The 552,381-nt window shown below is 37.9% G+C and overlaps 1 protein-coding gene across 4 annotated transcripts; it reads right to left on the bottom strand.

Moving 5' to 3' along the window:
- Positions 1-248,933: 248,933 nt before the first annotated feature.
- Positions 248,934-487,153, bottom strand: LOC137243594 (D-beta-hydroxybutyrate dehydrogenase, mitochondrial). 4 transcript variants are annotated; one of them, XM_067771445.1, is made up of 9 exons: positions 486,959-487,153; positions 483,837-484,015; positions 443,261-443,506; positions 256,842-257,048; positions 253,238-253,391; positions 252,957-253,031; positions 252,641-252,822; positions 249,726-249,827; positions 248,934-249,657 (listed from the first exon to the last, which is right to left on the bottom strand). In XM_067771445.1, the coding sequence occupies exons 2-9, from the start codon at positions 483,858-483,860 to the stop codon at positions 249,466-249,468; spliced, it is 1,182 nt and encodes a 393-aa protein (XP_067627546.1). In that variant the 5' UTR covers positions 483,861-484,015; positions 486,959-487,153; the 3' UTR covers positions 248,934-249,465. The 4 variants fall into 4 exon arrangements, with proteins under 4 accessions (XP_067627546.1, XP_067627547.1, XP_067627544.1 ...); XM_067771446.1 differs by having other exon boundaries at positions 486,907-487,153; XM_067771443.1 differs by having other exon boundaries at positions 486,842-487,153.
- Between the last annotated feature and the right edge of the window lie 65,228 nt (positions 487,154-552,381).

The raw sequence follows: 552,381 nt of genomic DNA on the forward strand, positions 1-552,381 counted from the left end.
TCCTTCCATCTTTTCTTTTATTTTTTGCTATTCCTGTACACTGTGGATGGCGACACTAGCCTACGTGGAGTAAGAGGTTGTTTACCAGATACTGTGGTTACGCCTCAGCCGGATATTAATTGCTCCTCTTGATGCTGCTTGTGATTTCGGCGTATTGTGGATGATATATCCGTAAGCGCTACAGATCGTCTCCTGACTTAAAGCGATAAGGGCCCGTCGGCGAGTCGTTTTTGTCCGATGCCGAGCCGGTATATGTAAAGAAGCCACTTATGTATATAACCGACCTTGCCTAGGACTAGAAGGAGACCGTTCAAGAACAACAAATCAATTGACCATCTTCTGACTATTCATCTATCGACACATGTAATACAACACCTTATATAAGGGTTGTGCTAGGTTTTTTTTTTTTTTAATTTAGTTTCAAATAGGCATTGAACGAGTTCGGGTGATTCGGCATGGTTCATGAAATATAAAAATTTGTTTTATTATTTCGATGAGTGCAACACGAAAATCACACTGATTTTCTGTGTTAATATCCTCTTTTTCTGAGTATAATCTATTCCAATTCTATTTCGTTCCCCTCATGTTTGAGATAGGTTAGACAAAACTCACATTCGCCCCCTTTTCTTGAGTATCATTTATTTCAATTCCATTTCGTTCCGATTATGTTTGAAATAAGATAGAGAAAATTTACATTGATCCCCTTTTTTTGAGAATCATTTATTTCAATTCCATTTAGTTCCGATTATGTTTGATATAAGTTAGAGAAAATGAATTTTCTTAACTTAAGAAATAGGTAAAATTCCGTATTGAAGAAGGGCCTTAATTAAAAAACGCTGTCAAAGTTGGTTGCGATGCAATTGAAAGCTTACCTTTGATGTTAGAGAATAAGGTTAGTTCTGAAATGCATCTCAAATTGAAAAATGCTTGTTGGGAAATAAGAGGTTATTAAATATTTATACTACAATATGCATCCGCAGCATTCATCTGCGTAAGTATGCAAAGTGCAATGCTATAAACGCCAGAAAGTATGCATAACAATTTTGATGTAGAAAAAATTGTAATAATAATAATAATAGTACTTATAAACAATGAGAGCGAACGAAAATAAATGTAGTCTATCTTTTTCTTATACTACGGATAAGTGCATGCGAGGCTATATAAAATAGGATAATAAATTTCAATTCCACCAATACAAAAGTGGTAGTACACTGGTGGCGAAGGGAGCATAAAGAAATTGTAAAAATCATTGCAACAGCAACACATAAAATGTGAGTTTAATAATATTTGGTAAATGTAAAGTTTAGCGCAGGTGCAACAAAACCAGTGTAGAACAACACCGGAAACATGTACGCCCAAAACAACGGATTATAAAAATGTTGTAGCTGTTGAGGAATTCAGGATGTGGTGGGAATGTTACACGAAAAAAAAGTCATTGTTGCAAAGGATACAAATCGCGCGCGCTTGTTGAGCGAAGCGTAAAAAATGGAAATCACATTCGTTAAACTAAAAACCAATCCAATCTACCATCACAAATTTCACCAAGACAACAAGGTTCGCCTTTTCAAGAGTCTTTTTTTGTTTGTGTATGTGTGTGTGGAACTGGTTGAATAAAGCGGCTTAGTCGAAGTATGGCGTATATCCTTCTGTGTATTCGCTTGTTTTTATTTTATTTCGATTTATTTTGTATTCCCTCGTAATGCTATTGGAATGCTTAAAAAGCGGATATACTTAGTTAGGTACATTTTTGTTGTTTTTGCTTCATTCTTCCTGATAATGCATTATACTCGCACTCTTGGAATGCATTCGAGGGAAATAGGATCTGGTGCGTAAATCTGAAGTAAGCCCGCGAGTTGAACAAAACTGAAAACATTTTGTTCACTTATATTGAATCAATAAGATTTTACACTCAGTATGAAGCGAGAAGTTTGCTGAAGTGCACTGAAAGTTGTAGCTTAAATTTTTTCATTATAGCGGCCCTAAAGCTAAACCGGCGTCTCACAAAGAAATTTAACTATCGCTGAAAACTGTAAAGAATTGCTTTTATTAGTAAAAATAGTTTCGACTTTCTCTTGAATCTTAGAAACAAAAAGCTCGAATGCGGAAAATTATTTTCAATCTTCTTATGCGCCTAACAGTGTGCAATTTTTAGTAAAGTATCTTTGCATACAGTTAGGCTTATCCTATTTTGTTAAGGGATATTCTTCGACAATCGAAGGAGTGTAAAATTTTAAATAAACTCATATCTCTACTAGTAACTTATCATATGAAACCTCAGCCTATATGCTAAGGTCAAAGGTCAAAGACATTTTCATGGCAAAAGTTTTGTAAAAGTGCTCATACCTCTCCTAAAGACTCTTGAATTATTAGCCTGTCCTTTTTTCTCCTTTTAATATATACCAAGATTGTCAAGCAGATATCAAAGCTGAAGCTTGCGAACTGAATTGCCGGTGGTGATATTGTAATTCCGTTCTATGTTTCTGTATAGCTGGGCTTACAGACATCTAAGCAAGCGATGGATCATCCCACCTACCTTTTCTAGGTAGTGAGGTATTTCTTGCCTGTTGTTGGCTCAAGCACTCCGCAAAATGGTTAGGGTATACTAAAATTCAGCTATCCATGTGTATTGGAGTGCAAATAAATATCCTGCAGAGCCGCAGTTATCTTAATTGTACAGAGTGTAAAGGGGTGGAGTTATCAAGTCACTTTATGCTCAGCCGTCCAACTTGTGCGAAACCCACTTATAGAAGCAGAGAAAGAGGGCAGTCACTACTAAATTGGAAGGATCAGGTGAGCAATGAACAGTTGACTGTTGGGCGATATTTATTACTTTTTTCATGTTTTGAATAAAAATTAATTAGTCTTCTCGAAGCTGTGGGTGTTCTGTACCAGTCAATATAAAACTTTTTGTTTTGGTTAAAAATACTGTCATATTGTACGTGACACGTGTACGTGAAATTAATACCACAATTCAACTGTACAAATATAGAAACGAGCAATTAGGTAAAATTAAAATTTCCTTTGAAAAAGAATAACTAGAATATACGCGCTAATTTCATTTAGCTGGAATAAACATAACAAACTTGAATTTGTTATTTTGGTAGATCAAAAGATATTGGTTTAACTGATTTAGGATATGTATTACGCTTGACGCATGAACCATAAAAAATTAAAAAGAAAAAAAATAATAATAATTAATGCTTGGCGCGATTTATCTCCGAGAAGATTTAGACCGAACTTCTATTCGAGTTGGCGTCTTGCTCCCTTTTCATTTTCCCTACAAATTGGCGAACGGGACCTGCATATTTATGTCGATTCGAAACGGCGAAAGTTGATGCAAGGAAGATGCATTTTCACTGACAAGCTTTTCATGGCAGAAATACACTCGGAGTGCTTGCCAAATGACTGCCGAGGGGCGACCCCGGTTAGAAAAACTTTGTTTGTTTGTATTAAGAATTATTTCCGAGCTCTAGGCCACACATATATATGAGTAATAAAAATGCAATGAATTATACCATATATGTTGTATTTATTTATTTTGTCGATATTTCGATTTCAATTGGAAATCATCTTCAGGGCTGTAAAAAATACATTTTTTTATAAAAACCATAAATGCACAAACATAATCTAACACTTACACTTGTGAACGCACCTTTTCAACTAATTTAAAATTTCAGTAAATAACAGAGAATATCATAAACAGAAAACAAACATGTACACAAATAAAAAAACAGCAATAATAATAAAATATCTGCTAACAACAACATATATATTAACTTATTGAATACCCTCAGTATTATTGTTGCAAGCTTCTCTTCATTACCAAATGCATGTATGCGTGAGCGATGTTGTCGGTGTCGCCAAAGACTGATCGAAGAATAAAGATGTTGCAGGCGCAAACTTCGGTGAAAAGCAGCGGAGCGTAACAAAATTCTAGTAGGTCACTTCCACCACAGCAAAAATTTTAACATAATTTAAGCACACAAACTACATGGATTGTAGTTTTATAGTGTAAAATTTAAATTCTGAACACATTAGCTGAATAAAAAGTGTACAATTAATTATTAAATAACAAATACAGACAGTGGTAGTTAACAAATTCTGCTGTGGTAAGTGATGAATGTGACCTACTAGAGGTTTTGTGAATCTTGCTTCACATAATTTTTCGTCCCTGCAACATCTTTATTCTTCGATCAGTCTTTGGTGTCGCTCTTAAAATTCATGCGTATGTCATTAGGTGTATTGATAACATGTAGCATTTCGAGAGTGTAACGCTTGGAATATTGTTTTTCTTCTTGCAATATTGTAACATTCTCTAAGTCCGGAAAGTCTGTCGTGGTCTTGCTATGATGCGATAAAGCCGTTCTGTTGTCGTTAGAGTGGTCGCGATTTTTGATGTTCGACTTGTGAGCGGAAATCGTTGCCTTTAGTTTTGATTTAGTAGTACCCACATATACTTTGTTGCATAAGTGGGACCTATCGCCATTACATTTAATTTTGTATATTACGTCAGATTTCTCATATTTTTCGATTTTGTTTTTTGTATTGCTGTATATTTGTTGTAGAGTATTCTTATCGGACGCGATTTGAAATTTTTCCTTGTCATACATGTTTGAATGTTTTATTCGGTTAGACAAACTCAAATTGAAAAATGCTTGTTGGGAAATAAGAGGTTATTAAATATTTATACTACAATATGCATCCGCAGCATTCATCTGCGTAAGTATGCAAAGTGCAATGCTATAAACGCCAGAAAGTATGCATAACAATTTTGATGTAGAAAAAATTGTAATAATAATAATAATAGTACTTATAAACAATGAGAGCGAACGAAAATAAATGTAGTCTATCTTTTTCTTATACTACGGATAAGTGCATGCGAGGCTATATAAAATAGGAAAATGTACACAAATAATAAACAGTAATAATAAACAAAATATCTGCTAACAACAACATATATATTAACTTATTGGACACCCTCAGCATTATTGTTGCCAGCTTCTCCTCATTACCAAATGCCTGTATGCGTGAGCGATGTTGTCGGTGTCGCCAAAGACTGATCGAAGAATAAAGATGTTGCAGGCGCAAACTTCGGTGAAAAGCAGCGGAGCGTAACAAAATTCTAGTAGGTCACTTCCACCACAGCAAAAATTTTAACATAATTTAAGCACACAAACTACATGGATTGTAGTTTTATAGTGTAAAATTTAAATTCTGAACACATTAGCTGAATAAAAAGTGTACAATTAATTATTAAATAACAAATACAGACAGTGGTAGTTAACAAATTCTGCTGTGGTAAGTGATGAATGTGACCTACTAGAGGTTTTGTGAATCTTGCTTCACATAATTTTTCGTCCCTGCAACATCTTTATTCTTCGATCAGTCTTTGGTGTCGCTCTTAAAATTCATGCGTATGTCATTAGGTGTATTGATAACATGTAGCATTTCGAGAGTGTAACGCTTGGAATATTGTTTTTCTTCTTGCAATATTGTAACATTCTCTAAGTCCGGAAAGTCTGTCGTGGTCTTGCTATGATGCGATAAAGCCGTTCTGTTGTCGTTAGAGTGGTCGCGATTTTTGATGTTCGACTTGTGAGCGGAAATCGTTGCCTTTAGTTTTGATTTAGTAGTACCCACATATACTTTGTTGCATAGGTGGGACCTATCGCCATTACATTTAATTTTGTATATTACGTCAGATTTCTCATATTTTTCGATTTTGTTTTTTGTATTGCTGTATATTTGTTGTAGAGTATTCTTACCGGACGCGATTTGAAATTTTTCCTTGTCATACATGTTTGAATGTTTTATTCGGTTAGACAAACCAGGTGCAAATACGGCAGCCTTATATATTTTATTTGTGTTTTGTTCTTTGTTTTTATTCGTAGCGTAAAATCGGTGGATATAACCATTAATAAGGTGGATCGGAAACCCGTTGTTTTGAAGTATTTTTTTGATGGTGCTTATATTTTTCGGGTGATATATTCTATCGCTGATAGAGAGAACTCGCCTGATAAAATTTTTGGCAGTGTTTATTATTATACTCCTATGATGTTTCGAATTAAAACTTATTAACCTCCTGGAAGCCGTAGGCTTTTTATAAGGTTAGGTGGTTGTTATTTCTTATTACTACCGTTTCCAAAAACGGCAACATTCCATTATTTTCCATCTCAGATGTGAATTTTGTTGAGTTATGAAATGAGTTCAAGAGGCCCAGAATTTCTTCAACGGAATCGGGTTTCACAATAGCGAATAAATCGTCAACGTACTTTGTGAGCAAACGAGGGTTGTGCCGTGATTCTTCCTCAAATTTCAATAGTAATTCCTCCATTACTATGTCTGCTATTACCGGTGATGCTGGTGAGCCCATGGGCATACCCGATCGTTGTTCGTAAACTTTGTTCTTGTACTTAAAGTTATTTTTATACAGAAGCGTACAACACTTAAAAATAGCTCTTTGGTAAGGGTTGTGTGGAGTTTTATTTGGTCCCGTTTGGACGATATGATCTCCATGGCATGGTCTACTGGGATACTAGGGAACAGGGACACAACATCAAACGATACCAGATTCTCATCATCATAAATAAATGTATTTGTAATCCTATTCTTGAACTCAATCGCGTATTTACACAAATTACACGACGGAGAATTAATGGACGAACATATAGGTCTAAGTGGAATTCCTTCTTTGTGGATCTTTGATAGTCCATACAATCTTGGCGCATTGGCCGTTCTGCTCATTAGGTTATATTTTTCTTTTACATCTATCATTTGGTTTTTAAACAGTTTTTCTACGATCTCTTTACTCCTATCTTGCAATTTATTTGTGGGATCACGTTTTAAAACACGGTATGAGGAAATATTGTTAACTAATGTTTGCAATTTTCGACCGTAATCGGATTTTTCCGTTACAACTGTTACGTTTCCTTTATCTGAATTGAGAACTGAGGGTTGGTTATGTTGTTTGAAGAATTTCTTTGTCGTTTGTAAGGTATCTAAAACATATTTATCACGGACGCTAATGTTTGTTCTATTGAGGTCGTCCCGTATTAATGTAGTCAAATTGTTTCTCTCAATCTCTTGTTGCTCTTTGTCTTTGATCATCTGTATAAAGTCTTCGCCGTCTGCGATAAGCTTAAATAAGGGAAATTTTTCATTAGTTGTTGGTATGGAGTATTTCGGTCCCAGGGAGAGAATCCACTGCACATCCGTCGGTATACTAATATTTGTGGTATTGTGAAACCACTCGGGTACATTTTGTATATTAAGTAATTGGGGTTGTTTGTCTTTGAGCCTCTCAAATTTGTTTATTTGTAATTTTCTAATTTTGGTTCTGAGGTTTTGAGACAATACTTTTTCACTATCGAAAAATACCTTAGAATCCTCCGCGATAAGCTTTATTTGTAATCTATTGTCTAATTTATTTACCTCTCTTCCTTTTTGTTTTTGTAGATCATGTTTGATTTTAATAATAAGATTTATTAGTTTTTTCTGAACAGTAGCCAAGTACGTTTCTATTGAGTTGGTTATTTTCTCTGATATCTTTTATTGTTGGTGTTGCATTTTAAAATGTACGAGATGTTCTTGGTAGCATTGCTAATGAAGTTGGGTATGACACCACTTTTTCTGCATCTCACTAGAAACTTTATGGATTGAGACAGCTTTGTGAATTGTTGTGTATTTTGGCGATAACGTTTTGTACACTTGTTGGTTTCTATGTCGTATTTATCTTTAAAACATCTGTAAATATTTACTGGGTTTTTGTTGTTACGGTGTGCTCTCCGTTCCATAATTGTTGTTGTTTTTATTTTTATTTTCGGCCTTTCAAAAGTTATATCAAGAAGTATTTCCGAGCTCTAGGCCACACATATATATGAGTAATAACAAGTAAGGAAAGCTAAGTTCGGGTGTAACCTAACATTACATACCCAATTGAGAGCTGTGGAAATAAGGTAAGGGAAAATCACCATGTTGTAAAAAGAACCTAGGGTAACCCTGGAATGTGTTTGTATGACATGTGTATCAAATGGAAGGTATTAAAGAGTATTTTAATAGGAAGTGGGCCATAGTTCTATAGATGGACGCCATTTAGGGATATCGCCATAAAGGTGGACCAGGCCTGACTCTAGAATTTATTTGTACGATATGGGTATCAAATGAAATGTGTTAATGATAATTTTAAAAGGGAGTGGGCCTAAGTTCTATAGGTGGACGCCTTTTCGAGATATCGCCATAAAGGTGGACCAGGGGTGACTCTAGAATTTATTTTGTACGACATGGGTATCAAATGAAAGGTATTGTAACGAATTTGCTGCAAATCCTCTTATTTGCCCTTTTGCTAGGTTCGTATCGCTAAACTGTTGAATAAATAACTTCAATATTGAATAATGGCCTTTATTAAAATACTTCACAATAACACTCAAACTGTGCAACGAGTAGCTTAATAATCAAACTGATAGCTCAAATGAAACTCTACTATTGGCCGCCAGATCGCGTGCTTAATCAAACTGATTGATAGCTCAACTCAAACTGAATTACATCTTACTCGTCTGCCCCGCTTTTATAGTTTACGCTGCATACTTCTTGGCTCTTCGATTTCCAGAACTTACTAGTTAGTTTCGGCCACAAAATCGCCAGCCACAACTACGTGCACAAATTATTGCTCTCTCTTGTGACAACTCAGATAATATATATGCATGTGTTTGTGCATTGCCGCTCCGCTGCTCGTATACGTACATATGTGTAGACGCAATTATTTATTCGTTTATGTAGATACCATAGCGGAATGATACAAGGTGGCAGCATGGTGACATACCTACAAACATATATAAAAATTTCATGTACCTTGTTTTTGTAAATTCGATGGACAAATGTCAAAATCGTACGGCACCGGAAGTTGATGTATCAAATTAAATAAAAAAAGTTTATAATCAGCTGTTCCAAGCTGCCACCTTGTATCGTTGCGCCATGGTAGCAAAGAGGATAAATATAATAAGAGCCGTCACTCGTTATGTTTTAGGCATTTACTCGATGTAAACTGTGAGGTAGTCGCTACTTTCTTTTTGGGCGAGATGTTTATAAATGTCTTCCATACATTTTCATGGGTATTTGTGTTTATTTTTCCGACTGTATTTAATTAACTATTTAAATCTCTTTCCAAAAAACACGTTTGCATAAAGTGACAACACCGCATGGATAAATGGAAGGCAATTCAAAAATGTCCCTCATAAAACAAAAGTAGCGACTACCTCACAGTTTACATCGAGTAAATGCCTAAAAAATACCGAGTGACGGCTCTTATTATATTTATCCTCTTTGATGGTAGATACATAATGATTGAATTATTGATGTGAATGTTTGTAGTTTACAGTCTCTCGCGCATACATAGGCGTATAAGTAAATGCATATGTGTGTGACATCTTTCGGCTGCCTTATATATGTGTATACATGATTTGATTATTGACGTAAATACTTCTTATCGTGGCCTTAGCATCGCCTTAGTGGTATAGCTTAGTGATGCTAATATCCGTGACAGTATTAATGAGTATTTTAAAAGGGCGTGGACTTAAGTTCTATAGATGAACGCCTTTTCGAGATATCGCCATAAAGATGGACCAGAGGGGACTCTAGAATTTGTTTGTACGATATGGGTATCAAATGAAATGTGTTAATGATAATTTTAAAAGGGAGTGGGCCTAAGTTCTATAGGTGGACGCCTTTTCGAGATATCGCCATAAAGGTGGACCAGGGGTGACTTTAGAATTTATTTTGTACGATATGGGTATCAAATGAAAGGTATTAATTAGTATTTTATAAGGGCATGGGCCTTAGTTCTATATGTGGACGCCTTTTCGAGATATCGCCATAAAGGTGGACCAAGGTTGACTCTAGAATGCGTTTGTACAATATGGGTATCAAACGAAAGGTGCTAATAAGTGTTTTAAAAGGGAATGGGCCTTAGTTCTATGGGTGGACGCCTTTTCGGGATATCGCCATAAACGTGGACCAAGCCTGACTCTAGAATTTGTTTGTACGATATGGGTATCAAATGAAATGTGTTAATAATAATTTTAAAAGGGAGTGGGCCTAAGTTCTATAGGTGGACGCCTTTTCGAGATATCGCCATAAAGGTGGACCAGGCCTGACTCTAGAATTTGTTTGTACGATATGGGTATCAAATGAAATTGTTAATGATCATTTTAAAAGGGAGTGGGCCTAAGTTCTATAGGTGGACACCTTTTCGAGATGTCGCCATAAAGGTGGACCAGGGGTGACTCTAGAATTTATTTTGTACGATATGGGTATCAAATGAAAGGTATTAATGAGTATTTTAAGAGGGCGTAGGCCTTAGTTCTATATGTGGACGCTTTTTCGAGATATCGCCATAAAGGTGGACCAGGTGTGACTCTAGAATTTGTTTGTACTATATGGGTATCAAATGAAAGGTGTTAGTGAGTATTTTAAAAGGGAGTGGGCCTTAGTTCTATATGTGGACGCCTTTTCGGAATATCGTTATAAAAGTGGACCAGGGTTGACTCTAGAATGCGTTTGTACAATATGGGTATCAAACGAAAGGTGTTAATAAGTGTTTTAAAAGGGAATGGGCCTTAGTTCTATGGGTGGACGCCTTTTCGGGATATCGCCATATACGTGGACCAGGGGTGACTCTAGAATGCGTTTGTACAATATGGGTATAAAATGAAAGGTTTTAATGAGTATTTTAAAAGGGCGTGGGCCTTAGTTCTATAGGTGGACGCCTTTTCGAGATATCGCCATAAAGGTGGACCAGGGGTTACTTTAGAATTTGTTTGTACGATATGGGTATCAAATGAAAGGTGTTAATGAGTATTTTAAAAGGGCGTGGGCCTTAGTTCTATAGGTGGACGCCTTTTCGAGATATCGCCATAAAGGTGGACCAGGGGTGACTCTAGAATTTGTTTGTACGATATGGGTACCAAATGAAAGGTGTTAATGAGTATTTTAAACCCCAGCGGGTAAGGGGGTCAGAATATACCCGCGGTAGGTATGCCTGTCGTAAGAGGCGACTAAAATACCAGATTCAAGGGGTGTGTAGCGCAACCCTTCAGGTTGCCAGCGCAATATATAGCTTCTCCAAATCCAATTGTCAACCTCACCTATCCGCGGCGAATCCTGTTTCACTAACAGACGAGGCTCTGGCGACCCCAAGCTCCTCATGGATCTTGGGGGTGGGGAGGGAGGGGATGGCCTGAAGGTTTAATGTGGCCACATAAATCGTTCCCGAGATGGTCGGGCTAGCACCTTATTGGTGCTGTGGTACCGGAGCGTACCGGATCTGCATCCGGCAAAGGACCATCACATCGATAACACTCCCCAAAGCCTTCGGGGAGCAACCTTATCGCTACAACAACAACAACAACAACATGAGTATTTTAAAGGGGAGTGGGCCTTAGTTCTATAGGTGGATGCCTTTTCGAGATATCGCCATAAAGGTGGGCCAGGGGTGACTCTAGAATGTGTTTGTACGATATGGGTATCAAATTAAAGGTATTAATGAGGGTTTTAAAAGGGAGTGGCCCTTAGTTGTATATGTGAAGGCGTTTTCGACCAGGGTGATCCAGAACATCATCTGTGGGGTACCGCTAATTTATTTATATATGTAATACCACGAACAGTATTCCTTCCAAGATTCCAAGGGCTTTTGATTTCGCCCTGCAAAACTTTTTCATTTTCTTCTACTAAATATGGTAGGTCTCACACCCATTTTACCAAGTTTTTTTCTAAAGTTATATTTTGCGTCAATAGACCAATACAATTACCATGTTTCATCCCTTTTTTCGTATTTGGTATGTAATTATGGCAATTTTTTCATTTTTCGTAATTTTCGATATCGAAAAAGTGGGCGTGGATTTCGGCCATTTTTTACACCAATACAAAGTGAGTTCAGATAAGTACGTGAACTGAGTTTAGTAAAGATATATCGATTCTTGCTCAAGTTATCGTGTTAACGGCCGAGCCGAAGGACAGACGGTCGACTGCGTATAAAAACTGGGCGTGGCTTCAATCGATCTTGCCCTTTTTCACAGAAAACAGTTATCGTCCTAGAATCTAAGCCTCTACCAAATTTCACAAGGATTGGTAACTTTTTGTTCGACTTTTGGCATTAAAATATCCTAGACAAATTAAATGAAAAAGGGCGGAGCCACGCCCATTTTGAAATTTTCTTTTATTTTTGTATTTTGTTGCACCATATCATTACTGGAGTTGAATGTTGACATAATTTACATATATACTGTAAATATATTAACTTTTCTGTTAAAATTTGAATTTAAAAAATTATTTTTTTTTAAAAAGTGGGCGTGGTCGTTCTCTGATTTTGCTAATTTTTATTAAGCAGACATATAGTAATAAGAGTAACGTTCCTGCCAAATTTCATCATGATATCTTCAACGACTGCCAAATTACAGCTTGCAAAACTTCTAAATTACCTTCTTTTAAAAGTAGGCGGTGCCACGCCCATTGTCCAAAATTTTACTAGTTTTCTATTCTGCGCCATAAGTTCAACTCACATACCAATTTTCATCGCTTAATCCGTATGTGGTAATGAATTATCGCACTTTTTCGATTTTTCGAAATTTTCGATATCGAAAAAGTGGGCGTAGTTATTGTCCGATATGGTTCATTTTAAATAGCGATCTGAGATGAGTGCCCAGGAATCTACATACCAAATTTCATTAAGATACCTCAAAATTTACTCAAGTTATCGTGTTAACGGACAGACGGATGGACGGACGGACGGACATGGCTCAATCGAATTTTTTTCCGATACTGATGATTTTGCTATATGAAAGTCTATATCTATCTCGATTCCTTTATACCTGTACAACCAACCGTTATCAAATCAAAGTTAATATACTCTGTGAGCTCTGCTCAACTGAGTATAAAAATGCAATGAATTATACCATATATGATTGAAAAAATTTGTTTCTAGAATATTACACGGGGAGTGAACCCAGGACCTTCTGTGTGGTAGGCAGAAAACGCTACCACCAGATTTTTAAGGAGAGCACCCACCCTCACATTGAATATTTTCTAATTAAACGGTTTTATTTAAGTTGACTTGACAGGCTGTGTGGTTGGATGGCTGGCACGAATTTTGTAATTGAAATTTAAGTAACTGCCCGATAAGCTACAAGCTTGAAACTTGGAATAAAGTTCAGAACCCGATGACAATGCAATAATAAGAAAAAAATTGCCGCTAAGTGGCGCAAGGATCGACATATTTACAACAATCGTATTTGTGGTTCGATTTGGCGCATATTTGGAACACATTATACATACAAGAATAGAAAGCGACCTATGAAAAAAAACGCCACTAGTTGGCGCAAAGATCGAGATATTCACAAAAATCGTATTTGTGGTCCGATTTGGCTCATATTTGGCACACATAATAAATACAAGAATCGAAAGCGACTTATAAAAAAAGCGCCGCTAGGTGGAGCAATGATGGATATATTCACAAAAATCGTATTTGTGGTCCGATTTGGTTCATATTTGGAACACATTATACATACAAGAATAGAAAGCGACATATAAAAAAAGTCGCCGCTGGGTGGTGCAAGGATCGAGATATTCATAAAAATCGTATTTGTGGTCCGATTTGGCTCATATTTGGAACACATTATACATACAAAAATAGAAAGCGACCTATGGAAAAAATCGCCGATAGGTGGTTCAAAGATTGAGATATACACAAAAATCGTATTTGTGGTCCGATTTGGCTCATATTTGGCACACATAATAAATACAAGAATAGAAAGCGACTTATAAAAAATCGCCGCTAGGTGGCGCAAGGATCGAGATATTCACAAAAATCGTATTTGTGGTCAGATTGGGCTCATATTTGGAACACATAATACATACAAGAATAGAAAGTGACCTATGGAAAAAATCGCCGATAGGTGGTGCGAAGATTGAGATATTCACTAAAATCGTATTTGTGGTCCGATTTGGCTCATATTTGGCACACATAATAAATACAAGAATAGAAAGCGACTATAAAAAATCGCCGCTAGGTGGCGCAAGGTTCGAGATATTCACAAAAATCGTATTTGTGGTCAGATTGGGCTCATATTTGGAACACATAATACATACAAGAATAGAAAGTGACCTATGGAAAAAATCGCCGATAGGTGGTGCAAAGATTGAGATATTCACTAAAATCGTATTTGTGGTCCGATTTGGCTCAAATTTGGAACACAAAATAAATACGAGAATAGAAAGCGACCTATGAAAAAATTGCCGCTAGGTGGCGCAAGGATCGAGATATTCACAAAAATCGTATTTGTGGTCCAATTGGCTCATATTTGGAACAAGTATTACATACAGTCCGATAGAAATGACATCAAAATATCTTGGAGTTGGAGGCGGGACAAGCATACGTGGCACAGAGTCGACTAAAGTCTTTGGAAGGATTATGTATTGAGGAATTAGATTGTAACAAATTGTCAGGAAAGTCCTTGTAGTAATGAGTCACTAAATGAACTAAATATATTGAGAAATAATAGGCAATTAAATAAAGACTAAAAACTTGAAAATAAAATAATTAAAAAACAATTTTTTAAGTTAAACGGTTTTATTGAAAACAATACTTACATGAAGTAATAATAATACTGACAGTTAGAAAATAATTAGGTAGGTCCCAGGTACTAGGCATCACACTCCTCATCAATCTAGGGCGTTGATCAGACAATTTAATAAAAGTGTTGGACGCGTAAATTTCTATTGATAGTCATATATAAGACCAACTGAACCCTAATCACATTTTGTGATGACTAGTACCTAGGATCTACCTAATTATTTTCTATCTTTTAGTATTATTATTACTTCATGTAAGTATTGTTTTCAATAAAACCGTTTAACTTAAACATTTTTTAAATTATTTTTTAATGTTTGAAGACTAGTGTGGCTAATGTATTCTTATAGCTTCGAATTCAGCACTGCCCCTTAAATTTTTTCGACAACTGTAGTGTCTTTCAAGCGAAAGTCGTTGCAGTATATTCTTTGAAATTATTTTACATTTCCATATATTTTGTGACAAGATGCAATAGCAATCCTAGATAGCCCATTATGCAGCATTTGCTTTGAAGATAGTGGCGTGCATTCATCAAGTATATATGTACACTCAAAAAAAAAGTGTCACTATTATTTTAATACACGATGTGCAAAAATGAAACTCTAAACGGTATTATTTTCGTGGTATCAATGCAACGATAAATATTATAAAAAGTATAATTAAAAGTATCAATTTTGTATCTTGACTATTGATTTGCCCATGGAAAATATTTGTTTCGCCCTTAAAATGTATCAAAATGATTACTGTATAAATTTCCTAGTTTCATTATGATAACATTTAATACTAGATTGATTATAAAATGTATTACATTTGTATGTAGTCTATTAACTTGACAAATACAAGTATCAAACTAATATTTCGAAAATGTCAATAACATAAGATCATTGATGACGAAAAAAAGATAAGCAAAAATTGCACATTGATGCCTAGATGGCATCGCCTTGATGATAACTTTTTTTTGAGTGTACATATATACCTCACCGTACATCTCTTTAATGACTACCTTAGATCACTGGAGATATGTCTTATACGCCAATATTCATTAAGTAGGCGATATGGAAGTGAAGAGGATTGGGAGGGGACTAGAAGTGGGAGAATTAAAGTGAGATTGAATGAATAGGAAGAATAAGCGACATATAGAGCAGATGACTAGGGGATGAGAGCGATAAGAAGCCAATTTTGAGGCAGCACATCGTTTGCTGATATGCTAGTATACAATAAACTATTACCATATCATCTATTTTATGGAAAACTATTCAAGGATGGCTTTAAATATGTGTTGTAAGCTTTCATCAAGACATCAATAGTATCTTGTATCTTGCTCGACTTAACACTATTCAACTTTATATACACGAGCGCTTAAACACAATATATTTACGTGCTAGAAGAGGACCAACCGCTAAATGGTGCTGTGACTCGCACAGAGGAATACCCGGCACAACAGTTACGAGAGGCTGAAGGGGGTCTCGAATTCTCTAAACCAAAAGGGCAAGGGGAGTACAACGACGTCAAGACGAAGGTGCTGGAGGGGGACAAACAGCCCAATGGTGCTGAGAGTCCTACAGATAAACCTCCAACACAGTAAAGTGGCGTCGAGCGAACTCCTCCTAACCCTTAAGGAGGGTTCGTTTGACGTGGCGCTGATCCAGGAGCCGTGGCTCTCATCGGGAGGAAAGGTTTCTGGACTTAGCGCGTGCGGGTTTGGCGTTTACTACGCGCAATCAGAAGGACGGGTGCGAGCTGTAGTAATGGTAAGGAAACAGCTGCATTCATATATGCTGCCTAATTACGCCACCGAGGATCTCGTAGCGGTGGCCATTGAGCAAAATAATAAGCAGGCATTTATCCTGGCGTCCTGCTACATGGCCCATGCTGCGGAGGTTCCACCGAAGGAGTGCAAAAGGCTAGTACAGGAGGAAGGGCGCAAAATGCGGTTGGTCATAGGCGCAGATGCAAATGCGCACCACAATTCGTGGGGAGGAGCAGATACGAACGAGGGAGGCGAATCTCTGTTTTGTTACATCCTGCAAACCAATTTGCAGATAGCTAACAGGCGAAATGTCCCTACATACATTGGTCCAACATCCAGCAATGTTCTGGATATTAAGTTGAACTTCGAGCGTGATATATCAAGGTATGGTTGGATGGTTCTTGATAGACCATCCTTCCCTGACCATGCGTATATCAGCTTCAGCATCCCCCTAAAGAGGGTAGAGAAGGGAGGAACCTTTAGAAACCCTAGGTCAACGAACTGGAATAAATTCCAGAAACATATAGAAACAAAACTGGGACAACCCAAAGAGGTTGCTAATGTAGAGGAACTGGACGCTTATGACTGCATATAACAAAGCTTGCCCTCTAAGAAGATTCAGAGGAAAAGCAAAGCCGCCATGGTGGAGCAATGAGCTAGTCTTCTAGACAGGTAAAAGAAATGTTTAAACTCGCAAAGACCGCGGAAAGCGAAGCGTGTCGGGACGAGTACAGGGATCTACTGAGGATCTACAAGCGTGAAATTACCAGGGCGAAGAGAAACTCATGGAAAAGTTTCTGTACGGACATAGAGTGCTCCAGTGAAACAGCACGGTTGAAAAAAGTCCTGGCAAAGGGAAACATAGTCCAGGGACTAATAAAGAAAAAGAACGGGGAATGGTCACGTGATAGTGAGGAATCCCTTGAGGTGCTTGTCGATACACATTTCCCATCGGGAGACGGTTTAGAAGAACCAGCAGACATCACTCACACTTCGATCACGGAGCTAGTGGTGCCGGGCTTGGTGACCGATACCAAGATCGAGTGGGCAGTGAAGACGTTTTCTAAGTTTAAATCGCCGGGCCCAGATGGTATATTCCCGGCCATGCTACAAGTCTCAAGTAGGGCGGTCGTGGAATGGCTTAAAATAATATTCGATGGGTGCATAAGACTGAATCATGTACCGCACTCTTGGAGAACTGCTCGTGTAGCTTTTCTACCAAAGGCGGGGAAGATCGGTCACGTCTATCCCAAAGACTATAGACCCATTAGCTTAACATCATTTCTGCTCAAAACCTTTGAGAGGCTGATAGATATGTACATAAAGTCCAACGTGGATGAAAAGTTGCTCTCCACAACACAGCATGCGTACACCAAAGGCAAGTCGGTAGACACCGCATTGCATAGGGTGGTAATAAGCATAGAGAAATCCTTGGAATATAAGGAGTATGCTCTAGGAGTCTTCTTGGACATTGCCGGGGCTTTCAATAATGTTGCAAAATGGGCGATTATGGATGATGTTAATTACATTAAAGTACATCCTGCCTTAATCAGATGGATCGGCTGCATGTTAAATTGCAGAAAGATTACATCACAATGGGGATTGTACGAGGCCACGAAATCAGTGGACAGGGGCACGCCGCTGGGAGGGGTGTTATCACCTCTGCTGTGGACGCTGGTCATCAACCAACTGCTCAGGCAATTCGATGAGGGACCCGTAAAACTTACGGCTTACGCAGATGACGTTGCAATTGTCATAAGTGGAAATTGCCTTCCAACGATTAGTTCTTTGATGGATCGGGCGCTTCGGAATATTCATACCTGGGCATCTAATGTCGGATTGAAAGTCAATGCGGAGAAGATGGATATAGTCTTGTTTACAAAGAGGTACAAGGTCCCAAATTGGACCAGGCCTAAGTTAGGAGGGGTGACCTTACATGAGAAACCTTGCACAAAATATCTAGGAATCATCCTAGACAGTAAGCTGTCGTGGAAGCTCAACGTGGAGGAGAGGGTTAAGAAGGCCTCAACGGCACTCTATGCATGTAAAAGAATGCTGGGGTTTACGTGGGGCCTATCGCCCTCTCTTTCTCATTGGGTTTTTACAGCGATTGTAAGCCCTATTCTATACCATGGAGTTCTTGTTTGGTGGAAAGCCACACAAAAAACAACATACCTCAAAAAATTAGAAGGGTATGCAGACTATCGATGCTTAGCATTACGGAAGCCCTGAAAACAACCCCGACGGCTGCACTGTATGCCATTCTGCACATCCCACCTGTAGACCTGGTAGTAAAGAACAAAGCGTTAACGACCGCAACCAGGCTCGGTGCTTCGGGCAGCTTGAGCGCCGACCATATGGCCATAGTAGTATAGCGTCATCAATCACAAGACGAACAGACTACATGATTCCCTATATGCGCTTAGAGGGAGATCTTAAGGCCACAATAGAGGTGGACGGATGGCGCAAGGGTGCGCAAACGGGACGAGGCGATACATGTGTACACCGATGGTTCCAAAGTAGTGGAAGGAGTAGGGTCTGCGGTATACTGCGCTGATCCGGAAATAAGCAGATCCTACAGGCTGCCGGATTACTGTAGCGTTTTCCAAGCGGAAATATTAGCCGTAACCAAAGCAGTAGAAACCCTGGAAGAGAATAGCTTAAGCTGCAACCGTGTTAACTTTTATATTGACAGTCAAGCAGCAATTAAAGCAATAATCTCGCCTAGCACAGCATCTAAATGCGTGTTAGAGTGTAAGCAGTCTCTGGAGAGAATCAGGACAGGGAGAAGCATACATCTATATTGGGTCCCAAGGCATATGGGAATAGATGGGAATGAAAAAGCGGACGAACTAGCTAACAAGGGCGCATCCCTTCAAGCTGCACATGATTGACCAAGCGGGAAAGGCGTGGGTCCAAGGGCGGGGCTGTTTAAAGTGTCGAAGATTATGTGTATGTCTTACAACCTTAGAATAACACAGTTGCTTCTATCATTAAAAAGAGAGGACTGTAGACTCATGACGGGTATTCTGACTGAACACTGCCTTCTGGCGTCACATGCCTTTAAATTAGGCTTGGTCAGTGATAGCAGATGTAGCATGTGCGGGTTGGAGGAGGAAACGATCGAGCACGTTCTGTGCTCGTGCCCTGCACTTGCCAGGCTAGGACTCCAGCTATTAGGAGTGATACAGCTGTCAGATCTAGAATCAACAAGTGGCTTAAGTCCTAGGAAGCTTCTAGTATTTGCCAAGAGGAGGGAGTTATTTTTAACATAGATCCTGGTTTTTGATAGGGTTTTTCAGTTTGGTCGTTAAAACAAACTTCTGGTAACACTACGGACTCAATCAGTCTATGTGAGGTCCTCATGGATCGGCCAGTTCAACCTACCTACCTACCATGTCAACTACATTATCCCTAAGGCCTACTCTAACTTAGCTTTTGTAAAGATATATGCTAAAGATTTTAAAGATCTTTATACAAGGAAGATGCTCTATAATTCCTTAGTGCGGTATCAATTGGAATATGCTTTCATAATTTGGAACCCGATCTATGCCTCACACTCCCTCAGATTGGAAAGAATACAGAGGTGTTTCATTAGGTTTGCTTTGCAGCCATTTCATTTTAATGAGCCTATCACATTTTACCTAGACCGGTGTATGCTTATTGATGTAAAATCTCTAGCTTGCAGAAGGACTTTCATTCTCTTATGTTCATTTTTGGCATTCATAGTGGCTTCATTGATTATCCGGATCTTCTTGGGTTCCTATACTTCAATGTACTTAGTAGCATGTTAAGATCTAACTTACCCTTCCATATAAAAATAACTAAATATCACTATTATAATTTGCCTATAATGAGGGTTTTAACTGAGTGCAATAAAATCTATAATAATCGTGATTTAGACTTTGCGATGACTAGATTCTTATTTTTATCAAAGCTCTTATCTCATTACCATTAGTTTGTAAATATATTTTACGATATTAAGTTTTTAGTTCTAAGTCAATATTGTTATCTAGTCTGTAAGGTCGTTGTAACCATAGACTCAAATAAATAAATGATATGAAATAAAATGAGATTATGTGTTCCAAATATGAACCAAATCGGACTACAAATACGATTTTTTGAAATATTTCGTTCCATGCGCCACCTGTCGGAGTTTATTTTCTTATTATTGCATTGTCATCGGGTTCTGAACTATATTCCAAGTTTCAAGCTTGTAGCTTATCGGGAATTTACTTAAATTTCAATTACAAAATTTGTGCCGGCCAGAAAGCCAGCAAACCAGCCAGCCAGCCAGCCTGTCAAGCTAAATAAAACCGTTTAAAAATACTGTCACATTGTACACGTATGACTTAACCTATGTGAACTTAATACCACAATTCACCTGTGCAAATATAGAGACGAGCAATTAAATAAAATTAAAATTTCCGTTGAAAAAGAATAGAATATACGCGGAAATTTCATTTATTATTTCTAACCGTGCACTTGCACCCGAAAATTTCATCAAACTTCAACAATGTATATAAATAGTGCCCACAAAACGTTTCTTGCTTTAGTTACTTTATATTTAGTGCAGCGGAAAACATCAGGAACTAAAATGAATTTAAAGAATCATATTGCGATCTTGGTTGCCGTACTTAGCAGTCTTTTGACCGATGTAAATTCGCAAACTGACGAATCTTTGGTACATTTATATTTTGACGGAACGTATCGTTGCTCCGGCTCATTAGTAACTATGCAAAATGTAGTAACAGCTGCGTCATGCCTGATCAATTTAAATCAAGTTGAAATGTTCGTTGCACTTAAACCAGCACCTTTAAGCGAACCAAATCGCGGAGTGAATGATGTATTTTATCCAGATCATTGCCAACAAAGCATAATACCCAGTAAGGATATATGTCTAATTGAACTGGATGAACCCTTTCACGATGGTTGGGGAAAGAACCCAATAGAACTTTGCGAAGGTGGACTTCCAGTGGGCAAAAAGATGAAAATTATAGAATGGACTTCACAATTAAGAGTGCCCGTAACACATGAAGTAACTATAGTAGAACCAAATAACTGTAATGACAATCCCGTAGAAAAACATATGTATTGTGCAAAAGATGACAACACATTCTGTTTAAGATATGCTGGAGCACCGGGCATCGTGGATAGAAAACTTTGTGCGGTGGGATTATCTTCGCCTTTCGCAATAAATACGAAACTTTATATAAATGTATCTGATCCACAAAATCTAGATTTTGTAAGGCGATTAATTCATAATTAAAAATCTGGAAGGTGTTTTTTTTTTTTAAATAAGTGCTGAATGAATTATTTCATAAACGTCTCAGCTCACATCAAAATATATTGAATTTTAATTGACATATGGCGTTTTAGAATAAAATACTGAAGGGAGATTCCATTAGAAAGTGAATTTTGGTGCGAGAATAATTTATCTTATTAAACTGGTGATACACAAAACTACAAAAATAAAAAAAAAATAAATTTAATCTTTAAACAATTTTCAATTTCTTTTATTCTTTTTTTTAAATAAAATGTGGATTTAACTTTTTCAACAAGGTTGAAATTGTATGTTCTATAATGCGATATGCTGTGTTTTTTGCTTGTACCGTTTGATGTACCTGTAGGTGCGTCTATTATATTTGCGTTTGATGGTGGGTGCACCTTATAGGTCTTTCCGTTCTTTTGGCGTGCTCTCCGTTTGAACATTTTTGGTAATTTTTTTAAACTTGTACGTTTATTATCATCTGTATTTAATTAGGGAGACTTGCTCATATTGCTTTTATGCAATTCTTTTGTTATTGGTATCACTTCTTCATCAGCTAGCTTCTCGGGAGCTGAGTATTGAACTCGAATCTCTAATTTCAATAACAAAAAAATTGTATAAAGCAACAAGTCTCGCTAATTAAATACAGATGATAATATTAATAAAATACTTTCCACAAACCTACCAAGGCCGGTGCAACTTTCCGTAACTGGGAGCTTACTGACCACTACATCGGAACGGAAGCGCCTTATGTGAGCTCTATGGCTGCTTTCAATTTTGAAGTGCTAAGCAACAATCTTCTTGGTATGTGCTTTGCGTATCTGCTGACGGTAAGCCATCTGTCAATCAGCATGCCATGTTATTGATAATACTGCCAGGGGATAGATCGTCAAGTGTCTTTTCCACTCTCCTTCGCCTAGGTGCAAAGTGTTCGCATTCAAAGAAGGTGATAGTCAAGATGCCTTGTTGAAAGTAAAACTGGCCTGTGGGCAAACATTTAAAAAGGTGGAAGTCGACGCCTCTATGTGATCGCTTTAATCTTGTGCACCTGGGGAATAAGTTCGCTGGACCACTTTCATGTAATGTAGCTGCGCCACTGCTGCTTCTTACAGTGCTTTTATGGCTACAGCCTATCTGCTGCTTCTTCTCGTGCCTATATAATGATTTCGTATATTAGTTTTCTCTCCTAAGCGCGAAGATAAAGTCATATGGCTTGCACAACGACCAGTAGGGCTTCTGCGAAAACCGTTCGATTAGCTGAAGCCAATTATAGCACCCGTCTGCATTAGGTCTAGTTGAGAACGGTGTCTAGATGAGAACGGTGCAGTATTTCTGGTATTTGAAAGAATCATTTTAAATATCTGCACACTGTAAAATTTTAGAATCCTAGGCATATGCGAGCAGCTTCTTTGTACTTGGACCGGCAATATTTGCCAGTAATCAATTCAGCTCCTTCAATCCTTAATGATTGTCGTCATCAGCCTTTTCGTGAAGATGAGGATCTGCGATTTTGGTATTACCAGTTTCAGACCTTGATCAGATATCAGCTTCCCACGACAAGAGAGGTTCTTTTTGATATGTCCAAGCGAAAAAGACTGTCGTTAGTAACACTCTACGGATCTGGGCTTACTGAGGAAACCTGCAATGCTTTTTAGGTTCATCTTTATTTTACCATGAGTAATTTTGTACTTAAGATACTGGTCTCTTAGATATCTACCAGATATTACAATATCATATATGGATTCAATCATATCCATTTTAACTGGCTGATTTATAAACACTTTTGGTATCCAGAGCATCGGCAACACCATCGGGCTTTTTTAGTAGCACACTGTACTGCTTTTATCGACTACGTCTACAACTTCTGCCATAACATCTGTTGTGGAGTTCCTCACCACAAGGCTCCCCATTACTGTTTTTGCTGATCAAGCTTATACAGTGGGCTGAGAGACGGCGGAAGACGGCTAGGAACTCTTTTTCGTTGAATGTTACGACGTTGGGATCCTCTTGCCCATCCTCCTTAGGTGGAGTGTACGCAATGTTTCTCACATTATTCTCGTCCATTCTTTGGTTAGGTGGAGGAAATTTCTTTATTTGATATGCTTGTCTACGGAGGCCTCAACCCATTCCTCGCAAAGCGCTTCCCACCACCTCAGTTTGATTTTCTTAATAGAAAAAAAAAATTAACAAATACTTGAGGCGGCTTACATCCGAAGAGATTAAGGCCTAGCATCTCTTCCCATTTGCGTTGCGCTCCTTTGCATTTTTCCTACAATTTTGTGGGGGGGGGGCATGCATTTTCTCGACTCCGAACGAATTTTCACTGAGCAGCTTTTACAGGCAGAAATGATCTCGTAGTGAAATCGCGGGGGGGGGGGCGACTTTTTTTAATTGAAACATCTTTTTTGAGTTATCGATGTTGCTTTGCTTAGGGCTTGAACCCAGGACTTTCGGACTGACAGGCGGAGCTCTTTACCGCCACCCCATCAGACACAGCAATGTCATTTTAACTGTCTCATATGCTGCATTGGTCCTATCGGCTAAGTTGTAGTGTCATTGTTCTCATAACAACAGCCGAGTGAAAGGCATCCACATAAAAGTTTAACTATCGCTGAAAACTGTAAAGAACTGCTTTTATTAGTAAAAATAGTGAATTTCTCTTGAATCTTAGAAACAAAAAGCTCGCATGCGAAAAATTATTTTTAATCTTCTTATACGGCTAAAAGTATGCAATTTTTAGCAAAGTATCAATTGAAGCTTAGAAACACAAAGCTCGTAAGGCGAAATTTTTTCTCAATGTTCTTATGCGCCTGAAAGTATGAAATTTTTACTAATCTATATTAGTATCTTATATATTACATAATTTTAGGCTTATCCTATTTTGTTAAGGGATATTCAGCAATCGACGGTGTGTAAAATTTTTAATAAAGTCATATTTCTAAAAGTAACTTATCATATCAATCCTGACTATGTGCCAATGTCGAAGGTCAAAGTAATTTTCATCGCAAAAGTTTTGGAAAAGCTCTCATACCTGTCCAACTTGTGTGAAACCACTTATAGAAACAGAGAGAGAGAGGGAGAGAAGCAGAGGCCTGTCGTAAGAGGCGACTGAAATACCAAATAGATTCAAGCGGTTGTGTGGTGCAACTCTTTCAGGTTGCCAGCGCAATATATAGCTTCTCAAAGCCCAATTGTCAACCTCACCTATCCGTGGCGAATCTTGTTTCATTAACAGCCGAGGCTCGGTGATTTCGAGCTCCTCATGGATCTAGGAGGTGGCAGGGCGGAATGGCCTAGAAGGCCGCATGTGGTCATAACAAATCATTCCCGAGATGGTCGGGCGTGGTACCGGAACGTTCCGGATCGGCATCCGGAAAAGGACCATCAACATCGATAACACTCCCCAAGCCAAATCGTTACAACAACAACAACAACAACAGAGAGGGAAATCACTACTAAATTGGAGGGACCAGGTGAGCAATTAACAGTTGACTGTTGGGCCAATAAGTAAGTGTAATGTATTTCGCGTAAGCTTAGGATAGACATTTGGTATTCCAGTTTGTCTGCGAAATTTCTAAGCCACGTTAAGGCTATTTAGTCATAAACTACTGAGCAACGGAGTTATTGCGGCGGGACGCGGTGGGGAACAAATTCACATTAGAGTTTGTAGATTAGAATAAAAGGAAAGTTCTGTTCATCCCTCATTGGATTGGTGAAGTAAATGAACTTGGAAATACTTCGAAGTCAGTGCATGCGGAGCGGCCTGCGTACTTGAGCTGGAAATCATTATGAGAGGGATATTTCTAAGTGCCATGGCGTTAGTTCTTAAGTGGCATTTGGATTTGGTGATCCACAAGAACAAAGGAAAATTTCTAATTTGGTTGCTGTGGCGGATACAAAAGATCCAAGCCCAAGATTCGCACGGGCGACATTTTGATGCACATTTCTCCTGGAACCAAGCGTTATTGATTTCTTATGGCTAGTCGGTAATCCGTTCGAACCAATTGGAGCGGATAATGAACTTGCTGATATCTTTAACAGAGCATTTAGCTACTTTCTTAAGTTCCGGCAGTATATAACTGCCCATAGTAAGAAACCTAGTGTGAGTTAGACTTGGCATTCACAAAAGTAGTGCGCGGTTATTTCTGCCTTCCTCTCGGCCAGTGTCCAGTTGTTGTTATCATAACCGTGACAATTATCATAAAGATTTCTTCCCTTGACTTATTTAATAGGTCCCTTTTTCTCCTACTGTCGTAATTCGACTAGGTTTGCATGGTTATCTTGCAGGCATACGGGAAGTACCAGTTGGACACAGTAAATATGTGGGCGATGCATTTCGACTGCCTCCGAAGCCTCCAGCAATGTCCCTGCCCTTGCAAGTTGGTCTGCCTTCTCGTTGCCCTCGTTATACCTGTGACCAGATTCCCCTATAAGTGTTACAGCTTACAGCTGCTGTCAGCCTTAGACAATGTGATGGGGGAGTTAAGCGCCATGAGCGCTGCTTTGTTATCTGCGTAAATGCACACCTGGCGCTCCCCACCCACCGAGTCCTCCGACATGATCGTACACGCTCTCTATGTGCCCAGAAATTCCGCTTAGAGGATACTAGCAAAATTGGCTAGACGGAAAAACAGCGACACCCTAAGATGTCCGCAGAAGACACATTCTGTAAAAAGGTAAATGTAAAAAGGTTTATGGAGAAATAAGAGCAACGTGAATTACTGGAAGCGCTAATGTTCAGCACTAAAATTCAATTTCAATTGATTCTTTATTAATAAGTGCTTTCCTTTTTATAGGAATTTTTCTTACAATACTATTACAATATTTTTGTATAATACTTACACACTAAAAATAACTACATTATTTCTATATACTTATTCAGTGCTTTATTCTTATTACCTAACTATGTAATAATGTTTGCTCAGTCGCACCGACAAACCGACGCTGTCATTCAGTTATGTTTATGGGTTAAGCAACTTTAAATGGATATGGCTCCCCGCTGGGTTCAATGTAACTTAGCTATTCCGCTATGACTGTGTCGCTATGAGCAATACGTGTGTGTTTGAAAGTGAAATTCATTTGCTTATGCATTTCAAGCTAGACCTATTCTGGTAGGTATGTACATAAGTACAAATATCTTGTATTGCGGTAATACCACATCATCCACCTTTAAAAAGAATCGCATACACTTGAGAACAATTGTATGTGATTCTTAAAGTGATTTAATGACAATGTAGGGTTTACTAAATTTTAATTGCTTTTTAGTTTGCTACTGTAATTTATTGTCTTGCGGTAATTTGATATTGAGCGTGAAGCGTTGTTTACTTTTTTTTATATCTGTTAACATTTTCTTGCCATGTGTGATTTTTTGTGTTGACAAAAAAATGTTTTTTATTGTTCTTTTGCTTGTAAGTTTTTTTTTTTTGTTGTTTTGAAGTATAATATATGTATGTACATTTGTATGGTTTATGCTTTTGTTTATGAATAATGTTTTGCATCAAGTGCTATTGACATTTGGTTTTACACATCAGAGTTTTAAGTGTGTCGACCCACTTAAAATCTGTTATGTTTGCAAATTTATTATGAAGTAACAGGCACTTGATGCCAACATGGGTTAGTATTTATTATTTACGTTTTCTTTCTTACATATCTATATCGTTGAGTGAATTGGAATGCTTATAGTGCGATTGTTTCGGTTTCTTTTTTTTTTGGTGATATGAGTTATGTGCTTGTGAATGTTCTATACTAGTTTAAGCCTATTTTTATGGATTATTATTTCTTTTATTTTGGTTGTACTATCTCTATTTCATATCCTATTAGGTATTAACGTATAATTATTATTTCTATCTATACTTTTTATTATATAACTTCCTTTGTATCTATTATCTAGCTTATGAGATGATTCTTCTCTAAATAACACTAGGCCGCCTAATTTTATTTCCTTATTTGCGCTACCTTTATCATAATTAACTTTTAGTTTTTCCTTAGCTTCTTTCACTAGTTTTCTAGCTCTTTGTTGTGCTATATGAAGTCTGTATTTAACTTCTTTGTCATAAGCTTCGTGATTGTATAATGGACTTATTTTATTTTTGTCTAGGAATTTGTAGGTCGGGATGTTTTTCGCAAATATAAGTTCGTAAGGACATTACCCGTGGACGGTCGCTGGGGTCGTGTTGTAACAGTACGCGAAATACTTCAGATATTCATCCCAATCATCTTTGTCACTGGATACGTATGAACGTACATATTCATTAAACGTTCTACGACTACGCTCTACAGTGCCCAAAGTTTGATGATGTTATAGTGTTGAGTTTTTATGTTCAACTTTTAGCAGTTTGCACAGCTCCTCGAATAAGTTATTTTTGTATTCGGTTCCCATATCTGTTAGAATTGTTTTCATGAGACCATAAATCAAGAGGAAATGCTCGAATATAGCTTTAGCAATTGTTATCGCATGTTTGCTCGGGACTGGGATTATTACCAAATATTTGGTGAGATCGCATATAATGGTAACTTCGTATTCTTTTCCCGTTATTGATCTTGGTAATGGTCCGACCGTATCGATCTGTACTATATCGAAAGCCTTCGGAGGTGTCTCCGTTATTGTCATTAGCTCCTTTATATTCTTATTTATTTTATTTTTCTAACAGTGGATGCAGCTCTTTACGTATTTTTTTACATCATTTGTCATGTTTAGCCAGCTATATTTCTGTTTGATCTTATTTGTCATGCGATTTATTCCTGGGTGGCCACCACTAATAGGATCGTCATGATATTTTTGCAGAATTTCTTTAATTTTCCCGAGATTAGTCACGTATATAACCTCTGGGGTTAGTGCAATTGTTAGTGTTTTGAAAACCTTGTTTCCAATTTCAATAAGTTTTTCTACTGCAGTATAATTTCTTTTAAATAATTTTTCCTCTAAGGACAGCTGTATTCGCACAAGGCCTAAATTGCCGGATTCTTTTTCGAGCCTGGTAAAGAATTGTCCTAAGTCAATCTTATCCTCATCAATTAGGTTGCTTGTATCAAAATCGCTACAAATTTTCTTTCCTTTTTTGAAATAGAATTTCGAAGGATTGAAAACGAGCTCGACTAATCTTTTTACTTCAAATTTATTTAGCGCTTCATATATTTTGGGGTTTTCAGTGTGACTTTCTTTAATTTAACATTATTTTTTATATTTTTAGCTGCTGATCTAGTTTTGACTTTCATTACTTTGCATGCTTCCACTGACATTTCTTTTAAGTTTGTTATATTAATGCGAGACAATGCGTCCGCGATGTGGTTTTCTTTTACGGCAATGTAATCCACTTCGAAATCATATTCTTCTAAATCGAGTCTTACTCGTGTTAACTTAGATGAAGGACTCTTCATCGAGAAAAGGTATGTTAAAGGGCGATGGTCGGTTTTAATAATGAATTTTCTGCCATGAACATATGGTCGGAAGAAGGTTATAGCCCAATGGATTGCTGCTAGTTCTTTTTCTATTGTAGCTTTGTTTGTTTCGCCTTTTGTGAAGAATCTAGAAGCGTAAGCAATTGGTAACTGTTTGCCGTCGTGTTCTTGGCTAAGGACTGCTCCGCAAGCTTACCCACTAGCGTGTGTTGTTATGCAGAATTCTCTATTGAAGTCGGGGTATTGCAAAAGTTTTGGGCTGCTTAATGCTTCCTTTAAGTAGACAAAAGCTTTTTGACATTCTTCTGTCCAGTCGAAGGAAATATTCTTTTTGCAAAGCCTAGTTAATTATCTTGAGTATTCTGCGAAATTTGGTACGAATCTTCTGTAATAATTGCAGAACGCTACGAATCTTTTAACTTCATCTGCTGTTTTTGGTGTTGGGTAGTTTTGAACTGTTTCAAATTTGCTTGGGTCGGGTAGTATTTCCTCGCTTGTGCATTTATGTCCTATATAAGTTACCTCTTGGCTGAAAAATAGGCCTTTATCTGGATGTAATTTTAAGTTGTACTTCCTACAAGTAGAGAAAACATCTCTTAAGTATTTCAGCATGTTTCTGAACACCCTAGTACAACTAAATCATCCATATAGAGAAATGCTTGGGATGGTTTGAGGCCTGCAAATGCCAGTGTCATCATTCTTTGGAATGAGTTTGGTGCTACTTTTAACCCATAGGGTAGTCTTTTGAATCTATATTTACCATTTTCTGCTGTGAATGAGGTTATTTCTCTAGAATCTGGGTGTAATTCTATTTGATGAAAACCTGACAAAAGGTCTATGCATGAAACATATTTTGCTCTTCCAAGTTGGACTAAAATATCATCAATTCTTGGAAGTGCGAATTTATCCGCTGCTAATTTTTTGTCTACTTGTCTATAGTCAACTACCAGTCTCCATCTTTTTTCTGTATTACCTGGTAGTGATTTTTTAGGTACCAGTAAAATTGGACTGTTGTACTCTGATATTGAAGGTTCTATAATATTATCTTCGATCAATTTATTAACCTGTTTACTTATTTCCCCTTTTTGTGTCTCGGGCAATCTATAGTTTTTTATGTAGACTGGTGTGTTGTCTTTCATGTGTAGTTTTTGCTTGTAAAAATTATTAGAGGAGATTGGTTCTGTTTCTAGTGCGAATATGTCTATGAATTCTGTGCATAATGAAAATTGTGAATTGACAAATTTTGGGAAATTTTTAGTTAATCTTTTTAATTTTTCTGTGTCATTACTCTGTTTATTGTGTGTGTTTGTTTTAATTAAATTGTATTTATCTTAATTTTCAGTATGTATTTTGTAATTTTGAATAGTTGTGTTTTTATGTGTGGTGTTAATAATTCTGACAAAAGTTTCTAAAAGTAATGGACAGGGCAATCTGGATACGAAATTTAAATTGAAAAAATTACCTAATAAACATTTTCTGATAGGTTTAAATATCTCTGAGCTCTACTTTATACGAAAGCAAGCCTAGCTGGCAAAGTGCTGTAAAAGCTCGATCACATTTTACTGCTGGAGAGAGGATATGGAGGATATCAAGAGCAAGAGGAAATGTTGAATAAACTGAGAGTTTTAGTTAAAAATTAAAATTAATAGATGTAAGGCTCGATAACCTCTGAAGATATGCTAGGCGGAACTTCTTTTCCAATTTGTGTAGTGCTGCTTTAAATTTCTCCTACAAATTAGCAGGACGGGACTTGCATGTTTTATGCCGACTCCGAACGACATCTAAAAGGCAGATGAGTTTTCACTGAGTTTCTTTTAAAAGAAGAAATACATCCGGAGCGCTTGTCAAATCACCGCCGAGTGGCGACCCGACTTAGACAAACTTTCTTTTGATTAAAAAAACCTATTTCTAAAATATTGATGTTGCTTTAACCGGGGCGTGATCCCAGGTTTTTGGGGGTGTGGCAGGTGGAAAACGATACAACCACACGACGGCGGGCGATTTGGTTAGAAGCAATAGATTTTTAGGAACATCATCCGCTCTCACATTGAATATTTTTGATTATCTGAAGGATAGTGTGGCTATTGTATTCTTACCAACTTTGAATTGAGCACTGCCTCTTAAATTTTTTCGATAACTGTAGTGTCTTCGAAAGGAAAACCGTTGCAGCGTCTTCTTTGAAATTATTTTACCGTAGATAGCCCCTTATGCAGCAGTTGCTTTGAAGATAGTGGCGTGCAATCATCAAGACTTTACATAACTCACCATTCATCTCTTTAGTGACTACCTAAGATCACCTGAGATAAATCTTATACGCCAATATTCATTAATCTGGGGATGTGGGAGAGAGATTGAGAGGGAACTAGGAGTGAGAGAATTCGAGATTGAGATGAATAGGAAGAATAAGTAACATATAGAGACTTCCCTGACTTGGGGAAGGGAGCGATAAGAAGCCAATTTTTTGGCAGCACGTCGTTTGCCCATATGTTGGTTTATAATAAACTATTGCCATATCACCTATTTTATGAAAAATTACTCAACGATGTCTTTTAACATGTTGTAAGATTTCTTTAATACATTAATAATATCTCGTATCTTGCTCGACTTAACACTATTCAACTGTTGATATGCGAGCGCTTAAACACAATTTATTTCCAATTTGCTGAGATATTTCCAATTAATAATCAGAATTGTTGCTCCGTTGGCATTAGCACCACGTTTGATTGAAGCATAACTCACCTGCAGTACACACACGCACACAAACGGATATTTGTGAAAGTCATTAAATATACTAATGTAAATAATTGCTCGAACTTGCCACATACATACACACAATTTTGTTTCCCGCATACAGCCGCATTGTTGCAGTGCATTCGGTGATCAAAATGTTGCATAAATGCAGAATTAATTAAACAACGCGCTGATGTGATGATAGCTTAGAGGCCTTACAATAATATCTCTAACGATGTAGTGTAGTATGCATTGATGGAAACATACCTACTTGGATAGATGTACGTATTGTGCCATAAATTTAGTATATATGTAGCTTGTGGTTGCTTGCCACGTGTAGTTAATGCAACAATGTTGCATATCACATTTTGTGTCATCATTAAAATATATTACCACCATAAAGGTGTTATGCTTTTGGTAATCTGTTGGTGTGAACATGTTATAAAACTACATGATATAATTATGGTATAAAGGTGCTAAGAGTTACACGGGGATAACGGCTTCGTTCACTGTTGATTTATCTAGTGCTGAGGGCTGAAGTTGTAATTCAGATTCTCATTAAACTTAAGAAAATATTTTATTTATTTTTTTTTAATTTATATTTATTAATTTTATTTTTTAAAATAAAACCAAACCCTACGTAGCCTATTGCATATGAATTGGAGATATCTCACAACTGGAAGCCTCGAATACATAACCGTAGGGAGTCTGACAAGAAGCAAAAAATAAGAGCTGATGTATGTTGGATCGACTTTCCGTCATCCTTGGCAAATTTGGTTTCGAGACAAACCAGTTTCGGCGTTGTGCCATCAACAGTGCCGACTTTCGTGCTGATCTGTTGTTGTCGTTTGTCTTGTATTTATAGTTCGTAGGTACATGAGCAGGCATGGTCAAAATGGATTTTTGTGTATATAAAACAATAAACGCGCCAAAGCTGAGTCAAACGACAAGAATTACTGACTTTTGCCTGCCTCAGTCAGCCACACAAATCGATGAGTAAAAACCACCCTCGTACCTCATGTACCTACGAACTATAAATACAAGACAAACAACAACAACAGATCAGCACGAAGGTCGGCACTGTTGATGGCACAACGCCGAAAATGGTTTGTCTCAAAACCAAATTTTACAAGGGATTACGGAAAATCGTTACAATATACATCGTTTTCCACCCTCTCGGAAACTCAACAAAACAAATAAGGGTTCGTAAATATTAATATAATTTTGATTTCGTCACAGTGACTAAATGACGTTAGATTGGAAGGGCCTAGCTACTTATAATGGCAAACATACATCCATCATCATCAAACTATTAGATGCGCCTATACGATTACGTGATTGGAAATGGGAGTAAACACCTCCTGATATCATTATTTCTTCTCAAAACTCTTGAAAGGTATACGTAAGTCAAATGTGGATGAAAAACTGCTCTCCACAACAAAACATGCGCACACCAAATGCAAGTCTGTAGGCACTGCACTGCATATGGTGAAAAAAATATATAGAAAGCCCTGTAATGTAAGGAGTATGCCTTAAGAGTTTTGTTAGATATTGACAGGACTTTTACCAATGTCTATGCACGGGCGATAATTGATGTAATATTCTTCTTGTGATACATTCTGTCGCTTATTTTAAGTACCCGTCTTAGGAACCATTTGGCGGTACTAACGTTTTGAATAAAAGTTAATTAGTTCTCTCCCGAAGCTGTGGGTGTTCTGTAACAGTCAATATACAATTTGTTGTTTTGGATAAAAATACGGTCATATTGTACACGTATGACTTAACCTATGTGAACTTAATACCACAATTCAACTGTACAAATATAGAAACGAACAATTAAGTAAAATTAAAATTTCCTTTGAAAAAGAATAGAATACACGCGCTTAGCTGGAATAAACCTAACAACCTTGAATTTGTTAGTTTGGTAGATCAAAAAGCTATTTGTTTAGCTGATTTATAATTTTTATTACGTTTGACGCACAAACCATCAAAAATAAAAGGAACACAAAAAAATTATTAACGCTTGGCGCGAGTTATCTCCAAGAAGATTTAGGCCGAACTTTTCTTCGAATTTTCGTCTTGCTCCCTTTTGATTTTCCCTACAAATTAGCGGACGGGACATATATTTTTATGCCGATTCGAAATGGAAGTTGATGCAAGGCAGATGAGTTTTCACTGAAAAGCTTTCCATAGTAGAAATACGCTTGAAGTGTATGCCAAATGACTTCAGAGGGGCGACCATACCCGTCTTATGCAGCTTTTGGCGGTATTCATGTTTTGAATAAAAGTTAAGTTGTCTTCCCGAAGCTGTCGGTGTTCTGTACCAATCAATATTTAATTTGTTGTTTTGGTAAAAATGCGGTCATATTGTACACGTGTCACTTAACTAATGTGAACTTAATATCCTAATTCACCTGTGCAAATATAGAAGGACCAATTAACAAAGATTAAAATTTCCGTTGAAAAAGAATAGAATATACGCGCTAATTTCATTTATTGTTTCTAACCGAGCACTTGCACCCGAAAATTTCATCAAGCTTCAACAATGGATATAAATAGCGCCCACAAAACTTTTCTTGCCTTAGTTACTTTATATTTAGTGGAGCGGAAAACATCAGGAACTAAAATGAATGTAAAGAATAATATTGCGATCTTGGTTGCCGTACTTAGCAGTTTTTTGACCCATGTAAATTCGCAAGCTGACGAATCCTTGGCACATTTATATTATGACGGAACATATCATTGTGCTGGCTCATTAGTAACTATGCAGAAAGTAGTAACAGCTGCGTCATGCCTGATCGATTTAAATAAATTTGAAATGCTCGTTGCACCTAATCCAGCACCTTTATGCGGACCATATCGCAGAGTAAATGATGTATTTTATCCAGATCATTATGTAAAAAGCAGAATAGCCAGTAAGGATATATGTCTAATTGAACTGGATGAACGCTTTCACGATGGTTGGGGAAAGAACCCAATAGCACTTTGCGAAGGTGTACTTTCAGTGGGCAAAAAGATGAAAATTATAGAATGGACTTCACAATTAAGAGTGCCCGTAATACATGAAGCAACTATAGTACAACCATATAACTGTAAGGATAATCCCATAGCAAAAAATATGTACTGTGCAGAAGATGACAAAACATTCTGTTTAAGACATGCTGGAGCACCGGGCGTCGTGGATAGAAAACTTTGTGCGGTGGGATTATCTTCGCCTTTCCCAATAAATACGAAACTTTATATAAATGTAGGTGATCAAAAAAATCTAGATTTTTTAACGAGATTAATTCATAATTAAAAATCTGGAAGGTGTTTTTTTTTTTTAAATAAGTGGTGAATGAATTATTACTCTAACTCGACTGAACCCTCCATTTTACAATTATTTCATAAACGTCTCAGCTCACATCAAAATTTATTGAATTTTAATTGACATATGGCATTTTGGAATAAAATACTGAAGGGAGATTCCATTAGAAAGTGAATTTTGGTGCGAGAATAATTTATCTTATTAAACTGGTAATACACAAAACTACAAAAATAAAAAAAAAATAAATTTAATCTTTAAACAATTTTCAATTTCTTTTATTCTTTTTTTTTTAAATAAAATGTGGATTTAACTTTTTCAACAAGGTTGAAATAGTATGTTCTATAATGCGATTTCTTGTGTTTTTTGCTTGTAACGTTTGATGTACCTGTAGATCCGTCTATTATATATGCGTTTGGTGGTTTGGTACACCTTATAGGTGTTTCCGTTCTTTTGGCGTGCTCTCCGTTTGAACATATTTGGTAATTTTTTTAAACTTGTACGTTTATTATCATCCGTATTTAATTAGGGAGACTTGCTCATATTGCTTTTATGCAATTCTTTTGTTATTGGTATCGGCGATGGTTACTAGGACATGTTTCTAAATTTCACTTCTTCATCAGCTGGCTTCTCGGGAGCTGAGTATTGAACTCGAATCTCTAATATCAATAACAAAACAATTGTATAAAGCAACAAGTCTCGCTAATTAAATACAGATGATAATATTAATACAATAGTTAGTTCTAAAGAACTACCCACAAACCTATAAAGGCCGGTGCAACTTTCCGTAACTGGGAGCTTACTGACCAATACATCGGAATGGAAGCGCCTTATGTGAGCTCTATGGCTGCTTTCAATTTTTAAGGGCTAAGCAACAATCTTCTTGGTATGTGCTTTGCGTATCTGCTGACGGTAAGCCATCTGTCAATCAGCATGCCATGTTATTGATAATACTGCCACGGGATAGATCGTCAAGTGTCTTTTCCACTCTCCTTCGCCTTGGTGCGAAGCGTTCGCATTCAATGAAGGTGATAGTCAAGATGCCTTCTTCAAAGTAAAACTAGCCTGTGGGCAAACAGTCGACGCCTCTATGTGCTCGCTTTAATCTTGTGCAGCTAGGGAATAAGTTCGCTGGGCCACTTTCATGTAATGTAGCTGCGCCACTGCTGCTTCTTACAGTGCTTTTATGGCTACAGCCTATCTGCTGCTTCTTCTCGTGCCTATATAATGATTTCGTATATTAGTTTTCTCTCCTAAGCGCGAAGATAAAGCCATATGGCTTGCACAACGGCTAGTACGGCTTCTGCGAAAACCGTTCGATTAGCTGAAGCCAATTATAGCACCCGTCTGCGTTAGGTCTAGTTGAGAACGGTGTCTAGATGAGAACGGTGTAGTATTTATGGTGTTTAAAAGAATCATATTAAATATCTGCACCCTGTAAAATTTTAGAATCCGAGTCATATGCGAGCAGCTTCCTTGTTTAAAATAAATAAATGTAAGGCGCGATAACCTCCGAAGAGATTAAGGCCTAGCTTCTCTTCCAATTTGCGTTGCGCTCCTATGCATTTTTCCTACAAATTAGTGGAACGTCACATGTTTTTGGTCGGCTTCGAACGAATTTTCACTGAGCAGCTTTTAATGGCAGAAATGGCCTCTGAGTGCAAATCGCGGGGCGTCTTTTTTAATTGAATTATCGATATTGCTTTGCCCATGGCTTGAACCTTGAATACCTTCGGACAGCCAGGCGGAGCACTCTACTGCCTCACCATCAGACACTTCATTGTCATTTCAACTGTACGAGAATCATCCGCTGCATTGGTCGTATCGGCTAAGTAAAATCTGACAATCGATCCTGGGTGACCCATACAAGAACTTACTTCACTCGGAAATTAGTCTGCGGCATTTCTCATTCGACTGGTTTGGCATGTAAGTCTCCGCAACGAGGTCCTTCAGTAAGTTCTGAACATTAGTATGGGGTCATTGGGAGTCAAGTAGCAGCTTATTATTGTGGTGTTGGCCACAGTGGCAGTCTTTGATTTAATTATTGCTGATCTATATTTAGTTGAATATTAATTTTTTATACTCAGTTGAGCAGAGCTCACAGATTACATTAACTTTGATTGGATAACGGTTGGTTGTACAGGTATAAAGGAATCGAGATAGATATAGAGTTCCATATATCAAAATCATCAGTATCGAAAAAAAATTCAATTGAGCCATGTCCGTTCGTCCGTTAACACGATAACTTGAGTAAATTTTGAGGTATCTTGATGAAATTTGGTATGTAGATTCCTGGGCACTCATCTCAGATCGCTATTTAAAATGAACGATATCGGACAATAACCACGCCCCCTTTTCGATATCGAAAATTTCGAAAAATCGAAAAAGTGCGATAATTCATTACCAAATACGGATTACGAGATGAAACTTGGTAGGTGAGTTGAACTTATGACGAAGAATAGAAAACTAGTAAAATTTTGGACAATGGGCGTGGCACCGCCCACTTTTAAAAGAAGGTAATTTAGAAGTTTTGCAAGCTGTAATTTCGCAGTCGTTGAAGATATCATGATGAAGTTAGGCAGGAACGTTACTCTTATTAATATATGTCTGCTTAATAAAAATTAGCAAAATCCGAGAACGACCACGCCCACATTTAAAAAAAAAAATTTTTTTAATTCAAATTTTAAAAGAAAAGTTAATATCTTTACAGTATATAAGTAAATTATGTCAACATTCAACTCCAGTAATGATATGTTGCAACAAAATACAAAAATAAAAGAAAATTTCAAAATGGGTGTGGCTCCGCCCTTTTTCAATTAATTTGTCTAGGATACTTTTAATGCCATAAGTCGAACAAAAATTTACCAATCCTTGTGAAATTTGGTAGAGGCTTAAATTCTAGGACGATAACTGTTTTCTGTGAAAAAGGGCGAAATCGGTTGAAGCCACGCCCAGTTTTTATACACAGTCGACCGTCTGTCCTTCCGCTCGGCCGTTAACACGATAACTTGAGCAAAAATCGATATATCTTTACTAAACTCAGTTCACGTACTTATCTGAACTCACTTTGTATTGGTGTAAAAAATGGCCGAAATCCGGCTATGACCACGCCCACTGATGATATCGAAAATTACGAAAAATGAAAAAAAAAAATGCCATAATTATATACCAAATACAAAAAAAAAGGATGAAACATGGTAATTGTATTGGTCTATTGACGCAAAATATAACTTTAGAAAAAAACTTGGTAAAATGGGTGTGACACCTACCATATTAAGTAGAAAAAATTAAAAGTTTTGCAGGGCGAAATAAAAAGCCCTTGGAATCTTTGAAGGAATACTGTTCGTGGTATTATATATATAAATAAATTAGCGGTACCCGACAGCTGATGTTCTGGATCACCCTGGTCCACATTTTGGTCGATATATCGAAAACGCCTTCACATATACAACTAAGGGCAACTCCCTTTTAAAACCCTTATTAATACCTTTAATTTGATACCCATATTGTACAAACGCATTCTAGAGTCACCCCTGGTCCACGTTTATGGCGATATCCCGAAAAGGCGTCCACCCATAGAACTAAGGCCCACTCCCTTTTAAAACACTTATTAACACCTTTCGTTTGATACCCATATTGTACAAACGCATTCTGGAGTCAACCCTGGTCCACTTTTATAACGATATACCGAAAAGGCGTCCACCTATAGAACTAAGGCCCACTCCCTTTTAAAATACTCATTAAGACCTTTCAGTTGATACCCATATAGTACAAACAAATTCTAGAGTCACCTCTGTTCCACCTTTATGGCGATATCTCGAAAAGGCGTCCACCTATAGAACTAAGGCCCACGCCCTTTTAAAATACTCATTAACACCTTTCATTTGATACCCATATTGTACAAACGCATTCTAGAGTCACCCCTGGTCCACCTTTATGGCGATATCTCGAAAAGGCGTCCACCTATAGAACTAAGGCCCACGCCCTTTTAAAATACTCATTAACACCTTTCATTTGATGCCCATATTGTACAAACGCATTCTAGAGTCACCCCTGGTCCACCTTTATGGCGATATCTCTAAAAGGCGTCCATATATAGAACTTAGGCCCACGCCCTTTTCAAATACTCATTAATACCTTTCATTTGATACCCATATCGTACAAAATAAATTCTAGAGTCACCCCTGGTCCACCTTTATGGCGATATCCCTAAATGGCGTCCATCTATAGAACTGTGGCCCACTTCCTCTTAAAATACTCTTTAATACCTTCCATTTGATACACATGTCATACAAACACATTCCAGGGTTACCCTATGTTCATTTTCCTACATGGTTATTTTCCCTTATTTTGTCTCCAAAGCTCTCAGCTGAGTATGTAATGTTCGGTTACACCCGAACTTAACCTTCCTTACTTGTTTTACTTAATGTACATTTTTATGAAACCTTGAGCCATATTTCGTCTATACGGCTTTTCGAATATGATGACAAAAATAAATTCCAATAAAATTTTTTATTCGCGAAGAAGCCGTCCATAGCCTCGCATTTATTATCTTTTAATGAGATGCCTATCTGAAGTCTTTTTACTTCCTTTATATTAGGTCGGTTGAATGTTTGTCCGCTTTTAATACCAATCTTGCAATCGATTTTTAAGTAACTTCTCATTGAGCTACAAACGTGAAACTTTACACATAGGTTAGAACACCGTGACAATGAAACAAAAGGAAGAAAATCCGTTAGGTGGCGCACGGATCGAAATAATAAGATAAGAATTTGAAAATTTTCAAACCAGCTTTTAAGTAACTTCTCGATGAGCTATAGACTTGAAATTTCAAACTTAATTCAGAGGTCGATGACAGCCGGTGACACGATACAAAAAAATACCCTAGGGGCACACGAGATATTTAGAAAAATCGTACGAAATGGAGGGAATTTTGGTATTACTTTTATATAAGTTTTCATTGAAATACAACTGCAAAACTTCACAGATAGGATAAGACGCTGAGAAAATATAAGAAAAGGAAAAAAAATTTCGTCAGGTGGCGCACGGATCGAAATATTTAGATATGAATTTGAAAATTTGGTGCTTTGAGATCGATTTTAAAGTAACTCCGCATTGAGCTACAAACATGAAACCTCAGAGACAGGTTAAGACACCGTGACAAAGGAACAAAAGCAGAAAAAAATTCTGTTAGGTGGCGCACGGATCGGAAAAATCTAATATCTACATATATAAAATTCAAATTATGTATGTATGTATGTATGTAGGTATAGATCGAGTTGCATCCTAAATGGATTAACCGATCACAACCAAATTTGCACAACCCACTAGAAACCTTCCAAGGATGGTCATAGGCTAAATATAACTTCAATATAAACAAGTAGGGAAGGCTAAGTTCGGGTGTAACCGAACATTACATACTCAGCTAAGAGCTTTGGAGACAAAATAAGGGAAAATCACCATTTAGCAAAATGAACCCTGGAATGTGTTTGTATGACATGTGTATCAAATGAAAGGTGTTAATGATTATTTAAAACGTAGTGGGCCTTAGTTCTATAGGTGGACGCCTTTTCGAGATATCGCCATAAAGGTGGACCAGGGTCGACTCTAGAATGTGTTTGTACGATATGGGTATCAAATTAAAAGTATTAATGAGGGTTTTAAAAGCGAGTGGCCCTTAGATGTATATGTGAAGGCGTTCTCGCGATATCGACCAAATGTGGACCAGGTGATCCAGAAAATCATCTGTCGGGTACCGCTAATTTATTTATATATGTAATACCATGGACAGTATTCCTGCCAAGATTTCAAGGGTTTTTTATTTCGCCCTGCAGAACTTTTTCATTTTCTTCTACTTAATATGGTAGGTGTCACACCCATTTTACAAAGTTTTTTCTAAAGTTATATTTTGCGTCAATAAACCAATCAATTTCCCATGTTTCATCTCTTTTTTCATATTTGGCACAAAATTATGTCATTTTTTTTCATTTTTCGTAATTTTCGATATCGGAAAAGTGGGCGTGGTCATAGTCGGATTTCGGCCATTTTTTATGCCAATACAAAGAGAGTTCAGATAAGTACGTGAACTAAGTTTAGTTAAGATATATCGTTTTTTGGTCAAGTTATCGTGTTAATGGCCGAGCGTAAGGACAGACGGTCGACTGCGTATAAAAACTGGGCGTGGCTTCAATCGATTTTGCTAATTTTTATTTATCATACATATAGTAATAGGAGTAACGTGCCTGCCAAACTTCATCATGACATCTTCAACGACTGCGAAATTACAGCTTGCAAAACTTTTAAATTACCTTCTTTTAAAAGTGGGCGGTGCAACGCCCATTGTCCAAAAGTTTACTAATTTCTATTTTGCGTCATAAGGTCAACGCACCTACCAAGTTTTATCGCTTTACCCGTCTTTGGTAATGAATTATCGCACTTTTTCGGTTTTTCGAAATTTTCTATATCGAAAAAGTGGTCGTGGTTGTAGTCCGATTTCGTTCATTTTAAATAGATCTGAAATGAGCGCCCAGGAACCCACATACCAAATTTCATCAAAATACCTCAAAACTTACTCAAGTTATCGTGTTTACAGGCGGACGGACGGACGGATGGACATGGCTAAATGAATTTCTTTTTTCACCCAGATCATTTTGATATATAGAAGTCTATATCTATCTCGATTAGTTTATGCCGTTACGGATTACCGTTATGCGAACAAAGTTAATATACTCTGTGAGCTCTGCTCAGCTGGGTATAAAAATAACACAACATCCATTCGTTCTCGGGCGTTACAACGTACGCCGGGTAAAGCTTGTCTTTTTATAATCAGCGTGCGTACACAGAGTATATAAACTTTGATTGGATAACGGTTGGTTGCACAGGGACGAAGGAATCGATATAGATATAGGCTTCCGCCCACTTTTATATAAAAGATTTTTAAAAGGGTCGTGTATTAATAAAATAAACTATATCTTTGCAAAAAGAGCTTAATAATATCAATGGTGTTTCATTTCCCAAGTGGAATTATAACAAGAGAAAGCGAAAAATTAAAATTTTTGAAAATAGGCGAGGGCTTGACCAAGCAATTTTCTATATTTCGATAGCCATAACTCGAAGAAAAATTAACGGATAAGATTAGTTGCATTTGTTTTCCTTATAGCAGGAAGTAGTTCTAGTAAAAATGGACGGGATCGGTTAAAGACCACGCCCACTTTTATATATAATGGTTGTTGAAAAGGTCGTAGGCTAGAATAATAAGCTATACCTTAACGAAAAATAGTTTTGTATCAATGATATTTCAGTTATGTACCAAGTTTTATTGTAAGGAACATTTTTTTAATGTGCGGGTCCACTGCCCTATTTTGATCAAGCCTTACACATTTCTAGAACCTCAAAAAAAAATCCATTTTAACAAAATTCGAAAAAGTAAATTATCTGAAATGAACTGTGCAATTGAAACTCAAGCTGAGTATATAACGTTCGGTTACAACCACACCTAGACACCCTTATTTGTTTAATAGAACTTCTTTTGGAAGGAATTTTTCACAATACCCCTAAGCCGGGTGGTTACCCTGGCGATGGTGTATGGGCTTAGTCGAACTCAATAGCAAACGACTATGCGGCTGAGCGGTTAAGGAGGGCGAAAGTTTCTCGGTGACCGAGAGCTTTTATTCTAGGGTGTTTAAGTCACTAACGGAGCATTCTCAATGCCGTTTTGCCATCGGAAGGAACTTTGTCCTTACCACAGCCGGGGAATTACTTTGGCGGAAGGCTTGTGTAGCTCAACCAGTTCAACACAATTTGCAACCTAACCTACCCGAATCCTGTTTATTAAGCAGGCGATGATTTGGCGCCCAAGCTCCGCACGGAAGGAGTAGTCATATCGAATCTTTCCTTAATGTTTCTATTTTCTGGAATGTGCAGCAACTATGTCCGGCAAAAGAACACCACTTTCGATGAAACATCCAAAAACCCTGTAGGAGTCTCGTTACAAGACATATGAAATGCACTGGAAGATGAATTTATATCCGCATATTAAATGTGAGCGCTTTGAGATGAATCAGTGAGGAACTTTAAAATAAAGTAATAAGGATGAGAGGGGAAGTATAGGTTCGCGTGTTAGGGAAAATTAAGCAAATGAGCGGCAGGTGAGTACGAACAGAGAAGAAGTGTGGAGAAACCTATAAAGCAAAGAGCGAAAGAGAGTGCTCTCAGAGTAACAGAGAGGTTTACAATTTTTAGCGCTTGGAAGCTGTTCTACACCCAGCCGACTGAAAGGGTGTTGTATTTTGCATTGCTCATTGAGGATAATTACAGTGTCATACAAACTGTTTGGGGTCTCAGAATCGTGACACAGGCTAGCCGCATAGGCACGACAAATGGAATAGAGGAATCCGCAATAATGAGGATTAATTTTCATCGAAAGCTGCAAGTCAGAAAAGTCGGCAGGAGTGGAGATAAGCCAAAGGTATGTAGGATAAAAACGACAAATTTCACGGAGAGACCAAAAGTAAGTAGCACTAAGACTTTGGCAATGGAATATGTTTAGGGCATTTTAGCAGTTGAATTGATAGCAAATGGGCTTGTGCAGTAGCAGAATTCCTGTTTTACTACGTATTTAGAATGCTCCTCTTAAGCGGCAGTTACCCACGAACGTACGTACAAAAAACGTGTCAGCAGACACGACCTATCTTATGAGAGTGCAATGTAAACGAAAACTCACCGACGCACAGTGTTTCGTGTAGAACAAGCTAGCTGGACAAAAACAAAGTTCTTATTCCAAGAAAAGTGTAATGTAAAATGAAAGAAAACAAATAAAATAACGGGCAGGAACGCTACACAAAACAACCCCATTTGGTAGCATCTACGCCAATACCTGAATATAATATAAATACTGCGCAACTGATAACAAATCAGAACGATCAACGACACTTAAGATGTCAGCACAACAATCGTCAACTATTCACCCTGTCGGAAAATCAAAAACACAAAGCAGTTTAGTTATAACCGTACCAAGAACGGAGTTTTTTGACATTTGGGTTAAACATTCGAAGGAAACCAGATGTAAAGAATTATTGAGTTGTACTTCAGTACGATTTAAGCGAAGCAGCCGAGTATTCAATAAAAAGTTTAAGCTTAAAAATATCGGCATATTCGTCGAAGCTGGATCAAAAGTGGAACACTTCTGGAAGACATAAGGAGCGATTTTTGAATAAAAACTCGGAGTGGCTTTCTGGTCCAGACTTCACATTTACAATAAGGTTGGATTCAAAGTTGCCATCAGACCAACCAACCACTTCTTCAGGTAACCCCGGCCCCAGAAGACGAATGAAGGACTTTGTTAGCTGCAGTGAAAAAGCCAAACGGCGTCGAGTGGATGACCTCTTGCAATCTAGAAGTCCTGGTTAGTTACTTTATGCGGCAGAAGTATCAACGCGTATGTCCGGCAACAGAAATGTTGCTAACATTATAAAAAAATCACAGGAAACCACTCAAATATCTGGCAAAAAGATGACATGTGAGCCAGATGCAAGATGCTTGAGCAATGTAGAAGCTTTAGCATAATACGTAGATAGCAAGTCGACGATTCATGGGTACAAAACGACTCGGAAGTGGAACATCAAGGCAGGCCATAAGGTTTATCCATAATTTTATAGTCTAAGAAAAGCTAAAGAAGAATGCTATCCAAATGAAATTGATGTGGGTGAAACACGTGCGGAAATTAAAGTCCAGTCCGTATTAGATAAAACTGTTGAGCGTTTAGTTTTAGCAAATCAAGAAGTTTTTGTTAGTTTATTACCTACAAACTTGATGTATACTTTAATCAGCAAGTGGGGTTGCGATGGAAGCTCTGGCCATAGCACATATAAGCAAAAGTTTACATGCAGTTCTGACACTGATGAATTTTTGTTTATATTTTCCTTCGTTCCTCTTCAATTACAGGATGAAAAAGGCAACATTGTTTGGCAGAATCTTCAACCTCCTTCTACCATGTATTGTCGTCCAATTAAATTTATTTTTTCTAAAGAAACAAAAGATTTTATTGTTTTTGAAACGAACAAAGTTTTAGAGGAGATAAATGCGTTGTTGCCAACAAAGTACATGCTCGAAGAATACGAAGTTTCCGTAAATCACAATATGCTTCTAACAATGATTAACGGAAAAGTTTGCAATGCTTTGACTGAAACTTCTTCCGCACAAAAGTGTTATATTTGTGGTGCCACTCCAAAAGATATGAATAATGAGTTACGGGACTTTACGCCTAACCGAGATAATCTTGATTTTGGTTTGTCTACTCTCCATGCATGGATAAGATGTTTTGAATGCTTGCTTCATATAAGTTATCGCCTCGAAGTAAAAAAGTAGCAGCTTAGGAATGAGGCAGATAAAGAGAGTGTAAAGCAACGTTCCAACGAAATCCAGAATAAATTTAAAAGTGTACTTGGATTGATAGTAGATAAACCAAAACCAGGTTTCGGCAATACCAATGACGGCAACACTGCTCGTAGGTTTTTCGAAAGTTCTGAGGCTAGTGCTGAGATTACGGGATTGGATGTAACGCTCATCAAAAGATTCGACACTCTCCTTCGCGCATTAGCATCTGGGTACAATATAAATATCCAAAGATTTGAAAAATTTGCGATCGAGACTAAAAAACTATACATAGATCTCTATCCATGGTTTAATATGCCTGTTACAGTTCATAAAATCTTAGTGCATAGTACTGATATTATAAAATCAGCAATTTTACCTATTGGTCAACTTTCTGAGGAAGCACAGGAAGCCCGTAACAAAGATTTGAGACGATTCAGGGATGATAACACACAAAAGCAGTCGCGTGAAGCCACGAATAGAGATCTTATGAATATGTTGCTTATAACATCGGATCCTTTAGTTAACAGTTTTAGGGAGATACCTAAGAAAAAATTTAAAAGTCTGACTTCAGAAGTCTTAAATTTACTGTCCCCCGATAATGTTGAGGAGTCAATAAATACCCCAGTTGTTTCAAGCTTTCACAATAGTGTTGCTGATGCTCATGACTATTCCACAAGTGACTCATCGAATGAAAGTGATGATTGCAAATAATAACCTAATTATAAAAGATAACCTACCCTATAACTTTTTGTTGGATCAGGTTTTGTTTAATTTAAATCTATTGTCTTTTCTACTTTGTATTATACTTTACTTTTAAGTTTTTGTAATAAGTTATTTTCACATAATTAATTTAATTATTTATATTGCTGTTATTATTATTGTAATTCACTTTTACATTCCTGACTGGTACTATAAAATAATTTTGTAAAAATTGTAGTGCCAGGATAAATACTCAAATAAATACAAAATATGTATGTACATATGTACAGTCACTCACATAAATAAGTAGACACCCCTTTTTGGACAATTCTTACAATTTTCGCTTTCGCAAATTTATTTTAACTAATTTCCCATAGCGGCCACCGTGGTGTGATGGTAGCGTGCTCCGCCTATCACACCGTATGCCCTGAGTTCGCACCCCGGGCAAAGCAACATCAAAATTTTAGAAATAAGGTTTTTCAATTAGAAGAAAATTTTTCTAAGCGGGGTCGCCCCTCGGCAGTGTTTGGCAAGCGCTCCGGGTGTATTTCTGCCATGAAAAGCTCTCAGTGAAAACTCATCTGCCTCGCAGATGCCGTTCGGAGTCGGCATAAAACATGTAGGTCCCGTGCGGCCAATTTGTAGGGAAAATCAAGAGGAGCACGACGCAAATTGGAAGAGACCTCGGCCTTAGATCTCTTCGGAGGTTATCGCGCCTTACATTTATTTATTTATTTATAATTTCCCATAAGAAAATTTGTCACGATCTATAACCAAAACTAAATTATATTTAAAAAATGTTTGAAAAATTCGACGAATTTTCATAAAAAATTTTAATTTTTTTTTCGGAATTTTTTAGAGTATTGAGATTTGTAGTCCATTCAATTTAAGTACAATAAAGTAATATTCTTAAGTCTTTTAAATTTTTTTGGATCTATGTCACTTATTCACATTAGTTACTGTATATGAAATAAGCAAATGTATGCATATGAAGTAAAATTTTGGAAAAAAAATAAAAAAAAAGAACATATGCCTGAAAAAAATGACGTAGTTGTAATAAATGACTGCATATGAAACGGAAAATCTCATAAAATAATTTTGTCCAGCTAGCTTGTTCTACACGAAACCCTGTGCGACGTGCAACGCCCGTACGTACGTAGTCCGGAACGTAGAAATCAAAACAATTTTGATTTTTTCCGTAAGAGCGCGTCAGCTGATCGCTCTCTCACTAGACAGAATTGCCTAGTAAACTTTTGTGCGCTAATTTTTGACCGTTTGCAGTTTTATGCAAAAACACCTAATTAGAGTTTGAAAAATTGTGAAAATCATTCGAAATTATTATGTAAAAGTGCAGATTATAAATATGTAATTTATTTATATTTATTTAATATTAATTCCAGCTTTTACAACATCAAAAATTAGATTGGAAAAAGTTGATGTTTCCGTAAGCATGCATGCAAACTGGTCAATGGCAACAGTGCTTATCTATAAACAATACACACACAAATATGTTATGTACATGTACACAGACACACACATTGATTCCTACGAGATTTGGACTTACTTCTAGTATAAATAACTGGAGAAGTAAACCCATACGTTTAAGTCCTTCATCTTTTATTTAAATAACTAGCAGACCCGGCAGACATTGTTCTGCGCTAAATTTGGTATATCTGCATACATTTTAATAAGCTTTTTCCGTCTAACTCTGCCTTCGCCCCTCTACATTTTTTCCTAATCTTTGTATTCACTCCTCCCCCCGTATTTTTCGCTTCATCTATCCCCATCTTCGTCTCATTCTATCTCTTTCTCATTCTCCTTCTCTCTTTTCTCTTCTCTCAAGTTTTTCTCATTCTTCTTCATATCTTATTGCCAGTCCCAGAGGGTGGTATGTATTTTGTTCCAGTCTCATTCAGAGTCTCAGTACCAGTCCCACTCCGAGTCTCAGTCTCAGTTCCAGTCCTAATCCCAGTCCCAGTCCGTCTCTGGTCTACTTCCCGGAAAAAAGCATCGTAAATACTAATATAGGCAAATTTATATACCAAATTTCGGGCAAATCGAATAGGACGTATGTAAATAGGTATGTGGGTATTATTAATTCATGTATTTGTTTTGGCTTCGCATGCATATTTATCAGTTTTGCCAGGTTGATGCGACTAAATCGAATATCACAATGAAAATTACCTAAAAGCTCTCAGCAACAGCTTTCATACGATATCCATATTACACACAAATTCTAGGGCTGTCCGGGTCCACTTTTTGTCCTATATCTCGAGACCCTAGTCTCGAATATGTATCCTGGTCCACTAGCCGGAAGAAAACTTATCCGACATTTTATTCTAGATATAACGCTACCTACATACCAAATTTCAGGCAAATCGGGCCATATATACGATAATTTAGAATAAATCGGTCCCTGGTCCACTTCCCGGAAAAAAAACTTTTCAAAAACACTCTCCGGGTTCCTACTATGTTATCCTGAAAATTTGAATAAAATCGGCGTGGTAGTTTCGGACTCCATAAGCCTAATACAAACAACAAACATACAAACATACATACATACATCCTATTTTATATATATAGATTAAAGAATTAAAGCATGTTCGTTTTTAATATGTTTTATACACATACTTTAGTTTCTATTTCTTGTAACAGCCATATAATTTTTATGACACTAGCAATTATTAGTTCACTTATTAACACCTTACCAACGACTAACGAGAAATGATACCGAGCGTAAGGTTGAGCTAGGGATTTTTATACTCAGTTGAGCAGAGCTCACAGAGTATATTAAGTTTGATTGGATAACCGTTGGTTGTACATATATAAAGGAATCGAGATAGATATAGACTTCCATATATCAAAATAATCAGGATCCAAAAAAAATTTGATTGAGCCATGTCCGTCCGTCCGTCCGTCCGTCCGTCCGTCCGTCCGTCCGTCCGTTAACACGATAACTTGAGTAAATTTTGAGGTATCTTGATGAAAATTGGTATGTAGGTTCCTGAGCACTCATTTCAGATCGCTATTTAAAATGAACGATATCGGACTATAACCACGCCCACTTTTTCGATATCGAAAATTTCGAAAAACCGAAAAAATGCGATAATTCATTGCCAAAGGCGGTTAAAGCGATGAAACTTGGTAGATGGGTTGACGTTATGACGCAGAATAGAAAATTAATAAGATTTTGGACAATGGGCGTGGCACCGCCCACTTTTACAAGAAGGTAATTTAAAAGTTTTGCAAGCTGTAATTTGGCAGTCGTTGAAGATATCATGATAAAATTTGGCAGGAACGTTACTACTATTACTATATATGTGCTAAATAAGCAAAATTGGATGAAGAACACGCCCACTTTTTAAAAAAAATTTTTTTTAAATTCAAATTTTAACAAAAAATTTAATATCTTTACTGTATATAAGTAAATTAAGTCAAAATTCATCTCCAGTAATGATATGATGCAACAAAATACAAAAATAAAAGAAAATTTCAAAATGGGCGTGGCTCCGCCCATTTTCATTTAGTTTGTCTAGAATACTTTTAATGCCATAAGTCGAACAAAAATTCACCAATCCTTTTGAAATTTGGTAGGAGCATAGACTCTATGACGGTAACTGTTCTCTGTGAAAATGGGCAAAATCGGTGGAAGCCACGCCCAGTTTTTATACACAGTCCACCGTCTGTCCTTCCGCTCGGCCGTTAACACAATAACTTGAGCAAAAACCGATATATCTTTACTAAACTTAGCCCACGTACTTATCTGAACTCACTTTATCTTGGTATAAAAAATGGCCGAAATCCGACCATAACCACGCCCACTTTATCGATATCGAAAATTACGAAAAATGAAAAAAATGCCATAATTCTATACCAAATACGAAAAAAGGGATGAAACATGGTAACTGGATTGGTTTATTGACGCAAAATATAACTTTGGAAAAAACTTTGTAAAATGGGTGTGACACCTACCATATTAAGTAGAAGAAAATGAAAAAGTTCTACAAGGCGTAATCAACAGCCCTTGGAATCTTGGCAGGAATACTGTTAGTGGTATTGAATATATAAATAAATTAGCAGTACCCGACAGATGATTTTCTGGATCACCTGGTCCACATTTGGTCGATATCGCGAGAACGCCTTCACATATACATCTAAGGGCCACTCGCTTTTAAAACCCTCATTAATGCCTTTAATTTTATATCCATATCGTACAAACACATTCTAGAGTCACCCCTGGCCCACCCTAATGGCGATATCTCGAAAAGGCGTGCACCTATAGACATAATGCCTACTCCCTCTTAAAATGCTCAGTAACACCTTTCGTTTGATACCCATATCGTACAAACATTCTAGAGTAACCCCTGGCCCACCCTAATGGCGATATCTCGAAAAGGCGTCCACCTATAGACCTAATGCCCACTCCCTCTTAAAATGCTCAGTAACACCTTTCGTTTGATACCCATATCGTAAAAACATTCTAGAGTCACCCCTGGCTCACCCTAATGGCGATATCTCGAAAAGGCGTCCACCTATAGACCTAATGTCCACTCCCTCTTAAAATGCTCAGTAACACCTTTCGTTTGATACCCATATCGTACAAACATTCTAGAGTCACCCCTGGCCCACCCTAATGGCGATATCTCGAAAAGGCGTCCACCTATAGACCTAATGCCCACTCCCTCTTAAAATGCTCAGTAACACCTTTCGTTTGCTACCCATATCGTACAAACATTCTAGAGTCACCCCTGGCCCACCCTAATGGCGATATCTCGAAAAGGCGTCCACCTATAGACCTAATGCCCACTCCCTCTTAAAGTGCTCAGTAACACCTTTCGTTTGATACCCATATCGTACAAACACATTCTAGAGTCACCCCTGGCCCACCCTAATGACGATATCTCGAAAAGGCGTCCACCTATAGACCTAATGCCCACTCCCTCTTAAAATGCTCAGTAACACCTTTCGTTTGATACCCATATCGTACAACCATTCTAGAGTCACCCTTGGTCCACCTTTATGGCGATATCTCGAAAAGGCGTCCATCTATAAAACTAAAGCCCATTCCCTTTTAAAATACTCATTATCACCTTTCATTTGATACCCATATCGTACAAACACATTCTAGAGTCACACCTGGCCCACCCTAATGGCGACATTTCGAAAAGGCGTCGACCTATAGACCTAATGCCCACTCCCTCCTAAAATGCTCAGTAACACCTTTCATTTGATTCCCATATCGTACAACTAGAGACACCCCTGGTCCACCTTTATGGCGATATCTCGAAACGGCGTCCACCTAGGGAACTAAGGATCACTCCTTTTCAAAATACTCATTAACAGCTTTCATTTGATACCCATATCGTACAAACATATTCTAGAGTCACCCCTGGTCCACCTTTATGGGGATTTCTCGAAAAGGCGTTCACCTATAGAACTAAAGCCCATTCCCTTTTAAAATACTCATTATCACCTTTCATTTGATACCCATATCGTACAAACACATTCTAGAGTCAGCCCTCTTCCACCTTTATGGCGATATCCCTAAATGGCGTCCATCCATAGAACTATGGCCTACTCTCTCTTAAAATACTCTTTAATACCTACCATTTGATACACATGTCATACAGCCACATTCCAGGGTTACCCTAGGTTCATTTTCCTACATGGTGATTTTCCTTATTTTGTCTCCATAGCTCTCAACTGAGTATGTAATGTTCGGTTACACCCGAAGTTAGCCTTCCTTACTTGTTAATCATCGGCTTAATGAGAGCGATATATACAATAATAATAACTAGTATCGCCTGTGGTCGAAATTCGACCAACTCTTATTTTTTTCAACTCAGCCTATGCATCCAGTGTTGGGGGTAGTGAAATAATGCTTTTAGTTAAGCAGTGAGCGGAAATATAGCAAACTGGTCTAACTTACTTAAATTTTTCATTAAGACATTGTAATTTTTAGAAAATTCTTATATTTTCTACAAAATTTTCAAATGTAATTATGACGTTTTGGTATGGAGCTCCTTAAACAAAAATATAAAAAATATGTAAAATCAAAAGAAATTGACATAGAATTAAGGTGAAATTACTTGACATTAAATTGAAAAATAGGTTTTTCCACACCACCCGGGAGGTCCCCGTTGGGGCGCTACCGAAGTTAGTTTTGTGTGCTCGGTTCCCCAGTAGGCCTATATCTCCCATATACATATATCGCCCATTTACTTCAATAGTGTCATAATTCAAAAAACACGAACTTTTAGTTAAAAACGAAGAAATGTGCTTAAGGAATTAAGCCTATTTCACGCCATCCGTTAGGTATGCAATTGGCGCTTTACCGAGTTTAATTTTGTATAAATACATATGTAGTATGTACATAAGTGTGACACAAAACAAAAATTTCGAATAGAATAGAGGATACCTTCATAAAAAATAAAAAAAATAATGTAATGAGAAAGAAGGCAGAGTTTACTAAAAAAAATGAAATTAAAGAAAAACAAGTAAGGAAGGTTAAGTTCGGGTGTAACCGAACATTACATACTCAGTTGAGAGCTATGGTGACAACATAAGGAAAATCACCATGTAGGAAAATGAACCGAGGGAAACCTTGGAATGTGTTTGTATGACATGTGTATCAAATGAAAGGCATTAAAGAGTATTTTATGAGGGAGTGGGCCATAGTTCTATAGGTGGACGCCATTTAGGGATATAGCCATAAAGGTTGATCAGGGTTGACCCTAGAATGCGTTTGTACGATATGGGTATCAAATGAAAGGCATTAATGAGTATTTTAAAAGGGCGTGGACCTAAGTTCTATAGATGGACGCCTTTTCGAGATATCGCCGTAAAGATGGACCAGGGGTGACTCTAGAATGCGTTTGCACAATATGGGCATCAAACGAAAGGTGTTAATGAGTATTTTAAAAGGGAGTGGGCCTTAGTTCTATAGGTGGACGCCGTTTCGAGATATCATCATAAAGGTGGACCAGGGGTGACTCTAGAATGCGTTTGTACAATATGGGTATCAAATTAAAGGTATTAATGAGAGTTTTAAAAGGGAGTGGTGGTAGTTGTATATGTGAAGGCGTTTTCCAGATATCGACCAAAATGTGGACTAGGGTGACCCAGAATATTATCGGTTGGATACCGCTAATTTATTTATATATGTAATACCTGGCAAGATTTTAAGGGTGTTTTATTTCGCCCTGCAGAACTTTTTCATTTTCTTCTACTTAATATGGTAGGTGTCACAACCATTTTATAAAGTTTTTTCTAAAGTTATATTTCGCGTCAATAAAACAATCCAATTACCTTACCATGTTTCATCCCTTTTTTCGTATTTGGTATAGAATTATGGCATTTTTTTCATTTCAATTTTCGATATCGAAAAAGTGGGCGTGGTCATAGTCGGATTTCGTTCATTTTTCATACCAAGGTAAAGTGGGTTCAGGTAAGTACGTGAACTGAGTTTAGTAAAGATATATCGATTTTTGCTCAAGTTATCGTGTTAACGGCCATGCGGAAGGACAGACGGACAACTGTGTATAAAAACTGGGCGTGGCATCAACCGATTTCGCCCATTTTCACAGAAAACAGTTAACGCTATAAAATCTATGCCCCTACCAAATTTCAAAAGGATTGGTTAATTTTTGTTCGATTTATGGCATTAAAAGTATCCTAGACAAATTAAATGAAAAAGGGCGGAGCCACGCCCATTTTTAAATTTTCTTTTATTTTTGTGTTTTGTTGCACCATATCATTACTGGAGTTGAATCTTGACATAATTTACTTATATACTGTAAAGATATTAAATTTTTTGTTAAAATTTTAGTTTAAAAAATTTTTTTTTAAAAGTGGGCGTGGTCCTTCTCCGATTCTGTTAATTTTTATTAAGCGTACATGCAGTAATAAGAGTAACGTTCCTGCCAAATTTCATCATGATATCTTCAACGACTGCCAAATTACAGCTTGCAAAAGTTTTAAATTACCTTCTTTAAAAAGTGGGCGGTGCCACGCCCATTGTCCAAAATTTTACTAATTTTATATTTTGTGTCATAATTTCAACTCATCTACCAAGTTTCGTCGCTTTATCGGTCTTTTGTAATGAATTATCGCACTTTTTCGGTTTTTCGGTTTTTCGAAATTTTCGATATCGAAAAAGTGGGCGTGGTTATAGTCCGATATCGTTCATTTTAAATAGCGATCTGAGATGAGTGCTCAGGAACCTACATACCAAATTTCATCAAGATACCTCAAAATTTACTCAAGTTATCGTGTTAACGGACGGACGGACGGACGGACGGACATGGCTCAATCAAATTTTTTTTCGATCCTGATTATTTTGATATATGGAAGTCTATATCTATCTCGATTCCTGTATATATGTACAACCAACCGTTATCCAATCAAACTTAATATACTCTGTGAGCTCTGCTCAACTGAGTATAAAAAAAAAATAAAGTACTTAAAGTGCGAAAAAGTTAAGTGATGTGAATAAACTGTTCCATATAAAAACGCAATAAGTGCACTTAGACCTTTTTCCGGGTTTTAATGTTATCAATGTGGAAATATGAAGATTCTAATATTCGGATATTTAATGTTGGGATTCCCATTGAGATCTATGTACGCAATTAATTTGTATTAAATTTGAAGCAGTAGTTCTCTCACCGTTTGGCGTGTACAAATATATACATATGTATGTAGAGATGAAACATTTGAGCAACGCGACAATTGAGAATTTGGAGCTATGTACTCAGGGGGGTTTGTGAACATAATGCGCCCTACAGATGGCAATTTCGATAGTCGCACAGATCTTCGAATTTACAAGAAACTGTTTCTATTAATTATAAACAAATAGAGTAATATTTGTTAACAAAAATAGGCCTATGCACTGCGGCTGATCAATACGAATCGATTCATATAACTTTTATATGATTTTACGTCTGCTAAGTATGCGAAACAACCAGCCAATTGATTGTATGGAATTTTTGTTAGCGTATTAATATATAGATAGTAGAGTAATATACGGCCTATGCAATATTTCGACCTAAAATCGAAAACGTTTTTGGGTCGTTTCTTTTCGTTTAATATACAACGTAAAATTTTCCGATCCAATCAAGTTGCATTTAAATAATAATAAACTAAGTTGAAATAAAAGATAATATAATAAAATAAAATAAGAAATATCAAAATAAATTAGCATAAAGGACAATATACAAATTTTAATGTAATATCTTTGTAGCAAATTTATTTATTTTTTGTTCACTATAAGACGTGCTATATCTAAAATGAGCATACAATCTGGAAAAGCAAAAAATATTTGGGTCAAATTTGCAATTAATTGTTATAAATAAATAAATTTAGTGAGTTTGAACAAAAGTTGACTCATTATTTCTGATTTAATTTTTTTTAAAGCACCTAAAATGAAAAACAAAGCATCTTAAATAAAGACCTATGCTTTTACGTGTAAGTAAAATTTGTCCAAAAAAATTGGTCGGTTAAGTTATTAATTCTCTTTAAAGTTTTTTTGTGCGCTAAAAATTATTTTAGAACAATTTTTTAAGGATTTTGGTACAGACCAATATAGGTAATTGGCAACCATGGGAAACAATATTTTATTTCAACAGAAAATGAGCGAAGCAATAGTTCTCTCACCGTTTGGAGTGTAAAAATATATACATATGTAGAGATGAAACATTTGAGCAACGCGGTAATTGAGAATTTGGAGCTATGTACTCATGGGGGTTTGTGAACATAATGCGTCCTACAGATGGCAATTTCGATAGTTGCGCAGATTTTCGAATTTACAAAAAACTTTTTCTATTAATTATAAACAAATAGAGTTATATTTGTTAACAAAAATAGGCCTATGCACTGCGGCTGATCAATACGAATCGATTCATATAACTTTTATATAATTTTACGAATGCTAAGTATGCGAAACAGCCTGTCAATTGATTGTATGGAAATTTCGTTAGCGTATTAATATATAGATAGTAGAGTAATATACGGCCTATGCAATATTTCGACCTAAAATCGAAAACGTTTTTGGGTCGTTTTTTTCGTTTAATATACAACGTGAAATTTTCCGATTCAATCAAGTTGCATTTAAATAATAATAAACCAAGTTGAAATAAAAGATAATATAATAAAATAAAATAATAAATATCAAAATAAATTAGCATAAAAGACAATATACAAATTTTAATGTAATATCTTTGTAGCAAATTTAATATACAACGTGATAAAAGACAATATAATAAAATAAAATAAGAAATATCAAAATAAATTAGCATAAAAGACAATATACAAATTTTAATGTAATATCTTTGTAGCAAATTTATTTATTTTTTGTTCACTAAAAGACGTGCTATATCTAAAATGAGCATACATTCTGGAAATGCAAAAAACATTTCGGTCAAATTTGCAATTAATTGTTATAAATAAATAAATTTAGTGAGTTTGAACAAAAGTTGACTCATTATTTCTGATTTCATTTTTTTTAAAGCACCTAAAATGAAAAACAAAGAATCTGTTAAATAAAGACCTATGCTTTTACATGTAAGTAAAATTTGTCAAAAAAAAAAAAAGGCCGGTTAAGTTATTACTTCTCTTTAAAGTTTTTTTGTGCGCTAACAATTATTTTAGAACAACTTTTTAACGGTTTTGATACAGACCAATATATGTAATTGGCAACAATGTTTTATTTCAACAGAAAATGAGCGAAGCAGTAGTTCTCTCACTGTTTGGCGTGTACAAATATATACATATGTAGAGATGAAACATTTGAACAACGCGACAATTGAGCATTTGGATATATGTATGTACTCAGGGGGGTTTGTGAACATAATGCGTCCTACAGATGGCAATTTCGATAGTTGCACAGATTTTCGAATTTACAAAAAACTTTTTCTATTAATTATAAACAAATAGAGTAATATTTGTTAACAAAATAGGCCTATGCATTGCGGCTGATCAATACGAATCGATTCATATAACTTTTATATGATTTTACGTATGCTAAGTATGCGAAACACCCTGTCAATTGATTATATGGAAATTTTGTTAGCGTATTAATATATAGATATTTATTACTCATATTGAGTGTAGGTATATAACTTACGGGCTTGAGGGTTCGGTCAAACGTGTTTCGTACGACAAACGTTCGTACATACGGCACACGTCGGTGGGTAACTGACGCTTTAGGGAATAATTCGTCGCGTTCTGCTGTAGCTTTTTACCAACGAAAACGTATATACCCTGCATTACTTTGATTGTTTTCATTTCACAATGCAAAAACACCAACTCGAAGGATACATCCTTCACAGCTTCATTTCCATCAGCTTTCTAAAAATAAAAGTAACAAGTAAGGACGGGACTGTCTTCGGCTATGCAGAATACGTCATACCTTTCATGAATGGGCTGAACAATAATCTTATCCCGTTCGTAATCTCCGAATAACCGGATGTATAAGATAAGAAATATCTAGTGAACAGATCTACATACCTAAACGATTTTTAAGATAAATATAAAATAAACAAGTAAGGAAGGTTAAGTTCGGGTGTAACCGAACATTACATACTCAGTTGAGGGGTATGGTGACAGCATAAGGGAAAATAACCATGTAGGAAAATGAACCGAGGGAAACCCTGGAATGTGCTTGTATGACATGTGTATCAAATGAAAGGCATTAAAGAGTATTTTATGAGGGAGTGGGCCATAGTTCTATAGGTGGACGCCGTTTCGAAATATCGCCATAAAGGTGGACCAGGGGTGACTCTAGAATGTGTTTGTACGATATGGGTATCAAATTAAAGGTATTAATGAGGGTTTTAAAAGGGAGTGGTGGTTGTTGTATGGGTGGTCGCCTTTTCGAGATATAGCCATAAAGGTGGACCAGGGGTGACTCTAGAATGCGTTTGTACGATATGGGTATCAAATGAAAGGTGTTAATGAGTATTTTAAAAGGGAGTAATCCTTAGTTCCATAGGTAGACGCCGTTTCGAGATATCGCCATAAAGGTGGACCAGGGGTGACCCTAGAATTTGTTTGTACAATATGGGTATCAAAAGAAAGGTGTTAATGAGCATTTTAAAAGGGAGTAATCCTTAGTTCCATAGGTGGACGCCGTTTCGAGATATCGCCATAAAGGTGGACCAGGGGTGACCCTAGAATTTGTTTGCACAATATGGGCATCAAGCGAAAGGTGTTAATGAGTATTTTAAAAGGGAGTGGGCCTTAGTTCTATAAGTGGACGCCGTTTCGAAATATCGCCATAAAGGTGGACCAGGGGTGACTCTAGAATGTGTTTGTACGATATGGGTATCAAATGAAAGGAGTTAATGAACTTTTTCATTTTCTTCTACTTAATATGGTAGGTGTCACAACCATTTTATTAAGTTTTTTCTAAAGTTATATTTCGCGTCAATAAAACAATCCAATTACCTTACCATGTTTCATCCCTTTTTTCGTATTTGGTATAGAATTATGGCATTTTTTCATTTTTCGTAATTTTCGATATCGAAAAAGTGGGCGTGGTCACAGTCGGATTTCGTTCATTTTTCATACCAAGATAAAGTGAGTTCAAGTAAGCACGTGAACTAAGTTCATTAAAGATATGTCGATTTTTGCTCAAGTTATCGGGTTAACGGCCATGCGGAATGACAGACGACTGAGAAACTGGGCGTGGCATCAACCGATTTCGCCCATTTTCACAGAAAACAGTTAACGTCATAAAATATATGCCCCTACCAAATTTCAAAAGGATTGGTTCATTTTTGTTCGACTTATGGCGTTAAAAGTATCCTAGACAAATTAAATGAAAAAGGGCGGAGCCACGCCCATTTTGAAATTTTCTTTTATTTTTGTATTTTGTTGCACCATATCATTACTGGAGTTGAATGTTGACATAATTTACTTATATACTGTAAAGATATTAAATTTTTGTTAAAATTTTACTTAAAAAAAATTTTTTTTTTTTAAAGTGGGCGTAGTCCTTCTCCGATTTTGCTAATTTTTATTAAGCGTACATATAGTAATAGGAGTAACGTTCCTGCCAAATTTCATAATGATGTCTTCAACAACTACCAAATTACAGCTTGCAAAAGTTTTAAATTACCTTCTTTTAAAAGTGGGCGGTGCCACGCCCATTGTCCAAAATTTTAGTAATTTTCTATTCTGCGTCATAAGTTCAACCCATCTACCAAGTTTCGTCGCTGTATCGGTCTTTTGTAATGAATTATCGAACTTTTTCGGTTTTTCGAAATTTTCGATATCGAAAAAGTGGGCGTGGTTATGATGCGATATCGTTCATTTTAAATAGCGATCTGAGATGAGTGCTCAGGAACCTACATACCAAATTTCATCAAGATACCTCAAAATTTACTCAAGTTATCGTGTTAACGGACGGACGGACGGACGGACGGACGGACATGGCTCAATCAAATTTTTTTTCGATCCTGATTATTTTGATATATGGAAGTCTATATCTATCTCGATTCCTTTATATATGTACAACCAACCGTTATCCAATCAAACTTAATATACTCTGTGAGCTCTGCTCAACTGAGTATAAAAATAGGTAGGTACTTTGTGTGAGGATGCAAAGCTTCACGTTTTTTGTGGTCTGCATGTAAAAACTATGACTACGAATCACGTATTTCAAAAATATATGAAGTAAACGTAACTATTTGATGAAATGTTATGAATTTTGAAGCTTCTAGCCGTAAAAAAGGGGCAAAAAAATACAGTTTATATGGGGTATATAATATATGTACCACCGATCTCTATGATTTTTTCAGACAACAATATATGCTATATACGTAAGCATACGTTGAAATTTGAAGCCTCTAGCTCTTAAAATAGGGCAGTAATTACGAAAAGTTTCTTATCTGAACAATCGGTAAAGGTATAAAAAGAAAAAGCGTGGCGGCAAAAAATCCAAAGGATTGCTTCACAACTCACAGTGAACATTTGTAAATCGGGTCAAATATTGTGAATTTTTTTTTAACGCAGGCGAGCGGTGTGGTTGCCATAACGCTTTGTTTTGGAACCAAATTGTTTATGAATATGTACCAAAATTATAAAACTGCTTCACTACTTTCCGAATTCGATTGACTGACTGGGTAGGATATTCAATGAGAACTCAGGGTGCCATTAGTAAACACTGACGCGTGATTCGAAACCGTCATATATTATGTACAAATGCATCTAATACTAGTTTGTTCAGTGCCTTATTTGAGGTGTTAGTTTCTAAAGGTTTTGGTTTATGAAGATTTTCATAATCATAATCAAAGAAATTTTCGAAAACCAGCAAACAAATACTAGGGACTACTATAAAATTAAGAACCCATTATGGTTGAAAAAAACTAAAATGACAACCCTACTTAGCACATATAAATTATTAGAATCATGGTTGCAAGTCGAAACAGCTGGATTACTGTTACAGACAGCTACAATTTTTAAAATATACTTTTGAGTGGCCATGCGATTTGGCCAAAAATAAACGAAAACTAAAGCAGAGGAAAAACTCAACGAACATGCGGATTATAAACAACACAAGTCAAGTAGAGCAAAAAAAAGTATAAAAATGGGAAAAATTACACTTAACGCCTCTTTGAATCAGCTGCCAACAGAAGTTACTACACTTTGTAAACGAGTATGCAACTGAGCGCACTCATCGAATAGATACCCAATAAACAGTGAAATGAAAATTTTCAAAGGTTGAGGAAAATATTAATTCCACAATATGATTTTGAGACTAAACGTTTACTCAAACCTTAATCTTATATTTGGGTGGAGTATAAGGATCTGGAAAAATTGAGGATCGAAGGAGACTAATAAAGAACGAAAACGGGGAATGGTCGTGTAGTAGTGAAGACTCTTCGACCTTGGAGCGTGTGGTGTCGGCTTGATGACTCATACCAAGATTGAACAAGTGGTCAGAAAAATGGAAATGGAATGGCTTTAAATAACATTCGACGAGCGCATAATACTTAATCAAGTACCCCAATCTTTAAGAACTGAACTTGTCGTTTTCCTATCAAAAGCAGAGAAGACTAGTCATATGTACCGGAAAGGCTTCAGGCCCAACATTTTGACAGGCTAATAGATATGTCTTCTCCATTGCACAACATGCATACACCAAAGGCAAGTCGTTAGAAAAAGCGCTGAAAAGGGTGGTTAAAATCACAGAAAGGTCCTTGCTATATTAGGAGTAATCGTTAGGAGTCTTCTTGAACATGGATAGGGCTTTCAACAACGTCTTCAAACGGGAGATAATAGATGTTTTAATTAATTGAAGCGTATGAAGGCAAATACTCCAGATATAAGGACTTACAGACGTATCAGATCTAGAAGGGAAAGTAGCATAGGTCCTAGAGAGCTCCAAGAGGGCGGAGTTATTATACAATATAGCTAATTTTTTTTGAAAGGGTTTTTCAATTTGGTCATTGAGTAAACTTCTGCCGGCTCTATGGACACATTCTGTACATTCTAGTTCCTCACAGAGTAGCCAGTTCAACCTAACCTCACCACATTTTTTTACCTGCGAATTCATTGTTTTGTCTATTTTCCGTCAAGATGGATCATTTTTGTAAATTAGAACGATTTTTCGACTTTTTGATCTTAAAATGATTTGTGTAGAGTATTTCGACAACTGTTCTTAAAATATTTTCTTTTGAGTCGAACTATGTTTGGCCTTCACACATTCACAATCCGACATATACAACCCAATCATATCAGCCAACAAAAGGAGAGCAGCAACCTCTAATTTGTGACCACTGCCTGGCTCTATTCGGTTGACAGGGTCAGATGGAGAACTTCCTCCCAGACTGGAAACCTAGCGGAAATAAAGGAATATAAGCGTGAGCTTTGCTTTATGTGCGGTCTTTTCGAAATCTCTGCCCCAGGTGTTGTGCTATATAACTTAGCAGGAGTTCCAGTGAGATCTCATCAGCGCACTTGATGAGCCTGTATTTGAAGAATCAAAAACCGTGTGTGCTCCGGTCTGTTCCCGCATGGCAAGCCTCGACAGCATGACTTCGATCTTCGCCCAGTTCCATTGGATGGTTGCTAGCAAAGGGCTTTGGCATCAGCAATGTCAAATAACAGGTGATCCCTCGAAACCTCATTGAAATGTCGCTAGTTTTTTATTTCCGTCCACACTTTATTGGCTTTTCCGGGACCGCTGTTGTTCTGGCCTGATCTGTTTCTCTTTTGAGAAACATTCCCTGCTGTGTGTGCTTGTTTGTTGTTTTGAGATGGCGAGTGCTCCAATTGCGAGCTGTCGTACTCCTCCAATACTGATCTGTAATAAGGGGCGTCCTGCGAAACGCTTGCGGTCTCGCCACTATGCATTTTTTCAAGCATATTGCGCATCCTCTGATGACTTTTAGGTCTTATACGTCCTTCCATATTTTCTTTTATTTTTTGCTATTCCTGTACACTGTGGATGGCGACACTAGCCTACGTGGAGTAGGAGGTTGTTCCCCAGATACTGTGCGTATTGTGGATGGTATTTCCGTAAGTACTACAGATCGTCTCCTGACTGAAATCGATAAGTGCCCGTCGGCGAGTTGTTTTTGTCCGACGCCGAGCCGGTATATGTTGAGAAGCCACTTATGTATATAACCGACCTTGCTTAGGACTAGAAGGAGACCGCTCAAGAACAACAAATCAATTGACCATCTTCTGACTATTCATCTATCGACACATGTAACACAATACCTGGGATAAGGGTGGTGCTAGGTTTTTTTTTAATTTAGTTTCAAATAGGCACTGAAGGAGTTCGGGTGATTCGGCATGGTTCAGGAAATATAAAAATTTACTTTATGATTTTCTGTATAAATATCCTCTTTTTCTGAATCTATTCCAATTCTATTTCGTTCCGCTCATGTTTGAGATAGGTTAGAGAAAACTCACATTCTCCCCCTTTTCTTGAGTATCATTTATTTCAATTCCATTTCGTTCCGATTATGTTTGTAATAGAATAGAGAAAATTCACATTGATCCCCTTTTTTCTGAGTATCACTTATTTCAATTCCATTTAGTTCCGATTATGTTTGATATAAGTTAGAGAAAATGAAGTCCCTCAACTTAACCCTAGTGAGATAACGTACGTCTGTGAGACGTACGTCGTTTTAATTTTGCTCTCAGTCTCCCACAATCGTAAAGAGAGAACATTCTCATTCTCAGTTTTCTCAGCTACCATTACCAGCTTGTCAGTGGGGGGGTGTTTTTCAGTAGTAACTTTTTTGTTTGCTAAAATATATACGACTATTTTTTAAAAACTACGTCTAAGAGACGTATCGTTATCTTTTACGTGACTACGTGATATGACTAACTTTATATGTAATTTTTGCCGAAAATGGTAATTTTAGCTAATATTTTTTTAAGTATAGTTTAAAACAGTTAATTCATTCAATTGAAGTACAAAAATATGTATTTTATTTAAATTTTTTGCTATAAACTGAGGTCCTTCGAAAAAAACTGATTTTTGAAAGGACAAGTCCAAGAAAAGTCAAAATTAATTTTTAATATATTAAAAAAACAATATTTTTCTTTAAAAAACATTTAAAACAAGTGAATATATATTAAATAAATGATTAAAAAAAAAAAATGTATGATTTTTGTATATATCTAGGGTCCTTAAACTTGAATACGTCTCTCAGACGTACGTTATCTTTCTAGGGTAAACAAGTAACGTTATCTTTCTAGAGTTAAGAAGTAGGTAAAATTCCGTAGTGAAGAAGGGCCTTAATTAAAAATCGCTGTCAATGCTGTTTGCGATGCAATTGAAAGCTAACGTTTGATGTTAGAGAATAAGGTTAGTTCTCAAATGCATCTCAAATTTAAAAATGCTTATTGGGAAATAAGAGGTTATTAAATATTTATACTACAATATGCATCCGCAGCATTCATCTGCGTAAGTATGCAAAGTGCAATGCTATAAACGCCAGAAAGTATGCAATAACAATTTTGATGTAGAAAAAATTGTAATAATAATAATAATAGTACTTATAAACAATGAGAGCGAACGAAAATAAATGTAGTCTATCTTTTTCTTATACTACGGATAAGTTCATGCGAGGCTATATAAAATAGGATAATAAATTTCAATTCCACCAATACAAAAGTGGTAGTACACTGGTGGCGAAGGGAGCATAAAGAAATTGTAAAAAATATTGCAACAGCAACACATAAAAGGTGAGTTTAATGATATTGGGTAAATGTAACATTAAGTTTAGCGCAGGTGCAACAAAAACCAGTGTAGAACAACAGCAGAACCATGTACCCCCAAAACAACGGATTATAAAAATGTTGTAGCTGCTGAGGAATTCGGGATGTAGTGGGAATGGTACACGAAAAAAAAAAGTCATTGTTGCAAAGGATAAAAATCGCGTGCGCTTGTTGAGCGAAGCGTAAAAAATGGAAATCACATTCGTTAAACCAAAAACCAATCCAATCTACCATCACAAATATGACCAGCACAACAAGGTTCGCCTTTTCAAGGGTCTTTTTTTGTTTGTGAATGTGTGTGTGGAACTGGTCGAATAAAGCGGCTTAGTCGAAGTATGGCGTATATCCCTCTGTGTTTTCACCTGTTTTTATTTTATTTCGATTTATTTTGTATTCCCTCGTAATGCTATTGGAATGCTTAAAAATTTTCGCTTTTTTACTTAGTTAGGTACATTTTTGTTGTTTTTTCTTCATTCTTCCTGATAATACAAGTTAACACGCGCCAGTTACCCTTATCGCAACATTCCCACGTATGGCCAGTACACGTGCGCCGAGTCAGCAAATTATATTTCTCACAACATACGGCTGCGCATGGCAACTTAACAACTTAATTCAAGGCCATGGTTAGTGACGGCAACTAACCCTGCAAATGCAGTTCGGGACAGATTAGCGTTAACAATAAATTAGCCTTAGTTCTAATTGTGAATAAATTACATTAAAATATACTTGAAGAATACTATTTGAACTTGTGTTGTTTAGTATTGTTGGTTGGGCGAGTTGGCCCAACAAATAAATTTTTTTTATAACCAAGGACTATAGTCCATTAACTGGCGCCCGAACAGAGACCCAGGAAGTGAAGGGAACTGTGAAAAAAAATTCAAAAAATAATTTGTTTGGAAAAAAAAAGAAAGAAGAAACCGTGAAAAAAAGTGCTAAAAATAAAAAAAATGTCTTTTCAAAAAAAAGAGCTGCCTAAAGAATTTTTTGAAAGAAGAAAACTGTGGAAAAAACTAAAGGAGAATTTCTGGCAAGATCATCAGCATTACATACTGCCGGCATTACCTACTAGTGGAAGTTCCTGAAGTGCCTGGACGCATTGCAACGTAATCGTGGTCAGTAGTGAAAATTCCTGAGAGCGCCTGTACGCACTGCAGTGTAATTCTGATATAATACGGATGATTTATCTCATCACGTGAGTATAAAAAACACAAAGGTAAAGTAAAATAAAAAATATTCCCACAAAAAATGGAAGATATAAGAGCCACAGTGACAAATTTGTCTGGGGCCGTCAACACCCTTCTTGAAAAAATAAATTTGCTAGAAAGGCGGGTGGCTCGCGTTGATTCAGCTAGCTCTTCATCTACAGCGGCCACTATTCCAGTGGTTGAAGAAGTGGTGGCTCGGCCACTCACCTCTGAGGCTGAGATCAGAGATATCTGTAGGCTCCCTGATTGTGTTAAAGAGCTACAGTGTTTGACGGTAACCCTCTCCAGTACATCTCATGGATTCAATCTGTGGAAGTGATGCTTTCAAACTTTGCGGTAATGAAGGGAAAAGCCCATTTACCGAGCGATTCTCCAACATATTAGGCAGAAGGTGCGGGGAGCAGCTGATTCTGTACTTATTTCCTACAATATATTCGATAGTAATTGGGGAAAAATTAAGGAATGCCTCTCCCTGCACTACGCAGATAAGAGGGATGTTGGTACACTCGAACACCAACTGCACCAGCTACAGCAAAAGGGAATGAGAATTGATGAATTCTACGCCAGGGTGAATTATCAATTCTCCCTTATTATTAATAAAATAAAAGACGAATCCTACACGGAAGATGCCGTTAAAGTTCTGGTAGAAACCTACCGAAATCGTGCCCTGGACGTTTTTGTATGTGGGCTTAACGGCGAAATGTCGCGAATGCTCCTTATACGATGCCCTAAAACATTGCCAGAGGCATATTCAGCCTGTTTGAAAATTCAAAATGTGTATTTCCGCAATTTTTCCGTTCATACGAACAATTGCAATAACCGTGTGCCTGTCCCTGTTAACAATTTGCCAGGTACTTCCTCGTTTAGAAATAGGATCAAGCCTCCCCAGTTACCCCCTAAATCTACTTGGCGCAACCAGGAAAAGCACCCATATGTAAGGAGTGATCGCCTGTCAGGTCGATTTGGAAATGCCAGCAACGCACTACATTCGCCTGTAGAGAAAATGGACGTAGACCCCTCGGTACTGACACGCAACGTTAATTACATGAATCGCGCAAATCCGTTTAAAAGAAGCGCAAGTTCAGAAAATCTACCACGGAAGCAGCAAAGGGTGTTCCATACTACAGCCGAGGAGAGCGAAGAGAGAGATGTGGACCTGAAGGAATCGCCAAATGAAAACAACTCGGAGGATTTTCTGTCTTCCGGTCATCTAGCGTACCATACCTAGAATATACCTTGCCTGACGGTCGGGTGCTAGATTTCCTTGTGGATACCGGCGCAAATAAGAATTTCATATAAAATACTATTGCAACGAAAACAACTCCTGCAAAAAATTATTCAATGTAGCTTCGGTGGATAAAGTAAAACTAAAATTATTCGAAAATGTGGGTAACTCCACCGAATTTGATTTCTTCGTTTTACCGACTCTTAGTGAATTCTGCGGAATCATTGGGGAAGATACCCTGAGGAAATTAGGCGCGATAATAGAAGAATAACCTCCTTAGTATAGACAATTACAAAATCCCCTTGAAAGTCAGAAGATCTCTCGATGTAAACTTTACATTAGGAAAGGACCTACCTCTTGATATTCATGGAAAGGTCAATTCACTATTGGAAAAATACTCTGGTCTTTTCAAACCACTTAACGGTTATGAGCTTGCAAACACGAATGTCCGTGCAGAAGTAAAAACATCAACTGACGAACCGGTGTATAGTAAATCCTACCCCTACCCAGCATGTATGAGAGATGAAGTCGAAAAACAGATAAATGAGCTCCTAGACGAAGGTGCTATCCGGCCCATATAAAGCCCATACAATTCTCCAATTTGGGTAGTCCCTAAAAAGCCTAAGGCGAATGGGGACAAACAGTATCGTATGGTTATCTAATCTAATCTAATCTAATCTAATATCTAATCTAATCTAATATATATTATAAATGGGAAAGTTTGGATGTTAAGATGTTTGGATGTTTGGATGTTTGAATGTTTAGATGTTTGGATGTTTGGATGTTTGGATGTTTGGATGTTTGGATGTTTGGATGTTTGTCCAGACGTTTGTCTTTGTGACTCAATAACGCAAGAACGGCTGGACCGATTTGGATGAAATTTTGCACACATATAGCCAATAGTCTAGAAGGATCTACTAGCTATATATTTTTCAAAAGGGGCGTGGTCCCCGCCCCCTAGGAACAGTTATAATTTAATTATTATATTTTTTCGTTTTTGCGACTGAATCACGCCAAAATGGCTACACGGATTTTGATGAAATTTGGGACACAGACAGTAGTCTACTAGCGAAATTTTTTTCGAACATGGAAAGAGGGGTGGGGGTCCCACGACCCTTCGAGAAATTATTTTTCATAATTTTTACACATTATAACTTTACGTATACTGGCCTTCACCAATATCACAGACTCAAGGGGTCAAATAAGTCGAGGGCTTACAAAGTAAGCAGTGACACCCTCCGCCCGCCCCCCTTTATATCCCCCTCTGGTGTAAAATCCATAAATTGTTATAACTCAATCTAAATTTTCTCCTAAATCAATAGTTTTTGGTATCTGGTACATACAGAACGAGATCTAGACAATTTTGGAGGAACGATCAGTGGTCCTCTCCTCTACTCCCGCCATCCGCCCTCCATAAATTGTTTTTATTAGCACGCTTTTATTAGCTTTACCTGTATGTTTCTATCTAACTTTTTATTCGCTCCAATGCGCCTGCTGCCTTATTAACATGGTTTTATAATTAGCTTCACCTTATTTGTAATCCCGTAAGGGTCATATCGAGACCCTTCCGGGATCATTTCTGGATGGTTTTCGGGATCGGTCCGGGATTACGCCGGGGTAATTTCGGGACTTTTTCGGGACTATTTCGGGATCATTTTGGGACCCTTCCGGGATCATTTCTGTATAGTTTACGGGATCCGTTCGGGATCACGTCGGGGTTATTTTGGAACATTTTCGGGACTATCCCGGAATCATTTCGGAACTATTTCGCGATCATTTGGGGACCCTTCCGGCATCATTTCTGGATGGTTTTCGGGATCCGTGCGGGATCTCGTCGGGGTCATATGGGGACTTTTTCGGGATCATTTGGGGGCTCTTCCGGCATCATTTCTGGATGGTTTTCGGGATCCGTCCGGGACCTCGTCGGGGTCAATTGGGGACTTTTTCGGGATCATTTTGGGGCTCATCCGGCATCATTTATGGATGGTTTTCGGGATCCGTCCGGGATCCCGTCGGGGTCATTTCGGGACTTTTTCGCGACTAATACGGGATCATTTGGGAACCCTTTCGGCATCATTTCTGGATGGTTTTCGGGATCCGTCCGGGATCCCGTCGGGGTCATTTCGGGACTTTTTCGCGACTAATACGGGATCATTTGGGAACCCTTTCGGCATCATTTCTGGATGGTTTTCGGGATCCGTCCGGGATCCCATTAGGGTAATTTCGGGACTATTAGGGGATCATTTGGGAACCTTTCCGGCATCATTTCTGGATAATTTTCGGGATCCGTCCGGGATGCCGACGAGGTCATTTCGGGACTATTTCGGGATCATTTGGGGTACCTACCGGCATCATTTCTGGATGGTTTTTGGGATTCGTCCGGGATCCCGTCGTGGTCCTTTCGGGACTTTTTTCGACTAATACGGGATCATTTGCGGACCCTTTCGGCATCATTTCTGGATAGTTGTCGGGATCCCGTCACGGTCATTTCGGGACTATTAGGGGATCATTTGAGGACCTTTCCGGCATCATTTCTGTATTGTTTTCGGAATCCTTTCGGGATCCCGTCAGGGCCATTTTGGAACTTTTTTGGGGCTAATACGGGATCATTTGGGGATCCTCTAGGGGTCGTTTCGTGACTTTTTCTGTTTTATTTCGGGATCATTTGGGGACCCTTCCGGCATAATTTCTTGATGGTTTGCCGGATCCATCAGGGTCATTTCGGGACCATTTTGGGATCATTTGGGGACCCTTCCGAGATCATTTCTGGATCCGTCCGGGATGCCGTAGGAGCCATTTCGGGATTTTTTGTTACTTTTCCGGGATAGTTATCGGACCCTTCCGGGATCATTTCTGGATCTGTGCGGGATCCCATCTGGGTCATTTCCGGACTATTTCGGGATCATTTTGGGATCCTTCCGGAATCATTTCTGTATGGTTTTCGCGATCCGTCGTTGATTCCCTCGGAGCCATTTCGGAACCTTTTCTGGAGTATGTCGGGGTCATTTGGGGACTTTTTCGGGATCATTTGGGGCTCTTCCGGCATCATTTCTGGATGGTTTTCGGGATCCGTGCGGGATCTCGTCGGGGTCATTTGGGGACTTTTTTGGGATCATTTGGGGGCTCTTCCGGCATCATTTCTGGATGGTTTCCGGGATCCGTCCGGGATATCGTCGGGGTCATTTAGGGACTTTTTCGGGATCATTTGGGGGCTCTTCCGGCATTATTTCTGGATGGTTTTCGGGATCCGTCCGGGATCCCATCAGGGTAATTTCGGGACTATTAGGGGATCATTTGTGGACCTTTCCGGCATCATTTCTGGATAAGTTTCGGTATCCGTCCGGGATGCCGACGAGGTCATTTCGGGATTATTTCGGGATCATTTGGGATACCTACCGGCATCATTTCTGGATGGTTTTTGGGATCCGTCCGGGATCCCGTCGGGGTCATTTCGGGACTTTTTCGCGACTAATACGGGATCATTTGGGAACCCTTTCGGCATCATTTCTGGATGGTTTTCGGGATCCGTCCGGGATCCCGTCGGGGTCATTTCGGGACTTTTTCGCGACTAATACGGGATCATTTGGGAACCCTTTCGGCATCATTTCTGGATGGTTTTCGGGATCCGTCCGGGATCCCATTAGGGTAATTTCGGGACTATTAGGGGATCATTTGGGAACCTTTCCGGCATCATTTCTGGATAATTTTCGGGATCCGTCCGGGATGCCGACGAGGTCATTTCGGGACTATTTCGGGATCATTTGGGGTACCTACCGGCATCATTTCTGGATGGTTTTTGGGATTCGTCCGGGATCCCGTCGTGGTCCTTTCGGGACTTTTTTCGACTAATACGGGATCATTTGCGGACCCTTTCGGCATCATTTCTGGATAGTTGTCGGGATCCCGTCACGGTCATTTCGGGACTATTAGGGGATCATTTGAGGACCTTTCCGGCATCATTTCTGTATTGTTTTCGGAATCCTTTCGGGATCCCGTCAGGGCCATTTTGGAACTTTTTTGGGGCTAATACGGGATCATTTGGGGATCCTCTAGGGGTCGTTTCGTGACTTTTTCTGTTTTATTTCGGGATCATTTGGGGACCCTTCCGGCATAATTTCTTGATGGTTTGCCGGATCCATCAGGGTCATTTCGGGACCATTTTGGGATCATTTGGGGACCCTTCCGAGATCATTTCTGGATCCGTCCGGGATGCCGTAGGAGCCATTTCGGGATTTTTTGTTACTTTTCCGGGATAGTTATCGGACCCTTCCGGGATCATTTCTGGATCTGTGCGGGATCCCATCTGGGTCATTTCCGGACTATTTCGGGATCATTTTGGGATCCTTCCGGAATCATTTCTGTATGGTTTTCGCGATCCGTCGTTGATTCCCTCGGAGCCATTTCGGAACCTTTTCTGGAGTATGTCGGGGTCATTTGGGGACTTTTTCGGGATCATTTGGGGCTCTTCCGGCATCATTTCTGGATGGTTTTCGGGATCCGTGCGGGATCTCGTCGGGGTCATTTGGGGACTTTTTTGGGATCATTTGGGGGCTCTTCCGGCATCATTTCTGGATGGTTTCCGGGATCCGTCCGGGATATCGTCGGGGTCATTTAGGGACTTTTTCGGGATCATTTGGGGGCTCTTCCGGCATTATTTCTGGATGGTTTTCGGGATCCGTCCGGGATCCCATCAGGGTAATTTCGGGACTATTAGGGGATCATTTGTGGACCTTTCCGGCATCATTTCTGGATAAGTTTCGGTATCCGTCCGGGATGCCGACGAGGTCATTTCGGGATTATTTCGGGATCATTTGGGATACCTACCGGCATCATTTCTGGATGGTTTTTGGGGTTCGTCCGGGATCCCGTCGGGGTCATTTCGGGACTTTTTCTCGACTAATACGGGATCATTTGCGGACCCTTTCGGTATCATTTCTGGATAGTTGTCGGGATCCGTTCGGGATCCCGTCAGGGTCATTTCGGGACTTTTTCGGGATCATTTGAGGACCTTTCCGGCATCATTTCTGGATAGTTTTTGGAATCCTTTCGGGATCCCGTCAGGGTCATTTCGGGGCTTTTTCGGGATCATTTAAGGATGGCTTTCAGGATTCGTCCGGGAACCCGTCAGGGTAATTTCTGAACTTTTCCGAGACTATTTCGGGATCATTTTGGGACCTTCACAAGATCATTTATGGATGGATTTCGGGATTTGTCCGGGATGCCCTCAGGGTCATTTTGGGACTATTAGGTGAGCATTTGAGGACCGTTCCGGCATCACTTCTGGATGGTTTTCGGTATCCGTTCAGATTCCCGTCGGAATAATTGCGGGACTTTTTCGGGATCATTGGGGTCCCTTCCAAAATCATTTCTGGATGGTTTTTGGGATTCGTCCGGCATCCCGTCGGGGTCATTTCGGGACTTTTTCTCGACTAATACGGGATCATTTGCGGACCCTTTCGGTATCATTTCTGGATAGTTGTCGGGATCCGTTCGGGATCCCGTCAGGGTCTTTTCGGAACTATTGGGAGATCATTTGAGGACCTTTCCGGCATCATTTCTGGTTAGTTTTCGGGATCCTTTCCGGGTCCCATCAGGGTCATTTCGGGACTTTTTCGGCATCATTTAAGATTGGTTTTCAGGATTCGTCCGGTATCCGTCAGGGTAATTTCTGGACTTTTCCCAGACTATTTCGGGATAATTTTGGGACCCTCCCAAGATCATTTCAGGATGGATTTCGGGATCTGTCCGGGATGCCGTCAGGGTCATTTTGGGACTATTAGGTGATCATTTGAGGACATTTTCGGCACCACTTCTGGATGGCTTTCGGTATCCGCTCAGGATCCCGTCGGAATTATTGCGGGACTTTTTCGGGATCATTTGGTGTCCCTTCCGGCATCATTTCTGGCTGGTTTTTGGGATTCGTCCGGCATCCCGTCGGGTTCATTTCGGGACTTTTTCTCGACTAATACGGGATCATTTGCGGCCCTTTCGGCATCATTTCTAGATAGTTGTTGGGATCCGTTCGGGATCCCGTCAGGGTCTTTTCGGAACTATTAAGTGATCATTTGAGGACATTTCCGGCATCATTTCTGGATAGTTTTCGGGATCCTTTCGGGGTCCAGTCAGGGTCATTTCGGGACTTTTTCGGGATCATTTAGAGATGGCTTTCAGGATTCGTCCGGGAACCCGTCAGGGTATTTTCTGAACTTTTCCGAGACTATTTCGGGATAATTTTGGGACCTTCCCAAGATCATTTCTGGATGGATTTTGGGATCAGTCCGGGATGCCGTCAGGGTCATTTTGGTATTAGGTGATCATTTGAGGACCTTTCCGGCATCACTTCTGGATGGTTATCGGTATCCGATCAGGATCCCCTCGGAATCATTGCGGGACTTTTTCGGGATCATTTGGGGTCCCTCCCAAGATCATTTCTGGATGGATTTCGGGATCTGTCCGGGATCCCGTCAGGGTCATTTAGGGGTGCGTTCGAGATCCCGTCAGGGTCATTTCGGGAATATATCGGGATCATTTCTGGATGGTTTATGGGATCCGTCCATGACCCATTAAGGGTCATTTCGGGACTATTAGGTGATCATTTGAGGACCTTTCCGGCATCACTTCTGGATGATTTTCGGTATCCGTTCGGGATCCCGTCGGAATCAATGCGGGACTTTTACGGAATCATTTGGGATTCCTTCCGGCATCATTTCTGGATGGTTTTCGGGATTTGTCCGGGATCCCGTCGGGGTTATTTCGGGACCTTTTCAGGGATAATACGCGATCATTTGGGGATCCTCTAGGGGTCGTTTCGTGACTTTTTCTGTATTATTTCGGGATCATTTTTGGACCCTTTCGGCATAATTTTTTGATGGTTTGCCGGATCCATCAGGGTCATTTCGGGACCATTTTGGGATCATTTGTGGACCCTTCCGAGATCATTTCTGGATCCGTCCGGGATGCCGTAGGAGCCATTTCTGGATTTTTTGTTACTTTTCCGGGATAGTTTTGCACCCTTCCGGGATCATTTCTGGATCTGTGCGGGATCCCATCTGGGTCAATTCCGGACTATTTCGGGATCATTTTGGAATCCTTCCGGAATCATTTCTGTATGGTTTTCGCGATCCATCGTGGATCCCCTCGGAGCCATTTCGGAACTTTTTCTGGAGTTAGTCGGGATAATTTAGGGACCCTTCCTGGATATTTTCTGGATGGTTTCTGAGATCCGTCCGGGAGCCCGTCAGGGTAATTTCGGAACTTTTTCGGGACTATTTCGGGATCAATTTGGTACCCTTCAGACATCATTTCTGTGTGGTTATCTGGATAAGTCTAGAATCGTGTCGTTGTCATTTCGGGTTTTTTTGGGACTACTTCGGGAACTTTTGGAAACACTTCCGGGGCGTTTCCGGGTGGTTTTCGGGATCCGTCCGCGATAGCGTCGGGGTCATTTCGCGGCTTTTTCTGGATAATTTCGTTATGATTTTGGGATCCTATCAGATTATCAGCTCATAAAGTTCTTTTTTTTACTCAATTACAAAAATAAAATGCATTAGACAGAAAAAAAATTTTAAACAGATAACTTTATAAGCAGGCTAACGTGAATAGCCCACATATTTCATTTTCTCCTTGCGGACGGGGCCGCGGGTAAAGGCTAGTATATATTATAAATGGGAAAGTTTGGATGTTAAGATGTTTGGATGTTTGGATTTTTGGATGTTTGGATGTTTGTCCAGACGTTTGTCTTTGTGACTCAATAACGCAAGAACGGCTGGACCGATTTGGATAAAATTTTGCACACATATAGCCAATAGTCTAGAAGGATCTACTAGCTATATATTTTTCAAAAGGGGCGTGGTCCCCGCCCCCTAGGAACAGTTATAATTTAATTATTATATTTTTTCGTCTTTGCGACTCAATCACGCCAGAATGGCTACACGGATTTTGATGAAATTTGGAACACAGACAGTAGTCTACTAGCGAAATTTTTTTCGAGCATGGAAAGAGGGGTGGGGGTCCCACGACCCCTTCGAGAAATTATTTTTCATAATTTTTACACATTATAACTTTACGTATACTGGCCTTCACCAATATCACAGACTCAAGGAGTCAAATAAGTCGAGGGCTTACAAAGTAAGCAGTGACACCCTCCGCCCGCCCCCCTTTATCTCCTCCTCTGGTGTAAAATCCATAAATTGTTATAACTCAATCTAAATTTTCTCCTAAATCAATAGTTTTTGGTATCTGGTACATACAGAACGAGATCTAGACAATTTTGGAGGAACGATCAGTGGTCCTCTCCTCTACTCCCGCCATCCGCCCTCCATCAATTGTTTTTATTAGCACGCTTTTATTAGCTTTACCTGTATGTTTCTATCTAACTTTTTATTCGCTCCAATGCGCCTGCTGCCTTATTAACATGGTTTTATAATTAGCTTCACCTTATTTGTAATCCCGTAAGGGTCATATCGAGACCCTTCCGGGATCATTTCTGGATGGTTTTCGGGATCGGTCCGGGATTACGCCGGGGTAATTTCGGGACTTTTTCGGGACTATTTCGGGATCATTTTGGGACCCTTCCGGGATCATTTCTGTATAGTTTACGGGATCCGTTCGGGATCACGTCGGGGTTATTTTGGAACATTTTCGGGACTATTCCGGAATCATTTCGGAACTATTTCGCGATCATTTGGGGACCCTTCCGGCATCATTTCTGGATGGTTTTCGGGATCCGTGCGGGATCTCGTCGGGGTCATATGGGGACTTTTTCGGGATCATTTGGGGGCTCTTCCGGCATCATTTCTGGATGGTTTTCGGGATCCGTCCGGGATATCGTCGGGGTCATTTGGGGACTTTTTCGGGATCATTTGGGGGCTCTTCCGGCATCATTTCTGGATGGTTTTCGGGATCCGTCCGGGATCTCGTCGGGGTCATTTGGGGACTTTTTCGGGATCATTTTGGCGCTCATCCGGCATCATTTCTGGATGGTTTTCGGGATTCGTCCGGGATCCCGTCGTGGTCCTTTCGGGACTTTTTTTCGACTAATACGGGATCATTTGCGGACCCTTTCGGCATCATTTCTGGATAGTTGTCGGGATCCCGTCACGGTCATTTCGGGACTATTAGGGGATCATTTGAGGACCTTTCCGGCATCATTTCTGTATTGTTTTCGGAATCCTTTCGGGATCCCGTCAGGGTCATTTTGGGACTTTTTCGGGGCTAATACGGGATCATTTGGGGATCCTCTAGGGGTCGTTTCGTGACTTTTTCTGTTTTATTTCGGGATCATTTGGGGACCCTTCCGGCATAATTTCTTGATGGTTTGCCGGATCCATCAGGGTCATTTCGGGACCATTTTGGGATCATTTGGGACCCTTCCGAGATCATTTCTGGATCCGTCCGGGATGCCGTAGGAGCCACTTCGGAATTTTTTGTTACTTTTCCGGGATAGTTTTTGGACCCTTCCGGGATCATTTCTGGATCTGTGCGGGATCCCATCTGGGTCATTTCCGGACTATTTCGGGATCATTTTGGGATCCTTCCGGAATCATTTCTGTATGGTTTTCGCGATCCGTCGTTGATTCCCTCGGAGCCATTTCGGAACCTTTTCTGGAGTATGTCGGGGTCAATTGGGGACTTTTTCGGGATCATTTGGGGCTCTTCCGGCATCATTTCTGGATGGTTTTCGGGATCCGTGCGGGATCTCGTCGGGGTCATTTGGGGACTTTTTCGGGATCGTTTGGGGGCTCTTCCGGCATCATTTCTGGATGGTTTTCGGGATCCGTCCGGGATATCGTCGGGGTCATTTGGGGACTTTTTCGGGATCATTTGGGGGCTCTTCCGGCATCATTTCTGGATGGTTTTCGGGATCCGTCCGGGATCCCATCAGGGTAATTTCGGGACTATTAGGGGATCATTTGTGGACCTTTCCGGCATCATTTCTGGATAATTTTCGGTATCCGTCCGGGATGCCGACGAGGTTATTTCGGGATTATTTCATTTGGGATACCTACCGGCATCATTTCTGGATGGTTTTTGGGATTCGTCCGGGATCCCGTCGGGGTCATTTCGGGACTTTTTCTCGACTAATACGGGATCATTTGCGGACCCTTTCGGCATAATTTCTGGATAGTTGTCGGGATCCGTTCGGGATCCCGTCACGGTCATTTCGGAACTATTAGGGGATCATTTGAGGACCTTTCCGGCATCATTTCTGGATAGTTTTTGGAATCCTTTCGGGATCCCGTCAGGGTCATTTCGGGGCTTTTTAGGGATCATTTAAGGATGGCTTTCAGGATTCGTCCGGGAGCCCGTCAGGGTAATTTCTGGACTTTTCCGAGACTATTTCGGCATCATTTTGGGACCTTCCCAAGATCATTTCTGGATGGATTTCGGGATTTGTCCGGGATGCCCTCAGGGTCATTTTGACTATTAGATAAGCATTTGAGGACCGTTCCGGCATCACTTCTGGATGGTTTTCGGTATCCGTTCAGATTCCCGTCGGAATAATTGCGGGACTTTTTCGGGATCATTGGGGTCCCTTCCGACATCATTTCTGGATGGCTTTTGGGATTCGTCCGGCATCCCGTCGGGGTCATTTCGGGACTTTTTCTCTACTAATACGGGATCATTTGCGGGCCCTTTCGGTATCATTTCTGGATAGTTGTCGGGATCCTTTCGGGATCCCGTCAGGGTCTTTTCGGAACTATTGGGAGATCATTTGAGGACCTTTCCGGCATCATTTCTGGTTAGTTTTCGGTATCCGCTCAGGATCCCTTTGGAATTATTGCGGGACTTTTTCGGGATCATTTGGTGTCCCTTCCGGCATCATTTCTGGATGGTTTTTGGGATTCGTCCGGCATCCCGTCGGGTTCATTTCGGGACTTTTTCTCAACTAATACGGGATCATTTGCGGGCCCTTTCGGCATCATTTCTAGATAGTTGTGGGGATCCGTTCGGGATCCCGTCAGGGTCTTTTCGGAACTATTAGGTGATCATATGAGGACATTTCCGGCATCATTTCTGGATAGTTTTCGGGATCCTTTCGGGGTCCAGTCAGGGTCATTTCGGGACTTTTTCGGGATCGTTTAGAGATGGCTTTCAAGATTCGTCCGGGACCCGTCAGGGTAATTTCTGAACTTTTCCGAGACTATTTCGGGATAATTTTGGGACCTTCCCAAGATCATTTCTGGATGGATTTTGGGATCAGTCCGGGATGCCGTAAGGGTCATTTTGGTATTAGGTGATCATCTGAGGACCTTTCCGGCATCACTTCTGGATGGTTTTCGGTATCCGATCAGGATCCCCTCGGAATCATTGCGGGACTTTTTCGGGATCATTTGGGGTCCCTCCCAAGATCATTTCTGGATGGATTTCGGGATCTGTCCGGGATCCCGTCATGGTCATTTAGGGGTGCGTTCGAGATCCCGTCAGGGTCATTTCGGGACTTCTTCGGGACTATATCGGGATCATTTCTGGATGGTTTATGGTATCTGTCCATGACCCCTTAAGGGTCATTTCGGGACTATTAGGTGATCATTTGAGGACCTTTCCGGCATCACTTCTGGATGATTTTCGGTATCCGTTCGGGATCCCGTCGGAATCAATGCGGGACTTTTACGGAATCATTTGGGATTCCTTCCGGTATCATTTCTGGATGGTTTTCGGGATTTGTCCGGGATCCCGTCGGGGTTATTTCCGGACCTATTCGGGGCTAATACGGGACCTTTCGGCATAATTTCTTGATGGTTTGCCGGATCCATCAGGGTCATTTCGGGACCATTTTGGGATCATTTGGGGACCGTTCCGAGATCATTTCTGGATCCGTCCGGGATGCCGTAGGAGCCATTTCGGGATTTTTTGTTACTTTTCCGGGATAGTTTTTGCACCCTTCCGGGATCATTTCTGGATCTGTGCGGGATCCCATCTGGGTCAATTCCGGACTATTTCGGGATCATTTTGGAATCCTTCCGGAATCATTTCTGTATGGTTTTCGCGATCCATCGTGGATCCCCTCGGAGCCATTTCGGAACTTTTTCTGGATTAGTCGGGATACTTTAGGGACCCTTCCTGAATATTTTCTGGATGGTTTTTGAGATCCGCCCGGGAGCCCGTCAGGGTCATTTCGGAACCTTTTCGGATTCATTTTGGAACACCTTCAGGGATCATTTCTGGATACGTCTAGAATCGTGTCGCTCTCATTTCGGGTTTTTTTGGGACTATTCGGGGAACTTTTGGAGACCCTTTCGGGGCATTTCTGGATGGTTTTCGGGATCCGTCCGCGATAGCGTTGGGGTCATATCGTAGATTTTTCTGGATAATTTCGGGATCATTTGGGATCCTATCAGGTTATCAGCTCATTTAGTTCTTTTTTTTACTCAATTACAAAAATAAAATGCATTAGACAGAAAACAAAATTTTAAACAGATAATAAGCAGGCTAACGCGAATAGCCCATATATTTAAAATTTTCCTTGCGGACGGGGCCGCGGGTAAAGGCTAGTATCTAATATATATTATAAATGGCAAAGTTTGGATGTGAAGATGTTTGGATGTTTGGATGTTTGGATGTTTGGATGTTTGTCCAGACGTTTGTCTTTGTGACTCAATCACGCAAAAACGGCTGGACCGATTTGGATGAAATTTTGCACACATATAGCCAATAGTCTAGAAGGATCTACTAACTATACATTTTTGAAAAGGGGCGTGGTCCCCGCCCCCTAGGAACAGTTATAATTTAATTATTATATTTTTTCGTCTTTGCGACTGAATCACGCCAGAATGGCTACACGGATTTTGATGAAATATGGGACACAGACAGTAGTCTACTAGCGAAATTTTTTTCGAACATGGAAAGAGGGTGGGGGTTCCACGACCCCTTCGAGAAATTATTTTTCAATAATTTTTACACATTATAACTTTACGTATACTGGCCTTCACCAATATCACAGACTCAAGGGGTCAAATAAGTCGAGGGCTTACAAAGTAAGCAGTGACACCCTCCGCCCGCCCACCCCCCCTTTATCTCACCCTCTGGTGTAAAATCTATAAATTGTTATAACTCAATATAAATTTTCTCCTAAATCAATAGTTTTTGGTATCTGGTACATACAGAACGAGATCTAGACAATTTTGGAGGAACGATCAGTGGTCCTCTCCTCTACTCCCGCCATCCGCCCTCCATCAATTGTTTTTATTAGCACGCTTTTATTAGCTTTACCTGTATGTTTCTATGTAACTTTTTATTCGCTCCAATGCGCCTGCTGCCTTATTAACATGGTTTTATAATTAGCTTCACCTTATTTGTAATCCCGTAAGGGTCATATCGAGACCCTCCGGGATCATTTCTGGATGGTTTTCGGGATCGGTCCGGGATTACGCCGGGGTAATTTCGGGACTTTTTCGGGACTATTTCGGGATCATTTTGGGACCCTTCCGGGATCATTTCTGTATAGTTTTCGGGATCCGTCCGGGATCCCGTCGGGTTATTTTGGGACATTTTCGGGACTATTCCGGAATCATTTCGGGACTATTTCGCGATCATTTGGGGACCCTTCCGGCATCATTTCTGGATGGTTTTCGGGATCCGTGCGGGATCTCGTCGGGGTCATATGGGGACTTTTTCGGGATCAATTGGGGGCTCTTCCGGCATCATTTCTGGATGGTTTTCGGGATCCGTCCGGGATCCTGTCGGGGTCATTTTGGGACTTTTGCGGGATCATTTGGGGTCTCTTCCGGCATCATTTCTGGATGGTTTACGGGATCCGTCCGGGATCCTGTCGGGGTCATTTTGGGACTTTTGCGGGATCATTTGGGGTCTCTTCCGGCATCATTTCTGGATGGTTTACGGGATCCGTCCGGGATCCCGTCGGCGTCATTTTGGGACTTTTGCGGGATCATTTGGGGTCTCTTCCGGCATCATTTCTGGATGGTTTACGGGATCCGTCCGGGATCCTGTCGGGGTCATTTTGGGACTTTTGCGGGATCATTTGGGGTCTCTTCCGGCATCATTTCTGGATGATTTACGGGATCCGTCCGGGATCCTGTCGGGGTCATTTTGGGACTTTTGCGGGATCATTTGGGGTCTCTTCCGGCATCATTTCTGGATGGTTTACGGGATCCGTCCGGGATCCCGTCGGCGTCATTTTGGGACTTTTGCGGGATCATTTGGGGTCTCTTCCGGCATCTTTTCTGGATGGTTTACGGGATCCGTCCGGGATCCTGACGGGGTCATTTTGGGACTTTTGCGGGATCATTTGGGGTCTCTTCCGGCATCATTTCTGGATGGTTTACGGGCTCCGTCCGGGACCCTGTCGGGGTCATTTTGGGACTTTAGCGGGATCATTTGGGGTCTCCTCCGGCATCATTTCTGGATGGTTTACGGGATCCGTCCGGGATCCTGTCGGGGTCATTTTGGGACTTTTGCGGGATCATTTGGGGTCTCTTCCAACATCATTTCTGGATGGTTTTCGGGATCCGTCCGGGATCCTGTCGGGGTAATTTTGAGACTTTTGCGGGATCATATGGGGTCTCCTCCGGAATCATTTCTGGATGGTTTACGGGATCCGTCCGGGACCCTGTCGGGGTCATTTTGGGACTTTATCGGGATCATTTGGGGTCTCCTCCGGCATCATTTCTGGATGGTTTACGGGATCCGTCCGGGATCCTGTCGGGGTCATTTTGGGACTTTTGCGGGATCATTTGGGGTCTCTCCCGGCATCATTTCTGGATGGTTTTCGGGATCCGTCCGGGATCCTGTCGTGGTCATTTTGGGACTTTTGCGGGATCATTTGGGGTCTCTTCCGACATCATTTCTGGATGGTTTACGGGATCCGTCCGGGATCCTGTCGGGGTCATTTTGGGACTTTTGCGGGATCATTTGGGGTCTCTTCCGGCATCATTTCTGGATGGTTTACGGGCTCCGTCCGGGACCCTGTCGGGGTCATTTTGGGACTTTAGCGGGATCATTTGGGGTCTCCTCCGGCATCATTTCTGGATGGTTTACGGGATCCGTCCGGGACCCTGTCGGGGTTATTTTGGGTCTTTAGCGGGAACATTTGGGGTCTCCTCCGGCATCATTTCTGGATGGTTTTAGGGATCCGTCCGGGATCCCGTCGATGTCATTTCGATACTATTTCGGCATCATTTGGGGTACCTTCCGGTATCAATTCTAGATGGTTTTCGGGATCCGTCCGGGATCCCGTCGGAGTCATTTCGGAATTTTTTCTCGACTAATACAGGATCTTTTGGGGACCTTATCGGCATCATTTCTGGATGGTTTTCGGAATCCGTCCGCGATCCTGTCAGGGTCATTTCGGGACTATTTCGGGATAATTTGGGGTACCTGCCGGCATCATTTCTGGATGGTTTTCGGTATCCGTCCGGGATCCCGTCGGTGTCATTGCGGGACCATTTGGGGTCCATTCCGGCATCATTTCTGGATGGTTTTCGGGATCCGTCCGGGATCCTGTCGGGGTCATTTTGGGACTTTTGCGGGATCATTTGGGGTCTCTTCCGGCATCATTTCTGGATGGTTTTCGGGATCCGTCCGGGATCCTGTCGGGGTCATTTTGGGACTTTTGCGGGATCATTTGGGGTCTCTTCCGGCATCATTTCTGGATGGTTTACAGGATCCGTCCGGGATCCTGTCGGGGTCATTTTGAGACTTTTGCGGGATCATTTGGGGGCTCTTCTGGCATCATTTCTGTATGGTTTTCGGGATCCGTCCGGGATCCTGTCGGGGTCATTTTGGGACTTTTGCGGGATCATTTGGGGTCTCTTCCGGCATCATTTCTGGATGGTTTACGGGATCCGTCCGGGATCCTGTCGGGGTCATTTTGGGCCTTTTGCGGGATCATTTGGGTTCTCTTCCGGCATCATTTCTGGATGGTTTACGGGATCCGTCCGGGATCCTGTCGGGGTCATTTTGGGACTTTTGGGGGATCGTTTGGGGTCTCTCCCGGCATCATTTCTGGATGGTATTCGGGATCCGTCCGGGATCCTGTCAGGGTCATTTTGGGACTTTTGCGGGATCATTTGGGGTCTCTTCCGGCATCATTTCTGGATGGTTTACGAGATCCGTCCGGGATCCTGTCGGGGTCATTTTGGGACTTTTGCGAGATCATTTGGGGTCTCTTCCGGCATCATTTCTGCATGGTTTACGGGATCCGTCCGGGACCCTGTCGGGGTCCTTTTGGGACTTTAGCGGGATCATTTGGGGTCTCCTCCGGCATCATTTCTGGATGGTTTTCGGGATCCGTCCGGGATCCTGTCGGGGTCATTTTGGGACCTTTGCGGGATCATTTGGGGTCTCTTCCGGCATCATTTCTAGATGGTTTTCGGGATCCATCCGGGATCCCGTCGGAGTCATTTCGGAACTTTTTCTCGACTAATACAGGATCATTTGGGGACCCTTTCGGCATCATTTCTGGATAGTTTTAGGGATCCGTTCGGGATCCCGACGGGGTCATATCGGGACCATTTGGGGTACCTACCGGCATCATTTCTGGATGGTTTACGGGATACGTCCGGGACCCTGTCGGGTCATTTTGGGACTTTAGCGGAATCATTTGGGGTCTCCTCCGGCATCATTTCTGGATGGTTTCCGGATCCGTCCGGGATTCCGTCGGCGTAATTTCGGGACTATTAGGGGTTATTTGGGGACCTTTCCGGCATCATTTCTGGGTAGTTTTAGGGATCCGTGCGGGATCTCGACGGGGTCATATCGGAACCATTTGGGGTACCTACCGGCATCATTTCTGGTTGGTTTTCGGGATCCGTCCGGGATCCCGTCGGGATCATTTCGGGACTATTTCGGGATCATTTGGGGTACCTAGATGGATAGTTTTCGGGATTCGTCCGGGATCCCGTCTGGATCATTTCAGGACTTTTTCGGGATCATTTGGGGTATCTTCCGGCCACTTTTCTAGATGGTTTTCGGTATCCGTCCGGGATACCGTCAGGGTAATTTCGGGACTATTTGGGGATAACTTGGGAACCTTTCCGGCATCATTTCTGGATAGTTTTCGAGATTTGTCCAGGATCCCGTCGGCATCATTTCGTGACTATTTGGTGTCATTTAGGGACACTTCCGGGATCATTTTAGGTCTCTTCGAAACCGGTAATTCAGTACACATGGCCGTGGATTTACGGCAAATTATTCGTAATTAAAATTCGGTATGTTTTATCTTTAATATATCACAGCTTTTTCGTTCTATTTTTAAATGAATCCTGTAACGAACTATTACAACTATAATTAAAATTTTTGTAATATTTTAACCAACTAAATACCCGAAAAAGGAACACTGCTTTCATTTAAAAACTTCTTTTTGGTTTTAGCTAATTGTAGTTTCACTCCTTTGTTCTATGAGTAGTAATTCTTTCACCCCTGTCATATCAATTAATTTAACTTAGAAACAAAATGTATTTTTTTTAATTCGAAAAAAGTGTATTGTACTATTCATGTAAGCGTGCCCATCAGCTCAGTTAGTTCTTTTTTTTTACTGTATTAAAAAATAAAATACATTGACAGAAAAAATTTTTAAACAGACAACTTGATAAGCAGGCTAACGTGAATAGCACATATATTTTATTTTCTCCTTGCGGACGGGGCCGCGGGTAAAGGCTAGTATATTATAAATGGCAAAGTTTGGATGTGAAGATGTTTGGATGTTTCGATGTTTGGATGTTTGGATGTTTGTCCAGACTATTGTCTTTGTGACTCAATGACGCAAGAACGGCTGGACCGATTTGGATGAAATTTTGCACACATATAGCCAATAGTCTAGAAGGATCTACCAGCTATATATTTTTCGAAAGGGGCGTGGTCTCCACCCCCTAGGAACAGTTATAATTTAATTATTATATTTTTTCGTCTTTGCGACTGAATTACGCCAGAATGGCTACACGGATTTCGATGAAATTTGGGACGCAGACAGTAGTCTACCAGCGAAATTTTTTTCGAACATGGAAAGAGGGGTGGGGGTCCCACGGCCCTTCGAGAAATTATTTTTCATAATTTCTACACATTATAACTTTACGTATACTGGCCTTCACCAATATCACAGACTCAAGGGGTCAAATAAGTCGAGGGCTTACAAAGTAAGAATTGACATCCTCCGCCCCCTTTCTGTTGTTGTTGTTGTTGTAGCGATTAGTTACTCCCCGAAGGCTTTGGGGAGTGTTATCGATGTGATGGTCCTTTGTTGGATACAGATCCGATACGCTCCGGTAACACAGCACCATTAAGGTGCTGGCCCGACCATCTCGGGAACGATTTATATGGCCACATTAAACCTTCAGGCCATCCCTCCCTCCCCACCCCCAACTTCCATGAGGAGTTTGGGGTCGCCAGAGCCTCGTCTGTTAGTGAAACGGGATTCGCCGCTCGAAGGTGAGGTTGACAATTGGGTTGGAGAAGCTATATATTGCGCTACACAACCCCTTGAATCCCGCCCCCTTTCTCTACCCCTCTGGTGTAAAATCTATAAATTGTTATAACTCAATATAAATTTTCTCCTAAATCAATAGTTTTTGGTATCTGGCACACACAGTTTATAATTAGCTTCACCTTATTTGAAATCCCGTAAGGGTCATATCGAGACCCTTCCGGGATCATTTCTTGATGGTTTTCGGGATTGGTCCGGGATCCCGCCGGGGTAATTTCTGGACTTTTTCGGAACTATTTCGGGATCATTTTGGGACCCTTCAGGGATCATTTCTCTATAGTTTTCGGGATCCGTCCGGGATCCCGTCGGGGTTATTTTGGGACATTTTCGGGACTATTCCGGAATCATTTCGGGACTATTTCGCGATCATTTGGGGACCCTTCCGGCATCATTTCTGGATGGTTTTCGGGATCCGTCCGGGATCCCGTCGGGGTACTTTCGGGATTATTTGCGTACCTTTGAGAGATAAATTCTTGGTGGTTTCCGGGATCATTACGTGTCCTTTTCGGGGTTATTTTGGGACTCTATAGGCATCATTTCTGGATGGTCTTCGGGATTCGTCCGGCATGCCGTCGGGGTCATTTCGGGACTTTTTCGCGTCTAATACGGGATCATTTGGGGACCCTTTCGGCACCATTTCTGGATGGTTTTCAGGATCCGTCCGGGATCTCGTCGGGGTAATTTGGGGACTTTTTCGGGATCATTTGGGGGCTCTTCCGGCATCATTTCTGGATGGTTTTCGGGATCCGTCCGGGATCTCGTCGGGGTCATTTGGCGGCTTTTTCGGGATCATTTGGGGGCTCTTCCGGCATCATTTCTGGATGGTTTTCGGGATCCGTCCGGGATCCCGTCAGGGTCATTTCGCGACCTTTTCGCGATTAATACGGGATCATTTGGGGACCCTTTCGGCATCATTTCTGGATGGTTTTCGGGATTCGTCCGGGATCCCGTCAGGGTAATTTCTGGACTTTTCCGGGCCTATTTCGGGATCATTTTGGGACCCTCCCAAAATCATTTCTGGATGGATTTCGGGATCTGTCCGGGATGCCGTCAGAGTCATTTTGGGACTATGAGGTGATCATTTGAGGAACTTTCCGGCATCACTTCGGACTTTTTCTCCACTAATACGGGATCATTTGGGGACCCTTTCGACATCATTTTTGGATAGTTTACGGGATCCGTCCGGTATCCGGACAGGGTCATTTAGGGAACTTTTCGGGATCATTTGAGGGCTCTCCCGGCATAATTTCTGGATGGTTTTCGGGATCCGTCCAGAATCCCGTCGGGGTCATTTCGGGCCTTTTTCGCGACTAATACGGGATCATTTGGGAACCCTTTCGGCATCATTTCTGGATGGTTTTGGGGATCCGTCCGGGATCCCATCAGGGTAATTTCGGGACTATTAGGGGATCATCTGGGGACCTTTCCGGCATCATTTCTGGATAATTTTCGGGATCCGTTCGGGATGCCGATGAGGTCATTTCGGGACTATTTCGGGATCATTTGGGATACCCACCGGCATCATTTCTGGATGGTTTTTGGGATTCGTCCGTGATCCCATCAGGGTAATTTCGGGACTATTAGGGGATCATCTGGGGACCTTTCCGGCATCATTTCTGGATAATTTTCGGGATCCGTTCGGGATGCCGATGAGGTCATTTCGGGACTATTTCGGGATCATTTGGGATACCCACCGGCATCATTTCTGGATGGTTTTGGGGATCCGTCCGGGATCCCATCAGGGTAATTTCGGGACTATTAGGGGATCATCTGGGGACCTTTCCGGCATCATTTCTGGATAATTTTCGGGATCCGTTCGGGATGCCGATGAGGTCATTTCGGGACTATTTCGGGATCATTTGGGATACCCACCGGCATCATTTCTGGATGGTTTTTGGGATTCGTCCGTGATCCCATCGGGGTCATTTCGGGCCTTTTTCGCGACTAATACGGGATCATTTGGGAACCCTTTCGGCATCATTTCTGGATGGTTTTGGGGATCCGTCCGGGATCCCATCAGGGTAATTTCGGGACTATTAGGGGATCATCTGGGGACCTTTCCGGCATCATTTCTGGATAATTTTCGGGATCCGTTCGGGATGCCGATGAGGTCATTTCGGGACTATTTCGGGATCATTTGGGATACCCACCGGCATCATTTTTGGATAGTTGTCGGGATCCTTTCGGCGTCGCTTCATGGTCATTTCGGGACTTTTTCGGGATCATTTATGGATGGCTTTCAGGATTCGTCCGGGAACTCGTCAGGGTAATTTCTTAACTTTTCTGAGACTATTTCGGGATCATTTTGGGACCTTCCCAAGATCATTTCTGGATGGATTTCGGGATCAGTCCGGGATGCCGTCAGGGTCATTTTGGTATTAGGTGATCATTTGTTGACCTTTCCGGCATCACTTCTGGATGGTTTTCGGTATCCGTTCAGGATCCCGTCGGAATCATTGCGGGACTTTTTCGGGATCATTTGGGGTCCCTCCCGATATCATTTTTGGATGGATTTCGGGATCTGTCCGGGATCCCGTCAGGGTCATTTCGGGACCCTTAAGGGTCATTTAGGGACTATTAGGTGATCATTTGAGGACCTTTCCGGCATCACTTCTGGATGATTTTCGGTATCCGTTCGGGATCCCGTCGGAATCAATGCGGGACTTTTTCGGAATCATTTGGGATCCCTTCCGGCATCATTTCTGGATGGTTTTCGGGAATTGTCCGGGATCCCGTCGGGGTTATTTCGGGACCTTTTCGGGTCTAATACGGGATCATTTGGGGATCCTCTAGGGGTCGTTTCGTGACTTTTTCTGTATTATTTCGGGATCATTTGGGGACCCTTCCGGCATAATTTCTTGGTGGTTTGCCGGATCCATCAGGGTCATTTCGGGACCATTTTGGGATCATTTGGGGACTCTTCCGAGTTCATTTCTGGATCCGTCCGGAATGCCGTAGGAGCCATTTCGGGATTTTTTGTTACTTTTCCGGGATAGTTTTTGGACCTTTCCGGGATCATTTCTGGATCTGTGCGGGATCCTATCTGGGTCATTTCCGGACTATTTCGGGATCATTTTGGGATCCTTCCGGAATCATTTCTGTATGGTTTTCGCGATCCGTCGTGGATCCCCTCGGAGCCATTTCGGAACTTTTTCTGGAGTATGTCGGGATAATTTAGGGAACCTTCCTGGATATTTTCTGGATGGTTTTTGAGATACGCCCGGAAGCCCGTCGAGCTCATTTCGGAACCTTTTCGGGATCATTTTGGAACACCTTCAGGGATCATTTCTGTGTGGTTCTCTGGATACGTCTAGAATCGTGTCGTTGTCATTTCGGGTTTTTTGGGAATATTCCGGGAGCTTTTGGAGACCCTTTCGGGGCATTTCTGGATGGTTTTCGGGATCCATCCACGATAGCGTGGGGGTCATTTCGTAGCTTTTTCTGGATAATTTCGGGATCATTTGGGATCCTATCAGGTTATCAGATCATTTAGTTCTTTTTTTTTACTCAATTACAAAAACAAAATGCATTAGACAGAAAACAAAATTTTAAACAGATAACTTGATAAGCAGTCTAACGCGAATAGCCCATATATTTATATTTCTCCTTGCGGACGGGGCCGCGGGTAAAGGCTAGTAGGTTATAAACGGTTGAACGCTGTAACTATCGCCGATACTTACCCAATTCTCGATATAAACGCGACTCTTGGCACCCTTGGCCAAGCCAACTTCTATACGACAATTGATTTGACTTCCAGATTTCACCAAATTCCCATGAAGGATTCGGACATGCCAAAGACAGCCTTATTCACAATGAATTGCAAATATGAATTTCTTCGGTTGCCATTCGGGTTGAAAAATGCGCCTGCGATTTTCTAAGGGATGATAGACGATGTCCTCAAGCAGTACATCGGAAAAATTTGTTACGTCTATATCGACGACATCATCGTATTTGGCAAGGATGCAGAGGAACACCTCGTTAATGTTGAGAAGGTTTTTGCAATGCTTTGGGAGGCGAATCTTAAGGGTAATTTGGAAAAGACATGCTTCTTTGAAAAAGAAGTCGAATTTCTAGGCTATGTTATTACTCCCGATGGAGTACGCGCTGACCCAAAAAAGGTAGAAGCTATTAAAACGATTTCACCCCCGGAGAATTTTAAGGATTTAAAAAGTTTCCTTGTTATGACCTCATACTATAGGAAATTCATTAAGGATTACGCCAAGGTCGCAAAGCCACTCACCAACCTCACTCGGGCGGAAAATGCACAGGTAAAAGCGAACGCGTCCAAAAATGTAGCGATTATGCTTAACAAGGATGCCTTAGAGGCCTTCTGCGAGCTGAAACAACTATTGTTGTCAGCGGACGTATTAGCATTTCCAGATTTTTCCAAACATTTAATTTGACAACGGACGCATCAAACTACGCCTTTGGCGCGGTACTATCACAAGGATCAAAAGGCGACGATAAACCGATAGCTTACATATCGCGGTCCCTAAACAAAGTCGAAGAAAACTACGCTACGAATGAAAAAGAGCTTTTAGCTATTGTTTGGATACTAGATAATTTGCGCTCCTACCTTTATGGCCCAAAGAAAATTAGGATTGACACTGATCACCAACCTCTGACATTCACCTTGAGTAATCGCAATTACAATGCAAAGCTCAAGCGATGGAAAGCTCGTATAGAGCAATATAACTGCGAGTTAATCTACAAGCCAGGTAAGACAAATGTAGTCGCTGATGCACTATCCCGTCTCAAGACGGAAGTGAACGCACTCACTGACTCCATAGCTGTACAACCATCGAGTACTATAGCTGACGCGATGTCTGAAATTGACACTGTTTCAGAGGGTACCATGCACTCCGCAGAGCAGGATAGCTCTGACCTCATACCTCACGTAGACGCACCCATTAATGTGTTTAGAAATCAAATACTTTTTTGGCGGGGGGCGAGTTGCGAGTGTACAGAAGAGCCTCGTAGGGGGTACAAGAGGCACTTTATCGCAATGCCTGTATCAAGCGTCGAAGCTTTGTCACCAGTCCTCAAAAATTTCCTCAACGCAAAAGTTATAAATGGCATTAAAATTCCGGAAGATGACCACCATAGTTTGCAGGCTGTATACATTAACAATTTCAGCAGATATAAAATTAGGATCACGCAGCGCGTGTTAGAAGATGTGACAATAGCTGATAGGGTATTCGACATTATCTAGAAGGAGCACAAGCTCGCGCATCGAAATGCCCGTGAGAATAGGGAACAGGTACTGGAAAAATTTTATTTTCCCGTAATGTCCAAACAGATTATGTAATACATTAGCCAATGCGAAACATGAAAATTGAACAAATACAATAGGCACCCTTCTAAACCATATGAGCAACCAACTCCCATTCCTAGATATCCGTGCGAAATCTTGCACATCGACATTTTCGAAATTGAACCACAAAAATATTTGAGTTGTATCAACAAATTAACCAAATTTGCTAAGCTCTTCCCAATCAAAAATAAGTCATCTCCTCATTTGCGAATGAACCTAACGATCGAGCTGCATTATTTCACAGTGCCACGAGCCTTGGTCATGGACAACGAACGCGGATATTTGTCACCACTTGTATTAAATTATATCAGGTCCTTAGGGATAGAAATATACCAAACACCAACGCAGCGAAGCGAGGCCAATGGTCAGGTAAAGAGGCTACACTCTACCTTGATCGAAATATACCGCTGCTTTTCCGTTGATTTTCCTGAAGAACGCGTCGCAATAACTGTGGATAGGTATAATAACATGATACATTCCGTAATAAAGCGCAAGCCAGCTGATGTTTTTCTGAATAGGACAGCAAGGATAAATTACTAGGATTTAGCAAACTTCAGGGAGCGCACTAACGAGGACATAAAGGCTATTCTTCTACACGAACAGGAAAGTAGAAACTTAAGAAATAATAAGACTCGTTCGCCCCCCGCAATTTTGACAGTGGCGATGAATTATTCATAGCTAATAAACAAAAAAAAAAGTAAGCAAAAGCCACTTTATAAGAAAGAAGCTGTGGCTGAAAATAGAAATTTCACTATAACCACGCAAAGTGGGAAAAAATTCCACAAATCGGATATTAAAAATATCTAACGAAAACAAAAATGTCTATAAACAGACAAAATGTCCAAGGACGCATTAAAAATTTACAAAAAACATAAGAGGCGAGACTCGGCACTAAGAGGGAACCTCAAAACAAGAGCGGGCTTTTAAGTAGGAAAAATCGTGCCCTAGTAGGAGGTGGCGCCATCGAACATGACAAATGGCAATGCGACCTCCAAAATGGATACACACGATCCCCCATAGTTGGTTCGAGAAATGTTGACCCCTCTGGTCGAAATTCAAGCACTTAAAAGCACGGCAAAGCCGAAAAATTAATAATGTCATAAAATAACATTGGTCAAGAGGTAGAAAACTCATGCATGGATCCCTAAGCCCCGGTGGTCCGGGTACAAATTCACTTTTCTATTCGACCTGACGTATTGGTTTAATTCCAGTTAACTTGGTGGTCCGAGCGATATCAATCGAAGCGGTTAAATTCCTCCATGGGACTATTGGCTTTAATTGACATGAGAAGTCACTCATTCGATGGGCGGGAAAATTTTCACTTACAAAAACTTATGTTGTTCACTTTCAAAGGGGATACTCACGAGCCTTCGTCATGTAATCTGAGTTATGCCTGCATTCCAACAGAAAAAAAAAGAAAAACAAAGAAAAGGCGCTAAAAGCCACAAAAGAAAAAAGGAAAAAAAAGAAAAAAAGGGGAAACATTCCTCGAAAAATACTAAATTAACAAAAAACTAAAGCTAACTAACTAACTTACAAAAACATAAATCTAACAAAAACTAACAACTAACTTACTAAATTAATTACTGAAAACTAACTGTCAGAAAAATTCCACTTTTAACATCACTCCTGGGTCCTCGTAAAATCCTGTCAAACCCTTGCCGACACGAACTTCACTCATTAGGTATATCAGTAGGATTTAAAAATAGTCTACTTCATACTTGAAATGTTAATTACAGTTTTGAAATCTAAAATCTACCTAAATTTTAAAATATAAACAACATTATTAAAATGAAATTTGAAATTTACTTAGACTAGTACTTAAACTTTGAAATGTAAATTTTTTAATAGCAATAGTTGATTATGTATTTCACTAGTTATTAGAATTCTGTGTACTCCGACTCCTAGAATCTGCCTCTGTGCATTCGCACAAGCATATGTGGTATTCGATCTCGACTCGCCCGTGGTAACCGTACGTGATGGGTAGTCAAGAAACTGGATGAAACGAACGACCTCACAGACGTCATTTTTTCCACTTGAGTAAAATCCAAACGCAGCTCGAGGAGTTAAAAGGCCCAAACAAAAAGAGAATCAAGCGATCAATCAACTGGATAGGATCGGCTTGGAAATGGATAGGCGTCAGGGCGCTTCCGACTGGGATGAGCTCCTACGAACCAAGACACGCTAGTATCTAACAATAACCAACAATACAAGGTAAACTCTGAAATATTTAAAAAAACTCATGAGTTGTTGCAGGTTGTCAACGGCATCGTAACCAACACAAATGACATCATTGGCCAAAATCATCTCATAAAGCTTTCAGAAGAAATCCTTCAGAAAGTCACGATCTTGAAGGACGATGTGAAGGAACTGGTGCACGCCTGCCAGATGGCTAAGGCAGGTATTGTCAACAGCAACCTACTATACAAAGAAGAGATCAATGGACTTATAAGCTTCCATACAGTAATGTGATCGAAGCAATAGAATTCAGCGAACCTTCAATCTACACCAACGGCACGATGCTACTCTACGTTGTGTCCATGCCAAAGGTGGCCCAAACGAGATTTAACCATCTGATCACCAGAGCAATTATAAAGGACGGACATCGCATAGACCTGAAGTACAGCACAGTCTTAATCAACAAAGAGCAAACGTATGGTATCAAGGATAGCTGCACCCACCTTACAAGCGCAATGGTATGCAAGCAAAAACCGCTGTACGTACTTCGAGAGAACTACTGTCTGCCACGTCTGCTCAAAGGTGGTAAAACTAGTTGTCGGTACATCAATTGCAATGACTCAACGATCGAGGTGGTCAAGGAAGACACGATTCTTTTAGACAATTTCAATAACACCGTGTGGTCAGGTGATGCTCCCAATCACTTGAGCGGCTCTTACATCTTTCAACTGGACAATGAAACGATTCGCATTGGTGACAGAACCTACTGGGGTATGAGTAGTTCAGGAGTTCAAATACTCCCGCCTGTGCTATCTACTATTGCGAATAAAAGCCTTGCAGTTAACCTTAATCTTGTACACGAGATGACAATCGGAAATGTTAAGCTCTTCAGGTACCTGAGGGACAAAACAAATTGGTTCACGGCGTCGGAAACTTTGGGGCTACTTTTGCTCCTACTCATGATTTGGATAATTTGGAAGAAATTAACAACGGGGCCAAAACTCCCGGAATTGCGACTGTTCATTAGAAGACAACATAAAGAGGACACTTGTCCAAATCCTAATCTGCGGGACGCAGATCTTTAAAGGGTGAAGAGTTAACACACGCCAGTTGCCCTTATCGCAACATTCCCACGTATGGCCAGTACACGTGCGCCGAGTCAGCAAATTATATTTCTCACAACATACAGCTGCGCATGGCAACCTAACACCTTAATTCAAGGCCATGGTTGGTGACGGCAATTAACACTTATGCTACGGAATTACTCCAGACGCACAGCCAGCTAAATTCTATTACACATGTTTGTGAAATGCACACATACAGCACCTGTGGGAAGAAACCGACTTCAACATTCTCACACAGCGGGCTGTCAACAAGTTACGCAAGAGGCGCGTCGCAGCTTGTTGACAGGCTATATAGGGGAGCAGTTTCGGCAGACCCGGCACTCGAGTTCGGGACGGATTAGCGTTAACAATAAATTAGCCTTAGTTCTAATTGTGAATAAATTACATTAAAATATACTTGAAGAATACTATTTGAACTTGTGTTGTTTAGTGTTGTTGGTTGGGCCCAACAAATAAATTTTTTTTATAACTTGCATTATACTCGCGTATATCTGAAGTAAATCCGCGAGTTGAATAAAACTGAAAACATTTTTTTCACTTATATTGAGTCCATCAGATTTTACACTCAGTATGAAGCGAGAAGTTTGCTGAAGTGCCCTGAAAGTTGTAGCTTAAATTTTTTCATTCTAGCGGCCCTAAAGCTTAACCAGGTGAAAGGCGTCTCACAAAGAAATTTAACTATCGCTGAAAACTGTAAGGAATTGGTTTTATTAGTAAAAATAGTTTCGACTTTCTCTTGAATCTTAGAAACAAAAAGCTCGAATGCGGAAAATTATGTTCAATCCTTTTATGCGCCTGACATTGTGCAATTTTTAGTAAAGTATATTATATTGTTGCATTCTGTTAGGCTTATCCTATTTTGTTAAGGGATATTCTTCGACAATCGAAGGAGTAAAAAATTTTAAACAAAGTCACATTTCTACTAGTAACTTATCATATCAAACCTCAGACAATGTGCTAAGGTGAAAGGTCAAAGACATTTTCATGGCAAAAGTTTTGTAAAAGTTCTCATACCTCTCCCAAAGACTCTTGAATTATCATCCTGTCCTCCTTTCTCCTTTTAATATTGTTACGAATATTAGCAGCACTAAGGGATACCATCATCTCCAAGCCGATGCTAAGCAGAGACTGGTACGCACATCAATAATTCAATCATTATGTCTACACATACATATGTACGTACACGCAGCGGAGAAGCAACGCACAAACAACATGCATATATCTGAGATGCTCCCAAAAGTATGCAATTATAATTGTGGAAGTGTTGCTCACAAACACACGCGCATGATCTGTGAGAGAAGCTATAAAAATTGTGCATCTGTAGTTATAGCTGAGAAACTTATAGCAGATATAGTAGATTCTTGAACAGAACCGCCTAGAAATGTTAACGAGGAAACCAAACACTATAAAAGGCAGCAGCAGTGACGCTATCTAGCGAGCAATAGCAGTATTATTTTGAAAATCAGTTTCATTTAAGCAAGTTATGAAGTATCAGTGTTATTGTGACGTACTTTAATAAAGGCCATTTTGAATTATTATTTATTGGAGTTATTTATTCAACAGTTTAGCGATACGAACGTAAGTAGAAGGTTGCGAATAAGAGGATTTTCAGCAAATTGGTTACAATTGGTGTCAGAAGAGGAATTGTTGAGAATACAACTTGGGCATGGCAAAATGGAGTGAATTGAAAATATAATTGGTGTCAGAAGAGGAATTGTTGAGAATACGACTTGGACATGGCAAAGTGGAGTGATTTGAAGATCCTGCAACTAAAGAAGGAGTTGGAGAGCCGTGGACTGAATACAACGGGCAAATAACTACGAGAGGCAATGGAATTAGGGGGAATTAACGTGGAAGAGTATGTCTTTCCTTTTGATGGCAAGAATACAACAAAAATTGAAGAGAAAAATCAAACATCGCAGACAGTTACGAGCACAGACTTGAAGACGATTTGGGCTGCAATATCTGCTCAAACATCAACAGTAACATCCAAGATGGATGCACAGGAGGCACGCATTTCAGAAATGTCGTCACAAATATCAACCGATATGTCAACACAGCTCGAAGTACAAAAGACAGATATAACATCTCAACTGGAAGAACAGGAGACACGCATAACAAGAAACGCGTATTTCAGAAATGTCGACACAGATTACATCAAAGGTGGAAATACAAATGAAAGAGCAAGAGGCACGCATAACAGTACAACTCGAAGCGCAGGAGGCGCGGACACACCCGTGGAATATATCGAAAGGGTAAAAATCTAAGGCTTTATTAATGGAATACGGAATATCGAAACGAAGCAAGCAACATACGCAAACCGAAAACCTACATTCACATAAATGGTATCACATGCTCTTATTCAGGAAACAGCATCGCTTCTGTGTAAGCCAGCGTTCAAAGCATGCCGTGTGGAGGTGGAAAGGCCAGACTGGGTGAACACAATATTGTAGGTGCTGAAAGGATCGCAAAATGGAGTGAAAGAGTTATCAAATGATTCAGATGCGGGAAGCCCGATTACATTGCACGTCATTGCGATCTTGATCCTAGTGGTTTCAACAGCATGGGTGGTCTTAATAACAAAGCTGGAGAGGACGAGCAAGAGCGAGTAAGATGTAGAGATCGAGAGCTAACTCCAGCTATTGAATGTCCTGTGATATCTGTGACGCAAATTGGAAGAAAATCGAGCAGCCTTGCCGTCAAAGGAAAGCTGGATGGCAAGGAGCGTGTACTGACTGAAAATACGGGCGCATCTCATTCCTTAATCCGATCTGACTAGGTCAACTGAAGAGTAAATCCGTTACCTGGAGCAAGGTTGCCTACGGTCACTGGCGAGTATAACCAAGTCCAAGGAGAAGTGGTATCTGAGGTATTAATTGGAAAGGTCATGGTTCTACACAAATTCATTGTGGCGGAGATTGTTGATGAAGTCATATTAGGAGTAGACTTCTTAGTTGACCATGACATCAGGATCGATATGCGGAGAAAGATTATGCGTTATAAGAACCAGGGTATACCACTTAACTTTAGTTTGGAGAAAGGGTTCAGCAGTAATCGGGCACTGGTGGAGAAGACTCGACAAAGACCACGAAAATCAAAGGAAAAGGTTAATGGATCGAATGGGCCAAATAAAGCGAAATCAAAAGTACCTGCGAGAGAAACACTGGCATTGACAAACCCTAATGGACGCACAAAAACGAAGGACCGAATTTCCGAGAAAGAATGCGAGGGTAGTTTCAAGCCGGGGCGCACTACTCTTGTGAAACGTGGGAACGATACTGATTATGCGAAGCCAATCCGTCAAGCGCAAGCTCTATGAAGTAGTTCTTTGGCCAAACAACAGAGTGTGAGGGAACGGCCCGGGGTAATGAGTAGTAAGGTGAAACACAGGTACGATAAGAAAAATAATTCGGAAGGTTTCCGGGAGGGAGATTTGGTACTGCTATACAACCCTCGCCGGCGGAAAGGTGTTCCAACCTAATTTTGGTGCAGTTGGAAAGGCCCGTACAGAGTTGTGAAGTTGACCAGTGATGTCATAATGTCATCTACCGCATACAAACAATTGGGAAACCACAAAATAGAAGTATGGTTCAATTGGAGAGGCTAGCAGCGTTTAGATCGAGAGATTTGTCTGATCGGGAGGATCAGACTTAGGTGGAGGCCAGTGTAATGAATATTAGCAGCATTAAGGGATACCATCATCTCTAAGCAGATGCTAAGCAGTGACTGGTACTCACATCAATAATTGAATCATTACACATATGTACGTACACGCAGCGGAGAAGCAACGCACAAACAATATGCATATATCTGAGATGCTCCCAAAAGTATGCAATTATAATTGTAGAAGTGTCGCTCACAAACACACGCGCATAAGCTGTGAGAAAAGCTATACAAATTGTGCATCTGTAGTTATAGCTGAGAAATTTATAGCAGATAACCAACTAGTAGATTATAAAACAGAACCGCCAAGAAATGTCAACGAGGAAACCAAACACTATAAAAGGCAGCAACAGTAGAGGCGCGACAATCAGTTGGATTTAATTCTATATCTACCGAGCAATAGCAGTATTATTTTAAAAATCAGTTTCATTTAAGCAAGCTATTGGTTGTGAAATATCAGTGTTATTGTGACGTACTTTAATAAAGGCCATTTTGCATTATTAAATATTGGAGTTATTTATTCAACAATTTAGCGATACGAACGTTAGTAGAAAGTTGCGAATAAGAGGATTTGCAGTAAATTCGTTACAATATTTATCAAGATTGTCAAGCAGATATCAAAGCTGAAGCTTGCGAACTGAACTGCCGGTGGTGATATTGGAATTCCGTTCTATGTTTTTGTATGGCTGGGCTTACAGACATCTAAGCAGGCAATGGATAATCCCACCTACCTTTTCTAGGTAGTGGTAGGTAGGCAAGAAATGCCTGTTGGTGGCTCCAAGCACCCGCAAAACGGTTAGGGTATACTAAAATTCAGCTATCCATGTGAATTGGAGTGCGAATAAATTTCCTGCAGAGCCGCAGTTATTTTAATTGTATAGAGTGTAAAGGGGTGGAATCGTCAAGTCACTTTATGCTCAGCCGTCCAACTTGTGCGAAACCCACTTATAGAAGCAGAGAAAGAGGGCAGTCACTATTAAATTGGAGGGATCAGGTGAGCAATGAACAGTTGACTGTTGGGCCATATTTATTACTATTTTCATGTTTTGAATAAAAGTTAATTAGTCTTCCCGAAGCTGTGGGTGTTCTGTACCAGTCAATATATAACTTGTTGTTTTGGTTAGAAATATGGTCATTTTATACACGTGTCACTTAACCTACGTGAAATTAGTACCACAATTCAACTGTACAAATATAGAAACGAGCAATTAAGTAAAATTAAAATTTCCTTTGAAAAAGAATAACTAGAATATACGCGCTAATTTCATTTAGCTGGAATAAACATAACAAACTTGAGTTTGTTATTTTGGTAGATCAAAAGCTATTTGTTTAACTGATTTAGAATTTGTATTCCGCTTGACGCATGAACCATAAATAATTAAAAAGTAAAAAAAAACAAGGAAGGCTAAGTTCGGGTGTAACCGAACATTACATACTCAGTTGAGAGCTGTGGAGACAAAGTAAGGGAAAATCACAATGTTGTAAAAAGAACCTAGGGTAACACTGGAATGTGTTTGTATGACATGTGTATCAAATGGAAGGAATTAAAGAGTATTTCAAGAGGAAGTGGGCCACAGTTCTATAGATGGACTCCATTTAGGGATATCGCCATAAAGGTGGACCAGGCCTGACTCTAGAATTTGTTTGTACGATATGGGTGTAAAATGAAATATGTTAATGATAATTTTAAAAGGGAGTGGGCCCAAGTTCTATAGGTGGACGCCTTTTCGAGATATCGCCATAAAGGTGGACCAGGGGTGACTCTAGAATTTATTTTGTACGATATGAGTATCAAATGAAAGGTGCTAATGAGTCTTTTAAAAAGGAGTGGGCCTTAGTTCTATATGTGGACGCCTTTTCGAGATATCGCCATAAAGATGGACCAGGGGTGACTCTAGAATTTGTTTGTACGATATGAGTATCAAATGAAAGGTGTTATTGGGTATTTTAAGAGGGTGTGGGCCTTAGTTCTATATGTGGACGCCTTTTCGAGATATCGCCATAAAGGTGGACCGGGGGTGACTCTAGTATTTGTTTGTACTATATGGGTATCAAATGAAAGGTGTTAATGAGTATTTTAAAAGGGAGTGGGCGTTAGTTCTATAGGTGGACGCCTTTTCGGAATATCGTTATAAAAGTGGACCAGGGTTGACTCTAGAATGCGTTTGTACGATACGGGTATCAAACGAAAGGTGTGAATAAGTGTTTTAAAAGGGAGTGGGCCTTAGTTTTATGGGTGGACACCTTTTCGGGATATCGCCATAAACGTGGACCAGGGGTGACTCTAGAATGCGTTTGTACAATATGGGTATCAAATGAGAGGTGTTAATGAGTATTTTAAAAGGGAGTGATCCTTAGTTCCATAGGCGGACGCCGTTTCGAGATATCGCCATAAAGGTGGACCAGGGGTGACCCTAGAATTTGTTTGTACGATATGGGTATCAAATTAAAGGTATTAATGAGGGTTTTAAAAGGGAGTGGTGGTAGTTGTATAAGTCGCCTTTTTGAGATATCGCCATAAAGGTGGACCAGGGGAGACTCTAGAATGCGTTTGTACAATATGGGTATCAAATGAAAGGTGTTAATGAGTATTTTAAAAGGGAGTGGGCCTTAGTTCTATTGGTGGATGCCGTCTCGAAATATCGCCTTAAAGGTGGACCAGGGGTGACTCTAGAATGTGTTTGTACGATATGGGTATCTAAATTTCTCGTGGTAGGTTCCTCCCCAAAGACACCATGCAAGGTGAGTCTTTCTTCGTGGAAACGGGGGCAGTAGAACATGACGTGTTCTGCGTTTTCTACCTCTGTGGTACACATTGGGCAATGAGGATCTTCCTCTATCTTACGCTTCCATAAATACTCTTTGAAACCACCATGTCCACTCATTATCTGCGTGAGATGGTAGTTCAGTTCGCCGTGCTTCCGCTCATTCCATTGAGCTACGTTCCAAACTAGTGTGAAAGTCCAACGCCCTTTACTCGAGGCCTCCCACCGTCCTTGCCACTTAGCTATTGTTTGTGTCCTTGCTCTTTTCTTGTCTTCTTGGAAGTCTATATTTATCTCGATTCCTTTATACCTGTACAACCAACCGTTATCCAATCAAACTTAATATACTCTGTGAGCTGTGCTCAACTGAGTATAACAAGTAAGGAAGGTTAAGTTCGGGTGTAACCGAACATTACATGCTCAGCTGAGAGCTATGGAGACAAAATAAGGGAAAATCACCATGTAGGAAAATTAACCTAGGGTAACCTTGGAATGTGTTTGTATGCCATGTGTATCAAACGGAAGGTATTAAAGAGTATTTTAAGAGGGAGTAATCCTTAGTTCCATAGGTGGAAGCCTTTTCGAGATATCGCAATAAAGGTGGACCAGAGGTGACTCTAGAATTTGTTTGTACGATATGGGTATCATATGAAAGGTGTTAATGAGTATTTTAAAAGGGAGTGGGCCTTAGTTCAATAGGTGGACGGCTTTTCGAGATATCGCTATAAAGGTGGACCAGGGGTGACTCTAGAATGCGTTTGTACAATATGGGTATCAAACGAAAGGTGATAATGAGTATTTTAAAAGGGAGGTGGACGCCTTTTCGAGATATCGCCATAAAGGTGGACCAGGGGTGACTCTAGAATGCGTTTGTACAATATGGGTATCAAACGAAAGGTGTTAATGAGTACTTGAAAAGGGAGTGGGCCTTAGTTCCATCGGTGGACGCCTTTTCGAGTGGTCGCCATAAATGTGGTCCAGGGGTGACTCTATAATGTGTTTGTACGATATGGGTATCAAATTAAAGGTAATAATGAGGGTTTTAAAAGGGAGTGGTGGTAGTTGTATATGTGAAGGCGTTTTCGAGGTATCGACCAAAATGTGGACCAGGGTGACCCAGAAGATCATCTGTCGGGTACCGCTATTCGAATATATATTATAAATGGGAAAGTTTGGATGTTTGTATGTTTGTATATTTGTCCAGACGATATAAATTTTATCCTAAATCAATAGTTTTTGGTATCTGGCACATACAGATCGAGACGCGACTAATAGGGAATTATTTGGGGATCCTTTCGGCATCATTTCTGGATGGTTTTCGGGATATGTCCGGGATTCCGTCAGCGTCATTTCTGGACTATGAGGGGATAATTTGGGGACCTTTCCGTCATCATTTCTGGATAGTTTTAGGGAGCCTACGGGGTCATTTCGGGATAATTTGGGGTACCTATCGGCATCATTTCTGGATGGTTTTCTGTATACGTCCGGGATCCCGTCGGGGTCATTTCGGGACTTTTTCGGGACCATTTGGGGTCCCTTCCGGCTTCATTTCTGGCTGGTTTTCGGAATCCATCCGGAATTCTGTTTGGGTCGTTTCGGGACTTTTGAGGGATTATTTGGGGTCTTTTCCGGCATCATTTCTGTACAGTTTTCGGGATCCGTCCGGGATCCCGTCGATGTCATTTCGGGACTATTTCGGCATCATTTGGGGTACCTTCCGGCATCATTTCTAGATGGTTTTCGGTGTCATTTCGGTACTTTTTCTGGACTAATACAGGATCATTTGGGGACCCTTTCGACATCATTTATGGATGGTTTACGGTATCCGTCCGGGATCCCGTCGGCGTCATTTCGAGACTATTAGGTGATCTTTTTAAGGAGCTTTCCGGCATCATTTCTGGATGATTTTCGGTATCCGATCGGGATCCCATCGGGGGCATTTCGGGACTTTTTCGGGATCATTTGGGGTCCCTTTTGGCATCATTCCTGCATGGTTTTCGGGATTCGTCCGGGATCCCGTCGGGGTCATTTCGAGATTTTTGCGACTAATACGGTATCATTTGGGGACCCTTTCGCCATCATTTCTGGATGGTTTTCGGGATCCGTCCGGGATCTCGTCAGGGTCATTTCGGGACTATTTGGGGATCATTTGGGAATCTTTCGGACATCATTTCTGGATAGTTTCCGGGATCCCTCGGGGATCCCTTCAGGGTCATTTCGGGACTATATCGGGATCATTTTGGGGTAACCACCGGCATCATTTCTGGATGGTTTCCGGTATTCGTCCGGAATCCTGTTTGGGTCGTTTCGGGACTTTTGCAGGATTATTTGGGGTCTCTTCCGGCATCATTTCTGGATGGATTTCGGGATCTGTACGGGAACCCGTTTTCGGGATCCGTCTCGGATTCCGTCAGCGTAATTTCTGGACTATTTAGGGATCATTTGGGGTACCTACCGGCATCAGTTCTGATTGGGTTTCGGGATCCGTACGGGATCCCGTCAGGTTAATTTTGGCACTTTTTCGGGATCATTTAAGCAAGGTTTTCAGGATCCGTCCGAGATCCCGTCAGGGTAATTTCTGGACTTTTCTGAGACTATTTCAGGATCATTTTGGACCCTTCCAAGATCATTCCTGGATGGATTTCGGGATCTGTCCCTATCCCGTTAGGGTCATTTAGGGATCCGTTCGAGATCCCGTCAGGGTTATTTCGGGGCTTCTTCGGGACTATTTCGGGATAATTTTTGAATGGTTTTTGGGATCCGTCCGGGAGCCCGTGTGGGTCATTTTGGACCTTTTTCAGGGCTAATACGGGAACATTTGGGGACCCTTCCGGCATCACTTCTGAATGGATTTCGGGATTTGTACGGGAACCCGTTTTCGGGATCCGTCTCGGATTCCGTCAGCGTAATTTCTGGACTATTTAGGGATCATTTGGGGTACCTACCGGCATCATTTCTGGTTGGTTTTTGGATCCGTCCGGGATCCCGTCGTGGTCATTTCGGGACTATTTCGGGATAATTTTCGTACCTACCGGCATCATTTCTGGATGGTTTTCGGGATCCGTACGGGATCCCGTCAGGTTCATTTCGGGACTTTTTCGGGATCATTTAAGCATGGTTTTCAGGATCCGTCCGAGATCCCATCAGGGTAATTTCTGGACTTTTCCGAGACTATTTCAGGATCATTTTGGGACCCTTCCAAGATATTTCCTGGATGGATCAGGGTCATTTACGGATCTGGTCGAGATCCCGTCAGAGTCATTTCTGGACTTCTTCGGGACTATTTCGGGATCATTTTTTGATGGTTTTCGGGATCCGTCCGGGAGCCCGTCTGGGTCATTTCGGAACTTTTTCAGGGCTAATATGGGATCATTTGGGGACCATTCCGGCATCACTTCTGGATGGATTTTGGTATCTGTACGGGAACTCATCAGGGTAATTTCGGCCCTTTTTCCGGACTATTTCGGGATCATTTGGAGACCTTTAGGCGTCATTTCATTTTTCTGTATTATTTCGGGATCAGGATTCAGGGGTCATTTTTGGATTCGTTCGGGATGCCATAGGAGTCATTTCGAGACTTTTTTGTTACTTTTTCGGAATAGTGTTGGGACCTTCCGGGATCATTTCTGGATCCGTGCGGAATCTCATCGGGGTTATTTGTGGACTATTTCGGGATCATTTTGGGACCCTTCTGAAATCATTTCTGTATGGTTTTCGCTATACGTAGTGGGTCCCATCGGGTTCATTTCGGAACTTTTTCGGGACTATTTCGGGATCATTTTGGTACCCTTCAGGGATCATTTCTGTGTGGCTCTCTGGATAAGTCTAGAATCGTGTCGTTGTCATTTCGGGGTTTTTTGGGTCTATTCCGGGAACTTTTGAAGACCCTTTGGGGGCATTTCTGGATGGTTTTAGGAATCCGTCCGCGATAGCGTCGGGGTCATTTCGTTGCTTTTTATGGATAATTTCGGGATCATTTGGGGATCCTATCAGATTATCAGCTCATTTAGTTCTTTTTTACTCAATTACAAATATAAAATGCATTACACAGAAACAAAATTTTAAACAGATAACTTGATAAGCAGGCTAACGTGTATAACCCATATATTTCATTTTCTCCTTGCGGATGGGGCCGCGGGTAAAGGCTAGTTTATTTATATATGTAATACCACGAACAGTATTCCTGCCATAATTCCAAGGGCTTTTGATTTCGCCCTGCAGAACTTTTTCATTTTCTTCTACTTAATAAAGGTGTCACACCCAATTTACAAAGTTTTTTTCTAAAGTTATATTTTGCGTCAATAAACCAATTCAATTACCATGTTTCATCCCTTTTTTCGTATTTGGTATAGAATTATGGCATTTTTCGTAATTTTCGAAATCGAAAAAGTGGGCGTGGTCATAGTCGGATTTCGGCCATTTTTATACCAATACAAAGTGAACTGAGTTTAGTAAAGATATATCGATTTTTGCTCAAGTTATCGTGCGGAAGGACAGACGGTGGACTGTGTATAAAAACTGGGCGTGGCTTCAATCGATTTAGCCCTTTTTCACAGAAATAAGTTATCGTCCTAGAATCTAAGCCCTAACAAATTTCACACGGATTGGTAAATTTTTGTTCGACTTATGGCATTAAAAGTATCCTAAACAAATTAAATGAAAAAGGGCGGAGCCACGCCCATTTTGAAATTTTCTTTTATTTTTGTATTTTATTGCACCATATCATTACTGGAGTCGAATGTTGACATAATTTACTTATATACTTAAAGTTATTGAATTTTTTGTTAAAATTTGACATAAAAAAAATTTTTTTTTAAGTGGGCGTGGTCGTTCTCAAATTTTGCTAATTTTTACTAAGCATACATATAGTAGTAGGAGTAACGTTCGTGCCAAATTTCATTATGATATCTTCAACGACTGCCAAATTACAGCTTGCAAAACTTTTAAATTACCTTCTTTCAAAAGTGGGCGGTGCCACGCCCATTGTCCAAAGTTTTACTAACTTTCTATTTTGCGTCATAAGTTCAACTCACCTAGTTTCTTCGCTTAATCCGTATTTGGTAATGAATTATCGCACTTTTTGTGTTTTTCGAAATTTTCGATATCGAAAAAATGTGCGTGGTTATAATCCGATTTCGTTCATTTTAAATAGCGATCTGAGATGAGTGCCCAAAAACATACGTACCAAATTTCATCAAGATACCTCAAAATTTACTCAAGTTATCGTGTTAACGGTACGACGGCTGGACGGACGGACATGGCTCAATCAATTTTTTTTCGATACTGATGATTTTAATATATGGAGGTCTATATCTATGTCGATTCCTTTATACCTGTACAACCAACCGTTATCCAATCAAAGTTATTATACTCTGTGAGCTCTGCTCAACTGGGTATAAAAACAAGTAAGGACGGGACTGTCTTCGGCTATGCCGAAGACTTCATACCTTTCATGAATGGGGCTGAACAATAATCTTATCCCGTTCGTAATCTCCGAATAATCGGATGTATAAGATAAGAAATATCTAGTGAACAGATCTACATACCTAAACGATTTTTAAGATAAATATAAAATAAAAAATAGGTAGGTACTTTGTGTGAGGATGCAAAGTTTCACGTTTTTTGTGGTCTGCATGTAAAAACTATGACTACGAATCACGTATTTCAAAAATATATGAAGTGAACGTAACTATTTGATGAAATTTGATGAATTTTGAAGCTTCCATCCATAAAAAAGGGGCAAAAACGACAGTTTATATGAAGTATATAATATATATACCACCGACCTCTATGATTTTTTCAGACAACAATATATGCTATATACGTAAGCATTCGTTGAAATTTGAAGCTATAGCTCTTAAAATAGGGCAGTAATTACGAAAAGTTTCTTATCTGAACAATCGGTTGTGGGGGATATATACTATATATACGACCGATCTCATCAATTTTTTCAGGCAACAATATGGGCAATATACGAAAGTATATGGTGAAGTTTGTAGCTTCAATCTGATAATTGAGTAAGATATTACAAAAATCCTCTTTTTCTGAAAAATCGGTTGTATGGAGGATATATGCTATAGCGGTCCGATCCGGCCCGTTCCGACAAATGTCAAATTGGACACCCAAATACACCCGCTCACCAAATTTTATCAAGATATCTCAAAAATTGAGGGACTAGTTTGCATACAAACAGACAGACGGACAGACGGATATGGCTAAATCAACTCAGCTCTTCAACCTGATTATTTCGGTATACTTAATGGTGGGTCTATCTATTTTCCTTTAAGGACTTACAATTTTGGGTTTCGTGACGAAATTAATATACCATTTCATTTTCATGAAAGGTATAATGATTAATGGTAGGCGCGTTTTATCTCCGAGAAGATTTAGGCCGAACTTCTCTTCGAGTTTGCGTCTTGCGCCCTTTTGATTTTCCACACAAATTGGCGGACGTGACCTGCATATTTATGCCCATTCGATACGGAAGTTGTTGCAAGGCAGATGCATTTTCACTGAAAAGCTTTTCATAGTAGAAATACGCTTAGAGTGTATGCCAAATCACTGCCGAGGGGCGACCGTACCCCTTTTAGGAAGCTTTTGGCGGTATTTATTACTTTTTTCATGTTTTGAATAAAAGTTAATTAGTATTCCGAAGCTGTGGGTGTTCTGTACCAGTCAATATATAATTCGTTGTTTTGGCTAAAAATACGGCCGTATTGTACACGTGTCACTTAACCTATGTGAACTTAATACCACAATTCAACTGTACAAATATAGAAACGAGCAATCAAATAAAATTAAAATTTCCTTTGAAAAAGAATAACTAGAATATACGCGCTAATTTCATTTAGTTGGAATAAAAACATAACAAACTTGAGTTTGTTATTTTGGTAGATCAAAAGATATTTGTTTAACTGATTTTGAATTTGCATTACGCTTGACGCATGAACCATACAAATTTGAAAAGAAAAAAAAATAATAATTCATGCTTGGCGCGATTTATCTCCGAGAAGATTAGGGCGAATTTCTTTTCGAGTTTGAGTCTTGCGCCCCTCTGATTCTCCCTACAAATTGGCGGACGGGACTTATATGTTTTATGCCGATTCGAAACGGAAGTTGATACAAGGCAGATGAGTTTTCTCTGATAAGATTTTCATGACAGAAATACACTCGAAATGATCGGAATGACTGCCGAGGGGTGACCCCGGTTGGGAGGGGGGGGGGGGGGGGGCTCCGTGAGGTTTGTAGCAAAGAAAATTCAGAATCGACGCACAGGGTCTCGAAATATAGGCCAAAACGTGGACCCGATTTAGTCGCATCAAGCTGGCAAAACTGATAAATATGCATGCGAAGTCGAAATAAAGACATGAATTAATAATACTCACATACCTATTTACATATGTCCTATTGGATTTGCCTGAAAATTGGTATATAAATTTGCCTATATTAGTATTTACGATGTTTTTTCCGGGAAGTAGACCAGAGACTGACTGGGACTGGGATTAAGACTAGGACTGGGACTGAGACTCAGAATGGGACTGGAACAAAATACATACCACCCTCTGGGACTGGCAATAAAATATGAAGAAGAATGAGAAAAACTTGAGAGAAGAGAAAAGAGAGTAGGAGACTGAGAAAGAGATAGAATAAGACGAAGATGGAGATAGATGAAGCGAAAAATACGGAGGGAGGAGTGAATACAAATATTAGGAAAAAGTGTAGAGGGGCGAGGGCATGGTTGTAAGTCGAAACAGCTGGATTAACATTAGAGACAGCTGCAATTTTTAAAATATGCTATTGAGTGGCCAAGCGATTGGCCAAAAATAAACGAAAACTAAAGCAGGGGAAAAACTTAACGAAAATGCGGATTATAAACAACACAAGTCAAGTAGTGCAAAAAAAAGTATAAAAATGGGACAAATTACACTTAACGCCTCTTTGAATCAGCTGCCAACAGAAGTTACTACACTTTGTAAACGAGTATGCAACTGAGCGCAATCATCGAATAGATACCCAATAAACAGTGAAAGGAAAATTCTCAAAGGTTGAGGAAAATATTAATTCCACAATATGATTTTGAGTGTAGTATAAGGATCTGAAAAAATTGAGGATCGAAGGAGACTAATAAAGAAAGAAAACGGGGAATGGTCATGTGGTAGTGAAGACTCTTCGACCTTGGAGCGGGTAGTATCGGGTTGATGACTCATACCAAGATTGAACAAGTGGCGCAGAATTCCCATAACTTTAAATAGGCGGGCCCACATGGGTCATTCCCTACCATGTTACAAATGGAATGGCTTTAAATAACATTCGACGAGCGCATAATACTTAATCAAGTATCCCAATCTTCAAGAACTGAACTTGTCGTTTTCCTATCAAAAGCAGAGAAGACCAGTCTTATGTACCGGAAAGGCTTCAGGCCCAATATTTTGACAGGCTAATAGATATGTCTTCTCCATTGCACAACATGCATACACCAAAAGCAAGTCGTTAGACAAAGCGCTGCAAAGGGTGGTTAAAAGCACAGAAAGGTCCTTGCTATATTAGGAGTAATCGTTAGGAGTCTTCTTGAACATGGATAGGGCTTTCAACAACGTCTTTAAATGGGAGATAATAGATGTTTTAATTAATTGAAGCGTATCCAGGCAAATACTCCAGCTATAAAGACTTACAGACGTATCAGATCTAGAAGGGAAAGTAGCATAGGGCCTAGAGAGCTTTGGTTATTTTCCAAGAGGGCGGAGTTATTATACAACATAGCTAATTTTTTTGATAGGGTTTTTCAATTTGGTCATTGTCACTTCTGCCGGCACTATGGACACATTCTGTACATTCTAGTTCCTCAGAGAGTAGCCAGTTCAACCTAACCTGACCACATTTTTTTACTTGCGAATTCATTGTTTTGTCTATTTTCCGTAAAGATGGATATTTTTTGTAAATTAGAACGATTTTTCGACTTTTTGATCTTAAAATGATTTGTGTAGGGTATTTCGACAACTGTTCTTAAAATATTTTCCTTTGAGTCGAACTATGTTTGGCCTTCATATATTCACAATCCGCCATATACAACCCAATCATATCCGCCAACAAGAAGAGAGCAGCAACCTCTAATTTTCGACCACTGCCTGACTCTATTCGGTTGACAGGGTCAGATGGAGAACTTCCTCCCAGACTGGAAACCTAGCGGAAATAAAGGAATATAGGGGTGGGTTTTGCTTTATGTGCGGTCTTTTCGAAATATCTGCCCCAGTTTTTGTGCTATATAACTTAGCAGGAATTCCAGTGAGATCTCATCAGCGCACTTGATGAGCCTGCGGAAGAATCAAAAACCGTGTGTGCTCCGGTCGGTTCCCGCATGGCAAGCCTCGACAGCTTGATTTCGATCTTCACCCAGTTCTATTGGATGGTTGCTGGCAAAGGGCTTTGGCATCAGCAATGTCAAATAACAGGTGATCCCTCGAAACCTCATTGAAATGTCTCTAGTTTTTTATTTCCGTCCGCACTTTATTGGTTTTTTCTGAACCGCTGTTGATCTGGCCTGATCTGTTTCTCTTTTGAGAAACATTCCCTTCCGTTTGTGCTTGTTTGTTGTTTTGAGATGGCGAGTGCTCCAATTGCGAGCTTTCGTACTCCTCCAATACTGATCTGTAATAAGGGGCGTCCTGCGAAACGCTTGCGGTCTTGCCACTATGAATCTTTTCAAGCATATTCAGCACCCTCTGATGACTTTTAGGTCTTATACGTCCTTCCATCTTTTCTTCTATTTTTTGCTATTCCTGTACACTGTGGATACTGTGCGTATTGTGGATGGTATTTCCGTAAGTACTACAGATCGTCTCCTGACTGAAATCGATAAGTGCCCCTCGGCGAGTTGTTTTTGTCCGATGCCGAACCGGTATATGTTGAGAAGCCACTTATGTATATAACCGACCTTGCTTAGGACTAGAAGTAGACCGTTCAAGAACAACAAATCAATTGACCATCTTCTGACTAGTCATCTATCGACACATGTAACACAACACCTGGGATAAGGGTGGTGCTAGGTTTTTTTAAATTTAGTTTCAAATAGGCATTGAACGAGTTCGGGTGATTCGGCATGGTTCAGGAAATATAAAAATTTACTTTATTATTTCGATGAGTGTAATACGTAAATCACACTGATTTTCTGTGTAAATATCCTCTTTTTCTGAATCTATTCCAATTCTATTTCGTTCCGCTCATGTTTGAGATAAGATAGAGAAACCTCACATTCGCCCCCTTTTCTTGAGTATCATTTATTTCAATTCCATTTCGTTCCGATTGTGTTTGTAATAGAATAGAGAAAACTCACATTGATCCCCTTTTTTCTGAGTATCACTTATTTCAATTCCATTTAGTTCCGATTATGTTTGATATAAGTTAGAGAAAATGAAGTTTCTCAACTTAACCCTAGTGAGATAACGTACGTCTGTGAGACGTACGTCATTTTAATTTTGATCTCAGTCTCCCACAATCGTAAAGAGAGAACATTCTCATTCTCAGTTTTCTCAGCTACCATTACCAGCTTGTCAGTGGTGGGTGTTTTTCAGTAGTAACTTTTTTGTTTGCTAAAATATATACGATTGTTTTTTAAAAACTACGTCTAAGAGAAGTATCGTTATCTTTTACGTGATTAGATTAGATTAGATTTATTCATTTTCTTTCAAATCAAAATAATTTTTTACATGTTTACATATATAAAATTGCCACTTAAATTAATACATTGAAATTGAAAGAAAAGTAAGGCATTCTGTAAAGTTATCTAAAACTTTAGTTTTGAATGCCATCTCAAAAAAATTAATGAATATACACAAATGTGTGTGGGGTGAAAATAGTTAATAAGTTGAAATTAAAGTTACAAAATGTAAAATAAAATGTATAACAATAGAAAATAACAATGTTGAAATTAAATTACTAAGTGGCAGGGTTCAGCAAAGTTTTGATGTCGTCGTGTGACTGCTCTAATAAAAATGATTTGATTTGTTTTAAAAATTCACGCATATTTCTAATGACACGTATAGACGCAGGTAGCGTATTGAAAGCTTTACAAGATACGATAGTAAAAAAGTTATTATAATGGGTAGTACGAGATGTGGGAACAACAACAAGTCCGAGTGAGTTTTGCCTCAAATTATAATTATCCGTGACTAGGCTGTGTAAATACCCACAACGAATAAAGAATATGTTTAAAGTCTTGTAATAGTACATGTGTTTTACTTGGAAGCTTGGCAGGAATACTGTCCATGGTATTACATATATAAATAAATTAGCGGTACGCGACAGATGATGTTCTGGATCACTCTGGTCCACATCTTGGTCGATATCTCGTAAACGCCTTCACGTATACAACTAAGGGACACTCCCTTTTAAAACCCTCATTAGTACCTTTAATTTGATACCGTCGTACAAACACATTATAGAATCCCCCCTGGTCCACCTTTATGGCGATATCTCGAAAACGCGTCCACCTATAGAACTATAGCGCACTCCCTTTTAAAATACTCATTAACACCTTTCATTTGATACCCATATCGTACAAACAAATTCTAGAGTCAGCCCTGGTCCACCTTTATGGCGATATCGTTTAATGGCGTCCACCTATAGAACTATGGCCCACTCCCTCTTAAAATACTCTTTAATACCTTCCATTTGAAACGCATGTCATACAAACACATTCCAGGGTTACCCTAGGTTCATTTTGCTAAACTTAGCCTTCCTTACTTGTTTTTGTTTGTGTATGTGTGTGTGGAACTGGTCGAAAAAAGCGGCTTAGTCGAAGTATGGCGTACATCCTTCTGTGTTTTCGCCTGTTTTTAACTTATTTCGATTTATTTTGAATTCCCTCGTAATGCTATTGGAATGTTAAAAAAGCGGATATACTTAGTTAGGTACATTTTTGTTGTTTTTGCTTCATTCTTCCTGATAATGCATTATACTCGCACTCTTGGAATGCATTCGAGGCAAATAAGAACTGGTGCGTAAATCTGAAGTAAATCCGCGAGTTGAACAAAACTGAAAACATTTTTTTCACTTATATTGAATCAATCAGATTTTACACTCAGTATGAAGCGAGAAGTTTGCTGAAATGCACTGAAAGTTGTAGCTTAAATTTTTTAATTATAGCCGCCCTAAAGCTTAACCGGGTGAAAGGCGCCTCACAAAGAAATTTAACTATCGCTGAAAACTGTAAAGAATTGCTTTTATTAGTAAAAATAGTTTCGACTTTCTCTTGAATCTTAGAAACAAAAAGCTCGCATGCGGAAAATTATTTTCAATCTTCGTATGCGCCTGACAGTGTGAAATTTTTAGTAAAGTATCTCTGCATACAGTTGGGCTTATCCTATTTTGTTAAGGGATATTCTTCGACAATCGAAGGAGTGTAAAATTTTAAATAAACTCATATCTCTACTAGTAACTTATCATATCAAACCTCAGACTATGTGCTAAGGTCAAAGGTCGAAGACATTTTCATGGCAAAAGTTTTGTAAAAGTTCTCATATCTCTCCTAAAGTCTCTTGAATTATTAGCCTGCCCTTTTTCTCCTTTTAATATATACCAAGATTGTCAAGAGCTGAAGCTTGCGAACTCCACTGCCGGTGGTGATATTGGAATTCCGTTCTATGTTTCTGTATAGCTGGGCTTACAGACATCTAAGCAAGCGATGGATCATCCCACCTACCTTTTCTAGGTAGTGAGGTATTTCTTGCCTGTTGTTGGCTCAAGCACTCCGCAAAACGGTTAGGGTATACTAAAATTCCGCTATCCATGTGAATTGGAGTGCGAATAAATATCCTACAGAGCCGCAGTTATCTTAATTGTACAGTGTAAAGGGGTGGAATCATCAAGTCACTTTATGCTCAGCCGTCCAACTTGTGCGAAACCCACTTATAAAAGCAGAGAAAGAGGGCACTCACTACTAAATTGGAGGGATCAGGTGAGCAATGAACAGTTGACTGTTGGGCCATATTTATTACTATTTTCATGTTTTGAATAAAAGTTAATTAGTCTTCCCGAAGCGGTGGGTGTTCTGTACCAGTCAATATATAATTTGTTGTTTTGGCTAAAAATACGGTCATATTGTACACTTGTTACTTAATCTATGTGAATTTAATACCACAATTCAACTGTACAAATATAGAAACGAGCAATTAAATAAAATTAAAATTTCCTTTGAGAAAGAATAACTAGAATATACGCGCTAATTTCATTTAACTGGAATAAACATAATAAACCAAAAGATATTTGTTTAACTGATTTTGAATTTGCATTACGCTTGACGCATGATTTCTGGATAATTTTCGGGATCCGTTCGGGATGCCGATGAGGTCATTTCGGGACTATTTCGGGATCATTTGGGATACCTACCGGCATCATTTCTGGATGGTTTTTGGGATTCGTCCGTGATCCCGTCGGGGTCATTTCGGTACTTTTTCTCGACTAATACGGGATCATTTGCGGACCCTTTCGGCATCATTTCTGGATAGTTGTCGGGATCCGTTCGGGATCGCGTCACGGTCATTTCGGGACTATTAGGGGATCATTTGAGGACCTTTCCGGCATCATTTCTGGATAGTTTTCGGAATCCTTTCGGGATCCCGTCAGGGTAATTTCGGGACTTTTTCGGGATCATTTAAGGATGGCTTTCAGCATTCGTCCGGGAACCCGTCAGGGTAATTTCTGGACTTTTCCGAGACTATTTCGGGATCATTTTGGGACCTTCCCAATATCATTTCTGGATGGATTTCGGGATTTGTCCGGGATGCCGTCAGGGTCATTTTGGGATTATTAGGCGATCATTTGAGGACCTTTCCGGCATCACTTCTGGATGGTTTTCGGTATCCGTTCAGGATCCCGTCGGAATAATTGCTGGACTTTTTCGGGATCATTTGGGGTCCCTTCCGGCATCATTTCTGGATGGTTTTTGGGATTCGTCCGGCATCCCGTCGGGGTCATTTCGGGAGTTTTTCTCGACTAATACGGGATCATTTGCGGGCCCTTTCGGCATCATTTCTAGATAGTTGTCGGGATCCGTTCGGGATCCCGTCAGGTTCTTTTCGGAACTATTAGGAGATCATTTGAGGACCGTTCCGGCATCATTTCGGGATAGTTGTCGGGATCCTTTCGGCGTCGCGTCATGGTCATTTCGGGACTTTTTCGGGATCATTTATGGATGGCTTTCAGGATTCGTCCGGGAACTCGTCAGGGTAATTTCTTAACTTTTCTGAGACTATTTCGGGATCATTTTGGGACCTTCCCAAGATCATTTCTGGATGGATTTCGGGATCATTCCGGGATGCCGTCAGGGTCATTTTGGTATTAGGTGATCATTTGTTGACCTTTCCGGCATCACTTCTGGATGGTTTTCGGTATCCGTTCAGGATCCCGTCGGAATCATTGCGGGACTTTTTCGGGATCATTTGGGGTCCCTCCCGATATCATTTTTGGATGGATTTCGGGATCTGTCCGGGATCCCGTCAGGGCCATTTCGGGACTTCTTCGGGACTATATCGGGATCATTTCTGGATGGTTTACGGGATCCGTCCAGGACCCCTTAAGGGTCATTTCGGGACTATTAGGTGATCATTTGAGGACCTTTCCGGCATCACTTCTGGATGATTTTCGGTAGCCGTTCGGGATCCCGTCGGAATCAATGCGGGACTTTTTCGGAATCATTTGGGATCCCTTCCGGCATCATTTCTGGATGGTTTTCGGGAATTGTCCGGGATACCGTCGGGGTTATTTCGGGACCTTTTCGGGGCTAATACGGGATCATTTGGGGATCCTCTAGTGGTCGTTTCGTGACTTTTTTCGGGATCATTTGGGGACCCTTCCGGCATAATTTCTTGGTGGTTTGCCGGATCCATCAGGGTCATTTCGGGACCATTTTGGGATCATTTGGGGACTCTTCCGAGATCATTTCTGGATCCGTCCGGAATGCCGTAGGAGCCATTTCGGGATTTTTTGTTACTTTTCCGGGATAGTTTTTGGACCTTTCCGGGATCATTTCTGGATCTGTGCGGGATCCCATCTGGGTCATTTCCGGACTATTTCGGGTTCATTTTGGGATCCTTCCGGAATCATTTCTGTATGGTTTTCGCGATCCGTCGTGGATCCCCTCGGAGCCATTTCGGAACTTTTTCTGGAGTATGTCGGGATAATTTAGGGACCCTTCCTGGATATTTTCTGGATGGTTTTTGAGATCCGCCTGGAAGCCCGTCGAGCTCATTTCGGAACCTTTTCAGGATCATTTTGGAACACCTTCATTGATCATTTCTGTGTGGTTCTCTGGATACGTCTAGAATCGTGTCGTTGTCATTTCGGGTTTTTTGGGACTATTCCGGTATCTTTTGGAGACCCTTTCGGGGCATTTCTGGATGGTTTTCGGGATCCATCCACGATAGCGTGGGAGTCATTTCGTAGCTTTTTCTGGATAATTTCGGGATCATTTGGGATCCTATCAGGTTATCAGATCATTTAGTTCTTTTTTTTTACTCAATTACAAAAACAAAATGCATTAGACAGAAAACAAAATTTTAAACAGATAACTTGATAAGCAGGCTAACGCGAATAGCCCATTATTTATATTTCTCCTTGCGGACGGGGCCGCGGGTAAAGGCTAGTAGGTTATAAACGGTTGAACGCTGTAACTATCGCCGATACTTACCCGCGACTCTTGGCACCCTTGGCCAAGCCAACTTCTATACGACAATTGATTTGCCTTCCGGATTTCACCAAATTCCCATGAAGGATTCGGACATCCCAAAGACAGCCTTATTCACAATGAATGGCAAATATGAATTTCTTCGGTTGCCATTCGGGTTGAAAAAGCGTCTGCGATTTTCTAAGGGATGATAGACGATGTCCTCAAGCAGTACATCGGAAAAATTTGTTACGTCTATATCGACGACATCATCGTATTTGGCAAGGATGCAGAGGAACACCTCGTTAATGTTGAGAAGGTTTTTGCAATGCTTTGGGAGGCGAATCTTAAGGTTAATTTGGAAAAGACATGCTTCTTTGAAAAAGAAGTCGAATTTCTAGGCTATGTTATTACTCCCGATGGAGTACGCGCTGACCCAAAAAAGGTAGAAGCTATTAAAACGATTTCACCCCCGGAGAATTTTAAGGATTTAAAAAGTTTCCTTGGTATGACCTCATACTATAGGAAATTCATTAAGGATTACGCCAAGGTCGCAAAGCCACTCACCAACCTCACTCGGGGGGAAAATGCACAGGTAAAAGCGAACGCGTCCAAAAATGTAGCGATTATGCTTAACAAGGATGCCTTAGAGGCCTTCTGCGAGCTGAAACAACTATTGTTGTCAGCGGACGTATTAGCATTTCCAGATTTTTCCAAACATTTAATTTGACAACGGACGCATCAAACTACGCCATTGGCGCGGTACTATCACAAGGATCAAAAGGCGACGATAAACCGATAGCTTACATATCGCGGTCCCTAAACAAAGTCGAAGAAATCTACGCTACGAATGAAAAAGAGCTTTTAGCTATTGTTTGGTTACTAGATAATTTGCGCTCCTACCTTTATGGCCCAAAGAAAATTACGATTGACACTGATCACCAACCTCTGACATTCACCTTGAGTAATCGCAATTACAATGCAAAGCTCAAGCGATGGAAAGCTCGTATAGAGGAATATAACTGCGAGTTAATCTACAAGCCAGGTAAGACAAATGTAGTCGCTGATGCACTCTCCCGTCTCAAGACGGAAGTGAACGCACTCACTGACTCCATAGCTGTACAACCATCGAGTACTATAGCTGACGCGATGTCTGAAATTGACACTGTTTCAGAGGGTACCATGCACTCCGCAGAGCAGGATAGCTCTGACCTCATACCTCACGTAGACGCACCCATTAATGTGTTTAGAAATCAAATACTTTTTTGGCGGGGGGCGAGTTGCGAGTGTACAGAAGAGCCTCGTAGGGGGTACAAGAGGCACTTTATCGCAATGCCTGTATTAAGCGTCGAAGCTTTGTCACCAGTCCTCAAAAATTTCCTCAACGCAAAAGTTATAAATGGCATTAAAATTCCGGAAGATGACCACCATAGTTTGCAGGCTGTATACATTAACAATTTCAGCAGATATAAAATTAGGATCACGCAGCGCGTGGTAGAAGATGTGACAATAGCTGATAGGGTATTCGACATTATCTAGAAGGAGCACAAGCACGCGCATCGAAATGCCCGTGAGAATAGGGAACAGGTACTGGAAAAATTTTGTTTTCCCGTAATGTCCAAACAGATTATGTAATACATTAGCCAATGCGAAACATTAAAATTGAACAAATACAATAGGCACCCTTCTAAACCATATGAGCAACCAACTCCTATTCCTAGATATCCGTGCGAAATCTTGCACATCGACATTTTCGAAATTGAACCACAAAAATATTTGAGTTGTATCAACAAATTAACCAAATTTGCTAAACTCTTCCCAATCAAAAATAAGTCATCTCCTCATTTGCGAATGAACCTAACGATCGCGCTGCATTATTTCACAGTGCCACGAGCCTTGGTCATGGACAACGAACGCGGATTTTTGTCACCACTTGTATTAAATTATATCAGGTCCTTAGGGATAGAAATATACCAAACACCAACGCAGCGAAGCGAGGCCAATGGTCAGGTAAAGAGGCTACACTCTACCTTGATCGAAATATACCGCTGCTTTTCCGTTGATTTTCCTGAAGAACGCGTCGCAATAACTGTGGATAGGTATAATAACACGATACATTCCGTAATAAAGCGCAAGCCAGCTGATGTTTTTCTGAATAGGACAGCAAGGATAAATTACTAGGATTTAGCAAACTTCAGGGAGCGCACTAACGAGGACATAAAGGCTATTCTTCTACACGAACAGGAAAGTAGAAACTTAAGAAATAATAAGACTCGTTCGCCCCCCGCAATTTTGACAGTGGCGATGAATTATTCATAGCTAATAAACAAAAAAAAAAGTAAGCAAAAGCCACTTTATAAGAAAGAAGCTGTGGCTGAAAATAGAAATTTCACTATAACCACGCAAAGTGGGAAAAAATTCCACAAATCGGATATTAAAAATATCTAACGAAAACAAAAATGTCTATAAACAGACAAAATGTCCAAGGACGCATTAAAAATTTACAAAAAACATAAGAGGCGAGACTCGGCACTAAGAGGGAACCTCAAAACAAGAGCGGGCTTTTAAGTAGGAAAAATCGTGCCCTAGTAGGAGGTGGCGCCATCGAACATGACAAATGGCAATGCGACCTCCAAAACGGATACACACGATCCCCCATAGTTGGTTCGAGAAATGTTGACTCCTCTGGTCGAAATTCAAGCACTCAAAAGCTCGGCAAAGCCGAAAAATTAATAATGTCATAAAATAACATTGGTCAAGAGGTAGAAAACTCATGCATGGATCCCTAAGCCCCGGTGGTCCGGGTACAAATTCACTTTTCTATTCAACCTGTCGTATTGGTTCAATTCCAGTTAACTCGGTGGTCCGAGCGATATCAATCGAAGCGGTTAAATTCCTCCATGGGACTATTGGCTTTAATTGACATTGGCGGGAAAATTTTCACTTACAAAAACTTATGTTGTTCACTTTCAAAAGGGATACTCACGAGCCTTCGTCATGTAATCTGAGTTATGCCTGCATTCCAACAGAAAAAAAAGAAAAACAAAGAAAAAGCGCTAAAAGCCACAAAAGAAAATAGGAAAAAAAAGAAACAAGGGGAAACATTCCTCGAAAAATACTAAACTAACAAAAAACTAAAGCTAACTAACTAACTTACAAAAAAATAACAAAAAAATAAAAAACATAAATCTAACAAAAACTAACAACTAACTTACTAAATTAATTACTGAAAACTAACTGTCAGAAAAATACCACTTTTAACATCACCCCTGGGTCCTCGTAAAATCCTGTCAAACCCTTGCCGACCCGAACTCCACTCATTAGGTATATCAGTAGGATTTAAAAGTAGTCTGCTTTATACTTGAAATGTTAATTACAGGTTTGAAATCTAAAATCTACCTAAATTTTAAAATATAAACAACATTATTAAAATGAAATTTGAAATTTACTTAGACTAGTACTTAAACTTTGAAATGTAAATTTTTTAATAGCAATAGTTGACTATGTATTTCACTAGTTATTAGAATTATGTGTACTCCGACTCCTAGAATCTGCCTCTGTGCATCCGCACAAGCATGTGTGGTATTCGATCTCGACTCGCCCGTGGTAACCGTACGTGATGGGTACGGCTGGATAATCAATGGCTACTTCAAATTAATTCATGTAATTAACCTAGCCCGTTATGAGGAAATGGCAAACCGCCTGGAAATTGAAGTCAAGAAACTGGATGAAACGAACGACCTCACAGACGTCATTTTTTTCCACTTGAGTAAAATCCAAACGCAGCTCGAGGAGTTAAAAGGCCCAAAGAAAAAGAGAATCAAGCGATCAATCAACTGGATAGGATCGGCTTGGAAATGGATAGCCGATTCCCCCGACGCTTCCGACTGGGATGAGCTCCTACGAACCAAGACACGCTAGTATCTAACAATAACCAACAATACAAGGTAAACTCTGAAATATTTAAAAAAACTTATGAGTTGTTGCAGGTTGTCAACGGCATCGTAACCAACACAAATGACATCATTGGCCAAAATCATCTCATAAAGCTTTCAGAAGAAATCCTTCAGAAAGTCACGATCTTGAAGGACGATATGAAGGAACTGGTGCACGCCTGCCAGATGGCTAAGGTATTGTCAACAGCATCCTACTATACAAAGAAGAGATCAATGGACTTATAAGCTTCCATACAGTAATGTGATCGAAGCAATAGAATTCAGCGAACCTTCAATCTACACCAACGGCACGATGCTACTCTACGTTGTGTCCATGCCAAAGGTGGCCCAAACGAGATTTAACCATCTGATCACCAGAGCAATTATAAAGGACGGACATCGCATAGACCTGAAGTACAGCACAGTCTTAATCAACAAAGAGCAAACGTATGGTATCAAGGATAGCTGCACCCACCTTACAAGCGCAATGGTATGCAAGTAAAAACCGCTGTACGTACTTCGAGGGAACTACTGTCTGCCACGTCTGCTCAAAGGTGGTAAAACTAGTTGTCGGTACATCAATTGCAATGACTCAACGATCGAGGTGATCAAGGAAGACACGATTCTTTTAGACAATTTCAATAACACCGTGTGGTCAGGTGATGCTCCCAATCACTTGAGCGGCTCTTACATCCTTCAACTGGACAATGACACGATTCGCATTGGTGACAGAACCTACTGGAGTATGAGTAGTTCAGGAGTTCAAATACTCCCGCCTGTGCTATCTACTATTGCGAATAAAAGCCTTGCAGTTAACCTTAATCTTGTACACGAGATGACAATCGGAAATGTTAAGCTCTTGAGGTACCTGAGGGACAAAACAAATTGGTTCACTTCGTCGGAAACTTTGGGGCTACTTCTGCTCCTACTCATGATTTGGATAATTTGGAGGAAATTAACAACGGGGCCAAAACTCCCGGAATTGCGACTTTCCATTAGAAGACAACATAAAGAGGACACTTGTCCAAATTCTAATCTGTGGGACGCAGATCTTTATAGGGTGAAGAGTTAACATGCGCCAGTTGCCCTTATCGCAACATTCCCACGTATGGCCAGTACACGTGCGACGAGTCAGCAAATTATATTTCTCACAACATACAGCTGCGCATGGCAACCTAACACCTTAATTCAAGGCCATGGTTAGTGACGGCAACTAACACCTGCAAATTATGGTTCTCACTACATACGGCCGCGCATGGCAACCTAACACCTTAACTCAAGGCCATGGTTAGTGACGACAATTAAAACTTATGCTACGGAATTACTGCAGACGCACAGTCAGCTAAATTCTATTACACATGTTTGTGAAATGCACACATACAGCACCTGTGGGAAGAAACCGACTTCAACATTCTCACACAGCGGGCTGTCAACAAGTTACGCAAGAGGCGCGTCGTGGCTTGTTGACAGGCTATATAGGGGAGCAGTTTCGGCAGACCCGGCAGTCGAGTTCGGGACGGATTAGCGTTAACAATAAATTAGCCTTAGTTCTAATTGTGAATAAATTACATTAAAATATACTTGAAGAATACTATTTGAACTTGTGTTGTTTAGTGTTGTTGGTTGGGCCCAACAAATTAATTTTTTTTATAACTTGCATTATACTCGCGTAAATCTGAAGTAAATCCGCGAGTTGAATAAAACTGAAAACATTTTTTTCACTTATATTGAGTCCATCAGATTTTACACTAAGTATGAAGCGAGAAGTTTGCTGAAGTGCACTGAAAGTTGTAGCTTAAATTTTTTCATTCTAGCGGCCCTAAAGCTTAACCAGGTGAAAGGCGTCTCACAAAGAAATTTAACTATCGCTGAAAACTGTAAAGAATTGCTTTTATTAGTAAAAATAGTTTCGAATTTCTCTTGAATCTTAGAAACAAAAAGCTCGAATGCGGAAAATATGTTCAATCCTTTTATGCGCCTGACAGTGTGCAATTTTTAGTAAAGTATATTATATTGTTGCATTCTGTTAGGCTTATCCTATTTTGTTAAGGAATATTCTTCGACAATCGAAGGAGTAAAAAATTTTAAACAAAGTCACATCTCTACTAGTAACTTATCATATCAAACCTCAGACAATGTGCTAAGGTCAAAGGTCAAAGACATTTTCATGGCAAAAGTTTTGTAAAAGTTCTCATACCTCTCCCAAAGACTCTTGAATTATCATCCTGTCCTCCTTTCTCCTTTTAATATTGTTACGAATATTAGCAGCACTAAGGGATACCATCATCTCCAAGCCGATGCTAAGCAGAGACTGGTACGCACATCAATAATTCAATCATTATGTCTACACATATATATGTACGTACACGCAGCGGAGAAGCAACGCACAAACAACATGCATATATCTGAGATGCTCCCAAAAGTATGCAATTATAATTGTGGAAGTGTCGCTCACAAACACACGCGCATGATCTGTGAGAGAAGCTATAAAAATTGTGCATCTGTAGTTATAGCTGAGAAACTTATAGCAGATATAGTAGATTCTTGAACAGAACCGCCTAGAAATGTTAACGAGGAAACCAAACACTATAAAAGGCAGCAGCAGTGACGCTATCTAGCGAGCAATAGCAGTATTATTTTGAAAATCAGTTTCATTTAAGCAAGTTATGAAGTATCAGTGTTATTGTGACGTACTTTAATAAAGGCCATTTTGCATTATTATTTATTGGAGTTATTTATTCAACAGTTTAGCGATACGAACGTAAGTAGAAGGTTGCGAATAAGAGGATTTTCAGCAAATTGGTTACAATTGGTGTCAGAAGAGGAATTGTTGAGAATACAACTTGGGCATGGCAAAATGGAGTGAATTGAAAATATAATTGGTGTCAGAAGAGGAATTGTTGAGAGTACGACTTGGACATGGCAAAGTGGAGTGAATTGAAGATCCTGCAACTAAAGAAGGAGTTGGAGAGCCGTGGACTGAATACAACGGGCAAATAACTACGAGAGGCAATGGAATTAGGGGGAATTAACGTGGAAGAGTATGTCTTTCCTTTTGATGGCAAGGATACAACAAAAATTGAAGAGACTTGAAGACGATTTGGGCTGCAATATCTGCTCAAACATCAACAGTAACATCCAAGATGGATGCACAGGAGGCACGCATTTCAGAAATGTCGTCACAAATATCAACCGATATGTCAACACAGCTCGAAGTACAAAAGACAGATATAACATCTCAACTGGAAGAACAGGAGACACGCATAACAAGAAACGCGTATTTCAGAAATGTCGACACAGATTACATCAAAGGTGGAAATACAAATGAAAGAGCAAGAGGCACGCATAACAGTACAACTCGAAGCGAAGGAGGCGCGTATATCATCAAAACTCGAAGCGCGTATGGACGAGAAAATAACGCAGTTTGAGGAAAAATCGAAGCCGAGGTGGATGCTTTGAGAGGTCGTGTACAGGAGTTGCAATTAAGTCGCTCAGCTACTTCAGCGAGTAATACGAAGGTAAAAAATCCATCTTGTGACGGTTCTGTTCCTTTCCAGGTATTCAAGCTTCAATTTGAGAAGACGTCAGCAGTGAACAACTGGAATGCTGAAGATAAAGTTGCTGCACTGTTCATGGCATTGAAATGGCCTGCAGCTGAGATCTTACAAACCATTCCAGAGGGCGAACAGACCTGTTATGAAGTATTGATCGGCGCTCTAGAGAGACGATACGGAACCGAGCATAGGAGACAGATATACCAAATGGAGTTACTTAACCGCTTCCAGAGGCCTGGTGAAACATTGCAAGAGTTTGCGTTGGATGTTGAAAGGCTGGCACATTTAGTGAATGCGGACACACCCGTGGAATATATCGAAAGGGTAAAAATCTAAGGCTTTATTAATGGAATACGGAATATCGAAACGAAGCAAGCAACATACGCAAACCGAAAACCTACATTCACATAAACGGTATCACATGCTCTTATTCAGGAAACAGCATCGCTTCTGTGTAAGCCAGCGTTCAAAGCATGCCGTGTGGAGGTGGAAAGGCCAGACTGGGTGAACACAATATTGTAGGTGCTGAAAGGATCGCAAAATGGAGTGAAAGAGTTATCAAATGATTCAGATGCGGGAAGCCCGATTACATTGCACGTCATTGCGATCTTGATCCTAGTGGTTTCAACAGCATGGGTGGTCTTAATAACAAAGCTGGAGAGGACGAGCAAGAGCGAGTAAGATGTAGAGATCGAGAGCTAACTCCAGCTATTGAATGTCCTGTGATATCTGTGACGCAAATTGGAAGAAAATCGAGCAGCCTTGCCGTCAAAGGAAAGCTGGATGGCAAGGAGCGTGTACTGACTGAAAATACGGGCGAATCTCATTCCTTAATCCGATCTGACTAGGTCAACTGAAGAGTAAATCCGTTACCTGGAGCAAGGTTGCCTACGGTCACTGGCGAGTATAACCAAGTCCAAGGAGAAGTGGTATGTGAGGTATTAATTGGAAAGGTCATGGTTCTACACAAATTCATTGTGGCGGAGATTGTTGATGAAGTCATATTAGGAGTGGACTTCTTAGTTGACCATGACATCAGGATCGATATGCGGAGAAAGATTATGCGTTATAAGAACCAGGGTATACCACTTAACTTTAGTTTGGAGAAATGGTTCAGCAGTAATCGGGCACTGGTGGAGAAGACTCGACAAAGACCACGAAAATCAAAGGTAAAGGTTAATGGATCGAATGGGCCAAATAAAGCGAAATCAAAAGTACCTGCGAGAGAAACACTGGCATTGACAAACCCTAATGGACGCACAAAAACGAAGGAACGAATTTCCGAGAAAGAATGCGAGGGTAGTTTCAAGCCGGGGCGCACTACTGTTGTGAAACGTGGGAACGATACTGATTATGCGAAGCCAATCCGTCAAGCGCAAGCTCTATGAAGTAGTTCTTTGGCCAAACAACAGAGTGTGAGGGAACGGCCCGCGGTAATGAGTAGTAAGGTGAAACACAGGTACGATAAGAAAAATAATTCGGAAGATTTCCGGGAGGGAGATTTGGTACTGCTATACAACCCTCGCCGGCGGAAAGGTGTTCCAACCTAATTTTGGTGCAGTTGGAAAGGCCCGTACAGAGTTGTGAAGTTGACCAGTGATGTCATGATGTCATCTACCGCATACAAACAATTGGGAAACCACAAAATAGAAGTATGGTTCAATTGGAGAGGCTAGCAGCGTTTAGATCGAGAGATTTGTCTGATCGGGAGGATCAGACTTAGGTGGAGGCCAGTGTAATGAATATTAGCAGCATTAAGGGATACCATCATCTCTAAGCCGATGCTAAGCAGTGACTGGTACTCACATCAATAATTGAATCATTACACATATGTACGTACACGCAGCGGAGAAGCAACGCACAAACAACATGCATATATCTGAGATGCTCCCGAAAGTATGCAATTATAATTGTAGAAGTGTCGCTCACAAACACACGCGCATAAGCTGTGAGAAAAGCTATACAAATTGTGCATCTGTAGTTATAGCTGAGAAACTTATAGCAGATAACCAACTAGTAGATTATAAAACAGAACCGCCAAGAAATGTCAACGAGGAAACCAAACACTATAAAAGGCAGATACAGTAGAGGCGCGACAATCAGTTGGATTTAAGACTATATCTACCGAGCAATAGCAGTATTATTTTAAAAATCAGTTTCATTTAAGCAAGCTATTTGTTGTGAAATATCAGTGTTATTGTGACGTACTTTAATAAAGGCCATTTTGCATTATTAAATATTGGAGTTATTTATTCAACAATTTAGCGATACGAACGTTAGTAGAAAGTTGCGAATAAGAGGATTTGCAGTAAATTCGTTACAATATTTATCAAGATTGTCAAGCAGATATCAAAGCTGAAGCTTGCGAACTGAACTGCCGGTGGTGATATTGGAATTCCGTTCTATGTTTTTGTATGGCTGGGCTTACAGACATCTAAGCAGGCAATGGATAATCCCACCTACCTTTTCTAGGTAGTGGTAGGTAGGCAAGAAATGCCTGTTGGTGGCTCCAAGCACTCCGCAAAACGGTTAGGGTATACTAAAATTCAGCTATCCATGTGAATTGGAGTGCGAATAAATTTCCTGCAGAGCCGCAGTTATTTTAATTGTATAGAGTGTAAAGGGGTGGAATCATCAAGTCACTTTATGCTCAGCCGTCCAACTTGTGCGAAACCCACTTATAGAAGCAGAGAAAGAGGGCAGTCACTATTAAATTGGAGGGATCAGGTGAGCAATGAACAGTTGACTGTTGGGCCATATTTATTACTATTTTCATGTTTTGAATAAAAGTTAATTAGTCTTCCCGAAGCTGTGGGTGTTCTGTACCAGTCAATATATAACTTGTTGTTTTGGTTAGAAATATGGTCATTTTATACACGTGTCACTTAACCTACGTGAAATTAGTACCACAATTCAACTGTACAAATATAGAAACGAGCAATTAAGTAAAATTAAAATTTCCTTTGAAAAAGAATAACTAGAATATACGCGCTAATTTCATTTAGCTGGAATAAACATAACAAACTTGAGTTTGTTATTTTGGTAGATCAAAAGATATTTGTTTAACTGATTTAGAATTTGTATTCCGCTTGACGCATGAACCATAAACAATTAAAAAGTAAAAAAAAAACAAGGAAGGCTAAGTTCGGGTGTAACCGAACATTACATACTCAGTTGAGAGCTGTGGAGACAAAGTAAGGGAAAATCACCATGTTGTAAAAAGAACCTAGGGTAACACTGGAATGTGTTTGTATGACATGTGTATCAAATGGAAGGAATTAAAGAGTATTTCAAGAGGAAGTGGGCCATAGTTCTATAGATGGACTCCATTTAGGGATATCGCCATAAAGGTGGACCAGGCCTGACTCTAGAATTTGTTTATACGATATGGGTGTAAAATGAAATATGTTAATGATAATTTTAAAAGGGAGTGGGCCCAAGTTCTATAGGTGGACGCCTTTTCGATATATCGCCATAAAGGTGGACCAGGGGTGACTCTAGAATTTATTTTGTACGATATGAGTATCAAATGAAAGGTGCTAATGAGTCTTTTAAAAAGGAGTGGGCCTTAGTTCTATATGTGGACGCCTTTTCGAGATATCGCCATAAAGATGGACCAGGGGTGACTCTAGAATTTGTTTGTACGATATGAGTATCAAATGAAATGTGTTATTGGGTATTTTAAGAGGGTGTGGGCCTTAGCTCTATATGTGGACGCCTTTTCGAGATATCGCCATAAAGGTGGACCAGGGGTGACTCTAGTATTTGTTTGTACTATATGGGTATCAAATGAAAGGTGTTAATGAGTATTTTAAAAGGGAGTGGGCTTAGTTCTATAGGTGGACGCCTTTTCGGAATATCGTTATAAAAGTGGACCAGGGTTGACTCTAGAATGCGTTTGTACAATACGGGTATCAAACGAAAGGTGTGAATAAGTGTTTTAAAAGGGAGTGGGCCTTAGTTTTATGGGTGGACACCTTTTCGGGATATCGCCATAAACGTGGACCAGGGGTGACTCTAGAATATGTTTGTACGATATGAGTATCAAATGAAAGGTGTTAATGAGTATTTTAAGAGGGCGTGGGCCTTAGTTCTATATGTGGACGCCTTTTCGAGATATCGCCATAAAGGTGGACCAGGGGTGACTCTAGAATTTGTTTGTACTATATGAGCATCAAGTGAAAGGTGTTAATGAGTATTTTAAAAGGGCGTGGGTCTTAGTTCTATAGGTGGATGCCTTTTCGAGATATCGTCATAAAGGTGGGCCAGGGGTGACTCTAGAATTTTTTTGTACGATATGGGTATCAAATGAAAGGTGCTAATGAGTATTTTAAAAAGGAGTGGGCCTTAGTTCTATATGTGGACGCCTTTTCGAGATATCGCCATAAACGTGGACCAGGGGTGACTCTAGAATATGTTTGTACGATATGGGTATCAAATGAGAGGTGTTAATGAGTATTTTAAAAGGGCGTGGGCCTTAGTTCTATAGGTGGATGCCTTTTCGAGATATCGTCATAAAGGTGGGCCAGGGGTGACTCTAGAATTTGTTTGTACGATATGAGTATCAAATGAAAGGTGTTATTGGGTATTTTAAGAGGGTGTGGGCCTTAGTTCTATATGTGGACGCCTTTTCGAGATATCGCCATAAAGGTGGACCAGGGGTGACTCTAGAATTTGTTTGTACTATATGAGCATCAAGTGAAAGGTGTTAATGAGTATTTTAAAAGGGCGTGGGCCTTAGTTCTATAGGTGGATGCCTTTTCGAGATATCGTCATAAAGGTGGGCCAGGGGTGACTCTAGAATTTGTTTGTACGATATGAGTATCAAATGAAAGGTGTTATTGGGTATTTTAAGAGGGTGTGGGCCTTAGTTCTATATGTGGACGCCTTTTCGAGATATCGCCATAAAGATGGACCAGGGGTGACTCTAGAATGCGTTTGTACGATATGGGTATCAAATGAGAGGTGTTAATGAGTATTTTAAAAGGGAGTGAGCCTTAGTTCTATAGGTGGATGCCTTTTCGAGATATCGTCATAAAGGTGGGCCAGGGGTGACTCTAGAATTTTTTTGTACGATATGGGTATCAAATGAAAGGTGCTAATGAGTATTTTAAAAAGGAGTGGGCCTTAGTTCTATATGTGGACGCCTTTTCGAGATATCGCCATAAACGTGGACCAGGGGTGACTCTAGAATATGTTTGTACGATATGAGTATCAAATGAAAGGTGTTAATGAGTATTTTAAGAGGGCGTGGGCCTTAGTTCTATATGTGGACGCCTTTTCGAGATATCGCCATAAAGGTGGACCAGGGGTGACTCTAGAATTTGTTTGTACTATATGAGCATCAAGTGAAAGGTGTTAATGAGTATTTTAAAAGGGCGTGGGCCTTAGTTCTATAGGTGGACGCCTTTTCAAGATATCGCCATAAAGGTGGACCAGGGATGACTCTAGAATTTGTTTGTACGATATTGGGTATCAAATGAAAGGTGTTAATGATTATTTTAAAAGGGCGTAGGGCTTATTTCCATAGGTGGACGCCTTTTCGAGATATCGCCATAAAGGTGGACCAGGGGTGAATCTAGAATTTGTTTGTACGATATGGGTATCAAATGAAAGGTGTTAACAAGTATTTTAAAAGGGCGTGGGCCTTAGTTCTATAGGTGGACACCTTTTCAAGATATCGCCATAAAGGTGGACCAGGGGTGACTCTAGAATTTGTTTGTACGATATGGGTATCAAATGAAAGGTGTTAATGAGTATTTTAAAAGGGAGTGATCCTTAGTTCCATAGGCGGACGCCGTTTCGAGATATCGCCATAAAGGTGGACCAGGGGTGACCCTAGAATTTGTTTGTACGATATGGGTATCAAATTAAAGGTATTAATGAGGGTTTTAAAAGGGAGTGGTGGTAGTTGTATAAGTCGCCTTTTCGAGATATCGCCATAAAGGTGGACCAGGGGAGACTCTAAAATGCGTTTGTACAATATGGGTATCAAATGAAAGGTGTTAATGAGTATTTTAAAAGGGAGTGGGCCTTAGTTCTATTGGTGGATGCCGTTTCGAAATATCGCCTTAAAGGTGGACCAGGGGTGACTCTAGAATGTGTTTGTACGATATGGGTATCTAAATTTCTCGTGGTAGGTTCCTCCCCAAAGACTCCATGCAAGGTGAGTCTTTCTTCGTGGAAACGGGGGCAGTAGAACATGACGTGTTCTGCGTTTTCTAACTCTGTGGTACACATTGGGCAATGAGGATCTTCCTCTATCCTACGCTTCCACAAATACTCTTTGAAACCACCATGTCCACTCATTATCTGCGTGAGATGGTAGTTCAGTTCGCAGTGCTTCCGCTCATTCCATTGAGCTACGTTCCAAACTAGTGTGAAAGTCCAACGCCCTTTACTCGAGGCCTCCCACCGTCCTTGCCACTTAGCTATTGTTTTTGTCCTTGCTCTTTTCTTGTCTTCTTGGAAGTCTATATTTATCTCGATTCCTTTATACCTGTACAACCAACCGTTATCCAATCAAACTTAATATACTCTGTGAGCTGTGCTCAACTGAGTATAACAAGTAAGGAAGGCTAAGTTCGGGTGTAACCGAACATTACATGCTCAGCTGAGAGCTATGGAGACAAAATAAGGGAAAATCACCATGTAGGAAAATTAACCTAGGGTAACCTTGGAATGTGTTTGTATGCCATGTGTATCAAATGGAAGGTATTAAAGAGTATTTTAAGAGGGAGTAATCCTTAGTTCCATAGGTGGAAGCCTTTTCGAGATATCGCAATAAAGGTGGACCAGGTATCAAACGAAGGGTGATAATGAGTATTTTAAAAGGGAGGTGGACGCCTTTTCGAGATATCGCCATAAAGGTGGACCAGGGGTGACTCTAAAATGCGTTTGTACAATATGGGTATCAAACGAAAGGTGTTAATGAGTACTTGAAAAGGGAGTGGGCCTTAGTTCCATCGGTGGACGCCTTTTCGAGTGGTCGCCATAAAGGTGGACCAGGGGTGACTCTAGAATGCGTTTGTAAAATATGGGTATCAAACGAGCCTTTTTGAGATATCGTTCTAAGGTGAACCAGGGTTGACTCTAGAATGCGTTTGTACAATATGGGTATCAAACGAAAGGTGATAATGAGTATTTTAAAAGGGAGGTGGACGCCTTTTCGAGATATCGCCATAAAGGTGGACCAGGGGTGACTCTAGAATGCGTTTGTAAAATATGGGTATCAAACGAAAGGTGTTAATGAGTACTTGAAAAGGGAGTGGGCCTTAGTTCCATCGGTGGACGCCTTTTCGAGTGGTCGCCATAAATGTGGTCCAGGGGTGACTCTATATTGTGTTTGTACGATATGGGTATCAAATTAAAGGTATTAATGAGGGTTTTAAAAGGGAGTGGTGGTAGTTGTATATGTGAAGGCGTTTTCGAGGTATCGACCAAAATGTGGACCAGGGTGACCCAGAAGATCATCTGTCGGGTACCGCTATTCGAATATATATTATAAATGGGAAAGTTTGGATGTTTGTATGTTTGTATATTTGTCCAGACGTTTGTCTTTGTGACTCAATCACGCAAGAACGGCTAAACCGATTTGGATGAAATTTGGCACGCATATAGCCAATAGTCTAGAAGGATCGTCTAGCTATATTTTTTTGAAAGGGGGGACGGTCCCCGCCCCCTAGGAACAGTTATAATTTAATTATAGTATTTTTTCGTCTTTGTGACTGAATCACGCCAAAATGGCTACACGGATTTTGATGAAATTTGGGACACAGACAGTAGTCTACTAGCGAAATTTTTTTCGAACATGGAAAGAGAGGTGGGTGCCCCCGACCCCTTCGAGCAATTACTTTTTAATAATTTTTACACATTATAACTTTACGTATACTGGCCTTCACCAATATCACAGACTCAAGGGGTCAAATAAGTCGAGGGCTTACAAAGTGAGCAGTGACACCCTCCGCCCCCCCCCTTTATCACCCATCTATAAATTGTTACAACTCAATATAAATTTTATCCTAAATCAATAGTTTTTGGTATCTGGCACATACAGATCGAGACGCGACTAATAGGGGATTATTTGGGGATCCTTTCGGCATCATTTCTGGATGGTTTTCGGGATATGTCCGGGATTCCGTCAGCGTCATTTCTGGACTATGAGGGGATAATTTGGGGACCTTTCCGTCATCATTTCTGGATAGTTTTAGGGAGCCTACGGGGTCATTTCGGGATAATTTGGGGTACCTATCGGCATCATTTCTGGATGGTTTTCTGTATACGTCCGGGATCCCGTCGGGGTCATTTCGGGACTTTTTCGGGACCATTTGGGGTCCCTTCCGGCTTCATTTCTGGCTGGTTTTCGGAATCCGTCCGGAATTCTGTTTGGGTCGTTTCGGGACTTTTGAGGGATTATTTGTGGTCTTTTCCGGCATCATTTCTGTACAGTTTTCGGGATCCGTCCGGGATCCCGTCGATGTCATTTCGGGACTATTTCGGCATCATTTGGGGTACCTTCCGGCATCATTTCTAGATGGTTTTCGGTGTCATTTCGGTACTTTTTCTGGACTAATACAGGATCATTTGGGGACCCTTTCGACATCATTTATGGATGGTTTACGGTATCCGTCCGGGATCCCGTCGGCGTCATTTCGAGACTATTAGGTGATCTTTTTAAGGAGCTTTCCGGCACCATTTCTGGATGGTTTTCGGTATCCGATCGGGATCCCATCGGGGGCATTTCGGGACTTTTTCGGGATCATTTGGGGTCCCTTTTGGCATCATTCCTGGATGGTTTTCGGGATTCGTCCGGGATCCCGTCGGGGTCATTTCGAGATTTTTGCGACTAATACGGTATCATTTGGGGACCCTTTCGCCATCATTTCTGGATGGTTTTCGGGATCCGTCCGGGATCTCGTCAGGGTCATTTCGGGACTATTTGGGGATCATTTGGGAACCTTTCGGACATCATTTCTGGATAGTTTCCGGGATCCCTCGGGGATCCCTTCAGGGTCATTTCGGGACTATATCGGGATCATTTTGGGGTAACCACCGGCATCATTTCTGGATGGTTTTCGGTATTCGTCCGGAATCCTGTTTGGGTCGTTTCGGGACTTTTGCAGGATTATTTGGGGTCTCTTCCGGCATCATTTCTGGATGGATTTTGGGATCTGTACGGGAACCCGTTTTCGGGATCCGTCTCGGATTCCGTCAGCGTAATTTCTGGACTATTTAGGGATCATTTGGGGTACCTACCGGCATCAGTTCTGATTGGGTTTCGGGATCCGTACGGGATCCCGTCAGGTTAATTTCGGCACTTTTTCGGGATCATTTAAGCAAGGTTTTCAGGATCCGTCCGAGATCCCGTCAGGGTAATTTCTGGACTTTTCTGAGACTATTTCAGGATCATTTTGGACCCTTCCAAGATCATTCCTGGATGGATTTCGGGATCTGTCCCTATCCCGTTAGGGTCATTTAGGGATCCGTTCGAGATCCCGTCAGGGTTATTTCGGGGCTTCTTCGGGACTATTTCGGGATAATTTTTGAATGGTTTTTGGGATCCGTCCGGGAGCCCGTGTGGGTCATTTTGGAACTTTTTCAGGGCTAATACGGGAACATTTGGGGACCCTTCCGGCATCACTTCTGAATGGATTTCGGGATCTGTACGGGAACCCGTTTTCGGGATCCGTCTCGGATTCCGTCAGCGTAATTTCTGGACTATTTAGGGATCATTTGGGGTACCTACCGGCATCATTTCTGCTTGGTTTTTGGATCCGTCCGTGATCCCGTCGTGGTCATTTCGGGACTATTTCGGGATAATTTTCGTACCTACCGGCATCATTTCTGGATGGTTTTCGGGATCCGTACGGGATCCCGTCAGGTTCATTTCGGGACTTTTTCGGGATCATTTAAGCATGGTTTTCAGGATCCGTCCGAGATCCCATCAGGGTAATTTCTGTACTTTTCCGAGACTATTTCAGGATCATTTTGGAACCCTTCCAAGATATTTCCTGGATGGATTTCGGGATCTGTCCGTGATCCCGTCAGGGTCATTTACGGATCTGGTCGAGATCCCGTCAGTGTCATTTCTGGACTTCTTCGGGACTATTTCGGGATCATTTTTTGATGGTTTTCGGGATCCGTCCGGGAGCCCGTGTGGGTCATTTCGGAACTTTTTCAGGGCTAATATGGGATCATTTGGGGACCATTCCGGCATCACTTCTGGATGGATTTTGGTATCTGTACGGGAACTCATCAGGGTAATTTCGGCACTTTTTCCGGACTATTTCGGGATCATTTGGAGACCTTTAGGCGTCATTTCATTTTTCTGTATTATTTCGGGATCATTTGGGGACCCTTCTGGAATTGGGATGGTTTGCCTGATCCATCGGGGTGATTTGGGGACCCTTCAGGGGTCATTTTTGGATTCGTTCGGGATGCCATAGGAGTCATTTCGAGACTTTTTTGTTACTTTTTCGGAATAGTGTTGGGACCTTCCGTGCGGAATCTCATCGGGGTTATTTGTGGACTATTTCGGGATCATTTTGGGACCCTTCTGAAATCATTTCTGTATGGTTTTCGCTATACGTAGTGGGTCCCATCGGGTTCATTTCGGAACTTTTTCGGGACTATTTCGGGATCATTTTGGTACCCTTCAGGGATCATTTCTGTGTGGCTCTCTGGATAAGTCTAGAATCGTGTCGTTGTCATTTCGGGGTTTTTTGGGTCTATTCCGGGAACTTTTGAAGACCCTTTGGGGGCATTTCTGGATGGTTTTAGGAATCCGTCCGCGATAGCGTCGGGGTCATTTCGTTGCTTTTTATGGATAATTTCGGGATCATTTGGGGATCCTATCAGATTATCAGCTCATTTAGTTCTTTTTTACTCAATTACAAATATAAAATGCATTACACAGAAACAAAATTTTAAACAGATAACTTGATAAGCAGGCTAACGTGTATAACCCATATATTTCATTTTCTCCTTGCGGATGGGGCCGCGGGTAAAGGCTAGTTTATTTATATATGTAATACCACGAACAGTATTCCCGCCATAATTCCAAGGGCTTTTGATTTCGCCCTGCATAACTTTTTCATTTTCTTCTACTTAATAAAGGTGTCACACCCAATTTACAAAGTTTTTTTCTAAAGTTATATTTTGCGTCAATAAACCAATTCAATTACCATGTTTCATCCCTTTTTTCGTATTTGGTATAGAATTATGGCATTTTTCGTAATTTTCGAAATCGAAAAAGTGGGCGTGGTCATAGTCGGATTTCGGCCATTTTTATACCAATACAAAGTGAACTGAGTTTGTAAAGATATATCGATTTTTGCTCAAGTTATCGTGCGGAAGGACAGACGGTGGACTGTGTATAAAAACTGGGCGTGGCTTCAATCGATTTCGCGCTTTTTCACAGAAACAAGTTATCGTCCTAGAATCTAAGCCCTTAACAAATTTCACACGGATTAGTAAATTTTTGTTCGACTTATGGCATTAAAAGTATCCTAAACAAATTAAATGAAAAAGGGCGGAGCCACGCCCATTTTGAAATTTTCTTTTATTTTTGTATTTTATTGCACCATATCATTACTGGAGTCGAATGTTGACATAATTTACTTATATACTGTAAAGTTATTGAATTTTTTGTTAAAATTTGACATAAAAAAAAATTTTTTTTAATTGGGCGTGGTCGTTCTCAAATTTTGCTAATTTTTATTAAGCATACATATAGTAGTAGGAGTAACGTTCCTGCCAAATTTCATTATGATATATTCAACGACTGCCAAATTACAGCTTGCAAAACTTTTAAATTACCTTCTTTCAAAAGTGGGCGGTGCCACGCCCATTGTCCAAAGTTTTACTAACTTTCTATTTTGCGTCATAAGTTCAACCCACCTACCAAGTTTCTTCGCTTAATCCGTATTTGGTAATGAATTATCGCACTTTCTGTGTTTTTCGAAATTTTCGATATCGAAAAAATATGCGTGGTTATAATCCGATTTCGTTCATTTTAAATAGCGATCTGAGATGAGTGCCCAAAAACATACGTACCAAATTTCATCAAGATACCTCAAAATTTACTCAAGTTATCGTGTTAACGGTACGACGGCCGGACGGACGGACATGGCTCAGTCAATTTTTTTCGATACTGATGATTTTGATATATGGAGGTCTATATCTATGTCGATTCCTTTATACCTGTACAACCAACCGTTATCCAATCAAAGTTATTATACTCTGTGAGCTCTGCTCAACTGGGTATAAAAACAAGTAAGGACGGGACTGTCTTCGGCTATGCCGAAGACTTCATACCTTTCATGAATGGGGCTGACCAATAATCTTATCCCGTTCGTAATCTCCGAATAATCGGATATATAATATAAGAAATATCTAGTGAACAGATCTACATACCTAAACGATTTTTAAGATAAATATAAAATAAACAAGTAAGGAAGGCTAAGTTCGGGTGTAACCGAACATTACATACTCAGTTGAGAGCTATGGAGACAAAATAAGGAAAATCACCATGTAGGAAAATGAACCTAGGGTAACCCTGGAATGTGGTTGTATGACATGTGTATCAAATGGAAGGTATTAAAGAGTATTTTAAGAGAGAGTAGGTCATAGTTCTATGGATGGACGCCATTTAGGGATATCGCCATAAAGGTGGACTAGGGCTGACTCTAGAATGTGTTTGTACGATATGGGTATCAAACGAAAGGTGATAATGAGTATTTTAAAAGGGAATGGGCTTTAGTTCTATAGGTGAACGCCTTTTCAAGAAATCGCCATAAAGGTGGACCAGGGGTGACTCTAGAATATGTTTGTACGATATGGGTATCAAATGAAAGCTGTTAATGAATATTTTGAAAAGCAGTGATCCTTAGTTCCATAGGTGGACGCCGTTTCGAGATATCGCCATAAAGGTGCACCAGGGGTGTCTCTAGTTTTACGATATGGGAATCAAATGAAAGGTGTTACTGAGCATTTTAAGAGGGAGTGGGCATTAGGTCTATAGGTGCACGCCTTTTCGAAATGTCGCCATTAGGGTGGGCCAGGGGTGACTCTAGAATGTGTTTGTATGATATGGGTATCAAATGAAAGATGGTAATGAGTATTTTAAAAGGGAGTAATCCTTAGTTCTATAGGTGGACGCCTTTTCGAGATATCGCCATAAAGGTGGACCAATGGTGACTCTAGAATGTTTGTACGATATGGGTATCAAACGAAAGGTGCTACTGAGCATTTTAAGAGGAAGTGGGCATGAGGTCTATAGGTGGACGCCTTTTCGAGGTATCGTAATTAGGGTGGGCCAGGGGTGACTCTAGAATGTGTTTGTACGATATGGGTATCAAACGAAAGGTGTTACTGATCATTTTAAGATGGAGTGGGCATTAGGTCTATAGGTGGACGCCTTTTCGAGATATCGCCATTAGGGTGAGCCAGGGGTGACTCTAGAATGTTTGTACGATATGGGTATCAAACGAAAGGTGTTACTGAGCATTTTAAGAGGGAGTGGGCATTAGGTCTATAGGTGGACGCCTTTTCGAGATATCGCCATTACGGTGGGAAAGGGGTGACTCTAGAATGTTTTTGTACGATATGGGTATCAAATGAAAGGTGGTAATGAGTATTTTAAAAGGGAGTAATCCTTAGTTCTATAGGTGGACGCCTTTTCGAGATATCGCCATAAAGGTGGACCAAGGGTGACTCTAGAATGTTTGTACGATATGGATATCAAACGAAAGGTGTTACTGAGCATTTTAAGAGGGAGTGGGCATTAGGTCTATAGGTGGACGCCTTTTCGAGATATCGCCATTAGGGTGGGCCAGGGGTGACTCTAGAATGTTTGTACGATATGGGTATCAAACGAAAGGTGCTACTGAGCATTTTAAGAGGGAGTGGGCATTAGGTCTATAGGTGGACGCCTTTTCGAGATATCGCCATTAGGGTGGGCCAGGGTGACTCTAGAATGTGTTTGTACGATATGGGTATCAAATGAAAGGTGGTAATGAGTATTTTAAAAGGGAGTAATCCTTAGTTCTATAGGTGGACGCCTTTTCGAGATATCGCCATTAAGGTGGACCAAGGGTGACTCTACAATGTTTGTACGATATGGGTATCAAACGAAAGGTGTTACTGAGCATTTTAAGAGGGAGTGGGCATTAGGTCTATATGTGGACGCCTTTTCGAGATATCGCCATTAGGGTGGGCCAGGGGTGACTCTAGAATGTTTGTACGATATGGGTATCAAACGAAAGGTGTTACTGAGCATTTTAAGAGGAAGTGGGCATTAGGTCTATAGGTGGACGCCTTTTCGAGATATCGCCATTAGGGTGGGCCAGGGGTGACTCTAGAATGTTTGTACGATATGGGTATCAAACGAAAGGTGTTACTGAGCATTTTAAGAGGGAGTGGACATTAGGTATATAGGTGGTCGCCTTTTCGAGATATCGCCATTAGGGTGGGCCAGGGGTGACTCTAGAACGTTTGTACGATATGGGTATCAAACGAAAGGTGTTACTGAGCATTTTAAGAGGGAGTGGGCATTAGGTCTATAGGTGGACGCCTTTTCGAGATATCGCCATTAGGGTGGGTCAGGGTGATTCTAGAATGTGTTTGTACGATATGGATATCAAATTAAAAGTATTAATGAGGGTTTTAAAAGCGAGTGGCCCTTAGATGTATATGTGAAGGCGTTCTCGCGATATCGACCAAAATGTGGACCAGGTGATCCAGAAAATCATCTGTCGGGTACTGCTAATTTATTTATATATGCAATACCACTAACAGTATTCCTGCCAAGATTCCAAGGGCTGTTGATTTCGCCTTGTAGAACTTTTTCATTTTCTTCTACTTAATATGGTAGGTGTCACACCCATTTTACAAAGTTTTTTCCAAAGTTATATTTTGCGTCAATAAACCAATCCAGTTACCATGTTTCATCCCTTTTTTCGTAGTTGGTATAGAATTATGGCATTTTTTTCATTTTTCGTAATTTTCGATATCGATAAAGTGGGCGTGGTTATGGTCGGATGTCGGCCATTTTTTATACCAAGATAAAGTGAGTTCAGATAAGTACGTGGGCAAAGTTTAGTAAAGATATATCGGTTTTTGCTCAAGTTATTGTGTTAACGGCCGAGCGGAAGGACAGACGGTGGACTGTGTATAAAAACTGGGCGTGGCTTCCACCGATTTCGCCCATTTTCACAGAGAACAGTTACCGTCACAGAATCTATGCTCCTATAAAATTTGAGAAGGATTGGTAAATTTTTGTTCGACTTATGGCATTAAAAGTATTCTAGACAAACTAAATGAAAATGGGCGGAGCCACTCCCATTTTGAAATTTTCTTTTATTTTTGGATTTTGCTGCATCATATCATTACTGGAGTTGAATTTTGACTTAATTTACTTATATACAGTAAAGATATTAACTTTTTTGTTAAAATTTGAATTTAAAAAAAAATTTTTTTAAAAAGTGGGCGTGTTCTTCATCCAATTTTGCTAATTTTTATTTAGGACATATATAGTAATAGTAGTAACGTTCCTGCCAAATTTCATCATGATATCTTCAACGACTGCCAAATTACAGCTTGCAAAACTTTTAAATTACCTTCTTGTAAAAGTGGGCGGTGCCACACCCATTGTCCAAAATCTTACTAGTTTTCTATTCTGCGTCATAACGTCAACCTATCTACCAAGTTTCATCGCTTTAACCGCCTTTGGCAATGAATTATCGCATTTTTTCGGTTTTTCGAAATTTTCGATATCGAAAAAGTGGGCGTGGTTATAGTCCGATATCGTTCATTTTAAATAGCGATCTGAGATGAGTGCTCAGGAACCTACATACCAAATTTCATCAAGATACCTCAAAATTTACTCAAGTTATCGTGTTAACGGACGGACGGACGGACGGACGGACGGACGGACGGACATGGCTCAATCAAATTTTTTTTCGATCCTGATTATTTTGATATATGGAAGTCTATATCTATCTCGATTCCTTTATATATGTACAACCAACCGTTATCCAATCAAACTTAATATACTCTGTGAGCTCTGCTCAACTGAGTATAAAAATAGGTAGGTACTTTGTGTGAGGATGCAAAGTTTCACGTTTTTTGTGGTCTGCATGTAAAAACTATGACTACGAATCACGTATTTCAAAAATATATGAAGTGAACGTAACTATTTGATGAAATTTGATGAATTTTGAAGCTTCCATCCATAAAAAAGGGGCAAAAACGACAGTTTATATGAAGTATATAATATATATACCACCGACCTCTATGATTTTTTCAGACAACAATATATGCTATATACGTAAGCATTCGTTGAAATTTGAAGCTATAGCTCTTAAAATAGGGCAGTAATTACGAAAAGTTTCTTATGTGAACAATCGGTTGTGGGGGATATATACTATATATACGACCGATCTCATCAATTTTTTCAGGCAACAATATGGGCAATATACGAAAGTATATGGTGAAGTTTGTAGCTTCAATCTGATAATTGAGTAAGATATTACAAAAATCCTCTTTTTCTGAAAAATCGGTTGTATGGAGGATATATGCTATAGCGGTCCGATCCGGCCCGTTCCGACAAATGTCAAATTGGACACCCAAATACACCCGCTCACCAAATTTTATCAAGATATCTCAAAAATTGAGGGACTAGTTTGCATACAAACAGACAGACGGACAGACGGATATGGCTAAATCAACTCAGCTCTTCAACCTGATTATTTCGGTATACTTAATGGTGGGTCTATCTATTTTCCTTTAAGGACTTACAATTTTGGGTTTCGTGACGAAATTAATATATCATTTCATTTTCATGAAAGGTATAATGATTAATGGTAGGCGCGTTTTATCTCCGAGAAGATTTAGGCCGAACTTCTCTTCGAGTTTGCGTCTTGCGCCCTTTTGATTTTCCACACAAATTGGCGGACGTGACCTGCATATTTATGCCCATTCGATACGGAAGTTGTTGCAAGGCAGATGCATTTTCACTGAAAAGCTTTTCATAGTAGAAATACGCTTAGAGTGTATGCCAAATCACTGCCGAGGGGCGACCGTACCCCTTTTAGGAAGCTTTTGGCGGTATTTATTACTTTTTTCATGTTTTGAATAAAAGTTAATTAGTATTCCGAAGCTGTGGGTGTTCTGTACCAGTCAATATATAATTCGTTGTTTTGGCTAAAAATACGGCCGTATTGTACACGTGTCACTTAACCTATGTGAACTTAATACCACAATTCAACTGTACAAATATAGAAACGAGCAATCAAATAAAATTAAAATTTCCTTTGAAAAAGAATAACTAGAATATACGCGCTAATTTCATTTAGTTGGAATAAAAACATAACAAACTTGAGTTTGTTATTTTGGTAGACCAAAAGCTATTTGTTTAACTGATTTTGAATTTGCATTACGCTTGACGCATGAACCATACAAATTTGAAAAGAAAAAAAAATAATAACTCATGCTTGGCGCGATTTATCTCCGAGAAGATTAGGGCGAATTTCTTTTCGAGTTTGAGTCTTGCGCCCCTCTGATTCTCCCTACAAATTGGCGGACGGGACTTATATGTTTTATGCCGATTCGAAACGGAAGTTGATACAAGGCAGATGAGTTTTCTCTGATAAGATTTTCATGACAGAAATACACTCGAACTGATCGGAATGACTGCCGAGGGGTGACCCCGGTTGGGAGGGGGGGGGGGGGGGGCTCCGTGAGGTTTGTAGCAAAGAAAATTCAGAATCGACGCACAGGGTCTCGAAATATAGGCCAAAACGTGGACCCGATTTAGTCGCATCAAGCTGGCAAAACTGATAAATATGCATGCGAAGTCGAAATAAAGACATGAATTAATAATACTCACATTCCTATTTACATATGTCCTATTGGATTTGCCTGAAAATTGGTATATAAATTTGCCTATATTAGTATTTACGATGTTTTTTCCGGGAAGTAGACCAGATACTGACTGGGACTGGGATTAAGACTAGGACTGGGACTGAGACTCAGAATGGGACTGGAACAAAATACATACCACCCTCTGGGACTGGCAATAAGATATGAAGAAGAATGAGAAAAACTTGAGAGAAGAGAAAAGAGAGTAGGAGACTGAGAAAGAGATAGAATAAGACGAAGATGGAGATAGATGAAGCGAAAAATACGGAGGGAGGAGTGAATACAAATATTAGGAAAAAGTGTAGAGGGGCGAGGGCATGGTTGTAAGTCGAAACAGCTGGATTAACATTAGAGACAGCTACAATTTTTAAAATATGCTATTGAGTGGCCAAGCGAAATAAACGAAAACTAAAGCAGGGGAAAAACTTAACGAAAATGCGGATTATAAACAACACAAGTCAAGTAGAGCAAAAAAAAGTATAAAAATGGGACAAATTCCACTTAACGCCTCTTTGAATCAGCTGCCAACAGAAGTTACTACACTTTGTAAACGAGTATGCAACTGAGCGCAATCATCGAATAGATACCCAATAAACAGTGAAATGAAAATTCTCAAAGGTTGAGGAAAATATTAATTCCACAATATGATTTTGAGTGTAGTATAAGGATCTGGAAAAATTGAGGATCGAAGGAGACTAATAAAGAAAGAAAACGGGGAATGGTCATGTGGTAGTGAAGACTCTTCGACCTTGGAGCGGGTAGTATCGGGTTGATGACTCATACCAAGATTGAACAAGTGGCGCAGAATTCCCATAACTTTAAATAGGCGGGCCCACATGGGTCATTCCCTACCATGTTACAAATGGAATGGCTTTAAATAACATTCGACGAGCGCATAATACTTAATCAAGTACCCCAATCTTCAAGAACTGAACTTGTCGTTTTCCTATCAAAAGCAGAGAAGACCAGTCTTATGTACCGGAAAGGCTTCAGGCCCAATATTTTGACAGGCTAATAGATATGTCTTCTCCATTGCACAACATGCATACACCAAAAGCAAGTCGTTAGACAAAGCGCTGCAAAGGGTGGTTAAAAGCACAGAAAGGTCCTTGCTATATTAGGAGTAATCGTTAGGAGTCTTCTTGAACATGGATAGGGCTTTCAACAACGTCTTTAAATGGGAGATAATAGATGTTTTAATTAATTGAAGCGTATCCAGGCAAATACTCCAGCTATAAGGACTTACAGACGTATCAGATCTAGAAGGGAAAGTAGCATAGGGCCTAGAGAGCTTTGGTTATTTTCCAAGAGGGCGGAGTTATTATACAACATAGCTAATTTTTTTGATAGGGTTTTTCAATTTGGTCACTGTCACTTCTGCCGGCACTATGGACACATTCTGTACATTCTAGTTCCCCAGAGAGTAGCCAGTTCAACCTAACCTGACCACATTTTTTTACTTGCGAATTCATTGTTTTGTCTATTTTCCGTAAAGATGGATATTTTTTGTAAATTAGAACGATTTTTCGACTTTTTGATCTTAAAATGATTTGTGTAGGGTATTTCGACAACTGTTCTTAAAATAGTTTCGTTTGAGTCGAACTATGTTTGGCCTTCATATATTCACAATCCGCCATATACAACCCAATCATATCCGCCAACAAGAAGAGAGCAGCAACCTCTAATATGCGACCACTGCCTGACTCTATTCGGTTGAGAGGGTCAGATGGAGAACTTCCTCCCAGACTGGAAACCTAGCGGAAATAAAGGAATATAGGGGTGGGTTTTGCTTTATGTGCGGTCTTTTCGAAATATCTGCCCCAGTTTTTGTGCTATATAACTTAGCAGGAATTCCAGTGAGATCTCATCAGCGCACTTGGTGAGCCTGTGAAAGAATCAAAAACCGTGTGTGCTCCGGTCGGTTCCCGCATGGCAAGCCTCGACAGCTTGATTTCGATCTTCACCCAGTTCTATTGGATGGTTGCTAGCAAAGGGCTTTGGCATCGGCAATGTCAAATAACAGGTGATCCCTCGAAACCTCATTGAAATGTCTCTAGTTTTTTATTTCCGTCCGCACTTTATTGGTTTTTTCTGAACCGCTGTTGATCTGGCCTGATCTGTTTCTCTTTTGAGAAACATTCCCTGCCGTGTGTGCTTGTTTGTTGTTTTGAGATGGCGAGTGCTCCAATTGCGAGCTTTCGTACTCCTCCAATACTGATCTGTAATAAGGGGCGTCCTGCGAAACGCTTGCGGTCTCGCCACTATGAATCTTTTCAAGCATATTCAGCACCCTCTGATGACTTTTAGGTCTTATACGTCCTTCCATCTTTTCTTCTATTTTTTGCTATTCCTGTACACTGTGGATACTGTGCGTATTGTGGATGGTATTTCCGTAAGTACTACAGATCGTCTCCTGACTGAAATCGATAAGTGCCCCTCGGCGAGTTGTTTTTGTCCGATGCCGAACCGGTATATGTTGAGAAGCCACTTATGTATATAACCGACCTTGCTTAGGACTAGAAGTAGACCGTTCAAGAACAACAAATCAATTGGCCATCTTCTGACTAGTCATCTATCGACACATGTAACACAACACCTGGGATAAGGGTGGTGCTAGGTTTTTTTAAATTTAGTTTCAAATAGGCATTGAACGAGTTCGGGTGATTCGGCATGGTTCAGGAAATATAAAAATTTACTTTATTATTTCGATGAGTGTAATACGTAAATCACACTGATTTTCTGTGTAAATATCCTCTTTTTCTGAATCTATTCCAATTCTATTTCGTTCCGCTCATGTTTGAGATAGGATAGAGAAACCTCACATTCGCCCCCTTTTTTGAGTATCATTTATTTCAATTCCATTTCGTTCCGATTGTGTTTGTAATAGAATAGAGAAAACTCACATTGATCCCCTTTTTTCTGAGTATCACTTATTTCAATTCCATTTAGTTCCGATTATGTTTGATATAAGTTAGAGAAAATGAAGTTTCTAAACTTAACCCTAGTGAGATAACGTACGTCTGTGAGACGTACGTCATTTTAATTTTGCTCTCAGTCTCCCACAATCGTAAAGAGAGAACATTCTCATTCTCAGTTTTCTCAGCTACCATTACCAGCTTGTCAGTGGTGGGTGTTTTTCAGTAGTAACTTTTTTGTTTGCTAAAATATATACGATTGTTTTTTAAAAACTACGTCTAAGAGAAGTATCGTTATCTTTTACGTGATTAGATTAGATTAGATTTATTCATTTTCTTTCAAATCAAAATAATTTTTTACATGTTTACATATATAAAATTGCCACTTAAATTAATACATTGAAATTGAAAGAAAAGTAAGGCATTCTGTAAAGTTATCTAAAACTTTAGTTTTGAATGCCATCTCAAAAAAATTAATGAATATACACAAATGTGTGTGGGGTGAAAATAGTTAATAAGTTGAAATTAAAGTTACAAAATGTAAAATAAAATGTATAACAATAGAAAATAACAATGTTGAAATTAAATTACTAAGTGGCAGGGTTCAGCAAAGTTTTGATGTCGTCGTGTGACTGCTCTAATAAAAATGATTTGATTTGTTTTAAAAATTCACGCATATTTCTAATGACACGTATAGACGCAGGTAGCGTATTGAAAGCTTTACAAGATACGATAGTAAAAAAGTTATTATAATGGGTAGTACGAGATGTGGGAACAACAACAAGTCCGAGTGAGTTTTGCCTCAAATTATAATTATCCGTGACTAGGCTGTGTAAATACCCACAACGAATAAAGAATATGTTTAAAGTCTTGTAATAGTACATGTGTTTTACTTGGAATCTTGGCAGGAATACTGTCCATGGTATTACATATATAAATAAATTAGCGGTACGCGACAGATGATGTTCTGGATCACCCTGGTCCACATCTTGGTCGATATCTCGAAAACGCCTTCACGTATACAACTAAGGGCCACTCCCTTTTAAAACCCTCATTAGTACCTTTAATTTGATACCGTCGTACAAACACATTATAGAATCCCCCCTGGTCCACCTTTATGGCGATATCTCGAAAACGCGTCCACCTATAGAACTATGGCGCACTCCCTTTTAAAATACTCATTAACACCTTTCATTTGATACCCATATCGTACAAACAAATTCTAGAGTCAGCCCTGGTCCACCTTTATGGCGATATCGTTTAATGGCGTCCACCTATAGAACTATGGCCCACTCCCTCTTAAAATACTCTTTAATACCTTCCATTTGAAACGCATGTCATACAAACACATTCCAGGGTTACCCTAGGTTCATTTTGCTAAACTTAGCCTTCCTTACTTGTTTTTGTTTGTGTATGTGTGTGTGGAACTGGTCGAAAAAAGCGGCTTAGTCGAAGTATGGAGTACATCCTTCTGTGTTTTCGCCTGTTTTTAACTTATTTGGATTTATTTTGAATTCCCTCGTAATGCTATTGGAATGCTTAAAAAGCGGATATACTTAGTTAGGTACATTTTTGTTGTTTTTGCTTCATTCTTCCTGATAATGCATTATACTCGCACTCTTGGAATGCATTCGAGGCAAATAAGAACTGGTGCGTAAATCTGAAGTAAATCCGCGAGTTGAACAAAACTGAAAACATTTTTTTCACTTATATTGAATCAATCAGATTTTACACTCAGTATGAAGCGAGAAGTTTGCTGAAATGCACTGAAAGTTGTAGCTTAAATTTTTTAATTATAGCGGCCCTAAAGCTTAACCGGGTGAAAGGCGTCTCACAAAGAAATTTAACTATCGCTGAAAACTGTAAAGAATTGCTTTTATTGGTAAAAATAGTTTCAACTTTCTCTTGAATCTTAGAAACAAAAAGCTCGAATGCGAAAAATTATTTTCAATCTTCTTATGCGCCTAACAGTGTGCAATTTTTAGTAAAGTATCTTTGCATACAGTTAGGCTTATCCTATTTTGTTAAGGGATATTCTTCAACAATCGAAGGAGTGTAAAATTTTAAATAAACTCATATCTCTACTAGTAACTTATCATATCAAACCTCAGACTATGTGCTAAGGTCAAAGGTCGAAGACATTTTCATGGCAAAAGTTTTGTAAAAGTTCTCATATCTCTCCTAAAGTCTCTTGAATTATTAGCCTGCCCTTTTTCTCCTTTTAATATATACCAAGATTGTCAAGAGCTGAAGCTTGCGAACTCCACTGCCGGTGGTGATATTGGAATTCCGTTCTATGTTTCTGTATAGCTGGGCTTACAGACATCTAAGCAAGCGATGGATCATCCCACCTACCTTTTCTAGGTAGTGAGGTATTTCTTGCCTGTTGTTGGCTTAAGCACTCCGCAAAACGGTTAGGGTATACTAAAATTCCGCTATCCATGTGAATTGGAGTGCGAATAAATATCCTACAGAGCCGCAGTTATCTTAATTGTACAGTGTAAAGGGGTGGAATCTTCAAGTCACATTATGCTCAGCCGTCCAACTTGTGCGAAACCCACTTATAAAAGCAGAGAAAGAGGGCACTCACTACTAAATTGGAGGGATCAGGTGAGCAATGAACAGTTGACTGTTGGGCGATATTTATTACTTTTTTCATGTTTTGAATAAAAGTTAATTAGTCTTCCCGAAGCGGTGGGTTGTTGTTGTTCCAGTTCTGTACCAGTCAATATATAACTTGTTGTTTGGTTAAAAATACGGTCATATTGTACACGTGTCACTTAACCCATGTGAAATTAATGCCACAATTCAACTGTACAAATATAGAAACGAACAATTAAGTAAAATTAAAATTTCCTTTGAAAAAGAATAACTAGAATATACGCGCTAATTTCATTTAGCTGGAATAAACATAACAAACTTGAATTTGTTATTTTGGTAGATCAAAAGATATTTGTTTAACTGATTTAGAATTTGTATTACGCTTGACGCATGAACCATAAAAAATTAAAAAGAAAAAAAAATTATAATTAATGCCTGGCGCGAGAAATACACTCGAAGTGCTTGCCAAATAACTGCCGAGGGGCGACCCCGGTTAGAAAAACTTTTTTTGATTGATTGTATTAAGAAGTATTTCCGAGCTCTAGGCCACACATATATATGAGTAATAAAAATGCAATGAATTATACCATAAACAGAAAACAAAGATGAACACAAATATTAAACAGTAATAATAAACAAAATATCTGCTAACAACAACATATATATTAACTTATTGGACACCCTCAGTATTATTGTTGCTAGCTTCTCTTCATTACCAAATGCCTGTATGCGTGAGCGATGTTGTCGGTGTCGCCAAAGACTGACTAAAGAATAAAGATGTTGCAGGCGCAAACTTCGGTGGAAAGCAGTGGAGCGTAACAAAATTCTAGTAGGTCACTTCCACCACACCAAAAACTTTAACACAATTTTTAACATAATTTCAGCACACAAAATACATGGATTGTAGTTTTAGAGTGTAAAAGTTAAAATTCTGAACACATTAGCTGAATAAAACTCTCGCGCAGGACAGACATCTTGCCGCGATGCGAGGGCTTAGTCTCTTACGACGGGACTATGCCACCCAGTAGGATGCAGGTACATATGGATCTCCATGACTGCGGTGGCCTAGTCCTAGTGTGAGCGATGACCAAGATCTTCCCCCTCCCAATCCAGGGTGTTATGCGGCACCGTGCCCATTGGATGGTTTGCAGCCGGGAGGTTAATCTGGCTGTATTTGTACGGAGCCTCTCTGACACCGGGCCGCCTCAGAGAGTAGAAATGGTCTTACCGCGGTAAGGGGCTCTGCCGCGGTGGACGACACTTTTCCCCCTTTCAATAAGTTAACCCTAAGCTGGCCTCGTCTAGCAAGGGATCGTACGAACAAGATGAATAAAAAACAAAACAAAAAAGAAACTTCGTCCTCGTCCACAAGGAGAAGGACAACACCAATGGTATCCATACGCCCTAGTGAATTTGAGAGGGCTACCAAAGCTAAAGAGAAGAGCGGCTTGGTGGGGGTCAGCACTAGTATGGCGGCGAAGAGAGTTGCGCTGGCAACGGCGAACCCTGACGCGCTTGCTGTTGCCGGACACCGACCAAGCGCCGGAACGGCAACCATTTCTCCCACGGCTGTGGCAGAGGTCTCTAGACCTAGCCATTCCGAGCCAAGGGAAAACTGGGCCGCAACAGCTACTTCAACCGGAGGAGTGACTGCGTTGGAAATGACGGGTCGGCTCTCCATGGACGACAAGAGGGCAACCTCAGTCAAAACGGTCTTAGGTGACTGACGGGGGCAAGTACCAGTATGGCAGCGAGGGTAGTTGCGCTGGCAACGGCGAACACTGACGCGCCTGCTGATGCTGGGCGCCAGTCTGATGCCGATACGGCGGCTGTTCTCCCCACGGCTGTGACAGGGTTCCCACGATCTGGTCACACTGAGCCAAAGGAGAAAGGAGCAATAAAGGAGACAACATCCGGAGGTACGACCGCGAGGGCAACTACGGGTCGCAACCCTTCTCAAGAAGAGTCCCATAAGGGATCGTTCCACAGGAAAAAGAGAAGGGCTGCAAAAGTCCTGTCAAAGTATGAGGGCGTTCCGCTGGAAACGCTGTCAGAGAGCGCCAGGAATTCGTTGGAAAGGGCGCTAGCTCTACTGCCGAATTTTCGGGGTTCTCTGCCAACAAATGTAGAAAGCGCAACCCCATATAAGCGTCAAAAGTCCGATGAGGATATTAAACCACCGCCGAAAAGGCACCAAAATCACCCCACGGTAGCAAAACTCAGCTTTGCCCAGGTAGCCAAGGGCGGATCCTTATAGGAATCCTGGACCGAGGGAATGACCGTGGTGCAATCCCCAAAGACCGGTGGCCGTCCCGAATGGAATCGGTAACGCCGTTCTCTACGTGATGATGGAGTCTCCGGGTAGTCCGCCGCGAGGTTCTGATGCAGGATGGTACCAGGGCCAAATCGAGGTACTCGCTCGCGAGGACGCAAAGTCTGTTGCGCTGTACAAGGCAGAAGCCGCAAGCTGGGACAAGTCTATCCCGTGGCGATTATCGAGGTCGTCGACTGGGAGAACATTCCGGCTCGGCCAAGGGCCAGGGATATAAGACAAGCTCTACTTTATCGGAATTGACGCTGAGTCCACATCGGGAAGCCTACAGGGAAACCTCTCGCAATGCTACCTGCATCAAGTCGCATAAAGTTTGAGGGAACTTGCTTCTGTAGACAATCGCTAGGTCATCAGCATATGCGCCAACCTTCCCGCTCCCCCAACTAGTATCTCTTAATAGTGAGTTTATCGTTAGGTTCCATAGTAGAGGGGAAAGGACACCACCCTGGGGCGTGCCCCTTTACGACAAATCGTGTTATATCAAACTTCCCAAGTGAGGAAAGCACTTTCCTTCCCCTGAGCAGTTGATCAATCAGTCCCACTAGGGGTCTATTTACGTCCAGATCAGTTAGAGCATTGTTAACGGCGTCTGGACTTATATTGTTGAATGCTCCTTCAATGTCTAGGAAGGCCACAAGACAATAAATCTTTCCGAACAAGGATGTTTCTATAGTAGAGACTAGGCTGTGCAGCGCAGTCTCCGCAGATTTACCTTTGTTGTACGCGTGTTGATATCCCGAAATGAGGTTCCTATATCGCTTGTAGTGAGAAAATCGCTAACTATTCTCTCTAGGGTCTTGAGTACCAAGGATGAAAGACTGATAGGTCTGTAGTCCTTCGGCTCATAGTGAGAGGCTTTGCCTGCCTTAGGAATGAATATGACCGTGTCGCTCCTCCATGCACACGGAATATAGCTCAGAGCCAAACAACGGTATATATGTGCCGCAGCCAGTTAGCTGATAACTCCAAAGAGTAGATAAGTTGAGCGGGGACAATCCCGTCTGGTCCAGCAGCCTTAAAAGGTTTAAAACTTTTAACTGCCCACCTCACCCTCTCCTCAGTGATGGGTATATTCACAGATTGGTTTGCTACAGGTACTTCCGGTGCGTTGGTCATATTTCCCGGGAAATGTGTGTCCAGGAGCAGCTCTAGGGTTTTCCCTTCTGTGCTGGTCCAGGTACCATTCAGTCTCCGCAGAAAGCTAATAGCTGTTTGCGTCTTAAAAAGCACGCACCGTGCAGAAATTTCTCTATGAAGTTCTCTTCGCATGTCTCAGGACTTTTTTTGCGTCCTTAGTTTGTCCTTGTATTCTAGCCATTGCGACCCATTATTAAAGAATTTGGCTCTGTTGAACTGTTCTCTACAGGATTTACGAAGTAGGTGATCATGCTCTTTACTCTGAATTAAATTATTCTGTTAATAACTTAAATTTTATTATAATTTTATTTTGAGGTGATCAACTATAAACGATTGTTTGACCTTCTACTACTGTTATCCAAACGATACAAAATACCATCGTTAAACCTACCAGAACTAAATGGGGTGCGCCTAAGCCTAGCAGATAAAGCCATATTTCTAGGCGTAGTTTTAGACAAAAAGCTGAACTGGAAGGACAACGTTATTCAGCGACAAAAGAAAGCGTACATTGCATTATATACGTGTAAAAGAGCCATTGGAAAAAAATGGGGACTCACCCCCAACATATGCAGATGGATTTATACCGCGATTATAAGACCCATACTGCTGTATGGGGTAGTCGTATGGTGGTCAGCCTTGAGCAAGGCGTCAAACCTAAACTTGTTGGGTAAAGTTCACAGATCCAGCATGATAAGCATAAGCGGGGCTCTGAGAACAACGCCTAGCGGAGCTCTTCAGGCCATTCTTGACATCCTTCCATTGGAGCTAGCTGGTCATCGAGCAGCGGCAACGTCAGCCCTGCGTCTAAGGGAGTTGCCGTGTTGGAACAAAAATACCACAGGACACTCAAGTATACTAAACAAATACAGTTTTCTTCCTCCTAGCACGGATCGTTGTGCGACCACAACAGTTGCGGAAACCAACTTTAATATAAACATACCCAGCAAGGATGACTGGACGGAGTCGGATAAGTGCCTTGCTATGAGCAACAGCATTTCCATATACACGGACGGCTCCAAGCTAAACGATAGAGTTGGAGGTGGAGTATACTCAAGGGACCTTGACCTCCAGCTCTCATTCAGACTACCGACCACTGCAGTGTAATCCAGGCAGATTTTGCAGCCATAATGGAAGCCGCAGCTAGCATAGGGACATACAATGTCAGCAAAGAAATTTTTATCTTCAGCGACAGCCAAGCTGTCATAAAATCTCTGGGCTCCCACTCGTTCAATTCTGAACTAGCACTAAACTGTCGCCGATCTCTTCAAGAGATGGCTCAACAGAACCGTGTACACCTCACATGGGTCCCAGGACATAGGAATATCGAGGGAAACTGAATTGCAGATGAACTCTCTAGGCAGAGTACAACCAGGCAGGTTCTTCCTGGACAAGAACGCTTAGGTATGCCCCTGTCAACATGCAAGCTAATGCTAAAAGAGCACATCTACCGTCAAGCCGAAGAAAGATGGTTACAAACACCGGGGTGTCGAACTTCGAAAGAAACCTGGCCTAAATTGGATCCTAAAAGATCCCGTCACGTGTACAACCTAAGAAGGGATACAATTTCCACACTTGTGGGGGTACTAACGGGTCATTGCCTCATAGGTAGGCATGCAGAAAGGTTGGGAGCGCCTTATCGTCGTTGCTGTAGGAGTTGTAAAAAGGATGAAGAGGAGGAAACGATGGTTCACCCATTTGCAATTGCCCAGCACTAAGCGGAGTACGGCAGCGCTTTCTGGGAGCTCCATTTCTTGATAATCTGAGCCTAGTTGTGGAGCATGACGTCAAGGACTTGGTAGCTTTCATCAGGTCCTCAAAATGGTTCGAAGAGGAAAGGTAACGGTGTTTTTCGTGGCATCACAATGGGCCTAATAGTACTGGCCTAAGTGTGCCCTCGGGCAGCCACCCTAACCTAACCCAACCTAGCTGAATAAAAAGAGTACAAATAATTATTAAATAACAAATACAGACAGTGGTAGTTAACAAATTCTGCTATGGTAAGTGATGAATGTGACCTGCTAGAGGTTTTGTGAATCGTGCTTCACACTATTTTTCGTCCCTGCAACATCTTTATTCTTCGATCAGTCTTTGGTGTCGCTCTTAAAATTCATGCGTATGTCATTAGGTGTATTGATAATATGTAGCATTTCGAGACGGTACCGCTTGGAATATTGTTTTTCTTTTTGCAATATTGTAACATTCTCTAAGTCCGAATAGTGTCCCGTGGTCTTGCAATGATGCTATAAAGCCGTTCTGTTGTAGTTAGAGTGGTCGCGATTTTTGATGTTCGATTTGTAAGCGGAAATCCTTGTCTTTAGTTTTGATTTAGTAGTACCCACATATACTTTGTTGCATAAGTGGTACCCGTCGCCATTACATTTCATTTTGTATATTACGTCGGATTTCTCGTATTTTTCGATTTTGCTTTTTTTATTGCTGTATATTTGTTGTAGAGTATTCTTATACTGGGATGCGATTTGAAATTTTTCCTTGTCATACATGTTTGAATGTTTTATTTGGTTAGACAAACCAAGTACAAATACGGCAGCCTTATATATTTTATTTGTGTTTTGTTCTTTGTTTTTATTCGTAGCGTAAAATTGGTGGATATAACCATTAATAAGGTGGATCGGAAACCCGTTGTTTTGAAGTATTTTTTTGATTATGCTTATATTTTTCGGGTGATATATTCTATCGCTGATAGAGAGAACTCGCCTGATAAAATTTTTGGCAGTGTTTATTATTATACTCCTATCATGTTTCGAGTTAAAAATTATTAACTTCCCGGAAGGCGTAGGCTTTTTATACCAGTCAAAGATTAGGTGCTTGTTATTTATTATTACTACCGTGTCCAGAAACGGCTACATTCCATTATTTTCCGTCTCAGTTGTGAATTTTATTGAGTTATGTAATGAGCTCAAGAGGCCCAGCATTTCTTCAGTGGAATCGGTTTTCACAATAGCGAATAAATCGTCAGTACTTTGTGAGCAGACGAGGTTTGTGCTGTGATTCTTCCTCAAATTTCATTAGTAATTCCTCCATTACTATGTCTGCTATTACCGGTGATGCTGGTGAACCCATGGGCATACCCGATCGTTGTTCGTAAACTTTGTTTTTGTACTTAAAGTATCTGTTATTTTTATACAGAAGCGTACAACACTTAAAAATAGCTCTTTGGTAAGGGTTGTTTGGAGTTTTATTTGGTAGACAATATGGTCTCTATGGCATGATCTACTGGGATACTAGGGAGCAGGGAAACAACATCAAACGATACCAGACTCTCATCGTCATAAATATATGTATTTGTAATCCTATTCTTGAACTCAATCGCGTATTTACACAAATTATACGACGGAGAATTAATGGACGAACATATAGGTCTAAATGGAATTCCTTCTTTGTGGATCTTTGGTAGTCCACACAATCTGGGCGCATTGGCCGTTCTGCTCATTAAGTTATATTTTTCTTTTACATCTATCATTTGGTTTTTAAACAGTTTTTCTACGATCTCGTTATTCCTATCTTGCAATTTATTAGTGGGATCACGTTTTAAAACACGGTGTGAGGAAATATCGTTAACTAATGTTTGCAATTTTCGATCGTAATCGGATTTTTCCATTACAACTGTTACGTTTCCTTTGTCTGAATTGAGAACTAAGAGCTGGTTATGTTTTTTGAAGAATTTCTTTGTCGTTTGTAAGGTATCTAAAACATATTTATCATGCACGCTAATGTTTGTTCTATTGAGGTCGTCCCGTATTAATGTAGGCAAATTGTTCCTCTCAATCTCTTATTGCTCTTTGTCTTTGATCGTCTGTATAAAGTCTTCGCCGTCTGCGATAAGCTTAAATAAGGGACATTTTTTATTAGTTGTTGGTATGGAGTATTTCGGTCCCAGGAGAGAATCCACTGCACATCCGTCGGTATGCTAATATTTGTGGTATTGTGAAACCACTCGGGTACATTTTGTATGTTAAGTAATTAGGTTTGTTTGTCTTTGAGCCTCTCAAATTTGTTTATTTGTAATTTTCTAATTTTGGCTCTGAGGTTTTGAGACAACACTTTTCACTATCGAAAAATACCTTAGAATCCTCCGCGTTAAGCTTTATTTGTAATCTATTGTTTAATTTATTTACCTCTCTTCCTTTTTGTTTTTGTAGATCATGTTTAATTTTAATAATAAGATTTATTAGTTTTTTCTGAACAGTAGCCAAGTACGTTTCTATTGAGGTGGTTATTTTCTCTGATATTTTTAATTGTTGGTGTTGCATTTTAAAATGTACGAGATGTTCTTGGTAGCATTGCTAATGAATTTGGGTATGACACCACTTTTTCTGCATCTCACTAGAAACTTTATGGATTGAGACAGCTTTGTGAATTGTTGTGTATTTTGGCGATAACGTTTTGTACACTTGTTGGTTTCTATGTCGTATTTATCTTTAACACGTCTGTAAATATTTACTGGGTGTTGGTTGTTATGGTGTGCTCTCCGTTCCATATTTGTTGTTGTTTTTATTTTTATTTTCGGCCTTTCAAAAGTTATATCAAGAAGTATTTCCGAGCCCTAGGCCACACTTATATATGAGTAATAAAAATGCAATGAATTATCTATATATGTATATAAAATAGGATGTATGTATGTATGTTTGTATGAGGCTTAGGGACTCCGAAACTACCACGCCGATTTTATTCAAATTTTTAGGATAACTCAGTAGGAACCCGGAGAGTGTTTGTAAAGAGCTTTTTTCCGGGAAGTAGACCACGGACCGATTTATTCTAAACTATCGTATATATGGCTCGATTTGCCTGAAATTTGGTATGTAGGTAGCGTTATATCTAGAATAAAATGTCGGATAATTTTTCTTTCGGCAAGTGGACCAGGATACATATTGGTGGCTAGGGTCTCGAGATATAGTACAAAAAGAGATATAGGGCCCAAAGTTGTATATTGGTAACACTGATTTAGTAATAACTGGAAAGGTTAAAAATTTGGGATTTGTTGTAAACTCTACAATGACTTGCTCACACCATATAAACAAAGTTGTAAGCAAAGTGTATATTGCTCTACGTAGATTACGAATGTCCGCTTCATTTACGCCTCTTGAGACAAGTAAGAAACTGGCACTTCAACTAATTCTACCCCACATCATATATTCTGGGCTTGTATATAGCAAGCGTTTAACAATGTTACGCGTTACGTCTACGGACTCAAGAGATATGACCACATTATGGCATGGAAGACCAAAATTCTGGGGTGTACTATTTCCAACTATCTTGCTGCTAGAAATTGTACGTTCATGTATAAGCTCTTAGAATATAAAGCTCCGGAATACCTTTACGTTAAATTAATACTAACAAGATCCAGAAGGCATCAAACTCTGATAATCCCTAAATATAAATACCTGTCCTCTTCACGGCTTTTCTTCGTTAATGCTGCTAGGCTCTGGAATTCAATTCCAGAAGATGTCAAAGCTGTTATGGGTAGTTGTAACTACAGAAGGGTAATTCACAATTATTTTATTTCTACAGTGTGAAAGTGATTGCGATCTGACTTGCTCTATGCATATTTCATTCCTCTATTTTTCCTTTTACTAATTTTTTCAAATTCTAACTTTAAAATTACAAATATAATATTAATATTAAATCAGTTTTTAATTTAAAATACTACGTTTATGTTGTAAGTTACTTGCGAATTGTAATAGACCTAAGATTTAAAATTTTGTTTTTTTTTTTTTGAATTTCCAATTTCGTATTGTACTTTAAAAGACTCAGTCTTACATGTCCACCCACACATTCTAAATAAATATGTATGTAATATGTATGAAAAAAAAGTGGACCCGGGCAACCCTGGAATGTGTTTATACAATATGGATATCAAACGAAAGTTGCTGATGAGTGCTTTAGCACAGGGTAGTTTTCACATCTATTGGTGACTGGGGTCTCGAGATATAGGCCAAAACGTGGACCCCGGCACCCCTAGAATGTGTTTGTACAATATGGATATCAAATGAAAGCTGTTGATAAGTGCTTTACTACAGGGTAATTTTCAAACCTATTGGTGACTAGGGTCTCAAGATATAGGCCAAAACGTGGACCCAGGCACCCCTCGAATGTGTTTATACAATATGGATATCAGATGAAAGCTGTTGATGAGTGCTTTAGTACAGGGTAGTTTTCATACTTATTGGTGACTAGGGTCTCGAGATATAGGCCAAAACATGGACCCGGATACCCCAGAATGTGGAAATACAATATGGATATCAGATGAAAGCTGTTGATGAGTGATTTAGTACAGGGTAGTTTTCATACCTATTGGTGACTAGGTTCTCGAGATATAGGCCAAAACGTGGATCCGGGCACCCCCAGAATGTGGATATACAATATGGATATCAGATGAAAGCTGTTGATGAGTGCTTTAGCACAGGGTAGTTTTCATACCTATTGGTGACTAGAGTCTCGAGATATAGGCCAAAACGTGGACCCGGGCACCCCTAGAATGTGGATATACAATATGGATATCAAATGAAAGCAGCTGATGAGTGCTTTAGTACAGGGTAGTTTTCATACATATTGGTGACTAGGGTCTCGATATATAGGCCAAAACGTGGACCCGGGCACCCCTAGAATGTGTTTTTACAATATGGATATCAAATGAAAGCTGTTGATAAGTGCTTTAGTACAGGGTAGTTTTCATACCTATTGGTGACTAGGGTCTCGAGATATAGGCCAAAACATGGACCCGGATACCCCCAGAATGTGGATATACAATATGGATATCAGATGAAAGCTGTTGATGAGTGCTTTAGTACAGGGTAGTTTTCATACCTATTGGTGACTAGGGTCTCGAGATATAGGCCAAAACGTGGATCCGGGCACCCCCAGAATGTGGATATACAATATGGCCAAAACGTGGACCCGGGCACCCCTAGAATGTGTTTTTACAATATGGATATCAAATGAAAGCTGTTGCTGAGAGCTTTTAAGTAATTTTCATTGTGATATTCGATTTAGTCGCATCAACATGGCAAAACTGATAAATATGCATGCGAAGCCGAAATAAATACATGAATTAATAATACCCACATACCTATTTGCATACGTCCTGTTCGATTTGCCTCAAATTTGGTATATAAATTTGCCTATATTAATATTTACAATGCTTTTTTCCGGGAAGTAGACTGGGACTGAGACTGACACTCGGAATGGGACTGGAACAAAATACATACCACCCTCTGGGACTGGCAATAAGATATGAAGAAGAATGAGAATAACTTGAGAGAAGAGAAAAGAGAGAAGGAGAATGAGAAAGAGATAGAATGAGACGAAGATGGAGATAGATAAAGTGAAAAATACGGATGGAGGAGTGAATACAAAGATTAGGAAAAAGTGTACAGGGGTAGGGCAGAGTTAGACGGAAAAAACTTATTAAAATATATGCAGATATACAAAATTTAGGGCAGAACAACGTCTGCCGGGTCTGCTAGTACCATATATGATTGAACAAATTTGTTTCGAGAATATTACACGGGGCGTGAACCCAGGACCTTCTGTGTGGTAGGAAGAAAATGCTACAACCACACGACGGCGGGCGCTTTAATTAGTAACAGTAGATTTTTAAGGGCAGCACCCACCCTCACATTGAATATTTTCTAATTAAACGGTTTTATTTAGGTTGACTTGACAGGCTGGCTGGTTGGATGGCTGGCACGAATTTTGTAATTGAAATTTAAGTAACTTCCCGATAAGCTAAAAGCTCGAAACCTGGAATATAGTACAGAACCCGATGACAATGCAATAATAAGAAAAAAATTGCCGCTATGTGGAGCGAGATAGTCACAAAAATCGTATTTGTGGTCCGATTTGGCTCATATTTGGAACAAGTATTACATACAGTCCGGTAGAAATGACATCAAAATATCTTGGAGTTGGAGGCGGGACAAGTATACGTTTCGCAGAGTTGAGTAAAGTCTTTGGAAGGATTATGTATTGAGGAATTAGATTGTAACAAATTGTCAGGAAAGTCCTTGCAGTAATGAGTCACTAAATGAACCAAATAGATTGAGAAATAATACGCAATTAAATAAAGACTAAAAACTTGAAAATAAAATAATAAAAAAAAATTGTTTAAGCTAAACGGTTTTATTGAAAACAATACTTACATGAAGTAATAATAATACTAACAGCTAGAAAATAATTAGGTAGGTCCTAGGTACTAGTCATCACACTCCTCATCAATCTAGGGCGTTGATCACACAATTAAATAAAGGCGTTGTGCCATCAAGAGTGCCGACTTTCGTGCTGATCTGTTGTTGTCGTTTGTCTTGTATATATAGTTCGTAGGTACATGAGCAGGCATGGTCAAAATGGATTTTTGTGTATATAAAACAATAAATGCGCCAAAGCTGAGTCAAACGACAAGAATTTCTGACTTTTACCTGCCACAGTCAGCCACACAAGTCGATGAGTAAAACAGATCTGAATTAAAATCGACACTGATGATGGCACAACGCCGAAACTGGTTTGTCTCGAAACCAAATTTGTCGAGCGATGACGGAAAATCGTTCCAATATACATCGTTTTTCCACCCTGTCGGAAAATCAACAAAAAAAAAATAAGGGTTCGTAAATATTTATATACTTTTGATTTCGTCACAGCGACTAAATGGCGTTAGGAAATCTTAAAGTTTGATTGGAAGGGACTGGCTACTTGTAATTGCAAACATACACCCATCATCATCAAACTATTAGCTGCGCTTATATGATTCCGTGATTGGTAATGGGACTAAATACCAACTGATGTCATTATTTCGTCTCAAAACCCTTGAAAGGCTCATAAATGTGTACGTAATATCAAACATGGATGAAAAACTGCTCTCCACAACAAAACATGCGTACACCAAATGCAAGTCTGTAGACACTGCACTGCATAGGGTGACAAAAAATATATAGAAAGCCCTGTAGTGTAAGGAGTATGTCTTAAGAGTTTTGTTAGATATTGGCAGGATCATTGGTGTAATATTCTTCTTGTGATACATTCTGTCGCTTATTGTACGTACCCGTCTGATGAACCATTTTGCGGTACTCATGTTTTGAATAAAAGTTAAATAGTCTTCCCGAAGCTGTGGGTGTTCTGTAACAGTCAATATATAATTTGTTGTTTTGTAAGATCGCGAGTTTGAATCGAGCTCAAGGCCTAACAATAATTATTTTATCATTATTATTGTTATAATATATTTTTTCCTAATTGAAAACATTTTAAATTAGAATAGAAGAAAGAAAAAATTGGCTGGGTGGTTATAGCAGCGGCGCCTAAACGTTGCCGATGAAGGAATATAGCAGTTCCCGAAATGGATCTATACAACGAGCTTTGGCAGTTGTCTAAATTTTTTCTTTCTTCTATTCTAATTTAAAATTTTTTCAATTAAGAAAAATATATTATAACAATAATAATGATAAAATAATTATTGTTAGGCCTTGAGCTCGATTCAAACTCGCGATCTTACAAATCAGTAGGCCGATATTACAACAAAATTTGTTGTTTTGGTTAAAAAAATAATAAAAAAATTTTAAGGTTAACGATTTTATTGAAAACAATACTTAAATGAAGCAATAATAATACTAAGAGCTAGAAAATAGTTAGATAGATGCTAGGTACTAGTAATCGCACTCGTCATCAAGCTAGGGCGTTGATCAGACAATTAATTAAAAGCGTTGGACGCGTGAAGACTTTAATCGATTCTGCGCCACGTATGCTTGTCCATCCTCGAACTCCAAAGTATTTTGATGTCATTTCTACCGGACTGTATGTAATATTTGTTCCAAATATGAGCCAAATTGGACCACAAGTACGATTTTTTTTAATATCTCAATCCTTGCGCCACGTAGTGGCGATTTTTTGCATAGGTCGTTTTCTATTCATGTATGATACTTGACGTTATCAATAGCATCTCCGCCTTGAAATCATCATTCAAACGAGATTAAGATAGGTTATCTTCTTTCTTACTAAAGAAATGCAGCTGGTCTCTATGGGCGCCTTTATGTTTTATTTTTTATCTTTCTCTTCCACGGGTGTTTTTATTGATCGGTGGAAAATTGCCTTTATCACGCCAATCTTTAAACCGGGAAATAAAAATGATGCTAAAAATGACAGGCCTATTTCAAATGCTCAAGACTGCTAGAAAAGGTGGTCAAAAAAAAAATATGTTTTGCTATTAAAAGAACTTTAAGCCCATACCAACATGGTTTTGTTTCTGGGCGCTCAACAGTCACTAATTTAGCAACATTTTCAGAGTACTGTGTCTCAGCATTTAAAAATGCATATCAAGTCGATACAATTTATACAGATTTTGCAAAAGCTTTTGATACTGTCCCACATAATATCTTACTGAAAAAACTCCAAAATTTAGGGTTTCATTCTGATTTTCTAACGTGGCTTAAGTCGTATATCTCTAAAAGAATTTCCTTTCCTGGCCATTTCTGGTGTACCTTAGGGTAGTATTCTTGGTCCTATATTGTTTTTTTTTTTGTTATTTATAAATGATATTGGTGAATGTTTTAGTCATTCAAAATATATGTTATATGTTGATGATCTGAAGCTTTTTAGTACAATATCGTGTCCATCCGATATTCTTGCTCTTTAATGCGACCTAAATGAGCTTGCTGAGTGGAGTATAAGACACAAAATGGCTCTTAACATCAACAAATGTTACCACATGACATTTTCGAAATCAATAATGCGATTTCCCTCCGCATACTCACTCTTAAGTACTGAACTCAGTGCAGTAACTGAATTTCTAGATCTCGGTGTGCTTTTTGACTGAGGTTATTCTTTCGTTAACCATGTCAACTACATTATCCCTAGGGCCTACTCTAACTTAGCTTTTGTAAAGATATATGCTAAAGGTTTTAAAGATCCTTATACAAGGAATATGTTCTTTAATTCCTTAGTGTCGTCTAAATTGGAATATGCGTCCATAATTTGGAACCCGATCTATGCCTCACACTCCCTCACATTGGAAAGAGTACAAAGGTGTTTCATTAGGTTTGCTTTGCAGCCATTTCATTTTAATGAGCCTATCACATTTTACCTAGACCGGTGTATGCTTATTGATGTAAAATCTCTAGCTTGCAGAAGGAATATTCATTCTCTTATGTTCATTTTTGACGTTCATAGTGGCTTCTTTGATTCTCCGGATCTTCTTGGGTTCCTAAAATTCAATGTACTTAGTAGGATGTTAAGATCTAACTTACCCTTCCATATAAAAATAACTAAATACCACTATTATAATTTGCCTATAATGAGGGCTTTAACTGAGTGTAATAAAATCTATGATAATCTTGATTTAGACTTTGCGATGCCTAGATTCTTATTTTTATCAAAGCTCTTATCTCATTACCATTAGTTTGTAAATATATTTTAAGATATTAAGTCTTTAGTTCTAAGTCAATATTGTTATCTAGTCTGTAAGGTCGTTGTAACCATAGACTCAAATAAATAAATGATATGAAATAAAATGAGATTATGTGTTCCAAATATGAACCAAATCTCCACCTATCTGAGTTTCTTTCCTTATTATTACATTGTCATCGGGTTCTGAACTATATTCCAAGTTTCAAGCTTGTAGCTTATCGGGAAGTTACTTAAATTTTTTTTATTTATTTATTTATTTATAAATTCCAAACACAACAACCATAAGTTTTATTTACAGTGTTTGGTGTTAAAATAACATAATATTAAATGTGTTTAATTATAGAGAGAAAGATATTAGATTTGAAAGGAGAAGAGAAAAGTAAAGAGTGAAGGATTTTCAAAAGTGTTTCAACATGTTAAGCTAGATGACTCAATAGTTTCCTTTTGAAGTGCATTATGTTAGAAAGGCTTCTGATCTCCAAAAGCAAAACATTCCGGAGACGTACTGTTATAACAAAAAATTGACGCTCAGAAATTCGGGAGCCATATCTTGTATGCAGTAGTTGAGATGATCGGACGGACCGTGCTAGCTGAAGTCTTTCGTATAGATAGGTAGGCTCCTTAAACAACACTATTCTATGAAGGAGTGAAATGTATCTAAATTTAAGCAGATTGTCGAATGTTATATTGTATATCTTATGAGCATATTCGGAAATATGTATATTGTAGGAAGGATGTGATTATTCCAAGTTAATGTTCTGTTAAAAATGATACCAAGATTTTTTGCCGTGTCGACAAAGTTTATCGGAGCATTGTTCAGTGCTATTTTGGGGTACTGATCTATGTTAATGGTTTTTTTATAAATAGCGATGCATTTAGACTTACTTGGGTTTAAGACTAGCCCGTTATCACTAGCCCATTTATTTATGAGACATAGATCGGAATTTAAATTTCGTACGCAGTTATTAATGCAGGCTGAGGGCCCGCCTAAATATACTTGAACGTCATATGCATAAACGTTCACTTTACTATATTTAAGAATTTCAGGCAGGTCATATATATATAGAACGAATAATAAGGGTCCAAATATAGATCCTTGGGGGACTCCCTTGGCTACACTTAGAAAGTTTGACATGGAGCTACCGACGCTTACTGCTTGATAACTCTCAAGAAGATACATATTTACTAGCTCCAAGGCTGGAGCTGAGAAATTGAAAAGCGTTTTAAGTTTTAAGCATAGTAAAGTATGGTCAACTGAGTCAAATGCCTTCGAGTGGTCCAAGAGTGTGAGGAACGTTACATGGTCCTTATCCATATTTCTTCTAATATCATCTGAAACGCTTAATAGCGCTGTGATACAGCTCCTGCTTGTTCTGAATCCCGACTGATGCGGGCTTATCAGGGAGTTGTTATGAACAAAACTATTTATCTGTCGATGCATGACGCGTTCGAAAACCTTAGAAAGAAAAGGCAGAATACCAATGGGTCGAAAGTCACCATTTGGTTTCTGAACAGGAATAATTTTAGCTTTTTTCCAGCATTGAGGATAAACTGATGTAGTTAAAATGGAGTTGAAAGAGTAAACGATATATGAAAGAATTTTTGGCAGGATACATTTTAAGAGCTTAGGATGAACACCATCAAGGCCAACGGCGCTTGACTTGATTGAGAGAATGGACTCGAACACATTGCATTCATCGACGTATTGAAAAGCAAAAACGGGTAAGGTAACACTTGGACCAGAACTATAACGAGTTAATATTATGCAGAGAAAGTGGGGAATTTGCAAAGGTTGCGTTTAACTCATCTACATTAACCGATTCGGAGATATGTGTAGTTTTTTTACCAATTCCAATTTCGCGGATCTGCTTCCACGTCTTCTGTGAGCTAATGGCTGTGCTGAACTGATATTCATAATACTGTCTTTTTTGCCTCTTAATTGTTTTTGTCACGTCACTTCTCAGTTTCTTGTAATCATTATAAGCTCTCTGTGATCGATTTTGTTTGCAATTCAGATAAGCTTTGTTGCGTTTTCCTATTAGCTGCTTTATAAAATTGTTAAACCATGGTTGCCTCTTGGACCCAGCTGACCTTGTTACAAGCGGAACAAATTGGTCAAAGAGGATACTTATATTCTTTTGAATAAAACTTATCTGATCATCGGCAGAAGTCATACTATGTATTGAGCTCCAATTTACAGCATTAACACCTGCATAGGGTTGACCGTAGTCTATACGATTGAAATCACGATATGAAAAACTTGAGGTGTCAGAAGCGAAATGAAAATCATACGTTATAAAAACTAAATCGTGTTTGGAGAAGTTGGGAGAAAGAAGTTGGTCATATAATAGTACTTTCGATGTATCGCTTACAAGAAAGATATCTAATAGGGTGCTCGAAGTACTTGTAAAGTGCGTTGGTGCGGCATAATTTACAAGGGAAAGGCCTAGATTTCCCACAAGTAGCGGAAATCTTACATCATTAAGCATATTACAGTTGAAGTCCCCGGCTATAATTATATTGCTATGAGCTATCATTAAATTTTCAAGGAAATCAATAAATTCCATGTATTCGATTTGTTTGTGCGGCCTGTAAACGCAGCCAATGAGTAGTCTGTCAAACTTGGTAAATATCTCTAGAAAAATGTACTCAATCGAACTTGATGACGATGACACACAGTTGAGCTTGCACGACAGCCTACTCCTAACATAAATTGCCACACCCCCACCATACCCCATTCTATCCAAACGAAAAAGTTTATACCCACTTGCGTTGAATAATTCATCATTGCTTTCAGCATAGAACCAAGTCTCCGATACGCATGTTATGTCTACGTTAGAGTCTTTAAAAAGATATCTGAATTCGTCGATTTTATTGCGCAGGCTTTGCGCATTGATATGGCAAACTTTAAGCCCTTGTCTTTGTTTGCTTAAAATACGAATCATGTTATATGAGTTATCTTTGGAACAAGAAGCATTCTTACGATTTAAACGATTTAAATACATTATTAAAAAATAGCAAAAATATCAAAAATACCCTTATAAAGCACTTCATGGAAACTAACTGGAGTTTGTAATATATATCCACCTAATATGGACATGCTAATGGTGTCGAATGTATGATAGAATTGGTAATGTAGAAAGGAAAATAAGAGGATGAGAGAAAATGAAACTTTACAGATTTGCTTATTGTCTAAGTTTTCATACATTGTGAAATGAAAGTAAATGTGTAAATTTGTATGTAACAAAATTCATATGCTGAGAAATAGTAAATGTATATGTGTAAATATGTATGTAATGAAAATTCATATGTTGAGAAAAGTCGCTACTCGTTCTACTCCTGTTCACTGTTGTTGACTGCTGCTATTTTTTGGACATCACTTATGCTGGATACTTTTATTGCTTTGCTATTGGGGTTAACTCGAACATATATCTGGCTTCGCATGGAGAAAACAGATGTTATTTGTTTATTCCTCTTTAGCTTTGATGCGAATTGAAAGACCTCACGGCTGTGCTTAGTGAGGCTCTCATAAATTCCCACCGTACCATCTACATTAATACCGATGTCTCTTAGGGCGATTGCCCTGTTTTTGTTTTGCAGAAACGCGCTATTTTACTCATCACTAGCGTGCAGTCGTTCGACGAGCACAGTTTGAAAACAATCAACGCAGCTCCATTTTTCTTGTTTACTTTGTGCGATATTCTGAAAGCAGCACGTACTGGTGGAGCATTTATGCCAACAACGCCACATAGACCAGAGAAAATTTCAGTTAAACTCTCACCACTTGCTTCTGGAATACCTCTCACAACAATATCAGCAGATATAAGAGTTTTTTTCACAGTTTTCTAGGTTAACGCGCAGAAATTTCCATATCAGATGCTAATTGTTGAATTATTTCGTTCTCTGACAGCTCATGCAATTCGAGTTTAGCTTTAATTGTTTCAATATCATCGCGTAGATGTTCAAACTACACACATTCAGACTCAGTTTTAGCTACGCGGGCTTCTATGTTTTTTAGTGATAGCTTTAAGTTAGAGACGTCGGTCGTTAGTTCACTGAACCGCTGCATGACGCGCTCTTCCGTTTTTCGCATACGCTCAGATAATTCAGCAATAATGCTCTCGTTTTGCATTTCCAACCTCTCCTCAATTTGTGTTATCCAACCATTTGGCGGTGAACTCTCAACAAGATATTTATTTTTCGGAGTAGTTGGCGAAGAATTTGCAATGCGCGCCGTTTTTGGTCTTGTACCCGGGCGCCCATCCATTTTCAACTTTTGAATTTTTTTTTTAACACAAGCAGCACTCGACAAAAACACGTCTACTCAATATGCATGCTCAATTACAAAATTTGTGCTAGCCAGCCAGCGAGCCAGCCAGCCATATTGTAAACGTATGACTTAACATATGTGAACTTAATACCACAATTCAACTGTACAAATATAGAAACGAGAAATTAAGTAAAATTAAAATTTCCTTTGAAAAAGAATAGAATACACGCGCTTAGCTGGAATAAACCTATCAACCTTGAATTTGTTATTTTGTAGATCAAAAGCTATTTGTTTAGCTGATTTAGAATTTGTATTACGCTTGACGCATGAACCATAAAAAATTAAAAAGAAATAAAAAATAATTAATGCTTCACGCGATTTATCTCCGAGAAGATTTAGGCCGAACTTCTCTTCGAGTTTTAAAATTTCCGTTGAAAAAGAATGGAATATACACGCTAATTTCAAGCTGCAACAATGTATATAAATAGCGCCCACAAAACGTTTCTTGCTTTAGTTACTTTATATTTAGTGCAGCGGAAAACATCAGAAACTAAAATGAATTTAAAGAATCATATTGCGATCTTGGTTGCCGTACTTAGCAGTCTTTTGACGGATGTAAATTCGCAAGCTGACGAATCTTTGGTACATTTATATTTTGACGGAACGTATCATTGCGCCGGCTCATTAGTAACTATGCAAAAAGTAGTAACAGCTGCGATATGCCTGCTCGATTTAAATCGATCTATGATGCGCGTTGTACTTAGTCCAGCACCTTTAAGCAAACCAAAGCGCGGAGTGAATGATGTATCTTATCCAGATCATTATCAAAAAAGCAGAATACGAAGTAAGGATATATGTCTAATTGAACTGGATGACCCCTTTCACAATGGTTGTGGAAAGAACCCAATAGCACTTTGCGAAAATGTACTTCCAGTGGGCAAAAAGATGAAAATTATAGAATGGACTCCACAATTAAGAGTGCCCGTAACACATGGAGCAACTATAGTACAACCATATAACTGTAAGATTAATCCCGTAGCAAAAAATATATACTGTGCAGAAGATGACAAAACATTCTGTTTAAGATATGCTGGAGCACCGGGCATCGTGGATAGAAAACTTTGTGCGGTGGGATTATCTTCGCTTTTCGCAATAAATACGAAACTTTATATAAATGTAGCTAATCCACAAAATCTAGATTTTTTAAGGCGAATGATTCATAAATAAAAATCTGGAAGGTGTTTTTTTTAAATAAGTGCTGAATGAATTATTACTCTATCTCGGCTGAACCTTCCATTTTACAATTATTTCATAAACGTCTCAGCTCACATCAAAATATATTGAATTTTAATTGACATATGGCGTTTTGGAATAAAATACTGAAGGGAGATTCCATTAGAAAGTGAATTTTGGTGCGAGAATAATTTATCTTATTAATTAAACTGGTGATACACAAAACTACAAAAATAAAAAAAAATAAATTTAATCTTTAAACAATTTTCAATTTCTTTTATTCTTTTTTTAAAATAAAATGTGGATTTAACTTTTTCAACAAGGTTGAAATTGTATGTTCTATAATGCGATTTGCTGTGTTTTTTGCTTGTACCGTTTGATGTACCTGTAGGTGCGTCTATTATATTTGCGTTTGATGGTGGGTACACCTTATAGGTCTTTCCGTTCTTTTGGCGTGCTCTCCGTTTGAACATTTTTGGTAATTTTTTTAAACTTGTTCGTTTATTATCATCCGTATTTAATTAGGGAGACTTGCTCATATTGCTTTTATGCAATTCTTTTGTTATTGGTATCGGCGATGGTTACTAGGACATGTTTCTAAATTTCACTTCTTCATCAGTTAGCTTCTCGGGAGCTGAGTATTGAACTCGAATCTGTAATATCAATAACAAAACAATTGTATAGAGCAACAAGTCTCGCTAATACAATAGTTAGTTCTAAACTACCCACAAACCTATCAAGGCCGGTGCAACTTTCCGTAACTGGGAGGTTACTGACTACTACATCGGAATGGAAGCGCCTTATGTGAGCTCTATGGCTGCTTTCAATTTTGAAGGGCTAAGCAGCAATCTTCTTGGTATGTGCTTTGCGTATCTGCTGACGGTAAACCATCTGTCAATCAGCATGCCATGTTATTGATAATACTGCCAGGGGATAGATTGTCTATTGTCTTTTCCACTCTCCTTCGCCTTGGTGCGAAGCGTTCGCATTCAATGAAGGTGATAGTCAAGATGCCTTGTTGAAAGTAAAAATAGCCTGTGGGCAAACAGTCGACGCCTCTATGTGCTCACTTTAATCTTGTGGAGCTAAGTTCGCTGGACCACTTTCATGTAATGTAGCTGCGCCACTGCTGCTTCTTACAGTGCTTTTATGGCTACAGCCTATCTGCTGCTTCTTCTCGTGCCTATATAATGATTTCGTATATTAGTTTTCTCTCCTAAGCGCGAAGATAAAGCCATATGGCTTGCACAACGGCCAGTACGGCTTCTGCGAAAACCGTTCGATTAGCTGAAGCCAATTATAGCACCCGTCTGCGTTAGGTCTAGTTGAGAACGGTGTCTAAATGAGAACGGTGCAGTATTTCTGGTGTTTAAAAGAATCATGTGAAATATCTGCACCCTGTAAAATTTTAGAATCCGAGTCATAAGCGAGCAGCTTCCTTGAATTAAAATAAATAAATATAAGGCGCGATAACCTCCGAAGAGATTAAGGCCTAGCTTCTCTTCCAATTTGCGTTGCGCTCCTTTGCATTTTTCCTACAAATTAGTGGGAAGTTACATTTTTTTGGTCGACTTCGAACGAATTTTCACTGAGCAGCGTTTAATGGCAGAAATGGCCTCGGAGTGCAAATCGCGGGGCGACTTTTTTAATTGAAACATCTTTTTTGAATTATCGATATTGCTTTGCCCATGGCTTGAACCTTGAATACCTTCGGACAGCCAGGCGGAGCACTCTACCGCCACACCATCAGACACTGCATCGTCATTTCAACTGTACGAGAATCATCCGCTGCATTGGTCCTATCGGCTAAGTAAAATCTGACAATCGATCCTGGGTGACCCATACAAGAACTTACTTCACTCGGAAATTAGTCTGCGGCATTTCTCATTTGACTGATTTGGCGTGTAAGTCTCCGCAACGAGGTCCTTCAGTAAGTTCTGAACATTAGTATGGGGTCATTGGGAGTCAAGTAGCAGCTTATTATTGTGGTGTTGGCCACAGTGGCAGTCTTTGATTTAATTATTGCTGATCTATATTTAGCTGAATATTATTATTTTTTACTTAATGTAAATTTTTATGAAACCTTGAGCCATATTTCGTCTATACGTCTTTTCGAATATGATGACAAAAATAAATTCTAATAAAATTATTTATTCGCGAAGAAGCCGTCAATAGCCTCGCATTTATTATCTTTTAATGATGCCTATCTGAAGTCTTTTTACTTCCTTTATATTAGGTCGGTTGAATGTTTGTCCGCTTTTAATACCAATCTTGCAATCGATTTTTAAGTAACTTCTCATTGAGCTACAAACGTGAAACTTTACACATAGGTTAGAACACCGTGACAATGAAACAAAAGGAAAAAAATCCGTTAGGTGGCGCACGGATCGAAATAATAAGATAAGAATTTGAAAATTTTCAAACCAGCTTTTAAGTAACTTCTCGATGAGCTATAGACTTGAAATTTCAAACTTAATTCAGAGGTCGATGACAGCCGATGACACGATACAAAAAGATACCCTAGGGGCACACGAGATGAGATATTTAGAAAAATCGCACGAAACGGAGGGATTTTTGGTATTAATTTTATATAAGTTTTCATTGAGCTACAACTGTAAAACTTCACAGATAGGATAAGACGCCGAGAAAATTTAAGAAAAGGAGACAAAAACTCCGTTAGGTGGTGCACGGATCGAAAAAATCGAATATCTATATATATAAAATTCAAATTATGTATTGTAACGTAGCGTTACAATAGTATGACCCCCAATGTAACCCTTTTTCTCCTACGCCTGGGACCCCCACTTTAACCCTTTTTCACCTACGCCTGAGAGTATACATAATTTGCACACGGCACGACAACATCAGCAGTTACATACCAATGCATGCGAATAGCATTTGGCAATAACAAGAATTGCACACGGCACGCCAACTCAAAATAGTATAAAAGAGGACGAATTGGCTGTTGTTATTTCATTCCTCGCAGGTTAGTCAGAGGAAGTGGTTGCTTTCTTAAGCAACCCAGTCACTCCTCTGACTAGCTGAGTGGAAGGGGTGCTGCCTCGGGACTGGTCACCCCTTGCTTGCGGGGACAACGGGTCGTCGCCTTAGGGTTTTCTCGCCCGTGTCCCAGCTAAGCAGGGGGGGGGGCCGCCGCCTTAGGACTACCCCGCCCATTCCTCTCAGCTAAGGCTCACACCTACAGAGGGGGGGGGGGGGGGGGCTCGCCGCCGTTCGGCCATTATATCCCTTCCCCCCAGTCCTGGCTCAGGCGGTTAGCACGGAACTGTGGTCGTGACCAGAGCTACTTGTGGAGCGTCCCTTGAAGTCTGCCATGCGGACAGGTCGCTTCACAGGACTAAGGCGTGGCCTCAAGTGGTGAATGTGTCGGTTATACCCCCAAACACCGCTTGAGACTTCACCAGCAACGGCACTACCACAGTAACGCGCAACCGCGAACAGGCCGCCCCCTCCGCCCCGGCCCGGCCGTCGCCCGGTCCAGCAGCTAAAGGGGCTACCGCTGTGCCATGAGGTGCACTCCCCCTCAGCCCCTGGATCGGCCGACGGAATTCCTGCTGGTACAACTCCGCGTCCAGCCCTGCATCCTCGCAGGTACCTCCGCCGCCGCCACTGAGGCAGCGTCCTCGCAGGAAGCCGCAACCCGCAGCCGCCGCTGCCTTATCACCGTCCATTCAGTTCGCTGTTGCCATCACTACGTCCATACCGCTACATCCATCCGTCCGCTAATACTGTCCGCCGTCCAGCCGCCGTGCTACTCTTGCCACTGCGCTCATACCACTGGTACGCGCTCCGTCGCCCTGTTGTTGCCGTCGCTATCCTACCGCCGTTGCGCCGCTGCTACGACGACCGTCAGCTGCCCGCTATCCAACCGCCGTCGTACCGCTGCTACGACGACCGCTAGCCACCGTCACCTTATCAACGTCCATCCAGTTCGCTGGTGCCGTCACTGCGTCTAGACCGCTACATCCATCCGTCCGCTAATACTGTCCACCGTGCAGCCCCCGTGCTAATCCCGCCACTGCGCAAATACCGCTGTACCAACCCGTCCGCTAATACTGTCCGCCGTCCAGCCGCTGCGCTCATACCACTGTACCAATCCGTCCACCAATACTGTCCGCCATCCGGCCGCCGCGCTGATCCCACCGCTGCTCCCGGCAACCGTACCAACCCGCCCGCTACTGCACCGCCGCTAAACCACCATACCGACCCCTCCGCTATTACTACGCTTGTTAGCCGCCGCCTCCATCTTTGTACGGAAAGCTGCTGCCCTCACTACCCATCAAGCCGTGTGTGTGTGTATTCGTCATTAACACATAACAACTGTGTTCTTATTAAGTGGGGGTTTGTGGGACCTCTACTCGACCCTGAATTGACTGAGTGCTACCTCAGCCTTCGACAAAACCCGCCCGAGCAGGGACCCTCCTCCGCAGATGACAGTGGAAAACCAAACACAACAACCACCAATACTGCCGGGGCGGGTTCGACGAACACACAATCAGAAACAACAAACATACCGGCCCCCAAGGTACGACGCTGAATACCGACTCGCTCAATTGGATCTACTTGTTAAAAAGGGAGAGGCTGATAGAGGAGTGTAAGGAACACCGAATCCCCGTGGAAGGCCAAACCGTAGCCGAGCTGCGCCACGCACTGAGCATTTACGTACGAGCGAAACGCGCCAGAAAATCGAGTGAAGACCTGCTGAAGGAGCTGGAAAGGGAAGTGAATGAAGATGAGGGGAAATCCGTTATGCTATCCCGGCCAACAACAAAGCCGGGCCCTTCGATCCAGATTCATAGTCCCCAACCGCATGCGCATGAGAGAGAGCGCGCACCACCGAAGCGAGACGAAATGAGCGACAGTGAGCTAATAAATACCGTTCGCCTCTGGGATTTGCATTTTTCGGGTGAAGAGTCGCTGCACGAATTTCTTGAGAGGATAGAGGAGCTTGCCGAATGTTACCGCATCCCCGTCGACCGGCTCCTCCCAACGCTCCCGGAACTTCTACGTGGCAAGGCACTCCAATGGTACCGCATCCGTAAACAACAAATCAACCAATGGAGCGATTTTCGAACGGATGTGCAACATTTTTTTTACCTTAGCGTCACTTACGACATCTGGAAGACGCCATCCGACAACGCAAACAGCAAGGCCGCGAAAAGGCCAAGGACTACATCCTCGCGCTAGAAACACTAATCCGCCAGCACCCGACGATGTGTAAGGAAAACCACATCGAACGAATATACGATGGCCTACGCGTTGAATACCGCCTCTTCGTCAAGCGCAACGAGTTTAAGACGATCGATGAGCTCCTGGAAATAACGGGAGAATATGAGCTGCTAAAAATCGAGGAAGCGAAACAGGGCAAGGCAGCGATCCACAGCCTGTATCATCTTCAAACGGAGTACGATAGCAAGGAGTGCTGCTGGCGCTGCAAGGAACGCGGACACCGCCGCTTCCAATGCAGAGGCCGCTGGAGAATGTTCTGCTCCAGGTGTGGACAAGACAACATTCTCTCCAGGGACTGCCTATGCCATTCGACCAACCAATCCACCGACAACAACACAACCAGGATGCCTTCAAAGTATGTGAGAGGAAGCCGCCAAGCATTATTTGTGCGGCCACAGAAGTATATGGAACCAGCCTGCAATCCCGCTGCCGAAAAACAAGTAGATGACCGTCTCTACATACTGATAACCATCGAGGGAATGAGCGTGCGCGCGCTAGTAGACACCGGCGCCACCCTCTCATACGTCGACGAGTCAATACGAAACCACCTGGAGAGGAACAACATCAAACCACATCTTCACAGGCGGAGCGTCCAATTGGCAGACCAGACGTGTGTCTATAGCTCGAATTAGTACCCAGCAAGAATTACGTAGAAAGGACGAACGACTAAAACAATGATGTCCGTCATCCCGAACCTGGCAGAACGCATGATCTTAGGAATGGACTTTCTACGGGAAAGGGGAATCACTCTCACGCTAGATGGCCAACCGTTAGAAGTCACCTTGACCAGGAGATCAGCCGAGCTAGACACACTATGCTCAATGACCAGCCAGGATCACGTCAACAATGGCCAAGAACCGGAACACAACCAGAAGCGATTGAGTAAAACCATTAGCCCAATTACCGCAACGGAACATTCGACCACCCGTTAACATAACCGACCGCTGAAGCAACGCGTCTACCCCCGTTACCCGGCTATACAAACATACAACGTCAATGAAGATTACCGAAAAAGAGCGCCGAACGTGATATGCAATTCGCTCTCCCGCCGTCCGTTACAAAACACCGAACCGGACATATTTTACACAATAAAAGGCGATAGAGAAGAGCCCGGTGAGATTATTGGCAACCATATAATATCCGCAGCCAAAGGAAATAATAACTGCCGACTTCGTGCCACCACTACCACGTTCCAAACAAAGAAGCACTTACCTCCTCGCCATGATCTACAAATTCTACAAGTGGGTGGAGTTAATTCCGGCACGCCAAGCAACAACGGCAAGCGCGTTCAAAGCGCTACAAGAAAAAGACTTACACCGACTTGGTTGTCTGAAAACCTTCCCTACCGACAATGGGAAGCAGTTCGGCGGAAAAGCGTTATCACCGTTCCCGAGCAACCACCGCACATGGGAGTAGGAGACTCCACAAATGGCATTTGTAGTAAATGTAGTCAGCAAAGAGGGTACAAAAACATCTTCAGCAGACATAAACTTCGGCGATATAAAGCGACGTTAGAGCGGGTGCACACGGAGGGAGCAGTACCAGTAGCCAGTCAACCGAGTCAAAATACAAAGGGGACCACATTTTTTCCGGCTCATATATTACCGAATACCGAATGGCCATAATGCAATCACAACACGAGGTAGATAAGAAGAACGCCAATGTGTCAAAGATGGAAGAAGAAGAAGATAGATGGCAACTTATTTATAATATTCATGAATTTTTCATTATTTCAAAATTAAATATTCTGTTAGTTTAAGATCAATGAAACAATGATGTAAACATTTTTTTTTTTTAATTAACTTTGTTAGATATAAGTGGAATGACTCTGTATATTTTATGGAAAAAATGTTACTAAAACGATGCACGCATACACACCGGCAAAGCCGGCATAACGGCACACACACAACCGCTAGGCCAGGCCTGGCGTGATACTCCTCTTCCTCACAGCAGCTTTCCGTCAACCGAAGTGGGAGGGGGACTGTAACGTAGCGTTACAATAGTATGACCTCCACTGTAACCCTTTTTCTCCTACGCCTGAGACCCCCACTCTAACCCTTTTTCACCTACGCCTGAGAGTATACATAATTTGCACACGGCACGACAACATCAGCAGTTACATACCAATGCATGCGAATAGCATTTGGCAATAACAAGAATTGCACACGGCACGCCAACTCAAAATAGTATAAAAGAGGACGAATTGGCTGTTGTCATTTCATTCCTCGCAGGTTAGTCAGAGGAAGTGGTTGCTTTCTTAAGCAACCCAGTCACTCCTCTGACTAGCTGAGTGGAAGGGGTGCTGCCTCGGCACTGGTCACCCCTTACTTGCGGGGACAACGGGTCGTCGCCTTAGGGTTTTCTCGCACGTGTCCCAGCTAAGCAGGGGGCGATCCGCCGCCTTAGGACTACCCCGGCCCTTCCTCTCAGCTAAGGCTCCGACCGACCCGGTTCCGCAGCTGCGAGCGTGGTGCCTTCGGGCCCAGTTCTCCCCGCAGCCACCGAACCGGCAAGGACAGAGCTGGTGCGCCGCCGCCCCCGCACCTTACCTTAGTGTGCAACCACGGGGTGGGCGATGCCCAGCGAACGAGTCAATCTCACCTCCAGAGGTGGGGGGGGGGGGGGGCTCGCCGCCGTTCGGCCATTATATCCCTTCCCCCCAGTCCTGGCTCAGACGGCTAGCACGGAACTGTGGTCGTGACCAGAGCTACTTGTGGAGCGTCCCTTGAAGTTTTCGGTTCTACCATGCGGACAGGTCGCTTCACAGGAGTAAGGCGTGGCCTAAAGTGGTAAATGTGTCGGTTATACCCCCAAACACGGCTTGAGACTTCGCCAGCAACGGCACTACCACAGTAACGCGCAACCGCGAACAGGCCGCCCCCTCCGCCCGGCCCGGCCGTCGACCGGTCCAGCAGCTAAAGGGGCTACCGCTGTGCCGTGAGGTGCACTCCCCCTCAGCCCCTGGATCGGCCGACGGAATTCCTGCTGGTACAAGTCCGTGTCCAGCCCTGCATTCGTGCGGGCATGGAGGCGGTGGTGTCCAGCTGGCGGACCGGCATTACCCATTATATCCCTTCCCCCCAGTCCTGGCTCAGGCAGTTAGCGCGGAACTGTGGTCGTGACCAGAGCTACTTGTGGAGCGTCCCTTGAAGTTGTCGGTTCTACCATGCGGACAGGTCGCTTCACAGGAGTAAGGCGTGGACTCAAGTGGTGAATGTGTCGGTTATACCCCCAAACACCGCTTGAGACTTCGCCAGCAACGGCACTACTACAGTAACGCGCAACCGCGAACAGGCGGCCCCGCTCCGCCCCGGGCCGAACGTCGACCGGTCCAGCAGCTAAAGGGGCTACCGCTGTACCGTGAGGTGCACTCCACCTCAGCCCCTGGATCGGCCGACGGAATTCCTGCTGGTACAACTCCGCGTCCAGCCCTGCATTCGTGCGGGAATGGAGGCGGTGGTGTCCAGCGGGCGGACCGGCATTAACCATAACTCTTTTATTCATTCCTCGCAGGTCCCTCCGCCGCCGCCACTGAGACGTGCTACTCCCGCCACTGCGCAAATACCACTGTGCCAACTCGTCCGCTAATACTGTCCGCCGTCCAGCCGCTGCGCTCATACCACTGTACCAATCCGTCCACCAATACTGTCCGCCGCCCGGCCGCCGCGCTGATCCCACCGCTACTCCCGGCAACCGTACCAACCCGCCCCCTACTGCACCGCCGCTAAACCACCGTACCGACCCCTCCGCTATTACTACGCCTGTTAGCCGCCGCCTCCATCTTTGTACGGAAGGCTGCTGCCCTCACTACCCATCAAGCCGTGTGTGTGTGTGTGTGTATTCGTCATTAACACATAACAATTGTGTTCTTATTAAGTGGGGATTTGTGGGACCTCTACTCGACCCTGGATTGACTGAGTGCTACCTCAGCCTTCGACAAAACCCACCTCATAGTATATATGTATGTATGTAGGTATAGATCGAGTGGCGTCCTAAACGAATTAACAGATCACAACCAAATTTGCACAACCCACTGGAAACCTTCCAAGGATGGTCATAGGCTAAAAATCATATCGATATATAAAAGGAGAGTGGAAACTCCCATGCAAAATGAATATTTGGTACTACATAACTCTGCAGGTATTCATGCTAGAACATTGAAATTTGGTAAGGAGTTATATCAGGTCAATCCCCAACACGCCCAATAAAATGTGGGGTGGGGAGAAGGGGCGTGGCATCTCCCATATAAATGGAGTTTATCATACTGCATATCTCTGGATGTAGTAATGGTAGGATAATGAAAATTGGTAAGGAGCTATATGAGGTTAAGTCCTAACACCTCCAGTAAAATGTGGGATTGGGGAAAAGAGGGCGTGGCACCTTCCCTGCAAATGGGATATTTCAAAACTATGGCTTGTCATGGACCGACACTAGGGAATAGGCAGCGGGGCGTGCATGCTTGCATTAACCAGGCTTAATTAGTCAGTCGGGAGGTCGGGGTTTTTGCTCCTATCAAACCACCCTAGCGTAAGTATATATAAAAAAGTAATTCATGCACTTTATGGAATAAACCCGAACAGAAAATTCATTCAAAAAGAAAAAATACTTTCAGCTCATATTATTTATATACGGACGGACTCTCTTAACTAGCATAGTAATAGGAAAACCGGACGGACAGCGATACTTTGAACTCAGAGCAATACCCTGCACATACAAACATGTCATCTAACATTTGCCAAAATACCGAAAACAGAATTACTATGCAGAAACCAAGTAATGCGAAAAAAAACCAATACACCTATGAGAGGAGGCCTGTGGTGTTGCTTTGCCTCTTTATTTACTCTCGCTCCCTGCCCTCCCAAAGTATTGAGAGTTCACATCAACTCTCCCATACCCAACCAACACTAATCCTTGACTACATACTCAACTCACAAGACTTTAAAACGATATTCTACTCTTTATTCATGTTAATAGGTGGTTACATTATTAATGATCATTATAAAAATAAATATTCCTTCATTCTACAAATCTTACTTCATGTATTTCGATAATTTCTTTTTTTTTTCTTTTCACTCATTTATAATTTTAATTAGGTATGTAGGTTTGCAACAGTATGCAAAAACATTATGTATGTTTGTATATTTGTCTAAATTTACAACAAACAGGTCTTACAGTAGTTTAAATGAGTTTTATAGAAAATCAATGCATAAAATAACAACAAACAACTGTATTGTGAGTACACTCATAGTATTTTGATACTTAATATATAACAAAAGAATTTAGTATATGCATATTTATGTAAATACTTATGGTTGTTGGTTTTACTTACATTGAAAAAAAAAGGTGTGCTCCAACGATGTTTGCGCAAACAAGTTGTCTTTACATATTCAGGTATTGTTTTCAGGCGGCTACTGGGTATTATTTGAAATCAATATGTACATTTATGTACTTATTACTGCTTAGGCAATATTATTCATATTTTTTTTTTTTCACATTACACGCGGAGGCAAGAAAAGTCTTGCGCTAAAGACGAAGTCTTGCCTTCAACTTTTTTATTTCTACGTGGCTTTTCTTGAAATTAAACCGCAACTTATATAGATAGCCATTTGTTACCAAGTTCTGGGCTGGGATTGAAGTAAGCAAAGAGGTACCCTCTCCCACTATGATTTCCACGTGGGGGAGGAACTTTTTAACCTGTTAATGAGGGAAAGCACGTTTAACTAAATTACAACCGATTTTTATGGGCAATCTCACTACGTACCATTTAAACTTTATGGTTCTAATACCGGAAAGTATGTGATGTAACGTCGTTACTGAAGAATGATGACGATTCCTTTCTGGAACCTTCCTCGTGTACTTGGAACACGATTAGTTAATCAAAAATGGAATTTTTTTTTTCGACACTTTTGTTTCTTTAGTAGTCGAATTACGCTGTTAATTAATGCGAATTTTTCCCGATTTCATAGCAATCGTTTGATTTTACTCACTGCACAATTTAATAAAACTTGTATTACATGTGGCTTGCTGTCGATCCTAAGCGGAAATGGCAGAGGATATGATTGTGGCAGAACCCGACACCTGCGCTCTCTCCCTTTTTTGCCTGTGTTGGATAACGCAAAAAGAATTTGTAAAATAATTCGTTCGCTGTGGTGGGTTAATCTGTCAATCCCGATGCGAATTTGATAGACATTTTTCATATCTAACCGAGGTTATTTTTAATATAGGAATCACTGAAATAACCCCATTTGGAATTCTAGCCATCACAGGCTGCCGTACAAACTTGGGTTATTATAACAGCTAAAGTTTGACTACAGAGTTGTTTGGCTGTTATTCCTTTTGGATGTTTAATAATCTTCCGCCGTTAAAATTTTTTGTTAACTTCAGTCTATTCATATCTTCTATCTATCTATATATATAAAATTCAAATTATGTATGTATGTATGTATGTAGGTATATATCGAGTTGCGTCCTAAACGGATCAACCGATCACAACCAAATTTGCACAACCCACTAGAAACCTTCCAAGGATGGTCATAGGCTAAATATAACTTCAATATAAACAAGTAAGGAAGACTAAGTTCGGGTGTAACCGAACATTACATACTCAGCTAAGAGCTTTGGAAACAAAATAAGGGAAAATCACCATTTAGCAAAATGAAGCTAGGGTAACCCTGTAATATGTTTGTATGACATGTGTATCAAATGAACGGTGTTAATGATTATTTAAAACGTAGTGGGCCTTAGTTCTATAGGTGGACGCCTTTTCGAGATATCGCCATAAAGGTGGACTAGGGGTGACTCTAGAATGTGTTTGTACGATATGGGTATCAAATTAAAAGTATTAATGTGGGTTTAAAAGGGAGTAACAATTAGTTGTATATGTGAAGGCGTTTTCGAGATATCGACCAAAATGTGGACCAGGGTGACCCAGAACATCATCTGTTGGATACCGCTAATTTATTTATATATGTAATACCATGGACAGTATTCCTGCCAAGATTTCAAGGGTTTTTTATTTCGCCCTGCAGAACTTTTTCATTTTCTTCTACTTAATATGGTAGGTGTCACAACCATTTTACAAAGTTTTTTCTAAAGTTATATTTTGCGTCAATAAACCAATCAATTTCCCATGTTTCATCTCTTTTTTCATATTTGGTACAAAATTATGTCATTTTTTTTCATTTTTCGTAATTTTCGATATCGGAAAAGTGGGCGTGGTCATAGTCGGATTTCGGCCATTTTTTATGCCAATACAAAGTGAGTTCAGATAAGTACGTGAACTAAGTTTAGTTAAGATATATCGTTTTTTGGTCAAGTTATCGTGTTAATGGCCGAGCGTAAGGACAGACGGTCGACTGCGTATAAAAACTGGGCGTGGCTTCAACCGATTTTGCTAATTTTTATTTAGTATACATATAGTAATAGGAGTAACGTGCCTGCCAAACTTCATCTTGACATCTTCAACGACTGCGAAATTATAGCTTGCAAAACTTTTAAATTACCTTCTTTTAAAAGTGGGCAGTGCCACGCACATTGTCCAAAAGTTTACTAATTTTCTATTTTGCGTCATAAGGTCAACCCACCTACCAAGTTTTATCGCTTTATCCGTCTTTGGTAATGAATTATCGCACTTTTTTGGTTTTTCGAAGTTTTCTATATCGAAAAAGTGGGCGTGGTTGTAGTCCGATTTCGTTCATTTTAAATAGATCTGAAATGAGCGCCCAGGAACCCACATACCAAATTTCATCAAGATACCTCAAAACTTACTCAAGTTATCGTGTTTACAGACGGACGGACGGATATGGCTAAATGAATTTCTATTTCACCTAGATCATTTTGATATATAGAAGTCTATATCTATCTCGATTAGTTTATGCCGTTACGGATTACGGTTATGCGAACAAAGTTAATATACTCTGTGAGCTCTGATCAGCTGAGTATAAAAATAACGCAACATCCATTCGTTCTCGGGCGTTACAACGTACGCCGGGTAAAGCTTGTCTTTTTATAATCAGCGTGCGTACACAGAGTATATAAACTTTGATTGGATAACGGTTGGTTGCACAGGGACGAAGGAATCGATATAGATATAGGCTTCCGCCCACTTTTATATAAAAAATTTTTAAAAGGATCATGTATTAATAAAATAAACTATATCTTTCCAAAAAGAGCTTAATAATATCAATGGTGTTTCATTTCCCAAGTGGAATTATAACAAGAGAAAGCAAAAAATTTCAATTTTTTAAAATAGGAGAGGGCTTGACCAAGCAATTTTCTATATTTCGAGAGCCATAACTCGAAGAAAAATTAACGGATAAGATTAGTTGCATTTATTTTCCTTATAGCAGGAAATAGTTCTTGTAAAAATGGACGGGATCGGTTAAAGACCACGCCCACTTTTATATATAATGGTTGTTGAAAGGGTCGTAGGCTAGAATAATAAGCTATACCTTAACGAAAAATAGTTTTGTATCAATGATATTTCAGTTATGTACCAAGTTTTATTGTAAGGAACATTTTTTTAATGTGCGGGTCCACTGCCCTATTTTGATCAAGCCTTACACATTTCTAGAACCTCAAAAAAAAATCCATTTTAACAAAATTCGAAAAAGTAAATTATCTGAAATAACTGTGCAATTGAAACTCAAGCTGAGTATATAACATTCGGTTACAACCACACTTAGACACCCTTATTTGTTTAATAGAACTTCTTTTGGAAGGAATTTTTCACAATACCCCTAAGCCGGGTGGTTACCCTGGCGATGGTGTATGGGCTTAGTCGAACTCAATAGCAAACGACTATGCGGCTGAGCGGTTAAGGAGGGCGAAGGTTTCTCGGTGACCGAGAGCTTTTAATCTAGGGTGTTTAAGTCACTAACGGAGCATTCTCAATGCCGTTTTGCTATCGGAAGAAACTTTGTCCTTACCACAGCCGGGGTATTACTTTGTCGGAAGGCTTGTGTGGCTCAACCAGTTCAACGCAATTTGCAAACTAACCTACCCGAATCCTGTTTATTAAGCAGGCGATGATTTGGCGCCCAAGCTCCGCACGGAAGGAGTAGTCATATCGAATCGTTCCTTAATGGTTCTATTTTCTGGAATGTGCAGCAACTATGTCCGGCAAAAGAACACCACTTTCGATGAAACATCCCAAAGCCCTGTAGGAGTTTCGTTACAAGACATATGAAATGGACTGGAAGATGAATTTATATCCGCATATTAAATGTGAGCGCTTTGAGATGAATCAGTGAGAAACTTTAAAATAAACTAATAAGGATGAGAGGAGAAGTATAGGTTCGCATTTTAGGGAAAATTAAGCAAATGAGCGGCAGGTGAACCCGAACAGCAGTGTTGCCAGGTTAGCCTTTTCGAGGCTAGATTTAGCCTTTTTTTTTTGCCTTTAGCCTCGAAATTTTGGGTTTAGCTTCGTGACTTTTTTCTAGCCTTTTTTAATCCGAATGTATTTTTAATAATTTCTAAAATAAAATAATTTCAATAGTTCCTGTGAACACCTAATACCTAATAATATGAGTTCTCTACAAAATATTAATTCTTCTTCTGCTGAAAATTCGTTGAAAGTTTCAAAGCCAGATGTATTTTCTTACGTTGAAAAAGAGAAGTATAGTTATTCTTCTAGTCAAATAGCATTAATAGAGCTGCAGTGGCGAAAACTTATAACTATACAATGGAAAAATGTACACTCCACCATGGAATTTTGGTCGGAAGTCCGAGAACATAAAAATGCATTAAACGAACCACCTTTTTTAGAACTTGTCGAATCCATATTTAGTTTTTTAGTATTACCACTCAGTAACGCGGAGGTTGAAAGAATTTTTAGTGGCATGAAAATTCTGAAAATTAAATTAAGGAACAAACTAAAAATTAAATTGCTTAATGAGCTGCTTTATATTATATGCTCGTTAAAACGCTTATCTAAATGTTGTAATGATTTTGAAATTACCGATGATCTCATATCTATGGTAAATAGCCAAACTTTATATGCAGACTTAAGCTCTTCTGAGTCTTCAGATGGGGAATATTTTATATAAATAATTAGTTTGTAATATTTTTTTTATGTATATACACATATGCATTCATTTAAAGTTATTCCATGTGCTAGTCAAGGAAAATGTGCCTGATATGTTTTGAAACAAGAAGTTATGTTTAAGTTATGTTTATAAGTTTTTATTTACAAATGTGTAAACTAAAATATAAAAAAAATTTAATGAATTAACCAAAAAAATGTCTGCCCTTTTTTTAGCTTCTTTTTTTTCTAAATTTAGCCTTTTCTAACCTTTTTTTTTGCCAATGTAGCTTCTTTTTTTTTTCATCACCTGGCAAAAATGACGAACAGAGAAGAAGTGTGGAGAAACCTTTAAAGCAGAGAGCGAAAGAGAGTGCTCTCAGAGTAACAGAGAGGTTTACAATTTTTTAGCGCTTGGAAGCTGTTCTACATCAGGGCTATTCATTTCATAGCACAATTGTGCCCTATCAATTCACACGCATATGATTCGCTCTGTCGTCGTTAATTGAGGTAGTCGTCGCTTGGCACTTGGCGTAGCAACATCAATGGTTAATATCGGCTGATCGGTATCAAAATATGTATGAAAAATTATGCGCGATACATATCCTTGTTGTTAGCTCGTTGCTTGCTAGTAAGCGACTAAATGAAAAATCAATTCACCCGCACGATCATCGCGACGATTGCGCTCTCATTAATACAGGTGCACTTTCAGTTTTGAATAGCCCTGTTCTACACCCAGCCGACTGAAAGAGTGTGGTATTTTGCATAGTTCATTGAGGATAATTACAGTATCATACAACTTGTTTGGGGTCTCAAGATCGTGACACAGGCTAGCCGCATAGGCACGACAAATGGAATAGAGGAATCCGCAATAATGAGGATTAATTTTCATAGAAAGCTGCAAGTCAGAAAAGTGGGCAGGAGTGGAGATAAGCCAAAGGTATGTAGGATAAAAACTACAACTTTCACGGAGAGGCCAAAGGTAAGTAGCACTAAGACTTTGGCAATGGAATATGTTTAGGGCATTTTAGCAGTTGAATTGATAGCAAATGGGCTTGTGCAGCAGCAGAATTCCTGTTTTACTACGTATTTAGAATGCTCCTCTTATGCGGCAGTTACTCACGAACGTACGTACCAAAAACGTGTCAGCTGACACGACCTATCTTATGAGTGTGCAGTGTAAACGAAAACTCACCGACGTGCAACGCCCGTACATACGTAGCCCGGAACGTAGAAATCAAAACAGTTTTGATTTTTTCCGTAAGAACGTGTCAGCTGATCGCTCTCTCACTAGACAGAGTTGCCTAGTAAACTTTTGTGCGCTAATTTTTGACCGTTTGCAGTTTTATGCAAAAACACCTAATTAAAGTTTGAAAAATTGTGAAAATAATTCGAAATAATTATGTAAAAGTGCTGATTATAAATATTTAATCTATTTATACTTATTTAATATGTATTCCGGCCTTTTACAATATCAAAAATTAAATTGGAAAAAGTTGATGTTTCCATAAGCATACATGCAAAATGGTCAATGTCAACAGTGCTTATCTGTAAACGATACACACACAAATATGTTATGTACATGTACACAGACGCACACATTGATTCCTACGGGCTTGAGAGTTCGGTCAAACGTGCTTCGTACGACAAACGTCCTTACGTACGGCACACGTCGGTGGGTAACTGCCGCATTATGCACACACAAATATGTTATGTACATGTACACAGACGCACACATTGATTCCTACGGGCTTGAGCGTTCGCTCAAAAGTGTTTCGTACGACAAACGTCCGTACGTACGGCACACGTCGGTGGGTAACGCATTAAGCCCCCTTTACTGATACTTAGCATAGACTTGACTTGACTTGGCGTAAACTTGGCAACTTAGCCACGATTATACTCCACTTGGCGCATAAAATCTGGCATCATAATCAGCGTTGAAATTTATTTTTAAATAAATGTCAATTTGTATACCAAAATGTCAAAATGAAATGGAAACAAACAAATGGCATCTCAAAATGTAAACGTCACTTAGAACTTACATAGAAAATCAAAATTCAACAGACTTCTAAGTCAAGTTAAGTTTTAAGTAATCAGTAACATGCAATGTTTATTTAACAGAACTGTAAGTGACAGTTCGTAAGCCAAGTCAAGTCTATGCTAAGTATCAGTAATGGAACCTTTAAACGGCAGTTACCCACGAACGTTCGTACAAAAAACGTGTCAGCTGACACGACCTATCTTATGAGTGTGCAATATAAACGAAAACTCACCGACGTGCAACGCCCGTACGTACGTAGCCCGGAACGTAGAAATAAAAACAATTTTGATTTTTTCAGTAACAACGTGTCAGCTGATCGCTCTCTCACTAGACAGAGTTGCCTAGTAAACTTTTGTGCGCTAATTTTTGACGGTTACAGTTTTATGCAAAAACACCTAATTAGAGTTTGCAAAATTGTGAAAATAATTCGAAATAATTATGTAAAAGTGCAGATTATAAATATGTAATCTATTTATATTTATTTAATATTAATTCCAACCTTTTACAACATCAAAAATTAAATTGGAAAAAGTTGATGTTTCCATAAGCATGCATGCAAACTGGTCAATGGCAACAGTACTTATCTGTAAACAATACACACACAAATATGTTATGTACATGTACACAGACGCACACATTGATTCCTACGAGATTTGGATTTACTTCTAGTTTAAATAACTGGAGAAGTAAACCCATACGTTTAAGTCCTTCATCTTTTATTTAAATAAATAGCAGACCCGGCAGACGTTGTTCTGCCCTAAATTTGGTATATCTGCATACATTTTAATAAGATTTTTCCGTTTAACTCTGCCCTCGCCCCTCTACACTTTTTCCTAATCTTTGTATTCACTCCTCCCTCCGTATTTTTCGCTTCATCTATCTCCATCTTCGTCTCATTCTATCTCTTCTCAGTCTCCTCTCTTTTCTCTTCTCTCAAGTTTTTCCCATTCTTCTTCATATCTTATTGCCAGTCCCAGAGGGTGGTATGTATTTTGTTCCAGTCCCATTCCGAGTCTCAGTCTTAGTCCCAGTCCTAATCCCAGTCCCAGTCCGTCTCTAGTCTACTTCCCGGAAAAAAGCATCGTAAATACTAATATAGGCAAATTTATATACCAAATTTCAGGCAAATCGAATAGGACGTATGTTAATAAGTATGTGGGTATTATTAATTCATGTCTTTATTTCGGCTTCGCATACATATTTATCAGTTTTGCCAGGTTGATGCGACTAAATCGAATATCACAACGAAAATTACTTAAAAGCTCTCAGCAACAGCTTTCATTTGATATCAAAAATACACACACATTCTAGGGGTATCCGGGTCCATGTTTTGGCCTATATCTTGAGACCCTAGTCACCAATAGGTATGAAAACTACCCTGTAGTAAAGCACTTATCAACAGCTTTCATTTGATATCCATATTATATAAACACATTCTAGGGGTGCCGGGGTCCACGTTTTGGCCTATATCTCGAGACCCCAGTCACCAATAGGTATGAAAACTACCCGGTACTAAAGCACTCATCAACAGCTTTCATTTGATATCCATATTGTACAAACACATTCTAGGGGTGCCCGGATCCACGTTTTGGCCTATATCTCGAGACCCTAATCACCAATAGGTATGAAAACTACCCTGTATTAAAGCACTCATCAACAGCTTTCATTTGATATTCATATTGTATAAACACATTCTAGGGGTGCCGGGGTCCACGTTTTGGCCTATATCTCGAGACCCTAGTCACCAATAGGTATGAAAACTACCCTGTACCAAAGCACTTATCAACAGATTTCATTTGATATCCATATTGTATAAACACATTCTAGGGGTGCCCGGGTCCACGTTTTGGCCTATATCTCGAGACCCTAGTCACCGATAGGTATGAAAACTACCCTGTACTAAAGCACTCATCAACAGCTTTCACCTGATATCCATATTGTATAAACACATTCTAGGGGTGCCCGGATCCACGTTTTGGCCTATATCTCGAGACCCTAGTCACCAATAGGTATGAAAACTCCCCTGTACTAAAGCACTCATCAACAGCTTTCATTTGATATCGATATTGTATTAACGCATTCTAGGGGTGCCCGGGTCCACGTTTTGGCCTATATATCGATACCCTAATTACCGATAGGTATGAAAGCTACCCTGTACTAAAACACTCATCAACAGCTTCAATTTGATATCCATAATGTAAAAACGCATCCTAGTGTTACCCTGATCCACGTTTTGGCCTATATCTCGAGACCCTAGTCACCAATAGATATGAAAATTACCCTGTACCAAAGCACCCATAAACAGCTTTCATTTGATATCCATATTGTATAAACACATTCTAGGGGTGCCCGGATCCACGTTTTGGCCTATATATCGAGACCCTAGTCACCAATAGGTATGAAAACTACCCGGTACTAAAGCACTCATCAACAGCTTTCATTTGATATCCATATTGTACAAACACATTCTAGGGGTGCGCCGGTCCACGTTTTGGACTATACCTCGAGACGCTAGTCACCAATAGGTATGAAAACTACCCTGTACTAAATCACTCATCAACAGCTTTCATCTGATATCCATATTGTATAAACACATTCTAGGGGTGCCCGGATCCACGTTTTGGCCTATATATCGAGACCCTAGTCACCAATAGGTATGAAATCTACCCGGTACTAAAGCACTCATCAACAGCTTTCATTTGATATCCATATTGTACAAACACATTCTCTGGGGTTTGAGATAGGTTAGAGAAAACTCACATTCGCCCCCTTTTCTTGAGTATTATTTATTTCAATTCCATTTCGTTTCGGTTATGTTTGAAATAAGATAGAGAAAATAAACATTGATCCCTTTTTATGAGAATCATTGATTTCAATTCCATTTAGTTCCAATTATGTTTGATATAAATTAGAGAAAATTAATTTTCTCAACTTAAGACATAGGTAAAATTCCTTAGTGAAGAAGGGCCTTAATTAAAAAACGCTGTCAATGCACTTTGCGATGCATTTGAAAGCTAACGTTTGATGTTAGAGAATAAGGTTAGTTCTCAAATGCATATCAAATTAAACAAGTAAGGAGGGTTAAGTTCGGGTGTTACCGAACATTACATACTCAGTTGAGAGCTATGGTGACAATATAAGGGTAAATAACCATGTAGGAAAATGAACCGCAGGTAACCCTGGAATGTGTTTGTACGATATGGGTACCAAATGAAAGGTATTATTTCTATAGGTGGACGCCATTTAGGGATATCGCCATAAAGGTGGATCAGGGTTGACTCTAGAATTTGTTTGTACGATATGGGTATCAAATGAAAGGTGTTAGTGCGTATTTTAAAAGGGAGTGATCGTGAGTTCCATAGGTGGACTCCGTTTGGAGATATCGCCATAAAGGTGGACCAGGGGTCACTCTAGAATATGTTTGTACAATATGGGTATCAAACGAAAGGTGTTAATGAGTATTTTAAAAGGGTGTGGGGCTTAGTTCTATAGGTGGACGCCTTTTCGAGATATCACCATAAAGGTGGACCAGGCGTGACTCTAGAATGTGTTTGTACGATATGGGTATCAAATTAAAGGTATTAATGAGGGTTTTAAAAGGGAGTGGTGGTAGTTGTATAAGTGGTCGCCTTTTCGAGATATCGCCATAAAGGTGGACCAGGGGTGACTCTAGAATGCGTTTGTACAATATGGGTATCAAACGAAAGGTGTTAATGGGTATTTTAAATGGGAGGGGGCCTTAGTTCTTTACGTGGACGCCTTTTCGAGATATCGCCATAAAGGTGGACCAGGGGTGACTCTAGAATATGTTTGTACAATATAGGTATGAAACGAAAGGTGTTAATGAATATTTTAAAAGGGTGTGGGCCTTAGTTCTCTAGGTGGACGCCTTTTCGAGATATCGCCATAAAGGTGGACCAGGCGTGACTCTAGAATGTGTTTGTACGATATGGGTATCAAATGAAAGGTGCTAATGCGTATTTTTAAGGGGAGTGATCCTTAGTTCCACAGGTCGACGCCGTTTCGAGATATCTCCATAAAGGTGGACCAGGGGTGACCCTAGAATTTGTTTGTACGATATGCGTATCAAATGAAAGGGGTTAATGAGCATTTTAAAAGGGAGTGGGCGTTAGTTCTATAGGTGGACGCCTTTTCGAGATATCGCCATAAAGGTGGACCAGGGTGACTCTAGAATTTGTTTGTACCCTATGGGTATCAAATGAAAGATGGTAATGCGTATTTTTAAGGGGGGTGATCCTTAGTTCCATAGGTCGACGCCGTTTCGAGATATTTCCATAAAGGTGGACCAGGGGTGACCCTAGAATTTGTTTGTACGATATGCGTATCAAACGAAAGGGGTTAATGAGCATTTTAAAAGGGAGTGGGCCTTAGTTCTATAGGTGGACGCCTTTTCGAGATATCGCCATAAAGGTGGACCAGGGGTGACTCTAGAATATGTTTGTACAATATGGGTATCAAACGAAAGGTGTTAATGATTATTTCAAAAGAGCGTGGGGCTTAGTTCTATTGGTGGACGCCTTTTCGAGATATCGTCATAAAGGTGGACCAGGGGTGACTCTAGAATATGTTTGTACAATATGGGTATCAAACGAAAGGTGTTAATGATTATTTCAAAAGGGCGTGGGGCTTAGTTCTATAGGTGGTCGCCTTTTCGAGATATCGCCATAAAGGTGGACCAGGGGTGACTCTAGACTTTGTGTGTACGATATGGGAATCAAGTGAAAGGTGTTAATGAGTCTTTTTAAAAGGGAGTGGGCCTTAGTTCTATAGGTGGATGCCTTTTCGAGATATCGCCATAAAGGTGGGCCAGGGGTGACTCTAGAATTTTTGTGTACGATATGGATATCAAATGAAAGGTGTTAATGAGTATTTTAAAAAGGAGTGGGCCTTAGTTCTATATGTGGACGCATTTTCGAGATATCGCCATAAACGTGGACCAGGGGTGACGATATGGGTATCAAATTAAAGGTATTAATGAGGGTTTTAAAAGGGCATGGGCCTTAGTTTTATAGGTGGACGCCTTTTCGAGATATCGACCAAAATGTAGACCAGGGTGATCTAGAACATCATCTGTCGGGTACCGCTAGTTTATTTATATATGTAATACCACGAACAGTATTCCTTCCAAGATTCCAAGGGCTTTTGATTTCGCCCTGCAAAACTTTCTCATTTTCTTCTACTTAATATGGTAGGTGTCACACCCATTTTACCAAGTCTTTTTCTATTGTTATATTTTGCGTCAACAGACCAATACAATTATCATGTTTCATCCCTTTTTTCGTATTTGGTATATAATTATGGCATTTTTTTCATTTTTGTAATTTTCGATATCGAAAAAGTGGGCGTGTTCATAGTCGGATTTCGGCCATTTTTTACACCAATACAAAGTGAGTTCAGATAAGTACGTGAACTGAGTTTAGTAAAGACGGAAGGACAGACGGTCGACTGTGTATAAAAACTGGGCGTGGCTTCAACCGATTTCGCCCCTTTTTACAGAAAACAGTTATCGTCCTAGAATCTAAGCCTCTACCAAATTTCACGAGGATTGGTGAATTTTTGTTCGACTTATGGCATTAAAAGTATTCTAGGCGAATTAAATGAAAAAGGGCGGAGTTACGCCCATTTTGAAATTTTCTTTTATCTTTGTATTTTGTTGCACCATATCATTACCGGAGTCGAATGTTAACATAATTTACTATTATACTGTAAAGATATTAAATTTTTTGTTAAAATTTGACTTAAAGTGGGCGTGGTCGTTCTCCGATTTTTCTAATTTTAATTAAGCATACATGTAGTAATAGGAGTAACGTTCCTGCCAAATTTCATCATTATATCTTCAACGAATGCCAAATTAAAGCTTGTAAAACTTTTAAATTACCTTCTTTTAAAAGTGGGCGGTGCCACGCCCATTGTTCAAAATTTTACCAATTTTCTATTCTGTGTCATGAGTTCAACTCACCTACCATGTTTCATCGCTTTATCCGTCTTTGGTAATGAATTATAGCACTTTTTGTGTTTTTCGAAATTTTCGATATCGAAAAAGTGGGCGTGGTTGTAATCCGATTTCGTTCATTTTAAATAGCGATCTGAGATCAGTGCCCAGGAACAGACGTACCAAATTTCATCAAGATACCAAAATTTACTCAAGTTATCGTGTTAACGGTAGGACGGCCGGACGGACGGACATGGCTCAATCAAATTTTTTTTCGATACTGATGATTTTGATATATGGAAGTCTATATCTATATCGATTCCTTTATACCTGTACAACCAACCGTTATCCAATCAAAGTTATTATACTCTGTGAGCTCTGCTCAACTGAGTATAAAAATGATTAATGTAGGCGCGTTTTATCTCCGAGAAGATTTAGGCCGAACTTCTCTTCGAGTTTGAGTCTTGCTCCCTTTTGATTCTCCCTACAAATTGGCGGAAGGGACTTATATGTTCTATGCCGATTCGAAACGGAAGTTGATGCAAGGCAGATGAGTTTTCACTGATAAGATGGCAGAAATACACTCGAAATTCTCGAAATGATTGGCGAGGGGCGACCCCGCTTAGGGGGGCTCCGTGAGGTTTGTAGCAAAGAAAATTCAGGATCGACGCACAGGGTCTCGAGATATAGGCCAAAACGTGGACCCGGGCACCCCTAGAATGTGTTTATAGAATATGAATAACAAATGAAAGCTGTTGATGACTGCTTTAGTGGAGGGTAATTTTCATACCCCTGGGTGACTAGGGTCACGAGATATAGGCCAAAAGGTGGATCAGGGTATCCCTAGAATGTGTTTATAGAATATGGATAAAAAATTAAAGCTGTTGATGAGTGCTTTCATAGAGGGTAATTTCCATACCCCTGGGTGACTACGGTCTCGAGATATAGGCCAAAACGTGGACCCGGATACCCCTAGAATGTGTTTATAGGATATGGATATCGAATGAAAGCTGTTGCTGAGAGCTTTAAAGTAAGTTTCATTCTGATATTCGATTTAGTCGCATCAACCTGGCAAATCTGATAAATCTGCATGCGAAGTCGAAATAAAGACATGAATTAATAATACCCACATACCTATTTGCATACGTCCTATTGGATTTGCCTGAAAATTGGTATATAAATTTGCCTATATTAGTATTTACGATGTTTTTTCCGGGAAGTAGACCAGATACTGACTGGGACTGGGATTAAGACTAGGACTGGGACTGAGACTCAGAATGGGACTGGAACAAAATACATACCACCCTCTGGGACTGGCAATAAGATATGAAGAAGAATGAGAAAAACTTGAGAGAAGAGAAAAGAGAGTAGGAGACTGAGAAAGAGATAGAATAAGACGAAGATGGAGATAGATGAAGCGAAAAATACGGAGGGAGGAGTGAATACAAATATTAGGAAAAAGTGTAGAGGGGCGAGGGCATGGTTGTAAGTCGAAACAGCTGGATTAACATTAGAGACAGCTACAATTTTTAAAATATGCTATTGAGTGGCCAAGCGAAATAAACGAAAACTAAAGCAGGGGAAAAACTTAACGAAAATACGGATTATAAACAACACAAGTCAAGTAGAGCAAAAAAAAGTATAAAAATGGGACAAATTACACTTAACGCCTCTTTGAATCAGCTGCCAACAGAAGTTACTACACTTTGTAAACGAGTATGCAACTGAGCGCAATCATCGAATAGATACCCAATAAACAGTGAAATGAAAATTCTCAAAGGTTGAGGAAAATATTAATTCCACAATATGATTTTGAGTGTAGTATAAGGATCTGGAAAAATTGAGGATCGAAGGAGACTAATAAAGAAAGAAAACGGGGAATGGTCATGTGGTAGTGAAGACTCTTCGACCTTGGAGCGGGTAGTATCGGGTTGATGACTCATACCAAGATTGAACAAGTGGCGCAGAATTCCCATAACTTTAAATGCGCGAGCCCACATGGGTCATTCCCTTCTATATTACAAATGGAATGGCTTTAAATAACATTCGACGAGTGCATAATACTTAATCAAGTACCTCAATCTTCAAGAACTGAACTTGTCGTTTTCCTATCAAAAGCAGAGAAGAACAGTCATATGTAGCGGAAAGGCTTCAGGCCCAACATTTTGCCAGGCTAATAGATATGTCCTCTCCATTGCACAACATGCATACACCAAAAGCAAGTCGTTAGCCAAAGCGCTGCAAAGGGGGGGGTTAAAAACACAGAAAGATCCTTGCTATATTAGGAGTAGTCGTTAGGAGTATTCTTGAACATGGGTTGGGCTTTCAACAATGTCCTTAAACGGGAGATAATTACATTGTTTTAATTACATTGGAGTGCATCCAGGCAAATACTCCAGCTATAAGGACTTACAAATATATCAGATCTAGAAGGGCAGGTAGCATAGGTCCTAGAGAGCTTCTGTTATTTTCCAAGAGGGTGGAGTTATTATACAACATAGCTCATTTTTTTGATCGGGTTTTTCAACTTGGTCATTGAGTAAACTTCTGCCGGCACTATGGACACGTTTTGTACATTCTAGTTCCTCACAGAGTAGCCAGTTCAACCTAACCTCACCACATTTTTTTACCTGCGAATTCCTCCCAGTCTGGAAACCTAGTCGAAATAAAGGAATATAGGGGTGGGTTTTTCCTTATGTGCGGTCTTTTGAAATCTCTGCCCCAGGTGTTGTGATATAGAACTTAGCAGGAATTCCAGTGAGATCTCATCGGCGCATTTGATGAGCCTTTATCGCCGAAAGTTCTTTGAAGAATCAAAAACCGTGTGTACTCCGGTCGGTTCCCGCATGGCGAGCCTGGACAGCTTGATTTCTATCTTCACCCAGTTCCATTGGATGGTTGCTAGAAAAGTGCTTTGGCTTCAGCAATGTCAAATAACAGGTGATCCCCCGAAACGTCATTGAAATGTCGCTAGTTTTTTATTTCCGTTTGAACTTTATTGGCTTTTTCGGAACCGCTGTTGTTCTAGCCTGATCTGTTTCTCTTTTGAGAAACATACCCTGCCGTGTGCGCTTGTTTGTTGCTTTGAGATGGCGAGTGCTCCAATTGCGTACTCCTCCAACACCGATCTGTAATAAGGGGCGTCCTGCAAACCGCTTGCGGTCTCCTCACTATGAATCTTTTCAAGCATATTCAGCACCCTGATGACTTTTAGGTCTTATACGACCGGCCATCTTTTCTTTTATTTTTTGCTATTCCTGTACACTGTGGATGGCGACACTAGCCTACGTGGAGTAGGAGGTGGTTCCCCAGATACCGTGCGTATTGTGGATGGTATTTCCGTAAGTACTACAGATCGTCTCCTGGCTGAAAGCGATAAGTGCCCGTCGGCGAGTTGTTTTTGTCCGATGCAGAGCCGGTATATGTAGAGAAGCCACTTATGTATATAACCGACCTTGCCTGGGACTAGAAGGCGACCGTTCAAGAACAACGAATCAATTGACCATCTTCTGACTATTCATCTATCGACACATGTAACACAACAGCTTGGATAAGGGTGGTGCTAGGTTTTTTCTTTAAATTTAGTTTTAAATAGGCATTGAACGAGTTCGGGTGATTCGGCATGGTTCATGAAATATAGAAATTTGGTTTATTATTTCGATGAGTGTAATACGTAAATCACACAGATTTTCTGTGTTAACATCCTCTTTTTCTTAGTATCATCTATTCCAATTCCATTTCGATCCGATTATGTTTGAAATAAGATAGAGAAAATTCACATTGATCCCCTTTTTTTGAGAATCATTTATTTCAATTCCATTTAGTTCCGATTATGTTTGATATAAGTTAGAGAAAATGAATTTTCTCAACTTAAGTAATAGGTAAAATTCTGTAGTGAAGAAGGGCCTTAATTAAAAAACGCTGTCAATTCTGTTTGCGATGCAATTGAAAGCTAACGTTTGATGTTAGAGAATAAGGTTAGTTCTCAAATGCATATCAAATTAAAAAATGATTATTGGGAAATAAGAAGTTATTAAATATTTATACTACAACTAGTACCTAGGACCTACCTAATTATTTTCTAGCTTTTAGTATTAATATTACTTCATGTATGTATTGTTTTCAATAAAACCGTTATTTTATTTAATAATGCACTTAAAATGTACACAACCTTGCTCCACACGAAAACTAACACTAACCGTTCGAGTATAAATGGGTACAATTAATCTCTTCATAGGACATGCTCAAACAAAAGGGAACAGTTCAACGCATACAAAGAGATCAAAACTGGCATTAGTCGCATACTCCCTTGCGACTTATCCCGGACTCATCCTAGAGAAATCGTATATTTTGCACGGTGTTTATGTTTCGACAAGTATTAAGTACTAAAAGCAGCTCACAAAGTTTTACCGCTAAATGCGAAATGTGTATGATTTTTGTGTATGGACTTGATTATTTACTGACAGTTAAAAAGCAAATTTAAAATCAGCGTTTTTTGTTAAAACTCAAATTAAGTTTTAAAATTCCTTACCACAATCGGTCAAACCAATTTTTGTTTGTGGCGATAAATGGAGCGTGGCAAGAACGTGTGCACTCGGTGGTGCTTTGTGTTGAAATTTAATTAGATTAATTTAAAGCTTTTAAATTATACAAAAAAAAAAAAAATTAAGGTGATGTTTTCATTCTTAGCCGCAGGGTTGCGTGATTCTAAATTATTTTTGAATTAAAATCCGTTCCGTTTGATTTTTCTAAATATCTCAGTCCATGCGCCCCTAGCGAAACTTTTTGTATCGCCGATGTCATCGACCTCTGAATTAAGCCACCTAAGCACCTTTTCTCCTTTTATTCGTTTGTCACGGTGTCTTAACCTGTCTCTGAGGTTTCATGTTTGTAGCTCAATGAGAAGTTACTTAAAAATCGATTTCAAGATTTGTATGAAAAACGGACAAACATTCAACCGACCTAATATAAAGGAAGTAAAAAGTATCTTTGATTCAGTTGAAGATTCAAATAACATATAAAAAACATTTTTTATTTGGATTACTTACTTACTTACTTAATTGGCGCTTAACCGTCTAAACGGTTATGGCTGCCCAACAAGGCGCGCCAGTCGCTCCTTCGCTCCGCCAACCGGCGCCAATTGGTCACACCAAGGGAGTTTAAATCGTTTTCCACCTGGTCCTTCCAACGGAGTGGGGGCCGCCCTCTACCTCTGCTTCCACAGGCGGGTTCCGATAGAAACACTTTCTTGGCCGGAGCATCATCTTTCATTCGCATAACATGGCCTAGCCAGCCCAGCCGCTGCGTTTTAATTCGCTGGACTATGTTGATGTCTGCGTATAGCTCGTACAGCTCATCATTAAATCTTCTTCGGTACTCGCCATAGCCGACGCGTAGAGGTCCATAAATCTTTCGAAGAACTTTTCTCTCGAACACTCCTAAAGCCGCTTCATCTGCTGTTGTCATGGTCCATGCTTCTGCCCCATATAGCAGGACGGGTAAGATAAGTGACTTGTAGAGTATGATTTTTGTTCGCCGAGAAAGGACTTTACTTTTCAATTGCCTACCTAGTCCAAAGTAACATTTATTCGCAGGAGTGATTCTTCGCTGGATTTCAGTGCTGATGTTGTTGCTAATGTTGATGCTGGTTTCCAAATAAACGAAGTCTTTTACTATTTCGAAATTATGGCTGCCAACAGTAGCGTGGTTGCCAAGGCGTGTATGCGCTAACTCTTTGCTCGATGACAGCAGGTACTTCGTTTTGTCCTCATTCACCATCAAATTCATCTTTACCGCTTCTTTTTCCAGTTTGGAGTAAGCAGAGCTAACAGCGCGGGTGTTTAGGCTGATGATATCAATGTCATCAGCACATGCCCCTAATTGAACGCTTTTATAGAATACTAGCTTTACCAGGCGCACGTTGTAACGCCCGGGATCGAATGGATGTTGCGTTATTTTTTCTGTTTTGTTTGTTGATAATTTAATTTATTGTTCTGTAAATTGAATTGAATTTTGTACGCATATTTGGTGAAATTTTCTGTTAAAACATTTTATTCTTGTATCTAATTGAATGCGGAAAATTATTTTCAATCTTCTTATGCGCCTAACAGTGTGCAATTTTTAGTAAAGTATCTTTGCATACAGTTAGGCTTATCCTATTTTGTTAAGGGATATTCTTCGACAATCGAAGGAGTGTAAAATTTTAAATAAACTCATATCTCTACTAGTAACTTATCATATCAAACCTCAGCCTATGTGCTAAAGTCAAAGGTCAAAGACATTTTCATGGCAAAAGTTTTGTAAAAGTGCTCATACCTCTCCTAAAGACTCTTGAATTATTAGCCTGTCCTTTTTTCTCCTTTTAATATATACCAAGATTGTCAAGCAGATATCAAAGCTGAAGCTTGTGAACTGAATTGCCGGTGGTGATATTGGAATTCCGCTCTATGTTTCTGTATAGCTGGCCTTACAGACATCTAAGCAAGCGATGGATCATCCCACCTACCTTTTCTAGGTAGTGACTTATTTCTTGCCTGTTGTTGGCTCAAGCACTCCGCAAAACGGTTAGGGTATACTAAAGTTCAGCTATCCATGTGAATTGGAGTGCGAATAAATATCCTGCAGAGCCACAGTTATCTTAATTGCATAGAGTGTAAAGGGGACGAATCATCAAGTCACTTTATGCTCAGCCCTCCAACTTGTGCGAAACCCACTTATAGAAGCAGAGAAAGAGGGCAGTCACTACTAAATTGGAAGGATCAGGTGAGCAATGAACAGTTGGCTGTTGGGCGATATTTATTACTTTTTTCATGTTTTGAATAAAAGTTAATTAGTCTTCTCGAAGCTGCGGGTGTTCTGTACCAGTCAATATATAATTTGTTGTTTGGTTAAAAATACGGTCATATTGCACTTAACCCATGTGAAATGAATGCCACAATTCAACTGTACAAATATAGAAACGAGCAATTAAGTAAAATTAAAATTTCCTTTGAAAAAGAATAACCAGAATATACGCGCTAATTTCATTTAGCTGAAATAAACATAACAAACTTGAATTTGTTATTTTGTAGATCAAAAGATATTTGTTTAACTGATTTAGAATTTGTATTAAGCTTGACGCATTAGCCATAAAAAATTAAAAAGTAAAACAAAAATTGATTAATCGTAGGCGCGATTTATCTCCGAGAAGATTTAGGTCGAACTTCTCTTCGAGTTTGCGTCTTGCTCCCTTTTGGTTTTCCCTAAAAATTGGCGGACGGGACCTGCATATTTATGCCGATTCGAAACGGAAGTTGATGCAAGGAAGATGCATTTTCACCGAAAAGCTTTTCATAGTAGAAATACGCTTAGAGTGTATGCCAAACCACTGCCGAGGGGCGACCGTACCCCTCTTATGAAGCTTTTGCCGGTACTTATTACTTTTTTCATGTTTTGAATAAAAGTTAATTAGTCTTCCCGAAGCGGTGGGTGTTATGTGCCAGTCAATACATAATTTGTGTCACTTAACCCATGTGAAATTAATACCACAATTCAACTGTACACATATAGAAACGAGCAATTAGGTAAAATTAAAATTTCCTTTGAAAAAGAATAACTAGAATATACGCGCTAATTTCATTTAGCTGGAATAAACATAACAAACTTGAATTTGTTATTTTGGTAGATCAAAAGATATTTGTTTAACTGATTTAGGATTTGTATTACGCTTGACGCATGAACCATAAAAAATTAAAAAGAAAAAAATAATAACTAATTCTTGGCGCGATTTATCTCCGAAAAGATTTAGACCGAACTTCTATTCGATTTGGCGTCTTGCTCCCTTTTCATTTTCCTACAAATTGGCGAACGGGACCTGCATATTTATGCCGATTCGAAACGGCGAAAGTTGATGCAAGGAAGATGCATTTTCACTGACAAGCTTTTCATGGCAGAAATACACTCGGAGTGCTTGCCAAATGACTGCCGAGGGGCGACCCCGGTTAGAAAAACTTGGTTTGATTGTATTAAGAAGTATTTCCGAGCTCTAGGCCACACATATATATGAGTAATAAAAATGCAATGAATTATACCATATATGTTGTATTTATTTATTTTGTCGATATTTAGATTTCAATTGGAAATCATCTTCAGGGCTGTAAAAAATACATTTTTCTATAAAAACCATAAATGCACAAAAATGTACACAAATAATAAACAGTAATAATAAACAAAATATCTGCTAACAACAACATATATATTAACTTATTGGACACCCTCAGTATTATTGTTGCAAGCTTCTCTTCATTACCAAATGCATGTATGCGTGAGCGATGTTGTCGGTGTCGCCAAAGACTCATCGAAGAATAAAGATGTTGCAGGCGCAAACTTCGGTGAAAAGCAGCGGAGCGTAACAAAATTCTAGTAGGTCACTTCCACCACACCAAAAACTTTAACACAATTTTTAACATAATTTAAGCACACAAAATACATGGATTGTAGTTTTATGTAAAAGTTAAAATTCTGAACACATTAGCTGAATAAAAAGTGTACATTTAATTATTAAATAACAAATAGAGACAGTGGTAGTTAACAAATTCTGCTGTGGTAAGTGATGAATGTGACCTACTAGAGGTTTTGTGAATCTTGTTTCACACTATTTTTCGTCCCTGCAACATCTTTATTCTTCGATCAGTCTTTGGTGTCGCTCTTAAAATTCATGCGTATGTCATTAGGTGTATTGATAATATGTAGCATTTAGAAAGTGTATCGCTTGGAATATTGTTTTTCTTCTTGCAATATTGTAACACTCTCTAAGTCCGGAAAGTGTCTCGTGGTCTTGCAATGATGCGATAAAGCCGTTATGTTGTCGTTAGGGTGTGCAATTTGTTAGCGGAAATCCTTGTCTTTAGTTTTGATTTAGTAGTACCCACATATACTTTGTTGCATAAGTGGGACCCGTCGCCATTACATTTAATTTTGTATATTACGTCGGATTTATCGTATTTTTCGATTTTGCTTTTTGTATTGCTGTATATTTGTTGTAGAGTATTCTTATATTCGGACGCGATTTGAAATTTTTCCTTGTCATACATGTTTGAATGTTTTATTCGGTTAGACAAACCAGGTACAAATACGGCAGCCTTATATATTTTATTTGGGTTTTGTTCTTTGTTTTTATTCGTAGCGTAAAACTGGTGGATATAAACATTAATAAGGTGGACCGTAAACCCGTTGTTTTGAAGTATTTTTTTGATAATGCTTATATTTTTCGGGTGATATATTATATCGCTGATAGAGAGAACTCTCCTGATCAAATTTTTGGCAGTGTTTATTATTATACTCCTATGATGTTTCGAATTAAAACTTATTAACCTCCCGGAAGCCGTAGGCTTTTTATAAGGTTAGATGGTTGTTATTTCTTATAACTACCGTGTCCAGAAACGGCAACATTCCATTATTTTCCATCTCAGATATGAATTTTGTTGAGTTATGAAATGAGTTAAAGAGGCCCAGCATTTCTTCAACGGAATCGGGTTTCACAATAGCGAATAAATCGTCAACGTACTTTGTGAGCAAACGAGGTTTGTGCCGTGATTCTTCCTCAAATTTCAATAGTAATTCCTCCATTACTATGTCTGCTATTACCGGTGATGCTGGTGAGCCCATGGGCATAACCGATCGTTGTTCGTAAACTTTGTTGTTGTACTTAAAGTATCTTTTATACAAAAGCGTACAATACTTAAAAATAGCTCTTTGGTAAGGGTTGTGTGGAGTTTTATTTGGTCCGTGTGGACGATATGATCTCTACGGCATGGTCTACTGGGATAACAGGGAACAGTGACACAACATCAAACGATACCAGACTCTCATCATCATAAATATATGTATTTATAATCCTATTCTCGAACTTACACAAATTATACGATGGAGAATTAATGGACGAACATATAGGTCTAAGTGGAATTCCTTCTTTGTGGATCTTTGCTAGTCCATGCAATCTGGGCGCATTGGCCGTTCTGCTCTTTAGGTTATATTTTTCTTTTACATCTATCATTTGGTTTTTAAACAGTTTTTCTATGATCTCGTTATTCCTATCTTGCAATTTTTTAGTGGGATCACGTTTTAAAACACGGTATGAGGAAATATCGTTAACTAATATTTGCAGTTTTCGATCGTAGTCGGATTTTTCCATTAGAACTGTTACGTTTCCTGTGCAATTTTTAGTAAAGTATATTTGCATACAGTAAGGCTTATCCTATTTTGTTAATAGATATTCTTCGACAATCGAAGGAGTGTACAATTTTATATAAACTCATATCTCTACTAGTAACTTATCATATCACACCTGAAAGGAATAATATTTACCGAGCGGATCGTTTTTATATTTTTAATTAAGAAAAAGTTAATTATGTATTTATTAAGAACATATTACATGTATAAGGAAAATATTAGAATAAAATGTATTAAAGGAAATTGAATATAAATGACATGTTGCCTCAACGATGGTTATAATACGACTCTTTCTCTTCTCAATGGAATTATTTGTATGTTCGGTCTGGCCTCACTTTATTCGTCGTCAGCCTCGTCGTCATCTAGTTCAAGATTTTGTGGAAGTTGACACCATGGCTTCATCTTGTCAGAAGCGTATACTGAAGTATAATGACGTGATGTACGTTCAGTGTTTGGTATGTCCTCGATTAAATAACGATGTTTACCAAGTACTTGTTTAATTAAGAAAGGGCCTTTGAAAAGTGGCTCTCACTTTTTAGATGTACCTGTACTAGAAGGTTCATTTTCTACTAGCACTAAGTCGTCGATTTTAAATTCTGTTGGTTTAGCATGTTGTTTATCATATCGCTCTTTAGCTTGTGTCGTTGCTGATTTACTCTTTCGGCTGCTTGTGTACGTATTTTCTGCATATCGCCTTCGCTTGTTAGATGATTTTCGTGTAATGCTAATAAAATTTTATGTTGAAGTATATCTCTAGGTGAGAAACTAAACAAAATTTCGTGTGGACTTCTTCCGGTCATTTTATTTTTCATAGTATTCATAGACCATTGAATATTAAATAAAATACTGTCCCATCTTTTATCCTCAGTTGTTGACGGAAGTAACATTGATAAAAAAGTTCGATTATTTCGCTCAGCATGTCCATTTGCTCGTGGAGTACGTACCGCATTTAAGATATGTTTCACGTCGTTGTCTTTACAATAGTTTTTAAACTCCTTTGACGTAAATGATGTACCTCTATCAGTGATTATACGCTCAGTCACTCCGAAATAACTAGTAACTTCTCGCAATGTTGACAATACATGCTTCATCGCTGTAGTATTTACCGCTTTGATGATTGTATACTTCGTAAATGCATCGACTAATATTAAGATGTATTCGTTACCTTTGGTACTTCTGATAAATGGTCCCAAATGGTCCATATGTAATGTTTTAAAAGGTATTTGATCAATGTTATGGTAATGAAACTGTCCTTCTGTTTGACCTCCACGACTTTTGTTATATGCGCATTCAACACATGATTTCAAATATGATTTGACGAAATTTCTCATTCGTGGGAACCATAGATATGATTTCATTTTACTAGCTGTTTTTTCTATGCCTAAATGACCGTTTTTATTGTAACATTCTTCTACCATTTTATGTCGAAGTGTTTTTGGAACAACCCATAATTTGTTCGCATTCTCAATCTTATACAATCTGCCTTGATCGATACGAAATTCATTTGTCGTTTGCTTATCTTTATTTTTGACCTTTCCAATTATTTCTTTTATTTTATCGTCTTGTAACTGCATTGAATATAACCAATCGTCATGAGTTATTGCCGTTTTATCTACACGAAGAGTTGCTACATCAGTGTCCTTGGCACTCTCGTTCGGACACCTGCTCAATGCATCAACGTGTTCCATTCGACTACCTTGTCGGTGAATTATATCGATATCAAAATCTTGCACTCTTAACGACCATCTTGCTATTCGAGGAATCAGCTCTCGTTTTTGCGTAGCAGTTTTAACCGCACTACAATCTGTTACTACTTTGATTGTTTTGTTGCCATCGATATAATATCTAAATCTTTCTAACGTCTCTACCACGGCTAAAGTTTCGAGTTCGTAGCTATGAAAGTTCTTCTATGTAGCACTAGTCGATCTGCTGTAATATGCCACAGGTTTCAAGCCATCACTTTCACTTTGCAACAGTACACCTGCTAATCCATATGAACTGGCATCAGTATGTGTTTCGTGATTTAAGTCTACCCGATACGCAACCAACACAGGATCGGATGTCAGTTTTTGTTTCAACTCATCGAATGCTTTCTGTTGTTCACAATCCCAAATAAAAGGTTCAGCTTTACGTAATAATTTTCGAATTGGTTCCGAGACTATAGCATAACCAGGTATAAATTTTCGAAAATACCCACTCAAACCCAAGAATCTTCTTATCTCAGTAACATTTGTTGGTCGTTCATAATTTTGTATTGCTGCCGTTTTTACTAACCCTGGAGTTAAGCCATTCGGTGTTATACAGTGACCAAGAAAGTTTATTAATGTTTTTAGAAACTCGCATTTCGATATGTTTAACGTTAAATTAGCTTCTTTTAAAATTCGTAAAACCGTTTTAAGTTTTTCAAACATTTCTTCGTACGTATTACTACAAATTAGTATATCATCCATATAATGAATCATGTTTTCTTTCGTAGCCCGTTCGTGAATTTTTGACATTAACCGTTGAAATATTATTGGCGAATTTTTGAGCCCAAATGGCATTCTTTTAAATTCGTATAAACCATCAGTAGTAATAAAAGCAGTATACTTACGACTTTCTGGTTCAATTTCAATTTAATTTTTTGTGGATACTACACTATTCAAATCAAGCGTTGTGAAATATTTATACCGCGCCGCTTCCTGAAGGCACTCTTCAATGTTTGGAAGTGGAAATATTTCTTTTTCTATTAGTCTGTTCAAGCGTCTGTAATCTATACACAACCTTTCACTACCATTTTTCTTTTTAACTAGTACGACTGGACTCGCAAATTCAGATTCAGAACGTTGAATTATATCATTATTCAATAAATCATTAACCATTTGTTCCACTATTTGTTTTTTTGGGTTCTGGTAATTCTGGTACAATTTCATTTGATTTTAATTCGATTTTCATTTTCACCAAATCTGTTTTTCAAGTTCTTTCAAATTTTTAGCAAACACATTCGAATTTTTATTTATAACTTCCAAAAGTCTCGATTTTAAAAGCTTATCGCCAATTTCGCACCTTATTTCACTTTCATCAGTTACATTATTTATTTCTTTAACTTCAGTTTCATATTCACGTTCTATTTTAATCTTACCATTGTTGATAATTATTAAAAATTCGTGGTCCAGTGTAATTTATCTCAATTTATTATGCACAAAGTTGTCTTGCCCTAAAAAAATATCGCAAGGTAACAATTCGTCATATACTACGTATAGATTAACCGGTATATCAATTTCCTTGACCATTAAGTTTGTTTTCCATACCTCATTTGCATGTCGACTACCACCACATATTCCAGTAATCTGTATGGCACAATTATGATATTTGCCACCTGCTTTGTCACTCACAGATTTCCTAATCATGCTACACTGTGCACCCGTAGCGCTTTTATATTTTGTCCACTTAATAACGTGTCAACTTTAAAATTATCATCATATTGACAAAATATATTTCTTATTTTTGCTCCAGGTTTACATTCCGATTCACCTTTTGTATGCACTTTATTACATTTATCGCATCTTTGTTTACGTTGTGGTTTTTGACAATTAATGGAAATATGTCCCATTTCATCACAATTATAACACTTCAAAATCTTATTTGTTTTGGTCTCATTTTTCTAATTAGAATATTCACTCTTGTTGACATTCTTATTTGCTTGATCTTTTACTTCGTATTTTGTTTGATTACGCGACATACTCATCGGCAAATTCTTTTCATACTCTATTAATATTTCTCTTAATTCTCTCATTATATTTATTTTTTGAGCAGCTATTACTACTTATAGTTCACGATTACGTAGCCCTTCTCTTGTGTATTTTACCATAGCTTATATCGTCGCCCAAGTGCACTCACACGAAAACAATAATCTTCCACTTTTTCATTTTGTTTGCGAGTAGCATTTTGCATTTGAAAATGTATGTCTGCTTCATCCGGGGATTTACCGAATTCATTTTTTAACTCTCTTGCAAAGTCACTCCAATTTGAGTACAACTTTTCTGCCGCGTCAAGCCACAAACGCGCGACACCTCTCATGCGACTGTATACAGCAAGTAATAGGCATTTTTCATCCCAACCGTATGCACAAATTACACTATTCACTCTTTCAATAAATTGCTCAGCTGACAACGAAATATCATTTGTCGGGTCGAAGTCTGGAATAGTTTCGGCTATTTCACGCACTGAGTAACTATTTCGCGATATTGGTATACTTGAATTTGTATTTGTGTATGGAGACAAATTACTTACACCTCGATTTTGTTCGCTTTGCTCGATATTCACAACACTATTTTCATTTGTTGCTGTAATGATTTTTCTTGTTCATCTTCATTTTGTTCGTTATTATTTTGAACGTTCAGAGCTTCTTCTATGTCGTTTTTATCTTCGAATTCTATTTCATCTGAACCGACAAGTTCAATCAACCGATTAATGAGCGTACTTTTTGTACCAGTTGAGAGAGTATTTCTCTCTTGCAACAAACGCTTCAATTGCGCGACAGACAACGATTTTATGCTTCTCATTTTTGCGAAGGTTTTACCAAATTTACAAAGCAACACCACAAATACACACGCACGATTTCTGTTAATTTGAATTTTCTTCTAGACGCTTCCCAAATTTATTGCGTTTCTAATGTTATATTCGCATATCGTTTGTCCACGATTCACTTTTATTCCAATAGGGTTTCCTTTTGTCGATCTATCTCTTAGAATGCACTGGTAAACGCTTAGCACATTTCACTTAGCACCCTTGAACGTTTAGCACATATATCTATTTCGTGTACGCGCGAACCGTCTCACTTCTGAATTGAAAGGAAAAATATTTACCGAGTGGATCGTTTTTATATTTTTAATTAAGAAAAAGTTTATTATGTATTTATTAAGAACATATTACATGTATAAGGAAAATATTAGAATAAAATGTATTATAGGAAATTGAATATAAATGACATGTTGCCTCGACGATGGTTATAACACGACTCTTTTCTCAATGGAATTATTTGTATGTTGCTAAAAGTAAACGTTGCTCAATCAGTGCTGCCATATTGTTGAAACTCATATGTTATTAAAGGTACTCTTACACACCTCAGACTATGTGCTAAGGTCAAAGGTCGAAGACATTTTCATGGCAAAAGTTTTGTAAAAGTTCTCATAACTCGCCTAAAGTCTCTTGAATTATTAGCCTGCCCTTTTTCTCCTTTTAATATATACCAAGATTGTCAAGAGCTGAAGCTTGCGAACTCAACTGCCGGTGGTGATATTGGAATTCCGTTCTATGTTTCTGTATAGCTGGGCTTACAGACATCTAAGCAAGCGATGGATCATCCCACCTACCTTGTGAATTGGAGTGCGAATAAATATCCTGCAGAGCCACAGTTATCTTAATTATATAGAGTGTAAAGGGGACGAATCATCAAGTCACTTTATGCTCAGCCGTCTAACTTGTGCGAAACCCACTTATAAAAGCAGAGAAAGAGGGCACTCACTACTAAATTGCAGGGATCAGGTGAGCAATGAACAGTTGACTGTTGGGCGATATTTATTACTTTTTTCATGTTTTGAATAAAAGTTAATTAGTCTTCCCGAAGCTGTGGGTTGTTGTTGTTCCAGTTCTGTACCAGTCAATATATAACTTGTTGTTTGGTTAAAAATACGGTCATATTGTACACGTGTCACTTAACCCATGTGAAATTAATGCCACAATTCAACTGTACAAATATAGAAACGAACAATTAAGTAAAATTAAAATTTCCTTTGAAAAAGAATAACTAGAATATACGCGCTAATTTCATTTAGCTGGAATAAACATAACAAACTTGAATTTGTTATTTTGGTAGATCAAAAGATATTTGTTTAACTGATTTAGAATTTGTATTACGCTTGACGCATGAACCATAAAAAATTAAAAAGAAAAAAAAATTATAATTAATGCCTGGCGCGAGAAATACACTCGAAGTGCTTGCCAAATAACTGCCGAGGGGCGACCCCGGTTAGAAAAACTTTTTTTGATTGATTGTATTAAGAAGTATTTCCGAGCTCTACGCCACACATATATATGAGTAATAAAAATGCAATGAATTATACCATATATGTTGTATTTATTTATTTTGTCGATATTTCGATTTCAATTGGAAATCATCTTCAGGGCTGTAAAAAATACATTTTTCTATACAAACCATAAATGCACAAACATAATCTAACACTTACACTTGTGAATGCACCTTGTAGACTAATTTAAAATTTCAGTAAATAACAGAGAATATCATAAACAGAAAACAATGATGAACACAAATAATAAACAGTAATAATAAACAAAATATCTGCTAACAACAACATATATATTAACTTATTGGATACCCTCAGCATTATTGTTGCAAGCTTCTCTTCATTACCAAATGCCTGTATGCGTGAGCGATGTTGTCAGTGTCACCAAAGACTGACCGAAGAATAAAGATGTTGCAGGCGCAAACTTCGGTGGAAAGCAGTGGAGCGTAACAAAATTCTAGTAGGTCACTTCCACCACACCAAAAATGTAACACAATTTTTAACATAATTTAAGCACACAAAATACATGGATTGTAGTTTTAGAGTGTAAAAGTTAAAATTCTGAACACATTAGCTGAATAAAAACTCTCGCGAAGGACAGACATCTTGCCGCGATGCGAAGGCTTAGTCTCTTACCACGGGACTATGCCACCCAGTAGGATGCAGGTTCATATGGATCTCCATGACTGCGGTGGCCTAGCCCTAGGGTGAGCGATGACCATGGTCTGCCCCCTCCCAATCGAGGGTGTTATACGGCACCGTGCCCATTGGATGGTTTGCAGCCGGGAGGTTAATCTGGCTGTATTTGTACGGAGCCTCTCTGACACCGGGCCGCCTCAGAGAGTAGAAATGGTCTTACCGCGGTAAGGGGCTCTGCCGCGGTGGACGACACTTTTCCCCCTTCCAATAAGTTGACCCTAAGCTGGCCTCGTCTAGCAAGGGGTCGTACGAACAAGATGAATAAAAAACAAAACAAAAAAGAAACTTCGTCCTCGTCCACAAGGAGGAGGACAACACCAATGGTATCCATAAGCCCTAGAGAACTAGGGAGGGCTACCAAAGTTAAAGGGAAGAGCGGCTTGGCGGGGGTCGGCACTAGTATGGCGGCGAAGAGAGTTACGCTGGCAACGGCGAACCCTGACGCGCCTGCTGTTGCCGGACACCGACCAAGCGCCGGAACGGCAACCATTTCTCCCACGGCTGTGGCAGGGGTCTCTGGACCTGGCCACTCCGAGCCAAGGGAAAACGGGGCCGCAACAGCTACTTCAACCGGAGGAGCGACTGCGTTGGAAACGACGGGTCGGCTCCCCATGGACGACAAGAGGGCAACATCAGTCAAAACGGTCTTAGGTGATCTGACGGGGGCAAGTACCAGTATGGCGGCGAGGGTAGTTGCGCTGGCAACGGCGAACACTGACGCGCCTGCTGATGCTGGGCGCCCGTCTGATGCCGGTACGGCGGCTGTTCTCCCCACGGCTGTGACAAGGGTCCCACGATCTGGTCACACTGAGCCAAAGTTGAAAGAAGCCATAAAGAAGACAACATCCGGGGGTACGACCGCGAGGGCAGCTACGGGTCGGACCCCTTCTCAAGAAGAGTCCCACAAGGGATCGTTCCACAGGAACAAGAGAAGGGCTGCAGAAGTCCTGTCAAGCTATGAGGGCGTTCCGCTGGAAACGCTGTCAGAGAGCGCCAGGAATTCGTTAGGAAGGGCGCGAGCTCTACTGCCGAATTTTCGTGGTTCTCTGCCAACAAATGTAGAAAGCGCAACCCCATATAAGCGTCAAAAGTCCGATTAGGATTTTAAACCACCGCCGAAAAGGCACCGAAATCACCCCGCGGTATCCAAACCCAGCTTTGCCGAGGTAGCCAAGGACAGATCCTTATAGGTTCCTGGACCGAGGGAATGACCGTGGTGCAATCCCTAAAGACCGGTGGCCGTACGTCCGGAATGAAATCGGTAACGCCGTTCTCGACGTGCTGATGGAGTCTCCGGGTAGTCCGCCGCGAGGTTCTGATGCAGGATGGTACCAGGGCCCAATCAAAGTACTCGCTTGCGAGGACGCAAGGTCTGTTGCGCTGTACAAGGCAGCAGCCGCAAAGCTGGGACAAGTCTATCCCGGGGCGACTATTGAGGTCATCGACTGGAAGGACATTCCGGCTCGGCCAAGGGCCAGGGCATGGGTTCCAGCAGAAGCTGAGAGAATTCTCAGGATGCTGCAACTGATGAACCCGGCTCTCCCAACGCAGGACTGGAGTGTCATCCAAGTCGAGGACGCTGTAGGACCTAGGAGACAGGTCGTGTTAGCCCTGAATAAGGAAGCTGTCGAGCCCCTTAGACGGAGAAAAGGAAGAGTGTTTTACGTCCTCGGCGAAGTCGTAATTCACATACACCGTGGGGATGCACAGCGCGCATCCCTTTCGAGTGCCTCTTTGGACACGGACATTGAGGCACCCGAATTGGAAGCGGAAATCTCCGACGCCGAAAGCCTAGTTTCCGCCACGCCAATTAACGATAGCCTCCGTTTACATGCCGTACGACGCAGAGGAACCTCCTCCATAAAAGAAGGTAAAGGATCTGGTGGCCAATTCAAGCAAAGGCCTTCTGCTAATCGGGACAGACGCAAACGCCCACCACGTGTAGTGGGGTAGTTCCGACATAAACACTCGTGGTGAGTCACTTTTTGAGTACCTTTTAACAACTAACCTTGTAGTTTGCAATGTAGGTAATAAACCAACTTTTATTACTAAAAACCGTAATGAGGTTATTGAACTCACTGTTTGTAGCGAAAGCGTTTTTGGGTGGGTTAATAAATAATAGTTTAAAAAACCTAAAACAACACGCTTTTATAGCAAACCGAACTAAAAACAAGTAAGGAAGGTTAAGTTCGGGTGTAACCGAACATTACATACTCAGTTGAGAGCTATGGTGACAACATAAGGGAAAAAAAACCATGTAGGAAAATGAATCGGGGGAAACCCTAGAATGTGTTTGTATGACACGTGTATTAAATGAAAGGCATTAAAGAGTATTTTATGAGGGAGTAGGCCATAGTTCTATAGGTGGACGCCATTTAGGGATATAGCCATAAAGGTGGATCAGGGTTGACTCTAGAATGCGTTTGTACGATATGGGTATCAAATGAAAGGTGTTAATGAGTATTTTAAAAGGGAGTAATCCTTAGTTCCATAGGTGGACGCCGTTTCGAGATATCTCCACAAAGGTGGACCAGGGGTGACCCTAGAATTTGTTTGTACAATATGAGCATCAAACGAATGGTGTTAATGAGTATTTTAAAAGGGAGTGGGCCTTAGTTCTATATGTGGATGCCGTTTCGAAATATCGCCATAAAGGTGGACCAGGGGTGACTCTAGAATGGGTTTGTACGATATGGGTATCAAATTAAAGGTATTAATGAGGGTTTTAAAAGGGAGTGGTGGTTGTTGTATAGGTGGTCGCCTTTTCGAGATATCGCCATAAAGGTGGACCAGGGGTGACTCTAGAATGCGTTTGTACGATATGGGTATCAAATGAAAGATGTTAATGAGTATTTTAAAAGGGAGTAATCCTTAGTTCCATAGGTGGACGCCGTTTCGAGATATCGCCATAACGGTGGAGCAGGGGTGACCCTAGAATTCTTTTGTGCAATATGGGTATCAAATGAAAGGTGTTAATGAGTATTTTTAAAAGGGAGTGGGCCTGCGTTCTATAGGTGTTCGCCTTTTGGAGATATCGCTATAAAGGTGGAACAGGGGTGACTTTAGAATATGTTTGTAAGATATGGGTATCAAATGAAAGGTGTTAATGAGTATTTTAAGAGGGCGTGAGGCTTAGTTCTATAGGTGGACGCCTTTTCGAGATATCGCCATAAAGGTGGACCAGGGGTGACTCTAGAATGAGTTTGTACGATATGGGTACCAAATTAAAGGTATTAATCAGAGTTTTAAAAGGGAGTGGTGGTAGTTGTATATGTGAAGGCGTTTTCCAGATATCGACCAAAATGTGGACCAGGGTGACCCAGAACATCATCTGTTGGATACCGCTAATTTATTTATATAGGTAATACCTGCCAAGATTTTAAGGGTTTTTTATTTCGCCCTGCAGAACTTTTTCATTTTCTTCTACTTAATATGGTAGGTGTCGCGACCATTTCATAAAGTTTTTTCTAAAGTTATATTTCGCGTCAATAAAACAATCCAATTAACATGTTTCATCCCTTTTTTCGTATTTGGGATAGAATTATGGCATTTTTTTCATTTTTCGTAATTTTCGATATCGAAAAAGTGGGCGTGGTCATAGTCGGATTTCGTTCATTTTTCATACCAAGATAAAGTGAGTTCAAGTAAGCACGTGAACCAAGTTCATTAAAGATATGTCGATTTTTGCTCAAGTTATCGTGTTAACGGCCATGCGGAAGGACAGACGGACGACTGTGTATAAAAACTGGGCGTGGCATCAACCGATTTCGCCCATTTTCACAGAAAACAGTTAAGGTCATAGAATCTATGCCCCTACCAAATTTCAAAAGGATTGGTTAATTTTTGTTCGACTTATGGCGTTAAAAGTATCCTAGACAAATTAAATGAAAAAGGGCGGAGCCACGCCCATTTTGAAAATTTCTTTTATTTTTGTATTTTGTTGTACCATATCATTACTAGAGTTGAATGTTGACATAATTTACTTATATACTGTAAAGATATTAAATTTTTTGTTAAAATTTTACTTTAAAAAATTTTTTTTTTTAAAAGTGGGCGTGGTCCTCCTCCGATTTTGCTAATTTTTATTAAGCGTACATATAGTAATAGCAGTAACGTTCCTGCCAAATTTCATTATGATATCTTCACTGCCAAATTACAGCTTGCAAAAGTTTTAAATTACTTTCTTTTAAAAGTGGGCGGTGCCACGCCCATTGTCAAAAATTTTACTAATTTTCTATTCTGCGTCATAAGATCAACTCATCTACCAAGTTTCGTCGCTTTATCTGACTTTTGTAATGAATTATCGCACTTTTTCGGTTTTTCGAAATTTTCGATATCGAAAAAGTGGGCGTGGTTATAGTCCGATATCGTTCATTTTAAATAGCGATCTGAGATGAGTGCTCAGGAACCTACATGCCAAATTTTATCAAGATACCTCAAAATTTACTCAAGTTATCGTGTTAACGGGCGGACGGACGGACGGACGGACGGACATGGCTTAATCAAATTTTTTTTCGATCCTGATTATTTTGATAAATGGAAGTCTATATCTATCTCGATTCCTTTATATATGTACAACCAACCGTTATCCAATCAAACTTAATATACTCTGTGAGCTCTGCTCAACTGAGTATAAATAGAAAATAATTTTCAATTAAAAAGAGGTTATATAACAGTAGTAGAAGGTCAAACAATCGTTTATAGTTGATCACCTCAAAATAAAATTATAATAAAATATAAGTTATTAACAGAATAATTTAATTCAGAGTAAAAGGCATGATCAAGGACAAACTAAGGACCTACAAAAAAGTCCTGAGACAAGCGAAGAGAACTTCATGGAGAAATTTCTGCACTGAATTCGAAGGTGTCGTTGACACATCAAGGCTACGGTGCGTGCTTTCTATGCCGCAAACAGCTATTAGCTTTCTGCGGAGACCGAATGGTACCTGGACCAGCACAGAAGGGAAAACCGTAGAGCTGCTCCTGGACCCACATTTCCCGGGAAATATGACCAACGCACCGGAAGTACCTGCAGCAAACCAAGCTGTGAATATACCCATCACTGAGAAAAGGGTGAGGTGGGCAGTTAAAAGTTTTAAATTTTTAAGGCTGCTGGACCAGACGGGATTGTCCCCGCTCAACTTATCTACTCTTTGGAGTTATCAGCCAACTGGCTGCGGCACATATATACCGTTGTTTGGCTCTGAGCTATATTCCGTGTGCATGGAGGAGCGCCACGGTCATATTCATTCCTAAGCCAGGCAAAGCTTCTCGCTACGAGCCGAAGGACTACAGACCTATCAGTCTTTCATCCTTCGTACTCAAGACCTTAGAGAGAGTAGTTAGCGATTTTCTCACTACAAGCATTATAGGAACCTCATTTCGGGATATCAACACGCGTACAACAAAGGTAAATCTGCGGAGACTGCGATAAACAGCCTAGTCTCTACTATAGAAACATCCTTGTTCGAGAAGGATTATTGTGTGGCCTTCCTAGACATTGAAGGAGCATTCAACAATATAAGTCTAGACCCCGTTAACTATGCTTTAACTGATCTGGACGTAAATATACCCCTAGTGGGACTTATTGATCAACTGCTCAGGGGAAGGAAAGTGCTTTCTCACTGGGGAAGGTTGATATAACACGATTTGTCGCAAAGGGGCACGCCCCAGGGTGGTGTCCTTTCCCCTCTACTATGGAACCTAACGGTAGACTCGCTATTAAGAGATACAAGTTGGGGGAGCGGGAAGGTTGTGGCTTTTGCTGATCACCTAACGATTGTCTACAGAGGCAAGTTGCCTCAAACTTTATGCGACTTGATGCAGGTAGCATTGCAAGAGGTTTCCCTGCGGGCTTCCCGATGTGGACTCAGCGTCAATTCCGATAAAGTAGAGCTTGTCTTATATACTAAACGATACAAAATACCTTCGTTAAACCTACCAGAACTAAATGGGGTGCGCCTAAGCCTAGCAGATAAAGCCATATTTCTAGGCGTAGTTTTAGACAAAAAGCTGAACTGGAAGGACAACGTTATTCAGCGACAAAAGAAAGCGTACATTGCATTATATACGTGTAAAAGAGCCATTGGAAAAAAATGGGGACTCACCCCCAACATATGCAGATGGATTTATACCGCGATTATAAGACCCATACTGCTGTATGGGGTAGTCGTATGGTGGTCAGCCTTGAGCAAGGCGTCAAACCTAAACTTGTTGGGTAAAGTTCACAGATCCAGCATGATAAGCATAAGCGGGGCTCTGAGAACAACGCCTAGCGGAGCTCTTCAGGCCATTCTTGACATCCTTCCATTGGAGCTAGCTGGTCATCGAGCAGCGGCAACGTCAGCCCTGCGTCTAAGGGAGCTGTCGTGTTGGAACAACAATACCACAGGACACTCAGGTATACTAAACAAATACAGTTTTCTTCCTCCCAGCACGGATCGCTGTGCGACTACAACAGTTGCGGAAACCAACTTTAATATAAACATACCCAGCAGGGATGACTGGACGGAGTCGGATAAGTGCTTTGCTATGAGCAACAGCATTTCCATATACACGGGACGGCTCCAAGCTAAACGGTAGAGTTGGAGGTGGAGTATACTCAAGCGACCTTGACATCCAGCTCTCATTCAGACTACCCGACCACTGCAGTGTATTCCAGGCAGAAGTTGCAGCCATAATGGAAGCCGCAACTAGGATAAGGACATACAATGTGGGCAAAGACATTTTTATCTTCAGCGATAGCCAAGCTGCCATAAAATCTCTGGGCTCCCACTCGATCAATTCTGAACTAGCACTAAACTGCCGCCGATCTCTTCAAGAGATGGCTCAACAGAACCGTGTACACCTCACATGGGTCCCAGGACATAGGAATATCGAGGGAAACTGCATTGCAGATGAACTCGCTAGGCAGGGTACAACCAGGCAGGTTCTTCCTGGAAAAGAACGCTAAGGTATGTCCCTGTCCACATGCAAGCTAATGCTAAAAGAGCACATCTACCGTCAAGCCGACGAAAGATGGCTACAAACACCGGGGTGTCGAACATCGAAAGAAAGCTGGCCTAAATGGGATCCTAAAAGATCCCGTCACGTGTACAACCTAAGAAGGGATACAATTTCCACACTTGTGGGGGAACTAACGGGTCATTGCCCCATAGGTAGGCATGCAGAAAGGTTGGGAGCGCCTTATCATCGTTGCTGTAGGAGTTGTAAAAAGGATGAGGAGGAGGAAACGGTGGTTGGCCTCATTTGCAACTGCCCAGCACTAAGCGGAGCACGGCAGCGCTTTATGGGAGCTCCATTTCTTGATAATCTGAGCCAGGTTGTGGAGCATGACGTCAAGGACCTGGTAGCTTTCATCACGTCCTCAAAATGGTTCGAAGACGAAAGGTAATGGTGTTTTTCGTGGTACCACAACGGGCCTAATACTACTGGCCTAAGTGTGCCCTCGGGCAGCCACCCTAACCTAACCTAACCTAGCTGAGGGAAAAGTGTACAAATAATTATTAAATAACAAATACAGACAGTAGTAGTTAACAAATTCTGTACTGGAACGCGATTTGAAATTTTTCCTTGTCATACATGTTTGAATGTTTTATTCGGTTAGACAAACCAGGTACAAATACGGCAGCCTTATATATTTTATTTGTGTTTTGTTCTTTGTTTTTATTCGTAGCGTAAAATTGGTGGATATAACCATTAATAAGGTGGATCGGAAACTCGTTATTTTGAATTATTTTTTTGATGATGCTTATATTTTCGGGTGATATATTCTATCGCTAATAGAGAGAACTCGGCTGATAAAATTTTTGGCAGTGTTTATTATTATACTCATATCATGTTTCGAGTTAAAACTTATTAACCTCCCGGAAGCCGTAGGCTTTTTATACCAGTCAAAGGTTAGGTGGTTGTTATTTCTTATTACTACCGTGTCCAGAAACGGCTACATTCCATTATTTTCCATCTCAGATGTGAATTTTATTGAGTTATGAAATGAGTTCAAGAGGCCCAGCATTTCTTCAATGGAATCGGTTTTCACAATAGCGAATAAATCGTCAACGTACTTTGTGAGCAGAAAAGGTTTGTGCTGTGATTCTTCCTCAATTTTCAATAGTAATTCCTCCTTTGCTATGTCTGCTATTACCGGTGATGCTGGTGAGCCCATGGGCATACCCGATCGTTGTTCATAAACTTTGTTGTTGTACTTAAAGTATCTGTTATTTTTATACAGAAGCGTACAACACTTAATAATAGCTCTTTGGTAAGGGTTGTGTGGAGTTTTATTTGGTCCCGTTTGGACGATATGATCTCTATGGCATTGTCTACTGGGATACTAGGGAACAGGGACACAACATCAAACGATACCAGATTCTCATCATCATAAATAAATGTATTTGTAATCCTATTCTTGAACTCAATCGCGTATTTACACAAATTGTACGACGGAGAATTAATGGGCGAACATATAGGTCTAAGTGGAATTCCTTCTTTGTGGATCTTTGATAGTCCATACAATCTGGGTGCATTGGCCGTTCTGCTCATTAGGTTTTATTTTTCTTTTACATCTATCATTTGGTTTTTAAACAGTTTTTCTACGATCTCGTTACTGCTATCTTGCAATTTATTGCTGGGATTACGTTTTAAAACACGGAAATATCGTCAACTAATGTTTGCAATTTTCGATCGTAATCGGAGTTGGTTATGTTGTTTGAAGAATTGTTTGTAAGGTATCTAAAACATATTTATCATGCACGCTAATGTTTGTTCTATTGAGGTCGTCCCGTATTAATGTAGTCAAATTGTTTCTCTCAATCTCTTGTTGCTCTTTGTCTTTGATCATCTGTATAAAGTCTTCGCCTTCTGCGGAAAGCTTAAATAAGGAACATTTTTTATTAGTTGTTGGTATGGAGTATTTCGGTCCCAGGGAGAGAATCCACTGCACATCCGTCGGTATACTAATATTTGTGGTATTGTGAAACCACTCGGGTACATTTTGTATGTTAAGTAATTGGGTTTGTTTGTCTTTCAGCCCCTCAAATTTGTTTATTTGTAATTTTCTAATTTTGGCTCTGAGCTTTTGAGACAATACTTTTTCACTATCGAAAAATATCTTAGAATCCTCCGCGTTAAGCTTTATTTGTAATCTATTGTTTAATTTATTTACCTCTCTTCCTTTTTTTTTTTTTGTAGATCATGTTTAATTTTAATAATAAGATTTATTAGTTTTTTCTGAACAGTAGCCAAATACGTTTCTATTGAGTTGGTTATTTTCTCTGATATCTTTCATTGTTGGTGTTGCATTTTAAAATGTACGAGATGTTCTTGGTAGCATTGCTAATGAAGTTGGGTATGACACCACTTTTTCTGCATCTCACTAGAAACTTTATGGATTGAGACAGCTTTGTGAATTGTTGTGTATTTTGGCGATAACGTTTTGTACACTTGTTTGTTTCTATGTCGTATTTATCTTTAACACATCTGTAAATATTTACTGGGTTTTTGTTGTTATGGTGTGCTCTCCGTTCCATAATTGTTGTTGTTTTTATTTTTATTTTCGGCCTTTCAAAAGTTATATCAAGAAGTATTTCCGAGCTCTAGGCCACACATATATATGAGTAATAAAAATGCAATGAATTATACCATATATGATTGACAAAATTTGTTTCGAGAATATTATACGGGGCGTGAACCCAGGACCTTCCGTGTGGTAGGCAGAAAACGCTACCACCACACAACGGCGGGCGCTTTAATTAGTAACAGTAGATTTTTAAGGAGAACATCCACGCTCACATTGAATATTTTCTAATTTAGCGGTTTTATTTAGGTTGACTTGACAGGCTGGCTGGTTGGATGGCTGGCACGAATTTTGTAATTGAAATTTAAGTAACTTCCCGATAAGCTAAAAGCTTGAAACCTGGAATATAGTACAGAACCCGATGACAATGCAATAATAAGAAAAAAAATTGCCGCTATGTGGCGCAAGGATCGATATATTCACAACAATCGTATTTGTGGTCCGATTTGGCTCATATTTGGAACACATAATACATACAAGAATAGAAAGCGACCTCTGAAAAAAATCGCCGCTGGGTGGTGCAAGGATCGAGATATTCACAAAAATCGTATTTGTGGTCCGATTTGGCACACATAATAAATACAAGAATAGAAAGCGACTTATAAAAAAGCGCCTAGGTGGCGCAAGGATCGAGATATTCACAAAAATCGTATTTGTGGTCCGATTTGGCTCATATTTGGCACACATAATAAATACAAGTATAGAAACCGACTTATAAAAAAATCGCCGCTAGGTGGCGCAAGGATCGAGATATTCACAAAAATCGTATTTGCGCTCATATTTGGAACACATAATGCATACAAGAATAGAAAGTGACCTATGGAAAAAGCGCCGATAGGTGGTGCAAAGATTGAGATATTCACAAAAATCGTATTTGTGGTCCGATTTGGCTCATATTTGGAACACAAAATGGATACGAGAATAGAAAGCGACCTATTATAAAATCGCCGCTAGGTGGCGTAAGGATCGAGATATTCACAAAAATCGTATTTGTGGTCCGATTTGGCTCATATTTGGAACAAGTATTACATACAGTCCGATAGAAATGACATCAAAATATCTTGTAGTTGGAGGCGGGACAAGCATACGTGGCGCAGAGTCGACTAAAGTCTTTAGAAGGATTATGTATTGAGGAATTAGATTGTAACAAATTGTCAGGAAAGTCCTTGCAGTAATGAGTTACTAAATGAACTAAATAGATTGAGAAATAATAGGCAATTAAATAAAGACTAAAAACTTGAAACTAAAATAATTTAAAAAAATGTTTAAATTAAACGGTTTTATTGAAAACAATACTTACAGTAAGTAATAATAATACTAACAGCTAGAAAATAATTAGGTAGGTCCTAGGTACTAGGCATTTATATTGATAGTCATATATAAGACCAACTGAACTGAGGTCATGCTACGCCTCACATTTCAGAAATTTCACGCGTCCAACGCTTTTATTTAATTGTATGATCAACGCCTTAGATTGATGCGGAGTGTGATGGCTAGTACCTAGGACCTACCTAATTATTTTCTAGCTCTAAGTATTATTATTACTTCATGTAAGTATTGTTTTCAATAAAACCGTTTAACTTAAACCTTTTTTTTAAATTATTTTTTAATGTTTGAAGATTAGTGTGGCTAATGTATTCTTATAGCTTCAAATTCAGCACTGCCCCTTAAATTTTTTCGACAACTGTAGTGCCTTTCAAGCGAAAGCCGTTGCAGTATATTCTTTGAAATTATTTTACATTTCCATATATTTTGTGACAAGATGCAATAGCAATCCTAGATAGCCCATTATGCAGCAGTAGCTTTGAAGATAGTGGCGTGCATTCATCAAATATATACATACATACCTCACCGTACATCTCTTTAATGACTACCTTAGATCACTGGAGATATGTCTTATACGCCAATATTCATTAAGTAGGCGATATGGAAGTGAAGAGGATTGGGAGGGGACTAGAAGTGGGAGAATTAAAGTGAGATTGAATGAATAGGAAGAATAAGCGACATATAGAGCAGATGACTAGGGGATGAGAGCGATAAGAAGCCAATTTTGAGGCAGCACATCGTTTGCTGATATGCTAGTATACAATAAACTATTGCCATATCACCTATTTTATGGAAAACTACTCAAGGATGGGTTTAAATATGTGTTGTAAGCTTTCATCAACACATCAATAGTATCTTGTATCTTGCTCGACTTAACACTATTCAACTGTAGATATGCGAGCGCTTAAACACAATTTATTTCCACTTTGCTGAAATATTTCCAATTAATAATCAGAATTGTTGCTCCGGCATGAGCACCACGTATGATTGAATCATAACTCACCTGTAGTACACACACGCCACACAAGAGGACATATATGAAAGTCATTACACAAACGCAAGCGTTTGCTCGAACTTGCCACATACATACACACAGTTTAATTTCCCGCATACTTGCATTTTTGCAGTGCATTCGGTCATCAAAATGTTGTACAAATTTTAAATCCAGAATTAATTAAACAACGCGCTGATGTGATGACAGCTTAGTGGCCTTACAATAATATCTCTACCGATGTAGTGTAGTATGCATTGATGGAAACATACCTACTTGGATAGATGTACGTATTGTGCCATAAATTTAGTATATATGTAGCTTGTGGTTGCTTGCCACGTGTAGTTAATGCAACAATGTTGCATATCACATTTTGTGTCATCATTAAAATATATTACCACCATAAAGGTGCCAGGCTTTTGGTAATCTGTTGGTGTGGACAGGTTATAAAACTACATGACATAATTATTGTATAAAGGTGCTAAGAGTGATATGGGGATTACGGCTTCGTTCGCTGTTGATTTATTCAGTTTTGAGGGCTGAACTTTTAATTCAGATTCTTATAAAACTTAAGAAAATATTTTACCTATATTTCTTTTTATACTCAGTTGAGCAGAGCTCACAGAGTATATTAAGTTTGATTGGATAACGGTTGGTTGTACATATATAAAGGAATCGAGATAGATATAGACTTCCATATATCAAAATAATCATGATCGAAAAAAAATTTGATTGAGCCATGTCCGTCCGTCCGTCCGTCCGTCCGTCCGTTAACACGATAACTTGAGTAAATTTTGAGGTATCTTGATGAAATTTGGTATATAGGTTCCTGAGCACTCATCTCAGATCGCTATTTAAAATGAACGATATCGGACTATAACCACGCCCACTTTTTCGATATCGAAAATTTCGAAAAACCGAAAAAGTGCGATAATTCATTACAAAAGACAGATAAAGCAACGAAACTTGGTAGATGGGTTGAACTTATGACGCAGAATAGAAAATTAGTAAAATTTTGGACAATGGGCGTGGCACCGCCCACTTTTTAAAGAAGGTAATTTAAAAGTTTTGCAAGCTGTAATTTGGCAGTCGTTGAAGTCATCATAACGAAATTTGGCAGAAACGTTACTCCTATTACTATATGTACGCTTAATAAAAATTAGCAAAATCGGAAAAGGACCACGCCCACTTTTAAAAAAAAATTTTTTTTAAAGTAAAATTTTAACAAAAAATTTAATATCTTTACAGTATATAAGTAAATTATGTCAACATTCAACTGCAGTAATGATATGGTGCAACAAAATACAAAAATTAAAGAAAATTTCAAAATGGGTGTGGCTCCGCCCTTTTTCATTTAATTTGTCTAGGATACTTTTAACGCCATAAGTCGAACAAAAATTAACCAATCCTTTTGAAATTTGGTGGGTGCATAGATTTTATGACGCTAATTGTTTTCTGTGAAAATGGGCGAAATCGGTTGATGCCACGCCCAGTTTTTATACACAGTCGTTCGTCTGTCCTTCCGCATGGCCCTTAACACGATAACTTGAGCAAAAATCTACACATCTTTACTGAACTTAGTTCACGTACTTATCTGAACTCACTTTATCTTGGTATGAAAAATGAACGAAATCCGACTATGACCACGCCCACTTTTTCGATATCGAAAATTACGAAAAATGAAAAAATGCCATAATTCTATACCAAAAACGAAAAAAGGGATGAAACATGGTAAGGTAATTGGATTGTTTTATTGACGCGAAATATAACTTTAGAAAAAAGTTTATAAAATGGTTGTAACACCTACCATATTAAGTAGAAGAAAATGAAAAAGTTCTGCAGGGCGAAATAAAAAACCCTTAAAATCTTGACAGATATTACATATATAAATAAATTAGCGGTATCCAACAGATGATGTTCTGGGTCACCCTGGTCCACATTTTGGTCGATATCTGGAAAACGCCTTCACATATACAACTACCACCACTCCCTTTTAAAACTCTCATTAATACCTTTAATTTGATACCCATATCGTACATACTCATTCTAGAGTCACCCCTGGTCCACCTTTATGGCGATATCTCGAAAAGGCGTCCACCTATAGAACTAAGCCCCACGCCCTTTTAAAATACTCATTAACACCTTTCATTTGATACCCATATCGTACAGACATATTCTAAAGTCACCCCTGGTCCACCTTTATGGCGATATCTCGAAAGGGCGAACACCTATAGAACGAAGGCCCACTCCCTTTTAAAAATACTCATTAGCACCTTTCATTTGGTACCCATATCGTACAAACAAAGTCTAGAGTCACCCCTGGTCCACCTTTATTGCGATACCTCGAAAAGGCGCCCACCTATAGAACTAAGGCCCATTCCCTTTTAAAATACTCATTAACACCTTTCGTTTGATACCCATATTGTACAAACAAATTCTAGGGTCACCCCTGGTCCACCTTTATGGCGATATCTCGAAACGGCGTCCACCTATGGAACTAATGATTACTCCCTTTTAGAATACTCATTAAAACCTTTCATTTGTTACCCATATCGTACAAACGCATTCTAGAGTCACCCCTGGTCCACCTTTATGGCGATATCTCGAAAAGGCGACCACCTATACAACAACCACCACTCCCTTTTAAAACCCTCATTAATACCTTTAATTTGATACCCATATCGTACAAACACATTCTACAGTCACCCCTGGTCCACCTTTATGGCGATATTTCGAAACGGCATCCACCTATAGAACTAAGGCCCACTCCCTTTTAAAATACTCATTAACACCATTCTTTTGATGCCCATATTGTACAAACAAATTCTAGGGTCATCCCTGGTCCACCTTTGTGGCAATATCTCGAAACGGCGTCCACCTATGGAACTAAGGATTACTCCCTTTTAAAATACTCATTAACACCTTTCATTTGATACCCATATCGTACAAACGCATTCTAGAGTCAACCCTGATCCACCTTTATGGCTATATCCCTAAATGGCGTCCACCTATAGAACTATGACCCACTCCCTCATAAAATTCTCATTAATGCCTTTTATTTGATACACATGTCATATAAACACATTCCAGGGTTTCCCTCTGTTCATTTTCCTACATGGTTATTTTCCCTTATGTTGTCACCATAGCTCTCAACTGAGTATGTAATGTTCGGTTACACCCGAACTTAACCTTCCTTACTTGTTTAAAATAGAACCAAACCCTACGTAGCCTATTGCATATGAATTGGAGATATTTCACCATTTTAAGCCTCGAATACATAACCTTGGAGAGTCTGACAAGAAGCAAAAAATAACATTTGATATATATTGGAACGATTTTCCGTCATCGCTTGACAAATTTGGTTTCGACACAAACCAGTTTCGGCGTTGTGCCATCAACAGTGCCGACTTTCGTGCTGATCTGTTGTTGTCGTTTGTCTTGTATTGATAGTTCGTAGGTACATGAGCAGGCATGGTCAAAATCGATTTTTGTGTATATAAAACAATAAACGCGCCAAAGCTGAGTCAAACGACAAGAATTACTGACTTTTACCTGCCTCAGTCAGCCACACAAGTTGATGCGTAAAACAGATCTGAATTAAAATCCACACTGATGATGGCACAACGCCGAAACTGGTTTGTCTCGAAACCAAATTTGTCAAGCGATGACGGAAAATCGTTCCAATATACATCGTTTTTCCACCCTGTCGGAAAATCAACAAAAAAAATAAGGGTTCGTAAATATTAATATACTTTTGATTTCGTCACAGCGCCTAAATGGCGTTAGGAAATCTTAACGTTTGATTGGGGGACTGGCTACTTGTAATTGCAAACATAAACCCATCATCATCAAACCATTAGCTGCGCTTATATGATTCCGTGATTGGTAATGGGACTAAATACCACCTGATATCATTATTTCTTCTCAAAACCTTTGAAAGGCTCATAATGTGTACGTAATGTCAAACGTGGATGAAAAACTGCTCTCCACAACAAAACATGCGTACATCAAATGCAAGTCTGTAGACAGTGCACTGCATAGGGTGACAAAAAATATATAGAAAGCCCTGTAGTGTAAGGAGTATGCCTTAAGAGTTTTGTTAGATATTGGCAGGACTTTTAACGATGCACAAGCGATCATTGATGTAATATTCTTCTTGTGATACATTCTATCGCTTATTGTGAGTACCCGTCTTATGAACCATTTTGCGTTACTCATGTTTTGATTAAAAGTTAAATAGTCTTCCCGAAGCTGTGGGTGTTCTGTAACAGTCAATTTATAATTTGTTGTTTTGTAAGATCGCGAGTTTTAATCGAGCTCAAGGCCTAACAATAATTATTTTATCATTATTATTGTTATAATATATTTTTTCCTAATTGAAAAAATTTTAAATTAGAATAGAAGAAAGAAAAAATTGGCTAAGTGGTTATAGCAACGGCGCCTAAACGTTGCCGATGAAGGAATTTAGCAGTTCCCGAAATGGATCTATACAGCGAGCTTTGGCAGTTGTCTAAATTTTTTCTTTCTTCTATTCTAATTTAAAATTTTTTCAATTAAGAAAAAATATATTATAACAATAATAATGATAAAATAATTATTGTTAGGCCTTAAGCTCGATTCAAACTCGCGATCTTACAAATCAGTAGGCCGATATTACAACAAAATCTGTTGTTTTGGTTAAAAAAATAATAAAAAAATTTTAAGGTTAACGATTTTATTGAAAACAATACTTAAATGAAGCAATAATAATACTAAGAGCTAGAAAATAGTTAGATAGATGCTAGGTACTAGTAATCGCACTCGTCATCAAGCTAGGGCGTTGATCAGACAATTAATTAAAAGCGTTGGGCGCGTGAAGACTTTAATCGATTCTGCGCCACGTATGCTTGTCCATCCTCGAACTCCAAAGTATTTTGATGTCATTTCTACCGGACTGTATGTAATATTTGTTCCAAATATGAGCCAAATTGGACCACAAGTACGATTTTTTTTAATATCTCAATCCTTGCGCCACGTAGTGGCGATTTTTTGCATAGGTCGTTTTCTATTCATGTATGATACTTGACGTTATCAATAGCATCTCCGCCTTGAAATCATCATTCAAACGAGATTAAGATAGGTTATCTTCTTTCTTACTAAAGAAATGCAGCTGGTCTCTATGGGCGCCTTTATGTTTTATTTTTAATCTTTCTCTTCCACGGGTGTTTTTATTGATCGGTGGAAAATTGCCTTTATCACGCCAATCTTTAAATCGAGAAATAAAAATGATGCTAAAAATGACAGGCCTATTTCAAATGCTCAAGACTGCTAGAAAAGGTGGTCAAAAAAAAAATATGTTTTGCTATTAAAAGAACTTTAAGCCCATACCAACATGGTTTTGTTTCTGGGCGCTCAACAGTCACTAATTTAGCAACATTTTCAGAGTACTGTGTCTCAGCATTTAAAAATGCATATCAAGTCGATACAATTTATACAGATTTTGCAAAAGCTTTTGATACTGTCCCACATAATATCTTACTGAAAAAACTCCAAAATTTAGGGTTTCATTCTGATTTTCTAACGTGGCTTAAGTCGTATATCTCTAAAAGAATTTCCTTTCCTGGCCATTTCTGGTGTGCCTTAGGGTAGTATTCTTGGTCCTATATTGTTTTTTTTTGTTATTTATAAATGATATTGGTGAATGTTTTAGTCATTCAAAATATATGTTATATGTTAATGATCTGAAGCTTTTTAGTACAATATCGTGTCCATCCGATATTCTTGCTCTTTAATGCGACCTAAATGAGCTTGCTGAGTGGAGTATAAGACACAAAATGGTTATTAACATCAACAAATGTTACCATATGACATTTTCGAAATCAATAATGCGATTTCCCTCCGCATACTCACTCTTAAGTACTGAACTCAGTGCAGTAACTGAATTTCTGGATCTCGGTGTGCTTTTTGACTTAGGTTATTCTTTCGTTAACCATGTCAACTACATTATCCCTAAGGCCTACTTTAACTTAGCTTTTGTAAAGAGATATGCTAAAGATTTTAAAGATCCTTATACAAGGAAGATGCTCTATATTTCCTTAGCGCGGCCTAAATTGGAATATGCTTCCATAATTTGGAACCCGATCTTTGCCTCACACTCCCTCAGATTGAAAAGAGTACAGAGGTGTTTCATTAGGTTTGCTTTGCAGCCATTTCATTTTAATGCTCCTATCCCATTTTACCTAGACCGGTGTATGCTTATTGATGTAAAATCTCTAGCTTGCAGAAGGACTATTCATTCTCTTTTGTTCATTTTTGACATTCATAGTGGCTTCATTGATTATCCGGATCTTCTTGGGTTCCTAAACTTCAATGTACCTAGTAGCATGTTAAGATATAACTTACCCTTCTACATAAAAATAACTAAATACCACTATTATAATTTTGCGCCCATAATGAGGGCTTTAACTGAGTGTAATAAAATCTATAATAATCTTGATTTAGACTTTGCGATGCCTAGATTCTTATTTTATCAAAGCTCTTATCTCATTACCATTAGTTTGTAAATATATTTTAAGATATTAAGTTTTTAGTTCTAAGTCAATATTGTTATCTAGTCTGTAAGGTCGTTGTAACCATAGACTCAAATAAATAAATGATATGAAATAAAATGAGATTATGTGTTCCAAATATGAACCAAATCGCCACCTATCGGAGTTTCTTTTCTTATTATTACATTGTCATCTGGATCTGAACTATATTCCAAGTTTCAAGCTTGTAGCTTATCGGGAAGTTACTTAAATTTCAATTACAAAATTTGTGCCGGCCAGCAAACTAGCCAGCCAGCCTGTCAAGCTAAATAAAACCGTCTAAAAATACTGTCATATTGTACACGTATGACTTAACCTATGTGAACTTAATACCACAATTCACCTGTCAAATATAGAAGGAGCAATTAACAAAGATTAAAATTTCGGTTGAAAAAGAATAGAATATACGCGCTAATTTCATTTATTATTTCTAACCGTGCACTTGCACCCGAAAATTTCATCAAGCTTCAACAATGTATATAAATAGCGTCCACAAAACTTTTCTGGCCTTAGTTACTTTATATTTAGTGCAGCGGAAAACATCAGGATCTAAAATGAATTTAAACAAGTAAGGAAGGCTAAGTTCGGGTGTAACCGAACATTACATACTCAGTTGAGAGCTATGGAGACAAAATAAGGAAAATCACCATGTAAGAAAATGAACCTAGGGTAACCCTGGAATGTGGTTGTATGACATGTGTATCAAATGGATGGTATTAAAGAGTATTTTAAGAGAGAGTAGGCCATAGTTCTATGGATGGACGCCATTTAGGGATATCGCCATAAAGGTGAACCAGGGCTGACTCTAGAATTTGTTTGTACGATATGGGTATCAAATGAAAGGTGTTACTGAGCATTTTAAGAGGGAGTGGGCCTTAGGTCTATCGGTGGACGCCTTTTCGAGAAATCGCCATAAAGGTGTACCAGGGGTGACTCTAGAATATGTTTGTACGATATGGGTATCAAACGAAAGGTGTTACTGAGTATTTTAAGAGGGAGTGGACATTAGGTCTATAGGTGGACGCCTTTTCGAGATATCGCCATTAGGGTGGGCCAGAAGTGACTCTAGAATGTTTGTACGATATGGGTATCAAACGAAAGGTGTTACTGAGCATTTTAAGAGGGAGTGGGCATTAGGTCTATAGGTGGACGCCTTTTCGAGATATCGCCATTAGGGTGGGCCAGGGGTGACTGTAGAATATTTGTACGATATGGGTATCAAACGAAAAGTGTTACTGAGCATTTTAAGAGGGAGTGGGCAATAGGTCTATAGGTGGACGCCTTTTCGAAATGTCGCCATTAGGGTGGGCCAGGGGTGACTCTAGAATGTGTTTGTATGATATGGGTATCAAATGAAAGATGGTAATGAGTATTTTAAAAGGGAGTAACCCTTAGTTCTATAGGTGGACGCCTTTTCGAGATATCGCCATAAAGGTGGACCAAGGGTGACTCTAGAATGTTTGTACGATATGGGTATCAAACGAAAGGTGTTACTGAGTATTTTAAGAGGGAGTGGACATTAGGTCTATAGGTGGACGCCTTTTCGAGATATCGCCATTAGGGTGGGCCAGAGGTGACTCTAGAATGTTTGTACGATATGGGTATCAAACGAAAGGTGTTACTGAGCATTTTAAGAGGGAGTGGGCATTAGGTCTATAGGTGGACGCCTTTTCGAGATATCGCCATTAGGGTGGGCCAGGGGTGACTCTAGAATGTGTTTGTACGATATGGATATCAAATTAAAGGTATTAATGAGGGTTTTAAAATCGAGTGGCCCTTAGATGTATATGTGAAGGCGTTCTCGCGATATCGACCAAAATGTGGACCAGGTGATCCAGAAAATCATCTGTCGGGTACTGCTAATTTATTTATATATGCAATACCACTAACAGTATTCCTGCCAAGATTCCAAGGGCTGTTGATTTCGCCTTGTAGAACTTTTTCATTTTCTTCTACTTAATATGGTAGGTGGCACACCCATGTTACAAAGTTTTCTCCAAAGTTATATTTTGCGTCAATAAACCAATCCAGTTACCATGTTTCATCCCTTTTTTCGTATTTCGTATAGAATTATGGTTTTTTTTTTCATTTTTCGTAATTTTCGATATCGATAAAGTGGGCGTGGTTATGGTCGGATTTCGGCCATTTTTTATACCAAGATAAAGTGAGTTCAGATAAGTAGGTGGGCTAAGTTTAGTAAAGATATATCGGTTTTTGCTCAAGTTATTGTGTTAACGGCCGAGCGGAAGGACAGACGGTGGACTGTGTATAAAAAATGGGCGTGGCTTCCACCGATTTCGCCCATTTTCACAGAGAACAATTACCGTCATAGAATCTATGCCCGTACCAAATTTGAGAAGGATTGGTAAATTTTTGTTCGACTTATGGCATTAAAAGTATTCTAGACAAACTAAATGAAAATGGGCGGAGCCACGCCCATTTTGAAATTTTCTTTTATTTTTGTATTTTGTTGCATCATATCATTACAGGAATTAAATTTTGACTTAATTTACTTATATACAGTAAAGATATTAAATTTTTTGTTAAAATTTGAATTAAAAAAAATTTTTTTTAAAAAGTGGGCGTGTTCTTCATTCAATTTGGCTAATTTTTATTTAGCACATATATAATAATAGTAGTAGCGTTCCTGCCAAATTTTATCATGATATCTTCAACGACTGCCAAATTACAGCTTGCAAAACTTTTAAATTACCTTCTTGTAAAAGTGGGCGGTGCCACGCCCATTGTCCAAAATCTTTCTAATTTTCTATTCTGCGTCATATCGTCAACCCATCTACCAAGTTTCATCGCTTTAGCCGCCTTTGGCAATGAATTATCGCATTTTTTCGGTTTTTCGAAATTTTCGATATCGAAAAAGTGGGCGTGGTTATAGTCCGATATCGTTCATTTTAAATAGCGATCTGAGATGAGTGCCCAGGAATCTACATACCAAATTTCATCAAGATACCTCAAAATTTACTCAAGTTATCGTGTTAACGGACGGACGGACGGACGGACGGACGGACATGGCTCAATCAAATTTTTTTTCGATCCTGATTATTTTGATATATGGAAGTCTATATCTATCTCGATTCCTTTATATATGTACAACCAACCGTTATCCAATCAAACTTAATATACTCTGTGAGCTCTGCTCAACTGAGTATAAAAATCATATTGCGATCTTGGTTGCCGTACTTAGCAGTCTTTTGACCGATGTAAATTCGCAAACTGACGAATCTTTGGTACATTTATATTATGACGGAACGTATCATTGCGCCGGCTCATTAGTAACTATGCAAAATGTAGTAACAACTGCGTCATGCCTGCTCGATTTAAATCGATCTATGATGCGCGTTGGACTTAGTCCAGTACCTTTAATCAAACCAAATCGTGGAGTGAAGGATGTATCTTTTCCAGATCATTGCCAAAAAAGAATAATACCCAGTAAGGATATATGTCTAATTGAACTGGATGAACCCTTTCACAATAGTTGTGGAAAGAACCCAATAGCACTTTGCGAAGATGTACTTTCAGTGGGCAAAAAGATGAAAATTATAGAATGGACTTCACAATTAAGAGTGCCCGTAACACATGAAGCAACTATAGTACAACCCAATAATTGTAAGGATAATCCCGTAGAAAATATATGTATTGTGCAGAAGATGACAAAACATTCTGTTTAAGACTCTATCTCGGCTGAACCCTACATTTTAGAATTATTTCATCAACGTCTCAGCTCACATCAAACTATATTGAATTTTAATTGACATATGGCGTGTTGGAATAAAATACTGAAGGGAGATTCCATTAGAAAGTGAATTTTGGTGCGAGAATAATTTATCTTATTAAGCTGGTGATACACAAAAATACAAAAAAATAAATTTAATCTTTAAACAATTTTCAATTTCTTTTGTTCTTTTTTTAAAATAAAATGTGGATTTAACTTTTTCAACAAGGTTGAAATTGTATGTTCTATAATGCGATTTGCTGTGTTTTTTGCTTGTACCGTTTGATGTACCTGTAGGTGCGTCTATTATATTTGCGTTTGATGGTGGGTACACCTTTGGGTGTTTCCGTTCTTTTGGCGTGCTCTCCGTTTGAACATTTTTGGTAATTTTTTTAAACTTGTACGTTTATTATCATCTGTATTTAATTAGGGATACTTGCTCATATTGCTTTTATGCAATTCTTTTGTTATTGGTATCGGCGATGGTTACTAAGACATGTTTCTAAATTTCACTTCTTCATCAGCTAGCTTCTCGGGAGCTGAGTATTGAACTCGAATCTCTAATTTCAATAACAAAACAATTGTATAAAGCAAAAAGTCTCGCTAATTAAATACAGATGATAATATTAATAAAATACTATCCACAAACCTACCAAGGCCGGTGCGACTTTCCGTAACTGGGAGCTTACTGACCACTATCGGGCATGGAAGCGCCTTGTGTGAGTGGCTGATTTCAATTTGAAGGGCTAAGCAACAATCTTCTTGGTATGCGCTTTACGTATCTGCTGACGGAAAGCCATCTATCAATCAGCATGCCAAGTTATTGATAAGATTGCCAGGGGATAGATCGTCAAGTGTCTTTTCCACTCAAGTGTCAAGTGTCTTTCACAGCTGGGGAATAGGTTTGCTGGTCCACTTTAATGTAATGTACCTCCTCCACTGCTGCCTTTTACAGTACTTTTATGGCCACAGCCTCTCTGCTGCTTATTTTCGTACCCATATGTGATTTCGTATATTATTTGTCTCTCCTAAGCGCGAAGATAAAGCCATATGGCTAGCACAACGACCAGTACGGCTTCTGCGAAAACCGCTCGATTAGCTGAAGCCAATTATAGCACCCGTCTGCGTTAGGTCTAGTTGAGAACGGTGTCTAGATGAGAACGGTGCAGTATTTCTGGTGTTTAAAAGAATCATGTTAAATATCTGCACACTGTAAAATTTTAGAATCCTAGGCATATGCGAGCAGCTTCCTTGTATTAAAATAAATAAATGTAAGGCGCGATAACCTCCGAAGAGATTAAGGCCTAGTTTCTCTTCCAATTTGCGTTGCGCTCCTTTGCATTTTTCCTACAAATTAGTGGGACATTACATGTTTTTGGTCGACTTCGAACGAATTTTCACTGAGCAGCTTTTAATGGCAGAAATGGCCTCGGAGTGCAAATCGCGGGGGCGAATATAAACGCGTAAACAATCCCAAAATGATCCCTCAATAGAAATAGTTTCGAAATGATTTTGAACGAAATCTTGAGACAGTCCTCAAGTCATCCTGGAGTATTCTACGAATAGTCCCGAAATGACAACGAACATAGTCCAGTACGGCCTCATATAGTTTCGAGTTTATCCCAAAAAATTTTAATAGTTCAAAATCAATACAAAACTTTGCCAATTACGAAAGTATCTGAATTTCAAACCTATTACTCGAATTTGTCCAGCCGCATACCACAGTGACAATACCTCGGTGACACACAAATCGTCAAATCGGTTGATAGGGCTCCGAGATAGTAGTGGATACACTGAGTAATATACATACAAATTACGTGAGCAGCAACCCTTAGTGGCAAACTTACTTGAAAATATCTCTGTTGGAATGCGTAGTTCAATACCTTTCGTTTGATACCTATTGTGACGAATATTAGCAACACTAAGGGATACTATCATCTTTAAGTCGATACTAAGCAGCCACTTGTATGTACCTAAACAAATCATTCATTATGTATACACATATGTATATACAAGCAGCTGAGAGATACTCACAAAGTATGCAATCAACAGCGAAGTAGGTCTCACATATACATGCGCATATGGCTATGCGAGAGGCTATAAACTTGCATCTGTAGTTTATTGCTGGTAAGTTTATAGCTGGTAACTAAGTAGTAAATTCTAGAAGAAGAAACGCCTTGAAGTATGCGAACGAGACTGCGGAGAGTATAAAAGGGGCGAAAGCTGAGTAAGCAGCAATCAGTTTGATTTAAGCACGCTATCAGTTGCGAAGTATAAGTGTTATTGTGAAGTATTTTCAAAGTAGTCTAATAAAGACCATTTTGCATTATTGAATATTGGAGTTATTTATTCAATAGTTTAGCGATACGAACGTTAGCAGAAGTTTGCAAATAAGCGGAATTTCACTAAATTCTTTACACTCTATTTTCATATCTCGTGGCATTTTTTTTTTATTTCATATACCTGGAAACCTTGTGAAAACATGGTCAGTGGCAACACCCAGGTAGAAATTCATAGAATGTGATACACTATGGACGTGCCAAAATTATATTCAAAATTTCAATCGTTTCCGCGATAGTAGTGGATATGCAAAGAAATGTGAATAATAAGGTGAGGTGGCAGCCCTAAGCGGCAACACTAATTAAAAACCTCTCTTTTGAAATTCGCAGTGAAACGCCTTTTGTTTGATACCCATATTGGCATATCTATCACATGTAATTTTTTTTAAATTTCAATTAGGTGGCAATATTCATTCAAATCGGTTAAGATGTTTCAGAGACCGTTCCGGATATGCAAACAGTTTTTACTCCTTCAAAGTAATAAGATGAGATAACTGCATTTGCCTGGCTATCACTGATTTGGAGATATAAGATTAATAAAAGAGAATACCGTATACTCAAGTAATGAGAGACCTTGGGATCTGATAGGTGTAACTGGTTGCCTCGTGGTCGTATATATAGGTATGGCCCCTATTACAGTAAGATGATTAAGAGCTCTTGATATATAGCCCTTAAAATTGGAAAGATTTTTCATGCTTCTGCTTATAGGTTACATTATTTTTTGTAATTTCCGTTATAGCAAATATACATGTATTTAATCAATGGGTGTTCATGAAATACAAACCATTTTTTCGTTGTTATCACCTGATTTTCCACTATCGTTTTGCAATGACTTTTTTCTGATGTTTCTTCCCTTGCTTCCTTGAAAGCTTGCCTTACCTTGAAGGAAATCGCCCCACCGACATTTGTTATTTCAGCAAATTTGCTCATTAGACATTTCCGAGCGGATGCTGTCAAAGTTTAGTATTATCGCGGTGGTTGAATTTTTACCGGTAATTAACGGTAAATGACATGTGCCATGTGGTGAAGCAAGTGCAGAGTAACGTGCTGATATCTCTACGCTGTGATTATAATATTTATATATATATGCATTGTTGTAGTTGTGTTTAGGTATTCATATGTGTATATATTACTTGCTTGCATGAGGCATTTGGTAAGCTCGAGAAGCTAGTTGATGGCTCCACGTCTGTCTGCTGACAAAATGTTGACGATATCACTGTATAATTGCATACGACAGCAACAAGCAGATTATGCAGCAACCACAAATAGTGTTGTATGTAAGCATAAATGTGTATATGGATATGGGGTATTCCATCCCATTTCGACCAATTTTGAACCCAAACCCTTTAGAATTGGCTGAAAGTTTTTCTTCTTTTTCTAGCTTACGAAAGACGTTTTTCAGAAGTTTTTCAAATGTTTTAATCCAACTCAAAAAAAGTTATGAATTTTTAAAAAAACACCGCTTTTGTTTTCAAAATGCTATAACTTTTTTCAAAAATTGACCGTTTGGGATCTTTTTTTTTAAATTTGTTTTTAAATGTACTTTTCGGAAAAAATTAAAAAAAAATTTTTAAAGTTTTTTTTTGTAATTTTTCAGTTTTTCGAGATTTTTCGAATTTCGGCCTTTTTTTTTCTCATCAAAAACTTCAATCAATTCTGCAATCATACCCACTAATCCCGGAGGGGGACGAGAATTTTTTTTTTATTTAATTGGAAAAAAAACTTGGTGTTTTTTTCAAAATGCTATAACTATTTCAAAAATTGACCGTTTGGGATCATTTTTTTTATAAATGTGTTTTTAAATGTACTTTTCGGAAAAAATACAAAAAAATTTTAAAGTATTTTTTTTTCAATTAAATAAAAAAAAAAAATTCTCGGCCCACTCCGGGATTAGTGGGGATGATTGCAGAATTGATTGAAGTTTTTATGAGAAAAAAAGGGCGAAATTCGAAAAATCTCGAAAAACTGAAAAATTACAAAAAAAAACTTTAAAAAATTTTTTGAATTTTTTCCGAAAAGTACATTTAAAACCAAATTTAAAAAAAAGAGCCCAAACGGTAAATTTTTGAAAAAGTTATAGCATTTTGAAGACAAAGACGGTTTTTTTTTTTAAATTCATAACTTTTTTTGAGTTGGATGAAAAAATTTGAAAAACTTTTGAAAAACATCTTTCGTAAGCTAGAAAAAGAAGAAAAACTTTCAGCCAATTCTAGAGGGGTCGGGTTCAAAATTGGTCGAAATGGGATGGAATACCCCATATGTATATTGACGCAAGTTGTGTAGATAGTGTTGAAGGATAGTTTGCGAGGCAAAAAAAAAGCCAACAGCGTCACTAAGTTGCAAAGTTAGCTGTGAAGTTTTTATGGTAACAAGCGATATCCGCAAATATCCGCGATATCAAAATATTTAAAATTTATTTTGAGTTGGAAAACGGCGTTTTTTTTTTTTAAATGCTATAACTTTTTCAAAAATTGACCGTTTGGGATCATTTTTTTTATAAATATGTTTTTAAATGTACTTTTCTGAAAAAATATAAAAAAAATTTTAAAGTATTTTTTTTTTTTCAATTAAATAAAAAAAAAAAATTCTCGGCCCACTCCGGGATTAGTGGGGATGATTGCAGAATTGATTGAAGTTTTTATGAGAAAAAAAGGGCGAAATTCGCAAAATCTCGAAAAACTGAATAATTACAAAAAAAAAAACTATAAACATTTTTTTGAATTTTTTCCGAAAAGTACATTTAAAAACAAATTTAAAAAAAAGAGCCCAAACTGTAAATTTTTGAAAAAGTTATAGCATTTTGAAGACAAAGACGGTTTTTTTTTTAAATTCATAACTTTTTTTGAGTTGGATGAAAAAATTTGAAAAACTTCTGAAAAACGTCTTTCGTAAGCTAGAAAAAGAAGAAAAACTTTCAGCCAATTCCAAAGGGGTCGGGTTCAAAATTGGTCGAAATGGGATGGAATACCCCATATGTATATTGACGCAAGTTGTGTAAATAGTGTTGAAGGATAGTTTGCGAGGCAACAAAAAGCCAACAGCGTCACTAAGTTGCAAAATTAGCTGTGAAGTTTTTATGGTAACAAGCGATATCCGCAACCGGCTATTAACGTAGAAATTTCGAGTAAAATTCAGCAAACTCAAAACAACACACACACACACACAAATTAGGAGATATCACTATAAAAAATGCGATTAGTCTATGATAAATACGGAATGAGTTCTAAACTAGCATGCTACCACTCCCAGTTTTGAACGCTTTGTATGTGTTTTGTTTAAGCATGTTCTATGCCTTTTTGTCCCAACAAGTAACTCTCTCGGACAAGTTCTCTATGTACTTGTTTTGGTACCCCATTGTTTATTCTCCGGGAACATAACTCACAACCCTACGAAAATGCACTATCACCAATAATTGACGCTTAACTGACTAACCGACTTTTGCCTTTGCCCGATATCCCTGCTTCGTAATAACTGACGTCGTTTGAAAGCACCAAGCGATATCAAGTCTTCTCCCACCTTTCTCTCTTGACTCAGTGATTTGTTTTTGAATGGCGCACAGAGTCCCTTTCCAATGCTTAACGGACTTTGGCTCTAAAGACCATGATTAAGGGATATGTACTTTGAATGTCCCAACTCATTTAGAAAAAGGTATCGATGCTTGGCTGTTACGGTTGGTTGATGTTCTTAAAGACTGAAATCGCTGCTATACCAGAAAGCCGATGGGTTGCGACACCAACGCAAGGCACGCGGTTTGGGGTGCAGCGAGATAAACGAACGGGGTGAGTCTCTGTTTGAATTTATATTAGGTAACAACTTTTACATATGTAACAAGGGCAGCTCTCCCACCTTTAGTTTTCCGAGTACGGCGAACTACCCGGGGTGGAAGGAAGTCCTTGATATAACACTAACATCTGACTTCCGGGAGCGTAGGGTTAGAAACTGGGAGGTGTCGAAAAACTTTCCCTGTCGGATCACCAGTTGATCCATTTCGACATAGACTGGGAAAAAGAAATAAGTCAGCCGCACAGAAACCCCAAAACGGACGTCCTGGAGCCTATTTTACAAGATAGTCAGTGATAGGCTCCATAGAAGTAGGACGCCCCAGACAGTCTTGACGACCGAGTCCGGTCTCTGGCGAAAAGTTTTCAGGTGGCCTTTAAAATCGCCTGTCCAATTTCGAGGAGCAAAAAGGCCCTCCCACCGTGGTGGGACAAAAATCTCAGTGACCTGAGGCCAAAGCTGAGGAGGTTCTTCAACGACTGTCACTTCAGGAACGATTTCCAGGATTACAGGGCAGCTATGAGGGAGCTCTCGGCTCCACTCCAGATTCCGTTACATACATACATGGATACATAGATAGATACAGGCCAAGCTAATAAAAGCGTGTTAAAAAGGGATCCAGTATGATCTTTCGTAGATGTACCATGCATCCACTTCTATCATTAATAAAGGAATGCGTTTTTCGCATTATGTGCAAGGTTTCAAATCTATGGCCATTTGGGGTGGTCATAAGTTCAATTGACCTTAGGTCCGATAACCGTATGTCACCCCACCATCACATTATTGCATTGTCATCGAGCCCTGATACGTGTGCAAAGTTTCAGTCAAACTTATGGCCATTCAAAGTGGTAATAAGTTCAATTGACCTTATGGCCGTTGACCTTATGTCACCACACCATCACATTAATGCATTGTCATGGAGCCCTGATACCTGTGCAAAGTTTCAATCAAACTTATGGCCATTCAAAGTGGTAATAACGCCAATTGACCTTATGACCGTTGACCTTATGTCACCACACCATCACATTAATGCAAAGTTTCAATCAAACTAAGGACTTTAAGGATCCCTATACCAGTAAGACTTTATATATTTCCTTGGTTCGCTCAAAGCTGGAGGCTTCTATTATTTGGAACCCTATTTACAGCTGTCATGCGGCTAGAAATGAAAGGGTTCAAAGAGAATTTGTTCGGTTTGGGCTTGGATCTCTTCATTTCGAGGATCCGCTGCCTTCTTATGTGTCTCGTTGTACGTTGATTAACCTACAACCCCTGTACTCTAGAAGAACCCTGCACGGGCTTATGTTCGTGTTTGATCTCGTGGCAGGTTTGGTAAACTGCCCTGACCTGCTCGGAAAAATCACGTTCAATGTGCCCAGTAGATTACTTCGTTTTCCCTACCTTTTTATGTGGCATCTTTCAGAATGAACTATGTCCTTTTCGATCCTATTCTTCGATGGCTAAATATTGATTTCTCTCAGTCGAAGGAGGTTTTCAAGTCACAAATACTTTTGCATTTACATTTAGATATTTAGTTTAATTGTTTCTTTTTTTTTTTAGTGTTTATTTATTTCGATGTTGATGATCTTATATACTAAAATATACAGAAGTTTTCAGTTAATAACACAATTATACAATGACTCTAGACGAGTTCTCAAGTACTTGGCGGGCTACATATGATATAATATAACATTTTACTAGTTGATAACACTTATGTGTAACCGCTTTAACTTAACGCATGTATGAACCATGATTATGTTGCAAAGAAAAAAAAACATTAAAAAAACAATGCCTGATTAAATATTTTTAATAAAAGATAAAATTAAGTAAGGGAAAGTTATGTCGGATGTCCGGCATGAGCAGGTGTTGTGGTTATATGTGATCTAGCCACCAGCATTGTCTTATGATGGAAGATGCTTCTAGTTTGTCTCTGGTTGAGATATATGTATGAAAACGTTTGTTTTCTGTGTTGTTTTCGAGGTGATTATTTTCATATTCGCTCTTCTAAAAATGTGATAGATTATCGGTATGTGATCTTTATTTTGTATAAATAAATTCCTGTCAAGGTAAAGGAATGATTCTGGGGGTGTAAATCCATTTCTAACTGTAAGGGAAAAGTATTCTTCGCTTTCATAGAAGGGTGCACTTATCAGTGTGTTATTGTTATTGTTAAGACAGCGTATTATATGTCTGCTTGTAAAATTTATTATGTGGCAGTCAATTCTCGGTACTTTTGCTGTATTATAGACCTTCGCATTCGAAATTTACTTGGTATAATTACTATATGCTGACCTGTACAAGGAAGTACAGGACCTCAAAATTTTACGTTCAAACTTTCTCAGTCTTTCCATGAATGATGGGGATATGTTAAACCAAATCTGGCATCCATACGTAAGTATAGGTCTTAAAAGTGTTTGATTCATAATGGATTTCAGCCTTTTATCTTTAATTTTTTCTATTATTATGCATATAGTATCTTTAGATATTATCAATGCATATTGTACTTTTTTACTTTTTTTATAGTTTCTATATCTATAACCAACATAGCTGATTTTTTCAGGCTGTTTAACTCTGTAATCTTCTCTGTAATTTATTTTGCTTTTGGAAAAATTACCTATTTGAAAAAAGCTGTCTGAAAAATATTGGCATAACAGCTTAAGTTAAATCAAGAATGGAAAATCTTGGAAAAAAGTCGTTTCACTCAATAGCGCAAGTGAAATGTACTACGCACTCACTACTAAGTAGCGTCAAAAATTCGCTTGGAGTCATTGCGTCAATGAGCTACCATTGAGCTGGCAACGCATTGCCGTTGACGCCATGCAATTTACATCACTAAAATTGCGCGAATGCCCAGGCTCATGACATTTTTAATCCTTATGGTGAAAACGAAGCAGGAGCAAAACGTATGGTGTATTCCTGGCGCAGCCGTCCCGTCATTATCAATTCATATTTCTTATTATCAATTTATGTATTCTCAGTATGACGTAAAATTTTTCACTATCAATTTATATTTTCTCAATTAGAAGATACGCTTCTCATTATCATATTTTATTTTCTCATTATAAAGTTGGATTTCCCATTATCGATTTGCGTTTTCTCAATACCCGTGTTTTTTTTTACACGCGTATACGTTTCGTTTGCCCGTGAAAAATAACGCCTATCCTCACTTAGATAATGCTTAGGAGACCCATCCAGCGGCTGTGGTTAAAGAACTAGCTACAGCAGCAGGGAATTAGTAGTGCAGAGGGTGAAAAATATACAATTTCAGTTACATCTGAGTATAAAGCGTATTGAAATTTAGTAGTACTAATTTTATACGTAACAATTTCAGAGGTGTATTTAAAGTTTGTCGCTTAGCAGTTCATATTAAGTTTAAGCGTAAACTTATATACGAAAGTTGGAATTTTATTTTAAAACAGATTTAGCCCACAGAGCAGAGATCTGCAATGAGTAGTTGTAATCTGAACTCGAAATAGGCAAGGTCACAATAAAATATGATTTTAAGTTAGTTAACACTCGAATAGAAGAACTTGACTGTTCAAAGTCGACTTCGAAGAAACCTTGTAATGTTGATGCATTAAAAGAAATGGATAGGATGAGAAACGTTACAAATAACTAAGTAAAGATTACACAACTAATTTAAACAATATTTTACCCTACTAAAAGTTAAAAAAAAAAAAAATCATATTTAAATTAAATTTAAGAAAAAAGCTTTTCTAAGAATAAGCTTCTATTACTTGTTAATAAAACGAACTAAAAAGTAAAAAATAAAAGTAAAGAAAAAAAACTTTTTTAAAATTAAGCTTTTATTATTGGTTAATAAAATTAACTAAAAAGTAAAGAATAAATTGACTGTAAAGAAATATAACACTTTATAAGTTCACTGTAACCTTTAACGATAATTAGGCTTTTTCGTCTGCGAGAAAAAAATTCTATATTGTACATAATTATATATTTTTAACATTAAAACTTTACACCTAAATTATTAAATTTTACAGTTTATATCACAGTCCTAATTGTTCTAATAAAAGCGTGTTACATTGCGATAGCAAGAAAAGGAGATCCTAAATATTTTTAATTATACCAACAAAATTTTACACACTTTTTATTAGAACAATTAGGGCTGTGATATAAAATGTAAAATTTAATAATTTAGGTGTAAAGTTTTAATGTTAAAAATATATAATTATGTACAATATAGAATTTTTTTCTCGCAGACGAAAAAGCCTAATTATCGTTAAAGGTTACAATGAACTTATAAAGTGTTATATTTCTTTACAGTCAATTTATTTTTTAATTTTTAATTAATTTTATTAACCAATAATAAAAGCTTATTTTTAAAAAAGTTTTTTTTCTTTAATTTTATATTACATTAAACTATGAAAAATAAAAATCTATATATATATAAAGAAAGGCTAAAATGTGTGTTAGTTGGTCGCCGGTGTTTGAAGAGATGTGTCGGTCGATTTTGTTCAAACTTTCACACAAGTTGCCTAAAGCTCACGCGGTGGTTACTATATACGTTTGGTTGCGATCGACGTACAGGGTCTCGAGATATAGGGTGCTTTAGTACAGAGTAATATATTATCCAGAGACGGACTGGGACTGGGATTAGGACTAGGACTGGGACCGGGGCTGGAATAAAATACATACCACCCTATGGGACAGGGATGCAGAAGAATGAGAAGGAATTGAGAAAAGAGAGAAGGAGAAGGAGATTGAGAAAGAGATAGAATTTGACGAAGATGGAGATAGATGAAGCAAAAAAGACAGAGGGAGGAGTGAATAAAAGGATTAGGAAAAAGTGAAAAGGGGGGAGAGCAGAGTCAGATGGAGAAAACTTATTAAAATGTATGCAAATAGGCCAAATTTAGGGCAGGACAACGTCTGCCGGGTCTTCTAGTAATCTAAGAATTTGTGTGCGAGTTAAATATACCATATACAAATTTTGGAAAAGTGTTATAGTTTTTATTACAGTTAACTAAAGTATTATAATTTTTGTAACATTCAATATTGAAAGCCGAATAAATAATAGCCACCAATCCTGCACAATTTTCTGAAAACCAAGTCATCAACGCATTTTGTCCAATAGAATAAAATAGTTAGTTTTTGAGTGAAAATGTATTATAATCCGTTGTCGATAAAGCCGTTTGTTTCTGCAAGTTTCCCATCTTTTGGAGTTTGAAATTATACAAGGATTAGTGCGCATGGTTCGAGGGTATCGTATCAAAACCTAGAAGCTACAAATAAATTCGTTTCGAACGTGACTTTCAGTAGAACTGATTTATGCTCTCCGTCTACACTTAATAACAGCATCGAACATACACCTTCTTCGATCAACACAGCTTGTCACCGCAACGCTCAACCTGTCATCTGCAGCAGCAACGGTGGAACTTTTCCCCAGAAGCAGCAAGAACCAATACAACCCGGTAAGTGCCAACCTCTCAATTAGCTACAAGGTGTCAAGGTTCATACCAGCCTGAAAAGTTAGCTTCGAAGATGTAACATCTCCACACGGGTTCAGATTGATTGACTTCGCCACGGCTCGAAATACGGACATCTGTAGGTTTCAACATAGCATAAAACGATACATAAAGCTACTTGGCTGTCGCCTAATCGAGGAACACGATAACAAGGCACATGAGGAAAAAAACTGTCGCTGAATGGTGCCGAGAAACCGGAGAAAGCCCGTGCAAATTTGCGGTCGAGTTTAAAGTAACATGGGCAAGAATCGACAAACATAGAAATCTTCAGGTATGTATGCATATAGATTCTTGTGATCGGTTCTAGGTAACTACTCATAGAGCTAGAAAATTAAAACCCCACACATGGTTCCCAGCGCTGCGCAACTTAACAAATTAAGAAAAAATCCGCTGTGAGGGGCGCTCATCGAGATTATAAGAAAATTTCTAAGAGATTTAGAGCTTTGCAATTGCCTTCCAAATAGCATCTCATTTCGCCAAAGACTTGAAATTTTAAATGCAATCAAGAGCCGAGCGCAGCAAGCAGCCGCAATTGTACGCAAAGTTCAGAGTTATAATAAAATACTCAAGTCCCTCAATGGGACTTGTAGAAAAGACAAGGAAGCTCTTATAGCTACTTATTAAAAAATTGACCAGCCGCTTGTAGCTTAACAGACAGCTGATTGTTTTAACCCCACCTCCTACGATATAAAAAGTGAAATTCACAAGCACTATAAGGATGTCCGGCATACAAGAATTCAGCTGTTTGGACCTTACGAGTATTCACAGGTTCTCAGCTTCATTAAAAGAAAGGCGCCAAAGTTTTATGCCGATGAGTGTCCGACGAGTCTCGCCCTCAGTGTCCAATAGAGATATACGCCGCCACCAAATTTGGTCCTTTTCGCACGCCGCCGCCAAATGTGAAAAATATCGGCGCAACGGCGCGGTGTCCGGCGTGTTACTATATTTTCTACTCGTTTAAGATTGTTTATGCCAGTTATTGTTCATGTCGAAAATTGGTCAGATGTGGTAGAAAGTGGTATCAACGGATGCGCATCACTGCCAGTTACAAGAAACTAATTGCGAAATTTAACTCTTTATAGCCATTCAAAAGTTATTTAAAATAACAGGCGCTTTCGATGTCAGCTTAGCACGGACTTTGCATCATCCAATTCAGGAACTCATTAAAAGAAAAGTTATATAATAAATTTATATGCTCACTTGGAATTTTTGAAAAAATTAAGAATAAAAAATGAATTCAAATAAAATTACCCAAACATGTTTTCAAATTGTCCTCAAGTTGTTAAGTAAAGCAAAATACCCAAAAAGTGCGGATTTTTGAAAAAATTGTGTATTGCGATTGGCTGAAGTAAAAAGCGAAATCAGTTATGCAAAATCCTTTAGTAGGTTCTGGGGCATAAACACTCCTTTGAAATGATTCTTACCTCATTCTTAAGTTGAGGATATATATATATGTACGTACGGGAAGGGTTTGTAAAATCACTTGGGCTTACATTCAAACATCTGTTGTTTATTTGCGAAACTATGCAATAGCGTCTGAGATGCTAATTTTGATTTTCACGCTTCATTCTTCAACACCCAAGTCCCCCGGTTTGACATTTCTTAAAGTTGGCGGTCCTATCCAAAGCTAGTTTCTTGGAGCGAATCAGATTGATTATAGCCTATCAAACAAGTTTAAATATCACCTACACGTTACAGATCCTTTTATAAATGTGAATACGCAGGCACATATATTTACCAAGTGAGGCTTTTTGCTTCGCAAGAACACACAAATTGGTGAAGTAAAAGCTTTCCCAAGACAGTCGAACTAATGACAGTGTGTGCTCCTACCCTGACGTAGTGGACAGTCGAACTTGTCTGAAAACTGAAACTACGCGGTCATCCATAATGAGCTCTTATGTATATCATAGGCCGGGAAACCGTAGTTAAAATATTTCAACTTAAAATCCGTCGACTTTCAATCTAAATTTGATTTAACGGAGACTATTGAAATCAATGTTGTAAACACAAACGTCTGCAATCTTTGGTCTACATTTTAAAAATTTTATCCAGGGTCCTTGTAAATGTTTAATTATGTAGATGCGTTGAGGATTATACGATTTTCACCCATGAGTTACGCAATGACATCCACTTAGACTGCTAATGTTATCGAGGGCGGCATCCTTGGCCGAATAGTCACTCCCTAACGTTTCAAGGTTTTTCTCTGGTGTAGCTCGGCAGCATAGCGCGACAAAAGCATCCGTTGGAAAGTCTTCGGAGCTACACCTAGAACTTTTAGGAAAGTGACGTCGACGAAGGTATGAGTTCGAAGTCGCAGTCCTATAGCTTCTGTACTGGCATATGGTGTGAAGCTCAGGAGGCGTGGAAGCGACTGGTGGTAGGGATTGCTACTGTGCGCACATTGGGAATTGTAGCTCTTAAAAACAGCCGAAAAAACTGGAGGCGCCCTGCGCCACGAGAGTCATGAGTATTAATAGACCATTAAAGGCAACCGTAAGTCGCCTTTGTGCGTGGCCGTGAAAATTGTGTTCGCGATGATTATTAGGAGTTAACCCTAGGGGAAACTACGTTTTGCACGAGATATACAGACAAAGGTGTGACTATTTTATGTATCTCTATTTCTTTTCAGCAGACGCAGTAGTACCAATTCCAAAGACCGGGGTTAGGTTCGAAGCCTCTCTGGAGCAACCGAATGAGGGACAATCCCTCCGCAAGGTGCTACTTTTGATAATTTGGAAAGATCTTGAGGCAAAACCCCCAGATATTTTCGAAATGGCCAACACGTGGATTTTCTTAAATACATACAAACAGAACCTTTCCTAGATATTATTTTTTTAAATAGAAAAATCAAGCTTTTTAAAGTAAGAACACCGGCGTACGCTGGTATATAATAGAGCCGACGCTGCCGCCGCCGATGAAGTGATTGGCGTAAACGTCTAGTGTCCAATACCCGAAACTCGCACTAGCGGAAAACAGACTTCCCAGGAAAGCACGCGTTACTCTGGCACAACTTCTGTATACTTCAATAGACTAAACTCTTTCTTATAAGGAATCAGCTTCGACATACGCAATGTGTACTCTGCATGTAATATGCCCTAGGTTACATCAGTTATATTTGCAATTGCAATCTGGAACCAATGCCTCTAACAGTCATGTTTCTTTGGTTCAACCTTATTGCGGTAGGACTCCCGTTATAGAATATCGATGAAAATTTGTGATTGATAGCACCAATTGGAAGGAGCGAGGCACTGCTACACGAAGAAGAACATTATAATAAAAAAATATGTTATGTATACGCACCGGTGCACGTACTTTTCTGGTAATTACTGGGTTTTTAATATACTACTATTTTATTATTATTATTATTTTTTCACTGCATCTCAAATATTTATCAAAATCGGCTACATAAATTTAGGACTGGCTAATCCCAGCTATACCCATTAGGGATCTGCAAAGTTCAAATATTAAATCCTGTAGATAAAAGGTGTTAGTCGCTGGCCACTCTCTTTAAGGTTTCGATGCACGATTTCCTGCGTGGTACTTACACACAAATTTTTAGATATATATACATATACATAAATAAACTTACTGAGTGCATATTTGCACGCCGCGTATCGCAACTTTATTTGCTATCCTTCACTGTTCCAAATATACACGTCAGGGTGGTCCTTAAAAATACAAATAAACTATCTTTTTTTTCAGTCTCAGCTCTTAAAAGGCAGTATCACCGTCGAAAATATCGCATATTAATTTTAGTCTCGAATTCTCGATTGGAAATGTTTAAGGTGTGACGTAATAGGGTAAAGAAAGTCCTTATCCTGTTCGCACTGCCTCCATCGCCCTTAACGACACCAAACTCTATAAGTGATATCTTTGATCATGAGACTATCGTTTAAATGAGCGATTATAAATTTAGTCTTTAATATTTTGGCTAATATAAGCAACACTATGCTCTTAGTAAATAATAAAAACAACAAAAACAGCAAGCAGCCACACTTATCTACATGTACACATTAAAGCAAGCAGCCACACTTATGTACAAGGCAATGAAGATTATTCCTTACGCATAACCAGCAGCTTGAAGAAGAGAGATTATGTAATCATCAGCTAAGAGGAGAAGTTGTTACTCACACACACACACGCATATACCTAAATAATCATGTGTGAGATAAAACTGTTCCTGAAGGCATGCTCGGGAAAAGTCTAGACCTTAGGAAATTTATGCGAACGAGGCAACAGAGAGTATAAAAGCAACGCAAGCTGAGAAATAACTGATCAATTTGATTTACACACTAGTAGTGAAATATATAGTCTAATTTTTGAAGTACTACTACCAAAGTAGTCCAAATAAAGACCATTTTGCAAGACTGAATATGGGAGTTATTTATTAGGCAGTTCAGCTATTCGAACGTTAGCAGACGGTGCATAGTTATGGGAATCCCCAAAAATTCGTAACAATATGATTTTTTTATGTACCATCCTAATGTAAATTTGTATGTCTGCGCTTATTGTAACAGTGCCGCTAGCATTTTTTGCAACTTATAAAATTTATAACAACTTGGTGTGTGTTGTTGGGTACTGAGTACGACCATAAATAAATACTGCAAGAATGCTATTGCTTATGTGCAGAGGAAGAGTGTGCGTATGTGTTTGTGCGTTAAGATGCAAAATTATTTTTACCAAAAAGCCGAAAGCGAGAATATTTCCATTTCACTGGTGCTGACATTTGTCGTCAGGGGAATTTTCTTTAAGTACAGGTAAAATTTATGCAACGGTATCATAGTTGTCATCAAAAATTTAGTGAAATGGCTGCTGTCATAAATTGTGACACTCTACTGTTTCTTGGCTAAAACTTAACGCCATTAGGGGTTTGACTGCGCATAGTGAAGTGCATTTGATTTTATTTTTTGTAATAGTATATTCCTCTTATTTGCATTCCCGATGTTTCTAACGACATAAAGTATGCGTTCTATATTCTATTGTAATCAGCGATATACTTAATATGTCTTAAGTATTTAGAGGAAAGGAAATTAAAGGTTGGATGTAGTTTTGTTATCGACGAGGCATAAAGCAGTTATCGATTTGTTGTCGAAGTGTTATTTACTTACTATCGATAACACAGATTACTTTTGAGTCATCGATTTTCTATTCACGAGGTATTCGTTTGTTAGACATTTTTTTCTTTCAAAAACTTTGGATTATTTATCAAAAAGTTATTGACTTGTTACCAAAAATGTCTTGACTTGTTATGAAAAATTTATTGACTTGCTGTCGTAGTGTGTTATATTCTAGGCATCGACGAGTCACCCGTTTGTTTTCGAAGTGTTATTTACTTACTATCTATAACATAGGTTACTATTGAGTCGTCGATTCTCTATTCATGAGCTATCGGTTTGCTATCGTTTTTTCAAAAATGTCTCGTTTTTTATGAAAGATATATCTATTGGTTATCAACTAGGCATAGACAAGTTATCGTTTTGTTGTCAAAGTGTAATTAGCTTACTATAGAGATAACAGGGATTACCGTTGAGTAATCGATTTTCATCGTCATCGGTTTTTTATAGTTTATTTTGTAAAAACTTTCAATTATTTGTCAACAAGTTATCGATTTGTGACTAAAATTTATCGATTTGTTATGAAAAATTTATCAAATTGTTATCGAAATGCTCTAAAGAAATTTATTAGTGGTGTATTATCGATTTGATATCGAAAATCAAAAAATTGTTTATCAAAAATCTTTTGACTTGTTCCAAAAAATATCGATTTCTTATCAACTTTCTTATCAGAAAGTTATTTATTTGTTACACATTTTTTTGCGAAAATTTATCGATTTATTATGGATACCTATAACTTGGTTATTTATTGAAAAGTAGTAGATATGTGTGTTACCAAAAATGTAACCTTGTTCCGAGCTATTTGATGCCTGGTATTTTGACATGACGATTTTGACTTTTCAGGATAAATCTCCATATCGCAACATGCCATAGTAAGCTCCTTTGAAGAATCGTCTCTCGTCTGAATCGCCTCCTCTACTATTGAGTCCTTGTTTGGTGGACAGACACATAAACCGAACAAAGCTCAAAAAATTAGAGCGGGTATGAATTCTATCAATGCTGGGTATTACGGAAGTCCTGGAAAGAAACCCCGACGGCTGCACTGTATGCCATTCTGCGAATTCCACATGTAGACCAGGTGGGAAAGAACATAGCGTTAACAACTGCAACGATTCTAAGTACCCCTGGAAGGCAGGAGCGCAGACTATATGGCCATATAAGTATAGCGTCATCAATTACATGGCAAGCAGACAAGCTGATTCCATATTTGCGTTTCGAAGGGGTTCTAAGAGCCACAGTAGAGTTGAATGGTTGGCGCAAGGATGTCCAAATGGTGGACGAAGCGATACACTTGTTGTTGGTGTTGTAGCGATAAGGACACTCCCCGAAAGCCTTAGTGAATGTTGTCGAGTTGATGGTCCTTTGATGGATGCAGATCCGTCACGTTGCGGTACCAAGCCCGACCATCTCGGGAACGATTTGTTATGACCACATGCGACCTTCTAGGCCATCCCGTCCTCCCACCTCCTAGATCCGTGAGGAGTTCGGGGTGCCGGAGTCTCGGCTGTTAATGAAATAGGATTCGCCACGGGTAGATGAGGTTGACAATTGGGTTTGGAGAAGCTATGTATTGCGCTGGGAACCTGAAAGGGCTGCGTCGCCTCTTACGAGAGGCATAGAACCTCCGGTATATTCTAACCCCCTAACCCGCTGGGGGTAAGCGATACACCTGTATGGTTCCTAGGTACTAGAAGGAGTATGGTCTGTGGTAAACTGTGCTGATGCGTAAATAAACAGATCCTTCAAGCTACCAGATCACTGTAGCGTTTTTCAGGCGGAAGTGGCAGGCGTAACCAAAGCATTAGAAATACTGTAAGAAAATAGCTTTAGCTGCAGTGGCGTTAATTTTATTATTGACAACCCTACAAGTATAAGCAACCCCTGAAAATAAACGAGACAGAGAGAAGCAGGTATCCGTATTGGGTCCAAGGGCATATGGGAGTAGGTGGGAATAAATAGGCGGACGAACTAGCTAAAAAGTACACATCCCTCGAAGTTTGCTCCGTAGACGTCCCAATTAGATTGTAGGAGATTAAGAGAAGGCGAGATGTGCATATAATCGACCAAGTGGGAAAGACCTAGACCCGAGCGCGGGGCTGCAAAATGTCGAAAATCATGTGTAGGTTTTACAAATTTGAACTAAAGAAGCTGCTTCTATCATTAAAGAGAGAAAGGCGTCACGTGCCTTTAAATTAGGCTTGGTCAGTGATAGCAGATGTACGAAATGCAGATTGGAGGAGGATACAATTGAATACATGAATCAGTTAAGAAGTACAACACAAGCTTCATAACGAACGTGTGAAATGTAGTTGCCTAGAGCTATGCGTATAGTTGGTGTGCATGCACTGCTATCGCTGCTACTACAGCTTGTTGGCTAGGCGCTGCCTAATTTGCCTCGCTTGCTACTGGCTGGTTTACATATAAATATGTATGTATGTCCGCTGTGACACTCTTACCTTAGTCGTTACCAGGCGAATGCTTCGGTAAGCTCTGCAGTATTGTGATATATTTATGATATCGTTGCATTGGAAATAAATACAATTTATTTACGCTGACGGTTTTATGTTGAGCTTTATTGAAAATGTCATTTCTATTCACTAAAAGAAATTTAAAATATTTATTATTCTCATCAATTGGCTTAGCCAATAAAATCTTAATAATTTACAAAGAGAAAATGTTTAAATTTAATTTCATCTCATTTCTGAAAAAAATATTATTTTAAATGCCACTTGCTAGTTTTTTTACTAACTCCTAAATTTGATGCCCAAAAATTATTTACGTGGAACTACAAAAAAAAAAAACAAAACATAAATAAATGCGTGATTAGTAGTACAAAAACGATTGTTTTACACTATGGCTAAAACTATTTAAATTTTAAAATTGCATTTCATATATGTAAGTATCTCATTGGATTTATTCTTATAAAAAGTATTTCGTGTAGCTGTTTTTACTTATTTAGCATATTTAATTTATTGTTGTGGATGCGAAACTCATTGAATTGCCAACACCTTTCTCGCCGCAGTTTACATTAACCATTTAAACTTTTCCCAATGCATTGCCTTCCTTCTCAGTTTTAGAAACGTCCTTCTGGACACACCCTTTTTTTGGGTTCTGCAAAGAGTATTTCATACAAAGCAGTTGGCAAGTGTTCAGCTAAGAAAATTTGAACTTTTTCGCGTGTTGTGACTGGAGTGTAACGTGCCATGGGGAAAGTGCGTGAGACGGCATCGATTAGCACACGTAGTGAGGGTTGAATATCGGCGGTCTGAAAAGAAAATAGAAATTATTTCAATTAATTTGAGTTTATATTTTGGATTTTGTGTATTCTCAGACCTCAATAGATGCTTTTTCGAGCGACAACATTGCAGCTTCGTAGTAATCTTCACCATAGGTCTTCTTTTGTTCTGAGGTTAATTGAGCCCACATTTCCTTAGCCTAAAAGAAAATATTAAAAATTAATAAAAGAAATCTTTAATATAAAAATGAGTCTCTGAATGCGTTTATAAGCGCAAAACTCGACAAAGGTTGAACCGATTTCGCTAATTCTCTTTTAAGAACATTCTTTGTAGTACGACGATGGTTCTTACGGACAGAAAAATTTTTTCCGGGAAGTTGATCAGGGACCAAATAGGAGAGGGGACTGGGATGGGAGTTAGAGCTGCAACTAGGACTAGGAACGTGACTGGGACTGAGACTGGGACTGGGTTTGGCACTGGGACTGGGTTTGGGACTGAACTAGGACTTGGGTTTGGACTTGGACTTGGACTTGGACTGGGAATTGGTTTGGGACTCGGACTGCGACTGTGACTGAGACTGAGACTGGGTTTGGGACTGGGAGTGTCACTGGGTTTGGGACAGGAACCGGAAATGGGTTTGGGACTAGTACTAGGACTGGGACTGGGACTGGGACTGGGATGGGATTGGGACTGGGACTGGGATTGGGACTGGGACTGGGACTAAGTTTGGGACTGGTTTTGGGACTTGGTTTGGGACTGGGACTGGGACTAGTACTAGGACTGGGACTGGGACTAGTACTAGGACTGGGGCTGGGACTGGGACTGGGATTGGGACCGGGAGCGGGACTGGGACTGGGACTGGGACTGGGACTGGGACTAGGACTGGGACTGGGACTGGGACTGAGACTGGGATTGGGACTAGGACTGGGACTGGGACTGGGACTGGGACTGGGACTGGGACTGGGACTGGGACTGGGACTGGGACTGGGACTGGGTTTGGGACTGGGACTGGGACTGGGACTGGAACTGGGACTGGAACGGGGGCTGGGACTGGGACTGGGGCTGGGCTTGGGACTAGGACTTGGACTGGGACTGGACTTGGGACTAGGACTGGGACTGGGGCTGGTAATGGGACTTGGTTTGGGACTGGAACTGCGACTGTGACTGGGACTAGGTTTGGGACTGGGACTGCGACTGTTACTGGGACTGGGTTTGGGACTGGGACTGCGACTGCGACTGGGAGTGGGTTTGGGACTGGGACTGGGACTGTAACTGAATCTGAAACCGGGACTGAGAATAACGGATGAAGAATAATAAGAATACTAGAGGAAAGAGAAAGGAAGGAAGGAGAAAGAGACTGAGAAATAGATAGAACTAGACGAAGAAAGAGAGATAGAAAGAAGTGGAGTGTAAAATAAGTGAGGAAATGGACGAAGACGCAGAAAGAGAAGCAAAGAAAGAGAAAGGCAAATAGTAGGGTGAATAAAAGGATAAGGAAAAGGGGAGAGAAAGAGGTAAAGTTAAAGTTATGCAAATAGACTAAAGCTAATACAGAACAACGGCTGCCGGGTCTGCGAGTTTCTAATAAGTTATTAATACAAATAAATCAAAATAATGATGACCTGTAGAAATAATAAGCAAATTATTTTATTTCATGTTAATGTATTGGCTATTGTACTGACTTCTCAAAAAAATTTTATTAGTCACCTTAGAATCTGGATAGAATGAAGCAACATAAGAAAATATCGTCCAACTCTAAATTTATTTTCTTTTTTAGCCGTTAGTGTATACTGTTGTTGTTATTGTTGATCGCAAGGCCGGATTAAATAAAACACTTTTATTTTGTTTTTATTTAATTTAATGTCAATATTTCGACCTCAGTCTGAAGTCATCATCAGGAATCTTAAGCTGCACTTGCAAGACTAACTTAGTCCCACAGATGCGCCTAAAAATATCGAACATGATTTAATACAATTTATCTATCTCATACAGTTACAATTAGTAAGGTAAGGTGCTTAACTGGATTTTTATACTCAGCTGAGCAGAGCTCACAGAGTATATTATATTACTTTTGTTCGCATAACGGTTCCCCGTAACGGCATAAACTATGGAGATAGATATAGACTTCTATATATCAAAATGTCTGCACGAAAAAAGAAATTCATTTAGCCATGTCCGTCCGTCCGTATGTAAGTTTCTGGACACTCATCTCAGATTGCTATTTAAAACGAACGAAATCGGACTATAACCACGTCCACTTTTTCGATATCGAAAATTTCGAAAAACCGAAAAAGTTCGATAATTCATTACCAAAGACAGATAAAGCGATGAAACTTGGTAGGTGGGTTGACCTTATGACGCAGAATAGAAAATTAGTAAAATTTTGGACAATGGGCGTGGCACCGCCCAGTTTTAAAAGAAGGTAATTTAAAAGTTTTGCAAGTTGTAATTTGGCAGCCTTCCTTACTTGTTTATCGTCAAGTTCTTTAACAAGCCTTTGTTGTAGGGCTAAAAGTATGCAATATGTTTATTATCTCGGAACTCCCTCCTTTGGTAAGACCAAGGAAAAATACGGAAGCTCATTACCTTTCACACTTTCACTCTCTCAACGGGTGCATTCAGGTAACATAAATTACTAATTTCTACGATTGTCTGTTGTTGCCTCATATGCGCGTTAAGAACATAAAAACGGTAAAATAGGATATAAACTTGGACAGACCAAGGCTATAGGAGTCATTATGTGGTTGAGTTAATGTAGGAAGCTCCAGGAAAAGCACCCACTAATTTGGTCGTCTCTTTTAATGGCTTGTCAGTTAGTTGCCTAGTTAGCACTAATTACAACTTACAAAAGCAACAAAAAAATTAAGCTAATAAAAACATAATAAATACTTTGGTGTCTAGTTGCAGCAACCTTAAATCACTGCAAATATTTCAAATTGATGGCTTTTAATGGCTTGCTCTGCCATCCTAAATAATTTTTTTTAGATTGTCCTCCCTTCACTCATTACTTACCTGTTCACGCAATGCGGTCTCATTAAGCCAACTGTTGCCTGGTGCAAATTCACCGGCAGCCACTACCGACACATCGACACCACGTTGACGCATCTCCTGACGCAAGCAACTGGCAAAGCTTTCAATAGCCGCTTGAGTGGCGCTTTGAATGCCACGTACAGGTGCAGGGATTTTGCTAAGGCCTGTAATTAAAAATAGTGTAATGATAAGATAAACAAAAAATTATAAATAATAAGAAAAGAACATATTATAATTACACTGGGAGCACATGCAATCAGTATAAACTGAATAATGCTTTAATAAAGACATTCCATACCTGAGGTCAAGAAGACAACACGTCCAGTTGAGCGACGAATTAATGGCAACATAACTTGTGTCAAACGAGCGGCACCTGTAGTAAAAAAGGAGTTATATCTGCAAGGACATTTTTGCGTGAAACTGAGCTTAAAGCTAAATGAACTAAAAGCTTTTCGCAAAACCTGTTATCAGACATAAGATGTTACTGAATACTTATTTTGTTTTATACATTTAGCTGTGTGCTATAAAAAGCTTTAGTTTTCTTTTTAAAGCTTTTTGAAAAAGTTTTTTTCAACTTACCCAACAAATTCAAATCCAATGACTTGCGCAATACACCGAATGGTATCCATTCCAATTCACCTAAGGCAAGCCAGTGAGCACAATGTACTACAGCCCATAAACCATAGGATCCATCAGGCAAATGTTCAGAAATGTAGACAGCGGCGGCGAGTACCTGGAATAAGCGAAGAAGAGATACATATATAGAACAGATATTAAAAAAGAAAGCAAATTTGCATAATGAAAGATTATGGCAGGGACTTTAGGAATTTTTGTTTCCAATCGCGGTTCAAAGGTACGTAGGTGGGTATTTATTGTGGCTGCGGTCCAAGTTGTTGTAGCAGTGCTTCACCCCACCTAATAGCTGCGACCAATCACAAATTTTCATCAATATCCTCTAACGGGAGTCGAAGGAAACTTGCTATTTCAACAGGGGTGGGCCATAATGAGAGGGGTGTTAGAGGCGTTGGTTCCACACTACAATTAAAGAGACGGTTGGTGTCAAGCGGGGCATATATTTTGTACGTCGGGGTTGATTCTGGATAGGAAAGAGTTTAACGTGTTACAGTATCCAGACGAAGTTGAGCTAGAGCGACTCGCGCTTCCCTGGGTAGTATGCGTTCCTCTTCCGAAAGTTTTGGGTACTGTTCTTTGAGTACTGGATTCACTGGGCAATTCCTGGCATAAATGTCCGACGACTGTTTGTGGAGTTCACCAAGGACCTGCTCGTGTTTTTTGGTTCATACGGCTGAGTTCTCAGGTGCTGTATTTCCTCATAATGTTTACGGAGATGGACCCTTAAGCCCATGCGAGGTGTTGGCTCATCAATCAGATATCTGTTGGGATGCCCAGGTTTCTGGGAATTCAACAGGAACTGTTTGGTTAGCATCTCATTTCTCTCCCTAATGGGGAGTATTCTCGCCTCATTATGTAGATGGTGTTCTGGGGACATAAGAAGACAGCTCGTGACGGTTCTGAGAGCAGTATTTTGGCAGGCCTGTAGCTTCATCCAGTGAGTAGTTTTCAGGCTTTTCGACCATATAGGGGAAGCGTAGCATGCAATCGGCTGACCAATTGCTTTGTATGTGGTAATGCGCTTTTCTTGGCCTTTTCCCCAAATACTGCCAGCAAGGGATTTGAGAATTTTATTACGACTCTGGATTTTCTGTACAATTGCGGCTGCATGCTCACCAAAATTTAGATCCTGATAAAACGTCACACTCAAGATTTTGGGGTGTAGGACAGTCGGTAGCTTAGTGCCATCGACGTGAATGTTCAAAATGGTTTGGGACGTCCATGTTGTAAATATTGTCGCGGAGGATTTAGTCGGTGTTAATTGCAGGTTTTGCGAGGCGAAAAAACTGGAGAGATCAGCGAGGTAGCCGTGTATTCTGTTACAAAGCTCATCGAACTGTGGGCCTGGCCTGTGGCCATTATTGTGCAGTCATCGGCGTAGGAAACAATAGTAACTCCTTCTGGTGGCGAGCGTAGCTTAGATATGTAGAAATTAAACAAAAGTGTGGATAGGACATCTCCCTGTGGCACCCATTGTTTAACTATTCTTGGTTTTGATGTTTCGTTTCTAAATTGCACCGATGCCTACCGACCATCCAGATAATTTGCGGTCCACCTTTTAAGACATGGGGGAAGGGTGCCGTGGTTGACCGTATCAAAAGATTTTGATAGGTCTAGCGCAACGAGTACTGTTCTATGGTGGGGGTTTTGATTTAAACCGCAATTTATCTGGGTGCTAATGGCATTTAACGCGGTGGTGATACTACAGAGTATTCTGAAACCATGCCGATGACGGGGTAGCTGCAAATTTGCTTTGAAGTAGGGGAGCAAAATGGCTTCAAGCGTCTTGGCTACTGGCGATAGGAGAGATATCGGGCATTATGACTCCCCTATGTTAGCTGGTTTCCCAGGCTTTAGTAGCGGGACCACCTTGGCCATTTTCCATTTTTCGGAAATGACAAAATTGGAAAGAGACATTTGAAACCCTCTTTCGCTAGGCTGTTAAGCATGGGCATGGCTATGTCGTCTGGGCCCACTTCTTCAGATGGCTTAGCATGACCGATGGTCCAAGTCGCTCAAGTAGCTAATAAAATTCCGTGTTCATGCCATAAAACTCATCTGACATTACTCAATGCTTCAGCGGGCATATAATACAACCAGCTCGTATTGTGAACAAAGTCACAAATACTTGGAACTCCTATTTTCGATAATCTAGTAATATTTTCTAAAAAGAGCCCCCCAAATATCACTCTTGAGGGGCAACCTCGCTTAGAGATTCTTTCCTCTAATTGAAAAAATTTCACTCAAAAATTTTGTTGTTGCTTTGCCCGGGATGTGAACTCAGCATCTTCGGTGTGGTAGGCAGAGAACGCTACCCCCAGACCATGCAGACCTGCAATTGCTCCTAGAAAACCTATGCTATGGCACAGTATTCCATTTCGAAACCGTCTGTGTAGAGTGCAAATAACTCCTCTTTACCAATTCAGCAGGCACTTCAGTCCATTCTACACTCTAGAACGCACCGCAAAGTTCCTATCAACTACCGTTTATGGCAGGAGGTAATCTGATTCGAAAACGTCTGCGTATAGTGCAAATAACTCTCATTTACCAATTCTGCAGGCACTTCAGTTCATCTTAGAGTGGAAACCCACAGGTTCAAAGTTCCTATCAGGTTCCAGCGATGGCTGGAGGAAACTTATTCTGTCTCCATAGTGAAGTTTTCCTGTTTACCGTTATAGCGATTCTGCTTCTGTTTCCAGCACCCAGGGCTCCGAATTCTTAAAGTTTATCCAGTATTAATTCGATACAATGGCCTCGTTAACCCTGCGCAGGCTACGGTTTGTGTATTGTATAAAGTGAGAAGTGTAAAAAATTTATTAAATTATCTCATTAACTTGTACAGCTAGGGCACAAAACATAGAAGTGATCCGATTTTACTGTCCATGGATATTGACATCATGTTGCTGAAAGGTATAAAAATCACGTTGTGTGTCGAAGGAGTTTTCTATAAGACGTTTATAATGAAACAAAGAAAATGCTTTCTTATGCCTAAAGAAAATTACTTGTATGAGTCTCAAAAAATTTAAATGAAGCTTCGGAAAACGATTAAGAAAAAGCTGTAAAAGGGCTGAACCCTTTTTCTAAAGTTTCTGATTAGATTGCGTGTTAATTTAGACCTTCGCTAACCCTTCAAAATATTGTGCTCTATTCCATCTTTTGGTTAACTGTGTTATCAATAAGAGCTTTGATTACAGTGCCATTGCTACACACAGAAGAAAGCTTGGCCAGAAAATTCTAAAGCAGTAGTTCAAAACAGATTTTCCACATGTTGTATAGCCAATTATGTTCCTTAAATAAAACTGTCGCTTTATGAATTAACAGGAAGACATTTTCGAAAAATAAAAAGCTTTACAACAAGCTTCCTGAACATAAACTGTTGGCATTGAATTTAGTGAACATGCTTCGAAACTCGAAGCTTATGCAGATTGAAGCGTTGTCGTCATTATCTTGATACATAAAAAGATTTCATCATAAGATGAGCTTTTTCGCAACTTCGTACTTTACTTACATTTATACTTTATAAAATTCCAAATAACATTCTAGCACTTACCGATTTTTCAGAGGTCAAATCCAAATGCAAACATTTCAAGCGTGCAGAAGTTTCTTCTTTTAAAATTTTTGCTTCATCTGAATCTTCAATGGGTACGCTAAAGGCAGCATAAATGGTGAAACCTAAGTCATCAAGTTTCTTAGCCAAATACCAAGCGATAGGCGTTTCACAACCTGTGATGAGTACACCTTTGCCATATGATGAGACCTACGGGAAAGAAAGAAAAATATTACTTGAGTATAAAATTTGTCTAGGTTAGGTTAGGTGTTAGCTGCCCTGAAAAAGGAAGCTCACTTGCACAACATGAAGCTCCGCTGTGATACCACATACAATAAAATGCCGGTGACGTAGATATAGCTACTTAGAGGAGCAACGATATAGTTCCGAATGATACCGATTTCATCCTTGTATAAATCCTCGGGAGATCCAAGTGGGTAGTGACCGAAGTAATTTTGCCTAGTTCTGGCAAAAGCTGGGCAATCAAGCATGAAGGATTTGATGATTCCACCTCATCATCCTCCATGCAGCTGCAGCAGGATCGTGTATCCAATATATTGAGATATCCATAGGGCAGTGCCCGGTCAAAACTCCAAAGATAATTGATAGGTGAGCCTTAGTGAACCCAATTATTTCAGCAGACCTCCTGACATCCACTTTCGGCCAGAAAATCTTGCTACCCTGCAAGACGTGGTGTCCGCCCAACGTTTGCTGAGCTGACTCGAGGCCCAGCTATGGAGGAGCAATCCACAGGTTGGCAGCGGAATCCCGAAATCTCTACAGCCAACTTCATCCGGTTCAGTTGTACCGATGCGGGCTAATAGATCCGCTTGACAGTTACCCGGGATATCACTATGGCCCGGGACCATGACATAAAAAAAAAAAAAATAAATGTAAGGCGCGATAACCTCCGAAGAGATCTAAGGCCGAGCTTCTCTTCCAATTTGCGTCGTGCTCCTCTTGATTTTTCCCTACAAATTGGCCGGACGGGACCTACATGTTTTATGCCGACTCCGAACGGCATCTGCAAGGCAGATGAGTTTTCACTGAGAGCTTTTCATGGCAGAAATACAATCGGAGCGCTTGCCAGACACTGCCGAGGGGCGACCCCGCTTAGAAAAATTTTCTTCTAATTGAAAAATCTTATTTCTAAAATTTTGATGTTGCTTTGCCCGGGAGTTGAACCCAGGGCATACGGTGTGATAGGCGGAGCACGCTACCATCACACCACGGTGGCCGCCAGCTGCTTGGCTATCAGAGTAGATGTTAAATTTCATAACCGTAGTTGCACTGGATAGCATTTCCTTGTAACCAACAGTCATACAGGTTTGCAGCTTTGCCACATAAATGCACGTAGTCTTAATTTACAGAAATTTGAAGCAAATTTTGCAAAATACAGAAATTTATATACGTTGTGTGACTGAGACTTGGTTTAGAGAGGATATTGAGGATGAATTTTATAAACTACACTATTACGCATTGGCACGGAATGATAGGAAAACCGGGGCAAGAGGTGGAGGTGTTGCCATATATTGTAAAACATCGCTGAGGCATCAGGTTATCTTCAAATCCAACGAAAATGATCCTGCAGAGTACCTGATTATAGAAGTTAGTGATGCAATAAAGAAGTGTTTAGTTGTGTGTGTGTAAAACGCCAGTAAATTACATAAGCTAGACAATTTTTTCCTAAAATTGTCTGAATTTATATACAAATATGAACATATTTTGGTCTATGGTGACTTTAACACAGACCTATTAAACAATGCCTTTAGGTCAATAACATTAGTGGATAATTTGTATTCTGCTGGCCTAGAATTTGTCAATAAATCTCCTACTAGATTTTCACCAAATTGAAAATTTAGCTTGCTAGACCTGATATGTACCTCGGACCGTTCCATTGTACTTCATTTTCACCAGTTCTCAGTTGCGGGAATATCGGATCATGATATGTTGTTTATATCGTATGATATAGATTTTAATTGCAACACCGAAACACAATTTTATTATAGGGATTTTAAGTCAGTTAATCTCTCTGAACTAGTGTGCGAAGCTGATTCTTTACATTGGAACCGCGCATGGATGTTTTCAGATATTAATCAAAAATTCAGTTATTTCTTGTTTCTTTTAAACTGCCTATTTACTAACTATGTACCTCTAAAGGCGGTAAAGTCCCAAACAAATAGGCAGCCGTGGTTCACAAAATAGATTCTGCTGGTTATTAAAGCACGTAGTAAGTCTTACAAAATTTGGAAGCAACATCCCACAAATATGCTAACCTGACAGTAACAAATTCTTAAAGACTTTTTTTTTCAAACAAAGCTTGATACGAATTAACCAACCAAGAACTTGTGGAAAAATCTCAAATCAATAGGGATTGCATGTAAAAATGATTTGAAATGCGATTGGGACCCTGACTCCATCAATGACTTCTTTTTGCAGTCGAGTAGATATATAAATAATCAAAATTTCAAACTTAATGAAAATGTGATGTACACACCAGATAATAACAAATTTAAATTTTTCGGAATTACAGAGGATGATGCCATAAGAAGTCCATTCTCAATAAAGTCCAATACCGCTGGTGACGCCTGTATAAGCCTTAGGTTTGTAAAACTTATTGCAATCAACATTGTTTCAACGTTAACACATATTATTAACTTTTCGATAACGACTTCAACTTTTCCCGATGCTTGGAAGATAGCGAAAGTTATTCCTATTGCTAAAAAGTCATCGGCTGTTTTGCCAATGGATTTTCGGCCGATAAGCATATTATCCGCTCTTTCTAACATATGGGAAAAGTTAGTGGTGGCCCAAATCAACGAACAACTCAATAAGGACAATCTTCTCTCAGAATGCCAGTCTGGTTATAGAGCCAGCCATAGTTGTGCGACGGCTTTTCTCAAGGTAGTTGAAGAGATCCGCCGTGCCTATAGGGGTAATTTGACTGTGATGTCACTTTTAGATTTTTCGAAAGCCTTTGACACAGTAGATCATTCCATTCTCTTAATGAAATAACGACACTACTTCGGATTCTCTTCTAGTGCTTCAAGATTGCTCGAAAACTATCTTACAAATCGTTGGCAGAAGGTAGTAGTTAAAAGTGGTTACTCTGAGATGAAGTGCCTGTACTCGAGGGTGCCTCAGGGATCTATACTTGTACCTTTTTTGTTCAGTATGTTCATTAACGATATTACTCATTGCTGCAAAAGTGTTTCAATACATCTATATGCTGATGATGCACAAATATATTTATCTCGCCCTATTGGCTTATCTGACGATTTGGTTTGTAGGATGAATGATGATCTCGAAAGCATCTCTTCGTGGTCGAGTGATAATAATTTAAATCTAAATTCGTCTAAAACAAAAGCTATTTGCATCTCGCACTATCCGCAACTAGTAGAGAATTTGCCACCGGTTATATTTTACAGGCTACTACCATTAAGTATGAGTCGGTCGTTAGTAGTTTAGGGTTCAAACTAAATTCCAATTTTAACTGTGTTGATCATATTAACTACGTTTTATCAAACATTTATTTTGTGTTAAGAAAATTGTGGTACATAGCTGCTTTCATTCCTCCCAATGTCAAATTAATGTTAGTCAGATCACTAATAGTTCCTTTCATTTAGTTTGGAGGGCTAGTGTTTGTTGATATAGGCTGCAAGTCTAGAAATAAGCTGCAACTTGCATTGAACAATTGTGCAAGATATATTTACTCGAAGCGTAAATTTGAGCACGTATCAGAGTTTTCGTTTAAAATACTTGATTGCAGTCTTACAACCTTCCTAAACTATCGCAATTTAATTTTCCTGAATAAACTAATTTATAAATAAAATAATTAAAAAAAAACATTTTTAAGTTAAACGGTTTTATTGAAAACAATACTTACATGAAATAATAATAATACGAAAAGCTAGAAAATAATTAGGTAGGTCCTAGGTACTAGTCATCACACTCCTTATCAATTTAGGGCGTTGATCAGACAATTTAATAAAAGCGTTGGGAGCGTGAAATTTCTAAAATTGTGAGGCGTAGCATAACCTGATTAAGGTTCAGTTGGTTTTGCTTATGACTATCAATAGAAATATGACGCGTCCAACGCTTTTATTTAATTGTATGATCAACGCCCTAGATTGATAAGGAGTGTGATGACTAGTACCTAGGACCTACCTAATTATTTTCTAGCTTTTCATATTATTATTATTTCATGTAAGTATTGTTTTCAATAAAACCGTTTAACTTAAAAATTTTTTTTTAATTATTTTATTTTCAAGTTTTTAGTGTTTATATAATTGCCTATTATTTCTCATTCTATTTAGTTCATTTAGTGACTCATTATTACAAGGACTCTTTCCTGACAATTTGTTTCAACCTAAGTCCTCAATACATAATCCTTCCAAAGACTTTACTTGACTCTGCGCCACGTATGCTTGTCCCTCCTCCAACTCCAAAATATTTTGATGTCCCTTCTACTGGACTTCCAAATATGAGCCAAATCGGGCATCATAGGTTGCTTTCTATTCATGTATGTATTATGTGTTCCAAATATGGACCAAATCAAATCGGACCAAAAATACAATTTTTTGTGAATATCTCGATCCTTGCGCCACCTAGCGGCGATGTTTTTTGATAGGTCGCTTTCTATTCTTGCATGTATTATGTGTTCCAAATATGGACCAAATCAAATCGGACCACAAATACGATTTTTGTGAATATCTCGATCCTTGCGCCACCTAACGGCGATTTTTTTTTGATAAATCGCTTTCTATTCTTGCATGTATTATGTGTTCCAAATATGGATCAAATCAAATCGGACCACAAATACGATTTTTGTGAATATCTCGATCCTTGCGCCACCCAACGGCGATTTTTTTTGATAAGTCGCTTTCTATTCTTGCATGTATTATGTGTTCCAAATATGGACCGAATCAAATCGGACCACAAATACGATTTTTGTGAATATCTCGATCCTTGCGCCACCTAGCGGCGATTTTTTTTCATAAGCCGCATTTTATTCTTGCATGTATTATGTGTTCCAAATATGGACCAAATCAAATCGGACCACAAATACGATTTTTGTGAATATCTCGATCCTTGCGCCACCTAGCGGCGATTTTTTTGATAGGTCGCTTTCTATTCTTGCATGTATTATGTGTTCCAAATATGGACCAAATCAAATCGGACCACAAATACGATTTTTGTGAATATCTCGATCCTTGCGCCACCTAGCGGCGATTTTTTTCTTAGTATTGCATTGCCATCGGGTTCTGAACTATATTCCAAGTTTCGAGCTTGTAGCTTATCGGGAAGTTACTTAACTTTCAATTACAAGATTCGTTCACAACGGCCGTGCATGCGGCCGTGCAGCCTGTCAACTCAAGCTAAATAAAACCGTTTAAAAATAACCAGAATACCTATTCCGAAATTTATTTTTTGTTAGATCTGACAGAACCTGTAACCTGATCGTTCCACGCCATAAATATCTCTCATCATCAAGGACGTTCTTTGTCAGTACTATTAAAGTATGGAACTCATTACCCAACTTTATTAAAAATGAGCCCAATGCATCGCGCTTTAAATTGGCTTTATCTGAATTTTTTGATATACGAAAAATAGTATTCCAGCTATTTTCTCGAATCTACATTGTCCATTTATCTTATTTCTTTTTTATTAATATAAACTAGTATCGCCTGTGGTCGAAATTCGACCAACGTGTATTTTTTTCAACTCAGTCTATGCATCAAGTGTTGGAATTTTAGCAAACTGGTCTAACTTACTTAACTTTTTCTTTAAAATTTTGAATTTGATCTAAGACTTTGTACTTTTTGATTGTATTTTCTTAAATTTTCTACAAACTTTTCACATGTAATTATAACGTTTTGGTATGGAGCTCCTTAAACAAAAATATAAAAATTATGTAAAATCAAATGAAATTGACATAGAATTATGGTGAAATTACTTGAAATTGAATTGAAAAATAGGTTTTTCCACACCACCCGGAAGATCCCCGTTGGCGCGCTACCGAAATTAGTTTTGGGAGCTCGGTTCCCCAGTAGGCCTATATCACCCATATACATTAGGGCGGGCCGATTTAAAACTCGCTCATTGCTCTATGAAAATCGTATTCTAGGGATCAAAATAAGAAACTTTGCCGAAGGAACCATACCTCTAAAACGAATTCTGATGCCCTCCCCCCCTTTGAGTCGAACTTTTGGGTAGGGGCAATTTCAGTTCTACCTGCTGTGTCTTGTGGTAGCTTAAAAAAAACAACACAAGCAATTTTACGATCTGCAATTGTGTCACAGTGATACCTTCATTTTTTAAAACGGTTTAATAAAAAATCTACATAACTATGTTTACGACATGCAAATGCATCACAGAGATGCCTTGGTTTTAAAACGGGGTTGTAAAAACGCTAATTTTTTTTAATTTCTTTTCTATTACTAAGTTAAATTCATTTTTTCATTTACATATGTTCTGACTAAATAAATTTCTAAAGAGAAAAATAAACTCCAAAAAGAAAAACATAGGCATTTCAAAGTGGGATTTTTCAAAATTTGCCCCTACGACCCAAAGGGGGGGGGGGGGGGGGGGACATCAGAATTCGTTTTAGAGGTATGGTTCCTTCGGCAAAGTTTCTTATTTTGATCCCTAGAATATGATTTTCACAGAGCAATGGGCGATTTTTTTGCCTCCCCACAAATCGACCCGGCCTAATATACATATATCGCCCATTTACTTCAATAGTGTCATAATTCAAAAAACATGAACTTTTAGTTAAAAACGAAGAAATTTGCTAAAGGAATTTAACCTATTTCACGCCACCCGTTTAATTTTGTATAAATACATATCTAATGTGTAATTGTGACACAAAATAAAAATTTCGAGTAGAATAGAGGATAGCTTCATAAAAAATAAAACAAAAATATAAAAAAATTATGTAATGAAAAAGAAGGCAGAGCTTACTAAAAAAATGTTTAATTAAAGAAAAAAAAAATAAAGTAGTTAAATTGCGAAAAAATTAAGTGATGTGAATAAACAGTTCCACATAAAAACGCAATAAGTGCACTTGGGCCTTTTTCCGGGTTTTAATGTTATCATTGTGGAAATATGAAGATTCTAATATTCGTATATTTAATGTTGGGATTCCCATTGAAATCTATGTACGTAAATTATATGTATTAAATTCGTAAACACTCCATTTCATGAATATATATGACAATATCTACCATAAAATATCGTCTGTGAACAATATAATACAAATTATAACAAAGCAGAATAAATTAGAAAGAAAAGAAAAACAAACAAAAACATTGAAATTATCCACGCAAACATATTTACTAAAAAAAATTGATTTAATAATTTTAAGCGACATAAACAAATTCAATGAAGTTGCATTTAAATAATAATAAACTAAGTTGAAATAAAAGATAATATAATAAAATAAAATAAGATTTATCAAAATAAATTAGCATAAAAGACAATATACAAATTTTCATGTAATATCTTTGTAGCAAATTTATTTATTTTTTGTTCACTATAAGACGTGCTATATCTAAAATGAGCATAAAATCTGGAAATGCAAAAAACATTTGGGCCAAATTTGCAATTAATTGTTATAAATAAATAAATTTAGTGAGTTTGAACAAAAGTTGACTCATTATTCCTGATTTATTTTTTTTTAAAGCACCTAAAATGAAAAACAAAGAATCTGTTAAATAAAGGCCTATGCTTTTACGTGTAAGTAAAATTTGTCCAAAAAAATAGGCCGGTTAAGTTATTACTTCTCTTTAAAGTTTTTTGTGCGCTAACAATTATTTTAGAACAATTTTTTAAAGATTTTGGTACAAACCAATATAGGTAATTGGAAACAATATTTTATTTCAACAGAAAATGAGCGAAGCAGTAGTTCTCTCACTGTTTGGCGTATACAAATATATACATATGTAGAGATGAAACATTTGAGCAACGGAACAATTGAGAATTTGGAGCTATGTACTCAGGGGGGTTTGTGAACATAATGCGTCCTACAGATGGCAATTTCGATAGTTGCACAGATTTTCGAATTTACAAAAAACTTTTTCTATTAATTATAAACAAATAGAAAAATATTTTTTAACAAAGATAGGCCTATGCACTGCGGCTGATCAATGATTTTACATATGCTAAGTATTCGAAACAGCCTGTCAATTGATTGTATGGAAATTTTGTTAGTATATTAATATATATAAATATTGTTATACTCACATTATTATATTGTACACATATCCAAATGTCGATGTACTTTAAAAGACAATAGTCTCACTTGTACAAATGTATTAAATAATAAATTGAATTACCTCATGAGATGAAATGCCGAATCTATGGCGATTCGAGCAGTCGAATTATGGTGTATGTTCATGCGTACCTATTTAGTCGGATACTTAGCAGAGTTGAATGAAATGATTACTTACTTACTTACTTAATTGACGCTTAACCGTCTAAACGGTTATGGCCATCCAACAAGGCGCGCCAGTCGCTCCTTCACTCCGCCAACCGGCGCCAATTGGTCACACCAAGGGAGTTTTAATCGTTTTCCACCTGGTCCTTCCGACGGAATGGGGGCCGCCCTCTACCTCTGCTTCCATAGGCGGGTTCCGATAGAAACACTTTCTTGGCCGGAGCATCGTCTTTCATTCGCATAAGATGGCCTAGCCAGCGCAGCCGCTGCGTTTTAATTCGCTGGACTATGTTGATGTCTGCGTATAGCTCGTACAGCTCATCATTAAATCTTCTTCGGTACTCGCCATCACCAACGCGTAGAGGTCCATAAATCTTTCGAAGAACTTTTCTCTCGAACACTCCCAAAGCCGCTTCATCTGCTGTTGGTATGGTCCATGCTTCTGCCCCATAGAGCAGGACGGGTACGATAAGTGACTTGTAGAGTATGATTTTCGTTCGCCGAGCGAGGACTTTACTTCAATTGCCTACCTAGTCCAAAATAGCATTTATTGGCAAGATTGATTCTTCGCTGGATTTCAGTGCTGATGTTGTTGCTAGTGTTGATGCTGGTTCCCAAATAAACGAAGTCTTTTACTATTTCGAAATTATGGCTGCCAACAGTAGCGTGGCTGCCAAGGCACGTATGAATGAAATGATTAGTTTTTTATATTTTAGGAACAAAAGGCCAATTTGGTAACACCAAGGGAACTTAAAAGTATATGTGGAATTACTGTGTGAAATAACACCGGTAAGAGGCAATGCAAACGGTTCTCGGGTAAACAAAAAACACACCAAGGTTGGCTACTTAGAGCGTTATGGTGAGGCGAAGAATGAAGATAGACGAAAATAAAAAAAAACGTGAGGCAGCACGGCGTAAGTGTGGGTAGCTTCGGATGCTGGCTAAAAGAAGTAATGCCCGAAGATTTTATCAAAAAATCCCGTGGATGGCGGAAAGTTTCAATACTGAGGCAGATTCCTGCGCCAATGATAATGGCCACCTGGTAACTGATGTACAGAGTGTGCTTAAGTTGTGGAGGGAACACTTTTCTTCATTGCTAGCTAGCGGAGGAGGAGTACTCCTGCAACATACCGGCTTAAAAATTACGTGGCGCCTGGTAATGCGTAATATCCACAGAGCTGTTAAAACACGGAAACGCATAGTTGATAAATAGCATGCATCAACTCATATGCATAGTATGGTCGAATGAGCGCACGCCTCCAGATTGGAACTTAAGGCGCTCCCGCAATGCTGATAGTGGTTACTTGGTGTAGAGAGTGGTGTTGAGTCTGGCGCATCCCCCAGCGTTGCTCTAATTTTGTTTTTGGGATATCGTAAATACACCATGACTGATTTACCAGTAAGACGTGGATCGGTAGTTGGTGTCATAGGAGAGATGATGGCAAGTGTTACCCGGGTACTGATGAAAGGGGCGTGTTGCTAAGTATTGGCTTAATGACGCTAGCAGTGTTATCAATTTGTCGTCGAAGTGTTAATTATTTCTTAATGACGCATGGTTGGTTTGTTATCGGTATCTTATCGAAAGGGTATAGACTAGATATCGGTATGTTATCGAAGTGTTGTAAAGTTGATATCGAAAACTAAATTTATAGATGAGTTATCGATTTTTCGAACAATTCCAGGATACTAATCGAAATATTATTCATAATGATTACTAATTTTTAAATTTTAATATAAAGTAATTCCAAACTAAAATGTTAAAAAAAAAAATTATCAATAATTAAAAAAAATTTATGATTATCTATTTAATAAAATAAAATAATTTAATTTTATAATACGAAAAATTAATATATAAAAATAATAAATAACGAAATATAGCATATAAAAATTTTAAATTAATAATTTTAAAAATTAAATAAAAATTTATATATAAATATCGATACGTAATCAAGAATTTATTGGGTCATTTCGAAAATGTATCGACTTGTTTACGAAATGTTATCGATTTGTTATCGAAATTGAATCGTCTTACTATCCAGTATCATTGATTATTTATCGAAGGGCTATAAATTTGTTTCCGGCAAGTAATCGAGTTGTTGTCGAAAAGTTATCGACTAGTTTAACATTTTAAAATAACATCGTTGGTACATTCTATTACAAAACTATAAGAAAACGATGACTCGAAGATAACACGAGAATAATTCGCCGATAACAAAACAATAACGATAAGAAGGCGACAAAGCTCTTGTCAAAAAGCACAAAATTATTTGTTTTTGGTAAAATTAGTGAACTTTGTTGTTGTCTTAACCCTAGACAAGCTCTAGTTGAGTCAAAAATATAAGTTTTAGTGACGCTGTTTTATATGCTACACATCAAATTTCATAAGTAATTGGTACTCACACCCTTGTTTGTACAATCATTGAGTTGAAAATTATTTCTGTACTTTCATCATACTGATCAGATTCGTTTTCGCATCAGACATATAACATAAATTTAGGAAGGTGGTTGATATAAGTATTACAGTTGAAAATACTAACAACAATACATACATACGTACTACATAATTCTATAAATGAATGCATACAACATGTTGTCACTACAAATTGACTTTCGACAAAATAAACACACACATACATACCTACATATAGTACTTTGCACTGTTGACAAACACACTAAGTAAGAACGGCACTGTCTTCGGCTGTGCCGAAGATTTCATACCTTTCATGAATGGGGCTGAACAATAACCTTATCCCGTTCGTAATCTCCGAATAATCGGATGTATAAGATAAGAAATATATAGTGAACAGATCTACATACCTAAACGATTTTTAAGATAAATATAAAATAAACAAGTAAGGAAGGTTAAGTTCGGGTGTAACCGAACATTACATACTCAGTTGAGAGCTATGGTGACAACATAAGGGAAAATAACCATGTAGGAAAATGAACCGAGGGTAATCCTGGAATGTGTTTGTATGACATGTGTATCAAATGAAAGGTATTAAAGAGTATTTTATGAGGGAGTGGGCCTTAGTTCTATATGTGGACGCCATTAAGAGATATCGCCATAAGGGTGGTTCAGGGTTGACTCTAGAATTTGTTTGTACGATATGGGTATGAAATGAAATGTGTTAATGATAATTTTAAAAGGGAGTGGGCCTAAGCTCTATAGGTGGACGCCTTTTCGAGATATCGCCATAAAGGTGGACCAGACGTGACTCTAGAATGTGTTTGTACGATATGGGTATCAAATTAAAGGTATTAATGAGGGTTTTAAAAGGGAGTGGTGGTAGTTGTATAGGTGGTCGCCTTTTCGAGATATCGCCATAAAGGTGGACCAGGGGTGACCCTAGACTTTGTTTGTACGATATGGGTATCAAACGAAAGGGGTTAATGAGCATTTTAAAAGGGAGTGGGCCTTAGTTCTATAGGTGGACGCCTTTTGGAGATATCGCCATAAAGGTGGACCCGGGGTGACTCTAGAATGCGTTTGTACAATATGGGTATCAAACAAAAGGTGTTAATGAGTATTTCAAAAGGGCGTGGGGCTTAGTTCTATAGGTGGACGCCTTTTCGAGACATCGCCATAAAGGTGGACCAGGGGTGACTCTAGGATCTGTTTGTACGATATCGGTATCAAATTAAAGGTATTAATGATGGTTTTAAAAGGGAGTGGTGGTAGTTGTATAGGTGGTCGCCTTTTCGAGATATCGCCATAAAGGTGGCCCAGGGGTGTCTCTAGACTTTGTTTGTACGATATGGGTATCAAATGAAAGGTGTTAATGAGTAATTTAAAAGGGTGTGGGGCTTGGTTCTATAGGTGGACGCCTTTTCAATATATCGCCATAAAGGTGGACCAGGGGTGACTTTAGAATGGGTTTGTACGATATGAGTGTCAAATTAAAGGTATTAATGAGGCTTTTAAAAGGGAGTGGTGGTAGTTGTATATGTGAAGGCGTTTTCCAGATATCGACCAAAATGTGAACCAGGGTGACCCAGAACATCATCTGTTGGATACCGCTAATTTATTTATATATATAATACCACGAACAGTATTCCTGCCAAGATTTCAAAGGTTTTTTATTTCACCCTGCAGAACTTTTTCATTTCATTCTACTTAATATGGTAGGTGTCACACCCATTTTACTAAGTTTTTTTCTTAAGTTATATTTCGCGTCAATAAAACAATCCAATTACCTTACCATGGTTCATCCCCTTTTTCGTATTTGGTATAGAATTATGGAATTTTCTTCGTTTTTGGTAATTTTCGATATCGAAAAGTGGGCGTGGTCATAGTAGGATTTCGGCCATTTTTTATACCAATACAAAGTGGGTTCAGATAAGTACGTGAACTGAGTTTAGTAAAGATATATCGATTTTTGCTCAAGTTATCGTGTTATCGGCCGAGCGGAAGGACAGAGGGTCGACTGTGTATAAAAACTGGGCGTGGCTTCAGCTGATTTCGCCCTTTTTCACAGAAATAAGTTATTGTCCCAGAATCTAAGCCCCTACCAAATCTCACAAGGATTGGTAAATTTTTGTTCGACTTATGGCATTAAAAGTATCCTAGACAAATTAAACGAAAAAGGGCGGAGCCACGCCCATTTTGAAATTTTCTTTTATTTTTGCATTTTGTTGCACCATATCATTACTGGAGTTGAATGTTGACACAATTGACTTATATACTGTAAAGATATTATATTTTTGTTAAAATTTGACTTAAAAAAAAATTTTTTTTAAAAGTGCGCGTGGTCGTTCTCCGATTTTGCTAATTTGTATTAAACTTACATATAGTAATAGGAGTAACGTTCCTGCCAAATTTCATCATGATATCTTCATAGACTGCCAAATTACAGCTTGCAAAACTTCTAAATTACCTTCATTTAAAAGTGGGCGGGGCCACGCCCATTGTCCAAAATTTTACTAGTTTTCTATTCTGCGTCATAAGCTGAACTCACCTACCAAGTTTCATCGCTTAATGCGTATTTGGTAATGAATTGTCGCACTTTTTCGATTTTTCGAAATTTTCGATATCGTAAAGTGGGCGTGGTTAATGTCCGATATCGTTCATTTTAAATAGCGATCTGAGATGAGTGCCCAGGAATCTATATACCAAATTTCATCAAGATACCTCAAAATATACTCAAGTTATCGTGTTAAAAGACAGACGGACGGACGGACGGACGGACGGACGGACATGGCTCAATCGAATTTTTTTTCGATACTGATGATTTTGATATATGGAAGTCTATATCTATCTCGATTCCTTTATACCTGTACAACCAACCGTTATGCAATCAAAGTTAATATACTCTGTGAGCTCTGCTCAACTGAGTATAAAAATGGACCAAGGACTGTACTTTGAGGGACCCCCAAATCCATCGATCTAGCTATGCTTAAAGAATTGTCTATTCTGACCCTTTGTATTTTTGTATTTAAATATGATTTAAACTAATCAAGAACATTTCCACGGATGCCAGCTGAATGTAGTTTACTTAGAAAAATATTATGGTCAACCATGTCAAAAGCTTTTGTTATATCAACAAAAAGACTACCACAATACTTTCTTTCGTCCATGGACTTATACATAAAGCAACATAGGTCAAGAAGAGCATCTTCAGTAGAAGCTCCTGACCGGAAACCGAATTGATAGGACTGAAATATTTAATTTTTTCCAAATAAGCCATGACCCTACACTTCACAGCTTTCTCAAAAACTTTCGAAATTGATGTCAAAAGAGAAATAGGTCTGTAGTTGTTCTTATCTTTCCTATTTCCCTTCTTACGTAGTGGTAAAACAATAGCACATTTCAGATCCTCTGGGAATACTCCTGAGACTATACTACAATTAAATAAATACTTTAAAATGTCAACAACATAGAGAGCAATCTTTTTTAACATGCGATTCGAAATATTGTCATTTCCAGATGAATTATTGTTTTTCAAAGAGTTTACTAACCTCAGGATCTCTGTGCCAGAGATAGGGTCAAAAAAGAAGCTACTTCCTGGAGAAGTATTTCCAGAATCAAAATGGTTGATGTTACATGTGCAGCTAATAGGGCTATTATTCGGCAAGGAAGTTTTTCCGATTGTAGCAAAAAAGTCATTAAAGTGATTAGCAACGTCCACTGGGTGAGAAACATCCACCCCGTGGATATCAAATGAAAACTGTTGATGAGTGCTATAGTACAGGATAATTTTCATACAACTGGGAGGCTAGGGTCTCGAGATATAGCCCAAAACGTGGACCCGGGTACCCCTAGAATGTGTTTATACAATAAGGATAACAAATGAAAGTTGTTGATGAGTGATTTAGTAGAGGATAATTTTCATACCCCTGGGTGACTAGGGTCTGGAAATATAGGCCAAACGTGGGCCCGTGAACGACTAGATAACGTTTTTACATTGTGGGTATCAAATTGAAGTTGTTGATGAGTGCTTTAGTACAGGGTAGTTTTTATAGCTATTGGTGACTAGGGTTTCGAGATATAGGCCGAAACGTGGACCCGGATACACCTAGAATGTGTTTTTACATTATGGGTGTCAAATTGAAGCTGTTGATGTATGTTTTAGTACAGAGTAAATTTTACACCGCTGGGTGATTACGGTCTCGAGATATAGGCCAAAACATGGACCCGGATACCCCTAGAATGTGTGCGTATTATGGATATCAAATGAAAGATGTTGCTAAGAGCACTAAAGTACACTGTAATATTCGATTTAGTCGCATCTACCTGGCAAAACTGATAAATATGCATGCGAAGCCGAAATAAAGACAATAATTAATAATGCCCACATACCTATTTACATACGTCCTATTCGATTTGCCTGAAATTTCATATATAAATTCGCCTATATTAGTACTTACGATGCTTTTTTCCGGGAAGTATACCAGAGACGGACTGGGACTGGGATTAGGACTAGGACTGAGACTGAGACTCGGAGTGGGACTGGGACTGATACTTGGGATGGGACTGGAACAAAATACATACCACCTTCTGGGACTGGCAATTAGAGATGAAGAAGAAGGAGAAAAAATTGAGAGAAGAAAAAAGAGCGAAGGAGACTGAGAAAGATATAGAACGAGACGAAGATGGAGATGAAGCGAAAAAGACGGAGGGAGGAGTGAATAAACGATTAGGAAAAAGTGTAGAGTGGTAGGGCAGAGTTAGACGGAAAAAGCTTATTAAAATACATGCAGATAGGCCAAATTTAGGGCAGAACAACGTCTGCCGGGTCTGCTAGTATACTGTAAAGATATTAAATTTTTTGTTAAAATTTTACTTAAAAAACAATTTTTTTTTAAGTGGGCGTGGTCGTTCTCCGATTTTGCTAATTTGTATTAAGCTTACATATAGTAATAGGGGTAACGTTCCTGCCGAATTTCATAATGATATCTTCAACTACTGCCAAATTACAACTTGCAAAAATTTTAAATTACCTTCTTTTAAAAGTGGGTGCTGCCACGCCCATTGTCCAAAATTTTACTAATTTTCTATTCTGCGTCATAAGTTTAACTCACCTACCAAGTTTCATCGCTTTATCCGTCTTTGATTATGAATTATCGCACTTTTTGTTTTTCGAAATTTTCGATATTGAAAAAGTGGGCGTGGTTATAGTCCGATTTCGTTCATTTTAAATTGCGATCTGAGATGAGTGCCAAGGAACCTACATACCAAACTTCATCAAGATACCCCCAAAATTTACTCAAGTTATCGTGTTAACGGACGGACGGACTGACGGACGGACATGGCTCAATCAAATTTTTTTTCGATACTGATGATTTTGATATATGGAAGTCTATATCTATCTCGATTCCTTTATACCTGTACAACCAACCGTTAACCAATCAAAGTTATTATACTCTGTGAGCTCTGCTCAACTGAGTAGAGCAAAAACTAAGGGTTTTTTCCACTGCCATGCTGCAAAAAATTGCAGCCTTAACCGTAGATCGAGCTTAAACAAAAATTCATAATTCTGGCTATGTATCATATATGATACACACTGATATTTATAGAGAAAAAGTATACTATTATTATTATTAACTATTTTATTGAAAATATTTTTTTAAATTTTGACAACTCTAAATATTATTAATACATTCTACGCAAATATTTTCGTTATGTTTATCATTACAAGATGGTTTTTTACATAAGCAGCAGAATGATGATGTCCATTTGTTTTTATTTTCTCCCGAATAATAGCAACTTTGACACCTTGCGCGGTTTGTTTTTGGCGTATCCTTTTCTTGGATGGACCAGCATCTCTATCATTATTGTTGGGGATGTTTTTCGATTGAATTTTCGAAAGTAACGTCGCAGATGATTCGTTCCTAGGGCCTCTTTTTCGTTTTTCTATGTACGGCATTGCCAATGGCATTGCTAGTTCATGCAAAAAGCATTTACGTTTTGTATGTTTTTGAGTTAGCATCCAATTCGGATCTATTTCGTTATATATAATATGTGAACTCAAAGCAGATATATCGATTATGTTAGAAAATACAGCCAGAGTCCCTCGATTATTTTTGCACTTACAGCTGTAGCAGCTCAGCATTTTGTCAACTGTATCTACACCTCCCTTCGTTGAGTTATAATAAGGGATTATTTCAGGCAACTTTTTGGAGCCGTTTGCAATATTAGGTGTATGGTGCATTGTGCTCATAACAATGGCACATTTATTTTTATGACTAATGTACGATATTTTTACACATCAAAAGTTTTGAAGGAATAGGCATTTTATTTCTACGCATGGTTCCAACCATCGTCGTGTCCTTTTGTAACAATTTTTGTCCAAGGTAGTGTGACGAAAAAAAGTTGTCCATGGTTACGTTATGCCCTTTTAGTCCTTGAACTAAGTCAAGCACTACTCGTTCTCCTTGATTTTTTCGACAATACCTATCATATTTTATCCCAAATATGGCTATATTTTCCATACGTAACACGTTCGTGAATCCACAAGCAACCAAAATTTCAAACCATATCTCTCCGGTTTCGATGGTATGTATTGACGAAATTTACATCGACCATGAAATCCTAGCAATTGCTCTCCTACAGTCACATTTTCGCTTGGATTGTAGAATGTGGGAAACCTCTGAGACCACTTTTCCCAAAGGTTTCGAATTGGTGAAAATTTGTTGTCGCTTCTTTGACTGCGTCGGGTAAGCACATCATCGAAATGTAAAATTTTGTGAACATATAAAAATGTTTTTTCGGACATGATTGATCAAAACACTGGGCGGCCAATATTTTCGTCAAATAAATCGTGTAAAGTTTCGTTTCTGGATCTGAAATCATATGGTAGATACAAGTGATATTTACTTCAAATTTTTTTTTCACTACCATACTCACTTGTACACACCGGCCAATAATAATAGAGCTAAGTATGATGTATGAAATAGTTCCTCATCAATTTCGATGTGGTTGGTGCCATGGTGCCGTGGTTAGAACTGTCAAATATAATTTTAGATAACATTGAAGGAAAAAGTAATAAGAATGAATCACGGATGTTGTTCACTCTGCTTGATGCATATCTGGTTACACCTAAAAACCAACACACTTCATTTCGTATGATCAAAATAAAAAGTAACCACCAATCTGAATGCAACCTAATGACGTTTTCACCACCCAATCTACGAGTGACGTAGGGCTCACTACGCCAATTAATTCCATCTTTTGAATTATGTAATGGATTACCATCACAGTTATAGTCAAAATTATCACCCGGGTCCGATAAAACGCTTTCAGAAAACGGCTTTCTATTTCTGCACCAGAGCCAGAAATATCGTCATCTTCTTCACTTTCATCTAGTACCTCACTTACTAGTTCTTCAAGAGTTAAAAACTTTGCACGCGACATTATTTTGTATTGATATTCACTAAATATTTTTCAAAAACTGCAAAAACACCACAAAAACCGAAGCACAACGAAATTTTCACAAAACGCGTCCTGAACGATAAGCAAAAACGCATATGAAATATCGCATGTATCAAAAATGATATATATCTTGAATTATGAAGTGTTTGATTTTCTCATGGCCTACTTGTTAAATTTTTTCTAAACATGTTTGGAAATAACGGCAGTAACAAGATAAAACAAGTAAGGACGGGACTGTGTTCGGCTGTGCCGACAACTTCATACCTTTCATGAATGGGGCTGAGCAATAATCTTATCCCAAGATAAGAAATATATAGTGAACAGAAGTACATACCTAAACGATTTTGAGATAAATATAAAAAAATGGCAAAAACCCCCTTATCTGAACGATCGGTTGTATGGGATATATATTATATATAGCTCCGATCCAAATTATTTTTACAGGAAATCTTCAATGATATATATCACCGAGTTTCACGTTTATACTTTCTAAATTGCGACAGGAATGACCAAAATCGTCTTATCTGAATGATCGGTGGTATGGGAGATATATGTTATAGTGGTACGATCCTACCGGATCCGACAAATGTCTGATATAATACAAAAATACATACTTGTGCAAATTTCATTAAGATATCTCAAAATTTGAGAGAATAGTTTGCGTTCAAACAGACATACGGACGGACTGACGGACAGACGGACGGACGGAAAGACGGACATGGCTATATCAACTCAGTTCGTCGCCCTGATCAATTCGGTATACTTAATGGTGAGTCTATCTTCTATATTTCTCAACGTTACAAACATTGGACCAAAGTTCATATACCATTTCATGTTCATGAAAGGTATAAAAAAGTTCGGTATACTTTATTGCGATTTCGGCCAGGTGAAGAAAATATAAAAAAAGTGCTGAACAGCACAGGTTTCAATACATGAGGTGGTATAAAAGCGTAATCGACGCTTGAGAACAAGCAACTAACCCTAGCTGCTTTTTTTTCACAAAGACAGAGTTTTCAGTAATGTTCCGCTGAAAGTAATAAGAGATTTTCTCTATACCCATGTAGGATCTTCTCAACCAATCAACATCTCGAGAATACGCGTGATACCTTTGCACTTTTAAAATCTAAACAACACACATTGTGTAAAATATTCTAATTTGGAGCTTGCAGGCCCCCTACAGATCCATATAGAGTAACAGAGCACGGTACTGTCACATTTACTCTGAAAGCATCCGGCAGTTTAAAAGAAATTGTGGTAAAGTGTTGGCCAATGCAGACCCAATGTAGTGATACTGGTATCGCGTCTATGCCCTAATGTTAGCAGTGGGTTCACTGTAGATCCTGTCGTATCGGAACTTTACATTAACCGACAAGTGCACCCCAACACAAGGATAAAAATCGCAAGTTTTTCTTTCTTACAATGCTCAAGAGCTAAGTGCTTCTGATATTCAAAATGCTCAAAGTGGCTCCAACACCTGCGCCAAACTTGGGGCAAAAAATAAATAAATTGGTATAGAGTCAAACGGGCTTACGAGGCTATGCGTGTCTACAGGACGATTGTAGAGAAAAAAAAATAAATAAATAAATGTAAGGCGAGATAACCCCCGAAGAGGTTTTAGGTCGAGCTTCTCTTCCAATTTGCGTCGTACTCCTTTTAATTTTTCCAAATTGGTAGGACGGGACCTACCATCAATCGATGTCTTAAGGTGAGCTAAGAAGTTAGGACTACAGAAAAGGCGCACCTACGGTCATGGCAGTATAATACTTAACGTAGATGACAGCTATATCACAACGTAAATATACTATCACAGTCTTTGACAAAACTGGATCCTCTCTGCGGCAGTGAAAGGCTTGAAAGTTATCGCGTTAACTTAGAAATTCAATATCTCAGTTTTCAGGTAGGGATTTTAAATGGGTTGTAGACTGGGTGCGGGTTTCATTAAAACAATGCCGGCCAAATCAATTTCTATGTATCTTTACAGCTCAGCAAGTATATTTCAGACCTATATTTTCGGTATTTTATAGGTACTAGTTAGAGCATATCCATTTTCCTTAATACCCTGGCGGCTTTTTGAATGCTCTGATCAACGGAGCTGACATCAAGTCAAGTAAAGTAAACCATGAAGTTGGCAAATCATCAACGTATTTCTCTGAATTGATGGCGGAACCGATTAGTAAGCAAGGCGGCGATCAGCGATCATCTTTTGATGTCGCATTCCCAGGTAAGCATAGGCTATCGAAACCAGCAATAGGTATAAGCAGTTGAATTCCGCTGAAACTTCTGTGAGAATTGCGCGAACGAAAAATCAATCTTAAATCGTTCTTAAAATGAGTTGAAGGGGTATATTTAGATTAGTTTTGGGCACTCATCGATCCCTGGATAATCAAGGAATCATGTGGCACGAATGCGATGGTAACATAATACCTCTTGTCACAGTTGCCGTTTTCCATAGGAGGATCATCTACTTTATGACTTTGCAGATCAATTTCGAAGCGGAATAAAATTTCAAATCAATGTTGTGAGCCTTCCAGAAAAATTTTAGGCAAAGGGAGCTTCTCAAAGCATTTATCCATCCAAGTTGATATATCGGCATCTTCTGGTACAGATCCTTACTGTGATTAACATAAGCAAGTTTTACTGAGGTAATAAGTATTTGTGAAGCCTACAATAAAGGCTCATGACGGGTATTCTGACTGGACACTGCCTTCTGGCGTCACATGCCTTTAAATTAGGCTTGGTCAGTGATAGAAGATGTAGGAAGTGCGGGTTGGAGGAGGAAACGATCAAGCACATTCTGTGCTCGTGCCCTGCGCTTGCCAAGCTAAGACTCCAGCTACTAGGAGTAATACAGCTGCCAGATCTAGAAGCAGCACGTGGTTTAAGTCCTAGAAAGCCTCTAGTATTTGCCAAGAGGACGGAGTTATTTTATAACATACGTCCTGGTTTTTGATAGGGTTTTTCATTTTGGTCGTTAAAACAAACTTCTGGTAATACTACGCACCCATTCCATCTATGTGAGGTCCTTATCGACCGAGCAGCTCAACCTAACCTAATCTGCAATAAAGGCTGATGTTAGAAGACTCCCTAAGACAAAGGCAATCCCAACTGCTTACTTACTTCCATAAAAAAGCTTAACTCGTTAAACAGAGAGGAGGATCGAACTACGTAGCTACTCCTTGGCCTCAAAGACGTAAAGGACCAACATTTATAAACACTTTTTCTTAAAAATTCATATACGGAATGAGACCCATCATCTAAAGCATCATACCGTGATGCTGCTGTCCCATTCAGCGCAATGATACAATGCCACAAATAGACTCGCCTGTGAATATATTTTTTGTCATGCGAGCAACTTGCGACTTTGTATTTTTATATTACCTGATATTCTTCCTAATTGGCAAGCTTGCAAAATGTGATTTGACAGCACAAAGCAGCTGAGCCATTCAGATAACACAGTGATACATAACAAGTAAGGAAGGCTAAGTTCGGGTGTAACCGAACATTATATACTCAGCTGAAAGCTTTGCAGACAAAATAAGGGAAAATCACCATGTAGGAGAATGAACCTATGGTAACCCTGGAATGTGTTTGTATGACATGTGTATCAAATGGAAGGTTTTAAAGAATATTTTAAAAGGGAGTGGGCCATGGTTCTATAGGTGCACGCCATTTCGTGATATCGGCATAAAGGTGGACCAGGGGTGACTCTAGAATGTGTTTGTACGATATGGGTATCAAGCGAAAGGTATTAATGAGAGGTTTAAAAGGGAGTGTCCCTTAGTTGTATATGTGAAGGCGTTTTCGAGATATCGACCAAAATGAGGACCAGGGTGAATCAGAATATCATCTGTCGGTTGCCGCTAATTTATTAATATATGTAATTCAACGAACAGTATTCCTGTCAAGATTCCAAGGGCTTTTGATGTCGCCCTGCAGAACTTTTTCATTTTATTCTATTTAATACCCATTTTACAAAGTTTTTCTAAAGTTATTTTTTGCGTCAATAAACCAATCCAATTACAATGTTTCATCCCTTTTTTCATATTTGGTATAGAATTATGGCATTTTTTTTTAATTTTTCATAATTTTCGATATCGAAAAAGTGGGCGTGGTCATAGTCGGATTTCGCCCGTTTTTTATACCAAGATAAAGTGAGTTCAGATAAGTACGTGAACTAAGTTTAGTAAAGATATATCGTTTTTTGCTCAAGTTATCGTGTTAACGGAAGAGCGGAAGGACAGACGGTCGCGTGTGTATAGAAACTGGGCGTGGCTTCAACCGATTTCGCCCATTTTCACAGAAAACCGTTGTCATCATAGAGTCTATGCCCCTACCAAATTTCACAAGGATTGGTTACTTTTTGTTCGACTTATGGCATTAAAAGTATTCTAGACAAATTAAATTAAAAAGGGCGGAGCCACGCCCACTTTGATATTTTCTTTTCTTTTTGTATTTTACTACACCATATCATTACTGGAGTTGAATGTTGACATAATTTACTTATATACTGTAAAGATATTAAACTTTTTGCTATAACTTGACTTAAAAATATTTTTTTTTTTTAAAAAGTCGACGTGTTTGTCATCCGATTTTGCTAATTTTCAGTTAGCACACATACAGGAATAGGAGTAACGCTCTTGCCAAATTTGTTCATGATGTCTTCAACGACTGCCAAATTACGGCTTGCAAAACTTTCAAATTACCTTCTTTCAAAAGTGGGCGGTGCCACGCCCATTGTCCAAAATTTTAGTAATTTTCAATTCTACGGCATAAGATCAACCAACCTACCAAGTTTCATCTCTTATAGTCCGATTTCGTTCATTTTAAATAGCGATCTGAGATAAGTGCCTACAACCTACATACCAAATTTCATCAAGATACCTTAAAATTTACTCAAGTTATCGTGTTTACGGCCGGACGGACATGGCTAAATAAATTCCTTTTTTCTCCCAGATCATTTTGATATATAGAAGCCTATATCTATCTTGATTATTTTATGCCGTTACGGATTGCCGTTATGAAAACAAAGTCAATATACTCTGTGAGCTCTGCTCAGCTGAGTATAAAAATACATTCACTATGACAAAATGCGTGTATCTACAAAATAAGTACGCACATGCATACATACATATGTTTTCTGTACAGCACGGCACACCATGACAAAGTTGCTCATTGCAGATTGTAATAAGCTGTGAGCTTAAAGCAAACTAAGCTACTGGAATATTTCTTGGCTAGAAGTACGCACCAAGTAGAATTTACAAAATCTAGTCGTAGAAGTGTCGCGACAGTATTTTAAATCCTACTTCATTTTGTGTGTGTGTATGTGTTGTACAAATTTGGAAGCCAAATGCTGGCAACATTGTTGGGTGGATTTAAAGATCAAGGAAGGACACGTTCATTATTGTATGTGATTGATAAAATTTTGATGAGAGGCGGGAGGTAGGTAGATACATAGGTGATGAACGAACTTGGTGAAGTAAGCACATATCCGTCATTATCATCATTGATTCTCGCTTAACAGGGGGGGAGGAAAGTTTCTAGAGTTAGTCGAGCCCTAACGCGAATAATGCCCAACATTGGCGGCCCATGCGAAGCTGCCCGTCAGCTATTATCCTACCAAACCAGCTCGATAATATTTTATGCAGCACCAGTATGGCACGGACCAAAAGCGGTCCACCAAAGAGATATACTAGCAGCCTACCGTATTACTAATATACGAATAGCATGTGCTTATCGGAAGGTGCGCGACGACGCGATCAATGTTTTATCCAGGAAAATCCCAGTAGATCTACTCTGAGGTGAAATGGCGGATTTGTATGGCATTGGAATCAGCCGGCTATCTGAAGATGCTTAGAAAAGCGCAAGGTCACGAACAGCAGTTATGTGGCAAGAACGGTGGGAAGAATCGAGAAAAGGGCGCTGGACTTTCATGCTAGCTAGGAATGTAGCAGAATGGTAGGAGCGAAAACACGGAAAACTAAATTACCACGTCATGCAGATATTGAGCGGGCACGGCGGCTTCAAGGAATATCTACATAAGCGTGGGATAGAGGAGCGTAATTTCTGTCCACACTTAGCCTCCGAATTTGAAGCGGATAACATGTAATGTTTCACTGCCCCCATTTTCACGGCTAAAGACTCTCTGTACACAGAGTTTTTGGAGGGGAGCTTTCCATTAGGAATTTATTTCCTTGAATGTGTAGACAAATATATTATTGGACTGCTGTGAGCAAGTTAGCCTCTGTAGTTATGACGAAATTCATGTATGCTGAAAGGGAGCGCAGAGAAATGCGCATACGAAGTAGTGGCGACTAAATCACCTTTCCCTCCATGACGTTATGCCTAACAGCGGTCCCACGGGGAGCGGGCGCTTGAACAGGATTAGCCTGGTTTCATTGGGCCACTTGACGCTTGTGCGTTAACCCAAATTCTAACAAACAAATAAGAAAAACGCCGGACACTGAGCTTTTTTTTCTAGCTAGACAGATCTGTTTCTCGATACAATGATAAGGCTGCATATATTCTTCTTTTCCTTCTTTGTAGCTACAAAGACATTCCCCGAAAGTTTTGGGGAGTTTTGTCGATGCCGTTGCTCTTTTGCTGGATATTGATCTGGGAAAGGGACCATCGCATTTCTGCTATGGTCGGTGATATAATCAATTGAAATAAAAATTCTGCTCACTTTGATATCAAATCTCATATACTCGCTCGCAACACTGTGTCTACAAGTACAAAAAGAAAATATCAGGCAAGTATGCATTCCTCTCACCTTCAATCTACATGCAATTGTATTACACATAGTTTAACCGCCAGGGGTAATATTTAGCCGAATTTCTTTAGCACTTTCACTGTTATCGTCTCGCATAAAATATATGCAGGTCATTCGCGTCATTGAAAAATATGCACGCGTGTTTGCTATGTACTATTTTTCATTTATTGCCTTCTTCTACTTTTCTATTTGTTTCGTCTTTGCCACCTAAGTGCTTCATGCTTGCAATGTTTTCTCCTGTAAAGGACTAGATTGACCATTGCACGCTTCGCTGATTCAGCGGACGTTATATTTTTCGAACACGTACGCGACATGTTACGCGTGCAAGTGCAAGAGCTTTTCTCTTACGTTTGAGTAGAAACAAACTTGCGTTTAATTGACGTATGCTGAACTGACGTTAAAATAGCTTCTTTCTTAAGTAGTTAATCTGGGGTAAGCTAACAACAATAGTGAACTTCGAACTAGGAGTAAACACATTTTTCGTATTGGAACCAAAACTTACATACGAACGGAATTCAAAACCATAACAGATCCAAAACTGCAACCGAAGTAAGATCCAAATCATTTAAATCGACACCATATCTTGAACCGAAGAGACACTCAATCAGAAATGTAGAAATTAATTACAGTTTTAAAAGTATGAAAAAAAGTATTAGAGTAAAAGCAATTGCCATATCAAACTCCGACTCCGAATTTGCGTGACTCGATTACCATATCTAAAATCTCTCCCAAGCTAGAGTAAAACCGATTATCGTATCTAGCTTTGGCTCGGAATTTGAGTAAAGTCATTTATCGTTTACTGATAACCTACTGATAAGATACTCCACTCTTAATTTGAGTAAAACCGATATAGGTCGATCGAATTTGAGTAAAGTTAATTACCATATCTTAAGTGTACTCGGAGATTGAGCAAAACCAGTTTCCATATCTTAATTCGATTCGAAATAAAAGTAAAACCAATTAAAATATCTACACATGACTCGTAATGTGAGTTAAGTCGATTTCCATACCTTTATTGGACTGAAAATAAGAGTACAATCAATGAACTTGTTTAAATCTGAAACCTTAGCTATAACCCAACTAGAACTCGAATTAAGGCTAGACTCAAATATGGCAAACGAAATTTAACTGCAACTGGAATCGGAATTAAGGTCGAAGCTGGAACCAACACTGTAAGCGACACTGGATATTCAATTAAAATTAGATCCATAACTTGAATCGAGTGTTGGATAGAAGCTGTATCTACAACCGAAATAGGACCCATAATTAAAGTCAGAACTGGAGTTGAAGCTGGAGTTGAAACTGCATCTGGAACTGGGATGGGAACCGGTGTCAAAACTGGATCTGAAAGCGAACCTTGAGAAGAAACTTGAAACAGGAATAGTAATCGTAATCGTAACTCGTTGAAACCGGACCTGGAAGCGGAACTGGAATCGGAACAGCTGTCAAAACTGGACTGAAAGCGAAACTGGAAACGGAATACAATTTGAAACAGGAACAGTAATCGGAATCGGAACTGGCTGAAAGTGGATCTGTAAACGGAACTGGAATCCGAACCGCAATCAAAACTTGATCTGAAAGCAAAACTTGAGGCGAAACTTGAAACGGAATGCAAGTTGAGACAAGAACAGTTATCGGAATCGGAACTGGGTTCGGAACCGAAACTAAAATCTCAATTGGTGAAACTGGACTTGAAAGCAAAAATGGAATTTTAACTTTAGACGAAATTTGAAACGGAATACGAGTTGAAATAAAAACAGAAATCGTTAACGGAACTGGGTTCGGAAGCGAAAATAGAAGTACAACTGGGTTCGAGTCTGGACCTGAAATCAAAAGTGGAATCGGAACTGGAGTCGAAACTGGATCCGGGAGCGAAACAAGAGGCGCAGTTGCAGTGGAAACTGGATCTGGAAGCAAAACTGGAATTGAATTTGAAGTCGAGATCGAGTGTAAAACTGGAATCAACATAAGTATCGAAACTGCAACAGAAGTTGGACTCGGATCTACAGTCGAAACTGGAGATGGAACCTAAAATGAGATCGAAACTGGGACTACAATCAAAATTTGGAACCGAGTCTGAAATCGAAACTGGATTCGTAACTGAAGTCGGAACCTAGAACCTATATTGAAAACGAAACTGGTGTCCACCATGGAAACGAAACTGGAATCAAAACAGGCGGAAAAACTGGAGCCGAAATCAGTATCAAAATTTTAAGCTATACTGGAATCGCAGTTGGAACCGAGCATGAAATCGGAACCAGAATCAAAACCAGAAAACGGAAAGGAATCGTCATTAGTTTCTAGAATGGAACAGAAACTGGAATCAGAGTACTGGATCGAAAATGGATCCAAAACTGGAATTAGAATTTGAGTCTTAGTTGGAACTTAAAACGAAATTGAAGTCATAACTGGAAACAAAACTGGAATCTTAGCTGGAATCGCAACGGGGGCTGAAACTGGAATCAGAAGTATATTGGAAAATGGAACCATAACTGGGATTGAAATTCGAATCGAAACTTGGATCGAAGCTGAAATTTGAACAGCTAGCGAAACTGTAAACGATATACAAATCGAAATTGCGGGGCCCAAATAGAAGTTATTCTCCAAACTGGAACCGTAAATGTTATGGAGTCAGGAACCATAAGTTGATCCGAGTAAGCGCTGTATAGAGCATAATATCTCTTTAGCTTCCCCAACCCAATTGTCATTCTCACCTACCAGAGGAGGAATTCTGTTACAAATATGAAAGTATAATATACATATTTAGCAGGCGAAGATCCGGTGATCCACACTACTTATGTAACTACGGAGGGGATGACCTAGAAGGTCACATGTGGTCATACTGAATCGTTCCCAAGATGGTCGCGCTAGTATCCTAATTGTGTTTGTGAAAAGATGAAAGAGGAGAAAGGAAGCTAGAACGGAAGCATGAACTTCAAGGAGAACTCGCAGCGAAGCAGCAACTCGCGTTTGCTTCGATATGACATCCTGCAGCTGGGTATAAAGGCGTCAATCGCGTTCGGAATTTCTTATTACTTTTCAACTGATTTAAAATAATTTGCAACCAACCACTGACGCTAAACCACAACACAACTACCAGATGTCCTGCCGTTGTGAGCCTGATGGTGCAGCTTCTTTCATTTGCTGTTTTTTTTTTTTCGTTATTTTTTCTAAGTAGTTAGCTTTGTTCACATTCTTTATTACTTATCCGCTTTGTGTAGTCGACAGTGAGCGGATAGTTCCCCCCTTCCCCCTTATTTTATAGATTCTATTTCTTTTTCAGTTATTTATATCTCCACTTTTCTTTTATTTTATGTACGAAAAGGTACAACGCACTTTCTTTGCACGCAAATTTGTCTCCTTATTTTTGTTTTCTACTCTTATTTGAGTCGAAGTTTCGCTTGTTTGCCCTTTGGGTGTTATGTTTTTGTTATTCTTCTTGTTGTTGCTTCATTACAACATTGTTACAAATTGTCCTGCAGCAAGTACTACACACCGACTATAGTTACATCCGCATGTCACAATGATTGACACATGTTGCTAGGCTAAGTTCACGTGTACACTAGAGTATGCGGCAATCACGCCTACGCTGTAATGAATGGTACGCCTAGGCGTATACTCAACATTAGCAAAATACTACATGCGCTTGGGTGTAGGGTGTAGGTAAGGTGCATACATACTACATAACTCAAATACCTTCATTTGCGCTGTTATTTCATTTTGTACAACTAAATTGCTTAAAAACTTGTTCTGTAAACTAATTTGTTTGTTTGTTTCAAGTTTGAGACCTTTTTTTCTGTTATCTTTCAAGCAACTGCAGTGATAAATTGGGTTTTTCTTACTTTCTTAGTTAAAATTTTTTTTTGGTTGGTTGCTTAATCTTACTTGCCTTGAGCTAAATTTAGTACGGTTTTACTTAGAAAATCTGATTATTCGTTTCAATGTATTTTAAAGTTAAAAAGTGTTCAAAGTCAACAAAAAATTCTAAAACTCAATTTGCTACAACTCATTTCTGATTTGTAGGTTAATCATAAGCCCTGCGTATGCGGCTATGCTTTGTTGGTCACTGTGTGAAGCACAATTGAATTGCTCATTTTTCTTAAGTGAGTGATTGCAATTTTGTAAATGTGTTTTTGTTATTTTAAGCTCGTATTTTTTTAGGTAGAACTGGGCGGTTCATTAGTTGGTTGGAGTGGCGAGGCCCAATAGACTCCAATTAGCGCTCGTGCGCCGTTTTGATACCACAATTCGTGAGTTAACCAAGTTAACCAATGAAGGGGTGTTGTAATAAGATTAATAAGAAGCGCCTCATTGAAACCCGTCCCCCTCTATCTATTACGCGGAGTTTATAAATTTGAGAAGCTCTCCCGGCTTAACATCCAAGATTTCTGGGAGGCTTTCGAAAAAGGGCTTTCCTAGAAACTGTACTCTGCTTCGACAGTGTGCTGGGCATTCGCATAGCAGATGCTAAACCGTTTCCTCCGCCTCCGGATGCTTGCAGGGCCCCAAAAGCCGACTGGCTATCGAAGAAAATGGCTACTCTATTACCGTTACTATTGATATCCATTAACGCTTCACACACCTCTTGGATAGCGAAAATCTCAGCTCGAAACATGCTTGCCGAGTCGGGAAGCCCCCTACATAAGGACGTGAGTGGGACAGTCGGAAATACTTCCGCTCCTACTCAGCAAGCCATTTTAGAACCGTCCGTGAAAACCGAGATGTTGAATATCTGAGTGATTCCCATCTTTTCAATCTTTCCTTGTGGGGAAGAGAATTGTGTAGTTTGTGTAGCATAAAACGTGCTCGTTCGCTTTCTTCTCAAATCCGCACTTCCTACATTTGCTATCACTGACCAATCCCAACTAAAGGCATGAGTATACAGTCCTCTCTTTTTAATGATAGGTGAATCTTTGTTAATCTAGGTTGTAAGATCTACACATCTTCGACACTTTACAGCCCCGTGCTTGAGCCTACGCCTTCCCTGCTTAGGCGATCGTGAGCAGCTCTTGACTTCTCTAAGACTGGCCCAACCTTATTGGGATATCTACGGAGTAAGCTTCGATGGATGCGTCATTCTTAGCCGCTTTTTTATTCCCATCTATTCCCATATATCTTGGGATCCAATAAAGATGTATGCTTCTCCTTGACCCGATTCTTTCCAAGGATTGCTTACATCTCACATACTTTTAGATGCTGTGCCAAGTGAGATTTTCATCTAAGTTGCTGCTTGGTTGTCAATATAAATGTTGACGCTGTTGCAGTTTAGGCTAATTTCTTCCAATGTTTCCATTGCTTTGATTGCGGCCACAAATTTTAAAAACGCTACAGTAATCTGGCAGCTTGAAGGATCTGTTTATTTCCGAATCAGAAAAAAAATACCGAAGACCCTACTCGTTTCACTAATCCTTCCACTAATTTGAAGTCATCGTTTTACAAATGTACTACCTCGTCTGCTGTTTGGGCTTCCTTACGCCAACCATCCACCTATAGTGTGACTATAAGGGCCCCTTGGAAGAGCAGATACGCAATCACGTAGCCTGTTCTTTTTGTAATTGATGACGCTATCTTACGATAACCGAATGGTATGCGCGCAACTTATCATGATTTTGAGCATCGTTGCAGTTGTTAACGCTATGTTCATTGCCACCAGGTCTACATGTAGTATGCGCAGGATGGCATATTTTACAGCCGTCGGGGTAATTTTCAGGGCTCCCTTAATGCCCAGACTTGGTAGTTCTAATTTACCCGCTCTAATTTTTTGATGTAGGTTATTTTTTGTGTGGCTGTCTACCATACAAAGACTCCTTATTATAGTATGGTCTTTACAAACGCCGTAAATACCCAGTGGGAGGGGGTGGGCAGAAAAACCCACGTACGGCCAAGGTTTCTTTCCCATCCATATTGCGCAGTGCAGGCATTCTTCACTATCTTCTTCAGGTTGAGCTTTCACAACAACTTACTGTCTAGAATGGTACCTCGATATTTTCAACGCGTTGGCGATACCCCCGATATTAGATGCCAAGATATGTATATTCCGAAGTGCCCGATTCATTAAAATGCTAATTGTTTGAAGGCACTTGCACTTGCAACAGTTGTAACGTCATCTGCGTAAGCTGTAAATTTGATGAGTCCCTCAACAAACTGCCTGTGCATTTGGCTCTCACAGCCTTGCAGCGCGCCTATGTCTTCTGATTTTGTCGCCACTTAGAACCCCCCTTGTTACTTAATCTTTCTGTAATTTCACAGCCAATCCATCTGGTTATAGCTGTGTCCATTTCAATGTAGTTAAGACCATGATCGCCCATTCAGAGACACTGTTGAAAGCCTCGGCAATGTATAAGAATATTACTAAGGTAAACATCTCATATTCCAGGGCTATCTCTATGTTTATAACCACCCTATGCAGTGTCTTTGATGTGCGCATCTTTTATTGTGAGGAGGAGTTTTTCATCCACGTTTTGTACGTTCTGTACAATCTATGAAAAGTTTTGAGCAGAAACGATGTTAAGCTAATGGGCCTATTGTCTTTGGGATACATATCTTCCTCGTCTTCGGTAGGAAAGCTATTTATTTATTGGGAGTGTTCGAGAGAAAAGTTCTTCGAAAGATTTATGCACCTCTACGCGTTGGCGATGGCGAGTACCGAAAAAGATTTAATGATGAGCTGTACGAGCTATACGCAGACATCAATATAGTCCAGCGAATTAAAACGCAGCGGCTGCGCTGGCTAGGCCATGTTATGCGAATGAAATATGATGCTCCGGCCAAGAAAGTGTTTCTATCGGAACTCGCCTATGGAAACAGAGGTAGAGGGCGGCCCCCACTCCGTTTAGACGTTTAAGTGCCAATTAAGTAAGTAAGTAAATATTCACCGCTAATATCATCATAGTGTCAGTCACCAAGCCCGACTCCATACGCTCCATAATCGGGGTGGTGATGGGATATGTGTGTTTAAATAAACCTCAAAGGCATATGCTTGCTCTTGCTAGGGCTTTCTTCAACCGCGCTGTTTTGTTAAAGCACTCAATGTTCGCAAAGGAACTTTTTCATGAGAGTCTCTTCATATTTTTGCTGTTATTTTCTTGTTTTGTTTTATAGCACATTTGACATATTCATCTTTCGCCTAATGTGTAGGTGTTTGCGCAATCAAGACAGACAGACCATGAAGTAATTTTGCAGATATACAAATAGAATGCAAAAGGTGTGCAACTAACGACAATCTATTTTTCAGATAACACTTGAATGTTGATCAAATTCAAAAGCACTGGTGAGTACTGTTCGGCTAGATGAGTTTCTATATTTAGAATGTGTAGTAGACCGGGTCCATTTGTGGGGAGGCAAAAAAATCGCCCATTGCTCTGTGAAAATCATATTCTAGGGATCAAAATAAGAAATTTTGCCGAAGGAACCATACCCCTAAAACGAATTCTGATGTCCCCCCCTTTGGGTCGTAGGGGAAAATTTTGAAAAATCCCACTTTGAAATGCCTATGTTTTTTTCTTTTTGGACTTTATTTTCCTCTTTAGAAATTTATTTAGTCAGAACATATGTAAATAAAAAAAGAATTTAACTTAGTAATAGAAAAGAAATAAAAAAAAATTATTAGAAATTAGCGTTTTTACAACCCCCTTTTAAAACCAAGGCATCACTGTGATGCATTTGCATGTCGTAAACATAGTTGTGCGGGTTTTTTATTCAACCGTTTTAAAAAATGAAGGTATCACTGTGACACAATTGAAGATCGTAAAATTGCTGGTTTTTTTTTTAAGCCACCACAAGACACAGCAGGTAGAATTGAAATTGCCCCTACACAAAAGTTCGACCCAAAGGGGGGGGGGGCATCAGAATTCGTTTAAGAGGTATGGTTTCTTCGGCAAAGTTTCTTATTTTGATCCCCAGAATACGATTTTAACAGAGCAATGAGCGATTTTTAAATCGACCCGCCCTAATGTGTAGGGATTTTTTTTTTTATAATCTTCAGGTCAGTGGGATGAAATTTGTCAATTTTATATTCGAAAACTGCAAATTAGTTTCTGAATTCTGAAAATTATCAATTTCTATTTGTTTTTTGTTTTTTTGTAAGCAAATCGCAATATCTGTGGCCACCAGGATTAGCAGCCAAAGTCAAGTTTAGGCGGCTATGTGTTTATACCAGCAACAGGGTTGCCAGTTACCACGTTGTCGCAAGGGAACAAGAATATGAGATTTACGTAATTTTTAAAATGGAAATTGCTTTTGCTGTTTTTTTATTTCACATTAGGCATACATCTTATATTTGCGTGTCCACTGGGAAACAGGGAATCCTTATAATGACCCTGACTCAGAGGCCTGGTTCACGGATGGATCGAAATTCGATGACGGAAGAACGGGAGCTAGCATCTTTGGACCGAACTTCAAAAAATCAATACCAACCCCACCATATTTCTGGCATAAATCCAGCCAATGGAAGTTTGCGGTAAAGAATGTCTACGGAGAGGCTCATCCTCGAAGAATATCTACATTATATCGCATATCAAGGCGGCCCTGTGTGCCTAGCAATCCTATACAGTTACATATAAGCTAATGGATGATTGCATTGACATCATTAATGACCTGGGAGCCAACCCCAAGGTTCTGTTAGTATGGGTTCCCGCAAATCAGGTACATGAAGGTAATGAAAATGCAGATTACCTAGCAAAGCAGGGTGCTACAGCAGCATTCTATGGTCCAGAGCCCTTTTGTGGACTCACAAAAGCACACACCAGGGAAACCATAAGTAACTGGGACACAAAAAAAATCACTGGATTCACTGCCCAAGACAAAGACAGGCCAAACTGTTTATACTTCCTGCAATGAAATTATCAGCCAGGCTCATTAATCTAAGCAAGGAGGTGTGGAGAACTCTCACTGGGTACTGTATGGCACGTTGTGGTCTACGATATCACCTAAGCAATGAAATCTATCCGATACTAAAATCTGTCATCTCTGTAAGCTGGAGGATGAAACGGCGGCTCATATTCTCTCCGAATGCGTCGCTCTGGCAAGGCACAGACTCTCCCATCTAAGTGGTGTGACTTTAAACCCCTATGTTATATGGAGTGAAAATCCTGAAAAGATACTTAGATACATTAAAAGCTCCCACATACAAAATTAAGCTGAACGGTTATGCACAATAAATCTAGACCAAGGTCGCATTGCTTCCCGGCCTAGTAATAATAATAAAAGTATTAGTATAAAAGTATTAGTAATAGTTGAATAAGTTGAACATTTTATTTTCTGCCTATTACTAAGCCTTTACTCAACCCAAAACAGTGGCGGATCCAGGAGGAGGAGCGAGGGGGCGATCGCCCCGCCCCGCTCTGTTCTGGAACTTTTGAAAATTATAAAAGTTTGCTTTAATTACATATAAAATTTTTAGCTTTTATGTATGTCCAATCTATAAGATCGAGGAGGGGGATTAGCCTCCCAAAATCTGCAATTTATAATACTTCGGTTGAAATATTTTATGAAATGAATAGTTTGGCTATATATTCATTTCCAATTTCCATTTGTTTCGCTGTGGGTAAAATCAGCAGAAAAAATGTACCATTCTGGTATTACTGCTGAAATTTAGCAGCATTCGTCGCTATTTCATGATCACGGTTGCCACACCACATCTTTTTTCTGGACGAAAATTCCTTTTGAAAACACAAAAGATGGACCAATATTTTTAAAATGTCACAAAATAATTATTTATATATGCCTTTGCGAATTCCAGTCCCTACATCGCGTTAATGTGTTACTATGTGGCAGAAGTAATACATTCACGCCAGGAAATCTCCATTATTTTGGGAATTGTGGCACGCTCTGACTTATACTATACATAATTCAACACAAAGATAAAAAATATGTAAATTTAAGTTAACCTATATTTCTTTAGGTAGCTCTTAGTAGTTGATGGAACCTATCTTGCTCCGGTCCGAAATTCGGTTAATGCAGCAGAAATTCTTTGAAAGTCGAGGGCTCGTACTTTATGAACAATGTGGAGAGTTGCTTAAATGTGGATAAGCTTTTAGTATTTTTCATCTAAGATAACTAGTAAAAATAGTCATGAATTAGCCTAATTAACACATTTATAATTTTTCAAATTCTGTATAAGAGCTTTCAATGCACGACCGGAAAAAACGGAATAACAAGATATCTTATCCAAGAGGTTGTTTAAGGTTCACAATAAGCGTAAATTTCTCATGGAACATAAACTTTCTCATCACGATCAATAAAGAATGATGGTTTTCTCAGAACAAAGTGAACACTTGCCATTTTCATCTTATAATTATTTAACCGGAATTTAGCTCAACTTATTGCTTTTGCTGGTTCAAAACTCTGGCGGCGCCGTAGTGTAGTGGTAGCGAAGTCTGCCTACCACAGCGAGGGTGCTGGGTTCAAGACCCGCACAAAAGCAACATCAAAATTTAAGACAAGTAAGGAAGGTTAAGTTCGGGTGTAACCGAACATTATATACTCAGTTGAGAGCTATGGTGACAACATAGGGGAAAATAACCATGTAGGAAAATGAACAGAGGAAAACCCTGGAATGTGTTTGTATGACATGTGTATCAAATGAAAGGCATTAAAGAGTATTTTATGAGGGAGTGGGCCATAGTTCTATAGGTGGACGCCATTTCGGGATATAGCCATAAGGTGGATCAGGGTTGACTCCAGAATGCGTTTGTACGATATGGGTATCAAATGAAAGGTGTTAATGAGTATTTTAAAAGGGAGTAATCCTTAGTTCCATAGGTGGACGCCGTTTCGAGATATCGCCATAAAGGTGGACCAAGGGTGACTTTAGAATGAGTTTGTACGATATGGGTATCAAATTAAAGGTATTAATGAGAGTTTTAAAAGGGAGTGGTGGTAGTTGTATATGTGAAGGCGTTTTCCAGATATCGACCAAAATGTGGACCAGGGTGACCCAGAACGTCATCTGTTGGATACCGCTAATTTATTTATATATGTAATACCTGCCAAGATTTTAAGGGTTTTTTATTTCGCCCTGCAGAACTTTTTCATTTTCTTACACTTAATATGGTAGGTGTCACAACTATTTTATAAAGTTTTTTCTAAAGTTATATTTCGCGTCAATAAAACAATCCAATTACCTTACCATGTTTCATCCTCTTTTTTGTTAAAATTTTACTTTAAAAAATTTTTTTTTTAAAAGTGGGCGTGGTCCTTCTCAGATTTTGCTAGCTTTTATTAAGCGTACATATAGTAATGTGAGTAACGTTCCTGCCAAATTTCATCATGATAGCTTCAACGACTGCCAAATTACAGCTTGCAAAAGTTTTAAATTACCTTCTTTTAAAAGTGGGCGGTGCCACACCCATTGTCCAAAATTTTACTAATTTTCTATTCTGCGTCATAAGTTCAACTCATCTACCAAGTTTCGTCGCTTTATCTCTCTTTTGTAATGAATTATCGCACTTTTTCGGTTTTTCGAAATTTTCGATATCGAAAAAGTGGGCGTGGTTATAGTCCGATATCGTTCATTTTAAATAGCGATCTGAGATGAGTGCTCAGGAACCTATATACCAAATTTCATCAAGATACCTCAAAATTTACTCAAGTTATCGTGTTAACGGACGGACGGACGGACGGACGGCCATGGCTCAATCAAATTTTTTTTCGATCTTGATTATTTTGATATATGGAAGTCTATATCTATCTCGATTCCTTTATATATGTACAACCAACCGTTATCCAATCAAACTTAATATACTCTGTGAGCTCTGCTCAACTGAGTATAAAAAAAGTTCATTCAATTACAAAAAAGCATTTCTAAGCCGGGTCGCCCTCGACAGTTGTTTGGAAAACACTCCGAAAAGTTTCTGCCATTAAAAACCTTCTCAGTGAAAATTCATTTGCCTTCCAGGTGCCGTTCGGAGTCGGCATAAAAAATTAAAGCCTCGTCCCGTATATTTGTAGGAAAAACTAAAAAGGGGCAAGATGTAAACTGGAAGAGAAGCTCAGCGTAAATATTTTCTGAGATAAATGGCGCCAAGTATATATTTGTTTTTTTGTATATATATATGATAACAGTAGCCGCTATGGCAAAAGTACCGTTCTTCGAATCTGCTGAGAACAGTTTTGGCGTTGAGAATTTTCAAAAAGCGGTTAATAGGGATTTTTCTTTTATCCTACACTTCCACACAGAAGCGTGCCACAAACTTTTTGTTGCAAGACCGCACCAAAATTATGCATTGAACTGATCCGTTAAAGTCAAGCTCTTAGCAATGCACCTTTTAATTGAAATTTTTAACAGCTATAAGCTGTAAATTAATTTAAAAGGACTAATAAAAATCCTTATCTACATTAAAGTACCGAAAAACTATGGTCATATTCAAATCAATGTTATGTAGGAAGGCTTTTTAAAATAATTTGCTATGGACAATATGTCAAAAAAGCTGTGATCAAATTTGAAGTATAGGTAACTATATTTCGACTTTGAATACTTACTTACTTACTTAATTGGCGCTTAACCGTCTAAACGGTTATGGCCGTCCAGCAAGGCGCGCCAGTCGCTCCTTCGCTCCGCCAACCGGCGCCAATTGGTCACACCAAGGGAGTTTAAATCGTTTTCCACCTGGTCCTTCCAACGGAGTGGGGGCCGCCCTCTACCTCTGCTTCCATAGGCGGGTTCCGATAGAAACACTTTCTTGGCCGGAGCATCATCTTTCATTCGCATAACATGGCCTAGCCAGCGCAGCCGCTGCGTTTTAATTCGCTGGACTATGTTGATGTCTGCGTATAGCTCGTACAGCTCATCATTAAATCTTCTTCGGTACTCGCCATCGCCAACGCGTAGAGGTCCATAAATCTTTCGAAGAACTTTTCTCTCGAACACTCCCAAAGCCGCTTCATCTGCTGTTGTCATGGTCCATGCTTCTGCCCCATATAGCAGGACGGGTACGATAAGTGACTTGTAGAGTATGATTTTCGTTCGCCGAGAGAGGACTTTACTTTTCAATTGCCTACCTAGTCCAAAGTAGCATTTATTGGCAAGATTGATTCTTCGCTGGATTTCAGTGCTGATGTTGTTGCTAGTGTTGGTGCTGGTTCCCAAATAAACGAAGTCTTTTACTATTTCGAAATTATGGCTGCCAGCAGTAGCGTGGTTGCCAAGGCGCATATGCGCTGACTCTTTGCTCGATGACAGCAGGTACTTCGTTTTGTCCTCATTCACCATCAAACCCATCATCGACTTTGAATACGCACCTTTATTTTTAAGTTATGGATTTATTATAAATTCGAAAGGATATAATTTCTGAATCATATTTCTATAGATACTTCTTAAAATAATCAAGTGCATTTTTAATTTTGATGTTTATGACAGGGTAAAACATTGAACCCCAAAATAGTTTTAAAAATATTTGAAATAGTTTTTAAAAGAGCAAAATGTTCTAAAAAGGACGAAATCTCCGCAAAGCTACACAAGGGTAACACTGTATGTATGTACGTATGTATTTCAAAAAATCTCTCTTTGATTGCCCGCAAACGTTCATGTAAAACCCCAGCTGAAAGATAAATTCTAGAAATTCTTACTGAAAGCTAAAAATTTGCATGAAAATTTGCGGTAGTTTCCCAAATTTTGTAAAAAGTCTTAAGTGTATATTTGGATTGCTGGTGTTATATTATAATACATATTTTTATAAAAATATCGAAAATAATGAAGGTCGACGCAAAACTTAGTCAAAACTGGAAAAATCTCAGTGATGATGACTTTTGTAGATGAGCGTAGATATGTATGTGTGTTTGTGTGAAAAATTTTAAGGTCACTTTATCTTACTTAAAAAGTTGACTTAAACCACGTTTTTGTAAAAATAGACACGCAATCTTTTTAATTGTGCAATATTAATATATCCTTTTTCCCAATTACGTGCTAGCAAAATGTATTGAATTCATTTCACGGAACGTGATATAATCTTGGTTGCTCTTGTTTGCATTTCCAGTTAATCATTTGTCACGAGCGCTAGGGCCTTGTTATGAAATTACCACTTACATATGTGTGACTTAATATTTTACGTCATATTAAAAATAGAAATTTTCGTACGAAATTTAGCCAATGTGATTAATTAAGTGCCAAGCCAAACCAATGTAATAAATTACGGACGATTGACCTTCATACTTAGGCACATGCATATGTATATATGTATACACTGGCACAAAACAGTAGAACCATTTCGTCATGTCAGTTTGGGATTCACCAAGTACCTAAACAACACCCAAAAGTGTAAGAACTAAGTAGTCACAAAAATGCCTACTTAAGAATTACTTGGTTTTTTTGGGTTAAAAACACAAACTGGTTTTATAAATTTGCTAATTTCAACCGGTTACAAAATTGAATGATTTGATATGAAAAAGACAGTTGGCGGACTATTTCCATTGAATTCAGTATCAGTCAGCCAGCCGCTCTTAAATTTGTACCAAATTGTTGCGGCCCTCCCAATAATTGTTATCCTCGGAGCAGCTTCTTGCAACTGGAATGCTCCATACCCTCCTGCTCAGAAGGTATTGAACCTAACCCCAGGCGCTCCAGCCCATCACTACAATCTACGTTGCATGGATAAAAGCAATGCCGAGCACAAGCATTTACTTCGTCCCGCACTTAGTTTTCTGGAACGTGCGCTTGCGTAAGAAGGAGTTATCAACTCCTAGTCCCCCGTATGCCAGCTAAGAATATTTATGATTGCTCACTTCCCGAAGCAGCCGGTTCTATGTACCGGAGCGACACGGGATTTGACACCATTCGTTGCATCGTGCTGCCAAAACATAAGTACCAGCTCAACAACATGAGGTATTCTAGCAGCAGGCGGACACCACACACGACAAAGTCTAAATCCTTCGTGGCGTGTCCACCCATCTCTAACCCGCAAGGTCATAAATGTATCAGCTGTATGCAGATATCAGAATAGTGCAGCGAATAAAAACCCAAAAGGCTTCGTCAGCTTGGTCATGTTATGCGAATGGACGAAAACGCTCCGGCTAATAAGAAAGTATTTTAGTCGACAACGCAGTTTAGAAGCAGATAAAGGGGAAACCTCCACAGAGCTGCAAGTGGAAAGTTGACGAAAACTTGAACTCCCTTCATACTCCCAATAGGCGCCAGTTATCGCGAAAGAGGGATAGCTGGCGTGACTTGTTACGAAACGACCATAATCGCTTACAGAGCTAAGCGTCAATCAGTGATGATGATGACTCCCCAGTTGGCAGGTATGCCTACAGTAAGAGGTGACTAAGCTAACAAATTGATTCAAGGGTTGGATAGAGCAACCCTTTCAAGGGGTTGCCAGCGCAATTTATAGCTTCTGCAACCCAATTTTCAAACTCAGCTAACCGTGGTTCTATCGTGTTTCTTTGGCAACCGAGGATCTGGCGACGACAAGTTCTTCATGGATCTGGGGGTGGGAGGGCAATTCTTGATAACGGAATAAACAAGAGTTCCATCATACGCCTAAAACACGTAACGGACCCTGTTTATTTAGCAGCAGAGGCTGTGGCTACCTAAAGTTTCTGACGGCAAGAGGGGTTTGGATAGCCCAGAAAGTTCGACTTGCTGATATTTCAAGAAGTCTCATTATCGTTACAACGACAGCGACTACCTGTCATGTTAGTTGAAGGTAAGTATTTTGAACAAATTTGGATGCGATCTTTCTATTTATGCAAAAAAAAAAACTTTCAATTTGAATTACATATACACGAATTTTACGCCTATGTAATTGATTAATCTTAAAAAAAAAAAATACATATACCAACACATTGTAATGAATTTTGGGAAATCCCGCTTATTATGCACCTTCTGCTAACGTTCTTGTCGCTGAGCTGTCGAACAAACAACTCCAATTTTCAATATTGCAATATGGTCTTTAATTAGTCTACATTGGGACTAGTACAATTATAATTCAATATCACGCACTTAACAGAAGCGTGTTTAAATCAAAACTGATTAGTTATTTCTCAGCTTGCGCTGTTTTTAAAAATCTCGGTTTCCTCGTTCATCCATTTCTCCTAAAGTCTAGTAATTTCACGAACAGTTGTATCTCATGCTTGGTTACCAGCTATATACATGTATGTGTTTTGTTGTTGCGCTTATTTAATAACAGCATAGTGATGTCAACATTCGCCACAATACTTTATTAGGACGGCATACTATACTTAAAAACTCGCGCTATCTCGTTTCAATTCATGTGGTTTATTACGCCTTTCCTTGGCTTGTCGCATTGTCATATGGAGCTTATGTTCATTTATTTCTTTTCATACCCAAACTATCATACACAATTTTCGCTTACTCTTCCACTATCAACCCACGCTCTTCTATACATAACTGGAGCATTTTGACTCATAACAGTTCAGTTAGCTTCACGCTAACACAAAATAAGAGCAAGCGATTATCGCCCTAAATGTTTACACCTTTTACTGCTTTTGGGACACATCTATGTATGTTCGTTGAATTCATTTTGGCTTTAGCTTTTGGTCCTTCCTTCTCTCTGTCCATACTTTCTTTGCCTATCACGGTTGCCTTGCCTTTATTTCCAGCCTTTCTAAACGTGCTTACTTTACTCTTTTTTTCCTCCAAATTTCGTGACTTATTTTTGGCTTTTAATAGAATTTGTTCCAGAGTATGAGTGTGTGTGCGTGTATGTGTATGTAAGCGTGCGTGTATTTTCCTTTGGTAAAACGTATGTCGTTGAACCTGGTCTCTGTTATTATTAAATTAACCAGTAAATTAGGAAATGCGCAAGCAACAGCTGAATACCAGCTATATGATTAAGTCTGCTTTGCCCTTTCATGAAAATGTTATCGCATGACGTACTATACACCCGCCACGTTTTTATTTCAATGTTTCCTTTTTACTTGATTTGACTTTCAATTCTTGCTTTATTTTGTGATTTATTAACCTACTCTATATGCTCTCCCCCATTTCTTTTTACCTTTATATGAAGTCCTTTCATGTTTGTCCCCTTATTTCCATACGAATTTTTGACCCACGGAAAAGTCTTTTTCGGTAACTTCCCGTTGAGTAGACACTTGATACTTAGAACATAGTTCAATCTGAGAGACATTACAGTGCAAGTGAAAAAAAATCCGCTAGGTTGCGCACGGATCGAGATATACAGAAAATAAATTTTAAAATGGAAATTTTTCGAACGACTTTTAACTAACTTCTCGGTGATCCAGAGACTTGAGACTTAGCACATAGTTTGCGAGTCGATGGCACTACAATTTGTGGAAAACAAAATGCCACCAGGTGGCAGACGAATCGAGATAAACGAAAATACCTGAAAATTCTTGAAAAACGCAGGCAATCTTGCGATCGATTTTTAAGTAACTTCCCGGTGAGCTAGAGACTTGAAACTTGGGCCGTGAGTTAGAACCCGGTGACAGTACAATATTTGATCAACAAATTTCGCTAGGTGGCGCACGGTTCGAGATATTAAGAAAATTAGTTTTGATTTGGGAATATTTCAATCCATTTTTAAATAACTTCGCGGTGACCTAGAGACTTGAAACTTAGCACACAGTTCGAGACCCTGTGACAATACCATTTATAGAAAACAAAGTAGGTGGCGTGCTAATTGAGATAACTACAAATCCCTGAAAAACGTGGGAAATTTTGCGATCGATTTTTGAGTAACTTGCCGGTGAGCTAGAGACTTGAAACTTGGGCCGTGGGTCAGAATTTACTAACTATGCAATATTTTATCAAAAAAATTCCACTAGGTGGCGCATGGATCGCGATATTAGGAAAATTAATTTTAATTTGGGAATTTTCAATCCACTTTTAACTAACTTCCCGGCCACCTAGAGACTTGTAACTTAGCACGTAGTTCGAGAGCCGGTGACAATACAATCTACAGAAAACAAAATTCCGCTAGGTGGCGCGCTAAGTGAGATAACTACAAATCCTTGAAAAACGAGGGAAATCTTGCAATCGATTTTTGAGTAACTTGCCGGTGAGCTAGAGACTTGAGGCTTGGGCCGTGGGTCAGAACCCGGTGACAAAGCAATATTTGATCAAAAAAATTCCGCTAGTTGGTGCATGGATCGACATATTAGGAAAATTAATTTTAAATTGGAAATCTGTCAATCCACTTTTAACTAACTTCCCGGCCACCTAGAGACTTGTAACTTAGCACATAATTCGAGAGCCGGTGACAATACAATATACAGGAAACAAAATTCCACTAGGTGGCGCGCTAAGTGAGATAACTAGAAATCCTTGAAAAACGAGGGGAATCTTGCAATCGATTTTTGAGTAACTTGCCGGTGAGCTAGAGACTTGAGGCTTGGGCCGTGGGTCAGAACCCGGTGACAATGCAATATTTGATCAAAAAAATTCCGCTAGTTGGTGCATGGATCGACATATTAGGAAAATTAATTTTAATTTGGGAATCTTTCAGTCCATTTTTAGCTAACTTCGCGGCTACCTAGAGGCTTGTAACTTAGCACATAGTTCGAGACCCGGTGACAATACAATTTACATAAAACAAAATTCCGAATCTTGCGAACGATTTTTGAGTAATTTTCAGGTGAGCTAGAGACTTGAAACTTGGGCCGTGGGTCAGAACCCGGTAACAATTTAACTATTTGATCGAGATAGTAAGAAAATAAATTTTAATTTGGGAATCTTTCAATCCATTTTTAACTAACTTCCCGTTTACCTAGAGACTTGAACCTTGGCACTTGGTTAGAGGCCTGGTGACAGTACAAATTGTAGAAAACAAAGCTCCGCTAGGTGGCACTAGTCAAGATAACTGCAAATCCTTTAAAAACGGGGGACTCTTGTGATCGATTTTCGAGTAACTTCCCGATGAGCTAGAGAAATGAAACTTGGGCCGTAAGTCAGAACCCGGTGACAATGCAACATTTTATTAAAAAAATTCCGCTAGGTAGCGCATGGATCGAGACATTGAGAAAAGTAGTTTTAAATTGGAAATCTTGCAATCGATTTTTAACTAACGATGCGGAGCCGGCCCCACCACATTATGGAGGCCACTTCCGAGCAAAGCAACTGCAAAAATTTAGAACCAAGAAGAAGAATCGCGGGACAGTTTCGATCTCTTGCTTGTCTAGCTTCTGATCTTCACATTCTTTGTACCGTCAGTCGTTGTGTATGTTATACTGTAGTCTATCTGGTGCCTCTAACATACCATTCCACTTGGCTAAGTTAAAGGAGTTTCTGACGTAAAACGTGTTAAGTAAAGCTATGGGTCATGATAGGCGACCTGTCCTGGCCTGAATGTCTGCATCTAAAATACTGCATTACAAAAACGAGTTTTAGTTTTATCCTATGAGCAAAATATACTTTTTTCGGAGAGGGGAGAAAAAATTAAAATACCCGTGTATCGGAGATTTTCATGTACGCGCCAGATTTTTTTTTTTATGTATAAAGTATAAAGTTTTTAGTGTCCGTCTGTCCGGCATAAACAGTTTAGTGTTAGAAAGTTACTATTGATAAACCACAAATATGTGGAGTAGGATGGGTCGAAAAACAATTTTTTTTCCGCCTGTCCGTTATAAACAGTTTAGTGTTAGAAAGGTACTATTGATAAACCACAAATATGTGGAGTAGGATTTGTGGAAAAAATTTTTTTTTCGGAACGGTTTAGTAGTTTATAAATTTGGAGTCCCTCCAAGTCATGCGGAAACAGTGAAAAAAAATTAAAAAAAAAAAAAAATCAGGAAAATCTGAGAATTGATAAAAATCTATTTTTTATTACCTTTATATCAAGTCCCTTTCATGTTTTTTCCCCTCATTTCCATTCGACTTTTTGACCCACGGAAAATACTTTTTCGATAACTTCCCGTTGAGCTAGACACTTGATACTTAGAACATAGTTCAGATCTGGGATACGTTAAAAGACCAATAAAAAGAAATCCCCTAGGTGGCGCACGGATCGAGATATACAGAAAATTCATTTTAAAATGGAAATTTTGCAATCGACTTATAACTAACTTCTGGATGATCCAGAGACTTGAGACTTACTACATAGTTTGTGAGTCGATGGCACTACAATTCGTGGAAAACAAAATGCCGCCAGGTGGCAGACGAATCGAGATAAACGAAAATCCCTGAAAATCCCTGAAAAATGCAGGGAATCTTCCGATCGAATTTTAAGTAACTTCCCAGTGAGATAGAGACTTGAAGCACGCGGATCGAGATAGTAATAAAACAAATTTTAATTTGGAAATCTTTCAATCCATTTTTAACTAACTTCCCGGTTACCTAGAGACTTAAAACTTGGGACTTAGTTAGAGGCCTGGTGACAATACAACTTATTGGAAACAAAGTTCCGCTAGGTGGCGCGCTAGACAAGATAACTGCAAATACTATAATAACGGGGAGAATCTTGCGATCGATTTTCGAGTAACTTCTCGATGAGCTAGAGACATCAAATTTCCGTAGGTCAGAACCCGGTGATAATGCAAGATTTTATAAAAAAAATTCGGCTAGGTGGCGCATGGATCGAGATATTGAGAAAACTAGTTTTAAATTGGGAATTTTGCAATCGATTTTTAACTAACTTCCTGGATATCTAGAGACTTGAAACCTGAAATATAGTTTAAAACTCGGTGACAGTACAATGTTTGATCAATAAATTTGAGCTACGTAACGCTCCAGTCGAACTGTATAGAAGACTATGGCCGAATATGGCCTTTATTGCTAGCCTCCTGAGTGTTGCAGGCGTTGTAGAATTCCACCTCGTTGAAGGCCCAACTCAATGCACGTCCTTGCATACTTTTAGGCATACGCGACTTTCACAACGATTCCTTTAGACTTTCAGGCTTATGCGAATTTCACCATGATTTCCAGCTGTGCAATTGAAGTAGGTGGAATTCTCTTGTTATGACGCGAGGTGGAATTCTGTTGTTTTTGCCAGTGTTGTCAGCGAAAATTCCACTAATTCTCTTAAATCTTGCTATTTTGAACAAATAAATAAAGATAAGAATTTTCACTTAGAAATTACTTAAATTACTAATCAAAGTTGCAATTGCCTTTTTGTAGGCAGTACTAAAAAATTGAAAATAAAAGGATGATAAAAAAATTTTATGGACTACCTTTATATAAACGGACCAAAAAATAGAACGTAATTTTTCCTTTAATACAGACATAGTCTTGTTGAATTTTGACTAAAAAACTTTAACAATAGATCTTGTAAATGAATTTCGGGATTTAAAATCAGGAGGTTAGCCATGAAGGTATGGCCTAATCTTCTAAATAATTCGACTTGTGCGTTACGTAGCTCAAATTTTTTGATCAAACATTGTACTGTCACCGAGTTTTAAACTATGTTTCAGGTTTCAAGTCTCTAGATATCCAAGAAGTTAGTTAAAAATCATTGCAAGTTTTCAAGCGGAATTTTTTGGATAAAATGTTGCATTATCACCGGGTTCTGACTTACGGCCCAAGTTTCATGTCTCTAGCATCGGGAAGTTACTCGAAAATTGATCGCAAGATTCCCTAGTTTTTAAAGGATTTGCAGTTATCTTGGCTAGCGCCACCTAGCGGAACTTTGTTTTCTACAAGTTGTATTGTCAGCAGGCCTCTAACTAAGTCCCAAGTTTCAAGTCTCTAGGTAACCGGGAAGTTAGTTAAAATTGGATTGAAAGATTCCCAAATTAAAATTTATTTTCTTACTATCTCGATCCGCGTGCCACCTAGCGAATTTGTTTTGATCAAATATTAAATTATCACCAGATTCAGACCAACGGCACAAGTTTCAAGTCTCTAGCTCACCTGAAAGTTACTCAAAAATCGATCGCTAGATTCGGAATTTTGTTTCCTGAAAATTGTATTGTCACCGGGTCTCGAACTATGTGCTAAGTTTAAAGCCTCTAGGTAGTCGGGAAGTTAGCTAAAAATGGATTGAAAGATTCCTAAATTAAAATTAATTTTCTTAATATCTCGATCCATGCGCCACCTAGTGGATTTTTTTTTGATAAAGTGTTGCATAGTTACCGAGTTCTGACCCACGGCCCAAGTGTCAAGTCGCTAGCTCACCGGCAAGTTACTCAAAAATCGATCGCAAGATTCCCCAAGTTTTTCAGGGATTTGTAGTTATCTCAATTAACACGCCACCTAGCGGAACTTTGTTTTCTATAAATTGTATTGGCACAGGGTCTCGAACTGTGTGCTAAGTTTCAAGTCTCTAGGTCACCGCGAAGTTATTTAAAAATGGATTGAAATATTCCCAAATCAAAACTAATTTTCTTAATATCTCGAACCGTGCTGCACCTGGCGAAATTTTTTGATCAAATAATGTACTGTCACCGGGTTCTGACTCACGGCCCAAGCTTCAAGTCTCTAGCTCACCGGGAAGTTACTTAAAAATCGATCGCAAAATTCACTGCGTTTTTCAGGGATTTTCAGGTATTTTCGTTTATTTCGATTCGTCTGCCACCTGGCGGCATTTTGTTTTTCACGAATTGTAGTGCCATCGACTCGCAAACTATGTGCTAAGTCTCAAGTCTCTGGATCACCGAGAAGTTAGTTAAAAGTCGATCGTAAAATTTCCATTTTAAAATAAATTTTCTGTATATCTCGATTCGTGCGCCACCTAGCGGATTTTTTTACTTACATTGCAATGTCTCCCAGATCTGAACTATGTTGTAAGTATCAAGTGTCTAGCTCAACGGGAAGTTACCGAAAAAGTCTTTTCCGTAGGTCAAAAAGTCGCATAGAAATGAGGGGACAACGTGAAAGGGACTTAATATAAATGTAATAAAAAATAGATTTTTATCAATTCTCAGATTTTCCTGATTTTTTTATTTTTATACTCAGTTGAGCAGAGCTCACAGAGTATATTAAGTTTGATTGGATAACGGTTGGTTGTACATATATAAAGGAATCGAATAGATATAGACTTCCATATATCAAAATAATCAGGATCGAAAAAAAATTTGATTGAGCCATGTCCGTCCGTCCGTCCGTCCGTCCGTTAACACGATAACTTGAGTAAATTTTGAGGTATCTTGATGAAATTTGGTATGTAGGTTCCTGAGCACTCATCTCAGATCGCTATTTAAAATGAACGATATCGGACTATAACCACGCCCACTTTTTCGATATCGAAAATTTCGAAAAACCGAAAAAGTGCGATAATTCATTACAAAAGACCGATAAAGCGACGAAACTTGGTAGATGAGTTGAACTTATGACGCAAAATAGAAAATTAGTAAAATTTTGGACAATGGGCGTGGCACCGCCCACTTTTAAAAGAAGGTAATTTAAAACTTTTGCAAGCTGTAATTTGGCAGTTGTTGAAGATATCATGATGAAATTTGGCACGAACGTTACTCTTATTACTGTATATGCGCTTAATAAAAATTAGCAAAATCGGAGAAGGACCACGCCCACTTTTAAAAAAAATTTTTTTTAAAGTAAAATTTTAACAAAAAATTTAATATCTTTACAGTATATATGTAAATTATGTCAAGATTCAACTCCAGTAATGATATGGTGCAACAAAATACAAAAACAAAAGAAAATTTAAAAATGGGAGTGGTTCCGCCCTTTTTCATTTAATTTGTCTAGGATACTTTTAACGCCATAAGTCAAACAAAAATTAACCAATCCTTTTGAAATTTGGTAGGGGCATATATTTTATGGCTTTAACTGTTTTCTGTGAAAATGGGCGAAATCGGTTGATGTCACGCCCAGTTTTTATACACAGTCGTCCGTCTGCCCTTCCGCATGGCCGTTAACACGATAACTTGAGCAAAAATCGATATATCTTTACTAAACTCAGTTCACGTACTTATCTGAACTCACTTTATCTTGGTATGAAAAATGAACGAAATCCGACTATGACCACGCCCACTTTTTCGATATCGAAAATTACGAAAAATGAAAAAAATGCCATAATTCTATACCAAATACGAAAAAAGGGATGAAATATGGTAAGGTAATTGGATTGTTTTATTGACGCGAAATATAACTTTAGAAAAAACTTTATAAAATGGTTGTGACACCTACCATATTAAGTAGAAGAAAATGAAAAAGTCCTGCAGTGCGAAATAAAAAACCCTTAAAATCTTGGCAGGTATTACATATATAAATAAATTAGCGGTATACAACAGATGATGTTCTGGGTCGCCCTGGTCAACATTTTGGTCGATATCTGGAAAACGCCTTCACATATACAACTACCACCACTCCCTTTTAAAACTCTCATTAATACCTTTAATTTGATACCCATATCGTACAAACTCATTCTAGAGTCACCCCTGGTCCACCTTTATGGCGATATTTCGAAAAGGCGAACACCTATAGAACGAAGGCCCACTCCTTTTTAAAAATACTCATTAACACCTTTCATTTGATACCCATATCGTACAAACAAAGTCTAGAGTCACCCCTGGTCCAGAAAGGCCCACTCCCTCTTAAAATACTCATTAACTCCTTTCGGTTGATACCCATATTGCACAAACGAATTCTAGAGTCACCCCTGGCCCACCTTTATGGCGATATCTCGAAACGGCGTCCACCTATGGAACTAAGGATTACTCCCTTTTAAAATACTTATTAACACCTTTCATTTGATACCCATATCGTACAAACGCGTTCTAGAGTCACACCTGGTCCATCTTTATGGCGATATCTCGAAAAGGCGTCCACCTATAGAACTAAGGCCCACTCCCTCTTAAAATACTCATTAACTCCTTTCGTTTGATACCCATATTGCACAAACGAATTCTAGAGTCACCCCTGGCCCACCTTTATGGCGATATCTCGAAACGGCGTCCACCTATGGAACTAAGGATTACTCCCTTTTAAAATACTTATTAACACCTTTCATTTGATACCCATATCGTACAAACGCATTCTAGAGTCACACCTGGTCCATCTTTATGGCGATATCCCGAAAAGGCGTCCACCTATAGAACTAAGGCCCACTCCCTCTTAAAATACTCATTAACTCCTTTCGTTTTATACCCATATTACACAAACGAATTCTAGAGTCACCCCTGGCTCACCTTTATGGCGATATCTCGAAACGGCGTCCACCTATGGAACGAAGGATTACTCCCTTTTAAAATACTTATTAACACCTTTCATTTGATACCCATATCGTACAAACGCATTCTAGAGTCACACCTGGTCCATCTTTATGGCGATATCTCGAAAAGGCGTCCACCTATAGAACTAAGGCCCACTCCCTCTTAAACTACTCATTAACTCCTTTCGTTTGATACCCATATTGCACAAACGAATTCTAGAGTCACCCCTGGTCCACCTTTATGGCGATATCTCGAAAAGGGGTCCACCTATAGAACTAAGCCCCACGCCCTTTTAAAATAATCATTAACACCTTTCATTTGATACCCATATCATACAAACAAATTCTAAAGTCACCCCTGGTCCACCTTTATCGCGATATCTCGAAAAGGCGAACACGTATAAAACGAAGGCCCACTCCCTTTTAAAAATACTCATTAACACCTTTCATTTGATACCCATATCGTACAAACAAAGTCTAGGGTCACCCCTGGTCCACCTTTATTGCGATACCTCGAAAATGCGTCCACCTATAGAACTAAGGCCCACTCCCTCTTAAGATACTCATTAACTCCTTTCGTTTGATACCCATATTGCACAAACGAATTCTAGAGTCACCCCTGGTCCACCTTTATGGCGATATCTCGAAAAGGGGTCCACCTATAGAACTAAGCTCCACGCCTTTTAAAATAATCATTAACACCTTTCATTTGATACCCATATCATACAAACAAATTCTAAAGTCACCCCTGGTCCACCTTTATGGCGATATCTCGAAAAGGCGTCCATCTATAGAACTTAGGTCCACGCCCTTTTAAAATACTCATTAATACCTTTCATTTGATACCCATATCGTACAAGCAAAGTCTAGAGTCACCCCTGGTCCAGAAAGGCCCACTCCCTCTTAAAATACTCATTAACTCCTTTCGTTTGATACCCATATTGCACAAACGAATTCTAGAGTCACCCCTGGCCCACCTTTATGGCGATATCTCGAAACGGCGTCCACCTATAGAACCAAGGCCCACTCCCTCTTAAAATACTCATTAACTCCTTTCGTTTGATACCCATATTGCACAAACGAATTCTAGAGTCACCCCTGGTCCACCTTTATGGAGATATCTCGAAAAGGGGTCCACCTATAGAACTAAGCCCCACGCCCTTTTAAAATAATCATTAACACCTTTCATTTGATACCCATATCATACAAACAAATTCTAAAGTCACCCCTGGTCCACCTTTATGGCGATATCTCGAAAAGGCGAACACCTATAAAACGAAGGCCCACTCCCTTTTAAAAACACTCATTAACACCTTTCATTTGATACCCATATCGTACAAACAAAGTCTAGAGTCACCCCTGGTCCACCTTTATGGCGATATCTCGAAACGGCGTCCACCTATGGAACTAAGGATTACTCCCTTTTAAAATGCTCATTAACGCCTTTCATTTGATACCCATATCGTACAAACGCATTCTAGAGTTACCCCTGGTCCATCTTTACGGCGATATCTCGAAAAGGCGTCCATCTATAGAACTTAGGCCCACTCCCTCTTAAAATACTCATTAACTCCTTTCGTTTGATACCCATATTGCACAAACAAATTCTAGCGTCACCCCTGGTCCACCTTTATGGCAATATCTCGAAACGGCGTCCACCTATGGAACTAAGGATTACTCCCTTTTAAAATGCTCATTAACGCCTTTCATTTGATACCCATATCGTACAAACGCATTCTAGAGTTACCCCTGGTCCATCTTTACGGCGATATCTCGAAAAGGCGTCCATCTATAGAACTTAGGTCCACTCCCTTTTAAAATACTCATTAATACCTTTCATTTGATACCCATATCGTACAAACGCATTCTAGAGTCAACCCTGATCCACCTTTATGGCTATATCCCTAAATGGCGTCCACCTATAGAACTATGGCCCACTCCCTCATAAAATACTCTTTAATACCTTTCATTTGATACACATGTCATACAAACACATTCCAGGGTTTCCCTCGGTTCATTTTCCTACATGGTTATTTTCCCTTATGTTGTCACCATAGCTCTCAACTGAGTATGTAATGTTCGGTTACACCCGAACTTAACCTTCCTTACTTGTTTATTTTATTTTTTTCACTTTTTTCGGCGTAACTTGGAGGGACTCCAAATTTTTAAACAACTAAAGCGTTCTGAAAAAAAAAAATGTTTTTCGACCCATCCTACTCCACATATTTGTGGTTTATCAATAGTAACTTTCTAACACTAAAGTGTTCATGGCGGACAGACGGACACTACGAGCTTTATTCTTTATACATAAAAAAGAAATTCTGGCGCGTACATGAAAATCGCCGATACACGGGTATTTTAATTTTTCTCCCCTCTCCTAAAAAGTATATTTGGTTCATAGGACAAAACTAAAGCTCGTATTTGTAACGCAGTGTTTCAGATGCAGACATTTAGGCCAGGACATGTCGCCTATCATGACCCATAGCTTTACTGAACATCTTTTACGTCAGAAATTCCTTTAACCTAGCCAAGTGGAATGGTATGTTAGAGGCACCAGATAGACTAGAATATAACATACACAACGACTGACGGTACAAAGAATGTGAAGATATGAAGCGAGACAAGCGAGAGATCGGAACTATCCCGCGATTCTTCTTCTTGTTTCTAAATTTATGCGGTTGCTTTGCTCGGGAGTGGCCGCCATAATGTGGTGGTGCGTGCTCCGCATTGCCTACAGCAACATCAACATTTTAGAAACACGATTTATCAATTTTAAGAAAGTTTTTCTTAGCGTTGTCACCCCTCCGCAGTGATTTGGCAAGCGCTTCGAGTATGAAATATGAAATATTTCTGCCATGAAAAGCTTCTCAGTGAAAACTCATCTGCCGTGCTGATGCCATTCGTAGTCGGCATAAAGCATGCAGGTCCCGTCCCGCCAATTTGAATGAACAACTAAAGGAAGCACAACAAAAATTAAAAGATAAGCTCGGTCTAAAATCTCTTTGGAGTTTATCGCGCCTTACACTTTTTTTCTTGGGAGTTTAACCCAACATCTTCGGTGAGGCAGGTGAAGCACCACGGCGGCCGCCTTATATTAACATTAATAAAAGCTTCCATGATTTACCTCCGAGGAGATGGAGGCCGAGCTACTGTTTTAATTCGCGTCGTGGAATTTTTTTTCTATAAACCAGCGGTTTCGAATTTTCTACAAGAAGCTACTTAAGGCATAAATGCCTTGCGAAGTGTTTGGCTTACGACCGCTAAGGAGCCAGCCCGCTTACGAAAGCCCTTTCTGAAATATGTTGATGCTGTTTTTCCTGGAACCTGAAGCAGGTCATGCACAACATAAACAGGCGATTGAATTATGAAAGCCATGCAATGCACTGAAAAACCGGAGATACCTAGACATCTTCAAGGAAAGGCGAATCCCAAATATAATCAACATGACTGTTGCGAACATTTACTTGGTGGCCCTACAAAATATTTGGTTGCTGGCACTTTTGAAGCACTTTCGAGGAGTCTACCAAAGTGCGGCGAATACTATAACTACGCTGAGTGGGCTAAGTAATGGCAAACGAATGGTATACGAAGTCAATTACAAGGAATTTGCTGGCATCAGCCTGGAATTCTTAAGCCTTGAATGCTGCAAAGGTTGGAGCTGATGCAATGAAGTTCCTGAAGTGACGAGCCATTGCAGAGCAGAGGTTAAAAAAAGGATATATGAGACGTCGGCGCGAAAGTGGATAGCTATGTCGTGGGATAGCGTGAGTCAGCAGAACTGCAGAGAATGTGAACCAAGGAACTTATTTCCGAACTGGTTCTATACTTAAAGCGAGAACATGGGGAGGTAGCTTTACTGAATATCTTGCAGAATGGAAAAGTTTGAAACCTGGAAATGACTTTACGCACATCTCATTAAATTATAATGAAAAGAAAGCCTTCAGCACAGGTAAACCTTATATACAATGCTATCGATAGCTCTAGGGAAAGTGGACAATCTATTGCATTGGTAAAGCCAATTTTAGAAGTAGCGCTGCTCTCTTGGCTCTTGGTCCATTCAAGAAAAAATCAAGGTGAAGATCTGTAAGGAAATCGAAGACACTTTGTTTAAACAATTGACGTCATATGCAGACAATTCTAAGGGAGCAGACTGAGCTAGGTTAGATAAAAAGTGCATACTCGGGTATTTGTCACACTCTAAATTGCCAAAATGTTTGTCCAATATTAGTGCCCGGAAGAGCACACTAGCACAACCATTTACATTCTAATTTGTCTTCGGTAAACAACTTGCTCTCCTTTGTGAACATTAGTAAGAGCGAAAGAACCACGTTCCTTTACACCTTCATACTGTCGAAAAATTATGCGCCCCTGAATATGAGTAAGCTTTACAGCAGACTTGAAGATGTTCAGATAAACCAATTATTCCATTCCTTCTTCTCCTTATACTGACAGATTTCCATAGGGGGCTCGGTGGTCAATATCGAAGCTTCGGTCGCAGGGTAAAGTGTTTTGTGCTGACGCTTGTCAAAACTTCTATTGATGTATGTGCGTTGAGACGGAAGCCCATTTCTTCTCATGCAACTATGGCTAAGAGAACTTTTTGTAATTACAATTATGCTTGTTGGTAGGCAGAATGTTTCTGGCGATAAACCAATGTTGATGGTAAAGAGCTGTTTCTACCAGAGTTAACCCAAGTTTTCATCTCCGAGGTAAGCCTGTAGTGTACGAATTGATTGATTCTTTGCCGTGTTTATGTCCATTTATCAAGCATCAAAATATTCATTCCTCTCAATATTGCTGCGCCCGGAGATCAAGCAAAGGGAAAAATTGGGATGTCCTCTGCACGTCACTTGGATTTTAATAAGACATCCTGACTGCTAAAAAAGATCGCTACATTAGTATTTGAAACAGTACCATTCTAGGATAGTTTAGCTGTTCTTGCCAGGGCATTGCATTCCACTATGTAGACACTGCAAATGTCGAGAAGTCAAAGTGCTTTGAGTACAGCACAGGTACAGTGCTCCCCATTTAGCGCCGTATGTGTAGTCTGTAATATCGCCACCATCCTCCAGACCCTCCTCTTTATACCACTCAACTGTAGAGTCGGATAATTTCAATAGGTTGGGTTTTCTCAGCTCAAGAGAACATTTGGGGCTCTACCCCCTACATTAACTCAAGCAAAGGTATCAAGTGAAAGACAAGGTTTGATGATTTTTGAGTTCATGTGTCCTACCGAGGGACTTTTGCAGGTATGCAGCCAGAGATTTTCTGATCTTGCCTCATCATTCAATTGGAGTAAATTCTTTTAGATTTTTAGACCTAATTTGTATGTCATTTATTCCCTCGATATTAAGCCAAGATAGCTTGGGTACTTGCGATGCACTTGGTTGATGCTCATGACAATGCTTAAAGTACAATAACAATGTTGTAGAACTTTAAAGTCGAGCAAATCAGTACCCTCTGAACTGCGTGCTCACTGAGCATTGCTCAGCCAACTGAATGCCCAAGGACCTTCACGTGCCATCTGTTGCATTTGACAATTACAATTGTCCAAATTAAATTGCATTTACAACACGCATTCGAGTTCTTCGGTGTCCTACAATGTCCATTTACTTACACGCATTTCATGCTTAATGACTTTTTGTATATAGGCGTATATGTAGTAGTTTTAAGCAACCAAGTTAGCGCAATAGATTGGTTTTGAATTCGAGACCAACTGGCTTTTCTTGATAAAATTGTGGAGAAAATCAATGCTTTACGACGATGGATCAGCTAATCTGAGTTGCTCGGCGTGTTACATGTCGCCTATTTTTACTTTGTCTCCTGCTCAATTCCATATTCCGTCATATTGGCAAGACGAGATTTTAGCTTTTGGCAACTGAAATACTTTTACTTTTTCAAATCGTTTGCCATAACACGAACAATACAAATTTCTTTCGAAAAAACATTATTTTGATAATCCGTCTTTGTTTGCTTATTGGGTTACAACGCATACACACGTACACATACATACGCGCACACATTCACACAGAAAACCCATAGAACTGCATTTTTAAAATCATTGTCATTTGTCCCTACGCGAATCGGGGTTGACCTGCAATTGTACATCTCCTATTATTATTCTTTTTGTTATTTCTTTAATAATGTTCTTGTTATTGTATTCGTTGTTGCTAAAGTTGCTCTCATGTGTGCAACTTATGGTCTCCCAACGCATGCGGTTGTTATGCTTTGCGTGTGCCCCAAACCATTTATTATCTACTTGAATGGCATATAAAGTTGGTTTATATGAAGCAACAATAACAACAACAGGAATACAACAGAACAGTAACAAAAACAACAACAAAGCTGCTACAACAAAGAACACAGAGAATAGTAAAATATAAATAAAATTTTATCTTAAAAAACCGCAAAGAAATGGATGCAAAATATAGGGAAAACTGTCTTCGTGTGCAAATTAATATTGTATAACCAGTAGTAAGTTTTTAATAAAAAATCATTTTTCTGAGACTATTTTAGACTAAGCTCACATTTCAGTACAAATTACTTTTAACCTAAGTAATTTATCTTAGTAAAATGCATATTGAAAATGAAACGATCTAGCCTCTAGCGCTTAATCCTTTAAATGGCTGCGACCGTTCAACAAATCGCGCCACTCACTTCTCCGTTGGGCTAACTGGTGCCAGTTGCTGACTCCAAGGAAACTTAGATCGAATTCCACTTGGTACTTCCAGCGTTATACAGTAATGCTAATACCCATAGTAGAAGGCCACATAAGTGGAAAGGGAGCCCGGTTTTTGCCTACAACTCAAGCAGATCAATACATTTGTCTGGTCACTGCCATGTATACCTGATCATCCATTTAGTTATATGAGAAAGTATGTATGACAAGCAAGCTCACACACCGCCAAAATCGATTTATGGGCTAGTGGGTGGGACTCCATGCAAAGCGCCTAACTACCATAATGTCGGCTGCCAGTGGGCATCTGACTTAGATCCAGTGGTTCGCTATTCAAATGATTAATACCATTATCACCGCTGAGTGATTTGGGCGCTGGTTCTGTGACCTGAACTTAAAGCCACTCTCCAATCCTTAGATAAATAGGCATTGCATGGAAATAGGTATAGAAATAGGTAAAAAAAAGTAGGTTGCTGGAAGCAAACCGATACTTTGTTTGTTTAAAATTTATCCAGTACGCTGTTTCGTGCAAACAATTATGTGGACTTCTAATAAATAGTTTAGATCAGGGTCTCTAGCTTACGGCACGCCATTAATGTGTCACCAGCATTATAGCATTATGGAGGTGGTGATCCGCGTGCGGGAAGTCATGTCCTATTGGGAGCACCAAGTGAGATCAAGACATGGTCTAACTACGTATATTTACCAACTCATTGAACTGCCTTCACTTCCTCTGCTTCTAAACTTTGCTACCGCAAGGATTATCTTCAGAGCCGGAATAAGTTTTCTATTCTCATAACATGACCCAGACTTTGGTCTGTTATATGTACATGACGCAGCGCATCATATACACAGTTTTCGTCTCGGAGATAGTCATACATCTTATCTTGTGGAGAACATTTCTCTCAAATTTTCCATGAGATACACATGCATCAGGTAGGTATGATGAGATACTTATAAAGTTGTTTTTTGTTAATCGAGAGAGATTTTTATTTTTCAATTGCCTAATCAGACTAAAACAGCACTTGTTGATGGACTTCCAGATCAACAAAGCCATTGCCAGATCAATGAAGCCATTTCCAGATCAACGAAACCATATACAGTCTTCAATTTACGACGTGGCTGCTATGATGCAAATACCTCGTTACTTTCTTGGACGGAAGCAAGTACTTTGTCTTGGTCTCGTTATCCTCAGGATCTAAGTTTTGTGTTCTTTATCCGAAGAAGGGAGACCTTACGGCACGTTTGGTAGGGGCAATGATGCCAAAAGTGTTATCGTAAACCAGCAATTGAACGTTCTTGTAATATATTGTACCATCGCGGCTCAGATTTGCTGCTAGAATTAGTTTGAAATTGGACTAACGGTAGTCACCTTGTCCGCAGCCTCGAGTGGATTCGAATGCTTCAGAGAAGTATGTTGTATTAATTACGGATCTGGTTGTGGTGCTCATTGTAGCCATATCCCTTGAGTTCTGTTTTTGAAATAGAAATGGATTTTCTATACGTCCCCAAAGCCATAGGTAGTTTGCTGTAAATCTGAAAGTTTTGAGGAGGCAATTCACTCTAATAGAGCATGGCGATTCGCTTAAATAGTGCACGTATACTTCAGATCAGTGAAAATTTCCTCCGTTTGTTATTTCTTTCAAGTGCTAAGCGAGACCAATTTCTAATCCCAGCTGTTGTCTGATTTTATATTTTCTGATTTGGGGTGTACAGTTTTAGGCTGTTCTCAGTAAGTTCAAATTATTTTTGAAGCCTAGCCTATTTCAAAACTTGTACCCACTACTAGCTCATATTAAAGCCAACAGTAATGTACATATATACAAGTCCCAATCATTACGATAATCAAACAAAGCGCCAAAAGGTATTGTGAGTTGACGTTGAATGCAATTCAAGTATCATGCAGCCAGAAACCACTTTAGCTATTGTAACAATGTGGCAGACCAAATGGTCAAATGACCAAAAGGGGACGAACAAAAGTGATCAACAAAACCAATGTTGCTATTGACTTTTGTCAAATGTGTACCCATAGAGCTATAGAAAGTGCACGGATGTATATATGTACGTGTAGCTGGTAAAAACGTGCGGCATATATGAAATTATTGTTGTGTGCCATTGGTTATACAACTTCATATGTAGATTGGCTTGAACTTGTGTGTTGGTGATGCCAAGTTGCGGATAGTAATGAATTTTTGATTTTCTTTTGAAAAAGTTCATTTCAATCCTGTGCTTACATATTTTCTTTCTGCGTGTGTTCTGTTGTAAATGGTAATAATTGATTGAAAATAAAAAAATTTATTTGTTTTTTTGTCTTATTTAATTTAATTTGTTTTATTTTGTTTTCATTAAATTAAATTTATTTTATGATTTAATCGGGGATTGCCCGTATTGCTTTTTTAAATGTATGAAAACATTTATTTGAAGCAATTTTTTAATTTTATAATTATATTCAGTTGAGAAGAGCTCACAGAGTATATTAACTTTGATTGGATAACGGTTGGTTGTACAGGTATAAAGGAATCGAGATAGATATAGACTTCCATATATCAAATCATCAGGATCGAAAAAAAATTTGACTGAGTCATGTTCGTCCGTCCGTTAACACGATAACTTGAGTAAATTTTAAGGTATCTTGATGAAATTTGGTATGTAGTTTCCTGAACACTAATCTCAGATCGCTATTTAAAATGAACAATATCGGACTATAACCACGCCCCCTTTTTCGATATCGAAAATTTCGAAAAACAGAAAAAGTGCGATAATTCATTACAAAAGACCGATACAGCGACGAAACTTGGTAGATGAGTTGAACTTATGACGCAGAATAGAAAATTAGTAAAATTTTGGACAATGGGCGTGGCAACGCCCACTTTTAAAAGAAGGTAATTTAAAAATTTTGCAAGCTGTAATTTGGCAGTCGTTGAAGATATCATGATGAAATTTGGCAGAAACGTTACTCCTATTACTATATGTACGCTTAATAAAAATTAGCAAAATCGGAGAACGACCCCGCCCACTTTTAAAAAAATTTTTTTTTAAGTCAAATTTTAACAAAAAATTTTATATCTTTACAGTATATAAGTAAATTATGTCAACATTCAACTCCAGTAATGATATGGTGCAACAAAATTCAAAAATAAAGGAAAATTTCAACATGGGCGTGGCTACGCCCTTTTTCATTTAATTTGTCTAGGATACTTTTAATGCCATAAGTCGAACAAAAATACACAAATCCTTGTGAAATTCGGTAGGGGCTTATATTCTGGGACGATAACTTATTTCTGTAAAAAAGGGCGATATCGGTCGAAGCCACGCCCAGTTTTTATACACAGTCGACCGTCTGTCCTTCCGCTCGCCGTTAACAAGATAACTTGAGCAAAAATCGATTTATCTTTACTAAACTCAGTTCACGTACTTATCTAAACTCACTTTGTATTGGTATAAAAAATGACCGAAATCGGATTATGACCACGCCCACTTTAAAAGCCTCATTAATACCTTTAATTTGATACCCATATCGTACAAACACATTCCAGAGTCACCCCTGGTCCACCTTTATGGCGATATCTCGAAAAGGCGCCCACCTATAGAACTAAGCCCCACGCCCTTTTAAAATACTCATTAACACCTTTCATTTGATACCCATATTGTACAAACATATTCTAGAGTCACCCCTGGTCCACCTATCTAGTTATATCTCGAGAAGGCGTCCACCTATAGAACTAAGGCCTACTCCCTTTTAAAATACTCATTAACCCTTTTAATTTGATACCCATATCGTACAAACAAATTCTAGAGTCACCCCTGGTCCACCTTTATGTCGATATCTTGAAAAGGCGACCACCTATACAACTACCACCATTCCTTTTTTAAAACCCTCATTAATACCTTTAATTTGATACCCATATCGTACAAATACATTCTAGAGTCACCCCTGGTCCACCTTTATGGCGTTATCCCGAAAAGGCGTCCACCTATAGAACTAAGGCCCACTCCCTTTTAAAATACTCATTAACACCTTTCGTTTGATACCCATATTGTACAAACTCATTCTAGGTCACCCCTGGTCCACCTTTATGGCGATATCTCGAAAAGGCGACCACCTATACAACTACTACCACTCCCTTTTAAAACCCTCATTAATACCTTTAATTTGATACCGATATCGTACAAACACATTCTAGAGTCACCCCTGGTCCACCTTTATGGCGTTATCTCGAAAAGGCGTCCACCTATAGAACTAAGCCCCACGCCCTTTTGAAATGCTCATTAACACCTTTCGTTTGACACCCACATTGTACAAACGCATTCTAGAGTCACCCCTGGTCCACCTTTATGGCGATATCTCGAAAAGGCGTTCACCTATAGAACTAAGGCCCACTCCCTTTTAAAATACTCATTAACACCTTTCATTTGATACCCATATCGTACAAACAAATTCTAGAGTAACCCCTGGTCCACCTTTATGCCGATATCTCGAAAAGGCGACCACCTCTACAACTACCACCATTCCTTTTTTAAAACCCTCATTAATACCTTTAATTTGATAGCGATATCGTACAACCACATTCTAGAGTCACCCCTGGTCCACCTTTATGGCGTTTTCTCGAAAAGGCGTTCACCTATAGAACTAAGCCCCCACGCCCTTTTGAAATACTCATTAACACCTTTCGTTTGACACCCATATTGTACAAACGCATTTTAGAGTCACCCCTGGTCCACCTTTATGGCGATATCTCGAAAAGGCGTTCACCTAAAGAACTAACCCCACTCCCTTTTAAAATACTCATTAACACCTTTCGTTTGATACCCATATTGTACAAACTCATTCTAGGTCACCCCTGGTCCACCTTTATGGCGATTTCTCGAAAAGGTGTCCACCTATAGAACTAAGCCCCACGCCTTTTTAAAATACTCATTAACACCTTTCGTTTGATACCCATATCGTACAAACAAATTCTAGAGTAACCCCTGGTCCACCTTTATGCCGATATCTCGAAAAGGCGACCACCTATACAACTACCACCATTCCTTTTTTAAAACCCTCATTAATACCTTTAATTTGATAGCGATATCGTACAAACACTTCTAGAGTCACCCCTGGTCCACCTTTATGGTGTTATCTCGAAAAGGCGTCCACCTACAGAACTAAGCCCCACGCCCTTTTTAAATACTCATTAACACCTTTCCTTTGACACCCATATTGTACAAACGCATTTTAGAGTCACCCCTGGTCCACCTTTATGGCGATATCTCGAAAAGGCGTTCACGTATAGAACTAAGGCCCACTCCCTTTTAAAATACTCATTAACACCTTTGATTTGATACCCATATCGTACAAACAAATTCTAGAGTAACCCCTGGTCCACCTTTATGCCGATATCTCGAAAAGGCGACCACCTATACAACTACCACCATTCCTTTTTTAAAACCCTCATTAATACCTTTAATTTGATAGCGATATCGTACAAACACTTCTAGAGTCACCCCTGGTCCACCTTTATGGTGTTATCTCGAAAAGGCGTCCACCTATAGAACTAAGCCCCACGCCCTTTTTAAATACTCATTAACACCTTTCCTTTGACACCCATATTGTACAAACGCATTTTAGAGTCACCCCTGGTCCACCTTTATGGCGATATCTCGAAAAGGCGTTCACGTATAGAACTAAGGCCCACTCCCTTTTAAAATACTCATTAACACCTTTCGTTTGATACCCATATTGTACAAACTCATTCTAGGTCACCCCTGGTCCACCTTTATGGCGATATCTCGAAAAGGCGTCCACCTATAGAACTAAGCCCCACGCCTTTTTAAAATACTCATTAACGCCTTTCGCTTGATACCCATATCGTACAAACACATTCTGGAGTCACCCCTGGTCCACCTTTATGGCGTTATCTCGAAAAGGCGTCCACCTATAGAACTAAGCTCCACGCCCTTTTGAAATACTCATTAACACCTTTCGTTTGACACCCATATTGTACAAACGCATTCTAGAGTCACCCCTGGTCCACCTTTATGGGGATATCTCGAAAAGGCGTTCACCTATAGAACTAAGGCCCACTCCCTTTTAAAATACTCATTAATACCTTTCGTTTGACACCCATATTGTACAAACGCATTCTAGAGTCACCCTGGTCCACCTTTATGCCGATATCTCGAAAAGGCGACCACCTATACAACCACTACCACTCCCTTTTAAAACCCTCATTAATACCTTTAATTTGATACCGATATCGTACAAACACATTCTTGAGTCACCCCTGGTCCACCTTTATGGCGTTATCTCGAAAAAGCGTTCACCTATAGAACTAAGGCCCACTCCCTTTTAAAATACTCATTAAAACCTTTCGTTTGATACCCATATTGTACAAACTCATTCTATGTCACCCCTGGTCCACCTTTATGGCGATATCTCGAAAAGGCGTCCACCTACAGAACTAAGCCCCGCGCCTTTTTAAAATACTCATTAGTACCTTTGGTTTGATACCCATATCGTACAAACACATTCTAGAGTCACCCCTGGTCCACCTTTATGGCGTTATCTCGAAAAGGCGTTCACCTATAGAACTAAGCCCCAAGCCCTTTTGAAATACTCATTAACACCTTTCGTTTGACACCCATATTGTACAAACGCATTCTAGAGTCACCCCTGGTCCACCTTTATGGCGATATCTCGAAAAGGCGTTCACCTATAGAACTAAGGCGCACTCCCTTTTAAAATAATCATTAACACCTTTCGTTTGACACCCATATTGTACAAACGCATTCTAGAGTCACCCTGGTCCACCTTTATGCCGATATCTCGAAAAGGCGACCACCTATACAACTACTACCACTCCCTTTTAAAACGCTCATTAATACCTTTAATTTGATACCGATATCGTACAAACACATTCTTGAGTCACCCCTGGTCCACCTTTATGGCGATATCTCGAAAAGGCGTTCACCTATAGAACTAAGCCCCAAGCCCTTTTGAAATACTTATTAACACCTTTCGTTTGATACCCATATTGTAAAAACTCATTCTAGGTCACCCCTGGTCTACCTTTATGACGATATCTCGAAAAGGCGTCCACCCATAGAACTACGGCCCACTCCCTCTTAAAATACTCTTCAATACCTTTCATTTGATACACATTCCAGGGTTACCCTCGGTTCATTTTCCTACATGTTTATTTTCCCTTATGTTGCCACTATAGCTCTCAACTGAGTATGTAATGTTCGGTTACACCCGAACTTAACCGTCCTTACTTGTTTATTTAATAATTTGGGAAATATTTAAACAACGTGACATCAGGACGGACAAGGCGACAGCTATTTCGATTATACACAGAAATTGCGGAGAGTATTTAATGTTCGGTTACACCCGAATTCAGACACCTTTACTTGTTTTGTTTAATTTTATTATTTTATTTCATTTAAATAAATTTTATTTTTTATATTATCTTATACTAGAAAACCCGGCAGACTTTGTCCTGCCCTAAATTTGGCCTATCTGCATACAATTTAATAAGCTTTGTCCGTCTGACTCTGTCCTCCCCCTCTCTTCACTTTTTCCTAACCCTTTTATTCACTCCTCTCTCCGTCTTTTTCGCTTCATCTATCTCCATCTTCGTCTCATTCTATCTCTTTCTCAATCTCCTTCTCTCTTTTCTCTTCTCTCAATTCCTTCTCATTCTTCTGCATACCTTATTGCCTGCCCCAGAGGGTGGTATGTATTTTATTCCAGTCCCAGTCCCATTCCCACTCCCAGTCTCAGTCCCAGTCCCACTCCGAGTCTCAGTCCCAGTCCTAGTCTTAATCCCAGTCACACTCCGTCTCTGGATTATATATTACTCTGTACCAAAGCACTTATCAACAGCTTTCATTTGATATCCATATTGAATAAACACTGTCTAGGCATTCACAGGCCCACGTTTTGGCCTATATCTCGAGACCCTGTACATCGGTCGCAACCAAACCTATATATTAACTACCGCGTGAGGTTTACGCAACTTGTGTGAAAGTTTGAACAAAATCGACCAACGCATCTCTTCAAACACCGGCGACCAACTAACACACATTTTAGCCTTTCTTTTTATATACATATATAGATTTTTATTTTTCACACTTCACTATAATATTAAAACGAAGTGCAGATTTTCGTTGCTTTTGAAATTTGGCTTAAAAATTGCACATGAAACAACTAAAGACTCTCCTGTATTAAAAAAATGTCATAGTACCTCTAAATCGCGGGCCCGCTCAGAAACCCCCCTCTCGGCGGGCCTGGTGATGTGCTATACTTAATATCATTCGCTATAATATTTTTTATTGATGAGCATGTTGTTTAATTAAACACCAACCAGTTACACTTAAGTATATCCATACCAACTGAAAAGAGGTACACCACTGCGTATACGTAACATTTTATTATTACGTATGTATAAAGAAATAAAAAAATTTCAATAAAATAATATTGCGACTATAAACTGAGATATAACCTCTCCTATATTTCAAGTTAGATCAAACTACACACGGGGTGCAAAACAAATTCAAAATCGGTTCAGTAGTTTAGCAGTCCGTTGGCCTCAAACCTGTGACACGTGTTTTTTATATATTAAGATATTTTATTTATTTTTATTTTATTTTATTATAACTTATTTGATTTCATAAAATTTTAATTTGTTTTTTTTATTTCATTTATATATATATTTTATTTGATTTTATTAAATTAAATTTTTTTGTTTTATTTTATTTTATGCATTTTATTTTTTTTTATTTTATTTTATTTTATTTTGTTTTATTTTGCTTAACTTTATTTTATCTTATTTTGCTATTATTTTGTTAGTTTATTAAATTTTCTTTTTTGATATTATTTTATTTTATTTATATTTTTTATTTTGTTAATTTTAATTTATTTTTTATTTTATATTTTCTATTTTTAAAATTTTTTTTATTTCATTTTATTTTATGTTAATATATATTTAGCTTATTTTTTTTTAATTTTACATTACTTTATTTTATTTTATTATATTATATTTTATTTTATTTTATTTTATCTTATTTTATTTTATATTTTGTTTTATTTTTTTATATTTAATTTTATTTAATACATAATTTTATTTTGGTCCTTTTCATTTTATTGTTTTATCGCTTTTTATGTTACGGTTTTATTTTATTTTACTAAAATTTTTTTATTTAATATATTTAATTTTATTCTTATTTAATTTTACTTTGTTACTTTTTATCTTATAGTTTTGTGTCTGTTATTCAATTAAATTGTTTTTAATATTATTTTATTTTATTACTTTAGTGTATTTTATTTTATTTTTATTTATTGCTTTTTGTTTAATGTTATTAAATTTTTGTGTTAATAAATATATACTTTATTTAAGTATAAACTTAATTAAATAAAAAAAATAATAGGAAGTGAAAAAGAATTTTTTTGTATTTTTTTTTTTTTCGGTTTTATGAACATGTTTTTCGGATGTTTTAAAGGCGGCAAGGGTGTCAAAACTAAGGCCTTAAACCATGCAGCCGTTAAAGATTGACAGGTGAGGAGAGAAATTTCTTGCTCCCACGTACATGAAAATTCCCATTTTTGCAGGGGTAAAATTGGCGCCTTTCCCAACAAAATCATTCAGCTTTTTATCCTACCTTCTGTGTAGGGCGACAAATTTTTGAACACTCTTGATTTCCCCCGTTGTTATAAAGTTGTTGTCCTACTCAAGATGCGATGAGCAGGGTCAATAGTGATCGCTTATACATATATATATGTACGCTTCCAAGACTATACAGTTCTTGTTTACTATATATACGCAACCACGTATTACAAATAAGTTTTTAAGTGCTGTACCTAAGAGAAATTCACTCGCACATCTGTCTTTATAATATCTCATATGTATAGATGTTATCAAATTTTATGACTGGGGTTGTTCGAAGATATCACAGCATCAATTTTTGTTTAGGAGGCGAGCAGCCACTAACAACCATTTGTGTTCTGCTGCTTTTAAAATTAGTGTTATAGTAGAATTGAGTCGATTGGTATGAATACATATGTATAACTGAGACTACTGCAACTTTTACTCTTACTCTGACTTACTTACCTATGTATGTACTATATATCGTCGTTCCTATACTTAAATATCTGCGGTTTATTTCTCGTACCGTTTTGTTGCATAACACCATTTCACAGTTAGAAATCAGTAAATGACCACTTGCTGTAATCAGCTTTGGATGTAGGTGTGTGTCGGTTTGAGAAGTGTTGACCAGTTGAATTATTTGACAAATGTTCATACCTACTGGTGACTCGATAATGACCTAACTAATAATGGTTTTCATAATCAAAGCTAAACCGACACTTAATTGTGCATAGCTACCTACAACAACTAGTAGTTGTTGTGACATTAATTGGCCCTACCTACTCGACAAGTGTACTCATTAAGCCGTCCATGAGATTTTCTAAGCGGAGTTCTGGGAAACTAACAGTTCCAGATGATTGAATTGTTGTTATATTATAATGGTTTTTTAAGCTGAATAAATGAAAACATAATTGATGTCAGGTAAAGGCGCTTCAAAAGCGGCCAGATGCTTGAGACACTGCAAAAGACCCAAAGCATACCGGAATTTATAACGCTTTGAGAATATATTAAGAACTCCTTCCTAATCCTTCTAATATGGTCGTTCTCTTTTCCATCCGAAAACTCAGAGATCATGAGCACGTTATCTGAAAAAACTTTAAAGTGAATCCCATTGAAAAGGTATGGCATGGAATGAGGTATAAAAAGGCCCTTTGATTTGATGAAAAATCTTCGATGGCATTTAAGTTCACTACTCATAAAAAAATGCTCAAAGAGTTTGTTGCACATGTATAAAAAATGTCTTCAGAGACATCCATAAAGAGTCAACGAAGTACTATGCCAATAAATGCCCGTCGAATACTCATTTCAATGACAAATAACGGAAACATGCAGTTAGGGGAAGTATTATCCCAAGGGAGACGTGGCTCATTTTGGCACAACTTCGATCTGGATACTGCATTAGGTTAAGCCCTTACCTATCAAGACGCTGGGGTGTACTGGTAGCGTGCTCAAACTACCATTCTGAGGGTTCTGGGTGCAATTCCAGTGTAAAGAAACATCAAAAATTTGATAACATGTTTTTTCAATTAGAGAAAAGTTTTTCTAAACGGGAGACCGGGGGACACAACGAGTGTATTTTGCAATGAAAAACTTACCGAGGAAGTTCATCTGCCTTGCAGATGCCGCTCAGGGTCGTCGTTCCGCCAATTTTTAAGAAAATGTATAAGGAATAAGATGCTAAAAAGAAGAGAAGCTCGACCTCAATCTCTTTGGAGGTATATGGCGCCTTGGCAAAAATTGTATCTTCGATATCCTGAAAATAACTAAATCTGATCCAATCCACCAACCGTCTATTTAGTTTTTTATTTAAGTAATTTTATTTTTTAACTACTTTTCGTTCATCAAATTCTTCTCATGCCTCAAACAAATGCTTCGCCATACATTCATTTGTTATCTCCTTTTGTGTATGTGTATAATTTCCAATTCGCAATTAAACTGCAATAGCGGATACTTAAAATGCGCTCACGCTCATATTCACTTCCTGCTCAACACGCTATCGAAACACATTTCCTTGCCTCGAAAACCAAACCGAAAAGCATAGTGCACTTAGCTGCGCCACAATGTATGCTATAAATATCTTAATACGCACTACATGAATACACACATACAAACAGGTAGAATGGTTGATTGGAATAAATATATATAAGAATATACATATATATTCAGTTAATTGTAAGCATGTGCAGACATGAGTATCGTTCTGGGCCTCCTTCTTTGTTTCTTAGTTAGTTGTAGCGAATGCACTTAAAAAAATGTATACACTCACTTTTTGGTCAAGGTAGCCTAATTTTGACTCGCTGAAGCCGCCTGGCTGAAAAACAAGGCAGCTTTGTTAGTGTTGTATATTATCTGCGAAACAACTTGTTTTTTCCCTTTATATAGATCTATTTCCACTCAAAAAAGTTTGATGAAAACTGATCTGCAATATAAGGGCGATCCAATAGCTTATAGAAGACATGTATCGGTAGAACTGTTTTCATATTATATTTTCGAAAACGGATAAAATAGAAACTAAAAACGAATTATAAGAACAAACCCGGAATGAAACGGAAAACGAAGGCAATATTGTGAAGTGGAACGAAAATGGAAACAGTATGGAAATTAATCAGAAATGAAACGCAATTAGAAAGAAGTTTTGCAGATAAAACTGGGGCCGAACCGCAATGCTGCAGAAATTGGAGTAAATGTGGAAGGGGAGAGTAAATCCGAAGCAAATTCTGAGGAATGAAGCTAAATTGAAGCCATAACGGACACTGAAACAAATTTGGCGCACGCAACTGAAATCAGAGGAGATGGTAGAAATCGCGAAGAATGAAATCAAGACGGCAACAAGTTAGAGCACAAAACAAATTTGGAGAACAAAACGGAGACAAAAATAAAATACAAAACTAGCGCAGATCGATATGGCAATCGGGAAAAATTTTGAAAAATGTAATCAAAACTGCAGCCGAAAGGAGGCGGAATGTAAAGCCAATATTGCCGAAACCAAAATCGAAACCGGAACGGAATGGAAACCGAAACATACACGCAGCTAAAATAGAACAAGTACAAAATACAAAACAAACTTTGAAAAACAATATAAAAAACAAAAACAAATCGAAACGAAAAGCGAAACAAATTTTTAGGTGAACGAAACGGAAATCGAAAGAAATTTGGAAGAGAGAAATCAAAACTGTAGCTAGAATGAAATGGTAAGTAAAAGGCATCTTGATGAGTGAAACCGAAATCTAAAGCGGAACGAGTTGGAAACAGAAACATGTTTTGACAAATAAGCCAAAATGTAGTACATTATCCACCCTGTCGAAAAATCAAAAAAACGAAACAAATCACATAAGAATCATTTTAAAATGCAGAACAAATTTTGGAAAACTATAGGAAATCCAAAACCGGAACGCAACGAATAGAGAAAAAAGTTATGAAAAGCAAGCACGAAAAATGAAAAGCTTTACCACAAAAAGTTTAAAGAAACGAAATTTTAACCCAAGCCGGAACGGCTAGAACACTAAAACAAAGCTTTTAAAACAACACTAAACTCGAAAGCGGAACATACGAAAATCGTAACAGAAACACTTTGAGAAAAAAGCTTAAAAAACAAAACCAAACTATACCAAAAATCAAAATGAACTGTGATTAAAATAGATTTTGACGAGAAAGCCCAAGGGATTCAAAAGGTTGATAAGAGCAGTTCATCGCTTTCGCAACACAATTGTTAAGCTCAGCTACGTGAGGTGAATTCTGTTACAAATATGAATGTGTCGCACACATGTTTAGCAGACGGGCTGTGGCGGTCTGCTTGTTACAGGAACGTACCGGATCTATATCCGGCAAAGGACCATCAACATCGATAACACTATCCAAAACTTTCGGTGAGTGTCCTTAATGCTACAACAACAAGTAAGCGCAAAGCTAATTTTAGAATGAAATAGAAAACAAATGAAAATTCAGAAAATGAAGTTAGAATCCAGACCCGAAAGAAACGGAAACTAAAGCAATTTTTGGGTAACGTGTGCAAAATCCAAACGAAACAGGGAACGATGAAAAACTTCGAGAACTCAATTGGGGCTAAAAAGAAAATGAAACAGTAAGCGAAACTGACTTAAAGGAACGAAAATAGAAAAAACGATAACTGAAAGAAATTTTGTACATTGCAACAAAAAAAAAAAAAAAAAGCGCAACGCAAGGGATTTAAAACAAATTTGGAAAATGATGAAGACTGAAACAAATTCTGAAGAATAAGTCCAAATCCATGCCATAACTCAAACTGATACAAATTTGAGGAACGAAACTGATACAATTTAATATAAGCCGAAACGAAACTGGAGAACTGGATGGAAAAGAAACAATTTAAAAGACGAAGCCTGAAGTCGAAACTAGAACAAAATGAAATTGGAAAATATTTTAAGGAGCGCAATACAATTTTTTTTAATTTTAAGCACAAAATCGAAAGCAAAATGAGAACAAAAAAGATTTCGAAAAACGAAACCAAAATGAAAACCGAATCCAAATATAAACTGGTATCAATTCGGAAAATAAGATCAAGTCCGCAACTGGAACAAATGGAAACCAAAACATACGCAAACTGCTCATTACCAAAAAAAAAAAACAAAAAATCAAATAAAAGGAAATAGAAAAAAAAAAATCAGGGAACGAAATCAAAAAAATAAACCGTAATCAAACGAAAATGAATACATATTTTGACGAGAAAATTTAAAACTGAAAATAGATCGAAATGGGAAAATGTAGCTAAAAGGAGATCGGAAAGAAACGAAAATGTACAGAATTTCAAGGCGAAAGCGCGAAACTGGAACAAAACAGGGAACGAAACAAAGTTCAAGAGCTGGACGAAGACCGAAGTTGGAATGAAACAAAAAACTGAAAAAGGTTCGGAATGAAAAAGCTCAAATTGATAGGGTAATTGCCATTCGCTTATCTATTTTGTTTAATTCCGAATTTGTAAAATGTTTTGGTGCGAAAGTCATTGGCAGATAATATAAATATAGTTTAAAACAAGTAAGGAAGGCTAAGTTCGGGTGTAACCGAACATTACATACTCAGCTGAGAGCTTTGGAGACGAAATAAGGGAAAATCACTATTTAGCAAAATGAACCTAGAGTAACCCTGGAATGTGTTTGTATGACATGTGTATCAAATGAAAGGTGTTAATGATTATTTAAAACGTAGTGGGCATTAGTTCTATATGTGGACGCCTTTTCGAGATATCGCCACAAAGGTGGACCAGGGGTGACTCTAGAATATATTTGTACGACATGGGTATCAAATTAAAGGTGTTAATGATTATTTAAAACGTAGTGGGCCTTAGTTATATAAGTGGACGCCTTTTCGAGATATCGCAATAAGGGTGGACCAGGGGTGACTCTAGAGTGTGTTTGTACGATATGGATATCAAATAAAAGTATTAATGAGGGTTTTAAAAGGGAGAAGCCCTTAATTGTATATGTGAAGGCGTTTTCGCCAAGGGCTTTTGATTTCGCCCTGCAGAAATTTTTCATTTTCTTCTACTTAATATGGTAGGTGTCACACCCATTTTACAAAGTTTTTTCTAAAGTTATATTTTGCGTCAATAAACCAATCCAGTTACCATGTTTCATCTCTTTCTTATTTTTGGTACAGAATTATGGCATTTTTTACATTTTTTCGTAATTTTCGATATCGGAAAAGTGGGCGTGGTCATAGTCGGATTACGGCCATACTTTATACCAAGATAAAGTGACTTCATATAAGTACGTGAACTGAGTTTAATAAAGATATATCGATTTTTGCTCAAGTTATCGTGTTAACGGCCGAGCGGAAGGACAGTCGGTCGACTGGGTATAAAAACTGGGCGTGACTTCAACAGATTTCGCCCATTTTCACAGAAAACAGTTATCGTCATAGGATCTGTGCCCTACCAAATTTCACAAGGATTGGTAAATTCTTGTTCGACTTATGGCATTAAAAGTATCCTAGACAAATTAAATGAAAAAGGGCGGAGCCACGCCCATTTTGAAATTGTCTTTTATTTTTGTATTTTGTTGCACCATATCATTACTGCAGTCGAATGTTGACATAATTTACTTTTATACTTTAAATATATTAAATTTTTTGTTAAAATTTGATTTAAAAAAAAATTTTTTTTTTAAAAGTGGGCGTGCTCGTCATCCGATTTCGCTATTTTTTGTATGCAGCACACATATAGTAATAGGAGTAACGTGCTTACCAAATTTCATCATGATGTCTTCAACGACTGCCAAATCACAGCTTGCAAAACTTTTAAATTACCTTCTTTTAAAAGTGGGCGGGTGCCACGCTCGTTGTCCAAAATTTTTAAACTTTTCTATTTTTCGTCATAAGGTCAACGCATCTTCCAAGTTTCATCGCTTTATCCGACTTTGGTGATGAATTATCGCACTGTTTCGGTTTTTCGAATTTTTCGATATCGAAAAAGTGGGCGTGGTTGTAGTCCGATTTCCTTCATTTTGAATAGCGATCTAGGATGAGCGCCCAGGAACCTAAATACCAAATTTCATCAAGTTACCTCAAAATTTACTCAAGTTATCGTGTTTACAGACGGATGGACAGACGGACGAACGGACGGAAATGGCTAAATTAATTTTTTTTTCACCCAGATCATTTTGATATATAGAAGTCTATATCTATCTCGATTAGTTTATGCCGTTACGGATTACCATTATGCGAACAAAGTTAATATACTCTGTGAGCTCTGCTCAGCTGAGTATAAAAACTGCCGTTCTAGTACCTACAATTGACTAAGATATTTGATTTTGATGGCACCGTAGTACAGAGATTTGTGTCTCCGCTATAAAGCACAACTCGTTTTGTACCGAGCTATTTAACCACTGTCGCGAGTGTTCAATAATTGCCGCTAGATGGGTCCTTTGCACGCCTAGCCTAGAGAGTTACAAATAAGCATACATACAAGTGGAGCTAATATAAGCGTGTCAAACAGGAGGTTTAAAAATTTCTTGAGTTTATCTAACCAATTTCTTTGGTTACCTCAAACAATGATAGCCTCTATCACGTGAGTTTTTACCGTGTACCACACATACATTTACACATTCGATGTATGAATGCAATTCATTAGCTTTTGTTGTCGACTCAATGCAATAAATTGTTCAACTGGAATAGCTTTACGCTTGTTGACAGCAAAGGAAGCAATAAAACAAGAAAACATCACAATAATGTTTTGTTACAAAGTAAAAAGTGAAAGCTTAAAAGTCATTTAAAAGCTAGTTGCAGTAAAGTTGTTGTAATTGCAATATCCAGTGTTTAAGGTGCTTTTAGAAAGAGGAGACGGTAAATTTTCTCAATTTTTTGTTGTTATCAATTTTTTTTTCGGTCGACTTAGAGTTTCTGATAAATTGGTTGCCTATTTTTTATTAACATGTATCGAGCTTTCGTTTGAAAATTGAAAAAAAAATAAAATAAAAATTAACAAAAAATAAGGAAAAAATAATAATAATATCACAAAGCGCACCAACATTCTTTTAATACATTGCTTATTTCTCACAAAATAATTTGATTACCTGCAACGAGAAAATGGAAAATGAAAATAAGAATTAATACAGCACACATAGTATATACTTAGATTAGTTTAGAATACTCTTAATCCACTTTAACAACAAAAGCTAAACTCAGGTGCAAACTGCAATAACACGTTTACTTTTATAATAAAATATTTACGTGAGAATTTACGATTGATTTGAAACTCCACGTGAAGCTAATGATATTTTAAACATTAACTATTTATGGTTAGCTTAAAGCGATAAAAGTCAAATTAATGTTGTAGCAAAGTTCGTTGTGCGCGCATAATCGTGTTTGAAAGTTTATGATAAAAGGATGCAGTGTTATTTTGAAGGTCGTTCAAGCCCTATGAGTCTCCGGGCCCGGATGGAATCATTCCTGCGCAACTTCAAAAGTCTTTGGGGATTTCCTGCCGCTGTTTGGTCATCATCTGTACTAACTGCCTCAAGCTTAACTATATCCCGAAGCCTTGGCACACGCTTAGGGTTATTTTCATTCCGAAGGCCGGCAGAAGCTCTTATGTATCACCTAAGGATTGCAGGCCAATCAGTCTCTCGTCGTTTCTTCTTAAGACGTTTGAGCAGTACCTACGGGAAAGGATACATCGGATGTTACTGTCGGCTTCACAGCATGCGTACTGCAAGTGCAGATCGACGGAAACGGCTCTCCATTCGATTGTAAAGCAAATAGAGGGGTCGCTGGAACACAAATAGTATGCTCTGTATTCCTTTCTTGACATCGAGGTGGCTTTTAACAATGTCTTACCGGGGGCAATCGAAAGAGCTCTGGTGGGTTTAGGAGTCGAGGCGGCTCTGGTTGAATTTATTAGCAAACTTCTATGCGGCAGAATTGTCGCAGCGGAGTGGGGAGGGACCATAATTAAGAGGAAGGTGTGCAGGGGTACACCACAGGGGGTGTCCTATCTCCTCTCCTCTGGCTTGTGGTAGTCAACGAGCTTCTTGTGGAACTGGAAGCCAATGGTTGTCGGATGGTTGCCTATGCAGATGACCTCGCTATCCTAGTCAGAGGCAAATTTCTGGGCACCGTGAGCGATGTTCTGTAGGGCTACCTGGATACTATGGCTAGGTGGGCTGAATCATGTGGATTGGCGGTCAACCCGGGAAACACGGATTTGGTTCTTTTCACAAGGAGATATAAGTTGCCCGATTTCAGAACTCCCACGATTGGAGGGGTACCGTTGGTACTTTCTGATAGGGTTAAATATTTGAGGATTGTTTTGGACAAGAAACTGTCCTGGAGATCCAATGTGGAAGATCGGGCCAGGAAGGCCGCCATTGCATTGTACTGCTGAAGAGGGGCTATCGGAAAGAGATGGGGACTCTCGCCAAGAGTAGTACACTGGCTTTATGAGATAGTGGTCAAACCGATTCTGCTATATGGGGTGCTAGTCTGGTGGAAAGCACTGGACACGGCGAGCACCTCCAAAATGTTAGTATCAGTGCAACGGACGGCGCTGAGCTGAGGTCTTTTGCTAAGAGCTAAATTTAAGCCGCAAGTTTAAGTTGACTGATCTGCAGTGTATTCCAAGCGGAAGTTGCTGCGATTAAGGATGCGGTGGATGGAATGCTATCCAGCGCTACTACGGTTAGGAAATTTAACATCTACTCTGATAGCCAAGCGGCTATCAAGGCCTTGAGCTCAACTACAGCGCGATCGAGGGTGGTGTGGGAGTGCCTGACCTCGCTTGCGATTGCATCGAATTATTTTACAATTAAGATTATCTGGGTCCCGGGCCATAGTGATATCCCGGGTAACTGTCAAGCGGATCTCTTAGCCCGCATCGGTACAACTGAACGGGATGAAGGGATTTCGGGATCCCGTGGATTGCTCCTCCATAGCTGGGCCTCGAGTCAGCTCAGCAAACGTTGGGCGGACACCACGTCTTGCAGGGTAGCAAGATCTTTCTGGCCGAAAGTGGATGGCAGGAGGTCTGCTGAAATTATTGGGTTAACTAAGGCTCATCTATCAATGGCATTGGGGTTTTGACAGGGCACTGTCTCATGGGTATCCATGCAGTACGTCTCAATATATTGGAAACTCCATCCTGCTGCCGCTGTATGGAGGATGATGAGGTGGAATCACCAAATCTCTTTATGCTTGATTGCCCAGCTTTTGCCAGAACTAGCGAAAGTACTTCGGTCGCGACTCACTTGGATCTCCCGGGGATTTATCCAAAGTTGAGATCGGTATCATTCGGAGCTGTATCGTTGCTACCCAACGATTCTCTAAGTAGCTAGATCTAAGTCACCGTTACTTTTGGTGTATGTGGTATCACAACGGACCTTCGTGTTGTCCAAGTGAGCTATCCTTATCAGTGCAGCTACCACCTAACCTATCCTATCCTATCCAATTTGAAGGTTTTAAATATGGTGGTGTAATTATGTTGGTTTTTGTAATTAAGAGAAAGTTCAACCGTCAGGAGCCAATGTAAAATTTTTAATTGGATTGGAAATAACTCAAAGCTTTCCATCGTGCTTTTACAAAGCTTTTAACATTTTAATGTTTTTGCAGCACAGCTTCAAAGAGAATAAAAAGCCTTTTGTTCTTTGATCTGGTCAGCAGATAAAGACTTAGTTTTGTAAAATCTAACGATCCTGAGTTCACGCCCGGGGCAAAGCAACTCAATTAGAAGAAAATTTGTGTAAGTGGGGTCGCGCCGCGGCAGTGTTTGGCAAGCACTCCGAGAGTATTTCTGCCATGAAAAGCTCTCAGTTAAAACTCATCTGCCTCGCAGATGCCGTTCGGAGTCGGCATAAAAGTAGGTCCCATCCGGAAAATTTGTAAAATAAATTAAAGGAGCAACCCGCAAGTTGGAAGAGAAGCTCGGCCTTTAAGCTCTTCGGAGTTTATCGCGCCATGCATTTATTTATTTTTATTACCTTTGCACTTAAATAACTTTTTAATATAGAACAGCCTTTTCAAGACCAAACTTTTAAAAAATTTTAAGGTAAAAAACCAAAGCTTTTATATGAAAAAGCTTTTCCGCAGTATAAGTAAAAAGTGTTCAATACAAAGTTTTCGCTAAATTGACACGTCTCGTATGTTAACTTTGAACCTAAGCTATTTTAAAGATAAGATTTTTCTGGGAAATTTTCAAAAAGCACATCAAGAGTCTCTTTGAGAGCTGTTTATTGTTAACTGTGGTCAGTACAGAAAAGTTAAGTTTTTCTACTATAATAGTGCACAGATCGCGTAGCATTACCTCAAACATTTTTATTCTACTACAACTGAAAAGCTCATTGAAAAATTTAAAAATTAGAATTTGTTGAAATTTTTAATTTCAATACACATTTCGCGTGTTAATTTTGTTTTTAAAATCGAAAAGCTTTGATTATGACTAAGTATTTTTTTAAATATCATGAAAACTTACTAAAAACCTTTTCCACAATATCAGTAAAAGAGCGTGAAAAGTTCCCAAAGGAGCTGAATCAGTATGATAAGTAAGGAAAATTTCACCAAATCGGCTTATTGTATATTTTAATTTTGAACCACAGCCTTTTCGGAATAAATGTCAAAACTTCTATAAAAGCTCGAATATACTTTCGTGGTATTTGCTTGCCTGGATAAAAATATTTTTTTGAACAAAATTTTTGTTTATTAGGCAAATAAATTTTGAATTGCATACTACTAAAAGTTTTCCTAATAAATAAATGGGACCGAAAAAGTTTTACCCGAAGTTGTCAAAAAATTGGCTTTAGAGGCAGGCTTTCATGATTTAGCTATTACAGAATTTATGTAAAAAAGAATGAAACATTTCATTACAAAACCTTCACAAAACTGGCATGTTCCTTGTGTTAACTTTTTGAGCTTTTTTTGACGAAGCTTTTTCGCCATATTAAAAAGCATGCAAAAACAATCACCAAAATTTCATAAAATTTGTTTGTTTCGTGTATTAGGTTTAAGGATGTGCCCTCTTAAAAAGATTCTTAAATATAGAAAGACTAAGCTTTTTCGATATATAAGTAAGAAAAAAAGCTCAGCACGAAGCATTTCCAAACTGGCTTCTTTCGAGTGCTTATTCTCATATAAGCTTTATCCGCTTGATTTGTGTTCTCACACCGAGCTTTCTCAGCCCTCAAAAATGTGTAAAACCGCTTAAATGCTTGGTATGAAGCTTTCGAGGGATTGGGTTACCTTTACCTTGCATGATCACTCTTAATGCTGAACTTTAATATGAATGTCTGTACGCAACATCAGTATTAGAGAGTTTAAAAGTTCTTTTGAAAGTTCTAAGTCGGCTTATTATGTATGTTAGCATTTTTTCATTTTGGCCAAATTAGCTGGTTTCGTATATTTACCCAAAGTTCTTAGCTTATGTCATGCAAGCAATTAATAGAGTCGGTATGTTTTGTACGTTGAGCTTTCTTAGCCATCAAGGTAAGCGTTTTCAGCTTCCTAACTTGTGTATGGTCACCAAAGTCAAAGCGCGGTGGAAGCTTTCACGGAAACTTAAGCACAAACAAAAAATATACAGAAAGTTTTCACTAAATTGATTTGTTTAGTGTGTTTACTTTGCTCCGCTTGTTCAATCAAAAAGCTAAGTTTTTTCTCATGACCAAGCTTTCTCTGAAAAATTGCGAAAAAGCTCAAAGCTCGACAAAAAGCTCTTATTGAATTGCGCTTATTCCATATATATATGTCAGACCAATCTGATATGATTATTATGTTTCTGTGTTTTCAATTAACGCTTAATTTTACAAAGGACAATCAAACAAAATACCTTTAAAGGAAGAAAAGCTTTTGAACTGCTTGACACTCAATTTGGAGCTGTAGACATCGACCAAATATATAATAAATACTAAATACAAAGTTTTAAGATGCACATGGTTTGTCTTTTCTTTAACTAATATTTTTGGTGCTGAAAAGAAATTAATGAAGCACAAAAGCTCAAATAATTTTCAAATCTTTTCGGCAATAAAAAAAAAAATAATAAATGTAAGGCGCGATAACCTCCGAAGAGATCTAAGGCCGAGCTTCTCTTCCAATTTGCGTCCTGCTCCTCTTGATTTTCCGTAAAAATTGGCCGGACGGGACCTACATGTTTTATGCCGACTCCGAACGGCATCTGCAAGGCAGATGAGTTTTCACTGAGAGGTTTTCGTGGCAGAAATACACCCGGAGCGCTTGCCAAACACTGCCGAGGGGCGAACCCGCTTAGAAAAATTGTCTTCTAATTGAAAAACCTTATTTCTAAAATTTTGATGTTGCTTGCCCGGGGTGTGAACCCAGGGCATACGGTGTGGTAGGCGGAGCACGCTACCATCACACCACGGTGGCCGCAATGGTTCGTATAAAAATTCAATCTCAATAACCTAACTTATCAACAGAACAAAATCCCCACTCATTTCAGTATTCAACTTTATTTTACATACTTTCGTTTCGCTTATCGCACAAGTTGAGCCAACTTTCGATAAGCTTAATTATGACCTTGGAATCTTAATATTACGTCGACTTTATAAATAATAATTATGATATAAGAAGGCTTACAGCTCACGCTAATGTTCGAGAAAGCTTGGTAAGCCTTCAAAGGTTAGTAGCACAAATTTGTGTCTACCAAGTAGTCTCTACATTAACTTGGACTGAAGTAATTTAAACTACGGAACACAGTGTGCAGAAAGTATTTATAAGCTTTAAAAAAGTTGTACATAAAAGTTTCAGAAAGCTTTCACTATCACTTTTTCGAATTTTTGAGAACTTTATACATCTTGTAGAAGTTATAAATAGCAAAATTTTTACTCGGTTAATATTAATCATACAATTTTTAAGTATTTTGCTGAGTAAAGCACAGTAATGCAGTTTTCAGAAGCTTTTAAACACACATTTCTTATTATTCATAACAGCTATAAATAAAGATACTCATCTAAAAAGCCTAGGTTTTACATTGGCGTTGCTGATTGTAGGTGACAAGCATACAATCTTTTGAGAAAGAAAGGAAATAGCAAAAAAAAAAAAAAAACAAAGGACGGGACTGTCTTTGACTGTGTCGAAGACTTCATACCTTTCACGAATGGGGTGGAACAACAATCTTATCCCGTTCGTAATCTCCAAATAATCGGATGTATAAGATAAGAAATATATAGTGAACAGATGTACATACCTAAACGATTTTTAAGATAAATATAAAATAAAAAATAGGTTGGTACTTTGTGTGAGGATGCAAATTTCAGGTTTTTTGTGGTCTGCGTGTAAAAACTATGACTACGAATCACGTATTTCAACAATATATGACGTAAGCGTAACTATTTGATGAAATTTGAAGAATTTTGAAGCTTCTAGCCGTAAAAAAGGGGCAAAAATGACAATTTATATGGGGTATATAATATATACCACCGATCTCCATGATTTATTCAGACAACAATATATGATATATACGTAAGCATTCGTTAAAATTTGAAGCCTCTAGCTCTTAAAATAGGGCAGTAATTACGAAAATTTTCTTATCTGAACAATCGGTTGTGGGGGATATATATTATATATACGACCGATCTCATCAATTTTTTCAGACAACAATATGTGCAATATACGCAAGTATATGTTAAAGTTTGAAGCTTCAATCTGTTAAATTGAGGAAGATATGACAAAAATCCTCTTTTTCTGAAAAATCGGTTCAATGAGGATATATGCTATAGTGGTCCGATCCGGCCGGTTCCGACAAATGTCTAATCGGACACCCAAATACACCCGCTCGCCAAATTTTATCAAGATATCTCAAAAATTGAGGGACTAGTTTGCATACAAACAGACAGACGGACATGGCTAAATCAACTCAGCTCTTCATCTTGATTATTTCGGTATACTTAATGGTGGGTCTATCTATTTTCCTTTATGGACTTACAATTTTGGGTTTCGTGACGAAATTAATATACCATTTCATTTTCATGAACGGTACAAAAACACATATATAGGAAGTTTAGTGCCACACAATTCAAGTAAAAGCACAACGCCCGCACAATCGCATAAAATCATTGATATTATATACATATTACTCGTATGTACGTTAGTATAAATCTCTTTGGGGATATATAAAAGAGGAGGCTGTATGCATTTCACACGTACGCAGATATATTTACTCTGCACTGTGACCCTGCAGGAAATCGGTAACTATTATCCATTGTCACTTGTTAAATGAAAAAAAGTTCGCTCTGCGTTCTAATGATAAAGAGAATACCCAAGTGAGGTACGACATCCGCATGATTTGGGGTGGGAGGGGTCTGAAACATTTTTGCTTCAGCCAAAATTTTCCATCTATTTTCACTTTCAGTTATAAAGAAACTCTCTCTGGTTGCAACTCTGCATAGCCAGCACTTGCACTCCACTCATATCTGCTCTTAATCTCCGCAACCTACTTTTGAAATATTTTTGTCTTTTTCTTGCTTTCATTATCTCTTCCTTCAACTCTTCCACATTTTTTGACTTCCCCTATTTTCCCAAGCACTTTTTCTGATATTCTCAACTCTTCTACCATTCTCTATCTTATTCTTTGCTTTTTATTTCTCCGCTTTTGTCTATTTCACCTTGCTTATAACAATATGTCAGTTGATTTAAGCAAAATCCAATAGCGAATTAAAGCAAGACAAGGTTAGGAAAGGAAAGGAAACAAATGGAAAGGAAAGGAAGGGAAAACAGAAGAGAAGAATGGAAAGAATCAGAGTCAAAACTGAAACAAAGGGCGAAGCGGAACCCAAACAGAGTGGTCTCAAATTGTTATCGAAGTGTTGACAGCTTACTATCGATGCGCTATCGATTTGTTATCGCCGGTTAATAGACGTTTTATCCAATTCTTATCGACGGTCATAGAAATTCTGTAAATTTGCTATCGACAACAAGAACTATCCATGAAATACCGATTTTGAATCGAAGAGCTATCGGGTTTTTATTTGAAAGCAATTAAATTATTATGGAAAAGTTATCGGCTATTTAGCGAAAAGTTATCAATTTACTTTCAATAAGTTATTGCTTTACTATCGCAAATTTATCGATTTATTATCAAAAAGTGATTTATGTGTTATTCGAAAAGTTGTTAAAATTTATCGAAAAAATAATGATAAGTTATTAAAAAGTTATCTATTTGTTATCGAAAGGTCGCTAATTTATTGTAGGATTGTCACCAGTTATCGTTTTGTAATAGCAGAATTTCCGATTTGCTATCAAAAATTTATCTATTTGTAAACCGAAAGTTAAAGGTTTGCCATCGAAAAGTTATCGATTTCTTATCGCATTATTATCAAGTTGCTATCGCTGTGTTTTCGACGCCTCATCGGTTTGTATGAAACAGATTTCAATAAAACTTCAATATGAAATCGATGAGAAATCTGTAATCCGTTGTTAACAAACCGATACACATCAAAGTTGACTTGTATTTGGTACTGAAGCCTTTTTCCTATTGGCCTTCTCTCTTCTTTTATGATTGCGCTTGTTGCAATGCCACTTAAACCTTTGCAATAGTAGTAACAGCAAAAACAACAGTAAAATCATGAAATAAGTGGAATTTATTTTAAGTTTCGTATAAAAGTGCAAAACAAACAAGAACAACAAAACAACACAACGGCAACGTGAGGAAAAATACTAAGATGCGGCGGCTAGAGATACAGTTACAATTGTGGCGTTTGTTATAACACCATTTAAACCACTTTGCGCTATGGCATTGTAAAGCAGAATTTATGTTTGAGCTTTTGTTTTGCTTTTTTTTTCATTACACTATTTGTTTGTGTGTGTGTTTGTGTGCAGCATGTTGCATGAGGCAATGGGCAAGCGGGGTCTGTAGTTTTATTACCTTGGCCACAGCTGCAATTTCTAGTTTTTGAATTCACGACACGTTCGACATATTTTGCATAAAGCTGTTCTACCTCAGACGACTAAATGCCTCTGATATCTTCTTCATTCTACAGCTTTTCATAGTGTTCACTAGCTGCACCAACAACACTTGCACAACGACAGGCGTACACGCTTTGCCGCAACCACAAAAGCCTTCCTAAGTTGCAGTGTTACCTTGAACGCTGCAGCAAAGGCTCCCAAATATGTATGCTTAAGCTAGGTGTTTATTTTCATTTATCACTGAAGGAAAAAACCTAGCTCTCATTTATTTAGCTTTCTAAGACCAAACCAGATTTTCTCTCGCTAACTATTTTTATTTGAAAGATACCAGATGAGGTTTGGATACTTACAAGCGGTCTTTTAATTTTCGAAGATGGCTGCCGTGTGGTGGTGGTACTGCACTCTGCTTACCACACCGAAGATCCTGGGTTAAAGTCTCGGGCAAGTAACATAAAAAATTTTGAGCCAAGTTTTTTTTAATAAGAAAAACGTTTTTCTAAATGGGGTCGCCTATCGGTAGTGATTTGCAAACACTCCGAGTATTTTTCTGCCATGAAAACTTCCTCAGTGAAAACTCATCTCCCTTGCATAGGCCGTTCGGAGTTGCCGTAAACCATAAAGGTCCCATCCCGCCAGTTTGTAGGAAAAATTAAAAGCATAACGACGCAAATTTGAAGAGAAACTCGGCCAAGATCTCTTCACAGATATAACCCCTGTGTTTTTTATTTAAACATCTTACAGAACAACGCAGTAAATTTTGAAAGAGCTGCACTTCAACTTATTACTTATGTTAGGTTCACGTGGAATTTATAAAGATGAGTTGTGATACCACATTAGATAACATAACCTACAGCTTAGAGAACTGTTTCTTAGGAACGATAAAGTCTCGAATAAGACCGATTGCGGCCCTACATAAATAATTCGGAGATCCGATTGAAGTAAAACTGATATACTTTCGCATAGTTCTGACTTAATGGTTCCATCTCTCCATCCTTCAAGCATCTGAAGTGGGAAGAGTTATCCAAAATATAAAAAGTTACCGCCTATATCCCATTAAACAGTTATCCGTGAAAACCCCAAAAATCATTGATAAACGAGCCCTTAGTAGACGGCTAGATATCCGCATCGTGCTGTATTGAGCACAATCTTCCTTATAAATAAAAAAAAAAAAACAAGGCGCGATAACCTCCGAAGAGATCTAAGGCCGAGCTTCTTTCCAATTTGCGTCGTGCTCGTTTTGATTTTCCCTACAAATTGGCCGAACCGGACCTGCATGTTTTATGCCGACTCCAAACGGCACCTGCAAGGCATATGAGTTTTCACTGAGAGCTTTTCATGGCAGAAATACATCCGGAACGCTTGCCAAACACTGCCGAGGGGCGACCCCGCTTAGAAAAATTTTCTTCTAATTGAAAAACCTTATTTCTAAAATTGTTGATGTTGCTTTGCCCGGGATGTGAACCCAAGGCATACAGTGTGGTAGGCGGGGCACGCTACCATCACACCACGGTGGTCGCCCATTCTTCCTTGCATAATATATTATCCGCTCAGTGTTTACTAAGCTGCCTCGAGGCCGATTTATATATTGAGCATCGACGGAGCTAAGTCAAATTGCGAATAGTTTCTGAACGAATCTTTTCTTTTTCAAACCGATGACTTTGACAAATTGATCGGTAAAACAGTGAAAACAATTTGGTTACACTCCGATTTCAAATCGGCTATTTTTATGTACACAAATCGATAAATCTTCCATAGAAAACCGATAACTTTTCGATAACCGCACGATAACTGATCAAATAAACTTTGTTACCGATGGAAAATTCATAATCTTTCAATAACTGTTCTATACCTGTTGATCACACATCTTTAACGATTCGGTTACTCATCGATATTAAACTGTCAAAACTTGATAACACATCGTCGGGTTTCGGTTTAATGTACGGTTTGAGTTTCCATTTTGATTCGTAATCTTCTTTTCTGTTTCCTTTACTTAACTTTACTTGCATTCTATGAGTTATTTTGGAACTCTGAACATGAAACATGTGGTATGTAACAGTCACAGTGCTTCCAAGTGAAAGTTTACCACCAACCAAATGTACGCCGTGTGCAAAAATATGCCGCAATCTATACCAACTTTCACCTCCACAGCGGTGTTGCATTTCAATTTAAGTTTTTAAATCATTAGACGTAATTTATGGCTCCAATGAGCGAGAGGCGCGACGCTACCATATAACGTTGCAAATGTACAAACTTTACAACATCAACAACAACAACTGCTATTGCTTACATACTTTAGCTGCTTTGAATATTTTTCGCTTAATTTTAGTCGGTCCCCATTGTCTGTTGCTTGGTTAACGTCTCAGGTGTAAAGTAGGCGCTTAACTTTTCATTCTCGCTGCAATTTTGCAAAAACGTCCTAAGTAGTACAAAATTTCATACGGCGCCTTTCCGTTGCGATATTTGAGCAATGCTTCGTTCATGGTTACTTACTTGTATGTATTGCCCCTTAAACGGTTGGTTATCGATGAGCTATAGGCGTGTTGTAAATTTCTTATCGACTAGGTATCGCTTTGTTATAGGATTTCTATCGACGAGGTATAGATGCGTAATATCTGTGGCCTCATGCATTAACCGCTTAAGTCGACTTAAGAAGAATTTGAGTTATTGGTGGTATGGAGTTTGCGAATTAAAGCTACATATTTGTGTCCAACCAGTATCCTTCTAGGTAAACTAATAGATTAAATAATCGCCGAACTCGAAACTGCACTAATTTACATTTGCATAAATAGCTTATGTGTTCTTAAGAAGAAATGTAAACATTTATTTGTATTGCATAATACGTCTATCTCGAGATAAGCGGTTATTGCAAACATATTTTCTTAACAGAGCGGCACATTTTAGTATAAAGTAGAAATAGCTAAAGTCGTAGTAAGCGATTATTGCAAAATGGAAAACTTACAAAGTGGAGTGATAACTAGAATTCGGTTTTTATTGTAAATTTGTTATGCCGCAAATAACTGACCTCTATCGAGATAAGCGGTTATTGCACCTATTGTATACCACGTTTGAGTTCTTAAGTCTACTTAAGTTTTTGTAGTACAAACAAACAGCGCACATCCAATCTACTTATCACAAACTTTCATAGCAGATGTTTCGTTAAAAGAAATAAAAATGAATAAAAAACCCGTTTTCTATCTCTGGATTTAATCTGACAACCTTCCCATCGCAAGTTAGTTACTTTAATCGTCCGCCAAAGGCTGTTAATATTTGCTCCTTTCCTGCGCATCTCCTTAAGCTTTTATTAAACGCAATTGTGGACGTTTAATTTAACGATTGCACAACAATATTTCCATATTGCTACATGTGGCACGAAGGAATATCAGGGCGCGGTGAAAATCAAATCGCTTCTTGTTCATTCGAACATCTTAAGAACCTTCAGAAAGTGAGCTATGTTGTGTTCCACAGTGATAATTGCAAATCACACTCCCAATCCTATTTATATTATCGACCACAAATTTATGGAACCAGGCCACACCCACATGGAGTGCGGGGTAGATTACGCGCTTATTGAAAGAAAGAAGAAAATCACAAATGCTACAATACACCGTCCCGATGATTGGTATTATTTTGTTGGGTGTGCACTCAGAAATCGTTCTAAAACGAACGAAACACGTTCAAAATTAAGAACATTCGTTGACAAAAGTCTGTTAAGTACCGTTTTTCTTAAGTCGTGACCGATGGGCTTGTTTTAAGAACAGTTTTTCCAAGCACACCGTTCGTATTTCATGACCAGTTTAGTATTGATGTGTGAACCTTTTGTGCTCATTTCAAGCACTAATTGGGCTTGATTTAAAATGTTTCGTTCTCACGCTTCGAGAACGATTTGTGGTCCATTTAACATTTTTCGGCCTCAGTTCAAGAACGGGTTGTGCTTGATCTTTGGGGGAAGTGGGGGAGTGGGGAAGGTAATTTTTTCAAGTAGTACCCATTCATTTATTTTTTTTATTAATAAATATTTTTTTTTGTTATTAATAAAAAATATTAATAACAAAAGAAATTATTATTAGAATTCCAAAAAGGTTTGAAAAAAAAACGCATAATATGAATTTTTTCATATATTTCCCCTATCGAGATATTTTTCTTATTTGATGATGCAATCTGAATATATATTTAAAACATTTCATAACAAGTTTGAGAATAAGCTGTGCATATGTGAGTGGAGCTGAAGGAAAAATAAGAGTTAAAAAATAGAATATAAAAAAATTGTTTTAAAAAACTTCAGAGTTTGACGGTGATCGAACTCGAGCCGCACGATCGCAACCGCACCATCATATCCGCTGTGCCACTACAACTGCTTGATAGCTTGTGCCAAATGTTGTATTTAACATTGCAGTGTACACAAATTATACCGTTTCTTTTTTCTTGAACTTAATTTAAGAATATTGTTCTTAATTTAAGAACATTGTTCTCATTAACAGAACATTTGTTCATATTTTAAGACCAGCCGTTCTCTTTTCAAGAAAATGGTTGTCAGTTCAAAAACAAGGTTGTTGTTTTGAAAACAGGTCGTTCGTTTTTCAAGAACAAAAAAGTAAGAACATGAAAAGCTTGAATTGGTGCTGGCGTTTTTCTCTGAGTGTGGAGGTACAAGAAACGTTTTTAATGTTATAGAAATGGATACAGTTAATTTCTTCCGTTTTGCAATATACTAAAATCAAAATATAATTGGAGACTTAGTAAAGAAGATAGCGAAAGATTTCTTTCGAAAAATGTTAAATGGTTACCATATAAAAAATCAATTTCGACAAAATTTACTATAAAACTAGTCTTACTGAAATTGAGCCATTCAAGGTTTTACATATTCTAAATAAAGGTTCAAATACAATCTATTTAAAAGAAAATCCATTGCTTAATGAAAGGGTTATAATGAAACTTAGCCCATTATATTAAATATAAACATAGATATGAGTGCAATGACCCCGAATTTTTTCTTTTACTTTTTCTAATTTATGGAGTGAGTTTTTTTGTTAAAAAATGTATTTATAGTTAAATAAAACTAACAAATGAAATACTTAACTCAAGACTATATATTTCCGTTTTGAGTTAAGTCGTAATTGTTTGGTTTACTGTTTGAAATAAGAACCTGTGTCGATATAAGTTAGGCTGATATTTAAATCAAAATCTGCAATAAAGGTTTAAGTCGATGTTAGATGTAAGTGTACATATTTTAAAATTTGCAACAACCTACTAAGTTATTTAAGTGCAAAAATTTCTTGTAATACACATACGTTTTAAAAAAGATTTGGTGGCCTTTATTAACCTTACTTTAAGCCATCTAATTCACGAACTTTTGATTGAATACCTGTTTTAAATTTTTTCAAATATGCATTTAAACCTTAAATATGAAATTGCGGCAAACTAAAATAAAAGACTTAAGCGGTTATTGCAAAAAAGCACATATATATATTTTATTGTAACGAATTCTGGGGAGTTCCTGATAATTATGCATCTTTTGCTAACTTTCGAATCGCTGCACTATCGAATAAGTAACTCCAATATTAAGTATTGCAAAATGGTCTTTCTTTAGACTACTTTGGGAATCGCACTTCGCAATTATACTGCACTAATAGCGTATGTAAATCAAACTGACTAGTTATTCCTCAGCTTGCGCTGCTTTTATACTCTCTGTTGCCTCGTTCGAATATTTCTCCTAAGGTCTAGACTTTTCACTAAAATACTTTCTAGAATAGTTGTATCTCATGCTTGATTATTTAGCTGTATACATATTAGGCCTGGTCGATTTGTGGGGAGGCAAAAATCGCCCATTGCTCTATGAAAATCATATTCTAGGGATCAAAATAAGAAACTTTGCCGAAGAAACCATACCTCTCAAACGAATCCTAATTTCCCCCAATTTGGGTCGAAATTTAGGTAGGCGCAAATTTTGAAAAATCCCACTTTGACCCATTTAGAGTGCTCCAATCGAGTCCAAATGTATGACCGACCCCCATTAACTTTGGAGACCCGACCCACCGATGCCAGTGGCACACCCGCTGGAACCCCCTGGGGGTTCACCATACAAACATTTCAAAAAATCGCCGGTTTTGCACTTTACATGAAAAAATCAGCGAAAAGCCTATGTTTTTTCTTTTTGGGGTTTATTTTTCTCTTTAGAAATTTATTTAGTCAGAACATATGTAAAGGAAAAAATGAATTTAACTTAGTAATAGAGAAGAAATTAAAAAAAATTATTAGAAATTAGCGTTTTTACAACCCTTTTAAAACCAAAGCATCACTGTGATGCATTTGCATGTCAACCGTTTTAAAAAATGAAGGTATCACTGTGACACAATTGCAGATCGTAAAATTGATTGTGTTGTTTTTTTTAAGCCACCACAAGACACAGCAGGTAGAATTGAAATTACCATTTCATTCTTATTACCTCGTCTCGCAGACCATATATAACGCAACATTTTTTGTGAATGCATTAAGTCGTTGTGAAGAACTCAAAATGTGAAGTGCTAATTTCAGATAAAAAAATATTTCAAAAAAAAAATAATAACTGAAGTGACCATTCCAAATCAAAAAGTTTATAATGAATCCACCATCCTCTACACCGCAAGATGAAGCAACTACATCAACAACTATCGAAAACCTAATGAGTCATATACCCAAGCATGATGTTACGGTCTTTGGTGCCTCTACTGATTTAACTGATCTTAATTTACCAACCCATCTGGATATTTTGAGATATTATTTTTACTTAAGCGAACGTGCTAAAACAGAACAATTTAATAAATGGAATAAATTGTTTGACAAGTATCAAGAGCATATCAAGAGAAGAAACAATAGATAAAATTGATGAGAAGTATCATACTAGGATTGTAAAAGAACCTCATCCTGTTATTTTGAGAGAACCCAATTCTGAATTGATTGGTTACGTAAGACTGGAACATCATGCTTGGGTATATGACTCATTGTGTTTTCGATAGTTGTTGATGTAGTTGCTTCATCTTGCGGTGTAGAGGATGGTGGTTTCGTTGTAAACTTTTCGATTTGGAATGGTCACTTCACTTATTATTTTTTTTGAAATATTTTTTTTATCTGAAATTAGCACTTCACACTTTGAGTTCTTCACAACGACTTAATGCTTTCACAAAACTGTTGCGTTATATATAGTCTACGAGACGAGGTAATAAGAATGAAATGGTAATTTCAATTCTACCTGCTGTATCTTGTGGTGGCTTAAAAAAAACAACACAAGCAATTTTACGATCTGCAATTGTGTCACAGTGATACCTTCATTTTTAAAAACGGTTGAATAGAAAACCCACACAACTATGTTTACGACATGCAAATGCATCACAGTGATGCCTTCGTTTTAAAAGGGTTGTAAAAACGCTAATTTCTAATAATTTTTTTTAATTTCTTTTCTATTACTAAGTTAAATTAATTATTAGCACGCTTTTATTAGCTTGGCCTGTATGTAAAGGAATCTTTGAGAGTAATTTTCACCGGTTTCTAGAAGTCTGGTTAATTTGAAACTTTGCATACGTATCAAGGACCGATGACAATGCATTAATGTGATGATTTGGTGACATAAGGTCAACGGTCATAAGGTCAGTTGGCCTTATCACCACTTTCAATGGCGATAAGTTTGATTGCAACTTTGCACACCTATCAAGGCTCGATGACAATGCATTATTGTGATGGTGTGGTGACATAAGGTCAACGGCCATAAGGTCAATTGGCCTTATTTCCACATGGCCATTTAGCTGATTTTTTCATGTAAAGTGCAAAACCGGCGATTTTTTGAAATATTTGTATGGTGAGGAGGGGGGTTGCAGGGGGTGTGCCACTGGCATCGGTGGGTCGGGCCTCCAAAGTTAGTGGAGGTCGATCATACATTTGGACTCGATTGGAGCACTCTAAATGGGTCAAAGTAAGATTTTTCAAAATTTGTTCCTACTCAAAAGTTCGACCCAAATTGGGGGACATCAGAAGTCGTTTTAGAGGTATGGTTCCTTCGGCAAAGTTTCTTATTTTGATCCCTAGAATATGATTTATGGAGTGAGAATGAAATGGTAATTTCAATTCTACCTGCTGTGTCTTGTGGTGGCTTAAAAAAAACAACACAATCAATTTTACGATCTGCAATTGTGTCACAGTGATACCTTCATTTTTTAAAACGGTTGACATGCAAATGCATCACAGTGATGCTTTGGTTTTAAAAGGGTTGTAAAAACGCTAATTTCTAATAATTTTTTTTAATTTCTTCTCTATTACTAAGTTAAATTCATTTTTTCCTTTACATATGTTCTGACTAAATAAATTTCTAAAGAGAAAAATAAACCCCAAAAAGAAAAAACATAGGCTTTTCGCTGATTTTTTCATGTAAAGTGCAAAACCGGCGATTTTTTGAAATATTTGTATGGTGAGGAGGGGGGTTGCAGGGGGTGTGCCACTGGCATCGGTGGGTCGGGCCTCCAAAGTTAGTGGAGGTCGATCATACATTTGGACTCGATTGGAGCACTCTAAATGGGTCAAAGTAAGATTTTTCAAAATTTGTTCCTACTCAAAAGTTCGACCCAAATTGGGGGACATCAGAAGTCGTTTTAGAGGTATGGTTCCTTCGGCAAAGTTTCTTATTTTGATCCCTAGAATATGATTTTCACAGAGCAATGGGCGATTTTTTTTTGTCTCCCCACAAATCGACCCGGCCTAGTGCATACACACCGACACACATACATGTATCCACCTCATACATATTTACATAACAACCGCCGTGCAAGCGATATGCACTCTGGCTTATGCAAAAACAACAGGTGGGGAGTTTCATTCGCTATCATGCAATAGGAAGCAACACGTCTTACTGCTACCTGTGGCAGGCCGGACTCCCCTACTACCCTACCAGAATACCAGAGACAGATATTGAGTTTAGAATATCTCCTAATCAGAAAGAGGTTGTTTACACATCTCGGCTTCGGTCAATCGGTCTCCCCTATTGTTTGAGAAAGATAAAGGCATGAAAGTTCCACACAGGTAAAAGAAGTTGTTTACCAAGCCAACATTCGCATAAGACCGATCCTGCTATCACCCGTGTAGAACTATTGAGTTACATTTTAATTTAAAAGAGATGAAAGAGCGAGCGTTCGGCACAGGTAAAAGGAGCTGTTTACCAAGTCACCTTTGACGTAAGACCGGCCCTCCTACTACCTGTGTGAAACCATCAAGCTACATGTATATGGATAATATTTACAAAAAGCCTGTAGTTCATATTACAAAACACAATCCCTCATGGGTTCAACCAACACCGTTTTCCCTGGTGAGAGCCAGCATGATTACATCCTCTCTCCGACCGTTAATGTCTCTGTACAGAACCGTCACCTCTACTTTTAAAATTTTGCTTTTGGTAAGCTGTTAACAACAGCTACTGTGCCGCGGTGTGTTTAAAAAAGAGGAAGTATTTAAAAAATGTGTATCTTTATTTTTATACTCAGCTGTACTTGTACACAGGGTATTATAACTTTGATTGGATAACGGTTGGTTGTACAGGTATAAAGGAATCGGGATAGATATAGACTTCCATATATCAAAATCATTGGTATCGAAAAAAAATTTGATTGAGCCATGTCCGTCCGTCCGTCCGTCTCTCCGTTAACACGGTAACTTGAGTAAATATTGAGATATCTTCACCAAATTTGGTACAGTAGTTTAATTGGACCCAGAATAGATTGGTATTGAAAATGAGCGAAATCGGATGATAACCACGCCCACTCTTTATATATATAACATTTTGGAAAACACAAAAACCTGATTATTTAGTAAATAATATACATAGAATGTTAAAATTTGATGTGTTGTCTGATATTGAGACTCTTGATAAAAATTTCAAAAAGTTTTTAAAATGGGCGTGTCACCGCCCACTTGTGATAAACTAAATTTTACAAATATTATTAATCATAAATCAAAAATCTTAAACCTTTCGTAACAAAATTCGGCAGAGAGGTTGCCCATACTATAAGGAAAGCTTTAAAGAAAAATTAACGAAACCGTTAAGGACCACGCCCACTTTTATATAAAATATTTTTAAAAGGGTCGTGGACGAATAAAATAAGCTATATCTTTACAAAAAAGAGCTTTGTATCAATGGTATTTCATTTCCCGAGTGGATTTATAACAATAAATAGGAAAAACTTCCAAATTAAGAAAATGAGCGTGGCACCGCCTCTTTTATGACTAAGCAATTTTCTATGTTTCGGGAGCCATTACTCGAAGAAAAATTAATTCAGAATAGAACCATATGTATACATATATATTATTGCGCAGCCTTGTAGCACTATTAAGCACACAAAACAAGCAACAACAGCATTTCAATTGTTCAGCTGGGTATGTAATGTTCGGTTTCACGCGAACTCAGACTTCCTTACTTGTTTATTTTCAAAAAGATTTTTGGTTGAATCACTTTTGCTTTATCTTCGTCTGCTTCAGAATATTTTGTGTAATGCCAATAAATTTGCCAAATATGAATGGCCATCAAAGCCAACAAACAAATTATTAGCAACTAAAAAGCTTCTGACACTAGTTTCAAACAAACCTATCTGAATTTAATTTAATAATAATATAAAATAAATTTTAATTTCTTGCAGCATCACACAAAGCTAAGCACTCTCACACTTCGTCTAACGCTGCATCTCTCCACACTCTGTGTCCCTCTCTATGCTGCTGTTTTACCCACGTACCAAAACATTTCACTAAGCTAAAGCTCAAATTTCAACTGCTTATATTATAATTTTCAAGGAATTTTTCAATGTCCAGCATATTAATGAGTTCTCTGCTTCTGCGAAAAACTTTAATAATTTCGAATCCATATTTTCTTTTAAGTGCCACAGAATAGTTAAAAGTACTTCTCTTAAGGTGCGTCCACACCAGTAACAAAACGTGCTACAAACAGTTATATAACCAATGTTATGTAACTTGTTAGAAATTCAAATGAAAAATGTTGTATAACACGATGTTGTGTAACTTTTTTTCTGTTTTTATAGCAGGTTGCATGTTACCCAGAGGTTGGCGGTAAAGATCAAAGGAATTAGATAACTTCGTTGTATAACAAGTTGCAATTGTTTTAAAAACAATTGTTATACAACTTTGCTATTTCGTGACCGGTGTGGACGTACCTTTATATATGTGACCCGGCCTATGAAAAGGTAGCTTATGACTAAAAAAAAAATTGCGAGAAACAGCTGTTAAAGATAAATATTCAGCCCAATTCTAAACCAAAATTCCGTGCGAGTTTTTTCCCTTCTCCCATTCCTCGTATTCTAAATAAAAATTCATTGTGAGTTTTTTCACTTCTCCCTTTCCTCCTATTCTGAACAATGTTCGAAAAAGCGGAAACCGGTTATGGGAGAAAAGTAGGTATTATGAATGTGAGGGAGAGGGAGATTTCTCTGCCATTTCGTAGGAGTTTTTTCACTTGTTAAATTAAAGGGAATGCATCAAAATAGTTAAAGGAAATTGGTTCTTTTAAGAAAGAACACTTATTTGTACAAATTTGTGCGAAAATATGTAAGAATGTATAATTCTACCACAATATTCTCACTATTAATACAACAACAACTACAACCACAATATTCTTTATTTTAAGTCGAAAAGTATATCATAAGCAACGGTAGAGCTCTTGGTATACATATTTGATGCAGCCATCCAGAAATTGCGCAAGGATTTTTTAATAAGGCTTAAATAGATTTTAGACATATGACGAAGAACGAATTCAACTCAACTTGGCCGCCAGAAAATTGCTTTGCTGAATGAAAGCAGGCAATGCCGGCAGATTTGTGTTATGCGGCCGTCTTCTTCTTATGTTCCGCTGTTGATGTTGCTGTGGCACCAATTCATTACTCATTTCAGTGAATACCACATGAAATGCAATAAATACTGTGCATTGTTTGTATTATATTTCTTAATTTCCAACAAATTTGCAACAAAAATTAAAGAAGAAATGTGCAACGAAATTTCAATTGACAAAATAACTGACTTCGAAAATTCGAAATACCTATTCCCCAATTATTGTTCTCCCTAGGAGAACAGAATTGGAGGAATTTTTTCCGCGGGAATAAAAAAATCCGCGATAACAAAATTCCGCGAGAATATTTAGAATTGGTCTGAATGCTCAATACTAAGAATCTGAAGAACTTAGTAGTTTTTCTTTTGCATTATAAACAGTCGTGCCCAAAAGGCAAACAAAAAAGGCAAAAGAGCATAAATGAGATAAGTTCGTGTGTGTATATAAAGAGCGATGTTTTATTCAATGCAAAGCGCAAACCAGTTTCTGACCAAAAAAAAATCGTGTGAGTGCTCAGATTTAAAAGCAATGCTGAACGAGTAGGACGTGTGTCGCTTGTGAATAATATCTATCGAAGAAGAATCTAGTGAGGTTTTTCAAATATTTTTCTATGAAAAACAAAGAGAATGATGATGATTCTTTCGATGATGTTGGTATCAATTACGACAACGAACTACAAGCATTGTGGCCATAACACAGCTGTTTCGTTGAAAAAAGTCATTTGGTATGAATGGGATAGTTATTTTAAACCATTCTACAAGCCACTTAACGGTATTACAAAATTACACCATTTTATAATGGGCAAAAACTCTTTGAAAACCAAAAAATTTACTGACAGTAAAGATGTTGAATCATTTCAGCTGTCATTAATCCCAGTTGATGACACCATGCCCGAAATTATTCAAGCATTCGGTTTATCTCTGCAGCGTCAGTGGTACATTTATCAGAAACTCAGAAGCTTGGTTTCAGACCCCACGAATGCGGATATTTTGGCTCCATTGCCATGGAAAAAAATGCTATCAAAAAAATCTGAGGATGCTTAACCAGCCACCAAAGTGGCATCGAAGGAACCAAAGGCTTCATCGTCAAAACCTAAACCGAAGAAATCTGTAGCTTCATCTTCAAATTAAGATCCAAAAAACAAAGAACTGAAGAAACCTGCGACTTCAACTGCAACAAACAAATTAAGAAAACGTAAGGTCTCATCTCCAAAACACTTCTAGTTTTCACTACGTGAAAGAGCGTCTCAAAAACTATCCAAACCAGAAAAAAGTGGAAAATTTTTTTTTAGTCATAAGCCATTTTTCCATAGGCCGGGTCACCTATATATTTCTTTTGTAAGTGTGTTTGTCACTGAGCTCCTCCTAAACGACTGGACCAGTTTTGATAAAATAATGTGTATGTATGTCTTCAAGGGGTTTAAGGATGCTTGAGATTCACAAATTGGTCCGGGAAGTGGACCAGGCGCCGACCTATTCCAAAAAATCTTATTTATGCTGTGATTCGCTTGAAATCCGGTACAGGGGTGCCACTTTATCAAAGATAATATTTGAAAAAACTGTTTCAATCCCGGAAGTGGGCTAGGGGCCGACCTATTATACAAAAGTGTATACTGTGATTTGCTTAAAATTTGTTATTGCGGTAATTCCGTGACCAACTCGTTATTTGAGAAACTTTTCTTTGCGGAAGGTGGGCCAAGGCCTTGCATTAAATCGTTTCTATTGTGCGATTTGTTGGAAATTTAGTTCTAGCTTTACTTTCGTAATTGATGTTGTGATTTGGAATTGGGAATGGGAATGTGAAGTTTAGCGAAAGTAGGAGTGGTTGTTAGAGTAGAAATTGCTCGTTTAGCTTAAGGATCTGATCAAATTAGATGAAAACATCCTTGTTGTTTCGGAGAGATGTGGGAGTAAGAGGCCTTAGTTCCACATTGCAATTGAAAAGATGGTTGGTGTATGTGGGGACACGTTACAAGCAGAACACTCATTGGGTATGTCGGGGTTGATTCTGAATAAGTAAGAGCTTAATCTATTACAATATCAAGAGCAAGGTGGAGGTAGAGTGATGCGCGCTTCTCAGAGTAGGTTGTTTTCCTGAACAGTGAGTTCGGGGTATTTGTCATAAAGAATTTGGTTTGGGTTTTGGGAATGTCTCTGTATGCCTTTTGATGTTTTTTTTTCTTCTTATGTGTTATACTTCATTAGTGCGGGATTCCTTCGTAGTGCTTATGCGGATTGCTTTGTAAGTTCCTGTGGGGCGGCTGGGATAACCAGGTTTCTGGTATTCAGCAGAAACTGTTTGATCAGCGTTTCATTTCACTCCCTTATGGCTAGTACTGTCGCCCCACTGTGAAGATTATATTCTCATAATCAAGCTACTAGTACTTATTTGGTACTTTAGGTCTAGTTCTGAACCAAACATTGGTACCACTAGCTATTGACTTCCCTACAGGGATCTGAAATTCAAAAAGAGAGAAATAACGAAGAAACCCGAATTGGGACAACCGATTTACTAAGTGGTTTACGGAAGGGTTTGAAGGAAGGGTTGATGTCGGGATTTTCTGCCGTTAGCTACTCCATTACTGTAGTGTATCCTAAGCAAAAGTCGCCGCGATTAACGATGCGCTGTATGGGATGTTATCAAGTGGGACTATAGTTAGGAAATTTAACATCTACTTGGATAGCAAAGTGGCAATCAGGGCATTGAGTTGGAATGTTGTGAGACCCAGGGTGGTCTGCGAGTGGCACATATAGCTTACGATTGCCTAGAATCATTCATTCAAACACAAGCTCCTTTCACTTAGGAGTTCCTCTGGGCATCTATAATTTGCTCTTGCACAAATGGGCATCGTGGCAACTGAAGAAGCACTTCCTACATACTACATATACAGGTATATTCACACTACATCTTAATGGAGTGCTTGACGGTAGTACCAATGGGAGATGTTACAAAAACGGTATGAATTTTGAAATCCCACACAGCCTTCGATACGTCGATTCCTTCTCCTCTGACTGGTGATAGCTCTGACACCAAAGCAACTTAAATTTTACCCAACAAAAAATTTTCTTTTCTTAAGCGAAATGCCATTATTTAATTTGTGCTTTAAATTTTTTTCTTTCTCTTTTTTGATAGCAAACAAAACAAGTAAGGAAGGCTAAGTTCGGGTGCAACCGAGCATTACATACTCAGCTGAGAGCTTAGCTGCCTTGGTTTCGTAGGGTTTCGTAGATAGTTTGTAAGTGGTTTTTAATTCCATATCACATACGTTTGGGAAATATCGACCAAATTGTAGACTAAGGGCGACGTTTTTTGGAACGATATCCCTCCATCCTTTGTCAAATAAGGGAAAACCACCATGTAGGAAAATTAACCTAGGTAACCCTGGAATGTGCTTGTACGACATGGGTATCAAATCAAAGGTATTACAGAGTATTTTAAAAGGGAGGGGGCCTTAGTTCTAGAGGTGGCACCTTTTCGAGATATCGCCATAAAGGTGGACAAGGGGTGACTCTGGAATGTGCTCGTATGATATGGGTATCAAATTAAAGGTATTAAAGAGGGTTTTAAAAGGTAGTGACCCTTAGTTGTATATGTGAAGGCGTTTCCGAGATATCGATCAAAATGTGGACCAGGGTGACGCAGAACATCATATGTCTGGTACCGCTAATTTATTTATACATATAATAGCACGAACAGTATTCCTGCCATGATTCAAAGGGCTCTTGATTTCGCCCTGCAGAACTTTTTCATTTTCTTCTACTTAATATGGTGGGTGTCACACCTATTTAACAAAGTTCTTTCTAAAGTTTTTGCGTTAAAAAACGAATCCAATCACCATGTTTCATCCCTTTTTTCGTATTTGGTATAGACTTATGGCATTTTTTTCATTTTTCGACATTTTGGATATCGAAAAAGAAGGCGTGGCCACAGTCGGATTTCTCCCATTTCTAATACCAAGATAAAGTGAGCTCAGATAAGTCCGTGTACTAAGCTTAGTAAAGATACATATATCGGCTTTTGCACAAGTTATCGTGTTTACGGCCAAGCGGAAGGACAGATAGTCGACTGTGTATAAAAACTGGGCGTGGCTTTAACCGATTTCGCCCATTTTCACAGAAACAGTTAGCGTCATAGAAGCTATGCTCTTACCAAATTCCACAAGGATGTGTAAATTTTTGTTAGACTTATGGCATTAAAAGTATTCTGGACAAATTAAATGAAAAGGGTGGAGCCACGCCCAATTTGAAATTTTCTTTTATTTTTGTATTTTGTTGCACGATATCATTACTTGAGTTGAATATTGACATAATTTACTTATATACTGTAAAGATGTTCAATTGTTTGTTAAAATTTGATTTAAAAAAAAAAATGTTTTTTAAAGTGGGCGTGTTCGTCATCCGATTTTTCAAATTTTTAAAAAGAATACATATAGTAATAGGGGTAACGTTCCTGAAAAATTTCATCATGATATATTCAACGGCTGCCAAATTACGGCTGGCATGTCCAAAATTTACTCGTTTTCTATTCTGCTTCATAAGGTCAGCGCACCTACCAAGTCTCATCGCTTTATCTGTCTTTGGTAATGAATTATCACACTTTTCCGGTTTTTTCGAAATTTTCGATATCAAAAAATGGGCATGGTTATAGTCCGATTTCGTTCATTTTAAATGGTGATCTGAGATGAGTGCCGAGGAACTTACATACCAAATTTCATTAAGATACCTCACAATTTACTCAAGTTATCGTGTTAACATGGCTAAATGAATTTATTTTTTCGCCCAGATCGTTTTGATATATAGAAGTCTATATCAATCGCTATTATGCTGTTATGGGGTACCGTTGTGCGAACAAACTTAATATACTCTGTTAGCTCTGCTCAGCGGAGTATAAAAATTTCGTTTACGTAATGTTATGTTCTTAGAAGTTTTTTGAATTTGTTCTATTCGCTCCATTATAACTGACATAAATTTTTTTGCAACAACAAGCAAAGAAACAAGAATAGCACCTAAAGTGGAAAAGCAAAAAACTCACATCAATAGCAATCACGAGTCAGCACGGAGAACGAGTAAGTGTGAAGTTTAAACAAAAATATACAAAATTTAAGTAAACGTAAAAAAATTGAAAAAAAAAAATTAGAAATCCGAAATGCCCACACTTTTCGAGCTCCTCTCCTTCCCATATTTCACTAAATATCAATTGCAAAGTTCAAAAAAAAAAAAAAAACACTGACCAAGTCAAGAGCAAAATCTCAACTGCAATTCTAATCATAACAACTATTTTACAAAACTGTACAAGTATATGTATGTGAGAGCACTCAAAGTACACGCATGCGAGTGAATGTTTGTGCATTGGACGCAAAATGATCACAGCGTTGCCAGACGAAGTAACTTGAAAGTCTCCATTTTAAGGCAAAAATTTCCAACTGAAAATTAAGATACCAAAAGTGTCGAGCTTAAAAAATTAAAATGGCGCCCAACTTTGGCTGCAGTTTTTGCTTAAAAAGTGGCTATTCATCCGGCAAAATAAATGTATCGTTCAACATTAAGTACATTGGAGAATACAACAAATCCGAAATCCACGAAAAAAGTATTAACAAAAATACACAAAAAAATCTTTAATTTTTTACTAAACTTTCTGTATTAATAGAAACTGCCATTTAAATAATTAAAAAAACAATAAAAATGTTTTTTCTGATTATTCAGAATCTGGAAAAAATTAATGGTGAGATATCGTTACGAGATTATATCTGAAATTAGTATATCCGGATGCAATATTTTTAAGAAATTTCATAAAAAATCGAGAATCGGATATACTTCTTTACCTTGAAATAAAGAAAAACAACACACTTTTCAAGTTCTTTGCTGTTGTTTCCTTGCTCAGAAAGTTAATCAAAAATAATAACAAAATAAAAAATCAACTTAATTCGCAAAATTTAGCACAAACAAAATTTTTAATAAAAAAAAAATAAAAATTTAAATCTTCCGATTCACTAAGATGGTGAAAACACCAAAGAAACTTCTATTAGAAAGCACTTTAAAATTCTACGAAATTGATGGTGCGTAATCCGTCGCTAGTTTGAGTATGAAGAGAAGACTCGAAATGAAATTCTCAAGCTTTTGTGCAATTTTTGGAAGTGTAAAATATTTTATTTTTCAGTTTTTTTCATGAGCCTGCTTTGATGCTGGCGCATTTCCTTATATTTATTAATTGAAAAATATATATAGTCCTTAGAGCGTATGAAATTAAAATAGCGCCCAACGTGGTGTGCATTTTTTATTTATTAACCCAAATTATAAATAGCTTTCCCAAAAAATCTCAAAGTTGCAAAAAGAAAATATGATGTGGTATCATTATCACCTTACTAGTCTTGATTTTGAAATTTTCAACACCACGTTCTTTTAAGAAGTTTTATGAAAACTTAGAAATCGTTTAAATTTGCAATACGTTTTTTCGTTGCCTATTTTTTTGAAAATGCATAATAAAGTTATCACAGAAAATTAAACCTACAACAATTTGCACGATTTTTCATAAAAAAAATTTTATTGGCTAAGAATGAAAAAAGAAATATCGTAGCAGCTCCTTTTAACATTCACGTTTTAAAGATTCACAATTAACACTAAAATATGGCAACACTGTCTAACACACACACATATTTACATACGCAAGTTTAGCCATTCACCAACGTCAACAATCAGCCATATGAGCACTTCTTGAGGCGACAACTTTTCTGCTGCAAAATAATGCTCCTCACCTTCGCTTCCTACAAGTTTCTTCATCGCAAGCTTTCTTACACACACTTACGCACACATTTCTTAATTTGTCTTACAAACAATTATTTTCGTTTGCAGCTAACAAAGTGGAACATTTTATAATCGTTTAAAGCAAACACTTGAAAATAGAACATATATCTAAGAGAGAGAGAGAGAGAGATAGATAGAGCGTGAGAGGTTAGTAAAGTAAGAAGTTAGAGACATAAAAAGTTATTGAGGGAAGCAAACGGAGTTTAAGCGCATATCAACAAACCGCAGTTAGATAGCAACAATAAAAGCAACAATGACAACAAGGTAAGCAAAAAATTGCATTTGCTGGCACTTTCCATTTGTACATACAGCAGCGAACAGAAAAGTAGCAGTGGCAATTTTTTTCAAATTTCGTCAATTTAATTCTTTGTTTTTCTTGTTTTTAATTATTGATATTTTTGAAGTAAAACTTCTAGGCAATTTTTAACTGAGACTGTATAAATCAGTGTCAACGCGTTTTTTTTAAAATTCGTAGATTCGAAAAAATTTTGCAAATATTTGAAAATTTTTAGTTGGATTTCCCAAAAATATTTTGGGTATGCGGTTTGGTAGTCCAATCCATTTTAGTATAGAAAAGTACAAGTTATACAATTTTTGATATTTTCTTAGAAAAACTTCTAAGCATTTTATAACTGATAGTCTCAATAGCGTTTTTGAAAAAATTCGAAGATTCGAGAAAAATTTACAAAAATTTCGAATTTTTATTTGGAGTTCCCTGAAGTTTTTTAATATGCAGTTTTGTAGCCGAATCCACTTCAGTCCAGAAAAATACAGACTAGCAATGGTTTTGACAATTTTTTTTTGGAAATGATATTTTAGATTTCCATACAAAGCGACAAAGTTTTTTTTTTCATTTGGAAGAAAATATGACACCCTTCTGTAAAAAAAATTGTCAATAATCAATCAAACTTACGCTTTGAGATACTCAAATTGAAAGGGCTACAAAACTGCGTATTCAAAAAGTTTAGTGATCTCCAAATAAAAAGATTGAAATATTCGAAAATTTTAAAATTTTTTCGAAAACGGTTTTAATATTTGCATGCATTGTTTCTCTTAAAATAATAATAAGAGTTTTCTCTTAATATATCGCAAATATTAAAACAAGAATTGAATAAAAGAAATAAAAAAAATGGCACTGCTAGTTTTCTGTTCGCTGTTGTACCAACTTCCTCAAAGAAGAAGCCAAAAAAGTAAATCGTTTACTGCCTGTCAGATTTTCAGTTTTGCAGTTTGGTTAATTTCTTGTTGTTGTCGTTGGCGTTGTAAATTTTTGTTTTTGTTCTAGTTGCTGGTGTCAGCGCACTTTTGCTAACACACTCAAGTATGTGTATGTTTATGTGTATGTGTATGTATGCATATGTATTAGACTGGGTCGATTTATTAACCGATATCGCGCCATCGATTTTTCGATAGGATTTGGGCTCAGGAAAAAAAATTCCACTACGTATACCCAAAGAAATAATTTCCGAGCCTTCGAAATTAAATTTGTATGACTTTTTTTCGACTTTGATTTTTAGGTTTTTTCATGCCCTACTAAAAAAATTTTCATTTGATCGTAAATTTTTTTTTTTCAAAAAACTGTTATCGACAACATTTCTAGTGGAAATTTTTGGGTCGAACAGGGTATACATATGAAAATTGTTTAGTAGGTCATGAAAAAAACCTTAAAAACAAAGTTGAAAAAGAGTAAAAAAAATGATATTTCGCAGGCTTGAAAATTATTTTTTTGGGTTTGCGTAGTGGAACTTTTTTTCCTGAACCCAAAGCCTAGCGAAAAATCGATGGCGCGATATAGGTTAACTTTCGTCCATAAAAATCGACCCACCCTAATGTGTGTGCAATAGTTATATGTGTGGTAAGCTCAACTATTTTTGCTTCTTGGCGTAAACTTTTCGACAAGCAAATGAAAAACAAAGCATAAATCTTTATGAATTTAATGTGTTGAATTAAGAGGAAAATATGTGGTTTAAGTGGAGCATAGGTACAGAGACAAAATTTCTATGCAGCATAAAATATTAAAGAAATTTCGTAAAATGTGACTAGGTTAGGTTAGGTTAAATGGGCGCTGAATATGAGCAGGAGAGGTTTAAATGAAAGTTTACATGTCCGTTGAGATTGAATACAACTCTAAGGAGGGCAGACTTTGAATAAGTCCATCAATTATATTAGGAAGCCGGGGCTGCGCTACTAGCTAGCACGGGTAGCTATTCAGGATCTTAGCTTATTACAATGACCAAGATTTACCGAGACGATCGACAATGAGCTTAAAAATTTTAAAACCAGACTAGGACCTTTCCTTAGGTTAGTTTAGGTTAGGTTAAGAGAGTGCGCGTGGGTATTATCCACACTTCCACTCGGAGACATTTTTGTCCATTGTGAGTGCCCGCTGTAAGTGGAGGGTGGCGGCACATTCATTTAATCCCATTACCTCTTACCGAACCACTTGCTTTCACTGATGAAACAAAGTAGCAGCGAGACGTCCGCTTTCGCAACCTCTGCCAGGCTGTCGAAGAACCGTGCGCCCAGAAATTTGAGCCTTCTTCTTTGAAGCCGCGGACAGCGGCAGAGAAACTGGTAGATCGAAACGTCTTCCTCCTCATCCTGACAGCTTCTGAAGAGGGAGCTTGTTGGTATTCATCACCGTCGGAGCATTGGTGCGATAGCACAATGATTGTGATGACACCCGTAAATAACCTTGCCGCTGATTTGTTCAGTTTGACAAAGATACCTGGTGCCTTTTTTGCCTAAGCATGGCGGTCAACACTGTTGGTCCATAGCTTGTTTCTCCCCAGGAGATAACCCAGCGGTGGTCGCACGGCGCTGTCCACTTCGCTTTTTTCCAAATCGGCACCTTTCCTAGCCATCTCATCTGCGAGCTCATTGCCTTCAATACCGCTGTGCCCAGGGACCCAGCAAAGCGAGACATTGAGATGCGTATTTTTTCCATTGAGCTCAATTGACATAGGTTGAGTGGCCACTGCCCAGTTAAGAGACAGCAAAGGGAGCTGACCCTTGTCAGATATAAAGTCGAACATGGTCAGAAGGCTAGGAAGCTCATAGCCCATATCATGAAGCCTGACTTTTGTCGGGCAACGGCAACCTTTCCCGCAATATTTATTGGTTGCATGTTGAACAAGATATTCAATTCCTTGGTAGGTGTTGTTCTAAAAGCACTGATGATACCAGCAAGCTTCGCTCGTGTCTCCAAGTATATCAGCGCAAAAGAGGTCCAACTTTCGTCTTTTGATCTTTTCATTTAATCAAATTTTTTATTTCATTTTAATAAGTCGCATTATTAACCCTTTGATCCAGCAATCAAAACTTTTCTTTCTCCTCCGCTTACTCCACCCCAGTCGCTGCCTTACTCATTTGGTTGCCTTTTGCGCTGTCCCCCATATTTTAACACTTGCACTTTATGACTCATACAAAGCATATTAATCATAATTCATAATGACAATTATAACAATAATTTATCACACCTATGCATTTGTTATTACACTGTCCCAAAAATGTTTTGTGTAGTTGGGTTTATTTAGGGGCAAATTAGGTTTAACGCAACGAGACATTCTTTCTCGTGTTAAGGGCCCCATCAGAATGAACTCTTTCATAAAGGTGCGTTTACGCAATTTTGTGCATGACAGTACTCTGAAAAAAATAGTGCGAATAATCCCTAAAGAAAGCGATATCCCATTGATTGCTTTTGTCTACATTTGGACATAATTAACCTCCTCTTGTCCCGTTGCACAGTTGGGATTAGTCAGGTTGAAATCTATGTAAGAAACATATAAAAAAGCGGAAACGAAGTGAGTTAAATAAAAAAGATTATAAGTGATTGATTCGAATTATTTAATAAAAATGTAGAGCCCTATGCCGAACCTAAATGACTTGAACCATAAGTTCCATTTTCGTCAACCCATATCGCTTGGTTGGCAACATAGTAATTTTTATACTCAGCGTGCTTTGCATACAGAGTATATTAACTTTGATTTGATAACGTTTGGTTGTACAGGTATAAAGGAATCGAGATAGATATAGACTTCCATATATCAAAATCATCAGCGTCGAAAAAACATTTGATTGAGCCATGTCCGTCCATCCGTCCGTCTGTTCGCTAACACAATAACTTGAGTAAATATTGAGATATCTTCACCAAATTTGGTGCACGAGCTTATCTCGATCCACAATAGATTGGTATTGAAAATTAGCGAAATCGGATGATAAACACGCCCACTTTTTATATATATAACATTTTGGAAAACACAAAAAACCTGATTATTTAGTAAATGATACACCTAGAATGTTGAAATTTGACGTGTGGACTGACATTGGGACTTTTGATAAAAATTTGAAAAAAAAATTTAAAATGGGCTTGGCACCGCCCACTTGGGATAAAATCAATTTTACAAATATTATTAATAATAAATCAAAAATCGTTAAACCCATCGTAACAAAATTGGGTAGAGAGATTGCCTTTACTATAAGGAATGCTTTGAAGAAAAATTAACGAAATCGGTTAAGAACCACGCCCACTTTTATATAAAATATTTTTGATATGGTCATGGACGAATAAAATAAGCTATACCTTTGCAAAAAAGAGCTTTATATCAATGGTATTTCATTTCCCAAGTGGATTTGTAACAATAAATAGGAAAAACTTAAAATTTTAAAAAATGGGCGTGGCACTGCTCCTTTTCGTAATACAATTGGGTACACAAATTTTGCCTATAGTAGAAAATATTTCTGGTAAAAATGGACGGGATCAGTTAAAGACCACGGCAACTTAGATACAAAACACGTTTAAAAGGGTCGTATACTAGAATAATAAGCTAAAGCTTAGCTTAAAATAGTTTTGAATCAGTGATATTTCACTTATCAAGTTTTATTGTAAGAGCAAATGGATAGAAATTTTATAAATTTTGTTGTCGAAAATTAATCGGTTTAATATCGTTATAATATCGATTTGTTATCGAAATATTTTCGAATTGTTATCGAAAATTTCCCGTTCTGTGCTATCGAAAATTGAATGATCTTTTATGGAAAACCTATGATTTGGTTTTGATAAAAATTAGAACTTGTTACAGATTTGTTTTCGGAGTGTTACCGATTTCTTATACAAAATTAATTGATTTGCTATCGCAGAATTATAGATTTTTTATGGAAATTAAATCGATATATTAACTAAAATTAATTGATATGCTATAGAAAAATATAAATTTTTTATCGAAAAAGTTTGATTTTTTATTAAAAACTAATCGATTTGCATTCAAAAATGTATCGATTTGGTTAAAAAAAATATTGATTTTTTTTCGTAGCGGGACTTGTTTGCAATCGTCGAACTTTTGGGTTTGTATGTTTTATTCATTTGCTATCGACGAGTTATCTGTACTTGATCCTCGCCATCTTTTGATGTCTGGGTTTTTGCTTTTCTATGTGAAAAGTGGAATTTCTCGTAAAATGTTACACTTGAAAAACTCAATACCTCCAATTTCGAAAGGTGGTGGGAGTTTTGTTCATGTAGAGTACTAACATGGTGATTTCCATTTCTTTCCTTTTTTCTCATCCACTGCTATGACCCACTATTTCTGTGCGTTCTTCTTTCACCTCGCCTTCTGTACTCTTTCTATCTATCCTCTTTTTACTAGATATCCCTAAAACTTTATTTCTGTTCATGGTTTCTGTGCTCTCGTTGTTTTTTTGTAATGCTTAACCATCACCGGATGTACTTAACTTGAGTACGCTTCGAGACTAGCAGCTTGTGCTACTAGCACAACTAGCTTGAAAACGATTTAATACCACCTCGTAGACCTTTCTGGGTTATCCCATAATCACACCTTCATATAGTAAGGTACTTAATATCGAAAGACGCTCCTCGATGGACCTAGTCGAAATATTTACTAGGCTTAAGCTTTTCTTATCAGTTTTGGAAACACACTTGCATGGCCTAAATAAATGTTTGCCGAGCCCGAAATTTCCCAATCAAGTTTGTTTAATTCAAGGGTGGGAGTAGGTGTAAGTGTGGGACTGATTCCCATGAGTGGGAGTTTGAGTGGGAGTTGTAGTTAGAGTTGGAGTGAAAGTTTTAGAGTGAGTTGGTGTGCTAGTGATAGGCAGTGTTCGGCCTGAGTGCGTCGTAAACCGGCAGTGGGTAGGCGCACAAGGGTCGATCTCGGGAAGGTTCACTCAAAAAATATGATAAAAGAAAACACAAAGAGGAATTTCCTCGTTATAATATAATATTTAATTCAAAGTGAAAAGAAAATCGACAGTGGTTATAAGGTTACCTTTATGTTGAAAAAGTGATGACGGTGATACTCGGCGATGTGTGCTGGTTGGCGGTCGATCGAAAAAGAGACCGGTTATCCCGTTGAGGACAACCGCTAAGCCGCGAAAAAGTCCTCTGGTATTAAGGAGGGGAAAAAAAGCCACACACACAACAGCCCCCACATATACGTGCATGGGTGCTGACAACCCGCACACACACGTGCATGCGTATGAAACGCATGCATGTGCATGCATGCACACAAATGCGGCGTGAGTGTGGGTGGCTGGAAATATTATTAAAACGTTAGGGAGGGGCGCCGTCAATCAGATAAAAGTTAGGCATTGGGCCTAAACATGCCGCCCCCCTTGCGGTACGCAACATCACAGTCCGCCAAGGATCACCGACCGTGAAGAAGAGAAAAAAAAAAAACTTATAATTAATTATATCTAACTTAACATAATGCCGGACAGTCCGCCGGCTTGGCGGCACGCAAAATGGTGGGAGCTTGGTTGCTGCTGCCTCGGTCATTCACCAATTTTCCCGTTATGGTGTAAGGCGTGATCCAGGTTTGCCTAGAGCTAGGGATTGCGAAAAGAAGTAAGAAGATATACGTGTTCATATTTCTTGCCGTTTATTACAAATTCATTGGAAATTCTATGCTTGTGCATTTTGCGTGAAGAAAATTCAATAAAAAATAACTTATTGTAATGATACAAGCTTTTAAAACGCACACCTCCATTGTGACTTCATACAAGTGGCGAATTTTCGATAAAACGTTCACAATAGTGAACAGCGAGTGAGTATTAATATGTTTTCTGTATACAAATTGAAAGCTGATTTGAAACAAATGTGCAATTCATGGAACTTCAATTTAATAACGGCGAACACAAGAAAAGGAAACCTTTCTTCCATTCTCTGGCCCTTCGCGACAGCCGTTCTCCTTGTCAGCTATGATTTGACACGTAGGCATGGCAATGGAGGGATAGAAAGATTTTTCACTTGTACGAACTCACAATGCACACCTCTTGCGACTGTGTACAACAGAAATTCAATAAAATAAAAAAGGATAAAAAGTGTAAAATTCATGTATTTCGGTCGTTACCGAACATTTTGCTGTTAGGCCTTCGCTGTGCCCGAGAGTACCCAACCGAAGATGGTACTCTGAGCTAACAAAGGGCCAAACGTGGTGGGCAGAATCCCTGGGAGTATTATCTCGGCATATACATCTGTGCCTAGGACGAGGCGGATCGGGGCGGATGAGTAGAACTGCGGATCCGCCAGACGAAGATGTGCGTACGGGGCTGCGATGGCACTGTCGATGCTGGTTGTGGGTGTTGTGCGCCGAAAATTGGCTACGACCGCAGCATGGGTCGCAATCCTTCTGTTCTGTCCGTGTCTTCCTCGGATACGCAGCAGACATCCTGCTTGCCCGCCAATGTTGCTGGTAGGAAGTTGGAGCTCCTGGGCGAGCTCATCCGCAATCACTGTGGTGGGTGAGCATCCGTCGATTAAGGCGCGAACGAGGTGTAGCCGCCCCCCTGCTTCTATTTTCACGACCGCGGTGGGGGTGATCGCTACCGTCGGTATCATGGTGGCGGTGGCAGCTGAATGCGGGGCTAGGAGCCCTGCCCGGAAGGCGGACACGGTGGTGAGCTGCAGCGAGTTGGATCCGTGACTGTGATCTCGTGGTTGATGATGAGTGTGATGTCGTTGTTGCAGGCGAAGAGGCCTTGTCTCCGCTCTGCGCTCGCGCGGTGGTTGCCTTCGTTGAGGGGCCTTAGTTTGCCGGCGAAGAGACCGAGTCTCCGCTCGGCCGTCACGAACATGGCGCTGGACGGTAGATGGGTTGTGCTGGAGCCGCTTCCTTTCGTGCTGCAAAAGCGGTCGATACGATTTGGCTGCTGGTGTTGTGTTTGGGCGAAGAGACCGAGTCTCCGCTCCGGTTCGGTGGATTCGAGCTGGACGAAGAGGCCCAGTCTCCGTTCCAGCATCTGACGCATATAACGATATGGAGTCGTCAATCCGCTCACGGGGTGATTCCAGCTCCTCCTCAACTTGTACACTCCATGGCTTGGAGCGGGCTTCGTGGAGTAGCTGTTCCTCTTCATCAATCGAGGAGATGTGAAGCATCGTGTGATGTTTTTCGCCGCATTTTTTACATCGGCCTTGGCTTGGGCATGCGTTAGAGCGGTGGTCTAGAGCCAAGCAATTTCCACAGCAGCTCCCGCGGATCGCTAAGTAAAGACGCTCCTCGGGTTTTTTGGCCCGAAAGATGGGGCACAGGCGTATGGGATGTTGCTTAAAACAAGCGCGGCATTCCGACGTATAACGCATGACGTTCTTGGCAGCGTTTCGTTTTAAAGCGGCAAAACGACCCATTTTCCTGAAAGGAGTGAAATAGGTTTCAATGGGTCGGGTCATTGTCAAAGTGCATGGGCGAGTGGTCCCTAGTTGTATTATTGGGGATTTGGGAAATTTTATTAACGCGCGCATAAGGGGAAACATCTGTCGATGCTGCAAAAAAAATAATATTCATATGTGGCGTGCATTATGTGCATGGCCTCTTTCCCCGCACGTTATGTGCCTGGGTCTTTAGTGCCTTATTTTGTTTATTTTGTGTCACCCGGCAGCGTTTTAGTTGGCCACGGGCACATTAGTGCTGCAGAAAATGAGCATTTACGATTTTCGGTTCACACATTCTGGTGCCGAACCGGGTAGAAAGTGTATAGCGTGGGTTCTTTTGAGTCGCTGTTATTTGTGTTGTTGGTGCTAAAACCCAACAACTTCCCTGCCCGCCACAAAAAAAAAAAAAAAAATGTTTGGACAGCAAAATTGTATGCGATGTAAAGAAAAAATAAAAAAATGTTCGTTTTGGATGAGGAGAATCATTTGTAGAATGTATCATTTTCCTCTTTTTGTATTACCTTTCGGTAATTTATGAGAGTTGTTTATTCAACCTTTCCCCAAGTACGCTTCTAGTCCGGTTTAATTGATGGCCTTTAGCAAACGCCACGGTTCCCGAAGGGTGTTTGGCTCCGGTACCGATTTTTCCGGAAACGGGTTTTTGGGTACCCGTTTGCATCTTATTATGCATCCCTAATATAATGTGCATTTAAAACTCGGCATATATGTGTACATACGTTGGTGTAAGTATATGGACAGTCAGTGCACGGACCTTACCGCATTAGTAGATTTATTAACTTTTCTTACCCCGTTTCATTTTCTACTACTACTACCACCGAGGCCCAAAATCTACCAGTTTTCAGTATTTTCGCATTGAGAACAAATACTGTGATCATTTTGTAAACGTATTTAATTGCTGAGCAGAACCAGCTAATATTAGGCGGTTACACTAACCCCCCCAACGAAATTTGGACAAAGGTGTGCACAAATGCAAAACGGAAATAAATTTGTTTATGAGATAAATGTATTAACTGAGCACGCAAAATATTTTCGGCGCTTTTGTCATCTTTGTGTGTGTGAATTTAGGAGTAAGCTGTGCCGCTACACATTTACATGGATTTTGGTTTTGTTTTCAAAATTTCCCTTTTTTGTTGAAAGCGTTATTTCCGTGCACTGTGCTTCATTTTGTTTTGATAAGCGATGAATTGTTTTGTACGAATAAAAACGGTCGCTTTTGTTTCTTGGAAAAAAATCTCTTAACTTCCATTACCATTTTCATATTCCGTCTACCAACATTTTCATCATGTAAAGTCCGCGAACTGGTATAGCATACCAGCAGCAAAGGCAAAAAGAAAAAAATACTCGCGAACATTTATACATACCTATGTATATCATGTAAATTCCACTGAATTGAAACAAACGGGACATAAATTGGATAACTTAAACCGTTTTCTCATTCTTCTACTACGGCGCGTGGCTGTAGTACTATTACATTGTGGCGTTGGAGAAAAAAAACTAATAGTAAGTAGGATTTAACATTTAATTAAAATAGGATATTTCATCTATTTCATTTATTAATCAATTTTCTTTTAACTTTAGGTTTTCTCCAGCGTTTAGAAGAAGCAAAAATGGATATCATTCAAACATAGATCATAGTTAACCTCCTTTTCCTGGAGTGAAACGATACTGCCGACAATTAGAGCAATTGAAAATCTCCTGTGAAAAGGAGGTTAACCATGATAGTGTAGCACAACTCCACGCCTTACGCAATCTTTCTATGTACTCATTTGGTGCTGTACGCGAAACACTTTTCATTGCTTTAGCAGCACATAAAGCGCAACAGCTCGAACGACTAGAGATATCTGCTAGAAATTGCTTAACCCACGACCGTGCCAAAAGCTGCAGCAATTGTGCAGTCTTATTTGTCCAAGTAATGACAATCTAAACGAGGGATGTCTATTCGAATGCGCTGAAAGTTTAAATATTTTGGAGAACATTGATATAAGAAATTGTCACGCTGTAACAAAGATCGGGTTCTTGTACTGTTGCGCCGTTGTACACACCTCAAAAATGTTAAAGTTGGACAGTGTGCAGGGATGAACGATGGTTTCGTGTTCGATGCATATGACAGGTTGAAACAGTGTATTCGGGAGTTTAAGGAGCAAGCACTGCTTTATGTCGCAGGCACAAGACTGCATGAGATGGTAGTAAAGAATATATACGATTTCGAAATATGACGTTTATTGTGATTTGCGCTTACAGAAGCGACTTCCTAGTAGAGCGTTAACGAAATGTCGTGATTCCCACTAAAGGCGGATAGGTAGCGCTTACCGCATCATGTGCTTTCGACACGCGCGTAGCGATTCTGGACGTTGCTTAAATAAGAATTCCCTAAAGCCCAACATATAACGTTCCACATAATTTTCCAAACCAATGGTGCGTGCATCAAATATTCGAAGCAACCAACAGCCCTGGCAATTTTATTTTAGATACTTGAAATGCTACAAAAAAATGAGGTTAGGAATAATATATTCTTTTAAGGAGGAAAAAAACACGAAAAATGTATTGGAAGAAAGGGCAATTGTTCCAAATTGGCGCATAGCCATTTATGACAAATATTTTTATTTTTTTTTTCTTCCATGATTTCATGATTGCAAGAAGCTTGAGGTGGCACGTTTCAATTCACCACAAGGGCTTTACTTTCTTGATGATGGTATGCAATCGAGTTACAGTGTCCACGTTAGTTAAGTACACGAGTTTGCAAGGTTATGGGTTGGATAGCTGGCACAAACGAAGAAATAATATTTGTTGCTGAACCAGATAGCAATAAGCTTACAAGTTTGATCATCAATTTTTACGCCCGAAAGCTTATGTTAGGCAACACGGCCATAAATATCGCTAAAAAGAGGCGACATACATTTTAAACGCGTTTAAAACTTTAGCCAAACGTTTCAGTAAAATTTTTCTGGCATCGCAAATTTTTTAATTGAGCCGAAGAGGTAAAACATCATTTTCAGATTCGCTTGATTTGGATTCCCCATGTATTTTTTTGTATTTTAGAGCACAGTTCAGCCGATTTCTTTGCATCAGTGCCCTATATGTTTAAAGTAGGATATTATTTTGATTGAAGATCATTCTGTGGGTTACCATCGGCAAAAACACGCTGCACCCGGTTGAGGTCACTTTGTTCCGAATGTCCTGGTACGGTACGCGCACCTAAATTGTTGTCCAAGCAGATGCTGGTAGTGTATATCAGTGCGATTTTGAACACTTTTTAACGCCGATTTAACCAGGTTTCACTAAATGTTACAGGAACCTTTACACCGACTGACGGCCGAAAATGTTCCCGAAGGAGACCATACAAGGCGTAAAGATAACGCAGGAGCACGCAAGCCAGCATACAAATATGACTACTATAGGAAGGAGAATCATGGGTAAGCCATTAATAAATTGAAACATCATCAGCGTCAACCTCTACTACTGTCTGTCTGTCTTAGAAAAAAAAAAATTTTTTGTGTTTGAGTGAAAACGAAAAATGTTTTATTCGCAATAAAAAAAAAACGAAAGGTGTTTGTAGGATATTCAAATAGTTGCACTATTTTATTCTAATTAGATATAGTACAGAAAAATAAGTTGAGGTGGTTGTGCAAAACAAAACCACATCGGCGATACACAACTGTGCAGACAGCTTGCTATGGCACGCCCAATTTATCCAAATCAGCAGAAAATTGTTAAAAATTGGTTATAATCAATGATCGTGGCCTGGGAATATTAACACATATTTACAATATTAAAAAAAACATGCGGCGATACTAAATCCAAGCCAGGTTTTCTATCAGACAAATCAGTTATTTAATATGTGCCGCAGATTTAAGATGCATACTCGGCATCGATTAATGGAATTGCATAACCAATAGCCTTTAAAACTGCAGACAGACCTCTGCCACGATGTGTGCGTATACCCTTCCAAAGAGGCTTCAGCTAAGGCAGCAATTGCCAAAGCTGAGGACTATAACCTAAAACAATATAAAAAAAAAACGAATTCAGAACCTCAAAGTTTCTTAGGGCCAAAAATAACGGCATATCAGCTCATATTTGCAAGGATCAAACAAATTGATAAAAAAAACTTTCCGACACCCTCTGAATATAAGCTTCAAATTTAGGGGCGAACCTTTGTAACTAATTTCGACCCAATCTTGAGCCCAGCTTTAAGAGTAAAAATTAGAGAGCGTAAGGAAACCTGATATACCACACACTAAACACAAATATCTGAACTGCATGCTTTCAAATATTGTCTATTTTAAAATATAAAATTCTACTGAAACTAGCAAGAATATTGAGAGCGGTTAGAATCTTCCCAGCCAGCATTTTTTTGAAAATTTTGATCAAAAAATATTCAAATATCACACCCTACGATGATCAAAAACGTTCAAATTTAAAAGCATTCTCTGTTCGAATATTAGCGTATCGTCGGGAGAAAAATGTACCATAAATGTGATTATTCTTGAATAATCATTTATGATTCATATTTCGAAACGCTTTTTATTCATATTTGATATCATTGTAAAATTGAGCTTTAATTGTTTTAGAGTAATATTTGACTGCTTTTCACAGTCATTTTCTGATCATATTCGTTAATATATTTCAATCGTTTTGGTTTAGATTTTTGACTCATTTTTGAATGCGATTATGATGCATTTATTCTTCATATCTCATTCAAAATAAGATACTACATAATAATCTTATTTCATCAGGGGAAGAAAGCATGCGGAAGTGAGCTATTTGAACCACAGGTCACTCGCAAACAAACCCGACCGATATTCACCTGCGACTACAACATCCAACACCAGCTATGATCGTCAATAACTTAAATTACGATACGGTACGGGATGTTGAAGACATATCCAGGTACATATGTCAAGAGAGTTTCACCTACCTGGTCAAACAGCTCACAACTTTTGTATTGTCCAACTATTATGTATTATCTGGGAAGGTGGAGCAATGGTTGGGGAAATCTTCGGGCATGAGCAGCAGTTGCATTAAATTGTCTTGAAGAATGTCTTAATAATAAAAATTTTATATACATATTTTTTCTGAACTTCATGATTGAAAAAATGTGTGTGTGTGAAAAAAATAAGTTTTTCAATGAAAAGTAAAATTTTAACAAGTATAAACTCATTATTCAGTTAACAAATATAGTCAGAAAAGTTTCAGAAAGCTGAATTAAAAATGATTATAAATGTTTGATCACCTAAAGTAAACACACTTGATTCAAATATGATTCCAAAATGTGATTGAAAAACTATATTCAGATTTTGTTCATCGAAAGGTGAGCATATTTGATCATTCCTTTTGTTGACTTTTATGAAATATTAAAATTTAATCATCAAAGGACTTCAAAAATGATTCCAAAACGTGATCGAAAAATGATTTTCAGCCCCTGATCATCAAAGGTATTCATATTTGATTATTTCTTTTGTTCAATGGTATGATAACTCATTATTTAGTCAGAAAGAAGAATCAAATTGTATTTATATGTAGGGAAATTCAAAATTTAATCATCTAAATGCCGTGTGGGTTGGAAATCGATATGAAAAGTTTGATGTTTGAAGTCTGAAGTTTTTTTCCATTGGAAAACTCAAAATTTATGAGTTTATTTATTTATTTATTTTATTTTTTTTCTTTTTTTCACAAAAGATTTTGGGGATGGGATGAATTTTCATAAATTCTGTTGGCCGAGTGCCTTTGGCCGAGTGCAGATGCATTATGTGGCAGATCATGGATCTGCGTTAGGGTTCTGATTGGCCTCGTTTCGGTGAACGAGAGCTGGGTTATGAAATTTTGAAAATTTAAAAAGATTATGGGCCGAGTGTCTTTGTTTTCTGTGGCAGACCGAGGGTCTGCGTAAAAGCTTTCCTGGTATACTCGTTATGGAATAACGAGTGAGTGGGGAGATTTCTGGTGTCCTCGCTCGGGGTGAGCGAGTGAATTTGTGGGATATTTTTTGAAAGGCGGGATGTGGAGGAACGGGGGGATTGTTAAGAGAGGCTCTTGGTCCTCTCACAATCTATCTCCGTGGGAAGAAGGATCACTTTTACCAAAGGTCGTCTGACTTGACCCTTCTCGGTTATGAGGTCGACTACACGTACTCGGTTATCTTCGCCGGGGTGTACGTTGACGACTCTGCCTAACCTCCATTCGTTGGGAGATAAGTTGTCCTCTTTGATGACAACTAGATCTCCCACGTGTATATTTTGTTTTGACTGTTTCCACTTCACTCGTTTTTGAAGTTCGGAAAGGTATTCCACCTTCCATCGTTTGCAGAAAGTGTGATGGAGGGCTTTGAGTTTCTGCCATCGATTGATCATCGAGGCAGTGCTCTCACTGGCATCCGGCTCTGGTGGAGCCAGCAGGTGGCTGCCGGTTAGGAAATGTCCTGGGGTTAGTGGTTCCAGATCCGTTGGGTCATTCGACCCTGGACTGAGTGGGCGCGAGTTGAGGCACGCCTCAATCCTGCACAGAAGGGTTTGGAACTCCTCCATGGTGTACTTATGGGGAGACGCGATCTTTTTGAAGTGGCTTTTGAAGCTCTTCACTCCCGCTTCCCACAGGCCGCCCATATGGGGAGCGGCGGCGGGAATAAAATGCCAGCTCAATGCTTGATGGCCATACTTTGAGACTGTTTTGTCTCGGCTTTCGGCCAGAAAGGCTTTAAATTCGGATCGTAAAGATCTTGATGCTCCGACAAAGTTTGTACCATTGTCGGAGTAGATGTTCTTCGGACATCCTCTTCTCGCGATAAAACGCGAGAAGGCTGCGAGAAAGCATGGGGTGCTGAGGTCACTAGTGGCCTCTAAGTGAATGGCCTTAGTGGAGAAACAGACAAAAAGGCATACGTAGCCTTTTGACAGTCGACATCCTCTACCGCGGTAGCTTTTGATGTCGAAAGGCCCCGCAAAGTCTACCCCGGTATTGGTGAACGCGCGGGTAAAAGTAGTCCGTTCGCAGGGAAGGGTACCCATAAGTTGGGACTGTGCCTGCTTTCGATTAATAATGCAGGTTTTGCAATTGTGGATGACGGCTCTGATCATGGTCTTGACATTCGGTATCCAGTATTGCGTTCGGATGAGACGGAGCATGAGCTGGTTCTCGCCATGAAGGGAGTCATGATGAGCCATCATAACGGTAAGGCGAGACAGCCTACAATTGTAAGGCAAGATGATCGGATGACGCTCATTGTATGACATGTCCTTTGAAGCCCCTAGACGCCCCCCTGTTCTAATAATATCATCTTTGTCGATATATGGGTTGAGTGACAGTATTTCACTCTTTCGATCGATAGGTTCCCTATTTTTCAATTTTAAATATTCTGTCCCGTAAAATTGTTTCTGGCAGATTCGTATTAATGCTTGAGTCGTTGCCTTAATCTCATCGGCTGAGATTATACACGACCTTTCGTGGAACATTGCTTTAGTTTTTGGGTGAGTTCGTTTATAAAATCTCCTAACATAGGATAGAACCTTCAAAGCCCTGGGTAAATTTGAAAAACGGTCGAGAACATCTACATGATCTACCCTTGTCGTGGCATATGTTTGTGCCCTCTTCTCCTCAACTGACGTTTTGTATTCGGTCTCTTGTGCTGGCCAGTGGGAATTGTCTTCTTGCAGCCAAGAAGGTCCCTGCCACCACAACGAATTGTTTATCAACTCTGATGCACGTAGTCCTCTGCTTCCTAGATCCGCTGGATTAGATTCCGAGTCCACGTGAAGCCAGTCCTTGCTACCGACCATATCGATGATCTTAGTGATTCGGTGTGCGACGAAGGTTGACCAGGAACAGGGCGGCTTTCTTATCCAAGCGAGTACGATGGTTGAATCCGTCCAGAGGTGAACTTTTGCTGGCCCCAAATGAATGTTTCGGAATATTGATTCCATGATTTCTGCGAGCAGCACGGCGCCGCAAAGTTCTAAACGTGGTAGTGAGATGGTTTTCACTGGGGCTACTCGGGTTTTGGCTAGCAAGAGATTTGTGAAAATTGTATCGTCCCTTTTTACGCGCATGTATATAGCTGCTGCATATGCCTTTTCCGATGCATCGCAAAAACCATGTATTTCGATGTCGTCCTCGGGCGTAAAATTTACCCATCGCGGTATCCTAATGTTATCTATTTCGTTATAGTGTTGGGTGAAATTTTCCCACCGTTCTAAGGTAGTTGGGGAGACAGGTTCGTCCCACCCGGTGCCCTCTAACCAGATATGCTGCATTAGTATTTTTGCCACTATGACCACTGGTGCAAGCCAGCCTAAAGGGTCGAAAAGTTTGGCTATAGCGGATAGGATTACGCGTTTGGTGATGTTCTCGCCACTCTCTAAAGCTCCTGGGGTGAAGTAAAACATGTCTGAATGCGCGTTCCATCGTATTCCGAGTGCCTTCACCGAGCTAGCCTCTTCAAACGCTAGGAAGTCCTCGCTGAGCAGATCCGTTTTGGGGATGTCCTGAAGGATTTCCTCACAATTTGATGTCCACTTGCGCAATGGAAAACCAGCTGAGTGTAATGCTTCGCGAATCTCGTTTCTTGCTCTGATTGTTGACGCTATTGTATGTCCTCCAGATAAAACGTCGTCGACATACATACTTTCTCGTAATATACCCGATGCTATTGGGTGCGTATTTTCTACATCATCAGCCAATTGTAGAAGTGACCGTATCGCGAGGTAGGGGGCGCAGTTTACACCAAATGTGACAGTCTTTAGTTCGTAAAGACTGATGGGTTCGTTGGGGGATGTTCGATGGACAATTCTTTGAAATTTGGCGTGATTATCGGTCACCCAAATCTGCCTATACATCTTTTCTATGTCGCTATTAAAGACAAAACGGTAAAGTCTCCAACGTAGAATTAAAATAGGCAAGTCTGCTTGGAGTACTGGACCTGGGTGGAGTATGTCGTTTAGACTAATGCCATTTGCCGTCGGACTTGACGCGTTGAAGACGACGCGCACCTTGGTAGTGGTACTTTCCGCCTTTACAACGGCGTGGTGGGGCAGGAAATAATTATCCGAATCGTCGGATGGTATATTATTCTTAATTTTTCTCATATGTCCAAGTGTTTCGTATTCTGACAACACCCGAACATACTCTTTTCCTAACTCTTGGTTTTTCAGTAATCGCCCCTCATTTCTGAAGAATTGTGAACATGCGCGCTTTAGGGACGGTCCTAATGCAATCTTCTCAGGGTAATCCTGCCTGAATGGTAGCGAAACTGTATATCTTCCACTTTCATCACGTTTTGTTGTGTCCTTATATAATTGTTCACAATACCTTTCTTCTTCATTAAGCATTTTATTTTTGGGAACATTTTCTACCTCCCAGAAAGTTTTTAATTGGTTGTCCAACGCAACCTCGTTGTAGAATGACATGATGCTCTTCGTGGGACTCGGTGCTTCGATGCGACCGGTTAGTATCCAACCGAACACAGTCTCTTGGGCCAAAAGTGTATTTAGTACATTCTTTTTCAGACCACTCAGTATAATTTGGGGATATATGTCTCCTCCAAGTATGAGGTCTACATCTTCGTTGATGTAGAACCTCTTGTCTGCCAAAACCAAGTCTGGGAATGCCTGCATAGTCATGACGTTGATATGGCAGGATGGAAGATTCCCAGTGAGTTTGGCTAAGACTAGAACGGGTGTAGTCAGGCTGAAGCAGGCATCCACTGGTGAACGTAATTCAATTTTGGATGCTTCTTTCACCTGAGCTGACACCGAATTTGTGATGCCGGAAACTTGGGCATGCATTTTTCTCGCTGGCAAATTGATTCTGCGTTTCAGTCTTTCAGTTATAAAGGAACATTCAGACCCTGAATCAATTAATGCCCGTGCGGAGAAGTCGGTACCATTATGGCGGATGTGTACGCGAGCAGTTCCTAATAGCACGCCTGTGCTGGAATTGGCATGACAGGATTTTACATTCTGGTTCGCAGATTGTCGCGCCTGTGCCGAAGTTGTTGGGATATTATCCGCATCTTTGAACGGATTGCGTACAGCCGTGTGCTGAGATGTATCCGCATGCAGGAGCGTGTGGTGACGAGAGTGGCATTTGGAACAGTTGTAGGAACTGGTGCACTTCGTCACGGTGTGTCCTGGGGATAAGCAATTCAGGCAGCCACTTGTGGATTTTATAAATTTAATCCTTTCTACTGGGGTTAACTCGCAGAAACGTGAACAGGTGCGTAATCTGTGTTCAGGGGATTTACACATTTTACAAATTGACTTTTTCCGGCTCGAAGGACCAATGTTCGGCCTGAGTGCGTCGTAAACCGGCAGTGGGTAGGCGCACAAGGGTCGATCTCGGGAAGGTTCACTCAAAAAATATGATAAAAGAAAACACAAAGAGGAATTTCCTCGTTATAATATAATATTTAATTCAAAGTGAAAAGAAAATCGACAGTGGTTATAAGGTTACCTTTATGTTGAAAAAGTGATGACGGTGATACTCGGCGATGTGTGCTGGTTGGCGGTCGATCGAAAAAGAGACCGGTTATCCCGTTGAGGACAACCGCTAAGCCGCGAAAAAGTCCTCTGGTATTAAGGAGGGGAAAAAAAGCCACACACACAACAGCCCCCACATATACGTGCATGGGTGCTGACAACCCGCACACACACGTGCATGCGTATGAAACGCATGCATGTGCATGCATGCACACAAATGCGGCAATTAAGTTTATTTTATTCAAGAGTGGGAGCATTTGTTGGAGTTGAAGTGGGATGTGGAATAGAATAAACTTCAAAGAAAAAGTTTTGGCAGAACAAAGTGTGCAAGTTCCACTGCCATCAAAAGCTCCAGAAGATACGACGAAAACTTCATTGGTTTCCTTTTTTTATCTTCGGCTTTCCTTTTTTCCTTATTTTTAAGTGTATAATAATTTCCTAGCTCCCTCAAGGCATACTTTTCTATCTCGCTCATTTTGAGCTACTCTCAATAGTTTTCCGCCTTGTCATTAAAACCTATTATTCTTTATTATACTATTCATTCTCTATTTCCTTCTGTTTCTAAGTTTTACCAACCTTCCGTGTCTACCGTTCAACCGACTTCTGTCTACTGTGACCAGTGTGTTAAGTTTAACATATAAAATACCCTGCATGGAATATCACTGATTCCGGATTTGCGTACAACTATCGGATTAAGAGACGGTATTTGTTCCAACTCGATCCTTGCGCAGTGCGTTCAATCGTCATTTTTTGACAATAGTCGCAGCATTTGTGTAACAAATTTCAGTTCATATAGCCCAGACTACAGCGCTGTTGGTACAAGTGTGGCTACCAACTGTGCCGCTCTGCATCCGATAAGCCCTAGTTCGGAAGTAGTCGTTAAACCTGTAGAGCGATAACGGTGTTTTGCATGCTACCTCCCAGTTTCGTTGCAGAGATGTGTATTTATGAGGAATGCGAAACTCATACCCTCTGACCGTGCCACGCCTCCTTTGTTAAGTATATTTGCATGCGTCTAACTACATAGACATTTGACCTTAATAATCTGAAGTAACGAGTTCCTCGCTATTTACATAACGAATTATTCACTAGGAAACATTTAAGGCTACACTTTGTGTTACCCACAACGGAAACTACTTATAAATATAGCAAAAAACTTCATTAGTTAGTTCAATTGTTATCCTTAAGCAATAATTTCATTGTTGTCAAGACGGACCTAAACATATGCTGCATATATTTTCCCAACCTAATGAAATGGCTCATAGGCGCATAGTAAATTAAGTAAGCTAAGTGTAGGCAGTATGAAGGAACTGCTTTGAAACTCACTTGAGCAGCATGTTACACAACCCACCCACATATACATATATGCACACACACACATAAAGATACAAATACTTGTATGCGTACTTCGTAACTCTTGTCATTCATTTGATTGTCTCGCGGAAGCGGAAACAATCATGTGACCGTTCATCCGCATAATTAATTTGTAACAGTTGCGCGAATAATTCGATTATATTTAGGTTTATATATGTTGGTGAATCCTGTAATCGTGGGTGTCGGAGCGGATGCATAAGTAAATATATAAATAGCTAAAGTAACTCATGTGTAAGTATATTAGCGTGATTCTTTGTAATTTTATAGGGAAGTGTATTATTTACACGACCACATACATACGCTCACGCAGGTGATTATGTATAGTCATGAATGAATATGTTGGGTAAGTTATAGAAAGTGCGGAGACATCATCAGACAGCTGAACTATGGTGAACCATAGCGTGGGCTACACATTGTCTGGCTTCGATTATGCCGCCCGCGATCACGTTTTTAATTTCAATTTATCATTGAAGCAAATGAGTACTTGTTTGTGGAGGCTGATTTATTTAAAGAAAGTTTAGTTTACTTTACTTTAATGAAATGCAGTGGTGACTTATAATATGTTCTATTCTTCGTATGGGAGGTCACGCTGAGACTTTTCAGTGAAAAGTAAATATCTCTGCTTATAGTAGGGTGATATCCCAGATGTAATTTGTATATATTCAGGCCTGTTCTGGATTCCGATTCCGATCAATTTTTTCGGAATCGAAATGGATTGGTGTTCTCAATTTCGATTCCGACCAAAAATTATCGGTTTGAAAAGTATTGCCTCTGAGCAGTCGGAATGAAAATTAATTGGCAGATTATACACAAATGTTGCGATATTTGTCTTTGAAATAATTTTTTTTAAATTCTTCATTTTATTTGGAAGAGTTGTGTGTATTTTTTGTTTAAATTTGAGTTGAATTTGCATAATAAATCTTTCTTTAAAAACTTCTATCAAGAAATCTATTAGGCAAACAAATCGATGCTGATCGAAATGAAGTCGACCTGTTCTGAATTCCGATCCAGCGCATTTTTACGATTCGCACGCACAATAGCACGTATTCTTGCGACTGCGCATCAAAAACCATATCTGCAGGCATTTTTTAATTAAAATAAAATTTTATGATACTTAAACCAAAACACAAACAAAAACAGTTGATTAAACTGGTTACCGAATCGGAATGAAAACGATTCGAAATCGACTTCGAATTGATTTTTTACAATCGGAATTGAGAACACCAAATAGAAACCGAGTCGAAATCAATGTCGTTTTACTTTTCATTCCGAGTCGGAATTCAGAACAGGCCTGATTTTTTATGTTGTAAAAACATGGGTTGGTTGATATCAGCTGAATTGGATAAAATGAAAAGGACTCAGTATGAGTATCAAAATTGTTTTCTAAGTAAGCGCTTCATGATTACGTAGCTTGTTTCCTTCTCTTAATTTTACGTCACGTCGTTTTTGGATGGCAATTAAGTAGATGTTGTTCATGTTGTTGTTGTTGTTTCTGTTGTTGTTATAGCGATAAGGACATTGGCCGAAGGCCTTGCGGAGTGCTATCAATGTTGATGGTTCGTTGCCGGATGCGTTCCGGTAACAAGCACCATAAAGGTACTAACCCGACCATATCGGGAACGATTTGGTATGAGCACATGCAACTTCCTAGGCCATCCCGCCCTCCCATCCCCTACATCCATAAGGAGTTCGGAATCGCCAGAGCCTCGGATGTTTATGAAACCGGATTCGCCACGGTTAGGAGAGGTTGACAATTGGGTTAGAGAAGCTATATATTGCGCCGGCACGCCCATGAGAGGATTGCGCTACACAACCCCATTGAATCAATTTGGTATTTTAGTCGCCCCTTACGACAGGCGTTCCTACCGCGCGTATATTCTAAGCCCCTCAACCCGCTGGCGGAAGTCTGAAATTACAGAAATGGAGGTTGTCTTTACTAACTTTGCAAAGGCACTATTACTTACAATATATTGTTGCGTAAGCTTGAGTTAATTAGTCTGCATACCATATTTTTATATTGGTTGGTTGGTTGGTTACTGTGTTGTCCGACTATGGAGCCGGGCCCAAGTAGGGCTCTAGGCACCATTTTGATGCACTTTCTCCTGGAACCAATTATATGTTGGCTGATGTAATCTGCCTATTGCCTTACTCAAAACATTTGGTTAAAACAATAAACCTACTGATGTCCTTGATGCGGCAGTTTGACACCGCCCTTAAGTCGGGAAACACATAGTTGCCTAGGTTCGGAACCGAAAGTTCGCGAGGGCTGAGCACTCGCAGAGGAAGTGAGTAACCGATTCCTCGGCACCCTCTTGTCTACAGCTCCTACACCTCTCATTGTAGGGGATACCCATTCTACTCGCGTGCGGGCCAAACGGCCAGTGCCCTGTAATAGTGGCCGTGATTCTATATATTTGCTGCCTTGACCTATTTAGTAGATCATCGGTTCTTTTCTCCGTCTATTGGAGTAGCACATTTCTCTCCAATCGAATTTCTTTTGTTGAAATTGAGAATTCCAAGTCATACTCCTTTGTAGCCCCAACAGTTGTATCACAGGGAAGTATTCTTTGACAAATTTGACATTCTCTTTCTCTTTTTAATTAATGATATAGGTACTTGCTTCAAGAACTCACACTATCTTATTTATGCAGACGAGAGTGAGAGAGAGAGTTGTCAGCATCATTGCGAGTGTGTATATCTTTAACAAACCGACCTTAAGCACCTGACTTATTGGCGCATGACGAACAACCTCAAAGTGAATGCTAAGAAGCGTTTTCATATGACAATTTCAAAAAAGATATACTTGTGTCCACCTATGCCCTTTAAGGTAATAGTCTCTCACAAGTTAACAAATTTTTAAAACGTGTGGTAATGTTCGATTCGAACTTTACTTTTGCAAATCACATTAGCTAAATTTACCTTAAGGCTTATGCAAATTTGGCGTTTTTATGCCGCTATGGCACAGTTTATAATACACATGTTAGGTTAGGTTAGGTGGTAGATGCCCTGATATGGAAAGCTCACTTGTACACCATGAAAGTCCTTTGCGATACATCATACAATAAAACAACGGTGACGTAGATATAGCTACTTTGCGAATCGTTGGGTAGCAACTATAAAGCTCCGAATGAAACCGATCTCAACTTTGGATAAATCCTCGGGAGATCTAAGTGAGTCGCGATCGAAGTACTTTTGCCTAGTTATGGCAAAATCTGGCAATCAAGCATAAAGTGATTTGGTGATTCCTCCTCATAATCCTCCATGCAGCTGCAGCAGGATGGAGTTTACAGTATATTGAGACGTACCGCATGGATACCCATGAGACAGCGCCTTGTCAAAACCCCAATTATTTCGGCAGACCTCCTGCCATCTTTCGCTCAGAAAGATCTTGCTACCCTGCAAGAGGTGGTGTCCGCCCAACGTTTGCTGAGCTGACTCGAATCCTAGCTACGGAGGAGCAGACAACAGGTTGCCAGCAGAATCCCGAAATACTTACAGCCATCTTCATCTGGTTCAGTTGTGCCGAAGCGGGCTAAGAGATCCGCTTGACAGTTACGCGGGATATCACTATGGCCCGGAACCCAGATAATCTTAATTGTAAAATTTAAATAAAAAAGTTCAGTCAATCGCAAGCGAGGTCAGGCACAGACAGACCGCCCTCGATCGCACTGTAGCTGAGCCCACGGCCTTGATAGCCGCTTGACAATCAGATTATAGGTTTAATTCTATAACCGTAGAAGCACTGGATAGCATTTCATCCACCGCATCCTTAATCGCAGTAACTTCCACTTGGAATACACTGCAGTGATCAGCCAACATAAACTTGGGGCTTACATTTAGCTCTTGACAAAACGACTCCTCTCCTCTTCCCATGCCCGATATTTCACAGAGAGAATGCTTGTAGGGGAGCTTCAGTTTTGCCTGAGCCTTGGAAGAGACGAAACTTCGTTCCGAGCTTTGGTCGATTAATGCCCTAAGTTTAAAGAGGTCCCCTCTGTGTTCTACGGAGACAATCGCGATGGGGAGTATAATTGAGCTGTCATTTTCCGAATGAAGTGATTGAATTTGGGCCGCGTTTGAGGTAGAGGGAAGTTCTTCCAGAGGTTCTGTACTAATATCGTTCTGATTACTGGCATTATAGGCTTCTGTAGTTGCCACTTGGGATGTTGTTCTTCGAGATCCAGGGGTTTGTTGAGATACTCCGGTGTCGTGGAGGGTGGAGTTGTGTCGCCCTTGGCAGTGAATGCACGTTCTTGTGCTTGTGCAATCTCTTAAGAGGTGGGTTTGGGATAGACAATTTTCGCACAGATTGTTTTCTTTTACAAATTTTCTACGCTCTGGGATCGACAGTTTTATGTAGCGCAAACCACTCTGTAGCGTGTGCGAAGACTGCTTGCACAGTTTCCTAGCATAAATCTTTTGATGTTCTGTCGCGTGAGAATTTGTATGCGTGAGGGAGTTGTTATTGTGCGGGGGGTTTGGTTTTGAGGTTGAGCCTGCCTGAACTGGGGGTTGTTCTGACTTGGGGGCGACTTTGAGAAATTGGTGGAAGGTGAATTGTACCGGGGTTTGGCTGGTCGCCATTGATCCACCCTTTCCACTATCTGGTAGTGAGTGGTCAGAAACTGACCCATTTCGAACCAGTTCGGGAGGTCTCTTCTCGAGTTTAACGACTGTTCCCAAAGCGGAACATTCTTTTCTGGGAGTTTTGAGGTTACCAGATATATTAATATGGGATCCCAACTATCTGTCGAGACTTGTTGGGTTGCTAATATCTGGAGGCAGTTATTAACGGAAGATTGCATTCTTTGGATTTCATCACTGTTTTCCGATTGAATCGCTTTTAGACGCATGAAAATTCGGATTTGATTGTCGACCAGCACTTTTTTATTTTCGTTTCGGGATTTCAGAGCTTTCCAAGCCAGTGCAAAGTTGGCATCACTAAGTGGGAATTGCTTTACTATCTGGCCGGCTTTTCCTTAGGTATTGTACCTGAGGTGGTACAGTTTTTGGGCGCTCGAGAGTTTAGTGTGGTTGATATAGACCGCCGTGAACATGTCACGGAAGACGGCCATTGATCGTAACTCCCGTGAAAGACTTCGGTGTCACAGGCGGGTACTTTGAGGTGCATCACGGAATTTTCTTGGGGAGTGGTGGTTGTAGCGGGGGTGGGATTGCTTAGTACCCTTAGCTGGAGCTGATCGCCTATTCTTGCCTTTGTGTGGAAAGCTTAGGCCTTAAAGTCTTCGGGAAGGTCGTTGTCATCTGACTCTACGACGGCGTCATATGCGCTCTGTACCCTTTCCCAGAAAACATCGATATTTTTATCTTTTATTTTTAAGGATGCCTCGGTGTTATCTTGGATGTCGGTTGTGCCGAACCGAGCGCAGTAATCTGAAAAGAGATCCGTTTCGGATATAAATTTATTTTCGACCACGGTAGTCATTCTAAAAAGGGACTTGCTCAATTTCACTTTAGCTATTTTGGGAATTTTTGGAGATTGCCGGGTGTTTATTTATGCGGGAAAACCAAAGGGATAAGTTTTCCTATTGGTCGAGAGTGTAGTAGGCTAGGACCAGTTAGACTCATTTGGGTGTAGTCTGGGACCAGTTGAGATCCGCAAAGGACACAAGTTAAATTTGTGAGAGTATGAGTGGGATCTGCCGGTTTGTAATGCACCGCTTTTATGTACGTTTGTATATGGTGGTGGTAATATACATATATACTTTATGGAGGGAAAAATGTGTTTTTGGCGGGAAAGTTTTATATGGTCGGGAACCGCCAAAAATTATTTGGGAGGGATATTTTTAATATATGTATATTATTGTACAAGGGGTTGGGTTCGTCAATGGCGACGAAGGGCCATTAGTTATGGCGAGACTTACCCTGATAATCGCCGATTGATGATGGTCTGACTGGACAATCGCTTACGCCGTTGATGCTTCTTGATTGTATAATTGGACTGCTGGTGTTTCGAAACCTTCATTCAGGAATGCGTCTTGGAAGGCGACGTGTCGGGGGCTGAATGCGCTGGTGTTGCCGTGGACTTGAGTATTTCGGGAAGGCCGAGCAGCATGCGTTTATGCACCACGATTTGATATGAATGAAGACTTTAAGCTTTGGTTAATCACTCTAATGTATTATTTTCAAATCTACACTTTTAATTTCTTAAATATATGGCTTGAAACACACTTCGAAGTTTGTGTGCGAAGGGAGAACAAATTGGTTGTGGAGACTAAGCACGTAATGACAATCTCTTCACACTTTTACAGAAGCACACTTTGATGTGAAGCAAGGATATAATCCACAATAATTATAACTATTTATATGTCGCAAAATTAAGATGTCGACTTTGCCGAATGAAAATTTAGCAATAATAATTTCTTCCTGTACACAGCAAATAATAAATATGTAATGATTGCTCTGACAGCTGTCGGTGATGACGGATCGCCCCACTGCACATTGCGGCGAATTTGTTTTGGTGGTTTTACGCCACAGAGGTTGCCACACGCCCATGAATATTCCCAATGGGAAATTTAACGTTAAGTTATATTCATTGCTTTTGGGGAATATAATAGGATATAATTCAATGTAATATATAATTCAATATTTATACAATACAATTCAATGTAATAATAATATATAATACAAACTACGGGTTTTAAAGAAATTCATAGATATACATATGTACAAGGGGGAGACGGGACTGGTGGCAGCCTACGCCGCGTAAACACACGTTGCTTAACCTTTTCCCCAATTATTAATCAAAATCTTTGCGGATGCCAATAATTTTGTTATGAGGAAATTTTCATCTAATTCGATTAACTTATGCCTCTACAAACAACGGTTATCCCATTATGTATATAAAAACCGCACTTTCAAAACACTCGCCGAAAACACCTCAAAAACGACTTAAGCTTTTAGGACTTGTTACCACAGAGTAAGTAAAATACAAAGTAATAAATAAATATCAAAAGAAAATATTAGCAAAATATTTCGTTAACGAAGACTGTCAATATTCATTTGCACAGCTGATTAAATTAGCAGCTGTCAAATAAATTGAAGATAATTATAATAAAGCAAAGCCACAAAATTTGAAATGAATCGAAGAAATATATTATTATTCGTATTTGAAAGTAAAAGGAAACAAAGAAAGTGAAACACAAAATGATGATACATATATGTATACAAGAATAATTTATCTAATTGAATCAAAAAGCAAAGAGATTGTTCATTAAACAAACAGAATGTCAACTTTGATTTTGTAATGAAATGATGATATGTACTTAAGCTGGGTTGGTTTGCATGGACGAAAGTTAAGCCATATTGCGCCATCGATTTTTCGATAGGTTTTGGGCTCAGGAAAAAAAAGTTACACTAAGCATACCCAAAAAAAATTATTTTCGAGCCTGCAAAATTTGAGTTTTTTACTTTTTTTCTTTGATTTTTAAGGTTTTTTTCATGACCTACTTAAACAATTTTCGTTTGATTTTAAAATTTTCATATACACCCTATCCGACTCAAAATTTTCCGCTAAAAACTTTGGCGATAACAATTTTAAAAAAAATATATATATTTTTTGGGTTTTTTGGTGTGTTTTGGTGAAAAAATTTATTTTTTCGCCATTTTTTTAAGGGTTTCTTCAGAAACGTGCAAAAGTGTTGCCGATGAAAACGAATTTGTCTCATAGCTCCTGTCCCATTTAAAATTATGCGATAAAAACGTTGGTATTAACAGTTTTTAAAAAAAATTTTTATTTGGTTTTTGGGAATTGTTTTAGTCGAAATCGATTTTTTTCATTTTCAATGCTCCAAATCATTTTTTATGTATATGTTTCCGTTAGACCCACCAATAAGTATACCAAAATGATCAGGGTACGAGCTGAGTTGATTCAGCCATGTCCGTCTGTCCGTCCGTCTGTTCATCTTGCCGTCTGTCCGTCTGTCCGTTTGTTTGAACGCAAACTAGTCCCTCGATTTTTAAGATATCTTGATGAAATTTGGTAAGCAGACATATTTTGATGGCGGATTTGACGTTTGTCGGAATCGACCGGATCGGACCACTATAACATATTCCTCCCATACAACCGATTGTTCAATAAGGCGGTTTTCGCCATTTCTGCCTCATTTTAACAGCTAGCAACATCAAATTTTACCACAAGCTTACGTATTGGTCGTCTGAAAAAATCGTCTAAATCGGACTAAAAATCGATTTCGACAAATATGATAAAAATCCTCTTACCTGGACAGTCGGTTGTATGGGATATATATTATAAATATGTCCGATCTTGACGATTTTTTCAGATAACCATCTATGCCCAATACTTAAGATTGTGGTAAAATTTGATGTTGCTAGCTCTTAAAATGAGGCAGAAATGGGGCAGAAATAGCAAAAACCGTCTTATTGAACAATCGGTTGTATGGGAGGTATATGCTATAGTGGTCCGATCCGGTCGATTCCGACGAACGTCAAATCCGCCATCAAAATATGTCTGCTTACCAAATTTCATTAAGATATCTTAAAAATCGAGGGACTAGTTTGCGTTCAAACAAACGGACAGACGGACAGACGGCAAGATGAACAGACGGACGGACAGACGGACATGGCTGAATCAACTCAGCTCGTACCCTGATCATTTTGGTATACTTATTGGTGGGTCTAACGGAAACATATACATAAAAAATGATTTGGAGCATTGAAAATGAAAAAAATCGATTTCGACCAAACAAGTCCCAAAAACCAAAAAAAAATTTTTTTTTTTAAACTGTTAATGCCAACTTTTTTATCGCATAATTTTAAGTGAGATAGGAACTATGGGACAAATTCGTTTTCATCGGCAATACTTTTGCACGTTTCTGAAGGAACCCTTAAAAAAAATGGCGAAAAAATAATTTTTTTCACCAAAACACACCTCAAAACCCAAAAAATATTTTTTTGTTTTCAAAAAATTGTTATCGCCAAAGTTTTTAGCGGACAATTTTGAGTCGGACAGAGTATACATAAAAATTTTAAAATCAAATGAAAATTGTTTAAGTAGGTCATGAAAAAAACCTTAAATCAAAGAAACAAAAGTAAAAAACTCAAATTTTGCAGGCTCGAAAATTTTTTTTTTTTGATATGCTTAGTGGAACTTTTTTTCCTGAGCCCAAAACCTATCTAAAAATCGATGGCACGATGTAGATTAATAAATCGACCCAGCTTAATGTACATGACAAAGTTGGGGGTAGCGCATAAAATTTCGATTGCATTATACTTTCATTAGCAGTGCATTATATTGGAAAAATTTGAGTGCGCACTATTTTTTTATCACTAAAGTGATAGTGCTGCCATCCTATACTACGTATAAAAAAATTTCTTGCAGTTATTTTATTTTTTTAATTCCACTCAGCTGAGTTAAAAAAAAAAAATACAAGTAAAGGTGTCTAAGTTCGGGCGTAACCGAACATTATATTCTCAGCGTGAGCTTCAATTTTACATTTCATTTCAGAAAAATTACTTTGCTACATAACACGTGGCACCGCCCGTTTAAAAAAAATGTCTCCCCATTTCCTCTTACAATAAAACTTGATAAGTGAAATATCATTGATTCAAAACTATTTTTTGCTAAGTTATAGCTTATTATTCTATTCTACGACCATTTTAAACTTGTTTTATATTTAAGTTTCCGTGGTCTTTAACCGATCCCGTCCATTTTTGCCGGAAATATTTTCTACTATAGGCAAAACTTGTTCTCCCAATTGTATTACGATACGTTAATTTTTCTTCAAGTTATGCCTCCAGAAACATAGAAAATTGCTTAGTCATCAAAGGGGCGGTGCCACGCCCATTTTTTAAATTTGAAGTTTTTCCTATTTATTGTTATAAATCCACTTGGGAAATGAAATGCCATTGATATAAAGCTCATATATAGCCTATATTATTCGTCCACGACCCTTTTAAAAATCTTTTATATAAAAGTGGGCGTGGTCCTTAACCGATTTCGTAAATTTTTTTTCATAGCATTCCTTATAGTAAAGGCAACCTTTCTGCCGAATTTTGTTACGATAGGTATACCGGTTTTTGATTTATGATTAATAATATTTGTAAAATTGATTTTATCACAAGTGGGCGGCGCCACGCCCATTTAAATTTTTTTTTTAAATTTTTATCAAGAATCTCAGTATCAGTCAACATTTCAAATTTCAGCGTTCTAGGTGTATTATTTACTAAATAATCAAGTTTTTTATGTTTTCCAAATTGTTATATATATAAAAAGTGGGCGTGGTTATCATCCTATTTCGCTCATTTTCAATACCAATCTATCCCGGGTTCCGATAAGCTCTTGTATCAAATTTGGTGAAGATATCTCAATATTTTGCTCAAGTTATCGTGTTAACGGACAGACGGACGGACGGACAGACGGATATGGCTCAACCAAATTTTTTTTCGATACTGATGATTTTGATATATGGATTTAGGTTGCCACCTATTCAAAATTAAAAAAAATCGCATGAGATATGCCGATATGGGTATCAAACGAAAGGTATGTCACTCCGCATTACAATAGGGACATTTTTGAGTAGGGTTACCAATTAGGGTTGCCACCTATTCGAAATTTAAAAAAAATTGCATTAGATATGCCGATATGGGTATCAAACGAAAGGCATTTCACTCCGCATTACAATAGGGACATTTCTGAGTAGGGTTGCCATTTAGGGTTGCCACCTACTGAAAATTAAAAAAAAATTGCATGAGATATGCCGATTAGGGTATCAAACGAAAGGTATTTCAGTCCGCATTACAATAGGGACATTTTTGAGTAGGGTTACCAATTAGGGTTACCACCTATTCAAATTAAAAAAGAATATTGCATGAGATATGCCGATATGGGTATCAAAGGAAAGGTATTTCACTCCGCATTACAATAGGGCAATTTTGAGTAGGGTTGCCATTTAGGGTTGCCACCTATTAGAAATTTAAAAAAAATTGCATGAGATATGCCGATATGGGTATCAAAGGAAAGGTATTTCACTCCGCATTACAATAGGGACATTTTTGAGTAGGTTTACCATTTAGGGTTGGGGTAGTTAGACGAAATAGTACTCTATTTACTCATATTCTATTAAAGCTTTAAAGGAGAACATTAAAGTTAAAAATCTTCGTAAAAAAATTTTACACATGATTCGACTCAATTTTCTAAATTTTATACAAGGTGCCGTGGCAAATTCTAGCAAAATATATTTAAGTGCATATTTTTGGCAAATATGAAATGAATAATTGGAATTTCTCACAGATTACTATTAGAAAGATTTCTCACCGTAGCAAAAATATATCTCACCATGGTAATTTCCTATCGTCGAACACCAGAGGCACATGTTCAATTTGAAAACGACATCTAACCATTTAACTACTTACCAACAGATGGCGCTTAGGAAAGTAAGTTGACATTAAATAAACTAACTGAAGATACTCGACCTAAATAGCTTAGTTATCGATTTCACTAATTGTCATAACAATCCCTTATACTATAGGTTGGAATTACCCATTTCAAATTTTTCATTCCAGTTCATTTTGCGGTTAGGGTTTGATATGTTTTTGAAATCTATTTTTAAGGAAATCAAATATTGGTAAATAGAAATATATAATATATGTGCATATAAAAAAAGTAGAGTTTGATTAATGATGACATGTAGAACAAATTAAGTTATGCGGCATACTCGAAGATTGCCGAGCAAAGCTCGGTCGCCCAGGTACTAATATTTATATTGATGCAATTGACACAAAATGGAGTGGAAGTATTTGGTTTGACCACATGAAACCCTCTAGGCCTTAACGCCCTCCCACCCCTTATATCCATCAGGAACTTGCAGTCACTAGAGCCTTGTCTGTTAAAGAACCAGAATTCGCCATGGGTAGGTGAGGTTGACAATTGGGTTTGGGGGAGCTATATATTGCATTGGCAACCCCTTGAAAGGATTGCGCTACACAACATCTTGAATTAATTTCGTATTTTGGTCGCCTCTTATGACAGGCATACCTGCGCCGGATTTATTTTAAGCCCCTTAATCCGCTGGGAAAACACACAACCAAATGGAGTCGCATTTGACAATACTCGCCCTCATAAATTTACGTGTTGATTCTTGACTTATCAGCAGCATTTATTTTTTCCAGTATCTAAAAAAAGCTTTCATTAACGCGCAGGAAAATAACGCCTGCTGTCTGTTTTTCCTTTTGTGGGAGGATTTATTTCCTATTGCTAAGAGAAAATGGAAACGTTTTTAATCAACTGAACTGAAAAGCGAGATTTAACTCCAGTTTATGTTGATTATTGTTCGACAACATCAAAATTTGCTCTCAGCATAAGCGGCCGTAGTGGAAGGGTTAAACTCTAGTCAACTTTAACATGAGTTAAATCTTGCACTGAAAAACTGGACATAAGGAATATGGTAACTTACTGCTGACTTCAATAGGACGATTCAAGATCTGGAACAATATCATGTAGTTGCGGATGAGCATCTGCGAGGCTTTAGGGGGTTGGGTGGCATGGCCTAGAAAGTTTAATGTGGTCACATTAATCGTTTCCGAGATGGCCGGGCCTATACCTTTATGGTGCGTTGTTACCGAAATGTACCAGATCTGTATCCGGCAATGGACCATCAACATCGATATCACTCCGCAAAATCTTCGGGGTGTGCCTTAATCCTTAATACAACAACAACAATAACCTAACATTTATATACATATGTAAATCAAGCGTTGAGGTAGGCTTGTTGTACTGAAAGAGCTGACAGATATATAAATGTGTATATAGCGGCAGAGGCTTTACGCACCGTCCCTTCAACATATCAGAGCTTATAGATGAACTTGATAACAAAAAAAAAAAAAACAAACAAAAATTGGCTTATCAGAACTTTAGTTTAAACAGCTCTGGATAGTACTGGAAACGTTTAGACAAACATGAAATACCTTCATCCATATGGTCAAACCCAGCAGATATTGTTCTGACTTTCTCTATCTATCCAACAGACTTTACCTTTATCTGCTCATTAAATTTCCTTATTTTTTTCATTCTTGCATAAATCTTCCTGCTTTTCCTATTACTATTTCCCTCATCCAATTCTAACTCTCACTATTACATTTAATTATATCCCCATTCTTAATCTTCCTTATAGCTGCTGACCTTTGGTCCCATTGTTTCCAAAATTAGTCTTTCATTGAGCAACAACTTCTCACTTGAATAAAAATAAAATATCTTACTTTATATTTCTAAAATTTTTTTCTTTGCATTATAATCAGCGTTCGGTGCTTTCCTGTTGGCTAATTTCATATGCAGCTCAGGAAATCCTTAACGCCAACGTACTTTCACGAATATTTATTCTATACTTAGGCATTAGCACTTAATACTCATACCTACACACAATGAGATTGTGTTTGTTTTTGGTTGAAATGTGTGTGTGTGTGTGTGTGTGTATAAATAATGAAACTCAACTGAGACTTAAGAATAACAATAACAAGTAAGGAAGGTTAAGTTCGGGTGTAACCGAACATTACATACTCAGTTGAGAGCTATGGTGACAACATAAGGGAAAATAAGAATGTAGGAAAATGAACCGAGGGAAACCCTGGAATGTGTTTGTATGATATCGGTATCAAATGAAAGGCATTAAAGAGTACTTTATGAGGGAGTGGGCCATAGTTCTATAGGTGGACGCCATTTAGGGATATAGCTATAAAGGTGGATCAGGGTTGACTCTAGAGTGCGTTTGTACGTTATGGGTATCAAATGAAAGGTGTTAATGAGTATTTTAAAAGGGAGTAATCCTTAGTTCCATTGTGGACGCCGTTTCGAGATATCGCCACAAGGGTGGACCAGGGGTGACCCTAGAATTTGTTTGTGCGATATGGGTATCAAATGAAAGGTGTTAATGAGTATTTTAAAAGGGAGTAATCCTTAGTTCCATAGGTGGACGCCGTTTCGAGTTATCGCCATAAATGTAGACCAGGGGTGACCCTAGAATATCTTTGTACAATATGGGTATCAAACGAAAGGTGTTAATGAGTATTTTAAAAGTGAGTAATCCTTAGTTCCATAGGTGGACGCCGTTTCGAGATATCGCCATAAAGGTGGACCAGGGGTGACCCTAGAATTTGTTTGTACAATATGGGCATCAAACGAAAGGTGTTAATGAGTATTTTAAAAGGGAGTGGGCCTTAGTTCTATAGGTGGACGCCGTTTCGAAATATCGCCATAAAGGTTGACCAGGGGTGACTCTAGAATGTGTTTGTACGATATGGGTATCAAATTAAAGGTATTAATGAGGGTTTTAAAAGGGAGTGGTGGTTGTTGTGTAGGTGGTCGCATTTTCGAGATATCGCCATAAAGGTGGACCAGGGGTGACCCTAGAATTTGTTTGTATAATATGGGTATCAAAAGAAAGGTGTTAATGGGTATTTTAAAAGGGAGTAATCCTTAGTTCCATAGGTGGACACCGTTTCGAGATATCGCCATAAAGGTGGAACAGGGGTGGCCCTAGAATTTGTTTGTACAATATGAGTATCAAAATAAAGGTGTTAATGAGTATTTTAAAAGGGAGTAATCCATAGTTCCATAGGTGGACGCCGTTTCGAGATATCGCCATAAAGATGGGCCAGGGGTGACTCTAGAATTCGTTTGTGCAATATGGGTATCAAACGAAAGGTGTTAATGAGTATTTTAAAAGGGAGTGGGCCTTAGTTCTATAGGTGTTCGCCTTTTCGAGATATCGCCATAAAGATGGGCCAGGGGTGACTCTAGAATTCGTTTGTGCAATATGGGTATCAAACGAAAGGTGTTAATGAGTATTTTAAAAGGGCGTGGGGCTTAGTTCTATAGGTGGCCGCCTTTTCGAGATATCGCCATAAAGGGGGGCCAGGGGTGACTTTAGAATATGTTTGTACGATATGGGTATCAAATTAAAGGTATTAATTAGAGTTTTAAAAGGGAGTGGTGTGAAGGCGTTTTCCAGAAATCGACCAAAATGTGGACCAGGGTGACCCAGAACATCATCTGTTGGATCCCGCTAATTTATTTATATATGTAATACCTGCCAAGATTTTAAGGGTTTTTTATTTGGCCCTGCAGAACTTTTTCATTTTCTTCTACTTAATATGGTAGGTGTTACAACCATTTTATAAAGTTTTTTCTAAAGTTATATTTCGCGTCAATAAAACAATCCAATTACCTTACCATGTTTCATCCCTTTTTTCGTATTTGGTATAGAATTATGGCATTTTTTTTCATTTTTCGTAATTTTCGATATCGAAAAAGTGGGTGTGGTCATAGTCGGATTTCGTTCGTTTTTCATACCAAGATAAAGTGAGTTCAAGTAAGCACGTGAACTAAGTTCATCAAAGATATGTAGATTTTTGCTCAAGTTATCGTGTTAACGGCCATGCGGAAGGACAGACGGAATACTGTGTATAAAAACTGGGCGTGGCATCAACCGATTTCCCATTTTCACAGAAAACAGTTAACGTCATAAAATCTATGCCCCTACCAAATTTCCAAAGGATTGGTTAATTTTTGTTCGACTTATGGCGTTAAAAGTATCCTAGACAAATCAAATGAAAAAGGGCGGACCCACGCCCATTTTGAAATTTTCTTTTATATTTGTATTTTGTTGCACCATATCATTACTGGAGTTGAATGTTGACATAATTTACTTATATACTGTAAAGAGATTTTTTGTTAAAATTTGACTTTCAAAAAATTTTTTTTTAAAAGTGGGCGTGGTCTTTCTCCGATTTTGCTAATTTTTATTGAGCGTACATATAGTAATAGGTGTAACGTTCCTGCCAAATTTCATCATGATATCTTCAACGACTGCCAAATTACAGCTTGCAGAACTTCTAAATTACCTTCTTTTAAAAGTGGGCGGTGCCACGCCCATTGTCCAACATTTTACTAATTTTCTATTCTGCGTCATAAGTTCAACTTATCTGCCAAGCTTCGTCGCTTTAGCTGTCTTTTGTAATGAATAATCGCACTTTTTCGGTTTTTCGAAATTTTCGATATCGAAAAAGTGGGCGTGGTTATAGTCCGATATCGTTCATTTTAAATAGCGATCTGAGATGAGTGCTCAGGAACCTACATACCAAATTTCATCAAGATACCTCAAAATTTACTCAAGTTATCGTGTTAACGGACGGACGGACGGACGGACGGACGGACGGACGGACATGGCTCAATCAAATTTTTTCGTTCCTGATTATTTTGATATATGGAAGTCTATATCTATCTCGATTCCTTTATATATGTACAACCAACCGTTATCCAATCAAACTTAATACACTCTGTGAGCTCTGCTCAGCTGAGTATGAAAACACGTCAATGCTGTAGCTAAATCGCAAGCTTAGCATATAAAACTAGTTATTTTTAATAAACAAGGCACATTTAAATGCTTATGACATGAATGGGAGAATAACCGCACATGCATACCCTGAGGGAAATGCACTAAGTCAGAATAGATTCTCTTTTCATATAACGCCTTCACCTTCAGCTGCTCTTGGTCGGAATTTTTAAACGGTTGACTTGAAAGGCTTGCTGGCCGGCGTGGATTTTCTAATTGAAATTTAAGTAACTTCCCGATAAGCTGTAAGCTTGAAATTTGAAATATAGTTCAGAACCCGATGACAATGCAATAATAAAAAAACTCCGATATGTGGCTCACGGAGCGAAATATTTCAAAAAATCGTACTTGTAGTCCGATTTGGTTCGTATTTGGAACACATAATCCATACATGAATAGGAAACGAGCTATGGAAAAAAATCGCCGCTGGGTGGCGCAAGGATCAAGATATTCAAAAAACCGTATTTTCGGTCCGATCTGGCTCATATTTGGGACACATAATACATACGAGAACTAGAAAGAGACCTATGAAAAAATTCACCGCTAGGTGGCGCAAGGATCGAGATATTCAAAATAATCGTATTTGTGGTCTGATTTGGTCCATATGTGGAACACATGAATAGAAAGCGACCTATGATGTCCGATTTGGCTCATATTTGGAACAAATATTACCTAAAGTCCGGTAGAAGTGACATCAAAATATTTTGGAGTTTGAGAAGGGGCAAGAATACGTGAAAATAATACCGACATAAAGAAATAATAATACTAAAAGCTACAAAATAATTAGGCAGGTCCTAGGTGCTAGTCACCACACTCCTCATCAACCTAGGGCGTTGGTCAGACAATTAAATAAAAGCGTTGGTTAGTTACTACGCGTGGTAAATACTACATAGGTTTGGTTGCGATCGACGTACAGGGTATCGAGATATAGGCCGAAACGTGAACCCGAGTACCCCTAGAATGTGTTTATAGTATATGGATATCAAATGAAAGCTGTTAATGGGTGCTTTAGAACAGAGTAATATATTATCCCGAGACGGATTGTGACTGGGATTAGGACTAGGACTGGGACTGAGACTCGGAGTGGGACTGGGACTGGAATAAAATACATACCACCCTCTGGGACAGGCAGTAAGGGATGCAGAAGAATGAGAAGAAATTGGGAGAAGAGAAAAGAGAGAAGGAGGTTGATAGAATGAGATGAAGATGGAGATTGATGAAGCGAGAAAGACGGAGGGAGGAGTGAATACAAGGATTAGGAAAAAGTGAAGAGGGGGGGGGGGGGGGGGGGGGAGGGCAGAGTCATACGGAAAAATGTTATTAAAATGTATGCAGATAGGCCAAATTTAGGGCACGACAACGTCTGCTAGGTCTTCTAGTCTATTATAAGAAACAATTTCGTATGAACAACCTTTATTTCAGGAACAAAAGTAGAGGCATTGAGTAAGAAAATGACACAAGAAGCTCAAAAAATAACTGCTATTTGCAAATCCAAAGAGAAAATGGAAAAAATTATGGTTTTTCGAAAAATCAAAATGAAAATTGAAAAATAAATATAATTTTCTGAGCGAAATAAAAAACTCATAATATAGCTGTTATTTTTTAAGAGAAATAAAAATCTTAAAATAACTATTATTTTCGAAGCGAAATAAACTGCTCGAAAAAATAACCGTTATTTTTTCAGCGAAATACAGGCATGAAAAATGAATTTTATTCTCTGAGCGAAACAAAAAACTAGAAAAATAACATTTATTTTCGAGCGAAATTAAAAATTTGAAAGTAACCGTTATAATACGATTTTTAGCACGCGTATATTAGCTTTAGTTGTATGTATGCTTGTTTGTAACTCTCTAGGATAGGCGCGAAAAGGAGAGTTAGACCCATCTCATCCAGCGGGTTAGGGGGCTTGGAATATACCCGCCGCAGGTATGGTAAGGGGTTGCCAGCGTAATATATAGCTTCTCCAACCCAGCTGTCAACCTCACCTACCCGTGACGAATCTTGTTTCTTTAACATTCGAGGTTATGGCTACCCCAAGTTCGTTATAGATCTAGGCGATGGGAGGGCGATATGGCCTAGAAGGTTTTATCTGATCATACCAAAGCGTTCCCCAGATGGTCGGGCCAGTACCTTAATGGACCATCAACATTGATAACACTCCTCAAGGCTTTCGTGGAGTATCCTTATCGCTACATCAACAACAACAACAGTTAGACCCGTCTAGCTGCAATTATTGAAGACTTGCGGCAGTGTGCTTAATAGTGGAGATACGGACCTCTATGCTACGGTGTGTTTTTTAATTTTTTGAAAATATATTTATTTTGGTAAAATACTTCTATAGATAGTCTGAGACGGCTAACTGTTATTTTGCAATCCTTTATTGGCACATCTATTTTATTAAATTCCGCAGCTTGGTCATATCTCGGTTGCTTGGTAGGATTGTTTTATGGTGACTCCCCTTTTACTTCAATTAGAGCTATGTATTTTGTGGTTTTGATACCAGCGGCCTTTGTTGGTACCCCGTCTTCTAAAATCCACGCCGTTAAGTATATATATTAGGACTCTCCAACAACCTATCAACGTTGAATGCTGGGACGCTCTATGAAAATGGTTTCTTTGAAAATAAATTCGAGTAGGACATTCGGGTAGTAGTTGCTCCAATGTTTTCCCTGCTGCTGAAAAATTGCAGCTACGATATCAGATATTTTGGCTCATTCACATCAATTGCCGGTAAGTGTCGCAACTTAGCTGAATATATTCTTTCTTATTGTTTTGAGAGTGGCTTAAAATGCTTCTGGAAACGTTACTAGAAATGTTGTCTTTGATCACTCCGTCATCCAACTCATTGGCCGTCGTTGCCATGTATGCTGCAATCTTCTCTGGTCTAAGTTTGAGAAACGCTATGTAGGTTCACCATTGATCTGACCTACTTCCTACGCTAACCAACCAAACTTGATGATGTCGATACTGACCCAATCGCCCAAAGAGCTAACTGGTAAATGTTGATTATGGTTACTATTTGTATTTATGGTGAACATGACTCAAGGATAACGGCTATCTCAGTTTGAAATACACACGCTGTGTACGGAAGACGCATAAGTATGGACATGGCCGTGAGTGTTGCAAATATTTCTTTAAGTGACCTCCTCATTTTACGAACAGTTCCCTGTATGAAAGGGGTATTCAAGTTTTTATCGCATATAGTGAGACTCATATGTGTAGTTTTATCTAGATGTTTAATAATTTTGAGCTGTGATTTCGCTATCGCAAGTACAGCGTTGTCCAGTTGTGTAACGTAAATTTTATATTTTTGCCTTCACTGTGTGGTAATGAGGGGAGGATTTTCTCCGTAACCTAAGAAAGTCTGCGGTTACTACAAAGCGATTATTATTTCAGCATTAATATGCCTTAGATATGAAACCTTTCACCTTTTGCTCACTTTTCTGACACAACATCGGAAATTATTGATATGGGCCGAAACTCTCCATACTCCATACTCATGTCGTTTTTCATTAGGCTTCTGATGTCGCTTCACGTGTCAAGATAAATCTCCCTAAATCCGGGAGTTCCGGCTCCTCATAGTGTAGGCATAATTTTATTTTTACAGAAAATACGACATTTATAAGCTTCCGAGCTGTTCCTTCCAGTTTGCTACCGGAAGGCAAAAGCCAGGTTGGCCTCATAACGCGTATTTTTTCCTTCGAATCGTTAAAGGGATTTAGAAGAGTGTACAACGAAGCTGTTAGCGCAGTGTGGAAACGGTCATCACGTTATTGATTTAGTTTCATGTTTTTTTACTAGATGATAGTCAAATATTTGGAAGGCATTTTTAAATGGGCACAGTTAGCTGTTTAAAAAATGATTGATTTCCCCTTATTTTGTCTCCAAAGCTCTCAGCTGAGTATTTGATGTTCGTTTACACCCGAACTTAGCCTTCCTTACTTGTTATACTCAGTTGAGCAGAGCTCACAGAGTATATTAAGTTTGATTGGATAAAGGTTGGTTGTACATATAAAAAGGAATCGAGATAGATATAGACTTCCATATATCAAAATAATCAGGATCGAAAAAAAATTTGATTGAGCCATGTCCGTCCGTCCGTCCGTCCGTCCGTTAACACGATAACTTGAGTAAATTTTGAGGTATCTTGATAAAATTTGGTATGTAGGTTCCTGAGCACCCATCTCAGATCGCTATTTAAAATGAACGATATCGGACTATAACCACGCCCACTTTTTCGATATCGAAAATTTCGAAAAACCGAAAAATTGCGATAATTCATTACAAAAGAGAGATAAAGCGATGAAACTTGGTAGATGAGTTGAACTTATAATGCAAAATAGAAAATTAGTAAAATTTTGGACAATGGGCGTGGCACCGCCCACTTTTAAAAGAAGGTAATTTAAAAATTTTGCAAGCTGTAATTTGGGAGTTGTTGAAGATATCATGACGAAATTTGGCAGGAACGTTACTCCTATTACTATATGTACACTTAATAAAAATTAGCATAAACGGAGAAGAACCACACCCACTTTTAAAAAAAATTTTTTTTAAAGTAAAATTTTAACAAAAAATTTAATATCTTTATATAAGTAAATTATGTCAACATTCAACTCCAGTAATGATATAGTGCAACAAAATGCAAAAATAAAAGAAAATTTCAAAATGGGCGTGGCTCCGCCCTTTTTCATTTAATTTGTCTAGGATACTTTTAACGCCATAAGTCGAACAAAAATTAACCAATCCATTTGAAATTTGGTAGGGGCATAGATTTTATGACGTTAACTCTTTTCTGTGAAAATGAGCGAAATCGGTTGATGCCACGCCCAGTTTTTATACACAGTCGTCCGTCTGTCCTTCCGCATGGCCGTTAACAAGATAACTTGAGCAAAAATCGACATATCTTTAATGAACTTAGTTCACGTGCTTACTTGAACTCACTTTATCTTGGTATGAAAAATGAAAGAAATCCGATTATGACCACGCCCACTTTTCGATATCGAATGAAAAAAATGCCATAATTCTATACCAAATACGAAAAAAGGGATGAAACATGGTAAGGTAATTGGATTGTTTTATTGAAAGTGAAATATAACTTTAGAAAAACTTTATAAAATGGTTGTGACACATACCATATTAAGTAGAAGAAAATGAAAAAGTTCTGCAGGGCCAAATAAAAAACCCTTAAAATCTTGGCAGGTATTACATATATAAATAAATTAGCGGTATCCAACAGATGATGTTCTGGGTCACCCTGGTCCACATTTTGGTCGATATCTGGAAAACGCCTTCACATATACAACTACCACCACTCCCTTTTAAAACTCTCATTAATACCTTTAATTTGATACCCATATCGTACAAACTCATTCTAGAGTCACCCCTGGTCCACCTTTATGGCGATATCTCGAAAAGGCGTCCACCTATAGAACTAAGGCCCACTCCCTTTTAAAATACTCATTAACTCCTTTCGTTTGATACCCATATCGTACAAACATATTCTAAAGTCACCCCTGGTCCACCTTTATGGCGATATCTCGAAAAGGCGAACACCTATAGAACGAAGGCCCACTCCCTTTTAAAAATACTCATTAACACCTTTCATTTGATACCCATATCGTACTAACAAAGTCTAGAGTCACCCCTGGTCACACCTTTATTGCGATGCCTCGAAAAGGCGTCCACCTATAGAACTAAGGCCCACTCCCTTTTAAAATACTCATTAACTCCTTTCGTTTGATACCCATATTGCACAAACGAATTCTAGAGTCACCCCTGGCCCAACTTTATGGCGATATCTCGAAACGGTTTGTGCCAACTCTAGGCGAAAAGGGGCGAAATGCTGAAAACAGAGTTGCTTTCTATGGGCATAAATGGGTATCCACTTGGGCTTGTAGCCATTTTCCTTCGCTCTAAAAGTTCTTTTTGGATTTGGCGATCATCAGGAGCAGTTCATCTTAAGTATATTCCTGGAGATAAAGTATTTCTTTCAAAGTTTAAACTTAACTCAAGTAAAGTTTTGAAATAACTAAATTTAATATAAATAAAGCTGATACGTTTCAATTATTGTGAATCAAATCAATATACCAATTGTACAACATACATATGCGAGGAGGCAGGTGGAGTATTTCGCTCTTGAGCCTATAATCCACCATACACATTTTCATCGGAAATAACATTCTTGCTCCAGAGGAGGAAGCCCGCAAGCATAATTTAGCTTATAAAAATACCTTTTATATACATATATATATTTGGGAAAACTCTTTAAGTGAAAGAACACTGAAGAATGCAGGCAGTTTGACGTTCCAAAAGCAAAAACAATTTCTATCCAACAAAAAAAAGGGGGAAGAAAGAACTTTTTGCAAAATTTTGAGAGTCAGCCAACGACTCACTTAGTATTTCTTTACCACTTGTGAAAAGCAGTAGATTTCAGTTTTGTGCTGACTGTACAGCGTCTATCTAATTTAAACTATGAACTAATTAATAGTTAAATAATATTAAAAGTGAAGTGAGGAAGATATTAAGAAATAGTTACGTAAACCATCGTGGTTGAAAATGAGTTTGTAGAGGAAAGGAGTATTTGAATGAAAAAAAAAAAAAATCTGTAAATAATTATTGTTAAGTATTCACAGAAAAAAGAAAAGAAAAAAAAAAACCAGAAAAGAAGAGAGCTCAAACTAGAGTTATTACTGTGAGAAAAATTTTGTGTAATCAATGAAAAGAAAAATCAAAGTTCAAAGAAATTCCATAAATAAATTCAGTATTGTAATAAAGTCCGAGAGAAGGAAAAGTCAAACGAGAGGAAGTTAAGAATTCAATGTGCCCGGTTTTTTTTTTGCTTTAACTAAACGTGCAGGAATAATTTAATCAACTTGATAAAATCAAAATAGGTGTTACTATTAAAAATATAAACTCATCGACATAAGCGAATTTCCACTTGCTTCAAATGGCATATCTACAGTGTGCGGAATCTACGAAGGCCTTCAACAGATCCAGTATCTCTGTAAGTATTAATCGTTGTTGTTGTGGTGATTTTATCATTTTTATATTTATTTAAACCTGCTATAATTTCGGATTTCGGTTGGCAATGTGTTTTTTTTTTTGCTCGACGATTTCTCCATAACTAATGTAAACTAATTAATCTTTCAATTGGATAATAATTAAACATAAATCTAGTTTTGCTTTTCATAGAATTTATTTTCTATCAGGCAATATATTTATATATTGAGAATAATAGAAATTTGCTACTCAGAAATTCATTTGCGATCAGAGGAATCTCTTTGACTTTTCTTCTACATACATACATACATACGAATCGAATCCCTCATTACATTTATTTCTCTCGCATGCGACAAATTAAATATATGTAGTCTTTCATTAGACTCTATGATTTTTTTTTATTCTATCTTGTTTTAACGAGTAGTTAAGGAATTTAATTTGGTCTGTATTTAAATGGAAATATATTATAAGTATAAGAAAAATGTAGGGAGATACATTTATGCTACACGATAATTAAATAAAGAAATGAATTGTTAAATAAGTCATATTTGGTCTGAAAATCAGTTGTTGTTTATTTATTTGGGACTTTTATGAGCATCAAAAAAAGTCATGGAGGGAGGGTATAGAGCGGCTAAGAGAACGCATGAGTATAGCCGCCAATCTTAGAGAGTTTTCTTTGTTTTTTTTTCTTCGAATACAAATATCTAAGTACGGTAATGTAAATCAGTGCGATAGTGTTTAACCCTAGTGTGCATACAAATTTTTCTGACTAAAACTCATTGGCCTTTTAGAGTGATGAGGATATCATAGCTACTTTTTATGAATCCACGACGACTGAAGCTACGAGACTAAGCCAGATGCACACGAGTAGTTATGATTAGCCTTCCCCTGATTAAAAAAAATCATAGTAAAATCTTTAAAACCCCCAAAAGTAAGCCAGTAAGAAGAGTTCCATAACAATAAGGACCAATCTGAATTTAGGTGTCACGTTAGGACAACTGCTGGATCATTTCGAGACCGTTAGGAAGCCATTTCGGTTATAGGATAACTTCAGGACCACTTCGAAATTATTTTCGCCACTATTTCGGGACTGTTTCGAAACCAATTAATAACTATTTTTGGAGCACTTCGTGACTATTTTAGGTACCAATTGGGACTGTTACAGGATCACTTCGGGGTTCTTTCCGGAATCATTTCGAGATAATTTCGAAACTGCTTCGAAAAAGTTACAGAATCTATTCAGGAGCACTTCAGGGCAATTTTAGTTACCACTTTGGAAGAACTTCATTATCATCTCGGTAATATTTACAAACCATTTTGAGAGAAATATAGGATCATTACAGGAACAATTCAAAATTATATTCCGGAATGATTTTGAGACTACTTGAAGTGATTTCACAATCTCTTCGGGGATAAAATTGATCTGTATGAGTTAAGCGGGGATTGCCCTAATTGCTTTAAATGTATGAAAACATTTATTTGAAGCAATTTTTAATTTTAGTTTATAATTTTATTTAATAATTTGGGAAAAATTTAAACAACGTGACATCATAACGGACAAGGCGACAGCTGTTTCGATTATACCTTTTTTTTTTAAATCTCTTCAAGGCCTTTTTTCGCGGGAGTGGAGTAGGAATACGGATTCAAATCCCACTCCCGGGAGAAAAGGCCTTGAAGAGATTTAAAAAAAGGTATAATCGAAACGGCTGTCGCCTTGTCCGTCCTGATGTCACGTTGTTTAAATTTTTCCCAAATTATTAAATAAAATGTATCTGTTTTATCTTTATCAATATAAAAATCTTGAGACTGTTAAAGACGGTGGTATTATTTTCGGAATCATTTTGGGACCGATTTGAAGCCATTTCGATAGAGCTACAGTATAATCTAAACATTACTTCGGAGTTCTCAAAGGTCTTACAGTGGGACAATGCGAGACTATCTTGAAACACTTTCGGGGGAATGACAGGATCATTCGAGTTTGTTTTCGGAATTACTTCGAGACTCTTTTTGTACTCGTTTGGAACGATTTCCAAGAAACAATATAATCCCATTATATATTTAGATTATTTTATATCTGGATCATGCACTGTCAACATTTCAAACCTTTTGAATACCTTCGAGGTCAATGGTGTACGAAATCCTGGTCGTTTTCATATATATTTGTAGCAGTATTTAATTTTTCTTATGCACTTGCACATCATTTCTCTACGTGTAAATATATTCACACATTTGTTGTTTGCGCAAAGCTACAACAAAAAATTCATACAAATAATAAAAAGTTGCATTAAAAGGAAAAAGCTGAAAAGAATTTTAGATGAGCAAAAATAAGTCCAAAGAAGTAAATGTGTCTAAGTTCGGGTGTAACCGAACATTATATACTCAGCGTGAGCTTCAATTGCAGATTTCATTTCAGATAAATTACTTTGCTGCATGACACGTGGCACCGCCCGTTTAAAAAAAAAATGTCTCCGCATTTTCTTTTGCAATAAAGCTTGATAAGTGAAATATTATTACTCAAAACTATTTCTGCTAAGTTATAGCTTCTAGTCTACGACCCTTTTAAATTTGTTTTATATCTAAGTTGTAGTGGCCTTTAACCGATCCCCATTTTTACTAGAAACATTTTATGCTATAAGGAAAATATGTGTACACAATTTCAATACGATCCATTAATTTTTCTTCGAAACATAGAAAATTGCTTAGTCATAATTCAAAAGTTATTTTCAAAAGGCTTAATATTTTCCAATTAAATGTTATAATTCAATTTAAAGAGTAAAATTCTATTGATACAAAGATCTTTTCGCTAAGATATAGCTTATTATTTTCGCTACGACCCATTTAAACATCTTTTATATAAAAGTGGGCGTGGTCCTTAACCGTTAATTTTTCTTCAAAGCATTCCTTATAGTAAAGGCAAACTCTCTGCCGAATTTTGTTAAGATAGGTTTAGCAATTTTTGATTTATCTTAATATATAAAAATCACGTGTCATAATCTTTGACCGCGATGGACTCCTAAACTACTGAACCGATTTTGAGTTGGTTTTGCACCCCTTGTGTAGTTTGATCTAACTTGAAATATAGGATAGGTTATATCTCAGTTCATAGTCACAATATTATATATACGCACCGGCTCTCACATATTCAGAGGTGTGGAAATACTTCCGTGTAATTGGTTGGTGTTTAATTAAACAACGTGCTTATCAATAAGAAATATTATAGCGAATGATATCAAGTATAGCACATCACCAGGCCCGCCGAGAGAGTGGGGGGGTTTCTGAGGAGGCCCGCGATTTAGAGGTAGCGTGACATGTTTTTTAATTCAGGAGAGTCTTTAGTTGTTCCATGTGCAATTTTTAAGCCGAATTTCAAAAGCAACTAAAATCTGTGAAGGAATTGAGAGAAGAGAAAAGAGAGAAGGAGATTGAGGAAGAGATAGAATGAGATGAAGATGGAGATAGATGAAGCGAAAAAGACGGAGGAAGGAGTAAATAAAAGGATTAAGAAAAAGTGAAGAGGGGGGAGGGTGGGCAGAGTCAGACGGAAAAAGCTTATTAAAGTGTATGCAGATAGGCCAAATTTAAGGCAGGATAACGTTTGTCGGGTCTTCTAGTGATTAATAATATTTGTCAAATTGCTTTTATTACAAGTGGGCGGTGCAACGCCCATTGTCCAAAATTTTACTAATTTTCTATTCTGCGTCACATGTTCAACTCACCTACCAAGTTTCATCGCTTTATCCGTCTTTGGTAATGAATTATCGCACTTTTTCGGTTTTTCGAAATTTTCGATATCGAAAAGGTGGGCGTGGTTATAGTCCGATATTGTTCATTTTAAATAGCGATCTGGGATGAGTGCTCAGGAACCTATATACCAAATTTCATCGAGATACCTCAAAATTTACTCAAGTTATCGTGTTAACGGACGGACATGGCTCAATCAAATTTTTTTTCGATCCTGATGATTTTGCTATATGGAAGTCTGTATCTATCTCGATTCCTTTACACCTGTACAACCAACCATTATCCAATTAAAGTTAATATACTCTGTGTGCAAAACACGCTGAATATAAAAAGGCACGATTTTTTTTTTGATAAACAAAAAAATTCTTCTAACATACAAAAGCAAAGAAACAAAATAAATACTCGTGGGACTAAATTCTCACCGAAATAGCAGCAAGCAAATTTACATGCAATTATCAACAACAAGCCTTGTAAAGTTATTTGGCGTGAGGTCCTTTGTCGAATACAAAAGCAACACAAAAGTAAAACAACAATAAAAAATTTGTTTCGTGGAAAATGTCAAAAAATGTAAGCATCTTTTGTTTTTTGTGTTACTAAAACAAAACAAGAATGTAAATGTGAATTACGTTATAAGGCAGAGGAGAATAGTCGCGCTTTGTTGCTAGTTGGGTCTATCTAGGTGGAAAGTTGGTGGTAGTGTTAGTGCATTACCGCATTTTAGCATTTTTATATATCTCTCATGAACACGAAATGGTATATCATTAACTTTAGTTAGGTTAGTTTAGGTTAGGTGGTACTTGCCCTGATGATGGTCTTTGTGATACAACATGCAATAAAATAACGGTGACGTAGCTTTAGCCACTTAGAGATTAATTACGTAGAGACGATAAAATTGCGAATGATACAGATCTCAATCTTAGATAAATCCTCCGGAGATCCAAGTGATCGCGACCGAAATACTTTCACCTAGGTCTGGCAATCAAGCATAAAGTGATTCGATGATTTCACCTCATCATCCTCCATACAGCTACAGCAGGATGGGATTTCCAGTATATTTAGACGTATCGCATGGATTCCCATGGCGCAGTACCCTGTCAAAACCCCAATGACCATTGATAGGTGAGCCTTAGTGAACCGAATTATTTCGGCAGACTTCCTGCCATCCAATTCCGGCCAGAAAGATCTTGCTACCGTTTAGAGCTGACTCGAGGTCCATCTATGTAGGAGCAAACTACAGGTGGCCAGCGGTATCCCGAAATCCCTGAAAGGTATATAATCTTCAGCGCAGGCGAAGACACTCCCGCACCCACTTGTTTTTACTGAAAGTGAATTTTATAAAGAATAGTTCATAAAAATATAAAATTAACACATTCTGTGCAGTTTTTTTTTGGCTTTCACAAAGATTTCAATAGAAAGCCATAGTGACTACTTATTCTACATAATTGAAAACAATAGACGAAAGTGTTACGTGGCTGTCGGTTGAATGAATTGTAATGAGATGACGTAAAAGATTACGCTGTAAATTTATTTCGCTTTGAAAAGGTTCACATGTCAATAAGAATAACAATTACTTTTGTTAGTGCTTTTTTAATGCCAAAAATATATCTCCAATATTAGAGCAGCTGCTGTCGAAAGACAGCCCCTCGACTTATTTTTGTGCGAGTCCTTCAGGTGCTCAGAATCATCTGTAGTACAGCCGAATAGGAGTCCTTTAACCAAGTTTGTGTTGCTTTTCTTATACCCAGGTTTACATGGGACGCATTATGCTGCCAACGACATAGCCCAGCTTTTTTACCAACGAAACCTCTGTCTGTCCAAATGGGCCCTGAATTAGCCCCGACTACGCTGTTCCGGCGTGACTCAGGACCTTTAACTCCTAACCCTCTTCGTGAAGATGCAGGTAAATACATCTATAGAATATAACTCATTCCTTGTCCTATGCCACTTCTTAAAATTTTCGAAAACAAAATATTTTGTGTGATTATGGACGAAAAAATCGATCTGCGAACATTGCCAAGTACCTAGATCTACTGCCAGCATTCTAGACGGGAAATTCCTGATTCGGAAAAAAAACACCTAAACAGAAAAGTTTGGCAGAAAGGTTCTGATTTAGCCAGGTAGTTGTGAATGTGGATGAATCCACGCCGTTCTTCACGATGGGAGCCAACAATGCAGAAATTTACATGAAAGAGTATCTTCAAAAACGTCTTTTGTAATTCTTAAGTCGCCACTTGAATCCAGCGAACCTGCATGAGTTGCGTCCAATGGTTTTGATGAAAGCTTTTGAACATAGGTACACCAATATAAACCGTTACGGAAATAAAAAATCAGTGGCAAAATGGATCGCTTAAAGTGAATAAAAATGTCGTACAAAAGTGGTTGACGGGTCTCTCTAGTAAAGTAAGTAAGTAACTGTTACTATTTAATGCGCATTTTTATACCCAGCTGTATTTTTACACAGGGTATTATAGCTTTGATTGAATAACGGTTTGTCGTAGAGGTTAAAAGGAATCGAGATAGATATAGACTTCCATATATCAAAATCATCAGTATCGAAAAATAGTTTGGTTAAGTCATGTCCGTCCGTCTGTCTGACCATCTGTCTGTCTGTTAACACGTTAACTTGAGAAAATATTAAGATATCTTCGCCAAATCGAGTATACTGGGTTATCTGGACCAAGAATAAATTGGTATTGAAAATGAGCAAAATCGGACAATACCCACGCACACTTTTTCGATATCGAAAACTTAGAAAAAATTAAAAAAAATTAGATAATTCAAAAACCAATACCGCTAAGAAAACAAAATTTAGCAGGTGGTTTGGTTTGATGACACAAAACATAAATTCTAAACAATCTTGGAATATGGGAATGGCACCACCCATATTAAGAAGAAGAAAAGTTGGAAGTTTAATAAGCCGTAAATCAAAAGCCGTAAAGGATATTCCATTTAAATTTGACAGAGACACTATCCTTGCCAAATTATATAGACTGAGTGAAGATAATTAAACTCTGATGTATATTGGAACGATTTTCCGTCATCCCTTGTCAAATTTGGTTTGGCGTTGTGCCATCATCAGTGTCGATCGAAATCAACAAAACAAGATAATCAAACTCGGGACCACAAGTGCTCAAGTGGTAGGTAGCCTCTGTATCCTTTTTGCTTCTTTGAACGAAGATGAGTTCAGAATAGAACCATATACGAGGTGTGTTCAGAAAATAACGGGAATTTTCGTTTTTTGAAAAAGATATTTATTTATTCATCTACATTAATATTGTCGCATTCAAAATAGTCCCCATTAGATATTATGCACTTGTGGCAGCGATTCTTCTAATCCTCGAAACAATTCTCAAAATCGATCTTTGAGATAGCCTTCAGCTCTTTCAGCAATGTGCTTTTAATTTCATCTATGCTTGTAAACCGACGGTCCTTCAAGGTTCACTTTATTTTTGGAAATAGAAAAAAGTCACAAGGAGCCATGTCTGACGAATACGGAGGCTAGAGCCTGGTTGCAATGAAGTGTGAGCAGATGCATTATCGTGGTACAAAAGCCATGAATTATTTTGCCACAAATTTGGACGTTTCTTTCGTACTGCCTCACGTAAACGGCGTTGAGCTTATAGGTCTCCTTATTGACCGCTTGACCTCGTAGCTAGAATTCTTGATGCACTGTGCAATAAAATCGAAGAATACTGTGAGCATAACCTTCACGTTCGACCGCACTTGTCGAGCCTTTTTCGATCTTGGCGATACAGAATGCCTCCACAGTTTTACTCACTGCAGACTCCCCGTAGGCCTTTGTTAACATTTTGCCCACTTTATTACACTTTATTTCATTCTTTACGCAAAATTTGATGCAAACCCTTTGATCCATTTTTTTAACAAGCCAAAATCAAAAAAAAAAAAAAAAAAAAAAATGTAAGGCGCGATAACCTCCGAAGAGAGCTAAGGCCGAGCTTCTCTTCTAATTTACGTCGTGCTCCTCTTGGTTTTCTCAACAAATTGGCCGGATGGGACCTACATGTTTTATGCCGACTCCGAACGGCATCTGGAAGGCGTATGAGTTTTCACTCAGAGCTTTTCATGGCAGAAATACACCCGGAGCGCTTGCCAAACACTGCCGAGGGGCGACGCCGCATAGAGAAATTTTTCTTCTAATTGAAAAACCTTATTTCTAAAATGTGTGGTAGGCGGAGCACGCTACCATCACACCACGGTGGCTAAAATCGCCAACCCCTTAAAACATGTCTAACATCAGCAGCTGTCAATGAGAAAGTAATCAATGAATTAAGCTGACAATTTTATCGTACTTCAGGAACATGTGTATTAACATTATAAAAAAAATGTTTGACAATTGGACACTCCAAACGCGCGAATTTAAAAAATTCCCACAAAGCAAACAACAACAGCCTTTCAGGAGCACATCTGGGTATGTTATATTCGGTTTCACACGAACTCAAACTTGTTTACTTGTTTTATTTGCAAACATTTTTGTATCAGTCCTTACATTCAAAGGCGAAAAATTAAAAAAAAAAAAAAAACCTGAAAAAATTCAGAGTATTTTCATTTTCTACCGTACCGGCAATTTCACGGCTTCTTACAAGCATAACGGCAACCCAATGGTTGTTTATGGCATTTTATTTTCTGAAAATAAACTTCCACCCTTTTGGTTCTCCTTTGCTCTCTCGTGAGTGTATTCCTTTCATAAAAAAAAATTTCGTTTAAGTTAGAAAAGAGGCACTATTACCCACAAATTGAGCCATTTTGCAGGGGCCTAGGCGACCTAGTTCAAAATATAGAATTTAAGACTGCAACATAAGAGTAACATTTTTCCAGAAAAGTAAACGCTATAAGTGATTGCCAAAATAACCTCCACCTTATTAAGAGGAGCCTTTGATATTACATTTCCAAGACAGCACTCACACAACAACACAAAACCAATACTTAAGGCAACGAACTTATTATTGACTTACCGTTTAAAGTTATGACTTTTTCATTTTATAAAAATATCTACCTAACGTACTTTGACCTTTTAATATCCGTCTGCAAGATATTTGCAAATATTTTTTACATTACATTCCTGCCATAGACTTGCTCACAAATTAAATTAATAATGAACATATGTACATACATACGTATGTATGTGGCCTTTCGAACATTTGTGTTATGTTAAATACTATTGTCATATAAATCATAATATTAAGTTTATTTACAAAAGTTAAATATTAGTTTAATGAGAAACATCACCTACGCTAAATAAACGAACAAACAAGAAACATAAACATCAAAAGATAAATGATGTAAACACAAATAACCACAACTAAATTGTTAAGGCAATTATCGAAGCTGATTAAGGCTAAGAGCTAGAAATCTATGTATGAATGGGTGTACTATATTCGTATGTAGGAGAGAAGATTTGAGTAGTAAGTCTTACGTTGCCAATAAACGGCGTTTGATGACTTAGTTGGATTTAGTAACTTGCTTGATTGGATGCGTATATTAAGACCTGCAGCTTAAGACTACACACATGCCCACATACAGCAGCGATCAGAGAATTAGCAGGGGAAATTTTTGTAAAATATCGGTAAATATTTAGCTCTGCTTCTTTTAACTTTCCATTTTTATGAGAAACTTACATCAATTTTGTAACTAAAACTACGGAAACTCGGAAACTAATTTTTAGATTGTTTTCGAACAAATTCGAAAATTCTAAAAATTTTTACGAAAATTTTGTACTTTTTTTGGAGTTATTCGAACTCTCTCGTGTATGCGGCCATGTAGCGCAATCTCTCAAAATTCGTATTGATTTTCGATATATTTTCAGGACGGTATTTTAGATTTTTCTTCATACGAAGGATGCAAAGCTCTATTTTTTATATGAACAAAAGTCTGAAACTCCCTTCGGAACCAGGATTGCGTAATTCCTTAGACTTTTTGATTTAAAATCCAACTTCAAATCAAAGATAATTCTCATTTTTTCTTTGATTCGGCAACCAAATAAAAAATATTTTTTTTTGTTATTTGATTCTTCATGAAGAATAAAATATACTTTTTATTTTTTATTTACTCGGCGTTCAAATAAAAAATATTTTTTATTTGTTATTTGCATATATGTAATACTGTATTGCTACAAAAGGCTAGGTACATTCCCAAACATCAGAGTGCCGATATATTGCTGTTTAAACGTTTTTGTTTTTGTATTCAATAATCGAATCTACCTAAATTAAAATTTTGTTTAGTCACACTTTTGCTGCTACAATCACAAAAATTTTATAGCCTGTCTTGTTTTATTTCGAATTCAAAACACATTGCGAGCATTTTCTATTAGCAATATAGGAGTCCTAGCTTATGTCCGTGGATCTTACCCCACGTTTCTATAAAAATATGCAAGCTACGCGTAACTGGCCATGGGTAAAACATGAGTTGGTAAGATTAACTTCTGCTACAGCTAATGGCTGTTGTTGTATGATATAATCATATTTGTAACAGGATCCCCCTCGCGTAGGTGAGGTTGAGAATTGAGTTGCAGAAGCTCTGAAGCTATAAAGGTTTGTATTGCGCTCATCAATCCCTTGATTCGTATCCAATGATTGTCGTTGAGCTTCATTGATAGGGATAGGAAATGTGAGGCTTTTAAAATTGAAAAGACAAATCTATCGATATCAATGGAATCCTTGGTTTTAAACTTTATCGAAATTTTCCGATAAGATGAATTGCTTCAATGACATCCGTAAAAGTTTTGTGATGAAAAGCCTTGACCCACTACATAAGCGTGGAGAATCGAAATAACGAGGCATAAATATTAATTATATTGTGGGCCCTTTTTTAGGGATCAATCGATGAGGAGAAATTTCTGATGGCTCAAAAGAGCTAATAAACTCAATCGGACATTCAGCTTGGGACTCTGCCTCGACTGTGTTAATATAGTGATAAGTTGTATTGGTTCTAGTGATATTAACATCCTCAATTTAAGGTGCCTAAAATGCCTTTTCTCAAAGCAATTTATGGTTTGTAAAAATAGAATTAATATTTGGAAGAAATATTAGATATTAAAGCTTCAGGTGATTGCAGGAAATGAAATCAAATCTGTTAGTAAAAAAATAGGAATTTTGCCATAATTAATTTCAAGAATTTGTTTAGCAAAAGCACGCCCCCTTCTCCCCACCCCATTTCTTGGGGGTGTTAGGGATTGACCTCATATAACTCCTTACTGAATTTCAATGTTCTAGCATGAATACTTTCAGAGTTATGTAGTACCAAATATTCATTTTGCATGGGAGGCGCCACGCCCCTTTTATATATCGATATTATTTTTAGCCTATAACCATCCTTGGAAGGTTTCTAGTGGGTTGTGCAAATTTAGTTTTGATCGGCCGATCCGTTTAGGACGCAACTCGATCTATACCTATATACATAATTTGAATTTTATATATATAGATTACATATATGGTTATTTGATTCTTCAGACGAATCAAAGATACTTGTTATTTTTTATTTACTCGGCGTTCATATTTTATTTGTTTTTGATTCTTCCGCCGAATCAAAGATACTTTTTATTTGTGATTTGGTTTCTCAGCCAAATCAAAGACACTTTTTACACCTTTCATGCAAATGGACTGATGTATTAAGTTTGCTCTGAATTTCATAACTGTAAATCCTTAAAAGGGAAGAGATGTACCCACCGATAAAAATACGGAAATAATCATGATTATGATCGCAATGTATTTGTATATTGCATTCTGATTGGAACTGTGCTGGAAACGACCGGATAGGACCACTATAGTATACGTTCTTTGGCGAGCTCTCTGGCCTTTGATCCCCATAGCCAAAAGAAGCTTTAGGCCCTCAGGAGCCAATTATGCTTCACAGCTTGGCTAGACTGATCAAGCCTAGGTAAAAAACAGGCAAATTTTATTGGGGCTGAGATTTTGCGAAGTTGTCGGCTTTTAAAATACAAGAACATGCCATTTTCGTACTACGCGAAAAATGAAACTTAAAAGAGATAAAGACTGGAGTTGTTCATTTTCCAAAAATTGGAAAACTGGATCGCTGCTATACTACAGATGTACGCCGCCGATAAAAGCCGCCCCCGCTCCGATATTTTTGACATTCGGCGGCGTTTATCGGCGGCGTATATCTCTAGTATAGCAGACATCCAGTCTGCCAATTTTTGGAAAATGAACAAAAGCAAGAGCTTTTTTGCGTTGTACGAAATTGGCATGTTCTTTTTTTGAAAGTCGATAACCTCGCAAAATCCTAGCCCCAATAAAATTTTTCTGATTTTTACCTAGGCTTCATCAGTCTAGCCAAGCTGTGAAGCATAATCGGCTCCTGAGCGCCTAAAGCTTCTTTTGGCTAGGAGGATCAGAGGCCAGAGAGCCCGCCAAGGAACATATACTATAGTGGTCCATCCGGTCGGTTCCGACACAGTTCTAATCAGAAAGCAATATATATATACCCGCTCATGGCTAAATACATTGTGATCATCATCGTGATTATTTCCGTATTTTTTTCGGTGGGTACATCTCTTCCCTTTTAAGGATTTACAATTATGAGATTCGGAGCAAACTTAATGCATCAGTCCATTTGCATGAAAGGCTGAAGGATCAAATAACAAATAAAAAGTATTTTTTATCGCCTGAACTAAAAAGTATCTTTGATTCGTCTAAAGAATAAAATAACAAATAAAAAATATTTTTTATTTTGATGCCGAATAAAATAAAAGATAAAAAGATCTTTGATTTGAAAACATTTTCAAATAAAAAATATATTTTAATTTTGGATTCTTGAGTCATTCAAATAAAAATCACGCAACCCTGTTCGGTACAACAAAAAAAAAAAAATAAATTCAAGAAACTTTATCGCATTTCCGAATTTTTTCTAGAAGGTTTTGTGATTGGTTTTGCATAGTTTTCTTTACAAACTTCATAGAAGTTGAAAAAAATTTGCAATTCCATTTCCCAAATGTTTTAAATAGTCTACGAGATTAGAGAAAATTGTATGGAAGTTTCGAATTGTCATTTCGAGTGTTCCGAACTTTTTAGAGTGTACAGTTTTGTTGCACGATAAATTTTAGTGCAAAAGTATAAGCCATGGGTCTCTTAATATTCGAATTAATTTTTGACATTTTTGTTTTTTCAAGGATGTTTTTGGGCAACAAAACTGCATTTTCAAAAAAATTCCGGGAACTGCAAAAATATGTACGAAACTTTCGTAAAATTTTCTCGTATGTGCGAGTTTTTAATTTTTGATTCTTATCAAAGGTGATTTTTGTCACAAACCTGTATTTTCGAAAAAATTCGGAGAAATTCGATAAAAGTTCGAAACTTTCGTAAAACTTTCTCGTATGTTCTAATTCCTTTTTCGAATATATTTTTCAGATTGCTTTCCAACCTTTAAGTTTTAAACTTTATAGTCGTTTTCTCTTAAAACATTGAAAAAAAAAAGAATTTTGTAATAAAATTTGATAAAATGCGGCGCTGTTAGTTTTCTCTTCGCTACTGTATGTAGATGTGTAGTAATAAATAAATAAAATTACTTAGCTAAAATGGGTCTATATATGCAATAAGACTTTGAAAGTAATACGCAATTAAATTCATATGAATATATGCATACATGTATTAGGGTGGGTCAATTTAGGAGTAGCAATTTTTTGCAGACATTGTTCCTGGAAAAATCGGTTTCTATCACGATTCAACAAAACAAGTACTTCCACTTTAAAATATTTGACAAAAGCTGTGTAAGTTGTCACAGATACAATATTTCAAAAGCTAGAAAAGCGCTGCCACTTCAACAAAATTATTTTTGAAAATTTTTATACTCAGTTGAGCAGAGCTCACAGAGTATATTAAGTTTGATTGGATAACGGTTGGTTGTACATATATAAAGGAATCGAGATAGATATAGACTTCCATATATCAAAATAATCAGGATCGAAAAAAAATTTGATTGAGCCATGTCCGTCCGTCCGTCCGTCCGTCCGTCCGTCCGTCCGTCCGTCCGTCCGTCCGTCCGTCCGTTAACACGATAACTTGAGTAAATTTTGAGGTATCTTGATGAAATTTGGTATGTAGGTTCCTGAGCACTCATCTCAGATCGCTATTTAAAATGAACGATATCGGACTATAACCACGCCCACTTTTTCGATATCGAAAATTTCGAAAAACCGAAAAAGTGCGATAACTCATTACAAAAGACAGATAAAGCGACGAAACTTGGTAGATGGGTTGAACTTATGACGCAGAATAGAAAATTAGTAAGATTTTGGACAACGGGCGTGGCACCGCCCACTTTTACAAGAAGGTAATTTAAAAGTTTTGCAAGCTGTAATTTGGCAGTCGTTGAAGATATCATGATGAAATTTGGCAGGGACGTTACTACTATTACTCTATATGTGCTAAATAAAAATTAGCAAAATTGGATGAAGAACACGCCCACTTTTTAAAAAAAAATTTTTTAAAATTCAAATTTTAACAAAAAATTTAATATCTTTACTGTATATAAGTAAATTAAGTCAAAATTCAACTCCAGTAATGATATGATGCAACAAAATACAAAAATAAAAGAAAATTTCAAAATGGGCGTGGCTCCGCCCATTTTCATTTAGTTTGTCTAGAATACTTTTATTGCCATAAGTCGAACAAAAATTTACCAATCCTTCTCAAATTTGGTAGGAGCATAGATTCTATGACGGTAACTGTTCTCTGTGAAAATGGGCGAAATCGGTGGAAGCCACGCCCAGTTTTTATACACAGACCACCGTCTGTCCTTCCGCTCGGCCATTAACACAATAACTTGAGCAAAATCCGATATATCTTTACTAAACTTATCCCACGTACTTACCTGAGCTCACTTTTTCTTGGTATAAAAAATGGGCGAAATCTGACCATAACCACGCCCACTTTATCGATATCGAAAATTACGAAAAATGAAAAAAATGCCATAATTCTATACCAAACACGAAAAAAGGGATGAAACATGGTAACTGGATTGGTTTATTGACGCAAAATATAACTTTGGAAAAACCTTTGTAAAATGGGTGTGACACCTACCATATTAAGTAGAAGAAAATGAAAAAGTTCTACAAGGCGAAATCAACAGCCCTTGGAATCTTGGCAGGAATACTGTTAGTGGTATTGCATATATAAATAAATTAGCAGTACCCGACAGATGATTTTCTGGATCACCTGGTCCACATTTTGGTCGATATCGCGAGAACGCCTTCACATATACATCTAAGGGCCACTCGCTTTTAAAACCCTCATTAATACCTTTAATTTGATATCCATATCGTACAAAAACATACCAGAGTCCCCCCTGTCCCACCCTAATGGCGATATCTCGAAAAGGCGTCCACCTATAGACCTAATGCCCCCTCCCTCTTAAAATGCTCAGTAACACCTTTCGTTTGATACCCATACCGTACAAACATTCTAGAGTCACCCCTGGCCCACCCTAATGGCGATATCTCGAAAAGGCGTCCACCTATAGACCTAGTGTCCACTCCCTCTTAAAATGCTCAGTAACACCTTTCGTTTGATACCCATATCGTACAAACATTCTAGAGTCACCCCTGGCCCACCCTAATGGCGATATCTCGAAAAGGCGTCCACCTATAGACCTAATGCCCACTCCCTCTTAAAATGCTCAGTAACAGCTTTCGTTTGATACCCATATCGTACAAACATTCTAGAGTCACACCTGGCCCACCCTAATGGCGATATTTCGAAAAGGCGTCCACCTATAGAACTAAGGATTACTCCCTTTTAAAATACTCATTACCACCTTTCATTTGATACCCATATCGTACAAACACATTCTAGAGTCACCCTGGCCCACCCTAATGGCGATATCTCGAAAAGGCGTCCACCTATAAACCTAATGTCCACTCCCTCTTAAAATGCTCAGTAACACCTTTCGTTTGATACCCATATCGTACAAACATTCTAGAGTCACCCCTGGCCCACCCTAATGGCGATATCTCGAAAAGGCGTCCACCTATAGACCTAATGTCCACTCCCTCTTAAAATGCTCAGTAACACCTTTCGTTTGATACCCATATCGTACAAACATTCTAGAGTCACCCCTGTCCCACCCTAATGGCGATATCTCGAAAAGGCGTCCACCTATAGACCTAATGCCCACTCCCTCTTAAAATGCTCAGTAACACCTTTCGTTTGATACCCATATCGTACAAACATTCTAGAGTCACACCTGGCCCACCCTAATGGCAATATCTCGAAAAGGCGTCCACCTATAGAACTAAGGATTACTCCCTTTTAAAATACTCATTACCACCTTTCATTTGATACCCATATCGTACAAACACATTCTAGAGTCACCCCTGGCCCACCCTAATGGCGATATCTCGAAAAGGCGTCCACCTATAGACCTAATGCCCACTCCCTCTTAAAATGCTCAGTAACACCTTTCGTTTGATACCCATATCGTACAAACATTCTAGAGTCACCCCTGGCCCACCCTAATGGCGATATCTCGAAAGGGCGTCCACCTATAGACCTAATGCCCACTCCCTCTTAAAATGCTCAGTAACACCTTTCGTTTGATGCACATATCGTACAGACACCCCTGGTGGAACACCCCCTATGGAACTAAGGATCACTCCTTTTCAAAATACTCATTAACAGCTTTCATTTGATACCCATATCGTACAAACACATTATAGAATCACCCCTGGTCCACCTTAATGGGGACATCTCGAAAAGGCGTCCACCGATAGACCTAAGGCCCACTCCCTCTTAAAATGCTCAGTAACACCTTTCATTTGATACCCATATCGTACAAACAAATTCTAGAGTCAGCCCTGGTCTACCTTTATGGCGATATCCCTAAATGGCGTTCATCCATAGAACTATGGCCTACTCTCTCTTAAAATACTCTTTAATACATTTCATTTGATACACATGTTATACAACCACATTCCAGGGTTACCCCAGATTGATTTTCCTTATTTTGTCTCCATAGCTCTCAACTGAGTATGTTATGTTCGGTTACACCCGAACTTAGCCTTCCTTACTTGTTATTTTTTTTTTTGGGTATTATTCACATTTCGGATATTTGCGACTTCATATTGTTGTTGTATCGATGAAAATAGGCTCGCAGGTTTTGGACAGTGTTATCGGAAAGAGGTTTCATACTTTCTGTTAACAAAAACCACTAAGCTACAATCCCAACCATTTCGAGAACGATTTAATATTGCTACAAGGTCCATCTCTGATGTTACAACAGGTTCGGCGCATCCCCCGACTTCACCACACACGAGCTTCAGCCGTTGCCTTTGAAACAATTCGAGTTGTCTATTTCAAGGTGCCAACATTGCTCAGTTTTAGCAACTTAACTTCATTTTAACTGCTGAATCGAAAAGTGTTAGCGGTTTGTTTGATTCGCTCTGCAACATACTGATCATAACATTAAGCAGCTTCGTTTCCAGATAGATATCTGCACATGGGAATACCTGAAATATATTAGCGACACAGTCAAAAACTGAAGAACTGGTTCGTTGCCTCGTTCATATTCTTGATGTCAATCGGAGACGTAGAGTTTTCTCGTCTTAGAATCTGTGAGTAAATCGGGGTCTCTTTTGGTAACCTCCTTTAAGCTTATAAATGACTTCTTGGCAGCAACGTCCCTTGCTGCAGCAAGTCCACTGCTACTTTGCATACATAGTAGAATGCTGTGCAGTTTAGCTAAGCCCTCAAACCAGGGACAACAACATGCCTGCCCTAGCAAGAAATGAGCTAAGATGTAATGGTGAAAACGAAAGCGTTATGTTAAATTGAATACGAACTATGAAGTCACCTTTTTCGACAGATATATACTGGGTATGCTTTTGGAGCGGAGTAGAGTTCAATACATGCCCGGAGCAGCTTGTTGAGAGTCCAAACAATTTTCCGTGTTCTAAGAGAGCCTAATCGTTTCACACAATCAACACATGTTTCAGATGGCTTCCGCTTCGTACATTTATTAGAAAAAGAAAACAAAATTCCAATGAAATAAAAAGCTTTGGGACCTTAAGTTTTGAAGGATATGGTAGCGCTGTTTCAAAAAGGAATGTCAAAACATAGTTTATATTGAAGAGGAGCAATGAAGGCCAAGAAAAAGTAGTGAAATTCTAAGAAAAGGGTCCACTTTGGCATGATTCTTTAGCCGATTCAATTGTTTTGCAGATTAGAATTAACGCACTCACATAGTTCCAGCTTTGGCACTATTAATCGTATACTAGATTCTCCGAGCTACCAAGCTTTAAAAAAAAAATATTTATTCTAGGGTCAAATTTAAGCATTTCATTAATTTTTATCGAAGATTCCGAGTTTTTAATAATAACTGCAACGATTAGGACTTGAAAAATGCGATCTACCTTAATGTACTAATAATGTATGTATTTTGCCAAAGTACAACGCCTCAGTCTCTGTAGATAGTAGCAAGAGGCCAGAATAGCAAATGGTCAGAAAAAGCAATTAGTTCAACGCAAATCCAACCTAAATGTCAATAAAAGTTAAGCAAATTAACAGGGTCATAAAAATGGAAACACAAATCAAACGGAGCATTAAGCAAAAGAAGTCAATAAGGCATAAAAAGGGGAATTTTATTGGTAAAGGAAATATTCAGTTGAGCTTGAGTTGAACAGCAAACTCATAATTAATTACAACTTTTAACTTGCATAACCAGTTTTAAGTTCGGAGCAAACTACTATTAGAACGAAAACGGCGACCTTGTAAATAATGTTCAGAGAGTACCAATATTATGGAGGGAAGATATCTCTGCTCTCCTAATGGAGAAAGCGATATCGTGCATAGGGATGATGAACCCGATTCCGCAGTTGATTATGATGGAATTTATATCCCCAACCCGATTATGACGGAGAAATAAGGTTTTTCAATTAGAAGAAAATTTTCCTAAGCGGGGTCGCCCCTCGGCAGTGCTTGGCAAGCGCTCAGGGTGTATTTCTGCCATGAAAAGCTCTCAGTGAAAACTCATCTGCCTTGCAGAAGTCGTACAGAGTCGGCATAAAACATGTAGGTCCCGTCCGGCCAATTTGTAGGGAAAATCAGGAGGTGGCGCGACGCAAATTGGAAGAGAAGCTCGGCCTTAGATCTCTTCGGAGGTTATCGCGCCTTACATTTATTTTTTTTAATACCGCGGGCTCTAATGGACTGCATGTGGAGATACTTAAATACGGCCGGTCAGCAGTTGGTATGGCGCATGCATTATCTAAGTGTACTCTGCCCAGTGCATTGGAAGGGGAATCACGCAAACTGCGCCAACTATCGGGAAATCAGTCTTCTTAATATCGCATCTAAGTTCCTGTCAAGCGTTATGTATCAAATATTTGAAAAAAAAAACCGCCAAAAAAGGATTGGCAAACATCACTTCTTTGTCGATTTTAAAACCGCCTTCAACAGCACAAAAAGAAGCTGTCTATATGCCGCTATGTCTGAATTTGGTTTCCCCGCAAAACTTATACGGCTTTGCTCCGTTGATTCAGAATTGGGAAGGACCTATCCCAACCGTTCGAAGCCAAACAACGTTTCAGGCAAGGTGAAAATTGTTTACAGGAAAGAAGCTCTGCAGCCTGCAGTCCTTGCTACTGCATTCAAATTAAGGACGAAAAAAGCCTTGAGCAGCGATTGCCTGAAGAAAAAGTGAGCAAGTAGCTGATGATCCCACATGGATAGACCAACTTACTTGAAAATTTTGAAAGGAGCGAAAATTATAATTTCGTTTGTGTCGCGAAAAAATTTTAAAAAGCATGAAGTTGTCTCTGACTGATGCGCAAGTCGATCACTAAAACCACTAAAAGAAAATTGATAACGGTTGAACCAAATAAACTGACTTGTTTTATAAGATGCACCCAAACGCTTACCTTGAAATGGACAAAGCGCAATCGCGGTGGTCATGATACCAAAAGGAACAACCCCGATAGGTCAGCAAACGGATGTTAAAATTTCGCTATAACACAATATCCCGGCACTTTAATGTACGCGCAAACGCAGACAAAATTTCTGTTATAAAAAAAAATGCACCAAAGGGTGAAAATTGAAGCAACTTTTTCAAAATAATGTGCGGACGGCATTTTTGACAGGATTTTGGTTCCAGATTCGGTCTCGTTAGAATTATGTAAATTCGGTCTTTTTTCTTGTCTGGTTTGTGATTAATCGTGTCTGGATTATAAAATTCGAGATTGCGTATTTCGGGGCTTTGTGAGTTGTGATTATATTATACACTCAATACCAAAGTCGAAATTATGGATTCTATGATGAAGTTGGTGGATGCGCTGAACACATTGCAGCGCTTGAGCCTTAATATACTGACAGGATTGATTTACATATGTCGACTCGCGTAGAAAATTAGGTGGATGACCTACGGTCGTGGTGGGATGGTGGCGTGCTCCGCCTACCACACCGAAGACCCTGGGTTCACACCCCGGACAGATCAACATCAAAATTTTAGAAACAAGTTTTTTCAATTAGAAGAAAATTTTTCGAAAAGGGGTAGCCCCTCGGCAGTGTTTGGCAAGCACTCCGAGTGTATATCTGCCATGAAAAGCTCTCGTTTCGGAGTCGGCATAAAACAAGTAGGTCCCTGCCCGCCAAATTGTTGGAAAAATTAAAAGGAGCACGACGCAAATTTGAAGAGAAGCTCGGCCTTAAATCTCTTCGGGGGTTATCGCGCCTGACATTTATTTTTTATTTATTTACTTACGGCGTTATGTAGTGATAAAGATACTCCCTGAAGGTTTTTGGAATTACAAGCGATGCTAATGGTTCTTTTCCGGGCATAGATCCGGTATTATCTGGTAAGAAGCACCATTATGTTACAAGCTTGATCATGGTGGGTACAAATTCAATATAACCAAATTGAATCTTCATGCAATAAGGAATTCAAGGTCACTAGAGCCTTGGCTGTCAAAGCAGCACGATTATCCACGGGTGGGTGAGGTTGATACCTTGGTTGGAGAAGCTAAAATATAGGCTGGCAGTCATTTGAAAGGATTGCACTACACAACCCCTTTGGTCGTTTGGATATTTTAGACACCTGTTACGACAAGTATACTTGCCGGGGTATTTTCTAACGACGCTAGCCTGATGGGGTTATACCTTCTCTAAACCAATGTTTGACCTTAACTACCAGAGAAACATCCTGTTTCTAAAGCAGGCGAGGCGACTTCAAGCTCCTTAAGTATTGAGGCGGTTGGATGAATAAGAAAGTTGTACGTGATGACAGTAAATCATTCCCGCGATGGTCATGTTAGTATGTTAATGGTGCTTTGTTCCGGAACGTGCAAGATCAATATCCGGCCAAGAACCATCAACATATATAAAAGTGGCAAAGTCCACTTAATGCTACAAGAAGGAGAAGTAGAAGGGGAAATATATATTGTCTAGGAAAATATCGCGAGGTATGGAAAATATTTATCTGATCATCACTGAAAATAAGTGCAAAGGAAATAACCAAAATGTAAGAGCTAGCGGTAGTAAAAAGGGAGCTTGGAAAAAAAATAAAAGTATGCGCTTTAATGTTGAAAGTTGATAAGCAGATCAGTGATCCGACGAGTCTTAAGCCTCTTACGAAGTGGGTGATATTTTGCTCAGAATTGATTTTTTAAGTAAAATGCGTTTTTTTTACAGAAATCAATCACTCAGCATTTACTCTCCAGTCCGAAACTCCCGTCTGAGCAAATTCTTGATTCTTATGTATGTAGCCCAGTATAATAGCATCATGTGAGATCTTGCTGACTCCTGAGCAGAATTTTTCAAGTTGTTGCGGTTATCATACTGTAACGAATTTTGGGGAATTCCGCTTATTTGAAACCTTCTGCTAACGTTCGAATCGCTAAGCTGTAGAATAAATAACGCGCAAAATGGTATTTATTATACTACTCTGGGAGTAGTACAATAATATTTCACAATTATACTGCACTTCGCAACTAATAGCATGTTTAAATCAAATAGATTAGTCATTCCTCCGCTTGCGCTGCTTTTATACTCTCTGTTGCCTCGTCAGCATATTTCTGCAAAGGTCTAGACGTTTCACCTTCTAGAATCTCCTGCTTGGTTACCAGCGATATACAAGTATATTTGTAGTTTATGAGTTTCTCATAGTCATATGCGTGTGTATGTGTGAGTAACGCCTTCTATGCATGTGTATAAATGATGATTTATGTGTTCATGTAAACCAGTGTGGCTTGCTTTAATGTTTTTGTTATTGCGTGATTATTTACTAACAGCCTAGTGATGCCAACATTCGCCACAATATGAATAAAAAGGTTTTGGATGCTGCACTAATAGGATAGTTGCAAAAGTGAAAATGTACTCACTACTAGAACAACGTTAAGTGCGTAGTACTTCGCTGGTCACTAAGTCGTGCAAAAAGTAGGACCGTTTCAATTTCTCTTAGTAGGAAACATTGTTGCTTGCATTCCTCTCCTCTGTTGTGCAAAATATAATTTGCAGATATTAGTTTGTTGAGGTAATACATGCCAATTTTGTTCCGTAGCTAAATTATGTTTCGAATGAGAGCCAGGTTGAACTCATAAGCCAATAAAGACCTGCAATAGACTGTGTTCATAGTGTTCGAATATGATCAAAATCGGACATAACATTTTTGAATGCATTACCCTCCCAACACTATACTCGCTTTGTTGGTACTTAAGTTCAGTTCGGTTGCTATGTTTTGGGATAATCACAACTTAGGGTTTTTAGATTGCGGTGTACTATGGATATCGATTATCGATAATTTGATTTCCAATTTTTTAATAATTTTTATTTCTGGACTAAGTTTAAAATAAAAGATATTGAAATAATCACGCCAAGTACTTAAGTCACAGAAAAATTGTATGATGTAGACGTACTTTAATTAGCAAACTATGCTGACCAATAGCCTTTCCACCTTACAAACTGTTGAATATTATAAAAAGGCCTGAAGCGCCATGAAATAAAAACCGAAAAATACAAAACTATCTACATAATTTTGCTAGTATAATAGGCATTTTAAGAAAACAATAACAATACCGCACTGAAGGCAAAAAACAAACTACGCCGATGAGATAAATAGAAGAAAAAGAATTAAATATAAGCTTGTAAAAGATTGTAAACAACAAAAAGCGAGTCCTTTCAACGAATACTTGAAATGTTAGCTCAGATGAAAACTCCCTTTTCTCATTTTGACCGACACAAGCTTGTTGGTCAAATAAAAACGAAATATATATATATGTATAAAGAAAGCAATCGTTAATGCTACATGCTTTTTGCGTCTTGTGAAATCAATTCCATAAATTGCTCTACGCACTTACAACACTCAAAGAATATAAGCAGTGAATAACTTAGTGACCTTTATACCAGAGAACAATAATGTTTTTGTCTCATTATGCATTCCAAGAACGAAAACTTTGCCTGAATACTTTTCTGTAAGCATAAAAACAAAAGAAATTTGATGAGTAAAGTTGCGCTAAAAATAGCTGGGACTTGTGGAATATGTAGATAAATTAGGGTGTTGAGTTTTTGAGCACAATATTTTCCAAAAACCACATATTTGATATGCCAAAAAAAAAAAAAATAAAAGTCCTCTCTGGCTTTGTTTTTCTAAATAAACATATTTTTTAATTAAAAACCAACAAGCAGTAGCGTAACAATAGGATGGCAAAATGCCACAGACCTCCGACCCAAGGGGGCCCCGAGTCAAGAAGCAGCGAACTCAAAAATATTTTGTATACCTTTCGTGAACATGAAATGGTATATTAACTTTGGTCCGATGTTTATAACGCTGAGAAATATAGAAGATAGACTCATCATTAAGTATACCGAATTGATCAGGGCGACGAACTGAGTTGATATGACATGTCCGTTTGTCCGTCCGTCTGTCTGTTTGAACGCAAACTAGTCCCTCAAATTTTGAGATATCTCAATGAAATTTGGCACAAGGATGTATTTTTGAATTATATTAGACATTTGTCGTATCCGGTAGGATCGGACCACTATAACATATATCTCCCATACAACCGATCCTTCAGATAAGATGATTTTGGTCATTCCTGCCGCAATTTAGAAAGTATAAACGTGAAACTCGGAGATATATATTCTAATATATCATAGAAGATTTTCTGAAAAAATCACTTTGATCGGAGCTATATATAGTATATATCCCATACATCCGATAGTTCAGATATAAAAGATTTTTGGCCATTTCTCCCTTAGGTTCCAATATAAAAACGTGAAACTTGGTGATATATTCTAATATATCATAGAAGATTTTCTGTAAAAATCATTTCGATAGGAGCTATATATAATATATATCCCATACAACCGATCGTTCACATAAGGGGGTTTTTTGCCATTTTTTATTTTATATTTATCTTAAAAATCGTTTAGGTATGTACATCTGTTCACTATATATTTCTTATCTTATACATCCGATTATTTGGAGATTACGAACGGGATAAGATTATTGTCCAGCCCCATTCATGAAAGGTATGAAGAAGAGAGTCCCGTCCTTACTTGTTATAACTAATAAAGAAAGTGAGTCTTTAACTTCAATAAAATTATAAAATATAAACCGTACTAGATGGGCAGGACGTTATGATGTCGTTTTTGCTTTAAAAGTTCGGTTTTTTGAATTTCAAAAAGCGCTAATGAAAATATTCTGTTGAAATGCAAATGAGTTGAATGAAATGAAGCTGTTTCACTCAAAAAGAAGATCGAAAACTACAATTTTGTTATGTTTCCGTTAATATAAGATCCCACTTACTATCGATGCAGGCTAAATTACTTCAGTCTAAAGCCAGCGATCTTTCAAACACCTTAAATGAAAATTTGTCTAGAAGAATTGCAAAGGAAAGAATATGAAAATTTAAAAATGGAAGCAAATAATGTAGCATATAAATGGTCCATCACCCCTGAATTTACTAAAACTCTCTAGGGGTAAAACGCTACTTTGATGAGCTGTGCGAAGATGAGCGTCTCCAAGATCCGGAGAGTTTGTTCAAAGTGAACGTATTTTATAGAGTATTGGTCATCAACTAACTAAAATCGCGTTTCATTGCAATGAATGGAATTGTTTCAAATTCCAGTGTTTTGCAGCCTTCCACTTCAAAAATTTTAAACGACACTAGTCTGTTAAAAAAGGCTCTAGAATTTGTTGAGATACATAAAAAAACATTCCTGAATCATTTGCTAGAGGAATTCTCCGTTTTCGACCCACTTTCACAGACGAAATAGAAACATCAGTCATTAGTGGGACATATGCAACGTGTAATTGAGTGCGCTCAAAAACTCGAAGTTTACCCATCTCAGATCGCTATTTAAAATAAACGATATCGGACTATAACCACGCCCACTTTTTCGATATCGAAAATTTCGAAAAACGGCAAAAGTGCGATAATTCATTACCAAAGACGAATAAAGCGATGAAACTTGGTAGGTGAGTTGAGCTTATGACGCAGAATATAAATTAGTAAAATTTTGGACAATGGGCGTGGCACCGCCCTCTTTTAAAATAAGGTAATTTAAAAGTTTTGCAAGCTGTAATTTCGCAGCCGTTGAAGATATCATGATGAAATTTGGCAGGCACGTTACTCCTATTACTATATGTATGCTTAATAAAAATTTACAAAATCGGAGAACGACCACGCCCACTTTTAAAAAAAATATTTTTTTTAAATTCAAATTTTGACAAAAAATTTTATATCTTTACAGTATATAAGTAAATTATGTCAACATTCAACTCTAGTAATGATATGGTGCAACAAAATACAAAAATAAAAGCAAATTTCAAAATGGCAGTGGCTTCTAATGATAATTATTGCTATTTTTTAATTTTTCTATAATTGAAAAATTGTATTTTGTTTTTGGAAAAGTAAGTAGAAAATTTTTCAGACAAACTGCCATAGCTGAGCAGATAGATCCATTTCGAAGGGTGCTAAGCCTTCACCATCAGTATGCTTTAGGCACGCTGCGCTAACCATTTAGCTATACAGCGGTGGTTTGGTTAATAAATTGCTACTTCTATTCCTTCTTACCAAATATATTTAATCAGCGTTGCGTCATTCATTTGTCTAGGATACTTTTAATGCCATAGGTCAAACAAAAATTTAACTAAGGCCTACTGCCTTTTAAAATACTCATTAAAACCTTTCGTTTGATACCAATATTGTACAAACAAATTTTAGAGTCACCCCTGGTCCACCTTTATGGCGATATCCCTAAATCCCGTCCACCTATAGAACTATGGCCACTCCCTCTTTAAATACTCTTTAATACCTTCCATTTGATACACATGTCATACAAACACATTCCAGGGTTACCGTAGGTTCATTTTCCTACATGGCGATTTTCCCTTATTTTGTCTCCAAAGCTCTCAGCTGAGTATGTAATGTCCGTTTACATCCGAACTTAGCCTTCCTTATTTGTTTTTAATTGAGTTTTCTTCCTTCAGGTTGCGCTACACAGCCCTTTGAATCTGGTATTTTAGTCGCCTCTTACGACAGGCATACCTACCGCGAGTATATTCCCCTAACTCGCTGGGGGACTATCAGTGATAGAAGTATATCGCTTCTATCACTGAGGTCGTTTAGTGTAATTAATTGCATAAGGTTTTTTAAATTTTTATTTTGCGATTAAGATGAGTTTCGGGAATGGAAAATCTGTCGACTGCTCGTTCGAATTAACATAATGTAAACTTTACGTTTTGTTATTATCAGGGTTTTCATACAATTGTTGTTCCTCAAAATTTCAACCAAAAATATCATGCTACGTTACGACAGTATATTTTTGGGGGTTCGCCAGGGACTACTTCCAGAAGTATTTTGAAATCGTTGCTGGACTGCACAAAGGTAATTTTTTTATTAATCGCGACTTTTTTAGTATTAACGTTGGGATCATTACGGTTATACTGTAAATTACTTTGGGAAGGTGTTGATTAAAATTTTGGAACTATTTGAAGGAATATTTCGAGCCCATTTTGGAATCATTTCGGGATCATGTTGGGGCTATTTGCAGGCATATTTCGGGATCATTTCGGAATCTATTCGGAATTATGTTGGGACTATTTTGAGATAGCTATGGAATCCTCTATCGATCATTCCGAAGGGATTTCAAGATATTTACTGGATTATGTTAGCAACTATTTTGGAACTATTTCGGAATCATTTATCAGAGGTTTAAAAAATCATTTATGAATACGAATAGTTATAAGGCTGTTATTATTATCGGCATGTTATGGGTTTAATATGATCGTGTTATCGGGTTGTTACCGACAACAACTGGTATATTATTAAATAATCGACGCGCAAACAGTTTATTATCAAAAAAAATAGCCAATGAAGCTAAGTTATCGACTTTTTATCGAAAAAAACATCGATTTGTTATCCAAAAGTTACCTATATTCTGCCGAATAAGTAACGATTTGCTGTCGAAAAATTATCCAAAATACATAGACATTTTTTCGATAGTAAAGAAATTTGTTATCAAAAAAATAACGATTAACGATAAGTTATCGACTTTTTATGGAAAAAATATCGATTTGTTATCCAAAAGTTAGCGATCTTTTGCCGAATAAGTATCGATTTGCTATCGAAAAGCTATCCAAAATACTTCGATATTTTTCGATTGTAAATCGATATTTATCGATGCCAAATAGAAACTTTTTCCTTAAAAAATTTATGTTTGTTCACTAACAACTTCTTGATGATAAAACGATATTTTTTCTGAAAAATCGATATTTTGCCGATCACTTTTCGATCATAAAGCAATAAGCCATCGATAACGTTTGCTACCTATTTGTATAACTGCTATCTTCGCCATGTCTGCCTAGTTTCATTCTTTGAACCGACTTTGTACGATCCATTTCCTTAGTTCGCAGGTTATTTGTGCTCAATTTACCACTGAGGATGAGAGTACAAAGTTTTCTCTAACGTCGTAAATATCTATTTTCTCCAAAAAAGGTCAATTAGAAAAAATAAAAAATATTACCAGAACATGAAACACCCTAATGTATATATATAATTTTTGTGTGCATTCCTACGTAGTCTACTGAAATTGCAAAATAGGCAATCAAAAGACTGAAGTCAATTGTTTGGGTCGGGTTATAATACAATAATATTACTATATACTTATCGCCCAGAAGTTCAGGGTCGAAAACAATGGGGGAGTTAAGCTTAATTTGCTTGAGTTTGTTTGTAATTGACTGGATATTGGTCTAGAAGAATTGCTATATAGGATATAAGTCAACTTTGATGCCTTTTATATTTTAACATGTCATGAAGTAGAAACTTAATACCTTCTTAAATGAAATACTATATACTATGAAGGAATTAGGCTCATCACTAATGCGCTTTATGCTGGTATTTGGTTTCGGACTTTAGTTCTATTCGGTCAATATTATTCGTTTTGTATTTACCTTTATTAAGTTTTTTGTGCTTAAACAACTTGGTGAGTTTGATTCACTATTTAGACGCCTGTTGAATTAGTTGAGGTAGGTTGAAGTAAAAAAGTTTTGGTCCTTTGGTTTATTTTGTGGCGTTTCGTGTATATTTGAAGATTAATGTCGTTTCATTGTACGTTTTTGTTTGCTTTGTTTTTTCAACCAGATTTAAGTGGCGGCCACCGTGGTGTGATGGTAGCGTGCTCCGCCTACCACACCGTATGCCCTGGGTTCGCACCCCGGGCAAAGCAACATCAAAATTTTAGAAATAAGGTTTTTAAATTAGAAGAAGAATTTTCTAAGCAGGGTCGCCCCTCGGCAGTGTTTGGCAAGCGCTCCGGGTGTATTTATGCCATGAAAAGCTCTCAGTGAAAACTCATCTGCCTTGCAAATGCAGTTCGGAGTCGGCATAAAACATGTAGGTCCCGTCCGGCCAATTTGTAGGGAAAATCAAGAGGAGCACAACGCAAATTGGAAGAGAAGCTCGGTCTTAGATCTCTTCGGAGGTTATCGCGCCTTACATTTATTTTATTTTTTTTATTTATTTAAGTCTTAAAATATTTCGTCAGAGTTAGTGTTGGTTTATTCGCTTTTTGTTCCAATAGTAATGCATCTAGGAATACAGGCAGATAAGTTATCAAAATGTGTAAGTTAAGCGAGTCAAAACGGTCTTTAAGGTTCTTTTCTGATAGATATATAATTTTTCAATATATAATTAGTTATTTATAAACACTCACACCATGCACTTAAAGTGCTGATGAACTAGCAAAAAAGGGAGTATCCTTCGAACCTTGCTCCGCAGCTGACCCAGTTTAATTGAGTGAGATTAAGAGAAAGCGATAGTGACAGATGATCGGCAAAGCGGGAAAGGCGTGGAGCCATGAGCGGGGCTTTAAAGTTTCGAGGATCATGTGCAGGTCTTACAACCTTAGACCAATAAAGTAACTCCTATCATTAAAGGGAGATTACTATAGACTCATGACGGGTATTCTGATAACACAATATTCAGTAACTATTTCCGCACAAGCAGTAATGAATCTACCACTATCAGTTTTCCACGCGTGCGGAGCACGTACTGGTGAAAAGTTCCCTTTAGTTTCGGCGTAAGCTAAAAAAATTTATATTTTCTTTATCCAGGGTATGAGACGAGTTTCATACGAAGGCTTCAACCTAGCCCGTTTCTTTGAGCAAAATAATTGCCGTTAGGGAAAGCTTCATTGGTTCAACAAATCTTTCCGGAGGATGAATTATATATATGTGTTGGAAGACCCTGCTTGTAATCCCTGTTTTAACATTATTAAAGGTGCACGTCCAGAAAGATATCCAGAACTTACTTGGTGTACTTTTGACATTTCTTGACAACGTCCATGACCTTGTAATGGCCAATTATGTAAGTAAGTGAATACCGACTTTGCAGGAAACTTAAATTCAGACATGTGTCTCGATTTTCTTATCGTAGTTCTTCTTCATGATCTGGTTCGTCTTAAAGATCTGGTCAAAACGAAATATACAAGTTCAGAAACCTCACTGAACAAGTTCCAACAGTTTGTTGACTACAGGCTTCCGTATTTCGCACAGAACGCTAGATACAAGCTTAAACGCGATATTAAGCACGCTGATTCTGCGGCAATTGGCGCGGTTTGCGGGATTGCGTTTCTTTTGGATTGGCCAGAGCACACCTAAATTCGATTTCGGAGGCATGCACTTATTCGACCATATTTTATATAGGATTTGATGCATGCTCTTTATCAACTCTTCGTCTCTATGTTTGAAAAGCTCGGCAGGTAATTCGTCATTTCATGGGGTCTAGTGACTTGGGTATAGTCGGTGCCCGTACATGTTTTCCATCATCGGCGATTGAGGTTTCTCCTCCCATAACTATACCTTCAAGTCCTGCGGCCACCCGTCTAATTTTTAAAGCTGTTTCTATAAGCGATCCAATCTCAAGCCCAAGTCCTTTTTGCTTTTGTCAAAAAAAAGTCAGTCACTCTAATATTCTTTCACATAAAAACCTAATAATAAAATCCTGAAGATATTTTATGCATCAACAATAAAATAAGATTTTATGACATTTATAACCGTTTGCTATTTTTAGCGCCTGTACTGTATACAAATAACTAGGCTTAGATTACGGATGTTACGAATGTGCAATAATACAAAGAAGAGAATAACGCTTTCCACTGCAACTCGTTTACACCACAGAGATGAACATTGCAGGTAAAAGGCATGGATACTGGCGGTACTGCGAAATCATGGAGCTACCGAAATATTACACAGGATGCGAATGCCAACAACCAGAGCGCATGGTAGGACCGAGGCTCAAGAAAAGTCGAAAGAAAAGCTTACGTGCTAAACGGCGACTGCGCATGTTGAGCACTACAGGAAATTTTCTCGAGGGCCTTCTGAAGCAATGCTCCACGAGAGCATTAGAGAAAGAGAGAGGACTGTCTCGCCGAAAGCAGCATAGAGAGCACCATACAATAGATGCAATAGCTGGGGTGATAGACGCAGTCAAATAAGCCGAGACAGCGGGCCTTAAGTCAAGACTAGTAGTCCTACCGGTCATATTAGACATCAAGATCGCTTTTAATTCGGCCAGTTCAGGCGACATGCTTGAAGCACTGAAAGGCACTTTCAAGGCACAGCAATATTGGTATTTTGTACAAAGCGTGACATATCTTCGAAGAGATTAAAGCCGAGCTTTTCTTCCGATTTGCGTCGTGCTCCTTTGAGGTTTTCATATAAACTGGCAGGACGCAGCATACATATATGTGTTGTACGGCGACCCTGAACGGCATCTTTAGGGCAGATGAATTCTCACTGAGCAGCTTTTCTGGGCAGAAGTACACTCGGGATCTAATATATGAAACCACTTATTTTCAAAGAAAGGTAAAACCAGCAGGCAGAACAGCGTAGGGTATAGTGCAAGGTCCCAATCTCTGTAATTTTACTAATGACACTCTTCTTCGATTGGATATGCCAGAAAGCACCTTCTTCGTTGTTTTTACAGGCGATGTGGCAGCTCTGATAACAGCACAAAGCTGCAAGCTGGCGTAGTTACAACGAAAACAGGTCATGCGTAATGTAAATTGGTGTATTGGATGATAGCGGCCTCCAGCTTGCAGCAGCAAAAACGGAGATCATCATCCTCCATAGAGGCGTATTTGCACTATCAGGCTATGACGGTTTGAGATCAGCCAATAGAAACACGCACTTCAATATAATACCTGGGGGTGAAGCTAAACAGTAAGCTCACCTTCTCGGAGCACACACGAAAACCTGCGAAAGGGATGTGCACACAATAGCGAATTTGAGTAAATTAATGACAAATACAGGCGGCCCAAAACTATGTATAAGAAAGCTGCTTACATCAGCCTCGGATTCTATACTCATGTAAAGTGCAGAAGTGTGGGCGGACGCAACAAAATACTGGAAGAACCGAGTTGCTCTCCTAGCTCCATGACAAAGCGCCGCTGCGGATAGCTTCAGTTTAAGGCACGGTCTCGGCTGAAGCTCTCCCGGTCATTGCAAGAACCATACCAACATACATATCTTCGCGCTGATAAAAGATACGCAATATAAGAAAGCGGATCGGAAGCGAGTAGAGCAGCTGTTTGGCATACAATCGGAAGAAGAGTTGATATGAACCAGCAATAACATTGAAGCTACAGTACCGCAGGAATGTGGACCAGCGAATTTATTCCTGAGCTGAACTCATAGTTAATGCGACCACACGAAGAGGTCGAAATGTATCGAACTCAATTTCAAATCCAACACCCTTACTTCAGCAAATATCTCCACAGAATGGGTAAGGCTGAAATCCCGTACTGATTGTATCGTAGAAAATTGGACGATGGGCTCCACACCTTCTTCTATATCAGGACCTGCACATAAGCAGGTCATATACCTCGCTGTGTGAGGAAGTGCTCTATACACATGACCTGGTATAGAACAAGGTGTGGAGTACAACGTTCAATTTTCTACAATACAAGCAAATAGGACACGCTCAACACGTTTACGAGGCAAAATAGGAGATGGCTGTTGAACTCATTAGCATGGGAGTACCTCTGGGGCACCGCACCCGTACTAATGCTAAATGCCGTTTCAGGTAGAGGGAATTGCGCGGACCGTGGGTGGTTAGGGTTTATAGGGGTACCCCTTTAGAGAAGAAGGGAGTCCTAAACTCGGAGTATCTCCCAATGAGGCTTAAAACATCCCGGTTGGTGGAAAAAGAAAAAAAAATTCTTCTTCAAAAAAACTCAAAAAATTGGGTTAACCAAATCTTAAAGATAACTTTAGATTATTCTTTTGCCAACAATAAAAAAACAACATAATATTGGCACCCCTCAACTTGCACTACACCCGCAATCCGAAAGCTCTACTTTAATTTTTGATGATGCGAATAGGCGTTAAAAGTCCTGCACTCGCTACATCTCTGATCTCATTCATACACATATACATACATACATAGTTAGTTGATATTCTCAGGTAACTTTGTACAGTAAGTAAGTATCCATTCTATGATTAGATTTTCAAGTGTTAAGTTGAATATGTATGAGCTTTCACATACATGTCGTGCCTCATTGTCGGATATACATACATACTTATGTATGTATGCGCGTAATAAAAAGGATAACAAGTATAATGCCTAAATTTAGCTTCGTTAGCTCCTTTTCTCTTTTGGGCTATTTAAGTTTTGCCCACTTACATATGTTAGCTGACTAAAGGCACTTTCTTATTTTCAAGTATCCATGCCCTCACTTATCTTAGAAGCACGTGTGTCTGTGTGTGGCATTTTCTTACAGTGAAGGAAATTTGCTTATAATCTTAAGTAAAATTTTAGAGAATGTCTAGTTTATTAGAGCGTAACCAAGAAAGCTAACGGAAAAAACAAATCAAATTTTGAAATTGTGCAGTTTGAAACAACTTTCCTGTTGTTGCTTTAGGCAGGTCGAGTGTTCCTTCACCTGCCTCTCCCAACTCATTTGTGTTCACCGCCTTCTTCTGCTTTAAAACTGCGTTGGCAACTGAAATAATATGTTGACCGGAGCATCTTCGTGCATTTGCATAACATGGTTTATCCAGCGAAGCCTTTGGGTTTTTACTCGCTGCACTATCGTCATATCTGCGAAAAGCTCATGCAGTTCATCATAAACCTTCTTTCCTACTAGCCGTCGGCATCACGAACAGAACGATTAATCTTCCGGAGAACTTTTTGGCCGACCACTACAAGAACCACCTTATCTTCTCTCGACATCGCCATATATCAGGACAGGTATGATTAGCGAATTGTAGAGCATGATTTTTGTTTGCCGAGAGAGGAATTTAATTTTCACTTGAATACTCAGTTCAAAGTAGCAATTGTCGGCCAGACCTATTCACCGTTTGATTACGTGTGCAATGAGGTTTCCATAAATTTCCCATGTGAGATGTACACGCTCTGTTGCATCATTTACTAAAAAGTTAAGCGACAGTTTAGTTTTAGCTCAGAATTGAATGAGTCACAGCCAACGCATTTGATTGCAGCTTAGTTGTCGCTAAAAATAAGGATATCCTTTGCCAACAGTCTGTTGTCCTATCCAAATAACAGGTTCCATGATAGAAATACTGTTGGGCGAAGAAATGGTAGGCTCGACGTGTATACCAGCATTCTTTTCTTTGTTCTTTTGCTGTGGAGGTCTTCTTCACTGTCTTGCCAAGGTTAAGCTTCCGCAATCACTTACTGTCTACAATGATTCCTTCCTAGATACGTTGTGCGCGATTTTTCCTACAGGGTCACTTTCCCTAGCTTGGGTGAGGTACAATTTCAGACCTCATACCTTCATACTGTTTTCATCAAAATTTTTTTACTTCTTTCTTCAACACCTCACATCTAACTAACTTAAGCGCAATTTGTATGCCTTTCAAATTTAACGACGTCCAATATCCTTTAAAAGTTCGCAGTTTTAGCTTTTCTATTGTGTTCTAATTAAATAATTCTGCGGTAACATTGGTGATATGTCCAAAGATTTCACTTTATGTGGTTTGGCAAACGCAAATTAAAACACTTATCAAATTAGTTTCCCAAAGAAAAATATTTCACAAAAAAACTCAAAGGACTATAGACAAAAGGGGTGGCAGCACCTACTGCTGGTGATAGTTATTTTTTGCTAATTATGCGCCGCGTTGCGATGGTAGCGTGCTCCGCCTAATGCGCCGAAGATCTTGGGTTCATGCCCCGAGCAAAGTAACATCAAAATTTTATAAAGAAGTTTTTTCAATTAGAAGAAATTTTTCCGAACGGTGTAGGCCCTCGGCTGAGTTTGGCAAACACTCCGAGCGTATTTCTACCACGAAAAAATTCTCAGTTAAAATTCATCTGCCTTGCAGATGCCGTTTGTAGTCGGCATAAAAAAAAGGTCCCGTCCCGCCAATTTGTCGTAAAAATTAAAAGTAGCACGACGCAAACTGGAAGAGAAGCTCGACCCAAAATCTCTTCGGAGGTTATCGCGCCTTGCATTTATTTTATTCATCAGAAATACTTCTCATATTATATATATATACCTAAGGGCTCAAGCAATCATAGGGCTAATTATTGGAAGGCACTTTTCACTTGTGACAATAGGAACGTCATTTGCGTAAGACATCCCTTTTTCATCCATGACTTGCAGCTTTCGAGTTTACTGCCTTCGGGGAAGACACTACCTCTCTAGCGGGGCCTATATGTACTACAGCTTTAGGCCCATTTTTCTTGTCTATGCAGCTGCCCTGCATCGCGGACCCGTGACTGGCTCCTTTCTTCCTCTTGAAAGAAAGGTTGCCGTCTTCCGGCGAACTTTGTCTCTTCATTCTACCGTTTTCCGATTCTTCCTCATCGTACTTATTTCGGTACTTACTGGTTTTCGCAGCAAACCTGTTGAACTATCTTCAGTCTATTTTCTCCGCCTCATGGGCCCATTCCAAGCAGTCGATAGTTCTGTTCAGTCAACCACGCTTCCAAGCGTTTGAAAATTCTTCATGCCGCACTTTACTGCAACAGAGCTCTCTTCGCCTGCTTGGTACAATTGCTTGCTCAACTTGTCTCCTTGTATGTGCATGGATTCCCTACACGGAGCTCTTTGCCTGTCTACTACTTTCGCTCCCTGAGTCCGATGCTTCGCTTAACGCATTTTTGTCTTCCTTGGCTTGCTACTCCATTATTGAAATAAGATATGGAGTCGTTCACCTTGGTCCACAAGGCGGCCTCAGCCTTTCAGTATTAAATATGGGGAGGCCATCAATATTCCCCGAGGTTGGAGCTGCACTCATGGTAAGGAAACACATATACTCTACCTTCAGTTCCAAGAACCTAGCGGTAGTCGGAATAGAGGGAAGGAAAAACCATCCCTCATCCTGGCATCCTGCGACATAGTCCATAACGTGGAAGCCCCACCAGATGAGTTTAAAAAGCTGCTGAGTAAAGAAGGGTCCTGAGGACGGCTTGTCATAGGCGCGGATGCGAATGCGCATCACACCGTATGGGGAGGAGACGATATTAATAATAGAGGTTAGTCCCTTTTTTGTTACATACTACAGAGTAGTCTCCATGTGCCAAATAGGGGTAGCGTGCCTACATCTGTTGGTCCTACGTAAAGCAAAGAGCTTGATATCACATTGAGCTCAGAGAAGGAAATATCGGGGTATGAATGGAGAGTCCTTGAGAGGGCTTAAGGAGGGTAGAGAAGGGGAAAAGACGAATATGTCTACGCAAAGCGGTGTAGATGCCAACCCTAAACGGCTCAGCCACATAGCCGGGCGCTATGGAGTTCGGCTAAGCCCTCATACCATCGACAGGGTGCCTACCTTCGTGAGGGCCTGATATCACGTTTTTAAAATGATTCCCAAATTATGAAATAATGAAAAAATTTTGTTTTTTACAAGTAAAGACTTCTCTGGTTTAATATTAAAAGCCAGTCCTGCGCACTCATCACACAAACTTAATTAATTTTGAAATTAAGGATATTATCGATAGTGTCATCAATAGCTTACCATCTCTAATACAAACAAATGTTGAACTAAATACTCTTTAGGCATCAAAAGAAATTTTCCTTGGACCTTTTACTCTAATAAAATGTCTTGTCACAGGCAGCACTACCGTGCTAATACCAATTGCATCTTTGCGCTTTATCAGTGCCAGCTGCAGCGGGTTTCATGGTTATTCGGTTTGACAGCTGCCTTTCGTTTCAAATGAATGGTTTTTGTGCGTTTGCGGTTTTGTAATAGTGAAAATGCGTGTTGATAGTAGTTTTCTACGCTAATCGGATTAGACAGTTGGAACAGAGTGGAACTTGTGAATTTCAACACTCAGGATAAGTATTTACATACCTACGTAATATAGCTCAGCATAAAGGGCCCATTACTCATACTTAGCATAGACTTGACTTGACTTGAGAACTGTCACTTACAGTTCTGTTAAATGAACATTGCATGTTACTGATTACTCAAACACGGCGACGAGGAGTTGATAAGGCGCATGCATCAGCTTATTTGTAAAATATGGTCGGAGGAGTGCATGCCCGACGATCGAAATCTAAGTGTTCCTTGTCCAGTCCACAAGAAAGGGGATACTGCAAACTGCACCAACTATCGCGGAATCAGCTTTCGTAATATCGCTTATAAGTTCCAGTTAAGTATATTGTGCGAATGGTTGAAGCCAACCGCGAATCGGCTGATTGGCCCTTACGAGTGCGGTTTCAGACCTGGTAAATCTACCATCGACCAGATTTTCACAATGCGCCAAATCTTGGAAACAAAAACCGACAAAAAAAATCGACACACATTTCCTCTTCGTCGATTTTGAAGCCGGCTTTGACAGCACGAAAAGGAGCTGCCTATATGCCGCTATGTCTGAATTTGTTTTCCCCGCAAAACTTATACGGCTGTGGAAAATTACGTTGAGCAACACCATCTGCTCAGTCAATGTTGGGAAGGACCTCTTTGAGCCTTTCGAAATTAAACGCGCCGTTAGTTCTGCTTATTCCCAACTGGAAAATAATCAGTAAAGATGGGTTTGATGGTGAATAAGGACAAAACGAAGCACCTGCTCTCTTCGAGAAAAGACTTAGCGCATATGCGACTTGGCAACCACGCTACTGTTGGCAGCCATAGCTTCGAAATATTAAAGACTTCGTTTATTTGGGAAGCATCATTAACACTAACAACAACATCAGCTCTGAATCAATCTTGCCAACAAATACTACTTTGTAGGCAATTGAAAAGTTAAGCCATATCTCCGCAAACGAAAATCATGCGCTACAAGCCATTGCAATTGTACTACCCGTCCTGCTATATAGTGCCGAAGCATGGACCATCAAATTAAGTGCTTCTGGGAATGTTCGATAGTAAAGTTCTTCGAAAGATTTATGGACCTATATGCATTGTCAATGGCGACTACTGAAGAAGACTTAATGATGGGTTGTATGAGCTTTACGCAGACATCAATATAGTTCAGCGATTTAAAGTGCAGCGGCTAGGCTGGCTAGGCCATGTTATGGCAATATTTAAAACAAAGCTTGCAGGGTACTCCAAAGGGTTCGAGCTATCGAATAAATTTTATTGGCGTTGACAAATTTTTCAGAACGTTCACTGATCTGAAAAAACCAAATTACGTAACCATAAATACTTTCACGTATTACACTATACCAAATAAGTAATTTTACGAAACGAGTATCTCGATCACGGAAGACACCATATGTGTACTGAGCAGTTGTTGTGCGAGTGTCATTACTCACATGCCCGAACTACTCGACAATGTACGAACGAAATCGAGAGCTCTGGTTAAAACCTGTTGTAAGCAAAATTTTGAAAATGATGATTTCCAGCTTAACTACATTAAGGACTAGCAGTCAAAAATTTATTTTATTAGCAAAAATATTTTTGTTTATTACACACAAAACAAAAATACCATAGCTGTGTATTAGTCATAAAATAATTCTTTTGAATAACGTGACAAATAAAAACAAACAAAAAAATGCGTGTTGACACTGAGTAAAACATAAAATCCAAAAATAGAACTTTAATTACACTACTCGACAAAAAAAATCTCCAAAAACAAAATAGGCCTTTCCGAAAGTAAAATTTTCTCCTTATTCCGAATATGACTTCCATTTTCATGTGGCAGAACAAGTTTCCGAGATATCGGCGAAAATATGAAAATTCCCATTTTTGCAGAACACTACTTCATATAGGTAGGGCAAAATTTGTAGTTTTTATTTTTACGTTTTAAACTGTTGCATTATACATTACACTAATGCACATAAACATTTCTTGCCTTCATCTACTTTCAGTATCTTAAGTAGTTTGGCCACTATGCCAAAAAACGTTGAAAAAATTTTGAGAAAAAAAAGAAATTTTTTACAAAATTTCAGATTTAACCACTATAAAATCGGAAAAATTCTATGGACGAAAAAAAGTTAGCCCTTCTATATTTTAGGCAATTTAACTACGAAAATTTTAAGCATACCAGTACAACAATCGGACGTGCCGTTGAGACTATAGCTCCGTTAACTTGGAAGCGTTTATCTTACAATTTTTTATATAGACAATTTTTATTCAAACTACGTTTTTATTTTTTTAATATGAGTATAAATCAGCAATTCAGTAAAAAATAACAACGACAACAACATTGAATACATACACGCGCTTATCAAAAATCATGAGGTCTTGGTGAAACCTTTCACCCTGTTCATCACTTTCAGCACCTAGGTTTGCGGGAAAATTATCCAAATGTGAATGCAAAAAATGCATTTTGAGGGACATGTTGCATTTCATAGCACTGCAGTTTGTCGACAAGGCTTTGACCATCTCTCTATAGTGGGGAGCTCTGTTGTTGCCAAGAAATCCACTAACGACTTGCTTAAAGCTGTCACAAGCCGCTGCTTCTACTGATGATAAATGATTCGCAAAATTCTCGTCTTTCAGCAACTTTCTAATTTGCGGACCAACAAATATACCTTCTTTTAATTTGGCTTGAGTTATTTTATGGGAAAATTTCGTTATGTACTGGAAGGATGGCGCGTCCTTATTAAAAGTCTTTACAAAATGTTTCATTAATGCTAATTTGATATGAAGTGCTCGCAAAATAACTCGTTCGGGATTTATTAAAGGCGGGTTTGCGATATTGAAGGCACCTGTTTCGTACTCAGCTCTTGGTGGCCAGTTTTCCTGAATATAATGGATTTCTCTAGCACGGCTTTCCCAAAGACAGAGAAAACAGCAATATTTAGTGAAACCTCCTTGAAGTCCGAAAATTATAGCTACAACCTGGAATGTATTTCATATACTATTTATTTTAAATTGTACCACCGAAACTGCTTACCTTTAAGTCCGCACAAATTTTCCAATTAAAGTGTTTATATTGAATGAGCTCAACTAAATTTGATATGCTTAAATAAGTTTCTTTAGTATTCTCAGAATGTGCCAGTGGTATTGACGGTAACGAATTTCCTTTATGGAGTAATGCTGCTTTTAAACTATGCTTTGAACTGTCTATAAACAAGCGCCAATCATCCACTTTATTTTCGAATTTTAGTGCTTCAAATAAACCTGGAACATCATTGCAGTAGCAAATATTTTCACTTTTAGTAAAAAAAGAAGAGAAAGTCTTGTGTCTATTTCGAAATTTGGAAGTACTTTTCGAAGGGCACAGGCTGCCCCATTACTGCAAACGAGATCCTAGAACTTCGCTATCAAATTTCGATAATATCAAATCTCTGGCTAAGTCATTAAGTTCGGCTTGTGAGACTCGATGTGGGACCTGCCTTCTTGTTCACTGTCTGAATTATCTGCTTCAGAGTCACTTTCGTTTGAGGCTTCGAAACTTATAGGCGGCCTAGGTATGGGTAAGATGTGGTCATGTAGTTTTTGTTTTTTAGCTGATGCCACATTTGGATAACTTATTAGTTTCCTCTTTTTTCTCGTTTTACCTTTAAGGTCTATCACGCAAAAATAGCACTGGTCGTGGTTAAAGGGTACAGTCCACATCATTGGAGCACCAAACTTCATGTTATGACCTTTACCCGATACCCATCTCATTAAAGTTAACTACAGGAGGCGCAAATAAAATGAGGCGTCCAAGATTTATCGAGATTTTTTACACGGAAACCGAAATAATGAATTAGTTATTTTCCGAGCTGAGTTTCCGAAAATATAATGTCCACAAATAAAGCAAAAATCATCCGGATTATTTTTACATTTAAAATCTCTTTTGCACCAAGACATTTCGTAAACACATCTACCGATATAGTATATATAAATTTGCACTACAATTTGCAAAACAAAATTTACAACAAACAGTAGTGACAATTAAATACTTGATGTCTTTTTAAATTTATTAGACCCTAAGGTAGAGTGACCAAATGAAATGTCTCGCCAATTTTATCAAAGTAATACTAAAATTTTAGGATAGATGCTTGCAAGTTATAATTCAACAGTTTAAAACGTAAAAAAAAAACTACAAATTTTTGCCCTACCTATATGAAGTAGTGTTCTGCAAAAATGGGAATTTTCATATTTTCGCCGATATCTCGGAAAGTAGATCTGCCACAGGAAAACGGAAGTCATATTCGGAATCAGGAGAAAATTTTACTTTAGGGAAGGCCTATTTTATTCTTGGAGACAAAATTTGTTGAATAGTGTTATGGGCGCACAAAAGAGATAAAAACCAAAAGGGAGTGAATGTTTGAGGCATCACGAATTTTAGTTGCTTATAAAAGCTATTTAAGTTTGTTCGTTTTGTTTTATAATTTGACCTGTATTTTGTAAATTTTGCTATAAATAAATAAATTAAACTTCTGTTTTTACTACTTACTTTTTATTATTTTATTTTTATTGAGCTATTATTCATTGAGTGTTTCGCAAATTTTTATAGCGTTTTTTTTTATAATGTAAATAAAAGTTCAGACTGCTTACTTACCTTAACAAAATGATAGAACAATACTGCTCCAATTGTTGACAACGCAAACCAAACAAATACTGCAAATGTTGATATATTCGATATACCAAATATATGTAAAAGTGTTGAGATAATTAATGCGGCAGCATGACAGAACATTAACGGCATTATTAGACGCTCCAAAATGTCCCATGGTATTTCGGCAGATTTTTGTGGCAGCACTGAAATGGAGCCACGACGCAAAGAGGCGCGTCGTGATGCACGCCGCTAAGTATTGTTTGCATGAGAGTGAGAGAGGGAGAGAGATATAGAAAGAATTTAATTAGAAGCTAGAAAATCAAAAACTCTACTCATATGTCATACAAACTATAAAAGAGTTGATGTAATAATATCACGGTTGCCACTTTGGTCCATTTGGATTAAAAATGGTCCCTATTGGTGCGATGGTCCCTTTTTTTAATTCTGGTCCTCTTTAGGCTGTAATCAATATTTTGGTACTTGTTTTTGTTTTTTTTTTTTTTTCAATAACCCTCATATAATTTTCAATTTAACTCAATGCATTTCTAATGAAAAAACTGATGTCATTAAAATGTAGCAGAACAATGGCAATTCACTTAGCAGATAGTTTGAAAAGTGTTGGATCTTGATGCAAACCAATTTTCGTTAATTGTTGATTCAACAAGCGGCCAATCAGAAAATTTTTGTTTTGGTGGCTAGATATTTTAATGGGTTATCAAACACTTTTCTTGATAGATTTTTGTCACTTCTTGACCTTAAAAAAAGTTGTTGCAAATGTGCGTGCATCTCAAAGCAATTAAACGGAGTTTGCCACTGATGAAGTTAGTCTTGAATCAGATCAAATCATGAAAATAATTTAATTTATATAGTGCAAGCACACAGATAGCTATTGAGAGTTTGTAAAATAATATATCGACATGCCAAACAAAAAGTGACCCAAAAAAATTTGTACAAATCCTATGTAAAAATTTTGAAAGTGTTACTTTTCGTTTGAGAAGCCGATATTCAAATTTTCTCATACAGCCCAAAATAAATTGATGAGTTTAAGGAATTCCCAGACTATTGCGGAAAGTGTCTTCTTGCGCACGCCTCACACTGCTATACGGCTATATTTTCTAACTTAGTGTCTGGAAGTTAATGGCTTTTCTGCTATACACCTCTCATATTCAATATGAGTTTCAGCATTAGAAGTTGGTATATATTTCCGGGCTGCACTAAAGAGTTCAATCAGAAAAAGTTTGTCTCTCGATATTATACCATCAATAGTAAGCAGAAATATTTTTTGAAAGCGATAACTTTACAAATGCTCAATGCTTTGTGCCAAATTATTCCCGTTGAAGAGCAGAACTCCAGAAACTTTAATTGTTAACTAGTTTCTCGTGCCTAGTTGACACTTTTAAGATTTCTCAATGGTTACTTTGAGGACTGCGGCTAGATTCAATAAATGTGAGTTTTGAAATGTAATTTGTCATTAACACATGGAAAAAAGTGTACATTTTGAAACTCGCTCTTACTGAATATAGGCTATAGATATGAAATTTGAAGCGTGAAAGTGCATTGCTAAATGGATGAGTAAAGAATTAAATTTAAAAAAAATTTAAACAATTTGAAACAATTTTCTTTACCTTTAGGACTGATTTTATGATAAAATTAATACAACCGAGCTCTGAAAAAATTTAGTTTAAAAATTAGATTTTTATGTAAATAAAACAGAACTAGCTTCGCTTGTGGCATGGCTTTTCCTCTAAACTTTTTCGTTAAAATTGAAGTGTTTGTGACATGGTGTGACATTTACGACAACTTGATATAACAGATTTTACAATGAGTTCAACACATTTGTGAATTGTCGAATTGTTTTTAAGGCAATTAAAAATATAATAAAAAAATTGAAAAAAAAAAATTATTAAACGATTTTATTGAAAACAATATTTACATGAAGTAACAGTAATACTAAAAGGTAGAAAATAATTAGGTAGGTCCTAGGTACTACTCGTCACACTCCTCATCAATCTAGAGCGTTGATCAGACAATTAAATAAAAGCGTTGGGCGGGCTCTGGCTTGTGCAGCCGAGACACATACACGCCTCTGTGAATCAAGAAATGTCCGTGCAGTGACATGAGAGAAGTACTCTGTCGAAAATTTGCACACGAAACACACAGCGGTTGATTACTCCACTTGGCACTTATATTTGCTCACTGAGAGCAATCTTCGATCTGATAGGAATAATTCCCTAAAAATTTTCCAAAAAATTCGGCGGATGACGGAAGGTTTAAAGACTAAGGCGCAGGTTCCTTTAGGAATGATAATGGTGATTTGATAACAGACGTACAAGGTGTGCTTAAATTGTGGAGGGTACGATTCTCCTCATTCCTAGCCAGCGGCAGAGAAGATGAGCCCTAAACCCTAATCGCCGATGAGAAAAACCCGGCTAATAAATCACAACGCGCCACGTAATTACGGGGTACCCACCAAGTCGTTCAAACAGAAATGCAGGACCGCACATTCCTATGCAAAATTTTGGTCGGAAGAGTGCATGCCTCCAGATAAGATTTTAAGTGTACTCTGCCTAAAGAAGGCTTCAGACATAGTGACTAACTTTCATGCGATTTGTTTAACATAATGCTGGAGATGATAATTGTAGAAGAACAACTGAACCGTGATGGTACAATCTATTATAGAAGCGTACAATTACTGGATTTACCTGTTGCTTTTAATAATATTGGGTTTGCCAAACGCGCCGAGAGTTCCGTTTCTTCTGGATTTCATAAAAAAGCTAAAATAGTGGGTGTTGTGGTAAATGTGGACAAGCAGAACTACTTTCGGTCATCCAAGAAAGAATCGAATCATGTCTTGCAAATGTACGAAGACGCTCCTGCCAAGTATTTCTTTTAGTCAACACTGCAGTTTGGAAGCATAGGAAGCAACGAGACTCAACTATGTTGGGAGAGGCAGATGGAGGAAAACTTGACCTCACTTGGTGCTCCGTTTTGGCGTGACTTGTGACGCAACGGGCAAAATCGCTTAGGAAGTTAAGCGCCAATTTATGATGATATTCTAGCGGTGCATAGCAACAAGTTTTTTCTGTGACCCATTAAAATAAAAATTAAACTTTGCATTCGTTGGTCCATTTTATAACTCATTGGTCCAAATTTATTTCAAATATATTGCAAATACATACATTTTAAGCAAATTTTATGCATATATTTATGTATTTGTGGTGTAGATGCGGTGGCGGTAGATTAATATTTTATATCAGATGACACAATTTTTTTATTTTTGAAACAAAAAAAAACAAAAATATATCAATTTTTTTGTTTCAGAGTTAATACCCTGCAGTGAATCGCGCTAGTTTCGAACTGGTGCAGAACTATCTCATTGAGAGACGATAGTGCATCTATTTATGTCAACAGGCAGTGCTTTCAACTAACTCTATTAGGCTTGATTACATTCACGACGGCGGCTACGACATCTGTCAAATTATTTTTACACATGTTCTTATGAGTGTTGTTATTTTCGGTGCGACAGCGCAGCACAACAATCAATCACGAGAGCCGTTGTAGCCAGATTAAACCTAATTCTATTTTAAGGAAGCGACAGTGAGTGGCGTCCTTTTTATTTTATCAAAAAAATTAAAATATAAGTAAATAACGGATAAAAGATAAAATCATTATTTTGAGAAATTTTTAAACATTTTTGTATTTTTTTCTACACTTTTCGATACTGTTTGCTGTAATTTATATTGGCGGCTGCCGCTTTCAAAGTAATCAAAAAGCCAATGCTTGGCTACGGTTGTCGCCAAGCATATCTTTATTGTGGTTGTTTGCTGTAGACGCCGTGTTGGATGTAATCAGCCCTATTTCCATTGTGGAATAATTTGGGGGGTCCATTTTGATGTCCTATGAAATTACACTTTTCCCCATATGCCGCCCCTTTGAATGCGTTCTTAACTGGTTCAGTCGTGTATGGCTCTGAAATAGACGCGGATTTTTTATTAATTAATTGAAACACAGCTATCTCAGAGCTCAACATCGCTGTTGGTCCAACTGTAGCTACCAACTGCCACGCTTTGCATCCGATTTGCACCAATTTGGAGATAGCCACTTCACCTGCTGTGCTAAACTTGTGCAATGCGCGACTGGCTCTCATTTCCGTTGGAGGTTAGTTAAGCTACACACATTACGAATGTAGTTATGCATTTTATGTTGGTGTGTTTAAATTTCATTACAACATAAATAAATGTAAAAGCCACAATGCTTGTTTGCAAATTAACATCATTAACGGAATTAAATGTAAAAAAATTACAGCCACTAATATTTATAATTGCTTATGGACGAACTCGAGGTTAAACCAAACAGTGAAGGAAAGCAAAAAATAATTTAGTTGGAAAATATTAAGGGGTTGCAGTGGATTTAAGGAAATTTTAATTGAAATCAAAAATTTGGTTATTTAATATAATTTTATTTTAAATAAATTTTAAAGTTAAACAATTTAAAATTGAACTGAGTTTTTTAATACCAGATTTTGTTTTGAAGTCAGAAACTAAAAAATATTTTAATGTAGAACGTTTACAATAAATATTTAACAATTAATAGCTATGTTTTTTTACATGTATATACATATGCACTCAAATTTATATTGTAACGATTTTGGGAAATTGCTGATTGTTTTGTAGCTTCTGTTAAAGTTCGAATCTCTGAACTATCGAATAACTAACTCGAACATACTGTATAACAAAACGTTCTCTATTTAGACTACTTTGGGGATAGTACTTCACAATTATTGCGTACTTCACTAAAGCGTGTTAAAATGACATTGATTGATTATCGTTTACACCGCACTGCTTTTATACTCTCAGTTAGCCTCGTTCGCCTATTTCTCCCAAGGTCTAGACATTTTGCGAACATGCCTTCTGAAACAATTGTATCTCATACTTGGTTATTTAGCTATATGCATGTACATCTGTAGTTTATGTTTCTAGCTATATGCCTTTGTATGTGTGAGTAACATCTTCGGCTTTTAGCTGATGATAACGTGATGTGTGCTTGTTTCTCTTTCTTCTTCTCTCTTATCTGCTGACTACATACATGCGTATGTGAAATTATCCCTTCGCTTCAAACTGCTGGTTATTTACATGTACAAATGTGTGGCTACTTGTTTTATTGTTGTTGTGCATTTATTGAGTAGTAGCATAGTGATGAACCGATATGCTAATATTCGCCACAATATGAACTGCTAAGTGAATAAATTTATCCACACTTTTCAAATTGTTGTGCATAAAATTAGTACTAGAAAGTGTGTGTCTCCACTATTCTCCATTATTAATTTTGGTATACGTTGTACACTCCCTGAAGTGAAGTCAGTAGCTAGTGGTACAAATTTCTGGTTCGGAACTAGGCCTATAGTACCAAATAAGTACTAGTCCGTTAGTAGCCAGATTTTTACCAATTAAAAAATAGACCGTTTTGATTTTTTTAATTCATACTTGTTATATATTTGAGAAATAGGCCACTAACAAAAAACTGCTACCATCTTTAAGAAGCCCCGACTGTGTGTGTGTATTTTTCCCCTCACTTTCCCACTAGTTCGTAACTATCGAAAGAATCGACAATATCATATTAGAAGTAACGTGTAGAGTTTCGGTTCGGTTCGGAGCCAACGAAATAGTACCAAGAAAAGAAATAGATCTAAGCTGTGGATTTAACAGAAATTTTTTGCTCACTCTCGCCTTGTCCGTCCTGAGGTCGAATCGTTGTTTCAATTCTTTCCCAAAAAATTAATAAAGAAGCAGCTTTATTTTACTAGGGTTCAGAATTATTCCATATACGGCAGACACTTAAGTCCCGACACACAAGAAGTTTCCCCTGAAAGTGATAACCTGGCCACCACTTAGCATCCCGTACCATCTGAAAAGGTACTCAAACAGTTCACTGACAGCCATGACCCTGAAATAACACCCCCATTGACGTACCCCTTCGCATATTTTTCTGAAATGGCCAGTCCGTTCCGCTGCGCCTTGACTATTCTGCCACTTAGCTGTTTCCTAATAAATTTTGTCAGAGTAGATCACGAAAGGAATATAAGAGCAGTTCAGAAGACGTTTTCCGAGACAATGAAGAAAACTTTAGCTAAGACTATAAATATATTACTAATAGTAGTATTAAGGTAGACAATTTAACCTAAAGCGAACCACCCTAATATTTAGATTAGGCGCTTGAAAATTTGTTCCCATCCCACAAGAATGACTTCCGTATCCAATCCTCCATCAACACTTCAACACGTCAAAAAGAACGAACGCAAATGACGCAAAAATAAAAAAAAACAATTTCAATTGAATTGTATAAATAGCGAGAAATAAATATTTGCAATGATAATTAAAAGTTAAATTACGCACACATTTAAATGAACGACATAAAAATTTATTTTCTCAAACTGAAAATTTTATAAAATGAAGCCAATGCATGGTAAACAAAATATTTATGCGCTCAAATGGAATTCAGTGCAAAGAGTTAAAAACAAATAAACTTTTTTAACTTTTGTAGTGAAAACTTTTTTGTTAAACTAAATTGAATACTCATTTACAGTTGATCGTAATCGTACATGTGCAATTTATTTTCATGCTCAATTTTGTGGTCGAAATGGCTAATGAACGAAAGTACAAGAGTTAAATTTTAAAAACTGTGTTTATCGTGGCAAATTTGACTTTTACTAAAGTTACTATTAAAAAAAATTAGTAAAAAAAATTTTGATACTTATGCCATTTTAAATGAACAAATAAACGTACAGCACTGGCCACTTAAGTAGCACACAAGCCTAGAAAAAACTTTAAAACTTTTTATGTAAAATTTTTGAAATTCAAGTAGCTGAACTTGAATTCTTAAGATATAAGAAAGATAAACCATTTTATTTTAATTGAAAATTAAATTAAGAATACAGTCTATAAATCTATCTAAAATAGAATAAAATAAAATAAAATAAAATAAAATAAAATAAAATAGAATAAAATAAAGTAAAATAAAACAAAATAAAATAAAATAAATTTAAATAAAATAAAATAGAATAAAATAAAATAAAAAATAAACAAAACATAATAAAATAAAATAAAATAAAATAATAAGTATAAATATATAATAAATATAAAATAAAGTAAAAAAAATAAATAAAATAAACTAAAATAAAATAGAAAAAATATATTAAAATAAAGAAATGTAAAATAGAATAAAATAGAATAAAATAAAATAAAATAAAATAAAATAAAGCAAAACAAAACAAAATAAAATAAAATAAAAGAAAAGAAAATAAAATAAAACAAAACAAAACAAAATAAAATAAAATAAAGCAAAACAAAACAAAATAAAATAAAATAAAAGAAAATAAAATAAAGTAAAATAAAACAAAACAAAATAAAATAAAATAAATTAAAATAAGATAAAATAGAATAAAATAAAATTAAACAAAACAAAACAAAATAAAATAAAATAAAAGAATAAGTATAAATATATAATAAATATAAAATAAAGTAAAATAAATAAATAAAATAAAGTAAAATAGAAAAAATATATTAAAATAAAGAAAGGTAAAATATAATAAAATAGAAAAAAAATAAAATAAAATAAAGCAAAACCAAACAAAATAAAATAAAATAAAATAAAAGAAAATAAAATAAAACAAAACAAAACAAAATAAAATAAAATAAAATAATAAAAATAAATATAAATAAATATAAATATATAATAAATATAAAATAAATAAATAAAATAAAATAAAATACATTAAAATAAAATGAAAAAATAAATTAAAATAAAATGTAAAAATAAAATAAAATGAAACAAAATAAAATAAATTAAAATAAAAAATAAAAAAAAATAAAATAAAAAAACAAAATGAAATTAAAACAAGTAAGGAAGGCTAAGTTCGGGTGTAACCAAACATTACATACTCAGCTGAGAGCTTTGGAGACAAAATAAGGGAAAATAACCATTTAGCAAAATTAACCTAGGGTAACACTGGAATGTGTTTGTATGACATGGGTTTCAAATGGAAGGTAATAAAGAGTATTTTAAAAGGGAGTGGGCCATAGGTCTATAGGTGGACGCCATTTCAGGATATCGCCATAAAGGTGGACCAGGGTTGACTCTAGAATATGTGTTGTACGATATGGGTATCGAATGAAAGGTGTTAATGAGTATTTTAAAAGGGAGTGGGCCTTAGTGTTATAGGTGGACGCCTTTTCGAGATATCGGCATAAAGGTGGACCAGGGATGACTCTAGAATGTGTTTGTACGATATGGGTATCAAGTTAAAGGTATTAATCAGGGTTTTAAAAGGGAGTGGCCCTTAGTTGTATATGTGAAGGCGTTTTCGAGATATCGACCAAAATTTCGACCAGGGTGACCCAGAACATCAACTATCGGGTACCGCTAATTTATTTATATATGTAATACTAGGAACAGTATTCCTGCCAAGATTCCAAGGGCGTTTGATTTCACCCAGCAGAACTTTTGTCATTTCCTTCTACTTAATATGGTAGGTGTCACATCTATTTTACAAAGTTTTTTTTAAAGTTATATTTTGCGTCAATAAACCAATCCAATTACCTTTTTTCATCTCTTTTTTTATACTTGGAAAAAATTATGGCATTTTTTTCATTTTTCGTAATTTTCGATATCGAAAAAGTGGGTGTGGTCACAGTCGGATTTCGGCCATTTTTTGTACCAAGATAAAGTGAGTTCAGATAAGTACGTGAACTAAGTTTAGTAAAGATATGTCGATTTTTGCTCAATTTATTGTGTTAATGGCCGAGCGGAAGGACAGACGGTCGACTGTGTATAAAAACTGGACGTGGCTTCAACCGAATTCGCCCTTTTTCACAGAAATAAGCTATCGTCCTAGAATCCAAGTCCCTACCAAATTTCAAAAGGATTGGTAGATTTTTGTTCGATTTATGGCATTAAAAGTATTCTAGACGAATTAAATGAAAAAGGGCGGAGCCACGCCCATCTTGAAATTTCCTTTAGTTTTGTATTTTGTTGCACCATATCATTACTGGAGTTGAATGTTGACATAATTTACTTATATAGTGTAAAGATATTCAATTTTTTGTTAAAATTAGACTTTAAAAAAAAATTTTTTTTTAAGTGGGCGTGTTCGTAATCCGATTTTGCAAATTTTTCCTTAGCACACATATAGTAATAGGAGTAACCCTCCTGCCATACTTCATCATGATATCTTCAACGAATGCCAAATTACAGCTTGCAAAACTTTGAAATTACCTTCTTTAAAAAGTGGGCGGTGCCTCGCCTATTGTCCAACCCACCTACTAAGTTTAATCGCTTTAGCCGTATTTGGTAATGAATTATCGCACTTTTTCGGTTTTTCGAAATTTTCGAAGTGGTTATGGTCCGATTTCGTTTATTTTAAATAGCGATCTGAGATGGGTGCCCAGGAACATACATATCAAATTTTATCAAGATACCTCAAAATTTACAAGTTATCGTGTTTACGGACGGACGGACGGAAATGGCTAAATGAATTTCTTTTTTCGCCCAGATCATTTCGATATATAGAAGTCTATATCTATCTCGATTAGTTTATGCCATTACGGATTACCATTATGCGAACAAAGTTCATATACTCTGTGAGCTCTGTTCAGCTGAGTATAAAAAAATAAAATGAAAAAAAAAAAAAATAAATAAATAAATAAAATAATAAATTTTAAAAATTAAATAAAATAAAACATAATGTGATAATATAAAATAAAATAAAATTAACTAAAATGATAAAATAAAATAAAAAATATAAAATGAAGTAAAATAAAATAAAATGAAAAAATAAAATAAAATCAAAAAATAGAATAAAGTAAAATAAAACAAAAGCTTAATTAAAAAAAATAAAATTAAATAAAAAGAAAATGGAATAAAATTAAATAAAGTAAATTAAATTAAAAAATAAAATAAAATAAAATAATGAAAATAAAATAGAGTAAAATAAACTAATGTAGAAAAAAAATATATATATAAGAAAATAAGCTACAGTAAAGTAATCTAAATTTTAATTATATTTATTTTAATTGATTATATTTTTAATCGGCGAGTTATCAGTTTGTTACCGAGAGGATATCAATACTTTTCCAGAAACTTATAGATTTGTTGATATGTTGATTGAACCAAATTCTTTATGAAATTGTTTGCTGGGTTGGAGCTGTTTCAGTCGATATGTATGCGTCATCATCACGAAGACTAATTTATTTTCAAACAAACAACATGAAAAATACAAAACGATCCATTATTTTCAATAAACATTACAAATTCAACATTAAAACAATAACTCACAATAATTTAATTAGTTATACAAACACAATAACGTCACATGTTCAGGACAATCGACACATTCATTTTGCTTATTTTCTATTTTTGTTTTTATCATTTTTATTAGTGCTGTATAAGCGCTATTTGTATTGTCAATGTCTTCTTTAAAATTCGTGATGTTCGTCATATGTTGTTGGATGCGGAGATTTTCCAGTGTCATCCTCCTTTTGCATCTTCTCTCAACATCTAAAATTCTTGCGTTCCCAAAATCTGCTGTATGATCTTTGTCAGTCAGGTGTTGAGAAAGCGCGGTAGTTGTTTTTCTGTTTTTTGCGTGCATTTCATGTTCGTGTATTCTCGTTCTCAATGCTCTTTTCGATTTGTTATCGGCGTGCTAACGAAAGTTATCAAAATTGTTGTAGTTTTTTTTATCGGAGTGTAACCAATTTATTATTAGGATATTTTCGACTTCTTAACGTCGTTTCTTCGGTTTCTTATGAATTACATACCTTCAAAACTTCAATATAAAATCTCTTGTTTCTTATAAATTTACCTCTTTTCTGGTTTAACTTCAACCACTGGCTGGGTAGTTAACTTAAAATAATTAGATTCCAGACGTACAGCTGTATGTTTACACATCGAACTTCATGAGTACTTGGCACTCACGCCCAATTAACTAATTTAACCTTGTTATAAAATGTGCTATTTTGGTGCCCAGTACTGTATATATATCTTCCTGTGCTTTTATGTTAAATAAACAACTTTTTCTAACAATAATGCAATGGAGAAGGTACTTAATGTGTTATATTACCTTTTACGTTTTTATATATTTTTGTAAATACGAATTTATTGTTATTGACTTAATTTTATTGCAAACTATTTTTTTATATTTTTTGTTATTTTATGAAGAAATATATATGATGAGTCAATATAATGAAACTGTAAAGATCTATGTATATACATTTGGCTGGCCTTGGACGACGTTGTTTTTCCTCTGGTAAAAGTTGACGTTTGGTCTTGGCACGCAATATGTGAAATGAGTGAATAGGCAAATCGCGTCAACACTAAATCCTGATAACACACAATCCAGACAAATTTACTATTCTTCTATACGGCGGATTGGTTGAATTCGCTTTGCCTTTAACTCAAGCAATACATGGAACACATGCAAGGCGAATATATACAATTTGATTACAAAGCTAATTCAACCTATTCGCCCAGCAGAAGAATGTCTAGTGATAAGAAAGTTTTCATTAATTTCAATTAACTGATATTTTTTGTACCAAAGCGATGTATGGAAAGTAATCAAGAAGAAGCAATCAGCTGTTGGGATAACAAACATCTGGTACTGGAATTCGCCTTGGTTAAAGGGTGTACCAGAAATTATTGTTTAAAAGGAAACACATTTTTTACTTGTTTACAAAATTTGTTTTGAATTTGTTTCAAACATAGGATTGACATAAATGTTTTTTGGTAAACTACTCATATTTTGTTTAAGTGACTTAAACTATGAACATTTTTCGTTCATTTGTTTCATTAGCCATTGAGTGTGCTTGTAACTCTCAACTGGTTAGTGAAATATTCTAAATACATAGTTTAAATTTGTTATCCCAAAGCGGTGTTTTTCAAAGCAAAACAAGGTGGCTCAACCCGCAGCAAATACCTTGGAGCTCCCAGTGCTCGCTCCCAATGAATAAATACAAGGTCTAACAGGTGTATAATGTGTGCATAAAGTGAAAATAATATAATAATATAATAACAAAAAAAAAACAAGTAAGGAAGGTTAAGTTCGGGTGTAACCGAACATTACATACTCAGTTGAGAGCTATGGTGACAACATAAGGGAAAATAACCATGTAGGAAAATGAACCGAGGGAAACCCTGGAATGTGTTTGTATGACATGTGTATCAAATGAAAGGCATTAAAGAGTATTTTATGAAGGAGTGTGCCATAGTTCTATAGGTGGACGCCATTTAGGGATATAGCCATAAAGGTGGATCAGGGTTGACTCTAGAATGCGTTTGTACGATATGGGTATCAAATGAAAGGTGTTAATGAGTATTTTAAAATGGAGTAATCCTTAGTTCCATAGGTGGACGCCGTTTCGAGATATCGCCACAAAGGTGGACCAGGAGTGACCCTAGAATTTGTTTGTACAATATGGGCATCAAACGAATGGTGTTAATAGTTCTATAGGTGGATGTCATTTCGAAATATCGCCATAAAGGTGGACCAGGGGTGACTCTAGAATGTGTTTGTACGATATGGGTATCAAATTAAAGGTATTAATGAGGGTTTTAAAAGGGAGTGGTGGTTGTTGTATAGGTGGTCACATTTTCGAGATATCGCCATAAAGGTGGACCAGGGGTGACTCTAGAATGAGTTTGTACGATATGGGTATCAAATTAAAGGTATTAATGAGAGTTTTAAAAGGGAGTGGTGGTAGTTGTATATGTAAAGGCGTTTTCCAGATATCGACCAAAATGTGGACCAGGGTGACCCAGAACATCATCTGTTGGATACCGCTAATTTATTTATATATGTAATACCTGCCAAGATTTTAAGGGTTTTTTATTTCGCCCTGCAGAACTTTTTCATTTTCTTCTACTTAATATGGTAGGTGTCACAACCATTTTATAAAGTTTTTTCTAAACTTATATTTCGCGTCAATAAAACAATCCAGTTACCTTACCATGATCCATCCCTTTTTTCGTATTTGGTATAGAGTTATGGTATTTTTTCATTTTTCGTAATTTTCGATATCGAAAAAGTGGGCGTGGTCATAGTCAGATTTCGTTAATTTTTCATACCAAGATAAAGTGAGTTCAAGTAAGCACGTGAACTAAGTTCATTAAAGATATGTCGATTTTTGCTCAAGTTATCGTGTTAACGGCCATGCGGAAAGAGAGACGGACGACTGTGTATAAAAAATGGGCGTGGCATCAACCGATTTCGCCCATTTTCACAGAAAACAGTTATCGTCATAAAATCTGTGCCTCTACCAAATTTCAAAAGGATTGGTTAATTTTTGTTCGACTTATGGCGTTAAAAGTATCGTAGACAAATTAAATGAAAAAGGGCGGAGCCACACCCATTTTGAAATTTTCTTTTATTTTTGTATTTTGTTGCACCATATCATTACTGGAGTTGAATGGTGACATAATTAACTTATATACTGTAAAGATATTAACTTTTCTTTTAAAATTTGAATTAAAAAAAAATTTTTTTTTTAAAGTGGGCGTGGTCGTTCTCCGATTTTGCTAATTTTTATTAAGCAGACATACAGTAATAAGAGTAACGTTCCTGCCAAATTTCGTCATGATATTTTCGACGACTGCCAAATTACAGCTTGCAAAAATTTTAAATTACCTCCTTTTAAAAGTGGGCGGTGCCACGCCCATTGTCCAAAATTTTACTAGTTTTCTATTCTGCGGCATAAGTTCAACTCATCTACCAAGTTTCGTCGCTTTATCTGTCTTTTGTAATGAATTATCGCACTTTTTCGGTTTTTCGAAATTTTCGATATCGAAAAAGTGGGCGTGGTTATAATCCGATATCGTTCATTTTAAATAGCGATCTGAGATGAGTGCTCAGGAACCTACATACCAAATTTCATCAAGATACCTCAAAATTTACTCAAGTTATCGTGTTAACGGACGGACATGGCTCAATCAAATTTTTTTTCGATCCTGATTATTTTGATATATGGAAGTCTATATCTACCTCGATTCCTTTATATATGTACAACCAACCGTTATCCAATCAAACTTAATATACTCTGTGAGCTCTGCTCAACTGAGTATAAAAAAAAAAACTATTCGCCCGTCGAATCACCAAAGTTTAGACATATTTGTTTACGTAACATAATTATTTTCACAATCTCTGATTATCCCGAAAAAAGGAAGTGGTTGCATATTTCGCCTTTCTCTGCCTCGGCCACATCCGATAAATTAAAATTTCATATTTCTCAACATACTGGTATTGACGTTAACTCCATTGCTTGTTTTCCGTTGGTGAAGATTGGCGTGCATCCCAATTGTCTGCGATATATTAATTTTAAATTGGAAGTTGAGGAAAGTGCACTACCTAAGCTATTGGTGCCTGATTCTTGACCTTCAAATATTGCTGTGCGTCCTTTTAATTTCCGTTCAAAAAACGGCGAGGTCCAACCGATGTGTAATGGCAATCGGTTGGGTCAGATGGTACAAGGAACCGTTTAAATATTTCTATGCAAACCTCGATGATGTAGCTAATATTCATTCTTACAAGCATCTTAAAATTTATTTTCAAAAGGTATCAGGCCTAAAAACCAAGTTTGACTCACTATATACGATGAGTTCAAACTGGATTATGACATCTTTGTTATTGTCGAGACTTGGCTAAATGACACTTTTATGGATGGTGAATTTTTCGATGAAAATTTATTCTGCGTTTTTCGTAAAGATCGCGATGCATTAAAAACTGGTCTGTCTAGAGGAGGAGGCGTTTTAATTGCGATTCGACGAAAGCATCGAGGGACTTTGGTGCCATTGCCGAATGCTGATTCTCTTTTAGATATGCTTTGCGTTTCTTTTCATGGAGTTTCTAAACTGTTAATTTGTGCTTCTTATGTACCGCCTACTAGTAGCGATTTACATTATAAAGAGCATGTTGATAATATTTTAGCTTTAGCATCTAGTTATGAAAATGTTTACGTTTTTGGCGACTACAACCTCAGTAATCTATAATGGTCTACTTTTGATAATAGTCGGGGGCTTCTTCCTAAGTCTTCAAATTCGTTTGCTGAAACCTATTTGATTGACGGCCTCTCAAGATGTGACCTTAGTCAGATTAATAGTTTTAATAAAAGTCTTAATAGAATATTAGATCTCATATTTTTAAGTGATAATATGAATTTTTGCCTCCAGGAATGTCTAGACCCTTTGTTCACTCCTGGTCCCCATCATGTACCGCTTGTTCTTCATTTGGAATTTTATGAGTTTAATACTTACGTAGGAGATTCGCTTTCCAAGTTTTGTTTTAAAAATTACGACGTTGATGCTTTTAATGCGGCAATTGAGTTTACTGATTGGGATTCGCTATTTCCTGAGGTTAAGGTACCGGTTGTTTTAGTATTTTTAAGAATAATTTAAATTGCATTTGTTGTGAACATATTCCGAGTGTAAAAAAAAGGTTTACAAAATTCCTTGGTTCACAAAAGAGTTGAAAAATTGAAGAATTTGCGAAACAGGTTTTTCAAAAAAATTAAAAAATCTAGGTCTCCTACTTCCAAAGAATTGTATTTAAAATATTTGAAAGACTTTAAGTCATTGAGCAAAGTTTTGAAGCGGGATTATATAAGTAAATTTGAAGACGATATTAAAGTGAATCCGAAGGCTTTTTGGTATTATGTGAAGTCAAAGAGATCGTGTTCTAGTATTCCCTCTGCTGTATTTTACAAAGATACACAAGCGGATTCAGCTTTAGATGCTGCAAATCTTTTTGCAGATTTTTTCAGCATGAATTTCGAGGCTGACCCTGACTTGAGTAGTGGTGGTTTTGTGAGTGGCTTGGATGGTAGTGGTTCTTCACTAAACTTTGGGGCTCTTGAACTCTCTTTAGATAATATTGAACTTGGGATTCGTCAAATCAAAATGTCGTCACAGACTGATATTGATGGGTTGTCGTCTCACCTTTTTAAAAACTGTGCAGCTCTCGCCTACCCGATTTGGCTGCTTTTCAATAAATCCCTTGAGCAAGGCGACTTCATTGATACACGGAAAATCTAGTTTTTAAATCCGGCAATAAAAATGATATTTCCAATTATCGCCCTATTTCTAAAATGTCTACTGTTTCAAAACTTTTTGAATGCATAGTGAAAAATTAAATTCTTTTCTCCATTCATTGTCTCATCTCTGTTGATCAGCATGGATTCATGTCTGGGGGATCAACCACTTCTAATTTAGCAGTTTTCTCCGAACACTGCATTGAAGCCTTTAGTAACTGCGCTCAAGTTGACACCGTGTATACTGATTTTTCGAAAGCATTTGATAAAGTTAACCATCGTATTTTGTTATCAAAGTTACAAAGTTTTGGCTGCCATTCAAATTTTTTAAATTGATTTAAATCGTATCTTTCTAATCGATCATGTGAAGTTGTAGTTGATGGGCTATCCTCGTATTCTTTCATTGCCTCCTCTGGGGTTCCTCAGGGAAGTGTATTGGGTCCGATTCTTTTTGTGATGTTCATAACGATATTACTACTTGTTTTAAATATTCTAAATTTCTCTTGTATGCTGATGACATTAAGATTTTTGGCCATATAACGTGTTCCTCTGACTAGGCGAAACTTCAGAGTGATCTTTACAATGTTGTAGCTTGGTGTCAGAAAAATATGCTTCCCTTAAATATTAAAAAATTCTCCCATGTCTCCTATTCCAAGTCCCGTACTCTTATCCCTACTTCATATTTTATTGGTGGCTCCCAACTAGACATTGTTTCTAAAATCACTGATCTTGGGGTGGTCTTTGGTTCCAAGTTTACTTTTCATAGCCATCTTAACTATACCATAGCTAAGTCGTACTCTATTCTGGCTTTTGCCAGACGTTTCAGTTCAGATTTCTCTGATCCGTATACTTTAAAGACACTCTTTACTTCACTGGTATGCTCGAAACTAGAATATGCTGCTTTTATTTGGCGTCCGTATTATTCTTGTCATATTAGTCGATTGGAGAGAGTTCAGAAAATCTTTATTAAGTATGCTCTGCGACCCCTTCATTTTGAGCCTCCAGTTCCCGCTTATGAGTCTAGATGTTTGCTTATCGGTCTTAAGACACTAAATTGTAGGAGAACCTTCTTATCTCTAACTTTCATTTTTAATTTGATATCTGGGGTGGTGGACTGCCCCTTTTTACTTGAACGTATTTTCTTTCTTATTCCTAATATTTGTTTAAGGAATCATGCCACGTTTTATGTGGGGCTGGCGATAACCTATTATGCTGCCAATGCTCCTGTTGTCAGAGCTCAGAGAGTTTAATTTGCTTCCGAAATCTTCGGGTTTGGATTTCTCCTTTTGTTAAAATAGGTTTAAAATGCTATTTTATGACCAGTTAAGTTAGTTGGTATTTGCCTACATTTGTAATTAGTCTGTAAGAAATGTAACAATTTCAAGATTAAATAAACAAATATAAATGTCGGCAACGCGGAATTGTAATTTTAAAATCCCAAAGTCCCGGAACTCGATGCCTTAGTCCCGACCCATGCTGCACCTGGTGGATTTTATATTTGTTGCATTGTCTCTGTCCCCTGAACTATGTGTGAGGTTTCAAATTTGTAGCTCAATGAGAAATATCTTGAAGCTTGAATGCAAGATTCCCCCATTCCCCCAATTCTAAATGTCTTGTTTCAGGCACCACCTATCGGAGTTTTCCACTTATTCAACGCGTTGTCATCAGGTTACCAACTAAGGACACGGTATTAGTTTGGTAGCTTCAGCGGAAGTATTTCAAATTTTTATCAGAATATTTCATCTGATCCAGATGATCTTGCCAAACATCTAGACATATGCGCCACCTGGCGGAAATTTCTCCTCTTTTTGCAGCATTGACACGGTACCATGATCTAAGTGTTAGTATTCAAGTTTTTGGGTCAATAAAAATTTGCTAAAAACCGATCGCAAAGCTCCGCATGCGTTTTATGGATTTTCTCAATATTTTTGTAAAGTTCTCAATACTGGCTTAATTAAGAAGAATTTTTATCCCACATATTGTATTTTAATAGGGTCCTAATTCGTTTTCAAAGTTTTAGTTCTCTAGCTCGCGAGGAAGTTGTGGAGAACCGTTCCATACGATTTTTAGTCTCTTGTGAATTTTATGACCATCTCAATTCATGCGCTACATAGCGGATTTTTTTTATTGCCTTTATATTAAGTCGCTTTCATGTTTGTCCCCTCATTTCCATACGAATTTTTGACCCACGGAAAATTCTTTTTCGGTAACTTCCCGTTGAGCTAGACAATTGGTACTTAGAACACAGTTCAGATCTGAGAGACAGTACAATGCAAGTGAAAAAAAATCCGCTAGGTGGCGCACGGATCGAGATATACAGAAAATTAATTTTAAAATGGAAATTTTGCGATTGACTTTTAACTAACTTCCAGGTGATGCAGGGACTTGAAACTTAGCATATAGTTTGCGAGTCGATGGCACTACAATTCGTGGAAAACAAGATACCGCCAGGTGGCAGACGAATAGAGATACACGAAAATCCCTGAAAAAACGCAGGGGATCTGGCCATCGATTTTTGAGTAACTTCCCGGTGAGCTGGAGATATGAAACTTGAGCCGTAAGTCAGAACCCGGTGACAATGCAATATTTTATCAAAAAGATTCCGCTAGGTGGTGCATGGATCGAGATATTTAGAAAACTAGTTTTAAATTGGGAATCTTGCATCGATTTTTAACTAACTTCCTGGATATCTAGAGACTTGAAACCTGAAATATAGTTTAAATCTCGGTGACAGTGCAATGCTTGATCAAAAAATTTGAGCTACGTAACGCACAAGTCGAACTATTTAGAAGATTAGGCCATACCTTCATGGCCAGCCTCCTAAGTGTTGCAGGAGTTGTAGAATTCCACCTCGTTGAAGGCCCAACTCAATGCACGTCCTTGCATACTTTTAGGCGTACGCGACTTTGACCATGATTCTTCTAGACTTTCAGGCGTATGCGAATTTCACCACGATTTTCAGCTGTGAAATTAAGTAGCTGACAAACGAGGTGGAATTCTGTTGTTTTCGCCAGTGTTGTCAGCGAAAATTCCACTAATTATATTAAATCTTGCTATTTTGAACAAATAAATAAAGAAAGAATTTTCACTTAGGAATTACTTAAATTACTAATCAAAGTTGCAATTGCTTTTTTGTAGGCAGTACTAAAAAATTGAAAATAAATAAATGATAAAACAAGTAAGGAAGTCTAAGTTCGGGTGTAACCGAATATTACATACTCAGCTGAGAGCTTTGGAGACAAAATAAGGGAAGATCACATTGTAGGAAAATGAACGTAGGGTAAACCTGAAATGTGTTTGTGTGACATGGGTATCAAATGAAAGGTGTTAATGAGTATTTTAAAAGGGAGTGGGGCTTAGTTCTATAGGTGGATGCCTTTTCGAGATATCGCCATAAAGGTTGACCAGGGGTGACTTAAGAATGTGTTTTTACGATATCAGTATCAAATTAAAGGTATTAATGATGGTTTTAAAAGGGAGTGGCCCTTAGTTGTATGTGTGAAGGCGTTTTCGAGATATTGACCAAAATGTGGACCAGGGTGCCCCAGAACATCATCTATCGGGTACCGCTAATTTATTTATATATGTAATACCTGCCAAGATTCCAAGGGCTTTTGATTTCGCCTTCCAGAACTTTTTCATTTTCTTCTACTTAATATGGTAGGTGTCACACCCATTTTATAAAGTTTTTTCTAAAGTTATATTTTGCATCAATATACCAATCCAATTACCATGTTTCATCTCTTTTTTCACATTTGGTACAGAATTATGGCATTTTTCGTAATTTTCGATATCGGAAAAGTGGGTGTGGTCATAGTCGGATTTCGTCCATATTTTACACCAAGATAAAGTGATTTCAGATAAGTACGTGAACTAAGTTTAAATAAGATATATCGTTTTTTGCGCAAGTTATCGTGTTAACGGCCGAGTGGAAGGACAGACGGTCGACTGTGTATAAAAACTGGGCGTGGCTTCAACCGATTTCGCCCATTTTCACAAAAAACAGTTATCGCCCCTACCAAATTTCACAAGGATTGGTAAATTTTTGTTCGTCTTATGGCATTAAAAGTATTCTAGACGAATTAAATGAAGAAGGGCGGAGCCGCACCCATTTTGAAATTTCCTTTTATTTTTGTATTTTGTTGCACCATATCATTGCTGGAGTTGAATGTTGACATAATTTACTTATATACTGTAAAGATATTAAATTTTTTGTTAAAATTTGACTTAAAAAAAATTTTTTTTTTAAAGTGGGCGTGTTCGTCATCCGATTTTGCTAATTTTCATTTAGCACATACACAGTAATAGAGGAACGTGCCTGCCAAATTTCATCATGATATCTTCAGCGATTGCGAAATTACAGCTTGCAAAACTTTTAAATTACCTTCTTTTAAAAGTGGGCGGTGCCACGCCCATGGTCCAAAATTTTACTAATTCTCTATTCTGCGTCACAAGCTTAACTCACCTACCAAGTTTCATCGCTATACCCGTCTTTGGTAATGAATTATCGCACTTTTTCCGTTTTTCGAAATTTTAGATATCGATAAAGTGGGCGTGGTTGCTGCCCGATTTCGTTCATTTTAAATAGCGATCTGAGATGAGAGCCCAGAAACCCACATACCAAATTTCATCAAGATACCTCAAAATGTACTCAATTTATCGTGTTTACAGACGGACGGACGGACATGGCTAAATGAATTTCTTTTTTCGCCCAGATCATTTTGATATATAGAAGTCTATATCTATCTCGATTAGTTTATGCCGTTACGGATTACCGTTATGCGAACAAAGTTAATATACTCTGTGAGCTCTGCTCAGCTGAGTATAAAACAAGTAAGGAAGGTTAAGTTCGGGTGTAACCGAACATTACATACTCAGTTGAGAGCTATGGTGACAACATAAGGGAAAATAACCATGTAGGGAAATGAACCGAGGAAAACCCTGGAATGTGTTTGTATGACATGGGTATCAAATGAAAGGCATTAAAGGTATTTTATGAGGGAGAGGGCCATAGTTCTACAGGTGGACGCCATTTAGGGATATAGCCATAAAAGTGGATCAGGGTTGACTCTAGAATGCGTTTGTACGATATGGGTATCAAATGAAAGGTGTTAATGAGTATTTTAAAAGGGAGTAATCCTTAGTTCCATAGGTGGACGCTGTTTCGAGATATCGCCATAAAGGTGGGCCAGGGGTGACTCTAGAATTCGTTTGTGCAATATGGGTATCAAACAAAAGGTGTTAATGAGTATTTTTAAAAGGGAGTGGGCCTTCGTTCTATAGGCGTTCGCCTTTTCGAGATATCGCCATAAAGGTGGACCAGGGGTGACTTTAGAATATGTTTGTACGATATGGGTATCAAATGAAAGGTGTTAATGAGTATTTTAAAAGGGCGTGAGGCTTAGTTCTATAGGTGGACGCCTTTTCGAGATATCGCCATAAAGGTGGACCAGGGGTGACTCTAGAATGAGTTTGTACGATATGGGTATCGAATTAAAGGTATTAATGAGAGTTTAAAAGGGAGTGGTGGTAGTTGTAAATGTGAAGGCGTTTTCCAGATATCGACCAAAATGTGGACCAGGGTGACCCAGAACATTATCTGTTGGATACCGCTAATTTATTTATATATGTTATACCTGCCAAGATTTTAACGGTTTTTTATTTCGCCCTGCAGAACTTTTTCATTTTCTTCTACTTAATATGGTAGGTGTCACAACTATTTTATAAAGTTTTTTCTAAATTTATATTTCGCATCAATAAAACAATCCAATTACCTTACCATGTTTCATCCCTTTTTTCTTATTTGGTATAGAATTATAGCATTTTTTTCATTTTTCGTAATTTTCGATATCGAAAAAGTGGGCGTGGTCATAGTCGGATTTCGTTAATTTTTCATACCAAGATAAAGTGAGTTCAAGTAAGCACGTGAACTAAGTTCATTAAAGATATGTCGATTTTTGCTGAAGTTATCGTGTTAACGGCCATGCGGAAGGACAGACGGACGACTGTGTATAAAAACTGGGCGTGGCATCAACTGATTCCACCCCTTTTCACAGAAAACAGTTAACTTCATAAAATCTACCCTACCAAATTTCAAAAGGATTCGTTAATTTTTGTTCGACTTATGGCGTTAAAAGTATCCTAGACAAATTAAATGAAAAAGGGCGGAGCCACGCCCATTTTGAAATTTTCTTTTATTTTTGTATTTTGTTGCACCACATCATTACTGAAGTTGAATGTTGACATAATTTACTTATATACTGTAAAGATATTAAATTTTTTGTTAAAATCTTACTTTAAAAAAATTTTTTTTTTAAAAGTGGGCGTGGTCCTTCTCCGATTTTGCTAATTTTTATTAAGCGTACATATAGCAATAGGAGTAACGTTCCTGCTAAATTTCATTATGATATCTTCAACGACTGCCAAATTACAGCTTGCAAAATTTTAAATTACCTTCTTTTAAAAGTGGGCGGTGCCACGTCCATTGTCCAAAATTTTACTAATTTTCTATTTTGCGTCATAAGTTCAACTCATCTACCAAGTTTCGTCGCTTTATCTGTCTTTTGTAATGAATTATCGCACTATTTCGGTTTTTCGAAATTTTCGATATCGAAAAAGTGGGCGTGGTTATAGTCCGATTTCTTTCATTTTAAATAGCGATCTGAGATGAGTGCTCAGGAACCTACATACCAAATTTCATCAAGATACCTCAAAATTTACTCAAGTTATCGTGTTAACGGACGGACGGACGGACGGACGGACATGGCTCAATCAAATTTTTTTTCGATCCTGATTATTTTGATATATGGAAGTCTATATCTATCTCGATTCCTTTATATATGTACAACCAACCGTTATCCAATCAAACTTAATATACTCTGTGAGCTCTGCTCAACTGAGTATAAATAGAAGGCAATTTTTCCTTTAATACAGACATAGTCTTGTTGAATTTTGACCAAAAAACTTTAACAATAGCTCTTGTAAAAAAAATTTGGGTTTTAAAATTATAAAGGTAGAGTGCGTGTTTAAATTTTAAATAATCAATTAGCTTATCCCAAGTACATAGTTTACCTTAAATTGAAATATTGTGCTCCACCTTCATAGTTTTAAATCTCAAGATTCTTTTACAAGAGCTATTGTTAAAGTTTTTTTGTCAAAATTCAACAAGACTTTTCTGTATTAAAAGAAAAATTGCCTTCTATTTTTTGGTCCATTTATATAAAGATAGTCCTTAACATTTTTGATCATCTTTTTATTATTCTTTATTGATGCATTGTCACGGTGTCATGATCTGAGTGTAGAATTTCAAGTTTACAGCTAAATAAAAAGTTACTTAAAAATCCACTTAAAATACCACTGGCTTTGTATGGATTTGGCAAACATCTTTAAATATTTCGATCCCTGCGTTATCTAGTGGAAACCTTTTCATTAGTATTGAAATTTTGTTGTATTTGAAGCAATCTTCTCTCTAGCTTACCGGGAAATTACTTTAAAAGTCTCGTGCGCATTTTTAAAAGAAGTATCTCGACCCGCGCGCCACCTATGGGACTTTTTTCTCTTTCTTGCATTGAAGTTCAAGTTTATGTTTGAAGCTTCTTTTTCAATTAGAAAATACTTAAAAATCCATCGCAAAATTCTGTATGATCTGAAGGAATTTTCGAAAGGTCTTCAAACATCTCGATCCCTGTACCTTTTTGAAAAGTTGTTTATCCTTATATATAATAATAATAGAACATCATGCTATGTTCACAGCTTTAGGTTCCTAGCTCACCGGGAAGCAACTTAAAATAGTTTGAACAAGTTTTCGAAATATCCCAACCTTTCCCCCACCTAGCGACAACCCTTTCCCTCATGTTGCATTGTCATCTGGTGCTGAACTACATTCCACGTTTTAGGCACCTAACTCGAAAGCAATAACAAGATTGCCTAATTCTATACAGAAATTTGCGAACAAACATGAATCTGTACCTAATATCGACTGTTGAGTGAAATATCATCCCAACTTGGCTGCAGTTTCGAAAACCTCCTATTAAGAATTTGTTTCAAAAACACCTTTTTTCATGATTCGCTTGAAGAATTTTCTTCATAAACACCACAGCTAATGTCGAAATGTATTGAATTTAAGCTAAATTGAGACGTTTTTGAAACAAAATCTGAGATAAGGCGTTTTTCGTCAAAGTTCTGAGATAGGGCGTTATTCAAACAAATTTTGAAATAGGGTGTTATTCAAACTTTTTCTGAGATTGGAACATTTTCGAAACGGCAGCCGATATATGATGATATTCCACTCAACAGTCGATATAATGGAAATGAAAATAAGCGATATATTTTATAGATGCCACTTAACGACTTCTGATTCTTTTGAGCCTTTTCACAACTACCTATAAATCGAAAGGGATGACGAAGCAATTTTCAAATATATGTACATATGTACGTTAGGCCGGGGTCGAAAAAAAAAAATTCAAAATCGCATATTGCGTAACTTAGTTTCGTATATAAGTCGTTACTATAAAAGAAAGATATACATATTAAAGATAATGAACAGAAATTTGTTGCAATAAGGGTACAATGAGGACGAGGCACGGAGAATAGAAAATTTCAATGGATAATTTGAAAATTCCAATTTCTACGCAATTCGGTTGAACTTGGAATGACTCTTACCATAGGATGCGCTTGTTAGGGTATTTCAGCATTTTATGTGAGTACTGAGAGTTCTATTTATATTTTTCTTACATTCTGTTAGAGCTATTTTTATTTGCGTGAGTAAACTAGAGTATATGTTAACATACCTACAAATTCATATATACATAGAACATATGTTTGTATTTTGCAATTAGTCTTACAAAATAGATGAAGTTTAAATTGGACCACAGACAAATAAACAAATTATTGATAGCTTTGGTGGGAAAATACATTTGTGACACACATTCCATAGCAACATCCAATTATATGTGTACATTTGTGAATATATATGTGTGTAATAATAAAGAGGTGTGTGTTTTGATGGCAGTGCTCGTCAGTCAAGTTCGCTGGCAACAACAAAGAAATGTTTCAAGTACAGACATACATTTAGCTGATCGATGAGATTTAAACATGGATAGCAATGTATACACACATATACATAGATATGTATGTATCTTCATATAAATGTATTTTGAAATATTTCCAAATTATTTGATTTTGCATGCATATAAATGTGGTTATCCAAGATTTACGAAGTATTCTAAATTTATCATTTTTCATTAGCTGAATTTTCCGTTGGATGTTCCCCAGCATTTTTTTTTTTTTGTTTTTTTTTAGATTATTTTGGCTGGCTGGGCACTTCATAGCTAAGACCTGCGGCAGTTCATTAATTTTCCAAAAACATAAATACATATGAATATATATATATTTACGTGCGATTATATTGAATATGTGGATACTATGTTGTGAATTTTAATATTTTCAAAGCAATTCCAAATCTATAAAATTTATGACTTTGTGTCTGCTTCGTGCTTCACTTGCTGTTGAAATCACGGAGACCATTAAGTGAACTTTTTTACGAAAAGATATTTTGAAAAAAAGTACGATATTTTCATATGATGGTACATGATAAATGCCTTCAACATAAGCACGAGTATTCTATGGGTAATTTGAAAATTGCGTTTGCTTTTCAAATTGCTCGGCTGAAAAAATTTCAGTGCAAATATCATTGGAAGCACTTAAAATTAATAAAATAATAAAAAAGTGAAATAAAAAACTGATTTAAGAAAAAAAAACAAAGAAGGCCGGTTGATCATAGGCGCTGATACAAATGCGCACGACAATGCGTGGGGGAGGAGGCGAAACAAATGAAAGAAGCGAGTTTCTATTTTATTTCAACCTTGCCAGAAATTTGCTGAGAGTCAACAGGCATAGTGTCTCTACATACATATTGTGACGAATATGAGTGACACTAAGTGATACTCACATCCCTAGTCTGATGCTAAGTAAATGAAGTCACAACAAAAATAAAGCAGACAGTCACTTATATCTACATAAACGAATAAATCATTATGTCTCAATATATGTAGGTACACGCAGCTGAGAAGCAAGGCACAACCACATGCATATATCTGAGATACTCCTGAAAGTATGCAATGAGAGAAGCTATAAAATCGTTCAATTGTAGTTACAGCTGAGAAATTTGAGAGCTCATGGACAACTAGTAGATTCCGGAAATGGAAGCGCCTAGAAGATGCGAACGAGGAAATCAGTGAGTATAAAAGGCAACAAATGTAGAGGCGCTGGAATTCAGTTTCATTTAAGCTGTCAGTCAGTTTGGTTATTAAGCAAGCTAGTTGCAAAGTATAAGTGTTATTGTGAAGTACTTTAATAAAGGCCATTTTTCCATTATTCAATATTGGAGTTATTTATTCAACAGTTTAGCGATACGAACGTTAGCAGAAGATTACAAACAAGGGGAATTGCAGTAAATTCGTTACAATATGTTACTACAACATTCAGATATGTTCTTGATATTACAGATATGTTCTTGATATTACATTGAGCTTTGAACGTGATATATCGAGATATTGTTGGATGGTTTTTGCTAGACCAAGCTTCTACGACCAAGCGTACATCATTCAGCATCCCCCTAAAGAGGGATGATAACGTAAAATCATTTAGAAACGCCAAGAAAACGAACTGGACCAAATTCAAGAAACGTGTAGAAACAAAACTGGGACAAAGAGGTTACCAATATGGAAGAATTGAAAAAATGCAATGTAATTCCATCAAAAACAATCATAACTGCATATAACAGAGGTTGCTCTCTAAGTATCTTAAGAGAACGGAAAATGGTGACGTAGTAGTGAAGAATGCATTGATGCCATTCTCGGTACACATTTCCCATCGGGAGATAATAGACAGCACTAACACCTCGATCTTGGAGATGGCTTGGTGACTGAAACCAAAATGGAACAACGTCTGCAAAGAGGTGGTCAAAGATGATTTTGAAGTTATACTGCTTCAGGTGCACTACGAAAAATTGATGAGAGCGAATCCTTAAAAAATGTGACACAAAATTCAAGGGGTTTGAGGATGCTTTGGATTCACAATTTGGTCGGGGAAGTGAACCAAGGCCGACCTCTTCAAAACAATTATATTAATGATGCGATTCGCTTGAAGTTCGGTAAAAAAAGTAATTCTTTGACAAAGATGATATTTGAGAGACTTTTCACTACGGGCAGTGGACAAGTGATGACCATATTTAAATAGAATAGTGTATGGTGCGATTTGCTTGAAATTTTGTATAGGGGTACTTCCGTGACTAGCTCAATGTTTGAGAAACTTTTCCTTCCGTGAAGGGGACCAATTCCAAAACGTTTTATTTATGTGCGATTTGCTTGAAATTCGATACAGAAGAATCTCTTTGACAAAGATAGTATTTGTGGAAATTTTCATTCCGGAAAATGGACCAGGGGCCGACCTATTCTAAATAAAATAGTGTAAAATGCGATTTGCTTGCAATTTGGAATTTTGGTAAAGCTATCGAGTTAGGCTAGGTGATAATCTTGCTAGAGGAAAACGACGCAAAATACCATTTGTGTTATACTAGTTGCCATGTTGACATATCTGTAATAATGTTTCAAAGAGGTGGCAATCTCGTAAAAACTTATTACCAACAGCAACTTAGTGGTACACAACGCCAGCAAAGATCCGAATACAAGTGCAATTTTTGTTTAGTAGTATGTGTTTACATGTAATATGTTTGAACATTGATTTCACTCATGAGAGATTTACTGCTAGAAGTATAGGCTAAAACTGATTAATTGCTTGCTTTAAAGCGGGAGTCATTGGTACCGTATGTCGTATCGCTGTAGTCGTATCCGTAATGTAATCAGCTGTTTATCGTTACGACGGTAAACCAAAAATCAATTGGTTGCCTACGATGCGGTTACGACCTTAGCGGCACCAATAATCAATTGCATTGATTCTCATAAGGTTGGTCGAATCAGCTGTTATAAGGTTACCGATACGGTTACCGAAAAAGCACCAATGTCTTCAGCTTAATGCAGTGGTCGGTGCGCCATATCTCAATTGAGCAAGATTTGCTTCACACATATTCTTACTCTCCATCGTTCAGTCGTTAGCGAGACGGCAATGAATAAGTACTGCACACTGCTGTTGCACAAATCTTTCCTTGTGAGAAATAGTTTATATAATCAACTTATCTATCAGACGTCTTTGGGCTTGGGTTTTCACGTTTTGTATATGTCAAGAGTAATCCTTCAAACTAATATGAGTTTTTATTTAACTATTTTCCAAAAAGCTGTAGCTGAATTAACTTTTTTCCTACTCAAAAAAAGAAATAATAATAATAATAATAAAATAAAATTATAAACTTCTGCATTGCAAAAAATGGGCAGAATAGTCAAAAATTAGCCTGAAGGTATTTTTATGTTTTTTTTTTTTTTGCAAGTCAGCCACATATTTTTCAAACATTTTGTACTTCTCTGGTTACGGTACCATCGGTACCATTTTGCGCTGTTTCCCGTATTACCTAATAAAAACGCATGGCGGTAGTTTTCTTTTAAAAATTTCTCAGCACATACAAATTGTATTAGAGCAACAGAAATTGAATTTACTGCATAAAAAGCTAATTTGATTAACAATTTTTTGTCTGCGTGACATTTCGGTTTGACGCTTGCATATATACATGTTTTAAATTGTCGCAACGCGTAATTATTTTGGGTAGGGTAAGAAAAGTCATTATGATCATTATTAGGCTGGCCTGTTTAACCGCTTTAACTAACCAAATTTTTTGTGCATTTGCATTCCAAATGATTGATGAATAAAGGCACTTGGGAATATTTTAAACTATTTCTGATTCAAAAATAAAGATTCCAAAAATTTTGATATACTCTGTTTTTGGTTTATATCATTTGCATGTTGCAATTTGAAATTTAATTTCCTACGGGGATGCTCCCGCTCTCTCTAATACACTTACATTTTAATTTTTACCGACCACTGTCGCTGCGCTCACACGACATATAGGTGAACGCCGAGCAGTCTTAGGACAACCAGTGGTGCGCTTGGAATGATAATGTACCAAACGTCTTTGGGTTGGGAAATTCTGAATCTGAGAATGACATTTTGATGTCCGCATTTAGCTAGAGTTAAATTTATCAGCAATAATTAATAATTATTTATTATTATTATTATATTGAAAATATTCTTTAATAAATGGCACCACATCACTAATAGCTAATTTTCAATCTCCTTACATTTTCTTTTATGCATACAAAATTTTCTTCTTCTATTCATTTTTATGTTTAAATACAAATTGCACCTTCACGCTTCTCTATGAGTATGTGTGCTTATGTGTCTATATTTGTATGACAAAGTGCGTTTTCTTTAGTTGCTGTCTATTCTAACTTGGCATATAAGCCAAAAATAGCATAATCCATTTAGATCTTAAGTAAATTTCGTTGTCAGCGCACACTGAGCTTGTTTAACCCAGTTTAAAGAGGGAAACAAGAAAATCTTATTTGCCAGCGTTGACATTATATAAGAGTTTACAATGAAAAGAAATACATCAAAAGAAACATTTCATATTATTATAATTTCTAAGATGGAAAATTTATGGAAGTGTGGAGATAATACTGGAATATGATATGAAAATAAAAAATAAAAAAGATGGAAAACTTGTTATTAGTATGCTTCAATAGGTATACAAGAAAGAAAAAAAAAGTATGTATATGCGGCGAAGACAGTGATATAGAAGTAGTAGCGCACAGTGTTTCGTGTAGAACAAGCTAGCTAGACAAAAACAAAGTTCTTATTCCAAGAAAAGTGTAATGAGAAATGAAAGAAAACAAACAAAATAACGGGATTTTTGCTTTTTTTTTGATATTTTTGCTCATATATATTGAGTAATTGAAGTAAGAAGGCAGGAGTGGCCGTAAAATGCATTGATTAATTTGCAAAATTCTTGTTGAATATTAAGATTCATATTTCTTTTAAGTGAACACTTTTACATAATTTTTTTGATGGATTCTAAGTTCGAAGGTAAGAAAATTTTTTAATAGTAATTATTTCGCAATAAGAGTATTTTCAGTATATTTAACATTCCGTTATTAAGAAGAAAAGGTATTTTTTCTCTGTATTTTTAACTTTAGGAACAAAAAAGTTACATACATCCGCCGACATCCGGGCTAAATTTTACATATGTTATAGTCGCAAGTATTCTCTAATAGTCGAAAGAAAAAACCATTGCGAATTCTTTGCACATCTATTTTTAATTTTTTTTTTTGTAGATTTAGTTATCTCTACATATCAAACAGGATGTATGTACGTACCAGCTCCGACGAGATATTTGAACCTTTAAAGCTGATCTACAAACGGCAAAACCAATTCCCTGGGAACAAGCACGTAGCCAAAAAACATACAAAAATAAACGCGCAAGGTCAACAAGATCACACCAAAAGCAAAGGCGAAGATCATTGACTTCATGATGAAGATAAACCAAAACCAGGTTTCGGCAATACCAATGACGGCAACACTGCTCGTAGGTTTTTCAAAAATTCTGAGGCTAGTGCTGAGATTACGGGATTGGATGTAACGCTCATCAAAAGATTCGACACTCTCCTTCACGCATTAGCATCTGGGTAAAATATAAATATCCAAAAATTTGAAAAATTTGCGGTCGGTACTAAAAAACTATACATAGATCTCAATCCATGGCTTAATATGCCTGTTACAGTTCATAAATTCTTAGTGCATAGTACTGATATTATAAAATCAGCAATTTTACCTATTGTTCAACTTTCCGAGGAAGCACAGGAAGCCCGTAACAAAGATTGGAGACGATTCAGGGCTGATAACACACAAAAGCAGTCGCGTGAAGCCACGAATAGAGATCTTATGAATATGTTGCTTATAACATCGGATCCTTTAGTTAACAGTTTTAGGGAAATACCTAAGACAAAATTTAAAAGTCTGACTTCAGAAGTCTTAAATTTACTGTCCCCCGATAATGTTGAGGAGTCAATAAATACCCCAGTTGTTTCAAGCTTTCACAATAGTGTTGCTGATGCTCATGACTATTCCACAAGTGACTCATCCAATGAAAGTGATGATAGCGAATAATAACATAATTATAAAAGATAACCTACCCTATAACTTTTTGTTGGATCAGGTTTTATTCAATTTAAATCTATTGTCTTTTCTACTTTGTATGATACTTTACTTTTAAGTTTTTGTAATAAGTAATTTTCACATAATTAATTTAATTATTTTCATTGTTATTATTATTATTGTAATTCACTTTTACATTCCTGAGTGGTACTATAAAATAATTCTGTAAAAATTGTAGTGCCAGGATAAATACTCAAATAAATACAAAACATGTATGTACATACATATGTACAGTCACTCACATAAATAAGTAGACACCTCTTCTTGGATAATTCTTACAATTTTCGCTTTCGCTTGTCACGATCTATAACAAAAACTAAATTATATTTAAAAAATTCGACGAATTTTCATAAAAAATTTTAATTTTTTTTCCGAATTTTTAAAATTTTTTAGAGTATTGAGATTTGTATTCCATTCAATTTAAGTACAATAAAGTAATATTCTTAAGTCCTTTAAATTTTTTTGGATCTATGTCACTTTTTCACATGAGCTACTGTATATGAAATAAGCAAAAAATTTCGGAAAAAAATAAGAAAAAAGAACATATGGCTGAAAAAAATGACGTAGTTGTAATAAATGACTGCATATGAAACGGAAAATCTCATAAATTAACTTTGTCCAGCTAGCTTCTTCTACACGAAACACTGTGCAGCGACAGGTATGCGTGTCGTATGAGGTGACTTAAATAAATGATTTAGGGAGTTGTGTAGCGCAACCCTTTCAAGGAGTTGCAGACCTGGAGCAAAACTGATGGTGAGACCGAGAGTTAGGCGTGAGTTATAGGGGTGGGAGAGCGATTGATACTGATGAGAAAATGAAAAGAATATCAGAGCAAGGATGTAGTGATCAAGATATCAGAGGGACCGAGAGTGAGAAGGCAGTGATATACATATGAGAGCAAAAGAAAATAAGCAGGATGTAAGAACGACGAAGCGTAAGAGGGAAGGCTAGGAAAACTAAGAAGGGGAGGAAGATGGGTAAAGAGTAGATATGTAGATGGTGAGTGAGAAGGGATACAGATGGAGACTGATATGTAGATGGAGATAGATATAGAGATGGATAGCCATAAAGAGAAGATAATGGAGATGCAGATGGAGGAAGCGATGAAGATGACAATGCAGATCGAGATTATTCATCACAGTATAAAGAAAAGTAGTACAATCTAAAATTTTGAATTGTGTGCAATAACAAGCATGTAATTAATTAATTTTTTTTCGCGTTTATCTTTTTCAAATGAATTTACAATTTTTGTTGTTATATTGGCCTGCTGATTTGTAAGATCGCGGGTTCGAATCGAGCTCAAGGCCTAACTATAATTTTATCATTATTATTGTTATGATAAATTTTTTCCTAATTGAAAAAATGTGTTCCTAAATTTTTTTTTTTGAATTTATGGGGGGAACATGAAAATGACGCTGAGATTGGATTAGGAACTGACATTGAGAAGAAGGGGGAAATGGAAAAGCAGAAACGGAATAAATGATAGTTGTTACTGGAAAACAAAAGAAACAGAGAGGAGTATAAAGATATACATACCGGGAGAATAGAAAAGAAGTGGTTAAAAAGAGAATAGAGAATAGTAATAATGAGCAATAGAAACTTCTTAACATATTTTTAAATTATGCAGGTAAAAAAGGATCGGGTCAAAAAGCATTTCCTTTGCAACGAGGCAATAAGTATTTTCCCTACGTTTATAGCAGTATTTATTGGCAATTGTACTAACGGAACGCATATGAAAAAATGGCAGCTTGCTTGGCCCCAGCGAATTAATGGGCTAAAAATATTAACACCGTTAGAATGCCTGCCGTAAAGGAGGACTAAAATCCACAGAGGGTTCAAGAGGTCAAAAACATCGTTCACAACACAGTCGGGCTAGTAGGAATGCATTTGTCCGTATTATTCCTTGCGCCTTCGAGAGTGTTTTTGATGCTATAACAACTACAAAAATTACAGACGAGACTATACCGCAAATAATGTTCAATTCGGCTGCCTTGGTCTGGTGCGTGCAAGCGTGCTCCGCCTACTACAACGCAGGTCTCCGGACAAAACATCAAAGAAACATAAAAAATTGTTTTTCGGAGTCGGCATAAAACATGTAGTCCCGCCTTGCCAATTTGTAGGAAAAACTAAAAAGGAGCGATATGCGAATTGGCACAGAAGATCGGCCTAACCTACTCTTAGGTCAATCGCGCTCTAAGTCATAGGTCTACAAAAATTTTAATTCATTGTCTTAACGCATATGTATTGAGAGCACAATGTGCAATGTAACGCACACCCCTGCTCTAAACCTAGAAAGACTAGAGAAAATGTTAATTATATTCTTTGTTAATGCCTATAGGTGTGAAAATAGCAAGTTGAGTATGGACTAGGGTGGTATGCAATTGAGAATAATCACTTCGACATGCGAGTTGTCAACTACAAATGAGAAGGCATCAAACGATTGTTGGAAAGCGTTATTTGCAATTGAAATATGAAAATATTCAGTTGACATTGGGAAAGCGTCACATGGAAATTTGAAGACCCTATTGTAAAAACGAAAGCGTCACTTCAATATTTAAAAAGTCAATTGTAAATAAGAAAGGATCAAACGAAAATGCGGGAGCGTCCTTTGCAGTTGAGAATAATCAGTTGAAACGTTACAAGGAAATGCGAACAATCTATTATAAATGAGAAAGCGGTACTTTTTTGTGAGAATAGTCACTTGTTAATAAGGAAGCATATAATAAAACTTCGAAAGAGTCAATTTTAATCATCATATGGAAATAAGAGCAGTTAATTGAAAATGCGGTATTGTCCATTCGATATGAGGGCAGTCACATTTAAATGAGATAACGTCATATGGAAATGAGAAGGGTTAAATGGATTTACGGAAGCGTCACTTTGCTGCTAGAATGAAAGCGTCATTTGAGAATTAAAAAAAGGCAACAGTAAATAGGTAAGCATCATTCGTAAATGGGAAAAGTCAATAATAAATGGGTAAGCATCATTTGTAAATGGAAAAAGTCAATAGTAAATGGGAAAGCGTCATTTTGAATTGAGAACATTTAGTTGTTAGTAATAATATATCAATTTAAAATTCGAAAGCGTCATTTTATGTGCCAAGTTTCTTTGCTACATCAACCAATCGTTCCAAATATTGAACCCGATGGTCCAAAACAAACTGCTCGTTTGTCCGCGGGGTGGTAGGAAAAAATTAAATCAAAAAGCAGATTAATATTAAAACATTTTAGTACCCGAAATCAAAACCTAAATGATAGCATATAGATATACAAATAAGTTTTTTACAAAAAAATTGTGCTCATGCAATTTTTTTACATACAATACAACTCGATAGGAAAAACTGCGAGACTTTAAACAAAAAAAAAAAAATCTTACAAAAAACACACAATTATCTGGCTGCATTATTTATGTTAGCAATTAATATCGATAACACATGAATAAGACAAATGCACAATTTTGTCTATAATCATAAAGCCTCGAAAGCCGGCCGGCAAGGAATAATATTTATTTTACTTTTCGCTTTCTTTATCATTGTTCATTATTACGAAAAATTGGTTTAGCCTAAAGCATTTGAGTGAGCTGACTTTGTGTAGTTAATTGTACAAAAAGTAAAAAAAAAAACACAAACAATTTAGAAAAGTGTGTGCAAATATATGTTGATATATATGTATTTACCATTAAATATATACATATGTATGTAAAAACATATTTGCATGTAAGCACAAGAGCACAGCATAAATAAAATGGCTATAAGCCAAGTGGGTCACAAAATTTAATGGTTGCAAGCATTTACATACATAAATGTTTTAAGTACAAGCAGAGAAATAATTTATTAAATTCATTCTAAGTATAAACAAATGTATGTATTATAATATGTAGACACGTATGTAATTTTTAAGAAAACAAAAAAATAAAGAAAAACATAAAGAATAATTTTGTTATAACCCCAGCCGGTGCTCTGCTAATAAAGCCGATTTCTTTTTTAAAACTTTCATGAAAATTATTTAGTTTGTCAAAATTGTAAGTCCTTAAAGGAGAAGAGATAGACCCACCAATAAGTGTACCCAAATGATCAGGATGAAGTGCTGAGTTAATTTATTCATATCCGTCTGTTCGTGGTTCTGTTTGTATGCAAACTAGTCTCTAAATTTTTGATATATCGTGATAAAATTTAGTGAGCCGGAATAATTAGTTATCCGACTAGATATTTGTCGGAGCCGGTCAAATCGGACCCTTATACCATATATACCCCATACAACCGATTTTCAGAAAAGGTAATTTTCGTCAAATCTTCCTCAGTTTATCAGATTCAAGCTTCGAACTTCACCATATGCTTTCGTATATTGCACATATTGTTGTCTGAAAAAATTGATGAGATCGGTCGTATATATAGTATATATCCCCCACAACCGATTGTTCAGATAAGAAATTTTCGTAATTACTGCCCCATTTTAAGAGCTAGAGGCTTCCAATTTTAACGAATCCTTACGTATATAGCATATATTATTGTCTAAAATCATAGAGATTGTGTATATATTATATACCCCTTGCATATATATTATATACCCGATATAAACTGTCATTTCTGCCCCCTATTTAACGGCTAAAAGCTTCAAATTTCATCTAATACTGATGCTTGCGGCATATATTATTGACATAAGTGATTCAAGGTCAAAGCTATTTCATGCAGAACACGAAAAACGTGAAACTTTACCTCACACAAAGTAAATAATATTACGAATGGGATAAGATTATTGTTCAGCCCCATTCATGAAAGGTATGAATCCTTCGGCGCAGCCGAATACAGTCCCGCCCTTACTTGTTTCTAATTATTTTATGCATGATTTAGAATTGCGCCATTTTCATTGTAAAATCATAAAAGCATTCAATCGGTAAAATCAATATATCAATCAATAATTTACTTAAGTGCGAAAATGTCATAAAATATTCAAAATCCAAATTTCAATTTCAAATATTTTGTATTTTAATTGTTTCGCTTAATGCATGAATGCTTTCAAATCTGCGTTGCATAAATGTTTGTATTGATTTATTGCAAATTTTTTAGTATTTTAGCGTTTAAAATTTGTATATAATGGGTTCACTGAGTTTATTGTTAGAAGGTGATTAATAAATTGTATTTTCGTTTATTTATAGTCGCCCGTATAAATTGCAGTGAGCAACGATTTAGGAGTCGTTGTCTGGAGGCCGAATTATTGAGCCACTAGATAAATTTGGCTTCCTAAGAATTGAAAACCTAAATATTGTGCTCTCTCAGTTATTTGTATGTCTAAATTTTAAATAAAAACAAATAAGGACGGGACTGACTTCCGCTGTGCCGAAGAGTTCATATCTTTCATGAATGGGGCTGAACAATAATCTTATCCCATTCGTAATCTCCAAATAATCGGCTGTATATTTTTAAGATAAATATAAATAAAACAAGTAAGGAAGGTTAAGTTCGGGTGTAACCGAACATTACATACTCAGTTGAGAGCTATGTTGACAACATAAGGGAAAATAACCATGTAGGAAAATGAACCGAGGGAAACCCTGGAATGTGTTTTTATGGCATGTGTATCAAACGAAAGGCACTAAAGAGTATTTTATGAGGGAGTGGGCCATAGTTCTATAGGTGGACGCCATTTAGGGATATAGCCATAAAGGTGGATCAGGGTTGACTCTAGAATGCGTTTGTACATTATGGGTATCAAATTAAAGGTATTAATGAGAGTTTTAAAAGGGAGTGGTGGTAGTTATATATGTGAAGGCGTTTTCCAGATATCAACCAAAATGTGGACCAGGGTGACCCAGAACATCATTTGTTGGATACCGCTAATTTATTTATATATGTAATACCTGCCAAGATTTTAAGGGTTTTTTATTTCGCTCTGCAGAACTTTTTCATTTTCTTCTACTTAATATGGTAGGTGTCACAACCATTTTATAAAGTTTTTTCTAAAGTTATATTTCGCGTCAATAAAACAATCCAATTACCTTACCATGTTTCATCCCTTTTTTCGTATTTGGTATAGAATTGTGGCATTTTTTTAATTTTTCGATATCGAAAAAATGGGCGTGGTCATAGTCGGATTTCGTTCATTTTTCATACCAAGATAAAGTGAGTTCAAGTAAGCACGTGAACTAAGTTCATTAAAGATATATCGATTTTTGCTCAAGTTATCGTGTTAACGGCCATGTGGAAGGACAGACGGACGACTGTGTATAAAAACTGGGCGTATCAACCGATTTCGCCCATTTTCACAGAAAACAGTTAACGTCATAAAATCTATGCCCCTACCAAATTTCAAAAGGATTGGTTAATTTTTGTTCGACTTATGGCGGTAAAAGTATCCTAGACAAATTAAACGAAAAAGGGCGGAGCCACACCCATTTTGAAATTTTCTTTTATTTTTGTATTTTGTTGCACCATATCATTACTGGAGTTGAATGTTGACATAATTTACCTATATACTGTAAAGATAATAAAATTTTTGTTAAAACTTTACTTAAAAAAAAAATTTTTTTTAAAGTGGGCGTGGTCCTTCTCCGATTTTGCTAATTTTTATTAAGCGTACATATAGTAATAGGAGTAACGTTCCTGCCAAATTTCATCATGATATCTTCAACGACTGCCAAATTACAGCTTGCAAAACTTCTAAATTACCTTCTTTTAAAAGTGGGCGGTGCCATGCCCGTTGTCCAAAATTTTACTAATTTTCTATTCTGCGTCATAAGTTCAACTTACCTACCAAGTTTCATCGCTTTATCCGTCTTTGGTAATGAATTATCGCACTTTTTGTGTTTTTCGAAATTTTCGATAGCGAAAAAGTGGGCGTAGTTATAGTGCGATTTCGTTCATTTTAAATAGCGACCTGTGATGAGTGTCCAGGAACTTACCACCAAATTTCATCAAGATACCTCGAAATTTACTCAAGTTATCGTGTTAACGGACGGACGGACGGACGGACATGGCTCAATCAAATTTTTTTTTCGATACTGATGATTTTGATATATGGAGGTCTATATCTATTTCGATTCCTTTATACCTGTACAACCAACCGTTATCCAATCAAAGTTATTATACTCTGTGAGCTCTGCTTAACTGAGTATAATAAGTGGAGCTAATATAACGGTGTTAATAAGTCGAACAGCTTTGTATACGACCGTGTCTCCTTTCAATACTTGGTATGCATGTTTAACTTCTGCCAGCAGCCCAATGATATTTCACAAGGTCTTCTACTATCCACTCAGAGCAATAAATATCTACCCTAACTGCAAGAAGTTGTGTCTTTCCAGAATTTTCTAAGTTTACTCTAGGCCCATCTGTAAAGGAACACAGATTGCCTTTCCTCCTACTCGAATTGCTTAGACTCCACCTTGCTCAGTGAATTCAGCGGTTGAAGATCTTATCCTGAGAGTTTCGTGGGACACAGGTTATCCTTATCTTAACATAGTTTAGGTTGTAAAGCTCTGGCTGTAAAGATCGCTGGGCTATCAGAGCAGTTGGTAGTTCTCTAAGCGTACTAGTATAGGATAGTATTCCTTAATCACGGAAACTTGCACTTAGAAGATACTTTAATGATCAGGCAGCTTGAAGTTGCATCTCAAGCAGAGTTCCAGATACAAAACGCCCATCTAACTACCTCTTAAGTTTCAAGTCACCCATGAACGAGCTAACTAGTCCACAGGTCCAGATATTTCGCTCCCCAAGTTCTGTTCGCAGTACATTCGCGAAACAATTATTGAGATAAAGCTTGCACAGGAGGGGAATTTTCGGCATTTGTTGGGAGGGGGTGGAATAATCTATAAGGTTCAGCGCAGTTAAATTAACTGGTTTTCGAAATGGTTTGGCTAGCACCTTAATTCACGTAATGTTTTAATCGTCTAAATAACGACAACAGCAGCGCTACTCAGGATTGAAACAATCCTTTGCTCTTTAGCTATCGCGCTCTCCTTAATGCATTTAGTGCATAAGCAAAGGAGACGTAGCAAAGAGAGCGAAATAAATGTAGAAGCAGAGAGAAGACAACACCGTCGTAGAGAGGGTAGAGAAGTTAGAGGGTGGGTGAAAGATAGGAAGTGTAAGAAAAATTTGAGGTGATGTGAAAGAGAAAAAGAGAAATCATGGATAGAGGAAGTGAGGGTGAGCAATAGAAACTTTAAAATTATTTAAGAAAATGGAAAAATTTAACAAAGAATAAGGTAGAAAGATAAATAGGGGCAAATTACGTGGTAGAAAGAGTGGAGAGCGAGCTCTGAAGCTAAAGAAATCAAGAAGGAAGAAGATGCTGAGGTGAGCAATATAAATTTCTCAAAATTATTTCAATAAGGGCAAAGTGAACATGAAGAGTGAAAGAAAGAGAGCAGTGCCGTGGAAGAGAGAAAGGAAGAGCATGCTATACTTGTGAAGTGAGGTAATAGGTAAAGTATAAAAAGTGTTAGAGGGTGATCAATATAAGCGTCTTTATATGACTTTAAGAGCAAAAGTGGCCACAAATGCATTATTGTGCCAAAGAGAGGCATAAAGAGCAAAGATAGAGACATAAAGAGAGGACTGTAGGAGAGGAGCGAAAGAAGAAGAGAGAATGTGAAAAAGAGAGACAAAATGCGTAGAGAGCAAATCAAGCACGAATGATAAGAATTTATTTAAATTATCTTCTAACAAAGCGGGTAAGTTCTAATTCGAGCAGGATACAGAAAAACTAATTTACTATCTTTTTTATGAGGTTCATTGAAGAAGTCGTAACGCAATAAATAATTTCTTCTCATGTGAAATGAAGTTCCTATCATACAAGGGCAATCATTCACTTCAGTGAGTAATATTAAACCCTTATGCCCAGTGAGTAACAGAGAGCCCTTATGAAATTTTTGCTATTATACAGTGGTGAGTATGAATGTGAGCGACTTCGACGCAAATTTTCAAGTCATAATCTAGCCCTTAATTTCAGTTACCCAGTTCAAAACTCGGTGTCGGTCATTTGCTGTGCTGGGTTTGATTTTGGTTTGGGAATAAGTTTAAGTTTTGGTGCCAGTTCTGGCTTCGCAGTTCGTCCCAGCAACGATGTCAGGTGTACTTAAACCTTTTAAGCTCTTTGAGAAAAGGGCCAACGTGTTCGAGAAAAAGAAAAATGTGTTTGAAAAAAGAGAAAATGTGATTCAAAAATGGGCAAATGAAGGGACAACTGTACTTTGGAAAAGATTTATGTAGCTTCGGTTCCAGTCTCGATTTATATTAAAAAAAGGTCAAGGTTCAACTAGCTGGCCCATGAGGACCGCACATAGATTGAATGAATACATATTGTTTAAAATAACACTTGTACATAAACCAAAAATTAATATTTTAAACTCACCATGTTACTATCGAAAACTTGCATTTTGACGCCTCGTTACTAATAAGTTTTTTCCGTGGAAATGAGAACGAAGAGTTTTGCTTTTAAACCCAATATTTTTTTAAGTTAGAGCCTCTTTTGCTAAGCTTAATAATAATATCCATGAAATTGTTTTTTAGTAAAGTTTTTAGTTTATAGTTCTAAAAAATATTTGATTTTATGAAAAAAATTTAAAAAAGGTTTTTTAAGTAAGATTAATGAAATGTATGCAATTAAATTAACATTAAATGGAAAATAGATCGTCATTTAAACAAGAGAAGAAGTGCACGAGAGTTTTAAATCATCAACTTTTTCAAATTTGCATGGAATAGTTTTTTAGTTTTCAAACGTTTTACACTAAAATTTCTTAAAACTTTATTTTTTGTTTCTCTTTTTTTTTTTTTTTTTTTTGTTTGTTATTATTACACTGTGTGACGTCAAAAAATATAACGGATATCAGACAATGTTTCTAGTAGATCTCGAGGATCTAAAAATGACTGCATACAAGATTTGCCCCATACACCCCAAAACCGTGAGTTACGGGCTAAAATATGGCTTTTCGTAACTTTGAAGTCTTGCGAGCCTTTATTGGTGGCTATAACCCGATTTTTAGTTTTTTTCCAAGTTGTATAAGAAGAGGTTTATGGCTTTCTAACGATATATGAATCAGCTAGGAAAACAAAACACAACTCTGAAAATTGTCTTAATGAACATATATTTTCTCACGTTTTTTCGGTTTTCGTCAACTGTTGTTGCTATCTTTATGCAATAATTTAAATGACTACATCAACCCTGAAATGCATCAAAACTGGAAACAATTTATGAGTTTAATGAGTATTAATTTTTTTATATTGGTTAAAAAATTGACTAAGTTATCAAAATTTTAACGAAAACAAAATTTGAAAAAAAAATAAAGAAAATTAAAATTGTATTAAAGCGAATAAGAATTCAGATACAACCTTTGGAGACCAATATGACTTTAGCTTTTGTAGCTACCAACCGATTTTGAACATTTTACCGTTTTGGATAGACAAAACTTCATTGTTTAAAATGACATACACACTTTTTAGGCTTTGTCTGGAAATTTGTGTGTATTCACCCAACAAACTAATTTATTTTTAATAATTGGTTTGTTGGGTAAATAAACACAAATTTTCATATATTCTTAAAACTGTGTACCGGATTTTAAAGAATACAGTTTTTCCTATCAAAAACTGGCAAAAAAGTTCAAAATCGGTGACTAACTGTGAAAGTTACAGTCATATTAGTCTGCAAAGAGTGAATCTAAACGGCGGCTCTTCATTTCATAGCACAATTGTGCAAATGCCGTGTGAATGCTTCGCTCTTTCGTTTATTTAAAATATCACATTTTGCAAACAAAAGCTCAAGCGCGTATATAATCAAATTTGTATAACAAACTTACGAAATACTTTTGAAATGTTGCCCAATAATGATTTCACATTATAATGAAAAAGATGGATGGTGTTGGTAATATAGGGACACGTTGCAAGCTACACATAAATTATGAATGTCGGGGTTGATTCTGGATAGGTAAGACTTTAACATTTTACAGTATCCAAATCGAAGTTGAGCTAGAGTGACGCGCATCTCCCTGGGAAGATTAATTTCCTCTTCTGCGACTTCAGGATATTTATCTTTGAAAACGAGGTTCGCAGAGCAATACCTGATATAAATGTCCGCAGAATTTTTGTGTATATCACTGAGGACCTTTTTAAGCTTTTTTTCTACTTACGACTAAATACTCAGGTGCACTATTTCCTCATAATGCGTATGCAGATGAATTCTTATATACCTGGGAGCTTGGGCCCATTCGGTAAGATGCCCAGGTTTCTGTGAATTCAAGACAAGCTATTTGTTCAGCGTTTCATTTCTCTCCCTAATGCGTAGTACTCTCGCCTCACTGTGTAGATGGCGTTGGCGAATTTATTCGCATACGACAGCACCTAATCTCCAAAGGTGATGGATATTTTGTCGTTGTGCTAAGTCCGAATTGATAGGGATTTTACGGTAGACCATAGCTTCCCGGCAGAGAGGTATCAATTAAATGCTCCTGCCGTTTCACTCGCTAAAGTTGCGGCCTCCGCTGGAAAGTGTTGCCGAGTTTGCGCGATTCTTCCAGCATAAATAAAACTACCGACTCGGTTTCACTGACCTTGCGGAAATCACGCCCCAAACAATTCGTCGCTCGACTTATTTCATTGCTCTTTGTACAGCGACTAAACCTACTACCACTACGATAATAACACTCTTACTAACACATTCACAGTTTCAGTTTTGAAGAGCCCTTTTTTAAACTTAAGCTACAATAGGTCAAGGTTTTTTTTTATTTTCTTTTCATTTAATTTTTATTAACTCAGTCAATTGTTAGCGTATATAACAAAGTTAATACTCATTATACTCATAATTATTTTCCTGTTTTGATGGAATGCATGGTTGGCATAGTCTTCTTATAAATGAGTGCATACAGATAGCATCAAAGTTGACGAAATCAGAAAACATTTTTCCAATTTGATAAACGAGAGAAAGGTCTAAACCTCTTCTTATACGATACGGGAAATAACTGAAAATCGGATTACATGCAACAAAATTATAGGCTCGCATTAGTCCAAGGGTATGAAACCCCGGTTTTTTCCCGTAACTCACGATTTTTAGGGTGTCCGGGGAAAATCTTGTATGCAGTCATTCTAAGATAATCGCGATCTACAACTAAATCTGGTTTGTTAAAAAATTAAATTTTTTCTTCATTTTCTTCAGCAAAATTTTTTCAAGATTCGCTCATTTATTTATTTAATTGAATATTTCTCAATATTAATTAATTTTGGTTATATGCACACATTTTAATGTTTTTTTTTTTTTTTGGAGATAGTTTTTTAATATTTTTTGCTTGATTTTAAATCAAAATAAATTATATCATATTTCAAATATTTCAATCACTACATGCGAACATCTGTATTTTTGTCACCAACCAAATTTTAGTATATTTTTGGGAACCTCTATTGATATTTATAAAAAATATTCCAAAGCACTTAACTTCATCGAAATTTGCAAGTAAAATATTTCAAAATAAACTGATTTTCATCTACTTAAGAAATTTTTTAAATTAAAGAAGTCTATATTTTTTTAAGAAGAATTTCCATATATTTCGGCTTTTTTTTTAGTTGCGGTTCGGCCAGCCGCCCGATTATCACGTTATGAGTCGCGTCGTCCAACTGGTCAAAAGCATTGCGATCAGCGTACGTGCAGTGGCGGAAGCAACACGATGGCTTTACACGCGTTGCCAAACGGGGGGCGGGTTGCGCATTGAAAACTAAAGCGGTGCCTTTTCGCCAAACAAACGACACATTTATTATCGATAGCGACGACCTGCCTACACAACGATTAGGCTGCGCGCTGTCGTTCGTTTTCACTGTATAATATTTTGTATGTCACTGCTGGATTTCGAATTTCTTCAGTTGGAATATGCTTCGTTGTTGTTTTATTTATTATAGTCAGTGGCAGTTCTAAGATCGAGATGTTGCAGGAAAGAAAAATCGTATGAAGCAAGCTTCACAAAATTCTAGTAGTTCACATTCACCACTTACCACAGCAGAATTTGTTAAACTACCCCTGTCTGTATTTGTTATTTAACAATTATTTGTACACTTTTTATTCAGCTAAAGTGTTCAGAATTTTAACTTTTGCTCTCTAAAACTCCAATCATTCTATTTGTGTGCTTAAATTATGTTAAAAATTGTGTTAAATTTTTTGGGGTGGTGGAAATGACCTACTAGAACTTTGTTACGCTCCGCTGCTTTCCACCGAAGTTTGTGCTTGTAACATCTCTATCTATATATAAAAATCAAATTCTGTGTGTATTACCTATGGAAACGTATTTCCCACACTTCAATCATCACCAAATGTTGGCTATAGGTTCCTTCGATCAACACGAAGGTTTTAGCATAAAAATAATTTCAATATATAAAAGGGACATGACACCTCCCATAAAATTAGAATTTTTGGTACTGCATAACTCTGAGGGTATATATGCCAGAACATTGAAATTCAGTAAGGAGTTATATGAGGTTAATCCTTAACACCACCAAGCAAATATGGAATTGGGATAAAGGGGCGTGGCACCTCCCATACAAATGGAATATATTATACTGCATATATCTGGATGTCGTAATGGTAGGATAATGAAAATTGGTAAGGAGCTATGTGACGTTAAGTCCTAACACCTCCAGTAAAATGTGGAATGGGGAAAAACTATGGCTGCCGTAAAAACTTAAGTTATTTTAACACCTAAAGTTTGACTGCATTGTTGAGTTTGGCTGTTATGCCTTTTGGACGTTCAGTAATCTGCCGCTGTTAAAAAAATTGTTTAAAATGTAATCAAAGCAACAATCATCAGCGGTAAAAGCAAATGTGAAGATATGCTCATTCCAAGGATCCCAATGATTCCTACAATTTTGTCATTCAATTTTAAGCTCTTACAATTTCCTGTACAGTTTTCCTTGCTTTTGCAATTACAATCAACAAAGTACAAGAACAATCACTTATTGTTGCAGGATTAAATTTAGAGGCTCCATGGTTTTACCATGGCCAGCTATGTGTTGCTTGCTCTAGAGTTGGAACGCAAGAAAATTTTTTTATCTTTTCACCGAACGAAAAAATCAAAAATATTGTGTACCCACTTGCATTACAATAAAATACAATAATAAAATGTTCTAAACGAAAATTTCGCCTAATATGCGTACAAAATTCAATTCAATTTACAGAACAATAAACTAAATTATCAACAAACAAAACAGAAAAAATAACGCAAGATTCATTCGATATCGGGCGTTACAACATACGCCGGGTATAGCTAGTTCTTAATATTGTCTCTGTTATAATTAACTTATTTTTTTGCAGTGCTGTGCGTGAAAGATCAGCACATGCATAGGAATATTTTTGTTTTTTTTTCTATTATTTGTGTACATATGTATGCCGCACGTTGTTGAATATTTAAATTTTTTTTTTTATGTTTCAATTTTTGTCTGTGGGTATTCCGTTGTAATTTTTTAGCGTTTCTTAACATTTTGTTTTTGTTTTCCTCACTAGAAGTGACTCTCAGAGAACTCCGTGAGTGTTCATTTATTTTTTTAAGTTTCGATTTTTGTTTGTCGGCATTCTTTTATAGTTTTTTAGAATTTCTTAGCATTTCGTTTTTGTTTTCCTCACTAGAAATGACTCTCAGAGAACTCCGAGAATATCCATTTATATAATCCAGAAAACGATACTGAAATATACCTGAAACGATCCCGCAATAATAGTAAAATAAAATTCCCGAAATAATACATTGATCCAGAAATTATCCTGAAGATAACCCCAAAAATAGATTGTGCTGTAATCATGCCGAATGATCGGCAAAATAGTTACAAAATCATGGGAATTTTGGAAATGCTTCTGAAACAGTCCTGCATGGATCGCCGAATAACTACGAAAACTATACCTTAGAAGAGAAGCTCGGCCTAAGATCTCTTCGGAGGTTATTACATTTATTATATTTTTTATGTATACCTCAGCTATGCAAAGATAGTTCTATAGTAATTCCGAAATAGTTCCGCAACTAAGATAAAAAAACTTTTTACATCACCATCTTAACGAACCATAAGAAAGTTCGGCGTTATAGCGATTTATTAAAATGGTTCATGATTAAAGTATACATTCCAGTAGGCGGTGGGGCTTTGAATATTTCTGCAATAGGCATATCTCACTTAAAAAGCGTATACAATCCACACACCAAGAGGATACCCCGTAAAAAATTCGCCATTAGATGACCTTCCGAAAGTACCTTTATCGCTACAAAAAGAAGAAGAAGATCAATAGAAGAATGCGAGCAGATTTTTCCGGATTTATCGGTGAAGATGTTTCTAGCGCGGTTAATTCACATTAAGATCTAACTGTTACCCAGAACGTGGCACCCCCTTTTTGGAACAAATAACTCCAGTTTAGTCTTCCATATTATTAGCTGCTTGTGTAATGTGTATGAATATATAATTTCATACAAATCTATTAAGCCGTAATAGCGTGTTTAATCTATACAGCCAAACATGTGGCTATATAAACATCCAAGCACACATATGTGTTATGCAGCGCAGTACGGTGCAGTGAAATAACTCCCAAATGAAATAACTCCCATGAAATAACTCCCAATGAAATAAGTTCCAATAAAAATGAAATAACTCCCAAAGAAGGAAATGAAATAACTTCCAATATTTGCCAGCTATTTCATAATGAAACCACAAGTCCCAAAAAAAAAATGAAATAACTCCCAAATCAAATAAGTCCCAAAAAATGAAATAAATCGCAAATAAAAATTTGAAATGGTATCTTTACACTATATAATCAGTTACAATGAGATTTGAAAAATACAGCAAACTATTATGTACATATGTAAAAGTTACAATTACAACAAAACTTGAATAGTGTCGTCGAAGTAAACGTAACTTATTTTAAAAAATCGCATTTTTTTTAATGAAATTAACATAATTTATTAAAAGTTAAAAATAAAAGGAATAAGTCTGCCTAGAATATGGCTACCGCCACGGTTATACCACACACCCGGACTTGGCATGGCGTAGTCCAGGGTTATTTTTTATAAGCGCGGCCAAGGCCGCTTATGCAGGAAGGTGTCCTACGCAGAATTACTGTGCATCGCGCGATTTTTTATTCCAAATTTTCTATTTTTTTGTAAAAGAAATAAATAGAGTTGAATGAAAAAGGTCCATTTTCCTCGTTGGTACTATTTAAAAATTTTTCATTCATTGGAACAATTTAAAGCATCTGGTACCACCAAGCAAGCAGTGAATTAGATAAAATGGCTGTATGCTTGTGTTCGCGGAAAGTAAACAAATAAATCATTAAATTTTACAATAATACGCAAATTTAAACAAATGAAAATAGTTGATTGTGGTTTTATAAACATTATAAAGTGTACTTATGTATAAAATTCTTGTGAAAGTGTTCGTATGTAGATAAAAAGTGATAGTTATACCATGGTAACTTTAACTACTAATTACTAGTAAATTGTTTACAACAATTAAAAATTGCTTACTGATTCTCGTTGGGGAACTCCCTGAGAACCTATGTGCAAAATCTCAAAGTTTGAACCCCTTTGGTTTACGAATAAAACCAATTGGTCCTTAATGTATAGCCGACCCATAGAAACTGTTAGAGGAACGTCAAAGTTTGATAAAATTGTATTTTTAAGAAAATGAAATTACTCCCAACAAAAATGAGATAACTCCCAATGCCTGAATTACAAACAATAAAGTAAGTTCCAATAAAAATGAAATAACTCCCAATCTCAAAAAATTATGAAATAACTCCCAAAGAAATTTTATTGGGGATTATTTTATTTGGGAGTTATTTCATTACGAAATAATTACCAGCACAAATTATGAAATAAGTCCCAATGAATTGGGAGCTATTTCATAATGAAACAAGCCCCAATTTGTATGGAAAATATTTGTGAGTTAACAATTTTTGTTGTTATATCGGCCTACTGATTTGTAAGGTTGCGGGTTCGAATCGAGCTCAAGGCCTAACAATAATTTTTTTTATCATTATTATTGTTATGATAATTTTTTTCTTAATTGAAAAAATTTTTAAATTAGAATAGAAGAAAGAAAAAATTTTGACAACTGCCAAAGCTCGTTGTATAGATCCATTTCGGGAACTGCTAAATTCCTTCATCGGCAACGTTTAGGCGCCGCTGCTATAACCATTCAGCCATCACAGCGGTTTTTTGTTTGTCTTCATTAATCCTACTTCTATTCTGGTTCGTGCCAATTGATATTCACAACACTGCGACATCTGTTGCAGAATGGATGTGAAAATTGGACTTGTTTGATGGCAATGCTGCCAAAGTGTCATATTTTATTGACACTTTTTCCCCGTGCTCTGGGATGTATTAACAATTTTTGTTGTTATATCGGTCTACTGATTTGTAAGATCGCGGGTTCGAATCGAGCTCAAGGCCTAACAATAATTTTTTATACCTTTCATGAAAATGAAATGGTATATTAATTTCGTCACGAAACCGAAAATTGTAAGTCCTTAAAGGAAAATAGATAGACCCACCATTAAGTATACCGAAATAATCAGGTTGAAGAGCTGAGTTGATTTAGCCATGTCCGTCTGTCCGTCTGTCCGTCTGTCTGTTTGTATGCAAACTAGTCCCTCAATTTTTGAGATATCTTGATAAAATTTGGTGAGCGGGTGTATTTGGGTGTCCGATTAGACATTTGTCGGAACCGACCGGATCGGACCACTATAGCATATATCTTCCATACAACCGATTTTTCAGAAATAGAGGATTTTTGTAATATCTTACCCAATTTAACAGATTGAAGCTTCAAACTTCACCATATACTTTCGTATATTGCACGTATTGTTGCCTGAAAAAATTGATGAGATCGGTCGTATATATAGTATATATCCCATACAACCGATTGTTCAGATAAGGAACTTTTCGTAATTACTGCCCTATTTTAAGAGCTAGAGGCTTCAAATTTCAACGAATGCTTACGTATATAGCATATATTGTTGTCTGAAAAAATCATAAAGATCGGTGGTATATATAGTTTATATATGGTGGTATATATAGTATATATATATAGTATATATATATATATATTTTTGCAAATTTTAGCCCCATTTTAAAAGCTAGAAGCTTCAAATTTCACAGAATACTTACGTATATAGCATATATTGTTGTCTGAGAAAATCATAGAGATCGGTTGTATATATAGTATATATCTCATACAACCGATTGTTCAGATAAGAAACTTTTCGCAATTTCTACCCCATTTTAACAGCTATAAGCTTCAAATTTCACCGATTGCTTACGTATATAGCATATATTGTTGTCTAAAAAAATCATAGAGATCGGTTGTATATGTAGTATATATCTCATACAACCGATTGTTCAGATAAGAAACTTTTCGCAATTTCTACCCCATTTTAACAGCTATAAGCTTCAAATTTCACCGATTGCTTACGTATATAGCATACATTGTTGCCTAAAAAAATCATAGAGATCGGTTGTATATATAGTATATATCTCATACAACCGATTGTTCAGATAAGAAACTTTTCGCAATTTCTACCCCATTTTAACAGCTATAAGCTTCAAATTTCACCGATTGCTTACGTATATAGTATGTATTGTTGTGTCAAAAAATCATAGAGATCGGTGATATATATAATATATATATGATGGTATATATAGTATATATATATATAGTATATATATTTTTTTTTGCGATTTTTGCCTCATTTTAACAGCTATAAGCTTCAAATTTCACCAAATGCTTACGTGTATAGCATATATTGATGTCTGAAAAAATCATTGAGATCGGTGGTATACATAGTATATATCTCATACAACCGATTGTTCAGATAAGAAACTTTGCGCAATTTCTGCCCCGTTTTAACAGCTAGAAGCTTCAAATTTCACAAAATGCTTACGTGTATAGCATATATTTATGTCTGAAAAAATCATAGAGATCGGTGGTATATATATTATATACTTCATATAAACTGTCATTTTTGCCCCTTTTTTACGGCTAGAAGCTTCAAAATTCATCAAATTTCATCAAATAGTTACGTTTACGTCAAATATTTTTGAAAGACGTGATTCGTAGTCATAGTTTTTACATGCAGACCACAAAAAACGTGAAGCTTTGCATCCCCACACAGATTACCTACCTATTTTTATACCTTTCATGAAAATGAAATGGTATATTAATTTCGTCACGAAACCGAAAATTGTAAGTCCTTAAAGGAAAATAGATAGACCCACCATTAAGTATACCGAAATAATCAGGTTGAAGAGCTGAGTTGTTTTAGCCATGTCCGTCTGTCCGTCTGTCCGTCTGTCCGTCTGTCTGTTTGTATGCAAACTAGTCCCTCAATTTTTGAGATATCTTGATAAAATTTGGTGAGCAGGTATATTTGGGTGTCCGATTAGACATTTGTCGGAACCGACCGGATCGGACCACTATAGCATATATCCTCCATACAACCGATTTTTCAGAAAAAGAGGATTTTTGTAATATCTTACCCAATTTAACAGATTGAAGCTTCAAACTTCACCATATACTTTCGTATATTGAACATATTGTTGCCTGAAAAAATTTATGAGATCGGTCGTATATATAGTATATATCCCCCACAAACGATTGTTCAGATAAGGAACTTTTCGTAATTACTGCCCTATTTTAAGAGCTAGAGGCTTCAAATTTCAGCGAATGCTTACTTATATAGCATATATTGTTGTCTGAAAAAATCATAAAGATCGGTGGTATATATAGTATATATATGGTGGTATATATAGTATATATATATAGTATATATATATATATTTTCGCAAATTTTAGCCCCATTTTAACAGCTAGAAGCTTCAAATTTCACCGAATATTTACTTATATAGCATATATTGTTGTCTGAAAAAATCATAGAGATCGGTTGTATATATAGTATATATCTCATACAACCGATTTTTCAGATAAGAAACTTTTCGCAATTAAAAAAAAAAAAAAAAAAAAAACTTTTCACAATTTCTACCCCATTTTAACAGCTATAAGCTTCAAATTTCACTGATTGCTTACGTATATAGCATATATTGTTGTCTGAAAAAATCATAGAGATCGGTTCTATATATAGTATATATCTCATACAACCGATTGTTCAGATAAGAAACTTTTCGCAATTTCTACCCCATTTTAACAGCTAGAAGCTTCAAATTTCACCAACTGCTTACGTGTATAGCATATATTGATGTCTGAAAAAATCATTGAGATCGGTGATATACATAGTATATATCTCATACAACCGATTGTTCAGATAAGAAACTTTGCGCAATTTCTGCCCCGTTTTAACAGTTAGAAGCTTCAAATTTCACAAAATGCTTTCGTATATAGCACATATTGTTGTCTGAAAAAATCATAGAGATCGGTGGTATATATATTATATACTTCATATAAACTGTCATATTGACCCCTTTTTTACGGCTAGAAGCTTCAAGATTCATCAAATTTCATCAAATAATTACGTTTACGTCATATATTTTTGAAATACGTGATTCGTAGCCATAGTTTTTACATGCAGACCACAAAAAACGTGAAGCTTTGCATCCTCACACAGATTACCTACCTATTTTTTATTTTATATTTATCTTCAAATAGTTACGTTTTCGTCATATATTTTTGAAATACGTGATTCGTAGTCATAGTTTTTACACGCAGACCACAAAAAACCTGAAACTTTGCATCCTCACACAAAGTACCTACCCGTTTTTTATTTTATATTTATCTTAAAAATCGTTAAGGTATGTAGATCTGTTCACTATATATTTCTTATCTTATACATCCGATTATTCGGAGATTACGAACGGGATAAGATTATTGTTCAGCCCCATTCATGAAAGGTATGAAGTCTTCGGCACAGCCGAAGACAGTCCCGTTCTTACTTGTTTATTTTATATTTATCTTCAAATAGTTACGTTTTCGTCATATATTTTTGAAATACGTGATTCGTAGTCATAGTTTTTACACGCAGACCACAAAAAACCTGAAACTTTGCATCCTCACACAAAGTACCTACCCGTTTTTTATTTTATATTTATCTTAAAAATCGTTAAGGTATGTAGATCTGTTCACTATATATTTCTTATCTTATACATCCGATTATTCGGAGATTACGAACGGGATAAGATTATTGTTCAGCCCCATTCATGAAAGGTATGAAGTCTTCGGCACAGCCGAAGACAGTCCCGTTCTTACTTGTTTATTTTATATTTATCTTAAAAATCGTTAAGGTATGTAGATCTGTTCACTATATATTTCTTATCTTATACATCCGATTATTCGGAGATTACGAACGGGATAAGATTATTGTTCAGCCCCATTCATGAAAGGTATGAAGTCTTCGGCACAGCCGAAGACAGTCCCGTTCTTACTTGTTTTATCATTATTATTGTTATGATAAATTTTTTCTTAATTGAAAAAAATTTTAAATTAGAATAGAAGAAAGAAAAAATTTAGACAACTGCCAAAGCTCGTTGTATTTGGGAGTTATTTCATTTTTTGTTGTGAGTTATTGCATTTGGGAGTTATTTCACTGCACCACGCAGCACTTCTGCGCTGCTCTGACCAACAAATGCATATGTATGTATACACTTGTGTGCTAGTTCATTTGACTGCCTTTATAGGATGTAGCTGTCGAGTTTGTTCGTAAATTTCAGTGCCACATTGTGCAATCTGGTGATATATTTTTAAATACCTTCATGTTCAGTTTGAGTCTTGAAACTGAGAACTAAATTCATAAATCTGGTAATGGGTTCATATTCGCCTGGCCAAAGCTTTGGAAAACGAATTTGTACTTTGAAAAGCGACTTTGAAGGTGGCAAATGTAAGTTTCGAGATATAACATAAAAAATGTTATTAACCAGTAATCAGCAATTCATTGAGATACAATATTATAGAATATCTCTTGACGATAGCATAAAAGCGGCTTTTTGCTTTCAATGTCGTACTTGGAACACGTTTTAACAGCTTTCTCAAAGATAAAACGAAAGCACGACATTTTTTTGTTTATTAAATTCATTACAACGGGTTAGGGGGCTTAGAATATATCCGCGGCAGGTACGACTGTCGTAAAAGGCGATTAAAATACCAAATTGATTCAAGGGGTTGTATGATGCAACTTTTTCAAAGTGTTTCCAGAGCAATTTGTAGCTTCTAAAAACCAACTATCAACCTCACCTACCGTGGCAAATCCTGTATCTTTAACAGCCAAGGCTCTGGTGATCCAAAGTTGTTCATGGATCTAGGGAACGGGAGGGTTGTATTGCCTAGAAGCTTTCATGTGGTCATACTAAATCGTCCTCGGGCTAGTACCTTAATGGTCACCGGAACCTACCGGATCTGCATCGGGCAAAGGACCATCAACATTGATAAATCTCACCCAAACCGTCGGGAGTATCGTTATCGCTACAACAATAACAGCAACAACAGTTAAGGGTATACGCAATATATATTCGGTAATTTTTGAAACGATTTTAATATATGATACCTTGAACTTAACTTTGCCAATACCATCAAATATTTTATTTAAACAATAAAAAGTTTTGAAGAACTAAGGATAAAATATTGCCTCTAAATTAAAAACATAGGAACTCACATATGTCGCTTTCTTAGGAACTAGACTATTCGCCATCTAATTTTCACGTTTATCTTTTATTTTGTGCTTTCTTCTACACCTGTTTCAATTTATATTCAGAAAGTTCCAATTCATATTCAAAAAATTAGAGTTGATATTTACAAAATGACAATTCATATTCAGAATTTTATTTCATTTTCAGAAAATTAAAATTCATATTCAAAAAATTCCAGTCAAAATGCAAAATTTTGATTTCATATTCAGAAAATTACAATTAATATTCAGAAAATTGCAATTCATATTGAGAAAATTTCAGTTAATATTCAGAAGTTCCATTTCACATTTACACCTTTATCAGCTTAAATTCAGAAATTTCAAATTCATATTCAGAAATTTCCATGTAATATTCGGAAAGTTGCAACTCATATTCGTATTCGGAAATTTAAATTTAATATTAAGAAAATTACAATCCAAATTCAGCAAGTTTCACTGTACTTTTGTAAATTTTATTTTGACTACATAGAAGCAAAGCGGCGGTGGAAGCGTGCTCCGTCTACCATGCCAATGTTTCTGTAAGATTTATACGGTCCACGTTCATTGTAAAAGATTAACACAAAAACAAGTAAAAACCTTTACTGAAAGAAAAAGATTGGTAAAATCAACCGAAATACGGTTCAATTCAACCGAAATGTCTCTCAATTTTTATCCATCGCAACAAGATGTTGAATCAACTGTGCACAAATCGTTGATTCGCAATTGACCGTTTTAGTAGTCAAATAAACAAAAAAAGTTGTTTCATTATACTTTACCCATAGTTTCGTTAAATTAACAATTATTACTGTCGCTCTAAGAATACCAATAAAAACTGTTAATATGAAAGGGATTTCTGTTCATTCGAAATGACCAGCGTAAACTGTTAAATTAACTGTGTTTGTTGTCGAAATGACACTGACAGTGAAATCTATTGAAATATCAGATATTTCTGTTTTTTTCTAGATTAATAGCGTAAACATTTACATCAACAGAGTTTTCTGTTCATAACTATGACATTAATACCTCTGGAAAATATAAAAGCCGGATAAATATATTTTTAAACTTACGTAGTTTTTTTTTTTTATTTGTATAAATTACACATAAGCACATTTCATTTCTAACGATTTTATTGCTATATTTAGTAATATTAATTAAAATAATAATAATTTAAATCTGAATTCAAATAAACAAAACTTGTTCGAATTACCATCGGAAGCTTTGTACAAATTTGTGTTGCCATATATGTATATACGTTATGTGAATACATAAATACGCATGCTTTCTACATATATATATGTATATATTCTACATACATATTCACATACGCGTTACTACATTACTTACTTACTTAATTGGCGCTTAACCATCTAAACGGTTATGGCCGTCCAACAAGGCGCGCCAGTCGCTCCGCCAACCGGCGCCAATTGGTCACACCAAGGGAGTTTAAATCGTTTTTCACCTGGTCCTTTCAACGGAGTGGGGGCCGCCCTCTACCTCTGCTTCCACAGGCGGGTTCCGATAGAAACACTTTCTTGGCCGGAGCATCATCTTTCATTCGCATAACATGGCCTAGCCAGCGCAGCCGCTGCGTTTTAATTCGGTGGACTATGTTGATGTCTGCGTATAGCTCGTACAGCTCATCATTAAATCTTCTTCGGTACTCGCCATCGCCAACGCGTAGAGGTCCATAAATCTTTGGAAGAACTTTTCTCTCGAACACTCCCAAAGCCGTTTCATCTGCTGTTGTCATGGGCCATGCTTCTGCCCCATATAGCAGGACGGGTACAATAAGTGACTTGTAGAGTATGATTTTCGTTCGCCGAGAGAGGACTTTACTTTTCAATTGCCTACCTAGTCCAAAGTAGCATTTATTAGCAAGATTGATTCTTCGCTGGATTTCAGTGCTGTTATTATTCCTAGTGTTGATGCCGGTTCCCAAATAAACGAAGTCTTTTACTATTTCGAAATTATGGCTGCCAACAGTAGCGTGGTTGCCAAGGCGCGTATGCGCTGACTCTTTACTCGATGACAGCAGGCACTTCGTTTTGTCCTCATTCACCATCAAACCCATCTTTACCGCTTCCTTTTCCAGTTTGGAGTAAGCAGAACTAACAGCTCGGGTGTTTAAGCCGATATTAACAATGTCATCAGCATATGCCATTAATTGAATGCTTTTATAGAATATTGTTCCAGTGCGGTTAATTTCTGCAGCTAGTATAATTTTCTCCAGCATCAAATTAAAGAAATCGCACAATAGGGGGTCACCCTGTCTGAAACCTCGTTTAGTTTCGAACGGCTCGGAGAGGTCCTTCCCAACTCTGACTGAGCTGATGGTGTTGCTCAACGTCATTTTGCACAGCTGTATAAGTTTTGCGGGGAAACCAAATTCAGACATAGCGGCATATAGGCAGCTCCTTTTCGTGCTGTAGTAGGCGGCTTTAAAGTCGACGAAGAGGTGATGTGTGTCGATTCTCTTTTCACGGGTTTTATCCAAGATTTGGCGCATTGTGAAAATCTGGTCGATGGTATATTTACCAGGTCTGAAGCCGCATTGGTAAGGTCCAATCAGCCGGTTCACGGTGGGCCTCAATCTTTCGCACAATGCACTTGAAAGCACCGTATATGCGATATTAAGGAGGCTGATTCCACGATAGTTGGTGCATTATGCAGTATCCCCCTTCTTATGGACTGGGCAAAGAACAATTAGATTTCAACCGTCGGGCATGCACTCGTCCGTCCATATTTTTCTAAGAAGCTGCTGCATGCGCTTTACCAACTCCTCGCCGCCGTACTTGAATAGCTCCGCAGGCAATCCATCAGCGCACACGGCCTTTTTGTTTTTCAATCTGGTTATTGCGATTCTAAATTCATCATAATCGAGCGGGGGGACATATATTCCATCATCATCGATTGCGGGATCGGGTGCTTCATCTCTGCGAGGTGAATTGCTGCCTTCATTTAGGAGAGCAGATATGTGTTCGCTCCATAATCTGAGCACTATGTGGACATCAGTTACAAGGTCGCCATTTTCGTTCCTACAGAAGTTTGCCCCGGTCTTAAAACCTTCCGTCTGTCGCCGTATTTTTTGGTAAAATTTTCGGGCGTTATTCCTGGTGGCTAGCAGCTCAAGCTCCTCGCACTCACGCCTTTCTGCTTCTGCTTTTTTCTTCCTGAAAAGGCATCTCGCTTCCCTTTTCAACTCACGATAGCATTCACACACTGCTCTTGTCGCGCTCGCTTTTAACGTAGCCCTGTAGGCAGCGTCTTTCCTTTCGGTTGCAACGCGGCATTCTTCATGGTACCAGTTGAATTTTCGTGGCCACCGGTAACCAATTTTCTCCTCGGCGGCAGTACGAAGTGCTTTGGAGATATGCTCCCACTGCTCCTGTATTCCTTCAGGATGAGTTGTGCTCTTAGAGAGCAGGTGTGAGAGTCGAGTTGCGAAATCAATGGCAGTCTGCTCTGATTGAAGCTTTTCGACGTCTAGCTTTCCTGTTTTTTTTTTTTTTTGTTATTGTTCCTTGGCTTTAGCCGTGCTGAGACGGGTGCGTATTTTGGCTGCAACGAGATAATGGTCCGATTCGATGTTAGGTCCTCGGATCGTGCGCACATCTAAAACACTGGAGGCATGCCGTCCGTCTATCACAACGTGATCGATCTGATTGCGAGTATTTCGATCAGGAGAGAGCCATGTAGCTTGATGTATCTTTTTATGCATGAACCTCGTGCTGGATATGACCATGTTTCGAGCACCGACAAAGTCAATCAGCCTCAGTCCGTTAGGAGAAGTTTCATTGTGTAGGCTGAACTTTCCGACTGTAGGGCCAAAAAAAACCCTTCTTTGCCCACCCTGGTGTTAAAGTCGTCAAGCACGAATTTTATATCTTGACGGGGACAGCGCTCGTATGTGCGTTCTAATTGTTCATAAAAAGTGTCTTTCACCTCATCGTCTGTCTCCTCTATCGGCGCATGGGCACAGATGAATGATATATTAAAAAATTTTGATTTTATTCGGATAGCGGCGAGACGCTCGTCCACAGGTGTGAACGCTAGAATTTGGCGACAAAGTCTCTCTCCCACCACGAATCCGACGCCGAAACTGCGCTTATTGGTATGGCCACTCCAATAGATGTCATAATTTTTGATCTTCTTTCTTCCTTGCTTCGTCCAACGCATTTCTTGGATGACGGTGATGTCAGATTTTGCTTTGACGAGGACATCAATCAGCCGGGCATCTACACCAATCCCATTAAGGGAGCGAACGTTCCAGGTGCATGCCCTCAATTCATTGTCCTTCAAACGTTTGTCATGGTCGTCATCAATAGAGAGTGTATTTATGCGAGGCTTGTTGTTATATTTCATTGGAGTATGGTTTTACGTGGCGGGTCCCAAGACCAGCGCACAACCCGCTCAGCGGGGGTGAAAATATTATTTGCACGTTTATATAGCGAGCCGCTTGCTCCAAGACAGACGCCCGCTTACAGCCGCACCTAGATGTGTACAGACGCTGCCGATGAGATCTCCCCCCGGCTAGCCCTTAAACCGATTATGTCAGAGTGGCCTAGCCAGGTTGTCGCCTTCTCACATTAGCTCATCGCTAAACGAATGTTTAGCGGCTACCCAGAGGATACTTGGCCGCAAGCGACCGGCAGTAGTGAGCTGCTTGGACCGCATGCAAAAGAATCGCGCGGTCAGAAGCTTTCCCCACTTTCGTGGACTTCTACACACGGCTCCACCCTCCACGCGTTAGTACATGCTCTAGCGAAAATAAGAGCATGTACCGTGTGTTATACCACATTGGCGTCGGTTTCAAGAACTTTATTTCAAATTTACGATTAAATATTATACACTTTATTAATTTTGTTTTATTAAACGCCTTTCACGAAATTTTATTTATTATAATTTATTATTTAATTGATAGTTTTGAACTTCGCCGCGCGTCACTTTACTGCTTATTCTAAATTTCTTCTCTCGCATGTAGAGTTGGCACAACACGTGATTTTTTCGAACAAAACTTGTAGTATAAATGTTTGATATAACATTTTAAATAGAGAACTTGTAAGCTATAGAAAAGTAAAGAATACGTCGCTGGAAAGTAATTCACCATTGGAGTAACTATACATGTAATTCGGGAAGTTTAATCTTGTAATACTTTATTTTGATTTGCATTTCCCCTTTAGTTCCCCCGTAGTGTTGCAGGTTGCCACGAAACATGCCTGTCCATTCTTCCTCTGGATGGTCATCACTGCGGGGTCTTCAGTAGTGTAATAATTCAGTGTGAGTATTGCTGTTTTCTCACCTGCTATTGCAGGCAGCAGTGCGCTCATCCCGGAAATCTCTCCTCTCGATGAAAGTACCTACCGGATCAGCATCACGTCAGACGGACCCTCCTTACGGGTTAGGAAGAGTTCGCTCGATGTGACTTTCTGTGCTGGAGGTTTGTCTGTAAGACGCGCATCATCATATATATACCCCTCCAGCATATCCGCCGTGACGTCTACGTAATTTTCTTGCCTTTTGGTTACCATTTGGGCTTTTTAAACGGTTTTATTTAGCTTGACTTGACAGGCTGGTTGGCTGGCTTGCACGAATTTTGAAATTGAAATTTAAGTAACTTCCCGAAAAGCTATTTGGAATATAGTTCAGAACCCGATGACAATGCAATAATAAGAAAAAAATCGCCGCTAGGTGTCGCAAGGATCGAGATTTTCACAAAAATCGTATTTGTGGTCCGATTTGGCTCATATTTGGAACGCATAATACATACATGAAGAGACAGCGACATATGAAAAAAAATCGACGCTAGGTGGCGCAAGGATCGAGATATTCAAAAAAATCCTATTTGTGGTCTGATTTGGCTCATATTTGGAACACATAATACATACAAGAATAGAAAGCGACCTATGAAAAAATCGCCGCTAGGTGGCACAAGGATCGAGATATTTACAAAAATCGTATTTGTGTTCCGAGTTGGTCCATATGTGGAACACATAATACATACATGAATAGAAAGCGAACTATGATGTCCGATTTTGCTCATATTTGGAGCAAATATTACACACAGTCCGGTAGAAATGACATCAAAATAACTTGGAGTTGGAGGAGGGACAAGCATACGTGGCGCAGAGTCAAGTAAAGTCTTTGGCAGGATTATGTATTGAGGACTTACATTGTAACAAATTGTCAGGAAAGAGTCCTTGTAATAATGAGTCAGTAAATGAACTAAATAGAATAGGAAATAATAGGCAATTAAATAAAGACTAAAAACTTGAAAATAAAATTAAAAAATTTTTAAGTTAAAGCGTTTTATTGAAAACAATACTTACATGAAGTAATAATAATACTAAAAGCTAGAAAATAATTAGGTAGGTCCTAGGTACTAGTCATCACGCTCTTCATCAATCTAGGGCATTGATCAGACAATTAAATAAAAGCGTTGGACGCGTCAAATTTCTATCAATAGTCATACATAAGACCAACTGAACCCTAATCAAGTTATGATACGCCTCACATTTTTAGAAATTTCACGCGCCCAACGCTTTTATTTAATTGTCTGATCAACGCCCTAGATTGATGAAGAGCGTGATGACTAGTACATAGGACCTACCTAATTATTTTCTAGCTTTTAGTATTATTATTACTTCATGTAAGTATTGTTTTCAATAAAACCGTTTAACTTAAAAATTTTTTTTTTTTAATTATTTTATTTAAAATAAGGAAGAAGTTAGTGAAATTTACAACCAAATTTTAATTAAATTTGATTTTTATTTACAAACCAGATCTGATTTAACTTTCTCTATATTTAATGTGTATGAAAATATTTAACTAATATTTTCAAAAATATTGCTTCACGAACGATATATGAAACGAAACCGGATTTTTCACATTCCAACCATTTTTTCTCCGATATTTAGGTACTCGTCAAATCTTGATTTTGTTGTTGTTGTTGATGTTTATCTCTAAAATTATATTTATGTATAATAATAATTGATGTTGCTGCCTAAAATTTATGTTATTGATGTTGTTGGCGTTGTTGACGTTTTCGGTGTTACTGCTGTGACAGAAAAAATATAACTTTATAAATAAATACTAAGTAAATAAAAAAATTACAAAACAACTCAAACTTTTATGCTTTCGGAAAAATCAACATTAAAAAGGATGTTTTTATTAACTTATTAGATTCGTTCGTGCAGTGAAAATTCGTAAAAACTTGAACAAAATGTTACTAATTTTGGAAAAATTCTGTTCATTCAAACAAAACTTTTGCAACAACAGGGCGCAAGTTTGCATTTGACTTGGAGGAGAATTTGCAAATTGTACCCTATAAATAGGTGTCCCGGTATCGCATACGTTTTTGCAGTGTTATGTACATTAAATTCAAAAAATGTTTTTTTTGTTTTACAAATTTGTGTGTTTTCTCGATTTGGTGGTTTTCTTATTTTGGTGTTTTTTTTTAAATAAGTGGCACCACCGTGATAAGTACAAAGTAGAGAGCGCAGTGAACGTAAAATTAGTGAACGTAAAATTCTCTTTGGAATTGGCTCATGCATTGACTGTTGTACGCTGTTGAAATGACCTGTAAAATCAGTTTTGTTAACAAAAAAATCAGTTAGACTGATAAAGAATCTGTCAATTTTAAGAATTTTGTTAACTTAAGAGCGCCAATTTCTCTTCCGTTGAAATAACTAACTAATTTGTTCACTTGACAAAGCACATGGTCGAATTAACCATAATTCGATCAATTTCGCCGAATCTCCATTAAGTCAAGAACAACAGAACAGTTTTGTTGTTTTTACTAGCACCATTTCTTTCAGTGTTAATACACATATCAAAAATGTATTATAAATGACATTGAAACTGCTATTAATGAGTATTCCACAGGGCTAGCAAGTGAGTATTCCAAGGTAGCAAGTCTATTGCGTCTGAGACCATATTCACCAATATTGAACCCAGTAGAGGCAAAATGTCTAACATAAAGTCCATTATCCCCATATATATCTTTCGCCTATCCCCCTCTATCTCCCGAATATCAAATTAAAGTTTTTGAACATAAATTCTAATTTTCTGTAGACGAAATCGAATTTCTGAATATGATATGTAACTTTCTGCACACCAATTTTGCCTTTCTGAATATCGCTTGCAACTTTCTGAATATGAAATTGAACTTCTGAAAATGAGTTGCAATTATCTGTATATCAATTGTAGTGCATATGAAATAGCACTTCAGAATATGAAACAAAGATTTCGAATACGAACTGAAATTTTCTGAAAATAAATTGAAACTTTCTGAATATAAACTGAAAATGGTGTAGAGTTGGCGATCAAGAGATATTTCAAGGTCTTTTAAAAAAAATGAGCTTCCCTAAAATGTGCTCACAACTACCGATTAGCAAATAAATTAGCAACAAGTAAGGAAGCCTAAGTTCGGGTGAAACAGTACATTACATACCCAGCTGTACACTTGAAATGCTGCTGTAATTTGTTTGTGTGCTTAATAGCGTTAAGGCTGCGAAATAATACATATACCTACATATGGTTCTATTTTGAACTAATTTTTCTTCGAGTTATGGCTCCCGAAACATAGAAAATTGCTTAGTCGTAAAAGGGGCGGTGCCACGCCCATTTTTTAAATTTGAGGTTTTTCCTATTTATTGTTATAAATCCACTTGGGAAATGAAATACCATTTATATAAAGCTATCTCTTGTAAAGATCTTGCTTATTTTATTTGTCCACGACCCTTTTAAAAATATTTTATATAAAAGTGGGCGTGGTCCTCGACCGATTTCGTTAATTTTTCTTCAAAGCATTCCTTATAGGAAAGGCAACCTCTCTGCCGAATTTTGTTACGATAGGTTTAGGTTAGGTTAGGTTGAAGTGGCTGCCTCCGCTGTCCAAGAGGAGACTCACGTAGGCCGTTGTGGCCCATTGTGCTACTATGCGGGGGCCCCTATTACCTATTTCCTTACTTCCGAAGAAGAATGTTTAGACTCCAGTGAGACTAAATCAGCGCGTTTGTCTTATGAAATGCAAGATGTGGTTTGTGTTTGCAGATTCAAGCTCCGCAAGGCCCCAAAGGAGTGTCTGTGGAGGCATTGGTACCTGGTTTTCGACAGTGCGGAACAGTGACACAGATAGAGCTCTACGCTTTTTATCTCCTCTTCGTCCCTAGAGCTGAGGCAGAAGTCATTTGTCTGAAGGCCCATATAGACACCGTGAGTGCCCATGAGACACTGACCTGTAAGAAGGCCCACTAGTGGGCTTATTGAAATACGGCTTAACAATATCACCGATTGCGATCTCTTTTAATCCAGCCTAGGCCAGATTTGCTTGGAGTAGTAGTACTACATGTAGTATATGTAGGCTCCATGGCCCATCTGGCGTTTGCTTGATCCGTGAAAAGAGATCGCAGGCAGTGTGAGATCCCGATTCCCGGCCGTTTGCCCACTGGTTCCTCTCTGGGATTCTTGTGAAAAATTTGTTGTCCCAGCAATGGGACGGTGTTGTATGGTCCAACTTAAAAAATGTTTCGGGGACCTGCTTCAGGATCCGAATGTGCCCAATCCGCAGTCCCTACATGGTTCGATAACGTTGAACCTTACCTTATTGCAGGAGGCACAGTATTTTCCATATAGAAAAGTGGGGAGAAGGAATATTATGGTTCCAAGAACTTTGGTGGGAGTGGAGGGAAGGGCACTACTAGTAAGCATTGCCGCCATCCTCTGCACTCTCGTTGCTTTGCTCTTGTTAGATTCGATATCGAGTGCCGTCCACTATACGGTGACGGTGTAGAAGAGTATGGGTCTCACCACTGCCGTGTAGATCCAATGGACGATGTGGGCCTGGAGATCCCACCTTTTTCCTATTGCCGACTTAAAAGCGTAGAGAGCCAAAGTGGCTTTCCTGGATCGTTCCTCCACATTTCGCTTCCAGTCTAGCTTATTGTCTAGAATAACTCCGAGATATTTAACCTCGGTAGAGAGTTTGATTTTCCCTCCCATTTGCGACGGGTTTAATGATTTTTGATTTATGATTAATAATATTTGTAAAATTGATTTTATAACAAGTGGACGGTGCCACGCCCAATTAAAAAAAATTTTCACATTTGTATGAAGAGTCTCAATATCAGTCCACACGTCAAATTTCAACATTCTAAGTGTATTATTTACTAAATATTCAGGTTTTTTATGTCTTCCAAATTTTTATATATATAAAAAATGAGCGCAGTTATCATCGTATTCGTTCATTTTCAATACCAATCTATCCTGGGTCGAAATAAGCTCGCCTATCAAATTTGGTGAAAATATCTCAATATTTACTCAAGTTATCGTGTTAGCGGGCAGACGGGCGAACGGACGGACGGACGGACATGGCTCAATCAAATTTTTTTTCGATACCAATGATTTTGATATATGGAAGTCTATATCTATGTGGATTCCTTTATACCTGTACAACCAACCGTTATCCAATCAAAGTTTTAATACCCGATGCACAGGTTAAAATTCAGGACCTGGGCGACCGAGCTTTGCTCGGCAACGTTTCGTTGTGCTGGCAACGTTTCTTTTTTTTTTCATTTCGAATAGGTGGCAACCCTAAATGGCAGCCCTACTCAAAAATGTTCCCATTGTTATGCGGAGTGAAATACCTTTCATTTGATACCCATATTGGCATATCTAATGCAATTTTATACTCAGTTGAGCAGAGCTCACAGAGTATATTAAGTTTGATTGGATAACGGTTGGTTGTACAGGTATAAAGGAATCGAGATAGATATAGACATCCATATATCAAAATCATCAGGATAGAAAACAAATTTGATTGAGCCATGTCCGTCCGTCCGTCCGCCCGTTAACTAGATAGCTTGAGTAAATTTTGAGGTATCTTGATGAAATTTGGTATGTGGGTTCCTGAGTACTCATCTCAGATCGTTATTTAAAATGAACGATATCGGACTATAACCACGCCCACTTTTTCGATATCGAAAATTTCGAAAAACCGAAAAAGTGCGATAATTTATTACCAAAGACAGATAAAGCGATGAAACTTGGTAGGTGGGTTGAACTTATGACGCAGAATAGAAAATTGGTAAAACTTGGACAACGGGCGTGGCACCGCCCACTTTTAAAAGAAGGTAATTTAAAATTTTGCAAGCTGTAATTTTGCAGTCGTTGAAGATATCATGATGAAATTTGGCAGCAACGTTACTCCTATTACTATATGTACGCTTAATAAAAATTAGCAAAATCGGAGAAGGATCACGCCCACTTTTAAAAAAAAATTTTTTTTAAAGTAAAATTTTAACAAAAAATTTAATATCTTTACAGTATATAAGTAAATTATGTCAACATTCAACTCCTGTAATGATATGGTACAACAAAATACAAAAATAAAAGAAAATTTCAAAATGGGCGTGGCTCCGCCCTTTTTCATTTAATTTGTCCAGGATACTTTTAGTGCCATAAGTCGAACAAAAAATTTACCATTCCTTTTGAAATTTGGTAAGGGCATCGATTTTATGACGTTAACTGTTTTCTCTGAAAATGGGAGAAATCGGATGAAGCCACGCCCAGTTTTTATACACGGTCGCCCGTCTGTCCTTCCGCATGGCCCTTAACATGATAACTTGAGCAAAAATCGACATATCTTTACTGAATTTAGTTCACGTACTTATCTGAACTCACTTTCTCTTGGTATAAAAAATGTCGAAATCCGACTATGACCACGCCCACTTTTTCGATATCGAAAATTACGAAAAATGAAAAAATGCCATAACTCTATACCAAATACGAAAAAAGGGATGAAACATGGTAATTGGATTGGTTTATTGACGCGAAATATAACTTTAGAAAAAACTTTGTAAAATAGTTGCGACACCTACCATATTAAGTAGAAGAAAATGAAAAAGTTCTGCAGTGCGAAATAAAAACCCTTGAAATCTTGGCAGGTATTACATATAAAAATAAATTAGCGGTATCCAACAGATGATGTTCTGGGTCACCCTGGTCCACATTTTGGTCGATATCTGGAAAACGCCTTCACATATACAACTACCACCACTCCCTTTTAAAACTCTCATTAATACCTTTAATTTGATACCAATATCGTACAAACACATTCTAGAGTCACCCCTGGTCCACCTTTATGGCGATATCTCGAAAAGGCGTCCACCTATAGAACTAAGCCCCACGCCCTTTGAAATACTCATTAACACCTTTCATTTGATATCCATATCGTACAAACAAAGTCTAAGTTGCGATACCTCGAAAAGGCGTCCACCTATAGAACTAAGGTCCACTCCCTTTTAAAATACTCATTAACACCTTCCTTTTGATACCCATATTGTACAAACGTATTCTAGAGTCACCCCTGTTCCATCTTTATAGCGATATCTCGAAAAGGCGACCACCTATACAACTACCACCACTCCCTTTAAAAACCCTCATTAATACCTTTAATTTTATACCCATATCGTACAAACACATTCTAGAGTCACCCCTGGTTCACCTTTATGGCGATATTTCGAAACGGCTTCCACCTATAGAACTAAGGTCCACTCCCTTTTAAAATACTCATTAACACCTTTCGTTTGATACCCGTATTGTACAAACGCATTCTAGAGTCACCCCTGGTCCACCTTTATGGCGATATCTCTGAAAAGGCGACCACCTATACAACTACCACCACTCCCTTTTAAAACCCTCATTAATACCTTTAATTTGATACCCATATCGTACAAACAAATTCTAGGGTCACCCCTGGTCCACCTTTATGGCGATATCTCGAAACGGCGTCCACCTATGGAACTAAGGATCACTCCCTTTAAAATACTCATTAACACCTTTCATTTGATACCCATATCGTGCAAACAAATTCTAGAGTCAACTCTGATCCACCTTTATGGCGATATCCCTAAATGGCGTCCACCTATACAACTATGGCCCACTCCCTCATAAAATAAATACTCTTTAGTGCCTTTCATTTGATAGACATGTCATACAAACACATTCCAGGGTTTCCCTCGGTTCATTTTCCTACATGGTTATTTTCCCTTATGGTGTCACCACAGCTCTCAACTGAGTATGTAATGTTCGGTTACACCCGAACTTAACCTTCCTTACTTGTTTTTATTTCGAATAGGTGGCAACCTTAAATGACAACCCTACTCAAAAATGTCCCTATTGTAATGCGGAGTGAAATACCTTTCGTTTGATACCGAGATCAGCATATCTCATGCAATTTTTTTTTTTAATTTCGAATAGGTGGCAAGCCTACTCAAAAATTTCCCTGTTGTAATGCGGAGTGAAATACCTTTCGTTTGGTAACCATGTCGGCATATCTCATGCAATTTTTTTTTAATTTCGAATAGGTGGCAACCTTGTGAAACATTCTGAGTGGCAACACCTAGGTAGAAAGTCTTAGAAGGTAATATATTCTCTCTGTGCCAAATTTCATTTAAATCGGTTGAGCTGTTCCCGAAATCGTTCGGCTATACAAACAAAGAAGAGTTGCTCGTTTAAGGTTATAAGATATGGGATGTTAAGTTATTTAACTACGAAAACGAAGATAGTCTAGTAATGTGTAAACAAAGTCTAAATCTACCATATTTAAAAATAAAATTGTCACCTACTCTTTGCTCTTGCCATTTGTATAAACTAATTTTAATAATTTTTTTATTTGAATTTTTTTCTATAGAATCTGCATTTAAATGCATACAACGCCTTTTCAGTTGTCAACTTTGACAGTTCTTAATTTTGAATTTCTTATTGATTGTTATTTTAGAGAAACAAACTGTAAGTGGAATTTGCTATAAAAACAAACGCTTGCGATCTTTTGTCGTGCTGATCTTGAGATACAGCATTAGAAACGTCTACGTCTTTATGTATGAAAATATTCTGCCTTTTACTTCTAGGTGTTGATGTTCAACTAATCTTTGAGTTCAAGAATTTCAAACATAAACTTTGAAAACACTCGTCTCTATTTATACCTACAACTGTCTGTATGTAGACATATTTATTTTGACAGCCAACATCTTAGATAAATAATCGTTTTATTTTCCAACTCGTTTTTATGAAAGATGCTAAGAGCAATATCCAATTATGCTTTTGGGAAGCAAAAGGCGACTATATGTTTTTTTTTATTTTAGAAAATATAAAAAAGTGGTACCTTAGGTAAATGAGCATCAGACGACGTACTTGCTGTCAATCACGAAATAATCGGGACATTATCGACTTCGAAGCCATGCCTTTGTTGATTGATTTTCAAAACTGCGAAGGACTTCGTCAGGGAGCAATCATTAACATCGAAAGAAACACCAAGTTAGAGATCAAACGAAGTATAGTTCTTTCCAATGATACTTGGAACTGAGTAGGAAAATGAAATGTGAAGTTCTCTTTCGATAAACAAAAATCACGCTCTACAAGTCGTTCATCATTCCTGTCTTAATTTTTGGTTCGGAATCATGAATAGTTTCAAAAGATGATGAGATGGCACTTGGCATATTCTAGGGAAAAATTGTCCGGAACATTGGTGGTCCTGCGCGCAATTCTGTCGGCAAGTACCGAAGAAGTTTTAGTGACGAATAAAAGCCCAAAGCTTCGGACGCTTGGTTATGGTTAACGATTGGACAAAGACGTTGCGGGAAAGAAAGTATTTCTACTATATTACACATATTTGTGAATCGAAAACGGGAGACCTCCACTGTGTTTGGGGAGGCAAGCAGAGAAAGACTTGAAGTAGAGCCAGCACCTGGTTGGTTTGAAACATTTATTTTATGGTCAAACTTATTTATGTTTTTTTCCTTTGTTTATAGAATGTGATAGAAATCACATACTTTAACTCTGCAAACATAGCTCATTCATGAATAAATTTTAAAGCTCAACAAGCGCACTGCTGGCTGCAATAGCAATTTTTGCGCGCTGCGCTTTATAAAGACGTCTTTGTTGAACTTCGCAATAGAAAAGGTTTTAGTAAGTTGAGCTACCAAAAAAAAAAATAAAATATAAATACTTTCACAAGCAATCAACCTTTATAGCTTTCAGCATAGCTTAAAGCCAAAAAGAAATCCATCAAAAGCTTTTCTATATATTCATAAACGAATTATTTAAATGGCCCAAATAATTTAGTTGGTGTTTCCTTCAAAAAAAAATTATTAGCAACAAATAAGGGTTTGCAAAAGACGCCGCATTGAGAACTTACATACATACCAACATACTTATGTACCACAGATCCGAGGCCAGGTAGCGCACGGGGCGCCAATTTGATGTACATCTTTTCTGGAGCCATTTGTTGCTGATTTGATATGGCTAGTCGGTACTCCGTTGTTGTTGTTGTTGTAGCAGTGCTGCGCCCCACCTAATAGCTGCGACCGATCATAAATTGTCATCAATATCTTCTAACGGGAGTCCAACGAAACTTGCTGTTTCAACAGGGGTGGATCATAATGAAAGCGTTGTTAGAGGCGTTGGTTCAACATTACAATTAAAGAGATGGTTGGTGTCATGTGGCGTCATCTAAGCCGATGCTAAACAGTGATATCATGCACATCCATAGATCAATCATTATGTATCTACATAAACGAAACAATAATTGCGTCTACACATATGTGCCATGTACGTATACGAGCAGCGGAGAATCAATGCACAAACACATGCATATGTCTTATCTGAGTTGTCACAAGAGAGGGCAATAATTTGTGCAAGTATTACTCAAATGAGAAATTATGCATCTGAAGTTGTAGCTGAGAAATTTATAACTAAGTAAAATTCTGGAAGCGCCTAGAAGATGCCACGAGGAAATCACAGAGTATAAAAGCATCAGCGGTAGAGGCGCTATGGGCAGTTTCGATTAAGACGCTATCTAGCGAGCAATAGCAGTATTAGTTTGAAGGTCAGTTTCATTTAAGCTATCAGTTTGGTTACTAAGCCAGCTAGATGCAAAGTATAAGTGTTATTGTGAAGTACTTTGATAAAGGCCATTTTTCCGTTATTCAATATTGGAGTTATTTATTCAACAGTTTAGTGATACAGATGACTCCTTAAGCCCATAGGCGGTGTTGGCTCATCATCAGATGTCTGTCGGGATGCCCAGGTTTCTGGGTATTCAACAGGAACTGTTTGGTTAGCATCTCATTTCTCTCCGCGATGGGGAGTGTTCTCGCCTCATTATATAGATGATGTTCTGGGGACACAAGAAGACAGCCCGTGGCGGTTCTGGTGCGCACAATGAACCTGCTGATATATTTTACAGAGCACTAATTACTTTCTTAAGTTACGGCAGTATATAACTGCCCATAGTTGGAAACCCGGTGTGTTTTGGAGCTGCGCATTTACAAAGGCAGTGCGCGACGATTTCTTTGCTGCCCTCCTCCCAGCAGCTCCTGTAAATGCTGTTGAAATGGATTCCTTGCGTCCACGGCAAGCAGCTAGTGGCCCTTGGTTGTGGCGGAGATCACACACTTTTGTTTCCTTGACATATTGAGTAGATTCTCTGATTTCTAACTATCTTTATTCAACCAGGTTTGCTTGGCTATATTGCAGGTGTTAGAGAAGTACCAATTGGAGATTGCCAATTCCTCGAATCTGCTATGTATATTTATTTTTATTGATGTAAGTGGACGATGCATGATGTGTATTGGAACAATTTTACGTCATCCTTTGTCGAAGTTGGTTCGGATACAAACCGGTTTCGGCGTTGTGCCTTCATCAGTGTCGATTTTCGTTCTGATCTGTTGTTGTCGTTTGTTTTGTATTTATAGTTCGTAGGTACAGCAGCAGGTATTGTCAAAATTGATGCCTGTGTATATTTATGTGTATGTGCTTTGTGTTCATTCTGAACCGATGGCGGTTTTTACTGATCGAATGGTGTAGCTGACTGAGACGGGTAAAAGACAGTAATGCTAGTCGTGTTACCTTCTCTGTGGGCATTTTTGAGCGTTAATTGTTATGTGTTTATTTGTTGTTGTGTGTTTGTCTGTTGTATCTGTGTGATTACCTTGTGTCTTACAAAAGTTTTAAAGGCTGAAATATTGTGTCAGAAATTATGTATATCTGTTCTTTTATTATTCTACCGTAGAATGTTTTCTGTTTGTAGATATCCATGTTTTCGAGTACGTTAAGACGTCAGACTTGTACTTGTATGTGAAGGACCCTAACTGTTTTATTGATATTTGCTGGGGAACATTCATTTTCAACCATGTGATTGGCGAAGTTAGATTCTTGTACAATGTTTGAATTCCGTGTTTTTTGTTGTATTCTCTGAACCTCATTCTTGTTTGCCGTCCTGTTTTTCCTATGTAACTGTGTTGGCATCCGCAGGTAAGCTTATATACGCCGTGGCTGCTACACGGATCCTCAAAGTCAGTGTTAGTTCTTAGTTTTCACCCTAGATTGTTCGTTGTTTTCAACGCCGTTTTAATGTTGTATTTTTTAAAAAAGTTTGCCAACTTATATGTTGCTTTTCCAGTATATGTCATAGTCGTACAGGTGTTATCATTTTCCTTTTCATTATTTTTTTTTGGTTGTCCATGCGTCCTTCTGAGCTTATTTACTAGTGATTTTTTATATCTATTGTTGGCAGGAATATATATTACTCCAAGCTCTCTTATAGAGGCGTTCTTTCAAGTCTATGTACCAAATGCATCTTGACCGCATCCACAACCTCCATCACTGCTCCTGCCTTTAAAAGTTTGTCTGCCTTTTTATTGTCCCCTATGTTCCGGTGACATATGCGCTGCTTAGCTATCTGAGTAAATTCACACCTAGAGCCCATCGAGTTGTCCGAAAGGGGCATGCACCCCTTATATAACCTCAGAATTTCCGCTTGGAAGATACTAGCGAAATTGTACAGACGGACATCTTCTCAGAAGACACCCGCTCCCACTCCGCAATCCATTTTGTAACCGTCCGTGTTTATGTATTTACTTAAATAAACTTATGAATATACTTGCACAGTTGTAAATATTAAATATTACCAACGGCACCTAAAAAAGCAAAGCTACAAGAGGGCAACAATCTTTTATGTGACCAATGGGTAAACTAGAATATATTATATCTAGTATCTTAATAAATACGTATGTATTTGTATACACATATGTACATACATACCTGCATATTAACCTTAGAAAAGTGTCCCAAAACCAAACAGGCTTGTCCCTAAACTTTAACTATTAAGCAGTCCCTAAACGCATACAGAAAAAAACAAATTACAAAGAAACCCCACTTAAGTGAACCACTTATACTGAAATATCCAAAGCTTTAATACATACTTATGTATATACATATATGTGTGTGTGTATCTTTTGTATTGCTTACTGTACTTCATGCATATCAACACATTTGGGCAAAAAATATTAATAAAAATACCACAAATACATTTCTTGAGTGAAAGTGAAATAATGTGGGAACGATAAAGTCTGCCCAAGGCAAAATTTTTTCTTTATTTAAATTCCACTAAATGCTTTCGGATCCTATAAATTTAAGTTGTACTGTTTTAGATACAAATATATATGAGACGATATATATCAAACTAGCATTAGTCAATCATAAGCGAATTTCTTGAAATAAAGGACTTTTGTTTCCAAGCCCTGCAGTTGATAGGGATACTATAGATTTGAACATGGTGTAAGTACACGAGCTTAAATCCCTCTTTGACGTAGTATGCCATATTGACTGTTTGACTTTAGCTGGAATGATGACTTTCGATGCTACCAGACTGAATATCAATGCATTAATTTTGCTGCAAAATCTGACGTTCGTATGAGAATCAAAAATAAGATAATTACTAGCCTTTACCCGCGGCCCCGTCCGCAAGGAGAAGTTTAAATATATGGTCTATTCGCGTTAGCCTGCTTATCAAGTTATCTGTTTAAAATTTTGTTTTCTGTCTAATGCATTTTATGAGCTGATACCTGATAGGATCCCAAATGATCCCGAAGTTATCCAGAAAAAGCTACGAAATGACCCCCACGCTATGGTGGACGGATCCCGAAAACCATCCAGAAATGCCCGAAAGGGTCTCCAAAAGCTCCCGGAATAGTCCCAAAAAAACCCAAAATAACAACGACACGATTCTAGACGTATCCAGAGAACCACACAGAAATGATCCCTGAAGGTGTTCTAAAATGATCCCAAAAAGGTTCCGAAATGAGCCTGACGGGCTCCCGGGCGGATCTCAAAACCCATCCAGAAAATATCCAGGAAAGGTCCCTAAATTATCCCGTCATACACCAGAAAAAGTTCCGAAATGGCTCCGAGGGGATCCACGACGGATCGCGAAAACCATACAGAAATGATTCCGGAAGGATCCCAAAATGATCCCGAAATAGTCCGGAAATGACCCAAATGGGATCCCGCACAGATTAAGAAATGATGCCGGAAAGGTCCAAAAACTATCCCGGAAAAGTTACAAAAAATCCTACGGCATCCCGGACGGATCCAGAAATGATCTCGGAAAGATCCCCAAATGATCCCAAAATGGTCCCGAAATGACCCTGATGGATCCGGCAAACCATCACGAAATTATGCCGGAAGGGTCCCCAAATGATCCCGAAATAATACAGAAAAAGTCACGAAACGACCCCTAGAGGATCCCCAAATTATTCCGTATTAGCCCCGAAAAGGTCTCGAAATAACCCCGACGGAATCCCGGACAAATCCCGAAAACCATCCAGAAATGATGCCGGAAGGGATCCCAAATGATTCCGAAAAAGTCCCGCATTGATTCCGACGGGATCCCGAACGGATACCGAAAATCATCCAGAAGTGATGCCGGAAAGGTCCTCAAATGATCCCGTATTAGTCAAGAAAAAGTCCCGAAATGACCCCGACGGGATCCCGGACGAATCCCAAACAACATCCAGAAATCATACCAGTAGGTATCCCAAATGATCCCGAAATAGTCCCGAAATGACCTCATCGGCATCCCGGACGGATCCCGAAAATTATCCAGAAATGATGCCGGAAAGGTCCCCAGATGATCCCCTAATAGTCCCGAAATTACCCTGATGAGATCCCAGACGGATCCCGAAAACCATCCAGAAATGATGCCGAAAGGGTTCCCAAAGGATCCCGTATTAGTCGCGAAAAAGTCCCGAAATGACCCCGACGGGATCCCGGACGGATCCCGAAAACCATCCAGAAATGATGCCGGAAGAGCCCTCAAATGATCCCGAAAAGGTCCCCAAATGACCCCGACGAGATCCCGGACGGATACCGAAAACCATCCACAAATGATGCCGGTAGGTAATACAAATGATCCCGAAATAGTCCCGAAATGACCCCGTCCGGATCCCGTAAACTATCCAAAAATGATGTCAAAAGGGTCCCCAAATGATCCTGTATTAGTCGAGAAAAAGTCCCGAATTGACCCCGACGGGATCCCGGACGGATCCCGAAAACCATCCAGAAATGATGCCGGAAGAGCCCCCAAATGATCCCGAAAAAGTCCCCAAATGACCCCGACATACTCCAGAAAAAGTTCCGAAATGGCTCCGAGGGGATCCACGACAGATCGCGAAAACCATACAGAAATGATTACGGAAGGATCCCAAAATAGTCCGGAAATGACCCAGATGGGATCCCGCACAGATGCAGAAATGATCCCGGAAGGGTTCAAAAACTATCCCGGAAAAGTAACAAAAAATCCCGAAATGGCTCCTACGGCATCCCGGACGGATCCAGAAATGATCTCGGAAGGGTCCCCAATTGATCCAAAAATGGTCCCGAAATGACCCTGATGGATCCGGCAAATCATCAAGAAATTATGCCTGAAGGGTCCCCAAATGATCCCGAAATAAAACAGAAAAATACATGAAACGACCCCTAGAGAATCCCCAAATGATCCCGTATTAGCCCCGAAAAGGTCCCGAAATAACCCCGACGGCATACCGGACAAATCCCGAAAACCATCCAGAAATTATGCCGGAAGGGATTCCAAATTATTCCGAAAAAGTCCCGCAATGATTCGACGGGATCCCGAACGGATACCGAAAATCATCCAGAAGCGATACCGGAAAGGTCCTCAAATGATCACCTAATAGTCCCAAAATGACCCTTAAGGGATCCTGGACGGATCCCGTAAACCATCCAGAAATGGTCCCGATATAGTCCCGAAGAAGTCCCGAAATGACCCTGACGGGAATTCGAACGCATCCCTAAATGACCCTGACGGGATCCCGGAGAGATCCCGAAATCCATCCAGAAATGATCTTGGGAGAGACCCCAAATGATCCCGAAAAAGTCCCGCAATGGTTCCGACGGGATCCTGAACGGATACCGAAAACCATCCAGAACTGATGCCGGAAAGGTCCTCAAATGATCACCTAATAGTCCCAAAATTACCCTGACGGCATCCCGGACTGATCACGAAATCCATCCAGAAATGATCTTGGGAGGGTCCCAAAATGATCCCGAAATAGTATCGGAAAAGTTCAAAAATTACCCTGACGGGTTCCCGGACGAATCCTGAAAGCCATCCTTAAATGATCCCGAAAAAGTCCCGAAATGACCCTGAAGGGACCCCGAAATGATCCCGAAAATTATCCAGAAATGATGCCGGAAAGGTCCTCAAATGAGCTACTAATAGTTCCGAAAAGACCCTGACGGGATCCCAAACGGATCCCGACAACTATCTAGAAATGATGCCGAAAGGGCCCGCAAATGATCCCGTATTAGTCGAGAAAAAGTCCTGAAATGACCCCGACGGGATGCCGGACGAATCCCAAAAACCATCCAGAAATGATGCCGGAAGGGACCCCAAATGATCCCGAAAAAGTCCCGACGGGATTCTGAACGGATACCGAAAACCATGCAGAAGTGATGCCGGAAAGGTCCTCAAATGATCACCTAATAGTCCCAAAATGACCCTGACGGCATCCCGGACAGATCCCGAAATCCATCCAGAAATGATCTTGGGAGGGTCCCAAAATGATCCCGAAATAGTCTCGGAAAAGTCCAGAAATTAATTATAAAACCATGTTAATAAGGCAGCAGGCGCAGGAGCAAATGAAAAGTTACATAGAAACATACAGGGAAAGCTAATAAAAGCTAACTGTGTTGGCATCCGCAGGTAAGCTTATATACGCCGTGGCTGCTACACGGATCCTCAAAGTCAGTGTTATTTCTTAGTTTTCCCCCTAGATTGTTCGTTGTTTTCAACGCCGTTTTAATGTTGTATTTTTTAAAAAAGTTTGCCAACTTATATGTTGCTTTTCCAGTATATGTCATAGTCGTGCTGGTGTTATCATTTTCCTTTTCATTATTTTTTTTGGTTCTCCATGCGTCCTTCTGAGCTTATCTACTAGTGATTTTTTATATCTATTGTTTGCAGGAATATATATTACTCCAAGCTCTCTTATAGAGGCGTTCTTTCAAGTCTATGTACCAAATGCATCTTGACCGCATCCACAACCTCCATCACTGCTCCTGCCTTTAAAAGTTTGTCTGCCTTTTTATTGTCCTCTATGTTCCTGTGACATATGCGCTGCTTATCTATCTGAGTAAATTCACACATCGAGCCCCATCAAGTTGTCCGAAAGGGGCATGCACCCCTTATATAACCCCAGAATTTCCGCTTGGAAGATACTAGCGAAATTGTACAGACGGACATCTTCTCAGAAGACACCCGCTCCCACTCCGCAATCCATTTTGTAACCGTCCGTGTTTATGTATTTACTTAAATAAACTTATGAATATACTTGCACAGTTGTAAATATTAAATATAAATATTACCAACGGCACCTAAAAAAGCAAAGCTACAAGAGGGCATCAATCTTTTATGTGGCCAATGGGTAAACTAGAATATATTATATCTAGTATCTTAATAAATACGTATGTATTTGTACACACATATGTACATACATACCTGCATATTAACCTTAGAAAAGTGTCCCAAAACCAAACAGGCTTGTCCCTAAACTTTAACTATTAAGCAGTCCCTAAACGCATACAGAACAAAAACCAATTACAAAGAAACCCCACTTAAGTGAACCACTTACACAAGCTTTAATACATATTTATGTATATATATGTGTGTGTGTATCTTTTGTATTGCTTACGATACTTCATGCATATCAACACATTTGGGCAAAAAATATTAACAAGAAAAACCACAAATACATTTCTTGAGTGAAAGTGAAATAATGTGGGAACGATAAAGTCTGCCCAAGGCAAAATTTTTTCTTTATTTAAATTCCACTAAATGCTTTCTGATCCCTATAAATTTAAGTTGTACTGTTTTAGATACAAATATATATGAGCCGATATATATAAAACTAGCATTAGTCAATCATAAGCGAATTTCTTGAAATAAAGGACTTTTGTTTCCAAGCCCTGCAGTTGATAGGGATACTATAGATTTGACCATGGTGTAAGTACACGAGCTTAAATCTCTCTTTGACGTAGTATGCCATATTGACTCTTTGACTTTAGCTGGAATGATGACTTTCCATGCTACCAGACTGAATATCAATGCATTAATTTTGCTGCAAAATCTGACGTTCGTATGAGAATCAAAAATAAGATAATTATTCTAAAAATAAATTTATACAAATATGTACTACATATTTTTCAACTTCCCTATAGTACCTCTTACGGCCTATGGTCAATGGATAAAAGTTTCCAAGAAATGAGTAAGCAGGATGGTTTCAAGTGTATTGGCTACCAACGATATGAATTCTGGTTTTCCTGACTTTAGTAGCGGTACTACCCTTGCTATTATTCATATTTAAGAGACTAAAAAGAGAAAAATTGCAGACAAGTGTAAGGTGACTTTATCCCTCATTGCCAAGGTGTTTTCGCATTGGCATTGGAATCATGTCCGGACCTACTGGTTTCAATGGTGAAGCACGTATTTCTACTTCTTCAACATTTTTGATATACATGATAATGAGAGGCGCATTGTGTTTATTCCTATCAGATTACATACTTTTGATACGGATTAGGGACAAAGAAAGCACAACATCACGGGTATTGTACCTCAGGGATTTGTTCTAGGTCCAAAGCTATGGAGTGCGATGCATGACGATGTGCTACAAATTGACCTTCTCAGAGGCACGGAAGTTGTCGGCTATGCATATGACATTGTAACAGTAGCAGTGGCTAAGGAACTTGAACTGCTAGAAGCATTATGTAATGACCACATGGGAAAAATAAAAGAATGGCTGACGAACATGAGGTTGGAGATGGCTAGCAAGCCGACAGAAGTGGTTTTGGTAAGCTCAAGGCGGGCAGTAGATGAGTTAGTCCCCACCATAGGAGATTATCAAATAAGTTCAAAGGCTTTCTAGAAATATCTAGGAGTAGACATTGAGGAGCACTTCAGGGTGACTGGGAGTAAGTTTCTAGAGTTAGTGGAGCCCTAACGCGAATAACGCCCAATATCAGCAGTCCAGGCCACCCGTCAGCTATTATCCAACGTATCCATCTAGTATCACCAGTAGGGCACGGCTCTAAAATGGCCCACGAAAAAGATATACTAGCAGCCTACCGTACTACGGCTATACGAATAGCATGTGCTTATCGGAAGGTGCCTGACAACGCTATCCATATTTTATCCAGGAAAATCTCTGTAGATCTACTCTCAAGTGAAATGGCAATGGAACGTCTGGCAATGGAATCAGCCGACCATCTGAAGATGTTAAGAAAAGCGCAGGGTCACGAACCGAATTGGTAGTTAGCAAGAATGCTAGGAAGAATCGATAAAAGGGCGCTGGAACTTTATGCTAGTTCGGAATATAGCGCAATGGTTCTAACGAAAACACGGTGAACTAAACTATTACCTCACACAGATATTGAGCAGGCAAGGCGGTTTCAAGAAATATCTACATAAGCGTGGGATAGAGGAGGATCCATTAGGAATTTAGGAGGCTACCATTAGGAATTTAGTTCTCCAGATGTGCAAATAAATAGATTGTTGGATACATGCTGAAAGGGAGCGCAAGGAAATGCGCATGCGAAATAGTAGCGACTAAATCGTTTTTCCGCGGGGTGCGGACATACGAACAGGATTAGCCTGGTTTCATTGGGCCACTTGAGGTCAGTCCAATAAAAAAAACTGGCTTATATTTATTTGCTCGTCTGCTGGCCAGATAACTAGATTTGTCGGCTAAGGAATGCACTACATATTGCCTGCAGAAAGCGATGGATATTTTGTCATTGTGCCTAGTCAGGAGGTTAAAACTCAAAAGGTTACGTGCTCTCACCAAAGTTGCGACATTCAGATTTCCATGATAAAATTGGCCTGTAGCTACAGCGAAAGAAGTATGGGCAGGTGGCGGGGTGATACATATGGTTAGCAATGGCTGCTGTCTTTATTCTTTTCTGATGCCGGAAAGAGTAGAGGAATTATGCGCTGTTAGCGTGGTCAACAGTTGCTTAGATCTTACACGTGACACACTGATAAAGATATTATTTTGAGACAAACGCAGCGAAACCACTTCTTTTCTGTTGCGGTTTTCACCAAGTGTATGGGTTATAGCCTGCTGACCAAATACTTTGGTCCGCTTTCGTATGTTTTAACTCTTTCCTCTTTATCTAACCAAGATAAGACAGAATTGGACTACAGCTCATCATCCCTCAGATTGCGCTGTTTATATACCACTGAGATGCTCGTAGATATTTCTCTCAGGGTATAGACTCTCCTCGAACAGCCTTACCGAATCGTTGCTTATTTATTTGACTTCTTCTGTGTCTCGTTTCCCATGTGACTGTATTAATGTTTGTGAAGTTCTTTTCACGTTAAGCTGGTTGCGCTTGTTGGTGTTGTATATATCGATGGCGTTACCTTCATGATCTACAAGTCAGTTATCGTAACCTTTCTACTATATGGTGCACAAGCATTAACCATGACAACATCAGATGAAGCAGCTCTTAGAGTGTACGAGGGAAAATTTCTTCAAAAAATTAATGGACTTCTACGCATTGGAAACGGCGAGTACCGAAGAAGATTTAATGATGAACTCTACGAGCTTTAGACAGAATGTGGCATTTTCAAGTGCATTACAATGCAGCGGCTACGCTGGCTAGGCCATATTATGCGGATGAAAGATGATGCTTTGGCTTAGATAGCAAATTTATCGGAACCAGAAAGAGGAAGAAGGCGGTTCCCACTTCGCTGCAAGGGCCAGGTAGAAAACGATTTAAACTCCCTCGGCGTGACCAATTGGCACCAGTTACTTTAAAGAAGAAGCATCTGGCGGGCCTTGTTGGACGGTCATAACCCTTTGAAAAGTTAAGCTCCAATTAAGTAGGTAAGTAAAAATTGACGGTACTTACACATGTAGGAACTTAAAGGGCAGAGGAAAGCAGCGGAGGTGAGGTTTCCACTTTATTTGTGGTTTTCTGATAATAAATCTGGTTGAGGTATTTTGTATTATCTGTAATACAATTGAAGATATAAATATTTCTTTAGTCTAATCACAACCGTTTTTTCTTTCCTCCATACGACGTGTTACACTCTAACTTGCATAGATTATTTGCAAAATTTGTGACATATATGTATGTACATATGTATTTCGTATGTTTGTTTTGTATTTAAAATTTTCCGCTCGAATAAATTTCTTCTTTCAATTTCAATGTACAGAATTTTTGTTTAATTTTTGCATTATTTATCTTTTGCTGCCAAGAAAGCAAATTGAACACACATAAACAATTAGCACTTCTGTTTTTGACAAGTGGTGTGCAATGAATGTATGTGTCAGTGTTTGTGAAACTTTGGCGTGAAATTATATTTGAATCGTTCCGCCATGATTTGAATCAATCCTGCAGTCAAAAGAGAAGCCTCTTAGCAAACATTGTAGTTCATTGACTAGAATTTTGAGGATATTTTGATATTCACTTTTTATATTATATGACTGAATCATGATACAACATTTTTTGACGTATTTGGGTACTTTTGAAGTTTCATAATGTTTGTTGTTTTGCCAGAAGCGTTGCCATACCGTTACTGTTAAGGCGAAATTGTGGTTTTTCGAGATGCAATTTTCTTTTAGGATGAAAACGCAATGGTCATCTGAGACAATAATAATATGTGATCCGGTCTATGAAAAGGTGGCTTATGACTCATAGACCGGGTGACATATGCTGGGCGATTCAGTTGCAACTGCTCGATACGTCCTCTCAAAGCATCCACCTCGGCCTCGATTTTTTCTTCAAACTGTAAAATTTTTGTATCTTGCGCCTCCAACTTCGAGGAAATACGTCCTTCTTGCTCTTCTAGTTGAGCAGAGATCTGCGATGATATCTGTGCTGAAATTTGAGCCGACATTTCGGATATCCGTGCCTCTTGTGCTTCAATCTTCGCTGTTATACGGTTCTCCTGCGATTCCAGCTGAGATGACATTTGCGACGACATTTCGGATATACGCGTTTCTTGTGCTTCCATCTGGGATACCATATACGTCTTCTGTTCTTCTAGTTGAGATGACATATACGTTTTCTGTTCTTCTAGTTGAGATGCCAGTTGAGATGTTATATCTGTCCTTTGCGATTCCAGTTGAGAAGCCACTGTCGATGTTTGAGCAGATATTGCAGCCAAAATCATGTTCAAGTCTGTGTTCGCCATTGTCTGCGGTGTTTCTTCGATTTTTGTTATTTCCTCGCCATCAAGATGAAAGTCATACTCTTCCACATCAATTCCTTCTCCTTCCATTGCCTCTCGTAGCCGTGCCTGAAGTTCAAGTTTAACGACGCTTGTATTCAATCCACGGCTCTCCAACTCCTTCTTTAGTTGCTGGATCTTCAATTCACTGAACTTTGCCATGTCGTTGTTGTCCTCTGGAATTTATTCAACAATTCCTCTTCTGACACCAATTGTAACGAATTTGCTGCAAATCTTCTTATTTGCCCTTTTGCTAGGTTCGTATCGCTAAACTGTTGAATAAATAACTCCAATATTGAATAATGGAAAAAAATGGCCTTTATTAAAATACTTCACAATAACACTCAAACTGTGCAACGAATAGCTTAATAACCAAACTGATAGCTTAAATGAAACTGACTTTCAAAATAATACTGCTATTGCTCGCTAGATATCGTCTTAGTCGTAACTGCTTGACAACTCAAATCAAACTGAATTACTTCTTATTCGCCTGCCCCGCTTTTATAGTTTACGCTGCATACTTCTAGGCTCTTCGATTTCCAGAACTTACTAGTTATTTCGGCTACAAAATCGCCAGCCACAACTACGTGCAAAAATTATTGCCCTCTCTTGTGACAACTGAGATAAGATATATGCATGTGTTTGTGCATTGCCGCTACGCTGCTCGTATACGTACATATGTGTAGACGCAATTATTTACTCGTTTATGTAGATACATAATGATTGAATTATTGATGTGAATGTTTGTAGTTTACAGTCTCTCGCGCATACATAGGCGCATAAGTAAATGCATCTGTGTGTGACATCTCTTTCGGCTGCCTTATATATGTGTATACATGATTTGATTATTGACGTAAATACTGCTTGGCATGGACTTAGCATCGCCTTAGTGATGGTACAGCTCAGCGATGCCAATATCCGTGACAATATGCTTTAGCACGATTTATGTGCATATATATATCGATTGAGAATACAGTAAAATATGCAATTTTATTGAAAAATAGTGGATAATGAATCATACATTGGTTGATGACTCATATCTTTATGGCAGCTTGACCGCTAGACAGAAAAAAAAAATACACGAGAAATCTTGTTGTTCTAGCATGGCCCTGATATCATGCCCCTACAGTGGATTATTCTCAAGGCATGTTGAGAAAAAGTGTACCTCCAAAGTCTGCACATCTATGTCAATGCTAAAAGGACACAGAATATGTATAGACGGGTCTGTACCAAGGTGACTCCTGGTACAGCGGGCAAAAACATTCTCATAACTAGTGGATAACCTGCAGAGCTACGGGGTAATGGTCTCCCTAAAAAATGGTTTAGCAATTCCCGCCTAAAGCGCAACGCTTGAATTATACAATAAATAAAAAAATAAAAAATGAGAACTTGTAGCCAATTTATAAAGAAATTGCGGTGTCGGTTTATAAGGACCTCCTTTAAGAAAGCAATTGACAAACGTGTATGTTTTGTCAAAATGTTCTGAGCAAACGTACGGACACTTAAGAAGGCTATATTCCATTTCTTTTCATATTTCGATCCATGTTTCAAACAAACCACCACCACAAAATTTTTTCTGGAGCTCAAACCACCAAAACAATTTTCGGGAGCTCGAAAAACTTATTAAGAACCTTCTTTTCTAGGCTGATATTTCGTATTAAAATAATTCCAAGGCATGGGGCTCATTTTTTTCTTTTCTTTTTTTATTTAAAATAACTATGGAAGTAATTTAGTCGTGTTCGTTAATATGAAATCCATCAAAATTTGAAAAAATTGGTAACATTTTTCAATCTAGTAGCTTGGTTTTGGTGAAATTGTCATTGTCCCCGCAAAAGTCAAGTGGCTAACGTCATACTAAATGGAACTACCTCCATTTTTTTGTATCATGGATTAAATTAACAACAAAATGTATTTTAGAAATTTTCGCATGATTTTTCAATACGAAAAGGACTACCGTACCATGAACTAGTATATTGTAACGAATTTTGGGAAACTGCGCTTATTTCAAACATTCTGCAACCGTTCGAATCGCTAAATTGTCTAATAAATAACTCCAATATCCAGTAATGCAAAATGGTCTTCATTATACTACTTTGAGAGTACTTCACAATTATACTTCACAACTAATTGAGTGCTTAAATCAAAACTGATTCTGACTACTCAGCTTGCGCTGCTTTTATACTCTCCGTTGCTTCATTCGCATATTTCTACAAAAGTCTAGACATTTCGCCTTCTAGGATTGCTGTATCTCCTGCTTGGTAATTGAGCTACATGTATATTTGTAGTTTATGCGTGAGCAAATACTCCGACTGATGACCACAAGTGTGTGCGTGAAATATCTCCTCGTTGCCTTCTATATATGTGTGCAAATGATGATTGATGTGTTTGCGTATATACGAATGGCTGCTTCATGTTTTCTATTGTTGCGTGATTATTTATTTAGTATCAGCTTAGTGATGCTAATATTCGTCACAGTATTATCTAGTAGAATCCTGATGTATGTACCGATTTGCATATGAAAAGGCATTTGTCTGATGCCCAGATCGATTCGCATATCAATTGATATGACGTTGATTCATAAACTGAATTATATGCTTAAAAGTATTACCAGTTTCATACAGAAAGTTTGATGAAGTGATTAGTCCAGTTTTCTGCATTAAAGCCCTTATTGAACTCAATCTTCCATACAAAATACAAATTCTTAATTATCCATTATTGCTCTATTGAATGCGAATTTGAGTCAAAAATCTAATACGTTTTGCTTGATGGGTCAGATTTTATTGTCAATGTAACGACAATAATTTTCGAAAAATAGAAAAACACCAAAACACTATAAATTTTATTTTCGCTGCATTAGCAGCAAAAGATAATAACGCCTTCTCAAAAATAGGCACATATTTGGTTACGTGCAACAGCCATGAGTAGTTTCGCATGCATTTTATTTTGATTGCCGTAATAATTAATGAGGAAATGGCTGTGATCCATTTTAGCATTTTTTTCTAAAAGCGTAATATTTTTTTAGGGCTGCTGACAGATGTTCACTTAATGAAGCAAGTCGCCCTGTGTGAAAAAGAAAAATTTTGATTCGATAAAGTTTCTGTATGAAAACGGTATATGGTGGTCTTGCACAAATTAACTACATCTTTTTCAACTGTATTTCGGAAAAGAACAAATATATTTCAGAAAAATTAATTGTATTCCAGGTAAGGTCAAATTAATGTCAGAAATGTGTAAATGTGATTCAGAAAATCACAGATTTATTTCAGAGACATTAATTGTATTTTAGAAAACCTCAACTTTATTTCAGAAAAAATCAACTGTTTTTCATATTTTCCAAATATATTAAAACTTCTAATGTACTTCACAAAATCCGAAATTTATTTCAGAAGATGTAAAAAGTATTTTAAAACTATTCAAATGTTTTTCAGAAATGCTCAAATGTATTTCAGAAATTTTCAAATATTTCATCAAAAATTATATTTTATTTGAAGTAAAATTTAACCATATTAAAAGGATGACAAGAGCAGCGATTTGAAGAAAATTTAAAAAATCCTGTAACATTCCGACTGAACTGCCGGAATATCTAAGAAAAGTGGTTGAGTGCTCTATAGCGCGACCACAATCAGGTGTTGCAGGTCATGTTTTTTCTTCTCCGTATAACCTCTTCTACACATACCACAATTGTTGTATTTGTAATCGAATTTGAAAAAAGTTTGATGACGTAGCGCTTTTGAAGTTTTTCGATTTATTACATTTCTCTCGTATTTCGCTACCAGTGTTCGGAGTATTTAAAACTGTTACCTGAGTAAACGACTACGGCGGAGTAAAAATAAAATTTTCGAAGTATATTTTTTCCTTTTTGAAAGCGGGCGAACAACTAATATCAAATTGATTTGGTGGCTTGGCAATCCCTTCGATTGTGTTTTTGTTATGAAAAGTTTCTCAGCAAAAAACTTATCTGCCTTATCAGATGCACAGGGAGTCGGCCTAAAACGTGTAGGATTACCAAATAATGCTCCAGTTAGCACACAACATTCTGGAAGAAAAGTGGGCTCTATCTCCCCAAATATATATCGCGAAAAAATATTATTTTTATTTTTGGTTTATCATACATTTTTCATACTCTTTTAATGACAGAAGGTTTCAAGACCGGGGAAGATTTCTTTAGGAATGATAATGACGACTTGGTAACTGACGTACAGAGTGTGGGGGAAGACGAACCCGATACTCCGATTGCCGATGATGAAAAACACGCTCCGGCATCCAACTTTGGCGATGTGGGAATGGCAATATTATGGCTAAATAATCACAAGGTGCCAAGTAATGACGGGATACCCGTCGGGCTGTTCAAACATGGAGGCGAAGAGCTGGTAAAAGATAAAGAAGCAAAAAATGGGTCTTGCAGTAAATGTGGACAAGACGAAGTACTTGCTGTCATCGTGGCCTTTGTAGCCACGTCATTGTTGACGGATTCAAAATTGGAGACTGTGAAGGATTTCGTCTATTTGGGAAGCAGCATTAAAAGCAAAAACAATATCGGCCTAGAAATCAAACGGAGAACAACTCTTGCCAACAATTGCTTCTTTAAGCAATTGAAAAGTAAAGTCCTGTTTCAACGAACAAAATTCTCGCTCTATAAGTCACTCATCATAACTGTCCTGATGTATGGCTCGGATTGATGGAAGGTGTCGAGAGATGATGAGATGGCTCTTGGAGTATTCAAGAGAAAAGTTCTCCGGAGGATTTATAGCCCTATCCGTGATGTCGATGGCGAGTATCGAAGGAGGTATAATGATGAGCTATATGAGCTATTCGCAGATATGACGATAGTGCAGCCAATAAAAACAGAAAGCATCGCTAGCTAGGTCATGTTATGCGGATGAACGAATACGCTAAGGCAGTTTGTAAACATAGGAAAGAGAAGACATTCACTGAGTTTGGAAAGACAGTTGGAGGAAGCTTTGATCTCGCTTGGTGCTCCCAATTGGCGACTGTTATCGCAAAACAGGGTTAGCTGACCTCACTGACTCAACGTACTTCATTTTTATATAAAACTTCAAGCAGACTAGTATGTTGAATTTAGGCAGGATTTACAGTTCGCGTCCGGACACATTTTGTGCTTGCATTTTACTCCTTCTATTCTGATTCCATGCGAAAAATGTGAACAAACATGTCTTAAGACACGAACAATCATTTCGTCCAATCGTCACTTGTAAACAGTCAGCTTTTCATACGTACATATGCATGGAAAACTTCAACCAAAATATATTAGGTAGTAATACTATTTAGTTTTCAACTCGACCCAAATAAACCTTTAAGATAAAAAATGTAGTAGGAGGTAAGAGCGGAGCAAAATACTCGGATTGGTATAAAGTGTGAACACTACGTCAGCAATAAAACATGTTGCCAAAAGCGTGACGTCACGCCGAGAAATTTATTTCCCAGCCAACTATGATTCTTTTGCTCTCTCATTTTTTAATGCGGGATCTCTTTATTGGTTCATGGAGTAGTACTGTCCCAGCCCTAAAGAGCTGCTGATCTTTTACAACAGGCTTCCTATAACTCATCGTAACATGGCGTGTGCTTCGTCGCATACAATGATTTAGTAAATCTGTCAAAACGTCATTCCTAACATCTTCCATCGAAAGTTCTTGGACGTTTTAAGCAGCTTTCTCTCCCACGGCGCATTTCCATCGAAAGCGCACTTGATGTGCTTAATCACGTATACCGCTGCAAGAGTTCACATTGCCTAGCAATCTCTTAAATTTTAATTGAAATTATTAACTTTTTCACAGCACGATTCAAAGTCAAAAATTAAGTATTGCTTGAATTTACTGAAATTAGAATTTTTAGTCGAATATTTCTTGCCTAAAATTCTTGTTTTCTGAAATACGTTTTTTGTGTCCGCTGGTGCATATACAATCACATACCGTTTTCAACACTAAAATTTAACGAATTTTTTATTTTTATTATTTTTGGATTTTTCAATCACAGCACTTTTCATTTCCTGCCATAGTAATAAAAAATTGCTCTAAATGATCATTAAAAAAAAAAAATAACTTATACTATTACTAAAGTTTAAACGCTTTGAAAAGCACGCGATATACTGGAATTAGTTAAGCGCTTAAGTGCAAAGTTTTGTGCACTTTTATTTTAAGTGAACTTCGCATTAGACGAGATGTCCACAACAACGATTTGGAGTCATGAGACCGATGATCATGACTCACTAAACTCCGATATAGAACTTTCTGATTCTAGCGAAGGAAGCACAACAGGAAAAGTAAGAGCAACTCAATACAGATATGTGGCAAAGGCAAAAGTAGCCGCTAGCAAGCATGTCAAAATAAATGAAACAACAACGGTGTGCACTAGTGATGACTCCGAAAAACAACAACGACGTTTATATGCCGGCGCATCTGAAGCATTGGATAATAGCAGCCTCACATCATTTTCTTCGGCTGCTGAAGATGATGACGCAAATCTTGATCCACAGAAAGCAGCAAAACAGCGACTTAAGTCCAAATATATGCGTTTAGCTAAAATAACAGCACTTTTTATATGCTGGCTAGCATTCACGGGCATGCTGCTTGTTGAAGCAGTGCATGAGCATGCCAAACCAAATTTTCTAAGCATACCAGCAAATGGTACAGAAAAAGTTTTCGATATAGCCGAAGATGCTGCAGAGACTAGATTTTTTGTGATGGTGTCAGGACCATTTGTAATGCTTTCTAAGCAAGAGATAAGTGCATTGGGTGCTAATAAACGCACCCTAACGATAACAATGAAACAATCTAGCCAAGATGGTAAAACGTGGCATGAAGTGAGTAAACCATGGAGTTTGTATATAATGAAAAACGCCAATTTTGATAGTGTTGAGCTAATGACACGTCAAAAACGTATTGATCTATTGGGCATGGAAGCGAATGCAAGTAAAAAGTTGCGTATAAGCTTTCGCACGAATTTAGAACAGTCACTGCCGCTGGAGCTTTATTATGAACCAACGCCGGTTGATGTGCGTATTGGTGTAATAATAGCTATAGTGTTGGTAATCGCTTTCTATATGCTACTCATGCTGGATATTGTGCATCGTACATTAGTGATTATCATTTTATGTACATTATCTATTGGTGTGCTGGCGCTTATGAATATGCGTCCCTCATTACGCACCATAATCGATTGGATTAATTTTGAAGTGTTGCTGTTAATATTTGCATTTACGTTGATTATTGCCATATTAGCTGAAACGGGTATTATTGATTATTTGACTGTACGCATATATGAAATATCTAATGGGCATATTTGGCCCATACTCAATTTACTTTGCTTGATAACATTTATTGGCTCGCTATTTTATGATAATATCTTATTAATTTTACTCACTGCACCCATAACTATGCGCATATGTGAGTTGATGGAATTAAACCCAGTGCCTTTACTTACTTGCATAATAATCTCGTCGAATATTGGTGGCGTTTTAACACCCAACGATGATACGCCATATCAATTTATTGTAAATAGTGAAATTTTGGGACGCGAGAATATCAATTGGGGGCAATTTATAGCACATGTGCTGCCCGGTACACTTATAGCTGCTGCTAGCGCTTATATTTATATGCGCCTTCAATATCACGACTCGAATAGTATGCGTTTCAAAGATGGTGCCGAAATTGAACGCTTGCGCCGCGTCATTAAAGTATGGGCACGCACCGCCAAGAGTATAAGTCCCTATTCACGCGATGAGCAGGCAATGCGCGATACTGTGATGTCAAAGGTTAAACGTTTGCGTAAACGTTTGAAACGTGTTGGTAAAATGCCAAAGCCAGCTTCCGATTTTAAAGAGACACTACGCAATATACGCGCACAATTTCAAGTCTCGAATTATCCGTTACTATACAAATGTTATTTTGTTTTGCTATTTGTTTTCATTTTAGTAACTCTACATTTATTTCCGCATATTCACTATCTTTCCACCGCATGGACTGCTTTGCTCGCTTGCATTATTTTATTAATTTTAGCTGATCAAGATGATTTTGATGGTATTCTCGGTCGCATTGAATGGTCTTCTATGCTTTTTCTTGCTTGCGTACTGGTTTTCTCTGAGGCACTCACGCAGCTGGGCATCTTCGATGCGATTGGCTATCTTACGCAAACGCTTATAACGAGCACTGGTTCGGATGCTCGTATTTGTGTTGCGATTTTGATTGTTTTATGGACGTCAGCGTTTTGTTCCGCATTTCTTACGGACTCAAAAGTCAGCGCTATGATGCTGCGTACTGTTATTGTTGCTGTTGAAGATATGGGAGAAGAACATTTACCTTTGCAGCCGCTCGTTTGGGCTGTGGTGCTTGGCACTGGTCTCGGTGGTATTGGCACAATAATCGGCACATTTGCGAATGTCGTTTGCGTTGGTTTGGCGGAGAAGCATGGTTACAATTTTCCATTTTTGTATTATTGTAAAGTGGGGTTTCCGATTATGTTGGTGTGTGTTTTCAGCGCCACGGTATATTTGCTGATTTCGCATGTTCTCTGTCATTGGCATTAAATCTACTAATAATTTATAAGCAAAACTTGATTTAATTGTTTTTGTGTTTTTTAGCTGACAGATTTATGGATTTTTATTTGAATTTTTCTAATTCGAAATTACTTGTTATGATCTTAAGTAAATGGAACAAATGTTAGTTAATGAATAAAATCAATTAAACCCAAAAAAAATATATTCCAATCTAAAACCTAACCTAATCATTGAATCTACTTTATTAGAAGCCTTTAGCGGTTCGAGGGAATGGTACCACACTAAAAACCTGTTGCCCGCACAACTTATAGCTTCAACCACCCAATTGTCAGCCTCATTCGTGAAGACATCCTGTATAGTTAGGAACTGAGTTTGTTCCAAGCGAAGAATCGCTTGCCAATAAATGTTACTTTGGACTAGGTAGGAAATAGAAAAGTAAAGTCCTCTCTCGGCAAACGAAAATCATGCACTACAAGTCACTTTTCATACCCGTCCTTTAGCTTTATGGTGCAGAAGCCTGAATCATGACAACATAAGATGAAGGGGGTCTGGAAGTGTGAGAGAGAAAAGTTTTCGTGCTCTGAGCTTTACAAGCTTAAGACAGATATCAGCGTAGTCCAGCAAATTAAAACGCAGGACTACGCTGACTAGATCATGTCATGCGAATGAAAGATTACGCTCCAGCTAAGAAAATAATTTTATCGGACCCCGCCTATAAAAGCAGGGGACCAGTTGAAAAACGATTTAATTTGCCTTGTAGTGACCAATTGATACCCGATAACTTAAAGAAGAAGCGACCGTCGCGCCATAATCGTTTAAACGGTTAAGCGTCAATTAAGTAAGTAAAAGTTGGTTCCCACCGGAAGGAGAGGATTGGATTCACCTAGAAGTTTTAACGTAGTGACAAAATGGTTCCCAAGATCATCGGGCTAGTACTTACTTTAAAGGTGCTATGCCCGCCATTATATAGGGGAATCCAGAATGTACACGTAAATAGCTGGCTTCTTTGGAAGTGGTATGCTATGCTATGGGTGAATATAGAATGCAAGTGCATGGAATGTTTTGTGAGAGCAAAGTACATGGTAGAGTTAATATGAGCAAGTTCAGACAACAAATTAAGGAAAGGTTAGGAAAGGAGTGGTAAAGGTAAGGAAAAGGAAGAAAACAAAAATGAAGCCGAAATCTGAACCGAAAACGGATGACGTGTAATAAATTTTTGTATGATGAACTATCGACTTGTTATCGAAGTGTATTTAAAATCAATAAAAAGGGCCATAGACGAATTATCGATTTTAAACGACGAGTTATCGGTCTGCTATCAAAATTTATCGATAACTATCGATAAATAAGTGAAAGGTTAACGAAATCATGTGAAAAATTTACCGATTTATTATTGGAAAACTATCAGTTTGTCATCGAAGTGCAAGAATCATTTGAAAAGATATCCGTTTGTTATCGAACGTATATCAATTTTTATTAAAAATATATCGCTTTTTTCGGATAGTCATCGAATTTTTATCGAAATTTATAGATATTATCGGAGTATTTTAAATTTATTATAGGCGTTCTAGAGAACTGTTATCAACAATCGAAGACGTATTGGTTTGCTATGAAATATATACCTATTAGGGCGGGTCGATTTGTGGGGAGGCAAAGAAATCGCCCATTGCTCTGTGAAAATCATATTCTAGGGATAAAAATAAGAAACTTTGCCGAAGGAACCATACCTCTAAAACGAATTCTGATGTCCCCCCCCCCCCCCCCCAGGTAGGGGTAAATTTTGAAAAATCCCACTTTGACCCATTTAGAGTGCTCCAATCGAACCCAAATGTATGACCGACCCCCACTAACTTTGAAGGCCCGACCGACCGATGCCAGTGGCACACCCCCTGGAACCCCCCTGGGGGTTCACCATACAAACATTTAAAAAAATCGCCGATTTTTTCATGTAAAGTGCAAAGCCACTGGCATCGGTGGGTCGAGCCTCCAAAGTTAGTAGGGGTCGGCCATTTAGAGTGCTTCAATCGAGTCCAAATGTATGACCGACCCCAACTAACTTTGGAGGCCCGACCCACCGATGCCAGAGGCACACCCCCTGGAACCCCCCCGGGGGTTCACCATACAAACATTTCAAAAATTCGCCGGTTTTGCACTTTACATGCACTTTACCCCCAGGGGGTTCCAGGGGTGTGCCACTGGCATCGGTGGGTGGGGCCTCCAAAGTTAGTGGGGGTCGGCCATTTAGAGTGCTTCAATCGAGTCCAAATGTATGACCGACCCCAACTAACTTTGGAGGCCCGACCCACCGATGCCAGTGGCACACCCCCTGGAACCCCCTGGGGGTTCACCATACAAACATTTCAAAAAATCGCTGGTTTTGCACTTTACATGCACTTTACCCCCAGGGGGGTTAGTGAGGGTCGTCATACATTTGGACTCGATTGGAGCACTCTAAATGGGTCAAAGTGAGATTTTTCAAAATTTACCCCTACCTGGGGGGGGGGGGGGGACATCAGAATTCGTTTAAGAGGTATGGTTCCTTCGGAAAAGTTTCTTATTTTGATCCCTAGAATACGATTTTCACAGAGCAATGAGCGATTTTTAAATCGACCCGCCCTAAAACCTATAAAACCTCAATAAGCATATATATAATACTCCTTTATTGCAAATAGAAAATGCTCGCGACGTGTTTTGAATTAGAAATCAAAACAAGACAGCCTATAAAATTTTTATAATTGTAGCAGCATAAGTGTGACAAAAAAAAAATTTTAAATTTAGGTACATTCGATTATTGAATACAAAAACAAAGACGTTTAAACAGCAATATATCGGCACTCTGATGTTTGGGAACGTACCTAGCCTTTGGTAGCAATATAGGAGGTGTATTACATATATGCCAATAAGAAACTAATAAAAAGATGATAAAAAAATTTTAAGGAGTACATTTATATAAGGGACCAAAAAATAGAAGGCAATTTTTCGTTTAATACAGACATAATCTTGTTGAATTTTGACTAAAAAACTTTAACAATAGCTCTTGTAAAAGAATTTTGGGATTTAAAATTATAAAGGTGGAGCGCAATATTTCAATTTAAGGCAAACGATGTACTTGGGATTAACTAATTGATTATTTAAAATTTAAGCACGCGCTCTACCTTTAAAATTTTAAATCCCAAAAGTCTTTTACAAGAGCTATTGTTAAAGTTTTTTAGTCAAAATTCAACAAGATTATGTCTGTATTAAAGGAAAAATTCCCATCTATTTTTTGGTTCATTTATATAAAACTAGTCCTTAAAATTTTTTGATAATCTTTTTATTTTCACTTTTTTAGTGCTGCCTACAAAAAGCCATTTGTAATTTTGGGTTCTGACTAACGGCCCAAGTTTCAAGTCTCTAGTTAATCGGGAAGTTACTTAAAAATCGATTGCAAGATTGCCCTCGTTTTTCAAGGATTTGCAGTTATCTGGACTAGCGCGCCACCTAGCGGAAATTTATTTCTATAAGTTGTATTGTCACTAAGCCTCTAACTAAGTACCAAGTTTCAAGTCTCTAGGTAACCGGGAAGTTGGTTAAAAATGGATTGAAAGATTCCCAAATCAAAACTAATTCTCTTAATATCTCGATCCATGCGCCACCTAGCGAATTTTTTTTGTTCAATTATTGTATTGTCACCGGTTTCTGACTCACGGCCCAAGTTCCAAGTCTCTAGCCCATCGGCAAGTTGCTCAAAAATCGATCGCAAAATTCCCCTCGTTTTTCAGGGATTTGTAGTTATCTCAATTTGCACGCCATCTAGCGGAACTTTGTTTTCAATAAATTGTATTGTCACCAGCCTCGTCCTGTGTGCAAAGTTTCAAGTCTCTAGGTCACCGGGAAGTTAGTTAAAAATGGATTGAAATATTTCCAAATCAAAATTAATTTTATTAATATCTCGATCCATGCGCCACCTAGCGAAATTTTTTTGATCAAATATTGCATTGTCACCGGGTTCTGACTCACGGTCCAAGTTTCAGGTCTCTAGCTCACCGGGAAATTACTTAAAAATCGATCGCAAGATTCCCTGCGTTTTTTCAGCGGCATTTTGTTTTCCACGAATTGTAGTGCCATCGACTCGCAAACTATGTGCTAAGTTACAATTTTCTACGTAACCGGGAAGTTAGTTAAAAATGGATTGAAAAATTCCCAAATCAAAATTAATTTTCTGTATATCTCGATCCGTGCGCCACCTAGTGGATTTGTTTCACTTGCATTGTAACATTGCGACTTAATATAAAGGTATAAAAAAAGAAGCTGCTAGCTCGCCAAAAGGAAGCTGATAAAAAATCGATAGCTCTATGAAAATATGTTGCTGCCATAAATAAACTGATAATAAAAAAACAACTATTCGGTATCGATTGTTACCGCTTTAAAGCCGACGAAGTTGTTCTCAAAAAGCCCAGGGTTATTCGTTTCAGCTACAAGTATCTCTATTTTGATTAAACTTTAAACCTTAGAAGAGATCCAGTTAATTTTAAAATATTGTAACGAATTTAGTGAAAATTCCGCTTATTCCAAGTCTTCTGCTAACGTTCCAATCGCTAAACTGTTAAATAAATAACTCCAATATTCAATAATGCAAAAATGCTCTTTATTAGACTACTTGAAAGTACTTCACAATAACACTTAACTTCACAACCAATAGCGTGCTTTAATCAAACTTATTGCTCATGCCGCAGCTGGTGCTGCTTTTATACTCTTCGGTTTCCTCGTTGGCGTATTTCTGTGCGTTTCTCCTTCCAAATTTACTAGTTCGCTGAAGATTGCATGCTTTTGTGAGTATCTCAGTAATATGCATGTGTATGTGTGAGAACTACTTTGCTGATGTTTGCATACTTTTGTGAGTATCTCTCCGCTGCTATATGTACATATGTGTAGACATAATGATTGATTTGTTTATGTAGATACAAGTGACTGCTTAGTATCGGATTAGAGATGACAGTATCCCTTAGTGTTGCTAATATTCGCCACAATATCTACTTTCTAGACGTACTCGTGTTTTGGGGTGGTTTTTATTGGAGGCTTTTAAGCGAAATATCTCCTTTAATTGGTTCTTTATTGAGACCAGGGAAACCAGAGCATTCAAACCAGGGGAAAGACTAAGTCTTTCATTCCAGTAATGTTGCCAGCTGATAGATATAAAATTTGAAATTTGCAAGGACTTTGCTGGAGCCATGCCTGGAAATATATCATCTAAGCAATGATATTTAAAACTAAATAATATTTTTATAGCCAAATTTCGGCTCCACGGCACCATTTTCTTTTGGAATGTGTGTGGATAAAGGCCATTCTAAGTACTCTTTCCAAATACGTTACCAATTCTGGTGCAAGCTATAGCTGGTCCAATGCATCATTCGACACGTTGTTTATTTCAAGATAGTAGCCCTTTTCTCGTCGCAGTATATATCATTCCTAACCCAATAATATTCCCCAGTTGTCTTAGCAAAATCCACAACCCTTTAATAAACCTTGCTACTGATATAATCGAATTCCTCCAGCTTTCACATTGCCCACCTCTTTAGATTACCACTTATTTCTAGATTTTGTACAAGTTCATTGCGCTAAGGTTTCACTTTATTTTAGAGAATGATAAGACTGGTGGATTAATGCAAGGCTTAATCAAACTGGATCAAGGCGCTCCAACAATACTTTGGTACATCATAACTGTAGCTCAATGTGATATCGGAAATACTCCCCCTCTTAACAGAATGTAAACTATCTTGAAGTTTGAAACCCAATATATTTCAACTCCATCGTTTGTATGGTATGGTGGTGAGCATTCGTTTCCGCCTCTAAGTGAAATCGTGCTTTGCTCAAGTTGTGCTTAGTAGACGCTGGAATTAAGGTGCGTTGTACTCAGAAACCTCCAAATGAGAGCCGCGGCTTTTGGCTCAGTGCAGGGTAGCACAAGTTTTTTAAAAGTTAGGAAAAAACGCGGCCGATGCCACTTCATTCTGCTGAAGGTACATTTGTAGGAACGGCATTATCATTGGGTTGTTTGTCCTTCTACAGCACATCTTCCTGCTTTATTTTAGTCCCATATTTTGTTCCGGTATGCTTAGGCTCTCGAGGATTTCATGTTTTGATGATAATCTTACTTTATGCTTCTTTTTGCCGATTATTAATGCCAATGTCACATATACCCGGAGGCGTGTGTGTGTGTTAAGAGTATATGTTTATGATTTTGAAATGAATTAAGCTTGCTGCATACGAAATAAGAAAACCGCAGCTCCACCCTCATCATATTTACGCATCAACATATACAAGCATACGTATTTATTTCAAATGAGTCGTTTAGTACTCAATTTTCCCGCAGGACTAGGAGTTCAGTAGAAATAGCATGAAATAGCACGTCAGTTGATGGTGCATACTCACCCAGACGGTGGGATTGACGTAAATATAGAGAAATACGTAATAGAAGCTACGATAACAGTACATATGATGATGGATTACACGCCAATAGAAAATTGTTTGGACTCCGATGAGAAATGGATAAGGTTTTTATATTTGTATTTTAGTTAATAAATCGATAATAAGCCGATACATTTTCGATAAAAAATTAAAAAGATTCGTATAACAAATCCAGAACCTTTCAATACCAAAACGATAACTTTTTGAAAGCATATCGACATATTTTCGTTAAATAAATTTTCAATAGTAAATTGATAAATTTCCGATAGCTGGCGAAATATATTCGATACATTTCGATAATAAATCTATAAAATGCCGACAACAAATGTGTAAAACTCCAATAGCAGTTCGATAAATTTTCAATAACATTTTGTTGCGTAGACTTTATGAGTCCAAAGTGTTATCAGAAATTTGTTTGACGACTAAATTGAAAAATACTACCAAAAACCAACGCGCACTTCTTAAGCCTGCTATTACTGACCAAACGTTATTTAAGTACCCGTCATGAGTCTACAGTCCTGTCTTTATAATGATAGGTATAGCTTTCTTAGTCTCAAGTTGTAAGACCTATACATGATTTTTGAAAATGTACAGCCCCGCGCTTGGGTCCACCCCTTTTCCGTTTTGTCGATCGTGTGGAGATCTCGCTTCTATTAATCTTTTCATATCTAATTGGGTTGTCTACTGAGCACACTTCGAGGGATGCGCTCATTTTTGCTAGGTCCTCTCTATTTTCTTTCCCATATGCCGATCCTTTCTAGGGATTGCTTACATTCTAATACACTTTTACATGTTGTACCTTTAAAATTTGACGCGGAGTTTAAGCTTTTTTATTTCAGTGTTACTTGTGGCTTCGTTACGGCTAATAATTTCACCTGAAAAAACTCTACAATGGTCTGGTCGCTTTTAGGACATGTGTATACCGCAGGCCCTACTACTTTGGAACCATCGGTGTACACGTATATTGCTTCGCCCGCCATCTAAGAGTCCTTTCAAAGTGCAGATACAAAATCCGTTAGTCTGCTCTGTAGCTGATGACGGTATACTATGGGCGTATCGTCTGCGCTTAAGCTGCCTCGAGGCGCTCATGCTCTTTTCCACCACGTCTACAGTTGGAGTATGCAGAATGTCTATAACTTTTCAATAAATAATAGACCACTTTTTGATGGTAAATCGATGACTTTTTCTATTTCAAACCCATAACATTTCGATAGGAAATCGATCTCGCGGTAGCGTTTGTTATCGATATCAAGCGCTTTGCCAACCAATCGATAACTCAACTATGCCTCGCTGATACCAAACAAATGTACACATCACTCCCTTCCAAGTGCGCATCAATCCCTCACACTCATGTGTGAAAATACGAGAGTGATTGTTGTCGACAGCACCCACTTTCTGTAAAAATAAAAGTTGGTTAAAGTGAATTTTCGGTGTTAATCCACGCGTACCGAAACACAAATATTTGATTCCACTCATATAGCATGTAAATTGACACACCCACAGCAAGTACACGTGTGTGTGAGTGTGTGAAAATTCGTGATAATGTTGACACAGTGAAAGCTCTTACCACTCTTTGGTTATACACCAACAACCCCAGAAAAGGTAAAAAGTTTTTCGGCAAAAGTTAAGGCTTAAATTGAAAAGAAGTGTGGGAGAAATTAACTCTTGCCAAATTTTACACGTGTTGCGTTTACTCACATATGTATATATGTTAGCGATGTAAATGAAATGAAAAAAAGCTTACCCGTGTTCTTCAAATAAGAAAGAGCCAGTAGGAAATGGAAGGTAACTACAGGCTGACTTAGAGCTGGTTTCCAATAAACAAACGCGCATTCTTATCTATACATTAGTTGTGTTTTTTATTACGTGCATATATATCTACAATTAAAATTTTTATTGAACTTATGTAATAGGTTTTTTTTACATCAGTAAGTTCAAGTTTGGTTCTGTAATTTTTATCGACTTTTTTAATATTTTACCATCCCTAATTAAAAAACCAACCAGCAACAAATTTGATGTAATTAGGTCTACGCAGATAAGTCAGAGTCAAGATTAAGTTTGGATGTGTTACTAAAAATATTTTAGTATTAATCACACAGACATGACTATGGCTGACTAGTGGAAATCAAAATAAGTTTGATTTTGATGGGAGGCGAATCGTACACAACTGACTCGCGAGTCAGACGCACCGTGCCCAAACCCGATAAGTAATGTAGTTCTATTGTTTTGAACTTTTCAGAGCAGTGCTGTCAAATAATTTATTGGGCTTTGCGCGATTTATGATTCGCGTTTTATATAGATGTATGTAAAAGTAAAAAAAATGAATAAAGCTTTCTAACTTTTAATGGCAATAACCGTAGCATTTGCATTACAGGACAACTAACTACTGGTCAGTCCATTTCCGCCTCAAATTGAGTAATCCTATTGTAAACTACTGTATGTATGTAAGCGTTATATTGAAAACATAATCCCTATCTGCGTTGCATTACATCCGAACTAATGACAATCAAAGGTGACCTTTATTGTGAGGTATAAAATTAGATCTGAGCCAAGTCCTAAAATTTTTGGAAGTACGGCATGAAAAGTAAAGTTTGGGGGAGTATTATCGATGTTGATGTTCTTTTTTCCGAGGCGGCATTATATACCTTATCATTCAGTATGTCTTCCTGTGCTGGGTGGAATGATTGATGATGATTACAGCGACGATACATATTAAGTGACAAATATGCGCATATTTTTCTTCTACACCGTCAGATCGAACATTTCTTTTAGTGAGCAAGAGTGAGAGCACAGTGGATTAATCATAAGCTATGTGTTTCGTGAGCAGCTTTTCGTCGGCATATTTCTCTTGAGTCACTGCGCGAAAAGTTTGTATTTCGAGTCGATATTACGAACTCGTAGATAACGCACATTCCACTCACTGGCACAGTTTGGTTCATATGCTTTGATGAGAACATAGTTGGGTAGCTTAAATAATACAGTACCGTTAAAATTCAATTTACCACAAATAAAACGCTTTTGATTATTGTTTTTTTTTTGTCTTTTTTTCTTTATACTGACTGAGGCAATTTATTTTATATATATATATATATATATATATATATATATATAATCTCATAAATTAATTTTAGAGTTTGACAACTCTACTTCATCTTCACTGTTTTCTTTTGCTTATACAATACTTATCTGCCTTGTTCTCCTTGCTCAATAGGGTATGTGAGTTTATGTATGTGTATATATATAATGTGTATGCTATTTCTGATTCTGATTTCTTTCTTTTGCTTATCTAATATTCACTGTTGCTTGTGCTTTGGTTTTCCTTTGTTGCTTTTGTTTGATTTGCATTCAATACACATTTTCAATTATCTAATGTTTACTTTTAGGCGCTCTTTGTTTATGTTTTGTTTTTATTTTGGAATATCCTTTTTTTACTTTTGTTTTTGTTTTTATTATGTGGTACAATTTTGAATAATTCTTCTTTTATGACTGGAATTTTGGTTTTTTTTTTTTTCAGTTAAAATGCTTGTTTGTATGTATGTTTGTATATAATATTATATAACAAATTAATTACATGTTTTTAATTTGCAATTGATTTAAAAATATAGGAATACTATTTAAAAAAATTCTTATTTATTGTTTTTTTTTTATATTGGGTTTAGAAATTTTTTTTAATTAAGTAAAAATTATTTTCATTTTTTTTTTTTGTCTGTTGAGCAATTTGGATTTATTTTCTATTTTTAATATTTTTCAAAACTTAGTTTTATTTCAATAAATTACGGATTACGGTTTGTTTGCCAGAAGTTCTGTTGTAAGTCTTTTGATATTGTGTTAACGTGAAAAAATAATTATCTGAACCTCAAGTAAACACAATTTTTTTTATTAGAAGGTATTTGTGGTTTAAAAAAATATTATTTAATTAAATGATGATTAGATTTAAAAAAAGCAGCTGATAACTTGAATTAGGAAATGCAATTATTTTTACTTGATTTTGTTATTTACGTATAAGGTGGCGCTACAGCGGTAATATCTTTAAAATATCGTAAACTTTCAACCATTTTGCACAAATTTGAAAACACTTCTGAAGAAATCTGTTGGAATGATGTTTTAATGATATTTAACAAAACATAAGTTTTTCTTAAGTTAGAGTACAAAGGGCGTCGTTGCAAGAGCTTTTCCAAATTTAATTCAAAGAATAAAAAAAAACCTTTACAGTTTTTAAGGCAGCTTAATACGAAAGAACATGAAAAACTGAAAAAGCACACGGAAGAAAATCCGACTACTCTTAATTGGAAATAAAATTTCATTAAAACTTTATTTATTTTTTTTTAATTTCATTAAATTTAGTGAAAATGCAAAACTTTTGAAATTGCTATTTTATTAGTTTAGAGAGAACAAAATTAAAAGACATGGTAAAATAACATTTCTTTAATTATTTTTCAAAAGCTTGCTTTTATTACAAAATTAATGAACAAGTTTATTTAATTTCCGCAAATAAAATTTTTTTCATAAAAATTAAAAAAAAACAAATGTATGAAAAGTATTATTAATTTTCTACTTAAAAAAATATTTTTAAAATTTCTATTCTTTAAAAAATATATTTTTCTATAAAAGAAAATTGAACGTTTTTTATGTGCTTTTAACAAAGCAAACAATCATTGTTCTATTGAAATAAGTTATGTTTTAACCAAACATTTCTTTAAATTACAAGAATAAAAAAATAAAGAGAAAGAAAAAAGATAAGAAATTATTTATTTCTTTTATTTTTTTACTTAGTATTTTTGTAATATTTTTTTTTTTGCTTGTAAGAAAAAAGAGAATAGAAAATATTTCTTTTTTAATAGCAATAGAAATAGCAAAAAAAAACAAAAAATTGTTTTAAACAAATAATTTTTTTTTAAACATTTTTAAAATTTTTTTTTATATCTGTAAGAATAATGAAAATATTTATTTTTTAAGAGGAACACAAATAAATGAAAAAATATATTAAAGAAAATGTTATTTATATATTAATTTAAATTAAAATGGCCAAAAAAATTATAAGTCAATTTTTAATAAAACACTTGTTGGTATAGATTATATTTATAAAAAGTTTGATCAAAAAATTTAATATAAAATTAAAAAACAAAAAAAAAAAAAATGTGTTTGTTATAAAATAAAAATTATTAAATAGTTCACTACTTTTATATAGTTTTAAACAAAACAAATAAAAAAAATTATTATCATAAGTTTTTTCCTACAAATATAAAAAAAAACTATTTAAAAAAAAATAAAATAAGTGTATTTTTTTATAAAACTATTGATACTATATAAAAATGGTTTTAGTTATAAAATAAAAAAATTTTATCAAATAAATTTACATTAAAATATTTCCTTTTTAATAACAATAAAAAAAGAAGGAAAAAAATAGCAAAAAAATAAATTCATTAGTTTTCAATTTAAATATAAATAAACAAAAATAGTTTTACTAAGTTTTTATTAAAGCACTTGTTTGTATAGAAGTTTTGAATGTAACAAATTTTGAACAAAAATTAAAAAAAAAAACCCAAAAAAATTTGCAAATGAAAAATTTTTTTAAATCTTAAATATTTGTATACAAGTTTGTGGAAAAAGTGAAATTTTATAAATTCCAAAAAAAAATGAACAAATTTTGTTGTTATATCGGCCTACTGATTTGTAAGATCGCGGGTTCGAATCGAGCTCATGGCCTCACAATAATTATTTTATCATTATTATTGTTATGATAAATTTTTTCTTAATTGAAAAAATTATTAAATTTGAATAGAAGAAAGAAAAAATTTAGACAACTGCCAAAGCTCGTTGCATAGATCCATTTCGGGAACTGCTAAATTCCTTCATCGGCAACGTTTAGGCGCCGCTGCTATAACGATTCAACCATCACAGCGATTTTTTTTGTCTTCATTATTCCTACCTCTATTCTGGTTCTTGCCAATTGATATTCACAATACGGCGACATCTGTTGCAGAATGAATGTGAAAATTTTTTCTTTCTTCTATTCTAATTTAATAATTTTTTCAATTAAGAAAAAATTTATCATAACAATAATAATGATAAAATAATTATTGTTAGGCCTTGAGCTCGATTCGAACATGCGATCTTGCAAATCAGTAGGCCGATATAACAACAAAAATTGTTAATACATAATACAAGTCCAATTTTCACATTCATTCTGCAACAGATGTCGCAGTGTTGTGAATATTAATTGGCAAGAACCAGAATAGAAGTAGGAATAATGAAGACCAACAAAAAACCGCTGTGATGGCTGAATGGTTATAGCAGCGGCGCCTAAACGTTGCCTATGAAGGAATTTAGCAGTTCCCGAAATGGGTCTAAATTTTTTCTTTTCTCTATTCTAATTTAATAATTTTTTCAATTAAGAAAAAATGTATCATAACAATAATAACGATAAAATAATTATTGTTGGGCCTTGAGCTTGATTCGAACCCGCGATCTCAAAAAATTTTAATTTATTGAAATATAAATTACTAAAAAAATAACATTCGACACGCCAAAAAACAAGAAGTGCATATGTTTAAAAGTTTGTCGTTTATGTAAAACTTTTACATAACAGTTTTTCAAAAACTGATGAAAACTGGTATAAGGAGTAAATTTGTAATGTAATTTTGAGAGGTCGTAAAAAAAGTACATGTATAAAAAAATTAAAAAGTAAAAAAATTTAAAACGTTTAAGGAATTAAATTAAGTATTTAGCTTCAGGTAGTGTTTTGTTTTCAAACATTTATGAAATTTAACATATTATTTGTGCAAAAGAAGAAATAAATTGGTGAAATTCCGAGAAAAATCAAAACAAAAAAAATTGTTTAAAACAAAAAATTGATAACATTCACCAACACATAAAGATATATATATATATATATTTTTTTTTTTTTCAAAATAAATTAGATAAATATAAAAATTGTGTGCAAAGATTTTACAAAGTAAATGTGAAAAAACAAAAAAAAATTTAATAAAACACAAATAAAAAAGTAAAAGCTTAAGTTGAAAAACAACAGAATGCCCTTGCGGATTAAAAATAAATATATATAAATTTTGCAAAGAAAATGTTTTTTCTCACTTTTGATAAAAAATATCTACATACACACACATGGAAGTGAGCAATTTATTAAATTTTTTTCTTACACTAGAAATAATTTAATGTGCATTATTCGCGTAAGGCGTTAAAGGCTGTGCGTTGAATACATACAAATATCTATATGAAACTTCACTGTAGTGGTGCTTAAGTGCAATTTATCGTGCGTTTGGTGCTTTTAAATATCAACTCTATATTATCAATTTGTTGATGCATAGGCTATTTTTTCATAAGTTTAGTTATTTATTTATATACATTAACAAGTTTGATTAGGTTTTATACAAAATAGTAAAAAATTTCAATCGGTGCATCGTGCAAAAAATCACAACAATTAAGTACTTAAGCTAGGCTTGTGCTTCTCTAACACCTGTGCAGCAAAAAATACACATAACTATATGCATATATAATTTATTAATTATATATATAAATATTTTTTTTTTTTTGCAATTAATTTTTTACAATGAAATTTTCTTTTATTATTTTTTTTACCTAAATTTTTTACTACACGTAATTCGGCACATCTGTTGCAAGTAGGCTTTTTGTATTTTAAATATTTGAAAATTTGTTGTAGAAAAAATACTGTTGTGTTTAAAGCTTTGCGGAGTTATCATATTCAAAATAGCTTTGTGAATTAAAATTATATAAGAGCTTTTCAAAACTTATATTAATGCAATTGCTGTAACCATATGCCCTTGAATAGGCTCGATCACACAAGCCTTTGGCTTAATATTGTTTCCTTATGAAAGACAACAATTTTTACTTGGTTTCGAATATCTGTTTATAGGTAAGCTTCTACAAGCTTTTTCGACTTAAAAATTAAGCTCAGGTAGCTCGAAATGTGCTGTTTTTCAAAACAATTAGCATAAGGTAAATGTTATGTCCAATAAATGGAAGCTTTCAAGTTTTTTTCTCGATAAAGAAAACTTTGTGACTTGCTAAGCTTTTTAAACAGCTTTTTAATTTTGACAGCAAATCTCACGTACTTTTAACAAAAAAACATTACGATTTTGGATATTTCTAGTGCAACTTGTTTCTTGTCAAGTTTTGTGTTGTTAACTTTGATCAATGCTTACAAATCTTCAAAAAGGTTAAAGTTTAAGATAGAAAGCTTTAGGATATTAATTTTCTTTAAATGTCTTCGAATGTTCTTGCAATAAAAGAGTATAACTGTCAAATTCTATATATGTGAGCTTCTAAGCTTTATTCTAAAAATATACTTTTAAAAAACGTTAAAAACTATTTGCTGGTACTCTGGATGTTTAAACAAATATTATTTTAAAAGTTTTTGCTCGAAAGCTTTAACAGCTATCTGGAGCTTTTTTATTGAAAACTTAAGCTCAAAATTATCACCTTTTTTTGAATGCAGGTTTCCTACCCAACCTACACTTTTGTCCAATTAAAAATTTTAAGCCGTGTTCTTTGTTTTGCGGCAGCTTTAACTTTGGCTGCTTTTTAATGTATTTCGGCATAAAAGCTGCTTACGAAGCAATTCGAAATTGGTGAAAGGTATTATTTGATCATTAATTATTTTCATATTTTCTACAGTGATTTTGAAAGACGCACCTTGGTCGTGCACTGAGAAAAACTTTAAAAATTCTTCACTGTTTTTTGCGGAGTTAAATTAGCAAAATGTTTATTCAAAAAAAAAAAAAAAAAAAGAAATAAACAGCTATTTGCCTTTCTTCTGTAATTTTTTTCTCTTAGTCTTTTATTCTTGTTTTTTTTTTCCGAATCTTCATATATTTTTATAAGGTACACGTGACTACAATTCATACAATTTTTTATTTTTTGTTAAATAATATAAAAAGTGATTTTTAATTGTTTAAATTTACTAAAGCCTATTTGATTACGTATGTTTCTTATTAATTTTTATGTCTTGAATTTAATATTAATTACCGTCAATATTTTTTAAACATTTTTTAAATTTTTTGTCTATTTCTTTTTTTCATTTTGTTTAAAAAAGCAAAGAAATGTATTACAAAATTACTAATTTAGATATTGTGCAGAATTTTTGTGCCTTGGTGTTTCACAGTGCTTAAGTATTGCGTTAATTTTTTATATTTTTTTTTATTTTATGTAAATATTTAGTGCAATGGTGCCAAATGTCTGAAGCTTTATAAAATAATTGTGTCTTTATAAGTGCAATTGTGGCTTTTTTTACATTTTGATATTATCACAATTAAGGTGCAGTGCAAAGTGAAGCTTCTCAAATTCTGTTTGTAACGGATACAAATAATTTTTGAAGTACAACAAAATTTAAAAAAATGTGTAGACATAAAGTTTTAAATTTAATTTTTTTTTTAATATTTTGTGTTTTAGTTTGAGCATATAATTTTATTTTCGTTTGTTAAAACTTTGAATTATTGTAAAAATTATGAGTTGAAAAGAAATAAAAAATCAATACATAAAATTTTTTTAATAATATAGTTTCTAAAATGTAATGTGTTTTTATGAGATGTTTACAGAAAATTATAAGACAAAAAAAGACGTTCAAAACAAACAGTAGTTCGAATTTTTATTTATATAAAATTAAAAAAATTTTTAATTAAAAAATATTTAATAATTACTAAAAAAATAGAAGTTAATGTGAAAAATATTTCTTATTTATTTCATAAGAATTTATTTACTAAAATTTGAAAACAAAAAAAAAGCACAGAAAAATTAAAACAAAATTATAGTTTAAGTGGCAAAATCAAAACCAAAACAGCAGAAAAAAAAAAAAATAAATAAATAAAAAGTTTTTAAAAATTTGTAATAATAAGGTTTTAATATTTAAATAAAAAGTGTTCAGGAAGTAAATATAAAAAATAGTTTTTTTTGGAAAAAACACCAAAATCATAAAAAATAAAAAAAATTACATTTATCCAAAAATAAATTTCAAGTATTAAAAAAACAAAAAAAAAAAAATATGAGCACCGAAATTAAAAGATGTATTTCTTAAGAAAGCGAAAACTTATACTTAATAATATACTATAAAGAGCAGTACGACATAATAAAAAAATAAAAATTATTTATTTAAAAAAACACTATTTATTAAAAAATTTTAAATAAAACCACCGATGAAAAACAGAAAAATGTTCACCTTTAATATGATAAAACCACAAAGGTTACAAAAAACGCATTAAAAAATTTATTAAAAAAATTTTAAAATTGTAAAAAAATGGCAAAATATATCAAAGTTAAAAAAAATGTTGAACAAAAAAATAAAACAGGTTTTTTATGAACAAAAAATTTATATAAAACAATATCAAAACGAAAAAGGCAATAAAAAAAATGAAGAACAAATTTGTTGATATATACAAAACGGTAATGATTCTACGCCATGTGAAATTCCTACTCAAAAACTAATAAATATATTTAAAACAAGAAATATTTGTTTTAAAGACATGGAAAAATTGAGAAAAGTCAATCCTATTTTCCATGTTTTAGGGAATATTTTTTAAGTGTAGGTGATCATATATTCGAAATACATATGTAAAAAAAATACTTCTTTAGGAATTAACTCTACTCGTGGGACAATTCAGTTAAAAAATTTTATTTTCGTTTATTTTTATTTTTTGTGTTGCCGTTTTCGTTCATTTTCTTTGATTCTGCAAGATACAAAAATTTCTTTACGCGTATCCATATCCTTAAGATATATATATGGTGATGCGCATAAAAAATTTTGGAATTTTTGCCATTGAAAATTTTTCATTTAAAATGATTGTCCTTTTTACGTTCGGATTCCAAAGAAATAGTTAAATCTCCTATGTCAAAATTTAATTGATTACACGAAAAAGTGCATGCCAGTTCGCCGTGTCGTATACGCAACATTTCAACACCTCAAAGGAATTGTCACTACCCACCCAGCATTTCTTGAAATTATTAATCATAGTATAGTCTTTTTCGAGTCTCCAGCATGATCAAAATAAAGGCGGTGCCACAATGACATCTTTCAGATAGATGCGTTTAACACAAGCTTATGCATTCCAATAACATCGCCACAATCAACCAAGATATTGCGTTTGTAAATATGAAGGGACTTCAGACTTGGCAATTGAAGCTTATTACGCCTTGCCCGTTCACAAACAAAATTTCGCGAAGCACTGTTGTAAACATTCTCCCTATACAACAAAAATACTTGCTAACATATTTTGTGTCGTATTCGATTGTTATATTGCAGTTGTTAATTGTGAAAATTGTTAGAAAATTTACCAACCAGTGGGAAAAATAATTTCACTTGCAAAGTATGCCGACACCCTTAGCCAAAGCAAATGTCAAATTCTTCTTCTTATGATTTGCTTGGAACAAAATTGGGGAGTTGGCTACTTTTTAATATCAGATGGCGCCAGTGTCGTTCATTCTACCGTTCTCCATAAAAATGCGTGCAATCTACTCATAATGCATAAGCTTGTGTTAAACTCATCTATATGAAAAAGTGCTTATGTGTCGGGGCTTTAAGCATATATGCGCTCATTTTCTGATAAGAAAAGACTCCCTCATCGGGAGAAAATGGTACCCTGTGCGTGACTACACTTAGTGAGCCTCTTTTAACCCATATTTCTAATCAGTATTTAGTCTTTTTCGAGTCATATTTACCATCATTTATGAGTCTTGTGGGAATAATTTTTAAGTGTGTTTTAAAGCTTTTGCAATCAAAAGAAGACTCGAAATCGACTCCCCCTTATGACTGAAATAATATTTATTGCAAAAGTAACAACAAAATGTAAAGTAGACAAAAATTGTTTTCTCAATCATATTTCGATCCCCAATGTAGTCAATTTGTGATCGCTTTACATTTTGTTGTTGCTTTTTCAATAAATTATATATCACTCATAAGACGGAGTCGATTTTGAGTCTTCTTTTGATCGCAGAATTGATTAAACAGTTTTTGGTCGTCAAAAGGAGTCGAAAATGTCTCATTTTGGTGATTTATATATTATATCAATCTTCCATATGCTATGTCGGTACGTAGTGGACTATTTTTGGCGACATTTTCAACATAAGTATTTAGCTGGGTAATGACATTTTGAAGACCATATCGACGTAAGCGCTTACACCATCAATGGTGGTTTGATGGCATTATCAACAAGGTGTGTACGTTTTCATAATCACAACATAAACAATTGTGATTAGGTGGTCTAACATCTAAATAGAGAGTAGTGGTATAAGCTGTTCTCAGAACTAAACTAAAGTGCTGCTAGATATTCAATCAGAAACACGTATGAAACATTGCACAATGCTATGAGTTAAAGTACTAAGTAGTGACAAGATCATAGGGAGTTACAGATCAGACTTTTCAACTTCCTACAGGGATGAATGAAGAAGAATTAAAAAATGTGCGCTGTCGTCTGAAGTGCATATGTTGTGTTGATGATGTGTGAGTATGAGCTTAGAACACTCTTGACCTATGAAATTCATACTGTACTTACTTAGCTAGTGGAAAATATATGGAACAAAATATATGTGTTTTAAAAAGCAATATGTATCTTTGACTAAAACAAGCATATACTCGAAAAATCAAAGGCTTTAAATGTATTTAAAACTAGCAATTTATATTCTCTCATTAATATTTATAAAAAAATTTCGAGGAAAAGATAGTTCTTGCGATGTAAAAACTTCAAATGATAAAACTTAAATTAAAAATACTA

The sequence above is a fragment of the Eurosta solidaginis genome, chromosome 3 (assembly GCF_040869045.1).
Source record: "Eurosta solidaginis isolate ZX-2024a chromosome 3, ASM4086904v1, whole genome shotgun sequence".
NCBI classification, from domain to species: Eukaryota; Metazoa; Arthropoda; class Insecta; order Diptera; family Tephritidae; genus Eurosta; species Eurosta solidaginis.

What these genes read in the sequence shown, in the direction of transcription:
- LOC137243594 (XM_067771445.1), bottom strand. Translation starts at nt 483,860, where the DNA reads ATGCAAGTTTTCGATAGTAACATG. An exon ending in AGACCGCATTGCGTGAACAG is followed by an intron (nt 249,828 to 252,640) that starts GTAAGTAATGAG and finishes ATTTTCTTTTAG; the next exon opens with GCTAAGGAAATGTGGGCTCA. An exon ending in TCGAAAAAGCATCTATTGAG is followed by an intron (nt 249,658 to 249,725) that starts GTCTGAGAATAC and finishes TTTTCTTTTCAG; the next exon opens with ACCGCCGATATTCAACCCTC.